The 576,716-nt window shown below is 46.5% G+C and overlaps 4 protein-coding genes and 1 long non-coding RNA gene across 11 annotated transcripts; 3 read left to right on the top strand and 2 right to left on the bottom strand.

Annotated features, from left to right (window-relative positions):
- Window positions 1-33,094: 33,094 nt before the first annotated feature.
- CLDN14 (claudin 14) lies at window positions 33,095-34,189 on the bottom strand. The gene has a single exon (XM_007090491.3). It carries the CDS (start codon window positions 34,163-34,165, stop codon window positions 33,455-33,457), a length of 711 nt encoding a protein of 236 aa, XP_007090553.2. The 5' UTR covers window positions 34,166-34,189; the 3' UTR covers window positions 33,095-33,454.
- Window positions 34,190-229,399: 195,210 nt separating this feature from the next.
- On the top strand, window positions 229,400-278,818 carry SIM2 (SIM bHLH transcription factor 2). 3 transcript variants are annotated; one of them, XM_042956904.1, is made up of 11 exons: window positions 229,400-229,574; window positions 238,724-238,806; window positions 241,915-242,004; window positions 249,168-249,276; window positions 252,598-252,683; window positions 255,789-255,988; window positions 261,608-261,714; window positions 275,203-275,350; window positions 276,804-276,972; window positions 277,536-277,944; window positions 278,062-278,818. In XM_042956904.1, the coding sequence occupies exons 1-11, from the start codon at window positions 229,400-229,402 to the stop codon at window positions 278,394-278,396; spliced, it is 1,911 nt and encodes a 636-aa protein (XP_042812838.1). In that variant the 3' UTR covers window positions 278,397-278,818. The 3 variants fall into 3 exon arrangements, with proteins under 3 accessions (XP_042812838.1, XP_007099314.3, XP_042812839.1); XM_007099252.3 differs by having other exon boundaries at window positions 277,536-278,119; XM_042956905.1 differs by lacking the exons at window positions 229,400-229,574; window positions 238,724-238,806; window positions 241,915-242,004 and having other exon boundaries at window positions 248,991-249,276.
- A 5,906-nt stretch (window positions 278,819-284,724) lies between these two features.
- HLCS (holocarboxylase synthetase) lies at window positions 284,725-522,407 on the bottom strand. 5 transcript variants are annotated; one of them, XM_042956672.1, is made up of 11 exons: window positions 522,177-522,407; window positions 498,074-498,173; window positions 484,870-485,032; window positions 481,752-482,698; window positions 476,567-476,749; window positions 442,176-442,447; window positions 298,654-298,721; window positions 296,810-296,970; window positions 290,936-291,050; window positions 288,557-288,770; window positions 284,725-287,092 (listed from the first exon to the last, which is right to left on the bottom strand). In XM_042956672.1, the coding sequence occupies exons 3-11, from the start codon at window positions 484,919-484,921 to the stop codon at window positions 286,921-286,923; spliced, it is 2,184 nt and encodes a 727-aa protein (XP_042812606.1). In that variant the 5' UTR covers window positions 484,922-485,032; window positions 498,074-498,173; window positions 522,177-522,407; the 3' UTR covers window positions 284,725-286,920. The 5 variants fall into 5 exon arrangements, with proteins under 5 accessions (XP_042812606.1, XP_042812604.1, XP_042812605.1 ...); XM_042956670.1 differs by lacking the exon at window positions 522,177-522,407 and adding an exon at window positions 502,061-502,297 and having other exon boundaries at window positions 498,036-498,173; XM_042956671.1 differs by lacking the exon at window positions 522,177-522,407 and adding an exon at window positions 502,061-502,297 and having other exon boundaries at window positions 481,752-482,695; window positions 498,036-498,173.
- On the top strand, window positions 287,040-288,325 carry LOC122230631. Its single transcript, XR_006207636.1, has 2 exons — window positions 287,040-287,150; window positions 288,039-288,325. It is a non-coding gene; the product is annotated as an uncharacterized LOC122230631 (long non-coding RNA).
- Window positions 522,408-538,359: 15,952 nt separating the features above from the next.
- RIPPLY3 (ripply transcriptional repressor 3) lies at window positions 538,360-552,651 on the top strand (the record flags this gene model as incomplete). The annotated part of the gene is made up of 5 exons (XM_042956903.1): window positions 538,360-538,535; window positions 539,607-539,673; window positions 545,308-545,375; window positions 548,964-549,226; window positions 552,638-552,651. Coding segments are annotated over exons 1-5 (516 nt in total), but the record flags the coding sequence as incomplete, so codon positions are not given.
- Window positions 552,652-576,716: the final 24,065 nt, after the last annotated feature.

Genomic DNA, 576,716 nt, shown 5'->3' with positions numbered 1-576,716 from the left:
GAGACCTGACGCCATAAAAATCCTACAAGGGAGCACAGGCAGTAATTTCTTTGACATTGGCCTTAACAACATTCTTCTAGGTATGTCTCCTGAGGCAAGGGAAACAAAGACAAAAACAAACAAACTGTGAGACTTCATCAAAATAAAAAGCATTTGTGCAGTGAAGGAAACCATTAACAAAATGAAAAAGCAACCTCCTGAATGGGAGAAGATATGTGCAAATGATAGATCTGGTAAGAGGTTAGCATTCAAAATGTATAATTTATACAACTCAACACCAAAGATATTAATAATCCAATTTTAAAAATGGGCAGAGAACCTGAATAGACATTTAAAAAAATTTTTTAATGTTTATTTTTGAGAGAGAGAAAGACAGAGTGTTAGTGGGGGAGGGGCAGAGAGAGAGGGAGATACAGAATCTGAAGAGGGCTCCAGGCTCTGAGTTGTCAACACGGAGCCCGGCGCGGGGCTTGAACTCACGAACCGTGAGATCACGACCTGAGCGGAAGTCGGAAACTTAACAGACTGAGCCACCCAGGCGCCTCTGAATAGACGTGTTTCTAAAGAAGACACACGGATGCCAACGGACACACGAAAAGATGTGCAACATCACTCATCATCAGTTTAATAACAACTGTAGGGTGACCGATGGTAGCTTCACTTACTGTGATGGGCGCTGTGTAATGTACAGACTTGTTGAATCACTGTATTATACCAGTTTCAGGTGTATGTGTCAACTCTACTTCAATTAAAGGGGAGAAAAGAAGCATCTCAGTTTCTCCTCGAGCTGACCCTTGCCCCTGACGCAGGACTCCCGCCATCACACCGGCATGGTCTCCAGCGTCGGCTGGGAGCCCGCCTCTTCCATCTCTCTTCTGGGGTGGATGTTGCCACCAAGCTCACCACCGAGGAGCATTTCCACCAAGCTTCCCCTCCCCCTGCTCCATCTGTCCAGCACCCCCACCACGACCACCAGTCTGTGAGTTCATGGAAAGTAGGGACTTTTTTTTTTTTAATTGAGGTAACATACACAGAACATAAAGTTTACCACTGTAATCATCTTTAATTGTACAATTCAGTGGCATTAATTACATTCATCACACTGTGCACTCGTTGCCACCATCCATCTCTAGATTGGTATCGCCCCAAACAGAAACACAGTACCCATTAAGCGTTAACTTCCAATCGCCCCTCCCTCTGCTCCTGGTAGCTTCTAACCCAGGCACCGCGCCATCGATATTTTTAAATAATAATAAAAAAAGGACACAAAATCAATGTACAGAAATCAGTTTCATTCTTATACACTAATAATGAAGCAACAGAAAGACAAATAAAGAAACTGATCCCATTTACAATTGCACCAAGAAGCATAAAATACCTAGGAATAAACCTAACCAAAGATATAAAAGATCTGTATGCTGAAAACTATAGAAAGCTTGTGAAGGAAATTGAAGAAGATACAGAGAAATGGAAAAACATTCCATGCTCATGGATTGGAAGAATAAATATTGTTAAAATGTTAATACTACCCAAAGCTATCTACACATTCAATGTAATCCCAATCAAAATTGCACCAGCATTCTTCTCGAAGCTAAAACAAGTAATCCTAAAATTTGTATGGGACCACAAAAGACCCCAAATAGCCAAAGTCAAGTTGAAGAAGAAAACCAAAGCGGGAGGCATCACACTCCCAGACTTTAGCCTCGACTACAAAGCTGTAATCATCAAGACAGCATGGTATTGGCACAAAAACAGACACATAGACCAATGGAATAGAATAGGAACCCCAGAACTGGACCCACAAAAGTACGGCCAACTCATCTTTGACAAAGCAGGAAAAAATATCCAATGGAAAAAAGACAGTCTCTTTAATAAATGGTGCTGGGAGAACTGGACAGCAACATGCAGAAGGATGAAACTAGACCGCTTTCTCACACCATTCACAAAAATAAACTCAAAATGGATAAAGGACCTGAATGTTAGACAGGAAACCATCAAAACCCTAGAGGAGAAAGCAGGAAAAAACCTCTCTGACCTCAGCCGCAGCAATTTCTTACTTAACACATCCCCAAAGGCAAGGGAATTAAAAGCAAAAATGAACTATTGGGACCTCGTGAAGATAAAAAGCTTCTGCACTGCCAAGGAAACAATCAACAAAACTAAAAGGCAACTGACGGAATGGGAAAAGATATTTGCAAATGACATAGCGGACAAAGGGCTAGTATCCAAAATCTATAAAGAGCTCACCAAACTCCACACCCGAAAAACAAATAACCCAGTGAAGAAATGGGCAGAAAACATGAATAGACACTTCTCTAAAGAAGACATCCAGATGGCCAACAGACACATGAAAAGATGCTCAACGTCGCTCCTCATCAGGGAAATACAAATCAAAACCACACTCAGATATCACCTCACACCAGTCAGAGTGGCTAAAATGAACAAATCAGGAGACTATAGATGCTGGCAAGGATGTGGAGAAACAGGAGCCCTCTTGCACTGTTGGTGGGAATGAAAACTGGTGCAGCCACTCTGGAAAACAGTGTGGAGTTTCCTCAAAAAATTAAAAATAGATCTACCCTATGACCCAGCGATAGCACTGCTAGGAATGTACCCAAGGGATACAGGAGTGCTGATGCATAGGGGCACTTGTACCCCAATGTTGATAGCAACACTTTCAACAATAGCCAAATGATGGAAAGAGCCTAAATGTCCATCAACTGATGAATGGATAAAGAAATTGTGGTTTATATACACAATGGAATACTACGTGGCAATGAGAAAGAATGAAATACGGCCTTTTGTAGTAACGTGGATGGAACTGGAGAGTGTTATGCTAAGTGAAATAAGTCATACAGAGAAAGACAGATACCATATGTTTTCACTCTTATGTGGATCCTGAGAAACTTACCAGAAGACCATGGGGGAGGGGGAGGAAAAAAAAAGTTAGAGAGGGAGGGAGCCAAACCATAAGAGATTCTTAAAAACTGAGAACAAACTGAGGGTTGATGGGGGGTGGGAGGGCGGGTGATGGGTATTGAGGAGGGCACCTGTTGGGATGAGCACTGGGTGCTGTACGGAAACCAATTTGACAATAAATTTCATATTAAAAAAATAATAAAAAAAGCTAGATACTAAACACATAGCTGTTGAATGAATGAATTACCCATTAAGGGAAGACAGGCACTGTTGTGTGACTATACAAATGGCAGCCGGGAAGGCGTAAATCTTGGCTGAAGATCCACATTCTGTGAAGAGTGAGCTTCACAAGCTGGAAAACATCAAACCCACAAGGAACGCTTGCCTTTCACACTGCTCACAAGCCAGAGTTTGTTGGAATCGTTGGGAACATTGGTCATTTCTCTCTAAAAGTAATTGTGAAAATGGCTTCTTTGATGGTAGCCTCTCACTCGTCCACTCACCCCTTCACCTCCCACCCCCGTCCACCAACCCAGCATCCCAACCAACATCCACCCATCTGGCATCATCTACCTACGCTATAGCCACCGTCCCCCCACCTCTTCATCTACCTCTCATCTTCCACTCCCCCATCACTTACTGCCGACCTACCTGAGCACCCTTCACCCACCCACGCACCCCTCCATCCCACTTATGAGCCCATCTCTGGTGCTTGGGCACAGCCTCGTGGCCCACAGTGGCTCCCATTATTGGGAGCCCATCCTAGGGTACAGCCCAGACAGGGAGGTTTCTGAGGCTTCCTTCCAGACCTCACTGATTTGGGGATGCAGGAAGGCCCAGACCCAGCCACAGGTTTGGTTTATTCCAAAGATCAGCCTGTGGATCTGTCTGGACCCCCATGATTCTGTGCTTGAAAGCTTTTCGCCCACGGAGAGAGATGCAGGGTGTCTTAAAGGGCCCTGGAGCTGCTTCCCATTTTGCCTCTTTTCTCCATGCCCCCCAGGGATGGAATGTTGAGAGCTGGCTGGGACTTAAGGGTTGCTCTCGGAGCCTCATTTACAGAGGAGGAAACTGAGGCCCTAGCATCTCAATGTTCATCTGAGCCAGGGGCTACTGTTCCCAAGCGTCCAGCCCGAGACTCAGCACCCTGCCAGGTGATGAGACAGGACTCTGCTGCCCGTGGGCCTTCCCCTTCCCTTCCACCTCACACAGGGGGAGGGTCCCGTGCACACACGCCCTGTGGTTGGGAGCAATCAGTTCTTGTCTCTGTGTCTTAAACACAGGGATGGCAACATCTGTTGAACAAGTCACATTGATGCCATGTGCGCTTTTCAGTTGCACTGGCCTCTGGTACCCCCGGACAGCCCCCTTGTAGAAGTGGCCACATCAAATGGAAGCCAAAACACTGGTTCAGGAGAGAGAGATTTCCAAGAATTAGCCAGGCGGTGTAAGGACCTGACAGGTCCCAGTAAGAGAGAGTGAAACATAGCCATGGGCTCTCCCTGCCCGCAGCTCTCAGCGTATCACTAACACCTTCTAGGCTGTCCTTTCGAGACTGTGTCTGCATCAAAGCATCCTGCAGAATGTTATTCCTCTTGCCAGACAAACTTGAGCTGTTTCCCAAACTCGAAATCACACCTCGGAAGAGATTGCTTTGTCAATTCCCTGGCAAGTACATTTCCCGCTCTGCCACCAACAGATCCCCCATATCCTGCTATGGATTTGGCCTTCCTCAGACTCATTTGGTCCTTTTAGAAAAAAACGTACCTTGGAGATAAAAAGCAGGGAAAAGAGAGGAAATAACAGTGGAAATGCAAAAAACCAAAAGGCGGTGACCAGAATGTTAAAAGTCAATAAAATGCCGTTTGAAAGGTTCTTTTTTATACTCTGTTGTAACAAGTCCAAGGGATTAACGGAGACCCCTGCCTCCCTCCGGCAGTGCTAATGTTCCGTGGAGAGAGTGTTTTTACAAGTGGGCTCCATTTGCAATGACATTCTGAAACTTGAAACACTGCAGCTGATTTCACCAGTCGCCTACACGTACGTATTTATGAACCTCAGAACCTGCTTTCTGCTGCATACGTCCATCATTGGCTCCCATTTTCCAGCCAGGGGATCAGAGGTGGGGTCAACTGTTGGACGGTGGGGATAGCTCTTAGAGCGATGAGTTTTCTTTTTCCCTTTTAACAATCACTCTGCAACAGACTAGCATTCAGGAAGATTAAGGAGCAGGAGAGGGTCCCACGGTTTGCAGAGCTTTGGGGACATCTTTAAAGATGTCTTTACAGCAAATTTTCCAATGTAGGAAGAGCCAGAAGCCACACCTGGAATGCAGTAATACGAGGACAGCTAATATTGTTCTTCTGGACAAATGATAACTGATCAAGTAAATTTCAAAGTGTGGGTTTAAGGGGAGCCTGGGTGGCTCAGTCGGTTAAGTGTCCAACTCTTGATTTCAGCTCAGGTCATGATCTCACAGATCGTGATATCGAGCCTCATGTCGGGCTTTGAGCTGTTAGTGTGGAGCCTGCTTGGGATATTCTCTCTCTCTCTCTCTCTCTCTCTCTCTCTGTCTGCCCCTCCCCAGCTCATGCTCTCTCTAAATAAATAAACATTAAAAAAACCTCAAAATGTGGATTTAAAAAAGACAACTCATTGTATATATCAAAGTGAATAGCAGATAGCTGGAAGATTTTATTTTATTTTTTTAATATTTATATTTTAGGCGGGGGGAGAGTGCAAGTAGGGGAGGGGCAGAGATAGGGGAACAGAGGATCTGAAGCAGGCTCTGCTCTGACAGGCTGACAACGTGAGTCCGATGTGGGGCCTGAACTCACCAACCACAAAATCATGATCTGAGCCGAAGTTGGACACTCAACTGACTGAGCCACCAGGTGCCGGATAGTTGGAAGATTTAAACATAAAAATCAGCTACTTTATGTATGCTGCCTCATGGTGACAAGGTGATGGAAAATCCAACTTGAACTGGTTTATGTGACAGGGGAATATATTCGTTCAAGTAACTGAAAAAGACAAGGGGGTGCTAACAGTCACCAAGATCCATCCATCCATCCTTCCTTCCTTCCTTCCTCTCTTCCTTCCTTCTATCACTGGACTTTGTTCTCAGTCCGACTAGTGACATCAGGTCCATGAAGCCCATCCTGCTCCTCTCTGGCTGCAGTATAAGCCCCGTTGCCTCTTGTGGGCATTGATTGGGTCACGTGCCTATCCCTGGGCAGGCACGAGTCCAGGTAGGCATGGGCTCAACTTCACCCAAAGGGCTTGGCTGAGGTGGGGGGACCTGGTTGTGTAAAGGTAGAGTGGGCCGTGTCACCAGAAGAGGAGGATAAAGGTGAGTGGATTCTGGGTGGCAAGAACAAGAGGTGTCTCCTTCCTATATGTTAAGAAACCTTCAGGGATCCCCCCAGGGGGCTCATGGGCAGAGCGTCTGACTTCAGCTCACGGCAGGATCTCACAGTTTGTGAGCTCGAGCCCCACATTGGGCTCACTTCAGGCAGAGCAGAGCCCACTTTGGATGCTCCGTCTCCCTCTCTCTCTCTGCCCCTCCCCTGCTCATGCTCTCTTTCTCAAAAATAAACATTTCGAAGTTAAAAAACAAAAAAGGTAGCTTTAATGCCTTGTATGCCACGCGCCCCCTTGTTTCTCTTCAGAAATGCCATGGTTATTCTCGTGTGTTAATTCTTACAGGCAAGTTTCAAAATAAGTCTTTTCAGATTCTAAGGAAAATAAAGCTTTTATCAGAGTGAATTAAATTTACAGATGATCTCAGGAAAAAGGACATCCTTACCATATGGAGTCATCCTACCCCAAAACAGGAGGTAATTCTCTAGTTACTCAAATTTTCATTAATTTTTCTCAGGAGAGTTAAAAAAAAAAACTTCTCTCTGAGTCTTATATATTTCTTAAGTTTATTCCTTGAGGTCTTTGTTTTGTTTTTTAATTAACAGTCTTTATTTCCCCCCCAGCAATTTTAGGTTAGCAGAAGAATTGTGATGTAAGTACAGAGTTCTGGTATACCCGCTCAATCTCTCCCCTCTGCCTGGATTCCCCCATTATTGACATCCGGCATTTGTGAGGTGCATTTGTTACAACTGATGAACAAGATTGATACATTGTTCTTAACTAAGGTCTTAAAAACATTAAAAAATTTTTAAAAAATAATGCCATGTAACCACCACTATAGTACCCTATAGAGAAGTTTCACTGCCCTAAAAGACCCCTGAGCTCTATCAATTTATCTCTCCTTCCCTCCCCACCAGCCCCTGGTAACCACTGATGGTTTTCCTGTTTCTATCTATGGTTTTGCCTTTTCTAGAATGCCATATACTTGGAATCACACAGCTTCTTCTGGCTTCTTTGGCTTAACAATAGGCATTTGTGATTTCTCTATGCCCTTCTGTGGCTTAAGAGCCCATTGCTTTTTATCACTGAATGAAGCCCATATGCATGTGAGCAGTTTATTTATCTGTTCTTTGGGATTTTTAAATGCATTTTTATGATGGTTTATAAGTGAAAATTTTCAGTAATGACTTCTAAGTTGCCTTGCCAGTTATGCACACTGTCTGTTAGCATCAAAGTTGTTTCTAGAGCTTTGTGGTGATGGGGCTGGGACTCTGGAAACTTTTTGGATACATTTATAGAATATGATGGCCATTGTAGTGATAATTAACTACTTATTACATTACGTAAATATGTTTTCTTTTTAGTAGGTAGAATAAGTTCTCGTCCCTCAGCAACGTAAAGATTTTTTTTAAGATTTTTCTTATTTTTTAAAGTATTGTTTGCACTCAATGTGGGGCTTGAACTCACAACCCTGAGATCAAGAGCTGCATCCTTTTCCCACTGATCTAGCCCCACCTTAGCAACTTAGATGGTGGTAATACAATACTGTTGTCTATACTGACTGTACTGTGCATTGTATCTCTAGGGCTTATCTACTACTTATAACTTCGTACCTTTAAACAACATCTGTCTGTCCCTCCCTACCCCCAGCCCTCATAACCACCATTTTATATGTTTAATTAAAAAAATTTCCACATATAAGGGATATCACACAGGACTTCTCTGTCTCTGACTTAGCTCACTTAGCATGATGTGTTCAAGGTCCATCCATGTTGTTACAAATGGTAGGATGTCCTCCTTTCTCATGGCTGAATAATATTCATACACACACACACACACACACACACACACACACACACACACACACACCACATTTTTAAAATCCATTCATTCATTGAGAAACACTTAGGTTGTTTCCATATCTTGGTTATTGGAAACAATGCTGCAGTGAACATGCTGGTATGTGGGTCTTGGAATTATTGTTTTCATTTTCTTTGAATACCCAGAAGTAGAATTTCTGGGTCATATGATAGTTCGAGTTTTAATTTTCTGAGGAATTTCTATACTGTTTTCCACAGTGTTTGCACCAATTTACATTTCTACTACTAGAGCACAACTGTTCTATTTTCTTCACATCCTTACCTGCATTTGTTATTTCTTGTCTTTTTGATGATGGTCTCATCAATAGGCGGGTGGTTATATCTCACTGTGGTTTTGATTTTCATTTCCTTGGTTAATGATGCAGACCCTCTTTTCATGTACCTGTTGACCATTTGGTGCCTTTTTTTTTTTGAAAAAAAAATGTCTATTTAGTTCTTTTGTCCACTTTTAAAGTGAATTGTTTGTTTTGTTATTGAGTTGTAGGAGTTCTTTATAGGTTTTGGATATCAATCCCTTACCTAATACATGGTTTGTGAAAAGTCTCCCATTCTGTAGGTTGGTTGCCTTTTCATTTTGTTGTTTCTTTTGCTGTGCAGAAGTTTTTAAGTTTGATGTATCCCATTTATTGATTTTTGCTTTTGTTTAGGCTTGATGTCAGGTCCAAAAAATCATTGCCAAGACCAACGTCAAGGAACTTCTTCCCTTCACTTTCTTTTAGGAGTTTCATAGTATCAGGTCCTATGTTTAAGTCTTTGATCCATTTCAGATTGTTTGTGGGCGGTACAAGATATGGGTTCAGTTTTATTGCTCTGCACGTGTTCGTGCAGTTTTCCCAACACCATTTGTTGAAGAGAATATCCTCTCCCCACTGGGTGCTCTTGACTCCCTTGTCAAATATTGATTAATGGAGTAAGCAGGGTTTAATGGGCTCTCTGTGTTCTATTCTGTTGGTCTATGTGTCTATTTTTTTGTGTGCCAGTACCACACTATTTTCTTTGCTATAGCTTTGTAGTATAGTTCTATGGTCTATGTGTCTATTTTTTTGTGTGCCAGTACTACACTATTTTCTTTGCTATAGCTTTGTAGTATAGTTCATAATCAGGAAGTGTGAAACCTCTAGCTTTGTTCTTTTTCCTGGGGATGATTTTGGCTATGTGGAGTCTTTTATGGTTCTGTGCAAATTTTAGGATTTTTTTTTTGTGTGTGTGAAGATTTCCATTGGTATTTTGAAGGAGACTGTGTTGAATCTATAGAGGGCTTTGGGTAGTATGGACAGTTTAACAATATTAATTCTTGTGATCCATGATCACAAGAGGTCTTTCCATGTGTTTGCGTCTATTTCTTTTGGCAAAGTCTTGTAGTTTTCTTTGTATAGATCTTTCACTTCCTTGGTTAAATTTATTTGTGAGTGTTTTGATTTCAACATTATTGTGATTTAGATAGTTTTCTTGTTCAGATTATTCACCCTCGGTGTGTAGAAATGCAACTGATTTCTGTATGTTGATTTTGTATCCTGCAACTTTACTGAAATCATTGATTGTTTCCAACAACTTTTTGCTTGAGTCTTTGAGATTTTCTATATACAGAATCACAGCATCTGCAAATATAGTGAGTTTTACTTCTTCCTTTTTGATTTGGATGCCTTTTATTTCTTTGCCTTGCCAAATCATTGTAGCTAAGACTTCTAGTGTTATATTGATTAACATTGGTGCAAAACCAATAGTGAGCAAAGAGACTGAATCAGTAATCAAAACCCTCCCAACACAGAAAATCCCAGGACTAGATGATCTAACTGGTGAATTCTACCAAACATTCAAAAGAGAGTTAATGCAAATCTTTCTCAAACTCTTCCAAAAAATTAAGGAAGAAATACTTCCAAATTCATTTTACAAGGCCAACATTATCAAAGCCAGATAAGGACACTACAAGAAAACCCTAGACCAATATTCCTGACAAATATAGATATAAAAATGCTCAACAAAATATTAACAAACTGAATGCAAGAACACATAAAAAGGATTATACACCATCGACCCAGTAGGATTCTTCTCTAGGCCATAAGGATAGTTCAACAGATGCAAATCAGTAAATACATCACATTAATAAAATGCAAGATAAAAATCCCACAGTCGTCTGAATGGATGCAGAAAAAGCATTTGATAAAATACAACATCTTTTCATTATGAAAGCCCTGAGCAGATCGGCTATAGCAGGAGCGTAACTTAATAAAGGCCACATATGACAAACTCACACTAACATACTCAATGGATAGAAATGGACAGCTTTTCCTCAAGATCAGAAGACAAGGATGTTCACTCTTAACATTTCTTCTTTAAATGCTGACTGTGTGTTAGTTTCTGCCAGCAGCAGCACGGAGGGAGACTGAGGCTGGAGGAGGGCAGACTTCCACCTTCCCTGGCTTGCTTTCCTGGGGGCATTGCCTTGCAGGACCCTCACCCTTCCAGAGTGGTTGGTGCTGGGCTGCGCCTCCCAAAACAGCCCCCTCGGGCTCCTCGGAGATGCTAGAGGACCGACTCCCGCCCCAGACGTCTGCGCCCCAGCTCTGCAGACCTGTCCTCTGAGCTTTCAGACTCACAGGGGACAGTGGCCTCCTGCAATTACTTTCTCCGTGTTAACCCAGTGTCCCTGTATTGATTTCCTGTGGCTGCCGCAACAAATCATCACACACATGATGGCTTAAAACAACAGAGATGCTATCTTACAGTTCTGGAGGTCAGAAGTCCAATGCCGGTCTCCCTGGGCTAAATTCAAGGTGTTGGTAGAGTGAGTTCCTTCTGGCGGCTCCGGGGGAGAATCCATTTCCTTGCCTTTTCCAAGGCCGCCTGCGTTCCTCAGCTCATGGCCCCTCGTTGCTCTGCAAAGCCAGCAGTAATGCCGAGCCAAGACCTTTTCTCACCGCGCTCTCTCCACTCCTCCCTTCTGCCTCCTCCTCCACTTTATAAAGACGCTTGTGATTATACTGGGCCCACCTGCGTACTCCAGGATCCTCTCCCCATCTTAAAGTAGCTGATGAGCCGCCCTAAATCCACCTGTTCCCTTAACGTTCCTTCCTCCCGGCCAGGAAACCTGATGGGTGCACGGGTTCTGGGTATCAGGAGGTAGACATTGTGGGGACTTTCCTTTTCCTGCCATAGTCCCCCTTACACTTTTCTTGTTGTCCAATGCCCGTCTAGCCGATTCCTTATATTAACTACTGTCCTATAACTAGTACATCCTACCTGATCTTAATATCTTAATACTTCACGGTTATCGCTTGTCACAGGAAAGCTTTTTATTTACCTACCTATCCATCTACCTAGCATCTATCTCCGTCTACCTACCTAGCTATCTATTATCTATCTAGTCTTTAACCAGCCATCTTTGTTTTTTAACGGAAGTGTGGTTGACACGCAATGTTACATTGATTTCACTCGCACGCCACGGCGATTCAACATCTCCAGACATTATGCTGCGCTCACCCCGAGTGTGCCTACCATCTGTCCCCACACAACACTATTCCAATACCATTGATTCTCCCCTGTGCTCTGTCTTTTGTCCCCGTGACGAATTCATTCCATAACTGGAAGACCGTACCTGCTGCTGCCCTTCCCCGTTTTGCCCATCCCCCCCACCCCACACCCCTGGCTTCTGGCAACCATCAGCTTGTTCTCTGTATTTGTGGGTCTGTTTCTGCTTTTTTTGGTTTTTTTAACCAGCCATCTTACTGAACTAGACTCCTCAGACATTCAACCGTATAACTGGATATAAACATAACTTTCCATTTATTTCTTATGGGTTATTTTGTTCAAAAAACGTTCAATAACGGGGGGGGGGGATGCTCTTTAGACCTAAAATGTGCATATCTGCTCACACACGTACAGAAAATAAATTCTCACTATAAAGGAATAGTAACCTAATCCTATTTTACCCAGGTATTTTTTCAAATTTTTAAAACATTTTTCTTTTTTAACCTTAAATTTATTGGCTTTTGAATATTTGATACATTCCTATTGTTCACAATTCAAAGGTACAAAAGGCTATATAGCAAGAAGTTATAATAAATCATCTTCCCACCCTTGTCTCCTTCCACAGAGGCAGCTAAAGTTATCCGTTTCTTGTGTGTCTTTGCAGAGATATTTCATGCAAATATAAACTTAAGGAACTTTTTTCTGACTCTGTTTTTCTCTGCTTCCAAAAAGAAAAGGCCATGACAGCTTATCAAACGTTAAGGGCTCTTTTTGTGATGTTCATTTTGTTTTTTTTTTCTTCTTCGACCTACTGAGACCTCTGAGATTTATCTATCTATTTATCTATTTATTTAGAGAGTGCACGCGTGGCATGGGGAGGGGTAGAGGCAGAGAGAGAATCTCCAGCAGGGTCCATGCTCAGCACAGAGCCTGATGCGGGGCTTGATCCCACCAATGGTAAGATCATGACCTGAGCTGAGATCAAGAGGCAGTTGCTTAAGTGACTGAGCCACCCAGGTGCCCGGAGACCTCTGACATCTGTTTTGAATGAACTTACGTTATTCATGGTGTATGTTTATCTTGATGTGATCGATTCGCCGGTATTTTATCACGCATTTATATCAGTATTTTTAACTGAGATGCTGAGATTGGTCTGTTGTTTGGTGTGTGTAGGATATTTTTAACTGGCTTTGTTAGCGGTGTTTGTATGAGTCGGGGTCCAGCCAGCGGCTAGAAGTCACGCTAGGTGCGTTGGAGGGATTTTAGTGTAGGTCATTGCTTGGTTTCCACTGGCCCCGCTGAAGAGGTGCAGTGAGGCTACCACAGGGTATGTGGGGATAACCCGGACGTCAGAACCAGCTGCTGCTGAAATCTGAACGGCAAAGGGGTCCCAGTCCTGGTACCCACCCGGCCACAGAAGGGTAGTGTAGACCAGAGACTGTAGGTAAATAATGAGCACCTGAAAGAATCAGGAGGCTTGCCTTCTTTCTCCGTGACCTGGACTAGCTTAAATAATCTTGAAAGCATGTGTTCTTTCAAAGTTTGAAAAAATTGCCATCAACCATCTGAGCATGAGCCCTTTGTGGGGGAATAGCTCATGGACAGCTTTTTTTTTTTTTTTACAGTTTTTACCCAAATTGTTGAGTTAGCCTTTCCATCTTTCCTCAGTCCAGTTTTATTGAGATATACTCCCCCAGAATACCATTAACTGGCATAGAGTTGGCTAAAATATTGTTTTATAATTATTTTCCTATTTAATCTGAATTTTATCTCTTTGTGTTCTCCCGTTGCTGTCTTTTAATTTTTTTTAATCTTTACTTAATTTTGAGAGAGAGACAGAGACAGAGCACAAGTGGGGGAGGAGCAGAGCGAGAGGGAGACACAGACTTCGAAGCAGGCTCCAGGCTCTGAGCTGTCAGCACAGAGCCCGATGCGGGGCTCAAACTCACGAACCACCAGATCATGACCTGAGCCTAACTCAGAGGCTCAACCGACTGAGTCACCCAGGCACCCCTCCCATCTCTGTCTTATAAAAAAAAAAAAAAAAAAAAAAGGATCAGGGGCGCCTAGGTGGCTCAGTCCGTTGAGCATCTGATTTCGGCACAGGTCGTGATCTCATGGTCTGTGGGTTCAAGCCCTGTGTCGGGCTCTGTGCAGACGGCTCAGAGCCTGGAACCTGCTTCAGATTCTGCGTTTCCCTCTCTCCCTTACCCTCCCCCACTCACTCTCTGTCTCTCTCAAAAATAAAATAAACATTAAAAAAATTTTTAAAAAGAAGTGAGCAAGCTACCTTGCGGTCTTTCTACTCTGTTTTTCAAAAAAACCCCTAAATCTTAAATTCATGATCAGTTCTTTTGTTTTTTTTCCCCCTTATGTTTTCTTTAAGTTTTATATTAATCTTTCTAATTTTCTTCCTTCTAGAATGCTTGATTAATTTTTGTGTGACATGTTTAAGGATATGATTATTACTTTTCCTTCAGCTTTGACCTTCTCCCATGGGGGTTGATATATAATATCCTCATTATTGTAATTTCCTAGATAGGCTGCAGGTCTAGTTCGATTTCCTCTTTGAAACAAGGAAAAACAGACTTTTTTTTTTTAACATTTCTGATAGGCTGGGTATTAATATATTTTTTATTTAACTTTATTATTTTTAGTTTTATTAGCTTGAGAATGTGGTTTCTGCTCCACTTCTTGGAATTTGTTGAGGTTTCTTTGTAATCTAATATACAGTAAAATTGTGTAAGTGTTCTATTTTTTTTTTTTTTTTGAAAAGGCAGTGTATTGTATTTTTTCTTTCTTTTTAGGACACAGAAGTAGGTACGTTTGTACAAGATCAGCCTTGTTCATCCTATTCTTTGGATCATCTATATCTGTTTGTTTGTTTGTTTTACTTGATGATAGGGACCAAAGGAAGTGAATTAAAATATCTTACTCTCGGGGCGCCTGGGTGGCTCAGTCGGTTGAGCATCTGACTTTGGCTCAGGCCATGATCTCACAGTTTGTGAGTTCGAGCCCTGTGTCGGGCTCTGTGCTGACAGCTCAGAGACTGGAGCCTGCTTCGGAATCTGTGTCTCCCTCTCTCTCTGCCCCTCCCCCACTCATGCTCTATCTCTGTCTCTCAAAAATAAATATTAAAAAAAAGATTAAAAAAATATCTTACTCTTAAGGTGTTTCTGCCATTTTTTTCCCCAGTTCATGAGAGATAGCTTTCCATTGTGGATTATAAAATCCATCATGATGAAGTGACCCTTATGTGCCACTTAATGAGTTTTCCTTGAATTCAAATTTCTGGTATTAATATTAGACACCTTCCCCTGCTTCCTTTTACTTGCCATCATCTTACCCATTACTTATTCATCAGTCTTCCTATCCTTTCACTTGTAATTTTATTTTCAGCTTTTCTGAGTCACTCTGTTTTAATATCAGTATATAGTTAGATTTTATTTTTTAAATTCAGTATGAGATTTTTTTAAATCTTTTACTAAGTCCATCTGATTATATTACAATTGATTTACATTTATCTGAAAGCATTTTGTGATGTGTGTGTGTGTGTGTGTGTGTGTAAGTTTATTTATTTATTTTGAGAGAGAATGAGCAAGGGAGGAGCAGAGAGAGAGGGAGAGAGACAGAATCCCAAGCAGGCTCTGCACTGTCAGCCCAGAGCCTGATGTGGGGCTTAAACTCACAAACCCATGAGATTGTGACCTGAGCTGAAATCAAGAGTCAGACACTCCACCAACTGAGCCACCAGGCACCCTGGATGTGTATATTTTTAATACTTTCTTGCTGTTTCTTCTGTTTCTCTCCTTTTGCTGTGCTGACTTTTTTTTTTCTCCTTTGAATTTAGAAAGTATATAGTCTGGGAATTTACCTTTATAATTTTATATAGTATGCGTAAGCCTATTTTTTTTCACACTATCAACTTCAGTAACACAACCGTCCCTTTTTATTTGGTCATAAAAAAAAAAAAGATGAGAAAATTAGCACAGTAGTCCCTCCTTATTTGTGAGGAATAGTTTCCAACATCCCCAGTGGGTACCTGAAACCATAGATAACACTGAACCATATATATATATTGGGTTTTTTCCCCTATACATACATTTATAAATTAGGCACAGTAAGAGATTAGCAACAATAACTAATTGGGGCACCTGAGTGGCTTAGTTGGTTAAGTGTCCGACTCTTGATTTCAGCTCAGGTCATGATCTCATGGTTCATGAGTTCGGGCCCTGCACTGGGCTCTGCACTGACAGTGTGGAGCCTGCTTGGGATTCTCTCTCTCTCTGCTCCTCCCCTGCTAGCGTGCAGTCTCTCTCTTTCAAAATAGATAAACTTAAAAAATAACTACTAATAAAATAGAATAATTGTAACAATATATTGTAAGGAAAGTTATGTGAATGTGGTCTCACTTTCAAAATCTCCTATTGCACTGTCCTTACCCTTCTTGTGATGAAGGGGGATGATAAATGCCTCCATAATGAGATGAAGTGAGGTGAGTGATGTAGGCGTTGTGACATCGACTTAGGCTGCTGTTAATCTGATGATATGTCAGAAGGGGGATCATCTGCCTCCAGACCCTGGTTGACCATGGGTAACTGAAACCACCATGGGGACTGAAATCCTAGGTAAGGGGAAACTACTGTATTCTTGGATTCTCTGCCCAAATTTTATTTGCTTCTTCTGGAATTTTTGTCCTACTTTATATAATTATCAATTAAAAATAACTAAATAGTCCCTACTTTCCCAGGAATTATAATAATTATATTCTTGTTATTAGAATTTCTGTATATTTCATAGAGTCAATGCTCAATGCTTTTCTAATCCTATGACTTCCCCACTTCTGAATTATTTCTTTTTATCTCTCAGATTACATCTTTAAGTATTTTTTCAACTTTATTGAGATATAATTGAAGTACAGTAAATTACACATATACAAAGTACACAATTTTATCAGTTTATGCACACACACACATTTGTGAAACTGTTGCTACAATCAAGGTAACAAAAATTTATAAAAAACACATATAGGACACACATTTACACACACAAGATAACACACGTTTCTATATAAGGAAAAGCAGTGCTCAGTGTGGAGGACAGATAACCAAATATCCAATATATACTTAATTTTGTAGACCTAAAAAGAATAGAATTGAATAGAAAAACAATTAGGAGATATAATAAAAACGAGAGTTTTCTGAAATAAAGAAAGACATAAATTTGTACATCAAAAGAGTTTTTTATTTTTTGGGACAAAAATAATAAAGAACTATAACCTCTTTATGAAATTATTGAAAGATGAGGTTGAAGGGACTATGGCAGAAATAAAATTGTCTACTAAAAAAAATTAGTCTAACTTCAGATTTCTCCTTAGCTATTTTATTTTATTTACAGTTTATTTTATTTATTTTGAGAGAGAGAATGCGTGAGCAGGGGAGGAGCAGAGAGAGAGGGAGAGAGAGAATCCTAGCAGGCCCTGCACTGTGAGCACAGAGCCCTATGCAGGGCTCAATCTCATGAACCGTGAGATCATGACCTGAGCTGAAATCAAGAGTTGGACACTCAACTGACTGTCACCCAGGCACCCCTCTCCTTAGCAATTTTAAATGAAAGGCTAAAATGGTACAATGTCCATTGAAGGTTTTGTTTGAGGAATACTATTTGACCCAATTTTCCATACCCAGCCAAATTATCATTCGTATGACAAGGCAGCAGAAAGATGTTATCAAATGGTCAGGAATTCATGAGCTATATCATTCATATAGACTTCTCTAAAATATACTGGATTGAAGCTAATATCATATCAATGGTGAAAGACTGAGTTGTTTTCCCCAAGATTGGGAATAAGGCATATGCATTTTGAACGCTTCTATTCAATATAGTTTTGAAGGTTACAGACATTGCAATAAGGTAAGTTAAAGAAATAAAAGGCATGAAGACAAGAAGTGACACAGTGTACTTATCCCTGTTTGAATATTCTAGAGTTTTATATGGAGCCATACTGCAGTTATCTGGGTATACAGATGCAGCAGGAGATGTTAAGGGGCGTGACTAAACTTTTGGAGATGATGGAAATGTTTGTTGTCTTGATTGCTCAAAAGTAATGTGGGTGGGACTTTCCTGTGTTCCTGAACACTATTTCAATCCTTCCCTTAGTGTTTATTCTGAAAGATGGGAGGTTAATAACCTATGTTCTCTGTTGAGATCTTCAGTTGCTTAAGACTTTGGGAGGAAGACCAAGGTTGTAGGCAGCTGCATTCTGGAAGCTCTTGCCCTGTGGTTTCTCTCTGAATTTGTTGAGTCCGTGGGAAACTGGGTTGATGTCTTATCTTGTTCTGTGCATTTGGGGTTACCTTGGCTTTCAGTTTGTTCCTCTGGTGCGAGAAGTTGAGTAGAAGTTGAGTGGGTGTGATGACGCCTTGCAGCCTGGTTTGTAAGACTTTTGTTGTGGGGACTGTAGTACAATTATTTTTATCCAAGAGCTGCTGCTTGTCGGCAGCTTCCAGAGTTTCCCATTAGGAAAGGAGGGAGTTGACTCTCTAGGGAGTTGACATTTGAACAGAAGCACGAATGAAGGGAAGGAATAAGCCATTTGAAGATTTAGGGGGACAGCATTCTAGGAAAAAGGAACAGCACATAAAGCTCAGAGCTGGGAGAAATCTTGGTGCTTCTTAGTTGAGAGCCTTTTCTTTAAGTCTTATGTGCCTACTGATCTGCATTGGGAGCTGTTCTAGTGAGGGCTTTTCTGTCCTTCCCCAGCCCACACATGCCATTAACTCTTTCAAGCCAGGGGATGTTTTCAGGAGGGGGAGATTCTTTGAGAATTTCCTTCCTTTTCTCTGAAAGCACTCACTGTGCTCACAAGCCAAGTACTCCTGTGTATACTCTTGGTGTGCCATTTCTCATGCACATCTGGACAATGGCCTTTGGTGTTTTTTTTTTTTGTTTGTTTTTGTTTTTTTTTAGCTTATTTACTTTTGAGAGAGAGAGAGAGAGAGAAAGCACAAGTGGGGGGAGGGGCAGAGTGAGAGGGAGAGAGAGAATCCCAAGCAGGCTCCAACCAGCACAGAGCCCAACACAGGGCTTGAACTCATGAACCATGAGATTGTGACCTGAGCTGAAATCAAGAATCAGATTCTTAACTGACTGAACCACCCAGGCGCCCCTTGACAATGGTCTTCGAAGTTGAGAAGGGGTTGGGGCCTTTCATAATTTTGGCCTAAATGGAGTTGTCTTTCTTACGGAACCCAGATATCAATTGTCCTGTGTCCTTTTGCTCCTGAATCCACATGTAACGTGTGCCAGCCCAGGCAAGGAACTTCTTCAATTTCCCTCCAAACATTTGGGCAAACAGTTGTCCAAAAGCATGAGTGATTTTGCAGATTTTACTGAAGGTTTAGTAGGGAGACAGAGGGGGTAGTTATATCTTGTACTTCATCGCAAACAAGAGATCATCATTAAATGTTTTGTTCTTTAGGTCGTGTGGGACCCAAGGAATTTAACAAAAATCCCCTACCCCTGGACAAGCAGAGCAAGACTAACTCCATATCTGTGCTACACCCACCATCTCATGTATAACCCCCATAAGACCTACTTATTGCTTAAGACACTCCCCCACCCTAGTCAAGCTACTGAGCACACCTCACTGGAAACCGGCTCATATAGGAATATGGAACCCCTAACCGCCAAAGAACGTAAACCCCGCCTTTTGCACGCCAAACTTGCGCGCCAATTCTGACCAGAGTGATAGGCTAGTTCAAACAGTTACTATAGGGTACATTGTAATTCAATTGGCCACCTGCATGTGGACTGACATGACTATGCAACTTTCTGTGTGTGTTACAATCTCATTGGCCACTGGCCCCTATAAAATTGCTACACCTCTTAACCTAGGGGTCCAAGTCCCTGCTCCGCTGTGTCCGGGTATACTTGGGCCCAAGCTCGAGCTTGCAAATAAACCCTCGTGCATTTGCATCGGTATCGGCTCCTTGGTGGTCTCTCGGATTCGAAATCGGGGGCATTACAGTCGCTCTTGAGCGAGTGCCAACATGTGGTGGTTTGTCTGTGGGTGGTCAGAGCAGAGAAGCAGGGCTGCTGCTGTCCCTTGCACCTTGCCGGGCTGCAGCCTCAGGCTGTGAGATCCCCAGCCACAGAGAGCCTCTACTATAACATTTAAACAAAAACTGAGGTGAAATTTACATAACATAAAATTAGTCATTAAAAAAAAATCACAGTAACATAAAATTAACCATTTCAGAGGGTACAATTCAGTGCCATTTGATCATACTGTTGTATAACTACTGCATCTATGTGGCTCCCAAACATTTAATCACCCCCAAAGAAACCCCGTACCCCTCAAACAATTACTCTCTGTTCTTCTCTCTCACCCTAGTCCCTGAGAACCACCAATCTGACTGTGCTGCTCCAACAGGGAACACACAGAGCACGATCCATACAAAGGAATACTCCTCAGCCATAAAAAGGGAACGAGGTTCTGATACATACCATGACGGGGACGAATCCTGAAGATGTTACATAATTGCATATATATATATATATATATATGCATATATATATGCAATCATACAATATGTAACCTTTTGTGTCCGCTTTCTTCACCTAGCTTGTCTTCTTTTTTGCTGTTCATCCACGTTAAAGCATCTGTTCAGAACCTTATTCCTTTTTATGGCTGAGGAGTATTCCATTGTATGGGTACACCTTATTTTGTTTATCCATTCATCTGCTGACGGACATCTGGATTGTTTCCACCTTTTGGCTATTGTGAATAGTGCTGCTGTAGAAACATTCGTGTACAAGCAGTTGGGTATCTGTTTTCAATTCTTCTGGGTGTGCACCTAGGGGTAGAGTTTCTGGGCCACCGTTACATTTTAATTAGAAGGATTCTCCACTCCTCAAGATGTGTTGGTGAAGCCACTTTCTGGGACTTTCTACAGGACTCCCACCCATCCTCGCACACTTTCTCAATTCTTCAGTCTCACCTACCGGAAATACTCCCACAGTCCTGGTCATGGACTCCAAGGTACACGCTGTTAGGGTTTCTTAATCCTGGGCCCTCACACACGGCTCTCGATTTGCAGTTTGGTGTTTCGGGAGTGGAAGAAGCAGGCGCTGAAACGGAGCAAGGGCATCATCGAGAAGGGCTGCTCTGCCGCCGGGACCTGGCCAACGTGGGAGGGCAAGAGCGATCGAGGGGAGCTGTGCTCTCTGGCTGCCACTGGAGCCTCAGCTTGCACAGAGTGAGTTACTTCTGGGGGACCAGTGACCCAGAACAGCACCCCGAGGGAGGGAGGGTCAGTGGTAACACCTGTGGCCCTGGGGCTCGAGTGGAGGGGTCTGACCAGAGTGGCCACTCACAGAGTGCCACCTTGCCTGAGCAGCGGGATGGAGTTGGGATGCACAGGACAGGCTGAGGACCCAGCTGCCGCTCCGGGGGCTCCCAGAGCTTCCTCCGTGGGCTGCGCCCCCGTGTGCCATCCTCCTCTACCCCAGGCTTTACGTTCCAGCACACCACGTTGACTCTGGAGTGAATTTGACCCAAACTCCAAAGGCAGCCTCTGGGCTGAGTGAGGCCTCTCCGAAGAATGTTCTTTAGTTGTATAGGCTGCCAGATGGTATAGGACCCCAGTCAATCTTGGTGTTCCAGTTTGCCCCGTTTTGTGCCCCTTTCCCTCCACCCTCAGGAACTTGAACTTGCTGAAGGTATCAGTCATTCACACTGTAGTGTGAGTCAACGCTGCTTTGCTAGGGATCCAAGGAGGAACTCACGCTTCTTGCCTTCCCTCCTTCCAGGGAACTCTAATTAAATCATCATAGACCTATTTTTGACCCAGGGCTATGGGAGTTCTTTCACATACAACAGTGAATGCCATGGACAAAATCTCTGCACTGAAGGATCTGGAGTCTAATGGAGGGGTCAGGGAAAAAATGTATATACAAAATTATAAAACAATTACCCATTCTGAGAAGGGTGGAGGGAGTTAAAGGTATGCTGAGATAGGGCCTAACAGGGATGTTGGGATGTGGATGAGAAGGAACCAATTATTCTTTCTATATGATCTGGGTCCTCCCCCCTCCCCCGGAAGTTTTTTAAACATCTATTTTTTTTTTTTTTAATGTTCTGAAATTTCATGAGGTTGTATCTTATTTATCTGTGTAAACTTTATTAGTTCTAGGGGCACCTAGGTAGTTCGGTCAGCTAAGCATCTGACTTCGGCTCAGGTCCTGATCTCTCAGTCCATGCATGGGTTCGAGCCCCGCGTCGGGCTCTGGGCGGACGGCTCGGAGCCTGGAGCCTGTTTCGGATTCTGTGTCTCCCTCTCTCTCTGCCCCTCCCCCCCTCACGCTCTGTCTCTCTCTCAAAAATAAACATTTAAAAAATTAAAAAAAAACTTTATTAATTCTATTTAATACTTGTTAAGCCCTTTCAATTTGGAAATTCATGCCTTCTTCCTTTCAGTTCTGGGAATTTTTTTCATTTTTGTTAGGTAATTGCTATTCGTACATCTCTTTTATTATTTTCAGGAACTCCCCTCTGTCAGATGTTTGACCTCCTACAGGGATCCCCTATGTCTTTCATCTTCTGGTCTGTGGTTCCCTATTATTTGTATTTTTTAAAGCAATCTCTACACCTAATGTGGGGCTCGAACCCATGACCCCAAGATCAAGAGGCACATGCTCTACCAACTGAGTCAGCCAGGTGCCCTTATGATTTGTATTTTAATCTTTCTCATGCTCTGGAGTATTTTCTCGACTTTATGTTTCAATTTGTCTATTTAATTTTTTTTAAATGTATTTATTTTATATAAAACTTTTAAATATTCTATTAAAAAATGTTGACGTAAGAGCCTTTCCCATTTTCCAATTCTTTTCATAGCATTCTCTTCTTACGGAAGAAGTGAGACCTTGAATTTCTGTAAAAATAGAGATTAGAGATTTTATTTATTTATTTACTTATTTATTTTAGAGAGAGAGCAGGGGACAGGGGCAGAGAGAGAGGGAATTCCAAGCAGATTCCACACTCAGCATGGAGCCCAGCGTGGCACTCCAGCACACAACCCTGGGATCACGACCTGAGCCAAAATCAAGAGTCAAATGTTCAACTGATTGGGCCACCCAGGCGCCCCTAGAAGGGAGATTTTGAAACATTCTCTTCTCTTCCCTGAAGCGGCTACTTCCTCTGATGTCAGTTTTTGTCTCTTTCGTGCTACAGGCACAGGCTTTCCTCAAATGTCTGATGCTGTCTTGAAGCCTGGGGCAATGCAGAAGCTGGGGGGGGAGTGTGGCTTACGCAAGCAGGACTTGTCAAAAGGCAGGCTTGCCTTTAGCCAAATGGAGCAGGAAGCTGGACTTCTGGAGAACTTCTGAAATGCCAGTAGAGGGCTCACGGTGACGGGCAGACACCTGTGCTACTTGCCCTATGACTTTGTCCCCGGAAACTGTTCAGTTGCTCTAGCCGGATCCTCTGTGTGTGTGAGGTGGGGGTGGGGAGAAGCAGTAAAGGGAGTAACCCCCCCCCCCAGTTGCAGACCCTCCACTGCACTCCCTGTTGTGCCTTCCACCACTCTGGTTTGATAATTATATCTTCAGGGGTGCGTGGGTGGCTCAGTCCTTTAAGTGTCTGACTTCGGCTCAGGTCACCATCTCGCGGTTCGTGGGTTCAGGCCCCATGTCGGGTTCTGTGCTGTCAGCTCAGAGCCTGGAGCCTGTTTCAGATTCTGTGTCTCCCTCTCTCTCTCTCTCTCGCTGTCCCTCCCCTGCTCACACTGTGTGTCTCTCTCTCTCATAAATAAATAAACATTAAAAAAATTAAAAATAAAAAAAATTATATTTTCACATCAGCTTTTTGTTTTCAAGAATAAAAAAAACAAACCAACCCTAACAGTCCTTCTTCCATTCTCTTTTTTGTGCTTTTTACTCTTTTATTATTTACTATTATTTTAATGGGGTCCAAGCAGGGAGAGGCATTTAAACACATAAACTTAGTCTGCTGTCTTGAATTGGAAGTTCCCAATTTAAAAAGATTACTGTGGCTGTCTTGTGAGAAGGGAGCATAAGAGTGAATCTGGTTCTAGAACCGTCCAGAATTGTTATGACCCCTTCATTAAAAAATGAACTTGTATATCCCTCTTAATATTCTTTGCTCTGGAATCTATTCTATCTGGTAATATTAGAGCCAGTCCATCTTTTTTTCTTTAAATTAGTGTTAACGTTGTATATTTTTCTATCCTTCTGCTTTTAACTTATTTTTGTCCTTATTTTTAATTTTTTTTAATGTTTATTTATTTTTGGGACAGAGAGAGACAGAGCATGAACGGGGGAGGATGAGAGAGAGAGGGAGACACACAATCTGAAACAGGCTCCAGGCTCTGAGCCGGCAGCACAGAGCCCGACACGGGGCTCGAACTCACAGACCATGAGATCATGACCTGATCCGAAGTCGGCCGCTTAACCAACTGAGCCACCCAGGTGCCCCTGTCCTTATTTTTAAAGTGGATTTCTATGCAGGCATCATACGGCTGAGTCTTGCTTTTTTTTTTTTTTAATATTTATTTATTTTGGGGAGAGCACAAGTGTGGGAGAGGCAGAGAGAGAGGGGAACAGCGGACGCAAAGCGGGCTCTGCACCGACAGGCTGACAGCAGAGATCCCAATGTGGGGCTCGATCTCACGGACTGTGAGATCATAACCCGAGTTGAAGTCAGATGCTTACCCAACTGGGCCACCCCGGGTCTTGTTTTTTTATCCAGTTTGACCATCTCCATTTCTGAAATGGAAGCTACTAGTCCCTGTACATTTAATGTGATTATTGATATGGTTAGGCTGACATCAAAAGGACATAATTCTAATTTATGCACCTAATAACAGAGCTTCAAAATACATGAGGTAAAAGCTCATAGAAGTGTAAGGAGAAGCGGACTGCTCCACAATTTATAGCTGGAGACTCCAACACCTCCCTCTCAATAAGTGGGAGGCCAGGTAGAAAAATCAGGAAGGATATCGAAGAGCTGAATAGCACAGGACAGAGAGAAATAGTCGAGGAGGCAATCTGGAGAAGTCTGGAGGGGCTGGGACCCCAATTTGAAGAAGGCTCTTGAGAGGGAGAGAAGCAGAGAGGAAGCAGAACAGGGGAATCGACAAGTAAGTCAGAGGATTTGGATAGAAGGTGCAGGAAGCTTAAAGCCTTTGCTTTAAATAGGGATGGAAAGGCTTTGCATTCATTACAAGAATTTCATGCACGGAAGATGAGACGTACAGATGTTTCCGAGCACCAGAATGGCACTTCAGAGCCTCTCCCCAAAGACCCTGGTTTAACCGTGACCCTGACACATTTGGGCTCTCTACTGTCGACTCTCCTGGTGAAACAAGGTTCAGCCTCCACTTGGAAAAAGGGATGGGCTCTGGGGCCACTGAACAAAATGCATCACCCTACATTTTCTCCTCCTTTTCAGCTTTGGCCAAGTTGAGTTTCCAATAGCAGAGTGGCCCATGATGCCGGGAGACCCTGTTTTCCACACTCTGAGGTCCTGGGAAGTTCTGTGCAAATGGATTTAAAAAAAAAAAATTTTTTTTTTAAGTTTATTTATTTTTGAGAGAGAGACAGAGTGCAAGTTGGGGGGGGGGGACAGAGAGAGAGAGAGAGAGAGAGAGAGAGAGAGAATCTGAAGCAGGCTCCAGGCTCTGAGTTGTTAGCACAGAGCCCAATGCGGGGCTCAAACTCACCAACTGCAAGATCATGACCTGAGCCAAAGTTGGAGGTTTAACTGACTGAGCCACCCAGGCGCCCCTGTGCAAATGGATTTTAAAATAAACTAACTCATATGTAAAATATGTGAGAAGAGTTGTATATCTAAAGGGATTCAGTGGTGGCTTTTTGTGAATCACAAAGCTGTGCGTTCAACTACAAGTCTCTTCTTGAGGAGCTGCCATGTTCAAGGCCATGGGAATCAAACGGTGACCAGATCAGGAAGGCTCACAGTCTTGTGGGGAAAGGAGGTGAGCACCGGGCAAGTTGTAAAAAACAAAACACAACAAGATGCACATACCCCAATGATTAGTATCTACCTGGATAAATGATCATAGAATGAATACAGCTGTGTAAGTACCACTCGGGTCTAGAGAGGGAACATTACCAGCACCCAGAAGCCCCCCAAGTGCCCCCTGCCAATGAACAAAGTAACGATACTGATTTGCCTTCTCCCTCCCAAAAACAAAAGTTGCCGTTGCTTCACTTCCTTGCCAACACTTGATATTGTCGATCTTTTACATTTTAGCCACTGTAGCGGGCACGTGGCAGTATCTCATTGTGGTTTGAATCAGAACCGGATTTTAGGGGCGCCTGGGTGGCTCAGTCGGTTGAGCGTCTGACTTCGGCTTGGGTCATGATCTCGTGGTTCGTGGGTTCGAGCCCCGCGTCGGGCTCTGTGCTGACAGCTCAGACAGAGCCTGGAGCCTGCTTCGGATTCTGTGTCTCCCTCCTCTCTGCCCCTTCCTTCCCCGCTCATGCTCTGTCTCTCTCTGTCTCTCAAAAATGAATAAACATTTAAAAAAAATGTATAAAAAAAATCAGAACCGGATTTGATGTTAGAATAACAAAGTCGTGTGATATTCTCATGTCTGGGCATCGCAGAGCAATTCACAGTCATTGCAAAGGGGGATGGTGAATTTCGTAATGAAGTATCTGTGAAGCCGTGAATGGAAAAAGAGGCTCCTTCTCCCGCTGAGAGGGTTGTCTGGGGAGAGGATGGGGGTCAGGTTCTGTCTAGGCTCAAGGACTCCCAAGCGTAGCACTGGGTCCCCTTATTCACATAAGCTCCTCCCCAAGGCAGACACCAGCTTCCCTAGACACCTGCTGAAGCCACTAGACCCAAACTCTCCTATGTTGTCCTGGCTGTTAAATCCTGCCTTCTTGCTATTTACTACGCTGGGTGGGAAATCTATGCAAATGCTTTATTTTGGAAAAATGCTTGGGATGACCGAAAAAACCCTAGACCTCCCCAGAGCTGGAGGCGGCTGATGCTGCTGGCAGGAGCTGGTGGGCTGCCCTGTGGGATGGAAAGCTTGGGCCGGTCCATCGGTCGCCCAGCAGGGATGGCGGGTGGCAAGCTTTTAAGTCGAGAGCCCCTCAGGAGAAAGGAATTAAAGTGTAGAGTGTGCGCCGTGCTGAGCTTTTCTGAGGCGAAGCTGCCAGAGCAAGAGGTGTGAGGAAGATGCAGGTGAATCGCCCCCAGGGGCTGGGCCCGCCCAGATTTATGGGGTGACCTCCACTGGCCTTTCCCAGGCAGGAAATGGGCTGTTGGCTAATGCCTTTCCCCTGCCACACGCACCTGCAAAGGCCAGTTGGTAGTATTTTAAAATAACTTACTAGAATGAAATTTCTGTGTTTTCATTTGGATAGTTGCCCAGTCATTGGCTTTGTGCTTTTTGATTCAAGAAAGAAATGGCTTCAAATATCCAGGACCTCAGATTTCAATCTCTCCTCCTCTGTCTCCATCTCTGTCTCTGTCTGGCTCCGTCTCTCTCTCGGTCTCTCAGTCTCTCTCTTTCTCTCTCTCTCTCTCTCTCTCTCTCACACACACACACACACACACACACACCCACCTGTGTTTCATCCTGGGGGAGAAAGTCATGTAGATACCACAGGACACTGCAGAGGATGTAATCCTCTAAATCTTAGTTCAACCAGGTTTCTTCAAGTGTCTCTCCCCCTCCCCACCCACCGCCCCGGGCAACCTCTGCTTGCTCCTCCCTCTCCAGTGCACAGTGACTGCTAAGCTACTGGGCGTTGTTAATTCTAATGTCATTTGTCTGAAACTGACGTTTCTGGCAGAAGAATCGTGTAACGGGTTTGCCTTTGCTCTTGGCCTGACTTCGTTTTGCAAGGCTGCTCCCGGGGACTCATTTTCTGTTCCCTCCCTCCTGTCTGTGGATCATGCAAATGGCAGTGCCTGGAAACCTACTATGGGTACTTATGCCTGGTGCTTCCCTGGCCACCATGAGGAGCTCCTGCTGGGTCTATAACAGGTGGGAATACTGCCTGCGGGCCATTGCAATTCCTTCCCCTGGGGCCTTGAGACGACTCTTCTTGAGAAGTTCAATGTGGAGCCAGGTTCCTGCTGTCTTCAGGAACTGTGCTCCAGGTCTGGGCTGCTGTTCTGGGGTCTCCCAACCCCTACAGATACACATAAGGCCACTGGGGTGCCTGGGGAAGCTCTTAGGCTTTATTTCATTTTAATTTTAAAAAATTTTTCTTAAACTTATTTATTTTAGTAATCTCTGCACCCAGCGTGGGGCTCGAACCCACAACCCTGAGATCAAGAGTTGCATTCTCTTCTGAGCCAGCCAGGCGCCCCTCTTAGGGTTTATTTTAGTAAACTATTACGTACGTGCAGAAGGAAATTTGAATTTCTGCTTGCACAAACTCTTCTCATGTGAAGGGGCTTTAAGTGTATCTTTAAGTCATCCGAGCAATTCGCTTTATTTTTTTTTTATTTTTTTTTAATTTCAGCCCTCGGGACTTTATCACTCCTGGAAATCACAAATATTTTCACATCAAATAACAGTCGTTGCAAATGTCTTAAAATACTATTTATGCTCGTTACTGCTTTGGCCTTCCAGTATTTATTGCCGGATATTGTCATTTAGTGCATTTGAAAAGAAGCACAAATATTGCTATACCACACTTTGTAAATATGTTGACAACCATGTCAATTATCATTAGTTTCCTTTTGAAATCTTACATAGTTATCTTTCTTCTTTCTGTTCAGAAGCATTTGGGGCACCTGGGTGGCTCAGTTGGTTAAGCGTCAGCCTCTTGGTTTCGGCTCAGGGCGTGATCTCACGGGTTCATGAGTTCGAGCCCCATGTTGGGTTCTGTGCTGGCAGCCGGGAGCCTGCTTGGGATTTTCTCTCTCTCTCCCTCCCTCTTTCTCTGCCCCTCCCCTACTTGCTCTCTCTCTCAGAATAAAGAAATAAGTAAACTAAAAGAAAAGTACTAATGTGAGGTAGAGTTCTTGGGAACCTATACAGAACCCGGTGAGAGGACCCCCAATGTATTACCTCGGGAGGGATCCATGGGTCTGCCTTAGTGCTTTCGCAGGAAGAGTGGGAACTGCGTATTTTCCTTGCGGGCTCTCGCAACCTCTGCACTGGAAAGAAGACTGTTCTAGTGCGTTCGCTCTCCACTCAGGCAGCTTGCTGCTTCCACCTGGCAGCCCCCTCAGCTTTCCCTTTACTTGTCTTAAGCCCAGCTGCCTCCTCTGCCAATGGAGCCAGCCACCGCACCTACATCCCGCGTGAGCGTGAAAGTAGAGGAGTTAATTTAACACAGCTGATCACGCCCTTCTCCTCGGCTTCTAGAACGTTCTCTTCAGTTCTCCTCACTCGCTGGGCATTCCCCCTCTGGCTGCTGGCTCCATCCGCCTCATCCTTCTAGCCTCGAAACGTGAGTCTCTCTTGGCCTCTTTGATTCCTCATGTGTGTTCACTTGCAACGTGATCCTTTCTAGCCACTGGCTTGCACGACATTCCTGGGCCGATGGCTCCCAGAGTGACCTCTTCCTGAACTCCGGCTTCGTATATCCAAGACCCACTCCACGTCTCCACTTGAGGCAGCTCAGACCAAACACCTGGAGAACGATTTAGTCTCCCTTCCGGGACCAGAACCTTTTCCTTCCGGAATCCCCTTCATTTTAGAAAATAGCAGCCCCATTTTTCCAGGTGATCCAGGCTCAAATCTTGGCATTATCCTTTATGCCTTTTTTTTTTTTTTTTTTTTCACACTCACAACCAAGCCTGCCAGTAAACCCCACTGGCTCTGCCTTCTGGTGCATCCCGATTTCTTCCCCTTCCAACCTGCCACCTGGTCCAGACCCACATCTCCTGCCTGGATTGTCGCCATTCATGCCGTTCCCTTTGCTGGGCAGGGAGAAAGCAAGGAGGGACCAAAGCAGGGAGAAGCAGGGTGGCACTGTGGCCAACCATGGGACTTTGGGGTCGGACACTGAGGGGTGAAAATCCTGGCCCTGTCTTCAGTTTATCGCTATAAGGTTATGGACGGTTACCACACAGGTTGTGAATGAGCCATAGTTGTTAAATTGTTTCCATTTAGGGCGACAGTGGCTGACACGAAAGCAGGCTTCTCTGGGAACTCATGAAAGCAGTCAAGGTGTGTCATCCAAGAGGGGACACTCAGGTGCTCTGAGTACAGGAGGGGCGTGGCTCCATCTTAGGAAGTGGCTTCCCAGAGCCAGGGATGGGGACAAAGCGTTCACAGGGTGGAGGTTTCCAGTGTCTGTTCACAGAGGGCCCGGGAGGGTCTGGGACACGACGTGGATGACTGGGGATGCACGGGCTGTGGCCTGGGAGGAGCATCGGGAGGCCCTGGGCTGTAAAGGCATCGACGCTGGCCGTCAGTGGGTAACAAGGTGTCCCCAAGGACTAAAGGCTCCTGCAAATCCAGGGCCTCCCTTAGTGCTGGGGCCCTGGGACCTAAATGCAGGGTAGGGAACCAGAAAACATGGCTGGCTTTAGACCTCTCTGGATCAGAGCCAAGTTTGATTTGATTTAGAGAAGCAAAGAAATGTAGCATTTCTTATCCCATAAGGGTCTTGCTGTAATTTAAATCCATAACAACTGTCCGACTCAAGTTTCCTTTTTATTCTGAAATTTGGGGTTGTGTGTTATACCTCCAAAAGGAGACCAGACTGTTGTCACAGCAGACTTAGTTAAGACCAGCCAGTCCCAAAGATTTGGGCAAAACCAAAAACATGCATCTATGTGACGGCCCTGGTGGTAATGTGGCAAAGAGGGGCTGGAGCAGGGCCTGGCACTTGTGTTGGGAGTGAAGGAGGAGACTGGGAACTCATCCCTATACCCCGTTACTTGAGGGAGGGAGTCAAGGTCTTGTTCAGATCTACTTCCTGTTTGGGCTGGCCAGGCTATAGGACAGAGCCATCCATGTGTCACCGTCTTGTGTGTCACTTCCTGCTTCCTATGGGGCTTCAAATTTGGACCTCGGGGTCTGACATCACATTTCATCAACCCAGCCAGAGCCAGAAGCTCTGTGGGATGATGATTGTGGAAAGAGCCGTATGTGGTCCTGAAATAATCGCTGAATTATTTGCAAATAGTCTGGACACAGAAGTAATGAGACTATGGGTCACGTTGCTACTTGAGTGAACGTATTTGTCCCCTGCTCACCTGTCTTTTAATCCTGGGTCTTTTACTCACTGGTGCTGTGACCCTGGGCAAATACTGGTCAAGTAACTTATCTCTTTATATTTTCATTTCCTCCTTTGTTTCTTTTTTTTTTTTAAAGAATATTTTTAAAGTTTATTTATTTTGAGAGTGAGAGAGAGAGAGAGAGAGAGAGTGGAGGAAGGGCAGAGAGACAGGTAGAGAGAGAGAGAGTCCCTAGCAGGCTCTGTACTGTTAGCACAGAGCCCAATGCCAGGCTTGAACCCGTGAACTGCGAGATCCTGACCTGAGTGGAAGTCCAATGCTTAACGGATTTAACTTCCTCCTTTGTAAAATGAGGTTAAGAATAGCATTTATCTCATTGGACCAGATTAGTAAACAAAAAGAATGAACTGGGCATATAGTAAGTGCTCAATAAATTCTAATCACTATTATTATTGGTCTTTCACCTGAGTAGGAGATACGGACATATTTAATTTAGTTGTGACAGAATTCGAGAAAGAGTTTGAAAAAAGAAACCTACTTTTTTTCTTTAATGTGTACTATTACCTAGAATAACTTCACCAGGCACATTCTAGACCATGACCATCAAGGTAGGACTAACAGAACATCATGCTATTTTTAGATTTTCTTTGCCTTCTTTATTGGTTCAGATTGATTTATTTGTGTAATTTAAACCGTAGGTTAAAATTGCTCGTTTCAACCTGCACGAAATGATGACGTTTTGGGTGAAAATCCCTGGTCTGAAAGGGATGCCAGATCCCAGCCCGCGTAGCTTTTCTGCGGTCGGATAACAGCTAAAATGGACTGCACCCGTCCTTCCGAACAGACATGGCATTTGTTGCCTGGGGTCTGAAGGTCAGCAATAAACAGTATGGAGCTGCTCCATTAGTCCCTAATTTTTCATGCTGTTACGAGTCAGCAGTGGTGCAGTTCAGTAGCTCTAACTGGTAAGGCCCAAAGGGACCAGATGGGCTCTCAGTGCTTGTACATTACTGGTGAGAGCTTCCCATCTGGGGGAGACACCAATGGCAGGAGAAGCCCACGGCGGCTGGGACTCCCCGTCACCATCTCAATGGCCTGGTCTGAGGGCCTGGAGGACCTTGTCAGGAGGAAGCATGAAGTTCGTAGAGTATAAACCCACCTCTGGCCTTACTGGATCCGGGGGCCCCAGGCTGCGGCCTGCCTGGCCTCTTGACCCTTGTCCTGGAGCCTCCCCTTCTAGCCCCCCTGGTCCTGGGGCAAGGGTTTCACCAGGCCACAGCAGCAAGCCTCGCCAGTTGGCTCCGGGTCTGTGCTGACCTGTTGTGGCTCTCTTCCCTGCAGGCAGTAATGCTAGGACCCTGGAGCCCTGGTGGCCCTTCTACAAAACCCCTTGAGAATGGAGGAATTCGTGAAAGTGCCACCCTGTGGGTAGGTCTCAGTCTCCACTCTTCCCCCAACAGGGTATTTTCTTTACACGTTCAGAACTTGAGGTTCGGGACAGAGACAAGAGCAGGGCACCATCAGGGCACATCATGGGCAAGGCTGTGGAATGAAAGACACGGAACAGGACCAAGCTCCCCGGACCAGCTAATGGGACAGCTGTAAGAGTCTGAGTGTGAGTGAGTGAGTGTGTGTGTGTGTGTGTGTGTGTGACCACGTACAGCTCTGTGACCACGTGATTTAGATCACAACCAGAAAACATCATCAATGTTCTGACAGCAGTCAGAGCTCATGTGGCCCTGTCAGCAGTTCTTTCCGGCTAAAGAAGTCAACAGACTCTGGTACCTGCTCTGAAGGCAGCTGGCATCATGCTTCTGTCCCCAGAAAAGCCAGCGGTGATCTGCGGGGCAGTCGGGCTTGAGCTGTGCTCCTAACTGGGCTTCTTGCCAATGCCTAGGGAGCCAAGCGGCCAGGCGCCTTTTGCTCTTTTTTCTTCTGACTTTTGCTTCCTTACTAGTGGAGGCTACCAGGAGAAAACGAACCATTATCTTTACTTTGTAATTTAAAGCAATTATCTTTTCCCCCAGGGACCCCGTACTTCCTGCCCTGCCTCTGGGCTTAAGCTGGAGTGACTGTTCTTGGTGTATATCCCTCAAGCATCATTTCCATGAATATCAGCCCGGCCCTCCTCTGATTCTCCCATCGTATGTGGGTTGTGGCCACCCTCTGAGGGTCCCCATTGCTTGGCAATATGGAGTCCTGACAGTAGGTTGTGGTTACAAGACCTTAGCAGACAGAACAGACTGGAAACAGAAACAAATACTGTCCATTTCATTAACAACCACATCCAAGAGGTTTATTCCTGTATCGCAAACAAACCCCACTGACCAAACTCCCAAGTCGCTTTTCATTCAGCTGTTAATTAAATCACCCACATAAATACATATAATAAATACAAAAACAGAAAGGATTTTTTTTTTTTAAGTCTTTGGTATACAGAGCTTTTCTCCCCTCTCCTATTTTCCCTTCCTTCCCTGTGTTCTCAGCCCACTCCCTCATACTCATATTAATTCCTCTGGACAAAAAAGTAGCCCGGAAGTAAACTCTGTGCCGGGACCCTGCATCGGAGCCAGTCTGGGTCCTGGTGCCGCTGTGGACTCGGGGAGGGACAGGCCCCGGGGACTCACACATAGTCGTTCAGTCTGTACCCGCTGAGCGAGGCCGAGGTGGCCGAGGGGGCCCGGTTGTCTTTGAAGGCGGCGGGGGGCCGGTAGGCGGGCGCGGTGGCCGTCGCGGCCCTGGGCTGGGCCTGGTAGGGCCTGGAGGGCCCCTCGTCCTGGCAGGACAGGCAGAGCAGCGTGCCGCCGATGAGCGACAGGGACGAGGAGATGAAGCCGAGGTACAGGGCCTGCCCGATCTCGAACTTCATGCCGCTGGGCAGCAGCGGGTTGTAGAAGTTCTGCACCACGTCGTTGGTGGTCCAGGACACCGCCACCAGGCAGAGCAGGCCGGCCAGGATGAAAAGCGCGCCGCCCAGCACGGCAAACGTGGTCTTGGCGGGCGTGCCCTTGGCGCAGCGCGTGCACTTCATGCCCACCACGGCGCAGGCGCAGGCCACGCCCGAGAGCAGGCAGGAGATGACCATGAGCGCGCGCGCCGCCTGCAGGTCGCGGGGCAGCGCCAGCAGCGAGCGGTAGATCTGGCACTGGTAGATGCCCGTGCTGTGCCACACGCACTCCATCCACAGCCCCTTCAGGTAGGACACGGCCGTCAGGATGTTGGTGCCCACGTGCGCCGTGCGGCGCCAGTGCGGCAGGATGGTGGTGATCAGCGTGCCCACCAGGCCCAGGAAGCTGAGCAGGAAGCCCAGCAGCTGCACGGCGGTGCTGGCCATGGCCCCGGTGGCCGGCTGCCGGGCTCGCTCAGGCGCCCGCCGGAGTCCTAATGAGGCGGGAGGCGGGGCAGGGAGAGAAGGGAAATGGGTTAAAGATTATCTTGCTGCGTTTATTTCTGCCCCCGAAACTGAGTTCTCCGTGGGCAGTTGCTATGACAATTAACGTATTTTTAAAAACAGTTTCCGACACTTCATTGGGTGCAAGGATAAGCTGCCTGTCCAAGACATTTTCCCTGCAAGGCCAGAAGGGGAAGGGATGACAGCAGAAATCTGGCCCGCCTGCCCTTCCCCAGCGCCCCCCTCCCCGCCCCGCAAGGGCAATCCAGAGCCCCAGTTTCTGATCTATCAGCACTTAGCAAGCCGGCGTGGAAAGTTCTACCTTCTGCCTACCCTTAAACACTTCGGCTGCGTTTGAATCTCATTTCGTGCTGCTTGGTCCGTAATCACTTCCGTTGTTAAACCCACACGTGGACTGACAAGAGCTAAGGTGTGCGCTACCTGTGCCTGAGAAATTAGCCCCAGACTGCCTGTCAGGATGAAACGTCTCCCGAAAGGGGGTGACTTCCCTGGGCTCTCAGAGAGGGAAAGGTTTAATACCCACAGGCAGGTCTGACGCTTTCTTCCAGAACCCCAGAGCTGGATGTGAACTTCGAGATTGCGCACTGATGTCAGGGGCCAGGGAGTGACCAAGGTCACAGCTCCTTAGGTGCCGGGGCCAGGACCACAAACCAGGGCACCTCCCCTCACACCTGTCTGCGGAGCGGTGTGCTTGTCGCTACCTGACTTGCAGAGAGACGGGAACGCGGAGCCATTTCAGAGGTTTCAGAAATTCTAACCATGGCCAAACCCAGAACGCTTCTTGGGGGCAAGGACCCGGTACATATGTAGTGCCAGACGAATAGGGGACACTTGGGAAGAGTTGGAAGGGAGGAAGGAGAGAGGCAGGGAGGCAGGGGAAAGGATGCGACGAGGAGAGGAAGGGAGGAGGGAAGGCGGGCAGGTGAGCAGAAAACCCTGGTGAACACCACTGGGTCCTCTCTCCTGCCCGGGCCAGGGTACCAATCCACCCTGTCACCCCCACCCGCTGAGTGACTCGGGGTGTCTGTCTGGGCTCAGCTTCTTTCTCTAACATGAGGGAGCTGGACTCCATGGCCCCAGAGTGTTTCCTGGTTCTGGTAGCTTCTCTGCTGATGACAAGTCACTTCAGCATCCCAAACCAAGGAAGAACTCAGTGGGCAAAACCTACTTCCTTCCTCTCAGTTAAGCGCAGGAAGGCTGCAGGGAGTGAAATGTGGGCTGGGGGGCATCTCCCAGGCGGCACAGACGCTCACTGCGACTGTCTTTAACCCTGGGTCCCCTTGTGGAGAAACCCCCTACTAAATTACAGCGCAGGATTTGGTTAGTGACACAAGTGACATTGCCACGGGGGGCCCGTACCGTCATCTTGCGGGATTTAGAACTACTGGGCTTCGATGTCTCAGCATTGCAGCGGGTATTTCTTAGTTCCATGCTGCTTAACAGACAAACAAAACTAGGGGACAACGAAACAGTGTGGTGCCCAGCAGGACACGCAGTGGTCAATGTTAGGGTTTTCACAGGCGTTTTAAATGATGCTTTCTTCAGGACGCAGTGGTCTCCACACGCACTTCACCCTGACAGGCCACCTGCGCCTTGTCATGATGCTGGCTTTCTTTAGACTCTGCTCCAAGGCTTCTTCCCTCCACTTAGCGAGCACCCACTCTGTGCAGGGGCTGGGCTCGGGGTGGGGGGCGCCCGACAATCTCTGCTGTCCAGAGCAGGGCGGGGCCGGCTGTCTTGCAGCCACTGCGGGGGAGGAGATGGCACCCACGTAGGGGGTCACTCTGATGGATGAGGCAGGGCTGCTGCAGTGAGCCCCCCGCCCCATGTGCTGAGTGCCCCAACAGAGCTACCACCAAAAGTGCCCATTTCTGGGCCTGAGGGATGCCGGGCACTTCGCAGGGCACTGACATAACGACGTAAAATTTGTCCCCGTAGTAACCCGGTCACGCAGCGACTGTTCATCCTGTTTTACACATGGGGGAACCGGGTGCAGGGGGTGAAGTTCTCTGCCTGGCCTGGCTGGTCTTTTCCCTGGTTTAATTCCTCCTTGAAATGCTACGCTTCGCAAGTCAATAGGACAGACGTTGGCATGAAGACTGAGGAGTGGTGTCATCAGTGTATTTTGGAGAGTCAACACTTGTCCCACTTGTGCCCGGAGAACATTAGTCTTGATCCTTTTGCAGTGGTTCAGGTGGCCAGGGTGACCCAACGGTTCTGGTTTGCTGGAGACTGAGAGGTTGCCCAGGGCAGGGGACTCGCAATGTGAGACTGGGACAGTCCCAGGCCAGCCTGGACAGTCGGTTCCTACACGTAGCCCGGAGGCTCCCAACTTCTCCAAGTGGCCTTTGAGATCCTTCCAGTCCTGCATGGAGGTTGTCCCCAGGCTGATGGCCGCTCAGGCTGTCCCTGGTCCTGGCCATTCTGAGGCTTCTCAAAGCTCTTGCTTGTCAAGGTCAATCATTAAGTACACTGATCCTCAAGAATGTGGCATAAAAGCTAAGCCTGCTTGACCCCGTTAGTCTAGGGAAGTGGACCAGAAGTTTATTGGAGGTCTAAATATTTATGGAGAGCTGTGACTGCTAATTTTAGAAACCATTAGGTTGCTATTTTTAAACTTGTACTAGAAGGATTTGCTAATTTAAGAAGTGAGTGTTAATGAGCCCCGGACTCCCAGACACCAGCTCCCCACCCCTTCCCTGGAGTTACCAGCAGCTGCTACTGACATTAGGTCATAATTCAGCTTCCCAGCGACCACTTTTCTCCGTGGGGCCATTCAATGGAAAAACAATTTCAAATGAACGCATCTCCTCGGAAACCACCTAAAACCATCCCTGATGCTCCGGAAGGATCTTGCCCAAGCATGCCTCCCAAGAGGGGCAGTGCATACAGGACTCGCCGGCCGTGTAGAGTTGCAGCTGGCTTCACCTGCGGGCCACTTTTTCCTGCAGACGTGTGCGTGCTTGTGGAAGCGTGCGCTAGAGAGATGTGAGTCCAAGACAAACATGGTTCTAAGAATCAAGTTCCAAAAAAGACCTTGACCGCCTGGGTGGGTGAGGCTGAGCGTAACGAGATAATGCATTCCAGGAATAAATGTTGTGTCTTGCATCTGGGTTTGCAAAGCCTCCAAAGCACACTCCTGGGTGGGCAATCTGTGGCTTAGGTGTGTGCTTGAGCAGGATGTGGGATGGTGTTTCCCAGCGAGTGTTTCTTGCCACGCTGTGTTTGCAGGATGTCTCCTGTGAGGATGTGAAGGTCAGGTGGGTCTGTCGAAAGCCGGTAACCACAGACTTTCTCACCGCCCTTACTATGCAGGTGTGCACTGTGAACTTCTAGAAAATGCTGCGCGGCATTTCCTAAACTTGCTTGACTAGAGACATCCTCTCCTGACTTTTCCAGGGAATGGCCTGAAGTCAAATCACTTTGGCAAGCAGGCTGAGAGGTTATAAGTCCCTTGAAAGTTTCATGGGGCAGTGATGAGCTAGAATTGCTAAAAGAAAAACCAAAAACCAAAAAACCAATTTGGGTTTCGGGAAGGTGAATGAGCACAGACAGGAAGGCCAGCAGGATGTAGGGTTTGCCCTCAGCAGGGTCTCAGAAAGCCCTGGGGCTATAAAGTAACATGAAAATCCTCGAAGGCCAGCTGTGAAACACACCAGGGCACGCTCGGCCCCTCAAACTGGATCTGGTTTTATGAGCACCAGATCTGAAAGGTGAGGGGTTTTTTCCATATAAACTTTTATGGTGCTCCTTCCTCTGTTGTCTGTGAGCTACATTCCTTTTTTTGTTTTTTTTTAAAGGAAATAAATAATTAAAAAAAAAAAGGAGCAGGAACATGGTGTAGTCTCTCCATTACATTCAACCTCCCAGCCCGCCTGGAGTCTAGCTGTGTCAGCTTTGGAGCTTTGTCTCCTAATTAGGCGTCAGCAGTGGGGGCCAGTGGGGACAGCCTGGCTGGGACAAGGGACAGACACAATGTTTGCCTAGCCCCTGCTCCTGCTTTTTTACCGTCCAGTGTCCCTGGGCACATCCATTCTTCATTTTTTCTGGTCTCCCGAAGACCTTTCTCCTGCTGGATAAGGTGTGAGCTCAGGCCTCCCTGCCCCCCAGGCTGCCTGGAGGGGTGCAGATGTGAGGCCAGTAGGACCTTTGAGTCACACGATGTCCCCATCCCGCAGAAGTCTCACCTTTGGCTACTTTAGCTCTCCTGTGGACACACGGGGCTCGTTGGCCCTTCCCCACCCACACTACTGAAGGGCATGTCAGACCCGGCGTGGGAGCGGTGCGGCCCGTGGGGAAGGAGGTTCATGAGCCAGGCGTGTGGGAATTTCTTTACCCAGAACCCCCTGGGCTCATGTCTTGGTGAAGAGTTGGAAGATTCGGCCACTCAGCCTCTTTTTAGGTTTGGTCTGCCCTGCAGTGGGAGATATCAAGCCATCTGGGAACGGGCCATCACACACACCTCATCACACACATTACACTGTCCCCAAGGGCTCCTGACATGGGGTTGGATCCACTGTGGAGACAGCATACAACCTTGTTTCCTAGCGCTTATCAAGAAAGAGGAAGAGCTGCCTTTAAATGAAAATGGTCCTTGGACCTTGAAAGAATGCACAGTTGTCTCAACCTTGATGTTCAGCAGTTTAAGAAAATGGCTCAAAAAACTGTCTGTTCTTGTTGCCCCAGCTAGCTTGGCTGTGCATTATTGCTTAGATATTTCACAAATGCTACAACTTGGGAACTTAGAATAAACTCAAGGAAGATTTGGATTCACCTTAATGATATAAATGAGCAAAACTAACACGAGAAAAGAAAGACCTTTTATGCTATATCCGAATAATTGGATTGGACTCCAGCGGCAATACTCTAGTATTTCCTAAGCACATGCTGGCTGCCGTGTTCCTTATTAACGTACAAAGCAAATGGATCTCTTTCCTAGAAGCTGGAGGTGCGATTTTAGTACACCTTCTTACACAAATGTATAAGAATTACGAGAAAGTGATCAAGTAATACCTTTGAAAAACCATTTCATATTCATTCAGAATGGGCCACACTGTGGGGTTTTTTGGCTCTAAAAATGAAGTTTCCTTCATTACAGCTCCAAACATTCTATAACTTTCCTTGGGTTCTTTTTCAGACTGGCAGGCATCTGGATTTTAAGTTTATGAGGACTTCTCTGCCCTCTACCCATGTTGTAGAACTGCAGTCTTTCTGTGACAGGCAGAGACAGAGTAATTGTATGACTAACTTCTTACTACCATGGTGTTTAGGGCTTGCTCATGCCATCCAGGGATATCAATGTGAAACATCTTTCCCACATCATAGAGAAATGACAATTTATAGATTAAATTTTTCCCCTCTCTTTTGGAGGACTAAAGAAAAACCTATTTTTCATAATAAGAACTGGTTTGGGGAGAAGCCCGTGTTAATACAAATGAAAACCATGGGTATGTGGTCAGATGCTTGTAGAGACCATTTTCAACTCAGAGAGACTGAGCAATCTATTGATTTAGTGAAAACTCCAAGTTTAAGTAACCACAGTCATAAAAATTCCAAACCATTTCTCAGGAGGCATTATCTCTCTAATTCCAACTCACCAACTTTCATTAGAAGCCATTAAAAATACAGCAGATAGATATTTCTAAATGAAATGATCAGATTTCATTTAATAAAATACATTGGTGCCTTTGCATAGCTGTTTTTCCTGACAAGATAGTTGTCTAGATTTGCTATGTTGTTGTTTTTCCCTTTTCAAGGTATAGGTGAAAAAAACCTGTTAGACAAGAAAAATATTAAAAAGTAAAAAGACACAGGTTATAAGAATATTGTCTAGAGAGTCAAAGATTAGATGATTCATAGTTAAAACGTTCCATGGGAAAGCTTTATATAATAAAGGATGTTATGGGTTGAATTATATCCCCCCCCCTCCAAGAAGATAATGTTGAAATCCTAATGTCTAGTGCCTCAGAATGTGCCTTTATCTGGAGATAAGGTCGTTGCAGATATAACTGCAGATAAGCTCATTATAATATAGTTAAGATGAGGTCATACTGGACTAGGGTAAGCCTCTAAACCAATAAGACTGGTGTTCTTATAACAAGATGGCCTTGCGAGCACACAGAAAAACAGGGAGGACGCCATGTGAGGAAGGAGACAGAGATTGCAATGATATGTCTATAAGCCAAGAAATGCCAAGGTTTGCCAGCAACCACCAGAAGCGGGGAGTGGAACAGAGTTTCCCTCACAGTCCTCAGAAGGAACAAGCCCTGCTGACACCCTAGTTTTGGACTTCTGGTCTCTAGAACTGTAAGAAGATAAGTATCTGTTGTTTTAAGCCACCCAGTTTGTGATACTTTGTTACAGCAGCCCTAGGAAGCCAAGACAGGGGACTAGCTGAATGGCAATATGCGGAGTTGTAGAAAAAAAGCACTCATGTCTGAATAGAAGTGGGTCCTTTCTAGAACGGGTATTGAGCACAGTCTGGTGGCTTCACATCTGTCGTGGAAAACAACAAGGCAGTAGTTAGCTTTGTGCCCCAAAGCATAGAGGACAGAATCTATGGAGAAGGAAGAATTTGGAAGACTCGTTGTAGTTGTGGAAACTCAAGAGCAAGTGCCAACTACAGTAAGTAACCCAAACAGCAATCAGATGACTCAACCTCTCCAGATTGGAAAAGTGTATGAATCCACGGATCCCAGCCTGCCAGACTTTCCCTTGGAAATTCAGTAGAGCTCAGTGGGACCTCCCTTTGGGGCTTAACGTCAAAACAGAAATGAAAACAAGCAACAGGACATTGTCCTAGCTGGACTGGTAACCTCCATGAACAAGTAACTCTTCCATGAAATTTTTAAGCTTGTGAAAATGATTTATCTGGGCAATGAACTGGAAACATTGCAGGGATAAAAAATGTAGTGTTAAATGAAAACATGAGACTGAGATTTACTAATGTTAAATAAAATACGGTTAAATACAATGTCTAATGCTCATTCTCTATAAATTTAGCTTTCTGAACCCAACTTCACAGATGCTGTTAGTTATTAATGATCAGAATAAAAATAACCACAGCTAAATGTAGCGAGTGGCTTGTGATGTGCCAAACATGTGCTAAGCGCTTCCGTTGGCATTAACTTATGTAATCCTTCAAGAAATCTATCACGTGTATGTTATTGTCCTCATTTACAGGTGGGGAAACTGAAGCTTAGGTTAAGTAACTTGCCCAAGGTCACACCTGGGCTATTTCAGGGAGACCTGTGATCATCCAGGTAGGAGATGCCAGCAGTGACAAAAGTGAGTGCTAGAAGTGTTTCACTGATGGATTAGCTATGGGGTGTGAGAGACAGGTGTCAAACATAGCCCCAAGGTTTCTGCTTGGGCAGCTGAAGAATGGAGTTGCCACTTATTGAGAAGGTGAAGGCAGTGGGAGGTGGAAGAATCTGGGTTTGGAGGGTGATGGGCACAAAAGAGGAGTTTTGTTTTGGACATGTTGAGTTTGGGATAGCTGTCACTGCAAAGGTGGGGACACCCATGGTTGGATATAGAGGTGCAGAGTTCAGCGAGGAGACTGGACTGGAGAAGGCCATTTGGGACACAACAGCATAGACTTATGATTGAAAGCCATGAGACTGGATGAGAGCCGTAGACAGAAAAGGGGAGGGCCTTGCCAGTGACTCCAGGAACCCTCCAACAGCAGAGATTGGGTGATCAGGAGGACCCAGTAGCATGGCGCACGGGAGGGAAGAGGCAACCCAGAGTGGTGAGTGAAGACAGACGTCCACATTGGAGAGAGTGAGCCACCGTGCCAAGTCCTCAGACAAATCAACTAATATGAGTACTGAGAAGTGATCACTGGATTTAGCAGCATGGAGGAAACTACAGACCCCGGTAGGCACAGTTTTGGTGGAGTGATTGTAATGGGTTCAAGAGAGAATCAGAATGGGGCACATGAGCCCAGAACATTGTTTTAAGGACTTGGACATCAAGTGCCCTCCCAGAGCCCCCCATAACCTTGTTCTCACCATTACAGTCCTCCTCTGGGACCCCAGCCCCTCCTGAGCACTCACTCCACCTCATGTATTAATCCTGGCCAAGAAGTTACTCCACAGGACACTTACATTTTCCCAGATGGCCCCTGAAAACAAATCTCCTGTCCCTGGCCCTAACAAATAACACTCGCATTGGTAAGAATATGACTGGGTCAGCCCTCGGAGGGAGACCAGTGATACCTTCAGGCATGTGTTTTTAAAACACTTAAGAAGTTTAGAATTAATTGGGTCAAGTATGAAATTTCAGATCGCAGAATTCTTCATAAAGGCAAAGGCCTCGCAGATGAGATAGCGTGTGGTGTTTCTAGCTTAGTCTTCAGACATAATACAAAGGGCCATTTTGTGCTTTTTCTCTGAAGAGTACAGGGCACTACGGGTTACCTTTGCCTGTTCTCAGGACTGGCTACGTCATTTGCAGAAGGCAGTGCAAAATGAAAATGTGGGGCCCCTTGTGCAAAACTCATGAAGAATTCCAAGATGGCAACCACAGTGCATCAAACCAGCAGGGGCCTCTCCTGGGGGTGGGGTCCTGGGGGACCTGTTACAGATGGAGCCAGGAACTGGAGGTTGGGATTTTTCCTTATTTAGACCCACGAGTACATCTAGGTGAGATATTGAAAGGAACAGCAGACACTTTTGCAGTGTTCTGAAGAATAAAAAGATACGGTTTCATATATTTATTTTTTCTTCGTTGAAGTGTAGCCCGCTGTAAGTACTTGCCAAGGAGGAGCCTTTCGAAAACCAAGCTATTGCTGGTCTCCTGTGCCCAAGAGTGGCCTCCGATGGAAACAGACCTGTCGCTCTAAGTCTGTTTTCACTTCCCTCTTGTTCCAGGGAAGCTGTTGGTGTGCGTGGTGTGGGTGTGCACGTCCCAGAGTTGAAGAGGGAACATCTGCCTCTGGGTGGCTTGCTTCTTCTTGGAGACTCTGCTCCAAGCCCCCAAGCTCTGGCAGGGCCCCCAGCCCCTAGTGAGAAGTGGCCGAGGGTTCTGAGTCCCAGCTCCTCCCTGTTCCTTCCAGAGTGCTCCTTCCAGGGTCCTCCACATAGGAGGATCTCGGAGACCAAGCCCTGGGTGCCCTCCCCAAGAACGGCCCCCAGTGGAAAATTCCCGGTGCGTTATTGCCGTTGGCAACCCGGGGCCAAGAACTGTGGCCCTGGCAGCCATCCGTCCCGCAAGCAGAGTGAGGAATATGAAGATTAGCTGAAGGGAGGAATGTTTGAGCTTAAAAGCGCCAAGAATCACCCCTGAACTGGCAAGATTGACTGTCTGCATTTTTATTTTTAATGTTTATTTATTTTTGAGACAGAGAGAGACAGAGCATGAACGGGGGAGGGTCAGAGAGAGAGGGAGACACAGAATCTGAAACAGGCTCCAGGCTCTGAGCCGTCAGCACAGAGCCCGACGCGGGGCTCGAACTCACGGACCGTGAGATCATGACCTGAGCCGAAGTCGACGCTTAACTGACTGAGCCACCCAGGCGCCCCAACTGTCTGCATTTTTAAAAAGACATCGGAAGAAGCCTTGAAAACAGGCTTTTGGACTTCTTGTTCTTGTGTAATGGAAGACAGTCTCTGATAGAAGAGAATGAGCCTTTGAAGAACAAAAACTGACATTCAGTTGTACTGATTTTTATCTAAAAACAAAAACAAACACCTAAGTGGAAAACAAGTATTTATAGTAACATCTTCATGGTACCAGAGGACGAATCCGTGTTTCTTCCTTTTCTTTACAGATTTCTCTGTAGAGGCTTAAAAAGCATTGATCCCATTATATATGCAGGTAAGTAAAACACAGTCAGCTTAAAAGATTTTTGCAAAGCAGATGGTGCCAGATAAGAATGGAGGCTGGCTTCAGGTCTGAGTAATTTTGAGCAATCAGCTCAGCCTTACGTGACTCACCTGGCTATCTACATCATAACAGCTGCTTCCCAGAGCCGTCTAGAAGATGCTAAGATAATATATGTAATAACCTGTAAGCCCTGTAAGGACGCCCAACATATGCAAGGCCTGTGCTGCTAAAGATTTATCATCATGATGGATGAATCCATTCCCGAGTCCATCGAAGCTGCGACCCCAGCACCCGGGCTGAGCCCAGACCTGGCGCTGAGTCGCTGGAGAATGGAACCACGGGGCTCTTCTCTGGTTTCCCAAGACTTCACAACTAAACCGAGCGATTAAGAGATTTCGGACCTTGAAAACTGCAGGAATTAAATCTCTTGATGGGAATGTGCAACCAAAAAAGCCAGTGTCCTGAGTGACTCCACGGTTTGGGGACCCTGTCAGGGCACTAATCCCGGATCCCTTTCTACTTTGCCTGTGGCCCTCCCAGCAGGCCTCGGGAAGACCGCCCATCCCGGGAAGACCGTGGCAGCTGTTGGGGGTGTGGGGTTCAAGGTAGTTGAAGAATTAAGTCAGGGATCAGATTGCATGGAATTTCCCCTGTTTTACCCTTATTAAGAGAGATCTATAACTTCCCTGCCCCTTCTCCCATGCCAGTGTGTGTGTGAGCTGGTGGGAGGGGTGAGGGCCGTGGGGAGGATAAGGCTCCCACGTCTGGAAACTGAGTGCCCCGCCTGGCCCTCTTCGCAGGAGAAGCAAGCCTGTCACAGTGCAAAGGGTCAGTGACAGCGAGCTCAAGCTGACACCGCTTTGAAACACTCAACAGATTTAGCCCTAGACCCGGCAGGCAATGAAAGAGTTCTTTCTAAACACTCAGGGACGGGATCTTGTCCTTTCTGGCTCACTAGGAACCCAGCTGCCCTCACAGTCGGCTGCTGGGCTCCCCAGGGGTCCCCGGCCCACTGCAGCTGCCCTTTTGAAGGGGGGACGTTGACTGTGTCACCTGGAGAACCCTTGCCTGCCCATAGCTCTGGTAGGCGGGGGCCTCACAGCCCCGAGACACATGACTGTCAACCCCAAACCCTCCCGGCTCAGAGCCTCACCCCAAACTCACATGTCTTTGCGTCCCATCCACTTCTTGGGGTCCCTTGCCAGTGGGGCTGCTCTGGACCCTGGCTGGGGCGCAGCCTGTGTGACATAGGACTCTGCAGGGACGTTGCCACCCTCCTGTCCTCCCTCTCCCTCCAGCTGGAAGCTTCAAAGCCAGAGTATTTGAGAGAAAAGTGCTACCTTGCTCTTTGAGAAGGGCTTGCGTGGGCACGTGTGTCATTGGTTGAATGGTTCACTGCCCCATGCACGATGTGAGGCAGCTGGGCCAAGGCGGACATTCAGGACCAACCAGAAATGTCATTTCTGTACTTTGGAAAAATGCCCGATACACATAGTCATCTCCCTAAAACACCCTCCGGTCACTCTCTGGGGCTAGTGGGATAAAACCTTGACTGCCAAGCCCGGCACGGAGGGCCGCCCACTGTCAGCCCGGCCTGCCTGCCCACACTCCCTGCACTGGGCCCACTGATGGCACACCCCTCCCCTGTATCCCTACTCACGGCTCCCCGGGGAACGGCCTGATTCCTGCCGAGGATCACCTCCTGTTACCCTGTCCGCCCATCCTGCTCTGGGCCGGTCACCTGGCAGTTGTCCCCACACTGCTTGGGACTTTGATCATATTGAGCAACTCAAGGGTTTCTCAACTTGCAGGCTGCTATGCTCTGGTTGCAAATCACTGAATTTTGACCAAGGTGCAACTGTGTTTGTTTGTCTGTTTTTTTCCGGGTACAGCAGCAGATACGGGCCATTAGGAGAGTCTGTTGGTAGAGTATGGAGCTGGGTGGGCCGTGGGGCACTGCATGGAAGGAGGGACGATGTGCCACGAGTTGGAGATAAGGGACAAGGTGAAATGTGAAGCCAGTGCCAAAAGAAGAAGGTGGCTTTCTTGGGATGTACAGGGAGTTTGCCTGGAGAGCCCAGTAGGGCTGGGCATAGTTCTAAAAGTTAGGACAGCACCCAAGGGTGGCCGAGGGAACCGCACTGTGCTGGGAATGCCTCCAGCCTCTCCAGGTGTGCTGCTGGTCATTCTCAGGTACAGAATTGCCGAGAACCACCATTTAACTTGATTCCTGTGTCTGTCCCTTTCTCATTGATTCCATCGTGATGGTCCAAGGGCAGGGACTCGGGCTTCTGTATTCCTTTAGCAGCACCCCTCAATCTGTGGGGCTTTGGGTGGTGCTTAAGGACAGTGAAGGGGGCACCTGGACGGCTCAGTCCAACTCTTGGTTTTGGCTCAGGTCATGATCTCACAGTTGTGAGTTCGAGCCCTATGTTGGACTGTGTGCTGGCAGTGCGGAACCTGCTTGGGATTCTCTCTCCCTCTCTCTCTGCACCTCCGCCCCACCACCGCTCATGTTCGCTCTCTCTCTCTCTCTCTCTCTCTCTCAAAATAAATAAATTTAAAAATGTTAAAAAAAAAAAAAAAAAGATGAAGGAACTCAGCAGTGGGCAAATGACCCTGAGCGTGGACCAGAAACCTAATCCCTATGTCCCTGGCAATGGGACGGTGATGGCAGAGAGGGTGTCCCTTGGAAGTGCTGGGAGCTTGGAGTGGGTTAGAAATATCTGTTAGATATTACTGATTGAGGATTGACCCACAACCCAAATCCACAAAGCTTTTTACTCTCTTCTCTAAAAGTAACCGTTGTAAACAAAATCTTTAGTTGAGAGGCATTCATAGGTTCAGAGCCTCTTGTGTTTAGTAAATATCATCTATAGTAAAATGCACCTGCATGATCTATAATTTTATGCAGGGAACTTGGGGGAGTGATTTTTGTACTTTTGTCTTTGGGGGAGATTTGGCAACTGCCTTTGATTTCTTGGCACTGATTATGTATTTTTGGGAAATTCTGCAAAGAGAGAGAAAATGCAAACCCCAAATTGTTTCAAAAGATTATAGTATTTTTATAAATACTACATGTAACCATCAACAGAATGGACATAATGTTATGTTTTATAGACTTTCATTAAACCTTTATTAATCTTTATTTTCTCTGGAACAGTTCATTCCTGTTCTGGGCTGAAGTGTGAAAGCTCCCAGACCCATGGCCCTGGCCTGTGGCTCCTGATGGACGAATGAACCTTTCCTGGGCCAGAGGGCAAAGTTACAGGTTCACTGTGTGACTCAATCTGTGTATAAATGTATCGATTCATTTTTTTCATTCATTAAATATTTATTGAACTCCAGCACATGTCAGCAACAGGGTGCTTGGTGAGCAAGACAGACACTACTCCTGCCCCCTCAGAGTGTGGGGGGTCACAGGCACGCAGAGCCAGCTGCACCAGGGACAGTTGGCAGGCAGGGAGGTTAGGCTTGGGGGCTCCAGCCCTCCTTTCCCACCCACGACCCTCATCCTCGTTTCTTCGACGTGCCATCAAAGTCCACTTTTGGATCCCTTTTTTAAAGCTCTCAGGTGCAAATGACTCATTATGGCTTAACATTTTATCACACCCGGGAGGTATTTTTAAATATAAGGTATAAAGATTTAATAGTGAAATTTCAAACACCAATCAGGATGCAAAGGAGAACTGGGGAAAAGAAGTCTTGAGCATTTTCCTAACATCCCTAAAATCATTCCATTGAGTTAGGGTGACCTCTGTCCTTGTGGATATGATAGAAGCCAGTAGATACTTCACATTAGATGAATGGATGCATGGATGGATGGATGGATGGATAGATGGATGGATAGATGGATGGATGGATGGGCAGCTGGATGGATGGATGGATGGATGGATGGATGGATGGATGGATGGATGGAAGGATGGATGGATAGGTAGATGGATGGATGGATAGGTGGATGGAGGAATGGATGGATGGATAGATGGATGGATGGGCAGATGGATGGATGATGAATGGATAGATGGATGGATGGATGGATGGATGGATAGATGGATGGACAGATGGATGGATAAGTGGATGGATGATGGATGGATGGATGGATGGATGGATGGATAGGTGGATGGATGGATGGATAGGTGGATGGAGGAATGGATGGATGGATAGATGGATGGATGGGCAGATGGATGGATGATGAATGGATGGATGGATGGATGGATGGATAGATGGATGGACAGATGGATGGATGATGGATGGATGGATAGATGGATGGAGAGATGGATGGATGGATAGAGGGATGGAGAGATGGATGGATGGATAGATGGATGGAGGGATGGATGGAGGGATGGATGGAGGGATGGATGGATGATGGATGGATAAGTGGATGGATGATGGATGGATGGATAGATGGATGGACAGATGGATGGATAAGTGGATGGATGATGGATGGATGGATAGATGGATGGATGGATGGATGGATGGATAGATGGATGGACAGATGGATGGATAAGTGGATGGATGATGAATGGATAGATGGATGGATGGATGGATGGATAGATGGATGGACAGATGGATGGATAAGTGGATGGATGATGGATGGATGGATGGATGGATGGGTGGATGGATGGAAGGATGGATGGATAGGTAGATGGATGGATGGATAGGTGGATGGAGGAATGGATGGATGGATAGATGGATGGATGGGCAGATGGATGGATGATGAATGGATAGATGGATGGATGGATGGATGGATGGATGGATAGATGGATGGACAGATGGATGGATAAGTGGATGGATGATGGATGGATGGATGGATGGATGGATGGATGGATAGGTGGATGGAGGAATGGATGGATGGATAGATGGATGGATGGGCAGATGGATGGATGACGAATGGATAGATGGATGGATGGATGGATGGATAGATGGATGGACAGATGGATGGATAAGTGGATGGATGATGGATGGATGGATAGATGGATGGAGAGATGGATGGATGGATAGATGGATGGAGGGATGGATGGAGGGATGGATGGATGATGGATGGATGTATAGATGGGTGGATGGGCAGATGAATATATCACCCTTATTCTGCTCTCAATTGGTCTTTGAAGCTTGATTCATTTTTTGATTCCTCATAGAGCTGGGCTAAGGTCTGACACACATTAGGAAGTTGGTAAAAAGTTTGTTGAATGAACAGTTTAATGAAAGGGAAGCTATATATGCAGTAGGCCTGTGGTTTGGGGTTCGGGCTCCTTTTGGGTCTGCAGTTAGCAGACTCTCAGCTCTCTTCCTGGGGGTAAAGGCCATTGCAAAACTTGACCTTGCTAAATTTATTGACAGCATATCTAGTCAAAGCCACCAGACTCCAGTGGAAACCATTGTTCTAGGTTTCACGTTAACTTGACAGAGGCCTGACTTTGGTGGATTCCTCTTATCAGTAATAATGATAATAAAATGATGCCAAACACTTAACATAGCACCCACTGTGTGCTACATGTGATTTTAAGCACATTACATATATTTACTAACTTAACCCTCAAAATAGCCCTTTGCTTTATTAGGCACTACTATTAATACCATTTAATGGTTGGGGAAATGGAGGCTTCAAGGAGATAAATGACCTGTCCAATGTCATCCAGCTTTAAGTAGCAGAGGCAAGACTTGAACCCAGGCAGACTGGCCTTAGTATCTGGGCTCATATCCCCATATATATAAATCACACCTCCAAAATGTGCTGGCAGCTGCTGGGCTCCTGTTGCACAAGGAGAGTTTTTGTCACTCTTTCACAGAGAGGGCTCTTGTGGGTGCCAGGTTGCTATGGTCCTGGTTTGGGGTCCTTTTGGGGTCCTGGCATTGACCATGGTGTTATCTATGGAGGGACAGGCTTGGTGGAGGAAGCTCCTTCCCTGCCTGTTTTTTTTTTTTTTTTTTTTTGAGAGAGAGAGAGAGAGAGAGAGAGAGAGAGAGAGAGCGTGAGTGGGGGAGGGGCAGAGAGAGAGATGGAGACACAGAATCTGAAGCAGGCTCCAGGGTCTGAGCTGTCGGCACAGAGCCCAACGCGGGGCTCGAACTCACACCCCGTGAGATCGTGACCTGAACTGAAGTCAGAGGCTCAACCAAGTGAGCTACCCAGGCACCCTCCCCCCCCCCACCACCCCTGTTTATGCTTTTATCCTGGAAGACTAGGTAGATCTTAGTTCAAGCTGGGCTTCTCTGATGTTGTCTGAACATAAATATTTTGGCTAACGCTGGCCACTTGGTGTGAAATGAGGAGTTTCTGAAATTTAAACAACACATCTGTGAGACGTGACCTCACTTTTTTTTTTTATCTGGTGCCCATAATTTAGCTGTCAGCAATCTCAGCAACACGCATACCAGCATGATCCTGTATGTGCTAAGTGCTCTTTCATACTCTGGACACAGGAAGATTTAACCTTTCGGACGAAATAGATACTAGTAACTTCACAATCGGAGTGCCCAGAGATTACCTGATATGTGACAACCAAAGAATTATGTCTTGAATATTAAGAGATCACCAGACTTGAAATTGGAAACTCAAACAGATATCTGTACATCCATGTTTATAGCGGCATTATTCGCAGTAGCCCAAAGGTGGAAACAATCCAGATGTCCAATGATGGATGCATGGATAAGCAAAATGAGGTCTACCCATGCAGCAGAGTATTATTTATAAGCCTTAGGAAGAAAGGAAATTTGGACACACGCTACCACATGAACCTTGAAGACGTTATGCTGAGTGAAATAAGACAGTCATGAGAGTCAAATATTATGTGATTCTACTTATCTAAGGTCCCTAAAGGAGTCCAATTCATAGAGACCAAAAGTAGAACAGTGGTTCCCGGGGGCAGGGGAGGGGGGATAGGGAGTCAGAGTCTAATGGGGACAGATTTCCTTTTGGGAGGAGGAACAAGTTCTGGAGATGGATGGTGGTGATGGTTGTACAATGTGAATGTGTTTAATGCCATAAACTATACAATGAAAAGTGATTAAAATGGTAAGTTTTATGTTGCGTGTATTTTACCACAATGAAAGACACACACACAAACACACACACATACACACACACATGCACACTCACAAATTGTGTGTCTTATATCAGCCCTTCTGAGTGGGACCGCCCCATCCATTGTGCTCGCAGTCGTTCTTTAGTTTACGTGCAAGGAGTTTCATTGGAATAAATATTCTCAGACATTAACCCAAACAACACTTTCCTCTTGTCTCTGTTCTAAGATAGTGCTGAGAGCCAAATGCCCAAAGCCTGACCCTGGTCCACCTGGGAGGACCAAGGACTATCAGAGGCTTTAAGGCCGTCGAACAGTGGCCTCCCTGCAGTGAGCCCTCCTGGCCTCAAGGGTGCGCTGTGGGAAGTTCCTACTCAGCCAGGTGCCGGCGGCTGGGCCACCGCAGAAGCAGCAGCCACGCAGCCCCATTGTGGGACCTGCGAAGCATCAGGTGGGGCCTGCGAAGACCGCCAGGTCATCCACTTGCCATTCTAGACTCGCCCACCCTGGATTCCTCCTAATTGCTACCCCCTCATGGTGCAGAAAGTCGGCTGATGCTGGTGTCACACCTCCGGGTTTCCTGCGCCTTCTAATTTACCAAGGGCTTGCACACAGACTATCATCTCATCATACAGACGACTCTGTGAGTCATCCGGTATCAAGTCTAGGCATCTTGTCCAGTCCTTACAGCTGATCATAGAAAAATCTGGGCCTCTGACCCAAGCTCAAGTTCCTTCCTCCCTAGGCTGCCCGCCCAGGGTCACCAGCCCTCCCTCAAGCCGTCAGAAAAGGCAGCGGTGACGAGCAAGTGGGTTCGGGGTGGAGGTCTGCAGGCGGGCACTGAACGCTCCATCAAGATTTGGTGAGTGAACAAGGGTGGGTCTCCAGCACGATTTTCAGAAAAGCTTTGCTCTCCAGTTCCATTCCTGGCTTACGTCCATCGCAGCTGAGCGACCAGCATGGCTTTGCTGGGTCCTAGCTTAAAACGCTTTTAGAATATCTCATTTGCCACAGATCAGACAGCATGTGGATGAGAAAGTCAGGCTCTCAGGACACACTCAGACACCATCAGGCCCTTTACCAAAGGGAGAGGAATACTCTGAATATTCAGTTTGAGAAGTACGGAGCGACGTGTGCTTGTGCCCTGATGGACTTGCCTCACAATCTCCTTTCTAGAGTTTGTGCCCTAAAACAAGACACTTTAATCTCCACCTTTAGCTCAAGAATCTCCCTTCTTTGACCAGGGGCCTCTTCCATAAAGAGGTTAACCAGAAAATAAGAAAGAACGCACAAAGCTTGCAAAACCAGAGCAGCGAGGAATGTAATATGTTTCAGAAAGTCAACGAAAATAAGGAGCCCGATGTCAAACTTAACACCATCATTTTAATTTCCAAGTGCTTTTGGGTTTTTTCATGTTGGTTTCATGGAAATTTATGTTTGCGGAGAGCACTGTATTTGCTACAGGATCTTGCTGTGTTCATTTAGCCCGGTAATAAAAACCATCTGCCCGAAATCCTTTTTGGAACAAGAAAGGGTATAAACAAATAAGCAAAGGGGCATAAATGACCAGGGGAAGGGCTGTTCCAGAAGCAGGGAGCGTGGGTGAGCCTGGAGCAAATGCCACAGGCCAGTGTTTGCAGGCGCTGTTACCTTCGGAAGGTATGTGTAAGGCTATTATGAAAACCCACACAGCTTGCACATAAATACGGTACATTTTGGCAGAATGGGGCAGGATGAACAGGCGCCTTTCTCTTCCCGAGCACCTAATCTGCTTGGGGTTTTGCCACCAGAGTGAGGACAATATTAGGAAGCATTGACCCATGAGACCCTGTAGTGTTGAATACTGCTCCCCTGACCCCAAAACTTATGTCCACCTGGAACCTTATTTGTGACTTTATTTGGAAGCAAGGTCTTTGTAGATGTAATTAAGTTAAGATGAGGTCATAGGGCACCTGGGTGGCTCCGTGAAGCGTCCCAGTCTTGATTTTGGCTCAGGTCATGATCTCATCGTTGTGGGATCGAGCCCCATGTCGGCCTCCGTGCTGAGTATAGAGCCTGCTTGGGATTCTCTCCCTCCCTCTCTCTGCCTCTCCCCTGCAAATGCACACACTCTCTCTCTCTATCTCAAAAAAAAATAAATAAATAAATAAAAAGAGGTCATACTGGATTAGGGTGGGCCCTAAATCTATTGGTTGGTGTCCCTATAAGAGAAGAGAAACACAGGAGAGAAGAGGGCCATGTCAAGACGAGGCAGAGATTGGGGTGATTCCATCATGAACCAAGGAACACCACTGGGTGCCAAGAGACCCCAGAAGCTGAAAGAGCTAAGAAAGGATCCTTCCCTGTGGCTCTTGGCACCTTCAGGGAGCATGGCCCTGATGACACCTTGATTTTGGACTTCTGGCCTCCAGAACTGTGAGAGAATCAAGCTCTGTTGTTTCGGGCCTCCGGGTTTGTGGTGATTTATTATGGCAGTCGCAGAAAATGCGTACAACCCCCACTTCAGGCTGGGAGCTGTTTAGACTGGGAGAGGTGGGGCATATTAGAACCGGGGAGAACTTGGTCAAAGTCTTGGCCCTTAAGTAAGGAGCTGAGAAGCAGGAAGACCTGATCTTGAAAGAATACCTGTTGAGCCGGTTTTTTTTGGTAGCTGGTCTGTTTTTCTGCTACCTGAGAGGAGATCACTGGATGGCCACTTAGATGCTCCTGGGTCCAAGGATGAAAGAAGCAAGCCCTAGAGAGAGAAGTTGATGAGAGGCTCTGCCCTACCCTCCTGGTCTCAGGGCCAGCTCCACAGAGAGGTGGCACACCGTAGGAGTCCCAGCTGAATTGGGATTCTGTGGGTAGCGAGGGCTGCTCTGGAAGGCAGGGCATGGAGAAGAAATAGCAAGAAGGACTAGGTTTCTGGCTTGTGATATTCGATATAGGGGTTTATGTTCTCAGAAAGACAGTGTTCGTGAAAGCCAGGCATTGATTGGCAAGAGATAACTTTCAAAATTCCTTTAGCTCCTATTACCATATAAATATCTGGGCCTAGAGATTTGATGCCTGAACTTCTTATAATCTAGAAAACTCAGGACATTGCATATAAGTTTCTGCCCCGAGGAACAGGGGAAACTCCGTTCTTTCCAGCCCTCGTGGATAAGGAAGGGGAAGCCTGTGGTCACATATGCTTGCCCCCATCTCCCCCACATTGAACGTTCTGGGAACCCCAAAGAAAATGGGCTTTTCTTCTGCTACCTGTTTGAATCCTTGGAGGAGACAACCCCATCCTAACACTGGGGTGTGTGGGTGCTGGGAGTGCAATGTGGTCACAGGAAGGTGGGATGGATGAGCTTGAGTTCAGGATTCCTGGCTCCCTTTGTCTCCTCTGAGGCCTACAGAGGACCCAGGGATCCTCACATGTCCCCAAAGCAGGTATCGCATGTAGCCAAAAGTCTGGCTGGGAGTCAATGGCTGCAAAGAGCCCACCTTGGCCAGGGATAGGGTGGGCATCCCACCAGTCCCTGGGGGATCTCCAAAGTGGCTTGGTCACATGTGAGAGCCCCCAAGCCTAGTCCTTCAGTTTCTTGTCTTTAGCAAGGACATCAGCTGGATCCCTAGAAGGCAGACCCAGCCCATGCTTCCCTGAGTGGGTAACTATCAGCACGCTCACCAGGACCAATGTGGCTTCCAGGTAGAAGAGGCCAGTGCAGGGACTGGATGGGAGATCTGTCCCTTCCCCATGGGGCCCATGAACTCCCCTGTGTACTAGCTGCCATCTTGGTATGAGCATAGGAAGGAGAGACCCAGCACTCATGAGAGGTAAACTCATGAGAGGTAAACCGGTGAGGGTTTCCCTCATGAAGCCTGCTCCCCTCAAAGTAATTGTTTCAACAGAAAGGGCGGAGGTAATCCTGATGACAAATAAAAGTCCCCTCTGCTACCCAGGGGACAAGGGCTCAGGAGGAAGAGAACTAAAGAAGCTTCATGGCACCCCCACACTTGAATGGTGGAAGTGACTCTGAGCCCTCACCATCTTGGCATGGAAGAATGACTGTCATGTGCTGAACTGTGACCTCCCCCCCCCCCATTCTTGCGTTGAGGGCCTAACACCCAGTCCCTCAGAACGTGACTGTATTTGGAGGCAGTGCCTTTATAAAAGTAGGAAAAGCAAAATGAAGTCCTAATGGTGGGCCCTGATCCAATCTGATTGGTGTCCTTATCCGAAAAGGAGAGGAGACACGGAGAGGAGACCATGTGAAGACAGAGGCAGAGACCAGAGTGGAGCAGTCGCACCCCAAGGGACACCAAGGTTTGCTGCAATGACCAGGAGCTGGGAGAGGCAGGGAAGCATTCTTGCCTAGAGCCTTCAGAGAGAGCACGGCCCTGCTGACACCTTGATTTTGGACTTTTAGCCTCCAGAACTGTGAGAGAATAAATGTCAGTTGTTTTAAACCACCCAATCGGTGGCACTTTGTTACGGCAGCCCTGGGGAACTAAAACACCGTGGCGTCAAGGTCGAGATTTCTGAAGGGCCAAGTTCAATCCAAGTGGATTTAAAAGCCTTTCTCCTGAGGGCGGATTCCTGCAGATTTAGAACCTGGCAGGGAACTCAGGGTCCAGGAGGCGGCAGGGCATCTCCGGGAAGCATCCCTCGCACCTGCTTCCTGGTTTAAGTCACCTGGTCTGGAGCCCTTAGACCAAATGCCCGTCACCCACGCAGGACTCACTCCTGAGGAGCCAGCTGCGGGGGAGGAGGGAACAGAGCCTGCAGGGCACAAAGGCTTTCTTGCTTCCCGGAAGGAAGCAGTTCTGAGTCTGTTTTCTTTTCTCTTCCATCGGACTGATCTTTCCTATCTCCAGTAACTTCTACCTTTCAGCAAACTCCAGCAGGCCCGGCGAGAGCAGTGAAAGTACCTAATTTCAAAGCCTTCACATAAATCATCTTCGAGGCCTGCCCCGAGCCCGGGGAAGCCGGAACGAGGCGGAGAAATCACTCCTTATTTCATCGCTGTGTGACGGAGACTTTGTTCCCCCGCACAGGTCACACCTGTCCCCTTAACTGCTGTCACTGGGGTCCCAACCACCTCAAGACACCTGCATGAGCCCCTGTGCAGGGGCTGAGTTATGAGCTGCGCCTCAGATCTGCTACCAGTGACTTCGATGTTATTCCAGGGGCGCGAGGGCTGGGGCGGCCTCGCGAGGGTTGTGGTTTAATTTCCTCTGCCGCTTTCAGGGCAGCCCTGAAGGAAGCCTCTGGAAGTGCTGGTGCTCCCCAGTGGTCAGTCTTTGGTCTCAACACTGGTGGTGACATTGTTGACAAGGAGGGGGTGCCTTTGTGCGCGGGGACAGGTACGAGTGGAGAGAGAAGAAAAAGGGAAATGATAATAATGATGCCTTTTCCCTGGCTCTGGAGGATGAAAAATTGCCCTTTCCTCCTACACAGAATTTTGTTTTGCGTCTCTTGTCTGGGTTTAGTTATGAAAGACCAGTGGGACAACGGAGGGGAGAAGCTGTTTGTGTGGTGGCAGGTTGGTGGAGGAAAATGAGATGCCCAGGGTCAGATTAGATACGTGCATTTAAGTGCAACAAACAGGCTGGGATGCCCTGCGACGCCCTGCAACTGGAGAAGGTTAAGGCTGACAGTGCCGGGGACAGACACGCACATGAGACCGCCCACAGCAAGGTGGGAACACCCCTCGCTGAACCTTGAGCTCCAAGGAAGAGGACCCAACGATCCTCGGTTCCGGATTGGGACCGGGCTTGCTGGGCCCATCTGTGCAAACGGGGGGCTCACAGACCTGAAACTCAACCGGGGCTCTGCTGGCCAAGCCCCCCTCCCTGGCAAGGGGTGACGTCATCTTCTCCTAAGTGGCTCCCTCAGGCAGGGACACCTTTTGTAATTTAGCCACCCAGACAGGGGCCTCCTTCTGTTATCCAGTCATCTGGGTGAGGCAGCTTTTTAAAAAATTTATTATTATTATTACTATTATTATTATTATTTTACCAATTGGTCATGTTGGTGGACACGAGCCACCCTGATATGACAGAAGAGCAATGTTTGTGTGGTTGCTTTTAGGAAATTTCACTGAGGGAAGGGGACACACAGCGATGATACCAACGAAGGCACGCCGCAAGTGACCTAACGCACCGGTCGGGGGAGCCACGGAAGCCCGCAACTCATGGGAAACCAGCCTTGAGAGTTTTTGTGTGAATGGGGCCATTCTGCCCTCAGCCTTCTCCAATTTTGAATTTATAGGGGAAGTCCGGGGCTATAATTTAGTGAGGAAAATGGGGGCATTGTGTTTTCTCTTTGAAACAACCCAATACTTAAGTGGAAAAACAAGACCCGCTCTTAACAATCGTTGGGCACACATTTAATAACCAGAAAAATGCTTTAATTTCCGGAGAAGGCTCAGAAATCTCTCCTAAGCATGTGCCTACTGTGATACCTGTTTAGGAAATACGTGGAAGAGGAAATAGGAAGATGTGCAGGGGTGGGGGCAGAGGGGGGAGCCCACGGCGGCTGCAGGCTTCCTCCTCGGAGGATTTTGCCTCCTGTTTTCCGTGGATACCTCTGGGGGGCCGGACAGATGCCTGCCCGGCGTCCTGGGGCCGCAGCCCTATCTCTGGGGCCTCTGCCATTGCCTCACCATCCTTCTCTCCCCGGGGACCTGTCCTCACCTTCTCCTCTTCCTCAAGCCCCCTGCAATAACTTCCTGGGCCTGCCCGAACAGATGGCCACAAACCGGGTGGCTTCCAACAGCAGAAGCTAAGTCCCCCACACTTCAGGAGGCCAGAAGTCCAAGATCAAGGTGTCAGCAGGTTGAGTCTTCATGGGAGCTCAGAGGGAGAGTCTGCCCAGGCCTCTCTTCCCAGATCCTGCTGGTTGCCCACAATCACTGGCGCCCCCTGGCTTGCCGACACGTCACCCCAATCTCTGCTTCTGTCATCATCCCTCTGCGTCTGTGTCTTTTGTCCTCTTCTCAGAAGGACACCAGGCATATTGGATTAAGAGGCCACCTTCCTGGGGTATGATCTCTTCCTAACTCTACTAATTACATCTGCCATAGCCCTACTTCCAAATACGGTCACATTCTGAGGTCCTAAGAAGGACACGGATTTGGGGAGGGGACACACTGTTCAACCCAGCACATCCTCATTCTCCGCCTACACTGAAGTCCACAGAATTCGGTCCTTGGAATCCCAGGGAATTCATCCATGGAAGCTCCCAGTCTCGCGGGTCATCTCTGACAGCTCCTGTCCCAGAAGAAGCCCTTCTCTTAACATTATGCTGCTACTGAGAAACCCATTCCCCCTCTCCCTCTGTCATTAGGATCAAACTCCTCTACCTGCATTTCAACATCCTTCCCCACTGCCCCACGTGCCTCACCCTACTGTCCCTGTGTGCTCCCACTCACCGCATCTCCAGCCCTGCCCTCCTCTGCCCTCCGGCCACCACGCTCTGGTCCGATGGCCCCTGTCCTCCCTCCTGACAGCTAGCCCTCCCCATCCTCACAGTGAGCTTTGGTGTGGCGACACAGCCGACACACAGTGGGTCTTAGTTCGTGCTTGGTCCGTTGAGCGGGATTCTCTGACTCTCTCCCAAGCACGTTAGGCTGCACCCACAGCGTCTGTGTCCAGTACCCAGAGGGACGATGTGGAGGTCACTCCTTCCCTGAATCACTCGCCGCCTCTCCCATTCACTGGTGTCTCTCTCTCACTCACAAGCCATCGCCCCGGCTAGATTTTAGGCTTTCGAAAGGCTGAGGCCATGATATATCTGCTTCTGCCCCCACGGCACGATCCAGGGACAGAACACTTAGTAAGTTGTTCCCTTCAAACGTGTATGAATGCAGCCATTTTGCTTTACGGGCCTGGGTTCCTAGAAAGAATTACTCACTAGGGACTGAGTCAGCTGAGGATGTTGACACAGCACGACTGGGGGTAAAATCGAGCTGTTTTATGTGCATTTTGAGTTTCTCAAGGTAGACCTGAGGTCTGCCTGTGTTAGCATCTGCACGGTTGCTTGTTAAAAGGCAGGTTCCAGGGCCCTGACCCGGACCTCCTGAAGCAGAATTTCAGGAGGCGGGTCTGGGAATTTGTGTTTTTACGTCCGCTCCAGCCCAATCCAGGTGATTCTTGTGCATGGTAAAGTTGAGAATCACGGATCCAGACCCGTAGGTGACAAATATGGATTCAAAATACACTGGTGGGGTCAAGGACAAACGAGCGGCTTATTAGAGCTCACAGAGCCAGCCGGGGCAAGGCCAAAAACGATTTACTGCTTTCTGGGTGACCAGCGGCTTCAAGGACTGCCATGGTCTCCTGGTGCAGAGTGATAGCCTCACAGGATCAGGTGGCTGGTGGGGAGAGACTGGGGGGTCTCCTGAGTGACCCCACGGGCAGTGCTGGGCTGCCCCAGCTGCAGACAGAGCCTACGTGTCTTCCCATGCTGGTCTCCCCCGAGGCGGAGAATTAGAGCATGCTGTTCATTTATAATGTTTGCTTTGCTTTTGGAAACACCTCAGGGCAACTCAGGATACGTTTCCACAGCGGTGTTTGACTTGGCTTAGTTGCAAAGTTCCCCCTTTTTAGTCTGTTTATTGCAAGTTAGCACACGGCCCCGTATCCAGGAGTCCAACACCGGGTCTGACGGAAGTCGAGGGCAGGCAAATGAAAGGAAATGGTGGGAGGGCTGAATCGCGTCCCCCACCCACCTTCCTGGCTGAGAGCTCAGCTGAGGTCCGACCTGTTACTGCAGCCTAAGATGCCTCGGGACGGAGTGACACGTCCAGCCACTGCCTGCCCTACAACAGGGTCTGAAGGATCATTTTCCAAGATGGAGATATATTCCATCTCTCTAGCTCCCATTTTGCTTACACATTTTCTTTTCAAAAATTCAACTACCTTTTGTTTTGTTTTGTTTTAAAACAACTACCTTTCAATAGTAAATTGCTGGTCCTCTTGACGTGTACTTTTAAGTTTCAAATAGATGCCATATTACATTTTCATAATAACCTAATGGCCATCACTGTGCCATCTCATTTACATCGTTTCATTTAATCCGCATAAAACTCTATGTAGTCGGCATCATTAGATCCCATTTAATAGTGAGAAAACAGGGGCGCCTGGGTGGCTCAGTCGGTTAAGCGTCCGACTTCGGCTCAGGTCGTGATCTCGCGGTTTGTGAGTTTGAGCCCCGCGTCCGGCTCTGTGCTGACAGCTCAGAGCCGGGAGCCTGCTTCCGATTCTGTGTCTCTCTCTCCCTCTGCCCCTCCCCCGCTCATACTCTGTCTCTCTCTGTCTTTCAATAATAAATAAACGTTAAAAAAAATTTAATAGTGAGAAGACAAATTCAGAGACGTTAAGTGAGTGGCCCAACATGACCCAGCTCGTAAATGGGGACCGGGGCTTGCAACTCAGCGCCATATTTTCTCAGCACCATGAGCCCTCTCTGTCTGCTGATGACCTACCCCAGGCTGAACCTTGTCTCTTGCCTGGAAGAAGGCAAAAAACCAAGTCTGGCTGAGGGCTGAAAGACTTGCGTTATCCTCCTAGTTTGTGTTAGCAAAATGAAAAGTGAGGAAATGCACTCATTCACACCGACATGTCTGCAGAGAGCTTCTGTTCACATATTTCTTTCCATAAACCTGAGAAGCATGACTGAGAGTCACTAGTGTGAGTGGCAGAAACAGCTTAAGATCCAATCAGAACATAATCAGCACCTTTGGGATATGGCCACTGTCATCTGACCCACGAAGCGTCATGCTCAAAGGTGTGGGGGTCGGGTGGAATTTGGGACGTTCGGAATCTGAGACATTCGTCTCTGGGCTGAGACCGGCGAGCTGAACTGGGGACCTACGCACTTGAGGTAATGGGCCAAGCACCCCACATTTCCCACTCGAAGACCCCTTTCATGCGGCTTCCCTCCCATATTTCCTGCACCAAGGGCGTGGGCGCAGCCCTCCTGCCCTGTACCCGAGGGTGGCCATTGCGGTCCATCGCAACTGCAGGCTCTCTCAGTCTCTCTGAGCAGCAGCCTGGGCCTGAATTAGAGGACCCGTGGTTCTCTCAATACAAGGGACACATGGAGGCTCCCAGCCAGTCCCTGGTCCTGGGTAAGGGTGGCTTTTCATGGAATGAGGAAGATTGAAATGAGAATAGTTTAGGACTTGGTTACTCGGCCATGAAGGAACACTGGATAGAAAAGAGTTCTCTGAATTTAAAAAGCCCAGTGATTGATGAAGTCCAAAGACCCCCAAAAGGGGCTCAACTTTTGTTTTTATTTTTTTTTTAGTCTGAGAGAGAGAGGGAGAGAGTCTCAAGAGGACTCCACACTCAGCACAGAGCTAGATCCGGGGCTCAATCCCATGACCCTGGGATCATGACCTGAGCCAAAATCAAGAGTCGGGTGCTCGACCCGGGCAGCACTTGGCACCCCTCAGCTATTATTTAAACTTGAATTGCATGCCTGGACCTTGTACAGCACGGTTTAGAGAGTCTGGACCAGATAAGCTGGAAGGGCTTAATGGTACTGCTCTGCCTTAAATATGCAGAAAAACACCATCGTTTGATTCTCATAATGAGCTAAAAGCAGTAAGAATAAACCACCATGAGCCACAGTACTTACTATTGGATCAGCTGCCCATTTTGTGTTCCGTGTTTACACATGTGAATTCTAGAAGCCACAATAGTTGAAGCCGGTGCTGTTATCCCCAGTTTGCATAGTGGGGAACAATAGATTGGGCGAATTCGGTAACTTGCACAAAATTACAAAGTTAGCAAGTGGTAAGGGCCAGAAATGAACGGGGTCCTTTCTTCTCTACACTGTCTCCCATGAACTATTCTTCTCCCCACTGTAGTCTGATGCGGTATCACATTCTACTGCTCCACTAGCCAGGTCAAGAGCAGTTACGCCATCGTTGTAATATGCTGGGGGGTCAGCCCCGGAATTAGCAGGGTTCCACTCCCAGCCAAGAAAAGAATATTCCAAGGAAATGATACCTTAGATTTTTTTTTTTTTTTTTGCCTTAGTGGATAGACATTACGTGAGAGGGTTACGGTATGTTAAAGATATATTACTGTGACGTCTTGTAAATTTTATAGCCACTGTTTTACACTTCATTGACATTCCTGATCTTATTGTGGTGTTCACTTCAAATAATGTTGCACAGATGAATATGTAAGAATCAAATGCAAGTTGTACATTATTTGATGATGCACTAAATGATGATATCTTTAGGAATGAATTTTTTCTTGAGTATCGTGGTTTTAATGTTATTCATGATTGCTTTAATAAGTAGAGTTTCTTTGCCTTCATAATTATAATAGTTATAAGAAACATGAGTTGTTTAGTTTTTGTTTATAAAAGAAAATACTGAACATTTCTGGACTATTAAAAAATCTATACAATCTCAGAAACATCTGACTTGAATGAATGAAGGAAAAGGTTCTCAGTCTGGGCAACACATTTAAAGGCTTGGGAAGCTTTTAAAATTCTTAATTCTAGAGCAATTAGGTCAGATCTCTGAGAAGCGTGCTCTGCCTAGTTATAATTTAGAAAATTCTGCAGGTGATTCCAACATGTAGCCAGTGCTGAGAACTACTGGGTCTAGACAATAATGGATTTTTAAATTTATGAAGTTAGAATATCAATGCATTAGTGTAACATAAAGGATAAAGACCTACATTATGCATTAAAATAATAGTTTTGAATATAATACATGCAATAAGTCTGTAAGTTACAGATACAATTCAATATTCAATAAATATTACTGAAAGAATGAACATCCTACAAAGTTTCATATCGAAAATCCTATTTTGACGAAACAAAGATAATTGTAAGAAGTTATCAGTGAGACAGAAACATTTTTAATTAAACCATAATATGCCATATATTATGAGCTACACTCCCAGTTTCAAAAAAGTTCAAAACAGGGAAAAATCTGTTTTATAATTGATGAAATACAGTGCAGTGCATATTATTAGTGTCCACTAGATGCCGCTGTAATCTGCTACTTCAGGTTTCAAAGGCAATCTGAAAACCAATGTTCTCCAAGTACCTAAAATTGTAATAATCCACCTCTTTTGAAGACAAAAGACTTAGAAGTCTCATATTCTGAGGAGCTGCTGCTCATTACGTCCCTTGTATTAAGACCTAACCAAAGTATATCCCTAGGTGTAAAATTATGTAAAATGTGAATTGAAAAGTTTGAAAGGCTTGAAAGAAAAAGTGCTATTGCTTCCCTTGGATCCACACCCCTAGATTTCTCATTTCTCTTGTTTGTAGTGGGTTATAGAGAAGAGACAGTAATAGGAAGGCTGGTGTTTGACTTAAATCAAGGAAAAAGTAAAACCTAAAGGACAGAAAACAATGTCCTCTCATGAAGGCGGCAGATCATGGCACCTTGTGCATATGAGTTATTGCTGTGCCACCACCAGAAAGGTCGGGGGAAAGGGGGGAGCCAGGGTCAACGGGACTGGGCCTCAAGCTTAAACCCAAGCCCAGTGTAAACCCTGGGAATTAAACCAAGGCCTCCACGGATGAAAACCTGGATGAATCCCCCTACTGGGTGAGAATCACTCTCCCAGCAAAATAATAGAGGCTTTGGGTCAAAAGGAAGCTTGCAAAAGCTTCTGGAAAAGTGCATAGAGTACTGCTGCTCAAACTGCTCCAGATCTCCAATGAGATGGGAACAGAAATTGAGATTCAGCATTTCAAAATACTTTTATAGCAAAATAACAAAGTCATCTTTATGTCTGTGAAATGTAATAGAAAGAAACTGAACTCATATTTTGTATGTATTTTTGATGTCATTTTTCTAGTAATTCAGTATATCTAGTATTCTACCAAAGTACTGATCCGTAACACATTGGAAAGTATTAAAAAACAGTCTTTCACCCCAAATAGCTTGGGAAGGACTGCAGAAAGCCCACCTGAGCTGTAGCGGGAGGGGGACCCCAGGACAACAACCCTATTAAACTCCTGACTAATTTTCTAGTGGACAACATAGGTCAAAAAGGGCTGAAGAACGGACACTTTGATTGTGAGACACAGAATGACTAGAGGGGTAAAAAGAAATCCAAAGAACAGCGCACCTCGGGGAGCCGCAGCCTCTGAGCCCACGGTCGGCAGCTCACCCTAGAACCCCACGAGCTCTTCGACGCTCAGAGACTCCTCACCATCACCCTTAAGCTGCCCCCCTTGCCAAATGCACACACACAACAAACTGACCTTGGGATAAGAGGAACTCGGGGGGCCACAGTGAAAAGAAAACACACAACCACTCAGAATTGCTCAAATCTTACGTGTTTAGTTTTGTGAGAGAAGTGCATTAACTCCTTCCTGGCTTGGCCCGGTCCAAACCAGCTGGCTTTGATGGAAACGTGGCTTAGAGCACCATGGCTTTCCACGTATGGAGAGCCGAGTTGACAATTTTGCTTCTCTGAAAAAATGCCCTGTTGATGCTATCATGCTATCAAAACGTCAATTGTGAATACTCTTTAACCCAGCGGTTTGCCTGCTAGAAATTCGCCCTACAGGTACTCTCTTACAGCAAGCAAAGGCACACATGATGCAACATCCAACACTCGTTGATTCTTTTTGCTGGCGAAAAAACTGGATGAAACCAAAATGGCCCTCGACGAGAGTCTAGTTAACCAATGGCACCCCGCACAGTGGAAGAGAGCGCCCCATTAAAAGGCTCAGCGCTCCTCTGTGTAGCCCTGTGGAAAGAGTTCCAAGGCGCAATTTTAAGTACGAGAAGCCAGTTGAGCACAATGGGTACAGTGCGATCGTATTCATGTGAAACAAGAAGCATATGAATTTTGATCATGCAGAGAGCGCTTCTGGAAGCTGTATAAGCACCTGTTCACAATGGTTACCTCTGGGGAGTGAAGCAAAGGCTCTAGACAAAGGAGAAGGAGTTTTGTATCCGCCATCACACGTTTCTGTCTTTTCTTTTAAGTAACAGTATGTATTAATTTAACACGGAACAAGGTGCCCGTCGCAGAGACGCAAGAGCTGCCGGAAATGGCAGCAGGTATCGGTCAGCCAAAGGTGTAACGTGAAACGAGGGGTCGCATAAAGTCAGTCATGCTGTAAAGGTCAAGAGGCATCGACAAAAGCAAGAAACGCAACTCCTAGATTGCTCTCACCCATGGCTGGTGAATAGTTCTAGTAACAGGCAGTATCAGCCTGGGGGGACCCCATCAAATCCAGGGGAACGTGTGGCAGGGGATCTGAGGCTTCCAGGATCTGAGGCCATCACCAGGTAAAAGAGTCCAGAGACAACGGCCTGAGTGTTGAATTACTGTGTGGACACAGAATGGGCAGAAAGGGGGTTGGGGCTGGTTATTTAAGTAAAGAAGGTTGGGGCACCTGAGTGGCTCAGTCGGTTGAGCGTCCGACTTCGGCTCAGGTCATGACCTGGGCAGTTTGTGAGTCGGATCCCCGCGTCGGGCTCTGCTCTGACGGCTCGGAGCCTGGAGCCTGCTTCGGATTCTGTGTCTCCCTCTCTCTCTGACCTTCCCCTGCTCACACTCTGTCTCTCTCAAAAATAAATAAACATTAAAAAAAAAAAAAAACACTTTTTTTTTTTTTTTAAGAGAAAGAAGGGTTGCCTGGTCCTGCTTCACAAATCGAGGGAGCATCTTGGCTACCAGCAGTGCTGTTAACTTTCACAAACGAGGAGCATACACATTTCCTGTTTCATTCTATCCTGCATAGTCACGGTGCCGATTCGCCGTGATATGACCGGTCTCAGAAATAATTTTCTTAAAAGTTGTGTGTAATTACTATATTTATACATGGATCTAATCTCAGCCAGTGAGAGCTGGGGAGGGAGACACCTTGTCCACTTGGAGCCTTCAGCCCAACGCACTGCACCATAAACCCTCTAAACTGAAGAGTCTTTCAGTGGATTCGGTGTTTCTGCAGAACACACTGCTTACTCTCCTTGGGATTTTCTTTCTGCCACTTATTTCATATTCTAGGGAACGGTTCTGACTCATTGTTGCAGGTAAAAAACGTGTTTAAGTGATCACTCTGGACTTGCCTCAGACAAAGGAAGAATATTAAGCTGGGTGTTGAAAACCCAGTGTCCAGGCGGCAATGGTTGCCTTCTCCGAAATGGTACAGGAACCTGGGGGCGAGGTTCGGCGAGCCCCTGGGGACCGGGTGGGGGTCTTTGCAATCCGAAGCAGCCTCACAAGCAGTACTGCACACCTGGGAGAGCCTACCGGGGCCGGGGGTGACGGAGCGTCCAGGTGGAAGCCAAACTCAAGCTGATAAAGACGTGAAGAGCAAACCTTCCTAACTTCTACTCCCCTTCTGTGTCACGGTCTATCCGACACCGTGTTGGGGGGCCTGGTCAGGGGTGGCGGGCAGGGGCAGGCCGGCAGGGGGCCACCACCCGCAGGAACACCGGTGTGCTTGGAAAGAGACCAAATGCCCTGTTCTATCAGCCAGGTTGGGCAGGAGCAGGGGAACGCCTGCACCATCATAGAAAAACCAAAACACGGCAAGACAGAGAGACAATAGTCTTTTCCACTACCGCCCTCGGGGGGAACAGCGGGGGACAGGGAAGGATTCTTGAATGCGGCCCGGAGTGAGGGGTTCCCAGAGCCAGAACAGTGTCTTCTGACACAGGCCGGTGCCCTTAATTGCCGGGCTTCTGTTTTGCTGCAAGCGGGCTGCAAATTGGGAGCCAGAAATAAAGTCTCTGGAGCGGAGGGGAGAGGCTGAAGCTGCCCCCAAGGGCCTTTCTTCCTGCTGGGCCCTTCCTTGATTTATTCAGAGCACTCAGCCTTTCCTCTGAGTAAATACTGAACAAATATTTTAAAACCACCGTTTAAACAGTGTGGAATTATTAGCTCGTCTCCACCCGGCCCCGGGCACGGCCACTGTGCTAACCGCATCCCCCAAGGCCTGCGGGTGGGGGAACGGCCCTGGGCCCCGTACACTTCCGGTGGCGGCACGGCCATCTTGAGAGGAGGCCACGCTCGGGCTATGCTCGGACCGGAAGCTGCTGGGGCCGGAAGCTGCTCAGGCCAGAAGATGCGTGGCCAGTGCCCCGGGCCTCATTTTGGGCTAAGCCAGAGAAGGGCAGATGGGCATGGAGGTGTCCACAGGAAAGTAGGAGTGGGGATGCCATGGAACTTTTCAGACCCAGAGAAGAAGGAGAGCTGTGGTAAGGTGACTGAGGTGTCGTCTGAAAGTCTCCATGAAGAAATAAGGAGAAAGGCAGAGGCCATGCTGAAAGGAGGCTGCCCCCACCACGCTGAAAATTTCTCTAACAACGTCGGGAGTCCCGAGGTTCTTCTCTTGAGGAATACAGTAGTCACTGCCTTAGAGGTTTTGGTTTAGAGCGACACCCTAGAAACCAAGTCTGCTTACCGATCTCCTGCACATCCTGCCAAAGGGGCACAGTCAGAGCCCTGCCTGAGACGCGCTTTCACCCTTGGGGTTCACGGGAGCCGTCCAGCCTTGGCTAGAGAGGGTGGTATGAATAGCCAGAACCCCGTAATATCCAGGGCTCAATCGTCTTCTTGGCCTCCTCAACCTCAAATGCTGTGCGCACGGCTCCCTCTCAGGCCCCCAGCATAGAGCTGCTCAGGACATTCTTCCACCAGCCAGACTAGAAATACCGGAAAAGCAAAGAGAGCTGCCCTCAGAGGCAGCCTCGGTATTTTCTTTCCTTTTGGCCGGTTCAATTTTAACTAGAAACTGGAATAATAATTATAATGATACATGTTTACAGGTTTTAACTAATTGATCCCTTGGAGTCCTCTTCTAGGGGGAGAGCATTCTACCCACCTCATACATCAGGAAAACAAGAAGCCATATGGTTGGGCTGGGCTGGGTGGTCGCTGGTGTCAGTAGGAGAGTGGAGACGTTGGCTTCAACAGTTCTTGACTTCTTGGCCTGTGTCCAGATCGCTGGGCCTTGCAGCCCCTAGAAAGGGTAACACATGAGAAATTGACATGGACCAGACCATAAACTATCAGGAGCAGTTGGCTTTCGTTGGGAGGGTAGGTTCCATGGCCCTGCCTGTGCCTGTTTCTCTTGGAGAGACAGGCTTGGTGAGGAGGAAAGCCCATTTCTTCAGGAGTGTTTTGCCCATCTTTAATTACCAGTTAAAGCAAAAACATTCTGTAGAGAAAACTCCACTTGAAAGAAAACTCCCAAGTTACTGTGAAGGTTTCACCTTTCCCTTTTGAATTCCAAGATCTGCAGCCATATAATCCAATGTTGGCCTAAAAAAATATTTGTTTACAGAAATACCCACATGAGGTATTGGGGACACCAATACCAGGGCATGGAGGTGGAGCCTGTATGGTAACCCCCAGCCAAATCCCGCAAATCAGCTCTGACCTCCTTATTATGAACCCTCTTACCCTGTTTTAGCAAGTGGTGTCTAGATTTTCTCTTGATTCGACCTTCTCTATCTGCCAGCAAGAGTTTTCTCAACGAATTAGGGTGAGATGGTGGGTGTAGGTGAGGGGAGAAGGGTCATAAAGGTCTTCAATGGTCATGACTATTTCAAGGTCAGGGAGGTGGTAGAAACAGAGGGAGGCAGGTTGGGAATCCTCCAACCCCAACAGGTGAAGACACACACACAGAGACATGCAAGTCAGCAAAGAAATGCAGGCTGGGTTCCCAAAGAGAAATGCTTGTATTTTTTATACAAGTGGAGGGTCAAGTACAATCCTTTTGGAGTATAACAAGGCAGGTTACCAGTCCTGTTGGGAAGCACAGCCTTGCAGCTCAATAGATTTTCCCTCTAAACCCACAATAGGCATTTACTTAGTCTTGATCCCATATCACCTGGTGGTGGTGTCCAATATTTCATATGGGTGTCCTATTTCCCTAATTCACGTGTAGGCTTTTGAGTAGGCGGGACCAGAGTTTTCATAATCAATATTAATTAAAATGATTGATCAAACAGTTTCCCCTCGTGTGTTATCAGCTGAGGGACATAAACTAATTTCAGTTTCATTCCTATTGCTTGATTTCTTTTCATCGTCCCAAGTTTCCTGTTAAGGCCCGAGCTTTAAGAGTCTTCCCCAATGCAATGAGCACATCTGGGAGACATGTGTTTCATTTCTTTGCTTTTTCACAATGGTAATTTTTTCGGCTACTACAGGAAGCTCGTGGATTCAGAAGTACAAGGAGCCCCACCAAGGCTTAAGATGATATCCGCTGATGCTATCAGCAGGTCTGGATGCCAACATCTGCTTAAAGAGTGATTGCCCTGAGAGGTTCATTTGGTTGGTCTGTTTGCAGGTGATAACCTCATATTGAAGTAATTTCTCCCCACCAAAGGGTCTAGAATAGGTTCAGTTGTAATCTATTTTATGTAGTTGTGACTGCCTTAAGAAACCTGGAAAGGGTTATTATGAGTGTGTGTGTCTAGGCAAATGGATAACTTTTCCAGCTCAACAGTCTGTGAACACCATTAGCAGCCCTTGAAATGGCTCTCCAGGAAGTGTGGGCTGTTAATAACTCTGCCCCGATGCTCCTATGTGAGCTGAACAACGAGATAATGTATAACTTTGCAAGTAGCCCAAAGTGCTCTGAATTGACAGCCTGCTCAGGGAGAGGGAGATGTTGTGCCATCCTGTACCCAGACAACGCTACCAAAGCACCAGTGGAAGATGACCAACTTTCTCTTGCTCGTAGATTGATTTGTCACTCTTGTCGATGGGCCAAAGAATGACAAACTGATAGACCATGGTGCCGGGTACCTTTACTGGCTCAGAAAAGGGCTCCTTGTCAGTCCATCAGAGGTGCTAAGACAACTCAGGTGGCAAGGGAGAGAGGATCCTTTCATCAATAGCTATTAATTGACTTTCGCTTTGCAGGAACATTTTATATTAAGTGTTTGGCTGTAGAAAGAAAAATACGCCCTCAGGATATTCATACTCTAGCTAGGGAGATAAGGCCCAGGATTGAAAAGCTACCTAAGATACAAGGCAGTGGAATATCTACCCTTAGGGATAATATTCAGTCATTACAGTGAATCAAGTGGATCCAGAAGTACTGAGAGCCAAGTGGAAAAAGGCCATTGGCAGAACAGGATACCATCTACGTAAAAAGGAAAGCAAAGCACCTATGTGTGTAATGAACATACGCATATATGCAGATGCATAAAGGGGATAGGAAAAGGAGACACCAATGTAGAGACAGAAGTTCCTTCTGGGTGGGGAGGGAAGTGAGGTTGGGGGAGGGCGGTGAAAGACACCTTTCATATTTCTACTCCACACACTTCTGTATGGGGTAAATTATTTAGAACAAGAAAATGCGTATACGTTTCTTATGTAAAAAAAAGGAAAAGAGTGGAAAAATGTAACAAAGCAAGTACATGAGAAACACCAATGGGTGACCCCAAAGGTTAGTGCGGTGGTCTCGTAAGCTCTTCAGCTGCCCCTTCCACCTTCTCCTGGTGTTCAGAACCCGGCTTTGCTCGGGAATGGGTGCGCATGTCGCTGGACACACCCGAAGAAAACCAAATAGTGATGGCTCCCATCCCTCTGCAATGATGTCTTGTGCTTGACCATATGAGATAATCAGGGCCAGTGAGATTTAAAGGAATGCCCAGGGGGCTGCTGGTTAAGCTTTGCTCTTAAAGAGAGGAGCAAAGGGGACAAAGTGCTCCTTCCTTCTACTGGATATCGCAGTGTCTGGATTGAGTATTGGCACACAGTACGTGCAGTACGACATGCAGCAGCCATCTTGCGCCTTAGGAAGCTACCCCAGGGACCAAGCCAAACACTGAGGATGCTGGTAGAAAGACGGAGAAACTGGAGTCCTTGAAGACGCTATGGAGCCACTGAATCAAGCTACCCAGAGCTGCCCTGCCTCAGGACTTCTGCTCCAGTGAGAGAACACATTTTTCTTTTGGTTGCAGTGGGACTATCCATTACTTGCAACCCACTCAGCCTGATGGACTTATCAGTCAGCTGGAGACCTGTCTGGGGCCTCAAGCCCCCTGGGCACCTCTGAGGGGACCTTTGGGCCCTCAGCACCACACCTCCCGGGCAGTAGAACATACTCCAGAACAGAGAAGGCGTCGTGAACCCTTTGGGCTGGGAGGAGCCTGGGAACTCATCCTGAGACCGGGGGACCCATTCCCCTGGCATGTCAGCGGGTGAGGGGAATGTCAGACAAATAGCCCCAAAGTCTGCCCCTGGGGGTTTTGATACAAGTTCCTAACAGAGGCAGGAGCTGCCCTCGGAAGGCCAAAAGAGCCATCACAGCCAAAGGCTACTTGGAGGAAACGTTTCCTTTCCTTGGAGCAGAGAGCCCCTCGGCGCTTCTGGAGGAGTGAGAAAGGAGGACCTGAGCAGATTCCCAAGAGTGGGAATTGAGTGTGGGGTCGGAGGGGTGGCTGCCCAGAGCAGGACCACAGCCTTGCGGAGCCCGGGCCAGGCAGCAGTGGACTTGAGCAGGCTGGAGGTGGCTCGCAGCCGCACGCACCGGGGAAGAGGCGAGAAAGGCTGGGAGTCGGCCTCCTGCAGGTGTTCCCAGGACCCCCCACAAATTTCCCCAGAAGTGATGATGGTTTTGATTGGTCTGTAGAGGAGTCTACCTGAATTAAACTCCAGCCCCTAAACTGGTATTGATTTAAAATGTCTTACACTGAGATAATTCCTTTTAGTGTGTTGGGGCTCCTGAAGGGAGGGCAGGGAAATGAAGTCTTACTTACTGTGGTTGCTTGAGGGGGAGAGAAGGAGAGAGGGAGGAGAGGGCTGATTTCTGGTCCTAAACCTGGTCCTAAGGAGGGGGTGACTGGTTTCTACTTGGGCTCTGAACACTCAACCCTGCATGGAGGTATCTGTTTCTTTTCCTGGTCTCACCTCCAGCTTGAAATCAATCACCTTGCTCACTTCTTGGAGCGAAGTCAAGGAAGGCTTACTGTTAAATCACAAACTCTGAGAGGGGGTACAAAACCCAGCCCCCGCTTTCAAACTACTCTGTGGCACTCTAAAGTGACGTGACTGTGCTCCAGAGGCCCCAAACGCTCAGCTCCGACTTCATTAAAAAGATTTCCCCACCTCACACCCAGTAGGATGGCTACTATATATATATATATAATTATACATATAATATATGTAAGAGGAAAATAAAAAAAAATGTGTTGGTGAGGTTGTAAAGAAAGTGGAACCCTTGGTCATTGCTGGGGGTGGGGGCGGGACATAAATGGGTGCAGCCACTATGGACAACAGTATGGAGACTCCTCAAAAAATTAAACATAGAATTACTATCATATGATCCTATAATTTCACTCCTAGATATATATCCCCCAAATTGAAAGCAGGGACTCAAAACAGATACTCGGATTCCCATGTTCACAGCAGCATTAGCCACAATAGCCGGACGGTGGAAACAACTCGGATGTCCACCGATGGCTGAATGGAGAAACAAAATGTGGATATGCATACGACAGAGTGTTATTCAGTCTTTGAAGGGACTGAAGTTCTGATATGTGCTACGACTCGAAAACATTTTGAGTGAACGAAGCCAGACACAAAAGGACCAGTCGTGTGATTTCAGGGTTAGGAGGTACCTAGAGGAGTCAAATTCATAGAGACAGAAAGTGGATTAGTGGCTTCCAGGGGCTGGGGAGGGAGGGACAGGGAGTTAGTGTTTAATGGGTACAGAGTTTGTGTTTGGTATAATGGAAAAGTCCAGAAACGGATAGTGCTGACGGTTGTACGACACTGTGAATGTACTCAACGTTGCTGAATTGTACCTTCAAAACTGGTTAAAATGGTAAATTTGATTTTACATAAATCTTCCCACAATTTCACTTTGTTTATCTTTTAAGTGTTTATTTATTTAGTTTTCAGGGAGGGAGGGAGAGAGAGAGAGCAAGCGAGCATGAGCAGGGGAGGGGCAGAGAGAGAGGGAGAGACAGAATCCCAAGCAGGCTCTGCACTGTCAGAGTCTTGAACTCTGCGGGGCTTGAACTCACGAACTGTGAGATCACGTCCTGAGCTGAAATCAAGAGTCGGACGCTTAACCGACTGAGCCACCCACACGCCCCAATTTTACAATTTTAAAAATTAAAATAATATTTAGAATTATTAAAATTAAATAAGAAATAAATTAATAATGGAAAACTGTAATAAAAACATCATAAGCATTCAGATAGTCAAAAAATACCCTGTTTATACACTGGAGACCACCTGTGTGTTAAATTGGGCTTCCTTCTTGCTTTCTCTTTGTGGCCGCTCAGGAATCAAGTTTCAGCATTTCTCTGAGGGAGTTCGCATATATCACAAATATGCCAGGGGTTAAGAAGCTTGTATCTCCCGCCCTAATCTTTTAAAAATTCAAACCTGCTCTTATCCACTCAGATAAAATTGTGGGAGCCTAGCTGTAACCTGCTGTCATCACAGCCCCCGACCCAGTTGTGTAAAAACACGTCTGATGTGCCCAATCATTTTATATTTGTTACTTATTTAAGTTTCCGATGCATCACGCATCACTTTGATGTTTCTGAATAAGAACACAAACTACCATTAGATACTGTCAGTGCTCTGCTTTGGAACAGAAACTTCCCTCTCTCTCCTCTTTCAAGCATCCAGCAGTTTAATCAAAGAGCATCTGGACACAGCCATCTGGAACTTGCTCTTGATTTTCGTATTCATCAGAACATACAAACGTCATCCGTTTGAACTCATAAAATAAAATTTTGCAAATAAAATACCATGTTCGTTTCAAACATGGGGGTTGCTATAAGATTTGAATTCCAAAAAGTTTCTGCTGAGGGAGAAAGTTTGAAAAGCACTGTGTTTGCTCAAATCCCACTTGGTTCAATTTGGTAAACATTTATTGAAGTCTCTGTTCAATTATTAGCTGAACTCACAGTAAGTTCATGGGGGAAGCCAAGGAAGAGAGTTAAATTCACATTGCCTGTAAGATACAAATGCTCTTTACATTTTAAATGGGTGGGGGAAAATCAAAAGAAGAATAATTCATGACACACGAAAACTTATGTGGAACTCAAACTTTAGTGTCCAGAAGTAAAGTTTTACTGGAATATGGTCACACTTACTCACTTTTGTATTCTCGTCACTGGTTTTGTCCTACACTGCAGAGTTGACTAGTTCTGATAGAGACCACCTAGTCCCGAAGCCTAAAATGTTTACGATCTAATCCTTTACAGAAGGAGTTTGCCAGCCCCTGGATTAGACAATGGCTATACCAAGTGTAGTCTGAATGTCAAGACCTGAGAAGCCCGCCAATAATCTTGACGTCCCCAGCACTGGGGAATGTTACTGAAGAGTCACTCAATCTGGGTCAGCGGCTCTCCAGCTTGGGCAGAACCAGTCCCCAGTGGGACATCCAGAAGCGTGTGGGCATAATTTCTGTTGTTACCATAATGGGAATACCATGGGTGTTACGTGGACAGGGACTCGGGATCTGAAACATCCAACGATGCATGGGACAGACCTACCCAAAGCTGTCCTGCCCCAAACATCAAAGGCACATCCATTGATAAATAGCGATCCAGATAATCACTGTGATGGTTAATCTTACGTGTCGACTTGACTGGACCACGGTGATTGGACATTTGGTCAAACGTTATTCTTTTAACCTTGAGTAAAGGAGATTACCTCCATAATGTGGGTGGGCCTCCCCCAATTAGTTGAAGGCCTTAATAAAACAAAAAAAGGACTGGCCTCCCTGAGCAAGAAGGCTCTTTACCCAATGATAGCCGTTGGACTCAAACTGCAACTCTTCAGAAAGTGGGATGTAGAAATCTGTTCCATCCGTCCCCTCAACTCATTCTGGTCAGCCTTTCCTGCTCCCGGGGAAGGAAACCCGCTGATGTTGACGCCATTGGCCAGAGCGGCTTCTACACTGCTCCCAACCGCTCAGTTCCGTGCTTCCCCACGAGAGAGTTCACAGAGTACAGAGTCCTGAGAGGACGTGTGAATCAATGCGAGAGCCACAGGCATCAGAGACAATGTCTCAGAGACCTGGAGCTGTTGTCACAACTCAGCCCAAACTAGGTGGCTTAAAATTATAGAAGTGCAGGGTCGCTTGGGTGGCTCACTAGGTTAAGCATTTGGCTCGAGTCATGATGTCACGGTTGGGGGGAGTTGAACCCCGCGTCGGGGTCTGTGCTGACAGTGCAGGGCCTGCCTCGGAGTCTCGCTCTCCCTCTCTCTCTCTGCCCATACCCAGCTTGCTCTCTCTCTCTCTTTCTCTCTCTCTCTCCAAATAAATAAATAAACTTAAAAAAATTTTGTTTTGAGAATAAAACCAATAGAAGTATATTCTTTCACAGTACTGGAGGCTGGAAGTCTGAAATCGAGGTGTTGGTGGGGCCACGCCCCCTCTAAAGGCTCTAGGGAAGGGCCTGTCCTTGCCTCTTTGGCGTCTGGTGCTCACCCATAATCCTCGGTGCTCCCTGGCTTATAGACACGACATTCCAGTCTCCGCACCCGCCGGTCTTCGCGTGGCCGTCTTCCCTCTGTGTGCTGTGTGTCCAAATTTCCCTCTCCTCATATGGATGCCAGCCAGTGGATTAGGGCCCACCCTCCTCAGTATAACTTGGTCTCAACTCGATCGTGTCTGCAAAGACCCTACTTCCAAAGGAAGCCACACTCCCAGCTATCAGGGGTTAAGGTCTGATCATCTCTTTTGGGGGGACACAATTCCACCCGCCACAGACACGGACTCCATACAGACTCTAAACAATCCGCCAGAAGCCACAAAGACGCCACTTAGAACAACTCCTCCCGAGGCCGGCACAGCCCCACCCTCCAGCCATTCGTGTGCACACAGGTGCCACCCCAGAGGCCCAAGGCAGAGAGCAGAAAAGAAGTCATCCACTTTTACTAGACGTCTGGCAGAAGACCCAACATGTCTCCTAAAACGCTGCCCTCCTGGGGGGCCTGGGGGGCTCAGTGGGTGGAGCGTGTGTCTCTCTCTGTCCCTCCCCACCGCTCACCTCTGTCTCTCTCGCCTTCAAAAACAAAGAAACGTTAAAAAGCAAAACAAAAAAACCAAAACGCTGCCCTCCTTTTACCTCTCCCCACGGAGCAGGCTCACGGCTCTGCTGAGCGGCTCTTGTGGGATGCGGTAGAGGCTGGGCACTGGAACGGCTGCTCCCTCCAGTTCCTGAGTCCCACGGAGCAGGCGGCCAGAGTGGCAGTGGCTTGGGGGACAGCCAGACTTGCTCGAAAAGCTGTCATCTCAGAAAGGAAGGGGAAAATCCACTTTTTTTTTTAATAGGCACTGAGTACCAAAGTTTAAAAACTTGCCTATGACCTCCAACGGGCTCCTGGCGTCAGCTGGGCTACCTTGGGCTTGCTGGGGAGAAGCCTGGAATCACATGGCCCCGGCTGGTTTGCAGCAGCTCGCAGGGACATGGAGGGAAGAAAGGAGAACAAAGGGAGGCGGTGGGTGGAAACATTTTCTAAAGGTGGTTTCCTCCCCTCCCGGCTTCCCGATACACAGGAGGCGAGAGTTAAGGGGTTTGCCGAATATCTATTTAGCACAGAAATACAACCTCAGACATAGCATCTTGTAACTAGAGCCACGCAGACCTCTACTTCTGAATGTTCCCATGGCAAAGACACAAATTTTCACAACATTCCAAGAAAATCCTGAAATTGAGTCCTGTAGATGGCTTGGAATTTTTTGGGCCAAGGAAATAATATTCCACGCATCAGAGGTGCATCTGTGTGGGCAGATGTCTTGGGATCAGCGGAGGGAGGGAGGCCCAAAGCTGGTGGTCACTGCTGGGGTGGGGGCCGGAATGCAGGCAGGAGGGCGAAGCGTCCCCTGTGGCAGAGAAACTGCTGGGGGGAGGGGCAAGACCAGAGACGGGGAGCAGCAGGGTAAGGACTCAGGAATGCATTTCTCTTCCCCATCCCCACCCCCTACTTCTCAATGGAAATGGAAGCATTGCCATGATTTCCCAACTGAAAATCACGCTGGAGAATGTTTAGTGTTTTATGCATGAAGGCCCGTGGCCATTATCATGCCCTCGGGCGTCAGAATTTTCTATCGACAGCAAAATGTCAGCTAAAAATATCCCTATCAAATCATTATAGGGAGTTTATTCATGTCGTAACTTTAAAAATAAAGGCCTGGGCCGCCAAGCAGAATCTCTGTGCTCCTCATTGTGGATTAAACTGATCCCAAATGGAGAAAATGGCAGGCTCTCTGGCACCTAGGTTTATTATAAAATCTGTCTTCTTTTCATGTCCAATATAATCAAGGCAGCCACACCCCACGCTCAGCCAGCCTGGCCTTCCTTTCCCCAATTCCAGACCCCACTTTATGTGAGAATATATATAATTACCCTGGTGGACTCGGAGCCTGTCTTGAAATAAAGCGTCAGAACCCCAGGGGACCGACTCAAACCCAAATCGTGCACCCTGACTTGGCACCCGTGTCCTTCCTTGTCAGCTCTGGTTAACTTGGGGAGGCACTGAGGGCTCCCCGGGATGGGCGGGGGGGTTTGCAAACATTCCTGCCCCAGGCCCCGCAAAGGCCTGAGGAACAGAGACCAGAACTTCCTCCGGCCCCCACCGCAGCCCCTTTGGAGACAGAAGGGTAGCCCTGCCCATTCCGGCTGCCCTCATTTTCACAAACGCCATGCAGCAGCCTCTGGAGGCCGCGGTGATATATGGTGCCTTCCAGAGAACAGGATACAGATGCGTGGGGGAGGGTAACCCGAGCACAGTCCAAGAAGATGCTTCTGTCCCCGGAGTTCAACACATAAATTACAAACCACGATTTCAAATTTGAAGGAAACTATTGACATTCCTCTCTTTCCCGAACTTTGGCCTTTTGTGCTCCAGGTTGAGTTTGAGAGGAGTGTAGCTTTCGCCCAAGATGACTTCTTCCCATCCTGTTTCAGTCATCTGCTGGGTCCTCCACAAACAGTAAGGACGTCTGTCTCTGTGACCAGGTCACAAGCAGCGAGGACCCTGCCTCTGCTGCTCGGACACTGGCCAGCCACGGATCCGTACTGCTCATGCATGGTCTTTCCTGGGAGCAGAAGGAATTCGGGAAGGGAAGGGGGAGTTGGGACGGTGCGCACACAGGCAGGCAGACATCCAAAGCCAGAGACCGACCGGGGCATTTGGTATGGGCTGTCCCCCTCCGCGCCCCACCTCGGTCTGCCCAGCATCACTCGGTGTCCTGAATGGACACTTTCCTCACCTTGTGCCTCTACCCTCCCAGCCACAGGGAGCAGGGAATGATCCTGAGGGCACCCAGGAATCCCACGGACAGACAGCTACAGGCTCCATCACCCTTTGCATGTGTTGGTCCTTCCGACTGTACAGAGCAGACAGACGGCTTCAAATAATAGCTTGGCTGCCTGTACGTCATGCCATGGCTGTCCCAGGTTTTAGAAAGCACTGATCGTCCTCTTGAGATTTCATTTGGATATGAACACATGGTGTGTGTGTGTGTGTGTGTGTGTGTGAAAACTGGGACATCCTTAAGCTAAATTGTTTAGATGATCTGTGTTCACCTAAACTGTTGCAAACAACGAATTGCACTTAGGACTTAAACCCCATCATAAGATGATTTAGGAAGTATCCCACTTTCGGTGGAAAGTGGATTAGGCACCGTCCTATACGACAGACGCTAGAGCAGTAACAGGACAGAATGGGGAGACACGTGACCTGGGTACCAGGGCCGACTGCCCTCTAGGAGCACAAGGAGCCCTCTTCTAGATGAGTCTGCTGCAGCAGGGCAGGCTGCTGGCCACGTTCATCTGCCCCGAATTTCAACCTGCACAGGGAAACGGGGAGTCAGGTACTCTGAGAAATTAGGCTCTCCTCCCTGCAAACGAGACACCACATGACCCTGGCGGAGGCCCAGAAACCAGGGAAATGGGCAGTGTGGGTGCCATGCGATAGCCAGGCTTATATATCCAGACCCTGCTGGACCTGGGCCCACTAGGGCAAATGCAATCAGCCACTTGTTGTGCAAACGTTACGTGCAGACACATAGCCACCGGTCACTGTCCAGTGTACCAGCAGGTTCCTTTTAGGATGGGAAATAGAACCCATGTGGAGATGTCCTGCCCCACCCCACGCCCTCTGCCCCAGGCCGTGACATACAGTGGCACCTGCACCAGGGTGAGGGTCCAGAGATGCACCCCTCTCCTCAGGTCATACTGGGCGCATGCTGGGACATGATGCACAGGTGCAAGGTGCTTTCTACTTGGCCCTCCCTCCACTGCTGGGCCTTCTTGACTCACGCCCATGGAGTCCCGGGCCCTTTGGGAGCCTTCTCCTCTCTTGTCGCCCATGCAGCTGTTCCGTGGACCTTTACACAGCTGAGCAGACCCTCTAGTCACACGCAGGTGCTCTGTGGGACGTGCTCGTGGAGAAGAAAGGTAGGGTTGGCCAGACCACTCAAAACTCAATTACACACTGACTCCCTAGTCAAGGCTCAATCCTGTGACCTCACGAGAAATAGGAGACAGAGATCCCACCCTCAAGAACACGTAGTCATGCATGGAGCCAAAACCTCAGTGCACAGAATGAGATGTCGGTCTGCTGGAATACGCTGGAGGGGAGCCATGGCGCCGCGTCTTGAGAGATGAAGACGGCAAAGCCAACAGCAGGGAGAGAGAGAAGGTTCTGGAGCTAGGGAGCAGCACCGTGTTCGGGGAGGTGGGGTGAGAGGAAGGAGGGTGAGAAGCTCACGGGCAAGACAGGGACTACAGGTGGCACCAGAGGAGCCAGCATGGGGATGGAGGGATCGGGGAGGTTGGGCTGAGGGGGCTCTGGAAACTGGGCAGAGACTTCGAATGGGGACTCCCTGACCAGGGAAGCGAAGGCTGGGCAGGGCGGCCACACGTGGCATGCCCGGAGTAAGATGCCCTCGGGGCTGCATCAGGTGCTGCCCGGTGAAGCGCCACCGACCACGTCTGACCCATGAGCTACAGCTGTCCTGCCTGTGGAAGGTCAGGCTTTCAGAATGGTGCACTGGGGCCCCTTGCCCGGCCCATTACACTTCCACTGTGGGCTCCCAAAGCATGGCCCCTGGGCCAGAGGGAAGCATACCGTGAGGGGAATTTCGGCCCATCTAGTCTCCCCTCTCTGACCTCGTCTCCATCTCAGGGCCGTCCCTTCCACCCAGGCACCCAAAAGCCTCGTATTCTTTCTTTGCTCCCAGAATCATAGATTTCAGAGTTGGAAGGAACTTATAGGAGGATCACCGAGTCCAGGGGTCAGCAAACTTTTAGTGTAATGGGCCAGACAATGGACATGTTAGGCTTTGCTGACCATACAGTCTCTGTCACAACTGCTCAACTCTGCTGTCGTGGTGTGAAAGCAGCCATGACAAAAAGGAAGCAAATGGCGTGGCTGTGTTCCAATAAAACTTTATTTATAAAAACAGGCAGAGGGCCAGACCCGGCCCACGGATCACAGTTTGTCACCGCCCCCAACCTAGTGTTTGAGGTTCTTATTTTATAGATGGTAAAGCTGAACCCCGAGAAATGAACTGACTCCACCAAAGACTCAGAGAACTGAAAATCCGATCGGGCCTGTTGGGATGTTTGTGTTTTCACTGAGGAAGAGAAAACAAAAAACAGTGTCATTGTCAACCAGAGGAACTGTGCGTCCCAAATGAGACGAGAGCAACGCTTTAAAGGGGAAAACGGGAGGGTGCAGGGCACAACTGGGCCAACACCACGAAGCCTCACTGTCCTTCCTTTTGGACGTGGTAAGTTCATATTCTTGGACCACCCTGTCAGCATGTCAGGTTTAAAATATTACACGTGGAATGATGAAAAATTGCCAACATCTCAGCACCGTCTCTTGATTAATGGGTAGTTCCTCAGAGATTGATCAGTTTGTTTGATTTTGTTACTCAGAGTGACTGATGGCTGCTTTAAAAAATACTTAGCTTTAGAGTTACCCTACATGAGATAATTTTCATACGCCTCGTGTAGCCCCGTCTAGAATAATTGGACTTTATTGCCTTCCTTCCATGCATGAACCGAGGTTCCCTGGAGAAGCAGAACAGATTCAGACTTTGTTGCCTTAATATTTCCACGTAGATCAGCTGCTGTATTCATAGAGCGGCTTTGGCCAGATGGCCAGCCAGCCTTGTAGTGACATTTCCCATTTCCCGTCCATTACTCACCAATGGAAAATAATGGGATGTGAATTCCCCATTTGGGGTAATATGTGGTTACAGCCTTGTTGTACCTGCACTGAAGATAAATGACTTATCATGCAATCATTTCTGAACTCTCTGGGGAAAAAACAGGAGAAACAACACGGTGTTTGGCAGGAAGAGGAAGCGTCACTGTTGCGGCATTCACGGGGACAGCTAAATTTAATTTCCGATTGTTTTCTTCTATTGCTTGTTTTCTGTTGCTTAGAGGGAAAGAAAAGTTTGTTTTTGCTGCTTCAGATATTTAAGGTCAGGTTTGAGAAGGGGTTCTCAGACACCCCGATGTTGGTCTGTCACCAGGACGTCCTTTTTCCCAACACCGGTGTGACACAGAGCTGAGGTGACCAAAATTGCTGGAAAAAAGTCCAGCCGGATCGTGCAGACTTACTCAAACGCACTGAATTCTTGTTCAAAGTTGTTTTCGAATTTTTACTTCTTGAAATATTAGTTATCATCCCTCAGTGTTTGACCCAATACAGTCAATACTGTACCAAGCTCACCCTTGGTTTTCAACTTCCCTGTTTGATGTCACCCTTAGAGGTAAATATTTTTGGCTAACACTCCCTGTAATTATTGTTAAAGACGAGTAAGTAGGAATGATAACATTATTAATAGAGTATGCAGAGTGAGAACAAACACGTCTTCAATCCTTAGCGTGGGCCAGGCAGTGTGGTAAGAGCATCCTCGCGTAAGTCATTCAATTGCCTCTGTTGTCCTTTGGGGCAAGTGCCGTTATCACCATACTTTTCCAGTAAAGACAAGTGATACGAGAGGAAGACTAATCTGCCCAAGTCCTACAGTCTGAGCGAGACTTGAACCCACATATCGGATTTCCAGCTTTTAACCCCTGCACACTGGTGACGCCAAGTGCTAGGGAACGCTTCTTTCTGGAACATTCCGAGTTTTCCCTTCTCAGAAAGAAGGTGACTCAGCTACTTCCCAGCTTCTGCTCTTCCTGCTGGGCTACAGGTCTCTTCCTGTCTGATTCTCACAGGAGGGCAGAGCTAAGGAGCTGGGTGGGGGCCCTCGTGGGACCCTCGAGCCGTCCCATCCTTGCAGGGGGCATCGCTCCCTGCCCTGAAGATGGGTGATTCACCCGGGGCCCCAGGTCGACTGATGGCAAATCAACTTTCCTCAATGAAATAATCTGCATGTTAGAGGCAGCAGAAGGTGTGGGAGACTGCAGATGTTCTGGAAATGGCTTCCTCCTTCCTCCTCTCCCCCCTCTCCAGCACAGGCAGAGCCTGTTACAGAGGGAGCTACAACCTTGCCGTGGCCTTCCTCCACCAAGTCCAAGGAGAACGTAAGCCAGGCTGCGGCTGACAGCATTCGGCCACAGAACTTAAACAAAGAAGGTCACCTGCCCGGGAGTTTACCCCGTTAGTAACTCAAGCCTTTTATAAACTCATTTGTATTCATCCAGACGGCTGTTTTGGCTAGAAAGAAATGCTTTCTCCTCACTAGAATTACCAATAATTTGAGCAGAAAGCTACAGGCAAGACATATTAATCATGTTTGAAAGGATGTATCTTTTCATACAAGGGGTTTGCTTCAACCAAAAAATAAAAAACCCACTTTCCCCGAGCTGTACTTATATTTAATGGCGGTTTCCAACACAGAGAGAAGGCACGGCTCGCTTTGTGTCTTTATCTCATCGCCACCTCCTCCCCTGCAGGTGAGGCATCAGATTCGTATCCCGTTTACATCATCCTTGGTCACTTGTGTGGGGTTCAGAGGAATGAACCACGGTGGAAATTTTTCCCTATTTTCCTTTATCCCTCGTTTATATTTGTTAGTCTAAAGTCATAGCATTGCCTGATACAGGAAATAAATGTAGTGAGGGAAAGGCTGTATGCAGAGCAAACTCCTAATGCATAGTTACTCACTCTGCTAACGTGAAGTTGCACGCCTGCTAAATCTGTCTCCCAAGGATCCAGCCCTATAGATACGTGAGCGGCCGACTCCCAGAGAGGTGGGCTTTAACAGGACTATTAAAAAGGTTAGCATTTCCGTGATTGGTTTATGCTTCCCCCTCCATTTCGGTTAAAGATTAAGTCTTTGCAGCAGGCTGTAGCTCCAAGGCAGGTTTGGGAGGGATGTGGAATACTTTCTTAATTAAAAAAAAAAAAAAGAAAAGAAAAACCCTCATAGATAGAGTTAGTTGATTTTTAACAGCATCAGAAGCACTGTGGGAAGCTGGTTTGCAGGTTCCGTTTCATTCACAGACTGTGCTCTGCAAACAAAAAAGCAGCCTTGAGTCTCCCTAATGAAAAAGCGAGCTGGGGGAGCTCTGAAGCAATCTTGCCCCCCTCCCGCCCTGCGCGGTGGCCCCTGCTGTTTAGGCTGCTCTGCAGAACTGCTGCCTTCTGTTTGCCCTCAACTTTGTGCAACTGTCTTCTGACAAGCTCACTTGCCCCACCTCAAGCAGGCCAACCACCCTTTTACTGAGCACCTATTATGTGCCAGACATTGAGCAGAGTTGCTGGGCGGATCAATAACATAAACACTATCCCCATCTTCACAGAGATAGTCTGGTAGAAAAATATGTATTAGGTTAGGGCTGAGTTAACGATACCTATAATTTAGGGAAGCGCATGCGATAATAGAGACACAAGTAACAACAGGAAACGCGTGCAGATCACAGGGACGGTGCCAACAAGGCTGGATTCCGACAGAGGCAGAGGGGCAGAGAGCCCTCCGGCAGGGAGGATGGCCACCGGGGCTAGGAAGGGGCAGCTAGGAAAGGGGCAATATTTCGAACAGTGGGAGGAGGCTGTGTTACCGATGCACCTGGTGGAGGCAAGGAGGAGGCCCGGAGCAGGGAGGCCAGAAGCAAATCTTCCAACAGCCCCGATAAAGAAATAAGAGCTACATCCCTAGAAACAAACAGAAAGAGCTCCGAGACAGACTGGTGACCAAGAAAACAAGACGTGAAACAAATTACATTTAAAAAAAAAAAAACACTAAAAACAATATATGTATGTGTGTGTCTATAAATGCATTTTTTTTTTTTTTGCTCTTAAATGTTTTAAGATTTATTGATTTTTGAGAGACAGGGAGAGAGAGCACCAACAGGGGAGGGGCAGAGAGAAAGGGAGACAGAATCCGAAGCAGGCTCCAGGCTCTGAGCTGCCAGCACAGAGCTGGACATGGGGCTCGAACCCACGAGCCGTGAGGTCATGACCTGAGCCAAAGTCAGACGCTTAACCGACTGAGCCACCCAGGTGCCCCAGTAAATGCATTTTTAAAGGTCTCTATTAAACATATACCCCAAACCAATAATAGTCTCTAGGAGGGGCAGGAGGGCATTAAATGGGGGTGAGGGGCAGGGTGCCCTTCAATTTTTTTTTCTGTAAATCTTGACTTTTTTTAATTAAGGAGAATATATTCTGTATTACCTATGTAATTAGAATATATATATATTTTTAAATGTAACCGATAATCTATTTACTTTTCATTAGAACACATGGCACTTGAGAATATTACATTATGTCTGACTAGGTTTGGTATTTCAAAGTCAAATGGATTCTGGAGAAACGGAATTCCTGGTCCATAAAAAGCAAGGTTCACCGGGTCCAACTCCCTTATTTTACAAATGAGGAAATGTGGGTTTCTCATGGTCTTTTCGTTTATAGGTATAGGAGGAAGTACGTAAAATAATTCATGGAGAAGTCATTGTTGCCTTTAGGCTTTCCAGGCAGCTATGAAAACTACATTAAAATATTTGTTTTCAAAAAAATTCATTTGTCCAACCGCAAAAGCCATTTTTACTGCACAGGGGAGCTCTGGTACATGCTCGAACGTAACATACTAGCAACTGGGTCAGGAGTCAAGTTCTGCCCAAGTGCCACCATGTGACCTTGACATAACCTCAGTGTCCCCGTCCTAACACTGGGGATTTTCTGAGCCCCCAGGAAATACTATTACTTCACAACAAAGGGCGGGGGGGGAGGGTACTTAAACCTGTGAGGATAGAACACTAGCCTTAAAATAGGTGCTTCCAGCATTCCTAAAGCCAGGCTCTAACCGAAGTCTTGCAAGATCTCTAATACATAAGCTAGTTTGGTGGAGGTGAAAAAAGGAAAGTAAGGGCTTCTCTGGAGAATATGGTGAGAAAGAGAAATCAGTATTTTGACTAAAGAAAATATTTAAGTTATGATTGGAAATATATTTGCAGAGAAACAAAAAAGGACTTTTTCCCCCTTAAATATTCACAGCTGGCTCTCAGGGACCGTATAAAGTTACTATGCTACCAAATGACTCAACTTGCAACATCTGTAATGGTGATTGACACAATGTATTAAGGGCTATCTAACTCTTGGAGTCACGACACCCCTGTTTGATTAGGGTTTATTTTATTAGCGCCAAGAGACTCACACGTTTAACATCTGTGGTGCTGCTCCTGAAATTCCGAGCCATAAAACAAGGAAATTCAGCATGGTCTGAAATTCCAGAACATAGCAAACAACTCTACAGAAAACACATTCGGGTGCGGGGGGGCTGGTCGGTAATCGAGCAGGGCTTAGCTCAGGCGGGACCGCACATCTGGCCGCACCTTCCCTTAGCAAATGTGGGAAGGAGGAACTGGGGGTGCCAGAGTCCAGCTGGACAGAGAGGGTTGGGGACAGTCAGCCTGGGGAAGGGCCTCTCCTGTTGCCACGCTGTTGAGAGGGAGTTTCTGTGCAGTCCACCTCTTGAGATAGTACACTACCCGCTTAACCCCGTGTTTCAAGATGCTCATGGTTTATAATTGTGGATTCAGCTTTGTGCTCCGCATAGGAGAGAGTGAAGCAACCTGAGCCCCCCAAGCCCCCCGTCTCCTGGCTATCACAGAACCTTTAAAAGTGATGGCTAGCTGTATGTTGTACCAGTGTGGGAAAATACTGATGGGCAGACAAAGCCAGAGACAGAGAATAGACAGGATCCTGGGCAGCAAAATAACACCATGGTAACAAACTGGCAAGACCTGACTTACACCTGCAGCCCAGGGCTAGAGCCGAACGCAGAAAAATAACGATAGTTCAGTTTACTGGGGTGAAGGGATGCTTTTAGAGAAAAAAAGTCTATTAGTGGAAATGAAAAAAAATTGTATTATATTAATGGAAGTTACACTAATGGAAATTAATCCTTTTAAAGACATAATCCCTACTTTTTAGGAATACTAGAGTCCCGGGGGAGGTGTGGGGGCTCGGTGTGAAAAAACACAAGGTCAACCTTGAAGAGTTATGAGAGAAGTCCCGCGGGACCCGGGGCAAGATCACAAACTTCAAAGCTCTTTGACAAGTACAGGATGATAAAAACATATGGCTGGCGGGCAGCTTATAGTGCCACATCTTCCAGCGTGGCTGATACCCACGGGTCCTTCAGCTCACTCTTTCTTAGGAATACACAGTGTGCTTTGGGTGCAAATGCATTGCAGAGAGGCCGGGGCGGCTGAAACACCATAGCACCGTCCCACCAAGATGCCACACAGGCTCCTTCGCAGCCCAGCGCGGTCCCGGCCACGTCCGCCCGACACCCTAGGCCGGAAGCAGCCCCTAACGTGTCTGCCCCGGCCTGGGTGTTCCATTGTCACAACGGCATCCAGCTCTGGGTTCATTCATGCTACAGCCCGTGTCTTCACCCCTCTCCCAACACTTGGCATTTTAATACCGTCACCCAACATTAGATGAGCTGGCGGCCTCTTTCCCAGCCACAGCAAGAGGAAACGCAGTCGCCTTCCCCCTGATGACGGCAGAATCGAACCCTTGCAAGCCAGGAAGCGTCGCGGCAAGCCCTGAACTTACTGTAGAATTACAGCCACAGGAGTGTGATTTATGTAGGATGAAAAGGAGCAGCGAAATAATAGGCTTTGTCCACAAACAGGGCAGCAGTTCATTAAATTGTAGCACATCCCTCCAATGGAAAATCACTTATCTCTTTTAAAAAAGTGGTTTCCTCAAGACTCTGCAGTAACGGAAAAAAGCACATGACACAAAATTAAGTGAGAAAAGGTACCGTACAAGACGTATACCAACTACGATTATAAATATGGAAAAAATATTTTAGAGACTGGAAAAGAATACAAATGTGGACAGGTGCATATAGTATGCGTCTGAACATAGATACCTATATAATCCCAAGTTCTAGTGCAGAAGGGAATAAACAGGTCCACTGACAGAACAGGAGGGTCGATGTGCAAGTGACTTAGTTGATTTTCAGGAGTGGTGGGATCATGGGGGATTCTTTTGTTTATTGCCCCAAATTTCTATGACATCTTACATAACATGTAATTGAAAGTTATTATCTGAAAGAACACGTATTCTGGGGGGGTTTTTTGGCAGACTCTTTCCAAAGTTTGAATGGACATACTGAACTGTGTGATTGCAAGGAGTACACTTTACAGCTAAGTCACCCTGGTAACCTGCCTGGAGGTGGAGGCAGGATGGCACTGAGAGAGCCAGACAGGTCCTCCCTCCTCATGGAGAACGGGAGTCCGTTCAAGATTCAAGAATCTTCTCTCAGTGTTTTCCAGGGGAGGGGGAAAGCAGCATGGCTGTGCTGTTCTGAGCCTGGGTTCGGCACTTGCACAGACAGAAAAGAAAACCATCAGAAAATCTTGGTAGGGCTTGCAAGTTCAGGTGCGGCTACATTTGCACAGAGGTAGTGGGACAGGAGCAGGGGTGGGGGGCTGTCTGTGCTGGGAGTCCAGGGCTCAGGTTCTCTCAGCTTCATCTCTGGGGCCAGCCTTGCACTCGTTCTGTCTCTATCCCCAGGGTCCAGTGGGGACTTGCCCACTCCTGGGGACCTGGCCAGGGAAGTTGGCGTCCACAGGGGGGGATTGAGGACAAGAGCCAAGGCCAGGTGGTCTATTGTCTATCTGTCCTCAGGGCACGCCAGTTCTCTCCTTGTATCAAGAAATCAACTTACCTAGACTGAACTCATTAAAAAAAAAAAAAAAAACAACTTCACTGCATTACATTTTAATGTTGTGTCCTTGGCATTGACCTTGTGTATTACAGAAGCAGCTCAAGGAAGGAGGTTCCTGAATCACTGATGAAGCTGTTAAAGATGCTACTCATTATTTTCTTTGATATCATTTGTCTAAGGATCCCCTGGACGAATTATTTTTTACAATCTACTATGGGTAAAGCTCATATTTCCTGAAGATGACTTTTTGGCTTCTTTTTTTTTTTTTTTTTTTTTTTCATTTTTGCTTTGGCAGCCAGAAAACTCAACATCAAATCTCATGGTTAGGTTACACTAACCACATTAATGTGGTGTTTTTTTTTAATTTTTTTTTTTTAAACGTTTTTTATTTATTTTTGGGACAGAGAGAGACAGAGCATGAACGGGGGAGGGGCAGAGAGAGAGGGAGACACAGAATCGGAAACAGGCTCCAGGCTCCGAGCCATCAGCCCAGAGCCTGACGCGGGGCTCGAACTCACGGACCGCGAGATCGTGACCTGGCTGAAGTCGGACGCTTAACCGACTGCGCCACCCAGGCGCCCCTAATGTGGTGTTTTTAAGTTTATTTATTTAAGAGAGAGAGAGAGAGAGCACGTGCATGTGCGAGCAGGGGAGGGGCAGAGAGAGAGGGAGAGAGAATCCCAAGCAGGCTCTGTGCTATCAGCACAGAGCTGGACATGGGGCTCAATCCCATGAACTGTGAGATCATGACCTGAGCCGAAATCAAGAGTCCTGGATGCTCAACCTACTGAGCTACCCAGGCGCCCCTAATGTGTGTTTACGGTATGTTTGCCTCTTCCAACCCATCTGCCATCTTCCTGCATGGTAAAAAAAACATTTTCTCTTTTATTCAACAGACTTTCTATTCTATTGTAAACTACCTTAAATACTTTTTAAGCATAGACACTTTGTAAATAAACCCACACAGTACCATATCTTGAGGAAATTGATCATTGGCAGAGGCACGGGTTTGTACATTAAGCAAAGTTGCTAATGCTGCTTAACCAGAAACAAATCCACAGCCAGGACAAATACAGAACACGGGGCTTTCTATCAGACAACTGGGTTGGACAGTTCCCAAGTCAAAACCGTAACGAAAAGTCTTGGAGATTGTTCTGGACTGAAGGAGATAAATAGTCACAACAACCTTCACGGTGACCTTTAATTGGATCTTGGTTCAAGGGGAAAAACAAACAAACAAACAAAAACCCTCCAGCTATAGAAGAGACTTTGAAGCAATTGGGATAATTTGAACATCAGCTGGATGGTAAGATGATGTTAAAGTAAAGTTAATGTTAATAGATACAATAATGGTATTGTGGATATACAGGAGAACGTCCTTGGGATAATGAAATATTTCCTGTGAAGTGTCATGATTGTTTTCAGTTTACTTTTATTTTATTTTTTAAATGTTTATTTTTGAGAGAGCATTCGAGCAGGGGAGGGGCAGACAGAGAGGGGGACAACAGAATCTGAATCGAGCTCTGTGCTGACAGCAGAGAGCCCGAAGCAGGACTCCACCCCACAAACGGTGAGATCATGACCTGAGCGGAAGTCGAAGTTGGACACCTAACCGAATGAACCACCCAGGCACCCCCTACAGTTTACTTTTAAATGGATACGCAAAACAAATGTGTGCATATACACATATATAATACATACATGCAAAGAGAGAGCCAATATGGCAACATGCGTAATTGCTAGATCACGGGGCTAGTCTCCACTTGTTCATCGTAGCATTCTTTGCTATTGGCTGTGTGTTTGAAAATCTTCACAGTAGGCTGGGCAGAGTTATACAAAATCCCAACACTTACAGTATAGATCCAAAGATATATTAGACCTGATGGCAAATCATTTTTGGAACCCCCCCCCCTGCCAAGGGGTACCCCAAGCTTAAACGGTTGGGATACACGTTAGGGTTCAAGAAACAGAAAAACTTGGCAAGAAAGGGAAAGTGCTACAAATTTACTGTCACGTGTGAAGGATGTGTTTGGAGCAGCATGGCAGGAAGGGATAGGATTTCGGAGGGTGGTGGTGCCCAATGGCCACCATAGTTAGGAAAGAGACCACATTCCCTCCATGCTTTGCGCGCCAACTCATATGGAGCACCTAAATTTAGCTGCCTCTAAATGGTCCCACAAGACGCATGCACCGGAATCAGGGTGCTGTAGCTCCAAATGACGCCACCACTATCAACACCTGCTTATTTCCATAGTTTTCAAGGGCACGTTCAACGTATATACGCCACGTAGCCACCACCAAGACGTTCATGGACCGCCCCCCCGACTATGCAGATCACCCACACCCGAATATAGACACAAATGAAAGCAGCCGCAAGCCCTCATCACTGACCACCAGCACCACCTCGAAGGCTGCCCAAGTCCCAGGCTCCTCCCCCCTGGCTCCACCCACCACACGGCGCATGCTCCTCACCTGTGCCTGACCAGTGCCGCTGTGACCCACGCTTCTAGCCGTGAATTCGGAGCCACGCATCCTACACTGCCCCCCTCCAAACTGTTGGCTAGAGAGGCTCTGTGGCTGCTCACATCAATTTAAGGGATGCCGAGAACGAGCTTCGAATCATTTCTTCCCTCATTCGAGAACAGTTAATGAGCACCTGTTACGTTCCAGGCACTGTGCCAGATGAGAACTCACATTTGTGAATAAATCAGACAAGGGTCTCGCATTCATGATGTCTAAGGTCTACTGGGAGACACAAACAACGAAACAAGCAAGCAAACAAATATATGTGTGTGTATACATGTAAATATACCTAATTACAAATTGATTTGCTCTTGAAAGGAAACAAACGGGGTATGGTTGATCGGTGGCAGACACCGGGCAGCGGGACCCTCCGAAATCCTGTCCCTTTTGCATCACGTACAGGTGGGAGGGGGCAGTGGTTGAGGTAGAGAGTCTCTGAGGAAGCACTGGGGATCAAGTGCCAGAGGAGGGAAGAAGGGAGGCAGCTCCGGGAGAGGCGGGGGAGGAGAGCACAGGTGCAGAGGCCGCAGGAGGTGGGCCAGGGTGGGTAGGAGGAGAAGGACTCAAGACGGTGTCTGTGATGACCCGGGGCCAGACCCTGTGGGTGGCAATCAGCAGATCTGGGTTATTCTAAGTGGGTAGGAGGCCACTGAATAATGTTAAGCAGTGCATAGACATAGGCGTGCCGTAGGTTTTAAAACCCCGCCCTGCAGCAAGTAGACTGCACGTGGGCAAGATCAGAAGCTACTGCTGTAGTTTGAGTGACTCCTACATTCCTTAACTAGGGCAGTGATTGGGGAGTAAGGGGGAAGTGGATAGAATTGGCAGGCAGGCTTTGCTAATGGGTTGCATGTGAGGGTTGAGAAGGGTGACTTCTAGATTTCTGGTGTAAGCAAATGGCCGTGCCTCCTCCCTTACTTGTTGAGGGTTCACCATGTATCAAATTCTGCACAGTTAGCTTGGCCACATTTTTTTCAAAGATGATTTGAAAGGTCTTGCGATAGAAGTCACAGATACAAGAAAACTATTGAAAAGGTGTGCGTGCATGTGTGTGTGTGTGTGTGTGTGTGTGTGTGTGTGAGAGAGAGAGAGCACAAGAGCCAAGTAACAGAAGGATGGAAATAATCATATCCTAGTCCTCATTCTGCAAGAACTTATTACAATTGCAAGCAAACAACAACAACAAACTTGACTCTGAGCTTCCCAGCAGCCAAAGCAAAAAGGGGAAGATGAGTTTTATAGAGTTCATTGTCTAATAACAGGAAGCATGCTGGCTTATGTGGAGAAACAAAACTATCCTCATTCTCTACTTTAAAAGAATTTTTATTGCTACATAGCTTCTCTAAGGGCCAGTGATCAATATGACAAAAAGTTTTGTCAATGAGAATTTAATATAAAGTACAAAGAAAGGCCTTCTATATAAAACCTGAAAAGCCCAAATGCCCAGGAGAATGGGCCATCAGGGACATTGGTCAAGGTCACAGGCCTTTTTCTTTCTTTGGTTTTGTTTGTTTTAATTTTTTTATTAAAAAAATTTTTTTAATTAGAGAGAGAGAGAGAGCACAAGTGAGGGAAGGGCACAGAGACAGAGGGAGACACAGAATTTGAAGCAGGCTCTATGCTCTGAGCTGTCAGCTCAGTTGTTTAACCTACCGAGCCACCTAGGTGCCCCTCTTTGGTTTTATTTAAAAAACATTTTTTTAATCTTTATTTATTTTTGAGAGACAGAGTGTGAGCGAGGGAGGGGTAGACACGTCATCACAGACACGTCTTGAGTCGTTCTCCTCCTACCCACCCTGGCCCACCTCCTGCGGCCTCTGCACCTGTGCTCTCCTCCCCCGCCTCTCCCGGAGCTGCCTCCCTTCTTCCCTCCTCTGGCACTTGATCCCCAGTGCTTCCTCAGAGACTCTCTACCTCAACCACTGCCCCCTCCCACCTGTACGTGATGCAAAAGGGACAGGATTTCGGAGGGTCCCGCTGCCCGGTGTCTGCCACCAATCAACCATACCCCGTTTGTTTCCTTTCAAGAGCAAATCAATTTGTAATTAGGTATATTTACATGTATATGTATAAACACACACATAGAGAGAGAGAGAAAGACACAGAATCTGAAGAGGCTCCAAGCTCTGAGCTGTCAGCACAGAGCCTGATGCAGGGCTCGAACTCACAAGCCATGAGATCATGGCCTGAGCCGAAGTCCGATGCTTAACGGACCCAGCCACCCAGGTGCCCCTGGTTTTATTTTTAATAGTGCCATTGTGCTGGCTCTCTTGGTATCCACTGACTTCCACGTTTTGTCTTATGTACATCTCTTTTGTGATTCTTTCCGTGTGTGTGTGTGTGTGTGTGTGTGTGTGTGTGTACCATTTGAGAGTGAGTTGCAGGCATTCTAACACATTTTCATAAACTTCACGCATGCCCACCCTCCCTGGCCCTGCCTGGAAAATTCGGACTTCACCTGCCTCCGGAAAAACAAACCTCGCACAACAGTTTCCAGACCTCTCTGATGTCACAATGACAATAAAGACCCACGAACTCCTTTGTGTCTGTCCTCTGATCAGCGGACCCTCCTGTGACAGACCGCCAGGCAGAGCCCTCTTACATCACAACCCGCCTACCGGGGACCCCGGGCGCTGGAAGCCCCTCAGGGTGGGCCTGAACCGGACTCCACTCCAAGTGTCGCTAAGAAGAACGCCCCGCGGGCTGAAGTGGAGGCACCCGGGAAGTGCCCGGATGGCCACTCCCAGGGGCACCCCCGAACTCACCCCTCCCGGGCGTCTTCACAGCGGCTCATGGCCGCTCATGGGTCTGTGGCTGGAGCACCGCGGCGCCCCTTTCCGTCCTGGGGGGCGGGTAGCCGTGGGGGGCCCCCCGGCGCTGGGAGCACAGCGGCCCGCAGGTGGCCGGTGGCCGTGCGCGCGGCGCGGGATGAATAATTGACGCCGCAGCTGGGTGGAATTACCGCGGCAGGTGCCCGCCCTCGCGCAGCCCACGCCGCCCCGTGGCTGCCCCTGCCGCTACCCTGGGGAGTCCTCCCCTCCTGGGAGCCGACCTCTGTGCCAGCACGCGCGAAATGCATGGCCTTCCGGCTGGGAGTACATTTGCATTCTCCATTTCAGGTTCAAATGTGTGTGCATAAAACACGATTAATTAGCACAGCCTGGCGAGGTTCCTCTCCCGCCCGGCAGGAGAAATGTGAAAACCCCGGCAGGCTGCAACACACCCCAGATCCCCCGGGGAGGGCGGAGGGACCCATCTGCTGGGGCTGGGGGGGGTGCCATCTGGGGTGGAAGGAACCCCAACTTCCACGAAGGAGCCAGGAGAGCAACCAGCTGCTCCCGCATATCTCTGCCCTTTGCCGTTCATTTTTTTCCAACAGACATTTATTGAGCATTTATTATGTGCCAGCTCTGTGTAAGAGGGGAGGCGGGAGGCCACGGCAGCGCGTGAACGAGTCCCTGCTTTCATGGAGCCTCCATTTGGGTGGGTGGGGAGCAGACAACACAGAAATAACATAGTTGGGGGGGGGGGATGATAAGAGCAATTGCCCATAAAAGAATATTGGAGATTTCTAGATGCTCAGGAGATGCAGCCCTGTCCTAGCAATTCTTAGATCCTTACTGTAATTTAGTGTTATTTGATGACAGTATTTACTAGGCACTTAGCTTGCATTTGGTACCAGAGTAAGTGCTTTAACACTTTCGCTTTATGCAATTATGACGATGATCTGAGGAAACTGAGTGGATCCCAAGGCCCCGGAGCTAGTGAATCATCCAGCCGGGACTTGAACCCCCATTCTGAAATGCTAAGCTATGATTTATACACATACATAGTTTCATATATTATATAGACTTTATAAATTATCTATGTATGGTTTCTCTCTCCTTCCCAAATGTGAGGTGAGACCGAGATAACCTAATATGCATTAAAGCTCTGAAAAGGAAAGGGCCACCTCATTACATCTCCTGCTTTCTTGCCTAGATTTCTAGTTGATTCCTAAAGCGGCAAAAGAATGCGTGATTATAGGGGCCATTTGCTAGGTGAGTCACACAAATATCCGCCAGCTGCCTGGAGCTGGGGGCCTGTGTCACTGATTCCACCTGTGATGCTAGGCTGCACCTGCTCTGGCTGGGTTTCAGTTTGGGGCCCGAGTGGGTGACACTCGAGAAGACAAGAGTCACACCAGCTCCCGGCTCCTGCCAACCAGGTTTCCATTACAAGGGTGCTGCCTGCCAGCCCGGAGGGTGATGGGTTCCCTCCAGGAGCCACTGTTACACACATCATGTCCCGGACAGTCCCCACCCAACACCCCACTCTGCGGCCATCCACCTCAATTTTTGAGGATGGCAATGCCAAGGACAGTGACCTTTCTCTGGCAGAGGGTGCCAGGGAATCAAGGCCCTGAATGTAGAACCAGGGGTATCCTGACCCCATCCGTAGGCAGGTCTGGCTGGAGTCTGTGCACCCTCAAAATCTCACTCAGCCACTGAGCCTAGAACAAAGTTCTCCCAGGCCCCAGAAAGCCATTCCCACCCCCACCACCTGACTGTTTCCGTGGAGGATTGGAGTTGGGATTTGAAAGGGCAGCAGATTCGAGGCTGGGGAGAATTTGGACTTTGCTGTGCATTAGCCACAGGCAGCTAGCGATTGTCTCCCTCTGAAGTACATTCTCAGACCCCCAAAGAGCCACAACGAAATAGTTTCTCTGCGTTTTATCCAAATATGCCGTGGACTTTGGAATGAACTCTTACTCCTCCTTCCTGCTGACCTGACTGCAAATCAGCTTTTGATGGGGTTGGACAGTTTGGAGAGATGGGCAGCGATCATGCTGAAATATGATGACAGGGGCAAGACTGTAAGGGCATCTTTGAGGCAAGACATGTGCACAGAGCAGCCATGTGGAAACAATTAGGACAATAAATTTACTAATTGCTGAGAGTAACTTAATAGCAAAACCACAATGCTCTCTGCTATTAGTCCCAGCTACTGCAACGGGTCCCATTTTGCTTGCTGGAGGCATTGCAAATATCAGGCCAGCCTGTAGGGTTGGGGATAGCCGGCAGAAAAATTTGCATGACTTCTGGTAATTGAAAAGTAAATGACTCTCTAGCCTCAAACCCATTCAAGGGGCCCAGGGGTTTGAGGCATTTCTTAAACCTTGGAGAGCGAGGCAGGAGTCAGGGTCCCTCTCTCCTGCTATGTCTCTCTTTACTCTCCATCACCTTCTGTACTTTGTCTGTGATTGGGGTTACTCAGGTTTTGGAGGCTTAAGAATTGATTTTTAACAAGTAGAGATTCAAATGCAGTATTTTATTTTCTTTTTAAATTAAGTAATTGACTTTTGAGAGAGAGAGAGAGAGCATTTGAGCAGGGGTGAAGGGAAGAGGGAGGGGAGAGAGAGAGAGAGAGAGAGAGAGAGAGAATCTTAAGTGGGTTCTGTGCTCAGTATGGCTCGATCCCACGATTCGATGTGGGGCTCAATCCCATGACCTGAGCCATGACCTGAGAGTTGGACGCTCAACTGACTGAGCCACCCAGGCACCCCTCAAATGCAGTATTTTAAAGAGCGTTGGAGTTTTAAGGCTGAATGGGTAGAAATGAGGTAATAAGTACATGCAGGGAGTCATTCTTACGTTGGGTAAAGAGACTTCAATCTTTATTTTTTAAATATTTATTTATTTTTTGAGAGAGAGAGAGAGAGACAGAGTACAAGCTGGGGAGGGGCAGAAAGAGAGGGAGACACAGAACCCGAAGCAGGCTCCAGGCTCTGTGCTGTCAGCACAGAGCCCGACTTGGGGCTCAAACCCATGAACCGTGAGATCATGACCTGAAGTCTGATGCTTAACTGACTGAACCATCCAGGCACCCCAAGAGCCTTCAATCTTTAGGTCCCCAAGTCTTTGGGGCTGCTTGTCACACATGATTCTTCATCAGAAATTAGGTATTGCACCCCAGTATCAGGTATAAATGCAGTATGTTTGGAGCCCAGAAGAATCCTTATCCTTCCAGAAGATCAGAGACAACCATCAAATGTACCACCTTCAAGAGCTCACAGGTGGGCACAGCACTGCAGGTCTGCTAAGTAGATGGGCATCTTGTGTCCACGTTTCTCTTAAAGCTGCCCAAGTCTTCAAGGATTTGGATCATTCAGTCTCCTTTTTTTTTTTTCATCTCTGAAATATTCAGAAAAAATAGGCCAAAGTATTTAAAACTACGTTCCTATCTGCCTCTACTATGTGTTTGACTAGATATCAATGGGAAGGTATATTTCAGAAGCTGAGGGTTCCGTTGGTACTTTATTGTGATGTTTTTATCCTTGCAGTGAACAGTTGAACGATTTCCTTCCCGGTTACAATGATCATGGCCTGAAACTTCGAAATTTTAAAGGCGGGGTTTCTTGCTGCCGGAGCATCCTCCAGAGAGGTCAGCCAGCCCTGCTGGGAGCCCGAGTGGGGGAGGGGTACCGCGAGCTCTTCTGGGGATGGGAAGTTTTTCCAGGAAGCCTTGAGCCCTCCCTCCAGCTGCTAGAGCCAGTGGGGCCAGCCTAAATGGGTTCCCCTGAGCAGCTGCCTTCCAGGAAATAGAGGTTATAACCTTGGACTGTCTAAAATTTGGAGAGAAATAATATTTCTGAGGCTGTCCGTCCTGTGGCCGCTCCGAAGTTTATTCTTGGATGAATCCAGATGTTCCGAGACCTGTATATGGGAGGGCATCGTTTTCATTCTTTGCAGAATTACTTTCACTAAAATCGCGTGCTATTCTTGCCTTATTGACTGGCGTCTAAAGAATACTCATCAAGAGCACAAATTCTCAGGCCCCGGGCTAGACTCTGATTCAGCATTTCCAGAGGAGCTCAAGGAACGTGTATCTGCCGATTTTGTGTCAGGACAGTTGCCCCAGACTATTTCTTTCATTCCTTGGAAGAACTTTGCTTGGTCTGAGCCACTGGCTTATTTTTTATCCCTCGCCACTGGCGCTTCTAACTGAGCACGCTCTACCTTTGGGTCGACTGTACGAATCTCAGATTCCAATCCCCTCCCAGCAACAGAGGCGAGATCGTAGGCACACGTTGTACTTTATGTTCAGCTTCTAATTACTGCCGTTGCTTTCCTTCCCCTCTGCCGTACTTGCCTCAACTTACTCATCAATCATTTTTGTGATGAGTAATTTTAAACATCATGTAAACATTTATCTTCGTTATTAGGAAAAAAACCCTTCAAACACACGGGGTGTAACAAGTGTGCCGTAAGGCACCCTCCCGTATCCATCACCAAGCTTCAATAATTTTCAACTTAGAGTTGATCTTTAATGTTTGTGTTTACTCTTATTGGCGTGCTGAGTCTTTGCAAGTCCCCCAGACCCTTTTTCTTCAGAGACGGAGAGTGCGTTGTCCCTAACCGCAACAAGTCCGTAGTTCTCATCTGGAGGGGGTGTTGCCTGTTCCAGCCTGAGGACATTTGGCAATATCTGGGGACATTTTTGGTTGTCATAACTGGGTGGAGGGTGGTGCTGCGTTGACATCTAGTGTGTAGAACCGGGGGTGCCGCCCAATGTCTTACGAAACACAGGGCAGCCCCCACAGCAAAGCGTGGTGGGCCCCAAAGGGCAAAAGTACCAAGGGGGAGAAATCTCACACTAAATGAAAAGGAGTATTTTCCGAGCTAAAAAGTTGCTAGGGAGCTGAGTTTGAATAAAGCAAAAACTGGCATTTTCAAGTTGAAAAGTGTTCTAAAAACCATAGGTTTGGTGGCTTATGGTACATTTGGGTACCACATGCCAGAACACCGTAAGACACTGCTCACTAGTGGGTGTCTGGGGAGGGGAGCTGGGGGACTGGGGCCGGGGTGGGATACTTCCTTTTCACCACGTTTCCCGTCGTGTCTTTTATATTTTATAACGTATACGTGTCTTACCTACTTGAGAGAGTACATTTGAATATCGTGGAATACCTGACTGTTTTCAAAGGGTCGGAAAACCCAAAATTCTTATTGAGAAAAGAAAAGCTTTTAAAATGGTTGTGTAAGGAGACCAGAAAGAACCTTCCAAAGGGCTTTCCAGAGCACCGTGAGCCTGTCAGACACCGACTGGGGCTCACGGAGCGCGGGGGCCATTAAGGGAATCAGAAACACGTGGAGGGGCGGCCGTCTAGTCCCGGCATGATGGATCAATTGTGGGAGAGTGAAGTTAAATGAGATGGTCCCCATGCCAAGCCTCTGACGCTAATGAGCCCTCAGCTCGGGTAGCGGGTCTCCCAGGGCCAGGCAGCGAGGCGTGGGGGTGACGTGCAGCCTAACCCGTCACAGTGCGGGGTGGGGGGAGCAGCCCCCAGCCCTGACATTGAGTCCTTGCCCCGACGGCTAGTAGCCATGAACCCCAGGGAAGTCGCGTGCCCTCCGCCTGATCTTCCAGAGGAGATAGCTACGATGGGCTGTAAATGGTGACAGAAGAGCGGTGAGCCCCTGGCTTCTTTCCAAGTTCTTTTCCGATTCTTCAACAGGTCCAGGGAAGAGGCTGCTGTGCTGGGGGCTCGAAGGCCCCCCCGACCTCTGTGTTCTCCTCATCCTCTATGCTCCCCCTGGCCTCTCAACTCCAGCTCCCAGGACCTTCTGTTAGTCCCTCATAGTTGTCAGGTTGCCCTCCACCACAGGGCCTTTGAACATGCGGTTCCTTCTACCAGGCCCGCTCTTCCTTCCTCTCTGTCCTAGTTAATGTTTGCTGATCTTCGCCAGAGAGCACTCACCGACTCCCCTAGGAGGTCAATTCCCTTCCTTACAGGCTGTCCGGTCCTGGGACCTCTCTCTCCTAGCACTTGAAGGGATGCATCTTCATACTGTGTGTGCAATTATGGGATAAATGTCTGTCTTTCTGCAGGTCTGTAAGCTCCGTGGGAGCAGGGTCTGAGACCGGTGTGTGGGCCTGATTCCAGAGCAGCATCTGGCGCATACTTGGAATTCGACAAGTTATCTGTTGACCAAGTGACAAAATGAGTTAACAGAAATGGCCCTGCGCCAGAATTGTGTGCCGCTAAAAACGTGTAAAGTCACTCCTGGAAGAACAGACGAGGTGGGCAGAGCGGAGGGGCCTCCAAGATGTGGAAGAAGTGGGCCTGGGCAGCTCGGGACCTTCTGTGACTTTGCCAGGGGTGGGGTCGGTGTGTGGCCGGGCCTGGCCTCTGCCAGAGGGCACGCCTGGATAGGTACCCTGACCACACCTTAGCTTCTTCCGTTTGTCCCCTCTCCCAGCTGGTCCCGATGGGCAAGACAGACCTCACCGATGCTCCGGTTATGAATTAATTACCTCCTGAGGTTGGTCAGCAGGTGGTGGGGGCTCAGGAGTGGGGGAGCTAGGAGATCCTCCCGGATGATAGGGGCAAACAAAAAACCACCTTCCAGGTTGACACCTGAGAGGGGCGAGGGATTCTCCTCTCTACGAAAGCAAGGCCCACCCTGACTACAGTGACCCCAGACTGCATTGGATGCCCCCTCCTGGGCTCCCATAATGCCCTGGGCACGTTCCAGTCGCTAAGCAATGGCAATTGTGCCCTTGTTATGTCTGGTACCGAACCAGGCTGTGGGCCCCCAAGAGCAAGACTTTTTTCTTCCTTTTAATCCCTAAGCCGTGCACAATGCCTCAATTATCAAGGTGCTTGATAAATGTCTCTGGAATGGGATTCCCACTTGATCATGTGTCACCAGGCCTAGATGATTAATTCTTGGAGTCTTTCTTTTAACTTGTCCATCTTGCCACAGTTTCTAGCAAGAGCAGAAATGGAGACCAGAAGAAAGGGTGTTTGCTTCAAGCCAGATTTTTATATTCGTTCAGGTGTTCATTACACACACACACACACACACACACACACACACACACACTATCTCTCAGCTACCAAGAATTCTTGTTGAAGCCAAAAGTGGTAGAGGTGTAAGAAAATGCTGCAAAATGAGAAAGATATATTTGGTGTTGAAAAGTGAATTGATGAGTAGAGGTAATGTGTGGGCTCCTGGGTAAGACGAGCCGCCCTGGAGACGCAGAGGCCCCGGCTGGAGCCGGAGAGCCCGCTGGCAGGTGTGCGGGCCTCCCCAGGAGACCCCCACAGAGACCCTGGAGGACATTTTTCTTTCATTCTCTTTCTACAGAGACCGACTCCTCCAGAATGTTTCCCAGAGGAAGGGCAGGTGGCGTGGGCGTGGCGTCTGGTGGTCGAACCAAGCGCAAGGCTGAGCAGGGCGTGGGGGCGGGGGAGGGGGGGTGGCCGTTCTCCAAGACTCCAGCCAACCTCATGACTGCTCATAAACACACAGTGGGTGGGACCGTAAGCTCTCGCTGTCGCCGGAGGGAGTCACCTGCCCCAGGTAAGTATGCTGAAGCCACGGTTGGACTCCACTCAGTGAGCTCTCTCTCCCCTTTTGGGTCTTTCGTCAAGTGTCACCCCAGGGAGTTCGCTGGCCGGCTTCCCACCTACCACCCTTCCCTGGCCTCATGGCGCGCACATACTCCCTTCCTCCCCCTGCTTCACTTTGCCCTGAGCATGGCTCTCTGACGCCCATGCGCGTTTCTCATTCACTAGCATCCCTCTCTCCCCCGGACCATAAGCTACAATAAGACCCCCGCCTGCACGGCTCACTGCTCTGTCCCCGGCATCCAGAACGCCGCCTGGCCCGTAGATGGTGAGCGGCTGAAAGAATGAACGAGCTTCGTCATTGAAGGCTGGCTTTTGGGACTCTGATTCATTTAAAGACACTGCCTTTCTAAATTCCCCCAAGCACCAGATGGTCCCAACCTCTATGTAAATTTCAGTGACTTAAAAGTAATTTTCTTTTGAAGATGTATTGAGTGTTTTACAGGTGACCTTGAGAGAGAGGAGACATGCTGCCTTTGCATCGGGAGGCTTGGCCACTGTCACCCCAACAGCAGCTTAGCGCCTCTTACTGGGACCCGAAAGGTAGAAGAAACTCTCTCTTCACTGGGTGGAAAGTAGATAGAGACGTTTATAAACCTGGTTTTGCGGTTAGACTACGTCAAAGCACCTCGAGGCAGAGCTTTAATCATTGCCAGTTGAGGGCACCCTCAACTCACCCTAAGGTGAGTTTGCTAAGAGTCATCCCGTCCAGAGAGAGCAAAGAAGGGGTAGCCTCACCTCCCCCTTGCTGGGACTTCTCAAGTGGTCCCTGGAAAGCTGGGTCCCTGGCATTAGGTGCCTAGTGCTTGTCCCATCGCTGCCCTTTATACACAGCTGTCCCCATATCCAATCTCTTCTCCAACATCGGCCCTGGATCATCTGCTCCCACCTGGTTCTTGCCACCTCCCTTCTATAGGACTTGGTCCTTATCTGGCCTTCTCCAGTTCTGGGTGACCTGTTCAGAGGTCCCGGCCCCGCTCTCTCTGCTTGTTTCCTTATGCCAACAGCAGCCACCGTGCTGGTGGGAGATGCAACATGCCACCAGCCACGTTCCCTGCAGAGACTGGGTGGGCTGACAGGTGTCCCCTGTGATGAGACAACAGCAGTTTGGAGTTGCTGCCCTGACATTTTATAGCAGGACGGCCCTGCTCACACTCTTGAGTCTGGACGTGTCGGTAAGGGCCTGAGCTTAGGATTTCTGCCCCAAGTTCCCACTTTGCTTTCTCCGGGGCACCTTTTTTTTTTTTTTTTTTTTTAAATATAATTTATTGTCAAATTGGCTTCCATACAACACCCCGTGCTCATCCCAACAGGTGCTCTCCTCAATGCCCATCCCCCACTTTCCCCTCTCCCCCACCCCCCATCAACCCTCAGTTTGTTCTCTGTATTTAAGAGTCTCTTAAGGTTTGCCTCCCTCCCTCTCTGTAACTTTTTCCCCCTTCCCCTCCCCCATGGTCTTCTGTTAAGTTTCTCAAGATTCACATATGAGTGAAAACATATATCTGTCCTTCTCTGACTGATTTATTTCACTTTGCATATTACCCTCCGGTTCCATCCACGTTGCTGCAAATGGCATGATTTCATTCTTTCTCATCATCCTGGGGCAGCTTTTGAAACAGCTTATCTGGGGCGCCAGGGTGGCTCAGTCGGTTAAGCAACCGACTCTTGATTTTGGCTCAGGTTGTGATCTCATGGTTCGTGAGTTCAAGTCCCGAGTTGGTCTCTGAGCTGAGAGCACAGAGCCTGCTTGGGACTCTCTCTCTCTGCCCCTCCCCTGCTTGTGCTCTCTCTCTGTGCTGTCTCTCTCTCTCAAAATAAATAAACATTAAAAAAATAAAATAAAATAACCACTTAGAGTTTCACCCATGAATATTTGTGACCTCTGCCCCAATCACCTGACAAGTAATAAGCGTTTGCTACCCTGCTGTCTACTATCCTCCCCACCTGGGACCTGGGACAGAGGACCCCCCCCCCCCTTCCCCTGGCTCACTGCGAACCTTCTCCCCGCCCCCGTTTCTGGGATGTGTCAGTAATAAATCTTGTGACTTTACTTCCTTTGTGTGGGTGTATGGACATTGCCCTTCAATCAGAAAAGGACCCCATGGTTTTCACTTCCCCACAGTGGGAGCTTAGATGCTGAGGGGGCTTCCTGCTGACCCTGGGCCATAATCTGCACATTCTTAATTTAATTCGCCAGCTCCAGCCCCCCCCCCCCCAACACATACCAAACTCATGTCCTCCGGAACCTCAGGATGTGACCTTGTTTAGAAACAGGGTCTTTGCAGACATAAATAGTTAGGATGAGGTCATAGTGGAGCAGGGTGGGCCCCGAATCTAATATGACCAGTGTCCTTGGACGGAGGCTCTTTGGAGATGCAGGCACACACCGAGGCAGAGGGAGAAGGGTCTTTGAAGGGAAGTGATGCATTCGTGAGCCAAAGCTGAGGGTTGCCGGGGACCACCAGAAGCTGCACAAGAGGCACGGAATGGACTCTTCTCGGAGCCTCCAGAAGGAACCAGCCCTGGTTTAGCATCCAGAACCGTGAGAAAACAGCTCTCTGTTGTTTAAGACCGCGTGTCTGCGGCACGTTTTTTGGTGGCCCCCGGAAACTGACCCAGAGACACGACAGGCTGGCACCTGGCTGACCTCCCCTGGGCCTTTCCACGGGGAGGAAGACGTGGCCCGGGGGAGATGTCCGGGCAGACACCTTTGGGGACAGGCTTTGTCCCTGGAACCTCATCCTCTCACCATAGCTGGCCCACCCCTACTTAGCAGGCTGCTCTCCAGCCTCCCAGTTTCCTGGGCGGTCTGCCCTCGTCGGCCCACAAACCAGCTTCGGTCAGGATCCCGGGGACAGAGACACCGTGAACGCTGTCGGGTCGTGGCCAGCACGTTATTTGGAGAGGACACGGGTCCCAGCAGTCAGGGAGGCTGCTTTCCTGATCTGGGTCCGAGACAACCTGGGAGGGAGGGGGAGCCCCTGAACAAGCCGCGTCCTAGTGACCCCTCCTGGAGACCCCCCGATGCGCCTTGTCTCACACCGGGGGACAAGCATCACATGGGAAGAAAAAATGATGCCAAGCGAAATTCTCACTGTTGAGATCTCGGAAACAGACAGCCACTCAGCTCAACCGTTTCTGCCCCATCGGCAGAGCGTGAGCCCCGCCAGTCCTGCTACCCGGGCCACGGACGAGCCATCCCTCTCGGCGGCCGGTTTCGTCATTTTAAAAGGATTGCTGAGGTGGGGGCGGGTGGGAGGCCGTCGGGAGGGTGCTTGTCTCACGCGGGATTTCTCCCGTTTGCTAACAGTAAAAAACGGGAGAAGCGATAAAGTTACTCCATCCATCAGTCATCCACTCCGAACCCGTCGCAATGACGGACTGTGTTCTTCAGAGCTGGCACCGAGTCACGAGGCCTTTCCGTGAGCAGCCCGCCGGCATGAGCCAAACGCAGGAAAACCAGAAGGTACGTCTGAAACGCACGCAGAAGAAAAATCCTCCCAAGTCATAAAAAAGATCTGGAGACTGGTAGTTGCTTTCCTCAGCAGCAAAGCATCCACTGTTGCTCTTTAAAAAACAATAAAGAATGGTTCCGGCAACCTCAGAGGTGCGTGTGCTTTTCCTGCCTGTGTTAACGGACTAGCGGGCTTTCTGCGTCCCTGCCCTCGCCCCGTGGGGAAGACGGAGCCGGTGGTCGTGTTGAGTGGGTGAACCCGTGGGCACCAGGCTGCATTCGTGGCCAAGCCGAGCTGACCTGCTGCGAGCCTCATTATCCTAAAAGGGTTTGCTGTTGACAGTTGTTGCAGATCATTGCCCAGAATGCTCTGACTTCAGCCGTCTCGGGGTGGCCATGGATGAATTAGATTAAGGCTCACCAGAGCCAAAGAACCAACCCGGCTTTTGGCCACGCCGGTTTTTACTGACTTACGGAGTAAACGAAATGTGAGCCCCTATCACACAACAAGACAGAAACACAAAGACCCACGGGCTGGAAAGGACGCCTGTATTTGCTGAAATGGATATATTGGAATGCCTGCCTGGAACAGCGCAGTCTCGGCTCTGAGACCTTGACCTCGCCAGTGGAAGGAAGCCTTGCACGTGCACCTTTCCAGCTCTGAGCTTTGGGATTTCTGACGGATTCTGGCTGCTGCTCACGGGCTGTTTCCCGGGCATGTTACCTGCCTGGGCTTTGGGGGTGCAGAGACCCCCTCTTTGCCCCGGTCTCTACCTAGAACAACTCAGCCGTCCTGCCCCCCACCCCCGGGGGGGGGCTGCTGAGGTAAAACATGCCCAGCCCTGGGCACTCGACACGCAGGAGCTATTCCAGCATGGGCCAGACGTGCCCAGACTCTTCCAAAGGCTGCTAAGCTGTGACAGAGACTCTGTGCCTCCAGGCTGCTGTGGCCTCAGAGGACCCCGTCCATCCAAAGGACTCCCTTCGAGCCGACCCAAGGAACTGGTAGAGCCTGTGGTGGTGTTACTTCTTCCTTCACTGGACTCCTGGCTCAGGGGTGAGAGGAAGGTGAAGGTGAGGGTGGCAAGGTGGGTGCATCTCAACACAGCTGAGGCCTGGCAGCGCAGGCGAGGCAGGGTCCCCTCCTATGGGACAGACACCTGGGGGGGTCTCTGGCCCAGGCTCTGCTCCTGGGCTCATGCAGGATGCACCTTCCAGTGCTTTTCTGCTTGGTGTTCCTTCCTGGGGCAATGCTTGGGGAGCCCTGACAGCCAACCCCACCTCCCCGGAGCCTTTTCTCTCCATCTCCTGCCACCCCGCCCCCCCGCTCCCGGGAGCCCTGAGCCCACTATTGGCTTGCTCTGGTGACTCCTGGGGCAGGTCCAGGCTTCACCGTGATGAGCCAGCGGCGGGGCCATCGAGTGGAATACCCTTCCCCTTCATGGTCCGCTAACCTCCCCCCACCACGGAGAGGACACTGGGTTCACTGGTCAGCCGCCAGCAGGACCCAGGGACGGTCAACAGAAGCTAATAGAGGAAGCTATTCTCACTCCTGCCACAGTGGAGGCAACTGTGTCTGAGACGGGCAGGGTGTTGTGGCTGGACCACACCTTGCCCGTAAGCCCCTCCTGGTCCAGAAGCCATCACTGCCTCTCTCTGCACCTCCCGCGGGAATTATAGTGCCACTCCTGCTCCCTCCTTCCTGTAAGGACACCAAGTGCCTCCTGCTGCAACCTGGGCCCCGTGCCCCAGCAACACAGGCCCTGTCCCCAAAGAAGGACCAAAGGACCAGGGCGGTAATATAAAAGGCTACACAGAACAGGTACGGAGGCCTGCCTTGTTCTGAATGTTTCTCTTACTCACTCCTCACAACGCTTCTAGAAGATACATGCTATTAGTGTTGCCATTTCACAAATGGAGGGAGTGAGGCACAGAGAGGTTAAGAAACTGGTGCAAAGTCACACAGCTGAGATGGTGAACTGAGATCTGAGACTGAGAACCGGTACTCTGGTGTTTTAACCCCTGCATTACCGTGTTTCCAGAAGCACAGGCCTGCGGATGCCCACCTCTCCAACTATGTTGTAAGCCCCTTGAGGGCTTGGGGGGGGGAGGCACATTTTTTCCCCACGGGATGTATTACCACCGAGGAGGCACTTAATAAACACCGATTATGTTCTGGCTTTACCTCCGCAGCATCAAGGGGCCTGAGGCTACCTGGGAAGGATCTGTAAAATCTGACGTGTCTCCCCAAGACCCCTCCAATTCCGAAGCCTCCCCCAAATCACAGCCACAAATGCCTTTCTCCAGGCCCCTAGATGTTGACAGAATGGTTTCCTCATTTGCTGGCCATCCCAGCACACTGTGGGCCTCCTGAGAGCGAGGGTCGGCGTCTCTGACATCCCGAGGGTCCCCCACTGGTGGATACTTGTCAAATGAACGAAGAAATACCTCTGCCACTGCCTAACTCTGAGGGCCCTAACCATGCCGATTTCTAGAATACCCGTAAGAACGCTGCCTGACGGGAGAGTGCTGCTTTTCCAGTATTTGGAATGTATTAGGAGGGGTTTCAAATAAATTGCCAAGATACATCAGGCTAAAACCGCCTTGGCTTTGCCAGAAATCACTGGAGAATACAAGCCAGAGGAGGGGGCCGTGGGCTGATGACCCTCGCGAGCCCTCAGTGCAGGAATCCGTCCCGTGGAAAGTAGGATTTGGCTCCCTGCACCCTGCCTGGGGGTGAATGATTAGGCTTCAAAACAGAACTTATCAACGATTTAGTCTCATTAAGTTGTAAGAAAACAGGCAACGTGTTCCAAGGTCATAAGTTTTCTGCAACGTTCAAACGTTTGCAATGGTTTATAAAACCAAAGGAGCGCCGGGCCCACTGGGGCTCGCTGGGGTGATGGATATATGTGCAGTTTGCGAAGAACTTTTCCAGGCCGTCTGAAAAGCCAGCTCATTACAACTCCATGGGCTACGGGCAGTTTCTGTTTCCTAAGTGAAGGCTGATCCGTAGTGTGTGCGTGACGGTCTCCAAAGACTTGCCGGTCCCACCTGGCGTTTTTCGCTTCAACAGAAACGTCCAAGACTGCAGGTTGAACGCACAGGCAGCCTTCCTCCGCTTCTCTGTAGGTCAGCGTGCGTGCATATGTGCGTGCGTACGTGCGTGCGTGCGGGTGCACACACCTCCAGGGAGCTCCAAAAACATCAGCCCCCAATCTCTGCCTTACAACAGGCCACTTTTCATGAGTCCCAGCTGTCTGGTTGGTGTGAATGATTTCATTGCCTCGCTTCCTGATGCTGAGTGTGGCCGCCATGTTTATGGGCTGGCAGATGACAGTGGCAGGGACGACTCCCCCTCAGGGGACCCTTGGTCTTCCAGTTTACATTCCCAGAGCACAAGGACTTGTTTGCTTCTCTGGAGTCCTCAACTGATCCAGCGTGTCCTCCCGTGTTTTCTGGTCAAGCTGGCCTCCATCACGGGTGGGGAAAGTCTCCCGTTTGTATAGGACTTGACCAGGGTTGGAGATGATCAAGGGCGGAAGTCTACAGAAGGTGGCCACAGACACTGCAGGCCACTCGATCAAGTCCCATTGTTTGGGTCTTGCGGCCAATGGGCCACGAATGTGGTAGAAAGACTGCAGTTATTGAGTCCAGCAGATGCGATTTGGAAGGCTAGCTCTAACCCTCCACGAGTGTGACTTTGGGAAATTCCCTATCTGGACTCTGAGCGGTCTTATCCTCCGTGTGAGGGTGGCATTAAATGGGATGACCCATGTCAAAGCACTTACAACAGAACAGCATCACACGACTGAGATGTATCAGTTGTGAATTCTCTTTACACAGAGCTGTCTTCCTGAAGAAAGTGTCAGTGAAGGGGACCATTATCCCCATTGGCTTACATCAATTTTGGCCAAACATCTCTTGAGTGTCTGATTGCTGAAGAGGGTCCTACTGTATGTGTGTGTGTGTGTGAGGTTTTCCCTCACTCTGGGGAAGTTAATTATCCCCAACACATCACTCTCATGCATTTGGGGAGGTAGCTATTTAAGGGGCTCAGACATAAATACATCTATCTGAAAGTGAGGCATTCTCAAAATTCAAGAATATTCCTCCGTAATGACCGGTCTAGTAGCTGTGGATTTTTCTGTATAGGATCTGTAAACAGATATTTGTCTTTGGAATGACTGCTGTGGACAAGCCAAGACCATGATCACGGCACCCTGGAATGTAAGCGCCCTGAACTCAGAACTCGGTCTCTCTGTTTTGTGAAGTCATACTTCACTGGGACACAAGTCTCTTTCTTTCTCCTCACTGCGCTCTCACGTTCTCTGCCAGCTGGACCAACTCTGCACCTTGGAGTCAAACCTTGCAGCCCGCCTGTGTTGAAGCCCCACACTGGTTACCCCTGAGGACATCACCCGTGGGGCTGACACAGCCTGGGGAGAGGTATTCTCCAGGAGGTCAAGGACAGCCAGGGCCCTCCACTGAGCCACACCACAGATATGCTCCCCCAAGGGACCAGATGTCTTGGGGCCAAAGGAAAGGCCTGGGCGATGCAGTGGGGGTAAAAATGGGAAAACGTGCATTCTTGTTATGGTTCAGACACACAGGAAACATTGCAAACTTGCTTTATTTTTTTTTTCCCCAAAACGAATCTGATCTCCCTTTACAAGTCTCTATTCACTGGGCTGAAGGGGGGAAAATGCATTTATTCTGGTTGAAAACCTAGTTCCATCCCTAACCCAGGGCTTCTCAAGCTGCATGTGGTAAAGAACTCTCTTGGTTGTTGTTTTTAATTTCCACCTAGTTGCAGATACTTCCATACAATCCAATAGAAATGACTTACTAAAAATAAACTTTAATTAAGGACACACAAAGCACAAGGCATTTTTTTATGATTGTTTCAATAAACATGAAATCATTCCTACCGCAACAAGAACTTCTGAATGTCTACCCTCAAGATGTTTATACTTATGTCATCCTATGGTGGCAACAGTTTGGGGAGCCGCCCCAGTGCTCAGACCCACTCAAGTGGCACTGATTTAAACAGTCTCCAAAGGCTTAACTTGACCCGTCTGATTCCATTCTCACTCTGTTGCCCCTTCTGAGGTGATATCTGGGCGTTTAGAGGTAGGAGGATGGCTTATGTGCCCTGGAGGTGTTGGGGGAAGCTACCTGGTACAGGTCTATGGGAGGGGCTGGCTGTTTCTCCCTGGCATGGAGTTGGCCAGCTGAAGTTCAAGGCTCATGAACCATCTTGACTAGTAAGGACCAGGTGGCCCCGTCCCACGGTTTGAGATAGGGATTCTGCCATGGCCTCCACCTACCTCTGGACATTTCTCTGATACAGGTAGCATGGTGCCCACCATCCCGAGCCACTTGGCGAACCCTTCACCATCCAGCTGAGTCATCAAGTGGCCTCGGTCTAGTGCTACCAGACTCTCTCTGCCAGTCAAATCTCCTCCATCTTCTTGGTTTCTCTGGAGCCTTCTATGTTGGTGAGGAACTACCCAGCAGAGCGATGTCCTCTAAACAGAGAGCTCACAGACCCCCTCCACCTTCTGTATTTTCTTCAACTTAGTGAACGCATGTCTCTCTCTCTGGGTCTCTGCCAGGAGAGATGATTTGGGACCCACACATCTCACTACTAACTCCTCCTGCTGCCAGCCGCCTGCATCCCACAATCCTTCAGGGCTAAAAGGAGCTGGCATCATTCCCTCCTTCCTTCTGAACATAAAACTCTATGGCTTAGTCTTCCATACCTGGCTCTTGGTAGGACAGTGGGATAGAAAAGAGTCGAGGACATCCCTTATCTCAAAAACACTTGACTTCCAAGTTTATCATTTGGCCACAAAATCCTATTTTGAAAGGCAGAAGCTAAATGTCATTTTTTCATTTTCTTTGCATTCTTTCTCTGATATTCTTAAATCTCTCCATGCATGAAAGTGCCATTATTATTATCTCAGTCATTATTATCATCTGTGAGAGGTGACATACTGCCTAGCTAATGTATTTCGCTGGGTAATTTCTCTGATTAATCCACTCACATCAATTTTTCATGCAGGAAACAGAAACTCTGAAGGAATAGGGCTAGGATGGATAATGTTTGAGGGGGGTGGGAAATCTGGGACAAGGGGGCTTCCCATGGGACCTGCAGTGCCGCACTCTTAACAGACATGGGTCACCAGGAAGACCCAAGGACAGGAATTAGGCTGCATCAAAGAGGTGGAACGCGAGGGGAAATAAGAAAAGCACAAGGATAACCTTTACCCCCTTCATGATTCTGCTCTGGTTCATCCTTCAGCTAAATACTAAACTTTTCCCCCACGTTCTGGCTCTAAAAACATAACAATACCTCTTCTGGAGTATTCCTGAGGAAAAGGATCCATTTACTGTAAAGCCCCACCAATCTCCCACAGTGGATAGCTTCCAGCCCATGTGTCATCTTGTATTTATGATTTACTCGTCAGCTTTGCTTTAAAAAATAATTTTTAGTAACTCTAAAGAAATACTTTCTCTCCTATCTTTAAAATACTCAAACGGCCCCCTACCCACTCCTTGCTCTTTTTTCATGAGCAAATTACATCTGGCCTCTTTCCCACCTGGGAAGTAGACGGTGATCACGAGGGATGGAGAGGTGGCTTGTGCTTGGCTTGTCTATCTGTCAAGCAGGGCAGTTTTGTGGTGAGCCCACTGGCCTGGGAATTCTAATAACCCTGACTTCATGGGTAATTTGGGGTAAGTTATTCATTCTGTTCTTCATTTAGCTCCTCTGCAAGATGAGACAAATAATAACACAGTGTGATCTTGAAGCCATAACAAGATGATGGGAATGAAAGCGGTCACCTTCACCTAACCATGAGCTTGGGTGCCGCACAAATGGCGGAATGAAAAGTTATCATTCTTTGGGGGAGTCACACTTCGTGGCGAGATCCATGTTTTACTCGCTCGTTTTTTTGTTTTTGTTTTTGTTTTTAAACAAAAGAAGTGAAGAAATAAAGATTGCTGCCTAGGATCCATGGGGTACCTTCTCCACTACTTGTTCGAACAAGAAAGATGCCATGCTGTTTTGAAAAGTTGATCACACGGGACTTTGAAGGGTTGCATCTGGGCCCAGTTGCAGGAACAATGGGAAAAAAATATTGTGGCCAGAGTATCTCCATGCATTATTTGGGTTTTAAATCCTAAATCACTACCTACGATGCATGGTCTGGTTTAGGCTACCCAACTAGATATGTTGGCCTGGCTCCTCGCTGTAGAGCACTCTCTTAATAACCCAACATAAAAAAGCAGGGCCTTTTTCAAAGTTGCAAGTCAATGTGCTGTAAACATGGGTCTGAGGTTGGAATATTGAATTCCATGAATATCAACAATCTGTCTTACCCCATTAATCAGAGGTTTGCAATCTCTACAGTCTTATGAGCCATGGGGCCGTCACTGATAATTCTCTGTCAAAGAGAAATGTAATCATCTAGACATGTACTTGAAGAGGAATTTTTCCCCTTGTTGATTTTATGTAGGAAATAATTATTAGAAAATGTTGGCTGACTTGGTGGCTTAGAGGTTTGTGGGAGGGTAGGCCTTATGTTGGGGATGGCAGAGACATGGGTGAGACAGAGGGCCCTTTGACAGGGCTCTGCAAACACAAAGACGTTCAATAATTTGTTAGGCTGGGTCTCCCTCTGCGTGGTCTCCTCTGGGACCCATTCCCAACAGTGAAACTGATAATCCCCAAATCCACTCCCCCAGATGTTATTACACCATATCTGAATTGTTATCGAGAGAGAGAGAGAGAGAGAGAGAGAGAGAGAGAGAGATGTTGGTTCAATTCCGATCCCCCAAACTCTAAGGAACTATACTCCTTCCTTGGTAGGAAAGTATGTTTGATGATGCTTAGGGCCATGTTTTTTGAGTCTGGCCGCCACAGCTCCCCAGCTGGCTTCACCCCATCCCGTGGAGTCCTTGCAAATGCCAAAGATGATGCCGGTTGGGAAAGGACACCAAGGGCCAGGGCCGTGTTTCAGTCCCCTGAGGCCAGCACAATTACCCTTCTGCTGTGTTCATACATAAGTCTTCCATTATGCAACCATGTTGTGCATCAGGAAGGACCCCTGGTTCTCTAAGTTGGGTGTGCTCGCTGTGTACTGGGCTTTAACATGTGTGCGAGAGTAGCAGGCACCAGGGAACTTCCAGCTATATCTAAGCCAAGCAGAGCTAGAAACTAGGGACATAATTTTTTAAAATTTGGATAGAGTAACCTTTGGGGGGAGGAAAACACTAGCACCTCTGATCTGAGACCCTAAGCCTGCAGGGGTGACAGATAAACCCATTCCCGGTATCTAGAACAGATGTGGTTTCACCCCTACACTTCCTTGGCTGTCACTGAGGAAAGAGGCTGGGGTTGGTTTGGGTTTAGTCACTTCAGTTAGGTGCCTCCAGAAAAGGATAGATGTGGTTCTAAGGTCACTTCCAGGGTGTTTCACTGAAGACCTTAGGTGATATGTGTCGCTGTGATAGGCAAAGTTATTTCTCACCAAAGTTGCCCATGTCCTGACCCCCACAACCTGTGAATGTGTTATGGGCCATGGCAAGGGCCAGTTAAGGTCGCAGATGGAATTAAGACTGCTGACCAGCTGGCCTTGTAATAAGAAGATTGTCATGGGTTATCTGGGTGGGCCCAATGTCATTACAAGGGCCCTTAAATGTGGGAGACAGAGGCAGTGTCATGTCTGAGGGGTATGATGTGAAAAAAGGCTGGACTGCCATGGCTGACTTTGATGATGGAAACTTCTTGAACACCAGAGCCACTGGTTCTTCAGAACCAATCCTGCAATCTTCTTAGAATCCTATGGTTTCCATCCCCACCCCACCCCACCCCCCATCACCTTTTCTTCTGCTTCTTTTAATACGTAACCTTGTCTTGCTGGAAAGATCCATAAAGTTTCAGAATTCCTTTCCTGGTGGTGTACTATTCAGCTGGTTCTGGGGGAGGCATCTGCCCATTTCTGTGGTGTAAATGCTTCTACTAGGGCTGACGTCAAGCTACCAATGTCATTGAATGCAGAGATGGGAAGAGATGTCCATGGTCTGGACTGGGCAGCCTCCAGCACCCCTTGAAACCTGTCTGAAACCCCCCACCCTTCAAGAGGGAAGTGCAGAGCCCCAGACCTTCAGAAAGCACAGCACATTTGCAACAATTTGGCCTTTACCATAAGCAGGGATGTGGAGTCTTTCAAAGCAATTACGTTTTGTTTTACAGATTGTCCTGTAACTAAATTCCCTCATTCCCCTCCTGCAGCTGCTCAGAACCAATGGAAAATCCCAAAGAGCCAAAAGGCAGAGTCACAAGCAGCCGTGAGCTGATTAAAGACACTGGTTGCCGGTGGTCAGGACCAGTTTTGATTCCAGAACGTGCTTTCCATAATTCTTTTTTCCTTTTTATTCTTCAGTTTCCTTTGATTCCATAAGGTTACTTGAAAACCATCAAAACCTAAAGTCATCAGTATTCAGAAAAGCATTGAGATCTGTGATCACATCAATGTGTCTCATTTTCTATTTTATATCCATCATACCTAAGTGACGTAGTAAGTCATATTTCCATCATTGATGGTACTAGACCTATCAGTAAATTGATATGAAATGATTAAATCATTTTGTTGGAGGAAGTTTAACACACACATATAGGAGATATCCTATGTACTTAATAATATCACTGTTGAAGGGGCACCTGAGTGGCTCAGTCGGTTAAACATCCGACTTCGGCTCAGGTCATGATCTCACAGCTCGTGGGTTCAAGCCCCGCGTCAGGCTCTGTGCTGACAGCTCGGAACCTGGAGCCTGCTTCGAATTCTGTGCCTCCCTCTCTCTCTCTTTCCCTCCCCTGCTCACCCTCTGTCTCTCTCTCTCTCTCTAAAAAATAAATAATAAACATTTAAAAAATTAAAAAAACAAAATAATATCACTATTGAATTGCAATCGGTATATGAGAAAGATATCTCACGGATTTGCTAGAGAGAGGAAGTAAGATAATATTTGTAAAGCACCAGGTGCACAGTAGGTGCTTTAGAAGTGCTTGCTAAACAAATGTAAACAAAAAAATATGACTTTTTTTTAATTGAGAACTTAAGAGGACTGTGACTTAGGAGAACTTAGTCAAATATCACCCAGCCCTTTAAAGGCAAATCATAGCGTAACCAAATAATTTTTGCCCTGTGTTTTTTTATCAAGGCTTTTTTTTTTTCATTTTTGTGCTGGACACTAGCAGTGACTCTGTTGTCCATGGGGGCTCCTGGGACCACATGGTCACCCTATCCCGCCCGCGTAAGCTTTCCCCGTTACGGTGTATGAGATGCTGTATACGGTTGCCCTCTCTGCATGATTTAGTCGGCCTGGGCTCCAACGCTTCCAAATGCCACGTGCGAGAGCATCTTCTTGTTCACACAATGACGCAGCACAAGCCCACATGAGGTGGCCCACCTACCCTGGGCTCCTTGTTCCCCTCCAAATTAATTCCAAAGGCCAGGTGAGGGTCTGGCCTCAGCAGGGCCTGCTCCTTGGGTTCAGGATTATAAATCAGGGGACTCACGGTGATGGGCAGAGAGGCCGGAAGACATCTGTCTGCCAGCGGGGAAGGGAGAGGTACTTGCAGCCATGGAGCTGATTACAAACTCTTAAGCTTCCGGGGGCGTGTAGGTTGGGATAAAAGGAGAAGGAGAATATTAAAGACGCTGGAGCTACATTTCCCAGAGAACTTCTTCATCCCATTGTGAATTGATCTGCAGCCCTGGGTTTCATCAGCCACATGATACCCCAGAGTCAGCCGGGAAAGACGGCCCGACATGGAGTACTCACCAGCAATTAGGAGCCTGGTCCGGGAGGCCTCCTGGCCCCAGGTTGGGGGCGGGGGGGGGGGGGTGCCCATTCACACAGACGCGCTCAGAAAAAGCTCTTGCCTAGAAATTGAATCCAGTTTCTTTTTCCTGTGTTTGTTTTGCAATCCACCCTTGGAAGGGAGAGTTGATGTAGGAAAGCAATAATTCTCCAAGGCACACCGCTTCAATTAAGAGATAGAGAAGCCCAGAGGGGCCCCGGAGCCTCAAAAGGAGCCAACCACAGATTAATGGATGTTAAAGAATGTTGCGTTCGAAGCCGGAATTGCTGATTTATGTCTATTCACATATTCTGGAGCATTTCGCTCACAGCATTCCTTAATCATAGCACGATTACACGACTACTTTCATTCGGGGGTGCGGGGGAGGGGTCTGTTTACTTGGTTCAGCTGCAGTAAGCTTTTTACTACAATGCATTTTTGTAAACCGAGATCAGCTTCCCCGCCTCTAGTCCCCTCTGGGTCTCCTTCCCTGGTCCCACATAGCTCCTCCTTGGCTATTCTTAATATGCAAACCATTTTCGTCTCTGAGCCTGAAATTGTCCAGGCTCCACGCGTCTCAGTCCCACGTGTATTTTACCCAGGGTGGTTTGAGGAAGTCAGCTGAGCCGTTTCCCTTCTGGAAGGGACAAGGAAGTCCATGCATTCCCTAGGATGAGCCGAAGCCGTGCGTTTTTGTTTTTGTTTTTGTTTTTGTTTTTGTTTTCCATTCATTTGTTCCACTCAGAGGACATTTCCTTAGCACCTACTATGTGGCAGCTCAATGCTGGCCAGGGAGATCCGGATAGAAATACGATTTCCCCCCTTTCACGGGAGCTCACAGTTCAGCTGGGGAGACAGCTGAGAAAATCAGAGACCTTGAGGAAAGGCAAGTAGGAAATGCCTCCCGGAAGCATTTCCAGGACTGCCGAACCTGGAGCTGGACACCGAAGGCCAAGTGCAGAGGCAGGGGCGAGGTGAGCAGGCCTGGATGTGTGAGGGGACTGGGCTTCCCAAGGAACTGCAGGAAGTCCAGTCTGGGTGGGGCGTGGGGGTGGAGTGCAGCTGGCGAGCCAGACGGAGGGTCCTGAATGCCATGGGTACGACACGGGATGTGCTGCTCTGACCTCCTGCAAGAAAGGCCTCACTGTGATCCAGGTGTGCTGTTTCGAAGGGACACATGCACCCCCATGTTTATAGCAGCACTATCGACAACAGCCAAAGTCTGGAAAGAGCCCAAATGTCCATCGATGGATGAACGGATAAAGAAGATGTGGGATAGATATACAACGGAGTATTACTCAGTAGTCAAAAAGAATAAAATCTTGCCATTTGCAACTACGTGGATGGAACTGGAGGGTATTATGCTAAGCAAAACTAGTCAGAGAAAGACAAATACCATATGACTTCACTCATATGAGGACTTTAAGAGACAAAACAGATGAACATAAGGGAAGGGAAACAAAAATAATATAAAAACAGGGAGGGGGACAAAACAGAAGAGACTCATAAATATGGAGAACAAACTGAGGGTTATAGGAGGGGTGGTGGGAGGGGGGATGGGCTAAATGGGGAAGGGGCTTAAGGAATCTACTCCTGACATCATTGTTGCACTATATGCTAACTAATTTGGATGTAAATTTAAAAAAACAAAAAATAAACTTAAAAAAAATTTGAAAAAAAAAAAAGGCCTCACTGTGGTGCAGCCACTGTGGAAAACTGTATGGATTTTCCTTCAGAAATTAAAAATAGATATACTATATGATCCAGCAATTCTGCTGCTGGGTATTTATCTGAAGAAAATGAAAACACTATTTCAAAGAGACACCTGCACCCCTATGTTCATCACAGCATTATTTATTATAGTTGAGATATGGAAGCAACCTAAGAGTCTATCGATAGATGAATGGATAGCGAAAATGTGGGGCGCTGGGGTGGCTCAGTCAGTTGAGCGTCCAACTTTGGCTCAGGTCATGATCTCACGGTTTGTGAGTTCGAGCCCCGCATCGGGCTCTGTGCTGACAGCTCAGAGCCTGGAGCCTGCTTCAGATTCTGTGCCTCCTTCTCTCTCTGCCCCTCCGCTGCTCATGCTCTGTCTGTCTGTCTCTCTCTCTCTTTCTCTCTCTCTCTCTCTCAAAAATAAATAAACATTTAAAACACTAAAAAAAAAGATGTGGTGTATATGTCCAATGGAGTATTACTCAGTCATGAAAAATAATGAAATCTTGTCATTTGCAACAACATGGATAGACCTTGAAGGTATTATGCTAAGTGAAATCAGTCAGACAGAGAAAGAAAAATACTATATATTATTTCACTTACATTTGGAATCTAAAAAACAACAGCAACTAAAGAAAAAAATGAAACAGAAATAGATTCATAGAAAACAAACTTGGCTGCCACATGGGAGAGGGTGTGGAGCGACGGGTGAAATAGGTGAAGGGGATCAAGAGGCACAAACTTCCAGTTATAAAATAAATAAATCATGGGGATGTAATGTGCAGCATAGGGGAAAATAGCCAATAATATTGTAGCAACTTCAATACTGATGGTATTGAAGTTACCATCAGTAACTGATGGTTGGCTGATGACAACGCAAAACTTGAAATCCTCGTACAGAAAACAGTGAGGGAAACCCATCTTTCTCGACCCCCTCCCTCTTCTCAGAAACACACCCTTCCGATTATTCCTTTAAAAATTCACCCTGGGGCTGGGTCACTGTGAGGCTACTGGACAAACCATTTTATGCAATTGACTGCCACTTGAATCCAATAACCAATCAACTTAATCAACCGCTTTGACCTTTTCTTTTGTTTATTTCTGAATTAAGTGATCCTACTGAATTCACTGGTGCTCTGGTGTCTTTTACGCCCGGACTTATACCAGTATGCTAAAGCCATTTACGCCAGTAAACTACAAATAATACGGCATTTACAATAGAAGAACAGTGAATTATTGTATCTCAAAGGGTCCAGGTAATAAGCCAACTTTAAAAATTGGTAACTGGAGGGAAGGTATTAGGCTCTACAGTCAGGGTTACCAAACAGCTTTGATTTTGAGAGAAAACCCTTCATTATGAAAGGATGCTAGCTAGGAATGATGCAGTCAATGATCAAATTAGGAAACCACCACTTTGTAACCTTAAATGAAATAAGTGATTGTCAAGGATCATCAGTGGATACTGGAAGGTGATGGGGAATCTCATAACCCACGAATGACTTGCTCATCAAAAGAGTAAAAAAAGATGGCTTTGTAATGGATGGAGAGATCCATGGGCGCCCTCGTAAGCAAGCCATCAAGCTTCAAGCCGCTGAGAGTGGGATAACCCGGCACCGCCATGACGCGATAAGAAAGGCACAACATCAGTGGTGAAGGGTTCTGGGCAAAAAATGTGTAGCCTGGAATTCCCCAATCCTTGAGAAGTAAACGCCAGCGAGCAGGAAATAACCAGATAGTGCGTTGCCAGCCAAGACAACGGAGGCAGTGCAGGCTATGGGGGAATACATCCATATTTTTCAGAGATGCTTAGTAGCTACATCCCTGTAGTAATGTCTGTAATTTATTTTAGATTCCAACAAAAACCCGCATTGCTGCACCTAGGACAAAATGTTAATAATTGTTACATCTGGACGGTGAGTACACAGGTTGCTCACGATACCATTTGTTCTCGTTTTCTGTGTGCTGGAAAAGTTTCACAACATAAAGTGAAGAGGGGAGGTGCTGGAAGACAAAACATTTTAAAGAAAGGCTCCTAGAGAAAACACCTACTTTTTTACCGAGCGTTTTAATGGCGCTGCGTAGAAAGCCACATATTCTCAGGGGGTTTGTGAAAATAAGATTCCTGGCCCAGTTTAGAAACAATTCAAGTTGGAAAAAATAAGCCATTCAGAGAATAGCAATGCACAGCATATTCCCTGTAACACCCTTACTGAAGTATATTAACACAAGTAACTCTCAAGTGTGGTTAAACTCTGTAAGGGAGTACAATGAAAGTACTTTTAAACCTCCTCTTACACGCTTTATAACACAGAGCTTATTCAATGTATCGCAAAGGTTTGCCAACCGTTGTTTCTCCCTTATGTTCTTTGCGCGCGACATGGTCAGTTGTGTCCAGTGGTACACAAGATCCCGAGAAAAATGTGTCCTTCAATGTCTGGAAGCAAGCAGTACCCACTTTCCTTTTTTAAGTTTATTTATTTTGAGAGAGAGCACATGTGCCTGAGCAGGGGAGGGGCAGAGAGAGGGAGAGAGAGAGAGAGGGAATCCCGAGCAGGCTCCACACTATCAATGCAGAGCCCGATGCCAGATTTGAACTCACTGACCTGTGAGATCATGACCTGAGCCAAAAATCAAGAGTTGGACGCTTAACCAACTGAGCCATCCAGGTGCCCCAAGCAGTATCCACTCTTACTCCCTAGCTAAGGCTGTGGAACCAAGGTTCAGAGGAAGCCTCAGGCTTGGGGGGCTTCCAGGGGTGGAAGAAGGAGATGCCTGCAAAGGAGTGAACTTCCAACCCAACCACCAACGGAAGAGATGGAGATTCTTGGAATGGCAGGCCGTTTGGAGAAGACACCGTTACCCGCCCTGATTGATGTACAAGGACGCTGCCAAATTCCATTCTCCAGACTGGAAATTCCAGGATAGCGCTGGTACCTGTGAGTGACACTTTCTTGGACCGTCACCAGGAGTTATAGAGTGCTCTCCCCACCCCTACGAGTCTAAGGTATGAAGGGTAAAGGTCAACACCAAGAAAATTTAAATTATCACGAAAGCATCGCTGTGGAGTTAACCGGGAAGGATCTACAGAAGACGGTGTCTGGCGGGGTCGTCTCAGGTCCATTTCTTAAGGGCTCCCTCCTCCTTCAATGAAACCAGATCCAGCCACAGGGCTGCCAAGTTCGGCCTGCGCTGAAGCACAACGGGCTTTGTTTTACAAGCGTCTCTTTATGATTCTGTAATCGGCAGCGTACAGGGGAACCTTTTGCAATTCTGGTGCCGATGCTTTCCGGGCTTGTTATCCCAGGCTTTTATTGCCCTTGGTTGGGTTTGTTTGGTTTGGTTTGGGGGGCGCCACGTAATTCCAGCCCTGGCGTCATCCGCATCTGCACAGGGCGCTTGTGTGGGGTGCGCGCAAGTGAAGCGGACGCCCTCCGGAAACAGCAGGGGGCACCCCGAGCGTGCACCTCGCAGCATTCGAATTCGCTGGATGTGGCCCCGTGGGACATGCGCCGTGGGTGACCTGCCCTCTGCAGAGGTTGGCCTTGGCGCTGTTTCTCCAGCCGCGGAGCTCTGCACCCCTCCCCAGGGATTGCAGAGGAGACCTTGGTCTTCCTAGAACCTCATTCAATCAGCAGATACACAAGAAATTTATTGCCACACCTCAACCATTACATAGTAATAAATGGAAGCTGGTATCACTCCTTATCAGCCCAAGAATTTTCAAGCCTGGTTAAATTCCTTTTTCTATACGAATGGTGTTTGCTTTTTTTTTTTTTTTTTTTTTTAAGTTTACTTATTTATTTTTGAGGTGGGGGGGGGGGGAGGCAGAGAAAGAGGGAGAGAGAAAATCCCAGGCAGGCTCCGCACACTCAGCCCAGAGCCTGATGCGGGGCTCCAACTCACAAACGGAGAGATCATGACCTGAACCAAAATCGAGAGTCCCACGCTTAACCCACTGAGCCACCCAGGTGCCCCTGGCATTTGCTTTTTCAGCACATGTTTTGGAAGACACTGGTCAACACGGAGGGCTCCAAAGTCAAGAACTTTGACTCAGATCTTGACTTTGCTACTCGTTAACTGTGTGACCTAGCAAGCAACTGAATATAAGCGTCAGTTGCCTGGTCTGTAAAATGGGTCTAACAATGATCCTAACTTCTTCTTTGAGAGGATTGAATGAGGTGATGTGTTAGCTCAGTTCCTGGCACGTAGTTGGGGCACCCTGAGCGATGGCTGTCGTCATTTCCAGTCCTGCTGCTCCCACTCCATGCCACACTGAGCAAGAGATTTGCCAAATGACACTTGGAGGGTATGTCAAACTGTGTCTACCGTGCATATGCAGGGAATACACGCTCTAGGAACTGGAGGAAAGTTACAGTACTAGATATCAACACTATAGGGACTGCAATTCGAAAATTCTCTGAACGAAGGTGTACATTATAAAGAGTTACAGAGTCTTGGGGTTCATTTAAGTCTGGGGGTTATTTAGAAGCTTAAGCACATGGTTTTGAAATCTTGCAATTGACATGAAGGATTTTCTCTATGCAAATCATCCCCATCTAATCTAATAGCACCACCGATAAAACCTTTGGAAGCAGAAGCCCGTTACTAGATGGTGAAAGTTTCTTAATGGTTAAGTTCCTTAATTTATTTACTGTCTAGTCAGCTATTAATTTTTTCATATCAAGAAAACCCTATGGATGAATAAAAAAAATCACTGGAATTACATGAATGTATCGAGGTCATAAGACACAAAGTTAATATAAAAAAATCAGTCTTATTACTATGTACCTATAATATAAACTTGAAATCTGAAACTTAAAAAATCAGTGCCATTTACAATGGCATCCAAAACTTCAAATACTTAGGAATAAATCTACTGAAAGATGTGTAAGACCTTACATAAAGACTACAAAACATTTCTAGGGGCGCCTGGGTGGCTCAGTCGGCTGAGCGTCTGACTTCAGCTCAGGTCATGATCTCACAGTTTGTGAGTTCGAGCCCTGCATCGGGCTCTGGGCTGACCGCTCAGAGCCTGGAGCCTGCTTCGGATTCTGTGTCTCCCTCCGTCTCTGCCCCTCTCCTGCTTATGCTCTCTTTCTCTCTTTCTCAAAAATAAAAAAACAAAATTTTAAAAAACCTACAAAAAATTTCTGAGATAAGGGAAAGAGACCTAAATAAATGGATATATCATATTTATTGACTGGAAGACTCAAAACTGTGAAGATACCCCTTTTCCCTAAACTTATGTATTGGTTCAACACAATCTCTATAAAAATTTGAGCAGGCTTTTCTTGAAGAAAAAAATGAGGTGATTCCAAAAGGATCTAGAATATCTAAAATTATTTTGAAAAAAAATAATAATTTGGAGGACTTACACTATGTGATTTTTAGGTATATCATAAAGCTACAATATTTAAGACAGCAGGGTGTTGGCATAAAGATATGCATATAGATCAATTGAATAAAATAGGCAGTCAATCAATGGACCGACATACAGACAGACCATTGATTTTCCACAAAGATGCCAAAGTCATGGAGAAAGAAAAGCCTTTGTAATAAATGTTGCTAGAACTGGATATGGCATATTTATACAATGGAATACTATTCACCACTAAAAAAAAGTTTAAAAAACAAAAGAATAGACTGTTGATATACCCAACCACATGGGCGATTTTCAAATACAATATGTTAAGCAAAAGAAGCCAAACTCAAAAGAATACATACAGTCTGATTCCATTCATAGGAAGTTCAAATAAAGACAAAATTAATCTATATATATATAAACCTATATATAAGTCAGAAGGTGATGAAGGGGAAGAGAGATCGACCGGGGAGAGAATTTCTGGTGTGATAAAAAAATGTTCTGTATCTTGTTTTGAGTGGTAACTACCAAAGTATATACGAACCAAACACCTAATATTTGTACACTTCATTTATGCTAATTATGCCTAAATAACATCTTTAAAAATAGGAAATGAAAAATTCTTAGGAGATGAAATGTTTAACAAGTGAACTGCCGTCATGTCTCTACTTTTCCCTACATGCTTTTGCAAAGAATAGATGTATTGTGATGGCATTGATCATATTGTGTGACTTCTTAAATTGTAGCCCTATTTGAAATTTTTGGAATTCTTTTCGTGTGAAACTATTTGGAGTAATGAAAACACAATAGAAACTTTATAGTGTTTGTGGTGAAATAGTTTCTAACATAAAGAAACTATCTTTTCCACATAACCCAAACGACAAGACTTTGATTGGATTGTTTTACCAACCAGCTACATTTCTAGAGGACTCAGGGATAAAACCCTATAACTTTACTGACCCAGTTCCCGATGCTATGCTCTCTTCCCCTTGACCCCTCCCTCACTCCCACATCTTTAGTTACTGCTGAGATCGTTTTCGGAAATAAAATCATATTTAGCAAGAAAAGTCAAACTGAAAATCAGACAGTCCTGTCTGTCCCTAAGAATGAAAATACTAGAACACATCACCATGTTATCTTCTTGCAGAATTCTCTATACCATATTCTTTTTTATAGAATTGAAGTTTCTACTTTTGCAAATGAACTCAGATTACCAATGTTGGTCAATGTTGCTTGGTTTTTGTCTCATTTGCCGTTAGGCAATGTTCAGGGTCCATTCTTGGCTTCCCCTTGGATTTATCAACTTGAATTGATCCTGACGTTTAGTGAGGTCAAACTGTAATAATCAGCCAGGAATAACTGACCGCACGAATGGAGCCCATGCTGCATGCCAGGTACTTACACTACTATTTATCTCCACAACTGCCCTATACGATAGGACTGTCGTTATCCCCATTTTACAGATGAGAAAACTGAGGCTCAGAAAGGTTATGTCCTTTACATCTAGTAAGTGGCAGAGCTAGGGTCTGAATCCAGGTGGTTTGCCCTCAGAGTTCATGTTTTTGGTTACCATGTCTTGCAACTTCACTAATCCTTTAGCAAATTTGGCCACCAACTCTTACCACCAACAGGTGGTCTGCCCTGCGTGGTATTTGATAATGGAGACAGTCTCGGGAGCGGGTATGTTGCCCACAGGAGGCACAAACGACATGTGTCAGCATAGAGAGACACTCCCAAACGCAATTCTCATGATTTCATAGGTGTTTATGGTCGCGAGCCTTAGGATATCGCAGCCTATACTTGTGATGCATACTTGGTTTCACTTACTCCCTAGAGGAAGGAGCCATCTTGCTTTGGGAGCATACAAAACATCACCCGCCCTTCTGGCGAGATGAGCTCTTAGACCCTGACAACAAGCTTCTCCGGAATTCCTCAGTGGAGAACACAATGACATTTCTTCAGTGGCTCTCCGGGAGACCCCCACACAGTCCATAAATGCAGTGGAGTTTATCTTTCCTTTGGAAACTAATCTTGCCTTCATCTACATGAAGATAAAGTCCACGGATCCTAAAATTGCTATCGCATTCCCACGTACTTAACGATTGAAAAGCAATCGAACCATCTCTTCCTACCAAAGTAAGGTGAGAATAGGAGTATGTTTTGCTGACATCTTCTAGAGTCTAGATAAATAGATCTGGCTAGATTGCAGGCAATCAGAGTCACTTAATTAAAAAGCTGGTGAATTAATCATGGACCACCCAACCTGCTCTTTAAGAAGCAGAGAAGTCTCTCATCGTTTCCTTCCTTCCATCTTTCTTTCCTTGGTTGACCTCCTTGCCCATCCTCTTCGCAGCTGACTTGCCCGCTCTAATTACTGTAACCTTCCACGGTCCACATAGACTCCAAATTCAAGATAAAACTGAGCAGAGAAGTAATTTACAAACCAGAAGTTCAACTCACCGTGTTGGTGTGCCGCCCACCCCGTCCGGTGCCGCGTCTGAATGCTCTTCTGGGCTCCCCTTGAACATCTTACTGAGCCTTTTGTTCAGGTGCCCCCCTGGCTCCTGACTTTTGCCCGGCTGGGTCGTGTGTGCTCTTTCCGTATCTACCCCCAGCTTGACCTTTCCACCAATCTGAGCCCTCCCCACCCCCGGTCCTCCCGTTGAACCTTATTTGCTCATCCCCCCACCGCCCGAGGCTGTTGGACTCTCAGCTGGTGTCCAGCCTGCTGCTGCACGAGATGTCTCTGAGACCCCCCGACTGTCCAGGCGTGTGGCAATACCTAGTTTCAGCTATCAACCCTGCCCTTTCGAGTACCTGCCATCCCAACTGTGTCCACTCTAAAAAGGGGCCAGTGTCTCTCTCAGGCCCGGCTTAAAGAGTCACTATTCTCTTAACAAAAGGCCAATCAAATACTAAGATGGTTTCACTGACGTGTCTCTCGGCTCAAATGACCTGTTTTCTTAGGCCTCATTGTTGCTGGTCACGCTGGTGCCTCTTGGTGTTCAAATTCAGAAGAAAGCCCAGACTGAGAGTGGCATTAGGAAACAGGAAGATACCTGAAGGAAAAGCAAGAGTGTGAAGAGGGCAGGCAGCGAGGCCCTGAGGCGAGGGGAGAACACAGGGACGAGCCGGCCGGTGGGTGAAGCCCACCCAGGAAGTGAGGGGAAATCCACGCAGGAAGTGACTTCTTAAGGAGAGGTGAAGTCTGAGGAAAGACAACAAGATCGTCACCAAAATAAAAATAAAACCTGAAGATCAGGATTAAAACTGTTTTGTTGTCTGGGTAACGGGGAGGGAGAAGAAACCTTTCCAAGCACATTCTCTTCCATTTTCCCACATGAACCTCAGCCTAATGACCAAAACCAGGCAGGCAATATGGTCTTGGTTGTTCAGCTGAAGTCCGGGGTCTGGAAAGGTTGAGCATTAGCCCCTTGGGAGGCCCCGTGTTATTCTAGAGCTTGACCTAAAACTTGGTGTGCTCATCCTTGTTCATTGTTCATCCCTATCTTGCAAAGTCTGTCCTCCGAGTCAAGTTCAGTCAACAGTGTAACGAGTACCGGTACCTCTAGTGTGTAAGACTTGTCCTGGGCCCCAGGGTGATTCAGCATAGTGGGCCAGGAAGCAAATCCATGTGGGAGATGAGCCGGCTTGGGCTGGAGTCCCAGCTCTGCTACTCACCAACTGTGTGCCCTTGCGTGAATGCCATATGCCCTCTGAGTTTCTGTTTTGGTCTTTAAAAGGAAGCTGGAAATACTTGCAGGTTTAAGTAAAAGAATAGATGTAAAGAGGCTAGCACAGTGCCTTGCACTCAGTGATTATAAATGGTGCCATATCCTTCCCGCTTCCTGCATTTATGGCTCTGACGTGTGTTTTCCAATACCACTAAGCAATTCCCTCTCAACGGACACAGACCCGGTGTCCTACAATTTAACTACATTCTGACAGTATCCACTTGGAGATAACGTCAGATACCACAGGTAAAGGGCTCAATCCCACAAGACTGGTCCCACCCCCTGCAGACACCAGTCACAAATCCACGTCGTTACCTGTGCTTCTGACTGGCTATCAGAGCTTCCCACAACTTCCTTCCTGAGTTTGATTGATTTACCAGAGCAGCTCACCAAACACGGGAAAACATTTGCTTATGTTTACATAACGGACATGCACATCTCTATGATGGCCGTGGGTAGGTAGAGCTGTCGGCTAGTTTCATAACAAAGTAACACAGACTGGGTGGTGTAAACAACAGGAATTTATTTTCTCACAATTCTGAAGGCCAAAATTTCAAGATCAAAGAGTCCCCAAGGTCAGTTCCTTCGGTGGCCTCCTGACTTTCTGGCATGGTTCCTTATGCATGGCCTAACCCTACATTTTTCAGACTGTGTTCAGAGGTACACCCATCCCAAAGATGGCCTGCAGGAAGGGATCCCATGGGCAGAGTTTACGAAACACTGTATACTCTATCCTGCCCATTAAAGGTTCTGATAAGTCCTTCAGTAAAACAGGCCCTGCATAATTCTGCTTAACCTCGCCTTTCCTAAACCATTTCAACACAGAACTTTTTTATTCGGTGCTACAGCACATTTGCAAAGCACTCCTCTTACAAAGATTAATTTTATGTGTCAACTTGGCCGGGCCACAGTGCCCAGATATTTGGTGCAATGTTATCCTGGATATTTCTGTGAGGATACTTTTGGGTGAGATTTACATTTAAATTGGTGGACTTTGAAAGTAAAGCAGATTACTGACTCATGATGTGGGTGGGCCTCACCCAATCAAAGGCCTGGATAGAAAAAAACACTGACCTCTCCCCAGCACGATGGCCTTCAGACTTCATCAGCAACACCAGCTCCTCCTGGGTCTCCAACCTGCTGGAGACTTTAACTTACCAGCCTCCATAATCGTGTAAGGCAAGTTCTTAAAATTATCTATCTATCTACCTACCTATCTGTCTCTCTCTCTATCTATCTATGCACTAGTCAGGATTCTCCAGAAGAATCGAACCAATAGGGTATATATGGATATATAGAAGGAGATTTATTATAGGAATTGGCTCATGAAATTATGGAGAATGAGAAATCCCAAGATCTGTCATTGGCAAGCTGGAGGTCCAGGAAAGCCAATGGTGTAGTTCCAGTCCCAGCTGGAAAACCTGAGAAGCAGGGTGACTGACGGTATAAATATGATTACGTGTCCAAAGGTCTGAGAACCAGGAGGGCCAATGTCCAAGGGCAGGAGAAAATGCATGTCCCAGCTTCAGCAGAAAGCAAGGTTGCCCTTCCTCTGCTTTTCTGTTCTATCAACAGATGGGATGGCGCCTACCCACACTGGTGAGGGCCATCTTTACTCAGTCTTTACTCTGGCTACCAACTCAAATGCTGATCTCTGCCCAGAAACACCCAGAATAATGTTTTACCGGCTATCTGAGCATCCCTTAGCCCAGTCAAGTTGACATGAAATTAACTGTCACAATATATAAGTACACATGCTATTGTTTCTGTTTCTCTGCAGAGCCCTGACTAATGTGCCCTTTGCCAGCAGGACACAGGACACAACTGGGGAACATCAGTGCGACGTCTGTGGTCTCAGTTGGACGAATGATCCCATACTTAACGCAGGCGGGCTGTCATGGAACAGAAAGGCTCACAGACCAAGGTAAGATGCTCCAATCCCACGATTTATTAAATTGATTCAAAACACACAGCAAGAAGCAAGGGGAGAGATCTGGGCTTGGCTGACTCGCTTAGGATCGGTGCCTGTGGGACGGCATGCCCACACGCCTGACTCCTGGGCTACGCAGTGTTCACACATCCTGTCTGCCCGTTGTGTCCACCTTCCCCGTGGATGGGGGGAGGGGGACTTCTGGGGCCAACCTAATAAAAAACGTCCCCCAAAAAAGACGCTATGCCAAGATCGTTCTTCTTGCGTATATTTGTTGCTTCGAGTAAATGCCCTTGACTAGAGTTGCAGGCAAAGCAAGCGGTTTTTATTTCACGAAGGTCAGAGCCTGCTTTGTCTTCAATCCGTTCCAGAAGCGGTAAACACGAAAATGCACATCGTCTTTGAGCAGAGTGAAGACGCTTGAGAAGGTGGCGTGTTTTGATCAGAACAATGGGTTGTACGGGGTCAAGGAAGGGCAGGGGTGGCAGAACACGCATCCTGGCATCTGGGTTCCGCCAACGACTCGCGACGGACTGGCGGAGTGGATGCAAAGGTGTGAGAGGAAAGAGAAGGAGGCGGTGCAATAAATTTAAAGGGAGAGACAGAGGCATATGTAAGTCATAAAAGTTGGAAAGGAGAAATGAAAGATAAGAAGTGAGAAATGGGAAAGCTGAGAGGTGTTATCTGAATGAATAAATCGAATGAAGGCGAATATTTCACAACAGGATTAGGTAGAAAAATGCAACTTTCCCCCTTTAACCAAAAGAGGCAAGAACTCGCCAAGAAAATCTGTTCTGCTTGAGAATGGCCATTTTTTAGCAATGAGAGTCAGACACTTTGTGGACGGGAACCTGATAAATGTGCCCGTATCTCAGTGGTCAGGAGGGAGGAGGGAAAACAGATACCAAGTAGGCACTGACTCCCCAGAGGAGACAGGAGAAAGTGGAGAAGAGAGTCAGGCCAGCATGGGGGGCTGAGAAGGCGAATGTCCGAGGTCAGATTCGGTCTGCTGATCTCTGCCCCATCTCCACACAAGGACTGGCTCCCACGGGCAGCTCATCAGCCCACCAGTGTGCCTCACTGTTGATCCAACGGGCACTGCTTCGCCCCAGACCAAGAATTTGACCCAGGTTCCACCTACGACAAACCAGCTGTAGGGAAAGGGTCTTAAATCTCCAGGAACGGAGGCTTCTCTTCACAGAACATTCCATCACCTTGAAAATTAAACTTGGTAATGGCTTAGCAAGACCTGCGGCTCAGGTTTCCCGCCCCCAGCCCTCCTTAATGTCAAGAGTGACAGCAGAGCGCCGGGCCGACGACTTGAATGAGTGGTCAGGTCTTCAGCAGCATCTAGAAAGATACAAGGGCATCCTGTAACTATGTCCAGAGATCCCCAAACCTGCTCAGTCCTCATGGGAACACCCCGCACGGTTCCTTCCTAACCCTCCTGTGCTGTGTGGGAGCTAAAAGAGTCTCAGCTAGGTTTCCCTTCCTGTCAAACCTGTGAAGAAAGTTGGGGGCGGGGGGATGCTGGGCTGGAAGGAGGTCGGGGGTAAGCCCTACCTACCACATGTGAAACTCAGGGAAAGCCGTCTCACAGGTCCTGAATGAACTGTGGGGGCCTGCCTGGTGACTCTTCACAGCAGCCCAGGTACAATCTAGCTGTTTCTGCAGACAAATCGCTCCAGTCAGGGATGTGGTAGCAAGCTTCTCAGAGACATGGGGCCCCAACTAGACATTAAGCCACAGGGCCACCCAACCTCTGCCACCCCCCTGTACAAGTCCAATAACACCTGGGTTTTGCCATTCCTTCACCTTCTCCCACCAAAGAAACTCTACCTCCCCCTGCCTAGAAGGGCCAATATGGTGGCCACAGGCTGGACCTTGCCATTTGGAAGGTTTGAGGTGAGAATCCTTGCTTGTCTCTTCTACCGTCTGCTGTGTACGGGCAACCCTTGGCATTGCTGGTGATGACAGCATTCTGGTCTCTGCCTTCATACTCAACGTGGCATTCTCTCTGTGTCTGTGTCCAGATTGTCCTTCTCCGATAAGCACAGGAGTCATACTGGATTTAGGACCCACTCTAATCCCCGATGATCTTATCTTAATTGATTGCAATCTGCAAAGACCCTATTTCTAAATCAGGCCACAATCTGAGGTTATAAGTGGACATGAATTATGCGGAGATACTGGTCAACCCAGTACGGTAACTTATGGATAAAGAATGCCAGGACTTTTGGCTTCGTAGGTATAGCCAACTTTAACTATAGCATCCCATTTTCCTCCCAAAAGCACTCTGAAATGACCATGGGTCTCCTTTTCCCATTCTATAAACCTGGTCTAATACAGGCAGGGCTTTCAAATAACGGAGTTTTCCAGAGCCACTATAGGCAAGGACATGTGCTGGTGATAACTGTTGGCCAGGCCAGCCCCCTCAGGATGAGGGGGTGTATTAACACAACTCTGGCTCCCTCTGCCCATCACCCACTCCTCCTTCCCAATTGGAATGTTGGAAAGAAGTCAGACATGATTAGTGAGAGGCCTTGCTCCTTGGTTTACTCTTAGAAGTGAGCTGTACCTCCGGGGGTGGGGGTGGGGGGCCTCCGTTGGGGGGGTCATGCCCAGATCCATCACACCCCTGCCAAATTTGGTCTTCAGACTTAGGGAACTTATTCGCCCATAGATAGAAGCCATATCTGCCCACCTAGACTTTATCCGTTGTAAAGGTGATCTTTGGGATGTCATTTCTCAGTTGGTTCAGAATGCACATGCTGTGTATCAGGCACCCTAGACAGAGACGTGCAGGGCTCACTCTCAGCATCAACTAAGCTCACAGCACTTCACGCACCATCCATTCACGTCAGCCTCATTCCCCACATGCCAAAAAATATATACATGAGGCTGAAAAGGAGAGTGCCCAACCCAAGGCAAGCTTGAACTTTCCATAAAAGGCCAAGGAGGGAACTGATTTCTCTTCCGGTATTATTTCCCCCACAATAGCTGGTATGCATTCCAAATAAGGCAACAAAGGCGCCTGGCCAAGTTGCCGAAAGGAGTTTTAAGTGAAAATCTTCCAAACACCAAAATCTCAAAGGACAGGAAGTAGCCGGCCACCCCCTTGGCCACAGTTCATCGTAACAGAACCTGTTTCTATAGAACAGGCTTCCACGATTATCTATTTGCAGAAATGTACAAACACAGCCAGCCTACTCTGTGCCCGTGGAAAGACCTGGATCAATACAAGTAACAGAAGAATGAAGAAAAGAGAAAAGGAAAGATTTTATCAAGCTTATTTACTTTAAAGGTACCTCAAAGACCTGCACAAACACACCTGCTTCTTCAGTGCAGGGGGGTGGAGGGGGGGAGCAGAGCAAACATGTAGAGAAAGAGACACTGTGGCCACAAAGCCAGTCCCCGCAGGAGGCGCTAGTGTCTCAGGCAGTGAGGCTTTAAATCCAGATCAACCTTCAGATCAAAGGATTCAGAAATGAAGGGACGCCTGGGTGGCTCAGTCCGTTAAGCGTTCAGCTCTTGGTTTCGACCCAGGTCACGATCTCACCGTTCGTGAGACGGAGCCCCACGCCGGGCTCTGCGCTGACAGCCTGGAGCCTGCTTGGGATTGGGGAGCCTGAGGCTCCGTTGGTTAAGCATCATCCTTCTTCGGCTCAGGTCATAATCTCACGGTTCGTGAGTTCAAGCCCTGCGTCGGGCTCTCTGCTGTCAGCACGGAGCCTGCTTCAGATCCTCTGTCCCTCTCTCTCTCTCTCCCCTTCCCCTGCTCGTGTTCTCTCTCTCTCTCTCTCTCTCTCTCTCAAAAATAAATAAATATTTTCAAAAACGAACCTAGGGTCACTGTATGAGTGCAGTTCAGAATTAACCCTACCTCACGCTGGGGACAGTGGTATGTTGGAGAGTGTTTGCTGGGCGTGTTTCACAACTGGACCGCCAGGGGGGAAACAACCCTGAGTTGTGGCATCTGCCCATCTCCGTGGTGTAAATACTCCCGCAGTAGCTGATCTCAAGCTACTTGACCCATATGACTCACTGAAGCGGGCTGGGAAAGATGTGGAGTAGCATGTTGCTGTTTTCTACTGTTTCCACTCCCCCACGGCTGAGCATAGGTAATAGTCAATTGACCCCTGAGCAACCTGGGGTTCCTGGGCACCGACCCCTGTGCAGTCAAAAAGCCGCAATAACTTTTGACTCCCCCCAAAACCTAACTACTAATAGCCTCTGTTGACCAAAGCCTCACCCATAATGTAAAGAGATGATTAGCATGTATTTTGTGTGTTATATGTATTATATACTGTGTTCTTACAATAATACCTAACTTTTTCTTAATTTTTATTTATTTTTTTTGTTTTGGGGTGGGTTTTTTTTGGTATTTCTAGGCTGCGTGATTTGTAACTTTTTTTAGTCAAAAAAAATTTTTTTAATTTATTAAAAAAATGTTTTTTAAATGTTTATCCATCCTTGAGACAGAGAGAGACAGAGCATGAGCAGAGAAGGGGTAAAGAGAGAGGGAGACACACAATCCGAAGCAGGCTTCAGGCTCCGAGCTGTCAGCACAGAGTCTGACGTGGGGCTCGAACTCCATAATCGTGAGATCATGACCTGAGCCAAAGTCGGACGCTCAACCAACTGAGCCACCCAGGCGCCCCTCTAACTTTTTTTTTTTTTAATAACTTACATCCAAATTAGTTAGCATATAGTGCAACAATGATTTCAGGAGTAGATTCCTTAGTGCCCCTTCCCCATTTAGCCCATCTCCCCTCCCACAACACCTCCTATAACCCTCAGTTTATTCTCCATATTTATGAGTCTCTTCTGTTTTGTCCCCCTCCCTGTTTTTATATTATTTTTGGTTCCCATCCCCTATGTTCATCTGTTTTGTCTCTTAAAGTCCTCATATGAGTGAAGTCATACTTTTGTCTTTCTCTGACTAATTTCACTTAGCATAATACCCTCCAATTCCATCCACGTAGTTGCAAATGGCAAGATTTCATTCTTTTTGATTGTCGAGTAATACTCCACTATATATATATATATATCTGATATATATATATCAGATATATATATATATACCGTATCTTCTTTATCCATTCATCAGTCAATGGACATTTGGGCTCTTTCCATACTTTGGCTATTGTCAATAGTGCTGCTATAAACATTGGGGTGCATGTGCCCCTTCAAAACAGCACACCTGTATCCCTTGGATAAATACCTATTGGTGCAATTGCTGGGTCGTAGGGATGTTCTATTTTTAGTTTTTTGAGGAGCCTCCATACTGTTTTCCAGAGTGGCTGCACCAGCTTGCATTCCCAGCGCCCCTATAACTTTTTAAAAAATTGTCACAAATCTCCACAAAATTCCAAAATATTTACTGAAAAAAAAATCCGTGTATAAGTAGACCCACACAGTTCAAACCCGTGTTCTCGAGGGCCAGCTGTAAAATGTCCTGAAATAATTAGGAAGTGCTGGGTTTGAGGATTTGTTCCTTTGTTTGAAATAGAATTCATTTAATTGTCAGTTGATGTATTTTAATTTTTAATAATGACTGTTCAACAATGAGCTCACTAAATTTCCGAAAATTTAAAAATTGGCTCGAGTTAGAATAAGCCACTCCAGCATATCACTGCCTGGGAAGCGTTTTAAAAATGCCAAAGACCTGTCTCTCTCCTGCCACCACACGATTGCCAGAGGCCCCCAGAGTGGGGACCCCACATGCATATTTTAAAAAGCTCACCAGGGTGGTTCTAATGGATATCCTCGGGTGAGGCACTGATGTGGCTCACCTTCCATTTTACAGAAAGGGAAACTGAGGTTCAGAAGCTTATATGTCCTGCCTGTTGGTTACAGTTTGGCCAAGCTGGGGAATGACTATTAATTCCTTCTGTTTCTTCCCCCGCTCTTCTCACCCTGGTAATGGGTGACTTTGCATCTAGTTTTGAAATATCAAGGCCCTGGGCTCCTGGATGGCTCAGTCAGTTACGCGTCCAACTTTCGAGTTCAGCTCAGGTCATGATCTTAGGGTTCATGAATTCAAGTCCCGCGTCGGGCTCTGTGCTGGCAGTGTGGGACCCTGCTTGGGATTCTCTCTCTCTCCTCTCTCTCTCTGCCCCTCCCCTACTCATGCACTCTCTAAACAAACAAAGAAATAAACATTAAAAAAAAAAAAGAAATATCAAGGCTTGTATTAGGATTCATATAGCAAGACTTCATTCCTTGTTAACTATTTTAACAATAACTGAAGTAAAGTTTACCGTTAGGCCATCTATGCAACCGCCAGGGTCTAACAAGGAAAAAAGAGGTAAGCAAGGTTAAAAGGAGACTTCAATATTCTCAAGAATCTTTTAAAACCAGCTTTGTATCTCTTTTTTTTTTTACAAACCATCTATATATTAGTGACGAATGGCTCTTATCTCCTCACAAACAGAGCTCTGACTGACCGGCATTGTTTAGAAGTTTCAATTATTAAATACTTAGTTTAAGTTATTCCTTTTACTTTAAAAAAGAAGTTACTCTGGTTAGCAAGATGATGTGTGATTTTTACTTGCTGGGATTTACTCCTATATTTTTTCCCAAATTTTCTTCAGCAGGCATGACATTGTAATGCTGGCGTATACCAGCATTTAAAATGTTTTTAGGGGAGCCTGGGTGTCTCAGTGTCCAACTTTGGCTCAGGTCATGATCTCACAGTTCGTGGGTTTGAGCCCCGCATCGGGCTCTGTGCTGACAGCTCAGAGCCTGGAGCCTGCTTCGGATTCTGTCTCCCTTTCTCTCTGCCCCTTTCCTGCTTGCGCTTTCTCTCTCTCTCTCAAAGATAAAAAAGCATTAAACAAAATTTTTAAATAAATAAAATAAAATCTTTTTAGGGGCGCCTGGGTGGCTCAGTTTGTCAAAAGTCTGACTTCAGCTCAGGTCATGATCTCATGGTTCCTGAGTTCGAGCCCCGCATTGGGCTCTTGGCTGTCAGCATGGAGCCTGCTTAGGATTCTCTCTCTTTCCCTCTCTCTCTGCCTCTCCCCCACTCGCACTTTGTCTCTCTCTCAAAATAAATAAATACACTTAAAATAATGTTTTTATAATTGAGGAGAAGTTGATATGATTTTTTAAAACCAACAAAATCAATTCTATTTCTACACCCGGGACTTTCCACAAACCCAGTCTGGCTTCTTCCTGAATATTCTAAAGAGAGCCATGGAACCTTCTGCTGCAGTTCCCTCTCCTTCAAACTTTCGTTTTTTGGATTTTTTTTCCCTTATTCTTCCCCCTGGAAGTTGAGGGTAATGTCCTTTGGATTCCGCACCCACTCTGAGGATGTGGGGCCCCCATGGGACAGGATGTCTTCTCCTGAGTGTCCTGCTCAACTGCTCATGGCCAAGACCTCAGCCTCCAGCCCTCGCGTGAGGAAGGAGTTACCCCGCAGCAGGTCTTGAACAAGTTCTCTGCTGCTGTTAGTTGCGAGAACGTTCCAGGACTAATTGTGAACTCACCCCCCAAAGATATGCCATCTGAGTTTCAGTGGAAGCTGGTACAGTTAAGCCGTGTACAAATACGAACACGCCTAAGCTAAGAATGAGGCCTGCTGATTCCAGCAGCTTCTCTGTCCTCTGCCTGGGTGCCCGAGCATCAGCAGGAGCTTCTCCTCTCTGTCCTGAAGACGGGCCACTGGGGACCCCACAGAGTGCCCTCATTCACCCCACGGTTAGGAGAGCATCCTGTCTCCGCAGAGTCAACGGGAAACCCAGGAGACCCTAAGTCCGGAAGGGGATAAACTTTTCACCAGCACCTGGCTTCCTGAACAGTCTTCACGCTTGGGCTCGTCCCACAGCATCTTGAGAGCGTGTCCCGGCCTCGTCCCATCCCTGTAGAGGACGGGGTCGGTAAGGAGGTGATGACAGGGCCGGGAAGCTGCACTGCGGGTCCTGGGCTGGGCTGGAGGCACCTGCCAAGGGGAGGCTTGCACTGCTCCCCTCAGCCCAAGCGCACCCTCGGGGAGGGGGTGGGGGTGGGGGGCGGGCAGGGGGCGGGGCTTCAGTCTCTGATGCAAGAAGACTTGAAAGCAAATTTCCCCCATTCCAGGCAGCTTCTGGCTGCCGCAGCCCTGCAGATCTTCACCCCTGTTCCTAAGCCCATTCTCCCTAATCCCATTCTCCCTAATCCCAGTTCTAACCCAGGCTCCTGACACCCGATGCTCCCATGAGGCCACATCCAGTGGCGGGTTTACACCTGCCCAACCCTGGGGGGGTAGAGGCTCCCGCCTAAGGCCCTGGGGAAAGCTGCGTCAGCGTCCCCTCCCCTGCCCCTATCGAATGTGTGTTTGGAGGAGTCCCGGGTCCTTCTGGCACCTCAGTGGCCTCGCTGGCCAGCAGGGGTCACCACGTGCCCCCTGGCTTAGTGTGGGCATTCAAGGAGCCCCTATGCACGAAGGACTCCGCAAATGGCCCGGGTCTCGCCAATGCCGGACACAGTCCCCAAGTCTCCGTTCCTGCGGACCTCTTCCCCGAGTCCCTTTGGTCCTTATGCTGGCACTGCCATCATGTCCCCATGGTCTCTGTATTAGCAGGACGCCTGCCAGATAAAATACAGGGCATCCGGTTAAATTTGCATTTCAAATAGACAACCACTAATTGTTGGTGTCAGTACGTCCCAGGCAATGTTCTCATTTGCTAAGTCTGGCAACCCTCGTCTAGTGAGAGTCCATGTTTCTTGGGCTGGGCCCCAAGCTTGCTTCCTTTGCGTCCCCAGCCTGGCACAGGGCCCGGCACAGGAGTGAGGAGCCGGTAGACGGTGGTTCTCCACAGGGGCGGTGCTGCCCCCTAAGGGCTGTTTTGGAGATCGGAGAGGGCGTTTTTTGGAGCCATCGGGGCAGAAGGAGGAGGGGCCTCCTGGCAGCAAAGGGACAGCGGCAGGGACCAGGCAGGCACAGAACAGCAGCCCTCATCAGAAAATTGCACTTTGTCCCACGCACCTTTCCTGGACGTGAAAACCTGCTCGTGAGGGTCTGAGCCTAGAAACTAACTCCATATGCGCGCAAGGGGAATTTTGCACTGTGTTTTCCAGGAATGCAACCACGGGGTAAATCGAGGAAAGACTGCATTTTGTTTGGCTCGGAACCGCGAGCTCTTCGCTGTGTCGGGAATCATTACATCAGCGTTTTAAGAAGGTCACAGCTCGGGCAGTCCGGTTCTCCCGGCTGCCCTCGGCGGAAGGACAGGCTTTCTTTCCCTCCCCCCACTTCCCTGCTCTTTGCTTCTACTCTCCGGTCTCCACCCCGCCCCGCCCCCCCCACTTCCCTCCTCTCGCTCTGTTCCTGTTTGCCTCCCTCTTCCTCCCCCTTCCCCGGACAGAGACCCTTTGGTGCACCCCGATGGTGTGAAGGACTCGGTTAGTGTTATGACACCAGAATGCTCTTAACATCACCCCCATCACGGGAGGCTCATCAGCTCATAGGTGTGGCTAGCCCAGAGCCCTTAGCTCTTTGCCTAAGGGGCCTCCTCCTGACCCGGGCAGGGGGTAAAACCCTCAGCTGAATGTGGGCAGGGCCGCTCCCCTCAGAGCGGCGCTGAGGTTCCAGATTGGACAAAGAGGAGCCTCTTTGGGGATGGTCTGCGACTGACCTGGTCCGAGGCATTGGCATCAGGAGCCCCAGGTGGCCGAGGTTAGAGGCCACACATCGGTAGGGTTTCTGCCGGAGACATAGCAGCTCTGAGGGTTCTCTGGCGCCAGGTGTCCTCGAGGCAGCCCTGGTGCCCTTCTTATGCTAACATCCACCTCCGTCCCCCAGATACCCAGGTAAAACTGACAACCACAAGCCAGGGCCGGAGCTTCCTCCAAACAGTCCAGCCGGGGAGTCTGCAGAAGGGACATCACCTGCCATATTTCCCCTTCTCTTTGCTCCTCGGATAATCTCACAGCCCAGAAAATGCCTCGTCTCTTTCCTTTACAGGAATGCCCCTTTTTATTGCCTGCAACAGGGATCAGCAAACATTTTCTGTAAAGAGCCAGGTGGTAAATATTTCGGGCTTTGCAGGCTATTCAGGGGTCTCTACCACAGCTGCTTCATATATATAAGTGGATGGGTGTGGTTCTGTTCCAATAAAACTTTATTGGTAAAAACATGCCGCGTGGCCAGATTTGGCCCTCAAGTCATTGTTTGCCAACCCCCGGCCTATGAGTTACAGAATCTAAAAGGTCAGAAGCTTTCCTGTTGGAATCCCTGAGCAAAGCAAGGTGGACTCCCTTTCCACTTTTCTAGAAGGGTCTCTTGGGCTCTTCCTAACGTGTGCACCCCAAGGGGGGCAGACAGCGTTTCAACTGCCCCGCAGATCACCGTGGCCTCCGAGTCTTGGCTGCCGACAAGACTGGCTGTTCCTCACTCCCTACCAGTTCTTTAGAGCACCCTGCTGCTCGTTAAAAACCCAGAACCTCCCGAAGGAATGCACCGCCCCCCCCCCAATGTGCCCTTTGTAAACTCTCAGTACTGGTCCTGTTTTGAGAATGTTTTATTGCCACCTCTCACTGAGAGAATGCCAAGCCTATAAAAATGAAGAGACGGGAGATTCTGCTCATCTGCTTCATAGGAAAGAACAATCGATTTCTCAGCTCATGAGCTCTTGTGCCCTCCTCCATTCTGGTGCTTCTGCAGTGGCCCAGTAGGACCAGTGACAGAAGTGTCTATCATGGGGAAGGAAACAAGGCAGCTGTGGATCTTGTTATGCAAAGGGTCCGTGGGGCTTTATTAATGGATTTTCTGACGGTTAGACAAAACAGCAGTGTTTCCAAGCCAAAGAAACAGAGTCTCTTCCGAGATGATAGATTACGTTTTCAAGAGCAAGCATTTAGATCTCCCTCCAATTTTTTCAATGAACAAAGGTATGAAGTTAATGCTTTTCCCTCAGAGCAGAGAGTCGTCAGAATAGCATTTTAAAACTCCTTCACGTGGCTGAGAGAGAGACTTTTCTGAGTTGAAGAGTGTATTCAACATTCACCAAACACAGTGGGTTTCCTGAATAGGTGACCTACAGCCTTGAAGGCGAATGTGGGAAGTCTGTAAATGATGCTTTCTGACGGGACTCTGAAAAGATACACAATAGGAGAAGGATCCGGGAAGGGGAGGAGGGAGGCAAGAGTGTTCACTCCGGACCTTCCTGTATTCTTTTCATTTTTGACCCACGTGAATGTACTATCAAGACAAATAATTTTTATTTTTTATTTTTTTTAACGTTTATTTATTTTTGAGACAGAGGGAGACAGAGCATGAACGGGGGAGGGTCAGAGAGAGGGAGACACAGAATCTGAAACAGGCTCCAGGCTCTGAGCTGTCAGCACAGAGCCTGACGCGGGGCTTGAACTCACGGACCGCGAGATCATGACCTGAGCTGAAGTCGGCCACTTAACCGACTGAGCCACCCAGGCGCCCCAAGACAAATCATTTTTTAAAACTTCAGTGTTTATTTATTTTTGAGAGAGAGAGAGACAGATTGCAAGTGGGGAGGGGCAGAGAGAGAGGGAGACACAGAATCCAAAGCAGGCTCCAGGCTCTGAGCTGTCAGCACGGAGCCTGACGCGGGGCTTGAACCCACGAACCGTGAGATCATGACCTGAGCAAGCCAGATGCTTAACTGACTGAGCCACACAGGCACCCCTCCAACCCAGTTAGTTCCTTGGCCACATACTTGATTTTCCTCCCCTGTCCTGGCCAAGGGGAGACTCCCTCCTATAAATACCCAGCAGCGTTGCTGGGCCTCAGGGGGAGAGCAGCGCCCCCTGGCAGATGAGGTGGGTCACTGTTCTTGTCAAGGGTAACATGGCATTTTCCAGAACATTCAAGTTTATGGATTCATTTTCTTTGATGAGTTCAATAGCACATCCAGAGGAGCATCCAAGAGTTTCAACAGAGACATGTGGCGTCACATGGACCTTAGAGCCATCTGGCCTTAGGTGAGGAACTTGGAGTCTCCAAGCCTCACCGTCCTCGTCCATAAAATGAGGAAAGATCACCAGCGCCGTGGAATTGTGACCCTTCTTAACGTATTAAAGGCCGTTGGTAAAGTGACTCGTTCTCGGTAACAGAGCCAACACCAACAGCCATCCTGGGAGGGAAGACCCCCACGGACGAGGCAGACCAATGTCACCCACCAACGTCTCCTGACTCCTGGGCCCTCCTGCTCGTGTGGCCAACGAGCGGCTCACTCTCTCTACTTCTTCTTACTCCCCAGGCCGTCACAGCCTGGGGCGCAAATCTCCTTCTCCCTCTGGCCCCCCATGACCGCACTTCACCTCTAGGGTGCCAGTAGCACCTTGGACTGTTTCTCCTGGGGAACCGCCCCTGTCTATACGTGCAAGCTTGGCTGCTGGGCAGAGTGCCCTCCTGGACCAAGAGCTGGCCACAGGATGGCTCAGAGCTGGCCCCTCACAGTCTCTCTCCAGGAAATCTGAAGTTTGGGTGGTGGGGCTCCGAGATGGAAAATGGTCCCCTTCCCCTACCCTTTCCCTTTCCACCGGCTCCACTCTGTTCCAGGCACTCACAAAAGCTTTTCACCCCCAGATGCAACTCCAGACCCTTTCTCCGAGAAAGCCCCCTTCTTTGTGAGGAAGGCTCCCGCCCTCTGTCCTCATGAAGCCCGCAGGCTGCCTTCTTGGGGTGCTGATTCTGACTCCCCAGGTGGGAGGATGCCCCCACCGCACTGTGAAACACTCGCCACCTTGCATTTCTTCTTGTGAGCATGCACATCTGTCCCCAACCTCACTCCCTGCTCCGGGAGGGCTGGGACTCTGTTTCACTTATGTTCGTACCCCAGCCTCTAGGACATTGGCGTGTGGGCCCCGAAAACCATGTTTTGAATGAGGTGGCCCATTCACTCACAGGAGGGCATTGCAGAGCAAATATCATCAAGACCCCACAGCCTGGCCAGCATGGCTTCCAGACCCAGGCAGGAAATCTCTATGTGGTTGTGACAAAGACAGCCGGTCCCAGGGAACAGAGACTGAGCTGTGCAAGGTTGGTGGTTCCAGCTGGTATACACTGGAGAGTGAATAGGGTGAGTGCTGGGGCCCAGAAACCCCCCTGGAAAGAAGCATCTCCTGTGGGGAAGCTGGGCACCCCTCACTCCTACCGACACACGGAGCCAGATGATAAATGAAGCAGGGATCCTGGGCACCCATCCCCTAGACATGCCCTCCAACCCATCCTTCACACGGGTCTTACAGGGCCGGGGGGGGGGGCGGGTATAAGGAAACCCAGGGAGCTGTCGGGGGCACCAAGGGCCAGAGAAGCAAGCTAGCACCTCGAAGAGCCCAGGGGCCCAGGGGAGGCAGCTTCCGAACTTGCCCCCAGGACTTGACTCTTGGGCAAGGGAGCTGACTTCTCGGCTGCCTCCCAGACCTCAGAGGCCCCACCCTCACCTCCCCAGAGCCAGGAGGGGCCCGGGGGCTGTGTGGGCTCCCAGGCCTGCCCACACCTCCATGCCCAGGGGCCTGCAGAGCCCAGGCCGATCTCCAGATGATTCCGGCAGAAACTCAGCCACAGCCAAGTGGTGCTTAGGAAACAGAAGGGCTTTTGACCTAATTATTCCCAATTGGTTGTCTCCATCGATCACATTCTCTTGATAATTGCCCAGCTCCTCACTTCCAGGTGGGGGTGCACTTCTCGCGTGGGATAAATGGGGTGTGACGCTGAGAAACGTGCAGGCCCTTGCTTTCCACACACTGGGCCTTTGTGGAGGAGTGTTTTGTTTACTGCCATTAAAATGAAAGGAACACAACCAGGGAGCGTGTGGGGGCCGTGGAGGGGCAGGGGTGGCTCCTTAGGGAGAGAAGGGGCTGGTGTAAGCTGATCTGGGGCCTGGTCCCCAGCGGGACCGCCGCCATCTGGCCCAGACCCCACTCACTCGGTCACTCACTCGGTGTTTGCAAACCCTGATCTTGTGCAAATCCCTGGTCTAGGTTTCCTCCCTGACTGCACATCAGGACCCCAGCCTCCTTGGCTTGGCACTCAAGGCTCCCCAACGCTGCTCCTGCCCTCCTTGTCTACCTCATCTCCTTCCGGCCCCCCAGACAGACCAACAACTTGCTCTGTCCAGGCTCAGCCACTCTATCCGGGAAGGATATCGTGATTCGCTATGTTGGCCCCTTTGTGGAGGCCCGTGTGTCTCACCTGCCCCAGCCTTCCCCCACCCTCAGTCTGTTCATGCTCTTGCCAGCTCTGTGCAGCCTGTGGGGCTCACCTCCGCTGTCACCTCTTCTGGGGATCCTTGCCCAGCCCCCTCCAGCTTCGCCAAACCCTCCCCTGCAAACTCCCAGCGCTGGCCCTCTGTCCCTCATGGGTCTGTAGTTCATGGGGCCCCTCCTCTGTGTATCCTGGCTCCCCAGCTGGCCTGTGAACTCCCGGGGGCAACCCGGTGTGGTCTAGGCCCCAACACTAGAGTGACATCAGTGACACACAGAAGTCAACACACACGCCTGTTGGTCGATAGAATAACGGGGCCACAGGAAAGTTCCGATGGCGTTTAGCCACTGGAATCCCCTCCCTTTAAAGAGCAGAGGCAGGTTTTGCCATGTTCTCCCTCCCAGGTCTTCCTCCCTAACTGCAGGGACCCCCCCACCCCCACTTGTGACTCCGATATCGTGGAGACTAACAGAGGCTTCAGGCTTCAGCCAACAGGAGCCTCCCCGGTGTCCACTTCCCTTGTGTCAACAATCACACAGACGGGAGCTGAAGGTCAGGTACACACTCTATGGGCCAGGACTTACGGTGATGTCTTCATTGAACACAAAGAAGGACTTCCAAAGTGACCTCTCCTTTTTCCCACTTTCCCCCAGAAGTCACCGGAAATGGAGCTGATTGGGCATCCCGGCCTTGACCGTCGCTGCTGGGACTGTCGAGGTCTCCCAAATGTCCGTTCCCCACCCCTAGGATGAGTTGCTGAGCCTCGCGGAACCTTGTAACTTCTGTGTCATAACACCTGTGTTCCCCTAAATCTGTAGTTCTCAACCAGGGGTGATTTAGCAAAGCCCCTGCCTCCACCAGGGGATGTTTGGCAATCTGGAAACACTTTTGATTGTCACGACTGGGGAGAGGGGTGTTGCCGGCACCGAGTGGGTAGAAGCCAGGGTTGCTGATAACATCCTACAGTGCACAGGCTTGACCGCCCCCCCCCCGCCACCACCCCTGCAACAGAGAACCAGCCAGCCCCGAGCATCCATAGCACCGAGGGTGACCACACCACTAGGCTGCTGTGCTCCATTTAGGAAACGTATCACAAAGTTCATCCTCTAGATGATCCGTCTCTTTTGATTCCAACCGTGAGTTGACATCTGCCCTTTAACCTTCCGAGGGAAAGAAGCCACCAGCACCATCCCAGAGAAACTGAGGAATGAAGGACTAGAGGAGGCTTCTAACCGGGAGACGAGGCAAAGGGCATGTGGCACCCCCAGTAGATGAACGCGAGGGGGAATGCCGGAGGTCCCCGTGTTTCTGGGAGCCCCCCCTCGGGCCCTGAAATTCAGAGCACTCCATCAAGCAGCTCTCCTGAGGGCTCCGGAGGAAAGGGTGATGAGAGACACATAAAGAGAGCACTTTTGTTTCTAAACGGACGGGGAAGGGCAGAGGATTTTTCTCAACGCCTGAAAAATGTGCCCATCAACGGGACAAAATAATGCAGGTGACTCAGTTTTTATGTGCGCTGAATACTCGGTTTTCCCAATGAAATGTGAAGGCTTATTTGTTTAGTGGAAATTCTCAAAGAATGGTTCTGCCTGTTGCAGCAGGTAGGACGTGTAGTTTCATTGTGCCAGAGTTTTTCAACACAGGATTTCTCTGTTTGACAATATTTGAACAGATGGGGTGTGTGGCAGGCGCCTGTGACAGCAAGATGCCTGAGCGGCTTCCAGCCTGAGACCCGGATCCAAATGTCTCCCGTTGTCGGCCGATGTGTTTGTAGAAATTGGAGCACCCCAAGCTCTCGCCTCCTGTATTACTTATACCCAACTGGTCTCGTTTTTGCCAGCGTTTTCCCCAGCGTTTTCCCCCTACGGCTTATTGATTGTATCAGTGAGGATTGCTTTCAGCTGCAAGTAATGGGCAAACCCATCGAAGACGGGCTTACGATGTCAAGATGATCAATGAGGGCACGTGGTAAGAAATGAGAAGTTGAAAGTTCCTGTTGTTCTGGTGTGGCTCAGTGAGGTCACAGAGGACTCTTTCTCTGCTTAGGTATTTCTGACAAGTTAGATTTTCATCCTTAAACTCGTCATCTCACGGTCATAAGATGATCCAGCTGCAGATATGACAGCATCTCTGAAAGGAAAGAAACGGTGATCAATGCCTGCAGTGACCAACCAGCCCCCTTTGTCCAGGACTGAAGGGTGGGAGGCCTCCCTTGGATGCCTCAGGCAGATCCAGACAAGTTGGTCACCCTCTGGCCCCCTGTTATTAGGGAAGGATATCTCCTCCAGGGGCAATTCCCACTTACATCTTTTGGACCAGACCTAGGACACATGCTCAACACTGGGCCAGTGCCTAGAAAGAGGCCAGGGATCTGCTGTCATGATTCCCGCCTTGGGGCTGGAGAGGAAGGCCTCCCTGGGCTTGCCCAACACTTGAACAGAGTTGGGGGTTTTGTTCCCCAGGATGGAACATCTGCCAGAGTGTTCATGAAAAAATGCGATTTTCTAATTAACCAACAGAGCAGAGTCTTAAAGACCATTCATTCATTCATTCATTCATTCATTCAAATATTCATTTATTGAACAAATATGTGTCGAACCCTACTGGCCTGGGTGCTGGGAACAGCCTCTTCTCTCCCGAAGCCTCCAACCAAGTGAAGAGGCGTCTGCACTGGACTCGAAAGGTCAGGTGTGATGAGCAGGCACAAGAGTAGGAATTCTGGGGCCCGTGTAACAGGGAGCTAAGCAGCCAGGGAGGAGGAGGCCAGGGAGGAGGAGGCCAGGAAGTGGAGACCTCCAGGGTGGACGGAATTTGCTAGGAGATGGGGAGAAGAGAGAGGCAGAAGAGGAAGAATAAAGGGAAGGAGGACCCCACTTCGCAGGGATGGGCCATCTCCCTGCTCTGTGTGGGGGGCTGGGAGGTGGAGGTGGGTGGTTTATGCTGGGGGTGCCTGGAGGGCATCGGAGGGAGGCGCGAAGGGCACCAGAGAGGGGCCGGGTTAGGTAACTATGTCCTAGGGCCCTGGTGTGGTCTCCTCCACCCGCAGCCCGAAGGGTTTCATTGCTTCCTCCCACGCAGTAGCCTCCACAGCAAGCCTCCCTCCTCCTCGGGCCTGAGCTCTGGCCCAGCCCGCACTCCCCGCCTCAGGGGAGAGACTTCTCCGAGCAGATGGCTCCCGCCCTCTCTTCCTCTGGAGAACCTGCATCCGGACACCTTCACCGAGAGCTGCTAGGACTTTCACGCACATACATCCCCTGAGGCTGGGGCACTACTCAGGGACACTGATGCCTCGGGTCCAGAGGCTGCAATTTTGTAGCAAGGCCTTGGTCTGATTCTGGAAGCTCAGTGCTGCTCACATCCTGCCCAACCCTGACCATTACAGCCATCGCCATGTCCTCTGCTCTCCTCTCTCTCCTGTCTTACCTCCTGTGTCCTCAATTGCTTTAAAACTTGAGATGGGACTCTCCTTGAACCCCAACCGCCATAAGAAATCCCCTTATATTAAAGTTCTCATTCGTCGAACTACTGAGTCCTTCCTATGGCCGTTGAGTCATTGGGACTATGGGCCACCCGCACAGGGCCTCTGTGGTTGGGAGCAATTCAGGGAACGTTGAAACAGTCCATCTAATTACCGAGGCCTTTCTACATTCTGGGTGTTCTTCCAGGAGCCGGGGATAAAGCGAAAGATCAAAATATCTGTTCTCATGGAGCTTACATTCTGCTGAAGGAGACAGTCTCAAAAGAGAGAGAACGGTATGTGCTAAGGGAAAAATATAAGGCTGGGAAGTTGAAATTATGTGTGTGGCAGCCAGGAAAGGCTCAGCAAATAACGTAGACTTTACTGTCAACTCGTGTAGTAGCGGGGGGATTTGTCACACGGGTCACGGCGCAAACACACTTTGTGGGCCTGTGAAACCCCCATGTCTCTCCCTGTCAGGCCTCTTCCCCAGGGCAGTAGAGCTGGGCCATCTGCCTGCCCCGGAGGGATGGTCCCACAGGGAGGTCAGCCCTGCAACGTTTCCCTGGAACCCCAAGGAAGACAGTGGTCTCCATTAAAAAAAAATTTTTTTTTTTAACATTTATTCATTTTTTGAGAGACAGGGTGCAAGCAGGGGAGGGGCAGAGAGAGAGGGAGACACAGAATCCGAAGCAGGCTCCAGGCTCCGAGCTGTCGGCACAGAGCCCAACACGGGGCTCGGACTCATGAACCGTGAGATCATGACCTGAGCCAAAGTCAGACGCTTAACCGACTGAGCCACCCAGGCACCCCCCGAAGTTATACTTGTAAGAAGGGCTTTCATACACTCTCTTATATGAACTTCAAAACAATCTTCTAAAAGTACACATCCTCCCACTATGGCTTACTAGATGTCTGACCTTGGCGTATGCATTAACTTCTCAGTCCTCAGTGTTTTCATCAGTGAGATGGAGGTTATCATACTTATTTCATAAGGTGGTTGTGAAAGTTAAATAACTTAATACAAATAAAGTTTGCATGGAAACCTCGCAAACAGAGATGAATACAAAGAGCTTTCCTGGCACATAGGACGTACTCAGCAATTGTGAGCTTTTGCTGCTTGTAGTAACTTTATTTGTTTGTTTATCGCTTCAGTAATCATTCCAAACCTTTGCAACATTCGGTGCCCACCCCACTAACCATTCTCAGCATCTAATTTTACCTCTTTTTTCATTTTTTAAAAATGTTTTATTTATTTATCTTTAGGAGAGAGAGAGAGAGTGGGGGGGGGGGGTGTTCGGGAGGGACAGAGAGAGCGAGGGAGGGAGACAGAGAATCCGAAGCAGGCTCTGTGCTGTCAGCGCAAAGCCCGACTTGAGGCTTGAACCCATGGCCTGTGTGACATCATGACCTGAGCTAAAATCAGGCACTCACCCGCCTAAGCCGCCCAGGTGCCCCATCTTCTTTTTCAAATGAGAAAAACAGACGTACTTAATGCTCCACGCCGACCCAGCACTGCCCTGCGGCCCAGGGCCAGAGGCTGGTTCCGACCCCCAGTTCTTATCTTGGCTTCGGCACATGGAAGCTGTGTGTGGAGCCGAGAGAAAATGACAAGTCCCTTCTCTGCGCCAGCAGGGTCAGTGAGGATGCCTGCCTCCTACAACTGCGAGAGTTAGGAATAAAGCCTTCGGACCATTTTGTTGCCCGAAGTCAATGCTCTAAAAATGTAAACTACTGTTATTTTTATTGTGCACCAGCCAGTGATTCCGAGCCTGTTTTTTTTTTAATCCCCATCCCCTCTTTTCCTCACCACCCGCCCCCCTCCCCTGCTAACCATCAGTCTGTTCTCTAGAGTGAAGACTCTGTTTCTTGGTTTGTCTCTCTCTTTTTGTTTCCTTTGCTCGTTTGTCTTGTTTCTTAAATTTTGCATGAGAGTGAGATCGCATGGTATTTGTCTTTCTCTGACTGGCTTATTTCACTTGGCATTATACTCACTAGCTCCCCCCATGTCATTGTAAATGGCAGGATTTCATTCTTTTTTTATGGCTGAACAATATTCCATTGTGTGTATATATATATCTCACATTTTTTTATATATATCACATCATATATATATACATATATCACATCATATACACACACACATCTTCTTTATATATATATATATATCACATCTCTCTCTATATATACCACATCATATATATATATATATATATATATATATATCACACCTTCCATATATATACACATACACACACACATATATGTACCACATCGTGTGTGTGTGTGTGTGTGTGTATATATGTATACCACATCATACACACACACACACACACACACACACACACACACATATATAATGGAATATTGTCCAGCCATGAAAAAATGAAAAAGAATGAAATCTTGCCATTCGAAATCTTACCACATCTTCCGGTGTGTGTGTGTGTGTGTGTGTGTGTGTGTGTGTATCTCTCACATCTTCTTCATCCATCTATCTGTCAATGGACTCTTGGGCTGCTTCCAGAACTTGGAATAATGCTGCAATAAACATAGGGTGCATGTATATTTGTGGCCATTTTAAAACAGGGCTGTACTTGTTTCCACTCCTCCCTTTGTTGGGGTGGGGTAAGGGGGAAAGGAGCTTCCTCTGCTTGAATCTGGGTGAGCTCTCTGACTGCCTCGACCACCAGGATCCGGAGTGAGTGTGACTTCTGAGGCTGAGTCATAAAAGGTCATGACCTTCTTCCTCGCTCACAGGGAGCACTTGCTCTTGGAGCCCTGAGTTATCTGCAAGGTCGGCCACCCAGAGACACACCATGTTGGGGTGCTCCAGTCTATAGTCTAGCTATCCCTGCCAGGGTGCCAGACATCATAGCCCCTCCAGACTAGCCCACTGGCTAGGTGAGTGCCACCCAGGACCTCCATCCAAGAACACCATGTACAACAGAAGTTGCCCAGCCAAGCTCTATCTGAACTTGTGACTCACCAAACTGGGCACTGTAATAAAATGATGATTGTTTTAGGCTGCGTAGCGTTGAGGTACTTTGTTACGCAGCGATGGATAACCGGTACACTAAAGTACAATTACTTCCATTGCAGTATTATCGCTACTATCACCAGTATCAGAATTAAAAGACTGACAGGCGGGCACTAGTGTGCCTTCCCAGCCGAGCAGGAACCAAAAGGGTAGTTAGAAGGTTCGAGCACGTGATCTCTGAGCATAACTAATTTTCTGGGTTGGGCGTCCTTCCGACCGTCCGGCCTGACCTCTCTGTTGGGTTTTGCGCAAACCATCTCTGGCTGGTAAACTGCCCTTTGGGAAACCGCGGGAATAGTCCTGTCAACCGTTTCTTCAGGGCTCAGCCTCCGGGGAGATGACTCATCTTAGACGATCTGGCCCAAAGAAAGGCATCCCGCTCTGGGTCTAGTAAACGCCACCATGCTGACAGTCACCATTAAAAACGTTGCAAACCGAGTCAAGTCTTTTACAAAACAAGGACAGCACAGGAGATTTGCAAGGACCTCCCTCTGAAAACCAGAAAGAATAGACTCTCACCTGGGAGGAGGACTTGCTTTCTTCACCTCCGGCTCTTATCCCTGTCTTAGTGGGATGTCCCCGAAACGGACACAGGCTGGGCCATCGTGCCAGAAACACTGTGTTACCTTTCATGTGGCTGTTGTTGTTGCTGTCCAACTACGATATGTGACTCCTTTTCAGTACTGTTATTTTTTGTTTGAATGCTTTAAAAATCTTTTAAATCTGTGGATCTGCTGACGTACAGTGCCTTCGCTGCGATGGGTCAAAACCAAGAGAACTGTGTGGATAAACTTTCTCGTACAAGTAGAAAATTACTTAATTTCGCACGAGAAATGGATGGATGCTGCAAGCAGAAATGGACTGTCTGTGGACGTTCCTCACGCGGTAGCAGAAAAAAAAAATGGTGCCTCGAGTGCTTTAGTGTTTGATGTCATTAGCAGTTTCAAAAAAACTCTACAGTGTAGAAAGGTTTGAAAAAAGAAAAACAACACTGCAAACTGCAAGCCAGACCAAATACCAAGCTAACAAGCACTCTCCCCAACACCCCCCCCCCCACACACACACACTTTTTGAATTAAGATTATATAAAATCTACACTCTTGGTTTCCCCTGAATATAGGAGCGGAGCCTTGGCAGATCTGATCTCTGTAAGACATCAGCCAAGGAGGAAAGACGCTGACGACCTTCCATTCCTTCTATCCGTCAAAGTGAAGGAAACAAACACAGCGCTTTTAATCAATATTTATGTAACACTCACCCAAAGCTGGACTTGCTGAAGTAAAATATAACCTTTCTCTCTTTAAACACCTTTTACTTGTTATTCAAATAGGAAGTTATTCTTCCAGAATTAGCTATGTCTGTCAACCCAGCATTCCTGAATGCCACATATAAAGCTCTTACCATATCCCACCTTCTCAATAACTTTCTCTTTAGCTTAGCTTTTATTTATTTTTGACAACTCCCTGGGGTTGCCTGACAGGAGAAATCTTTAGGACTGGGGTAATATGGTTTTTACATTCAGGACTACATTATTTTTTTTTATTAGTGTTTTCAACTCGGAATAAGACAGTGGGACAAACCCACGCCAAATGCAGTCCATTTTTTATTAATGGTTCCACAGACCAACATTTATTTTAAGCCTTAATGTTCCAACTTTCTTGTCTCCTTCATTGGTTTAAGAGGTGCCGGTGTGTTCTCAAATGTGTTTTTGTTGGATCGGCATAGGGTATAGCACTTTGGCAGGAAAGCATGGGTTAAGCAGATGAAAATTCACTGGATTCTATCAGCGCAAAATTCCAGGCGCTACTCCCATTGTTTCCTTACGGGTGCCATAAATTGATCAGGATGAAACGGTCCCTTTGCACCATTGATCTTGGTTTATAATCCCTTATCCATGGATGGGTCTTCCCAATTTAGGCCATGGCTGAAAACACACATATTATTATTTCCTTCTACATTCTGCCCTGTGTCTAACCCAGTTCTCCAGCTCTTTCCTCTATGGATGGCCCTCCCTGTCGTATTCTAACCCTATCATTGGAGTGACGCGAATGAAATTAGGTAGTTTTGTGACTTCCCAACGGAATTCTACCCCTACAGCCCGGCAGGTCAGAGATTTTCCTTACTTGCCTGAGACAACATTGCACAGAGGGCCACAGAATGGGTTTGACCAATCTGACCTCATAAGCCCTGAGGGCTGCCCCACTTGCAACATTCTATTTGGGGGCCCGTCTAGTTTAAGCAGAAGCCAGGGAGTTAGAAACTGAGCTCTGGAAAGACAGAGCAAACAGATTGGTGGAAGTCTTAACCCTGCTTTTTCCTTTTCTTTTTTCAAATGTCTGTTTGTTTACTTACTTACTTATTTAGAGCGTGAGGGAGGGAGGGGCAGCGAGGGAGGGAGACAGGATCTGAAGCAGGCTCTGCTTCATCAGCACAGAGCCTGATGCAGGACTTGAACTCATGAACCGTGAGATCACGACCTGAGCCGAAAGCAAGAGTCGAACCCTTAACCAACTGAGCTCCCCAGGAGCCTCCCTGTTTTTTCCTTTTTGAAAAATTTGCCAACAACTCTTTGCCTGCCTCATGGACACAACTATTGTTAGGTTCTCTCTTTTTGTTTTTAAATTTTTTTTTAATGTTTATTTTTGAGAAAGAGAGAGGGAGAGAGAGAGAGACAGAGTGCAAGCAGGGGAGGGTCAGAGAGAGACAGAGACACAGAATCCGAAGCAAGCTCCAGGCTCTGAGCTGTCAGCACACAGCCCGACTTGGGGCTCGAACTCATGAACCATGAGACCATGACCTGAGCCGAAATCGGACACTTAGCCAATGGAGCCACTCAGGCGCCTCTCTTGAACATCTATGTGGTCCAGGCTCTAACTAGCAGGCTCACTGTGACATTTTCCAGATCTAACTTTAAAATGTATATTATTTATTGTACCCTGCCTTGATCCAGAAAGGGCTTAAGGCAGCTGACTGAAATATATGATCATGAAAATCTGATTCAACTTCTTATTTGGTTAAAGACATTCTGCTGTAAATGGGGGAAAAAAAGTTTTGAAATCCTCTTTTTCATTACAAGGTGATTACCGTATTTTACAACAAACAGACGTTTCTCGTAAGTGAATACAGTTGAGTATCTGTCCAAAAATTTCCTTTGACCTTGTAACTTACAGCTAATATATAGTGTTTTCGTTCCTTCCTAACCAGGAACTTTGATGTCATCGTATAAATTATGCAGAAGAAATGTCTTGTGTGGGCAAAGCTGGACAGTCACAAGATTTGAATCCACTCTGATGGAACGCCCCTGCCTGTGGCATGGAGGGCCTTCTGCTCTGGTCACCCCCAGGACACCTTCCATTTATTATTTCATTTTATTTCCCTCATCATGGAGGCACAGCGCTTTCTAGTTTTTTTTCCCTTCCGTTGGCCACTTGAAATCCCACATTTCTGTGATTTATTAAAATATTCAAATGTCACTCTTTTATTTCTGGTTTATAAATGAGCTTTTGGCTGTCTCTGTAGAGCAGAACTGATTTTTCATATTCCCTGGCCAGGTCAGGCTTTGGTGGGATCCAGTGGCAGTTTGTGGCCATGAGGCCACACACAGTTTGTCCCCTTGACTGATCATTGCCATTTCCTGAAGTGCCTGCCATGTCCCTTCCCATGTCCCCTCCCAAACAGCCCTCATCAATGGGCAGATTCTGGAGGAAGGAGAGGAGAAATGCATCCATCTGTGTGGAGACTCCAGTGTAGACACTTGCTTCCACTGTCTTCCTTGTGTGCGGGTACAAGTTGGGGGAGTTGACCCACCAAGTCATCTGGGTTACATGCTCCCAGTCAGCTGTGACGTGTTGGACAGGATATACTGCTCACCGCTGTGTGTGTGTACAAACTCTGAGGTTGGGGGCTTTTGCTTTTATTTTTATTTATTTTTGTTTGTCTGGAAAGAGACTTCATAGTAAATTATGCAACAAAGTAGAGAAAGAGAATAAAATCACGGGGGGGGGGTGGCAAGTACCTTCTTTTAAAGTCACTCTCGGTGACTCAGTTGGTTACACATCCAACTCTAGATTTTGGTTCAGATTATGATCTTGTGGTTTGTGAGTTGGATCCCACATCTGTCAGTGCAGAGCCTGGAGCCTGCTTGGGATTCTGTCTCCCTCTTTCTCTTCCTCTCTCTCTCTCTCTCAAAATAAATTTAAAAACTTTGAAAAGCAAAAGTCACTCCCCATGTTTTGAGCTTTGTGGGGCAGGGCACTGTGCTAAGTGACTTTCACACACAGGATCTCCCTGTGGAGGGGACACCATCACTCCCATTTTCCAGATGAGGAAGCCAAGACTCAGAGAAGACAGGATGCTCCAAGGATGAGCCTGGGATTTGTTTTAATCATGTGTGGTAAAGGCACACAAACACAGAAGTAGTTGTCGTGAGGGGAGGAGGCACAGAAGGCCAGGCAGGGCCACACGGGGAAGCACAGGGTCTGTCGGGAGGCAGAGGGCAGGAAAGGGGAAAGCATGGCTGACAGACTTTACTGGGGTTTTCGTGGGAAGGGAAGGCAAGGCCGAATAAACGGTTTAGGATTAGCGAGTTTCAATAATTATGGCAGGCTCTGAGCTATAGAACTGTCCCTTGGAGTCTGGTACCTGGCCGCGTGGTGACATAGGGCAGGGGGAGGATTGGCGTAGCATCTGAGACTCCAACTTAGGATGTGGTTGAGGTGTGGGCTCTCGATTGGTTGGTTTGTGATCAAAGGCACGCTTGCAGGGGAGTCGTCTGCTGCCTCTAGGAACTAGCTACCCCCGGAAGGGGCTGTCTCTCCAGGTTCAAGGCCCCAAATGCCAGACCATCGGAATACAGAAAATAAGAAAGCGTAGTCACTACACAGGTTTGTGCAGGTCATCGGGGCAAAGCCAGGGTTCAGACCAGGCCTCCCAGCCCCAGTCCAACATAGGGTTCAACCCTGTGAAATGTTTCTTTCCCCCATTACCCACAGTTGGCTCACGGGAGCACAGGAACTGATTAAGGTGCACATCCTACTCTTGGGAGCTTATTTTTGTTAGCAAAAGACGGACAGAAGGCTCACATACAAGGTTAGGATGACCTTCCCCCTGGAAGTCACCAAAGCTTGGCCGGATGGTATTGTCAATGTCTCAGGGACATTTACATTTGCAAGGAAGCTTGTGATTCATCTTTCCTTTAGAAAACATTTTATTAAAGTATAATTGACATATACCATTGTATTAGTTCCAGATGTGCAACATGATGATTTTCACTATTTGCATATAATGCTAAATGATCACAGCAAGTCTAGCCAACACCCATCACCATACATAATTAACAAAATTCTTTCTTGCGATGAGAACTTTTGAGATTTACTCTTAGCAACTTTCAAATATGCCATACAGGATTATTAGCTCTGGTCACTATGCTGTAAATTACATCCTATGGCTTGTTTATTTTATAACTGCAAATTTGTGTCTTTTGACATTCATTTTTCCCACTCTCCACCCCCACCTCTGGCAACTACCAGTTTGTTCTCTGTATCTATGAGCTTGGCAGGGTGTTTTGTTTTGTTTTGTTCTTTAGATTCCACATATAAGCAAGACCATAAGATATCTGTCCTTCTCTGCCTGACTTATTTCACTTAGCATAGTACACTCTAGCTCCATCCACGTTGTTGGAAATGGCAACATTTCATTTCTTTTTGATGGCTGAGTAATATTCCATTGTATGCATATACCACACCTTCTTTATCCATTCATCCATCCATGGACACTTAGGTTGCTTCTGTATCTTGGCTATTGTAAATAAGGCTGCAATTAATATGGGGGTGCCGTATCGTTTTGAGTCAGTGTTTTTATTTTCTTTGGATGAATACCCAGAGGTCGAATTGCTGAATCATATGGTAGGTCTGTTTTGGATTTTTTGAGGAACCTCAATGCTGTTTTCCACTATGGCTGCATGATTCATCTTTTCCATAAGTTAACGATTCACTTCTGCTTTCCTTCCTCAGACCCACCTTGCATCTTCGGGCTGGGGAGAATCAAGTGTACTAAGAACAACACATCTATTTAGGCAATGCTTATGTGCACACCTGTGAGATTTCTGAGGCTGTCAGAGCTCGAGGCCCCAAGAGGCAGGGAGAACCATCGGCCTCTGCGTCCTCTGTGCCATCCTCCATGTGCAGACCCAGTGTCCCCCACGACCGGCACTGGGTGTGTGGAAGTTTGTACAGAAAGAAAGAAGTAGGGGAGAGGTGTGTTGGGAGAAACAAATGAGTGTCATAGATCTAGATTAGCCCAGCTCAGTAGGAACTGAATATACACCACAGATGTCATTTTAAAAAGCCACATTAGAAAGATAAAAAGAAACAGGTGAAATTGATTTTGGTAACCTATTCTATATAGCATCCAACACACATTTCATTTCAACACATAATCATCATAAAAATTATTTATGAGACATTTTCGTAACCCTTTTTCCTACGAAGTCCTTGAAATCTGTATGGATTTTACAGCTACAGCATATCTCAGCTTGCACTTAGCCACATTGTAAGTGCTCAGATTTCACATTTCATGTAGCTGGTGCCTACCATCCTGGATGGCACAGACATAGATCAGTAAAACCCAGGCCATTTGTTCTCTTGGCTTCCATGGCAGGAAAGGGAAGGATCATAGTCCATCTGGACATAAAGTACTTACGGAAGACAGTGGGCTGATAGCATTGGAACAGAAATGAGACAGAAGGGCAACATATACTAAAGGGGAACAAAGAGCAGGCAGGAGAGGCACAGAAAAGGAAAAAAGATGTGGAAACACTCCATTCCTTGCGTTTGTCTGCTGTGTAAGCAGGGCGCCAAGCTTTTTGGTTTGTTTTTTTTTTAAGGAAGCTCCAGGCCCACCATGGGGCTTGAACTTACAACCCTGAGATCAAGAGTCACATGCTCTCTCCACTGAGCCAGCCAGGCACCCCCACAGTGCCAAGCTCTTAAGACACATCATCTCATGGGGTTCTTGGAACCCAATCTTTGTCATCCAAGGACACTGAGGCCCATGGCACAGGTCCAGCTCACAGCTAGGAGCTCATGATTATAGGATTCAAACCCACTCTTACGTGACTGCAGTACAGCCCCTAACGTTTCAGTAACATGCCACGGACATCGATTACGTTTGGGTCAAGGTGGGAAGTTTTCTGCTGGAAAAATTTATGCATAAGTTAACATGAATCCGAAAGCAACTTTGCTCTGCATGGTTTTCACCCCAATATCAACTAGAGAAATCAGGCAGGATGACCTCCTCATCATAACACGAGGCTAGCAAGGCATCACTCACAGGCAACTGCAGGCATCTCTTTGGATAAAAGGCCCCCCTTTTTTTTCAGAATGGAAATATCTCTATTGTTTTGTTTTAAGGACATGTGCGTTCATTATACAATGTCCAAAAACATAAAAAGAAGAGCCTCAGTAATTCTTCTCCCCACTCTGTAAGAATCACTAGAGATGATGGTGCATAATTAGAATAAAAAGAATCCAGGTACATTGTGTACCTGCCTTTGTCACGATGCGTCACCTCGCAGATCTATGTTTCCATGGCAACACCCTTCCCAAGCAGTTTATCCTTTTTTTTTTTAAGTTTGTAGAGTGTTCCATCAATGAATGGACCCCAACTGAACGATCCCCCTTTGACGGGCATGCAGGTTGTTTTCAGGGTCGTGATATATAAACAACCCTGCAATGAGCATTTCCCAAATATCCACACATCTCCATGTCTCTCAAAGTATTTCATCAGGACATATTTATATGGCAGGTTTTAAAACGCCAGCGTCACCATGCATGTTATGCTGGGCCACACATACTGAGGGTAAAACATCCACATCCCGGTAACGACACACTCTGCATTCTTGGCTTTTGTCTGTGACCACCCCCAAGCCTCGTCGTGGTGCCCCCCTAGACGCTACACCTGGGGAGCATGACATGGACTTTCAGGTGACGCTGAAGCTTCTTCCACCTTCTTCTCACCTTCCCTATGCCCATCTTATGAGATGTCAACAGCCCAGTGTCCCATGCTGAGGACCGAACTCCCATCTCTGGTACTGCAAGTCTCCGAGCTGATGGAGGAATGGGGAGTGGCAAAGTCATCCCCGGGTCTGTCACACAGTCACATACAGCCCAAGCTCAGCACTTCTCTGGATCCTGCGGTCCCTGTTCTTATAGCAGAACATAGGCAAGGCTGGAAGATTCCAGAACCCTCACTCTAGGGCACTATTTATTATTCTAGGCTGGACTGAAAAGTCTTCTGGCTCTTATCTTTGGATGGGTTCTCTCCTAGGGGGCTTCTCAGGCATCCAGACCACTAGACTCATGGCTCAGATGCTCATAGGAAATGCCCAAACCCATCAAAATCCTAAAGTGAGTAGGCTTAAGTTCTTGCTGTGTCTCCACCCTAGGCTGTTGATCTTCAGTATCTAGGGAGGCGACAGGGCCACTTGAAGATTTTGTGGGAGGACTATTATGGGTGTCCCCCCCCCCACCCCATGCAGGAGGCTGGTCAGGTTGGAGAGACTGGAGGAGACAACTTGGGGTGAGGTTCACGTGCATTTAAGGATGTTGGAGTATCAGAGCTGGAAGGGACTGGAGTGGGTGTATTAGTCAGTGCTGCTGCAGTAACAAGCAGTTCTGAATTCTCAGGGGCTACAACAGCAAAAACATCTTCCTCACTATGTAATGGGGTCCACTGTGCTACGGTGGCCCTGCTCCAACCATCTTTTCATTCCAGGATACCGGCTCAAGAAGCAGCACTGTCCTGGCTCGGAAGGTAGGGAAAAGGGCAGGAAAGCTGCCGGGAGCTTCCCCACAGCTTCCTAGACAGAGCTTTTCCTCACGCGTGGCTTAAGTCCATGCACGCATGTTCCGTTGGCCAGAGCATACTCCATGGAGAAGCCCAAAGCAATGGAGCAGAGGCGTCTAATACCTTCACAGGGGAGAGGAGACAGAATAACCGTGAACGCCAACTCTGGCTACCACACGCAGCGCATCCCTAATCTATGATACACCCGGAGAAACTGAGGCCCAGTGAGGGAAAGCTTGACCAAGGCCCACCCACCAGAACCGGGACTAACACCCGACCTCCTGGCAACCGACCCAGTGCTCTTAATCCTACCCCAGAGCTTCCCAAAATGTGTCCCAAGAGATATTGTCGAGGATCTGTGTTATAAGATACCTCAGAGCCTCTGACGATGCCACTGAGATTTATGGCTTTGCACATCGGGAAAGTGGTCTACGGCCTTTCCCAACCTCTTTGACCACAAAACCCACAGATCCAGCTGAGGAGCAGCCTGTGGTGCTGGCCCTCCTGGGAACACACTTTGGGAAATGCAGCGGCACCACACCAGCGAACCACATAGACCCTGACTCACCAGCGGGAACGTGGAACTTGAAGTTTTATGTTGCTATAAGGAATGTTTTAAAATAACGCCACCTTCATATAAATTCTTCCCAGCTTAGAAATAGACACAGCTCTCATTTTTAGCAAGTTCACGTTATTTTGGGAGGCCATCATCACTTTTGATTATTTTTTCCATTTCCATTTCTTTTTCAGTTGCAGCTGAAAATGCTATAAATGCAATGAAACATATTCATAAAGTCTTTGGTGGATGAATCATGGGGATCTGGAAAGTGTGCTTGCCTCTCTGCTGTGAGCCTTCTCTTCTTTTTTTCTTTGACAAAGACAACAAATGTTACATATCATGTCTCAACCATAAAAGTGTGTTTTAACACAACAAAAACCTGTGCTCTGGTGTGATCACGGCAACACAGCACGTCATCCTCAAGACGTCTCAAAGGGTCACACGTGGCCTCTGCTTGGGACCATGGAACTATCGGAAAAAGGCTACGAAGATTAGATCATTTCAGATCATTAGGGTATTTTTTTCCACGACCATTCTTTCGATCTGTAACATATGTGAAATTAAAATACACTTTATGCAGTTTTTTCCCCCCAAACCCTTCAAAAAGTAAAATTTGATTCAAATGGCTCAAAAATGAAACTGTGAACATACTCCAGTCACCCTTTACCAGAATTTTCTGACACGCTGGAATAGATCATAAGCAGGCAAGGAGGGATAGTGCCTTCTCCAGGGCTCTCAGGCAGGCAGCCCCACAGATCACGAGCTCCTGGGTTGGAACAGCTCACCTAGAGCCTGGGTCCTCTCGGGAATGTCCCTCCAGGTCACTGCACAGACCCTGGGGAAAGACTCCTTCCTTGGGTTACCTCGAATGGTACAAAACTGTCCTTTATACTTTCCTACAATTCCCATCTTTGGGAAAGGGAAAAATTAGCCTAATCCCTCTGTTCCGTGACCATCCCTTCAAATATTTCAAGACCGTCCCCCTTCTCCCAATCTTTCTCTCAAACACTCACCATTCCCGGGCTGCTCCTGGCTCAGTGTTTCTGAGCTCCTTCAGCTGCTGGAGACGGATATCGGCCTAAAGGAGCCCCATGCGTCCATGATGCCAAGACCAGCAGCTGCAGCCCCGGGGGGTGGGGACAAGTGGAGGGCAGGTGGTGTCAGGGTCACATGTGGCTGGCTGGAGGGTCTTGTCTCCTTCACTGCATCATGTGGCATCACAACTGTGTCCCCACATTATCATGATGTGACCTTTTTTAAAAAATCTTTTTAACATTTATTTATTTTTGAGAGAGAGAGAGAGAGAGAGAGAGAGCACACGTGAGTGGGGGAGGGGCAGAGAGAGAGACACAGAGGATCCCAAGCAGGCCCAGGGCTGTGAGTGTAGAGCCCGATGCAAGGCTCGATCTCCCAAACTGTGAGATCATGACCTGAGTCGAAATCAAGAGTCGGATGCTTATCCGAATGAGCCACCCAGGTGCTCCCATGATGTGGCCTCTCTACCCAGGGCCACACACTGAGAATTTGGGCCTATTTGTTGCTGCAGTTACCCTGATTAATAGGCCACTGGAGTGTATGAGCGTGTGTGTGTGTGTGTGTGTGTTATATGTTATATGTTATGTATTATGTATTATATATACATATCATTTAAGTCATATTCATAGATTTGCATAACCCTATTACCACTCTAGGATGAAGTGGTTTGTCATTTTTATTAGTTGTCTATACGAAATCCAAGACTTCAGGTTGTTTTCCGGATAGCCTTGAAAAGGTACTTAAAATTTAAAACGTTTAGATATGGCGGCAAAAGAAAAGCTTAGCCAGACTCCTGTTTCACCAGATCACAGACCCCTGCAGATAACACAGGGGGGTCTTTTCTCCGCGGTGTCGCCTTCATGTCCCATCCAATGCTGCTTCTGTGACAGGTTGAGCGAAAGAATGCAAGGAGGTTGGAGAAGAGAGTCGATCAGTCCTCCCTGGGCTCCGCCTGGGTCTGTCCTGGGGAACCTGGAGGGTTTTCATTCCGTGAGCCCGGAGGCCTGCCTTTCCCACATCCACACCTGAGCGAGCTGGAGGCCTCTGCTCACCGCTGGGGTCCATCCTGGTCTCGTAGGGAAACAGTGAGCCATTGTTTGGGGGAAGGAGGAAAGAACATTTTAATGAGTGCGCACACACCCTCAGCCTCCTGTGCCCACGGTTTCATCCTCGAAGACACATCCAGAGAGCGACATGCAGTCGTGCTGGGGGCCCCGCGGAGCCCACACACCTCGGGCCACAGTTCCCCTCCCCCTTGCCAGCGCCCCCACAGCTGGAGGCACCGCCCGCAGATCCCCCCCCCCCCCTCGTGCACCATCCTCCTAAAACCGGCTCCGCTGGGCAGGACAGCACGGTGTGTGGAAGGCAGTGAGCATAAGCCACTTGCTTTTCCTTACTGCTGGAGGGGAAGCAGCCGCCGTCAGCCAGCCCCTTAACTGACTTGCTGGAAATCACAAAATGCTGAAATACCGTACGGATCATCGTTACGGGTGCGGCTTTGTCAGGAGAACCCTGAACCGCCCCCCACCCACTCGAAGGTGATGCCCAGGGTGCCACGAACACTCCTCCCACCCAGCACATCCACTCCGTTTTGGTAACAGCAAAGGGGGCGAAAAGCAAACAGTGTGTGCGTGCGGCGTGTATTTTTCTAACAGGGCAGTAAGAAAATACTTGCTACCTGAGATATTTCTGCAAGTCAGTGAAGCAAGCAGTTCCACATGTGGGTTGCATTATCCTCAGAGTTGAGCCTGGCTTTCTAACACACACTAAACAGGCGTCTGCAGGGGGGTGGGTTTTTAATAAAAGCTGCAACTTTCGCTAATGCTTAGAGGCAGTAAAGATACAACATCCCAAGTGCGTCAGGATAGGCTAATTGCCGTGCGCCAACATCCCGAAAGGAGGGTTGTCCCAAAAGATGATCACCCTGCCATCATCCGCCTGGACCAGCCTGGGGTGAAGCTTCAGAGGTAGCAACACCCACGTATGTGGGGAGGTTCCGAAGCTTCTTTCCTGAGGAATGCTTCCTGCAACTCAGGACGCCCCCACCATCTCCCGGGCCATGCCACGGTCTTGGGTCCCAAATGGATTTATGTCCCGTCCCTCCATAGCGCTCATGTATGAGGAAAGCGCCTATCTGGACCCCATTAGTTTGGCCCAGGAAGAGATGTTTCAATGTGTTCGTGTTTATGGTTATGCCCTTAGATTTAATTGAGGTCATTACAAGAAGCAGCTGGATGAAGATTGCTTCTGCGTTTGGGCTGAAATGCTTGTCAAGGGCAGGGTTCATTTTGTCACGCGGTGAGCCCAGGGGAAGGCCCAAGAAAGATTTTTTTTAAGGATATAATGCCGTGTGCACGGGTGGGAGGGAACCCTTTCAAGATGGCTGGCTCCCCTCTTCCTAATAATGAATGTTATGCAAGCCAGTGGCTGCTAGGAAGTTTAGAGCCAAACTCACGGAGGAGTCACAGTAATGACTTGGGCTCTGCTCGCTGTATCTGTTTCCTCCTCCTTTGCACAGTCTTGGTTTTTCTGTCACATTAACGTTGCCATATATATGGTTTGCTTCCAAGCCTTCTGGGAAAGAGAGGGAATATAAATAACCTACTGCTAGATATTGCTACCTCCATAAACAAGGTTTTTTTGGAGCACAACAGTTTATCACTATCTCTTTGCAGGGCTCACAGTGTTTTCTTGCTTTGAGTTCTTGAAACTTTGAAATATACCGGTATTTTTTCTTTATTGAACTCCTTTGCGTGGTATAGAAAATATAGACAGTAATTTATTTTCTCTCTTTTTTTATTGCAGCGTAATTGACCTATAATGTTATGTTAGTTTCAGGTGAACCACATGGCGATCTGACAATTCTATGCATTCAGCTATGCTCACCGTAATAGGTGTATTTCCCATCCGACACTACACAGAATTATTACAATACTATTGACTGTATTCCCCATGCTGTACTTTTCATCCCTGTGACTTATTTATTTTAGAACTGAAAGTTTATACCTTTTAATCCCCTTCACCTATTTTACCTATACCCCCAACCCCTCACCTCTGACAACCACCAACTTATTCTTTGTGTTTATGATGCTGTTTCTGGTTTTGTTTGTTTGCTCATTTGTTTTGTTTTTTAGATTCCAATGTAAGTGAAATCATATGGTATTTGTCTTTCTCTGACTTCTTTCCCTTACTGAAATATCCTATAGGTCCATCCACGTTGTCACAAATGGAAGATCTCATTCTTTTTTATGACTAATATGCCACGATTAATATACCACACCTTCTTTATCTATTTATCTATTGATGGAAACTTAGGTGACTTCTGTATCTTGGCTATTAAGTAAATAATGCTGCAATAAATATAAACATGCATATATATTTGTGAATGTTTTTGTTTTCTTTGGTAAATACCCACTAGTGGAATTATTGGGTTGTATATTTCTTTTTTTAACTTTTTCAGGAATCTCCATACTATTTTCCACAGTGGCTACACCAATTTACATTCATACCAACAGTGCTCAAGAGATCCCTTTTCTCAACATCCTTGCCAACACTTATTACTTCTTATCTTTTTTATATTAACTATTCTGATAGGCATATGGTGATATCTCATTGTGATTTCAACTTGCATTTCCCTGATGATTAGTGATGCTGAGCATCTTTTCATATGTCCGTTGTTTTCATAATTTCTCTTTCTGCTACTTTGCCATTAGTGTGTAGAAATGCAACAAATTTCTGTACATTAATTTTGTTTCCTGCACCTTTACTGAATTCTCTTATTACTTCCAGTAGTTTTTTGAAGGAGTCTTTAGGGTTTTCTGTATATAGTATCATATCATCTGCAAATAGTGAGTTTTACTTCTTCCTTACCAATTTGAATGCCTTTTTATTTCTTTTTATTGCCTGATTGCTGTGGCTGGGACTTCCAGTATTATATTGAATAAAATTGGTGAGAGTGCATATCTTTGTCTTGTTCCTGATCTTAGAGGAAAGGTGTCAGCCTTTTCCCACTAAGTATGATGGGGGTTGTCATGTATGGCTCCTATTATGTTGAGGTATGTTCCCCCTAAATCCATTTTGTTGAGTTTTTATCATGAATGGATAATTTTGTCAAATGCTTTTTCTGCATCTTTTGAGATGATCACATGGTTTTTATCCTTTGTTTTGTTAATGTGGTGTATCATGTTGATTGACCCGTGATGTTGAACTATCCTGTATCCCCAGAATAAATCCCACTTGACTGTGGTGAATGATCTTTTTAATGTATTGTTGAATGTGGTTTGCTAATATTTTGTTAAGGAGTTTTGAATCTATGTTTATCAGGAATATTGGCCTGTAGGATTTTTTTGTTTTGTTTAGTTTTTTTGTAGTGTATTTGTCTGGTTTCGGTTTCAGGGTAATGCTGGCCTCGTAAGGTGAATTTGGAAGCTGTCCTTCCTCTTCTATTTTTTGGAATAGTTTGAAGATAACAGGTATTAACTCTTCTTGAAATGTTTGGTAGAATTCACCTGTGAATCCATCTGGTCCTGGACTTCTGTTTATTGGGAATTTTTAAATTACTGATTCATTTCCTTACTAGTCATCAGTCTGTTCAGATTTCTATTTCTTTTTGACTCAGTTTTGGAAGACTGTTTCTAGAAATTTATCCATTTCTTTTAGGTTGTCCAGTTTGTTGATGTCCATAAACAAGCTTTGTTCTGGGTGCCTGCGAGAGTCACTTGTATCTTCAAGTCTGGAAATACCCCCATGGCACCAAGTGGTGGTGCCCACTAATAAAAGTCTCTAAGAAATTTGCAAACCCTATAAATATGGGGAAGAGAAATCCCCGTCAGATCTGATTTTATGACTGGAGGCCAAACGCCAACAGGTGCTTGTGAGAATAGCAATTTTCTACCCGATCCTGGGAAATGATAGGACAGATGCAGTACTTCCTATGAGAAGTATTTAATATAAGAGCACACCTTCACCCCACCCTTTCCTAGGATATTCATTTTTTAAAGTTGTTTTCATGTTTATTTATTTTTGAGAGAGAAAGAGAGACAGAGCATGAGCAGAGAAGGGGCAGAGAGAGAGAAGGAGACACAGAATCCGAAGCAGCCTCCAGGCTCTGAGCTGTCAGCACAGGGCCCGACGCGGGGCTCGAACCCACAAACCGTGAGATCATGACCTGAGCCGAAGTCGGACGCTCAACCGACTGAGCCACCCAGGCGCCCCGAGAATATTCATTTTTTAAAATGTCCTTTTTAGAAACTCTACGTTGTCGCTGATAAAAAGAAAAACTGTTCCTAGAAGTAGCACCCTACAGCACTAGCCTCTCATAAAGGTGACTAAAATATTGTAGGGGTGCCTGAGTGGCTCAGTCAGTTGAATGTCCACGTCCGACTCTCCATCTCAGCTCAGGTCTTGATCTCAGGGTCACAAGTTCAGACTCCGCGTTGGGCTCCACACTGGGCATGGAGCCTACGCAAAAAACATTTTTTTAATTAAAAAAATATTGTAGTTTCTGCTATTTTCCATGACCCCACCTAATAACTAACCTATTATCAATCACAAACAGGAGCTGGGGAGGAGCTTAAAACTATTCCACTCTGACTGCAGGTTTTTCCAGTGAAAGACATGAAAAGATGAGAGGACCCATTCCACATGATGGATGATCCTTGGTGTTCTGCTAGCCAAGGATTCTCATCCGGGCTCTACCCTTAGTAGCTCTGTAATCATGGAAACGTCACTTTGCTTCCTGGCCTCCGTTTTTCTACCTTTGAAATCAGGGACGTGTCTTGATCTTAATGTATCCTCTTATTCTGAGCCTACCGCATCTGGGTGGAACCAGTCATTCCTAGAATTGCCAGCTCACAACCTTCCTAAGGGGAGTGTTAAAAAAATGTCCAGCAGGGGGCGCCTGATTCACCGCAAACAGTGGCCTGGGGTCAGCACAACCTGTGGGCAGGGAGGGTGACGGACTCCAATTTTTCCCTCCAGTCCTAGAAGGATTCCAGACTTCCAAGAAGATTGGGTCTTCCTGGGGGTTAGGCTGGAGTCGCTCCATCTTTTCTAATAGCCTGTTTTGCAATTTATCCCCACCTCTGAGCAGCTGGTCTGGACAACTCTACTTCTGACATTTCTAGCATTTGGTAGTTTGGGGCCATCTGCCTATGGGGGAACATCTTTTCAGTTCATTCATTTGTGCTTCCAGCAGTAGCTGAGAAACCGGGAGCTAGTTGAAATTGAAAAAAAAAAGTCTCCATCTCTTGTCCTCAATCCCTGGACAATGGGAACTGAGCTAGCGGCCAGCACGACCACTGTGATTTAGCGGGGGCTGGTCAAGGAGGGTCCCTGATGGTGGGAAGAGGGGGAGGGGACATAAAGGTGGAGGGTATGCTGTGCTGTTCTCCCCGGATGTTCTGAATGCATCTCCTCTAAAGGAAGCTTCAGTCAACGATGGATGAAATAAGCTGTTTCAACCGCTGCCATTGTTGGAGTCTCATGCCAAACGAGAGTTCTCTGGGTACAATTACACCCAGACACCAGATTCTTCTGTGCCTCCACTAAGGCTTCTTGAATTCTTCGGGGTGCTATATCTAAGGCTTTTGAAGAAACTCCCAAGCTCTGTAGAACCTGTTTGTTACGGGTCATGTGTCCCTCAGAAACATATGTTGAAATTTTAACCATTGGCACCTGTGAATGTGACCTTGTTTGGAAACAGGATTGTTGCAGATGTAACTAGTTAAGAAGAGGTCACTGGGGTGGGCCCTTAATCCGACATGATTAGTGTCCTTATAGAAGAGGGGATTAGGACACAGACACGGACACACAGAGAGAAGGCTGTATGATGACAGGCAGAGATCGGGGTGATGCTCTACGAGCCTAGGAACGCCAGGCAGGGCCAGCAACACCGGATGCCAAGAGAGGCAAGGAAGCCTTTCTCCCCTGCAGCTGTCAGCTGCTGACACCTTGATTTTGGACTTCCAGCCTCCAGGTCTGTGAGAGAGTCCATTTCTGTTGCATTAAGCCCCCAGTTTGTGGTACTTTGCGCAGCACTGGGGGGAACTGGGACAACGGTCTACGTGTTCTGCTCCAAGGTTGATCACTGTCCCTTTCTAAAATACTCCGCAAACTTGGCTGCTGCTGCTTTGTCCCAGTTTTCCTTCCTTCACTGACCAAATATTTAAGAAGCACCTACTATGTGCCAAGCACAGTGCTCAGCCCAGGGCGACGGTTGCAGTGACAGAAATGGCCCCTGCCCCGGGGAGCTTAAAATCTTCCAATTTGTCTCTGCTCCTTCCTTCCTCTTCTTACCGACTAAATAGGGGGATTCCAGGTTCTGCCACGGCCCCTTCTGTCCCCCTGCTCTCTGAAGCCTTGTCATAGGAACAGACCCCAAATCTACAACCCTCCCCGTTCTTGGGTTTCTGAGCTTCCAGACCTGCTGCTCCACGATCCCTCCTGAGGCCTCCTGCCACCAAATGCCTTCCTCTGTCCCAGCATCCTTATCCCATCATACAAGGGCTATTCTCCTGGTAGAGTGACCCCCGCACGGTCACCTTGACTGCTCCCTCTGACTTGGCCACGCCCAGACTCAGCCTCCTCCCCTCCTGGCTTTGCCCCTGGACCCTGAGGGTTCCTGGCTGTTCCCCGGCCTGTCCTGCATCATTCTATCTGTATGTGCCACCCTGGTGCCAGTCAGTCATCATCTCACTGCCACATGCACACCTCACATTGAAAACCCCTGAGGGCACTGGACCACTCCAGGATAAGTCCGCCTCCGTAGCAAGGCAGCCATGACCCTCATAAATGGCAGCCCGCTCCCGCCAACCCGGGCCACCAGCCATACTGAAACACACCCCAGCCCTGTCCTCCTCACTGCCTCCCTTCCCAACGCCCTCAAACTTCCTTAAGCCAACCCTTCCAGCCATTGGCCCAGCGTCCGTCTTGCCTCCCTGGGAAACATGTTCTCGCCTTCTCTGGGATGCTTACGGGCTCCCGAAGCAGGCTTTCACCTGCTTCCTGTGCAGCAGGCTGCCTCCTGCCTCCCTATTCCTGGAACCTGGACATTGTAGGAGTCACCCTGGGGCAACATGGCACGCATCACCCCGTCCTAACCGCCATTACGGGAGTGAACCCAATGACCAACCTCAAGACGGGCCAGAGTTAGACTGAGAACATGGAAACCAGGTAGGAGATTTCAGCTCTTGGGGCAGATTTCATCCTCCTTCAAGTTAAACATAAACCTCTAAGAAATAGAGGGAACTAAGGTGACAGGCTCAGGGCGATGACGAGCGGTTTGTCCCCTGAACATGCACGCTCCTCCCCTCGTGATCTCCGCAGTCAAAGACCACCAAGGCCCCTGCTATGGGTTGAAGTGTGTCCCTCCCCCAACCTTCAGGACCTCAGAATGTGACCTTATTTGGGAACAGAGTCATTGTAGATGCGGTTAGTTCAGACGAAGTCATACTGGAGCAGGGAGGGCCCCTCGTGCAAACCGATTGGTGTCCTCATAAAAATGTGAAACCTGGACACAGACACGTGTGGAAGGAAGACCAGGTGAGGACACGGGGAGAAGATGGCATCTGCAAGCCCAGGACAGAGGTCTTGGAAGAAACCAACCGTGCAGACACCTTGATCACAGACCTCCAGCCTCTGGGACCACAAGACATTACACTTCTGTTGTTGACGCCTCCCAGTTGATGGTGCTGTGTTACGGCAGCCCCAGCAAAGAAGCACAGTGGCGGGAGGGCCCTCTCCACCAGCTCCTGCTCCTGGGAGTCAGGGGAGAGGCTGGGAGGTGGGAGGGGAAGGGAGAGCGAGCACAGGTTGGATCGAGGGATTAAGAGGACCATTTGGAAGGAGCAAAGGATTCCTGAAAGGAGACAGGAGGTCAGGCTGGGAAGGAGGTGTGGGGGCACCCACCAGTGCACTCCATCATCTCCCATCCTCTGCCCTGCAGGACTGCATTCGCCCCACTACCGTCAGTGAGAGACAAGCTTACTTCCTACAGGGCGTTGCGCAGCTCCTTCGGTGGCTAATTACTCCGCTTTTCATGGGAGGGTTTGGGGAAGCAGGTTTGGAAAGCCCTGTCCCTCTCCTCCTTCTCTCCACCCCTTTTACTTCTTGGGTATTTCTCCATTCAGCCAATGCTTTGGGAGGGCCTCCCACCCACAGACACAGTGCTGGCAGCCGGCAGCTGGCCCACGTGTCCCACCCTGACGTGGAAAGGACATCAAAGTGCCTTCTGAACCTCAGCGTGGCATCTGCACGTCGGGCTGGTCAATGAGGGAGCATCCTCGGGACCCTACGGTCAACCCTGGAGTAGCAGTTGGCTTTGAGAACACAGACCTTCTTCGGTGCACAGCATTCTATACAAATATACTAATTTTGTGCTGCTCTTCAAAGGCAAAGCAGAGGGGCGCCTGGCTGGCTCAGTTGGGTAAGTGTCCAGCTTCAGGTCAGGTCATGATCTTGCAGTTCTTGGGTTCAAGCTCTGCGTCAGGCTCTATGCTGACAGCTCAGAGCCTGGAGCTGGCTTCAGATTCTGTGTCTCCCTCTCTCTGCCCCTCCCTCCTTCCCTCTCTCTCTGTCTCTCAAAAATAAATAAACATTTAAAAAAAAATCAGAGGCAAAGAGGAGACCCCTCCTCTTAGGAAATTCCAACCTACTGAGCCAAGGAGCCTGAATCATTTTCCCCACAGGGTGGGCTAGTGGTCCTTCCCAGGAGAGCTCTGGGGCCATGGCAGCCATCGGGTTCTCGCTGTGGGTCTTGAGACAGACACAGAATGGGCTGGGCCAGGGCAGGCCAGGAGGGCTGAGCCCTGCATCCCAGGCAGGGCAGGTGATGAGGGGCACACAGGCTCCAAGGCTGGAGGGAGGGCCAGCCCGCAAACAGAACACATTGTGCACAGGGCCAGGGGGGACAGGAGTCCAGGCCGGCGTCCAGAGGCCTGGCCCACAGCCGTGCAGCGCTGAGGGGTCCTGGCATGGGACCTGAGAGGAGAAGAGACCCCAGATCCGACGGGGCTGGCAGCTGGGCTGGGAGAAGGCCACAACAGGCTGCAGCCAACAGGCCACAGTTCCCGAAGAAAACATCAGACCTTGAGAGAGTGGAGGTGATGCTAGGCAAGGCCAAGTCTCCCTTCTCCGAGGGCGGCTTAGAAGCTCACCCGCATAAGGAGTGGCTGCCCTGACTGAGAGCACGACCTCAAGCCAGCATCCTGGCCTGGTGGCAAGGAACAGTTGTGTCTCTGGGAAAAGAGAGAGACAGAGAGAAAGGCCCAAGTTCTCACAAATGGACTGGCAGGAGCGAGAAGCCAAGCTCCTGAACGTAGGGCAAGCCTGAGGTCAGCACCCAACTGGGGAGGAGGAGTGGGGAGTGAAGAGGAAGGGGAGGGGCACAGAGTGGGTCTAACAAGCTGTGGAGGATGGAGGCCAGTCCATGAGCTATGCTCTTGGGATCCAAATTGTTCCAACAGGTTTTCAAATTGTCCCCAAAGCTATTGAAATGCCCCAGATACTCCAGTGTCTTTTTTTTTTTTTTTGTAATTTTTTAATGTTTATTTATTTCTGAGAGAGACAGAGGCAGAGTGTGAGTGGGGGAGGGGCAGAGAGAGAGGGAGACACAGAATCCGAAGCAGGCTCCAGGCTCCGAGCTGTCAGCACAGAGCCCGACGCGGGGCCTGAACCCACAAACCACGAGATCATGACCAGAGCCAAAGTCGGATGCTTAACTGACTGAGCCCCCCAGGCGTCCCCTGACATTCCAGTGTCTTAACACCATCACTCAGTTGACCTTTTCCACCAGACAGCAATCTTTTGAGAGCCCCAAGCTTCTGAAAACACACTCTTACTGCCTACGGACTCAGGCTGGACCCAGTCGGCAGTCAGCCCCCAGCTGACACCGGGCGGCCCCTCAGGAGGATAAGGCAGCCCAGATAAGGAAGGAGGAGTCTTATCTGGTCTCCATCGCAGTTCTTGGGAAAGATGGAAAGCACTGGTGGTTGAGCAGCTGACATTCAAACCGGACCCGCATTGCTGTTTGAGTTGCAAAAACCCATTAACAAGAAGGCTAATGTTTAGCTTTCTGCTGCCATCGATAAGAGCGGGGAGCCTTTCACCCTTTACTGACCTGGAGTAAAAATAGCTTCTTTGTCTCCATCTTTAGACAGACAAATATGGGGGAGCCTAGGCGGCTCAGTCGGTTAAGTGTCCACTTCGGCTCAGGTCATGATCTTGCGGTTCGTGAGTTCGAGCCCTGCATCGGGCTCTGTGCTGACAGCCCAGAGCCTGGAGCCTGCTTGGGGTTCTGTGTCTCCCTCTCTCTCTGCCCCTCCCCTGCTCATGCTCTCTCTCTGTCTCAAAAAATAAAAACACTTTAAAAAAAATCTTTAGACAGATTTGGGGTTGTAACCTGTAGTGAGTCTGAGCAAACTACCAATAGTTCATCTTTCCCAGTAAGTCTAAAACGGCAACGACAAAGGCAGCCGGTCCTCACACTGAAAGGGAGAAGGTCAGGCATTGGCAAGAATCGTCTGTGTTTTCGCAGTGTGTCCCGTCCCCTCCACCTGCTCTCTGCCCACTCTTCATCGAGGCCATGTGCCCGCGGGGGTGACTCCTGCATGATGAATTCCAGAGCCTCATAGCCCCATGGCCTCAGCGCCCATATACCCAAGTGGATGAGTGACTAGTTCTTATGAAGTCTGAGCACCAGAAACTTCTGAGAAGAATGGACCCTTCTGTTTCTGGAACTGATGGAATCGGGCAGCCCGGCTGACAGCAGTCACACCTTCCCTGGGACACGGGGGCTGGCCTCCGTGATGACAAACACGCCAGGGATCTCACACACCAGACGCTCCCCTCCTCCATCGGATCCCTCAAGCCAGGGAGCCGGGTTCGCTTCGGTCACCCGGGCAAATGCAGGCTGAGTGCTGCTGGAGGCTGAGACACAAGCCACGAGAGTGTTCCGGTGGGAATTAGCTGAACGACAGCCGTGTTGCGACTCTGGGTTGTTTTAATTTTTCTTTTTCCCCAAGAAGGGCAGAAGCTAAGGGGAAAGGAAGAAGATCCAGGGACCCGGCATCGTGGTCCCAGAAGATAACGTCCGCCTCGGGAGAAATGCATCATAATCTCAGGCTGTTCTTTGGGGTGGGGGGCGGGCCTGGAACCAAAGCCTGTGTAGACAAACGCTCTGGAGTAGTGAGAACACGCTTTCCTGCCCCACCCACTCTGCCCGGAGGCCCGCACCTCGCCAGGCTTCCCCGCTGCAGCCAGGAGCAGTGAGACCAGGCCTTCCACGCTCCCCTTCCTCGGGGCACCCCGTGCAGATAGGAGGCTCCCCTGTACTGCCGTGTGCCTCAGCTGAAACACAATGCAGATTCGTGAGGTTGTAAACATCAGGTTTTGTCCCAGAGGTGGCAGGGAACGGCTGACTTCCTGACTCTCTTCGTGGGCCCCAAGCCCCGGCAGAAAGTTCCAGGTGGGAGCGGGCCAGGCTGCTGGGCACGCATGGCCGCAGGTCTCAGCCCGGGCGCGTGGACGGCCTTGAGCACCGTGCGACCCGGCCGCGCAGAAAAGGCATCTGTGGAACTCAGACCGTGAGGGGAAGTGGGCGTGGGAAGGAAGGTTGGGGAAGCAGGTCCTTCCCGGTGGTAACTTAATGAGGCCGTTCCGGGGAGGGATGACGATAGTAACCATGAGGCTCCCAGTGACAAGGGTGCAGGCCCAGGTACAAATATCCCACCCTGAGAACGTGGCCCCCACGGGCCCTCGGCACATCTACTCCCACCCCAGGCTTCCTCACCCCCACGCCTTACACCCAGCCTGCCCCCCCCCCCCGGCCCAGCCTGGCTTGGCGAGAACAGAGGAACCCACATTGGACGTATCAATACCCACCGCTACCTCCTGGGCAGGAGGCCTGGGGCAAGTCACTGAATCTCTCTCAGCTTCACCTTCTCCTCTGGCACCATGAGGAACACCAGAGCCACATTCGTTATCATAAAAATCAAGTGCATGGGGCGCCTGGGTGGCTCAGTTGGTTAAGTGCCTGACCTCGGCGCAGGTCATGAACTCGTGGTTCATGAGTTCGAGCCCCGCGTCGGGCTCTGTGCTGACGGCTCGGGGCTGGAGCCTGCTTCGGATTCTGCGTCTCCCTCTCTGCTCCTTCCCTGCTTGCACTCTGTCTCTCTCCGTCTCTCAAAAATAAATAAACATTAAAAAAACAAAAACCCAGACCCGAACAAGGCTGGCATGTCCTGCATGTCACGGGTTAGGACCGTCTATTTTTCCCAGTCTTAGCATGGTTTTGCAAGTTGTGGGCTTCTGTTTCCTTTCTGTCTCCTCTCACAGCCCGGCTGCCAGGAGGCTCACGTTTCACTTTATCACACAGCATTTTCACAATGTCACATGAAAATTACAGCGCCTTTTCTGGAGGTATCAACTCGAGAGCAAAATCTCACAACTTTATGGCTCTGAAAGACGAGTGATTTAGCTTATCTATAACCCTCAACACCTCCACCTTCTCCCAACTTTTGTGAGTTTTATCTCACTGGTAGTTCTTCTGATTAGATTTGTAACTCTAAACCGGCAGTTTTCAACCCCGGGGCCCGGAGATTGTTTCTGGCTGTTACAACTTGGAGGTGCTGTTGACATCTAGTGAGTAGAGGCTAGCAACACCACCAAACACCCCCTGGTGCCCAGGACAGCCCCCACAACAGAGAATGATCCAGCCTGCATCCCAACAGGGCCAAGGTTGAGAAACCCTGTTTTCAGCAATACATTAAAATCTCCTGATCCATCAGCTTAGACAATACTGGACTTTGCATCATTAGGATAAAGGAACGTAGTCTCTCCACTGCCTTCGATCACTTCCCTCTCTTTCGGCCAAGTCAAGCTTTGATCATCTGCGTTCTATTTAGACCAGTGGCTGAGAGTTTGGTCTAAATATTGGTTCTCAAATCCCAAACTCACTGCAGAGCGTTTACAACGCCATGATTATGTAAATATCGATCTCTGAGCCGTGTGATGCGTCCCAACCACGGAGAAGGAAATGTGACCCTCTGCCACCCACCTGGGGAGACGGAGCCAGGTGTCAGGGTCCGCCACGTTCTCTCTTCTTGCCCCTCATCAATAGCTCCAATCATGCCCCCACTCCAGTTTGCTCCACATTTGAATCCTGACATCCTTGTGCAGTTCTTGATTTTGATGGACTTCTGTCTTTTTAAATGTTGAAAGGATAGCCCTTCACCCCATCATAAGATCATCCAGCTTTCCCACTCACACACTTGTTAAGAGAATCGAGTTTCACCGTAAAGTCATACTTCCAGAGTCTGTTCTTCTTGTTCTAGGTTGGGATGCTTGCTTCCCCGATCCAGGATGAGTAACTCTCATCCCGACATGTCTTTCCCATTTTCTCCTGGGTTAGGGTCACTTGTACCTGCAGACTTGTCTTCCCTTCCTTGGATTCGTTCCAGCTCTGAGAGTGCATCACGGTGGGTAAGTGCCAGACTGGAGCCAACTCCCAGGGCCTCCACATAGAAGCTGCCTATGCCTGCTTCTTTGTGTGTAGATGATAAACACGGTAACCAAACTCGGGGTGGTTGTAAGGGTGAAATTATGCATGTAAAGTATTTAAAACAGTGCCTGGCATTTAGGTAGCCCTCAGTAAGTGCTAGCAATTACCGTCATTATTTTACTGGAGCGTATCCTTAAGTAACTTCTCCAGACAGATTACATGGAAGGTAAAACTTCCTGAGTCTTTTTATGGATGAAGTGTCTTTATTTTGTCTTCTCATTTGATCGACAGGTTAAAATGTTTGAAACCACTTTCCTTCAGAACTTTGAAGGCGTTGTCCCACTGTTTTCTGACACCAAGTGCTGCTGCTGAGAAACCCCGTGCAAATCGGATTCAAAACATATGTACAAATATGTTCTTTGTACATATCTACTCTTTGCGAGTTTTTAGGGTCTTCTCTTTACGTTAGTGTTTGGAAATTTCACAAGGATGTGTCTACATGTGAGATGACCCATTCAACGTACCCAACGTTCGAGCGCTTTCTAGCTGAGCCCATGTTTCTCTTCAGCTCAGATTTTTTTTTTTTAATCTCTGGTAATTTCATCCTACTGTTTCTTTATGAATATTTTCTCCTTTAACTTTTCTTTTCCTGTATTTCTGGAATGGCCCTCTGATAAAACACTGGACTTACTGAGTAGATCTCCCTGTCACTTACATTTTCTTCCTTATTTTCCACCTTTGTATTCCGGAAGACAGCCTTTACTCTTTCTCCCAAGCCTTTTATTAGAGGTTTCACTTCAATAATAATATTTTTAATATTTAAAAACCTCTTCCCTATCCTCTAATTGCTCCTTTTTCAGAGTAACCACTCTCATTTTATAGCTATAATATCTTCTAAAAGTTTTCCAAGGTTTTTATTAGAAGTTTGGGTAAGAATTTTCTTTTGAGTTCGTATCTGGTGCCCCGTTTGTGTGTCCTTTGGCTTCAATTATTCTGGTAACCATCGCGGCCCTCCATTCAGGGCCATGTTTCCTCTTGATGTGTGGTGTTCCTTGGCCGCCATTCAGATTTATTCACCGAACTACAGGACTGATTCATACAGGTGGCTCTTTCCTGTTATTGTGAAGGTCTGACCCGCTGCCTGGGTGAAGCATTTGTTCTTTATCACATCATATCTATCACCTCTGTCTCCCCCCTCACCCCCGCGTAGACCACTCAGTCCTCCCCTCGACCGGATTCTTTCCCATCCAACAACTCCAAGAAGCGCACACCTACAGTGTGAACCCACCTAGACTATTTCTGTAAGGGCTTCTGCAGCACTGGAGCAGATCTCTAAGGATGCCGGGGTTAGCACATTTTTCAGGTGCCTAGTAGATACTCGTCTGTCCAAAGTACGAGCATTTTGTCGACAGGGTGTTAGAAGCCCTGAAATTAATGCCCCCAAGCAATCCATGCAGTCTGCTGGCGTCCGTACATATAATCTATCCAGATGTGCTACAACCGATCTGACCAGACTTCAGAGTCCGTTTGATATGGTGGCTCTTGGTGAACCATTACAGTGCTCTCAGATTGCTATGGGGTCGCCCACCGCCATCAAAGTGGACCTGGGTGTTGAGATTTAAGGCACCAGCGTGGAATTTAACAACTCTCCACAGTCTGAGACTCATGCTTACCGCAAAAGTGCTATTTTTGTTTCATTTTGCCTTTTGTATATAAGAGGATCTCAACAAACTGAGGGCTGGAGGTAGGATTGTTTCTGGGAATAGCTACATCCGGTAGCCGACATAGTCCAGCGATTAACATGAAAGACGGTTGGATGTGTTTCCCACTCTGATGGAGCTACAGTGGGGACTGAGTACAGGTTGTTTATTATCAACTGACCAATTTACCATCAGCTTCTGCATAAAAGCTGAACTGTGAGAAACAAGAGAAGGGAGGCTGCCCAAGGGCAGTTTTCCAGTGAAAGAGTTAAAAAAAAAAATTTGTTTCCACGGCAGCTGGTAAGACAAGAGTATTTTGAACTCTGTGCCCCTGAGGTATTCAAAGCTGATCTCCACAGCCTTCCGGGTTGACCAGTTATCCAGCTGAACTAGTAAACACCAGGGATCGAAATGAGAGTAAGAGCTCTATCTTTGCCCTCCTTAGTTCTTCGTTTTGATTAAAAATACAAATACCTGGAGGCGCCTGGGCGGCTCAGTTGGTTAAGCGTCCAGCTTCGGCTCAGGTCATGATCTCACAGCTTGTGGGTTCAGGCCCCGCGTCGGGCTCTGTGCTGATGGCTCAGAGCCTGGGCCCTGCTTGGGATTCTGTGTCTCCCTCTCTCTCTGCCCCTCCCTTGCTCACTCTCTGTGTCTCTGTCTCTCTCTCAAAAATAAACATTAAAAAATTTTTTTAATACAAATACCTGTATTCTATCCCCAAAGTCTCTCTTTTGAAAAATACTTATTTTTGGCAAAGCACAACAGGGAAGGGCGGCGGGGGGGGGGGGGGGGGGCGCGGCGCGGACAGAGGATCTGAAGCAGGCTCTGTGCTGACAGGCTGACAGCAGCGAGCCTGATGTGAGGTTCGAACTCACGAACCGTGAGATCATGACCTGAGCCGAAGTCAGACACTCAGCCGACTGAGCCACCCAGGTCTCCCTCCCAGTTTTTAAAAATAGGTTCAATTTAATTATTCTCAGGTACATACATCTGGCTCTCACTTTTCCTAGAAACTGGAAGCTGAAGAATCCTGTTGCTCTTAATGAGCGCCTGTATTCATTTCCTAGAGCTGCCGTAACCAAGTACAACAAACTGGGGGGCTTAAAAACGGATTCTCTCACATTTCTGGAAACCGGAAGTCCAAACTTCAGGTGTCGGTGGGATTGGCTCCTTTTGGAGACTCAGAGTCTGCTCCGTGCCTCTCTCCTAATTTCTGGCAGATGCTGGCAACCGTTGGGGTGCCTCGGCTTCAGCTGGATAATTCCAGTCTACCTCTGTCGTGACATGACCGTCTTCCCTCCATGTGTCTGTGCCTCGCATGATGGTCTCTGTGTCCAGTCTCCTCTTCTTCTAGCTTAATCTTAATTACAGCTGAAAAGACGCTATTTCCAAATAAGGTCACACTCATGGGTACCAAGGGTTAGGACTTGAACATAGCTTTTTGGGGGACACAACCCACAACAACTGCCTACCAAGGCCCACAAACATTGGTGTGGTTATACTGCTGGAAGCGGGGATCTAGAGTGATTTGACAAAAAAAATCCTAGATCCCAAGTTCTCAACCCATGGTGACGCATACCGTTTCTAATGATGACATCAAAATGTTCCTAAAGGCTGGGGCGCCTGGGTGGCTCAGTCGGTCGAACATGTGACTCTTGATTTCGGCTCAAGTCATGATCTCCTGGTTCTTGGGTTTGAGCCCCATGTCGGGCTCTGTGTTGACAGTGTGGAGTCTGCTTGGGATTCTCTCTCTCCCTCTCTCTCTCTCTCTCTCTGCCCCTCCTTCTCTCTCTCTCAAAATAAATAAATAAACTTTAAAAAAATTCATAAATGCTACTTATGTTGTTGTAATATGTCAAATGCCTCTAACCTTGAGACCCAGAAAGCCCCAGAAATCTGAACTCTCAGTCCTGGTCCCCAAAGCAGGCCATCTTCTCAGTCACTAGGGTGAGTGTAGACCTGTCTTGGTGGTCTCCTTGCCACAAGAACAGCACGTGCAGCCTTCCTCTGCTTACCTGCAAAGCCACTCATGGCATATGGTGCTGTTCGGAGCATCTAACAAAAGGCAGGATGTGGCTTTGTGACATAGCTTGAAATGATCAAGAAAAAATATATTTACCAAAAATGAGCTGAAATAGGATGTCAGATGCTGAGTGTCACTATACAGGAGGTCAGTGTTTAACGGACGGCAGCCCATCGGCGTTACAGGACTATCTTGAACAATATTTCCAAGTATACGGGCGACGCAGGAAAAAGTAACACAGAGATTGGTTTATAGGGAAACAGAAATGAGGGAGAAAGAAAAACAACTCCGGAGGGGAGAAAAAAAAGAGGGAAAAGGCTAAAAGAAAACATAAATGTGCAGTGTACCTCTTAAGTCCCACAAATCTATGGGGATTTGTAACTCAGGAAAACCCTAAAGTGAAACACAAATCAAAAAGTGACCAAGAGCCATAATCCACATTCCTAAATAGTTGTCTTTTCCGGCAATGAAAAAAGAATAAGACTGTAAATATATAATATCTCTCTCCATCACTGCAGCTTCTTTCATTTCTTTCTTAAAATATTACAAAGCAAACAAATCCTGCATTCTAATCCATTATAAAGCAGTTCCATATCTAATCAACTTGAAGCCAAAGCCATATGGGCTGTGCAAACACAAAAAAAAAAAAAAAAAAAAGTAACTCTAAGATAAGCGAAACAGGAAATTGGAGGTCGGTGATGATGAAACTGATATCCGAATGGTAATCTGAGCAGTAAAGTCACTAAACCCTTCCTGCTCCATAAACAGTGTCTCGGGATGTGTTTCCTTTTCCCTCCCCCGTGATTTGGCAACAGGTTGCGCCAGTTAGTGCAAATTATCATCTTCCTCCCTCTTACCCCCCATCAGCGCATGTGCCCGCAGGACCCGAGGGCACCAGGCGTTTACATCTGCTCCCGCGAGCTCTGTGTGGTCCGCCCTTCAGCCCACGCTGCCAGGCAGGGACAGACGGACACACTTTGGTTTCCCAGCGCCTGCTGCAAGAGCCGGTCCCGACCAGGGCTCCCGACCTCGACACTCTTCACCCTTGGGCGCCGATGGTTTTGTCCCGGGCCCCGTAGGACGTTTGGCCTCGTCCCTGGCCTCCGCCCTCTAGATGCCAGCAGTGTCTCCTAGAGTCGCGATGACCAAAAACGTCTGCAGACGTTGCCAGATGGCCCCGGGAGGGGGAGGCAAATCAGCCACGGCTGAGAACCACTTGTTTAGAAGGAACTTTGCCGGAAAGAGCTCAAACCATTCCTTTTACTGTTTGTTTGTTTGTTTTTTAAGTAGGCTTCACGCCCCGCATGGAGCCCAATGCGAGGCCTGAACTCACGACCCTGGTGATCAAGACCTGAGCTGAGATCAGGAGTTGGAGACTTAACCAACTGACACCCAGGTGCTTCTCAAATCATTTTCTTTCTTTCTTTGATTCTTTCTTTCTTTCTTTCTTTCTCTCTTTCTTTCTCTCTTAGAGAGCAAGAGCATGAGAGAGGGAGGAGGGGCAGAGGGAAAGAGAGAGTCTCAAGCAGGCTCCACAGTCAGCGTGGAGCCCAACGTGGGGCTCAATCCCACAACCTTGGGATCGTGACCTGAGCCCAGATCAAGAGTCAAATGCTCAGCCGACTGAGCCACCCAGGTGCCCCTCAAATCATTCATTTTTTATGGTGTTATTTCATTAGCCTTCACAGGGGGAATCCATTATGCCACTTTGGACTTGAATGCCACCTCCTCCATAAAGCCTCCCCTGACCACCCTATTTATTCACACTCACCTACTATTCCCGCTTCTTATTTATCATGTTTATTAATATTCTTATTCCACTACTAAAATATACGCAATTCTGGGCTCAGAGTGGGTGCTCAAAAAAACAACGGTTCGATACACGAGTGGATGATCACCAAGTTCTACATGGCGTAAGCAAGGAAGAGACACACTCTCCACGTGGCCAGGGTGCTGGGTGAGGGGGCTCCAGGCTTCTCTGACTCAGCGAGGCCACAGTCACAGGCTCCGGGGTCTTCCCTTCCTGCTCTGCTTCTCACCCAGCCACATCGGTGCCCAGTGAGAAAGGAGGTGTGGTCTTCTCCCCATTTCTTTTCAAAAAACGAGGAAGCTTTCCCATAGTCCCTGGGAAATGCCCCTCCCCACCCCACCCTCTGATATCTGAATCCCACGCTCAGCCCTAACTCAATCCTTTGCAAGGAAGATGGACCGACCTTAACTGGCACAAGCCAATCCGGTTTACTCTTCAGCTGCCCATGGGATGTTCTCCCCCAAGACTGGAAACCCTGACAAAAGCACAGATGTGGCTTCAAGGAAAAAAAAGGAGGGGTCACCAAGTGAGATTGGGCTACTTCCAGAAATGAAGGGACAGGGAGGGTTAGGGCTGTGCAAGTCACAGCACCCACAGTGTTGTTCTGAGCAACGCTGTCCCTCCTGATGCCCTTTCATTTTCGTTTACACGTCCTGTGTCCTCCTGCACAGGCTTCCTCCACCCTGACTCTCAAGTAGCAATGGCTCGTAGTGTTACCTTTCCGTGACGTCTTCAGGACTTTCCTGGGAGTCTCGATGTCTTAAGTCTTTCGTGTCCAAAGGAAGCAATCTCTAATGACCAAACATCGGATTAGTAGATACAACAGGTCAGGACAAAAGAAACCTCTAGGTGTCCCTTGGAGGCCCAGCCTCCTCTATCACTTCACTGAGTCAATACAGAATCCCCGCTGTCTATGGCCAAGTTCTCTGAGGCCTCGCCTGGGTCCCATCACTGCCTTGTTCCCACAGTACATCTAATGCCTGTTCCATGGAGGTACTCCGTGTCTTTGCTGAGTGAATGGACCCACTCCCTCTTCTGGAATCGAGGCTTCTCTAGTGTAGGGCCTCCTAGGACATGAGATGCTATTTTTTTCTGCTGTTGCCAGGATGTGCCGTACCTTGCTAGAACCCTCTGATCCTGTGGCTGGGAGGGGACAGGATCTGAAACCTGGGGATAATGCAGATTCCTACCACCAAAGCCCTTTCCACTCCTTATATATGGGCAGAGTGTCCACAAGGAGGCTGACAACCTGGGTCCTTTTCCTGGGGGCTATCCATCCCCCTCCCTCGGCACCCCAGATCACCTGGAGAAGACACTCCTGCCAGGAGAAGTGGACAGTGACAGAGCCTTGGCTGGGGACCCGTGAGGGTCTGGTCAACAACCCAGAGCAAGCAGGCCTGCATTGTTCCAGCTGAAAAACCATCTCCAGTCTTCTGGCATATGCTAAGGCCATGTGGTGTAGTGGAAAGGGTTTCCAGATGGGACCCAAGCCCACAGAGTTACAGCTTCCGTTAGGAATACCTGTGTGTATTAGCCAGGGTTGTCTAGAGAAACTGAACAAATAGGGTGTGTGTGTGTGTGTGTGTGTGTGTAGAGAGAGAGAGAGAGAGAGAGAGAGAGATTTATTATAAGAAATTGGCTCATGCAATTATAGAGGCTGAGAAGTTCCATGATCTACATTTGGCAAACTGGAGATCCAGGAGAGCCGATGATATAGTTGGCAGGCTCAAGATCCAAGAACCTGTGTTTCAGTTCAAGTCCAAAGGCAGGGAAAGACCCAGCTCAAGGCAGTCATGCAGGAGGAGTTGCCTCCTATTCCTGAGAGAGTCAACCTTTTTGTTCTCCTCAGGCCTTCAACTGATGGGGTGAGACCCACCCACACTAAGAAGGGCAATCTGCTCAACTCAATCTACCTATTAAAATGTTAATCTCAGGGGTATCTGGCTGGCTCAGTCAGTTAAGTGTCTGACTCGGTTTCAGCTCAGGTCATGATCCCATGGTTTGTGAGTTTGAGCCCTGCATCAGGCTCTGCACTCTCTCTCAAAATAAATAAACTTAAAAATAAATAAATAAATACATAAATACATAAATAAAGTGTTAATCTCATCCTAAAACACCCTCACAGAAATACCCAGAATAATGTTTGACCAAATATTTGGGCACCACATAGCCCAGTCAAGTTGACACATAAAACTGATGACCACACACTGGGTGACCTCAGGCCAGGGGGTCTCGGTTTGCTCATCTACAAAGTGGGCATAATAACACCCACTCCCAGTGTTACTAGAGATGAAATGAGATGATAGGCACATGGTGTGGGACATCCGATGCGTGTGCAATGCACGTTCTTTCCCTGCCCTGCTTTCTCTCAGAACATCGACAGCATCTCCCCTGATGGGGCTCTTTGCTGTACAGACTCCTTGAACCTGGGCCGGACCCTGCTCTGCAGATGGCCTGAGGACTTGATCTCACCAGCCTCTTCCTGTTCTGGCCTGAGGCCCGGGTTCATGGCAACAGACCCAACCTGCCAGCCCAACCCTTCGGCTGCCTGCCTCATGAGCTCAGCCCGCACAACCGTTGGCCCACACTCTGGGCCCCGGTGCAGCGGAGATCCTTCTGCCACCCTGGGACACCCGTAGTCGCCCGCCTTGTCTGCGCCAGGTACTCTCTGTCCTTTTACAAACATCTCGGTGGAAGAAAGCTGGTCTGCAATCTTGTACATTCATAGGTCCTGCATGCACGTTCTTCCTCAGACCCACGTGGCTCAGTGTCATCCTGTGTGTCTTCTCTATCAGTTGGGACGCAGTTCAGTTCTTGTGGATTTAGACTACGGCAGCTTAGTTCTCTCTTACAAAGAACTCCAGGGGGTCAGAGCGGCTCCGGTCCACGCGGTCACACAGAAACCCAGTTCCTACCCTTGGGTCGTTCCCCCATCCCCAGCGGCTCCCTCATTGTCTACACGCCTGCAGCTGAGTTTGCACCAGTCTGGGCTCCGGCCGGTGGGAAGGGGAAAGAGTACGGACAACGTGAGATGCCAGTTCCAGACCCTGAAGAAGCACTGATGTCCCTACTCACACTCCGGTAGCAGAAGTGCAGTGTCATGGCCACACGTCCCTGCCGGAAAGACAGGAGGTACAGGCAGAAGGTGCTGTCCACTTTTCGTGCCTCCCGCTTCACCTCCCGCTCACTTCCCAAGTGCTGACCCAGACCGCGGGGAAAGAGGGACGGTGCTGTGTGGCTGTGCGCTGTGTCCCTGAGAGGCAGCTGGGCCACCAGGGACCCGGGAGGAAGCACAGGCCTGCTTGGGACACGGCGGCTGTGTGACCAGCACCCTGATCTAGGGATTCTCTGGCCGAGAAGTACTCACGATGAACACGAAGCTACAAATAAGTGAATACTTGCTTAATAAATAAGAAATTGAAAATAATGACGCTGAACCATTATTTCGCCATGGCACATGTCAATCAGCTCCCAACTCCTTAAATCTCTCCTTCTCTCTCCCTCTTTCTCTTTATAGACCTGTTGTCCTATCGGTTCTGTACATATACTAGATCTATCCCATCTCTGTATGTATATCCTGCTGGTTCTGCTTCTCTGGAGAACCCTAGTGCAGGTGTCATTTCTATTTCAAAACTTTCCTCCAAATTAAAGAAACAACTGTCAAGGAGTTATAATGATAAAGTATCGCTACTCGTTGACAAATCTTTTCTTATCCTGTACGTTTTAAAATTTTTATCTGTTTTCTTCTTATGATCCTGAGTCGGCCACCAATGACCTAATAATAATTCTCCTCTTAAACAGCACACCTGCAATTGTTCTAAAACTTCCATCTAGATTCAGATGCCTGATAGATTCCACGGACACACACATGTTCCATTTCAGTGAGGTCATAAGTAACATCGTACCCACCTACAATTGTTTGGTCTAATTCCGTATGACCTCATACTTGTATCTGGGTGTCCCCAACATAAACGTTTTTTTAAAGTCTAGCCAATACTACTGAGTAAACATAGTCAATTCACTTTGGAAACTTCCTCTTGGGCTGTGTGTTAACTCTGTCCTGTCTGACACGCACCTTGGCTAAGACCGTGCCCACCCCTTTGATGTCACGTTCCCAGGAAGCAGGAAATCGTCTCAGCATGCTCACTGCTGGCCATCCAGCCTTTGACCTTAGAGCTTCAGAAAGTTCCAGAAGCTGGGCCTAGGCTCTGATCAGGGGCAAAATGGGTAAGAGAGTGGATGAGGGCTCCTTCTTCCTATGAATTCGAGAATCAGCTCTTTTCCAGCTCCTGTGAAGCCGTCCACTGGGAAGACATTCCCAACAGGAACATCTTTTTTTGTTTAATGTTCATTTATCCATTCTGAGAGAGAGAGAGAGACAGAGAGAGAGAGAGAGAGAGAGAGAGAGGGAATCCCAAGCAGGCTCTGTGCTACCAGCACTGAGCCCAACTCGGGGCTCGAACTCACCAACTGTGACATCATGACCTCAGCTGGAACCAAGAGTTGGACGCTTAACCGACTGAGCCACCCAGGCGCCCCCCCCCCAACAGGGACACCATTTGTCACTCTGGGAGTAGCTGCATTCCCTTCCCCATTTTGGCTTTGACATTGCGAAGAATGGGCCTTGTTACAGGGCCACCCTGGCTTTCCCTTATGGGGGAGGACCCCTAAAGAGTTCCAGAGGGAGCATGTTGTCTCCTTGCACCCCGACTGGGCTGCTGGCCCTGGCCAGACCGAACTCCATCAGTGCATCCCTCTACTTCCCTAGCTGGCAGGCCCTCCAGCTGGCCGGGTTGAGAATGTCCACCTCTCACCATCCCCACATGCCTGCAGATGTGAAAGGCTTACAGAGCTGCCAGAACCAGGAAATACTGATATAGCCCAAGGGGAAGCGCATTTATTCCACCTGTCAGCATTCACGAAGCACCTACTATGTGCCGGGACCCGGGCTAGATGCCGAGCAAACGTGGGCCCTGCCCTCTGGGCAGAAGGCAGGCACAAACCATCTTTATTTATTTATTTTTAATAGTCTCAGACTCCTGGTCACAGAGCAAAGATCCAATAAAGATTTTAAATTGTGTGTGCGTGTGAGAGAGAACAAGAGAAAACGGGAGAGCGGACGAGGGAGTCAGCTCCTGACATGCCCAGTAGGAACCATTAAAAGCAAACCCCCATCGTTAGTTTCTCCAACGACCGTCTCAAACACTTCATTAGGGAGGAAAAAACAACTCGTTTTCCTCTTGAGAGTCGGTACAGTATTGATTTTCAATGTTTCAAACCCATAAACAAACACCCCCATTTATAAAACCCCATTTCACTCAAGAATCATATGTCTTCATCTCAAACGCACATTTATGCTTCTTGGTCGGAGAAAGAAAAACACTAAACAGGCCTTAGTGACCATTTCATCCAACCTGAGAGGATAGAGGGGGGCTCAGCTTTCAGACTTTATCAATGACAAGCGGGTCCACGCTCGGGTGTTATCTGATAGCATTTACAGAGCACAGGAAACGCCGTCAGCTGGGGACAAGGGGAGCGACGGTCACGGGAAGGAGAAGGGGCGTAAAGAAATTGTGCGCAGCGCACTGAAAAGTGGAGGAAAGTCCTTCATTGTCAGAATGAAATAAAATAATAACGGTCTTACAAGTAGTCCGAGGTGAGAGACCCTCCTTCCCAATGAGAGACTCTGTTTATTGCCAGAATTCCACACCAGCAAGAGATTTCCCCAGATGGTTTATTTTAGGAGCGCACCCCAAGAACGCTAACTGAATTACCTTTCCAGTGACCTACCAGGACCCCAGCCCCAAATGTATTTCTCTACTTAGTGTCTGCCTAACTCTGTGGGCTCGAAACTCCATTCTTAGTAACGATGACCCACAAGCCCAAGGGGGCCTGCCTCACAGGCCTCACCAGCCGCAGAATCTCACTCTGCTTCTAACGCTCCTCACGGGCGGCTGCAGGCGCTTCTCGGCGCTGGTACTCTGTCCCACTGCGTTCCAGAGTGGAGGTGGAAGGCAGTGTCACGGTGTCGCTTAATCACTTCCCCATCAGGGAGCCACCATCCGCCGTGTGCGCAAAACCAGGTGGGAGACGTCGTGGCAACCAGACTTCCTGGTCACAGAAGACCGAGGTAACAGGCTCAAAGCCGCTTCAAAGTCAAAGCCACTTCTGTTATTTTTTTAATTTTAGAGAGAAAGCACGCAAGTGTGGTGGGGAGGGAGGGGCCAAGAGAGAAAGGGAGAGAATCTCAAGCAGGCTCCACGCTCACCGCGGAGCCTGACGTGGGGCTTGAACCCACGACCCTGGGGTCATGACCTGAGCTGAAATCAAGAGTCGGACGCTCCACAGACTGATCCACCCGGGTGCCCCTCAAAGTCATGTTTTTAAAAAGGAAACCACGCACACTCCATATGCATATGCTGGAGTATCGTTCAGCCACGAAAAGGAATGAAATTCTGGAACCTGCTGCAATGCGGATGAACCTTGAAGATATGATGCCGAGTGAAAGAAACCAGTCGCACAAGACTACGTGTTGGGGACTGTGCTTATGTGAGATGTCCAAAAGAGGAAAATCCACACAGACAGAAAGCAGACTGGCGGTTGCCAGGGGCTGAGGGGAGGGAGGAATGAAGACTAACGGGTTTCCTTACAGGCCGATGGAAGTGTTTTGGAACCAGGCAGAAGCCTCGAAACACCGTGAGTGCCGTGAATGCCACGGAAATTTTCACTCTCAAGTGGTTAATTTCGTGTTACATGAATCTCACCTCAGCGAACACCCACACTCGTGACTTGCAACCCAAAAGGAAGCCATGATTTCAAACTTTCAATTTCCCGTGGATATCTTTTGTAAGTTGTGCTTATGTCTCAAGAAAATCCCTTTCCAAATGCACAGGATGCATTCCTGGATTCTGATAATAATTTTTTTAAATTTTTTTAAATGTTTATTTTTGAGAGAGAGAGAGAGAGAGAGAGAGCATGAGCAAGGGAGGGGCAGAGAGAGAGGGAGACACAGAATCCACAGCAGGCTCCAGGCTCTGAGCTGTCAGCACAGAGCCCGATGCGGGGCTCGAATTCACAGACTGTGAGATCATGACCTGAGCCGAAGTCGGATGCTCAACTGACTGAGCCACCCAGGCGTCCCTAATTTTTTTTTTTAAGGTAAGCGGCATCTGGAGTTTGGGGGCCCAGCTGCTAATTCTTCGTCTTCAGTGGAGTCATACACTGAGAAGACTTGTAAGAGTAATTTGCATGGGGGGGGGGCGGATAAAGCACACTTCCTGAATATTTGGGTCTCTCCCCTCCAGGAGAAACATCAACAACTCAGAAATGGGGTGTTTAGGGAAGAACATATTTTGGGGGGGGTGTTCCTGCCCAGCTTGTGTCCCTGATGTCCCCTTAGGAAAATGTGACCAGGGGCACCTGGGCGGCTCAGTCGATTGGACGTCCAGTTCGGCTCAGGTCATGATCTCGCAGTTCACAAGTTCAAGACCTGCGTCGGGCCTGTGCTGACAACTCCAAGCCTGGAGCCTGCTTCACATTCTGTATCTCCCTCTCTCTCTGCTCCCCTCGCCCCCCGCCACCCCACTCGTGCTCGCTTTCTCTCTCTCTCTCTGTCAAAAATAAAAACATTAAAAAAGAAAAATGTGGCCATGACAACAGCCTCTTTGGGAAGCCGTGCTCTGGCTTCCACATCTGCGTTAGGGGTTGAATGACACACAGTTTCTTGTTTCAGTGCTCGAGGAGTGATGTGGGATGTCAGACGTCACAAGGCATTAAGTAAAGCTTCACAGAGATGGAAATCGGTACCATATTTATTTGGAAGTGCCAGTGGCTGCTTAATTGCAATTTGTAGAAACAAGCTATTGGCTGAGAGTTATTTTTCTCAGTCAGGTTTTTGGTTTCTGCCATTTCCAGGGTGAGCCTCGAGTACCAAGTCCCGTCCTCTGTGGTGATGTGATTTCCCAGTCAGGCTCGGGGATGAGGGGATTTGGTGAGGAGCTAAATCACAGGTTCAGGGGGGACCCTGCTTTGCCCCAGAGGCTCCTGCCCCAACTCACCCCAAAGAAGCTCATCACTCAACCCCCAGCCCTGTGTCAGAGGAAGAACCACCACGGACTGTCCACCCTTGACTATTCCGAAGCAGACTTACCAGTTTGGGAAACACTCCGGCTTCTTGCTTCCTTTCCCTCCCCTCTACTCCCTTTTGGCTTAATAGCACCTCTGCAAAAGGGCTCAGGCAAGTCAAAGAAAGGAGAAGGAAACCAAGAGGAACCCTTTTTGCTGCATTTCCCTCTATGAACAGGAGAAAATTTGAAGGCAGAAGGAGGTTACATAGTCTGCGGGGCCTAGTGCTCAATGTATTTACTCTCTGTACCTCAGCTTCTTCATCTGCAGAATGGGGATAAACCCATCTCATAAGACTGATGTGAGGATTAATTGAGTTACTCTGGTACTTTCAGAAGAGTGACTGGTACCTCCTGTCTGCTCCATAAACATCAGCTCTCACTGTCATTACTACAGCTGGGCTCTTTGCATGTGGTTTGGGTGGGCAGGCATTGCAGAAGTGTGAGGAAGAGCCACAGAAAGCTCCAGGCCTCTGCTATTCCATCTCAGCAAACCTCAAGGACAGAGAAAGCTTCAGTCATCCAGCATCTATACATAAAACCTTAGGAAAGGACTCTCGGGCCCTGGCCTTGGTTTCATGCCCATGTCTGGGTTCTGGTCACTCACTGTAGCCAGGGGATGGGCATGAAAAAAGCAGGATCATGTGTCCATAACTGTGCCTAAGAGTGGGGGTTGTGACTGGCAGTCTTGTGAGAACCACAACAAGGAGATGGCTGTTACCAGGAGGCAGGGAAAAGAATACCGAGTAAACCAAAGCCACAGGTGTCCCTTACACTAATGAACTTTTTGAGGAGTTCATAAATAAATAAATTTCTCTTCCATAAATAGCTACAGGGTGGGCTGTGATGGGCCATTATTTTAGATGGGCCATTATTTTAGACCCATTCTACAGGTTCCAGGGGCTTCTGTACCCTGCATGGCTTGCAATCTCTCCAGTCCCTGGTACAATGGCTGACATACAATGAGTCCTCCTCCTTACTGACTCTGCTGTCAATACATGATTATGATGTCCTGTCCTAGAGTTGTTATGAGCTTATCTTCATCTGGGATTGTTTCTTGTGAAGAGATTCTTTGTTGCCTGGTTGTGGGACCAATTTTATGTTATTCTCAGATTAGGAATTACTCATCACACAAATGAGGTAAATTGATACTTATAAGTGACAAATTTTTCCCCACTCAGAGCTTGGATAGAAAAAAAAAAATTTTTTTTTTTTTGGTCTCTGAGTCTCCCATTCACAGAAAGTGTTGCCTTTGGAGAGTCTTCACTTTATGAAGGTGGTCTAAGTTCCAGGTGTGCTGTCCTTAAGTGGGTGTTAAAACCGAGTGCTAAGACCTAATTCAAGTGACGCTCCACCCTGGTAGCTCCGACTTTAGTGACAGATCACTCCCTCTCCCTCTGACTTCCAGTTCCATCTGTGTCTCTAGTCCTGGGATCTTCTCTCTCTCTTTTTTTAAAGCTATGACTTTTTAATTGCTTCGGCTGACCATGTTTTATGGGAATTTGCATCTAGAGCTATCCCATACCTGCTTGGTCCACTATGTTGCCAAAGCCAGAAGTCTATTGTAGACACTGAAATTGTCAAATTTCAGGATAATGGAGAAATGGACCAATGACTTGTCATCAGGGAAAATAAGAGCAATGTTTAGGTGACCTGTCAGCCCTATTGTTCTCTATTTGAAAGACAGTATAGAGACTATTATAGATGTCACTCATCTTTCCCTTTCCCATCTGTCTTTCCTTTCTCATCAGCTAAGAGAGAAGAGCAGCCTAATGTCACTGTTGTTACCAACAATACAGATTGCCATCTAGATAGTTTATGAATCAACTGAATAAACCATGCCCCCTAGACATGGTTTATTCACCATGCACTACACTGAAGGAAGTGCTTTATATACAGTACTTTATTTGATTTTGATTGTAATTCTGTAGGGTAGCAACAGTATTATGGGTCACACTTTAGGAATGTTGAACCTGTGTGATCCAGAGAAGTAAATCCACAGCGAGTAAATAGGTATGCTGGATTGAAACTCAGGGCATTCAGACTTCAAAGTCTGCCTATTTTCATTAAAGAAAAATAAAAGCAAAATGGCAGAGTGAATGGAAAATGCAGGATCTATTCTGACTTAAATTTCTTTGGGGTTCACAGTCTCCATGTTGTGAGAACACAGCACACTGGTTAATTTGCTTCAGTCCTTCCCCATTCCACCCCTGTATCCTCTTTCTAGCCCAGAACTGCATTAACATCTTTGGCTGGTTTCCTTGGCTTGCCCTCAACTCTACTTCACTCCCACTTACCAACTTCTTTTCTCTGCCATAGATTCAAGCTGCTGAAACCCACAATCTTCTGTGCTCTGGTTCATGAGTCAATGGCTCATCACTAGAATCTTCACAGGGTAATGAATATCAGTCATGTGCTACCTCTCCCCAGACTCCCACCCCTTCCCCCAAGCACAAGTCTAGCCCAAGAGCAAACCATGGGTGCTATGTCTGCACCAAAAGGTAATCTAGGGCTTATGGCATGTCCTCACTCCTTCACACAAACACAGAATTAACTGCACCTTCCAGAGACAACACTACCAGGAATAGGCCAATGTCAGAACTGGATTCCAACAGCCACCTTCCCTGTGGAAAGGGTGAGCTTTATGGGGTGAGCTTTATATCACAGCAATCTAGAGCCCAATGAGACCCAGGGAGACCTCAAGAGTACCTGTCCAGGAAATTTTAGGGACTTGGATAAAGGAGGGAAGAGAGGAGACCCAAAAGGGTCTTGATGCCAAAGCATTTCAACACACTAGACTAGAAGCATATGGGTACATGTTGGCACCAACTTCTCTTGGTCTCAGTCATCCCTGCCCCTCATTCTCAGAGCTGCCTAGTCCTCTTTTCCAATAACTTCCCCTTGTTCTGGATTTTATTTCCCCTCCAAAGCTTTATGCCTCCTCTCATTCATGTCCCAGATCTAAATCTAAAAGAAAGATGTGTAGACACTCCCCCCCACCACTTATCTGCAACAGCACCTCTCCCCAGGCCCCCAACACACACACCTGATAGCTGACAAAGGTAGACCTCTTTGTTTGTCATTTAGTGGAGACCAATGGCATTTTAAAAGGTTATTTCTCTTAGAGTAAACTGTACAGCCCAGGGACAGTTACCCTGTGAGTTTCTTTATTCATGAATCCTCACTCTTCTTCCCAGGATTGATGGGTGACAGTTCCTCATTCTGGGCCTTTCTTATATATATTTACAGTAGTTTCCAAAGTACATCCTTAATCAAAGGGGCCATGACTCGTTGACACATCTTTGGAATATTACTGAGTAACTCATTAAAATGTTAATAGCTTCTGTCCAGATATATTGATCGTGATGTCAACTATTCTTGGAACAATAAATAAAGTTGATTCTTTAAATTTTATCATTTAACCATGCTGAGTGATATGTGAGCCAAGGGGTGTCTGAAGGCAAATAAGTCACCTTGGAGGCCTCCAGGTGAACTGGGATCAAAAAAGAAGGTTCTATCAAGCTCTGTGATGAAAAATGTTATGGCAGACAAAGTTAAACTCAAATCCACGGTGGGGGGAAATTCCCCAAATCCATGAACTATGGCTGTTTTTCCCAGGATGTTTCTAAGTAAGCCGAGGAATAAGGGTGACTTTGAATCAACAGCCTGGGAAATATCTCCTGGCTTCCCCGAGTGTTCTTAGCATGGATAATTCCAGATTGAGAGGAGCCAGCCATGCCAGGAGCCATTTGCAGTTTCCCAAGACTAACATCCAGGGTGGACATCTTCTGGTGCTTTGGCCACCTGTCCCTTGCTCTCTGGCTTCTGCCACACTCACCCTTCTACATCTCTGAGCCTTGAACATGCCAAATACATACGTCACTGGCCTCTGCCCTTGCTGTTCCTTCTGCTTAGAAACTCTTCCAGCCTCAGATGCTCACATGGCTGTGGGAGGCTGGCTCCTTCATGCCAGTCGCTCTCATTCCTAAAGATGCTTCCTGGACTTTCTGTCCTAAAACACCACCCTCCGCTCCCAGCCAAAACCCTCCCCAATGGGACCCGCTTGACTTTTGATGACACGTCCCTGTCTGAAGTCATCGTTGTTCCTTGTCGACTTGTTTTTTGTGCCTCCTCCCAGGAGGGTGAGTAGGAACCGTGTCCATATTACCCATCACTGTGGCCTCAGGATCAGGTCTGTGTCAGGCACATCGTAGGCACTCAATAAATATTGGTTGAATAAATGAATGAGCATCCCCTAAAACAAGGAAGGGATCCTGGGATGCCCAGAAGAAATTAAGCCGAGAGAGTCTCTACTAAGAAAAGCAAAGGAAAGCCTGGGAAGGGACAGATGTAGGAAAATCCCCAGGAAATGTTTCCTACTCAGAGGGTGGGGAGGCGGAAAGGATTTAGTTGGGATGCACATCTAAAACTCCAATTACTACTTGGAGCTCAATTCGAGGGGAAAATCCTTTACCTGGCTCCATGACTCAAGCCCTAAGCACCGTGGTTTAAGGGCAAGCTCAAGCCCTAAGTCAATGTTTCTAGAACAAACACCCACAACCAGAAGTGACTGGGGCCACTGACACATCACACGACTCTCTCAGGCCGGGGTGAGCCCTGTCAGGAACATTATTATCATTCCTGACGATCCGTCATCCCAGCCCTGGCTGCTCTGATACCCCATCAATGGGCCCATTCAGATGGAGCCCCGTTTCGCATATTATTCTTAATAAACATTCATAGTACAAGCCATAATGGCCCTTTCAAGGTTGCTGCTTTGAATGCGTGTTAACAACAGAGTGCCTTTGTGTACCTAAATGTAAAAATACACTGGCCACCCTGTTGATATGTAGCATATATATTTATAAATATTTATCACCAAGTCACGGCTGACATTTGCAAAATGCTGCATTTGAACTAGGCCTCGTTTTTTTTCTGTCTCCCAAGCTGAGAGGCCAGACGAGGTTAATTAATCCAATTTTGCCTAATAATGTGCGGCGTAATGATCTCCATGCCCTGGTTTTATTTGTCAAGGGGGAGGGGGCTCCAAGGGAAGGCCTCTGTGACTCGGAAAGGAGGAGTTTCCTGACTCCAGACTTGATCTCAAGCCAGCCTGGGGTGATGGAGACGTGCCCACAGCACCTTCTGGGGAAGTAAGAAAGAGAAGAAGCAAGTCACAGATGAAATCCAGGGTTCTGGACCAGGGGATAGAGTGATGTAACCAGCTTCTCTCCCGATTCCACCTCCTGTCTCCTGCCCAAGCTGCTAGGAGACTCCAGTGATTCGGAAATGGCATTCCAAATGCACCCCGGTGGCCTTGGCTGGTATGCCTTGCCCCTCATGCCGTGGTGGGTACGAGAATGGTTGCCCCCGTGGCAAGGGCAGAACAAGTTCTGGATCTGATAAGAATCGGCCAACAGAAATCTGGAGTTCAGGGGCGCCTGGGTGGCTCAGTCGGTTAAGCGTCCGACTTCAGCTCAGGTCATGATCTCACAATTCATGAGTTCGAGCCCCGCGTCAGGCTCTGTGCTGACGGCTCAGAGCCTGGAGCCTACTTCGGATTCTGTGTCTCCCTCTCTCTCTCTCTGCCTCTTCCCTGCTCGTGCTCTGTTCTCTCTCTCTCAAAAATAAATAAAGCATTAAAAAAAAAAAAAAGAAATATCTGGACTTTACAAATCTGATTAAGGCCATGATCATGATGCAAACCCTTTGGCTTCTCGCATCGGGTTGGTTTTACAAACCACAGTGCACTGAGGACTCCCTTGCAAACCTGTACCCCAACCAGGGCATCCTGTTTTGTGCACTTTGACCCATATTTACACTTGTCTTCTAACTCTTGAAGCCAGGAGGCATCTAGGTCAGAAGAATATTTCGAAAAGAGGTCTTTCAACCACATCCAAATTCCCCGTATGCCTGCTTGTCGCCACCCAGCTCCCGTCCGAGACTCAGCTCTGCCTCGGTGTTGTGGACACCCCTCTCTTCCCTGCAACGGCTCTCGGTGTCTCAGGAGCCCTGTCAGCCAGCCTCTGTTCCCATCTCCACATAGCTCCCCAGGTCACAGAACAGACCTCACAGACGGCTGCTCCAAGCTCATCCTGCCTCGTCACCTCCAGGCTTGTCCCTCCCAGCTCTGTGGGGCCAGCAAGGTTTCTATCCCATACGACCCTGCACCCCACATCCACCCTCAGCCTTCTGTTACCTCCATGGAGTGGAAATTAGGCTGCCAAATCCCAACATGCCAGTTCCATTTAACCCTGATTCAAACAAAATAAAGAGGGAAGGGGACCTACTTAAAAAAAAAAAAAAAAAAAAAGTCAGGCGCGGGCCAGAGCCACTTTAGCTTTTAAACCATCCGTGTGCCACAGAGCTCGTCAGCACCTGCAGTCCACTGCTGAAGATGCTTGAGTCACAGACCCCTTACTCAGCACACCCTCGAAAATTGATTACCAGGTGGGCATTCACTGCACCCATGTTCGCTTCCTCATATCGTACCGCCCACAAAACAGCGATGCACTTGGAAACAAACCTGGAAAGCAGCCTTGACCGCCTGAAAGCTGCACGATCTTGGGCCAGTTACCTAACCTGTATGAAGTAGGGGTCATGAACCTGCTCCAGGGAGCCGTGGTGGGTGCTGAATAAGAGAACTGGAGAAAGCGCCTTGCACGACCGCAGTAATTCTCAGCAAATCTCCGCTGCAGCAGCGACCAAGGAAGTGAAAACTAGAAATGCTTTTATTTCTGTTACTCAAATAATATCTTGATGGTTCCAGTAGCTAAATCTTCAAACTCATATAGCTAAATAAGCATTTGTAAACTTGTGGATGCTGACATTTTTTTTTTTTAAACAAATGTTTCCCCTCACCTGGATCCCATCACTTTGTTTGTGCTATTGGGTGTGTATTTTATTGCGGGCTAGAGTCTCCCTGATTACATGTGTAATTAATGCCTGTGGTATGATTTGTCCTCGTAGACCCTAAGCCAAGGAGACATTAATAATTATTTATTAATCAACACATCAATGGGCTCACCTGATGCACCCTTCACATTCTCTCAGCGTCCCCTTCCTCCTGGGCTTTCGTCAGAGGCAGACGAACTCCATCGGGCCCAGGACGTTCCACTGCGTGATGCCCGGCAGCTTCATGCCCGGCGTTTCTGGCTCTCCTGACCCTTGTGGACTCTCTGAAGTAGGATGAAATCCACACTGTAGCGCGTAGGGTCTGACTTCTGCCTGGCTGGGAAGGAGCTGAGAGAGACAACTGATTGTACAGGCGAGTTAACTCCCCAAAGGGTGGATGTGGACAGAGGGAAGCGGGAAACTGGAGGAAGCCAGGGAGAGAAAAGTCTTGTCCCTTTCTCCAACAGACTACTGTTGGACACAGTGACATCCGTGCAGCCGGTGAGTACATCTGCCAAGCAACTGTTCTGACTTCATGGCTTGCTGCAGCCTTGCTTCTCAGTTCCCCTTTCCCTTACTCTAACTGTGTTGAGATTGCATGTCCCAAATAAGGCATTTGTACTTAATCCTTGCCTCAGGCTCTCTCTTCTAGGGAACCAAGACAGGTTTTTTTAAAAGATGCACAAGTTGAAGAAAAAGGGGAAAGTCTCCTGAATTGACATGGAAGGGACAGAGGCTCTGAGATTATAAATAAGTCCACTCAGTGGATTTCATTAAACTGCCTGGTGAACACGAGGCAATGGAGTGAATGTTTGTGTCCTCCCATAATCTGTATGTTGAAGCCCTATTCCTCAAAGTGGTGGTACTTGCAGGTGAGGTCATTGGGAGGTAATTAGGTCATGAGGGCGGAGCTCTCATAAACAGGATTAGGGTCCTTACGGGAAGACTCACAAAACAGCTTTCCCTGCCTCCCTCCTTCTCCGCATACTCCTCTCTCCGGGATGTGAAGACACAGCAAGATGGCAGCCATGTGCAAACCAATAAGCAGGCTCTCACTGGGAACGGAACTAGCCAGCACCTTGAACCTCGACTTCCGGCTCCGGAACTGTGAGAAATAAATGTCTATTGTTTAAGCTCCCCAGTTTCTGGCATTTTGTTACAACGGCCCAACCTAAGGTCCGTGGCCAGGCCAGCTGATCTGATCCCTGCCCCGCCTTGGAGCCCAAGTCATCAGAAAAGCAAGGGTACCAGGCTGTGAGCCCCATGTGCCAGCTCACCCCACTGGGTTCTGGTGCAGCCCCAGGAGGAAAAGTCTAGAAAGCCCTGCTTCCAGCTCCTCTGGGTCTGGGACTGAGTCTTTAGCTGCTCAAATTCTGTCAAGAAAACCCAGTCAAGAATAGAGCATCAGAACATTTTCTCTTCTTTGCCTTTTGTTATTTTTTAATAATTAATACAGATGTGGATAGGGCACTGGGCGGCTCAGTCAGTTAAGCGCCCAACTCTCGGTTTCGGCTCAGGTCATGGTCTCACAGTTTGTGGGTTTGAGCCCCGCATCGGGCTCAGCAGCTGACAGTGTGGAGCCTTTTGGGATTTTCTCTCTCCCTCTCTCTCTGCCCCTCTCCCACTCATGCTGTCTCTGTCTCTCTCAAAATAAATAAATTAACTTTAAAAAGGAAAAGCAGATATGGTCACATAGTAAAGAGTTCGCTCTCTTGTAATGATGAAACTATGGTCGGCTAATGTTAGACGAGCGAGTGAGACAGGAAGAAGGGCTGCCTCTGGACACACTGGCTCCCACTCGCTCTCTCCCTGGGGTAGTCTCATCCTCAACATAGACCTCATCTTATTTTTGTCCATGGCAGAGTTTGTGAGGGCACACGCCCAGCTGTGTTCCTCCTTGATCAGGCCCCACTCACCACCACCCCACAAAAAAGAGAGAAGAAGGTGGCTTCTGTTAAAAGATCCTAAGTGAGGGTTTTCCTACGTAAATTATCAATTCATTCCAGAAGCAAATAGGTCTTTACTTCAAGAATAAAAACAGTAACGTGCACCTCAGATGTGTAGCATTCCGCTGTTCTCAAAATTCTTTTCTGGGCATTGAGCAGTGTGATTATAACAACTGCAAAATCCAGTGAGCTCTGTAGCAAACTCCTATTAGGTTGACTCACCTGAAAATTGCCAGCGCTGTAAGTCACAAATGGTTGGTTGTCTGTAGTTTCACGCTGTTGAATGTATTTGGCAGCCAATGTCCAAATTTGGAGGAGAAAGCAACGCGAGTCAGCAAGAGGCCTTGCGAAGTGAAGGTTAGAAGACGAGATGCAGAAAGACGGGGAAGGCAGAGAAATGGCCATTGAGTTAAGTTGTACCAACAATGACCACTTTTCCGAGTAATGGGAATTCGGTGTGGTTTTGAGGTTTGGAATTCGATCTGTATTCTTTCAGCCAGGGAATCTTTTTCCTACAATTAACACATTTTAAAGTATGCATTTAAGTGTCTGCTGACTGATGAATGGACTCACAGGTCAACACAGGGAAGAGGGCTACCAGCACCCCAAAATGAAAGAACAGTAATGAAGAGCAAAAACATGGCGTGCTTGTCTAAGCAATAGTGGAGCTTAAGCAACTGTGGCTTCTAATGCAGAATAATTTGCCAGGTGACCTTGAATGAGACTGTTAACCCTCTTTTTGCTGCTATGAGAAAGGGGGGATAATACTTATTCCATGCGGGGCAGCTCTAAAGGAGGGTAAACATGATTGATCACTGCAAGTTCGGAAAAGGAAGACAGTATAATAAATACTAATTATAATAACTATTCCTGGCTTCTAAGAAAAATGCCTTTTAAGGAAAGGAAGGAAGGTTTAAAAAGAAAAAGAAAGGAAAGGGAAAGGGAAAGAGAAAGGGAAGGAAAGGGAAGGGAAGGGAAGGAAAGGAAAGGAAAAAGAAAGGAAGGGAAGGGAAGGGAAGGAAAGGAAAAGGAAAGGAAGGGAAGGGAAGGGAAGGGAAGGAAAGAAAATTCCTTCCAAAGAGGGCCTCATGAGGCCGTCATGGGGTGTCATGGCCTCCTGCACATCTGAATGAACGCAAAAAGAAAAAGGCACACAGAAAACCCTGTTTTAAAAAATTCTTCTTATATAAATTAATTTCATGTTTCAATTGTCAAATTATCACAGTTTTATATTACTACACTTGGGGCCAAAACTCGCAGGTAAGTATACGCCTCTTCATTTTATGTATGTAAATGCTAACTGTAAGCATTTAAAACGTAAACGTCAGAAACTAGCCCCATATAGTAACTCTTACATATATATAAGGACAGATATTTTGTCGGCATCCCAGAACCCCTAGCAGATGGTTGTATCCTTGAATGAATTCCTTCAGCTCTCCGTGGCTTCATGACTGCAATCCTGCCTGCTACAACACTCCATAGTGCACTCTTGAAGCAAATGAGAACACGTCGCCTGAATTTTCAAGATGCATTTCCCAACCCATTAGCCGGTTCTCTACTCCTCCCTACTTCTCCCCGACACGCACGCACACGGTTTACAGAGTTTGCAGCCCAAACAGAACGTGCTCCACAGGGAAGGGCTGATTGGTTTAGTTTGCGGGCAGCCCCCCGAGGGGTGGTAATTGACACGTTAACGTATGACATGTTGCATTCCTTCATATCGCGGCAGTAATTGAATGCACATGAAACCCCCCTTGCACTGGTGACCTCGGAGTGTGCCACACACCTGGAAGTAGTGAGGTTCAATTAATGTGTCACCGCCACGAATAGCGGCTACCAGTGAGAACCACCAGCAGCCGTGGAACAAAGCAGAGAGCAGAGCGGAGTAAACCCCAGGACCCGCTGCTCCCCAGCAGACTGCCCTGCACCAGCTCTTAAAATCTGGGCTTTCCAGGAAAACGATTTGCTTTTAATTATGCCAATTAATTTTTACCTAATGGCTTTGCACATCTCTCAGAGTTATTTTTGTGCTAAAATACCAAAACAGTCAACTGAGAGGAAATGACAATTGGCCTAAGTAAATTTTTATGATAACGCTGTTAATGATAATTAAAAAGAAAACAGATGCGAAATTGAATATGATCTGAAAGGCGGGACTCCAACTGAGGAAATGCAGAATTAGTATGATGAATTCCACCTTTTCAGTCTGCCCGGGAGAGCATGCAGTGCTTGCGATGGTCCAGGGATGCTGCAGGGCTTGGTGCAAACTGGTCCCTGCTTTCCCAGAGCTCAGGGCTCCGGGCGAGTTGGTACAGTTGTTGGGACCTGCGCCAGGAGACAGAGGTAAGGGCTCAGGAGCCCTTGAGGGACCTACCTCCGGATCTGCAGATGGGGAGGAAGCGGCTCCAAAGCTCCAGGAGGGGCCAGAGTCGCCAGGGGAGGGGAGGGGAGGTGGAGAGAACTGTGTTGGAAAAGGCAGGGAGATAAAGTCGGAGAACTTTAGGGGTGGGGGTGAGAAAGAAGGGAGCCAAGCAGGGGGTGCGGGTGGTGGGGTCTGGAAGCTTCTGGAGGAAGAGCATCACGGGAAGGACCCAGCAGAGAACCATCGCCCAGTCTTCTGGAGGACGGGAGCTCGGACTTGTTCCAGTCTAGACACACTTTTTCCAGACCCGATATCTCTCTTTTCCTTAAACACACACACACACACACACACACACACACACAGACGGGGAAGGCTGGAAACATTTGCGTATTAGAATTCAAAAAAGGGTAAGGCTACACAGTTTGGGCATATTCTTGGAGGAAATAAAGGAAAATTACACTGCATTTCGTATTTGGTAAATTCCATTTAATCAACAAAACCTTGCGGAGATGCCTGAATGAATGGAAATAAGTCAAAGTTGAAAGGCAATACAGTTCCACAAAATTTGACTTGTTCTCCCGGACCACGTCCAGACCTCTTTCTAACCTGGCCACGCCCAGACCTAGTTCTTCTCTGGCCACGCCCAGTCGTTTTTCTCCCTGGCCACGCCCAGACCTCGGTCTAACCTGGCCACGCCCAGTCCTTTCGTTCTTCCTTGGCCACACCCATAACCAAGTCGTTTTGCCCCATGTCATTGACCGTGGAGCGCAGGGGACTGCTTTGGTTCTCCTGGCTTCAGGCTCCCCTATAAAAGAAGGGGGTCGTGGCTTAGGTAAGCATGCACTTTAGCATTTTGGCCGGTCTCCAGGGAGAACAGAAACCCTACAGGACCCCCACTGCTCCCTCCCTGACCACTCCTGGCCCTGAAGCCCCCTGAGGAGGAAGGCCTCCACATGGGAAGCAGTTTAGGCTACCCTAGACATGGAGATGTTGTAGGCGGGGTTCTGGGCAAGCCTAGCAGCTGCAACATATACATGTTCACCCCTGTGGTCTCCTCAAAACCCACTAAAGCGACAGAAAAACCAACAACAGAAGGTTTGGACAAGAGAAGAGAGGAGAAATGAATAGTATTTTGAAAGGCGAAAATAATAGACAAATGGTATCTGACGTAATAGGAGGGAGAAAGTTGAACCCTACCTGCTGGAGGGAGGTAAAGGGGGGAGAATCATAAGAAACAATATTGTCCCTACCATAGAGCTGCGGGAAGTCTTAGGAACTGGGGGGCAACAGGTGTATCTGAAGGCCAGAGTACAGTGTCACTGAAAACAGGACTGGTTGAAAGATTGTCCAGGAGTTGTGACACACTCAGGCCCCTTCCTCCAGGGCCCATTTGTCATTCTGTGCCCTGAATGGTGAGCCACTCACCCTCTTTCTGAATGTCTGCTCCCTGCCCGCCCTTCAGAATACTGGCAGTTTCGTCCGACCAGTCAAACCAGACAGACTCAGGGCGCCGGGCCCAGCTGAGGGCAGGACACGGCAAGCATGCTCTCTGAACAAGGAGATAAACTCGACCATCAAATGGCATTGCAAAGTCTGGTGCAGTCTTGGAGGGAGAGGCGTTCCTAAATTTGCAGTTTGGAATTCAGTTTGGCCCCTTTCAAAACCAGTGAGCTGGCTGCACTTCTCACTGTCAATCTCCATGTGTCAACATGAAGGAGAGCCTTTTCTGGGCTGGTTTGGATCCCAGCAGAGAGGCAGGTGACACTGAGGCAGGTGGGATTCCGTGCATGGGCAGTGTGCCTTCAGGGCTTCCTTGTGCTATTATTCGAAGAATTCGCTACCCTCGCCGTGGGAGGATTATACGTCCTCACCTCGCACTGGACTTGGCCAATGAAATCCGAGTGGAAGTGATGTGTGATGCTTCTGAGCCGAAGCGTTAGGAGTTACTGCTTTGTAAAGCCATTTGCTCCATTTTTGCCACAGAACCAGTGAGTCCTGGAGGGAAGCGGGGGCCTGGATCTTCAGCTGGGGTCCCAGGACAAGGACAGCACGAGGCAGAATGAACATAGCGTGCGCAAGAAGTAAACCTTTACTGTTGTAAGCATCTTCCGTTTGGGGACTGTTTGTTACCCGAGCATACCGCAGCAGACGGTGACTGCTATCCCACCCATGTTCTGGTCTGGCTTCCAATCCACCCCACAGCCTATGCCCTCAGGACCCCCTCACCTCAGGGACCCGGTGGCTCACATCCTCAAAACCCCCCTGCCAGGCACCCAGAAATACTTGTTCTGCAGCCAGAACCATTGGGCGGGAGAGGGAACCTCTAGGGCCCCATTCGGGGCTGAGAGCATGGCCCACCTTCTCTCTTGCCCTCCCCTCCATCGTGGGGGCTTCAGTGTTTTATCTTAATGAAGAGGCCATTCCCTCTCTGGCTTTGTGGACCAAGCAGGAGACCCCAGGAGGGGCCCCACATACACATGGGTTACATATGCATGACCTCGATCCATCCTTCAGCCAACAAAACTCAGTCTAAAAACCACTCAGGTTCTCTTCCCTCCAAGTCTTTTCTTCCGCTTGAAACGTCAGAAGAAAACAGTGTCCCTGACGCCTCTGTCGTCTGTTAAAGAATCTTTTCCCCTTCCCAGTTCCCTATCCATGTGCTAAGGGAATTTCTCTTGCGACGTCTAGCCGAGTGCAGAAATAGGACCGCTCTCTTGAACTCAAAGGACAGCAAAGTTGGATATGCAGTTCAATAAGATACAAGAGGTTCTGTGTGCAAAGGCAAAGGGACAAAGGGAAACAGGAAAGGCCCAGCAGCTGGGGCGAGGAGCAGAGGAGCTACAGGGAGGATGAAAGGAGCTGGAGCTGGTGACAGACCCCTAAGCAGAATCACGTGCCTGATTTGTAGCCTGGGGGCCCCAGGCAGGGTGTGTATGCTGGGGCCGAAGGAGCCTTTGGGTGTCCCCCATTTGCGGAGGTCCATAAAGCAAGAGGAAGTTGACCTTGGCCACCCACCCGGGTGGGTGCCTGACTCAGTGTACAAGGCCCCCCAGTCTGCCCAGCCCTGCGGCCTCCTGGCCTCAGTCCCAGCTGGAATGACCCCCAGGGACGCTCGTGCGGTCATCATCACAAACCTCTCAGCCTCCCCCAGGGGCGAGGCCTGAGCACAGCCTCCAGCATGCCACCCCCACAGCAAAGCCGCAGCCGCTCTGGCACCTGCGGCTGGTCTCGCCCAGCCCACAAAGGTTCTGGCCATTGGCGGGAACTACAGTCTAGAAGGATGGAGTAATCGTTGCCCGGGAGAGACAGAGGAAGGAGCCAGCAGATAAAATACTTGTCCTCCCTGGCCCCTCCTCTCCCACCCCCTCCCCCTCCCCAGCCAGTCCCAAGCAGCGGTGGCTCAACAGGGTCTCCCGTGGCCATGCAGCCGGGCTCTCCTGACAAGCTGTGGCCAGCTGGGTAATGCACTGTCTCCCTTTCTCCCTCACTCTGGCTTCCCTGGGAGCGCACTCCCCCACCCCCCAAAACCCTATTAGCACACAGCTTTGCTGCATGCTCTATCACCTAGAGCAGGGGGATGGGCACAAGGGCACCCTCACAGAGCAGTGAGATCTACCAGAATATAAGCTCTAACCTCATCGATTTCCTGGAATGGGGGTCAGAGGCATCGGTCTCCGTCTCCTAGGGAGGGTGTAACAAATGACCACAAACCTCGTGGCGTAAAACAACGCAAGGCCTCTCTCACAGTTCTGGAGGCCTGACGTGTGAGGTCAGGGTGTCAGCAGGGCTGCGTTCCCCTCCCAGACTCTGAGGAGGATCCTTCCCTTCCTCTGCCAGCCTCTGCTAGTCCCAGCTATCCTTGGCCGCCCTCGGCTTGTGGATGCATTGCTCCCATCTCTGCCGGGCCCCCCTCCTCTCCACATCTAATCTCTCTTTGCCTCCCCAGGAGCTCCTGCGGCAGCCCCGAGGGCCCACGCGGATAATCCAGGATCATCTCCTGTCTCAAGAGCCTGCATCACACCTGCAAAACTCCTCTTTCCAAACGAGGTCATATTCATGGCTTCTAGGGATTAGGATGTGGACCATTTCTTAGGGGACCACTTCTCAACCAGCCATGCGGTCCTCACTCTCCTGGCTGGAACGCACAGCGAGAGAGAAACAGAAAAGAGAAAAGATCCTGGGAAACGCTAACTTCACCACCAGACAGTCGTGCCGAGGGAGAAGCACGGGCAGGAGAAAGGGCTAATGTTTCCATCGCTGGTGCCGAGTGTGTGCGGCACGGGAGAGACCCAACCTTCCGTCTCCACGTCAGTGTGTGTTATTTCTTCCTTGAGAGAAACACAAACGAATAATCCAGGGTCGCTGAGTGAAGCGGCTCACTAATGGAAGAGCCTGGCTGGCTGCGAGCCGCTCACTCGTGATGACCCAGATCCACCCGCCCGGCCTCCCGCCGCCCATTTCAGCCTCTTCGGGCCGAAGGGCCCCCACCCCAGCCACGGCCAGAGTGGAAGTGTCAGTGCCCCCATTTAAAACCCATTTGTGAAAGGCTCATAAATCACACCCTCGGAAAACTCACTCCTCATCATAACTCAGCAGAGAACGCGACTCTGTTCGGAGATTTAAATAAATGTGAGGGTGTAGTGGATTGTTTTTTCAGCGGGGCGTCACATGTAAGAGGATTCCGCATCAGGCTCTTTCAGCTGTTCGCGTTGTTAAAGCCAGGAATAATCGCAGGCTGTCTCTCCGAATGCAGCAGGCTCGGTCATCAGACCAAGCAAGTGGCCACTGAACACTTAGTGTGATTTCAGGGGAGCCAGAAAGGCTCAGAAGCGCAATACGCCTTCCCTCTGACCCTGCAAAACAACTAGATCAATGTCCCAAATTCTGCAATTAGAGCTTCCTTCCTTTGGCTGTGCTCCTGATCAAAACACTAATATTGCTGGAATGGGTCACTCTTTGAGCATGGTTTTATTTATACATTTACCCTAGTATTTTCTCAGAGCAAGTGTTATGATGGGCATACAGGATAGTCCACCGGACAGGACAGGGAGACAGTGCTGAGGCTGGAAATGAGTAGTCAAGGGCCAGGCTGGGTGCCTGGAGAGGGTCCCTTGTGGCTTTAACTTTAAAGGTGAACTAAAGTGTAACCTTGTGAGGGATGCCTGGGCAGCTCAGCCGGTTGAGCATCTGACTTTAGCTCAGGTTATGATCTCACGGTTCATGAGTTCAGACCCCACATTGGGCTCTGTGCTGATATTTAAAAATAAAATAAAATGCAACCTTGTGTCCAGGGATATGTTCCTGCACCGAGATCACCACCTGGTAGGCACCAAAGTTCCTCCATTTATGAGCAGTGGGATCTAAGAGGCTGCACATAAGCCCATCTGTTCAGGTCCAAAGTGGTACGAAACAAGTTACCAGAGTGTGTCTGTCCACATAAGTTAAGTTGCACAAAAGAACTGTCTCCAGACCATGAGAAATTAGGTACTTTAGGGCTGAATTCCTCCCCAGCAAGATCTCAGATGTGACATATTTCTGAAGGTTGAAGAGGTTTGCAGGGATATGATAAAACAGACACAGACAGATGAGGGAAAACTGAGTCGGGGGGTGGGGGCAGGGAGGGAAGGAGGATAGATAGGTGTCACCAGGTTTCTGTGAGCAGAGGCTAAGCAGGAATCACCAAGGGCTAGGGCAGCGATGCCCTGGGTTGGTTGAAAGGCAGAGAGATCAGACTGGGGTATCTGGAAATCTGAGAGGCAGGAACTGAACCTAAAGTGACAGGGAGCGATGAGGCTGCACCGCGGTAGAGTCCCATAGGGGGACCGACATCTGGGATTCTTTTTGTAGAAAAAGATCTCGAAGTCCTGTGGAATGATCTGGCATGGGAGAAAGGGGGCTTCCCCATCTATTGACAAAAGGACATGTGGACTCTCTTTGGAGGAAAGGTTCCCCAAGTTTGTTTGCAGGAATCCCACACATTAAGGTTAAACACCACCTCACAAACAAAAATCAACAAATATTTGGGAAGGCAAGTCACTGTGAATGAAAGCTAATAGAAACAAGAAACCACTTTAGAATCCCAAGGACTATAGATGTGGTGGCAACACTGTGCAGAGTTATGCATAAAAAACATCTAAAAGAAGAAAAGACACAATGTGTGAATAAGCAGGACCATGAATTGGTAGAATCAAGGGAGGGAAGAACAAACAGAACTTCTAAAAATTAACAAGATAGCTGCTGCAGAAAAAACACAACGGTTAATTAAACCGTCGATTACACTCTTAAAGAAAGAATGAATAAGCTAGAAGATATATCTGAGGAAGTTATCCGGAACACAGCAGAGAGAAGAGAAGAAAATATGACAAAGTGCAACAGATATAGAGGGCAGAATGAGACGGTCGAGCACAGGGGTTGGCACACTCTGGCCCAGGTGCCGCCAGCTGGCCACCTGTTCTCACAGTAAAGTTTTACTGGAGCACCACCACCCTCATTGTTTGTATTGCCCATGGCGTCTTTCACACTACCATGGAGTTAAATAGTTGTGACAGACACCGTATGGCCTCCAAAGCCTAGAATATTTACTCTCTGGCCTCTTACCAAAAAAAAAAAAAAAAAAAAAATTGCCCCGGTCTAAAATGTGTGTGTGTGTGTGTGTGTGTGTGTGTGTGTGTGTGTGAGAGTGAGTGACTGGGAACCCAGAAGAAAATAGAGAAAATTAAAAAGAGGGGTAGGGGCACCTGGGTGGCTCAGTTAGTTAAGCATCCAACTCTTGGTTTTGGCACGGGCTATGAGCTCACAGTTCGTGAGTTTCGTGAAGACTGCTTGGGATTCTCTGTCTCTCCCTCTTTCTGTTCCTTCCCCACTCTCTCTCTCTCTCTCAAAATAAACAAATAAACATTTGAAAAAAATACTAATCGAATACAAGATATCAAATGAATGAATATTGCAATGAAAAAATCATAAAAACAAACCCATGCGGTTAACTATGTGCCCCAGGGCCAGAAACTTGGCCACTAGGTGGAACTGTAGAAACAAAACAGCATCTCATTTATGGGCAATCATGGGCATCTCACACCACAGAGAAAAAAGCGCATCGTATCTGAGACAACCTAAAACAGGGTCAGCAAAATAAAGGGAATCTTGTGACTTTCCTCTATGTTTCTAACTCCCAAGCAAAAAAAACTTGATCCCAGACTTCTGTGGTGCTGCCATTTGGACATCTGTCAGAACCTTTGTGGATGTGACAATCATGAGACAAATTGGGTGTTTTTCTACCATACACAGACTAACCACAATTGCAGTAGCCTTGGTAGTTTTGTGGAATTTGTTTCCTTTAAATTCCTGTTGTATTTTGTATGATGATCTCGTCCTTCTAACCCCTGGACAATCTTGTAGATCTTTTTCAAGTAAGCTTCATTCCTAAATGCCTTTGTCTCAAAATCTTCCATTTACAGAAGCCCTGAACTCAGGGAGAGCACGTAGACTGGAAGGTGGGGAAATAGGAGAATTAAATGAGCACCTATATGCTGAACAGTAATGTTCCCCCACTCACCTCCCAGAACACTGGATATAAGGCAATTTTCCCTAGGCAGGAAATTGGAGGATTTGTCCCTGAAGAAACTAAATAGCCCCAGTGAAAAGACATAGATATTGATAATTGGGGCCCCCAATGAGAAAACCAGATAACCTCTCAGTCACCCTACAGTGAAGCCCCACTACCACATGGCCCACCTGAATCCATAGGGCTTCTAGTCAGACTCCTTCTCTGACATGCAGACAGATCAGGACCTTTCCCTTTTGCTTGCTTTTGTTCTCTGTGTTTTCCTCTGTTCTGCTTCTTTGTTTTGTTTTACCATATAAGACACCATCCTCTAATATCATGTTAGAGACTTTTTTTTCTAGCATTCTAACAAGATGGCAGAGAACAGGGGGGAAAAAAGATAAATGTAGGCAGCAGACGAAAACATCAAAAATTTATATAGCAAAATTCTCCAAGAGAATACAATGCATCTACAAAACAAGAACACAGTGACAGAAAATAGGGCACCGCCAGAGAACAAAAATGAGGTCCTAGAAAGTAATGATGTATTAGCTGAAATGAAAAATTCAATAGCTGGATGAGGGAGTTGAAAAAATATCCCAGAAAGTAGAACAAAATGTCAAAGAGACAAACAAGAGAAGAAAGTTATAAAAGAAAACCAAAAAATCAATGCAGAAGTCAACACCCAAAAACAGGAGTTCTATACAAGACAGACAAATACAGGGGCGTCTGGGTGGCTCAGTCGGTTGAGCGTCCGACTTCGGCTCAGGTCATGATCTCACAGTTCGTGAGTTTGAGCCCCGCGTCAGGCTCTGTGCTGACAGCTCAGAGCCTGGAGCCTGCTTCAGAGTCTGTGTCTCCCTCTCTCTCTCTCTGTCCCTCCCTCGCTCGCACTCTGTCTCTCTCTCCCTCACACACAAAAATAAACAAACATTAAAAAAAGTTAAAAAAAAAAAAGAAGACAGACAATGCAGAGAGTGAGAAATCAACAGAGAAAGAATACCCATAACAACTGTCATCACCAAAGAGCATAATTTTCCATATTGAATAGCTCAAAACATATCCAGCAGGGGGAAGGAACGCCTCCACCAAAGATTTTTAAAATTTTTTTCTTTTTTATTTTCAGAGGAGGAAAAATGGTATAATTTTTAGGAATTAGAATGACATCAACTTCTCAACAGCAACATTAGAAGATGGAAGATAGTAAGGCAATACACTTATAATTCTAAAGAAAAACTTCCAATCTAGAATTCTATAACTAGTCAAACTAACAATTCAAGGGAAGATTTCAAGGGAATTCAAGGGAAGATTTCATTCTTTTTGATGGCCAAGTAGTGTTCCATTGTGTATATATATATACCACATCTTGTTTATCCATTCACCAGTTGATGGACATTTGGGCTCTTTCCATTCTTTGACTATTGTTGATAGCACTGCTATAAACATTGGGGTGCATGTGCCCCTTCAAATCAGCATTTTTGTATTCTTTGGATAAATACCTAATAGTGCCATTGCTGGGTCATAGGGTAGTTCTATTTTTAATTTTTTGAGGAACCTCCATACTGTTTTCCAGAGTGGCTGCACCAGTTTGCATTCCTACCAACAGCACAAAAGTGTTCCCCTTTCTCTGCATCCTTGCTAATATCTCTTGTTCCCTGAGTTGTTAATTTTAGCCATTCTGACAGGTGTGAGGTGGTATCCCATTGTGGTTCTGATTTTTGTTTCCCTGATGATGAGTGATGTTGAGCATCTTTTCTTGTGTCTGTTAGCCATCTGAATGTCTTCTTAGGAAAAGTGTCTGTTCATGTCTTTTGCCCATTTCATCATTGGATTATTTATTTTTTGGGTATTGAGTTTGATAAGTTCTTTATAGATTTTGGATACTAACCCTTTATCTGATATGTCATTTGCAAATATCTTCTCCCATTCTGTCAGTTGCCTTTTAGTTTTGTTAATTATTTCCTTCTATGTGCAGAAACTTTAACAAGTTTGAAACTTTAACAGGTTTGAAACTTTAACAAGATGAAGTCCCAATGGTTCATTTTTGCTTTGGTTTCCCTTGTCTCCGGAGATATGTCTAGTAAGAAGTTGCTGTGACTGAGGTCAAAGAGGTTGCTCCTGTTTTCTCCCGTAGGATTTTGATGGTTTCCTGTCTTTGCAACAACATGGATGGAACTAGAGTGTATTATGCTAAGCGAAATATGTCAGGCAGAGAAAGACAAATACCATATGATTTCACTCATATGTGGAATTTAAGGAACACAACAGATGAACACGGGGAAGGAAAGGAAAAATAAGATAAAAACAGAGAAGGTGGCAAATCATAAGACTTTGAAATATAGAGAACAAACTGAGGGCTGGTGGAGGGGAGGTGGGTGGGGGGGGATGGGCTACATGGGGGATGAGCATTAAGAAGGGCACTTGTTGGGATGAGCACTGGGTGTTATATGTAAGTGATGAAACACTGGGCTCTACTCCCGAAACCAATACTGCATTGTATGTTAACAAACAAATTTAAATAAAGTTTTTTTTTTAAAAAGAAGGAGGATAGAATGAAGACACAGATATGAAAATTTTCAAAAATGCATCCTTCCAGGCATCCTTTCTCATGAAGCTAATTGAGGTTGTGCATCACCAAATGAAAAACAAGCCAAATAAGCCAAAGGGATGAGAGGAAAGAGGGGAACAAGGTGGGGAGGGAGGGAGGGGGGGAGAGAGAGAGAGAGACGGAGAGGGAGAGAGAACTAACACATGGGAGACACAGGATGTCAGAGCCCAATAGGGCTTCATGAGAAATAAGTTTCTAATTTTTTTCAATTTAATTTTAGAGAGAGAGCAGGAGCAGAGGAGAGGGGCAGAGCGAGAAAGAGAGATAATTTTAAGCAGTCTCCACACTCAGCTCAGAGCTTGACATGGGGCTGGATCCCATGATCCTGGGGATTAGGACCTGAGCCGAAATCAAGAGTTGGGACATTCAACCGATTGAGCCACAGAGGCACCCCAAGAGAAACAAGGTTCTATAGAGTCTCAAAGCAGCTCCTTCACAAAGTACTTATTACAAGGGGAATAGGATTTATTTATAGTGGAGAAGCCTTAACCAAATGATTATAATCAAACCATTATAAACAAATGATTATGTCACGTTCGTCAGATGATCAGATTTCAAATCAATGGGCAGTGAAAGACACACATCCCGGATCTAGTCATGAAAAACAACAGACAGAAAGGCTGAGGAACTGTTTCAGTTTAAAGGACACTAATGCAAGGTGACAGCTAAATGCAACATGTGATCCTGGATTGGGACCTGGATCCTGGGGGTGGAAAGGTTATAAAGCACATTATTGGGGAAATTGATGAAATATGAATATAAACTCTGGATTAAATCATAGTACTAGTGTTACAACAGTAAATTTCATAATTTTAATAATTGTATGGAGGTTACAGGAGGGACTATTCTTGATCTTAGAAAATTCACACTTAAGTATTTGGGGGTACAAGGGCATAATGTCTATGGCTTATTTTCAAATGATGGGGGGGGGGGCAAAGTGATAACCAAGTAAGACAAAATGTAAACAATTGGTAAATCTAGGTAAAGGGGTATGAGAGCTTCGCATACTCTTCTTGTAACACTTCTGTGAGTTTGCAACTATGTACAAATTAAAAGGTACAAAAAGTCTCATTCACTTCATTCAGAGTTCACTCTCATCAAAGTTTGCATTTTATGGTTAAAAATGTAGCTTTACCGGGGCACCTGGGCGGCTCACTCCGGTTGAGCGTCTGGCTTTGGCTCAGGTCATGATCTCACCACCCGTGAATATGAGCCCTGTGTTGGGCTCTGTGCTGAGAGCTCGGAGTCTGGAGCTGCTCTGGATTCTGTGTCTCCCTCCCTCTCTGCCCCTCTCCTGCTCACGCTCTGTCTCTCTCTCTCTCTCAAAAATAAATAATAAACATTAAAAAGATTTTTTTTTCATGTAGCTTTACTAACAGAATAAACAGACTAAACTGTGTTAACTATAAAAAAAATTAAATAAAATGTGTTAACTACGGTAGAAATACAATTAAAAACTTAATAAATAAATGAAATGCAAAGAAACTGAGAGGTTATATAGCATCTACCCCGATGTAGGCTGCAAGCAACCAACTTCCCTATGCCTCACTTTTCCCATCTGTAAAATGGACTAATAACAGTATTTACTAGCTTATGCTATAGTTTTTGAGGATTATGTAAGTCGAATGTGTAGCAGTCATACTACCTTATGGAAAAGCTCACTCTGAGAAACATACCTTATAGACATAACTTCTCCCTTGCTTTGGTATCTCGGCACACAAAGTGATACTGTGTGGCTCATTCATGGAGGTTTTCCTTTTCTATGCCTGCTACTAAGAATCCTATGCAGGAAGGTGACAAGAGCCCCATATAGCTCTGATGTGTTCCACTGGTTCCTAAGTCCTTTTCCCCCAATTATTTCTTTGCATTTCAGAAGCGTCCCCAAGCATCCATGCATACAGAGAACAAAGGCAAGCTTATGGGCATGTCTCTGTCTACACCCAGGACAAAGGAGCAGGTGGGGTGTGAGGGAGACTAAGAGGCACAGCCCTCAGGAACGGGGCTTCTGAAAGCGATGCACCTGAGACATTCACCTGGCGGTCCGCAGGCATGAGCCTACAATAAAAGAAATGCCATATTTGACTTCTATTTCCATTTATGAAGACGTATCAGAGCACACTTGGTGCTAAGAACTACAAAAGCCGGATGACAGACAAAAGCCGCTGTCTGAGTGCACCAGAGAGCAACCAAGATGCCAACTGCACAGACCCTGGAGTAGACAGAAATGGCGGAAGAAACACTAGCCCCAACTCTGTCCCTCGGAACCTCTTCCCGTCTGAAGCACAGGCCACACGTGATGAGTGAAAAGCAGCGGCTGAAAGTCTACATCGGTCTCATTAAGCTGCGAAGAAAAAATTAATTTGGTTTAGGACGGCCAAGATAGCCAGCACCTGGGGGGCAAAAGCCCCAGGGAAAAAAAGAAATTAGACGAACTGGACAGATATGAACTTGACATTCTGCATGGCTTTTGCTTGATGTATTTGCTGCCCGGACCTCATAAACAAATCAGAAGGTGGCTTGTAGAGAGGTTAACAATCTAAGCAGAACTTTCAATAGCTTTGTGGGTTAGTGTACCCCCCAAAATCATGTCTTCCTAGAACCTCAGCAAGTGACCTTACTTGGACATGTAACTAGTGAAGTATCTTGGGATGAAAGTCTCCTGATTTGGGGCGCCTGGGTGGTTCAGTCGGTTAAGTGTCTGACTCTTGATATCGGCTCAGGTCATGATCTTACGGTTCCTGGGATCGAGCCCCGTGTTGGGCTCCATGCTGACAGTGAGGAGGCTGCTTGGGATTCTCTCTCTCTCCCTCTCTCTCTCTCTCTGCCCCTCCCCTGTTCTCGTCCCCCCTCCCGCCCCTCCCCTGTTCTCTCTCTCTCTCTCTCAAAATAGGTAAACATTTAAAAAACAATTTTTTGTAGGGGCGCCTGGGTGGCTTGGTTGATTAAGCCTCTGACTTCGGCTCAGGTCATGATCTCACGGTCCGTGAGTTCGAGCCCCGTGATGGGCTCTGTGCTGACAGCTCAGAGCCTGGAGCCTGTTTCGGATTCTGTGTCTCCCTCTCTCTCTGCCCCTCCCCTGTTCATGCTCTGTCTCTCTCTGTCTCAAAAATAAGTAAACGTTAAAAAAAATTTTTTTTTAAACCAATTTTTTAAAAAATAAAGATAATCATAAAAAAAGAAAGTATCCTGATTTGGAGTGAGGCCTAAGTCCAATGACTGATGAACTTATAAGAAGAGACAAGGACACAGACACATGCAGGGGAAGGCTGTGTCACAGCAGAGGCAAGAAAGGATTCTTCCCCAGAGACTTTACAGGGAGCATGGCCTGATGGCCCTCGATTTCTGGCCTCCAGAACTGTGAGAGGAGACATTTCTGTTGCTTAAGCCACCACATTTGTGGCCATTTGTTATGGCGGCCCCAGGAACATGACACAAGTTACACAGGGCTGGAGATGCAAATATTAGAATCCAAGGCCTGCCAGAGAGGAGGCGTCCTAGTAAATACCCCACACTTTCCACTGAGACCCCAGGAAGACTGTGCTAGGAGAGAAAGGGAAGTCAGGTTTGGTCTGATTGGAAGGTATACTAGCTGAGAAGTCCCCCAGACTGACTAAAGACATCAAAGCGGGCTAAACACAAAGAAAATTATTTGTGGGCAAATCAGTAAAACTGATCAAACGCACACACACACACACACACACACACACACACACACAAAACATCACACACAAAGGAGCAACAATGAGGATGAAAACTAAATTTTCAACAGGGAAGATACTGAAATAGAAACCTATTTAACCTGGGGGTGGGGGGGACAGCATCTACAAAAAACCCTGCAGCAAACATCATATTTAATGGTGAAATATTGCAAGCTTTCCCCTTGAGACCAGGAATAAGGAAAGGATGTCTGTTCTAAGCACTTCTCTTCAAAATTGTGTTTGGAGGTCCTCTGGTCAGAGCAATAAGGCAACAAATAAATAAAATAAAAGATATGATGACTATAAAGCATGAAATAAAAAAATTAACTATTTGCAGGCAACATGGCACCTTCTTGGGGCAAATCTGAAGCAGTGCCCTGTGGCCGGTCCGTGATTCAGGTAACAAGTATGTCCTGGTGCCGAGGTCCTGGTACCAAGTGTGTTCTCTGGGGGTTGCCCCTTGGCTGTGGGTTGAGGCAGCAGACCCTTGGGAGGAGAGATGGCTGGCTTGATGTAGCCACCTCATGCCTGGGCAGAGTCTATGCATCTGGCTGGAGGGGGACTGGGCAGCTGACGGGCTGAATGCAGGCTCACTGGGTCACGTGGTAGGGCCTTTGGGCACCTCTGAGGGTCTGTACTCCCCCTGAAAGCATGCTTATTCCAGGGGCAGGAAAGTGACATTAAATAGAAAACAAATACACACGCGTGCACACGCGCACACACACACACACACACACACACACACACATGCTGACAGGTTGAGAGAGAGACCACAGGAAAAAAAGAAAAAGTTTGATGGCTTAGTACCTTCGATGTCAATGTAAATTTTTTCCTGCTTTTTGAATAAAAGTCTTCACATTTTTATTTTGCACTGGGTCCTGCAAATCTTGATGGCCTGCTTCCGTTTATACCTCAAGGCACAGCTCAGACCAGCTGATGTCTCAGATATAACAGAAAGGGAAGGGGGCGGAGTCCACTCAAGAGGAAACACACACCTGGGACTGTCCTCTGGAGGAGGTCAGAAAATCACAGAGCTGGGGCGCCCGAGTGGCTCAGTCAATTGAGCCTCTGACTTGATTTCAGCTCAGGTCGTGATCTCACGGTTCGTGAGTTCAAGCCATGCATCGGGCTCTGTGCCGACAGTGCAGAGCCTGCTTGGGATTCTCTCTCTCCTCTCTCTCGGTCTCTATCCCGCTCGCACCCTCTTTCTCTCAAAATAAATAGATGCACTTTTTAAAAAAGAAAAAAAGAAGAAAATGATGGATCTGGACAAGTCTACTTTGCAGCCCCCGGCTTTTGTCTGCAACGCACTCCTGAAATTATGCACAGGGGCCAAATGTAAGCAGCCTGAACAATACAGGTTCTCCTTTGGATATTTTTGTAAATTTGTAAATAGTTTGGTAAGTATTTCTAAAAGATAAGAACTCTTTTGAAAATACATAAAGTACAACATCATTATCATACCTATAAAATTGACAGCTATGTTTTGACAGCATCAGATATCCTAATTTTATCCTCCCATCTTTTAAATGTTTTTTTTTAATGTTTTTATTTATTTTTAAGACAGAGAGAGGCAGGGCATGAGCAGGGGAGGGGCAGAGAGAGAGGGAGACACAGAATCCGAAGCAGGCTTCAGGCTCTGAGCTGTCAGCACAGAGCCAGACACAGGGCTCGAACTCACGAACGCGAGGTCTTGACCTGAGCCAAAGTCAGACGCCCAACCGACTAAGCCACCCAGGTGCCCCCTATCCTCCCATCTTTTATATTTGTCAGAACATTCCTAGGGAGATAAAATTTCCCTCTTTAACTAATGTGTTTACCCTTAGAGGCAATTCTACTGTTGTATACATTGTAACGTATATGTACGATGTTGTACAATTCTAATGTTGTATTCAGCATGTATGTTCTTTATTATTGTTCTTTTCCTTCACAACTGAATCCACAGTTGGGCAGTTCAATTTCTTGGGGTGCCTGATTGAGTCTAAGGACCCACAGTATCACCACACCTAATGATTCCTTTTGGATTCTACCAATCGCATTCATGAGGGCTACAATTTCCTTTCTTCATTTGCCACTAACTTTTCTTTTTTCTTTTTCTTTTCTTTTTTTAGTAACCTCTACACCCAATGTGGGACTCAAACTCATGATCCCAAGATCAAGAGTTGAATGCCCTTCTGACTGAGCCAGCCAGGTTCCCTCCGCTAACTTTTCTTCATTGGGGAAGGATGCAATAAAATATCCAAAGAATTGAGCAAACCTCACAGAACGAGCAAAGAATACAAGCTGCTGAAGGTGCTCTGCAGGCTAGCAGGGGTCACCACCAGGTAGCAGTTCAAAGTCGTCCTTCATCGCCTGAGGTATCTGAGACCAGGTGTGATGGGTGATGCCCAACATATGAGCAGAAGAGAAAATGTCAAACGCATGGGAATCAAGGGCACCTGTGACCTGGTCACGTAAAGAGCACAGACTCTCTGAGAAGGTGCACAGATCCTCTTATGCCTCCTCAATGTGTGCTCTGCTTTGCTGGAGCACACAGTGACACCAGTGACAAACCAGTGACACCGGGGGACAGCACGGAACTTCCTCATTTTCTACCAGGATACCAGGACGAAAAGTGGATAGACATGGAAAGCTCTGTGGATATGCACTTCCTTAATCTGAGTAATTGATATTCAACCTATGTATCTTTCAACTCAGAATATCCAGGGACATGCAAGTATTTTGTTTATCTTATGGTTATTACTAACAGCCTTTTAGCATCTGACATTGTGAGTCGAACTCATGTTTAATGAATGAACTCTGGGAAAATTTGACTGATAGGAGAAATTACGAATTCTTCTAAGGTAGAGCTTGTAATTCTCAGACTTAGACTCACAACAGCAAAAATTCTCTCAAGTAAATGTGTAAGTAGCAAGTTTCTACAAACTGAATTAACTCACCAAGGACTCTACAGGAAAAGGCACCTCTCTGAGTAATCTTGGCTCGTGCTCCTCCTGACCCATTAAATTGCACAAGGACATCAGTCATTGAAAGCTAAAATTAACACTTCACAGGTCTTGCCAGAGAGTTCTGATATCTCCAGTGGGAACTTTCCGTGCTCTTGTGACAGCCCAGCATCCACTGGTGTTGCCATAGGAAAAAAAAATAAGAATTGGGTTTCTTGCCTTGGTTTTTATAGCAATTTCCACATGGACAGCCTGCTTGGCCTTTGATGATAACCCCACTCTGGTCACATTGATTTAACAAATATTTACTGGCCATCCGCTATGGGCCTGGTACAATGTGGGTGTTGGGGGCAAAGAGGTACATGGGATAGACAGAGCATGTGCCCCAGGGCAGTGAGATCTGGCCCCCAGACCAGTCTCAGTACTTACTGGCCATATGGTTTGGAACCAAATCTCAAAAATCATGTCGATTCCAGGCATTGGAAGGGTTCCTAGTGAAAGCAGCCCTTTACACTAAGTTAGTAAGAGCTGGATTAAATCCCAGCTCTGTCCCTTACCAACTGTGTGGCATGAACCCGTGGTCACTTAGAAATGGTCAGAAAAGAAGCAGCAACAGCTGAAATGGGAGAGCGGAAGGGAAATATAAGGGAAAGCACATGTTATAATTTCTTCTTTTCTTTAATCAGGGTGTCACTTTCACGTAGTTAAATATAACAGGACACATGAGCCTAAAGTCCGCTGCTTGATGCAAATTTCACACGAATCTCATGTTACCACCACCTAGATCAAGATATAGAACATTTCCAGCACCCCAGTAGATACAACTTTTTTATGTTTATTTATTTTTGAGACAGAGAGAGAGTGTGTGTGTGTGAGCAGGGAGGGGCAGAGAGAGACAAGAGGGACAGAGGATTCAAAGTGGGTTCTTCGCGGAGAGCTAAGAGCCCGATGTAGGGCTGGAACTCATGAACCTATGAGATTGTGACCTGAGCCGAAGTCGGACGCTCAACCAACTGAGCCACCCAGGCACCCCCAGTAAATACAGTTTTTACAGTGAAAATACCAAAAGTCAAATCTTGGGACTTGTGTGAGTTTAGCACATCTGCCCTGTTCGCTTCAGAGCCGCTTTCTGAGAGGTGGAAATGAGTTTGTAGTCTCTCTTCCCATCCTTCTGCTGACCCAAAGTACCACGTATAGACTGGACTGCGGGACATAGGTGCTGATAGAGGCTGTAAATCTGGCTCGGAATAGAGTTTTAATGTGTACTAAGCTAATTGGTCAATCCAAAAGGATGCAATCTACGATCTTGCCCTCTTCTGAATACGAAATTGAAATGTCCTAGTTACCCAGGCCAGATTTTCTTTGTTATAAAATTTACTAAATATTCATCATAAAATTGCTACATGGTCAAAATAAAGGTTGGAGGGAAATACCAGCATTATTCACAGAAGCCGGAAAGTATAAACAACTCAGATGCCCATCAACAGACCCATGGACTATCCATACAGTGGATGGGCTCTCCATACTGTGGAATATTTGGCTATAAAAAGGCATGAAGTACTGATATACACTACAACGTGTATGCTACAAGTCTGATAACATTATGTTAAGTGAAATGAGCCAGATACATAAGACCACATGCTGTACGACCCTATTCATATGAAAGTCCAGAGTAGGGAAATCCATAGAGAGAAAGTAAGTTAGCAGTTGCTTAGGGCTGGTGGTGGGGCGGGAAGATTGGGAATTAATAGCTAATGGGTTTTTTTGTGGGGGGAGGCGATGAAAATGTCCTAAAATTGTGTGTGTTGATGGCTGCACCCATCTGTAGATATACCGGAAGCCACTGAATTGCACATTTTTTTTGTTTTTGTTTGTTGTTTTTGGAGAGACAGAGCGTGAACAGGGGGAGGGGCAGATGGAGAGAGAGGGAGAGAGAGAATCCCAAGCAGGCTCCACACCCAGCACAGAGCCCAGCTCGGGGCTCAGTCAGACAACCTGGAGACCACCACCCGAGCTGAAATTCCGAGTGGGACACTCAACCGACTGAGCCACCCAGGTGTCCCTGAATTGCACATTTTAAATGAGTGAATTTAAATGAGATGTGAATAGATCTCAGTAAAGCTGCTGTTTAAAAAAGGAAGGCAACAAAAAGTACACCGAAAGATCATTCATTGTCTTCCTACCCAAATATACTCACCATCAACACTTGAAGGGATATCTGGTCTCTCTCTCTGTAGTTCTGTTGTTTTGCTGGTGATCATACAACATTTCATAGTATTGGCACACTTTCCAACACATGCTGGTCAGGATTTAGTTGTCGATAACAAATTGATTTAGTGGCCGATAACAAATTGTCTTTTTTGGGGGACAGGGGGCAGAAAGAGATTTAATGGAGGAACTCGGGTGCTTCCAAACTACGGGAAGTACTTCAGGAAAGACTGCAGGACGGGCTGGCTGAATCCAGCATTAGCTTCCAGCCTAGGATGAAAACACCATCACTGGAAGTGTTGGCCTCAGCACAACGCTCTTGGGTCCCATGCTAACACTCACACACACACACACACACACACACACCAAAAACATATTCACTGGGGCACCTCGCCCAGGTAATGCGCTAGGCCCTTTACACTCACTATACATGTCATTCATTTTTTAGTCAAAACTCATAATCTCCTTATGAGGTAGCTATTATCCCCATTGTACAGATAACAAAACTGAGGGGGAGTAAAGAGGAGTCAAATCCACACGTGACACCACGCCTGCAGCCTTAACCATTACACAAATACTCATGAGAAAAGGCCTTTTTCATTTTGGAAATGCTTTCCATAGCACAAATAACCAGAAATGGAATCAATGGCTCAAAACCCAGGGACATTTCTAAGGCACACATTAGCAGGTCAGATTCTCAATCAAAGCATTATCAGGACTGAGAATGGCCTCGAAGGCAGGAACTCACTTTTATCATGCAAATGTCTGGCTAGGTGCCTGGCACTCTGGGCCACCGGATGGATGTTTCCTGAATGAGTAACAGCTTGTGTGCAAGCAGGAGTGCGTGAGGGCTCCCCAATTCAAAGAACTGCATTCCTTTTGTTGGGTAAAGTACAAGCTGCTTCTAAGTCAGTCCAGCTCTAGACTGCAATGAATAATGAGTGCCTGGGAACACACTGCCCTTGATCTCTGTGTTCCAGCCACCCTCACACTGAGTCACCACATGGGCCCATGACTTAGTTGACTGTGAAGAGTCTAAAATGACCTAAGACGGTGCCTGGATGGCTCAGTCGGTAGAGCATGCAACTCTTGATCTCGGGGTTGTTAGTTCAAGACCCAGGTTGGGTGTAGAGCTTAAAAAAAAAAAAAAAAAAAAAAATATATATATATATATATATATACACACACACACACACACACACACACACATATGTATATATATGCATATGTAAGTAAGATATATATGTATATATATGTATGTATATATGTATATATATAATGATCTGAGTAAGTCACACTACAGTCAATCTGGGCAACCACAATGGCTCTAGAAATTGTATCTATTCTTTCAGGTATGTAAATGGGACCATTTCTTAGGAAGGGCAACTGCTTCTTTGGTTTGCATTATTTAATGCAATTTAAGTTAACCAATTTAAGTTAACTGTCCTATTAAATGCTGATTCTCCATAGGAACATTAGCAATGGACATATACCGGCCCGGTCCACCAATGCTCCAAGTAAGTTAGACTGTAAACCCAATACTTTTGGAAGCTGCATTAAACTGGTGCAGGCCAGGGGCGCCTGGGCAGCTCAGTCAGTTGACTATCCGACTTCAGCTCAGGTCGTGATCTCACGCTTCGAGCCCCATGTCAGGCTCTGCGCTGACAGCTCTGAGCCTGAAGCCTGCTTCTTATTCTGTGTCTCCCTCTCTCTGCCCCTCCCCTGCTCACGCTCTGTCTCTCTCAAAAATAAATCAAAAGGTTTAAAAAAAATTTGTTTAAACCCAGTGCAGGCCACTCAACAGCCTTCACAGGCCCTGCTCTACTTTGCTATCAGGAAGTGGCTGTACCCACATAACTACCACCTTAAGAGGTTTGTAATTCTAAAACCTTGGGACCTCCGTCTACTGCTTTTCCCGGCACAGCTAAGTTTCATAACAAGATGGTCTGTTTTGGGAAATTCACCACTGAGGGGCCGAAAAACCTGTTGAACACCAACTGATCTATAACCAGGTGGGTCTAAGTTCTAATAGGTTCATTCTGTCTTTCAGACTCTATCACATGGGCTTTCCAGTCTTTATTTCCCCTAAGATTATTTAAGATTATTTTAAGATTGGGGCACCTGGGTGGCTTGGTCGGTTAAGCGTCTGACTTCAGCCCAGGTCATGATCTCACGGTCCGTGAGTTCGAGCCCCGCGATGGGCTCTGTGCTGACAGCTCGGAGCCTGGAGCCTGCTTCCGGTTCTGTGTCTCCCTCTCTCTCTGACCCTCCCCCATTCATGCTCTGTCTCTCTCTGTCTCAAAAATAAATAAACGTTAAAAAAAAATTAAAAAAAAAAAAGATTATTTTAAGATTGAAGATAATCTTAAGATTTAAGATTTTCCTTTTCGTGCTATCTTACCCACCTCTAGGATTGTACTGTGCAGGGGGTCTTTGAAGAAATGGAATTCTAACTTTCATAATCAATACACAAAATACCTGGAGAAAACACTGATGTTCTTTGGCTCCCATCCCAGATGCTTCTGTCACATCTACGAATCTCTATCAGGTCATCCGGGCACAGAATAAAGCTGGGAGGTCACATTACCCAGCCAGCCCTTAATGATTTTATTTATTCCACATGGCCTGAAAACATGTTTGAACATTACTTGCCATAATTTTTCTGGTGATTTCCATGCATCATTTGTTTTAATTATGAATAATGTCTTTAGAGACACTCTAAGAAATCTCACCCCCCAGTTCCCCTTCATGAACATCCCATAAAGTATCTAAAGTGAAGCAGCTTCGATGACCAACACGGAAAATCAACTTGAAAGCATGAATTCCTAAAAGATCCATCAGTCACCTTTGCTGGGAACGAATCTCAAGAGTCATGCAGGCAAAAGGTTGCTGAGAGATTCAAGAACAAACAGAACTGGAAAAAGACATTCGCTGTCAAATAAGACTCACAGGATTTTTGTACAAATATGAGTTTTCTAACTACCCTTGGAGCTTTTTCCTCTCCTTCTTTCTAGCTGGGAATTTTCTCTGGGTGTCTAAAGCATGGTCTTTCCACTCTCAGCTGAAGGGTTGCAGCTTTTTCAGGATTCGCAATGGCTATGGCACAAAGGACCCTTGCCCCCTGGCTCAGTCCAGGCCATTCAGAAATTAAAATATTTGTGCAAGATAGTGAGTGCGAATTTCCATTTCGGGAACTTACGCTCAGAAAGTCCAACTGCTGGACCTCAAAGGATCAAGTAAAGTCCAAGCACCCTTAAAGAACAGACAGGGAGGGGTCGGCCCTGGGGCTTCAGCGGTGTTGGCAGGGGCGGCTCCCCTGGCTTCCTTCAACTCCTTCGTTTGTCAGAGTTGACAGCTTCTCCAAAACCGTGGTGTAGACATCAGGCTAAACAGAAATACAAACTCATTAGCTTTCAGTGGAGCACCCTTGATGTTGCTGAAACAGGGAGGTGTTTTCTGGTCAGTTATCTTAAGTAGGCTTCAATAAACACGAAGATTATTTGTGCATGGTTAATAACGGCGTGGATCTTTTCCCTCCCTGGCCTCCCAACTACCCAGGAAGTAAAACCCAGTCGCATATGAGCTTTGCAGTGTCCACTCCCTTGTTTAAAGTGCTTAAAGGGGGTCTGGGGCCGTCACTTGTGCCCCTGCAGTGCTGACACTTCCCAAACAAGTGGAAAACGGTGCCTGTGGCCTCGCTAAGCGAGTCATCGACTACCATGATCCAACCCTGCCGTTGCCATTCGCCTCTGGGTCCTTCCTTACCCCGTACTTGCTTGCACTTATTCAAAAGTTAGATTTCTCAATAAACTCTTCCAAGTATCCACCGCTCTCGTCCCCACCCCCACGCCCGGGGCAGGGGCAGGTGATTGGTAGCGCTTCTCCAAAATTAACAGGAAGATTGAGTGGACACCCGCCTGGCTGAGTTGGTAGAGCACGGAACTTTTGATCTTGGTGTCCTGAGTTCAAGCCCCACCTTGGGCAAAGAGCTTACATTAAAAAAAAAAAAAAAATAGATAAAATTAAAGCAAAGTTGAAACTAGGTCTCTCACACCACTGTGATTAACCGGTTTAATTGGCCTTGACCTGGGGAGCAGAGTAGCACCTGCACAATTCCACTGAGTCACACAGGCACCCTGACCACCCCTCTCATAATGAAGGAAACCAGGAGAAGTGACCCCTGAATGTGCAAATCTGCACAGCCAGCACGGAAGGTGCCCAAGGGCTCACCCGCCTGGTTCAAAATCTTGTGTGTGTGTGCGTGTGTGCGTGTGTGTGTGTGTGTGTGTGTGAGAGAGAGAGAGAGAGAGAGAGAGGCACAGAGTATTCCATAGTAAGATTAAATCACGTCTTTGTCCACATCCGGCTGGCGAACAGAGCATTAGCGCAATAACCAGGATTAGCTTGTTTCTGCCCTCTAAAAAACGAAGCCGGTGCTGGAGTTGGCGGTTAAAAATATTCATCAGCCACACAATTTGAATCTACCTTGTAGCTAGTTTATCAGCTAACCGATGCTTTTGCCAGGGAAAATATTCTTGGATTGAGAAAAATTGCTAATTTTTAGTCATTAGTTTTATATGAAAACGTGTTTTAACGCGTGCCTTCTCCTCCAGAAGATTCTTCTCTAGCATCTAAAAGGAATTCTGTCTTGGGGCAGTTAAACGAGGGCAAGCGACAGTGGAGGTCACCAGTCCCGGACCACGGGGGGCCTCCCACCAGCAAGGCTGTGCCGCGGGCAAGAGAATTTGACTCCGGAACCGGACTAAATGCGCGGGAGCTGGGAGCGGTCTGCGGGGCTTCGGAGAGGCCCAGATGAAAGCAGCAGCCTTTAATTCCCACCAGACATCCCTCACCCAACGGCACCGGGTCTGTCCTCTCCCGCAGGCCTCCCGTGCGCCCCATCTCCCTCTGGTCCTCACTTCTCGCGTGGAAAGAATCTGGGAGGAGGGAGGGACAGAGCGGAGGCCGAGCAACCCGAGTGGGTAGGGTGGAGGTGTGCACCCGCTGCCGGTGCCAGGGAGGGGATGATGTCTTGACTGCCTCAAGCAGGCACGGGAGCCTCACGCACACCTCCCAGCACACACAACCGCACGCGCCCCAGCGCGCCGCGCGCCCCCGGCCCCCGGGCGAACCGAGGCCCACCCGCTTGTACACTGCGCCCCCGCACGCTCTTGCACCTCCCGCTCCGCGTACAGTGCGCCCCCTCCGTGCGCACCGCACCCCCCCCCCCAATCCCTGAGTGTACTGACTCCCACCACCACCCCGTGCGCTCTGATCTGCCAGCGCTCGCTGAGCCTTCAACTCTTCGCGCTGATCGAGCCCCTCTGGCGGCCGTGCGCCTTGCGCCCCCTTCCGCCAACCTGCGCACGCCGCGTTTCTAACCACGCGGGGCCGCCCGGAGACTTTGCGCGCGAAAGAAGCGGGACGCCGCCGCAAACTGTCTACAACTAACCCTTCCTGAGTCCGCACCCACCGCGGTGAGTAGTGGTCCCAAGTCCCTTCCGCAGAATTAAGAAGACCTGTAGCGTCGGAGAAGCCTGACTCTTGGCCCTCTCCGGCCGCCGGTGTCTCCGGGTGTGGCCCGCAGCTCCCAAAGCCGGGCTTCGGTGCAGGGTAGGGACAGTTGGAGAGGAGGGGTCCTGCCACCGCCTCCCTGCCTGGCCAGATGCGGTGACGTCTCCACGCCGGCTTGGGCCCGCGGCCGCTCAGATCTGAAGTCCGGCTTTGGCGCGTCCCGAACCCCGACGCCGGACTGCTCTTTGCCGTGGGCGTCGCCTCTTTCTCCTCCGTGGAGGGAAGAGTGTTTTCCTGGACACACACCTCTTGGGAAACCCGCCTACCACGCCGGCCGCTGCAAGAAAAGAAAAAAAATCTTCGCAGAGCAGTAAAACACTCACACCCCGGGCCGGGGCGGCCTCGCGTGCCCAGGGCAGGCTGGAGGGGGCTAGTCCAGCCCGCCCGCCGGCCCGCGGGCCTTTCTCTAACTCTCTCTGCCGAACCACGAATAAACTAGCATACCTCTCTTTACAGATTTGTTTCGATTAGGGGGAAGGCTCCCCAATATTTGCTTTGCTTTGCAAACAACCCCGTTATATTAATTAAATGAAACGAGTTTATGTCCTCAAAGTACTTAATAACTCTGGTCTGTAGTCAGCCTTATATCAAAGACCTGCTAGGAAAAAAAAAAATTAAGCCCATCAGGTTTGTGCTCTTTGATGTGCAGAAATATTTATCTCTGGTGGATAAGATTTCTTTCGTTGTTTTTTTTTTTTTACGGGAAAATTTTGGTTGATGTTTTTGAAAGGCGGTTTCAGCGCAGTTGTTCATGAACGAACTGATTTTCAGATTTGAAGGCGGTATATAATTGGTATAACCATTGAGGAATTTGGGCGCACGCCGGACTAGCAAGACTCCTCCAGCTCAAAGGTTTCCAGGCACGACCCCCAACTAGCTGGAGGCGAAAAGCGATGGCTTTGCAGGGGAGACGACGTGCAATCTCTTCCCAGAACCGTGATCTTGTGATCTTTTTCTGTGAAAAGAGAACAGCGGAGGCTTCAGGCTGCGGGGTCCTGGAGGAGGTCGCTCAGCTCCTCCCTCCCTCTCTCCCCCCCAACCCACCAAGGATCCCTTCCTGTCCCTGAGCTGGGATCCAGAGCTCTGGGCCCTGCTTGAGCCCCTCCCTGCAGAACACTGGAAGTCTGAGTGCATTGGGAGGGGCACGCCCAAGTCCTCCCCACCTCTTTTCAGAGAATGGAGAGAAAGTGGGGCCCGGCTGGGGAGACAGGGAAGGGAAGTGCAAAGGAGGGGCTACCCCCTCACCCACAGGTAAAAGTAGAAGAAAAGAGCGGCCTTCTTCTATCCAAATCTGATGCAGCTTTCCTGGCTCCCTGTGGCCCATGCTCAGGGACTTTGCTAATCACTACAATTAATTACCAGTGGCACTGTTTTTGGTTCCCCTAAATAAATAGACAGTAGCTACTCCCTTCCTAAGTCAAGAAGCACTGCCTCCACCTGAGGCCTCCAGACTCCAGTCTCAGAACCCAAAGTCGTCCTAGATAACTGAGTCTGAAGAAAAGGACTGTGGTCTTTTCAAAATCCCAGAGAACAGAGTACTTACAGCAGGCCCAGATAGGAGCCCAGAAGATGCAAATTAGCCCCCACAGCCTCACGTTGGAGTGCCTCCTTCTCTTGCCCCCGGCCCCAAAATTATGCCTGAGGCACCACACGGAGGGCCAAATACTCAGCCAGGAAGGGGGTCCCTGGACCCGATACACAAGGGCGGATCTGCCCAAGTTACTGCCCACCCAGCTGAAAGCAAACACTTTCTCCAATGGAGTAACTTCCAGTGAAAGAAATTTATTAAAAAAAAAAAAAACAAAACCCAAAGAGATAAACTTCTCTTCCTCTCCTTGGAAATACGTGAGCAGGACCAGTTACTGTCTAGACCTCTGGAGGACTGGAATCACTAGGAAATTGCCCTGGCTACCTCTAATTTCTTTTAAACAACGAGCAGTGGTATTGTAACTGTCGGCTGATCCTTTCTGAGAGTAGCAATGACTCCAGGAAAAGTTGATGCTGTCTCCATGGGGCTTACCCAAGGAAAGGAGCGAAAAATCGAAGTACTCTTTCGGATAGCTCAGACCAAAAACGCCTCCCAGCCATGATAGTCCTAGACGCGATGCTAGATGCTCGTGGGACCTTCTGCAGTAACTGTATCTTGCTTGGAAATCGAATAGATTGGAATGGCGGTAGTCCTGGATTTTCTATTGTCTCGTTTTGCTTCAGTGGTTGAAGGCCTCCTCAGACACCACTTCAGAGGGTCGCTACCCTCTCCCCCAAATCTAGTGCTAGGGACGGGAGGACCCTTCCTCCCGCCCCCACATCCTTAGTGACAAAGTCTCTGATCCTCTTCTGCCACTGCGGCAGCCTCTCCGGGAGCCCCATCCCCGGTAGAACATCTGTGAGTTTCCCCCTTGATCTCACTCGAAAGTCGGTTTCCGCGGGGGATGGGCCTCAGGTAGGCGCGGGGCGCGGCCTGGGGAAAAACAGTTGCGGAGCATCTGAAGCGGAAAATCCAAGCAGATGTGGGGCGGCCTGGGCCCGCCCCTTTCCTCTTGGGGCCTCAATTTCTTCCAGATCGGTTTCCTAATGGAAACTTTCTAAGAGGTGGGGGGGTACGTAAAGGCGTGCTGGTGCACCTCCGTGAGCCAAAGCCTGAGAACCAGGACTGGGAGTGGGGGCGCCTGGCGAACTGGCGGTGATCCCGAAGCCTGCTGACCTCAATGTGTGTGTGGGGGGGGGGGGGGGGGGGCGGCTTCCCACCTGTCCTCTTCCTGCCCCCAGCTTCTCTTCATTCTACGTTCTGCAGGCTCCTTCCAGGCCAGCAGGGGAACTGCTGTTTGTGAATGATGCCTGGCCTTGAGGGTCTTTCGTGCAGCTATTACTTCTCCCCTGCAGGCCGGACTCCATACTCTGGGCGAGGCAGCTGGATTCAGCCCCAAAGCATAGACCAGGAGGTACTCCCGGCACCAGGAGCCCTGGAGCAAGGGGCATGCCGCAGGTGTCCCAACCAGTGGGTCAGTCTAACTAGCACGTCTTAAGTGTTTTTCCCACTTTACACAGAGCCTGCGGGTGCCCTAAGTGTAACAGGGGTCCCAGGCTTTGTCCAGTAAAAAGAACTCTGGAACAGATCCCACAGGGCACACACGGGGTGGTGGGGAACGTTCTTCCTTCACTATTCCACGCTGACACCACTATTCTTCCCACCTGGGAAACTTCGGTGATGGGGATACGCGAGGGACGCGCGCGCGCGCGTGTGTATCTTGACTGGATGTGTGTTGGGGGCAATTACGATGCCCGCCTGGGAGTCTGCTGAGTTAGGCTTTAGGGACTGAAGTGTCCTACACCCGCACTTCAAACGCCCCGTAATGCTACCGCTCAAACCCCGAGATTCGAACCTGTTCTGCGGATCCGAGAACAGCGGCTGCCGCTGTGAAGATAACTAGATCTCAAGGACACTTTCCCGCAAAATCCGGGAAATCTGGTTTAAGGCAAGTTTCTGTTCTTGTTACTTGTTGGGTTCTCCCGCTTCCACTTAGCGGTGTTTCGGCCGTCTGAGTAATCCCTTTCAAGTCCCGGAGTAATTCTCCCGGGTCCGTAACTGAGGATCGGAAATCGTGGGGGTGAGGAAAGCGTTAAATCCTCCCGGAGCCAGGGAGGTGCCGGAGCGCACTCACAGGCGGCCTGCGCTGGCTGCGGCGGGGTTCGACCGGCAGTCCCTACCTCGCGGAGCCCCTTCTCCGGGAAGCCACAAGACGACAACTGCGCGGTCAGGCGCGAGATCCAGGGCAGGGAAGCGGGCCGGCGCCCTGCGCTCGGGTACTGCGTATCCTCACCGCTCGCGGCCGCCCGGACTCCTCCGCACGCACCGCTGGAAACCGGAATTTGCTCCTAGATCCAAAACCCCAAGGGAAAGTGCTGAGCTCCGCGTTGCGGGGGTGGGGGGCACCAACTCCGAAATTCGCGCTTCTCAGTGGCTTCCGAGCGCCGGCCCCGCTGGCAAGGCCACCTGTGGCTCCGGCAGGGCGCGGGGCAGGTGCGGGCACAGCTGGAGTCTGCACACGCTGTCTTGCCCACCAAGGGAGCTAAGACGCCTTCAACGTTGTCGCACCTCTGCCCTTCAAAGGGACTCCTAGAGATGGTCAAGGGCGCCCGCTGCAGAGTTGGTGGTGGTTTGCCCGCCGCCCCCCCTCCCCCCAGGCGCGGGGGGAAAGAGGCGGGTCCCGGGTCAGTGGGTGCGTGGAGCAGCTGGCTCCTCCAAGGGCCTGGAGGGAGAGAGGTGGCACCAGAAACGGAGATCCCAGCTGCGGAGCCCCGAGGCCCTGGCGTGTCTCCTCCCCGACCCGACCTCAAAATCAGGGCCCCCAGAGCCGTGCAGTCTGCGGCACGCGGCCGAGGGACCCGCAAGAGCCCGTGCCCTGCGTCCACTGCAGCTGCCCTCTGACCCCACGTGCGGGGGAAGCTGGCGCCTCCCAGCGCGCGCGTCCGCACGGTAGCCTGGGCGTTCAAACTGCTAGAACGGTGCGAGTCTGTGCGCCCGTCGCGACCCGGATTGGAGGAGGGCCCTTCGGGGTCGCAGGAGCGGAGCTGCGGGGGTGGCGTGGGGGTGGGCAAGAGGACTCTTGCGGTCCAGTGCGGCCCTGAGGGAAAGCACCAGGACGCCCTACGGCCGCCTCTCCGACTGCTTCTCCCTACTCCAGCTGCCCCCCGGCCCACCACCCTGGCCCCCGCCAACGCTCGCTCGAGGTCTGTCGCTCGCAGACCACCCGCCCCCCCCCCCGGCCTGAAGCACCCGCCCCAGCCGCGATTCCCCGAAATTCCGGCTGCGCCGAGCCGGGCTGCGGGAATGGGTACTGTCGGGCCCTGTTCCCGCCGCCACCCTGGGCGAGGCCTGGCCGCTAGGCGCAGCTCCCGGTCCCCTCCTTTCGTCTGGCCCGCGCGTCCCCGCGGCCTCCATCCCCTCCGGGGAAAGCACCGATCTTCTTTCGCTCTCGTGTTTCGGGGAGAGAAAGGGCAGAAAGGTCACTTCCGAGCCTCTCTCTCCCGCCCTTTCCTGAGTTGGGGGGGGGGTCTTCCCTTCGGGGCTCCCCCCCCCCTTTTGGCCCTCGGCCCTGCAAAGTGCGGAGGTGAGGGCGCGGGACCAGCGCGGGCTCGGAGGATTGGGTCCACCCCGGAACGGCACTGGCCAGCGGGTCCATCCGCCTCCCCTCGGCCACGCGCGCCCAGGACCGGTCGGGGAGCAACGGGGGTGGTCTAGGCATCACTCCCCCACTTCCCTCCCTCCCTCGCCCCTCCCCGCCGCCCGTCCGAGCGCCCAGGTCCCGGGACCCGCTCGCAGGAGCCGGTCCCCACCGCGCGCCGTGTGCACTCACCGCAACTTCCTCGAGGCCGGGAGCGCGCGGGCCTCTCCTGGGAGAGTCCCTGGAGGCAGCGACGCGGAGGCGCGCCTGTGACTCCGGGGCCGCGGCGGGGTCGGGAGGCGAGATTCGCCGCCCCCGCCCCCGCCGCGGTCCCTCCCCCCTCCCGCCCCCCTCCCAGGGCCGCGGCTGCCGAGTGCTCCGCCCGAAGGCGGGTCCGCCATAAACAAACGCGGCTCGGTCGCACGTGGACCGCGGAGCTGCTGCGGCTCGCGACACATCGCGGGCTCCGGGCGCCGCGTCTCCAGGCAAAGGGAACGGCCAGGGAGGGCAGGAGAGCGCGCCCGGGCAGGGCCCCAGCCGCCTCCGCCCCAGCTCCCCTTCGCTCCCCTCCTGCTCCATGGCTCCGCGGCCGCCGCCGCCCATGCCGCCCTCCAGTCCGGAGGGGCCTCGCGGCAGCGGGTACGAACACTCGGTCAAGGACTGAGCGGCACCGCCGCCTCCTCGCTGGCCGCTCTCCACCCCCCAAGGAAAGCCGAGGCGCGGGAGACTAGGAGAGAGAAAGGAAGAGCGAGCAGAAGCGAGCGGGAAGTCGGGCTCTGGGCTCCGCGGGACAGTCCAGCCCGGGGGAGGCTGCGCCCGGGGCGGCGGAGCGCGGAGCGGCGCCGCTGGGTCGCGCGGAGCTCCGGGGCCCAGCGGCTGTGGAGAGGCTACTCGGTGCCCCAGGCCGGCCGCGCGCACCTGCCCCGGGCGGTGCCCTAGACTCACCTGGACCTCGGAGGCCCCTTCCCCGTCCCCGCCGCTGCAGCCGGAGCGAGGCTCCGCGGGCCTGGAGCACGGCTGGGTCTAATATGCCCGGAGCCGAGGCGCGATGAAGGAGAAGTCCAAGAATGCGGCCAAGACCAGGAGGGAGAAGGAAAATGGCGAGTTTTATGAGCTGGCCAAGCTGCTCCCGCTGCCGTCGGCCATCACCTCGCAGCTGGACAAGGCGTCTATCATCCGACTCACCACCAGCTACCTGAAGATGCGGGCCGTCTTCCCCGAAGGTGAGGCCGCAGGTGGGCGGCCGAGAGGGCTGGGGGAGCCCGGCAGCCTCGGCCCAAGCGGGGATCCGGAGCTGGCTTGGAGGGCCAGTGCCAGCGCGTTTGGGGGAGGCCGCGCGGGGAGCCTGGGCTCCTGCTGCAGAGAGGAGACAGGTCTTGTCGCCGGGTGAACCGGACAATCTTCTGGTCGAGGCGTGGGCCAGGTGAACCAGGAATTGTTCTGTGAGCATGCTAGCCTCTTCTGGTTTTCCTGCCTCCCTTCTTGTCTTTTCTTTCATTTCTTTAATTCCCTTTTATTTTGTCCTTCTTTCATTACTTGCTCTCTTTCTGCGGAGGGGAAGTGTGTGCACCCCGACCAGGGATAAGACGGACTTGCTGATCCTGGCTTGAGAGAGAGCAGAGTGCACCCAGAGGCCTAGGCCCGGAAGGCCCGGCTGTAAGCAGGGCACTTGTTTGAGGCCCGGGCCTTAGATTTGGGACTCTGGAGCTGCATCTACTTTGCTCACCTCCCCTGGGGGGGGGGGGTGGTGGGAGGGCTGGGCAGAGCAGGGCAGGAGATACCGAAAGTAGGTGAGCCGAACCCCCCCCACCCCCACAGGAGAGAGGGGCAAATAGTATGAAGATGGCAGGCAGGCCTGAGCTTAGTCTTTTCCTGATTGGAATTATAAACCCGGAGGGGCAGGTGCCATGGTGGACACGGGTCACCAGGACCCTTGGGTCCAGCAGACTCCTGGTGTGACGGCCAGCATTCCCTGCTAGCACATGGCCTGCGGGTGACCATGGCTGCCAGGCTGGGCACTTCTGAGAAGCAGGGCCATGGAGGCCTGGTCACCACAGCATTCCTTCTGGTGTCCCGGTGCTTCTGAACCGATCACCTTTCAGTGGCTCTGTCCCCAGCCAGGGTTGCTGCAGCCTGGCGTGAGAGATCCTGACACTTGGCCGGGACACTCTGCACGGGGACCTGTTGGGCAGGACTGAGAAGCCAGTAGGGCTGTGGAGCCCCAGAAGCCGGTGGGGGAGTAGAGACCACTTCAGCGGCAGGACACCAGAGAGGAGCCGCAGTGCAGCGACAGGTGTCCTGTGGGCACAGGGTGCTTCCGTTAAGGCAGTGCAGGGCCAAGCGATCGACCAGGAGTCAGTAAGCTTGACCTCTGTGTTGGTGGCCCCAAAGCCTGTGACATGTAATTGGCTCTGGGTCTGGAGCCACACTTCACACTAGCTCCCCAGTGGAGCTCAGGGGGCCTGTCGGCCATCGTGACCTGCAGCCCTGCACCCTGCACACAGCGGGCGGGAGATCCAGGGGCCACGGAAGCAGTAGCCCGGCTTAGCCCTTGCCTCCCAGCTGGGGCTCCAAGCCTCCAGGGCTGTCCTCCCTGGTGCGGGAGCCAGTGACCTGTGCCTCCGCACCGGTCGACACACCTTTCCTTTTCTAACCCCGGTATACCGAGGGGCCCCTACTCCAGCCCCTACTGGGAGCTGTCTAGCGGGTGGTCGCTATCAGTCTGCCCAAGGGTGACCTCTCCACCGGAGAAACAGATTCCTCTATGGCTGAGATTTCACTGAAAATTAAAAGAGAAATACGTTTTATGAGGGCCAGGTCTCCTTCCCACCCGGGGAAGGAGTGGTGGTGAGCCGTTGTTTTTCTTCGTTTCTTTCTTTTCAAAATTTATGTATTTTTTTCCGAGTGAGCCCTGTCTTAATCTGCACAATACCAGCAGGTGTGGAGACAGGACAGGACCCTGGCTCCTATCACTTCCCCAATGGAGGGAAACACATGAGAAGCCAGGATCGGAATATTAAGTAGTTTGTTACCAGCGATTTTGAGTAAGCCAGAAATTAATTAGAAAGGCAGGCCTGGAGAAAGAGGACTAATTGTAAGCCATTTATTGTTTGGAGCATTTCCAGGAAAGCTTGCTAAAAATTGGGAAGTGGTGGGTGTACTACTTCTGCAGATATTTAAATAGATCTGGGTGTTCTAACTCTGGGAAGTGAGTCTCCAGCCATTTGGGCCCAGAATTACTTGGCCCCGAGCCCTTTGCAGGGGTGGGCTAGCTGGGGGTCCAGGACTCAGATCACCAGGCCCTCGTGCTTTGTTGGGTAGCGCGCTTGGAACTCCCAGAGCGGTCGGAGGGAGTTGTTTGGTCCTACAGTTTTGCAAATGGCCCCGAATCTACGGTCTAGATTGATAGGCGAAGGAAGGAGGGGTGATGTGCCCCGGGCCCCCCTGCAGGGCCGAAGCAGGGAGCCGGGGCCTGCCTGGAGGGTGGACATGGAGGCCCTGGGCCTGGAGCTCTGGGAGGTGGCCCGGCTCCCCTCAAGTCCGTCTGGGTCACAGAGTTGTGAAGCTGGGTGCCTGGGCCGAGAAAGACGGGTTTAGAGAGACCTCAATTATGCAAAATGACTTGCTCACCACTCTGGTAGCTCCGAAGGGCGGCCTGGGGAAGCCGCGCCGTAATTGATTTAGCCTCTGTTCTCAAGCCTGGGTCTGCGCTGGGGGCGGGGGTGGGGAGGGGGGAATGGAATCGGGCCTGGAGGAGCCGCAGGGATCCGGGCGTCGGCATCAGGGAGGTTTAGGGCCAAGGCAGTCTTGCGCGGCTGCGGCAACTCCCGGATCTGCCCCGACTCTCGTCTGCGGACGGAAAGTTGCCGAGTGAAACCACTGTTCATACCCCGGAGCAAGCGGAATCCCCGGTGAAGAAGGATCTAGAGGCCAAGCTAGAAAATGAACAGGAAAATCCAAAGGAGCCACTGGCATCGCCGATTAACCCTTCGTCCCTGAGAAAATTGCAGCCAGAGAGGGGCGGGCCTTTCCCAGGGTCCCACAGCAAGGGCGAGCGCCGGCGGGGCGGTGGCTGCTGTGCCCGAGGCCAGCGCCTGTTCTCTCCCTGGGCCCGAGGCCATTGGCCTTGGCTCCTTTCATCCGGAGACCACCTGGGGCAGGGGAGAGATAAAGGAGCTCGGAAGAGTTCCACTTAGGGGCAGAAACAGGCCACGCGAGCCAAGGTGGACACTCCCCAGGGAGGTCAGACTGCAAGCTTAGGAGTGCCTGCAATTTTCACAACCCTTCCAAGGCTCCGCTCTGTTAAGCGGCCCCACTAGACCTCGGTCTCCTTGTCTGCAAAATGGGCCTTTAGCAACTCCATAGCTGTGCAAGCTTCCTGGGATCAAGTGTGAGGAACCAGGCAGTGCAGGTGGAAAACTGGTTCTTAGTCCAGTCACTGCTTCCTGGGAGCTCACGGTGTTGCCTGGGCCAGATGTGGCTTAGATGGCAGAATGCCCCACTGTGTGGACCTCTGGGCCTCACTGCAGTTGGAAGACCCGTTATTTTCTGGGCCCCCAACGTCTTCTTCCCGTTAACAGCTAAGAAGTGGCAGGTAGACAGGGAAGAGGGCAGGAGAGCAAGGCTGGCTTTGGAAGTGGGACTCAGAATTGAAAACTTAATGTGTTCACCGGTGGCTAGGAAGGCCTGGTACACGCAGGGCTCAGGGTCTGCCGGCCCTCTTTGCACTGTGGCCTTCCCTTCAGGAGACGGGGCGCTTTGGAAGCACAGAGGCACAGGGTGGGAGAACTCTGCTGTTCCCTGGCCATAGCTGCATGGTAGCCATGCCAGGCAGGACGAAGGACAAGTTCCTCCTTCAGGTGATGTATGCTGGGCCTCAGGAAGCCCGAGTCAAAACCGCAGAAGCTCCGAGGCCAATCCGGTGGCTGGTTAAGCTCCTTCTTAGGAGCCAGGATTCCGATTTCGCTCTCAGCAGTGGGGTAGAGGGTGGTGTCCCTTGTGGGCCCTTGTGCACAGACAGCTGACCCGAGGGACTGGCCTGTGGTCCCAGCTTAGGAATGGAGCTGGAAAGTGAGGCTGACTATAGCAAGGAGAACAGAGCCCCTCCTCCTCCTTTCCCAGACCTGAAGACTCTAGACAAGTGCTGGTGAAAGCAGGGGAAGGGAGTGCGACATTGTCATTCTCACACAAAAATAATGGGAGTTTGAGGCCGGAATCATTACCGTGGTGGAATGCGTCTGGGTTGAGACTCAGGCAGACGCCTGGAAATTGTTGTCGGGAATGGAAACGCTTTGATTTTAGAGGGTTTGCTGAAGAGAAGCTCACCCTAAACTTCAACAGATCCGAGCCCATTTTCTACCAAAGCCTGGAATAATGTAGATTTAAAAAAAAAAAAAAAAAAAGCTGACTTTTTTTTTTTTTTTTTTTTAGAATAAGGTGGAACTTTACAACCCTCTCCGCATGGGGTCCGGGAGGGCGAGCTCCCCGTCGCCGAGCAGGAGGCTGCGGGCAGTGGGGAGGAACTCCGGGCTGCGGGGCCTTGGAGGCTCGAGGCAGGACCTGGAGCGCGCGCCAGCCGCCCATTCGGGCCCCCCGGGGGCCACAACCCGGGCCGCGGCCGCGCGCTCCGGGGCGCGGACGGGAAGGCGGACTGGACGGCGCGGGGCCACGCGCGCTCCGCAGTGCGGGCGGCGGCCGGGCCTGCGCCCCAGCCTCCGAGGTCTCGGCGCGAAGCTCTGGGCGCCCCGGGCCTTCCGTCGGGCGTCTGAGCACGTACTTGGCCGGCGGCCAGGCGGGGCCGGGCTGGAAGCCCCCTCCCTTCCCCGTCCGGCCGGGCCCAGCGAGGCCTTCTCGGGGCGCCCCCACCCACCCCCCGCCTTCACACCCTGTGCCTGGACTCGGTGTGCGACGGTTGGTTTGGAAAAGGGCCCCAAAGCCGGGCTTCCCGGGGACCCCGGGGAGAACGAAGCATTCCGAGGCCAGAGGCTGAAGCACGCGGAGGAACCCCAGAACCGTGACAGTTTCCTGGGTCCTGGAGTCGAGCGAGGCGGCAGTGCCAGCTCTGGGCTCCCCTGGAGCGTCGAGGCGGGAGCCCGGGCTCGTACTCCCCCCATTACGCCCTCGCCCAGACGCGCGACGCCCGGTAGCCAAGGACGGAGCCCCTGAGCCTGCGGGCCCGGCTGGTGGTAATACCCCGAATGCCGGTTGTAAACGCCCCCGCAGGGTGACGGGCGTCCCTGGTTCGCTCCCGGCGTTGGGAGGTGGGGGGTGGCTCTCGGTGGAGGAGCTGAGCAGCACCTCAGCACCCCCCCCCCCACACACACACCCTTCTGGACTCTGGAGTAGTCTGCAGTCAGCCAGCATAACCTTGTGTCCTCGCATGGTCCACGGATTCGCAAGAGGCCGTGCTCCCCAATAACACGCCTCTTTCTCTGCCAAGGCGCTGGTAACTGGGAGACTAAGGAGGAGGAGAGAGCTGGAGGCAGGGAAGGAATGGGAAGGCAGGAGAAGGCTGGACCAAGGCGTTGGTACCACTGAGGCCTTCCACTGGACCCAGGGCTTTGTCGGCATCCTCTGGTTTAGCTCACTTAATTCCACAACCACAACCCCACCCCACCCCCTACTTTGGAGTTAAAAAATAGAGGTTAGAGGTCAGGGCTCTTGCTGGAGATCTGACCATCCAGACCCACCCAGCTGCCATCTTAAACGCAGGAGCGGGAGCAGAAGGAGGTGAGACCCCAGTGTGTCCCCTGAGGACTCCAGAAAAATCTGTCCTGGATTTTTCTCAATCTCAGATCCAACTCTCCATGGATGGGTGGTGGCAGGGTCAGGCATTCCCTTATTAACCCCGCCTGGTTTTCACAAGATCCCTGTGAGGAATGTTTGTGTCACCTTCTAGATACCCAAGGCTGCCTTCAAGAACTGGCCATCCTGGGAGTTCTTACCAAACTCTGGATCCTTTATCTGAGGTTGCACAGCTCAACAGCTGTTTGTTGACTGACTAACTGAGCACTCAGAGAGGAGGGACCATATTTAGATAGCTTCAGTGGCAAGAGAGCCTGGTAAGTTTTAAACCGAACAGCAACGAGCGAGCCAGCCAGACCACCAAGTGTGAATACCAAGTGTAGGTATTCACGAACCCTCGGAGGCAAGGGGTGGCAGAAAGGGGTTTCCTGGCTCCTTTTTCCTCTGACCCAGTGGCTGACCTCCTCTTCCAGGACCTGGCCATCTGGGTTCCTAGTAGCAGGGAGTCCCCTGCAGACACATGTAGGTCAATTGGGACAGTAAACCCTGGCAGAGGAACCACAGGCCAGGCTTGGGATCCACCCCCTCCATCCGGCAGCTTCCCCCACAGTCCGTGGAGGTGGGGAGGGCTCCCAGGATCAGGTGAGATAGACCACCAACTGCTGATAACCTTGTAGGAGTTTAGCTCAGTCTTACCCTTCTCCCCTCATTTCTCCAACAGATAAAGCCCTTTGTTAGGTCCAGATGAGGGCCACGAGCCCAGCGCCTACTTTTTCGGGTTATATGGCTTTACAGCACCAAGATGTTCATTGCTGTTGTTGTTACAAACCTTACCTTATTTAGTCTCTACATTCAGCCCACCTTAGATAGATTTTTATGGGTGGAGTGGAAAGGCCTCACCCACAGAGGTTCCTTCCCTCCTGAGAGAGAGAGAGAGAGAGGGCACGCACATGCAAGTGGGGCAGAGGGAGAGGGAGAGAGAGAATCCCAAGCAGGCTGCACGCACAGCGCAGAGCCCAACAAGGGGCTCCATCTTGGTGAGAGCATGACCCGAGCTGAAATCCGGAGTCCTAGATCAACCTAGGCCACAGAGGTGCCTTACCCACAGAGGCTTCTAATGCAAGAGCTGGCTGTGATGGCATGGGGGCACGGAAGCTTGAGGGGAACCTGTCCATTAGTCCTGCCACCTCAGGCTAGGTCCAGAAGGGGCATTCAGACCAAATTCTAGCAGCAAGGCGGAGGTGTCAGGAAATTACAGGAAAAATTCTAATGATATAAGAGAACAAGCTCTATTGAAGTATCTGAGTATTTGAATTATATGAAAAGCTGTCCTGTGTACCCAGTGCACTTTTGCATATCAGGCCAGAGCCGCCCATGCAGCTTTCGGGAGAGCTGGGCAGGGAAGTCTGGTCTGGGTCTGCACCTTTCCTGAAGGTGCAGATTTCCCCAGGTGACCTGGCTGCAGACACCGCAAGCAGCCTCGTCTGGGAGGTCGAGTTCACTTTTCCCACTGAGCCAGGCAAGGCCGGTGTGGTGCAAACCAGGGAAAGGAACCAGGAGTTGGGTAAAGGAGAGTTACCTGGGCACAGTTGTCCATTTTCAGAAATCACGATTCCTGGGTCTTTATTAAATTCTTCTTTCATTTAGGCCCCAGGGCTCTTAAATTTTGGTTCCTTAAATGGAATAAACGTTGACCCCACCAAGCCATCTGTATAGATGGGGGTGTGGGGGGGGGCAGGGAAGGACCTGCTAGTGAAAGTCAGTGGCTCCCTAGTACTGTGGTCACCGTGGTACTCCTTGGGAGGGAGAGTGGGTGCACAGTGATTTCCTGGGGTTCAGAAGACACCTCTGTTCACGTGGTGGAGACTGAGGTGCTGGGATCCCGTTTGGGGGATCAGGATATGATGAAACTAGCCACTCTCTTACAAGGAGACCAGGATAAACCCCAAATCCCTAGAGCCCGGAGGAGAAATTAAAGGTCATTCCTTTTTTAGTAGCGGGACAGTTTGTTGGGAAGGGCCTCCAAAGCTTTTGCGGGGGGTGGGGGGCTCTGATTCCCTAGGTGTCTTGGGCCCCGCGGCTCCCTCGGGCTTGGGGCGGAGGCCTCCAGAAACTGAGATGCCCCCACACCCAAGGGAACAGTGGGAGAGACCAGAGTGCCTACCTGGCAACTTTCCAGGCAATCCACTCGCCGTGGGTTTGGAGGAGTTGTGTGGTCCCAGGAATGGTCCCTGAATTCACTGTGACTAGGCAGGGTTCCCCAACCCGCGCGTCCTGCTCTGGCTTCGAGTCCCGCACTCCCGGTGCACAGTGGGGCGGGCAGGGATTGGGCCCGCCTTCCGGCCTGCTGTTCTGCGCGGAGGGGAGGCGGACCCCCCCCAACCCTAACCCCCCCACCGCGGGACCCACAGTTCGCCCCTCAGGGGTCGCTGCCGGGGAGAAGGGGCGGGTGGACCGCGGGAATGGGCCTGGAGCCGCCATCTCCGCTGGGGGGAACGGGGCGCAGGCTGAGACAGCACTCCCGGCCTCGCCACCTCGCGCCGCGGCGGGGAGCTAACTGGACCTAACTGGACGGATGCAGGCCAGGCTCCCAACCCCAGGACTCCAGGGAGCAACACTTAGCTCCACAACGTCACCCGGCTTTCCTCCTCACTCCCGAATATGCAGACGAAAGTCTGGGATTTCTGGGGTCGCAGCAGCTGAGCCCGGAGACACAGGAGAGGAGGCTTCCCTGGGCAGGGCCCCTGTCCCCTGGTGTGGTTTCTGAAACCCTGGTGACCTTCAAGGAGGTGGTGGGGAGAAGCAGGAGGCCTTGGGGGAGCAGTGGGGCACCCTAATTATGTGGTAACAGGTACCTTCCAGAAATCCTCGAGTACTTACAGGGCTCCCACCGCCTTCTGCCCATACCCCCCCGCAGACCTCTGGCGTATTTGGAGCTGGCCCTAGGGAAACCCACCTCCCCCAAACCCTTCCCAAGCTGAAGCACTTGGATTGGAAGAGGGTCGGTGCTCCCAAGGTGCCTGCAGGGGCTGGGGAGTCCGAGGGATTATGTGAGGTCAATATATGTATCATATGCGTATTCTACGTACTATGCTGGAAGAGCTGCGTCCTGGACGGCGAGGTCTTTTTCGTCTGGGCCTCTCTGCCTTTGGGAAAATGCCTGTTTGCTGGCAACTCAGCAAAGGGAGGGAGGGAGGGAGGGAGGAGGGTCCTTGGGGGAATATTTACAGGTCAAATCGATATCCCCGTTTGGCTTCAAGGATGGCCAATTTCAAAGCAGATTAGATTACTTTGTGGCATTTCAAATAAAACGGCAATTTCAGAGCCGTGAGCACGTTGGCGACCCACGGGAGCTGTGGGCCTGGCGAGCTCAGCGGGCACTGGGGGTGCTTGGACCCAAGGCCTCGGCGGGAATATCTCCTCTGGCCTTCTTTCTCTTTAATCCAGAGCAAAGGGACGACGGCAGGGGCACAGACAGCGACCTGCGGGGCCGGGGAGGCCGCCGGGGGGGACGCTCGGGACTCCAGTCGGCGCCCGGCACGGATGCAGAAGTTCCCCGTGCTCTGCCTGGCGTGGGGGCCGGTCGATCGGCGCTGCTGTTGACCCGTTTGCTTTATTCCGGATCCAGGTTTAGGAGATGCATGGGGACAGCCGAGCCGCACCGGGCCCCTAGACAGCGTCGCCAAGGAGCTGGGATCACACTTACTTCAGGTAAAGCCTCCTTGCGGAGAGGAGTGCCGCCTTGGCCTAAGGCTCTGACCCGTGCCGGGTGGGGCTCCCTTCTTACCCCCGCTCCCAGTCTCAAGGTGACCCTCCCCAAGGAGCCCCAGGTGGGTCAATAGGACACCATCAGAATGCAGAGGTCGCCAGAGGCAAGGGACAGCTCCTGAACCTCCAGCCAGTTGACGACCCCATTCGCCCCATGGATCCCCCTTGCCCCTTGCTTTCCCCTGGGAGGCCGGGACTGGGGGAGGACTCAGCTCAACCGGAGTAACCTAGGGCCGGCCCCACTGTGATCTGATCTCCCAGCCTCAGTACTCACTAGACCTTGAGACCTAGGCCTAAGGACGCCCGTGGTCGCAGGCAGGGTTCTTTCCAACCTTACTTCCCTTAGCGAACTTTTGTGGAGCGCTTGCTCTGTGCCAGACGTGTGCCAGGTGCCTGAGCCAAAGAAGGAATGAATCGGGGCTCTGAGCCAGAGTGGCAGTTTTAAAGCCTTTGACAGTCGTGTATGTTTGGAGGGGGTAAAAAAAAAAAAAAAAAAAAAGACAGCATCTATAATAGAATATTAACTATTAACAGTTGGCATTTATTGGCAGTTTACTATGGACCAGATTCTGTTTTAAGTCTTACTGTGTGATCCTGGGTCACCACCACCTAGAGTAGGTTCTATTTTTGGCTCCATGTTTATAAAGGAGGAAATTGAGGCACAGAGAGGTTAAGCAACATGCCTGAGATCACACAGCAAGTGCTGGGGCCTGGTTCATCCCAAGTCGTCCAGCTCTTGAGCGCTGCAGGTCACAACCTGGTGCAGCCTCAGGTGTCACAGAGGGAGCCCTTATTTGGTTTGTGGTCAGCCGCTTAGGGCCCCACGCCTCTGAGTCATTCTTAGCGCCCCCAGCTCGGAATCATTCAGTCCACGGTTGCTAAAATGCTCCTGACCTCGGATTTCACTCGCGGTGTCCACAGCTCTGGCCGGGTAAGCGTGCACACGACTGGCCATTTCCAAATCAGCAGCTGGCACTGAGTGGGGACAGCAACGCCTAGTGTCTCAGAATCTTTCAAATGCCCTTTACAGAGCCTCATCAACGACCCGATTCATTCCCCCCCCACCCGTCATTTGTCTCTGCCATCGAAAAATGCTCACCAAGAGCTGTTTTGCATTTCCACCTTCTATTTCGTGTTTTCTTTAAAAGAAAAAAAAAGTTGGCGACAGTAGGCAGTGACTTGGGTCATCGAGTCAGCCAAGAGCACCGCATTTCGAAAAAAGCGGATCTTTTAAAAACCCCTTTCCCTGAATGTCCTGGTGGGATTTCCGCCCCCCCCCCCCCCCGCCCTTGCATGCTCTGAGGAAGAGAGGATCCCGAGAATATTTGAAACCTGAAGCTTTTATAGCATAAAGCAAACGTTGTGGCAGCCTGGGCTGGGAAATGGCGCTCTTGGAGTCTTTCCCGCGCCCTGTGCCTACCCCTTCGCCCGCTTCCAGCACCGTGCGTGGTATTTTGCTTGTTTGATACTCCTACATGGTATAAGTGAACACTAACACCAGGAACAACTCCCGTGGAAACCTGGCGGGCAAAGTCAGCTCGCCTCGGTTCCTCCGATGTGCGTTTCTTTAATGCCGGAATGCTGTATGCATGGGCATGTTTGCAGTTAATATACATTCAAGAGAAGTCGGTAATCTGAAGCTGCGAAGGTATATCCAACGTTTTCCATTAAGGATATTATTTTTTTAGCTACTGCTGGCAACTTTCAGAATTTAATTACGATGGTTTTTCTTTCTCTTTTACTCACATGGCTGACTGTCAGATACCGTTTCAATAAATGTATCTCTTCAATGATTTTGGAGCTAAGCACGAGGGCGCAGATGTGCCAAAACGTTTATAACTTTAGAAATTGCGGTGTGTTTTATATTTTTGAAACGGAATTTAGTTGGGAGAATATGTTGTAGCTGAGTTCAGAACGAGAAAGTAAGGCTTATAATCAAGATGTTGATTTCAACCTGAGCATAGGTTAGGGCGATGATAGTTGAGTTGGCAAAGAATTTTTACAGTAAAACTGTACTTGAGACAACAGAATGTAAGGATATCTTTTAAGTTTCACTTCTACTACGTTCTTTTTAGGCCCCCCTCCAAAGAGGGGGCAGATTTAGCAAAACCGAAGGTAATCTGGTTTCAATTACATGCTGTAAAAATAGAATTTGTGGCCAGAAATTAATTTGGAATATTTTTTATGGGGGCAGCATTGTGGGTTGTATGGATCTTTCACCAACTTTATTGCTTTTCTTTGGTTCTGGATCTAAAATATGAACGGGTAAATAAAATGCAGTTTCCTTTTTCAAAAATAATTTAGTCTTTTTATCCTTGCCACATATAAATATAATCATTACCTTTTTATTTGTCTTAATTAGCTCTTAAAATTTTACTTTATTTTTTTGAGGGCTAGCCAACCTAGGCAATATCATTTAGGTAGTTTTAATTTTTCAGAAATTGATACTTTTTCTCCTTGAATTTTGCAAAGGTTATTTGATCTCTTGCAAATTCTAAGTAGTTAATTCTGTAGACATAGTCTGTTAAAATCACCGGGTATTTTATTTTCAGGGGAGTGGTAGTGTTCGGAATTTATTATTCAAATGGTACTTAGGGGTAACTAGAAAATTGTGGCAAATAAAGCATATGTCCTCGCGGTATAAAGGACTGCCAATTATGACATAAAATGGTCTATATAGTGGTAGGTTTCCCCCTAAGTACCATAGAAGTCCGGATTTGTGCTAAGTGCTAAAATAACCCTAAACAATAAAGCTACTGCATTTAAACTGAGCATGTTAGGAGTTCTCAAATGTTTTGCATGATTTTTGTGATGTGGCTGTAAGATTGTTTTTAAAGTGCTTTAAAAGCATTTGAGAGCCTGGTCCCGGGAATTGCACCGTGAGCGTTGTAACCCACAGTCCTTCTTATGGCCCTGCACTCCATTTTGCATTGAACAAATATGTATTGATGATAATATTTTATATGTTCCTCCATTCCAGTGATGGCACAATTATTTGATTGAACTCTGATGTAGAACTGTCACCTCTTACTCTGGCACTTTCTTTTACAGACTTTGGACGGATTTGTTTTCGTGGTAGCATCTGATGGCAAAATCATGTATATATCGGAAACAGCTTCTGTACATTTAGGCTTGTCACAGGTAGGTATTCCCTAATTTCATGTGCAACCAAAATACAGAACTAAGTGTTGGCGGACCTTGACAGTCTTGTCCAACTTGAAAATGATTCTGTTCAAGCGTCTGCTTTTGTGTATGAAATAATCCGAAATTGCAAAATCATCTTCTTAGGCCATCCCGCAGGGCTCTTCGTGTTACATTTTGAAGGTTTTACTTTCTTTTTCCTTTGGGATTAATGACCAGTAGATCTTTGCAACAGTCAGCTTTGTTCTGAGATTCTGTCTGATAGCCTGGACTCTGCTTCTGCAGTAACACTCTGCCACTAACAAGAGCTTTACAAAGGGAGATTTTTCAGTCCACGCTTGCTGGTCGGCACGTGGTATTGTGAGTTGCCATGAAAGCAAGAGGGAAACTGATGTCGAACATGGATTTTATGCAGACTGTGCTTTGGGGAGAGAGAAGGGGGGGGGGTGTAGATTTATGAGTGTTCACATGGAATTCAGGGTAATTTTTCCTGAGTTTTTCCAGTTCAGTGGTCGTTTCAGTAAAGCATTTTATATGCTTGTGATAGAAACTCATAAAACTCAGTTTACTACTGTTTTGCTCAGCAAGGTCCTGTTTTCTTTAGAACATTTAAATATTACCGATTTTTCTGCAACTGTCTTCTAAAAGGGGGTGCATCCCATAAAGGAAAGAGGTGCACACAGCTTTATCTATTTGCGTCAAGCCAAGGGTTTGGGGGAGAATTCGGCTGCTGTCTGGGCTCCTCCCAGTGGGGGGAGGGGAGGAGTCTAACTGATGGTTGCCGTTCACATTTCTGATTTAATAAGCGTGGATAGTGGTTCCAAAAGTCACACTTTTTATACCTATAGAGACTAAATGTTTCTTTACATTGTGAACTATCAGAGTGCTTGTGTCCATCACAACTGAAGACACACTAGAATTAATTAGATACAGGAAATGGGCTCCCAGGAGGCAGATGAATAATCTGTATTGCACCAGCCCCCTCTGTAGTTACGCCAAAATAAAACATGCCAATTAACGTGGCTGGAGTTTTTTCATTGAAAAACAAAATTACCAATTTGGAAACCTGCATCTGGTGTATTCCTTTTCTTTTTTCTGCCGATGCATTTTTAAAATTTGCTATGTGTTTACAATCTTCTCTTCCACGCCCAAGGAGGGGGTGGTGTCTGTGCCTACATTTCTTATGCAAAGTCCTTTAAAGAGAATCTCATATTAAGATTATTTAGTGTTTCCTTTTCTCTTCCTCTTCTCTTCCTTTACGAAACCAGGTCTCCCAGATAAGATTTGCTAAGGCTTGGCTCTTACACTTATGTGACTGATGGTAGTAGTATACTTGTGGAAGAGGAAATACTGTTGGGAACATGATTTTTACTATTTATATATTTTCCAAGGTATTATACTCTGAGTTTCTATCTTGCCCTATTTAGAATTATTTAAGGCCCTTTAGTTATAACCATCCTGGTTTCTAGTCCTAATTTGATATGTGGCTGAATGATTTGGAGTAGATTACTTGACTTTTTCCTCATAATTTATCAAATCTTTGGTTAGTCTTATCATAATGTCACAAAAAAGACAAAACAGTTCACATTCTTTAAAAAGGACTGCACATTGGGGCACCCGGGTGACTCAGTCGGTTAAGCGTCCGACTTCAGCTCAGGTCATGATCTCACAGTCTGTGAGTTCAAGCCCCACATCGGACTCTGTGCTGACGGCTTAGAGCCTGGACCCTGTTTCGGATGCTGTGTCTCCCTCTCTCTCTGTCCCTCCCCTGCTCGTGCTCTGTCTCTCTCTGTCTCAAAAATGAACAAAAACGTTAAAAAAATTAAAAAAAAAAAAGGACTGCACAAAGATAAAACAGGTAAAGTCACTAGTATCAAATACTAAAGTCAGATCTGAGTTCCCTAGCAGTCAAAGCAAAAAGGGAAACGTATAGTTATATGGTTTCATTGTCTTGATAGAGCAGGTACTTAACCTCCCTGAACCATAACTTAAATAAGAAAATAATGCCTGCTCTACCTCTGTTTCAGGGCTGTGGTAAGAAATATATCAAAGTGCCCATTTTATGTGACTTATAAACCGTAGGGAGCTACACAAAAGCCGGGTGTCCCCACGGTTTCATTGGAACTGTACCTCAAGTAGCACAAAAGTTGCTTCAAATAGTGTCCTTTGGTGGGCACATACTAGGACTGCTTAGTCATGTGACAAGGCCTGGCACATGAGAAGGCCCTGTGCGCACACCAGGATGGTCTGGTTCACGCAGGCTGCTCAGTCTAGTATGATATTCTCTCTCTCTGTCATTTTTCTCTCTTTATGTGGGAAATGAAATTAATTGTCCATGAACACAATGATTAAGAATGACCAAAATATTGGATAGGTGACCAGTGTGCCTCCTGTTCACGATGAATGCTACAAAAGGAAATCCAAACAGAATAATTTAGGCAGAATTAAAATTATATTTCCCTTTGGTCACAATGCAGAGAGAAACCTTGGTGCCATAATTTTGGAAGGGCAGGGAGTTATACATGATCACTTTTCAAGAATGTTGTAGAGATGCCTTTTGTTTATTATGCTGCTGGCCGGGAGAAGTGTCAGTTTAAAAAAAAGATAAACGGTGTAGAGCGACTGAATTTTTTTTTTTTTCCTTGATCTCTTGGTGGGACTGCCTCAGCATCAGCCTCCAGCTACAAAAACACTTTAATGCAGACGTGAGCCCTCGTTCGTGTCTGGGGAGTGTTCCATGCTGAACTGTTTAAATAAGCAACAACAAACCGTTCCCACAAATCTGCCTCCTGCTCACGATTAACTCTGCAGAAGGAACTCTAGGCAGAATCACAATGTGTATTTTTTTCTGTCTTCTTTACTTAAATAGTAAAATGAAGTATTGAATAGGATGTCAAACGCCCAACTTCTCCTTTAAAAAAATTTTTTTGCACCTTTTAGATTATTTTTATTAGTAGCAAAAAGTCAGGCAAGGATGTCAACATGAAAACTTTATTAAAATAGGCTTAAGGATCTTTTTTTTAATCATCGGAGGTGAAAATGTTAAAATTCTATCCAGTAAGCAGAGTAACCCTTCAGACAGATTTTCTGATGAATAACGATAGTGGTAATAGCTTATATTTACATAGCGTCCTTCTGTGTTCCAAGAACTTTCAGTTACTCTCGATGACATTATCTCATTAAGTAACCACATCTTTCACATTAATTCAGGGTTAAACTCTGTGTTAGCAGCTCCTAGGGAACATAAGCTCCTAGGTTTGTCATAATTGTGTGATAATTCACGGCAAAGTGGTGGTGGTGTTTTTTTCTCACATCTGCACTACCTAAATAACTATCTCAATTATCTATTTTGGAGGGTATAAAAATGATTCTTTATGTGTGATAAGCCCATCCTAATTCAAAGCGTTTTATTGAGCTTTCTTTAAACGAGTGTTAGAGTAAGAAATCTGGCAGGGTTTACTATTTTTGTTTTTAAATTAGGAGACACAGTGACCCTTGCTGTCAGACTTTCTTACCAGAAAGTGACAGAGACAACCACAAAGTACAAGTAAGTCTTCTCAGCTCACCGTCCAAGTGTTGGGAAACAGAGTCAGGCTTGAGGCTTGAAAATTCCATTCGGTCTATGCACACGCAAAGGATACGTAATAATTCATATAGTCACGTTTATATCTATTTGGAGGGGTAGAGTTGGGGAAGCATTCTTTATCCACACAGGTTTATTAGATGATTAGCTCCATGGTTTTTTGGTTGGTGTGATTAACTTATTTATATTTGAAAAAGGAAAAAAGCCCTGTAAAACCTGCTGTGTGTTTCCTCAGACACTTTTAAGTATCCCTGTGGTTTAGATTTCCTCACCAAAGTTGCATGTATTATATAACATCTAGGTAACTAATGTAAATTTTCAAGCAACTATAGGTATGTGTGAAATGGCCATTTATGAGACATATAAAGGAAAATGTAATATTTGAGATTGTGGCCGGAACCACAACCGTAAAAATAGCCACGGCATTGTTTGGGGCCATAGACCTAATCCTTTCACTTTTGAAATAAAGAGAAAGGACAGCGTTTTATGTTTGTTGACATAACTTGAACCCTGAAACCCAAACCATCTTATTTTAAAATGCTTAATTTACCATAGTCAGCAAAACGCCCAAAGCAGAGTAATGCACATTTCCAGAGCACTGGGTGACTTTCCCCTTCTGACCCAGAATATATCCATTTAGTGCTGTATTTATCATATGTAGTTTTCTTGGCAGGAAGGAAAGGTATTCAGCAAAACATAAAAACGCTCTTAGTAGGAAAGCAATTCATTTTGTAGTTAGCAGGGTTTTACAAATACTAAAATATCACATTGAGGGTCTGTTTTAATAAGGTTGATGTATGAGACCTGGGGAGTTTTATAGCGACAACTATAATCTTTTTTTTTTTTTTTTGTGAGGTAGCCACATTTCTTTCAACCATTCAAAAGCACGAGTAGATACGTAAATACAGGAAACACCATGTCAACCATAATTTTGAGTCAAGGTCAGCACTGTTTTATCATTCCAAAATTTGTTCTCTAAAAACATTTCCGTTATTTGAAGACCATTTTACTTCCTGGACAGCCTTAGAGTTTATAATTGACCCAAGTATTCAGCAAATCAAGCCTCTTCATTCACGGACCTTCTCTGTTCTTTTTCCAAACGCATATGGCGAGAATGGGATCTTTGAAAACAGATGAAGCTACTTTAGGATTAAAACGCAAATCGAATCCCTATAAGCAGAGATGCAAATCTTTCTGCAAGTTTATAAATACGTTTCAAAAGACATGAGTTACTGGGACGTCCGGCTGGCTCAGTCACAAGAGCACGTGACTCTTGATCTTGGGGTTGTGAGTTCGAGCCCCACGCTGGGTGTAGAGATTACTTAAAATAAATAGTTAAATTTTTAAAATAAAATAAAAATAAAAAGACGTGTTGTTTTTTTCCTAAGTAAGAGCAAACTAGAATACTTCTTTTTTCCCTCAAAAACATGCCTAAGGGAAAAATGATGGACCAACACAAAAATAATTCTCATTATTTTTTTCATTTTAAAAACAAGCTGTTGAAATTGTAAATCAATTTAAAAAAAAAATAGCTGCCTTACTTATTAGCCTCTGTCCCTCTCCACCCGAGAGAGCTTCACAAGGAGCCCCCACTGCTGTCCTCAGGGAAGAAGAGATTGTCCCGTCCCACGTGGCTGACTTAACATCTGCTGGTTTATCGAAATTTTTTTAAGGATGAACAGAAACGACTTGAAAGAAGAATGTTTTGCTTTTATTCCTTATAGTTTGGAGTGAAATTACATAATAACTTTTGTCACAGGCAAATCCCCTTTCGGTCATTAGCAAAGTGCGGGTTTGGGAGGCGAGTGTCCAGGAGGGAGGCAGGGAGGCTCTCTGTAATGGGACTCCCTCCGTGGCTCTGTTGGCACAATATTGGAAAGAAACATTCCAGGAATAATGCAGAAAACAGAACTGCGAAAGCCGTTTTAGAGACAAGATTCCTTGGCGGGCCAGAAACATAATTTGTTCTGCATAAAATGGCAACTCATACGTCTTAAGACATTGGAAGAGCTGGCTCAGAGGACGGGGTAAATTACTTCACCTCTCCATGGCCGCGTGGTCCCAAGTAAAGAGCTCGTGGCCTTGATGCTAATTTGAAACAGTGGCTCCCAGGAGAACTTGTCCATTAAATTGCCTGGCTGCCTCCGTCCTGCTGCGTGAGGTGGCACGGTCAGAGCTGCCCCTTTACAGAAGATCGTGTCGTCTCTGCTCTGCTCGAGACCAGTGAGCCTCCCAACAAAACATGTGGTTCACAACACGCTTAAAAATAACAAGGGGGTGGTTAGGGACAGAGCACTCACAAGCCTGCCTTTGCTCTTTTAGCTTGCCTTCCTCTCCCCGTGGGGCAGAGCTAAGAGAGTTCATCAGACCTGCCCAAGGTTCTCTGCCTCCAGAGGGCATTTTCTCGCTGGCTTTCAGTTTCTTCCACCCTGGGCCTGGGGGCTCTTCCTGGCCATGGTGGAACAGCCATCAGTGCCCTGGGCCCCTGATTAATCCCGGATGCACTGACACAGCCCTCATCTATACTGGTGTACCTCTAATATAGGATCCACCCGGCACTGCTCAGAAGGCCGTTGTGATGGTCAGAGTTTCTGGAACATTCTGTACCACTGCCCATCTTAGGATGGGGTAAGGGGGTCCAGGCCTTGAGACTCTAATATCCCCTATCATGGCACTTATGCTTGGGGGGAACAGTGGGAAAGTTCTCGTTTGGGCATCGAATCACCAGGGACCTCTGTGGATAGGTCATAATGATGCTATTTCCTAGAGACCCCCATCCCTGCAAGGCAGGGTCCTGGCCAACATCCACATGGCCTCTAGGCCTGCCGTCTTGTCCTCTGCAGGGTGTGCCTGGAAGTAGGTGGTGCCCAAGTGCTGGGGTCGCACCCCTCCCCACCCCCGGGGAAATAACCAGCCTGTCACATGGCTGTCTGGAGCGGGACCAAACCTTCCCGCAGGTCCCGCAGCCTCCCCGCCACACCCGTGGGCGGGAGCCATCGGGCAACACAGTCATCCCAGACTCGGAAGGCCAGGGACACGTTTCCAGCCACGTGAAAGAGGCCCGGCGGTGCCTGAGGGGCACAGCTCAGAGCTGATGGAGAAATGAACTGGAACCCCTGTGGCTCCCACTTGCTCAGCCTCTGAGAGGGCAGACTTGGCTCTCGCAGGGACGATAGTCTGGACTTAGCAGCTGGTGTCCCAGCTGGCCAGTCCCCTCAGGCAGCATGGGAGTGCGGGGGGAAGGGCAAGGCCCTAGCTCCAGTCTGTTTTAAGCTGTCTCCTGTATAAAGGACACTGCCTGGGCCATGGGGGTCACCCACCTCCACGACACCTTTTCATCCTTCACTTCCCAGTTCCTCCTGCTCAGAACTGTCTTGGCTTTGACCCCATTCGCCATGTGGGAGGCGGTTCAGAGCGCTGCTTGATGAAAGCCACACGTTTCTGCATGGGGACAAGGTGTGGGTTGCAAGGAGAGGTCGGTCCCCTGTCCCTGGTGGTGCCTACCTAGGGTGCACCTTCCCCTTCCTGCACCCAGGCAACCCCGAGGGGATTTCTGACCCTTCCCTTCCCTCTGTGGCAGGTGGAGCTCACAGGCAACAGTATTTACGAGTACATCCATCCTTCCGACCACGACGAGATGACAGCTGTCCTCGCGGCCCACCAGCCCCTCCACCATCACCTGCTACAAGGTATTTCCTCCGGATGAAAAGAAACCAGAATGAAAACCAGACAAAGCGCTCTCTCTCTCTCTCTCTCTCTCTCTCTCTCTCTCTCTCTCTCTCTCTCGATGTGACCTGAGGGTTTTGCTCCCTGTGTTGCCAAGGGGTGGGGGGAGCATGACTGGGGCCGCCCAGCAGGGCCTCTCCAGAAAACACACAGCACGGGGCATTTGCTTTTATGCCTCTGTCCTTTGAAGCCACGCTATGGATCTCATTTCTCATGCCAGAGACCACGTGAGGTGCTGTAGGAGGTAAAGAAACATGGTCAGAGGCTTCTCCCCTAAAGTGCTCTTGGTTTAGAGTTCCAGGGACACAACCTAGACCTGGGCTTCTTCACCAGAGGGCCCCCAGATGGAACTCAGGGGGTCTGTGAAACTGCATGGGAAGAATGACATCTTTATTCTGTCTGGCTGAATTCCGCTTTTCCTTTGCGTATAGACTGTAGACTGTCCCCTTCCTCTCACTAGTACCCACGGCTTTGCCCACAACGAGAATCACATGTGTTTGTTTCACTTTCCAGTGTTCTTGCAGGTACTTAAACATATCACTGGGGCTCATTGCTACTTCAGAATTTCAAGAGTTATGAGCCTGCTACTGGGTCTTGTTATCTCACGTGTTAATAAACCAGCACATTTATAACCATATCACCACTTGTTTTAATATTTTGGTAACTGTTTTCAACACAGCTGGTTCCATTTGTGATCTCATATATTTTATCTTCGACACTTAAAAACGTTATTCTGGGTAGAGATGCCATGGCACGAATCAGTCAAGAAGCCCTTGTCCAGGCGGAGGCAGGTGCACCTCCCCAGCCTGTCTCCGTGTGGGGGGCAGGTTCCTCCACCCGGCAGTCCCATCATTTAACACCTATTGACTGGGTTCTATGGTCATAAGCACCGTGTTAGGACATGATGTGGCTTGACTATTCAGTGAAGGGTGAGGAGCACATCATTACACAAATGACTTCCTAAGTTGTAATTGCAGTGCATGCTGGGAAGACAGAGAGGAACTTATTCGGGGGGCCCTGGGCTTGTAACTCTGTCTGACAGTCCAATGAGACCAACCAGCATGTTGATCGATAGGTCTCTTGTCTGCTCTGGACTATAGTATCCCAACTTGGCCAGACGTCCCCAGTAGAGCAAAATGCGAAAGGAGAAACGGTGAAGCAGGGTGAGAATGGGGTCGCCAGCCAGAGAAAAGCTCGAGTTCCACTCTTACTGCTTCCTCCTGGGGAGGCTGTTCTAGGCTAGAAAGAGAGACTCTGGAAGAGCCCACTCAGTTTTATTTTATTTAAAACATTTTTATAAATGTGTTATTTATTTTTGAGAGAGAGAGAGAGAGAGACAAAGCACGAGCAGGGGAGGGGCAGAGAGAGACACACACACACAAACACAGAATACAAAGCACTCTTCAGGCTCTGAGCTGTCAGCACAGAGCCCAATGCGGGGCTCGAACTCACAAACTGTGAGATCATGACCTGAGCTGAAGTCGGAAGCTTAGCTGATGCCCCAGAGCCCACTCAGTTGTAAAACCACCTGCAGATTCAACTCTGTGCACCACCCCCCCCCGCCCCCCACCGGCATGTTCTAGCCCCAGAACTAGTCGCTGTAAGCCTCACTTTTCCTTATGAGGGAGAGAGATTGCTGTCCTGGTTTCTGAGCTGGCAGCTTGCTTTTAGCCATGGTCTGTGACTCTTAACTCCTTGCAAATGGTCTGGCTGCATAAATGCACACAAATAAGGCCCTGAAGAAGTAATTTCTAACAAAATGAGGGCTGGGGGGGAATGTACCTGAATCTCATTCTTTCACTGTGGGGCTGTTTAAAGCTGGAAGAGGTGGTGGGAGTCTTCGAGAACTCCCTAAGAATATTGGGTTGTTATGGTTCTAGAAAGTTCCACAGCGTGTTAATTACATGGGCCTGGGCGCTTTCTCACTAGCTCTGGTTTCACATCATCCTTCTGTGTCATAGCCTTAAAAGGGTGTTTGTAAAATGACAGCACATGAGTCTTGGGAATATCATGAGACCCTTTCAATCCCAGTCTCTGTGGGGTTCGTGTCTCAGGTACAGCAACAACACAAGAGAAGCACAGAGGTCTAAGAGAGATGGGGTTGCCCCCAGATTCATTTCCACCCAAGTGTGCAAAGCCTGAGGTTCACAGGCGCTCAGACCTCTCCCTGGCTTCTTATCCAGAGTTGTTTTTGTGCGTCTGAACTTGCCCCATCATGTCATGGTCATTGTATTGTTGGCTTTCTCCAAAGCTCCATGGTTAATTACCGGGTGAAGTTTTTTTAGACCTCAGTGCTTGGCTGGATATGGTGCAGACAGGCAGCCACGTTACAGGGAAGCCTTATGTCTCACAGACCATAGCCTGCTTGCAGAGGAATTGTGGGTAAATATGGCCACCCCTCCAAACAGGGGGAAGGGAGGAGCCTCATAGGCGATGGCTGGGAGCCTTGCCTCTACTCCTAAGGGTAACCTTTCTTTAAAAATTAATCTATTAACTGCCACCAAATAACTCTATTTAGCGTGGAGTGACCTCACCCTTACCCGGGGCATGGACACATCATTCCAGAGAACTGGCATCTGCTCACTAAAGCAGATTTAGTTTCCTTTGGGGACTCACTTGCATTTGCACTAGTGAGGTCAGAGACTGGTGGGTGAGGCCTTTGGCCCTGCCAGAGAAAGACCGAATGGGGAGGGTAAGAGCCCTGAGAAAGGAGGGGGCTAGGTATGAGGGCAAAGGCTTTGATCTGGCTGAGGGGGTTCCGCATTCCAAGGCAGTCCCGGGCAATGTCAGGGCCCTGTGGCTGTCTCCCTCTGCTGGGGAAAGAGCTGTACCTGTGAGCCCTTACTCAGTGTCCTTTACCCTGAGGGAAGCCAGATGCTTCTGGGCCTTCCTGGCCAACCCAGGCATCCACCCCAGGACTAGCCAAGGCGATTCTTTTGGTGCCAGGCCTCTCTGTGCCTGCCAGGAGGGGACCATGGGCATGCCGAGGGGGGCTGGGCCCACTGCGCTTACAGTCCTCACCTTGGCCCCAGGTGGCTGTTTCCTGAGCTCTTGCTGTGGCCGCGTTTCCAGCTGCCTGCTTCTGGAGCAGGACTGGGGCCAGTCTCCCCACCCCACCCAGGTCCCCGCCCCAGGCAGAAGCTCCCTGGGTCAGGGTCGGGGCACTCTGGGATGGGGCTTCCGGCTGCCCCATCTGGTCCTGAGCGTCGACTGATATTATTGGGACAAAATCGGGGGAAGCATCGTGGAACAGTTGGCCCATCTAACCTCACTCCTGCTTTCAGAGTACGAGATAGAAAGGTCCTTCTTTCTGCGAATGAAGTGTGTTTTGGCGAAAAGAAACGCGGGCCTGACGTGCAGCGGATACAAGGTGCGAGGAGCCTCATGTCGGGGGAGGGAAGGAGGAGGGGGCAGAGGAGGGTCTGAAGGAGGGGGCAGAGGAGGGTCTGAAGGAGGGGGTAGAGGAGGGTCTGAAGGAAGGGGCAGAGGAGGGTCTGAAGGAGGGGGCAGAGGAGGGTCTGAAGGAGGGGCAGAGGGTCTGAAGGAGGGGGCAGAGGGTCTGAAGGAGGGGGCAGAGGGTCTGAAGGAGGGGGCAGAGGAGGGTCTGAAGGAGGGGGCAGAGGGTCTTAAAGAGGGGGCAGAGGAGGGTCTTAAGGAGGGAGCAGAGGAGGGTCTTAAGGAGGGAGCAGAGGAGGGTCTGAAGGAGGGGGCAGAGGAGGGTCTGAAGGAGGGGGCAGAGGAGGGTCTGAAGGAGGGGGCAGAGGAGGGTCTGAAGGAGGGGGCAGAGGAGGGTCTGAAGGAGGGGGCAGAGGAGGGTCTGAAGGAGGGGGCAGAGGAGGGTCTTAAGGAGGGAGCAGAGGAGGGTCTGAAGGTGGGGGCAGAGGAGGGTCTGAAGGAGGGGGCAGAGGAGGGTCTGAAGGAGGGGGCAGAGGGTCTGAAGGAGGGGGCAGAGGAGGGTCTGAAGGAGGGAGCAGAGGGTCTGAAGGAGGGGGCAGAGGAGGGTCTGAAGGAGGGGGCAGAGGAGGGTCTGAAGGAGGGGGCAGAGGGTCTTAAAGAGGGGGCAGAGGAGGGTCTGAAGGAGGGGGCAGAGGAGGGTCTGAAGGAGGGGGCAGAGGAGGGTCTGAAGGAGGGGGCAGAGGGTCTTAAAGAGGGGGCAGAGGAGGGTCTTAAGGAGGGTCTGAAGGTGGGGGCAGAGGAGGGTCTGAAGGAGGGGGCAGAGGAGGGTCTGAAGGAGGGGGCAGAGGGTCTGAAGGAGGGGGCAGAGGAGGGTCTGAAAGAGGGAGCAGAGGGTCTGAAGGAGGGGGCAGAGGGTCTGAAGGAGGGGGCAGAGGAGGGTTTGAAGGAGGGGGCAGAGGAGGGTCTGAAGGAGGGGGCAGAGGAGGGTCTGAAGGAGGAGGCAGAGGGTCTGAAGTAGGGGGCAGAGGGTCTGAAGGAGGGGGCAGAGGGTCTTCACTGGTTTGTATTTTGCTTGCTACTCAAGAACATCTGCAGACAGAAGGCACAGGGACCCAGACATGGGACAACTTTCTCGTGACGCTGCTCATGCAGCAGGTAGGGGAGCTGGTGTCGTACAAGGAAGCTCCAGGAGGACTGGGTTTCGTCATCTGAGACCACGAATAAGCGTGGCGAAGGATAGAATGTCACCCTGGCACGTGCACTTGGTGTTTCACACGGGTCGGGGCCCCCAGAGGCCACTGAGGATCCACACCCTGGGGGCGGCAGTGAGCGTTCAGAGCCCGGACATGTCGCTCCTCCCCTCGGAATGTTTCGCCAAGTCCGGCGGTGACGGCTGTGATGTGCTCGACTAATGATAGACCTGTCCTGAGGAGCAGCGAGGCTTCAGCAGCAGCATCTCATCTACTTAACTAAAAAAAAAAGTTTTTTGATAGAGAGAGAGTGCAAGTGTGGGAGGGGCAGAGAGAGAGGGAGACACGGAACCCGAATCAGGCTCCAGGCTCCGAGCTGTCAGCACAGAGCCCGATGAGAGGCTCGAACCCACAAACTGTGAGCTCATGACCTGAGCCAAAGTCAGGTGCTTAATCAACAGAGCCCCCAAGGTGCCCCACGTCTACTTAATTTAATTAACCGTCATAGCGGACTGTTGGCCCCATTTTATGATCCTCAGGGACGCAAGCAAGGAAGGGAGAAGACGGGCAGAGGCCCGCAGGCTGGGGGTCAGAGCCCCTTCAGGCTGCATTTCTCCGGCAGATGTGGCCGCCTGCTCTGGCAAGTTCTGGAATCCAGGAGCAGGTCCCCCGAAGAGCCCACGGGCAGCCCCAGAATCAGCACCCCCAGACGGAAGGGCCGGTAGGGGGAAGCGTGCACTGAGCGTCCCCTTCCAAGCTTCTGATTCCTCCCTGGCGTCTGAAGTTACTGTCTCTCCCTCCTCAGAGGAGAGAGGTGCTAAGCCCATGGCTCCGGAGATGGAGGGGATGGGGGCCTTCGTGCAGGAGCATTTGCATGTTAGTAAAGGGTGGGGGAGAGAAAGGGGACAGCTTTGTGCCTCTGAAGCTTATTCTCTTTCTGGAACACCCCTCCTTCTGCTTCCCCTTCAGCATCTCCTCAGCCCTCTCCTTTGAACTCCACACTGAGCTCTTCTTCCCTTTGACTTTACCCCACTCTCCTTTATAGTTTGGGGGATACATTTTCTGTTTGCTGACCCAAACTCGAGGCCTATTTCGACCAGGGTTGTGGGGAGCCCCCCACCCCGCGCTGTCCTGTACCCAACAGACTTGGGTCTTGAATTGTTTCTGCCACTTATTAACCGTCTAATCGTAAGCAAAACACATCGCCTGTCTTGTCCTCAATATTCTCCTCAGTTAAATGGGACAATAGACCAGAAGGATTTCAAGATCTGTTGCAGCCCTAAAGACTGAATGCGTTCAGCAGTCCTGGAGGAAGAGAGCTGAAGATTTTAGCTGTTCATCACTGCTGTCATGATCCTTTCGAGATTTTACTGATCCTAACTTATATAAATGCTTCCAATATGGAGGCTGAAGGTTGCACAAATGTTCCTGTTTGACATTTGGAACACTATACCCTCTCTCCTGCATGGTTTGTTTTTTGTGTTTTTTTTGGTTTTTTTGGCTATAACAACCAGAGGTTTCTATATAGCCTCTCTGGCTTTTTGCTTATCGTAAGGGAATAAAATCTTGACCTATAAATAAAGTAAATAAAAACACATTAAGAGGAAGGCTTTTTTGATCCTACTGAATGAATTCTTTAAATTTTTTTTTTTAACGTTTATTTATTTTTGAGACAGAGAGAGAGACAGAGCATGAACGGGGGAGGGGCAGAGAGAGAGAGACACACAGAATCGGAAGCAGGCTCCAGGCTCTGAGCTATCAGCACAGAGCCAGACGCGGGGCTCCAACTCACTGCTCACTCACTCACTGCTGAGAGCCAGCAGGCTCAGAGCCGGGAGGAGTGGGTACCGGTCTAACCCCTGGGCTGACCCTGCCCTCTGCTTTGCCAGGTCATCCACTGCAGCGGCTACCTGAAGATCAGGCAGTATATGCTGGACGTGTCCCTGTACGACTCGTGCTACCAGATCGTGGGGCTGGTGGCCGTGGGCCAGTCGCTGCCACCCAGTGCCATCACAGAGATCAAGCTGCACAGTAACATGTTCATGTTCAGGGCCAGCCTTGACCTGAAGCTGATCTTCCTGGATTCCAGGTGAGTATGGCACCTGCTGCTGCTGCAGAATTCCAGAAGATACTGACGGTGGAAACTGGCCCGAACGCTGTGTTGTTAAGCCAAAATGTACGGAGGAAATAAGCCGTACTAAGAATGGGAGTTAGGGGACGCCTGGGTGGCTTAGTTGGTTAAGCGTCCGACTCTTGACTTGGGCTCAGGTCATGATCTCATAGTTCCGTGAGTCGGAGCCCTGCGCTCTGGGCCGTAAGCCCAGAGCCAGTTTGGGATTCTCTCTCTCCCTCTCTCTGCCCCTCCCCTCCAAAATAAATAAATAAATAAATTAAAAAAAAAAAAAAAAAAAGAATGTGAGTTAGAAGGGTATTTAGTGGAACCAAGTCAGGAATTGAAAGAATTGATGTCAGCTTTAGTACTTAAAGAGTAGCCAGCTTCTCCAGGTGCTGGGTACTTGTTGTATATTATTTATTTATATTTTCATCATCTCACTGGAGTTGGAGCTGGAGATATGTGCTGTGGACACAAGTTAGCCTTTGTTGAAGGCCTGCGATGTCAGGATTCTGCCTTGTATGTCCGTCAAGTAGGTGGGACCTTAAGGCAAAGAAAAGATTTTGCAATGAGCTGGTGGGAAGCCATCGGAGCTCTGATGGCCACAGAGCTGAGGCTGAGAGCAGACAGGTGGCCTTTGCCGGGAAAAGCTGTGACTACAAGCTCAGTGGGTGCCCTGTCTGGGCTAGAAGGACACCTCTGGCTGGCAGTGAGGGCAAAGGTACAGTGGCCCCTGAACTGTCTCTCCCAACCGCCCTTCCCCTCCTCCCTGAGAATGTCCACCCATCTGAGGATCTCTTGTCAGAGAGAGAAGGGAGAGCAAATGAGGCAAAAGCACTAATCTGTTGTTTCGCTTGGCCTGCCGAAGCTGGCCACACAGGGGAGGTGTGTGCTGAAGAAGCCATGGCCTGTCCCCCCGGAGGGCTTGCCGGCTTCACGTGGCCCCAGGCCCTTGGGGCTTCCTCCACCTACCATTTTCTTTTTTTATTTCTTTTTTATTTTTTTTAATGTTTATTTATTTTTGAGAGAGAGAGAGAGAGAGAGAGAGAGAGAGAGAGAGACAGAGCACGAGCAAGGGAGGAACAGAGAGAGAGGGAGACAGAATCTGAAGCAGGCTCCAGGCTCTGACCTGTCAGCACAGAGCCCAGTGCGGGGCTTGAACTCACGAGACGTGAGTCCACGACCTGTGTGGAAGTCAGGCGCTTAACCGACTGAGCCACCCAGGCGCACCTTCCGCCTACCATTTTCTTATCCGTAAAAAAGTCAGCCTCGCCCTGCCCACTCGGCTACCCACAGGCTGTTAGGAAAGATGAAATTTGATAATAGATGTGAAGCATTCGTAAAAGTAAAGCCTGGAAGCACTTGGGTGGCTCAGTCGGTTAAGCCTCTGACTTCGTCTCAAGTCACGATCTCACAGTTTGTGAGTTTGAGCCCCGTGTCAGGCTTTGTGCTGATGGGTCGGAGACTGGAGCCTGCTTTAGACTCTGTGTCTGCCTCTCTCTCTGCTCCTCCCCTGCTTGCACTGACTCTCTCTCTCTCAAAAGTAAATAAACACTAAAAAAAAACCAAACAAAAGTAAAAAGCTGATGCACCCAGTCCTTTAGAGTCCTCAGCTGTACAGGAAGGGACAAATGTTCAGAGACCCCACTTTTGCCTTTCGGTGTGTGTGGCCAAGCTGTCTGGGAGAAAGGAGGTATATATGTGTGGGTGTACATGTATATACGTGTATACACACATATGTGTAAATATAAATATAAAATTTTGCTAATATTTATTGATTTTTCCCACCTTTTTATTCTGGTAAAATATACATGACATAAAATTGACCATTTTAACCAGTTATGGGAGAAAACCAAACATACCTGGTTAGGGGCGGGAGACAGAGACACAAAGTAGCCTAGTTTATCATTAGTGAACCTCAAACCCTTCAAAGGTAGAGAATGATAAGGGTTGGCCTGACAGGCTTGCCATCGTGCTCCCAGAAACTCCAAGCAAAGAGTACCCAAAACTCTTTGCGGGAAGGAGGCCAGCACCTTGGGGCTGGCCGGACTGACAAATGCTGTCTTACTGCATCGAAGACAGAGGCACCTGCCAGCAGAGGGGCCCTGGGCGGGTGGACTGTCTGGGCCCATGGTGGCAGCATGAGAAGGAGTTCTTTCTGGATTCAGGGGCCACTTCTAAAAGTGAACGGAAAGGAATTTTGGCCGTCTGAGCTCATTACTTTAGAAACTTGGGAGGATATGACCAGGTTCCCCCTTGTTACCTCTGTCTCCTAGTTTTTCCTTGACAATTCTAGGAAAAGCCTCTGAGGCCTGGTGAATTCTCTAGAAGAGGAAAGAGAGAGGTCTCCCCAGAGGAGACATTTCAGATCTTCTCAAATTGTTTGAAGCATACAGCTTTGAAACACAAAGGACAAATGGGGGGCTTTGCAGAAGAGGGTGTTCGAAGGTAGCTCAGAGGCCAGACTGCTCCTGAAGGAAACAGGAAACGGTTTCTACAGAAGTCCCTTGCTGTTCTCCCAGCTACGTACCAGGAAGCTTCTAACAGATCTCCTGAACTCCTGTCGTGTAGATGTTTCAAGGGCTCAGAGACGAGCTAGAATTCCTCGAACTCACTCTGGTCTCCAGTCTGTTGCAGTTCGGTCTCCGAGGGGCCGCTGGGGGTCAGGGACAGAGGGGCTGGCCCAGGACCGAGAGGGCAGCAGAATGGCCCAGCAGGGTGGGAGATGTCAGCTCCTCCATCCAAAGCCCAGAAGCCACGGCGACGGGTTGGCCTGAAGCCCAGCAGCCCTGAAGTCACAGGGCCCTGGGTGGGGGGCCTGCAGGGGTGGGGGTGGCCACTTGGCCCCCCACCCAGTGTAATCCCAGACACAACTGAACTCAGCATAACCTGAAATTTGGTTCAGAGGGGTTTTGTGGTATTTCACTTTGAAACTGTAGCTGGTGCTTTTGCTAAGGATGGGTGAACCCAGCCATGTTTGGGGTTTGGCAAATCCCTCTGACAGGTCTTCAGACACTGGAGGTTTGGAAAAAACCAGGAGGGCATGCTGCCAGACCCTTCTCTCTCCCTTTAATTTTTAAAGCCAGTGTGCGCTTTGATGAGAAACTTAATACATGTGTTTCTGATTCATTTACACGTTCGGGGCTGTTGTTCTGTAACTTTACTTCCAAAGGGTCTGGGAAGCCTCTTTCGTCCCCACACCGTAGAGACCCCTGGTTTTCCTGGGGGGGTGGGGTGGGGTGGGGAAGCCAGGTCTCAGTTTTCCTGCCACACTGTTAGACTCCGATGGGGCCTGAAGTTCTAGATGGCCCTTAGATAAGTCCCCGAGCCCGGAAAGGCCTGCACTGGTTCCCTTTCCACTGACCTTCAGCCCCATCTCCTTCCCGCCCTGGAGGAACACCATGGAAATGTGTATACCAAATAGTGAGCGGTTCCAGGGAAATATGAGGCTCTCCGAGATTTACGACCCGGAGCCCGCGCAGAACTCGACAGAAAGGGGAGCGCGTTACGGAACGAAAGTGAGGTCGAGTTTCCCCGTGGAGTTCGCAACTGACATTTCAGAGACAAGCCAGCAGGACCCCCGGTCCAGGCCGTCCTCAGGCCCCACCTCTGCCCCCTCGGGACTGACTTCTCACCAGGACCTCCCTTCCTCTGGAGAAGCTTCCTGTCCTTCTCTTTCATCTGTTCTTAAATATCTGTCACCAAGGCTCTTCGGCCACCTCTTCCAAGGGGCATAGTCACCGGGTCGGTTGCCCGGGGCCCCGGGAAGTGACACCACTGCCACGTGCAATTTCCACCTGCGGATGGAGTGATCCAGACGCCACGGATGATGTGGTCTTGGACGCTGGGAGCCACTTCTCCTCAAAGAGCTGATGTGGGAAGTCAGTATTCCTGGGGCCTGATGAGAACAGAGAGGCGGTAATGGCATGAGGGCACCGGGCACGTGTTGCCCTTCTGCCAGCGAACGTTATGATTTACCCCACAGCCACAGCATTTTCGGGTGTTGTACTAGTTTTTGGACGCTGCACGAGCCTCCGTTGATCGGACGCGTTAATGTCTCCAGTTCTTCTGCAGATGCTCCCGCCCGACCAAAACCTCATGAGACCGTTGTGCCAGGTAGCAGGGGCCAGTGGGAGATAAAAAGGCTCACACACACAATAGCCAGGACGTGGGAGCAGCCCAAGCGTCCCTCAGCGGATGGACAGACAAACAAAACGTGGTATCTACATAAAATAGAACATAATCGAGCCATAGAAACGAACGGCGTTCTGTCCCACAGCACAACGTGGGTGACCCTTGAAAACAGGATGCCAAGTGAGAGAAGCCAGACACAAAGAGACATCTACCGGGTGGTTCCACTCATCCGAGATATCTAGAATCGACAGATTCCTAGAGACAGAGGGAGAGGGAGGTTACCTGTTGCGGGGGCGGGGGGGGGGTGGCGCGTTCTGAAGAACATGGTGGTTGTAGTCATTGCCACTACGTGTAGACATAAAAATGGTCAAAGTGGCAAAGGTTGTGTAATGCATGTTTTTCCACAATAATAATTTTTTAAAAAATTTAAATGTTTATTTTTGAGAGAGACAGAGAGACAAAGTGTGAGTGGGGGAGGGACAGAGAGAGAGGGAGACACAGAATCGGAAGCAGGCTCCAGGCTCCCCACTGTCAGCCCAGAGCCCGACGTGGGGCTCGAACTCACAAACCATGGGATCATGACCTGAGCCGAAGTCAGGGCTCAAAACTGACTGAGCCACCCAGGTGCCCTGATTTTTGAGAGAGAGAGAGAGAGACAGAGAGACAGAGAGACAGAGAGACAGAGTGTGAGTGGGGGAGGGTCAGAGAGAGAGGGAGACACAGAATCGGAAGCAGGCTCCAGGCTCCCCACTGTCAGCCCAGAGCCCGACGTGGGGCTCGAACTCACAAACCATGGGATCATGACCTGAGCCGAAGTCGGGGCTCAAAACTGACTGAGCCACCCAGGTGCCCTGATTTTTGAGAGAGAGAGAGAGAGACAGAGAGACAGAGAGACAGAGAGACAGAGTGTGAGTGGGGGAGGGTCAGAGAGAGAGGGAGACACAGAATCGGAAGCAGGCTCCAGGCTCCCAGCTGTCAGCACAGAGCCCAACGTGGGGCTCGAACTCACGAACCCTGAGATCGTGACCTGAGCCGAAGTCGGACGCTCCACCGACTGAGCCACCCAGGTGCCCCCACGATAATAATTTTTAAAAAGGTCCCCACTGGACTGTCACCCAGAAGCCACTGGAAAGTAGTTCTTTCTCCCATCAGAGTTCACTCTTAAGCGCCCCCAGACAAGCTTCACCCTGAAAAAGGAAAACATTTGAAGCCACCCCAAACGTTCTTCTCGCCAGCAGTTTCAGAAGAACGTTCCTGCCCATGAATAGTGCTACATCCTGCACTGGGCTGGCGTTCAAAGCCTTTCTCCTTGTAAAAAAAGATCATTCTCGGTTTCCAAAACCAACATCACCCCCCACCCTGAGCCTTTTAGCACTTGATTAGTCGGCAAAACCAATATTAGTTTAAATGGAAGGCAACCTACAGAACAGGGTAACACACGGAGCCACTGTCCTCCCCCAGGGTGACCGAGCTGACCGGGTATGAGCCGCAGGACCTGATCGAGAAGACCCTCTACCATCACGTGCACGGCTGTGACGTGTTCCACCTCCGCTACGCGCACCACCTCCGTGAGTACCTCGCTCACGGCGCGGGGCCAGGGGCCGGGGCCGGCCAGGGAGGGGGTGGCCAGAAGCGGGGCGGGAAGGCCACCCTTGTTTGGTACAATGGTCCTCCGCTGCGCACACGTGAATTCTAAACCTCAGACTGACCCCATCCACCCCTCCGTTTAGCGCAGCTACTGGTCAGTTCTCAAGCATCCAGGCTTACCTTCCAGTGAAACTCTGGCAGGTGTGGGATGGTGCACAAGTTGCTGACTCGAGACGGTAGATTGGGAACCTAGATTTCTCTAGGACATCCCGACACGTTTACACAAAGCGCAACAGCAGAAGCACCAACGCGTGCGGAGCCCTTGCCCCTGTGGGGCACTGGCTTAGGTGATTAAAGATGTTACTAACCCGGTGAAGGAGACTCTCCTGTTCGTGATCCTCCTATTCCTACTGAGGATGCTGAGGTTCAGAGAGGTTAAGCCACTTGCCTGAGGTCACACAGCGAGAGACTGGAGAGTCTGGAGCCAAAGCAGCCAGGACCCGGCCCCTGACCACTGTCCGCCACCCGGCTGGGAGGCTCAGGGGAGACCACAGGTTCCCAGGATGGGAGAAGTCAGCATGGAAAGAATGAACAGTCACTATTCGATTGGCCAGTGCAGAAGGTTTGGTGAACATCTGGACGGGGAGGGGGGTGGGGCTCTAGTCACTGACACGTTCAAAGAAGTGACGCTTTCCTTCTAGAATCCGAATCAAGGCAGCAAATAACTGGCACGGGGCGGGATACCTCCTGTCCAGCCCTCCATGCCTGGACCCAGGGGTGCTTGCTAATGGGGTGCAGATGGCCGGAGCAGCCAGCTCTGCAGGGCCCTCTCGGTGGAGAGCGCAGGCGATTGCTCCGAAAACCCCAGCCCCGGGGGTCCCCCGCCCCTTTCCGTGGAGGCAGGAGCATGGCAGGAGCCCCGATATCCAGCCAGGGAGCTGGAGGCAAGCCCCCAAATTACCTGCAGGAAGGGGTCCTCTTCCAAGTGGGGCTCCATTGGGAGGGATTAGGCCTCTAAGCACAGAGAATGAAAACTTATGGAATTGAGAGTCTTCGTTTTAAATCCCATTTCCTCTCTCTCGAACTACCTGGCTAACAGGGGAGCAGGGATTTCCGCCCTGCCACCACCTGGGAGAAATAAATACAGCTTGTGTTTGGGAAGTGTAACGAAGGCCACAGCGATGACCAGCACAGGGCTCCTGTGTCCCCGACACAGAACGGAAGCTTTTCACGTATCCATTTTTTTTTTTTAACTTTATTTTGTATTTATTTTGAGAGATAGAGAGCAAGCAGGAGAGGGGCAGAAAGGGAGGGGGGGGGGGAGAGAGAGAATCCCAAGCAGGCTCCATACCGTCAGCGCAGAGCCCTATGTGTGGCTTGAACCCACGAACCGAGAGATCGTGACCTGAGCCAAAGTCAAGAGTCGGACACTTAATGGACTGAGCCACCCAGGTGCCCCTCACATATCCAGTTCGGGGCACGGGGCTGGCCCTGTGTCCATTTCCCAGATGAGCGGTGAGCCTCACGGGTGGAGACCTGTGGGCGGGCAGCAGCTGAGTCAGACAGGACCAGAGCCCGGGTTTGGTCGGCTCTCAGGCCTTGAGCGGTTCCCGCCACGTGATGGCTCTGAGCCTTGGAGGCACGGCCCGTCTTCGCTTCACCAGGAGCCCTGATCTTCCCCGAGCTCACCCGGCCTGCCGAGGGAGTTTATCTGAGAGGTCCACTGCAACTTGCATGATAAATTTGCCTCAGCTCACTGGAATTTAGCATTTCCAGACATTTCAATTATCCAAGAGAACCCTGAAAGGGAAGGCATACACAGGCTTCCCGGAGACACACAGAAAAGGCAGAAGCATTTAGAAACCAGAGGAAGCACGTGGTTTTGTTTTTGTTTTTTCAAATGGGCTCAAATTAGTAAACCAAAGAAAATAAAAAATAGCAATATTGACAACGATTGCTATGGTGCGGTGACCTTAACTGTGGTGGAGAAACCACCCCAGGGGCAGGAGGCAGAGAGCATATCCCAGCCAGGCTGGAGGTGATGGGGGGGGGGGGGTGGCCTTGGGATCCACCATGAGCCTCGCATCTGTCCCTGACTCACTTCTGTCAACTTTTCCAGATGTAAACTAGAGGAGAGCTGACAGGGAGAGGTAGTGGAGGCCCTTGCCCACAGATGGGGGTGGGAATTAGTCTTCTAGAGCTCACACCTTGGCTCCAGGATTAGAACCTCACTTGGGTGTCCCTCTCAGGGAAGCCATGACATTAACCTGGACATGACTTTCCCCTCCAAAGCTGGGTCTTTCAGATGAAGAAAGGGGCGATATTCAACAAAACAGAGCATGATTTTTGGAAGCAGAGTCTTTATTGGTGCGGAGCTGGGGAAGTTTTGAAATCTCTCTGTTGTGTGGTCCCTGGGGTTTCATCTCCTTTCCAGGCACAGAACTGGGGCCAGAGGGGCCAAATCCAGAAGCCGACCTCGAGCCTGGGGTTCAAGTACAGTAGTTTGTTCGGACAGTGACTGAAACACGGGTTGGGGAGAGAGAGAAATAAGCCATGGAAGGGAAGGAGCCACAAGACGGGCTTGTCTGACTGGGACTCAGTCAAGGGGAGTGAGCTGAGGTATTTAGACTCCTGCTCCTGCCTGTCGTGAACTGAAGGCTGCTCTTAGGGGTGTTAATCTCCCCGTCCCCCCTCATCTGTTAGAGTGAGCTCTGCCAAAGAAAGGCCTCAGGAGGGAGATGGGGCCGTCAGAAGTTCCTGGGTGCACTCCATGGTGAGGGGAGGGACGTGAGGAGACATCAACCAGAGCGAAGGTCCGCCTCTTTACCGTGTCTCCTCAGCCTCCTCCCCTCATTGGTCTCCAGGCTTTGTGAAGAGTTCTCCATCCAGCCATCCCTCCATAAGGTGCTCCTCACCCCCCAGCCCAGCCTACTTGGTCATCTTGTCCTTGCTTTGCACACCTTAGTCACCTTTCTCTTGTGGGGTGGGGGGCTTTTTTTTTAAGATTTTATTTTTAAGTCCTCTCCACACCCAGTGTAGGACTTGAACTCACCACCCTGAGATCAAGAGTTGCACTCTCCACCAATTGAGCCAGCAGGCGCCCCTCTGGGGGGACCCTGTTGCCCTCACTGCTCAGGGTCCCTGTTGCTCCATTGGAGTGTCCTCTATCCCCAAACTCCTGCCCCATGGGCAGCTGGGGTGGGGGGGGAGCTAAGCACCACCCCCCTTTCCAGTTCTGTTTTCACTACCGCCATGATGTCAGCTGCTGCCACATCTCTTCCAGGAGGGTGTGTCCAGCTCCTCCCAGCCCAACCCAAGGGCCCTAGGTTCTTATTTCTGGACAATGCTTTCACCTCATGCTGTTCACATTCTTATGGGGTCTATATTGATCTGCTCAGGCCACTGTAACAAAATAACACAGGCTGAGGGGCCTGAACAACAGAAACTTGTTTCCTAACAGCTCTGGAGGCTGAAATCTGAAGTCAGGTTATCAGCAGGACCGGTTTCTCCTGAGGCTTCTGCCTCTGTAGGTGGGCATCTCCTTCCTGTGTCCTCACATGCGTGAGGCCCTCTGTGTGTGTCTGCCTTCTCATCTCTTTCTATGACAGGGACACCAGCCATATTGGATTAGGGTCCCCCTCTTACTCCATTTTCCTTTAATTACCTCTTTAAAGACCCCATCTCCAAATGCAGGGACATTCTGAGGTCCTGAGGGTCGGGGCTTCAACATACGAATCTGGGTGGAACACAGGTCAGCCCATGACAGGGACTTTCTTTAATAGCTCTGTGTCCTTACCCAGGTAGTGGGCCCAGCTGGGCAGGCTGGCTTGGGGAGGGCAGGTGGGAGGTTTGTGAAGGCAGGATGCTCATTTGGAAATGTGGCTTTTCGGTCCTGTCTCCTGGTGCTTCAGTAACGCAGGGCTCAGCAACCTAGCCCAAGCCTCCCGCCCTCCCGCCCTCCCGCCTGGGATCCCAACCTGGATCCCAGATCCGCACGGTGGCCCCTGCCAAGCTGGGGGCTCAAGTCCTTCAATTCAGTCACCGCTGGAGCTGGCCTAGTGGCTGTCCCAGGAGCACAGGCATGCAGGGTGGCCTCTCCCACTTCCTCCCCATCCCCCACAGCTGCACATGGCTGGAGGGGCCAGGGGCCACGGTGACCCTCAGGATTCCAAGACCACGGGTCGGGGGGCGGGCGGCTGGCCCCCTCTTACAGGGAGACATACAGACGCATCTTCCTTCGCAGTTGATGAGGTCACTGAGCGCAAGAAACATCTACAATACCCAGGGAGGTCACTGTCCGATTCTCCAAGGCCAGATTTTCTCCACACTGGCGTCCAAACCCCAGGACTCTCTGGAGATGGGGCGAAGGGCTCTGCCAGCAGCAGAGTTGGACATCAGGCAGTGGTGGCTCTGGATGACCACAGTCAGCCAAATGGTTTTCACACATTGTTCAAAATGTTATCTTAACCCAGTGCAGGGATCCACAGGGTCCAAAGAAAGCATAGCCCCTGAAGAAAGAGAATTCAACACCTTCCAGAAAGTCAGCTTCCTGAGGAGAAGCAGGGCTGCGCAGGGCAGTCTTTGGGGAGCATGGGCTTCCAAGGGGTCAGCAAGACAGGGGCTGGCATGGCCCAGACACCTCGTGTCACTGTGGGCCTGGGCCTTCCCAGATGAGCCATGCGAGTCAGACCGTGCCAGGGCTTTCCCCAGAGCTTCTGTAGAGAAAATGAACACGGATCCTCTAGGGAGCGTATTTGAGCCCCCCTACAACCCTGTGCCCTGCCCATTGTCCTGTGGTGGCCGAGGGAAGGCCCCCACAGCTCAGCTAAGTGTGGGCCCTGGTGCAGGCATGACAGTCACGTGGCCTCAGGGAAACGGGGGCCCTGAGCTAGGGTCTGCCCTTGCTGTGTCCCTCCTGTCTTTGTCAGGTATTTGGGTGACTTTTTCTTGCATGGAGGGGAGCCAATAGAGGTCTGTATTCTCTTGACCTGCAGGTCCTGGGGGTGGGGAGGGGGTGATGCACAGTTGGGAAGGGATTGGTATCGCTGAACTTGAAGATCTGTTGAGGGACACCAGGCAGATTTCTGGAAGACACAGCAGTTTGGAAGAACCATGATGTCCAAGATGGTGGAGAATTGCACCCAGCTCCCCGCCTGGGGCCCCTGGACAGAGTGGGTCAAGTCCAGATCACAGATAGTGCAGGCCAAGTCCAACTGTCCTAACGCTTTCAATCTCACGCAAAGGCTTCTAAGCCTGAATATGTGGTCTACAGAGTTCAAGCAATAACCGTCATAACAAAATTCCAGGACACCTGGCAGCACAGGGGGCACCTGGGTGGCTCAGTTGGTTACGCATCCGGTTTTTGATCTCAGCTCAGGTCGCGATCTCGAGGTTCGTGGGTTTGAGCCCCGCATCTGGCTCCACACTGACGGTGCAGAGCCTCCTTGGGATTCTCTCTCTCTCTCTCTCTCTCTCTCTCTCTCTCTCTCTTTCTCTGCAACTCCCCCGTTCGTTCCCTCTGCCTCTGTCTCTCAAAATAAATAAACTTAAAACAAATGAAGTGGCACACGAGAGTCACAAACTCAAATGCTTATGGGGCCAGGCATGTAGCATGAATGTGTGAATGGGCATCTGTAGGGCAGTAGGGAATGGCTAACACGTGACCATCCAGAGGCATTCCCAGTAAAATAGCACTGAGCCACCAACAGAACCCACCCGTGAGCTTACGCGGTCCATGGGACACTGGTGTGCAACCAGACTGTAGCATCGCTGTGGAACAGGGCACAAAGGTCTCGAAACGGAAGACAAACTTGCAAGTCTCCATTCCACTGTGACGATTACATGTCAGGCGGGCGCCAGCCTCTGCTGCTGGCCTTGCCTCTGGACCGGAAACGGGTGATCGCGTTTAATTCATGCTCAGATCCCTTTAGATGCTCTCTTGCAAGCAGGGTCTGGAGGCAGAGGAGGCGTTGGCTTGCAGGTGGAGGTGTGGGGAAGCCTACACCTTGAGGGGGAGCCAGGAGCAGGGGAGCGGTAAATCATGGGAGAAAGCACCGCGTGATCTCCACGTTGTCCTGACCCGGAAGCAGTTGTGGACATAGAGGTGTGGGCTGGACCTTCTCGGTGTTGCCAGACGGGTCAAGCTCTGCCCATCATCCGTGGTCAAGGTCCCTTTGGACACATCCCACAAGGTGGCCCTTGTGGGCGTTCTTCCTTAAAGTGCTTCTCTCTTCCCGGTGCGTTCCGTGTCGTTCTGCCAGCCAGACGTGCAGACTCCCTAGAGGAGCGCACGGCTTTCCATCAGTGTCACCGACTGCAGGTCTGAGCTGGCAGAGGGGACATAGCAGGAGGAGGGGATCAACCTCACCAGTGTTTCTGTGGAGGGCGGTTTTGTCTCCTGGCGCTGCTCTAACGAAATACTACAAACTGGGGGGCTTAAAACAGCGGAAATGTACTCTCCCAGGGTTCTGGAGACCGGAAGTCCGAAGTGAAGGGGTCAGCAGGGCCGAGCTCCCTCAGAGAGCTCTGCGGGAGGATCCTTCCTGCCTCTGCCAGCTTCTGCTGGAGTCCTTGGCTTGCAGTCCCAGCTCACCAGTCTGTGCCTCCACTTTCCCTCCTGTGCGTGTGTGTCTCCTCTTTGGTCTCTTATGGGGGGATCGTTGGAGGCAGGGCCCACCCTGTTCCAGGACGATCTCGTCTATCTTGAGATCCTTGACTTAATTACACCTGCAGAGATCCCTTTTCCCAAATACGGTCACATTCACCGGTTTCAGGGGCCAGGACGTGGAACACATCGTTTGGGGGAACCCCATTCAATCACCATAGGGATTTTTGGCATCTGACATCATCAGCTCTTACAATTCAAAACGGAAATAGAAATTATGCTCCAGGCCAAGGTTCCCTTGCCTCCCAGAGGAACCAGGCAGGCCACCTACTTTTCTGCGTAGCAGATTCACGGAACTAGAATTTCCACCCCAAAGCGGCCTGGGCAAACCGTGACCGCTGGCTTCCCTCTCAGCATGGGGCACCCTGATCTCAGAACCATCTGAGGCCCCGATGCTGGAGATGCTGTGGCCCCACAGGAGCCTAGGAGCAGGGCCTCTGTTCCCGGAGCTTACAGCTTACGGGCCATCTCCAGCCTGCCTGGTCCCCCACCGCCAAGCAGAGCCTTACTTTATAGCCCCCCCCCCCCCCCCACCGCTCTCCTCCTCCCCCCACCCTCCACGGGATCATTTCAGGCAGCTAATTAAGAGCAACAGATTGGAGGGGGAGCTAGACCGAAGCAAGGCATGTTGTGACTAAGCGTCTAGGATTTCAGCTTGGATTGATAATGTGGACTATCACCACGGGTCATAGAGAAGCAAAAAACAATTCCATGCCCGTGTTTGTTTGGTCTCTGTGTCTAAGCCGCCTCAGAGCAGAGTCAGGGAGCGTCAGAAATAAAATCTCTACAACTGCTGCCCTTGGCATCCGAATATAAAATATTTGGGGTAAACTGGCTTTATTGTATGCAGCTTAGATGATTACGGGTAGGTTTTAGGAATGTTGTAAGAAATAAGGAAAGTATGAAATCCAAGAGAGGGCAAAGGAAAACTACACCATCTTGCTGCCAGGGGCGTGACGGGTACCGCTAGGGACAGATTTCAGAGTGGAGGGGCTGAGCAAGTCCTTCTGTTGAAGGAATGACCTCTGGGGAAGTCCACGTATGGGGCCCCAGGTGGGTCCCATAGCATGTCTTTCGGGGCCAAAAGCAAATTGGCCGAGTCTCCGCTAACCTCCCTTGTACCTCTCCTTGCACATTGAGCCACAGAGAACCTTCTGGAGACTCGTGCCCCTTCCTCCCAGAGGGATCATTCTGAGACAAGGGAGTCAGAACACCGGGCTGGGGGCCCCGGCTATGCCCTCAAGATCTGCTGGCCCCACTTCCTGGTGGTGCCTACTTCCCACAGCTGTAGGGGGTGTGAAATGAGGGGTTCAGACATGAGCGGGCACCCGAAACCATGGATTTTGCTGTTAAAAAAGCAAACCCCAAGAGGAGAAACATTGTAAGGATAGCTCTTTCCTATTATCTCTGTCTGTGCTCTCCAGCACGGACTCTGGCCCCTGCCCCATGTGTCCACGGAGGTGCACATGCTAAACCCGGGAAGAAGAGAGCCTGTGTCTGCACTGTTCCCGGGAGCCCCGCCCCGCGTCCCAGGGGTGGAGGGGGGGATGGCGGTCACCCACCGAAGGGGTGGGGGGCCTGATCCGTGTTGTATTTCCACTTCCCTGACCCCACACAAACTACCTGCCTGTGGAAAAAATAATTTTTTCATTAAAAAAAAAATTTTTTTTAGATGTTTTTATTTATTTTTGAGAGAGAGACAAACAGAGCATGAGTAGGGGAGGGGCAGAGAGAGAGGGAGACACAGAATCCGAAGCAGGCTCCAGGCTCTGTGCAGAGCCTGATGCGGGACTCGAACCCACAAACCACAAGATCATGACCTGAGAAGTTGGACGGTCAACTGTCTGAGCCACCCAGGTGCCCCAATAATTTTTTCACTTTTATTATAAAGCTGATACCTCCTTATTGTTGGAAATGTAGAAAGTCAAGAAAAGTGGAATAGAAGAAAATGAAAATTAACCTGTAATTTGACCAGATAATGAGAGTTAATATGTATTGAGTCTTTGCTGTGTGACTGCCACCACTAGTCTAAAGCTTCCCATAGGTGATCTAATCCTCACTGTGACCATGCGAGGTAGGGAGTGTGATTACGCTCTTGTTCCAAACAGGGAAACCGAGTCACCGGGGCTTTGTAACGTGTCCGAGATCGCAGTTAGTTGGGGTGTATATGTGAGTGTGCATGTACTTTTTCTTACCTGTACTCTATGCTCTTCTGAATCTTGTCTCTTTTTTAATGAGTTATAACTGACATACAACACTATATTAGTTTCAGATGTACAGCGTAGTGATTTGATATTTGTACACGTTCCTGCATGATCAGCACAATAAGTCTAGTTACAATATATAGTTATACATTTTTTTTCTTGTCTTGAGAGCTTTGAAGAGCTCATTCCTTTAGCAACTTTCAATATACAACACGGTGTTATTAACTGAAGTCTCCGATGCTGGAAGTTTGTACCTCTTGACCATCTCCTTCACCCGTTTCTCCCACCTGCCGTCCGTCACCTTTGGCAACCACCGATCAGTTCTCTGTATCTATGATTTTTTTTTATTAGATTGCACATGTGAGGTGCCAGGGCATTTGTCTTCGTCTGACTTACTTTACTTAGCATAATACCCTTGAGGTCCACCCGTGTTGTAGCAGATGGCAAGATTTCCTTCTTTTTTATGGCCAAACAATATTCCTTTGTGAGTGCGTGTACATATGTATACCACGATTTCTTTATCCATTCATCCATGGGTGGACACTTAGAGTGGTTCCATTTCTTGGCTATTGTAAATAATGCTGCAGTGAACATGGGGCGCAGGGGTCTTTCCGAGTTAGTGTTTTTGTTTCCTTCAGAGAAATACCCAGAAGTGGTATTTCTGGAGCATATGGTAGTTCTGTTTTAAATTTTTTGAGGAACCTCCTCACTGTTTCCATGGTGGCTGCACCAATGTACCTTCCTAGTCATAGTACACATGGGTTCCCTTTTCCCCACATCCTTGCCAACACTTGTTATTTCTTGTCTTCTTGATAATAGTTATTCTGACAGGTGTGAGGTGAAACCTCATGTGATTTTGATCTGCATTTCCCTGATGATAAGTGATGCTGTGAACTTTCTCATGTACTTGTTGGCCGTCTGTATGTCTTCTTTGGGAAAATGTCGATTCAGACCTTCTGCCCATTTTTTAGTTGGACTATTTTATTTATTTGTTTGTTTGTTTGTTTATTGCTACTGAGTTGTATGTGTTCTTCGTATATGTTGGATGTTAACCCCTTATCAGGTACGTAATTTGCAAATACTGTCTCCCATTCGGTAGGTTGTCTTTTCATGTTGTTGGTGGTTTCCTTTGCTGTGCAGAAGCTTTTTAGTTTGATGTAATGCCACTTGTTATTTTTGCTTTCGATCTTTTAAGGATTATTTTGTGGTTCCATACAGATTTTTAGGATCGTTTGGTCTATCTCTGTGAAGGATGATACTGGAATGTTGATAGGTATTGCATTAAATCTGTAGATGCCTCTGGGTAGTATGGACACTTTATATTAATTCTTTCCCTCCATGAACATGGAGTGTCTATCTTTGCATTAATATGTGTCTCCTTCAGTTTCTTTCATTGACGTCTCATAGTTTTTAGTGTCTTGGTCTTTCACCTCCTTGGTTAAATTTATTCTTAGCTATTTCATTATTTTTGATGCAATTGTAAATGGGATTGTTTTCCTAATTTCTCTTTCTGATAGTTCATTATGAATGTGTAGAAACTCAACAGATTCTTGTGTACTTATCTTGTATTCTTGACCCTTACAGAATTCTCTTATCCTAAGAGTCTTTTGATGGAGTCTTTAGGGTTTTCTATCTATAATATGCCACCTGAAAATAATGACAGTTTCACCTCTTCCTTTCCAATGTGGTTGTCTTTTATTTCTTTTTCTTGCTTAAGTGTTCTGGCTAGGACTTCTGATTCTGTGTCACATAAAAGTGGCAAACGTGGGCATCCTTGACTTGTTCCTGACCTTAGAGGAAAAGCTTTCAGCTTTCTCCTGTTGAGTATGTTGGCTGTGGACTTGTCATGGATGGCCTTTATTATGTTGAAGTACCTCCCTTCTATATGCACTTTGTTGAGACTTTTTATCATAGGTGGCTATTGAATGTTGTCAAATGATTTTTCTTTATCCATTTTTATTGTTCACTTTGTTCATGTGGTGTATCCTATTGATTGATTTGCAGATGTCGAACCATCGTTGCATCCCAGGAATAGATCCCATTTGATCACGCTGTATGATCCCTTTAATGTATTGTTAAATTCGATCTGTTAATATTTTGTTAAGGGTGTTTACATGTACGCTCATCAGAGATATTAACCTGTAATTTTCCTTTTCTTGCAGTGTCCTTGTCTGGTTTGGGTATCCAGGTCATGCTGACCTCATACATGTGTTTGGAAGTGTTCTTTCCTCCTCTAATTTTCCAAAGAGTTTGAAAAGGATTGGTATTAATTCTTATTTAAATGTGTGGTGGAATTCACCGGTGAAGGAAGCCATCTGGTCCCGGACTTCTGTTTATTGTGAGGTTTTTGATGACTCCTTACCAGTTATTAGTCTGTTCAGATTTTCTATTTCTCCATCACTCAGTCTTCGTAGGTTGTATATTTCTGGCAAAGTATGTGTTTTCTTGTAAGTTGCTCAATTTGTTGGCATATAATTGTTTTTCTTAAAGTGTGTGCTACAATTATTTCCAAAATTTTTATTTAAATTCTAGTTAGTTAACATACTATGATTGTTCATAGTGGTCTGTTATTATCTCTGTATTTCTGTGATATTGAATCCTTTTTTTTATTTAACATTATATCATACACGTTCTCCATAATATTTCAAATTCTTATTAATCATTATTTCAATAGCGGCATAGTATTCCAAAGTTTATTTCATCTTCCCTAATTCATGGACAATTAAGCGTCCCCTTCCTCTTCCCCCTGAATTATAAGCAGGACCGCTTGTAATAGGATCAATGATTGGAAGTGAAGTCACTGTGTCAGTGGATGTGAACTGTCAGACCGCTTTCCGGGACGACACGAGTCCATGCTTCTATCAGCACGTGACAATGTTTCTCCCCATAGATCAGCTGACATCATTGTTGTCATTTTATTTCCCTTGAGATACAATTCATATAATACAAAACTGACCATCTTAACAGTTTTCAGAGGTTTTTAGTATATTTATAATGTCATGCAACTATTACCTCTACTGAGTCCCAGAACATTTTATTCATCCCCAGAAGAACCCTGGTACCCATCAGCGGTCACTCCCGGCTCCCCTCATCCCCCAGCTCCTGTCAACCACTAATCTGCTTTCGGTTTTTACGGATGTGCCTATTCTGCACATTTCACATAAATGGAACCAGGCAATATTTGTTTCTTTTTTACTGTCTGCTGATTTAATGGATGGTATTTAGCTCTGAGTTAAGCAAATACATTGAACATTTGATCATCATTTATATTTAATCTTTGGTGAATTGTTTGTTCCAGTCCTTTCTTCATATTACTTCTAGGTCTTAATGTTTTTATTGATGTGTATGAACTCTTTACATATTAAGGCTCACAACTCCTCGACTATCATTTTTGCAGTAATTTTTCTTCTGCACCAGAATATTTTGCTGCAGGTGTTAAAGTGGATGATAAAGAGGCACCCTTAATGTGGAAAGAAGTCACAGAAGGCCATGGAGAGCCTCGGGAGGGTTTGGGCAGACGGCGCGGGGGCTCTGCCTAGTGGCATAAGATGGGGGCTGAATTTCTGTGTCTGTGAGCCTCCAGGGGGTTCCTTCAGTGCCAGCTAGTGCAGTCACAGAATTTGGCCCCCTCCCCAAACCCCTGCTCAGGTGGCTGTTAGTAGGGCCCTGGGGCCAGCCCTGATTTGAGAAACAGGAATGCCCTGTAGCCATGACCTGGGCATCAAGGGATGCCTTTTAGGTTTGTGCTGGCCTTCCCCTCCTTGGAGAAGGATAACTGGGCCTTTCTCTTCTCTCCTGCCCACCCAGTGCTTCTGGCACTTTCCTTTCTCTCCAGCCTGTGCCTTCCAGGCCCTGAGGCAAATTAGTACAGAGGCTTTGGAAGTGAGTATGGCTCAGAAGTCTGGAGTTTGCACCCACGGGTAGAAGATGGGCCCAGAGGCCCAGTTTTCAGAAACTAAATAGCCAAGCAGAGGTCCTTCCTACATGAGCAACGTAGGAAATTAACAGGCCTGATGAAAAGTGGGGCTGATGGGAAGAAAATATACATGGCAACAGAGTAGCAAACAGTCTCAAGGTGAACACACACATGTTCTGGAGAGTAGTAAATACTAACAACAATTTGAAGCTTGGTTGAATGTACTTATTATTTTGTTTAAACAACTGCATCACTCCCTGCCCCCGCCGCCACCTATTGAGGGTGTGGGGATTAAGGGTTTGAGGGATTATCACATCATCGTGGCATTTTGGAAACTGAAAAGCCAAACCAATTTTATCACTCTGCCAGATGCAAATGTTTTATGGGGACTAATTGTTTCTCCCAGTGAAATCAGTGACTATTAAATTTGAGTTCTCAACAGGGGAGGGGAGAGAACGCGCCTTGGACCTCTTGAAATTATAGGCAAAAAATCTTGCGTGTGTGCGTGTGCGCACACAAGCATGCACCTTCCTGTAGAGAAAGCCCATCTCTTTGTCGAGTTCCTAAAGGTGTCCTTGGCCCCAGAAAGGTCCAGAACTGGGGCTGAGGTCATCGGTGGGGGCAGAGCCCCCCAAGCAGAGCCTGCTAATTGTCCCTCGGGATTCGTGTCACCTTGTGCTTGCAGTGCTGGTGAAGGGCCAGGTCACCACCAAGTACTATCGGCTGCTGTCCAAGCTGGGCGGCTGGGTGTGGGTGCAGAGTTACGCCACCGTCGTGCACAACAGCCGCTCGTCCCGGCCGCACTGCATCGTGAGTGTCAATTATGTCCTCACGTAAGTCCGACGTATTTGTTTCCTTGCTCTCTCCTCTCCCCTGCCCCTCATCAGCCCGCTCTCACAAGCCGCAAGCCCTGTCTCTCTCTCTCTCTCTCTCTCTCTCTCTCTCAAACTGTTCATTTGTCTCCTGTTTTGTTTTTATTTGAACAATTGGTGGTTCGGGAAGGTCCAAACTATTTCTGAACTCGGCACCGAGGGCCAGGTGCTGGGCTGCGGGGGGAATACCACGAAGGGAGCCCTGCCCCAGGCACAGCTGAAGATCAGATCCGAGAGACCAGCTGAGGGGTGTGGGGGTGGGGGAAAGGTGGGAGATGCCCCCCATCTTGCCCAGGAGGGACAGGAGACGCGTCCAGACCGGGAATATGAACTTACGCTCCTGGTGCCCACAAACATCAGGGCCGTCTTGCGTGCTCCCACCATCTGGGACGGGGATCTCTCACATTTCCCCCGTATTTCTATATAGCCTATTGCAAATGATGATGAATGTTTGGTCTCTTTAAAATCTCAGAAGGCCAAGTTCAGTTGCAAATTCTTTTAGGACCATTAGACACACAACAGGACATAAGTCTCCCTGGGATCATATATTACTGTGGACCCACTGTGGCTACTGTTATGTTAAGTCACCTGCACCCAGCTCTGTCCCTGAACTTGACACCTTTGCTGTACCCCAGCCCCACCTTGAACAAGGTCCTCCTGTGTGTTCAAGGATTTGAACTCACTCCTGGATTTAGGCTCTCACTCCTTTCATAGAATGACTGCCTGGTCCCTGGTTTCTTGGGTTTTGTTTTATTATTATTTTTTTAGGAGTGTGATTTTGGCAAAACTGCAGGGAAGAGAGCATTTTAGCCCCCTAATGACTCTTCCTGAGCAGACAAGCGTGGGCTGGTACTTTAGGCGACCTCCCCTCCCACGAACACAACTGTGCCAAGCCGGCTCTTTACGGCCGAAATGGGCGCCTGATGTGGATGGAGATAGGCAGGGCTGACAGCCAGGCTCCTGGACCCTTGAAAGTCCCCCACTGGCGCCTCCCTGGGTGCTAAATGGAGAAACAGCCGAGCCACAGACACTCAAGGCGATGAGTACTGCTCCTGCCCTTGCTTTGGCCCCGACACGCTTCCTGGTGGCCCATGGTGTCCCTGGGGGACCTTTGGGACCTACGGGTCTGGAGACAGCTACCTCCAAATCATCCGGCTGGATAATGCTGACCTCTCTCGGCACTGCCCAGGGCTGCAGGGGGCCTTTGACGATGCAGGTGGGCGGCCCTTTGCTCAAGTCCCGGGCCCTGCAACCTCAGCGAACAGATTCGCTGGAGCTTGGGGAACGAACTTGCTGGGGGGGGGGGGGTGGGGGGGGGGGGGGGGGGGGAGGGGTTGTCGGGGGAGGGGCAGGGAAGCCGCTCTGCCCCCCTGGCGGCCCGCTGGACATGACTTGTCCTGCTCTTGCTTCTCAGGGATATTGAATACAAGGAACTGCAGCTGTCCCTGGACCAGGTGTCCACATCCAAGTCCCAGGACTCCTGGAGGACCGCCTTGTCTACCTCACAAGAAACTAGGAAATTAGCGAAACCCAAAAATACAAAGATGAAGACGAAGCTGAGAACAAACCCGTACCCGCCACAGGTAACACACACCCCCTGCTGGGGGCTCAGGACACCCAGCCTGTTAAGGAACAATGAGCCTCAGTGCGTAGCGGTCTCGGGTCTGGGGCCTGGAAGTTTCCCCGCCCTGGGGGGATGTCCTGCGCACACAGGAGAGACATGGCCTGAGGCACACGGAGCTAACATCTGGGAAGGCTCAGCAGGGCTGGAAAAAGAAGGCTAAATTGGGAAGGCACATCAGCTTGCTGGAATCCGCCTTCGTGCGCAGCGGTGTTTCCATGGCATTTTTTAAAATGAAAACCTTTTTTTGTTTTAATACTTTGTAACCTCTCAGAAAGTGGCTACATGTATCTGGTATGTTTTCCACTTGGTCTGAGACCGCCTCCCACCCCGGGGGGCGGGGGGGCGGGGGGAGGTGTCTCTGTGGCACTGCTTGCTGCACACCTGTCCCCAGTGGGACCTCACTGTGGTGGCCGGGGGTGGGCCCAGCCCAGGGATGCGGTCAGGCTGACTCCGGGGCGGGATCCGGCGAGGCCGGAGGGGACTTCCTCACCGGCCCTGTCGTCCGTCTCCTTTGCCGTGCAGCAATACAGCTCGTTCCAAATGGACAAACTGGAAGGCGGCCAGCTGGGAAACTGGAGAGCCAGCCCCCCAGCGAACGCCCCGGCGCCCCCAGAACAGCAGCTCCATTCAGAAAGCAGCGACCTTTTGTACGCCCCGTCCTACAGCCTGCCTTTCTCCTACCATTATGGACACTTCCCTCTGGACTCTCACGTCTTCAGCAGCAAAAAGTCAATGTTGCCGGCCAAGTTCGGGCAGCCCCGAGGATCCCCGTGCGAGGTGGCACGCTTTTTCCTGAGCGCACTGCCAGCCGGTGGCGAATGCCAGTGGCATTATGCCAACCCCCTAGTGCCTAGCGGCCAGTCTCCAGCCAAAAACCTTTCTGAGCCGCCGGTGAACGCTGCTCGGCACAGCCTCGTGCCAAACTACGAAGGTGGGTCATGTTTGCACGAGGGGAGGGGGCAGGACTGCGAACGGTGGCGGTGGGTGGCAAGCGGAAAAAGGATCCTCACGCTTTGGGCAAACTTCTCCTTTTTCTGCTTGTAAGTAGGGATTCCACGCTCTCCTGCTGGCAACGGGAGTCGCTTCGTGACAGGCTGGAAAGCTGGGCGACCGCGCCCGTGTGCCACAAGTGGCACTGGTGACGGCATAAAGGGTGGAGGAAACCGGCGTTCAGCCACCCCCCCCCAAAAAGCTCCGGCCTCATTCGCTTCCCCAAGAGGGAGACAGAGTGGTTTTCAGGACCAGCTCCCATGTGCGGAGAATGCTCCAACGGCATTTATTTTAAAAGATTACTTTCCAGCCCGCCCCCAAATGAATCTGGGATCCTGTTGGCTTTCTTCCCACGCCAGTTTTCAAAGCGGGAAAAACGGTGGAAATTCATGAGCTCAGAGACAGAAATGTCACTCACCAACCCGGGGCAAATGATGTAAACACTCCGAGGACTCAGTTTCTTCATCTGTAAAATGGGATCGGAGGCCAGGTGATATGCCTACCCCAGGGCTGGGCACACGCTAGGTGCCTGCCCGCACTGCTGGTTCAACAACAGGAATGGCCCCTCCAGCAGCCTTCCTGGTGGCAGACGAGCAAACGTCCTCTGTGGATGTGCCACCGGCTTCCCCAGGCCCAGTCTCCTGTTTGCTCACTGAGCCAACCCCAGGCAGAGGGTAGGTGGGGATTGAGGGGTGGCTGCGAGAGGTATGTTCCCGTGGCACGCAGACCTAACTACTGCTCAGGGTTTAGACCAAGATAGTACAAATTCCTGCGGTGGCCACTAAATGCGGGTACGTGTTATATGCCCCCAGCAACGGATCACCTGCTTAAAGAGGAGCGCTCTCGCAGGGCCCCCTCCTTTCCCCTCTTTCTCTCTTTGGAGGCAGGTAGGGCTCTGTTCCTCCTCAGCAGCTTTGGGAATCTCTTGTTCAGACCCGGTCTTTACAAGGCTGAGACCCGTCTTGTCCCTAATGTGAAACGAGGGATAGACCGTGGGAGAAAGCCAACTGCCTTGGAGATGACTAGGACACGTTTTTCAAAAGTGGGGAGCTTAGAAAAGAACACACCAGCCACTAGGGCAGCATGGTCCCGCCTTCGGCCTGGGCCGGTCCTCGGTCCTCGGAGCCGCCAGTGTCTCAGATTTGGAGAGACAGCCATCAGTGTATTGGGTCCCTCAAATAACCAAGGAAGGGATTTCCCCTGACAGCCAACGAAAGAAAAGAGAAAGCTAGGCATCTTGACAACAGCTGAAGATATTATCCACTTGAGATTGACCTGAAAGAATTATTTTTCTTGGTCTGTGGAAGTTGGCCAATGATATAACTAACCCACAGTATTACATTTTTTAAAAAGTTGCTATTTTGAAAGCGAAAGAGGTTAATAACCACCTCGTTTATCACACACTTGGTAAAAAAAAAGGACCAAAGGTGCTAATTTGGGGCAATTTGCGATCCACTTCCTAGTCTTTTTTGATATTAAAGGAAGACAAAGGTTGTCTTAAGGTAAAAAAAAAAAAAAAAATAGGGAGCTAATTGATTGCAGGCATCTAATTAGTGAGGGGTGAGGGTGGTTATTACTTTAGTCATGAGCCCACTAAAGGGAGCAGGGTGATTACCACCCCACTCTCCCCACCGAGGGCTAAGGGGAAAATAAAAAAGCAAGCAAGCCTCTAAACCAACGCTGTCCAAGATGGTAGCCAGCAGCCACGTGTGGCTCTTGGGCACTGAAATGCGGCTACTAGGAGAATGGGAGGTGCTGCTGGGTAGGAAGCTGCTGCACTTGGAAGGCAGGAACAAAGAATCAGATACCGCGATCGTTTAAAACGATTGACCCCACACTGAAATAACCTTTCGGACATGTGGCATTAAATTGAGCGCACCGTTCACATGAATTCCACCTGTTCCTCTTCGCTCTTGAACGCGACCACCCGAACGCCGCAGAGCGCAGCCTGCGACCGGACAGCGCGGGCGGGCCTGGGCGCGGAGGGGCAGGGGCCGGGCGGCTGCGGGGGGCGGAGCGCGCTGCGGGTGGCCCAGAGGGTGGTGGCGGCGCCCGGGGCCCGCCGGGTTGGTGCCGCTTTGGGCGTGTCCCCTTCCTCCCCCCCCCCCCGCGCGGGCGTCTAACGTGTCGCCTGTCCCCGCAGCGCCCGCCGCCGCGCGCAGGTTCGGCGAGGACACCGCGCCGCCACCGCCGCCGCCGCCGCCGAGCTTCCCGAGCTGCGGCCACTACCGCGAGGAGCCCGCGCTGGGCCCGGCCAAGGCCGCCCGCCAGGCCGCCAGGGACGGGGCGCGGCTGGCGCTGGCCCGCGCGGCGCCCGAGTGCTGCGCGCCGCCCGCCCCGGAGCCCCCGGGCGCGCCTGCGCAGCTGCCCTTCGTGCTGCTCAACTACCACCGCGTGCTGGCCCGGCGCGGGCCGCTGGGGGGCGCTGCGCCCGGCGCGCCCGCCCTCGCCTGCGGCCCCGGCGGCCCCGAGGCGGCGGCCGGCGCGCTGCGGCCCCGGCTCCCGGGCCCCGCCGCCGCCGCCTCGCCGCCCGGCGCGCCGCTGCCGCACTACCTGGGCGCCTCGGTCATCATCACCAACGGCAGGTGACCTCGCGCAGGGCTGCCCGCAGGGAGAAGCCATAGGCCGGGCCCCGGGCTCCTGTTGTCCAGAGTGCAGCCGAGTTACGAGGGGCGGGCTGTATATGCACGGTTTAAATTAATTTATACAGAGACGACTATTTTAATAGAACTCCGCGGCCGGCTTCTAGATTTTTACGCAGATCCCGCAAACGCCGGTGCCGAGGACTGCGGCGCGCCCGCGGCGGGGGAGAAAGGCCCGCCAGACCTTTGTTCTCCAAAAGCCCGGTCCCGAAGGGGGCAGAGCTGAGCGTCCCCCGCGTCGCCCGCGCGACCCCCACCTGCCCCGTCTCCGGGGGCGGACTTGGTTTCCTCGCCTCGCCACCAGGCCCGCGCGCCTCGCCTCGTCCCCGATGCGCAGCAGCAATCCCACCGGGGATTGAAGGAGCTTCCGCTCCGGGGGAGCCTCCGCCGTAAAGACGAAAGCCCAACCCGATCCAGTCAGATACGCCAGGCGGTGGCCCACCCGGAGGAGGAGGCTCCAGAATTCAGAGCGCTCTTAGACTCTTAAGGCAGGATGTGATGATTTAAGCCCCAGGAATCGACAACTCTCATGTCTTTAAAAGTCATTCATGAGCCTCATGAAAAGTTTTAATTTAAGCCTTTTTTTTTTCGGTACAACAATCAGCAAGCCAAGACCAAGGGAGTGAATGAGCATGGGTGTGCTTTTACTTCCTCCTAACCTCTGTGAACTCTTGATACCGAGAATAGCACCTTCAGAGTATATTGAATAGGCATTAAATGCAAAAAATTATATATAGCCAGATATTTTCTGAGAATGACATGTGGATGATTTAGGTGCCCAAGGCGACTGGCTACCCCTGTCAGGTTTGATTACAAGGCGAAATCCCACTGGTCCACCCAGACCTGTATTTCCCTAGGCTCGTGTTTGCTACAAGTAGTGCTAATAAAGTTAGTTAAATTGCATGTGCAATATGGAAAATTGTCAATGGACTGCGCCTTGTGGAAGAAAAGTCGCTAAAGGGATCTAATAAAAACGGTGCATACATTTTCTTTAGCATTTCCTGCCTTTTCTGCATAGCAAGAAAACTCCATGAACATGTCCTGTATGTAGGAGGTAAACAAATCCTTTTATAAAGCACCAGCAGTGTTTTTAAAAATAAACTTACATTCATTTTTGTCTTTTATGTTTTTGCTTCAAGACTCCACCGTTTAAAAATCCTACCATGGCTCTGAAGTGGTTCGATGCATTGAACCACCGTCTTCTAATTTGCTTCACCCGGTAAACACTCCATCGTTTCGCTGTGTCAGAAACGGTTTTCTTCTAGGAAACTCTGCGCCTGAGCGGAAAGATGTTTCACAAAAGTCTTTAAGGCATCGTTCTAGAATCAAAGGGCACCTGTAATCAACTGTTCTCAAAATGTGAAATGATCGTCTGCCGACCTGGTGTCACACTGAGGGTCTGCCTCCTTTCTGAGCAGGGTGTCAGTTGCCTCGTGGTGGGGGAGGGGGGGGTGAAAGTTGCAAATTTTGGAACACGTGTGGTGTGGCAAAGGGACGGAGTCAAAAGAAGCGAACGCATACACCCCTGTCCTGCGCTTAGCTATACCTCATCAGCAGGTCTTTGTGCATACAGAAAATAAGCCACGGGGTAATTAGTTTTTTATGCTCACAACCGTCCTAATTAAACCATGATTCCTGGAAGGAGCGGTTTTGAGGAGCGGGAGAGATCACCCGACGTTTCTCAATAAAGTACCGCAAAATGCATTTGTGTCTAACTTGTTGTGAACCATCGGGGGCCGTGTTGATGAGTAAATACAGATCATGAAGGCTTTCGAGCAGCTTAAGATCAAAGGTTGCGGTGAAAAAGAGAAGACCGTTATAGATTCACAAATGATAACGTAAACAGGCTTAACAACGAGTGTGTGTGTGCTTGAAAAATAAAATGGGTACTAGGGAAAACGTCCTTGTCTACACAAACATCACGGTTTTCATAGCCTAGAACGTGAAGGAAGATTCCTACGCAAGCCGGCTTTCAGGCGGCCAGCAGCTCAGTTTAAAGTGAACGGGAGTTACCATGGCAACCTAATATTGTTAGCCCATCTTTAAGAGTCTGCACATTTAAGCTGGGGGTATCGTTTCTTGACTTCGATGAGGCTCCGGCAGGGGAAGAGGAAGCATTTTAATAAATACGACTCTCTTTCACAAAAAAAGAAAACAAAAATTGTAGTGGGTTCCTAACACGTTGGCGAAAAATGCCAGATCAAACGGATTTGAGAAAGAAACCCAGTTTAAGACTGGCTGGGCCCTCCAAGGGGCCTCCCAGGGAAAGGAATTCCTTTATGTTCATGGAAGCCCTTTCTAGAAAAGCCATTCCATTCATACCTTTGTAGAGAAGGGAACGGGGCTGCTTCAGGAGATCTGCAAGAGCGGTATTTTCCACTCCCTGGCCCCCCACCCCTTTGTCCTTTTTAAACAGTCCTAGGGCCAACCAAGCCTTTCCCCTTGGACCCTAAGGGTGGGAGAGGTTTACACGGTCAATGAATCCCGGACAAAGTCTACCCGAAGTTGTAATTTATTGTAACTGTAAGACAGTTAAGGTAGACTGTGGGGGCTGCTGCGATAAAATGACATAAAAAGAAGGTTTTCAAACAAATGCCAGAAAATTACAGTCGTTTAAAATCGTAGTGCATCGCAACTCTTGGGCTATCGAAGATGCATTTATTCAAGCTGTTCCTAAACTTAAGTATGACATATAAAGTTGAAATCTTGGGGAAAAGCCTCAAAACAAAAGTCAAGCAGTTCTTACAAAAGAACAGTTCTCCAAGAACAAAATTTGTTCTTCTATTAAATTTGTTGTCACATTAAATTTGTTTTTCAGTTTAAAAATTTATATTAAATTTCTTTCTCACCTGAGCTAAAAGGTTTTTGTTTTGTTTTGTTTTTGTTTTACTTTGGGTTTCATTCTTTGGAGTAATAATATTTCTCTTTTGTATGACACATTTGTCAAAAATAAATCAAAAACAACAAAAAGCACCCAGCTTCTTAATAACTTAGAAATACATACATACTCCTTACCATGTAAAACTATTTATTTTGTAAAAATGTTTAAATATGAATAAAAATGCTGGTAACCAAGAGTAGTTGCCTGTTTTTAAAAATGAAACTTGTGGTAAAAATAACAATGAGCCCAAACTGTACAGAAAACCTGAAAGTTTATTTTGGTAAGACTCGATTTTTATAGGCATCGGTTTAAAGTAATTACTTTTCAGAGATGATTCTTTGAAAAGGTAAAAATGGGAAGGGGTACGCTTTTAAACATTTTTGATGTGCATAGTAATTATGCAGGAATAAGGATTCTCCATTTTCTGCCCGTTAGGAGCAAACAGAGCTTCCAGAATGCAAGCTGAAAATGTCTCCCTGCTACATCCTGAAACTGCTGGGTGAGACTGGCTTTTCTCCCGCTTCCCAGGTCAAGGGCAGGGGGAACCCCAGAGGCCAGCCCCGTGGGTGTACGTGGGGGACTCGGGGACTGGAGGCTGCATACTACCCTCACCTGGGCCTGTGCACCCACCCATCACACACCCCTCATCGGCCCACTCCTTCCCACATCGGGCAAAGTCTGCGGTAGCAACCCCCACGGAGTGTTTGAGACCAGACACGAATCCTTGGACTTTTTGCCCACACCCCCTGAATGCTGCCAGGAGGCCCAGCATCAAGGGGTGCTGCTTCGGCGGGGGCCACGAGTCCTAGGGAAAACTTCCTTGTGCACATTCGGGGGTGCTTTTCCACGGCTTCCTCCGAAATCTGCCACCAGCCGGGAAGAGAGGGGGTCTGGTCTTTTACAAAACCAGGTAAGATGCTCAATGCGCAGCCTCTACACGCGGGGGCCAATCAATGCGCAGCCTCTACACGCGGGGGCCAATCAATGTGCAGCCTCCACACGCGGGGGCCAATCAAATGCCCGGAAAGCCCACGCCAATCCTGAGTTCAGTTACCATGTTTTCAAGATTATGAAGAAAATGCAAAGTTTCCGTTAAGACTTTAAAGCTCCTTGAGATCAGAGACCGTCAGGTGCACAAAACGACCTCAAATCCATGAGTGTCGCGTAGCAAGTAAATAATTTCCCTAACGCTAATAGCTACGAGTAAAATGCTTTTATTCAGCTCTTCTATATGAAGCAGAATTTCAAAAGTCTTTGGTTCATGTGAGGCAAAATCGGGTTTACGGAAAACCTAGCATCTGCTTCAAGTCTACTTCGTGTCCCTCAAGGCGACTGGGTGACTACACGAGAAAGAACAGTCTTAAAAGCACAGAGGTAAAGTGGTCTATGCCCGGGACATCTCCATCTGCGCTGACATGGCGACACTTCATTAGTTTTAATTTACAGAAAGGAAATGAAATGATAACATTTTTTTCCCCCAAAGCAGAACTATCTAGAATAGGACTTCAGCTAAAAACAAAACGTAGCATGTTTTTCATTAAAGAACCCCCCAAAGAAATTCAAACAGTAACAATGGCAGCTCTGAGAGGACTTGCCTTATATTACAAAGTTTGAGAAATGAAACTCGCAGCATCAGCGGGGAAATCTTTCCTCTTGATGATATTTTGCAGATGCCCTCTCAAGGGTGAGTTCATCTGGTGATTTTGGGGTGGTGTGGGTTTTTATTTAAACTTGTCACTAATTCCAAAAGAAGACTTAGACACTTAGGAGAGAAGCATTTTTTTTTTTTTTTGACAGAAATAATTCTAATTGAAGCCTTATTTGCAAAAATTACTTCTGAAGTTCTTTTAAAAGTTACAGTTCCAAAAACACATATTGGGTTGTTGTACTTAACTAAACATGCTATTTATCCCCCCTTCCTATGGTGCTGGCTGTGCCTGGCTAAAGGTGGACACATTTTATACTGAAAACCCAAGTTTTTGGAATTAGCCTAAGTAAAGCTGGGTAAAGATAGTGCTAGTGTATAATAAAGGGATTCTGTCCAATGCTGAGAGCTCCATCAAGTTTTCTTTCCACTAATTTCAGATGGGACTGGCAGGAAGAGAGAAAAGTGGACAAAAACTGGCCTTTTAAGGCTGAAAAGTAATGCGTGTGATTCACAAGTTCAACGGAGATAGGAGTTACATGGAAAGAGCATGGAGTACATCTGGAAATCACAAATGTATATCAAAAGGTTTCCTTTCTTTTGTTCTTCCATGGAGACTTTTAGGGCATCAGATCTTGAACATCTTCTTTTAAAGCTTCTCACACACACGCGCGCGCGCACACACACACACACACGCACACACACCCTCCCTCCCTCTTAGACGATGGGTGCTCAGTATCAGTCGTATTTCCTTTCTTAGCAATTTAGGAAAAGAGGGGTAAAAATTACGGCTTACAAATAAAATGCCATGTCCTTCTGTTCTCTGTGCACCAAACCATCTTTCAGGAATGCGCCACATTTCAAAAGCCCCAAAGCCTCCCTTGTGTGTGGTATGAATGCGTCTTCGTCTCCAGCTGTTAGGGCCCAGTCATCCACCGCACATTCACACGAGGCCTAATCAACACTTTAAGGCTCTTGAACTTGATCCCATCACTTCAGGATACGCAGTAAATTCAAATTTATGAAAAGAGGGCTCATACATTAATGTCCAAGCAAGTAACTGATTTCCTCTCCAAGGTCACTGCAGCCTGCCAGTGACACCCATCTCTGCAGCCACTTAGGCACTGTGACTGGACCACAAACCAGTGGGTCCAGAGTAACCCTCAGAAATCTACCTTCTCTTTCCTTATGGACAAAAAAAAAAAAATAATAATAAAACAACGAACTGCCAGTGTTCCTCTAGCAAAACACCTCCCTGGATGCTCATAAACAGTGTTACCAACCCTCTACCTCATTGCTGGTCTGGGCCTGGAAGCTTTTTTTGATTTATTTTTTAATAGTCTGGGAGTGAAGGTCTCTGCTACTGGGGAAACATCTGAATTATTCCATTGCTGTTTCCAAATAAAAACTTTTGCGTTTTTTGTGTTTTTCTTCTGGGCCAATAAACACACATCCAAGCCCAAGAGGGGAGAAAGATTTCACACCTGTGGTAGTGCTTTATCTGAACTAAATCTTCTGCTACCCCCCAGAACATCTTCTGACACCAAGTCAAATGGCAACAGACAGAACAAAATTAAGGAATTAAGGAGGTTAACTGGAGGGAGAAAAAAAATCCACCTACAACTCTAAATCCGTTTTCCAGCTCCTCGGGCTAGGAAAGGCAGCAGAAATTGAACCGGAATGTTCGATGCAGTGGCTCCGCCCACCCTCCCACTGCCCAGCGGCCAGGACAGTGACCCCAGGCTCGGGCTACTGCTGTTTGGGGATGATGAGGTTTCTTAGCATGTCGAAGGAGTTGCCGTCTGGATGCACTGTCACGATCTCGCCATCCTCCTGCTGAACCTGAAGGAACCCAGAGTCATCTAGGCCGACTATCCACACCTCCGGGCCCTCGAGGCCTCCCAGGCGGACCCGCTGGCCACTGTACATGAAGAAGAGCAGACAGTCACTGGGAAATGTCACACAGTGTCTACAGACAGGTGGTTAAGTACTTACCCATTGGGTAAAGGGTTCGGGAGGGCGGGGGGGGGCGGGGTAGGATGCTCGGACTCTCACTGGTCCCTCATGAACTGTTTTCATAAACTACTAGCATAATCAGGTTGATGGCAATTCCAACAGAGAGTTCGGACTTTCTCCTCATTCTGCTCATCCGGAGGATGATGTGTACCTACTTCCTCACCCCCCCAGCACTTCTAAGAACCGCTGTGCAGCTCTAGGTTTTCTTGGCTGAGATTGGGGCAAAAGAAACTGAGCTGGGAAGCTAATTTTATAAAACAAAGCTGGGTGGCATCGCCTGCGAGTTAAACTCGCTCTAATGCTACTTTTAATATTTTCCAAATGTACCTGCGGTGAGTTACATCCTTGTAAATAGTTTTTAAAATAGAGGATCCCTCCCCTCCCCCCGCCACTCATCTTTATTTGGAAGAAGTCTAAACCTGCAGAAAAGTTGAAAAAATAGTACAATGAACCTCAGATTCCCTCTTCGCTTATATTCACACCAACTGATAACATTTTCCATATTTGCTTTCTCTCTTCGTGCACACACATGCTTTTTTGCTGACGTTTAAAAATAAGTTGCAGGCATCATGACACTTCACACTTAAATACTTCAGGATGTACCTCCTAAGAACAATCTCCCACAAAACCAAAATACCATTATCACCCTCAAGAAATCTAATTTTGGTATAATAACATCTAATATATAGTTCATGTTTAAATTTCCCCATTGTCTCATTAATATTTTTTGTGGCTATTTCCTCCCATCCAGGATCTAATTATGAATCACATCTTGCATTTATTGTCATGCCTCTTTAGTCCTCTTTAATGTCAAACAAATCTCCCACCTTCTTTTTATTTTTTTGTGTTAGAGGACATTAACATTTTTGAAGCACAGAGGCCTGCTGATAGGTACCAGTGCCTCTCAAGCTTTGGGTGCGTGTGGATCCCCTGGAGCATTTGTTGAAACATGAATTGTGCTCGAGTGTTCGGCCAGCCTCAGAGTTTCGGATTTAGGAGGCCCAGGGTGGAACTTGAGAATAACCTGCATTTCTAACAAGTTCCCAGGTGAGGATGCTATTGCCCCTGGGGGATCTTGCTTTGAAAACTGTTGATATCTAGAATGTTCTACGATTTAAATAAACATGCGGGAAAACTCTCCGGTGTTGCTGTGTCCTTCTCGCTGCATCCCATCCGCAGCAGACCCGGGATGCCAGTTCGTCCTGGCATTGCTGATGGTAACTTGCTCAAAATAGTGTCCGCCAGTTTTTTCTCCATCAGAAAGGGAAAAAATAGTTATCTAGACCTGTGCTCAGTTTCTTGTTTTAAGATAGTGAACTACTAATTGAACGAAGACATTTTAAAAGAGTGAAGATGGGCCAGCACTGACCTGTGTACCCAATACTTATAATAAAGGGGAAGAATGCCATTGGGCCCTTTGTCCTGAAACGTGTCGATCAGTTTCTCCAGCACCGTCACAGTTCTGGCGATGAGATCATCGGTCCTGAAGGGCTTCAGCTCTGCCCTGTGTTGCTTATTGTATTCTGTGACGAGATCATTGATGCATATGGTGGGGTTACTGTTACTCACGTTAAATCCACAGCCTGCAACAAAAGTAAACGGTTGAAAAACGCGAGCAGCTCATCGTACTGGGAGGATCACACATTCCTCTCAACCACCTGGAAGAAGTTACAGCCTGGATCCCCTGCCCCCTGCTTCCTCGTCCTCATTTCAAATTTATTATCTCTGGCCACTTAAAGAATGACTTATCTCTTTGGGACCGGTTTCCTTCTTTCATCCTTCCTTTATTATCCTTGTTCAAGCTTGGACCACCCCAACCTTACTGCAGACCGGTTGGGGTAAGAAAGGCAGATTCGATTCGATTAAACGGAAGCTATGAACGGGACCGAGCTCCTTAGACTGGCCTCTGAAACGATCCTTCACGGGGTCGAGCCAAGAAGCGTAGGTCTGCCCTGAGCCCAATATACAGTAAAATTTCTTGTTTCTTTTCCGACTTGAGTAACAGAACACATGTCTGAAAATAAAGAATTTTATTCAGGTCTTAAGGAGTAAACTCTGGATTCAGAGATTTCAAACCTCGGTCATGGCATAAACCTAGAACACATCTTTTAATACTTTACCCTTGGAAGTCTCTGGTGCTAGGGTTACGTTGTTGGCAAGGGGCCAACTCATGTTCAGTGGCTCTTTTACAGGCTCCTAAACCACAGCTTCGGGAGAGCGAGTTACCAGCAGTGGGGTTTGAACAGGCTTGTCTCTGCTGTTACTTAATATCACCATCCTCTCCGGGAGAGTTGGAAGTCTTCAGCGAAGTCAAACCTCAGTTTTCAACAGGGCCCTGAATCAACCTCAAAGAGGTCTTCAATAAGAAATGAAATATGGCAAGAATGAAGCAGTGAGACTATCTTGTTTTCAGTGCCTCTGAGAAAAAATTCCCCAAATACTCGCCTCAGATAGAATGGTGACATTTACAATAGCAGTATTCTTTGGTAAATGTTCGGAGCCATTTTCAGCATGAAGGGAAAGACTGATTGGCCTCAGATTTTTTTTTTTTTTAATATACTGGCTATTAAAATACAAAGCAATATAAATTACATCTGGAAACAAAAAACACATAACTACAGCAACAGGGACAGAATCAGCAGTTTTTCATTTGTTCATTCATTCAACAACACACACAGCATGGAGGGTGAGGCATTAGAGTATGTGTATACAGTCCTGAAAATCTCCGTTATATTCAGAAAATTCCAAGTCCTGGGGAAAATAGCAACACTGACTAGTGCCAACTTCGGCTACACCTTTCTAAGAACCAGAGAGTACCCTTGTTGGTGACTCTGAATCTTTCCTCCCCCCCATCACCTCCCATGGCCTTAAGAATTTAACAAAAGCTATGAATTCTCCCCAGAGGAACATGTTCCCTTTCCTCCCCCGCCCCCAATGGCAGACTTCCTTAGCTCCCTGAGGCCATCCCTGGGCCCCATTGATACCTATGGGCCCTACTTCAGAACATCTACATCTAGCCTCATTAACACATTTAAAAATGGGAAGCAGAGCTTGGACGATATGAAACAGTTTGGTAGCAGTGCTGGAAACCTAAGCTTTGCATCTTTTGGCTGGCATTTCTGACACGTCGTCATGTGTTTTCTGTCCAGTACTAATTTTTGAATGTTGAGTTCTCCTGGACATTAGGGAGAAGCTGATGCTCGGAGGAGCAGGAGCCTAAGAATTTCTGAAACCGTTTCTGAACCCACCTCCTCGCCTGATGCGGGTGCGCTGTGGGGAAGCAGGATTCTTCACCCCACCTTGACCAGCCTGGAGCTTCTTCTGAAGGTCCACAAGAATGCAACTTTTTCATGGCCTAGGAAGGTCCCATTAAGAATGCCAGACCACCAGGAGACCCATCCTTGAGATTAACTTTCTTTTCTTATTACAAAATGGCATGTCAAATGTTTATTTTCACCGTTTCTAATTCAACAAGAAGCGGGCACGTGGAGAGGTGTAATAAAAAACCTGTTTGATGTGATACCAATTTGGTGGTTTCCATGGCCATAGACAGGAACGCTAAACCCCTTGAAGGGCTTTCAACCAATCTGGCTTGTTTTGCATACATATTGTGTTCTGTAACTTAGGACTCAGAGAAAAAGTAATCCCATATGATAATCCACTCCCCCCAATGTAGCCATGTATAAACCATTTTTATTTTTGCTTTTATTAATCTAAAAATGTGGAGGAAAGGGCTTTAAAAGCTTACCAATAAGTATATAAAATGTTTCTCCCAAAAGCGTTGAGTTAACCAGAACTCCACCAAGCTTCATGAAGTCACTATAATAAATATCGTTGGGCCACTTCACTCGTAAGTTGATATCCTAAAGGAAAATCTGTGCGTTAATCAAGCAAGCACAGGACACAAAGGGATCAGGACAGGTCATCTAGCCCAAAGGAAGATAGGCAGGATGTTCTCGAATCTAATGGAACATGGGATCTCAACCTCTCTTCTGGTTCTGACAGCTAATCTTTGGGACAATCCAGTGTGAAAGGACCACCTTGGGGCTGGGAGAGACCTAAAGAACATATCTGGCATAAATTCTGGCATTTTCCCCACACCCCAGCACTGTTCATTATCTCAGTACAGGCATATGTCTTCATCGTGCTTCACAGACACTGTGTGTTTTACACACCGAAGGCTGGCGGCAGCCCTGCGAGGAGCAAGCTGATCGATCAGTGCCAGCATTTTCCAACAGCCCTTGCCCGCTTCGCGTCTCTGTGTCACAATTTGGGAATTCTCACAACATTTCAAACTTTTTCATTATTTGGTTATCATGGTGATCTGTGATCAGTGAGCACAACTCACTGAAAGCTCAGATGATGGTTAGCATTTTTTAGCAATAAAATATATATTTTTTAAGTTTTTCATTTATTTTGAGAGACAGAGAGAGGGAGAGAGAGAGAGTGCATGAGCAGGGGAGGGGCAGAGGGAGAATCCCAAGCAGACACTGGGCTGTCAGTGCAGGGCCTGATGCGGGGCTCAAACTCACAAACCGTGAGCTCATGACCTGAGCCAAAACCAAGAGCTGGACTCTTAAGTGACTGAGACCCAGGCACTCTCTCGATAAAATATTTTTTAGTTAAGGCGTGTCCATTGCTTTTCTAGACCACAGTATAGTGCAAACGTAACTTACACGCACCGGGAAACCAAAATCCACCAGCAGTGAGCACCTACTGTGTGCTGGGTTGGGGGCAGGGAGAGAATAATACTTCTGGGTTCTCTTCCCTTAAGGAGCTCATGCCCGAGAGAGAAAAGATGCCCTAAATTAACCAATATCATAAAAGGTGGGTAGAAATGTTTCAAGGAGAATGCTACAGAGATGCAGGGTAGGAACACGGTTCACTGAATTATTACGGAAGGATCTCAAAACACTGCCAACAGTCAGCAGTTAACAGAAACGATTTGTTCTGCGGCCCACCGCGTCTCTATCCTGAAGCAACCCTGGGCGACCCTGCCTGAGCCCCGATCGCAGTGGGACGGTGCCGGTCACTGCCTTGAGCTAGGCCACCCAGACCCCCCCCTCCTGCCGGGACTCCTAAGTGGGCGCACAGAGACCGGGTGAGACCCGGTGGGTGCTGGAGCTGCCAGGTCTCCTGGGCCGGGGGTGGCAGCCAAGTTGTGCCACGTGTGGGGAGAAGAAGGAAATCGGGATATATGAGGCTGAAAGAAAGACCCTCAGCAAATAAAACGGAAAGACTGCAGGGTAGCTGATGGCCTCTGATCCCACAGTGCTTTCGCTTCCTTCCCTGAGGGCCAGTACCACCCAGAGCCCCTTCTCAGCCCTAGTCCCTATGTTACTTACACCAGACCCCCAGGGGGTACTAGTTCTGTCCCTGTTTTATGAGGAAGAAACTGAAGCTGAGAGAGACTGCCTGGGTGGCTTGCAGTTACACTCAGATGCAGCAGAGCTGGGCTTCTTTTTCTCCCTCCTCTCCTCTCCCCTCCCTTTCCCTTCCCTCCCATTCCTTTTTTTCCTTCCTTCCTTCCTTCCTTCCTTCCTTCCTTCCTTCCTTCCTTCCTTCCTTCCTTCCTTTCCTTCCTTCCTTCCTTCTCTCCCTCCCTCCCTCCCTCCCTCCTTCCTTCCTTTTAAATGTTAATCTACTTTTTTAAGAGACGGCATGAGCGCCAGCTGAGGTAGGGGCAGAGAGAGAGGGAGGGACACACAGAATCCCAAGCAGGCTCCAGGCTCTGAGCTGTCAGCACAGAGCCCGATGCGGGGCTTGAACTCACGAACCGTGAGATCATGACCTCAGCCGAAGTCAGATACTCAACTGACCAAGGCACTCAGGTGCCCCCAAACCCAGGGCTTTCTGACACCAAGCCCCCAGGGAGCTTAATACTGTGCTACAGAGCCTGCTGCCTCCAAGAAATCTCCTTCTCTCCCTTCAACAAGGCCTTCTTTGCATCTCAGCCAGTGGAATACATTTCTGTTCTGCCCTGCAGGGCACTCTAGGCAGAGAGGAGAAATGCAAAAGCACAAAGGAACAAAAGCATAAAGAAGACGTGGGGATGAGCACCGGGACCTGTAACTGACAGGGAGGGAGCTTCATAATCCTTCGTGTCTAGAACAGGGATCTCCATGGCGGCCGGAGCAAGGGTGCCATTCTGCTACCCTGCCCCAGGGGACACTGGGCAATGCTGGAGACAACAGATGGAGACATCTGGTTGTCACAGCTTGAGAGAATCCCACTGGCACCTAGAGGGAGCAGCCAGAGATGCTGTCCCACCTCCTGCAGAGGAAGGCCTCCCACCTGAGATGTGGGGCCCAAATGTCAACAGTGCCGACGGCGAGAAACGCTGGTGTGGAAAATCTGTAGCTTGGAGACTTTGGCCTTGGTCACTCTCGCATGTCCTCTCTCGCCTTCCCAGGCCCCCATGTACCCAACACGGTCCCTGCCCAGGCTCGGCTCCTGCGGTAGGTGGGCAGCGGCTTGCTTCCGCGCTGGCCCCGTTCCCGGGTTCCTGATTTACTTCACACGTTCAGGTCTAGTTGGTCAATGGCGGCTTACAGAATCGTGGCTTCTCCTGCGGGGAAACTACGGCATCTATTTCATCGAAGAGAAAGGCCGCGTGCTTATTTTTATACTATCTCAACCACGTATTCAAACAGCTGCCGCGGGCCTCCCGGGTACAAAGTGCTATGTTAGGCTCTTTGGGATCAAAATAAAACTACTCCTTCATCCACAGAGCTGGTTCCTTTACAGGAGATGGAACCAGAAGCACAAATAACACTGCTCCAGAGCGAGCCACGGGAGAAACCATAAAAGTGGCTCAGACCTTCCAAACACCAAAAGGTTAGAGGAGGGAGTTTGTAGCTAGAAGTTTCCGGGAATGGCATCGGAGCAGGGCCTCCCAGGGCAAACAGAACTTCCAGGTACGGGGAGGGGACAGGAAGGGAGGGGAGGGGAGGGGAGGGGAGGGGAGGGGAGGGGAGGGGAGGGGAGGGGAGGGTGGAGGACTACAGGTACCCGGCATGGTGGGGACCTCGCAAACAGAAGAAACAGTGGGAAGGATGGTAGGCAGTGGATTGCAAGCTCTGGAAGGAGTAATGGGCATTTCCGTGACACTCCCTCTGGTCCAGGGAGACAGGCACCATCTGTGTGCTGATGGTGACATCTGACCAAAGATGTAAGAAAGGCCAACTGTATGGAGCACCTGGGTGGCTCAGTCAGTTAAGCGTCCGCCTTCAGCTCAGGTCATGATCTCACGGTTCGTGGGTTCGAGCCCCACATTGGGCTCTGTGCTGACAGCTCAGAGCCTGGAGCCTGCTTCCGATTCTGTGTCTCCCTCTCTCTTCCCCTCCCCTGCTTACGCTGTCTCCCCCCCGCCAAAAATAAACATTAAAATTTTTATATAAAAAAGGCAAACTCTATGTAACTGGGGCCTATTTCAACCATCCTGGATTTGTACTGTGTAAGCTAAATGGACTCTGTTAAAAATAAATACTGAGAGGCACCTGAGTTGATCTCAGTCAGTTAAGCATCCTAATTGGGCTCCGGTCATGATCTCAGTTTGTAGGTTCAAGCCCCGTGTCGGGCTCTGCACTGACAGCATGGAGCCTACTTGGGATTCTCTCCCTCCCCCTTCTCTCTGCCCCTTCCTCACTTGCACTCTCTCTCTCTCAAAATAAATAAACTGTAAAAAAAAAAAAACACCTTTTTTTAAATAAATCCTGAGAAAGTAAATCCCAAAAGTTCTTATCACAATGGGAAAAAAATGTTTTCTAGGAACTATAGGAGGTGATGGGTGTCAAGTTCCTGGGGTAACCACTTCACAAGTAGGTCAGGTCATTGTACTGTGCGCCTCAAACTTACATGGTCAATTGTATCTCAGTAAAAACTGAAAATGAAATAAAGGAAGAATACATCTAATCCCAAACCAAAGTCACATCACACAGGTGAGACTGGGCTGCGTGACTACAGAAACAGGACAGAAGAAGGAGCATGAGGGACAACACCCATCAGGTGTGCTGTTGAGGGCGGGCTGCCCACCTCACATCCCGCTGCCCCCAGCCCTTCCCGTAAGGCAGGCACTCAAAGAATGCTCGCTAAGTTAACAGGTGAGGCTACAAGGTCAAAATCAAAGCCAAGAAAAAGCTAACCAGGCTAATTTAAAATTTAAATTTTCATTTATTTTCCTAAGACCAACAAACTTGTTGCTAGGGTTAAAAATACCGCCCCCCCCCCCCCGACCTCCCAACAGAACTTTATCTTCTCAACTGCCTTCTACGAGGGGAGACGTCTGGCTCAGGGGGCTGCAGGCTGAACCTGTGAAGGTTGCGGGGAATCCTGCTGGCACCTAGTGGGAGCAGCCAGAGATGCTGTCCCACCTCCTGCAGAGGAAGGCCTCCCACCTGAGATGTGGGGCCCAAATGTCAACAGTGCCGACGGCGAGAAACGCTGGTGTGGAAAATCTGTAGCTTAAGCCCAAGCCCTTCAGATACAGACAGCAAGTGTGCTGAATACCTGGTAATAAATGTCATATTTCAGTGTGCATGCCTGGGACTTCAGTGTGCATGCCTGGGAAACACATACCCCAGCCCTACACACAGTGACCATGACGGCATGACCACATTAGAGGGGGTTAAGGGGCGCTGGAGATGATGGCTTCCCTGTTGAACATGAGGACAGGCCCCACTGAAAGTCATGATCTTAGCCTCTGACTTCAGGAGTTAATACAATAATTGTTTTCAGCCTGACATAAGACTGTAGGTGGGAGGGAGCCTGGGGATGAACACCCTTGAAAAAAAATTTTTTTTTAAGTTTATTTTAGAGAGACAGACAGACACGAGCAGGGAAATGGCAGAGAGAGAGGGAGACACAGAATCCGAAGCAGGCTCCGGGCTCCGAGCTGGCAGCACAGAGCCTGACGCGGGGCTCGAATTCAAGAACCGTGAGATCATGACCTGAGCCGAAGTGGGATGTTTAACGGACTGAGCCACCCAGGTGCCCCGGGAACTCCCTTTTTACACTCATGTGAAATTCTTCCAGGAAAACTGAGGAAGAGGATATACAGTGACTGTGTGCACTGGTCTCTTGTCTCCTTAATAAGTGACACGAAAGTATCCAATGGTAATGACGAAGCAGGCACCCCTGCCATAGAGCTGGGAGCAACACCCCAAAATGAACCTGCACGTTAAACCTGGGCGGCCACAGACAAAGGATTGCTCTGCCCAACAGTGACTGTGCAAAATGAAGGTGGGAAATGAGAAGGTTGTTTAGGTCTATAAGATAAGGCTTTTCACCAGAAAACACAAGTGGCCCATCCCGTCCAATGGGCTTCAATTAAAGGAAAAGATAAATAAAAAGAGGTTTGCCCTAAGATGCTTGATAAATTGGACAACAGCACAGAAAGGAAGCTCTGGGAAAGAAACACATCTGGCGAGCCTCACGCCGCTGTAAAAGCTGCTGGTGCTTTCCAAACTCTCAAAGCTCCAAGAATACTCTGCTGCCCAGCTTTGCAAAGAGCAGGCTGCAACTCTATATGCAGCTATCGTCCGGACACATCCTCCATATACCGACTTTATCAGCTGGGATGTATGCGCAGGGCGGGGATGTTAGACACAGGAGCTGCACGTACCTGGTACTCAGGAATGGACCTTACCGCCTCCACAACGGCCAGGGACATCAGATGCTGGACAAATGGGATCCTCTGTCCCAGCTGGGACCTCAGCGGGATGGAGACGAGCAGGGTGGACACGGCGCATCCCATGGGGCTCAGCCAAGCATTCGATCCCCGCCCTGGAACACAGGCCCCATCAGGAAAGTGGCCACGTCGCCATGCGAACAGAGTCAGATGCACACAGAGCCAGAAAATGGGCCGAGCAGCCACGTGTGCAATCAACCCAGACTGATTACGATGCTTGGAGATTCTAGGGTTAACTCAAGAACAGAGAAGCTTTTTAAAATCTGATGCTGTGTTGCTGAACAAGTTTCTGATAAGTAGCAGAATGTTCAGCCTCAGTGAGCATATCATTTAGGCTTCGATGATTCAAAGTCTTACAGGGTCTGAACATGACTGTCAGCTTAATTTTCTCCATACGGTCATGCAGGCAAAAACAGAAACAGTGGGGAAAATGAGCCAGGTCTGTCCTGTCCAGGAGAAGTCCTGGGAGCCACATTTTAGAAGTGACCTATATTGTGGTGATAGTCTCACAACCTGTGAACATATTTAAAAAAACCCAAAACTGTACACTTTAAATGAGGGAACTGTATGGGATGTGAATTATATCTCACTGTTATAAGGGGGGGAAAAGGAAGTTGAATTTAAAAAGTAAGCCCAAGCATTAACTCTCTGAACTATTTTTTCCTAAAACAGAAGCCAAGAAAATAAACTGATCAAAATGAGAGGTATAATCAAAGTCCTTCTATGTCCTTTATTTAAACCACCATATTGAGCCCCCCGGCTTTGGATAAAATGGATTTTCTCTTTGAGTTATGTTCAAAAGACATATTCAAAGGAAAGAGGTGGGAAACAGTGGATTTCTTATTTCATTGCTCCTTCTGAGAAAGGCGTAAGGAGCCTCTCTTGAGAGTTACAAGCACGTTTGGGTTGGCCTGGTGCTGTCTGGAGCAGGGGCGAGGGCCAAGTGCCTCCTGCATGACCACCAACCATGGAATCTGCTTGCGATTGGACCCCAAGTGGATTCTGGGAGGATGCGGGCTCTGGTTTCCGAGGGTCGGCAGGTGGCGGAAGCTCTGAGCAGCCCTTGGCTTCTCTGTGATCACTCTGTGAACGGGCACTGACCACTGATCAAGCGCCCGCTGCATGGAATTTCCAGGGCAGCCGGGGTGGGGGCTGGCAGACGGAAGGCCTCCTCTGTGTGACGCTCAATAGGGACACAGAAGGCACCTCCCAGAGAACCTTCAGGCAAGTAAATGTCTCTATAACACAGTCATGATTCACACACTGCAATGCCTAGAATGTGTCAGAAAGAGGAATTTACAAGATGTAGATGACTGAATGTTAAAACCATCCCCAGGGGCGCCTGGGTGGCTCAGTCGGTCAAGCGTCTGACTTCGGCTCAGGTCATGATCTGGCAGTCTGTGAGCTCCAGCCCTCTGTCGGGCTCTGTGCTGACAGCTCAGAGCCTGGAGCCTGCTTGGGAGTCTGTGTCTCCTTCTCTCTCTGCCCCACCCCTGCTCACACTCTCTCAAAAATAAACAAACAAACAAAAATTCCCAGTAGAACATCCAGTGATTAATAACCATCTCAGTTTGAGAGAATGCTTTTAATTGTACTAAAAGGCTCAGTCTTCTGATCAATTTCCCGCCCTCTTCCTCCATGTTAGGGGGTGTGAACACAAGCACTTCTAATGTGCGTCTCCTCTGCGATCAGGACACATGATCCATTGGCAATCTGGACACAGGAGTCACAGGTTTTAGAAAACAAAACAGCAGAAACGATAACAAAAGATGACTGACCTTTGCCCTGTGTTTGGCGGACTGCGATGGCTATTAACCCCATTTCCTGCGGGATCTCAAACATCAACCTGCAAACGGTGGGAAAGACTGGTCAGCCAGAACGGGGACATGATAGGGCAGCCCACAGCTCACACACGAGAAGGGACCCTGTTTGCACTCATTTGCGAGCATGTGGGGGAAAGAAAGGGCCATTTTCCAGGTTTCGAGGGATAATGACCCCCTTCCCAGCCTCTGCAGTGGGAACAAGGAAGAAGAGCCCAAGAAAACACCATTTAATCAAACAAGATTGGGGTGGGGAAAGGCTGTGTACCTGCCTGAGCTCTTAGTTTATTTTAAGACATTGCTCGATTCTATTTCTTCGGAATATCCTACCAAGTTCTTTCTTCCCCACTCTGATGTGGTGTCCCTTCTTTGGGTGACAACTAGCAGTTCCTGACATTTGTTTCTACTTACGGTGCGTTTCTGTCCGAACACTAGAACATAATCATAACAGAAGTTTCTGATTATTCAGAAAACCAATATGGTGGCAATAAAGCCGTTTAAAAGATACACTATCCCCTGAGAACTAATTATGTTTTAACTATAGTAAATAAATCTACACCTTCTGAGAACTCCGGAGAACCTTGGATCATTTTAGGCTTGAGTTCTGCTTTTAAAATGGTTTCATTTAAAAGAATACAAACTTCCCTTTGGGGATAGGTAGAAAAGTGCCTTATATCTCCACCAAATGAGTCAATATTAACCTTTTTTTTCCCCCAGAAAAGGAAAGGAGGAAAAAAAAAATCCCTCACACTGAGAATTTCCTCCCAGCCACTTTCTACATATTTTAACTCTGCGTGAGGAAGACTTTCCTCTGCATTACCCGGAGTTGCTGACCAGGTACCGAGTGGGCAAGGTTCATGGCAAAAATCAGGTTTGCCCACTGCGGGTGCAGCTGCTGGCTCTGTGAAGTACTTTCGGGAGAGGGAAGAGGTGAGAGGAGGGATGATGGAGAGACGGTATTTGTATGAAGTTTCCAATAACAGTTTCCAAGGTTCCATAGCACCCTGCTCCCCAGGTGCTGAGGAGAAAGGGCCCTGAAGAAAGACCACGATCGGGGCTCAGGGAAGGGGGTGGGCCTCCACAGATGGTAAGAGAAGAAACACACTTAAAAGTGTAGAGAAACGGCACAGTGTCTCTCTGTGCACCATGGCCGGCAGACTTTGGCATTGATGCGCGCGGACCCCAGTAGCAAGGGGCCCGGAAAACCCCTTTTCCTTGCTAAGAAGAGCCTGGCCACACCGGGTGGGGGCCGGCTGGTCTGACAGGCACAGGGCACTCCCAGAGAGCAGGCCGCCTGCGTCGACGTGCCAAGCCCACCTTCCATCTTACGTGAAACACAGCTCCAGAAGTATTTCTCTTGGACACCATGAATAACCCATTGAGACCAACTGTTCCTATGCAATGTTGGGCTCCAAGAATAAAGCGTCCTTTTCTTGGGTCGGACCAGCGGAAAACAGAGAAGGGATCTCTGTCCATGCAGGGAGGTAACACTGTCTTCTCAGGACTTCACGCTTTCCAGAAAGTTCCAGCAACCCCTCACCTGGGCTCCAAAGGCCACGGGTTCTGGTGGCGGTGGGGGGGCAGCTAACAACCTTTTCTAGGGGAGTAGGCGCGGGGGGGGGGATGATTTAGCACGTTGTGAGCAGACTGCAAAAGCTCTCTCAATGGCAGGCAATCTAGGATGTTCTTTAAATAAACACGTAGACAGAACACGGTCCTGTCGATAGCCAGTGCTGGTGATGGTGGAATTAGGCGAGGGGATGGGGGAGGTTTAGAAACCAAACACAGACTTCTAGAACAAAGAGAAATGATTAAGGGAACATATGCACTCAACTGCTGGAGGTTTGGCAGCAGTTAACAGGGCATATTGATGAGAAGACGGAGTTTGTGCAGCTGAAGGCCAGGAGGAAATTCTGCAAGAGGGAGACAACGAGGGAAGGAGGTAATACGCGGTCTGAGACAACCAGGGGCCGCCAGATTTATTTGTGCTATCTGAGATAACTCTGGGGGCCAAACCACACGGCTTACGGTCAACAAAGAAGCATTTATGAACTTCGCGAATTTTGCATTTCAGAAAATGAAGCCGCTAGAGTTTACTTTAGCAGAAAGGAGGTACCATAAATGCATTTCCATCCTGAGTTGATGATGTTCTCACAAAAGGAAACAGAAAAAGAAAGAAAGAAAGGAAAAAAAAAGGATGAGGTTACATAATGATTATGCCCCTGCTGCTGTATATTTTCCGTCCTTGTTTGCGAAGGCTGTGGAATAAAAGGTTTCTGTGAGTGGTAGCTGAATGCACTCACTTCGGTACTGGCAGGGCATGCCGGAAAAGCGCTCTGTTTTTCTACTCTTCTCTGGAGCCTCCAACATCCAGACCTCAAAAGGTCACTTTGCAAATGTGACCACTTCGGTTCCTAAGGACATCACAGCACCTCGTGGGTGCTCGGCCAACGGGAACGTCCCGAATTTCACCGTTGGAATAAAGCTTCAATAATTAAGACTGATCTAGAGGACAGGCCGGTATGAACCTGTGTGAAAATCTTTAAGGAATAAAAATTAAATTAAATTCAGACCCATTCAATCCATTTTGGGGATTCAAACCTAAGGAAACAGTCAGTCCACATTTACCAAGAGCTATACAACTGTGGGAATAGCCCATGTGTTCAATAGGGAAATGAGTACACTGTGGTACATGAAGTCAATGGAATAACTCCCATTAAATAGGGTGGTTATGAAGAGTATGTGGTAACACGAAAGAAATGCTTGCAACACGCTGCTAAATAAAAAAGCAGTATACAGGGGCGCCTGGGTGGCTCAGTCAGTTAAGCCTCTGACTCTTGATTTCGGCTCAGGTCATGATCCCATGGTTTGTGAGGCTGAGCCCCATGTCTGACTTTGTGCTCACAACACAGGGCTTTCTTGTGATTCTCTTCTCCCTCTCTCTCTGCCGCTCCCCAGCTTGAGCACACGCTTACACACTTGCTCTCTCTCTCTCTCAAAATAAATAAAAACATTAAAAAGCAGTATACAAAAATCTACATATACTTTTATTCCAACTATGTAAAATTCACAGAAAACGGAGTGAGATTTATTCAGGCTTTATTACTTATTAGGCGTTATAGGATGATTTTTTATTTTAAAACTTTCCTTTAAGATGACTGGTCACCTTTAAAAATTATGCTGAAATTTGGCGCACTTGGGTGGCTCAATTGGTTAAGCATCTGACTTAGACTCAGGTCATGATCTCACTGCTTGTGGGTTCGAGCCCCACGTCAGGCTCTGCGCTGACAGCTCAGAGCCTGGAGCCTGCTTTGGATTCTGTGTTTCCCTCTCTCTCTGCCCCTCCCCCGCTCATGCTCTGTCTCTCTCTCTCTCAAGAATAAATAAACACTAAAAAAATTATGCTGAAAAATTCTGGCAAAAAAAGCATGGCTTTTATGTTTAGATATAATATTTGTAATTAATTCTTCATCAATATTTCCAAGAAAAGAACTAAAAGATCTGCTTTAAAATTAAATAAGAAGAGTTATCAACAGCACCCGTTTTATTATGAGCAAAAGCTTATTTGATAGTATTAAGAAGTAGAAATTCTTGAAACCAGTCTGTCCATAAGCAATCAGCCTTAAAAACTTTATGCTTTCTGACCTGGTGACTGTCCTTCTAGGTATAAATCCTAAGGCGTATTCAGACAGAGAAACAAAATAATTCAGGGGCACAACTATTCATCACAGCTTTACGTGAAAATCAGAAACAATATGAACAGTCTATCAATAAAGGAATGAAAAAAATCATAGCATCCTCACATGAAAACCTATCATGTAGCCATCTGTGATACACGCAAATGTCCACTGGACTCCTTCAGCTGATTAAATTATGACGCAAAACCCTATATACAGCATTATTCTAAAAGATGTTTTAAAATACCCTTTTTAAAACTGTTAAGAAATATACCACAATATTAGCTCTGGTTATTCTGAGGAGTGTATTCATTTAAAAAAAAAATACAGAAAAGTGCAGAGCAGAAAATAAGTCCCTCTTCTCATTAAAAGTGCATATTCTCTTAGACCTTCCCCCCCTTTTAAACAAATACACATAGATATATTTTACAAAATAGGTTTCCTGATGATTGGAGAAATTCCTGACTGTGGAACTATTAAAAGGACGTTGCGGATGTATAGTTATGGACATCTTATTGATACCTTATTTGATTGATATCTTACTGATATTTTAATCTTACAGACAATAAAAAGGGAATGCGTGAAAACAGCACGTGCGATCCCCTTTTATGTAAGCTGTCCATTCCTGTGTGCATTTAGAGAAAAATACAGGACACACATCAACAGGGGTTGTTACCTCCAGGAGGTGGAGGTGGAACCAATACGTGGTGATGTTGACTCCTCCATGCTGTCTCACGTGGTCTCTGGGTGGTCAGATTTCACGTGGTTTTGAATTCCTTCTTTATACTTCTCTGAATTTTCCAGTGTTTCTGCACTGGGAGTGCACTCATTGTACAATCAGGAAAAAATGCTATTTAAAAGAAGATTTATTGAAACTCAACTTTGCTTCCTTAGGTGAAGCATGCATCCGCCAGCTCACTAGCTGGGGAGCACTCTCTTCCTTTCCAGAGACGGCAGACTGCCAGCCGACTGAGCGGTAGCAGGCTCCCTGTAAGGATCCCCCATAACTCGAACGCTGCACGTATGGCTGTGCCGGTCCCTTGCCGTCCTTCCCTGGGGAGCATGTGCCCTGTGCAACGGGCAGGCTGAGTCTGCCTCCTGTCCCTGCACAGATTGCCGCTGGGCTCGGGGGGTGGCATGCGTGTGGCCACCGGCATCTTCGGAGCGTGGGGGGCCTTCACCCACTCTTGCTCCTGGTGCACACGCTGTGTCTTTTCTTTGACGTCTTCCCCCTGGTATTCTCAGTTCTCACCCCTCCCTTTACTTGCCTTTCGGAAACACGCATTCTCAGATAGTCCCCCTCCCGTTTTCTATACGTAAAAAATAACCCAATTAAGGAGGTAGGGATGAGGCAGGGGGAGGAGGACCCAGGAAGCCAGACATTCATTCAGTCACCGTTTCTGACTTTTAAAAGCTGTACTGGAAGAGATACTCCCACTACGCACAACCCTGCGGACGTCTGCATAGTTCAAAGGAAACGGTGCTAAACTTCACTTCAGAAACTAAAAAAAAAATTTTTTTTAATGTATTACACTGCAAACACCAACCATTAGTTCAGGAAGACTTTTTTTTAAGTTAAAAAGCTAAAATATCAAGATATTTTCATTTTGAAAAAGTCTGACTCTAGGAGTCAATTTTCTTAATTTTTTTTAAAGTTGTCTTCAATGTAAGAACACGCATTTTTAAAAAAATTTTTAAATGTTTTTATTTATTTTTGAGAGAGAGGGACAGACAGAGCACGAGCTGGGGAGGGGCAGAGAGAGAGAGGGAGACACAGAATCTGAAGCAGTCTCCAGGCTCTGAGCTGTCAGCACAGAGCCCGACACAGGGCTCAAATTCACAAACTGCAAGATCATGACCTGAGCTGAAGTCAGACGCTTAACCTACTAAGCCACCCAGGTGCCCGCTTTTTTTTTTTTTTTTTTTAAGAAAAACTGCTTAACTATTTTTTTTTAACAACAACACATGGAGTAAGGGGTCGGTCCAGAGGGCTCTGTGATGCCTGGAGACACACTGGTGACTTCTGAACAAGTGGCTAGGCATGTGGGTGCAAAGCTGAGATTGACAGTCCCGAAGATGCACAGTGCCATCCAGGAACTGGGGCATGGGGTGGCTACTGCTCCTGGCAGGACAGGAAAGGAAAGGTTCCTGAGGAACTCTGAAAACACCACAGTGCAGCAGAGTCAGACCAAGGGAATCAGATCAAGATTCAAATTCAAATCCCAGTGTTGACAGAACTAACCATCAAGTAAGGGGCTTCGTCTCTCTGAATCTCTCCAGTCACCTAGGAAATCTGGTTCCGGTAGGAAGAAGACAGAACACATGTGGTGGTTTGACACTGGGTGGGTATTTAAATAGAGCACTTCCTCTTTGTTGCATGGATCCTACAGCTTCCTACTGTCCCATGACCCCCTCTTGGGGATAAAGAGGGTGGTCAGGGAGAGGGAGGACCAGTGGAGTGAGTGTGTGTGTGTGTATGTGTGTGTGCGCGCGTGTGTGTTTAAAGTTTATTTATTTATTTTGACAGAGAGAGGAAGGGGGGGGGGGGGTGAGGGGAGAGAATCCCAAGCAGATTCTCAGTGCACAACCGACTGAGCCACCCAGACTCCTCAAATGTGTGTGTGTTTTAGCACTCCTCAAAAATTCTAGATAATGCCTCTCCTCTGTACCTCTCACCCCCTCTCCCGCTTCTATCTACAAAGCACTAATATCTAAACATAGGGCTACAAAGCATTTAGATTAACACCAGTAACTGGGGTTGCAAAATATTCCCTTTTAGATCTTGGGTCTCTGAACCCACTTAGCAAAGCTATAAACAGTTGGGTGAGCTAACAATTTGGTTGACTTTTTAAAGGCAGCACTTTCTTCAGGTTATTATTACTCGTGAATAATTTCAGCCACTCATGCACACAGGCACACAACAGTTTTATTAACATATTTTCATTACCTTCTGGCTTTGACATTTAAAGCTATAACAACCTGTTCTCAGTCAACCCCTAGAATAAGTAAATGTAAAGTTTACTTACATTATATACCCTTTTCTCTCTTTCAGTGTATAACTGGATGAGTATTTCAATTATAGGTGAAATGGGAATTTGGACTGTTCAAGAACACCACATCGCAACCCCCCTCCAGCGCTCCCCAGAAGCAGAAGCCCCACCTGTACCTCTGTTGAAGGATGCTGTGGGTCAGACCCTCTCCTGGAAATGCTGTTTAATTTCTGTATCTCCTAACATAACCACCACTCATAGGTTTCCGGCTACTCTTCCCCATCTCCAACATCATAATAGCATCTATGCTACTGCTAAATCACTTCATTGTTCACAGGGAAGGGGTCCTGTGGATTCAGCTTTCATAACGAGGCACCTGTTTAGTTAGACCAAGATTTATTGCTGTTGGCCTGTATTATTCAATCAAGATGAACACAAACCACGGTTTCTCACCCGTGACACTGTAACATAAATAATGGATGTCTGGGCATCACCTCCTTCCACTTTAGACCAGTGCAGTTACAGAATTTGCAGATGGACAACCAGGCTTGTGTAGATGGAGATCGTCATGGCACCCACTGCGACCTCTATGACCATGCCTCAACGGTGGTCCTGATCCTAGCTCCTCACCTTCTGGACGTGAGCCTTTGCTGTACAACCACACACGGGCACTCAGACCACATCCTAAGCCCCTCCGCTACAGGTCACCAGATTATAGGATCTCAACCCATGGCTCAAGCCAATCAGAGTCCATCATCTGTGGCTGAAGGTGGGGGGCTCCTCAGGGAGCGTGTCCACGGCCATTACCATGAGTCATCTACCCCAACAGAGGGCCTTCTGCTGCGAGACGTGGCTGCTGTTTCAGAAGACAGGCGCTGACGCATCTTGACCACATGGTGAGCAGACATCTGGGAACCGTTTCCCTGCAGGCACTGGGTAGACTTTCAACTTGTCCACAACTGATGCCGAATTTTTATGCTATGAGTGGCACTTCACACGCAGTATCTCATCTAAGCTTCACAAGTCAGACAAAGATACGGTGTTGGAAAAGTGAAACCATTTCTGTAGGGCCACAGAGCCAGCAGGTCAGGAACTCAAATCAAGTTCTGGCTGGTTCTAAGGCTCATGCTATTTTGCTTTTGTTTTGAACCTTTCTCTTTGAAATAGTATCAGACTAGCAGAAAAGCTGCAGGACAGTAGGAGGAACTCCTACATGACTTTCACCCAGCACCCAGATTTCCTAAATGTTAGCTTTTTAAGCACAGAGCCTGTTCCATCTGTCTTTCCATCCATAATTCTTTCCCTGAATTACATGCAAGTTGCAGTCATAACATCTCTTTATTTCTCTATATGTCAGTGTATCTTTCCTAAATATCAAGGATTTTATGTAATCAGAATACAATGATCAAACTTGGGAATTTAATATTCTGATACAATACTATTATCTAATCTGGGGGTCAGATAGTAAATACTTTAGTCTTTGGGAGCCACTGGGTTTCTGTTGCAACTGTTCAACTCTGCTATCCAGGCACAAAAAGCAGGTGTAGACAACCTGTAAATAAGTTAAGTGTGGCTTACTTATTTCAACACAACTTTATAGACACAGAAATTTAACTTTCATATACTGCTCATGCATCACAATATAGTATTTAAAAAAAATCGTAGACTTTATTTTTTGAGCAGCTGTGGGTTTACAGAAAACTAAGCAGAATGTACAGAATTCCCTTAGGCACCTTCATTCCCTGCACTTGCTTCCTTATTACTACCACCTTGTCTTAGTGTAGTATTGTCGTTAAAACAGATGAACCAACACTGATACATTATTATTAACTAAAGGCCACAGTTTTAAATATTTTTTGAGAGAGACAGAGAAAGAGAGTGAGATAGCACATGCATGAGCAGGGGATGGGTAGAGAGAGAGAGAGAGAGAGAGAGAGAGAGAGAGAGAGAGAGAGAGAGAATCTTAAGCAGGCTCCACACTCAGTGGAGATCATGACCTGAGCCAAAATCAAGAGTCAAACGCTGACTGCCTGAGCCACCTAGGTGTCCCTAGAGGCCACAGTTTAATATTAAGTTCACTCTCTGTACTGTGCAGTTTTATAGGTTTGGACAAATGTATAATGCCCTCTATCCACCATTACAGTACCATATAGAATAGTTTCACTGCCCTGAGAATCCTTTGCACCCCACCTATTCATCCCTCCTTTCCTCCTCCCAACCCTGGCAATCACTGATCTATTTATTACCTCTACCATTTTGCCTTTTCCAGAATGTCATATAGATTTTATTCATTTTTTTTTCCCCAATCATTTAAAACTGTGAAAAACCATTCTGAGCTCTCAAGTGGTACAAAAACTGGCAGCAAGCCAGATTTGGCCTGAAGACCGTAGTCTGCCAACTCCTGATCTCATCTACAGAATTTATTCAAATTTTACCCACTGTGCTAACAATGACCTTGGCAGTAAAGCATGGTCTTCTTGCTGGTTTAGGGTACATCCAGATCATTTGTTGCGTTTCGTTACCATGTCTCCTTGGCTACCTTCAACTGGGTTCAGTTCTTTGGTCTCACTTTGTCTTTCACGATCTAGACGTTTTTGAAGAGTGGAAGAAAGACATTACAGTTATTTTGTAAAATGTCTCTTGATTCAGATGATCTGAAATCTCACAATGAGATTCAGGCCAGCACTTGGGGGCAGGAACAGAGTTCTTAGTGAGGCTGTGTCCTTCTTGGTGCACCACATCAGGAGGCACATGGAGTCGCCTTGTCCCAGTGTTGGTGAGTTAACTCCGATCCACTTGGTTAAGTGGTGTGTGCCAGGTTTTCCATGTAAAGTTACTGTTTTTCCACTGTTAGCTAATAAGTACTTGTGGGGAGATAAATATCATGTTTCTTATCAGATTTAACCTACTGGTTTTCAGCATCTGTGGATGAATCTTGCTTGAATAGATTATTTATTTGATGGTTGCCAAATAATGATTTTCTGATTCCATATGTACTTGATGGGATGCTATTATAAGGAAGAGGTTTTTTTTTTGTCTCCCCACTTATTTATTTATATCAGAATGGATTTGTAGATTCATATTTTATTTAACAGACTAAATATTTTCCTATCACTATTTACTTTGATGCTCAAATTACCCCAGATTTGGCAAGTGGCAGCTCCTTCAGGCTGGCTCCTGTGTCCTACTGACACGTCTCTGTCATCTTTCAGCATTTCCTTACTTTCTGGCATAAGATGAGGTTCCAGGCTCACTTTCTCAGTCTTAGCCCTGGAATCAGCCTTTTCTCCATGGAGCTCTGGTTCCTTCTAGCAAAAAATGACATTTATAAAACAGATCTGGGTATGAGGAAATAGCTAGAAAGTGTGTTTCCTTCCTTCCTTCCTCCCCTCCTCCCATCTCATCCATCCATCCATCTATCCGACCATCCACCAACCCATCCACCCATCCATCCGTTCAAACATCCATCCATCCATCCATCCATCCATCCATCCATCTTAAAAACCATTGAAGTCCACTGAAAACTCGAATTCCAATTCAACACCACAAGGTCCATTCTGTTTTCCCCCTTTCTATATTTGTAACTTCCATCTCCAATAAGGAGAAATCTGGCTCCCATTATCTCAAATACATTTACTTATTTGCTCAGTACTGTAACACACAGAAAGTGGTTTCAGAATTGCTGACCCATGCTACTGTGAAAAACAAACTTACTAACTAGCCTTCACTATTTATCTATAGTTCTTTTTTGTCTTTAGCCTGAGGGTATATAGTCAAATATTGTGTTTAAACATTCCCTGGGCTTGTTCTTTGTTGCTTTCACTATAGTGTGGTTGTTATTCATCTGAAATGAGGTTAGGTTTAATTGTACTTATGTATCCTATTATGGGCCCCCTCCTCCAATCTTTGTTTCTTTCTTATTTTTTTAACTCGGTTCCAAGAATCAGAATTATATAGAGATATATACTGAGAAGTGTCCCACTCCCCAACTCACCTCATCTACCTGGATCTCTCCTAACTCCTTTCTGTAAATAACAATTCAACTAACGTCACTAGTTTCTGGTTTATTCTTCCCATGTTTCCTTCTGCACAAATAAACTGATGCATGCATATTTTCTGCCCCCCCCCCTTTATTCCCTTTTAGAAAGTTACCATTTTGTACATACTTCTTTGCCCTTTTTTTTCTTCCACTTACTATAACCAGGAAATACGCTTTCTAAGTTCACTGAGCTTTTCTTCATTCTTTTCTAAACTGAGGGGTACACCACTGTGTGGATGTAGCATCGCTTATTCAACCACTCTCTTACAAACAGGCATTTAGGTTGTCTCCAAAAGACAGTATAACAAATACCCTTGTTCTCACGTATTTTTGTGTTGTTTAAGTGTATCTTCACGATAAGTTCCTAGGAGTGGGATGCTAGATCATAAGGAAAATGCACATGTAGCTTTGTTAGATGCTGCCAGACTCCCCTGCATTACTAATGAACCACACAGATTGCATACCTGTTCCCACACAGCCTCACCAGTATAGTATGATGTCCCATGCTTTCATTTTTGCCAGGTGAGATGGCTTTCAGTGTAGTTGTAATTTGCATGTCTCTTACACGTGAGGTTTCCATATGTTTAAGAGCCATATATATAGAGTGTATGTGAACTACCTGTTCATATCTTTCACCTATTTTTTTAAAGTTTTATTTATTTTTGAGGGGTGGGGAGAGAGAGGGAGAGAGACAGAGAGAGAGAGAGAGAGAGACTGACTATCCCAAGTAGTCTCTGTGCTGACAGCAGGGCTCAACATGGGGCTCCATCCCAGGAACCTTGATATCATGACCTGAGCCAAAATCAAGAGTTGGATGCTTAACCAACTGAACCACCCAGGCACCCTGTCTTTTGCCTATTTTTAAGAGTTCATTATATATCAGGGAATAATAGTGCTTTATCTGTGGCATCTTACCAATATTCTCTACCACTTTATCTTTTAATTTTGTTAATGGTGTTTTTTTACCATGGAAAACTGTTTGATTTTTTATATCTATGTAGTAGTCAGCTATATCAACCTTTTACTGCCTCTTGCTTTTGTGTCTTCTGAGCCTTTCCCTACACCCAAATTCTATAGGAACTCATCCACTTGTGTCTGATATTTGTAAGATTTCACTTTAAGTTGAGATCCCTGATCCATTTGGAGTTTATTTTTATGTATGGTGACAGGGATGGGTCTGATTTTATCTTTTTCCCCAAATATCTATCAAATTGTCTCAGGATCATTTGTTAAAAAAAAAAAATCTATCTTTGGGGGCACCTAGGTGGCTCAGTCAGTTAAGCATTCAACTCTTGATTTTGGTTCAGGTCATGATCTCACACTTCATGAGATCAAGCCCCATGCTGGGTTCTACACTGACAACATGGAGCCTGCTTGGGATTCTCTCTCTCTCCCTCTCTCTCTCTCAAACAAAAAAAAAAAAGTCCTTCTTGGGGCGCCTGGGTGGCTCAGTCGGTTGAGCATCTGACTTCAGCTCAGGTCACAGTCTTGCGGTTTGTGGGTTCCAGCCCTGCATGGGGCTCTGTGCTGACAGCTCAGAGCCTGGAGCCTGCTCTGGATTCTGTCTCCCTCTCTCTCTGCCCCTCCTCTGCTCATGCTCTCTCTCTCAAAAATAAATAAACACTTAAAAAAAGTCTTTCTTTGGCCTAGGAATTTGAGAGGTCACCTTTATCATAGACCATTTTTCTATACCTAGTTGGGTCTATTTCTGGACTTTCTATTCCATTCTGCTGGTCTCTCCATTTATTCATGTGCCAGCATCACACTGTTTTAATCACAGAGGCTTTATACCATGTTTTAAAATCTAGCAAGGCTAGTAGCACTTTATGGTTTTTCTTTATCATTGTTTTCCTATTACTGCATACATTTCTAAATGAACGTTAGCATCTACTTGTCTAGCTTAATGGGTAAAAACATGGTATTTTTAGTACAAGTGCATTAAATTTATAAATTAACTTGGGGAGAACTGATACTTCACGATGTCAAATTGTCCTATCAATAGGCAATGTCTTACATTTTTTCCAGGTTACTTTTGTGTATTTCAGGCATGTTTTAAAGTTATCTCATGTAAATTTTACACATTTTTAAGCTCACTAATTATTTTATCTTGTTTGTTGCTATTGTAATGGCATACCTATCCTTTGCCAATTATTGTTTGCATATACAAAGACTAGCGATTTCTGCATGCTAATTTTGTATCTTGTTCTGTCATTGAAATCTTTTATTGTGGGAGTTAAAGAATTATTGATTCTCTAAGCCTTCCCAGGCATACTATAATGACATCTGCAAACAGACATAGCTTTTCTTTCTTTTCAATTATGCCTCTAATTGGCATCTGTTGGCTACTTGGATTGGCTAATACCTTTAGTACTACGTTAAGTACAAGTAGAGATAGTATTCTTGCCTTGTTTCTGTCCTTAGTGGAACCCTCAGTTTTTATGGTTCCCCCACTAAAGAAGACACAATCTTTAGTACTCAAACACACACACAATCATATTAAGAAAATACCCATTAATTCCCATTTGGGAATGTATTTATCAAGACAGGATGCTGAGTTTTATGAAACGCTTTTTCAGCATCTATGGAGATAACAATATGCTTTTTCTCCTTCACTCTACTGACACACTAATGAACAAATATATCTATAAATGTATCAATTTATTTTTTTTCCAGTATTGAACCAACCTTGCATTCCTGGAAAAGATACTTAATCATGGGGCATTACTTTCTTAACGTAGTGTTGGATTCTGTCTTGTTAATATTTATTATGTCTGTATCGATGCTCAGAAGTGATACTGGTCTGTAATTTTTTGTGTTGTCTTTAACAGATTTAAGTAGCAACATTTACTCCATTAAAGAGATTCTGAATTTTTTTTTTGAATTTCTCTACTGGAGTCCTGCCTATCAACAAGACTAAATAGTTTTGGCTAATGATCCTATAGAACAATTCCTAGGGAAGCCTTTTCTATTTGTTCTCGAAATGGCTTTAGTACTCCTAGTCTGCATCAAATCTCTTTGCACCTGTAGCTCTATGTGGGTCATTTGCAACACGTGGGGATCAAGGCAATGAGTCCCATTAACATGGGCTAGGTTAAGGAATTTAAGCCTACAAACCTTGAACGGAGGCTTTCACCTCACCCTGGTCAGGCTAGACAGACACTGGACTTTCTCAGGAAGTTATGGACCAGGTCTGGTAGAGATCAGCCAGAATGACCAAGTCCCCTGACATTCCACAGAGCATTCCTCATGTGTAACAAGCCAGAGGTCAAAAAGGAAACCATTTTCAGACTGTCAATCATCTCCATTAGAAACTTTAGAAAAAACTGAGATCCTATTTAGATGTTTTGTGCTATACTTTTCACTCAATTTTAACAGATGACTCCGTCTTTGCTAGAAACCACCAAGCTCAACAAATGTGGGATCTGCCCAGGGGCGCCTGGGTGGCTTGGTCGGTTAGGCGTCCGACTTCGGCTCAGGTCATGATCTCACGGTCTGTGAGTTCGAGCCCCGCGTCGGGCTCTGTGCTGACAGCTCGGAGCCTGGGGCCTGTTTCGGATTCTGTGTCTCCCTCTCTCTCTGCCCCTCCCCTGTTCATGCTCTGTCTCTCTCTGTCTCAAAAATAAATAAATGTTAAAAAAAAAAAAATTAAAAAAAAAAAAAAAAAGTGGGATCTGCCCAGAGAATCAAGGTCATAGAATCAAAGTCGCCTCTACAGCTTGGTCTTCTAACAAAGTTGCACATGGAACCACCTGCAGAGTTAAAACAAAACAAAACAAAACAAAACAAAACAAAACAAAACAAATAGATGCTAAGGCTTCATCTTAGATGCATCAAATCCCAATCTCCAGGGCCAAAGCTTGGGTATGCTCTAGGTAATTAGGACGCAGCTGGTCCAAAGCCTGGTGTCCTGAAACCAGTGCACCAAAAGGTATTTCTCAATGACTTTAAAAAACAAAAAACAAAAACAAAAACAAAAACAAAAACCCAACTGTGTTTCTTGAAAAATCCCCAGAGCTACAACATAAAAGACTCCCCTCTCTCCTCTGGCCATCACAACTAGTGAAATAAAGGATTGCATTCTTTTTCTACCCTCTGAGATAACACAGAAACATGCCCACAAATGAAGAGGTTTTGTCTTCTAGAGCTAAGGTGGTGATTCACAGTTGAGGACAAGGGGCCAGGGTAAAGGCATAAGGGATTGGCAGTCAGACAGAAAGTGTGCGCCAGAGAGCGCCACTGTATACAAGGCTGTGAACTGAAAATGTGTGAGTTCCTTGTTAGTGTTCTGTTCCCCTAGACTGGCATCATTCACGGTCACCAGATGTCAGGCCTGACTAGTTTTCAGCTCCACCAAGCATGTTAAGGGCTCGGTCAGTCAGTCTCTCTCTCTCCCTCCCTCACTCCCTCTCTCTCTCTCACCCATGCACTCTGGAGCCTACCTCATTCTGACAGTAAGTACACCAGCCAACACAGTACCATTTTCCCACTGACCTCAAGAATTTCTCCAAGGCCTCGTAAGCAAATTGATTAACAAGTCACATATCTTCAACCACAGGTAAAGAATGGGATCTTCAGGTCCTCAGAAAGTACAACAAGATTACCGCATTATCCAATGGTCCCATTTCCCGAGCACCCAACCGTGCTCTTGGGCCCTTAGCATGGGCAATTTTTCTCACTTAAACACTCCCGTGACGGTCATCACCATGTGGTCTCATTTCACTCACGAGGAAGTGGAGGCTGCCCAGGTTAATGGCCTGGTGAGGTCCCAGAACAGTTAACCAGGTTTGCTTGGCTCAGAGGCCCACTCCCTGAGTCACTACCAAAAAATCTCTTCTATCAAAACAAAATCTGAAGGCGGAAATGCCACCGGTCTCTTAACACGTGCTTTCTAGTTGTATAACTTTGATGGCCCTGGGGGCTGTAAGTTTTTCTGGAAAGTTATGAAAATGTACATCCAGAGTGTAGTATCAGAATGGGGTTCTTGGCATTGTTAAGAACTGAAATAGAGCTACCACGCTTGTGCCACAGGTCATTAGCTTGGCCTTGCCTGTCTGAGTAGGTGTTTTCCCTACTCTGTATGCATTCTTGTTTCAAAAATGCCAGTCTCTCTTCACCAATTTACATAAAAACTCAAACAGTTTCTCCACCTACAGAGCCAAGGGGCTGTTGAAACAGCTGGGCAGACAAAGCAACATGAAGGTAATGAATTTCTTCCTCTAGAAAGTGAGGCTTCACCCTGCCACTCAGGCCCTCGCCAGGCCCCTTTTTCCACCCCAGTACCATCGCTGCTTCAAGGATAATTATGAGCAAGAATTTCCTGCCCCTGCCAGCTGGCCTCAAAAACATTGCTTCTGTCACCACCTTGCTGCCCTGAGTATCACCCTTCCTCTTTCCCTCTGGAGGCTCAGGCCTCTCTCCAGAGCCCTCCTTGCTCCCCACCCTGCCAGAGATCAAGCAACATGCCCCAGCTCGTTCCACGAGGAAGCTTAGCACCAGCTTAACTCTTCATTCACTGGGACAAGGGGCCTCTTTCTTTAATGCACGGCTTTGCTCCATGATATGCTGGGTTTACGGCCCCCATGAACTAAACCTGGTTCACAATTCAATTCTAGAACAGATTTTTGTTCAAATGGTTATTTTCCAACCACCCCCTCTCCCCAATTCCATTTTCTACCCAACTCTGTTGGCCCCTTGAGGCCGGCTTCTGGTGAGGCTCCGTGCTGGCAGGCCATGTAATATCCTGTTCTCTTGCTGAATTCCTTTATTGTTGCAGCGAATTTTACCGTCGATTCTCTAAGATTTCCCAGGCATGCTATCGCATCGGCTGCAAACAGAGACAGCTTCACTTCCTTTTCAATTTGTACACCTCTATTTGACTTCACTTGTCTACCCAAAGTGGCTAATAAATCCCTAGGATGATGTTAAGTAGAAGTGGAGACAGTGGGCTTCCTGGTCTTCATGGAAATACTCTTCAGGTGTCCTCACGAAATGGGACGTCGGCTTTAGGATTCAGAGGGTCTCACTCACTTTCTCCCAACACCGGGCCTCGGCCTCTCCTCTCACAGATCTTCCCACGGGCTCTGGAAAATACCGTTTCAGGCCCCGAGTGGCACGGGATTCCCTGTGTGGCTGGTCTCTGGAGACACCCTCAACCCGGGGAGGGTCCTGTCCCCTTGTCCTCCCCTCTGTCAGTCTCCCCACATCTCACCTGGGTAACATCTGTCTCCCTGATGACTACAGGTAGTGACCATGTGCCCAGCACAGCAGGAGGTACAGTCTCCTTGACCTTATTTCAGTAAGACACTCGTGCATGGAGAGGAGAATGAACAGAAAGGAAAAGTCAGCTTTTCCTGGGGTTTCCTGGAAATCTTCTCTCCGGATAACTACCTCATCCTGCCTTCAACTGCCCCTTTAAAAAGAAAGTGCTTCCCGTTTGTTAATTTTAGAGAGTTTTTAACCACCCTTTTATTTTGCTTGACATTTTATAATCAATCTTCTGTATATGTTTATATATGCTTTTCTATTTAAACTTTTTTTTTTTTAAATCTAAAAAACATAGTGCCATACCGCCAAAGGTGTCAGGAAACATGTTCAAAATAAGGACGGGCTCCAAAGACCGCCCTGCCAACAAAATGCCAGTAAAATCTGAAACCCGGGTTCAGACACACTGGGAATGTTCCAAAATTTAAAACTTAAAGAACTTCTTTATTCCAGTAAATCAGCTTCCCTGTGAATACCATCAAAATCCTATGCTTTAATGAGTGAGGGAATATCAGAGGAAGGGGTGGAGAAGGAAAGGATTTGGACAAGTACGAAATTTAATTTAAAAACTATTATGAGAAGTTTAATTTCCCCCTCCCCCAACCAAATACATAAATCTTTTCCATGCATTTTGTTTCATTTTTCTTAAACAACAACAACAACAACAACAACTTTAAAGGCATCCTGAACCATCAGAAACAATGACAGGGTAAGTCAATGGAGTGGAATTTTTAATAACAAATATTTATTTACTGGGTTCCTAATACTTAAAATGCCACTTTAGATATATGGAGGAATGCAAAAGAATCTTAAGTGAAGTTGCATTTCTCGCTGAATGTATAATCAAACTGGGGAGAAAAGACTTCACGGGAAGGATAATCAGTGACATGAGGCGATGTGGACCACCTACGAGGGAAGGACAACACGAGGGGCCAGAGTTCAAGGGGAGACGGCTGGCTTCGTGGTGGGGGCAGGTCAAAGCGCGGCAAACCCAGATTGCACTTAAAGATGTGAACACGTGTAGGAAATAAGCTCGCCTTTGTAGGTAATAATTTCATATGCACAGCTCTGGCTTCGGCCATGGCCCAAAGCTGGAACTTATCAAGGCCACGGAGTACTGAACAAATTGCAAGAATATAGACTTAGATTTTTCAGCTGGCTGTGTGTGTATATATGTGTGTGTGTGTGTGTGTGTGTGTGTGTGTGTGTGTGTGTGTTTGCGCGCACGCGCGTGTGTGTGTGTGTGTACATGCTGGTTTGCCTAGGACACTGTCACCTCCACTCCAAGTCCTGGTATAACTCAGTCTGGGATGCTCTTCCAAAAGTGCCCCCTGGGGAGCGGTGGGATAAGGCGCCACTTTAATCTTACGCAGAAACTGGCAATTAAGCGCCAGTCTCTTGGGGAGTTCTGGGCGGTTGGGACTCCAGCCACCACCGAACAGCACTTGATCTGTCCCCGTCGAGGGGCAGCTGGTGCAGGATCCTCTGTCACACCCAGCATCACAGCAAACCTGGTGCAGGTCCTTTGCTGGGGGCACTCATGGGGGTCACCTGTCTATGCTGAGCCCTAGGCTCCTCACAGATAAGCCCAGACCCTTCCCTATAACCCTCTGATAATAAATGTGTCACACTGCACAGGTACCCTGAGCAGACCCCGGGCACACTGTGGGCATTCAGCTAACGTCGGATCCCTCCCGCTGTCAAGCTGACATGATGGAAGGGAGAGAAGGCTCCTTGGCAGCATCTCTTCTAGGAGAAGGGGCAGCTCCTATGTTCTGGGCCATTTTACAATAGGCCACATGTCACCCTTGTCTGAGGTGCTCAGGATATTCTGGAGAAAGAGGAATCATCTTGTCTTCCCTCAGTTAGATTAAAAGAAAAGGCCCCATGACGGGGCATCTGGGTGGCTCAGTTGGTTGAGCACCAGACTTCGACTCAGGTCATGATCTCACAGTTTGTGGGTTCGAGCCCCCATCGGGCTCTGTGCTGACAGCTTGGAGCCTGGAGCCTGTTTCAGATTCTGTGTCTCCCTCTCTGTCCCTCCCCTGCTCACGCTCTGTCTCTCTCTCTCTCTCTCAAAAATAAAAACATTAAAAATTTTTAAAAAGAAATAAAGGAAAGGCCTGTGAAAACACCTGATGAAGCTGTCTGCCAGGTGGTAAACACACAGTTCACCTGTGCTGGTGAGCAAGCCGGGCACTGCCCTTGGTCTCTGTCCTTGGCCCATCCACGGTTCGGGGGTTTGGGGGGTGGGGGGCCGACAGGACTCCTTGGGCAAATGCCACTGCCTTGTGCTTCTTTTTTGCTTTCATCCCTTGCTTGGCTCAGTTCTGATCACAGGAAGATTCTGTTTTTATTTTGCTAGATTCACCCATCCCTCAAGCCCCCAGTAAACTCCTGGGTGACCACTCCCCAGAAAAGTCAAAACTGTGGCACTTCCTGGAGACCGTGATACTTTGTCTTCCTGCCGCTGTACCGTGCACACCCGTCTGCACCCACGCTCAAGGCTTCGAGAAGCATCCAGCAGCACATCCCCCAAGGAACACGCAGAAGGGGTAGAACTGAGGGCATGTTGAGCTCACGATGCGTTGGGCCCGCCTGTCACGCACTCGACACAGCACAGCCCCCGTGTCCACAGAGGGGGCCGAGTGACTTCTCCTGCAGAACCCAAGGACGGACACACCTCTAGACCTACTGCTAAACCGGGTCCCAGCAAATGACCCTCATAAAGCCAAGAACAGTAAACGGAGCTTAACGTTCTAATGAAATCGACATTGCTGGGTGTGCTTTCACAAAATGAAACTGCCTGGAACTTCTCATAACGCTTTTTACGATAAGCATTAAAATGCAAAGGGGAAAGATGGGAGTTCCTGCTACAGACTCTGGTCTGTAATGGGGGCGGGGGCGGAGGCCTGAGGGGCGGGTTCTGGAAGAGAGGTGTGTGCACTGCATTACAGTGGGAGATTATTATATAAAATGAGTGTGTTATTAAAAGGATCCTGAAGTCATAAAAAGTCAAAGGAATTTTTAGCGAGGATGAATAACTTCTTTGGTCAAAATGAATAACCTGTATTATAATGCTCTGCTGCACAGGGGAGTCCCGAAAGCAGTCACCCCATTTCCTATAGACGGGGGTGCAGCCCTGTGACAGAGATCTTCAATCGCCAGTAGTTGGATTTCGTTGTTTCTGTACAGCACTTTAATTCTGGAAAGATCAGGAACAAAATCTTTAAGAAAGTTGGTCTGAGAGAACCCTACCGGTTAGCAAATGAATACCTCGGTTATCCTGTTAGGAAAAGTCAACAAAAAGACCCATCCCCACAGCCACGCAAGCCACCTGACAACATTTGTTCTTACTTCTCAAACACTATGCACCACCTCATCCATTTAATACCACAGACAGAATGAAATCACTGGGTCAGATAGATGACTGTAGTCTGATACGGTGAAGGAAAAAAAAATGTTTTTCATGCAGTTCTACTTCTTTCAAATGCATTCAATTAATTAAAAATATGCTGCAGTATGACTTTGGGCTTGAACTCCTCAAGTAGTTTAAACAATTTCCCTACAGTTTTGTCTGTGCCCATAAACCAAGGAAATTCCAATTTAATCTCCGACCGGATAATCATAAATTCTAAATTAGTGGAGGCTCAATAACATTTTCCTTTACCGTGGTCAGGAGGATGTAGGATATTTAATTTATGAAAGTAATCATGCCACAGATAGTTTGGAAAACAGAAATAGAAGATACAATCATCCAAACACAACATAACCACTTCTCCACATTTCCTGGTCCTTTTTCAGATGTCTGTTTTAAGATTTTAATCTAACAACTTATTTTAACCTACTTTTTAATTGATCTGAGCATTGCTCTATATTGTTAGTCTTTCTGTTGATGGGTAATATCCCATCGAGTGACTATATACAACGTGTTTCATAAGTACGAGTTTCCCGAAGGATATTCCCATATATTTTCCCATGTATTTCTTGTGTAGATTACGACAAAGCAGGGTTACTGGATCAAAGAGTAGGAACTTCTCATGATCCCTAATGCCCACTACCAAAATGCTTTTCAAAAGATTGTTCCCATTTACACTCCCATCAAGGTATAAACTTGGTTTAAGAGTACCTATTTCGTTATATCCTTGCCTATCTTGGACAGTATCACTAAAAAAAAATCCATGTTTTTGTTCGTTTGTTTTTTGGCTAATTTAGTGGGTGACAAGCATGTTCAGTGAATTATGAAGGGTTGTGAAGTAGGGTTCCATGATGTTATTTCAGCTCCTATATTCCAGAGTAAAGGCATAAAAATAATCACAAAGACATATTCTGTATTTGGCTCCCATTCTAAGAGTCTTATGTTTCTGCTCATCTGCAGAGAAGGGTCCAGAAGGCAGCAGGAATGCTCCAATCTGGTCTGTCAAGACTCAGACAGCAAGGGGGGCTGTCTGCACTGGAAGGCAGGCTGTGCTATGCTAGAAAACTGTTCTGGCAGGGCATCGTTTCATTCAGCCTGCAGAGCACTTTAGTTTCCGGAAGCAGGAGATGGCAGAATTCTGGTGTTCTCTCCATTTAGAAAAACTATGAAGTCGGCAGAATTTTCTTCTGTTGTTTTGTTCACACCATCATTGCCTGCCTGTGCTGATTTGGTACTGATGTGGCTTCTAGTGCTTTATTTATTTATTTATTTATTTATTTATTTATTTATTTATTTATTTAAAAAAATTTTTTAAGCTTTATTTATTTTTTTTTAATGTTTATTTTTGAGACAGAGAGAGACAGAGCATGAATGGGGGAGGGGCAGAGAGAGAGGGAGACACAGAATCGGAAGCAGGCTCCAGGCTCTGAGCCATCAGCCCAGAGCCTGACGCGGGGCTCGAACTCACGAACTGTGAGATCGTGACCTGAGCCGAAGTCGGACGCTCAACCGACTGAGCCACCCAGGCGCCCCTAAGCTTTATTTATTTTTGAAAGATTGAGAGAGAGAGACAGAGCGTGAGCAGGGGAGGGGCGGGGCGTGGAGAGACACAGAATCCGAAGCAGATTCCAGGCTCCAAGCTGTCAGCACAGAGCCTGACTCGGGGCTTGAACTCACGAACCACAAGATGGTGACCTGAGCCAAAGTCGCACGCTCAACCGACTGAGCCACCTAGGCGTCTCACTTCTGATGCTTTTTAAAGCAAAGATTTCAGGTGCTGGACAATGTGCTTTGTAAACAGAATAAAATGAAACAACTAAGGTGTGCCTTTGTTTTGAGGTTTGAGCTTGCTTATACTTACAGTGGGTTATTAAATATGCCTTATCAAAGATCTTCTGGAATATAAATCATAATAGAAAAGATTCTGCACAGGGGGAAAAAACAGCAGTGCGTGTATCTAAAACAAAACGGACACACATCTTGCTGGGCCCTGGGTAACCCTAAAAAACACTCTCCATCATAAAAAATATTTCCAACATATAGTAAGCAAAAAGAATGGAGTAAGGAGCCTCCATTGGCACAATCATTGTCAACAACCAAAAAGCCCTTTAATACACGCAGACTGGAAGGAGGCGCCCCACCCTCCCGGGGTCCCTGCCCTGCATCCAGCCTTCCCAGAAGCCAGTGACTCTGCGAGGCAGCTTTTAGCATTTTCGAGAAGCAGCACCGTCAGCTGCCAAATTCCTGCTGGGTCGGCCAAGAGGTATGAACCAAAAATGAAAAAACACGAAGGATTTGTTTTTTAAAAGCAATACATCAAACATAAAAAGAGCTCTTTTGTATGAATTTTTGGTGTGGGAGCCAGAGGAGAGAAAATCATTCTCCCTCCCGGGAGGAAGAGGCTTGACCTCACCTGTAACTTTTCTCTTCCAGTGTGGGTTTTTCTCACCCCATTAAACGTAACCTACTCGAGGTGGGTTTGTACCACGTGAGAGAAATAGAGAGTGATAGGAAAAATGCCCAAGGGCAGCTGCCACCAGCCGAGAGCGCCCTGGAAGGCAGGCCCTCACCAACCACATAAGCAGGGGGCCAGGGCCACATAAGTAGGGGGTCACATAAGCGGGGGAGGGCCACAGGGCCACGTGGAATGCGGTCATTTCAAAGAGGCCCGTCTGCTAGACGCACAAGGACACAAGGATCATGTTTCTGTGGCTTCAGAAACCTTGTGCGCAACGTCCCCCCACCCCCAAAACGCCACCAAACACTCTTTGCAAAGGGAAAGGAAAGAGGAAGGGAGGGAAAAAAAGGGGGGGGTTAGAGAAACCAGGTTAGAATGGGTGTCCTCCCACCACCTAAAAAGCAAGGGCTGGTTGGGATGGCGCGAGCAAGTTTCACACTGTGAGCCCCCCAGGAAAAGCAGTGGAATGCAACCAGTGCTCTGGAACGGCACGGGCCAGCCACAGAAACAGGAGCACGAACACAGGAAAACCCAGCCGGGGAAGCACTGCCCGTCAAGGCACTCGGGACTCTGCTGCACAGGACAGGAAAAGACAATCTCAGTACCGCGTCCCTAAATCCCCATCCCATTAACCAGGTGCCAATAGTGAAGCCTACAACAGGACCCCAGTTAAATCACCTGGCGGCTGCTCAACAGGCTCCCAGCGCTAATCCCTGGGGACAGGCAGCCTTTTCTTCGGTCACACGGCAGGAGAACGAGCTCGCTTTGGCATTTGTGTGACCAGGGACAGCTGCCATCTGCCTACAAACCATCCACTGTAGACGGGTCGGAGCAGAAGCATCAGGCAGAACCGTGTGAAGCGTGGCTGAGCCTCCGCTGTTTCAGGTCTGCAAAAATGGCACTTTCCGGTGACTCACACTGAGGAGGAGGAGAATCGCCATCAGCTGATTTGGTGACGTCAGCCCCTGAGTGAACTGCTGCTTGTGATTCCGTTTAACCCTTGGGACAGTGCTCCCAGGTGGGGATCTTCAACCCCATTTGTGGAGCAGGCAACTTAAGTGACTGACCCAGGACCACACAGCTAGTAAGTGACAAGTCCGGTAGCCACCACAGATAACTGTTCCCAAACAATGAAGCCAGCAGCCAACGTCGCATCTCAGAAGCACAGAGCTATTAGGACGGGTGGCGCGCTTGGACCTGAGGCCGGAGGAAGGTGCAGGGAGGCTCTGGGGAAGGAAGGTTGTGCCATCCATTCCCTACGGGAATGACGGAGACCCAAGCGCCATCTCCACCTGAACTATGACGGCCAGCCTACTGGTTTGGTTTCACTTCCCTTTTATTTACTTGTGAAATCACATGGTACCACGTCCATTGTGGGAACCGCCTCTGAGACGATCCAGAACATGGGTCTGCTTAACCACACCAGACAGACGGACGGACGTGGAGGGAAACTGGCCATTCCTCTCCATTCCCTCTTACTGAGCTTTGCACTTGCTTCCCAATCTCACGGACATGTTCACGGTTGGACTTGAGGCCCCTAATGTACTTTATCACTGATGAAATGACCTCAGGTAGTTTCTACAAAGAGAAGAAACCCTCGCTTTCTTGAGACAAAAAGTTAAGGCCCTTGAGATCTTAAGTAGCTTTTCTAATGTCCCGTTCATTTCTGGATGCTTTCTTAGTACAAGCACATTACTCTAGGCCCCTGCTTCTCCCAAGAGCTTGAAGGACATGCAGAGACTTGTGCCCACAGGACGACTCATGAAAACAAAGGGTAACAGGGTATGTTCTTACCAATGTGTCAGCTTTATTCTATGAAGCAAAAATGCTAGTAAGCTGATAGGTTAAAATATCACTTTTGAGTTAAAAAAAATATGCACCAGGATTATGGAGTAGAAATATATACAGAGCAGGTAAATACGTAAGGCGGCAATATGGTGAAAACAAAACAGAGTAAAGGGGTGAAGAGGGACGAGGGATGGGTGTCAACTGCGTGAGGAATGGTCAGGCAGGGCCCATCTGGTAAGACATCTGTTCAGGGAGAACAAGGAAGCAAGAGAATATGCCGTGAAGGTATGTATCTGAGAAAGGAATGTTCCAGGCAGTGGAAACAGCACGGCCAAAGGCCCTAAAGTGGATATGGGGAAGAGCAAGGTATGTTGTGAATGTGTGTAGGGGTGTAGGGGGCAGGGACGACTATAGGAATGTGGGTTGGGGGGGCAGGTTTAGGGCTTTGAAGGTCTGGTTCTAGATTTTATACTAAATGAAATAAGCAATGCTGAGCCATTCTAAGCAGAAGGACGGTATAGTGTGACTTCTTTAAAAAGATGCACCTGGCTGCTGTACAAAAAACAGCCTAGGTGAGGAGGGGTCAGTATTCTAGGTATTTCGAAAGTGGGGCCAATGGGATTTGATGATAGGTTGAGTTCCTGAAAGAAAAAAGAAAGAGAGAGGAAAGGAGGAGAGAAGGACGGAAGGAGGGAGGGAGGGAGGGAGGAAGGAAGGAAGGAAGGAAGGAAGGAAGGAAGGAAGGAAGGAGGGAAGGAAGGAGGGAAGAGGGAAGGAAGAGGGAAGGAGGAAGGAGGGAAGGAAGGGAAGAGGAAGGAAGGAGGAAGGAGGGAAGGAAGGAGGAAGGAGGGAAGGAAGGAAGGAAGGAAGGAAGGAAGGAAGGAAGGAAGGAAAGAAGGAAGGAAGAGGGAAGGAAGAGGGAAGGAGGAAGGAGGGAAGGAAGGGAAGAGGAAGGAAGGAGGAAGGAGGGAAGGAAGGAGGAAGGAGGGAAGGAAGGAAGGAAGGAAGGAAGGAAGGAAGGAAGGAAGGAAGGAAGAGGGAAGGAGGAGGGAAGGAAAGAGGAAAGGAAGGGAGGAGGGAGGAGGGAAGGAAGGAAAGGAAAGGGAGAAGGAAGAAAGAAGGAAAGAAGGAAGGAGGGAAGGAAGAGGGAAGGACGGAAGGAAAGAGAAAGGAAGAAGGATGGAAGGAAGGAAGGAAGGAAGGAAGGAAGGAAGGAAGGAAGGAAGAGGGAAGGAGGAGGAAAGGAAGGGAGGAGAGAGGAGGAAGGAGGGAAGAAAGGAAAGGAAAGGGGGAAGGATGAAGGAAGGAAGAAGGAAGGAGGGAAGGAAAGAAGGAGGGAGGGAAAGAAGGAAAGAAGAAAGGAAGGGGAAGAAAGGAAGGGAGGAAGGGGTCAAGAATGAGTCCAAGATTTCTGGCCCACGCAACTGGTAAAAAGGGGACATGCCATTTGCTGAAAGGAGGAAGCTGGCTGCTGAACAGGTGGAAGGTGGATCAGGCACTGGATTTGGACGCAGCAAGTATGAGAGGCCTATGGATGGTCCAGTGGATCTAAATGGTAGTGTGGGGTTGGAATGGAGAGATCTGGACAAGGCTATTCATTGGGAACCATCACCGTGGAGATGGTACTCAGAGCCATGGGACCAGGTAAGTTAGGGAATGAGTCTGACTACAGAGGGAAGATGTCTGATCGACTTTTGTTTTTGATTTCTTTCTCAGAAACACAAAGCATGGTGACCACACCAGGTCAGCACACCTGAACTGCCAACCCGGAGAAAAGGTGGAAATGCACCTGCTCCTCTGTGAAGAGCCATGGATGGCACGCATTAACAAGTGTTCTTGCGCATGCGTGCAGAGCAGGAGCGACACGGAACACAGGGGGCCCCTACTGAGATGCTCCCACCTTCAAACACTTTTTAACTATGTTCAGGAGTAAATGATGAAAACGTGCATCTTCCAAAAATAATGATGACCTCTGACACAAACTACATTCAGAGTTTCTGTGCCATACACGTTGCCTAGCACATAGTAGGCACTTTATAAATACGTGATGAATGAAGAATTATGTACATTTCTAACTGAAACTAGAAAAGTTGGGACTATGAATCCTTTACAGCTCAATAAACATGCAACATGACTCTTCCGTGAGAGACAAATGGCTGAAGGTCTCAGGGGATCCAAACCCCCTCTTTCATAATGAAACATGCTGCCTTAGGTAAATGAGCTCTGTTTCCCTTCCAGAAAAAAATGAGGGAAGAACTCTTGCCATTCATTTCGCCCCCAGTGCCTGGGATAATGCCCTGTGCAGAGCAAATGCCCAGTAAATCGTAATGAATGTCCAATGAATGAGTGAATAAATATTCATTAAAAATTAACTGGACAGTTAATTTAAGTCACTCACTGGAAAAAAGAAAAACAGTGAAACTAGAAAAGTATCTTTTTAATTTAAAAGGTTAATTAAGGATAAAGTTAAAAAAAATATTTTGGTGGCTTAAGTAAACCAAACACAACTGGGGTTCTAAACAGCTGCAATTTGTAACTTTGAAAACATTCCATTATGTTCCACAAATTAGAAAAAGAGGAAAAGCTGCCTGACTCATTTTATGGTGCCAGTACAATTAATCTCAATTCTAAGTTAGGTAAGTAAGAAAACAAAATAATGGGCCCTCTTCACTTATAAACAGAAATGTCAAAATCCCGAATGAAATGCTAGCTATATTAATTTAATTGTGCATCTTATGTACAATACATTATAATCAAGTAGTGTTTATCCTAGAAATGCAAGGATGGTTTAACAACAGAAAAACGTATCAGTGGAACCCATCAGGAGGGCAAAATGTGTAAAATCACATGATTGTGTCGGCAAATGCAGAAAAGATATATGATACACGTCAGTGAATCTAGGTCAGTTCTCCAAAGACCTATTAGTCAGATGACTGATTTCCCAAATTTACCAAGTTTTTTGATTCCCAAAAGCATGTTTCTGTTTACTATTTAAAATAGTGCAGAGGCACCTGGGTGGCTCAGTCAGTTGAGGGTCCGGCTTCAGCTCAAGTCATGATCTTACGGTCCATGGGTTTGAGCCCCTCATTGGGCTCCCTGCTGTCAGAGGAGCCTGCTTTGGATTCTCTGCACCCCCTCTGCCCTTCCTCCACTCATGCCTGCTCTCTCTCTCACAAAACAAATAAACTTTAGAAAATAATAAAATAGCACAACGATTTGTATTAGATGTATCAGCAGGCCTATGAGAACGGCAGGGGACCAGGACTCAGATAATCTGGGACACTGGAAAACAAAAAGGTCACCACTCTCCAAAACCGGCAAATAATCCCAAGCACCACTGTATCCCTTCAGTCTTCCCACAGAACCCACCACACTGACTTGGGCCACTCACAAAGAGGGGAAAAAAACTACTTCAAGGTCATTGCCTCTTTGGCTCTTTTTCCAGAGGACACATGTGCATCCATGCTAATGAGCAGTAACTTCCAGAAGGAAGAATTCAGGAATGGGGAAAGGAAATAATGCAGCATCTACAGAAAAGATCATCGAACCTAAATTAGCAAGTTTACTCTGTAAAAGTGACTTCCGATCACAGTCTCTCTTAACACTATCCCTCCATAACTCATGGTGATGCCATCTAAAGCCAGTAATTTGCGCTCTGTGTAAAATCTTCCAATCCGGCTTTAAGACGAACAAATCTTTAGCAACAGAACACACTGGTAATGTCAGACAACAGTGTATGTCCACAGTTGTTTCAACAGCATTTAAGTTCAACATTTCATAAATATTGTTACAATTCTTTTCTCCTAGTTTTGCCTTATATTTTTGTTTTTATAAATGGGGAACGGGTGTGGTGAGGAAGACTAATAATCGGTAGGCTATCGACTGAGAAGTTCCTCTTTTAACGCCTTTGCAAAAATGTTGAGAATTTCCCACTTGAACATATTAAATGTACTGGCGCTCATTGCCGGTGTGTATTTCCTCAGTTCGGTTTCTCAAAGCCAAACACGGTCAGAGCCCGCTCAGCACATGAGTGAATGGAAAGGCTAAGGAGAAGCTGCTAACACAGAATGCAAGAGCCTATATCTTGACCCGGCACACCATACCCGAGGTCTCATCCCATCCCGCTCTCCGCATTCCTGACGTTATGCATTCAACATTATTGACCTAACAATTTTTGACCGGGCACTTACCATGTAACAGTGTTGCAGAGAGCAAGAAATGCAGCAGTAGACAAAACAGGCTTACACTCTGGCAGGAGGAGGCAAATACTAAGCAAATATGCAAGTAAATACATTCTACATTAGGTAAAGGGGTAAGTTACCCAAGGGCGAGTGGAGCCTGTTTGAGATTTTTTAAAGACAATTAAGGAAGGCCTCTCTCCTGAGCTAACATGCGAGCAGGGTCCCCAAGGAAGTGAGAACAGGAGGAATATCTGGGAGAGGAAGGGTCCAGGCAGGGGAAGAACAAACACAAAGAAGCCGACGTAGGGAGTGGGTGCGCGTCATGACTGAGGCCCCAATACGCACGTGTGTGTGCGAAAGTGCGCGAACACGTAGGTCTGTGAGGCGGGAGTGGGGGTGGGGCTCAATCACGTAGGGCTTCCAGGCAGGTAGGATCCATGGATTTCCACTTAGCATAACATTTCTGAGATGCACCCATGTTACTCCAAGTGCTAAGGTTTTGTTCCTTTGTATCCAGCAATTCGTTTATCCATTTATTGAAGAACAGCTGGGTTGTTTCCAGTCTGCCGTGAACATCTACATAGCAGGTCTTTGTGTAGACATACGTTTTCATTCATCTTTGGGTAAATCCCTAGGAGTGGCACTGCTGGATCATACAGCGAGTGTATCTTTAATTTCGTAAGATATCACCAGAATGTTTTCAGAACTGGCTGTATCATTTTGCATTCCGGCCGGCAATAGGAGAACTGCCCTTTCTCTGCATCCCTGTCAACATTGTCAGCCGCTATGTTAGCCCTGTGAATGGATGCCTAATGGTATCTCATAATCTGGCATTTCCCTGAAGACTAGCGATATTGAGCCATCTTCTCACGTACTTTCTGGCATTCCTGTTTTCTTTGGTGAAGTTTCCATTCCATTCTTCTGCCTTTTTTTAAAATTGGGTTGTCTTCTCAATACTGAGTTGGAAGGCTTTTTATATATTCTAGCCACAACTTCTTTGTCAGATACAAGTTTTGCAAATATTTTCTCCCAACTTGTGGCTTGCCTTTTTGTTTTCTTAATTGTGTCATAAAAACAAGGATTTTTAAACGTTAATCACTGTTTTCTTTTACAATTCATGTTCTGTCTTGTTTAACAATTTTTTCCCTAGTCCAATGTCACAAAGATTTTCACTAACGTTTTCTTCTATAAGTTTAATAGTTTAGCTCTCTTATTTAGACCTATGGTCCATTTAGAGTTAATTTTTCCATGTGGTGCCAAGGTAAAGGTTGAAATTCACTTTTTTCCCCATATAGACAACCAGTTGTTGGAGAGCCATGTACTGAAATGACTATCTTTTCCCCATTGAATGATCTTGGCATCTTTACCAAAAATCAATTGGCCACGTAAATGTCTATTTCTGGGATCTCTACTCTCTTCCATTTTCCTCTATGCTAATTGACAATTACATATGTCTTGATAACTGGGGTAAGTTCATTTTAAGCTGTCTCTTGGATATGTAAAAATTAGCTAAGTGTAATTATAATTTATTTATCTATCCAGTTAGTGAATAAACGTGAGAATCTGAAGATCAGGGGAGAGACTGGACTGGAAGCCACCAGTTCAGAAAGGATATTTAAAGCAGGGGACACTCCCCAAGGCAACGATGCCCACACACAAGACCATTTATCACACTTTGATCTACTCCTGCTAATAAGAAAGCACACAACCTCCGTGATCCATGAGCAGTTAGGCTGCCATCCCCAGCACAGCCAGCGGGGTCCAATGCAGTGCTATCGAATTTGGATCCACTAGATTTCCACAGAGCAGAAAACTGGACCAAATTGAATCCCAGATTCAGCCTGGATGTCCCGGAAGTCACTCCAGGATTCAAAGTCTCACTTCTCCAATTTGAGAAACCAGGAATTCAGTAACAAGCCAAAATTACCAGGGTTAGGAGTGAACAATTAACAGTAACATGTAAACATTTAGAAACAGCCTCATGAGGAAAATCCAGCCATCTTTCTTTCTACTGAAGGGTGTCTGAGTTTCACAGAATTCATTTCCACATTTTAATTTTTTAATTTTTTTTTAACATTTTATTTATTTTTGAGAGACAGAGCACAAGTGGGGGAGGGACAGGAGGAGAGAGGGAGTCACAGAATCCAAAGCAGGCTCCAGGCTCTGAGCTGTCAGCATAGAGCCCCACATGAGGCTCGAACTCACAAACCGAGAGATCATGAGCTGAGCTGAAGTCAGACACTTAGCCAACTGAGCCACCAGGCACCCCTTATAATTATTTTTTTAATGTTTATTTATTTTGAGAGAGAGAGAGAGAGAGAGAGAGAGAGCGAGCAGGGGAGGGGCAGACAGAGAGGGAGAGAGAATCCCAAACAGGCTCCACGCTGTCAGCACAGAGCCCAATGCGGGGCTTGAACTCATGAACTGTCAGATCATGACCTGAGCTGAGATCAAGAATCAGATGCTTGACCAACTGAGCCACCCAGGCGCCCTTGCACATTTACTAACGGTGCTTAGTATCAGCTGCAGAGCACACATGCAAACAATTTCTGGACAGTTCATCTTGAGCCTGCAAGACCCTGCAGACTCTGCATCATCCGGGGATCATGGGGAGCACCTCAAGTGCAAACTAGACTCCATGCTGATGCACAGAGGTCAGCACCGCAGGGCGCTCCCTACTGAGAACAGACAAAATGGACGTGGACATACTTGGAATACGCTGCTGGCACACTGTTTCGCATGCAGCAGGTACTTCACACATACTTGGTGAACAGACAGACACACACAATCTGTACAGCAAGCTCAGAAACAGAGAATCTGTCATCAGGCTTCCCAGGAATGTGGACATCACCAGTACAAGTGAACGGATGTCATCGTAGTGATAACAACGACAAGAGCAGCCAATCCCTCTATCCCTGTGGGTCCCCGTACCAGCATTTCACACCAAATGACTCCGTAATCTTAGCAGGTAGTACTACCATTAGCTCCATCTTACTGGTGAGGAAACAGGCAGGAAGGTACCATGATTCTTGACAGATAAGAAAACTAAAACCACGGGTGCCTGCAGGGTTCAGTCGGTTAAGCATCCGACTTTGGCTCAGGTCACGATCTCGTGGTTTGTGGGTTCAAGCCCTGTGTCAGACTCTGTGCTGACAGCTCAGAGAACCTGGAACCTGCTTCAGATTCTGTGTCTCCCTCTCTATATCCCTTGCTGCTCATTTTCTCTCTCTCTCTCTCTCTCTCTCTCTCTCTCAAAAATAAACATTAAAATGAAGGAAGGCAAGGTAAGAGAGAAGGGAAGGGAGAAGGGAAGAGGGAAGAAGGGAAGAAAAGAAGGATGGAAAGGAAAGGAAAGGAAAGGAAAGGAAAGGAAAGGAAAGGAAAGGAGAAAGGAGAAAGGAGGAGAAAGGAGAAAGTAGGAGAAAGGAGAAAGGAGAAAGGAGAAAGGAGAAAGAAAGGAGAAAGGAGAAAGGAGAAAGGAGAAAGGAGAAAGGAGAAAGGAGAAAGGAGAAAGGAGAAAGGAGAAAGGAGAAAGGAGAAAGGAGAAAGGAGAAAGGAGAAAGGAGAAGGGAAAGGAAAGGAAACTAAAACCAGGGCTGGTCTGGGAGGTCCGGCTGTGGGGTTTCCCCAGCCTATGTTTCAGCCACCAGGCTTGTCTTCCCAGCATTTCCTTTACCTCAAGCATAAAGGCTGTATCTGAACATCCCTTTTCCATCATTTGTTGTCTTAACACACCCTAACTCACACAACTTGAGGACACAAGCCCAGCTGTTCAAGAACCCTCTAGTAAGCTTAGTGTTGGCTGCAATTCTTTCCCCTGGGGTGTGAATTCTGTCCACTTAGTTTTGGGGGTAGGAGAGTGGTGTTGAAGGGAAGAGGTAATATTACAAACCCGAGGTCAACTCATTAGAACGCATCTGTGGCTGCTGGGACTGTCCCATCAATGGCAGCATTTGACTCTGTGGGAATGACACTGAGGATCTAGTGCTTGGATGCTTTCAAGCAGACGGATGAAACATGCAGGAAACCGTATTTGGCTGCACATATTTACATAAGAAAATTAAAGAACAGACTGGTGAATCACTGGTAAGCCACAAATGCCCCCTGAATAATTGTCCTTGTTACTAACGCCAGCCAAAACAAACCCAGTTCACAATCGAGACCCGTGTAAATTTTCAACCTGCAATGGTCGCTAGAAATTGATTTCAGTAGTTGCAGGCCCTATGACATTTTAGAAATAAGGTTCTCTTACAGAATTAGCAACTCGGCTTAATTCATGGGTGCCACATTCTGTTGTAACAATGGGGAAGGGAGCATGGCAATCTAGAAAAGGAATACTAAGCTTGAGTCTCATAATTCAGTGTTAATGGGCATAAAACAATTTTGAAAGACAAAGCAAATGTCTCACTTCGGGTACATGCCTGTCACGTCTGCGAGGTTCTCAGTGTAGTGCGTAGGGCACACGCTAAGTGCTTGATCAATGACAGTTAATCTTCTCTTGTGATTATTAATGTTTATAGCAGGAACTCACCTCTCAGCGAGTCAATATTAACTTCTCTTTTTGGTCAAGATACGTACAAAACTTTACTAAATCTTAAAATATGGATCTGGCTCATTGTCAGCAATTAGGTTTTATTTATAAAAACTGCAAACAGGTTGATTTTCATTTGTACTTTTAGCAACAATATTATATGTAACATGATAAAAATATCCTTAAATGACAGTACGTTGTATTTATGATGTATATAAAAATACAAGCACTGGGCTGCCTGGGTGACTCACTTAAGCATACAGCTCTTTATTTCAGCTCAGGTCATGATCCCAGAGTCACAGGATTGAGCCCCATGTTGGGTTCCACGCTAAGCTAAGATACTCTCTCTTTCCCTCTGCCACTCTCCCCTACTTGTGCTCTAAAAAAACAAAACAAAGAACCCCAAGCACTTTATATGCTAACACAGTGGCAAATAATATTCTTTTCCAAAACTGTGATTATTTAGGGTAGGCTAACATTGGGTGAAACAGCCCCAACGGTAGGGGCCCAAGGGCAGTGGTCCAAGTCCAAGGCTAGTTAGACAGCTCTCCTCCAAGTGGTGACCCAGGGACAGGCCTCTTCCCACTGGTAACACTGCCATTTTTCTGGATCTACTGAGCCACGCCTGGAAGATGCATACATACTTCATGTTCCTCCTGTCCACTGGCCATCCATGTAGCACCAGCCCAGCTGAGAGGGGAGCTATGTGCCCAGGAGGAAAATGAAGCAAGTCGGGAATCATGTTAATAGTTTCTCTGCCACACACATCCTCTACATATACAATCAACGTTTGCCTTGTATCTTACAAATGTTTACATGGCACTTTTCAATCGTGTCTTATTTACTTATCATTAGTAAAAGCTCTAAAGCTGCTCTCGTTAGCACCATTTTACAGAAGAAGAAACTAAGTCTCGGAGAAGTCACTTCGCATCCAAGCAGATGAGTGACGTGGCTAAGACCTCTGTCCCTGCCCTCTGGGTCCAGATCTCAAGCCCCTGCCGCTGTTCTCTGCACTGTACTGAACATCGAGAACACTGGAGTTTCTGTCATAGAACAGACTTACCACAGAACTAGAGTTGCCTTTTCACCCTCAGTGTAATTTAGTGCAGTGAGATTCCATTAAAAAAGTGTCATCCTGGATGGAGTAAACAAACAGAACAGTGCAAGGTGTTCCTTTTACTAGGAAGCAGCTGTGTGTCAATCATTTCAGGGAGTGTTTCAAAAATGAAATAGGTGACAATTCCAAAATATGACCTCTGACTCTTATTCTGGAAGTCAGAGACAAAGGTACAAATGTAGACAAGTATGATTCAACTGAAAATCAATTATGTGAAAAGGAACTCTGTGCAATGGGACTCCAATTCCCAGCCCTACACCCTGAACTGTAAGTGAATCTCAGGTGTTACGCTCATGGTCATGGTCACAACGAGATGACTAGAGCCTGAAGAGAGGACAGAACACGCAGCTGGGGACCTGAGGCTCAAGGCGATCCAGGCCGATCAGAGGAGTAGCTGTTTGGCACACCATCCTCCATTGACAAGATGGGCAGAGGTTCAGGACGCAATCTTGGAGAATGAAGTCTGTACTTGTTGGCCAGGAGCAGGACAGATGTACTTTCCCCCAGCTTCCTTCCCCATGTTTTCTGTCCAGCATCAATATTTCCATGTTCGGGATGAAACAGATCTACCTAACGTTTAAAGTAGTGATTTTCTCCTTTAAAAACAAAGAGAAATGTGCAGTATCGAATCTGGATTCCAGAAGCCCTGGCATAGGACAACTCTATGTCCCAAACTTTATTGCCAAGGTTCCAGTTTATGCCCACGAGGCCTGGAGCGAAGTTCCGGATATGGCGGCAGCTTTTGGCTCTGACGGGTTTTGGCTGCAAGAGCTAACCTGGTGACTGATTTACTCCTCAATTTCAACTCTTTTTTTTCCTCCATCAAAATAATTCTACACGAATCATTTCCATGCTTCCAAGGCAAAAGGAGGAAAAACAAAAAGCCATAGGTTAAAAAAAAAAAACAAAACAAAACTCCAAGGTTAAAAAAAAAAACAAAAAACAAAGCCTGCAAAAAGGAGTGGATTTTCTAGCCAATGTCCATTTCAGGAAACCATCAGGTAAAATCCGGCAATGTAATGGGCAATTTGGTCTCGACTTCCCCATCAGGAAAAACGCCTACGTGCACATGTATACACACATCCATTCCCAGGTGAGCCCCACACCAGACCACGAGCTTCTAGTGAGACTGAATTCCTGTAGGAGGGCAGTTTCCTTTTTGCTATACCAACATAATGCTTCATTACACCAAGACATAGCACTCTCCGATCTGCCAGGTAAGTAAAGAAAGAAGCTTAAAATTTACAGTAACCTTTAAAGCGCTAAGCCTTTCCATCTAACGTGAATGTGTTCTACCAACACCTTCTCGGTCTTTGTTTGATTCTTCCCGTGGCTGAGGCGCAACTTGCCTTCCAGGAGGCCCCTTGGTTCCAAGCCAGTCCCCCAGGCTCAATGCCATGCTCCCAGCAGGTGCCACACAATCAAACCCCCAATCATACCCTGAGGTGCTAACAAGGGCATGGGGGCCGTGCCTCCACTTTTATTTTGTGGGCTATTTGATGACCAGAAGAATTTCAAGCCACCAGTGGTAAGTAAATCCAGTTCCTCATCTGGGACAGGTGCTTGACCAGAGATAACCAAGGGACCTGCTCAATGACTCCACAGCGGACTGTCCTCAAAATCACCACACCCACCTATAGCTTCCCTAGGCAAGTGGGTCTCATGACTCAGCAAGACATCACACTGAGGTAAGAAACTCTCACCCACCCTCCTCCTACCATACTGGTCCCTCTGTCCACCATGGTCCTCAAAATGTGTGAGAGCTGCTTGGCCAGAACTTGAGGAAGCGTTTATATTTGTTTTTTATTGATTAAATGCGGCAACATTAGATAGCATCTCTAATAAAATACAAGATACCTAGCAAGAACACCAGGTTCTGGTGTTCTTTACATGATCATTAAAATAAACACTTCTGGAAGCGCCCGCGTGGCTCAGTTGGCTAAGCATCTGACCTCAGCTCAGGTTGTGATCTTGTGGTTCATGGGTTCAAGCCCCGTGTTGGGCTCTGTGCTGACAGCTCGGAGCCTGGAGCCTCCTTTGGATTCTGTGACTTCCTCTCTCTCTGTCCCTCCCCGATTCACACTCTGTCTCTCAAAAATGAAAAAAAAGTTAAAAAAAATTTTAACCTCTCTCGGCCCTGCTGATGAGCCAACTAGGAGCAATGCAACCACGGTATTCAGTAATTTCACCTCAGATTTGTATGATGTTTGACAGTTTCCAAACTGTTTCTATATTTTACCTTCCTAACAGTTCTGCCAAGTAGGCAGGGCAGAGACAATCACCTCCATTTAGCCACGGCATGAACCGTGATGCGGAAAGAGGGAACGAGGCTTTACAGCGGTGAGTTATGCACTGACTTTCTACCACAACAAGCTGTCTCAACACACACTAAGCCATGCCGGAAACAGGACAACATGACATTGTGTTTAACAGCAAAGAAACAAAGCCAGTGTGATACCCAGCTTGGGAAATACGCAGTTGGCAAAGACAGAAAGATGCTTCCAAATTTCAAAAGGTTAAAAAAAAAAAAAAAATCCCTCATGGTTAACCCTCACTACTCTGTTGAAAATAAAAGCCATGTTCAGATAGCCACTGAATGTGTGTCGGGCTCAGATCTGTGCAGTCTTCCTCATCCCGGGCCACACAGACACCCAAGGCTGACGGTGGCTCCGTGTTTATGGGAGGGCAGCAGGAAGGACATGACCATCTCGGCTCCGTGGCGGGTTAAGCGGCCTGATTGAACGCTGCTGCTAATTGAGGGCCCCTCTCGTCTGGCAGGACCACCGGGGTACCTTCTCCACTTGTTCATGACCACAGCACCTCGCTCAGAAATTAACTCTTGATGAGTGCAGACAGGGGCCCAGCTGGTCCTCCTGAGTCCTCCCAAATAGATAAATGAAGTGTAATAAGAATGCTGCTGACTGCCCAGGCAAGGAGGGCTCTCCGTGACCTCTTGGTAAAATCCAGAGTATACTTTTACAGTGACTTAATTCTCTGCACTGGGGATACTTAATGCAGCCAGGAATGGTGTGAATAGGCTGATGGCCACAGGGACAGCATTGAGAAGTCCATCACCAAATGTCCACTTTATTAAGTATGAGCAAAAAGAATAAAGAGGCAATGCAAGAGAAACTAATTTTCAATTGGCAAGTATTTTCATTGAGTGAGATGAGCTGTATTTCCCCCGTAACTCTTCATGGGTCCAGGGACACTGGTGGCTTTTATTACAGTTTACAAATTGTATAATCCTTGCGCTCAGGTTTAAAATATTAAACACTCATTTCCTATCACTTTAGAGGAAATCCTTCCCTAAAGCTCTGCTTAAGAAGAGGGAAATGGTGGTTATTATTGTCCAGGCCTTCCAGTTATAGAAACTAGAGAGAAAGATGTGTTCTGGTTCACACAGCAAAGCTGCAGCAGAGATGGAACTAGAATCCAGGGGTCTAGCCACTCAGTTTAGGGCCCTGTAGGTTAGAGAATTCCCCCACCCTTTTATCTCAGTAAGTCAATATTTGGCGGGTGGTGATGGGAGGGTCTGGAGCTAGGACAGGGGACGATGCGTGGTCACTGGCAGCCCTAGTGCACTGGCCCATGGTGACCTACGCTGAGTGTGGCCCCTGTGTGTGACATCCTCCTTGAGATGTGATAAAGGGCCAAAGAGCAGGCTGTGAACGACTGCTCTGGGCTCTAGATCACACTGAGGCCCCATTTCCCCATGACTTCTGAAAGGAGCAAGGGAGATCTCCAAAGTGACAGATGAAAGGACAGCAATAGTCAATGTGTTCCTTTGTTAACACAGCAAAAAAGTGGTGACTGGGCCAGAAGTAAGATGGGAAGATGAAGGAATGGGCAGGAGAGGCATCTGATGCTTTGATGTGAAATTAAAAAAATAAAAGGATGCCATGGAGAACTGCCACAATTCCTGAAGGACCAAAGTGGAGGGGATGGAATGAGGCAGGGAAAGTCCATGAAGACACCTAATTGCTTTAGAAAGTGTATTAGCTGTGTAACTGCTGTGTAACAAATTTACCCAAAACTTGGCAGCTGAAGACACATTTTATTGTCTCCTAGTTTCAGAGGGTCAGGAGACAGGGTTGCTCAGCTGGGTGCTTCTGGCTCTATACCTCCCACGGGTTATCAGGAAGGTGTCCACTAGGGTGGACAGAAGTCACAGTGCTTCTTGTAACCTAATCTCAGAAGTAACAACCCATTACTTCTGCCATATTCTATGTTAGAAGTGAGCCATTAGGGGAGCACGTGGGTGGCTCAGTCAGTTAAGCCTCCAACTTTGGCTCAGGTCATGATCTCACAGCTCGTGAGTTCGAGCCCTACGCTGGGCTCTATGCTCACCTCTCAGAGCCTGGAACCTGCTTTGGATTCTGTGTCTCCCTCACTCTCTGCCCCTCCCCCACACATTCTCTCTCTCTCTCTCTCTCTCTCTCTCTCACTCTCCTTCCTTCAAAAATAAATATAGCAAAAACAAACATAGCAATCCCTATCAAAAGAACACCAGCATTCTTCACAGAGCTAGAACAAACAATCCTAAAATTTGTATGGAACCAGAAAAGACCCCAAATAGCCAAAGCAATTGGTTTTTTGAAAAAGAAAACCAAAGCTAGAGGCATCACAATCCCAGACTTCAAGCTGTATTACAAAGCTGTAATCATCAAGATAGTATGGTACTGGCACAAAAACAGACACTCAGATCAATGGAACAGAATAGAGAACCCAGAAATGGAACCACAAATGTATGGCCAACTAATCTTTGACAGAGCAGGAAAGAATATTCAATGGAATAAAGACAGTCTCTTCAGCAGGTGGTGCTGGGAAAACTGGACAGCAACATGCAGAAGAATGAACCTGGACCACTTTCTTACACCATACACAAAAATAAATTCACAATGGGTGAAAGACCTAAATGTAAGATAGGAAGCCATCAAAATCCTCGAGAAAGCAGGCAAAAACCTCTTTGACCTTGGCTACAGCAATTTCTTACTCAACACATCTCCAGAGGCAAGGGAAACAAAAGCAAAAATACATTATTCGGACCTCATCAAAATAAAAAGCACAGTGAAGGAAACTATCAGCAAAACTAAAAGGCAACCAGTGGAATAGGAGAAGATATTTTCAAATAATTTATCAGATAAAGGGTTAGTATCCAAAATCTATAAAGAACTTATCAAACTCAACACCCAAAAAAACAAATTAGCCAGTGAAGAAACGGGCAAAAGACATGAATAGACGCTTCTCCAAAGAAGACATCCAGATGGCTGACAGACACATGAAAAGATGCTCAACATCATTCATCATCAGGGAAATACAAATCAAAACCACAGTGAGATACCACCTCATGCCTGTCAGAATGGCTAACGTTAACAACTCAGGCACAACAGATGTTGGCGAGGATGCAGAGAAAGAGGATCTCTTTTGCACTGCTGGTGGGAATGCAAACTGGCGCGGCCACTCTGGAGAACAATATGGAGGTTCCTCAAAAAACTAAAAATAGAACTACCCTATGACCCAGCAATTGCACTACTAGGTATTTATCCAAGGGATATAGGTATGCTGTTTCAAAGGGGAACATGCACCCCAGTATTTATAGCAGTGCTACTGACAATAGCCCAAGTATGGGAAGAGCCCAAATGTCCATCAATGGATGAATGGATAAAGAAGATGTGGTATATATATACAATGGAGTATTACTCGGTAATCAAAAAGAATGAAATCTTGCCATTTGCAACTACGTGGATGGAACTTAAGGGTATTATGCTAAGCAAAATTAGTCAGAGAAAGACAAATATCGTATGACTTCACTCATATGAGGAATTTAAGATACAAAACAGATGAACATAAGGGAAGGGAAGCAAAAATAAGATAAAAACAGGGAGGGAGACAAAACATAAGAAACTCTTAAATATAGAGAACAAACTGAGGGTTACTGGAGGGGTTGTGGGAGGGGGTATGGGCTAAAGGGGTAAGGGGCATTAAGGAATCTACTGAAATCATTGTTGCACTATATGCTAACTTGGGTGTAAATTTAAAAACAAATTAATTAATTATAAACTTTTTAAAAATTTTTTTTTAACGTTTATTTATTTTTGAGACAGGGAGAGACAGAGCATGAACTGGGGAGGGTCAGAGAGAGGGAGACACAGAATCTGAAACAGGCTCCAGGCTCTGAGCTGTCAGCACAGAGCCCAGCGCAGGGCTCGAACCCACGGACCGCGAGATCATGACTGGAGCCGAAGTCGGACGCTTAACTGACTGAGCCACCCAGGCGCCCCTAAACAAACATTTTTTAAAAAGTGAGTCATTAGGTCCAGCCCACACTCAAGGGGAGGGGCTTGAGGGGCTCATAGAGGAGCATACATGCCCAAAGGCAGACATCACTGGAACCATCTCAAAGGCGGCTTACCAGAGGGATTCCTCATTCCTTGGATTAAACCTTGAGATTGATTCTTCTACAGTGAGCCTCTTCAAGACTATACCTAGGGTACACATCATTTTCACATTCCATATCCTTCCTCACATAAGTGAGAACATCTTCACCCAAGGTGAAGGTTTTAAATATTCATAAAACATAACACACATGACAGACTGATGTCATTTTTAGGCACGGGTATCCAGAGCTGGCACCCCGAGGACCGACTGTTCATGGCTCCTCCTTTCACATGATCTGCCCACAAACTGGTGTAGCTGCTTCCCAGGGCTCAGCTCCGCCCTTCCAGAAGGAAATATGTGCAAGAGATACACCCTCACAGTAATAACACTAACATTTGTCAAGATCATGTGATGGCCAAGTACCAAGTCAAGACTCTGCATCCATCAACACATTTAATCCTTACCATGAGCCCTCTCCATAGAGAAGGAAGCAGGATGTACCAGGTACACATAATGCCCCACTGCCTGGGATCCACCAATTAGTGTGAACAGTGCAGATTAGCTCCTGGGCATTCTCTGTTGTGTTAAGGTAAGCAGCTAGAGACTAAGAGACCTCTGGACTGAATAGTTTCATTTTATGTCCATTGCACAACTGTATGCTTAGAAAATCTAATGGAATCAGGGAAAAGCTGTTAGAATAACAATAAACTTAGTAGAGAATCAAAACAGAGAATGTAGAAAAACCAAGCATTATTATATAACAATATACTAGTATTAGCTAAAAAATAAATTTTGTGGGGCATCTGGGTAGCTTATTCAGTTAAGTGTCTGACTCTTGATTTCAGCTCAGGTCATGATCTCATGGTTCATGACTTCAGGCCCCACGGTGGGCTCCACACTGACAGTGAGGAGCTTGCTTGGGATTCTCTCCTTCTCTCTCTGCCCCTCACCTGCTCGTGTGTGCACTTGCATGCTCTCTCCCTCTCAATCTCTCTCAAAATAAATAAACTTAAAAAAAATTTAAAAATAAATTTTGTGATAACCTAGGCTCACTGTAAAAAATATGGAAAATGTAGCAAAGACGAGGCCATTATGTCACCTAGGGTTCTACCACCAAAAGACACTTTGGTATATTTCCTTACAACTTTTTCTATATTCTGTGAGTATGTGAATATATTTTTTAATTGTCATCCTACAGTGGCTTAGTATCCTTTTTTCACTTAGCAAAGCATTGGGAGCATTTTACTCATATTAATAAACGTTCTTCAGGGTGCCTGGCTGGCTCAGTCAGTAGAGCATGCAACTGTTGATATCAGGGTTGTGAGCTCAAGCCCCACACTGGGTGCAGAGCCTACTTAAAAAAAAAAAAAGAAGAAAAAAGAAAAAAAGAAAAAGAAAGGAAGGAAGGAAGGAAGGAAGGAAGGAAGGAAGGAAGGAAGAAAGAAAGAAAGAAAGAAAGAAAGAAAGAAAGAAAGAAAGAAAGAAAGAAAGAAAGAGAAAGAAAGAAAGAAAAGAATGGGGGCAAAATAAATTTCTTAAAAAAAAACCAGGGCAAAATAAATATCTTAAAAAAATGTTCTTCAAAAAATTCGATTTATGGCTACTATATTATCAGAACCTAATTTTAAAAACTATTTCCTTTTACTCGTTTAATGGGTCACAACATAAATAAAAATTTTGTTCCTGTTTCTCATTTCCTGCCTTAAACAAAAATTATTTGAATATCCATTTCAATTCTTCTTTGGCTTTTTAGCTATATTTCTTTGCATTTTTAAGTGGCTGCATCAGGGATTACAATATAGATCATAACTTTTCATAGCCCACTTAGAGTCAATATCATACCACTTCCTGTACTGACAGAGGTCCGTACCTACCCTTATGGTTGTTATAGGTACCATATCTGCAAATGTTATAAGCCCCTCAAGACAGTTATGATTTTTGCTTTTAGTAGTTACGTGATCACGAAAGAAATTGAGAGAGAAAAGCACAAAGAAAAAAGCAGTATTTTGTATCCTCCCAAATATTTACCGTTTCCAGTGTTCCTCATTTTCCCCAAGGGTCCACATTCCCTTGTGGGGTCATCTCCTTCCAGCGTCAGGAAGTTTCTCTAGCACTTCTTGAAGTGCAGATCTGCTCAGGATGAATTCTCATCAGTTTCTTTATCTGAAAATGTCCCGATTCCCCCTTCATTCTTTTTTTTTTTTTTTAACGTATGGTAGCAAAATACACGTAACACAAAATTTACTATTCCACCCACTGTTGAAGGTAAAATTCAGCGGCATGAGAAACATTCAACACTGTTGTACAACCATCACTGCCATCCACCTCTGAACTTTTTGATCTTCCCGATCCCTTCATTTTTTTTTTTAATGCTCATGTATTTTTGAGACAGAGCAAGACAGAGCACAAGTAGGGGAGGGGCAGAGAGAGGGAGACACAGAATCCGAAGCAGGCTCCAGGCTCTGAGCTGTCAGCACAGAGCCCGACGTGGGTCTCGAACCCACGAACCGTGAGATCATGACCCGAGCCGAAGTCGGATGCTCAACCAACCGAGCCACCCAGGCGCCCCTGATCCCTTCATTCTTGAAGGATGTTTTACTGGACAAAGAATTCTGAGACGAAAATTGTTTTCCTTCAGCACTTTAAGGATGTGGCTCCATCTCTTCTGGTCTCTGTGGGTGCTGAAGTCATCCATTAATTGGATTATGGTTCCCTTGTGTTGCTTCTCTCTTGTTGCTTTCGAGGTTTGCTCTTTATTTGGTTTTATTTGAAAGAGTCGGCATGGGCCTCTTTGTATTTCCTCTTCTCCACACCCCTCGATCACCTTATATCTATAAATTTCCACTTTTCATAACATTTGGAAAAGTTTAAGCCATTATTTATTCTAACATTTTTTGCTGCCCCATCCTTGCTCTCTCTCTCTCTGTCATTTCCATTCAACTGTGAAGTCCGCCCTGTAGATATTTTATTTCAGGTACTGTAGTTTCACAGTTCTAGAATTTCCATTTGGTTCTTTTTAAAAATTTTTTTTTTATCATTTCCATTTCTCTGCTGAGATATCGTGTCTTTTCCTTCATGGTGAGCATATACTGTTTTACTTCATTTGAGCACAATATAATGGTCACAGCAAAATCCTCTTCTGCTCCTCCCCATACTTGCTTCATCTTGTTGGACTCTGTTGGTTTTCCTTTCTCCTGAGAGAATGTTCCATTCTCTTGGTTCTTCAATTATGGAGTATTTTAGCTTCATATTCTACATGTGACAAATGTTAAACTGCATAGATTCTGGATTTTTTTTTCTTTGCTGAACGTTGTTTCTTTTGTTTTGGTCGGCAACGACTTTAGCTGAACTGGAACTGCAAACTCTGTTCCTGTGGACAGCAGCTTTGGTCCCCGTTCCAATCCTGTCATTATCCCAGGTGCTTTCAGTCTATTCTGCGCATGTGTGTTTCCACAGTTGAAGATGTGCGTAGACAGAATTCCGAGATGCCCTCTCCGACCCTTTCCCGTCTGGTAGCCCCCTCACTGCACTGAAAGCACTTGGCCTGGGCTGACTTTGGATGGCTCCAGTCCCTCCCTTTCCAAGGAGGGAGCCCCACCAGAGCCTGCCTGCTTCTGTTCACTCTTCAGCATCTTAGGGTAACTGCCATTTGTATTATGTTCAGTTTGCACAATTATTTGGGGTGGGGGGAGGGAAAAGAGTCCTGTTAAGCTCTTGGTCCAACATTTTTAGAAGGAGAAGTTAAAGATCCCAATTTGTAAGTATTATTCACTATGGAAAAGAACCAAATTGGCCTAATCTGGATCAATTCAGCAAAGAATAAGGACTTGTGATGGATTATAAAGTAATAATTCATAAGTCCGTAGCAACAGCTGAGAGAGAGAGCCAAGACAGAGAATAAAAGAGAAGTAAATCATTCATTTGCTGCTTCTGGAGCGACTGACTAGGACATCAACTTCCTACTCTGAAAATGATTCTTTACAGAAATAATATCAGTTAACAAATGAAGAAGGAAAAACAGATAAGAAAATTCCCCATTTTGCAAACCTACAGAAATAGTTCAAGCGAGGATCGCTAAGGTTACAGGACAGATTATTGTCTGGTGTGCCAAAGTGATACTTCATAGACTACTCACAGAAAGAGACCTTAACTGCAGAGAGAACAGGTAGTAAAACCCCTCACCAAGTGACCAAACTTAGTATTAATGCAAACGGAACAATGTGATGTGACACAATACGAAGTATACAGTATCACCTAGGAAGCTTTCTTGCCCAAAATATTTAACTTGAATCAGATCAAATTTTTAGACCTAACTTCCAGTTTACAAGAACTCAGGGGCTAGAGGAACAGAAACGTCACCATAAGGAAATGGCCAAATCCAGATTGTGGGGTATTCTTTAAGATAACTGCCCTGGTCTCCCCAAAAACTTGATGTCATTTTCTTAAGGAGAAACATAACAAACAAGTGCAATGCACAGTGATGACTGGATTCTGGTTAGAAATACACAGTAACAGAGAGGGAGGCAAACCACAGGAGACTTTTTTTTTTTCAATTTCTTTTTTTTTTTTTGCATTTTTTTTTCAATATATGAAATTTATTGTCAAATTGGTTTCCATACAACACCCAGTGCTCATCCCAAAAGGTGCCCTCCTCAATACCCATCACCCACCCTCCCCTCCCTCCCACCCCCCATCAACCCCCAGCTTGTTCTCAGTTTTTAACAGTCTCTTATGCTTTGGCTCTCTCCCACTCTAACCTCTTTTTTTTTTTTTTTCCTTCCCCTCCCCCATGGGTTTCTGTTAAGTTTCTCAGGACCCACATAAGAGTGAAAACATGGTATCTGTCTATCTCTGTATGGCTTATTTCACTTAGCATCACACTCTCCAGTTCCATCCACGTTGCTACAAAGGGCCATATTTCGTTCTTTCTCATTGCCATGTAGTACTCCCTTGTGTATATAAACCACAATTTCTTTATCCATTCATCAGTTGATGGACATTTAGGCTCTTTCCACAATTTGGCTATTGTTGAGAGTGCTGCTATAAACATTGGGGTACAAGTGCCCCTATGCATCAGCACTCCTGTATCCCTTGGATAAATTCCTAGCAGTGCTATTGCTGGGTCATAGGGTAGGTCTATTTTTAATTTTCTGAGGAACCTCCACACTGTTTTCCAGAGCAGCTGCACCAGTTTGCATTCCCACCAACAGTGCCAGAGGGTTCCCGTTTTTCCACATCCTCTCCAGCATCTATAGTCTCCTGATTTGTTCATTTTGGCCACTCTGACTGGCGTGAGGTGATATCTGAGTGTGGTTTTGATTTGTATTTCCCTGATGAGGAGCGACGTTGAGCATCTTTTCATGTGCCTGTTGGCCATCCGGATGTCTTCTTTAGAGAAGTGTCTATTCATGTTTTCTGCTCATTTCTTCACTGGGTTATTTGTTTTTCAGGTGTGGAGTTTGGTGAGCTCTTTATAGATTTTGGATACTAGCCCTTTGTCCGATATGTCATTTGCAAATATCTTTTCCCATTCCGTTGGCTGCCTTTTAGTTTTGTTGGTTGTTTCCTTTGCTGTGCAGAAGCTTTTTATCTTCATAAGGTCCCAGTAATTCATTTTTGCTTTTAATTCCCTTGCCTTTGGGGATGTGTCGAGTAAGAGATTGCTACGGCTGAGGTCAGAGAGGTCTTTTCCTGCTTTCTCCTCTAGGGTTTTGATGGTTTCCTGTCTCACATTCAGGTCCTTTATCCATTTTGAGTTTATTTTTGTGAATGGTGTCAGAAAGTGGTCTAGTTTCAACCTTCTGCATGTTGCTGTCCAGTTCTCCCAGCACCATTTGTTAAAGAGACTGTCTTTTTTCCATTGGATGTTCTTTCCTGCTTTGTCAAAGATTAGTTGGCCATACGTTTGTGGGTCTAGTTCTGGGGTTTCTATTCTATTCCATTGGTCTATGTATCTGTTTTTGTGCCAAAACCACAGGAGACTCTTAAAGACAGACAACAAACTGAGGGTTACTGGAGGGAAGAAGGGGGGGTGGTAAATAGGTGATGGGCATTAAGGAAGCCACTTGTTGGGGTGCCTGGGTGGTTCAGTCGGTTAAGCGTCTGACTTCGGCTAGGTCGATTCATGGGTTCAAGTCCCACGTCAGGCTCTGTGCTGACAGCTTGGAGCCTGGAGCCTCCTTCGGATTCTGTGTCTCCTTTTTTCTCTGCTCCTCCCCTGCTTGTGCTCTCTCTCTCTCAAAAATAAATAAACCTTGAAATAATAAATTATACATCCCTAACAAAGTCAATATAACTTGGAAAATGACAACTTATACAGTATCTAAAAATGTTAAAAAATCTACTGGCTAAAATAATAAATGTATGTATGAGGTATAAACCCCATCTTTATGCCTACCTAAGAGTAGCTCTGGCCTTTTTCAATTCCTCACCCTGGCCTTGTCATCTTCCAGTTACAGACCTGAAACCAGCTCAGAGTATTAACATCTCACTGCCTGCCCCTAAATTACATTTGGCTCAAATATCAAAATAACACCCAGCTAGAAATTGACATTCATGTGCTCCTGAGGTTACTTACTACCCAGGACCTTTTTTTTTTTTTTTTAACATTTATTTATTGTTGAGAGACACAGAGAGACAGAGTGCAAGCAGGAGAGGGGCAGAGAGACAGGGAGACACAGAATCTGAATCAGGTTCCAGGCTCTGGGCTGTCAGCACAGAGCCCGATGTGGGGCTCGAACTCACAAATTATGAGATCATGACCTGAGCTGAAGTCAGACACTTAACTGACTGAGCCACCCAGGCACCCCAATTACTACCCAGGAACTTTGGTTGATTCTACAAATCAACAAGGAGAATAATATCCTAAAGAATTATTACAATCATCAGAACAAGTCAAAGGCTAAAGATTTTACTCCTAAAGATTTCAAGTACTTTATTTTTGTGACTTCCCTTAATTCTATCTCTCTGTCAGACCTCCATCAACTCTGTCACTTAAAGTGTTTAAAGGTTTTGTTGAAGATTAAGAATGGCCATAGATGCCTTGACATTTGCCCCGTTGAAAGGTGGGGGTCTATGTCCCCTTTCCTTGCACGTGGGTGGGCTCTGTAAATGTTCTGATCAATAGAATACAGTGGAATAATCTCCCACCCAGGCCTTAAGAGACTGATAGCTCTCAACATTCTCTGGGAGTCCTGAGCCACCATGTAAAAAGTCTGAAAGCCTTGTGATGGTCACACTGGAGGGGCCAACAGTTCCAACACAGGACCACAGCCTTCAAGCCTTCCCACCGAGAAGAGAGTCCAGTTGTGTAGCAAGTAAAGGCATCTTAGTTCCTCCACCAGTAAGTATCCCCATGTGACCTTAGCCCACACTGCACAGAGGTGAATCATCCAGCTCAGCCTTGACCAAATTTCTTACCCAGAAAATCCTAAGATATAATAAAATAAAATTGTTGCCATTAAGGCTTAGTATAAGCCATTAAGGTTTGGGGGGATTTGAATTGCAGCAGTAAATAACCAAAACAGATTTTAGCCTTGAAACTAATAACTTTGGTTAAATGGATGCAAAAAACAAAAATGTAATCACAGAGGGACTATGAACAGAGTATTTTTTTTCACAGCTGACCTACCTCCTGATAGCTATGGGCAAAGATTAGCTCCTGTTTCAGTTTGTCTAAAGCAATACATTTCATAGAGTATGCAATGTAACTTCATTACATTTTAATAAATTATCCCGTAAATACCATTCATAGTATTTTCTAGTTTTTATAGTTTTAACTGCCAAGCATCTAGTCCCTGATTTATTGGATTCTACCCAGAGGGCATACTTTCATCTGTTTAGTGATATAACTGCCATGCCCTTAGACATTTTATTATTCTAGTATATCACAGTTCAAGCTAGTAATGACCTGCTTATCTTTCAGGACTATGCACAGTATGCATCTCTTTGTTAGAAACTGATCTTCAAAAACTATAACCCAGTGCAGGACAGTTGAGGCCAGAGAAGCAGAAACCTCTGCCTTCAGTAGGCTGGATCTGTGCCTCAAGGAGGGCTCAACCACCACACTGTTAATGAGCCAGAACAGCCTTCCCACTGCCACTATAATGAGCATAGCAGGAGAAGTAGAATCTCAGCTTCACAATCTAGAAATTGGGAGATAACATGGTTTGCCTTTTAGGAAACTAAGTATGAAAATAAGTTTCATTTGGTAGTGATCCGTAGAGAAATGTGGTTCAAAAATCAAATAATTTACAAAGATGTCTTCCCACTTATGACACCAATGTATCAACAGGTGAATAATAATCTCTAAACTTTCAAAAATACCTGCTTTTCATGCCCCCACATGCTGCTGAATGTGATGCCTGAAGAAGGCCAGTAGCACGAGATGGTGTGAGATAGCAGAAAGCACCAGGATGAGAGTTGGGAGCCACAGCAGCCAGTGTGGACAGGCCGCTGACCAGGTGAATGGAGAGACAAGCCAGCCTCTCTGTCTTGATTTCTTTTTAGAGATTTTCTTTTATTTTTTTAAGTAATCTCTACACACAATATGGGGCTCAAACTCACAACCCTGAGGTCAGGATTCACGTGCTCCACCAACTGAGCCAGGCACCCCTCATTTCTTAACCTGGAATAACAGAAGGCCGGGGAATACCTTGCTAAGTCTCTTCCTCCTCTGAAATTCTGTGATTCTTTATTGTTCTAGGAATGGTTGGGGTACCTGGAACACTGGACAGCTCCTTCTACCCTACCATGATCACTCTGCTTAAGTAGGAAACTGCAGGAGACACATACTAGCCTCATGAACACAAGGGAAGGTGTTCTACAAAGTACAAGGACAACAGCCAGGTCAAGGTGAAAACTAGACGTTTTATGGAATCGACTCTGCATCTAAAATCTACTTAGTAAATGTGTCCTCCTTACTAACCATTGTAGAGTCTGATCAAACTGGGAGATAATGGATTCCCAAAGGAAAATATCTACCTTCTATGGTATTATTTATAATTTTTATAACACACAGAGTATGTTAATAATAAGCAACATTTTAAAGTTCCATATATCCTTTATACCACTCATGTTGTATTTTATCCACTGACCTCTGATCAACTGTTAGTTGCAGGATATGATTGCCTAATCTACCAAATTATGTCTCAGAATTTTAATTCTCTCTCTCTCTCTCTCTCTCTCCCCCCCCCCCTTGCCCCTCTCCCCATCATGGGCTCTCTCTCTCTAAAATTAAAGAAGATAATAATAATTTAAAAGTAACTGTTAGGGGTGCCTGGGTGGCTCAGTCGGTTGAGCGTCGGACTTCGGCTCAGGTCACGATCTCGCGGTCCGTTAGTTCGAGCCCCGTGTCGGGCTCTGGGCTGACGGCTCAGAGCCTGGAGCCTGCTTCCGATTCTGTGTCTCCCTCTCTCTCTGCCCCTCCCCCGTTCATGCTCTGTCTCTCTCTGTCTCAAAAATAATAAAATAAACATTAAAAAAAAATTTTAAAAAAATAAAAGTAACTGTTACATGAGGCTTCATAAGCCCCCAAATGCAGCTCTCCTTCTCTTGACTGCAACTGTTTGTTTAAATTGCTAAGAAAATTATTTCCTCAAGAAATAAATGCTATTCATCAAATTTAGTGAGTTTAAAATAAGAAATTATATATGAAAGAGCAAGCCAAAGACCATATACCAAAAAAGATGGAGAAAGAAAAGTTATTAAATCTTTCATCTCTGATTTTCTCCTCTCAAAAACAATCAGATACACAGGGAATCTTGAATTCCTGTTTTCTGGCAATACAAATACAATTCTGGCAATACAAATATGCTACATGTATTTGCAAATATGTAAACTACATGGATAATTCTGCTGCAACCAGGGATATCTCTTTACCGGATTATAAACTGAATCTGCGCGCCCCCATGCAAGCTACTTTGTGATACTAAGCAACGCAAACACACTGCCAAACAAGCAATGTTTTAATATTCAAGCTCCCATTTCTTCTACCACATAATTTCCTGTAATAATCTCATTCGTGTCTGAGGTCCAAAGGCATTCTTACTTATGCCTATCGGGTCAGTGTGCCAATAGCAAGGAGACTCGTTCTTGAAAGGTTGAGCTTTTCGAGTGAGTCCTGAAAGAATTCTACTAACACTGCATATTTCCTGAAGAGGGATAATGTAAAAAAGCAAAATTTTAAGAAAATGGTTCTAATGCCATTTTCAGTTAAAAGCACCAGGAGATTTACAATGATCAAGTAATATGTCAATTTCTTTCAAATGTTGCCAACATTTGATGCCAACACAATTACAAGTTGGAAAAATGTGTAATGAATAAGGCAGCTCATAATTTCCCTTAGAATGTGTATGTACAACTTATTAAGTGGCATAAAAAGCAAAGAGTCATGGCAAATGTCGAAACCCTAAATCTGAATTTCATTGCTTTGGGGCATTTGAGTCAAACTCCATCATCTGGAAATACCTAACAATAAGAAATATTAGGTCACGAGCTGTTTTAGGAACATGAACACCTGCAGTACCTATACCTAATGAGGTGAATAAATGAGAGCTTCATGTTCCCCATCAAACAAGGAAACCTCATAGTTAAATCGGACATAATAGGGCCCAAACTCGAACCCTGTATAAATGAAAATACTCACGTGGAGGGCATTTTCTCTTCCAAATTTTGTGGTTCAACTCTGCCAGCTCCCTTACCTAAAGCCACCTGGTGGAAAAAAATGTGTCCCCAATTCTAGATCGGTGTGGGTTTTGCCGGAGGATGGCTTGATTTATTCAATAGTCTTTGGAGGCTCAGAAAGAATATATAGAAGTTTCTCTCCCCGTGTCCTGTCCTCACCCCCTGCCCAAATACAGCTACAACCACCGTCAGAGGCAACATGCCACCGACATCTCGTTCCGAACCCCAAATCCCATCCCTTTCAAAGTACGAGCCAGGCCAAAGGCAGGAGTGAATGGAGGACTCTCCAGGCTTTCCCTCTGATGCCGCCTGGGTACCTTATTATATACTATCACTTTCTCCCAAAAGGGAGATCATTCTGTTCTCTTCCAACGAGGGTCGCCAGATTTTGCAAATAAAAATACAGAATACCCGGTTCAGTGTGAATGTTAGATAAATAACAGATACTTGAGTAGTTTAAGTATGTCAAAAAGACTGTGTTTTCTCTGGCAAACCCACACAGAAGATTCATAATCCTGAGAAAGAGAAATTAACACCTTTACCTCTTTCTGACAGCTCGAGAATCAGAGAAAGGCAGCTATGAGGAGGGCGACGTGGCCGTGAAGGAAAAGAAAGTATACAGAGAAAATAAGGGCTTTCGGAGAATTCCATGTGGTGCTCCTCAAACTTCAACATGCACACAAATCACCCAGAGATCTTGGACTCTGACTCAGTAGGCCCAGGGGCTCCAGTTTCCATCTTTGCCCAGGTGATGCTGGCTGGTGCTGCCGGTACAAAGCCCATGCCCTTGGACGCCCTGCTAGATAAGTGGGGGCCATGCAAACAGTGTGGCTGAGTGGCTGGGAAGGAAGAAGGAGGCTAGCGATTAAAGGAGCTTTTCTGGCAGCTAAGGTTAAATACAAAGATCTGTTCTCTTCCAAATTTCCTTCTAATTCCCCACTGTGAGACATAGCCACTATCATCATCACCGTCATCATCATCATACAAACTAAGAAACAGGTTCTAAGCAAAAAATAAAATAAAATAAAAAGGCAAACACACCAAAAGCAAAAGCATCAAAGAATTCTAGACATGCATCCTTTTCATATTATTGCTGAGAAACAAAGCTACACATTTAAGAATCCAGCACAAAAGCCTTGTCACATTTAAACGACCCAGTAAAAAGAGGGTATAGGTTGTGCAGAATGCCTCAAATCAGTGCTCTTAAAGGCCCACTTGAGACCTGGGGCTCTGGCCACGGTTTGGCCCTTGGGGAAAGCTGTCCGGGTCTCTCCCTGCACATACTTGCTGCAGATACCGCCTCCCGTTTCTCCTTTGCCTGCTGGAAGACAGGAGAGGCCTGGCTCTCCAAAGAACATCTCTTGTCGCCGATGGTTTGGGTCTATATTCCAGATGACGCTGTGCCCATGTGAACTCTCAGCAGGCAAGGACTGCATGGCCCTGTGCCCTGGCCACCCAGAGCTGTGGCCACATATAAATGCAGAATCAGTACACATAGACAAGTGGCCAGAAAAGGGGCAGACATTCTTTAAATTCTCTTTAGGTCTTAACTGGGAAAAACACCCCAACACATAAATTTCTCACGGTGTAGCTAGACGAAGGTGAGCATTCTTACCACCCTGGCACTTTTTGCAGATTTGGGCATTGTTCAAAAGGGTCTATATTTATTTGGTTTCCTGGGGGCGAGGGAGCAAGGCTGCTGCTGTTTTGGAGGCAGTTAATAGAGAATATGGAAAATCGGGTGCTCCAGGACTGTTAGAATATGTAGGGAGGCAAGAGTGCATACATGTCACTTTCCAAGAGTTATTTGGAGAAAAATTTCCCTTCTGGTTCAGTGGCTTTATTATATGGGCCAGGGGTGGACATCTATATCCAGGGGCATAGATGTATGAGATTCTTAGGGCATCCTTGATGCCTCTGACTCAGAACAGAATAAAAAAAGCCATTGGGAATCTGGGTAAACCACGGACTAGTCACCTTAGATCACCTCCTCCTATTCGGCTTCTCTAGTCAAAAGCCAAGTCTCTAGCAAGGTCCAAGGACACAGAGATTATATGTAAGTCGATGCGGCCACTGAAGGGTGTTGATAGAGATAGTAGTAACCTATCTCAAATATTTATTTTGGGAAGTGGAGATACACAGCTCTGGTTGGTGCCTGCAGACTCTTGGTCCAACAAATCCTAAATGCACACACATGCATTTGTTTTATTATGAACATACATCCTATCTTTCTACTCGTTAGAATTCATTGTTCAAGGTGCAACTGATGACCCACCTAACTAATTTCAGAAATGGAAATTACTTTTTTCCAGATGACGGACACCTCTCTCACTAGCACACAGGAGATCATGTCCCAAGAAGAAAAGAAGGCAGGAGACACACACTTGTTTTATCATTGTCATACCCACATGTAAGAGTAGCAAGAAACAGTTCCCAAAGTTTCTTTCTCAAAAGACTGTCTTAACTGTGGCTCTGTTTTACGACAATGCGAAAGCCATGTGCATCCAGTGAGAACGATACTTTGAATTTTGAACTTGTATCTTTTCCTGGGCTAGTGATAGGGCATAGGATCCTCCCTTGTGATGGCAGCAGGCAGTGGCAGGGACCCATAGCTCCCAGCCACAAAGTCACAAGGGTAACTGACCCATACACTAACCACCATTCTGAACCCATACAATGATTCTGTTTTTTACTTTTGGTATTTTCAATAAATTACATGTCACGGTCAACCCTTCATTATAAAATGGGCTTTGAGTTAAGAAATTTTGCCCAAATGTGGGTTAATATAAGTGTTCTGAGCACCTTTTGGGGGGGCTAGGCTAAGCTATCATGTTTAGCAGGTTAGGTGTCTCACAGGCATTTTTGACTTAGCATATTTTCAACCTACGATGGGTTTATCAGAACATAACTCCATTGTAAATCAAGGAAGAGCAGGGTTTATCAGAATGTGGCCCCATCATAAGTTGAGGAAGGGCTGTACTGATATAAGGGACAGCCTAGCACATTGGCTCAAGGCACTAGGACCTTAGCTGACCCCAGATAAGGGTCAGAACATCACTGCATTCTTTTTGTCATTATTGTTTACTTATTTTTGAGAGACAAAGAGAGAGAGACAGAGCACAAGCAGGGGAGAGGCAGAGAGTGAGGGAGACACAGAATCCGAAGCAGGTTCCAGGCTCTGAGCCGTCAGCGCAGAGCCTGATGCGGGGCTCAAACCCACGCACCGTGAGATCACGAACCGAGCTGAAGTCGGACGCCTGACCAACTGAGCCACCCAGGCACCCCAGAACATTATTGCATTCTCATGAACGACAACGATGTTGCCAAAGGCAGAAAGGCCACGGCCGCGAATAATCCAAGCACTCCCTCCTCTTTCATGCTTTTATACCCACAGATGTAAAGAACTAGGTGGTAATATTTCGTTTTCCATGACTAGTAACCTTTTCTTTTTTTAAAGCCTGACAGTGATACTAATTACCTAGGCAAAGGATCAGATAAGTCAGCTGTTGCTACTGCTCAGATCCCAGTAAGACTTCCATTAGCAAAAATTAAAGCTGGCTTTCCTCCTTCCTGGCAATCATTCAGAGCAACCTTGTTTGGCTCTGATACACCATGGCTGTTGTAGGAACTTTCCAGAGCAAAGAGTAAGCATTTGATAAAGATTAAGATTAGATTAAAACAAATGACTAAGCATTAGATAACAGGATGCATTACATGCCATATTATTTTCAAAATGAAAAAAACTACTACTGTGGAATCCTTCAATGTAAAGGTAGATTATAAACCTTGATACTTTCCCTTTTACTCAAATGTGGAATTATTCTGGTCTTACCATTTGTGCCTTTGCTCAGTCTGGACTTAATTGGTTTCTCTGCCCTTCCCTCTAAAATTGAGTCTTTTCACCAAATGACCCTGAATTCGCCTTAATTTGATTTTCTGGGTTTACCGGGTTTTCATCTTCTAAGAACCGTTACTTATCTTGGGCCTTAGTTGTGCTCAGTCCTCCAACATTTGTTTGCCCATGGCTCAAGATTTAAAATTTTTTAAAAAGAAGAAGAATTTAAATCTCTTAATTCTCAAACACTCACCTACTCTGCACCCACGGGGTGCTCTCGCTCACCCGGCTTCTCCACCTCCTTCCCCACCCACTGCACTGGGGCTTCTTATCTTTGACATCATGCAGGTCCGTGAATAAAGGAGACTGCAGTTTTGTTACCAATGAAACGAACTTTACATTAGAGACATCCAAATTGGGTGGATTTGCTATAAGCTTCTTTCAAAAAGTACTACTCCATTATTGGGAATGTTTATGCCTAAAAAGAAGATTCTGTGTTCTATTGTGTCAGAAGCTTTCAAAGTGCAATTGTTCAATTTGCAAACTGCAATTGGTTAACCAAGCTAAACTTAATTAGTCCAACGATCCTACAGCCCACATCAAACCCCACTGTTTGATGTATTCTGCGAGGTGTCCAAGCCGCCCACAGCTGTCTAAGTGCCACAATGAAAAGGCAGCTAGGCTTAGGTCTGGGAACTGAAATGAGCTGTTCTAAGTGGGGCTTTTCTTCCATTTTCTGAAGCTGCACTGCTCTGACCTTCTCCAAATCAATCCTTTGCGGATTAACATGTAAAGCAGTGTCGAATTAATTTCAGAAAGGGAATATGAGATCAGCCTAGGATCATACAAAACATCTAACTCCTAAACACACTAATGCTTCTGGCCATTCAATGAGAAGCTGTCAATAAAGGGAGAAAAGTCGGGGAGGGGGGATGGCCAGAAGGATTTGAAGGCTAGAGCAATCTATCAGACTAGTTAGCGCATTGCCTATTTCTGTGGCATGGCTAATGCATTCCTCTAGAAGTTAATCCTATTTCTAAAGACCATCCCGCCAGGGGCACATAGGCCGTGATGAATGAGAACTAAAATGCATTAAAATTCTCAACAACTTCACCAAAAGGCACACTATTAGATTCCGAGTGTCTACAATAAGACGGTTCATTAAAAGTGCAGGTCTTAAAGAAATCGCTTTTGTCCCTACATACTGGAGAGAGAGGATCCAGCGTGTCACTTGTGACACCTGCAGCCAAAATATTTTTACATTAGGTTGTCCAAGTAATCACATGAGAAACGCTACATGAAACGGCAAGGGAAGAAGGCCCTTTTCTGTGAGCTGGCTTAAATGCCATTATTCTGCGCCTACGCTCAGGGAAGGCTGTTTCCACAGGGTTAGCCACACAACAGTGTCATTAAACCCACTTTCAAAAAATCAGACATGAAAGAGTTGCTTATTCAATTTCCCTTGAAGAAGCTGCAGTGTTTGAACACTTCTCTTTTCCTCCCATTGTACTCTGCTTGTACTCAATTAAGAGATAATTTAGCCATTTGTCACGACGTAGTTGGGGCTGAGCATTTATACAGGCACTTAGTACAGCTATACTCACAGGCAGAAACCTATGACCATCGCTAGAAGACAGTTAATGGTGGTGGGCCTAATGGTGCCTGGAAATTACATTTTGATGAGTTAGGTTTTGGTCACTGTCCACAGGCACGGGGACAGGTTGGGCTAGCCTCAAGAATGGCCACAGCCAATTAGAAAGCAGTGCCGATCCTAAACCCAGACACGCCGAGAATGAAACACTCAAGGCACCATGGAACGGACAGGACAGGAAGCAGCGGGGGGAGGGGAGATCCACAAGACAAAACTGAAGAGCGGGGAGCACCCCTAGAGACCTGAGGAGCCCCATGCAGAGTATCTGCTGAATGAATGAATGAATGAATGAATGGACAGAGTTGGACTTGGCTGCTGGGCTCAGGACAGTTATAGCAACTCAACTGGCTCAGGTTTTGCAAAAGTTCATCCTAGACATGAAACACGTGGTTCGGCACAGGGGCTCCCTGGGGAGGGGGGTCAGGGAGAGGAAGCACAGGAGAAGGGAGAACAGCAGAGATGGAGGTGTGACTGTGTCCTTTGTTTCTGTGCCTCACAACTGACATACGTGCACGTTTATTCTCGTTTGAATCAAACATTACACTGAAAGCACCGAAAATAATTGTCATTCCCTCTGACCTTTCATTTTCACATCAGCATCCATCACCTCTTCAGAACTGATTCAAAACCATTATAATCTGTTTATCAGTCTAGACTACGTTGCACCGGAACATAATAATAATCCCGGTAACAATACTAACAGAGCCATTGATGGAGTGCTTCTGATACAGCATCTATTTTATATATGTTCTCTCTAATCTTCACGGTACTTCAGGAAGCTCTTGGTATTACACATGAAACATCTGAAGCTCAGAGAAGGCAAGGTGGATGTTTAAGGTCACACAGCTAGCAAGAGCCAGAGACCAGGAGTGAACTGGGATCCAAACTCCAAACTCCAAGCTCTTTCCACTTCTCTATAAAGCCCTGCTTTTGTCTTTTGGATTGCCCTGAGAGAGGTGGCCCCAAAAAAGAGCTGAGGAGCCACAAGTAGCCCTGCAGATGGCTTCCCAGTTAGGGGGAGGGGGGAGCTACACCAGAAAAAATAGCCTGAGGACTGCGTGACTGGGAGGTGACCTCGTGGCCTGGACTGGGGCCAGCCCTGGTGCCTGGGATGTGAGGGTGCTCCAGCAAGGGTGTAAAAAGATAAACCAAGTAGCACTCAGGGAGGCATGGTCCCCGCATAAGAACGGGTGAAACAAACCACGGAGCACAGCACTTTACAGCATAAAAGGCTATGAGCTGGGACGCAGTCCACCTGGGCGTTGGTAGGTTTATTTCGCCCCCTCTTACATCGCCCAGGGAAGGTGGGCATCATGAGCGGCGGGCCGGACACATTTTTCCTTCTGCAGATTCGCCTTCCTTTCCATCTGCCTTTTGCACATAGAGTGAGTGCGGAGGAGGAAGAACAGAGAATCTAACAACCGTACTTCACCGGTTTTGCTGAACCACTGCCACAAAGACTTGTAAAAGTGAGAAACGGCCAGACACTCCTGCAGGCATGCACGCATTCATTCACTCGGTTAACTGGCTAAAATGACCATTGTCACATTGACCAAAGAATAAAGATGGGGAGATTCGGCCTTGGCCAACTCTGCAGAACCTTCCTTCCCAAATGCTGTGTTTTGCATTTTGCTCTCGCGTGACCTCAATGTTACGGTATTAAAACAAGGTTTCCGCACTTCTCTAATCCGGATGCCCATGCCGTCACCTCCGGGACACCTTGCTGAGGACTTCTATGATATTCAAGCATTCGTGCTTGTTTCTGTTTTTTGTTTTTAAACTTCAAGAATGTGGTCTCAATAGATGGAAGGCTTGCTGCTGGGTTTTCACTACAAAGAAAGTCAGAGATTATCCTAAAACTGACACAAGGTTTAAGACACAACGTCCAGGCTGTAAGAAAGCAGAACCATTAGCCGGTGGCCCTGACGAGCACAGACAGCTGAAGCTGGTTGTCCTCACCTTCCCACGCCCACCAATGAGCTACTGTCACACTGTGCCAGTAATTTACTGCTGATGTATCTTATGTACCCTATGTGGTGATACAGCGTCGATCCTCATCTAAGAGGTGAAGCAGACTTAACAAAGCATATCCATCAGACCTGATGGGATTTTTTTTAAGGTTTTTTTTTTTTTTTTTACATATTTTTAACGTTTATTTATTTTTGAGAAAGATAGAGTGAGAGAGTGAGCATGAGCTGGGAAGGACAGGGAGAGAGGGAGACACAGAATCCGAAGCATGATCTAGGCTCTGAGCTGTCAGCACAGAGCCCCACGCGGGGCTCAAACTCATGGACTGCGTGATCATGACCTGAGCCTAAGTCAGACGCTTAACTGACTGAGCCACCCAGGTACCCCTAAAAAGTTTTAATTTAAATAATCTCTACACCCAATATGAGGCTCGAACTCATGACCCCGAGTTCAAGAGTCACATGCTCTTCTGACTGAGCCAGCCAGGTGCCCTGATTTTTTTTTTTTTTTTAATAAACTTTTGATGTTGGAATAATTTTATATTTACATTGGTGTTTTAAGATTTTTTTTAATGTTTATTTATTTTTGAGGGAGAGACAGAGTGTGAGCTGGGGAGGGGCAGAGGGAGAGGGAGACACAGAATCCAAAGCAGGCTCCAGGCTCTGAGCTGTTAGCACAGAGCCTGACGCAGGGCTCAAACCCATGGACTGAGAGATCATGACCTGAGCCAAAGTCATACGCTTAATCGACTGAGCCACTCAGGTGCCCCTATATTTACATTGTTTTTAAATTTTTTTTTTCAACGTTTTTTATTTATTTTTGGGACAGAGAGAGACAGAGCATGAATGGGGGAGGGGCAGAGAGAGAGGGAGACACAGAATCGGAAACAGGCTCCAGGCTCCGAGCCATCAGCCCAGAGCCTGACGCGGGGCTCGAACTCACGGACCACGAGATCATGACCTGGCTGAAGTCGGACGCCCAACCGACTGCGCCACCCAGGCGCCCCAACATTGTTTTTAATGAAATGGCAACTTCAGTGGTTTTCTTTGTGATGGGCTTAGTGTGTGTGACAGCCACCAGCACATATACACATGCTTGCCCAATCAATCAACAACTTGTTCAGGAATACAGAGATGTAGCTATGGATGTAGGATCTACATAATCCTTACCATGAATTTTACCACACATGGTATTTTAAAAATATGGTTACATAGAGGCGCCTGAGTGGCTCAGTCGGTTAAGCGTCTGACTTCGGCTCAGGTCATGATCTCACAGTTCGTGGGCTAGACAGCCCCGCAGTCGGGCTCTGTGCTGACATCTAGGAGCCTGGAGCCTGCTTCGATTCTGTGTCTCTCTCCCTCTCTGCCTCTCCTCTGCTCATGCTCTCTCTCAAAAGTAAACAAATGAATAAAAATGTAAAAAAATACATATGGTTATATAGGCAAATTATCCATGCCTGGCAAAGGTCCAGAAAATGGAAGAACAAAACAAAACAAAGGACAAGATCTAAGTATTTATGTTTAGTCATAGCAGGATCATGATTTAAAAAGCAAGTATTTTTTAAACTATCAATAAATCTAACATTTAACTCACAGCAAGGCTAAAAGAAATGAAAACACACAAGTAAAAGTTAATGTATCACTCGTGCATTTACCTGTTCTTTAGGTCAAGGGCATAACTACTCAGGTTTCCTTGACCTGTAAGCCTGGATCTCTCTGTTTTCTTTTGCTTTGTTTTTTTGCTTTCTTTCCTTTTAAAGCACTGCCAATAGTGCTTTATATAAATATAATAGTAACTAATAGCTTTTTGATCTAAGTCCCCGTTGACTGTAGCATACATCCCAATTTCAGAAGTGTTAAAATGTATATGTTAGAACTGGTGAAACAGTAATCAAATTAAGCTCAAGCCAACCAAAATGACATCTCCTATTTATTTGGATAATAATGCACAATGCCAGGCAGAGAGTGGAAGCTAGGTAAATATTGACTGAATCAATGGATGGTCTGGGAGGTAATACTCATCTGTTAATACACAATTACTTACTTGCATTTTGCTGACACACCATCTTGTCTCCCCTCTGAACTTGCCTATGCCTGGGACACACCTCTCCCATCTGTTTCATTATAAAGAACAATTAGGTCAATGTTATGGATACCTCTCCACTCTGTGTGATAATTTCCATGAAAACTACAAATACTAATTTATGAACTTTCTTCAAGGATTCAAGAAGCTCATCAAATCCTTTCATGTCCTCTGGGCTTGCAAATATGTGCATGTGTGAACTTGGTCTATGACAAGCCTGGTAAATGGACTATTAGTGTACAGGTGAGTATGGGATGTGCTCCTCTTCTGCCTCTGTCTTTCTGCATTTCTTCATGGAGCAGGGAGACAGTGTGCGTGCAAGTACACACCCACGTGCTGCAGGGCAAAGCATGTGCTACGTAATTCACTTCATAGGTCTCCTACCACCAGATGCACAGAGTCAGGGTCACCTGTGTAAATTAAATCCAACTGGGTTTCTGTGTTTGCATTATCTAGATAAATATTTTTCTCTACATTTGAACTATGTAGACCAGGCCTATTTCACTATTTCCCCTCCTGTCCACAGAGGACAGAACTCAATTTGTTGTCCTCAGAAGTCCTCTGTGTACCTAACACCGCGACATCGACAGAAACGGAAGAGAAGGCTGATGCCGTATCTGCCGAGCACCAATAAGGAAGATGGAGGGCAATGAAAATAATTATAATAAGTACTAAGATACTGTCAATTCTCAACAGAAAAAAAATGGGAGAAAAAAATCAGGGTATTAGAAACTTATTAACAGGCCACTACACCGGCAGGGTGCCTGGTAGCACACATGGAGAGAGAAATCTTATAGTGTAAGTTATGTGTGAAAGTCCATTAACAAGCCATCAAGAGGCATCTCAGGAAACAACCCATGGGCAGCTGGCCTCTTCCCCTGGCTTCCCTGCCACACTACTGGACACCGTCTGGAACGGTCAAGGCCAAATCTGATGCCACCTCTGCTATCTTGTGCAGAATTTCTGCTTCTGGAAGAAATATCCACGCTACACAGAGACTCGGTCCTCTGGCGACTTACCGAGAGCCAGAACCAAAGACACAACGTGGGTGAGAGATACAAACACAGGGAACGGAATACAGACACGTGTACGTTCCTCCCAACCATGAAAGGAACACAAGCAGTAACAGTAAAGGGCAGCATTTTCCTTGTGTTCCTGGGACCAGACTTAAATCACGGAGGAGATGGCCGCTGAATGGTTACGCTCACATGTTGGTGGTGCTTTAAGTTAACGAACCCTTTGGGGAAGCGAGTTGGCAGTGACAATGCACAGCCCATCACCAACACATGTGTGGTCTTTAATTCAGCACCCTGGCTCCCTGAGTTTATCTTTTTGAACGAAAGAAAAGACTTTGGCACAAAAATGTTCAACCCAGCTTCAGAACCACAGAAATTTGAAATTGCCCAAACATCCAACAGCGCAGACATCACTCAGGACATGAGACTATGAACAACTGGGCAGGCCACTCGGCTGACCGTCTTAGCCTCCGCTCTCCTCAGAAAGGAGCCCTGCAGCAAGGGCTTCAGTGCAGGTGTTATGTTCTGGAAAGTGAAGATGAGTGGGGCCTGGGGAGACCTTTGCTGTGACTTTTAGCTACGATGATGGGGTACTGACGCTGAACCGTGTTTCTAGTATAAAACTTGGTGAAAAATAAACACCACAAAATTCTGTTCACACAAAACTGTAATACCATAAACTGATGTTTGCTTATGAACTTAACCTAGAAGAGCTTTTGGAAAAACGAAAGCAACTGATCTACTACCTTAGTGTGATCTTTTTTCTTTTACGTTATTTCACTTTAGTTTATGTAATAAATATGAAACCTTAAAATTCATCCAACCAGATCTCTAAGAACTTGTCTAGCTCACTGATTCTGAAATTGTATGGATGCTGGTAAGTCTCCCCAAAATGAGTGCTGCTGATCATCTCCCAACAATTTTAATCTAGTAGCGGACATCACTGCTTATCATTATTACTGCCAGCATTTACAGAATAATTAGCATGTGCCCAGGCTGGGCTGAGTGAGCCCTTTGTATGCATTATTACATTTAATCCTCATTTCAAATGAAGTAAATACTATTATTGAGCCTTTGTTTTACAGAGAAGATAAGTATGGTTTAGAAAGAATCAATAACTTAGAGCTAGTAAACACAGGTGCTTCCATCTGAATGCTGGTTAGGTGGTTCTGTTAAAGTTCTCAACCATTACATTATGTAACTCACGTAAGTGTGGCAGTCTATGTGGTTAATACTGAGCTCAGACTGGCCCAGGTAGAGAAGAGCTTATCGAAACATGGTGTATATACCACGGTGGTATATAGGGCAATCTGAAACATTAGAACTTCTGAAGTCCAGCTGTCAGAGGCCACCAGGAACCCATCTGAAGTCAGAGTGGAGACTGTTCAGCTTGCTACAGAAGGGAGTTCACAGTGGGACCATGGAACATCCCAGTAAGAGGGAGTTGGGAGCCACCTACTAGAGTTTGGGCTTGTGCTGGTTCTATGGGGTGATTATAGGTGGAATTGTGTCCCCCTCCTAAAAAAGACATTAGAGTCCTAGCCCCCCAGTAGCTCATAAACGTGACCCTACTTTGGGAAGTGGGGTCTTCACAGAGATAAGTTAAAATGAGGTCACTAGGGTAGACCCAAATCCAATTGGACTGATATCCTTATAAAAAGGGGAGATCTGGACATAGTGACAGACACACACACACAGGGAAGATGATGTGAAGAACAAAAAGAAGGGTCATTTGCCTGGAGTGACAGAGCCACAAGACAACAGATGCCCAGGACTGCCAGCCACCACCAGAGGCTAGATGACACAAGAAAGGATCCTCCCCTACAGCCTTCAGAGGGCACACAGCCCTGCCCATACCTTGATTTTGAACTTCTAGCCTCGAAAACTATGAGAATAAATTTCCCTTGTTTTAAGACAAAAAAATTAGCCATTATAAAACTCTGAAAATTATACTGCCTAGATTTCAGATTACTTTAGTTCCCTATTAAAAAATAATTATAGCCTGCGTGTCAACCGGTTGTTGAGACTGGTTTCGTTCTGATGTGTGTGTGCAAACATGTGCATCTATATTGTTGTAAGTGATTTTTAAAAGGTGAACTTCATTCATTTTGCAAATCAATTAGACTTCTTGATCCAGTTAAAATTCAGGAGGTGGTTTTGGTTCTTGTCAGTGTTGCTTGGGATCTTGTGGATCCCCACGTCCCTCCCAGTCCCAGGATTCCACAGCTCTGTGAACAGAACTAGCATAACTGGGAGCACAGATTGATGACCGTGACCATCATCCACAGATTGCATCATAACATCAGTGACACCACAGGACAACTATGGGGATTTGGCTACCATGGAACAAGGGGCAAGCTGGGAATTAGAACCATTTCAAGGATAATAGATGCCTACAGACGAGATACAGCTCTAAACAATGAAGACAGAACTAGAAATCTGGCATTCTGCTGAGCCACACCTCGGAGGGCAGAGGGAGCAAAGAGCAGGGACAATAAAGTGAGGGACATCCTCTCCACACAACTGAAGACTGGAATTACTGGGAAGGGAGATGGGAGTTTTTTCACCCACTATAAGGGGTTAGAATAAAAAGTGATACAAAAATATTAAGAAAATAGAATCCTACCTACTTCCATTCTGTACACTATGATTTTAATGTAAGAGTGACAGTGATGAGAAATATATCAAAAATTGTGGTTTTACACACCCTGTGAAACGATTCCTGACAAGCCTAGATGAATTTAAGTTCTTTTTTTTTTTTAATTTTTTTTTAACGTTTATTTATTTTTGAGACAGAGAGAGACAGAGCATGAACAGGGAAGGAGCAGAGAGAGAGGGAGACACAGAATCTGAAACAGGCTCCAGGCTCTGAGCTGTCAGCACAGAGCCCGACGCGGGGCTCGAACTCACGGACCATGAGATCATGACCTGAGCCGAAGTCAGACGCTTAACCGACCAAGCCACCCAGGCGCCCCGAATTTAAGTTCTTTTAAACTAATATTTAAATTTTTAAAAAATTTTATTTTAGAGGGAGAGAGAGCGAGCACGTGCATGAACAGGAGAAGGCCAGAAGGGGAGAGAGGGAGAGAGAGGAAGAATCTTCAAGCAGTCTCCACACTCAGCACAGAGCCCAATGTGGAGCTTGATCCCACAACCCTGGGATCATGACCCAAGCCAAAATCAAGAGTCAGATGTTCAACCAACTGAGCCACCCAGGTGCCCCAAGCCAATACTTAAAATACATAATCACCTTTTACTACTCTTTTAATCTTTCTCCCTCCCTCTCCCATCCCATTCTTTATTTTTCTCATGTGCTTGAGAGTTCCAGAAATTGAGGTTTCCCATAAGAGGAGCTGGCCACCTGATAGGAAGAGCTTCTCCAATGATCACACGGTGTTTCTTTTTTACTTCTTGATCTTTAAGATTTGGTGTTGTTTTGTCAATTCCCCTAATTTCCATCCCACTATGTTGCTGGTGAGTTGTTTTTTTTCCAAATACATTAAAGGCATATGCCAGACGTCAATTTTAACTTTCTAGGTGACAAATCAATCCTATGCATTTGTGTTTATAATTTAGCATGAAAATATCCACTAAAATGTAAGTCAGAATACATACATACTGGAGCATAACCCTCCACGTGAGACAAAGCACACACTGGGGCTCATGTGGAAGGCGTCCCCAGGAAAGGGGTCTCAGGAGCCGCAAAGCTGCTTGGGGAGGTGATAAGGAAAGACAATCCCAGGCATGTGATGCTGCTGTTTTGACGAGGACACAAAGGCAAGAGGGAACAGGCACATGAAAGAGGCATCAGGCACTTGGGTCTGAGATGAAAGGAAGAGCCGGGTTAAGTGCGCAAAGGAAGGAGCAGAGGAAGCGACAGATGTCCGGTGCCTCTGTAAGGAGTCTTTAAACACAAAGAGGAGCTTGGGTTTGGTCCAGAGTTGATGAGGATCTCTGTGGCACTTTACAGAGGAAGTACCTCAGGAGAAGGGTTGAGGATGGAAGTGAGGCGAACACGAGAAGCCTTTTCTGAAAATGAACTTCAAGGCCAGAGAGGAGAAGCTAGAAGAGGAAGAAGGACTTGATCACCCAATGACACGTAGGGAAACGGGTGGATGAAGTACAGCCAACCCAGAATACGTGCCATTGATCCAAATCCCACTTATTCCCTAAAGACCAAGCCAAAGCCCTCCTTCTCTAAGAAGCCTTTGCTAACCCCTAGGATAGGTAAGGAGACCCGGTACCCCAAATCCTTCCATCTTCCTTCAAGCTGCCTTCCTGTCCCACAGAGGCTGAAAAAAACATTTAAAAATGGCATTCCCAGACTCCCTACGGGTAAGGCTTTGGAGGCAACTGACAGATCTGCAGTTAGATGTGTTCACACAAGATCTGGAAGGGGGAAAAGAGGCAGAGACACGTCCTCCTCCTGCCACTTTGGCTGTTGTGCATCTCATCCGCAGCCCGGTGAGAGCAGCCAGATCAAGTATCCCAGGGCTATAAGCTTCCTGGGTGTTGCAAGCAGGTGCACTGGCAGTGGGGACCTATCCCCTGGTCTCAGCCATGTGCTGTGCTCGTGAGATCAGCAGTTCTGGTGGTTCCCCTGACTTCTCCCCTTCCTCAGAGTGGGCCACTTCAGGGGCTGTTTTCTAGGTCATTCCTGGAGCCAGCTCAGAGTCAGTGCCTCAAGCCTTCTCATTGACTCCCCCAAGTACCCAATCACCTGCATCCAGTCCCTTCCTGCTCAGGAGACCTGGAACCAAGCCTGACTAACACGTCCACAATGTGTCCTCCTTCATCTCCAACTGGGCAAAGAGTAAAGTTCTATCACATGACATTTTCTAAAATGGTTACATCAAGTTTTACATCATGCCACGTACTGTTAGTAACCCTTTCAGAACAGCATTAATGAAATACTTATTATCATTAATTCCTTTTTACAAACAAGAAAGCTTGTCCAAGTTTACACGGTTAGTAATGGAACTGAGATTTCATCGTTACACTGCCTCCCAAAGCTTTCACAGTGAATATAGAACAAATAGTCACATGAGAGAAAGGCAAGTAATGAAGGTGACAGAAGGCCCAGTATTGGCTTAATAAGTATGAACACAGACGGAGCACGTTTATAGGCAAAAGGAATAAAGAAGAACAGGAAATGGATAGTCAAATGTGTGGGTAAAAAGAGTGCTAACACTCCCATGTTTATAGTAGCACTATCAACAATAGCCAAAGTATGGAAAGAGCCCAAATGTCTATCAATGGATGAATGAATAAAGAAGATGTGGTGTATACACACACACACACACACACACACACACACGCACACACACAATGGAGTATTACTAGGCAATCAAAAAGAATGAAATCTTGCCATTTGCAACTACATGGATGGAACTAGAGGGTATTATGCTAAGCAAAATTAGTTAGAGAAAGACAAACATCATATGACTTCACTCGTATGAGGACTTTAAGATACAAAACATGAACATAAAGGAAACAAAAAGAATATAAAAACATGGAGGGGACAAAACATGAGAGACTCTTAAATATGGAGAACAAACAGAGGGTTACTGGAGGGGTTGTGGGAGGGGGGATGGGCTAAATGGGGAAGGGGCATTAAGGAATCTACTCCTGAAATCATTCTTGCAGTATATGCTAACAAACTTGGATGTAAATTAAAATAATAAATAAAAAATTTTAAAAATAAAAGAAAAAATAAAAATATAAACATAAAAAAAAAAAAGAGTGCTAAGAGTACAGCTAGTAACTGAGAAGGGAAGATGCATCAAGGACAACGTAAGAGACAGGAGGATGCAGACATTCAGTGGCAGGCTGGGAGGCAGGTGCCAAGTAGAATCCACAAGGAGCTTACACTCAAACTCTTGTTTTGAGGGTAAAAAAAAGGACAAGAGGCCAAAAGCTAAGAAAAGTACTAAAGGTCACCCAGAATTCTTCAGTGAGCACATTCAACTGGCAAGTGAAAAATACTGCTGAGCTGGAAAATATCAGCAACTAATTCCCCCAGTAGAAAGAAACTCAATCGATGAGCATATTTCTACAGTGTTCCCATGTTCTGAGCACCGAAGAAAGATACTACATTTTGTTGTCAGTGCAGGCTGAGGTCTGATTCAGGAGGTTCAGAAGGAACTGAATAAGTTCCAGGGGCACCTGGGTGGCTCAGTTGGTTAAGCGCCCGACTCTTGATTTTGGCTCAGGTCATGATCTCACGGTTCATGAGTTTAAGCCCCGCATCAGGCTCTGCGTGACAGTGCGGAACTTGCTTAGGATTCTTTCTCTCCCCCTCTCTCTGCCCCTCCCCTGCTTGTTCTCTCTCTCTCTCACCCTCTCTCAAAATAAATAAATAAACTTAAAAACGAAAAACAAAAAACACCGGACACCAAGATAGAGCACATCGACAAGGGGGTGAAGTATTTCTAATAGGACTAAATTGCTTGAACGAATATTCATACTTGTGTCCCCCCAGAGTTCAGTAGTTGGTACACAGTGGTATTCAGATGTGTGTGGAACGAATGGGTGGTTACATCCTGCTAGAGCAACCAAGTCCAACACCCTGGAATGTTAAGGGATGTGCCGAATGAAACTGCTCAAGGGAGACTTTTCTTTCCTTCAGTCTTCCTTTTTTACAAAGGAGTAATGGCCTATTCAGCTATTCTTTGTGTTTTTCCCCTGACTATAACAGATAACATAATACCATATTTTCACTAACAGCAATAACAATTCACATTAGAAGGGGTTCTTCCATCCACCAGAGTTAATTTTTTAAGTGGATAAGCAATTAAAGATGCCAAGTAGATTACAATTGATCCCTTGTGTAAAAAGTTGTGATCAATAAAAAACAATCTGTAAATTCGATTGCATAAATCCTTTTTACTTAAGTCCACCATAAGCATAATTTTCAGGATCGCTCCTTTGATCTCCCTTACTGGAAAAGAAAATGTAATAAAAATATTGCTGCAGAACTGAGTATTCAGAAAATTACAAGATACCCATTTTTACATTTTGAACCATTCACAGAAAACAAATGTGTGATTATCAGACCATGATGCTAATCTTGGAAAACGTATGATTAAAAAGCCCCTTGAGGTCTAGCTGAGCTCCTAAACTAATATAATAAATGCTCTAAAAAACGCAGTGTGCTCTATTTAACTGGTGCCAACAGACCCTTCCTGGTTTTCATGGTTTGGCAAAGTTACAGGTTGCCCTTTGGCTTTGTGTGATGAGGACTTAACTCACCTGGCATCCTCTCTTCTCCCCTTAACTGCTCTGCATCTGTTGACAGTTCTTGGACTAAACTCCTATAAAACTTCAGATAACATACCAAACCCCACTTACTGTTGACCTGCCACACACCATGTCTTGCTGCGCGGTTGTGAGAAAGGCCCATCAGCGCTCAACTTCCCACCGTACTCCTCCGACTCTGCTGCCCATGACATTACCAAATCTCCCGACAGGTACTCTCCGTTCCATGGCAACCGCTGGGTCTTTTGTTATCTGTCTAGAGGTCGATTCTACAAGTTGACATACACCAGCTTTTTATGACACATTATCTACATTATTAACTATATAGATATTATTTGTTACAGACCCAAACAGTATGCTAGGTTTACATTTCCCTAAATGGGCTCACTGTGCCACCTAATGGAGAATGTTTCCCGTTTCAAAGTAAAAAAGATACCTTTTTTGTATTCCAACAGATACTGCTATATAGTGGATTGAGAATGGTGGGGCCCCCCAAAAAAACATATCCTGTGTCCTAATACCTGGAATCTGTGAATGTTACCTTATTTTTAAAAAATTTTGGGGTGCCTGGGTGGCTCAGTCAATTAAAACTTCGACTCTTGGTTCCGGCTCAGATCATGACCTCACGGTTTCATGGACTGACTCCTGCATCAGGCTCTACACTGGCAGCGCAGAGCCTGCTTGGGATTCTCTCTCTTTCCCTCTTTATGCCCTTCCCCCACTTGTGCTGTCTCTGCCTCTCTCAAAATAAATAAACTTAAAAAAAAAAACACACAAATAAAAAGTTTCTTTGCCAATGAGATCATGCTGGATTACCCACGTGGGCCCCAAACCCAATGACGGAAGAGGAAAAGACACAGACACACAGAGGAAGATGAAGACAAACACTGGAATGATGGGGCCAAAAGCCAAGGAAACCGGCAACCACCAGAAGCTGAAAGAGGCAAAGACTGGGTCTCCCCATAGAGCCTCCAGAGAGAACAGAGCCCTTGACAAGACCTTGATTTCAGAACTTTGGCCTCTGGAACTGTGAGAGAATAAATGTCTGTTGTTTTAAACCACCCAGTTTGTGGGAATTAGTTACAGCAGCTGTAGGAAACTAGTATATATATCCAGGTTTTACTAAACTACCAATTACAGTACATACATACTCACGCCATCAATTTCCTTTTTGTTCCAGAGACTTCCCTCCTGGAGTGCTCTGTGCTATTCCATTCTGAATGGGCTGATTGAGGCCTCCTGTATGACTGTCTTCCCAGGACTTACTTCAGTGCTTTCATGGTGGGATCCCTGTACTCACTGTTTCCTGAACCTCATGCTTTCATCTTTCTTACTTTCCTTTTTTGTTTTGCCACAACACATCCTCAAGTAACTGCCTAAGAAAGGATATAAATTAAGCGAACTTTCTGAGCCTTTGCACATCCCCAAATCTCTTTACCCGTGTTCAAATTCAAATGAGTATTTGGATGGGAACAAAACTCTAAACCCAAGACCTAGAGTGTACCATGCTAAGTGAAATAAGTCAAGACTGAAAAAGACAAATATTATATGATTTCACTCATTGTGGAATTTAATACACACACACAACAAATGAATAAACAAACAAAAAGCAGAATCATACCTATAAATACAGAGAACAAACTGATGGCTGCCAGAGGGGAGGAGGGAAGGGGTTAGGTAAAATGGGTGAACAGGAATGGGAGATACAGGCTTCCAGTTATGGGATGAATAAGTCATGGGAATAAAAGGCACAGCATAAGAATATAATTAATGGTATTGTAATAGCATTGTATGGGGACAGACGGTAACTACATTTGTGGTGGCCAGTATAATGTATAAACTTGTCCAATCACTACGTTGTCAGCTGAAACTAATAGAAAAAATTCTAGACTCAAAATTATTTTCCTTTGGAATATTAACACTACTAATTCTCATCCCTTTGTGGATATTTGTACTTATCCTTCTCTGGAAGTTTTTAGAATACTCCCTTTATCCTGGGTTCCCTGAAATTTCACAGATATGTCCAGGTATGCCTTTTTAAAATCCACTCTGCTTGGGGCACCTGGGTGGCTCAGCTGGTGTCTGACTATTGGTTTCAGTTCAGGTCATGATCTCATGGCTCTATGGGTTCAAGCCCCGCTTTGGGCTCTATGCTGGCAGTGCAGAGTCGGCTTGGGATTCTCTCTCCACACTCCCCCCTCTGCCCCTCCCCAACTTGAGCTGTCTCTGTCTCTTAAAATAAATTTTAAAAAGTTTTTTTTTTTAAATAATAAAAACTACTCTGCTTGGCTTTTTGTACGGCCTTTCAACATGAAGACTCGTGCCTTCCTGCATTATTTATCTAAAAAGTAGTTGGTTCGTTCCCAGGTTTTGGCACCAAAAAAAAAAGCAAAAAAATAAAAATGAAATAAAAAGTACTCCCCACTTCTGACCTTTTTCTCTAGTCTCTCTCTCTTTTATTTGGTTGCCAATGCTATCCAACAGAACTTTCTGAAATAGAAATTCTCTGTAAGTCTCCACTGTCCGATAATATAGCTGCTAATGACATATAGGTTATTGAGCAACTGAAATGAGGCTAAGGAACTAAGGAACTGAATTTTAAATTTGGTAATTATTAATTTAAATTTAAATGGCCACAAGCAGTTAGTTTTAGTTTTTACCTAGAACATTTTCTGGACTATATCTTTACTCTGTCTGGCAACTGCCATACATTTCCAATATAGTAACTCTTTAATAGAATCTTATTCTTGTTTTAAGGATGAAATATTCTTAACTGCACATTCATACCCTAATGAGAGTTTTTTTTTTAATTCTATGCATTTTATTCAATTAGCTCTTTCATCAGTAGTCAGTTTTCCTGTTTATCTTCGTCTTTTTCATTTTAAGTTTTAACAACATGCTTGGTAATACTTCGCTTTCCATTAATCTTCAAACCTGTAGTAATAAAAAAGACTGATGGATGTTAGAAGTCAATTTTCCAAAGATATTTTCATATTTCTGCATAGTCCAGGCATTCATATCTAAGAGCACTGGCCAACATGATTGAATAGAAAACATTCCTTGTAAGCTATAGATAGTATAATGCTCCAGAGGGATTTAAATAAATCTCCCTTGGAGCCATCTGTTTCCATTCCAGGGTAGTAAAAACTTATGGACCTTCCACTCTCTTCCTCCTTCTCCTCTTCCCTCTTCTTCTGAGAGAAGACTTGCTTATCTTCTAGAGTAAAGTCTCTGTCTCTCTCTCTTTCCCCATAGGGAAGGAGGGGTGGACATGTCAACCACCCTATAGAGGTTCCAAGTCTCATAATTCTGGGGTTCATTTCCTGGGGTACAACCCAGCTGCACATGCAGGGTACTACAGACCTAACTGTATCCCCCACACCCACCCAAATTCATGTGTGGAAGTCCTGACCCCTAATATCTCAGAATGTGACTTTGTTTGACTATGGGGTCTTTATAGAGTTGACTCAGTTGAAAGAGGTCATTAAGGCGGGCCTTAATCAAATATGACTGGTGTCCACCCCCAATCCGTAATAAAAAATTTAGGAACAGACATGTACAGACAGAAAACACTGTGAAGACACAGGAAGAAGATGGCCACCAACAAGCCAAGGAGACAGGCCTCCCCTTGTGGTCCTTGGAAGGAACCAATCCAACTGACACCTTGATCTCAGTTCTTCCAGAACTGTAAGCAAATAAACTTCTGCTATTACGCCACTTAATCTGTGGTTCTTTGTTACAGCAAACCTAGAAAACATACACAAGGTAACATCACCCTTTTACTGTGTCGTCCTATGGAGACTGGACACCAAGAAGCTCTGTATGACAAGGTCTGCCCTCGGATTCAGAAGTCTCATGTTTCTTGTCAAAATAGATCTATCTATGGGATGCCTGGGTGGTTCAGTCAGTTAGGCACGGTTTTAGCTGAGGTCGTGATCTCGCAGTCTGTAGGTTCAAGCCCCACGTTGGGCTGTGTGCTGACAGCTCAGAGCTTGGAGCCTGTTTTGGATTCTGTGTCTCCCTCTCTCTGCCCCTCCCCTGTGTGCTCTCGCTCTCTCTCTCTCTCTCTCTCTCTCTCAAATAAGTAAATAAACAAACATTTACAAATTTTAAAAAATAGTTCTATCTATGCGTGCACATGCACACACACGCTCAACAGCAGAGAGCTCTGTGTGATGTACAGGACTAGTCAACAGACAAGCTTCACTTTACCAAAAATGGACACTGGGGACCCCTAAGCTCCAGGATCAGGAGGGCTTACTCTGTGGTACCAATGTCACACTAACTGCCCATCAGAGAGTCATTCCACTTTTTTAAAAGTAAGAATGAGATGAGTATTTTGCTTGGGGTAAAACTACCTGCCGTTCTGCGCTGGGGGCGGAGAAGAGAGGGTACTGACATACAACGGGACCCTGTTGGCAGCCCTCTGCAGTAGACGCTCCCCAAGTTCAGAGCTCACAGGGGCTCTGCCAGGCAGGTCACCCCCTCCTCAGCTGCAGGTCTCCACGTGCACCCCAGGCTTCATCAGCACCAGTTTTCCATCTGCTTTCCCTCCTCCGGAAATCGGTTTAAATCCCATCTGCTGATAATCGCCTCTTACTTTCTTTGATGATGTAGATGTTTTACTAGTCATTTCAGTGGGGATCCAGTAGGAGAGAAAATAAGCGTGTGTGCAGATTGCTGTCTTGAACTGGAAGTGCCAATAGTTTTACTTAAATATCGTTTCCCGATATTAAATCAAATCATGGGCCCCACGGTCTTAACTACAATTAACCTTCTCAAACAGCCAAATGGACATGTGACATGTCATACAAAACAATTTTTTCAAGCGATACTGAAAATTTTCAAAACAAAAAACGGGAGGGACAGAAATCTTTGATATGGAAATAAGGTTCTTCCGCCAAAAGAGTTATTTTGTCTGGAAACTGAAAATTATTATATATATATTAGCATGTAGGTATGGAGTTTTTTTGGAGTTAGGGTGTTTTTTATAGGTAGAAGGAAATAATTTTAAATAAAAAAAAAAAAAAAAACAAAAAAACACAGTTTCTTATATCCTTGGTTCCAGAACTGGGTTCTGAGTCAGTGCCTCTCAGGAAGTTCACTAGTAATGCTCCGCAATGACTTGCCTTCATCCACGAGCATCAAGATAATTCAGTAGCTATAAGACAAGCAGCCTGAGATACAGAACACAGTTAAGCTCTACAGCTCGGATTTTCAGCCTTTCTACCACCATGGTGGAAGGCGGGGGGGGGGGGGGGGACTCTCAATTCCCCCAAGGAATGTGTTCTTGCACATGAATTGACATTCAGGCTCAGTTAGACACCAAAGGCTTGGTCCTTTGAAGCCAAGCAAGAAAGTCCCAGACGCCATTTATGTGTCAACACCTCTCACATATGCCCTGCCTACTGCTTGGTAAGTGGCCTTCTGGCTTTTATGTGATCAGAACCTAATGAAAGGACAAAAAGGTCAAAGAAATGCCTCAAGAGGAAGAAGGGGATGGAAGGAAAGGAACACAAGGATTTATCCTACTGTCTACTTGATTGGGAACCCCAACGGGCAGAATTTCATACTAGAAAATCTCCATGAAGGAGCTAATGGAGATCACAGAAGTAGGAAGCTTTTCTCCTTTAACACGTGACCCAGTTAACACCTGAAGAGAGTTGGTTCGAAACGAAACAATAAAGTTAGTGGCGCCAGAGCTCCTGACCTCACTTGCAGCCTAGACAAGGCTTCCTGTGGCCATAGGTAGGGAGACTGGCATACGCCAGGCACGGCTGAGCACTTTACAGCCACTGCTCATTTAATAGTCACATCATCTCTGCTCTACAGATAAGGAAGATGAGGCACAGAGAGGTTAAGTAACTTAACTAGAAAGCTAGTAAGTTAGTTAAGTCACACAGCCAGTAAGCGGCAGATCCTCAGACCGAATATTGACAGTCATTCCCTAACTCCTTGCTCATCATTTGCTTTAACCATTACCTTTAAATAGCTTTCTCCCATGAGGGCCCCGGGGTGGCTCAGTCAGTTAAATGTCCAACCCTTGATTTCGGCTCAGGTCACGATCCCACGGTTCACAAGTCTGAGCCTTGCATTGGGCTCTGCACGGACAGCATGGAGCCTGCTTGGGATTCTTTCTTTCTCTCTCTCTTTCTGCCCCTCCCCTACTTGTGCACACACTCTCTCTCTCTCAAAATAAATAAATAAACATGAAAAAATTTTAATTATTAAATTTTTTTTTCTCACGTGAACAATGAATATTGTGCTAACTTGACTCGGCAAAATGCATCCTCAAAGGCAGGCAGGAGGAAAAAAAAAACAAACCAAAATATGTTCCCTCAAGAAGCAGCCCTCACTGCAGCGTGAACGTTGTAAGAACTGTGAACAATTGCTAGATCCCCAGCCTCCTTGTTTAGCACTTGACCTTTGGTTTCACTGTTTGGATGATTAAGGGAAGTAGAGGAGTTTGCTTTTTATTTTCCAGTTTCTAGAAAGGCCAAAGAAGTGAACTTTCTCTCCTTGGAGGCCATCATAAGACACAGAGATAGCGCAGAACCCCCAGAAGTAGGAACAGTTTAAACAAATTTTTTTCAAACAAACATAATAAAAACATCTGATTTGTATCTGATTCCACATGATTTCAATATTATGAAATATGATATTCATATTCATGAATATGATAATATGCTATACATAGTAAGGATAGGATATGGAAACACATCACCTAAAAGGAGAAGGAGGGGCAGGGGGAGGAGGGGGGAGGGGAAGAGAGAAGGGGAGGGGAGAAGGGGGGAGAAGGGGAGGAGGAGGGGGAGAAGGAGGGGGAGGAGGAGGGGGAGAAGGAGGGGGAGAAGGAGGGGGAGGAGGAGGGGGAGGAGGAGGGGGAGGAGGAGGGGGAGGAGGAGGGGGAGGAGGAGGGGGAGGAGGAGGGGGAGGAGGAGGGGGGACAAGGGGGAGGGGGGAGGGGGGAGGGGAAGAGAGAGAAGGGTAGGAGGAAGGGAAGGAGGAGGGGGAGGAACACGGGGGAGGGGGAGAGGGGGAGAAGGGGAGGGGGTGAAGGGGGAGGAGGGCGGAGGAAGGAGAGGAAAGAACAGCATCCAAGCCAGAGAAGGATGAATCTATCAGATAAAAAAAAAGGAAAAAGTTTCAAAGTAAGAAAGTGGTACAGGACCCAATAGACTCCCACACCAGAATTATCACTAAAATAACTGCCCTTTGAAAGTGTTTCCAGCCATCAAAATTAGCTCAGAAACCATGGCCCTAAGGCTTGAGAGGGAAGGTCCTCCTTGACGTACTTGATTCGCTCGTGTTCAGCAGTTATCACCGGGCACATGGCGGCTCTTCATGAACACTCGATGGTCCAGGAGCCACCTAGCGCCTTCACACTGAGGTTACCTGATTCTGAAAGTGGAAGTGCATTTTCCTCTGTAGTTGTGAGCAGATGTGTGAAACTGAAAAAAGAGAGAGTAACTCAGCATGGGGGGGTCCCCAGATAAGAGCGTGGCTGAGACAGGCTGAGGGCCAGAGGACATCCGGCGAACGACACACAGGAACACGCGAGGCCGACTGCAGGAGCAGCCAAGTCCAACCGAGACCTATCGCGAGAAAGACGGACCATCGGTAACTTATCGCGAGAAAAAGCGGCGGTGACGTATCGCGAGAAAGACTGAGCACCAGTGACCTACGGTGAAACCACCACGTGCGGGACCCAGCGGAGGCAAGACTGTGCGAGCAGGTCTACGTGCTGTAGGTGGCCTGGCACCTCGCGGCTGTACAAGGAGACTCCTCCAGTACGTACTTCTAAGGCAGGGTTGAGAAACAAGAACAAGTTGTTAAGAAACGAGCAGTCATCAGTCGGGAGTTGCACGGGATCGGGAACAGGCAGAGCGCTGCCTTGCCCGCTGGAAGACTTCTCAAGGAGAGGGCTGTCCTCTTCGATGCCCCGATTCAGGTTTCAGCCTCGTGTCTCCATTCCCAGCGTCCTGAACGTACGGAGCCCCGCTTGGCACCCAAGCGCTGGGGAGAAGCTGTTTTCCAGCAGAGCAGGGCAACTGCTTCCAAGATTGAAAACCAAGGGATTCCAAGGAGCCTGACTCAGATTATCAGTAAAGCAAATTACGGTTTTGTCTTGTGTAAATGTTGTGACAAAGACTTTAATTTCACATTATGTCAGGAGTTTTACGGAGCCAAGAAACTTTCCAGTACTGAACACTCCTGTATGAATCCCACAGAAATCAGGCGGCAAAAGCAGCAATCATTAACTATCACCTTTGGGGTCAAAATTCTGATTAAAACCAACTGACAACTAAAGTGTATTTTATTAGCAGTAAGATTAAATGCAGAGCATATGTCAAAGCTGTAATATGAAGTCACAATTTCTCTAGATTACAGTTGGAAGCAGTAATTTTATAACTGCCCCTCCCTAGCCTGTAAATCCAAATATAGTTCAGACAGCTACTCTGGACTGCAGGGCGCTATCCCTGCTCAGTGCAAGAGCCAGGGAAGGTGCTCCTCTCTGCGGGGCCTCACTCCCCTCAGCGAGGCCATGCCAGGGCTCCTTGCTTGTTTATGGACCTGGGCGGGTCTCCCACTCCTGGGCTGAGATCAGGTGTCACAGGAGTACAGGGCTCCTGCTCACCCTGGATCAGCTGTCCCCAGGCAGGCATGCTGCTTCAGTGGTCTCCTTAGCCACTATAGATGTCCTGTTCTGCAAGCAGTAATGAGTACCAGGACATTTTTAGACACAAAAATATCTGTTCAGGCATGTCAGAGCGGTGCCCTCTTTCTGCGGCATTGTGTGGGCCTCTTTGTGCTTCGGTCACAGCTACAAAGAGCTGATTCTCATTTTTTTAAATCCAACCAGGAGTCACCTGGCTTATATTCATCCTCTAGCTAACCCTACCCACATCCAACTCCTCTTCTTACTCAATACTGTCACACGCAGATATGCCCATGGCCTCTTCCCAATCCCTATGCCCAATGCCGCAGTCTGAATCTCAGCCTTATTATGGTTGCTTTGATTGGTGAGATAGCCCCCCAAAATTTCCCAAGTGGATCCACCACTGTTCCCAGCCACTATCACAAGGCTGTTCTGGAACAGCCCTGCTCCATAATCAGAAGGGCTGACAGCTCTCCGCCGTCAACCCTTCTATCCAAGCGAGTTAATCTGCTTTTTCTACCGTAAAGCCGGAACCAAAACCATGCTCACCCCGAGGCTATGACAGGACCACTGTGAAAAAATCTTAAATGTTAAAAAAAAAAGGGGGGGACAGTAAGTGTCAAGGAATGTTCTTCTAAGTTTCTCATGTAAGCACTGTACCAAAGATGTCTGCTGAACAACGATCAACATATGCAAACTGGCCCTTGACGTTCTTAGTATTGGGATCTGATCTTACTGTTCAGAAAGGTATTTTATAAAGGTTTTGTGAAGACCTTAAGTAATGAAAACTGTCACTATGCTCTATGGGTTTTTATAATCTGAAGATCCTTTTACATAGAAACCTCTACTAATCAGGCAGCTCAAAATCTCCTTAAATACACACTCTGACAAGTTTTTAACATTTAAAAAGGCAACATCTTGGCTACGTCCCTGCCAAAGGGAAGTCCAAATAGAATGAAAGTGGCCGAATCCCAGAGAAAACATTTTATTAATCAAGAGGGAATTAACATTTAATTTATCTAGTGGGTGCTATTACCACAGCTGCTTAATATCAAGCTCACAAAACTATCAGCAGGAATGGAATGATAATTTAAAAAAAAAAACTATCTTCCCAGTAAGGCTAGTCCATAGAAGAACAAACATTACTAAGATCCACAGTGGTCAAACACGAAGAAATGAGTGGTAATTTTTACACATTGCAAGTGTTGGTTTTTCATAAAAGTATAATTTTAGAGAAATGTGCGAGTCAGCTGCAATCACGAACTTCGTATCAAGCTCAATAATGAAAGCCACTTTTGTCTTGGTGGGCTCAGTCCGGCCCAGCCCCTGCTAAAACCCTGATATGCTGTAGAGCTAATAACCAAGTTCTTACACTGGGGGTTGGGCTGGGAGGGTGGGGAACGGAACAAAATGTAAGTTGAAAACAAAATGAATATGTTTCCTGAAACAAAGCCAAAATCTGAATAATCCTTAGGTAATGACCATTTATGCAGTTGATAGTTTCCCAAGTTTTTCTTTCCCCACTTCTTAAGTAACATGAGAATCTGGGCCAATTCTTCAAGCCAGAGGATACTTAGGAACTATTTTTAGGTCATTTCATCCTACTTTTCGTGGACTAGTGTAAGCTAGGTGGCAGCTGGATCTCAAAACAGCTAAAGAGGGCCTGCCTGAGCTCTCCCCGCACCAGGGTGCAAGGCTCCATTCTCCCAGTGGCACTTCATCGCCCTTCCTGCCACCAGTTTCTTAGTAATGTCTTTCCATCTTCCGTGGGGTGAATGGTGGTACCCCCTTCCCTCCCTAATATATGCTTATGTCCTGATACCCAGACCCTGTAAGCATTTCCTCATTTGGAAAAAAGGTCTTCGCAGACGTAATTAAAGATCTTGAGGTGAGGGTATCCTGAATCCTGAGATGGGCTCTAAATCCAATGACACACGTCCTTACAAGAGACAGAAGAGGAAAAGACAGACACACACAGAGGAGAAGCCCACATGAAGACCAAGGCAGAGACTGGGATGATGAATCTACAAGCCATAGAATTCCAGGAGCTCCCAGAAGAAGCTAGAAGATGCAAATAACAGATACTCCCTGAGAGCTTTCAGAGGGAGTGTGGCCCTGCCAACATCTTGATTTCAGACTTCTGCCCTCCAGAACTATGAGAGAAGAATTTTCTGTTGTTTTAAGCCACCCAGTTATGGTAATTTGTTTCAGCAGCCCCAAGAAACTAATACATTCCAGATACACAGATAAACTATTCTCATTTCTGAGCAGCCAAGAAACATCACTTCACCAGTAACTGGAACCAACTTCTCATGTTTGCAGCAACCTAAGCATTTGGTCTCTAAAATTAAATGGGAATGAAATGAACACTGCTTCACAGAGTCAACCGCTGTGCAAATACCCATGATTGAAAAGACACAGGAGGTCAATGGACAGCATTAGCAGGTCACTTCATAAAAAACAATGACACATTTTCCAGTGTTGCTTTTTAGGAAATACGGGACTAAAAGGCAGAGAAGCTTGTTTCAGTCACACGTGGATGGCTATCTTGCAGAAAGGAGTCTGAAATTGTTGACCATCATCCTTTGATTCGCATGTTAGGAGGTAGGCGGGAAAGTGCCCAGCACTAAAATCCCTCTCACACACGTTGCAATTACTCATTATTTTGTGAGAATCTGCTTTTCTTTCTACAGCAGTCCCCGCCATATCCACAGTTTCGCTGTCCCTGGTTTCAGTTAGCCACGGTCCACCAGAGTCTGGAAGCAGGTGATCCCCCTTCTGACATATCATCAGGTCAGCAGGAACCTAACAGTAAGTCACAATGCCTGCGTCACTCACCTCACTTCATCTTGTAACATTATCATCCCCCATCAGCACAAGAAGTGGAATATTGTGCAATAAGAGATTTTGACAAGAGAGACCACATTCACCTAACTTTCGTTACACAGTATTGTTACAAGTGTTCTATTGTATTGTTGTTGTCAATCCCTTCCTGTGTCTAATTTATAAATTAAACTGTATGTATGTAGGTATAGGAAAAACACAGTAGCTACAGTTGAGCCTTAACAACATGGGCTTGAACTGCATGGGTCCACTTACGTGTGGATTTTTTACAGAGCAGCACTATAAATGTATTTTCTCTTCCTTCTAGTTTTTTATTCTTCCTTATAATTTTCTTAATAACACTTTCTTTTCTCTAGCTTACTTATTATAAGGATACTTATATATAACACACAAAATATGTGTTATTGACTATGCTATCGGTAAGGTGTCAGTCAACGCCAGGTTATGAGTAGTTAAGTTTTGGAGGAGTCAAAAGTCATGCATGCATTTTTTTTTTGATGTTGTAGGGATCGGTGCCCCAATCTCTGCACTGCTTAAGGGTCAAGTATGTAAGGTTTGGTACTATCCATACACTGGAGGTCTTCAAATATCTCCCGTGGATAAGGCAGGGGACACTGCTGTTTATACAGTGCACTTCAATTAGGGGGTGCTTCTTGGAAGGAGGTAGAAGAGACAGGTACATGCCGAGGGAGGAAAGGACACTGGGAGAACACATGGCAAAGGAGGAGATGTACACAAGAGAGAAGAACTTCAAAGCCAACACTCAAGATATGGGCAAAGGAAATTAACAGGCTCATCACAGAAAAAAACCCAAGTGGCCAAAAACATAGGAAGATGGCTCAACTCACTATTAACATCTTACATGCATGTTTTTGAAAATTTCACAGTGTTTTAAGATACAGGAAGACTCCTCAAACCTAAATATGGATCTGAAATAATGTTATTTGGGTGTTTTCCAACCCAACTGCATTAACACAAGTAAAGCTCAAGATAGCACAATACTGCCTATTACCTTAATGATAAATGCTAAAACTAACATTTAGTTCCCGGGTGCCAAAACTACTGAATAACAAAAGTGGGTTATTTAGCTTATAAATGGTAGCCTTGTAATTTGTTAGCACAAGTGCTTTCCAACGGAGGAAAAAGAACCCTCAAAATATAAACAAACTCTAAGATTTAGTAAGACCCATTACTCACAATAAAGGTTAAGGAAGGATCTGAAATAGCTCATAAACAGAAAAAGTATCTGTGGCTTCTTGATTTAAGAAACATACAACACATTAGAGATTTACTTATCCTGGTTGAAATTTCACTGCTAATTTTTACATAATCACAGAACTGAGACAGGCACGTTGCCTAACACTTAAATTTGGTTTAAGGCAAAAATTAGTAGTCCCAAATATAAAAATCCCTATCTCTAGGAAAAGGGCGTTGTTTTTAATTCCATCTACCTTTACTATTGAAGCAGTTTTGCTTCCACAGCTATGGATAGAACTCTAAAACCACTCTCCATAGGAAAATATTCAAGTATCTAAAAAGAAAATTATTATTGATTAAAACTGATAAATTAATAATTTCGTTTGAAGTATTTTTAAATTGCTTATAGTGAAATTATGATGTGCAAAGATGCAAAGATTTCTCCCATATTTTAAAATACCATTCACCATGGTAAAGATAGATGGAGATTATTAAATAATGTTCCTAAAGGATGAGAAAGAAATATATATCATAAATAATATTGCTTTTAGGTTAAGTTTGTAATCTTTAAAAAAAAATCCATTAAGATTTTCATTTTTCTTAGAAGGATGGGAAAGTGATATGAAGCTAAGCATATTTTAGGGAGGGTGAAATTTACAGTATATGAATCATATCTCAATTAAAAAATGAGAAAAGCTGGAACCAGAAAAGACCCCGAATAGCCAAAGCAATGTTGAAAAGGAAAACCAAAGCAGCAGGCATCACAATCACAGACTTCAAGCTGTATTACAAAGCTGTAATCATCAAGACAGTATGGTACTGGCACAAAAACAGACACTCAGATCAATGGAACAGAATAGAGAACCCAGAAATGGAACCACAAATGTATGGCCAACTAATCTTTGACAGAGCAGGAAAGAATATTCAATGGAATAAAGACAGTCTCTTCAGCAAGTGGTGCTGGGAAAACTGGACAGCAACATGCAGAAGAATGAACCTGGACCACTTTCTTACACCACACACAAACTCAGAATAGATCAAAGACCTCAATGTAAGACAGGAAGCCATCAGAATCCTCGAGGAGAAAGCAGGCAAAAACCTCTTTGATCTTTCCTGCAGCAACTTCTTACTCAACACATCTCCGGAGGCAAGGGAAACAAAAGCAAAAATGAACTACTGGGACCTCATCAAAATAAAAAGCTTCTGCACAGCAAAGGAAACAATCATCAAAACTAAATGGCAACCGACAGAATGGGAGAAGATATTTGCAAATGACATATCAGATAAAGGGTTAGTATCCAAAATCTATAAAGAACTTATCAAACCCAACACCCAAAAAACAAATAATCCAGTGAAGAAATGGGCAAAAGACATGAATAGACACTTCTCCAAGGAAGACATCCAGATGGCCAACCGACACATGAAAAAATGCTCAACATCACTCATCATCAGAGAAATACAAATCAAAACCACAATGAGATACCACCTTACACCTGTCAGAATGTCTAACATGAACAACTCAGGCAAAAACAGATGTTGGCAAGGATGTGGAGAAAAAGGATCTCTTTTGCATTGTTGGTGGCAATGCAAGCTGGTGCAGCCACTCTGGGAAACAGTATGGAGGTTCCTTAAAAAACTAAAAATAGAACTACCCTATGACCTAGCAATTGCACTACTAGGCATTTATCCAAGGGATACAGGGGTGCTGTTTCGAAAGGACACAACACCCCCATGTTTTAGCAGCACTATCAGCAATAGCCAAAGTATAGAAGGAGCCCAAATGTCCATCAATGGATAAATGGATAAAGAAGATGTGGTGGTATACACACACACACACACACACACACACACACACACACACACACACACACAATGGAGTATTACTTGGCAATCAAAAAGAATGAAATCTTGCCATTTGCAACTATGTGGATGGAACTGGAGAGTATTATGCTAAGTGAAATTAGTCAGAGAAAGACAAATATATGACTTCACTCATATGAGGACTTTAAGGGACAAAACAGGTGAACATAGGGAAGGGAAACAAAAATAATATAAAGACAGGGAGGGGGACAAAACCTAAGAGACCCATAAATATGAGGAACAAACAGGGTTGCTGGAGGGGTTGTGGGAGGGGGGATGGGCTAAATGGGTAAGGGGCATTAAGGAATCTACTCCTGAAATCATTGTTTCACTATATGCTAACTAATTTGGATGTAAATTTTAAAAAATAAAAAATAAAATTTTAAAAAAAGTTGTTTAAATGTAAAAAAAAATGAGAAAAGCTTAGGCACATAAATACATACATAAAATGTTCAGAGGATACTTCTTTTCCATCTAAGTGCTATAAATTAAAGGTGTTTCTTAATTTGCCAAAAATATTTAAACTCAGCTGGCTTATACTTAAGTAATTGTTCCATCTGCAAACAAAATCAACAACAAAACAAGCCACTGTCTGAATATTAGGAACAACTTACAGTGTGTATGAAGATCTACAGTTCACAAAACATGACAATAAATAGCCCTGGGCCATCGGCACATTGTTCACAATCACCACTGTAACAGTAAAACGCTATGTACGTTTGAGGCCTGAATAAAGAATAACAATAATGGCCTCCCCGTGTTATCCAGAAGTCCCATAACGCAGCCTCCTTGGAAGGCAAGAGGATGTCGTCAGCCCTTGAGTATAGGAAAGGCAAGGGCTGCCCAATATGGTAGCTAAGAGCACCTGTGTCAAGGGCGTAGGCTGGGATTTGGGTCTGTCCTCAGTCACATATGAGCTTGGACAAACTAGATCATCTTTGTTGCAAGTCTTCTGATCTTGGAAATGGGCATAATACAATTGACAACTCTTGTGATCGAATGCATGTGGAAGTACGAGGCATGAAGCCTGGCTCACAGCAATTACAAATGCTAGCTGTGTCCGTGGTTGACGTGAGCAGAGGGCTCTGCTCCACAGCCACAAGTTAGGCCAGTCATCCTAGAAATCCTTTTGCTGATAACACAGGGTCATCAAGTAAGAATGCTAGTGCTGACCTTGACAGTCTAATGACCCTGTGCTCTCATACACGGCTGGATAGAAAACTGTTTTGCAGGCTGAGTAGAAAACACTCAAGCTGATGAGTGCCTACCTTACAGCCCCACAGTTCTGCTCCTGGGTATATATTCTCTGCAGACATGGTTACATATGTTCACCAAAGGAACCAGATTGTTCGTAACAGCACTACTGGTAATAGCCCCAAACCATAAACCACCTGAAAGAAAGCCCACCAATAGTAGAACGTGTAAACAACTGTGGAATATTCACCCACACCCAGTGGAGTATAGAACAGCAGTGACAATGAACCAAGTAAGCACATGTACTGACAGGAAAGAGTCCGTGCTATATGCTTCCATTCCTATCACGTGCAAAACTAAGACAGTGGTAGTGTAGTGCCTCTCAGAGGGGACAACGACCAGAAGGGACCATGACAGGTGCCTCTGGGATGCTAGGCCTTTCTATTTCTTTATCTAGTTACACAACGAGTTCAGTATGCAAAAACTCAAATGCTGCACCCTTAGGATATGTGTATTTTTCTGTATGCATATTATACTTTCAAAAAAATTTTTTTAACATCTGCCTCCACTGCTGATAAAAAGTCTGTGCTCACTCAGTGCCATGTACCAAGGGCAGCCCATACCACCCTACTCCCAGCCCTGAATGCCACTGCCCTACCTCAGGGTAACCACCTGTGGAGAGGGCACAGGTGCCAGATGCAATGCATTCTCCTGCCCATGATCTCTTTCTTTTTTTATTTTTCATTTTAGAGAGAGAGCATGCAAGAGAGGGAGGGGGCAGAGGGAGAAAGGGAGAAAATATTAATCGGACTCCATGCTCTGCATGGAGCTCAACGCAGGGCTCGTTCCCATGACCCTAGGATCGTGACCTGAGCTGAATTCAGGAGTCAGACGCTTGACCGATTGAGCCACCAAGGTGCCCCTGAAAATACAATTGTAAAGAAATGAATCCTTAAAAGATTCATTTATTCGTAAGCAACTGAAACGAATGCTAGCAATTTATAGAAATTTCTATTAGGCATACATCATACCATACCATATCAACCTTAGCAAAATTTATAAAACATACGCACAGTTCGTTTAAAATGCAAAGCATGTGAAAAAATGAAGTCCTCTGAAGTTCTGTGCAGTTAGTTCTAAAACATCAAAATGACTATTTCTTCAGACCATTATGCTGAGAAATAAGTTCTTTTTAAAGTAAACACATCCTCAAGAATACGTCTGTCAATAATGCTCCCTCCCACAGGTGGAACAAAGGGAATTCTTTAGGGCAGTGGAACTCCTCTGTGTGAAACTGTGTGAACTCCTCTGTGTGAAACTGTAGTGATGGATCCATGTCATTATCTGTCCAAACCCCCAGAATGTACAACACAAAGAGGGAACTGTAATGTAAATGATACTTACAATTAATAACAATGTATCAATGTAGGTCCATCAATTGTAACAAATGTACCACAGTAATGCAAGATGTTAATAACAGGAAATTAGAGGCAGAGAGAGAGAAGGGAGGGAATACAGGGGAACACCCTATTAATCTTTCTATAAACCTAAAACTGCTCTCAGAAATGAAGCCTATTAATTAAAAATAAAATAAAAGCTCCACCCCAGCTTTTAAGATTTCCACGTTTTTACCTTGCTGGTTTTTCAGGAAATCCCTCATTTAGAGCACAAAAGGAAAAAAACAAAAAAAGGCTTCACACATCTTCAAGCATTTACACTTGTACGCACAAACATCTTTCACCCATTGTTAATGACTTCACAAACACCATTTAAAAAATTCATTATATAGAATGACTATCTTGGGGTGTGTGTGTGTGCGCGTGCGCGCGCGTGCGCGCGCGTGTGTGTGCTGGGCTGGCATACTGTTCTCCTGTGCAAGAAAATATAATGCAAAACGTATTCAAATAAAAGCAAGAGTAAGGGTCGACTTTAATACCCGAGGGAGAAATCCGATCGATTGGGTCCATAAGAAAAGATGTATGCATTAGGTGCTCCCTAATTACGACTGCTTTGGTGGGCAGCAGCCTTGGTGAAACAGATGTTGCAGACCTATTAAAGAAGGGGTTTCAAACATCTGCTTACAATTTTAAGGCAATTGTAAATACAGCAGAGAAGGTCAATTGGGCCAATTAAGGCCAACGTGCAAATCCACCACTGCAAGTTTCTTTTCAAGCTTAGGTGAACTTGATTTTTTATGCTTCTATTTTCTTCAACCACAAAATTTTTTTTAAAGCACAGGAAATGGGTTTAATAACAACTTCTGTCTGTTTTGATTGTAGACAAATAGCAACAAATGGCAACAAAAATAGCAACAAACTTTCTGTTCCAGACATTAACTGCACACCTTTTTCTCCACCATGATGCCTGAATGATAATTCCACTTGGCTTCCCCTTTCCTTCCACCCTCACAGCTGCTGCTCAGTGCCTGGGGTGGGGGTTGGGGGGAGGGGGGGTCTGCTGTTACAAGTTCCCAGGGAGGTGAGGAATAAGCAAAATGAACAAGGGCAGGCGTCACTTCCAGAAAAGTCAGTACTGTGACATGCAACTTAGCACTCTTAGATGTGCTGACCTTGCAATGGGGAGCATTTGCTATTTCTACCGTAGGCATCCTCTCCAGCCTTAGAGGGAAAATCATCAAGTTTATGACCAGCGAAACGGTGGCAAATGTTATTCTCCGTAATCTAAGTATGCAAAAACTAAAACTGCCCTACAGTATGACAAGTTCACACACATCAGAGGTACTACTGGGAGTACGCTTCTAGGAAATTCTAGGCCAGTGCTCCAAAGACTCAAGACTCTTGTGTTCAACAGCTGCCCCCGGGGGTGGGGCAGGTCAGCAAAGGGGAGGGGTGTCTACCTCAAACTCTACTACGTAATTTTTCTTAAAGCTGAAAGGTTAACAGTTTGATTTTTAGGATCACTAAGTAGGTATAAATGTCCAAGTACCCCAGGCATCAAAATAGCTTGCTTTGACAGGGATAAAAAAGAAGCCTGACCCACCTTCTTTCGCATGAGCTCAGAGTGATCGCCACTGGGCATAGTTGTCCCCTCCCCCCCCCCCATTTTTTTTTGGTGACCCAGACCACTGAATTATTCTCTTTACAGAGAAAGAAAAAAAGCAAGGTTAGACAAACCTAAATGCTGCACATTCAAGCTAAGTGACCTCAAAGTTTGTTTCCTCACCTACAAAATGGGAGTACTGCCACCTTCTAGAACATTACAGGTTGATACACAGTAGGCACTCAATAAGTGTTCGTTTCTCAAGGTTGTACACAGGAAGCATTCAATATATGTTGGGTTTCTGTCCTCCTTCTGAGACCTTCAGGGCCTATACCAAGCACTTGTACGTGGCCTGAACCCGCGTTCCCAACGAGGGAGACGGTTCTCTTGAGTTTCTATGTGCTTCTTTGGGGGAAAGTCTATTCCATTTTTCCTGTTGTCCATGTTATGATTATTATACGCTTTGTTTTTGATGTAGCGAAAAAGAGACTGGATTATGCAAACATGAAGTAAGTGCTAAAAAAAAGAATCCTTCAGTTAGTAGGATGGGAAGAAACAGCATTAAGAACAACAACAACGAATGCTGAAGGAAAGTCAGTATAACAAGGAGAAACCGAAGTTGAGAAAGAACTTTCTCTTCTTAAGTTCCCTTTTTACTTTTCAACCTTGAGGCTCGGCAGGCTCAGGTCTGAGCAAGAATAAAGAGCCGTGCTTGTCTAAACAACAGCTAAATCTGAAAGCAAACAGCTCAACTCCATGCGTTTCTTCAGCAACATTCCTGTCAATAAACCCCGTCTTTGCTCAGTTGGTCCGACAATGCCAGACTTAGAGCTGTCCGCTCATCCTCTGTCCAGCATGCCAGGGGATTTTCACAAGGCCATTCCAAGAACAGCTCTTGCAACTTCTGTAGCCTTTTCAAAAACACAAAAATCTACTTCATGTGGCTCACTGTTTCGGCCCTCCAGCTTAAACTAATTTTAAAATCACTCCCCCTCCCCTTTTAAAATAGTGATGGTTAGAACACCACCACTGCCACAATATAAAATGATTGTATTTTTCTCTTTTCCAACAAATGACCACAGTCTTGTAAGTGAAAAGCTTCGGGCTGGAACCTTAGGGGTGGGCAAAACTACCTGGGGTTCAGAATATACCAATGGCACCAGAGGCTGCCATTCTTTTTAACATTGAAATGAAAGCCTGGAGGGCAAAATTGCCTTTAAAAAAAAAATCAAGTGTGCAGTACAGGACCCGGTATTAAAAAGTGACGGATTGGATAAAAAAGAGCTGGTAGTCACAGCACACTGAAATCACGATCATCTGAGTTCCAGTAAAGATGCACGTCTATGAATCATTTAGAAGGAATTTCATAGTGCCAACAGCATCAGCACAGAAAGTTCTAGTCAGCATTAGGAGCAGACATAAATACTAGCATCTTATTTACTATCCAAATAATTGGTCTCAGTTCGTCAGAACTGCAAATAGACTAAGTAACTGATATCCAACTTACCTCCATATAAATTCTCAAAAGTCATTTTTATTTAAAATATTGCATATGGTAAAATTGCAAAAACCAAAGTAATATTTGAGTCAAAACTCCAAAGAGCCAGGATATCACTGAGCTAGAAGGACAAGACCAGCACCTTCCTAATATTTTACGTTGCAAGAACACTGGCTCTCTATTTCCGTCAACAGGATTTACTGTGTCCCCTTCCTGTTTTATAGCAGCAATACATAGTCACAGAAGAAATTTTAGAAACTTCAGAAGAATCACAGAGAAGGTGGGGATGTCTCCCATAATTCCATCACTCCCCCCCAAAATTGCCTTTAGTACACTCCAGTCAACTATTCTCTTCTTTAGATACATGCACAAACCTTTTTATTTCTTTCCTTTTTTAAGTAAGTTGGGTCCTACTATGGCTATTGGTTTTTTATCTGATTTTATGCTTTTTACCTGTTATACAACGGTTACAGCGATATGAAATTTAACCTCCTGTTCCTAAGCATGAGGCTGTCTCTGTGTTTGTGTTTACTAAAGACAGGAGCAATGAAATGTGTCCACGTCTCTCATAGATGTGAACACATTCTTGGGTTAAATTCAACAAACCGAATTGTCATGTCAAGATACATGCACATTTTAAGACGTGTTACACAGGGCACACCGGAAAGGCTGTGTTAACTCTGCACCAACACGGTGTGAAACACCCATATTCCTACACCTTTGCCCAAATACCTTTTACTGTTCACACTTTAACATGCAAAAGGTTTTCCATTTTTATTGACAATGATATTCAGATGCTTTTCCGAACGTTCACCAGTCACCCGATTGCATCCATTGGGAACTGACTGCTTACTACTTCTACCCCTTTTTCAATTGAGCAACTTTTTTTGTGTTCTGAAAACATTAACCCTCTGATTACTTTCTGTGTTCCAAATATGTTTTCTCCATCGGTCACCCATTGCATAGTGTTACTTGACATACAGAAATTTACTACTATAGAGAAACCTACCAACCGTTCCTTTTATCATTTTTCCTTGGATTTTTTAAGCTTCAAAAGAGCTCTCCTATCCCAAGAGCAAATAAACAATCTGTTTTACATATTGAACTAATATCGGGAGGGCACTGATTTTGATTGCAATGACTCAGAGGGCAAAGCAGAGTTAAGGAAAGAAAGAAGAAATCCCAGAGGAGCGAGAAAGAGGTGAGAAGGCTTCTAAAAATAACATTTGGCAGACATCGACTAAATGCAAGTCTAATTTGCTTCTTAGTTAATGAAGGAGAAAATGGAGATGGTGAAGGAATAAAAGGCCCATTCTAGAATGGTAATAATAAAATCCCCTCTGAAGACAATAACAACATTCTTGTTATACACGGAAATCTAACCCTAAAATAATACAGAATATATTGATATAACAGCACTGTGAATAAATTCCATTTAAGCTATGTTATTTTAACAATGACCCAGAAAATGTTGAACTAAAGTAGTTTGTTACATGCCCAGTTTGGGGAGGATAAAACCCACTTAGAAAACCACAGGTTCTCAGTAATGTACCTGGAAAAGGCCTCTTTGTCTGCAATCAGTTAATCAATAATTGTGTGCCGGTGCGCTCCCTCGTTATTGTTTATAAAGAGACTATACACAAATCTATGTGCAGATACATATAAATTTCACCATTTCAGAAGGTAAAAGATCTACGAAACTTCATCATTTTATCCAGCTGTTAAACATAATCATAATCTCATCAGAGTCCAACAGAAAACAATGACTTTGGCAGCTTTCGGCCAAGTCCCTGCACCTCCTTCCTGTGGGCAGAGGAGGTCCTGGGAGAGTCAGGGAGGGAGGAGGCCACAGAGACCAGAGACCCTCTGGTCCAGACTCTCTTTGGCTAGAGAGCCCACACAGCCTAGACCCCAGTGGGGAGACATGGGCAGGAGTGCCTAGCATCCTCCGGCCCCACCAGAGATGCTGTCGTTGTGGCTCTCTCAGCCTCAGCCTCCGAACTTCACCTTGCTTTTGTGAGCTACCCAAGGTCCAGCCTCCAACCCATTCCTTTTCTGGTCATGAGACACAAGTCAATTTCTGTTGTCTGCAATCACCAACCCCAGCTTGTACAAACTCTGAAAGTCGTTTCTGACACAAATTAAAACCTACTTTGATGCAAAACATCCTCAGCCCTGAAGTATGCATACTCTATTAAAAAGCCACCTTGGGTAGGGGTGCCTGGGTGGCTCAGTTGGTTAAGTATCTGATTCTTGATTTTGGCTCAGGTCATGATCTCTTGGTTCATGAGTTTGAGCCCCGCATCGGGCTCTGCCGCTGACAGTGCGGAGCCTGCTTGGGATTCTCTCTCTCCCTCTTTCTCTGCCCTTAACCCACTCGCTCTGTCTCTCTCTCAAAAATAAATAAATAAACTTAAAAAAAAAAAAAAAAAAGGCTACCTTAGGGACACCTGGCTGGCTCAATGGGAAGAGCAGGCAACTCTTGATCAATCTCAGGGTCCTGAGTTCGAGCCTCACGTTGGGTACGGGGACTACTTAAACAAACTTTAAAAAATAAAATAAACAGCTACCTTGCTTCAGCTCTTTTTTTCCCCCTGTACATCTTACAGGGTTTTATACTCGATTTTGTTCCTTTTGCTGTCTTTTCTTCATGCTCCACCCCCTCCCTAAAACGGGTCTGGTAGGAGAAGGGAGCAGAGAGAGCAGAGACAGAGGGAAAAGGGAAGTCAGTCACTTTCCATTCCTTTTCATCAAATATCTCTATGGCTGCAGCAGCTTCTTGTGGCTATCACTGTTAGAGACTTTACCTCTTCCTTTTCTATAAATATACTAGAATGTGCCTGATGTGGATTTGCACCTTGATACATATGCATTCCCTCTGCATGCAATGAAGGGCTTGGAATGGAGAGTGGGCAGAGGGCACATGTGGCGGTAACCTCAGGGCAGCTCACCAACCGGGCCTCAGCACCCCTGCGTAGGGTCTGCTCTGTAGAACAGGTGTGTGCCCAGGCCTGCTGGACTTCCTCCCTGGCTGGGGAGTTGGGGAAAGCAGGAGAGACGGCACTCCCACCCTGCACCTTGGAGCTCCCGTCCCTCCCCAGGCTCGCAGGGACGTCCTGGCTCTTGGAGGCCCGCCCTGAGTCAGCACAGAGACTGAGGAAGGCGCCACCACGTGCTACACAGGAGACTGGACGCTGCACACACCTCGTCAGTGCGCTGAGCCCCATGGAAGGGCAAAGGGAAGGGGGAGGCACCATGGGGGTGGGGGGAAAGGGACTGCACTGTGGCCACCCCTGGAGATTCTGGGACTGGGAGACAGCAGGGTGGCATCGGCCAACAAGTACTAAAGTCCTGGTTGAAGTCTTGCATTTTCTGTGTTCCTTCACCCCCCCGCCCCCCGACTCCAATGAGGAGCTGCCTATCCTGGGGCAGATTCCCCAAGTGGGCCAGGATGCAGGGGGAGGGAGGGAAGGTGACTACCTGGGACACCCCACCCTGAATATTCGGGCGCTGGCAGCTCCAAAGCCCCCGGAGGCAGGCTGGGGGGAAGGGGCAGTCCTGTGGCCACGGAGTGACAGGGTGGGCCAGGAACCACTCAGTCCTAAACCGGCTGTATTTTCTCCCAGCAGAAGCTTTTTTGTACATCCTCACCCCTACCCTCCTCCAAACACAAGACTATGGAGTAAAGAAAAATGTTCAACAATTAAGAGCTTTCTCCTTTTCAGAAACACATATTTGAAAATTGTAAATTACAAAAAGTAGAACCAAATTTATCACGTGACTGGCTATTTATTCCTAAGCAAATTTTAAAGCATTTTTAATTTTTTTTTTTTTTTTAGTTTACTTGTTTATTTTGAGAGAGAGAGAGAGAGAGAGAGAGAGAGGGAGAGAGAGAGAGAACGAACCCCAGACAGGCTCCACACTGTCAGTGCAGAGCCCGATGTGGGGCTCACACTCATGAGCCACGAGTTCCTGACCTGAGCCAAAATCAAGAGTGGGACGCTTAGCCGACTGAGCCACCCAGGCGCCCCTGAAGTGATTTCTAAGCTAACACTCTAGCTCCAGTGCTACCCCACGAACCTCACTGTTGTTCCTACCATGAAGATGCTTCTGAGGAGCTCTTCTTTTTCCTTAGCATTCTGTTAGGACGATCTGGAAGAAATCCCTGCCCGGTCTCACCTCTGAGAATTCTATTTTCATCTGAGCGTCTCTTTATTTTAATCTGTGACATGTCCAACAGACCCGACTTTGCCCTTTACATTACCTGTTAGCAAATTTAAAGAAAAAAAAAGGTGTAACTCTGATAAGATAGGTAGGATTATCCTACAGGTTCCCTCCGGGTTCCCAAGACAACAGGCCACATGGGACTGGGGGCTCATCCCTCCTCTGGGCTTCCCGTGAGACCAGAGGCCTCCTCTCCTGGCAGAAAGGGCCACCCCTGCCTCTTGTGGACCCCAAGCCTCCATGTGCAAGGTGGCTCCAGTGCATGGCTGTCACCTAGGAGCCTACTGCTTGCTGCCACCTGCCGTCCCAGTGACAAGGGGGCTCTTACTTGTCCCGTATGAAGTGAGAGCAGGAGGGGAACAGAGTCCTTCCCCAGAATGTACACCCACTTCATGCCAGCACGGTGCCGGCACACCACTCCCCCAGGGACCAGAAGGATCTCGGATCTGATCCTTGGCTGACGAATCTCCCTCTACAACCTGTGTCTTCTTTCTTTTTTTTATTCTTATTTTTTCTAAATGTTTATTTATTTTGAAAGCGAGAGAGCGTGAGTGGGGGGGAGGGGGGGCGGAGAGAGAGGAAAGAGAGAATCCCAAGCAAGCTCTGAGCTGCCAGTGGGGCTCACACTCATGAATTGTGAGATCATGACCTGAGCCGAAATCAAGAGTTAGACGCTTACGATTAACCAACCGAGCCACCCAGCTGCCCCTCTTTTTTTTTTTTAATGTTTGTTTTTGAGAGAGAAAGAGAGAGAGAGAGAAGTGGGGGAGGGGCAGGGAGGGAGGGGAACAACGGAGGATCCAAAGTAGGCTCCAAGCTGACAGCACAGAGCCCGATGACGCAAGGCTCGAACTCACGAACTGTGAGATCATGATCTGAGCCGAAGTCAGATGCTTAACCAACTGAGCCACCCAGGTGCCCCCACAACCTGTTTCTGAAGCCATACCCTGTGGCCTTGAGACCCCATCCACATCCCAGTGCACAGGGACCAGTCTGCCTGACAAGAACCTTGGGTACAGAGAGCCACGTCTTTATTTTGTGCTCCTTTTATGCATTCCTACTCTTGCTGTAGGTGTTTCCCCAACCACCGTATGTCTCTACCATTGCTTCTCCTTTCTGCCTCCCAATTTTAATTAGACTCTGATAGATTTTAGCATCCTTATAAATTGCCTTAAATAATTTCCAGGAAAGAGCGGGGTAGGAAAAGGAAGGGAAAGATGGGAAGAGGAAGAAAAAACACAAGTTCTCTAACTTCCAAATGCAACACAACTTTTTACATGTTCTTGTCTTTCTAGGACTCGGTGCATACAATAGCAAGATCCCTCACGATTAATGAGGGATGGAAGTGTCCTCAAATACAGTCACCTTCAAACTGAAGCCAAATATCTTTCCAAGAGGGCACGTAGGCAGATCAGCCTTAAGGGAAGATACCCCCAGAGCCTCAACGTGCTATATGTATTCTCCCCTAACACAAGTCTATTTCAGAACGAGCTTGGAGTCCAGGCACACGTAAGCTCTGCCTTTCAACCTTCTTTTAAACTACTCCCTCCCCCACCACATGATAAGGAAAGGACCACCTCTCTCTCACCCTCCCTGGATCTAACCAAGGCACAGCCTGGGATGTGGAGGGGTAACAAAGGGGTAATGCGAAATACTGATGACTGTAAAAAAGATCCTTTAATCAAACACCACAAAGCAGAGACCCATTATGATGAAAGTCTTATTTGGCTGAGTAGTTTGTCAACGAGGATTTGCTCTGCCAATTAGGCTAGGTACTTTCCCAAAACTGGAAGAAATAAGTCTGTAGCTCCAAGGTGTTTATGAAAGTTTATTTAAGGGGAGCCTGGGTGGCTCAAGCAGTTAAGTGTCTGCCTCTTGATTTTGGTTGGGGTCATGATCCCAGGGTTGTGAGATGGAGTCCCATATGGGGCTCTGCACTGAGCGTGGAGCCTGCTTGGGATTCTCCCTCTCTCCCTCCCTCTGCCCCTCTCCCTAGCCCACACTGTCTCTCTCTTTAAAAAAAAAAAAAAAAAAAAAAAAAAAAAAGCAAGTACATTTAAAACATGAGATAAAAATAAAAGCATTTTCTTTAAAAATATATACTATGTTCATGAGGATGTAGTAAAAGTATTTCTACTTTCTCATCTATTTTTAAGTGGATTAAGCTAGGTGTCTCTAAATGATGCAATAATCAGTACAATAATACCAATTTGGTAAGTCATAATAGAGTCTCTCAGGTACCTTTGATAAATCAGGTGGTTTCCAGTTTTTTGCACTCGACAAAACTGATGGAGGACCTGAGTTTTCAACTAACAGATGAGTAAAAACTATTGAGGAGAAGGCAATGTAATTTTTAGCATATAACTTTAAGACATTTCAAAATGCTGAGTGACTATGCTATACAAAAAGAAAAAAAATAAAACCCATTCCCATCTACTTTTTTAAACAAAATTTTTAATGTTTATTTATTTGTGAGAGAGTCAGAGCATGAGCGGGGGAGGGGCAGAGAGAGAGGGAGACACAGAATCCGAAGCAGGATCCAGGCTCCGAGCTGTCAGCACACAGCCCGACACGGGACTCGAACTCACAAACTGTGAGATCATGACCTAAGCCGAAGCCGAACCCTCAACCCACTGAGCCACCCAGGCACCCCCACCCCCCATCTACTTTTTTATTTGAAGAAAGTTGCTCCTTGGTTACACACATTAAAAAGAAGAAAATTAATGCTGTCTCATTCTATCAAAAAGTCAAGTCCATTCACAAAAAACTGATTGAAACAAATGACCATTTCATTCAGAACTCTATTTCCAATAAAAATTTACCATGTTTGATATGTATTTGTCAAAATTTATAATGTATTTGTCTTTCATATATTGTAGACCATTAATCATCATAAGGAGAATTCAATCCAGAAGAATTTTTCTTCATCTTTAAAGCCTTATGATCACAGAAAATTCCACATTTTTGTGGCAGAGAAATATATTAGGGTGATCGATAAAAGACTTTCAAGCATATACATGTGTTACGTTAGTATAAAATTCTAAGGGGCAACTGGAATGGCAATATGAGTTCTAGGAGATAAAATAACATAAAAGTCTGACTAGTAAAGAGCTTCACAGAGTTTTAGGCCAGAAATAGGTACAGCATTTAGATTCACAGACAAATCTTATCAAGAGATTCTACTCTCTTGAACATCAACATTTCATCCTACGTTGAAAATTATATCCTTTGCAATGATTTAAACTTTGGATGACGAACGCCTGGGTGACTCAGTTGGTTAAACCTCCAACTCTTGATTTCGGTTCAGGTCACAATCTCACGGCTCATGAGTTCAAGCTCCACGTCGGGCTCTGTGCTGACAGTGCGGAGCCTGCTTGGGATTCTCTCTCCCTTTCTCTCTCCCCCACTCTGCCTCATTCGTTCTCTCTCTCAAAATAAATAAATCAACATTTTTTAAAAATTAAAAAAAAAAAACTTTGGATGAAAATTGTTAGATGTCTAAGTTAACCATGAGTAAGGGGATTTATAGATTTTCAAAATTATTTTAGGGGTGCCCAAGTGAGAATTTAACAACCGAGGTATCACAGCATCCCATTCATTCCCCCACCACACAGACATATGCTCTCTGGCTCCCTCCCACCCGAGGCAGACAGGCCCCAGGCACAGCGAGGGACGTTTAGAAGATGTCCCCATCAAAAGATAATTTATAACATGCCACAGTCGCAGTAAACATCAAAAGGAGGTGCAGACCGTATGGCTCCTCAGAGCTCTACGGGAGTGACTTTTTGGTATTGCTCTGACAACGCAACATTTTAGAAGTGGAACTTCAGCAGGCTCCTGGGGCCGTGGGGGGCAGGGAAAATCAGACGAAGAGTATTTATCCCTTTGATCATGTCTGAAGAAGTTACCAGCTTTCCTCCTGTTTCTAAGAGGATGGCCAATAATTTCAACAGTTCAGGGAGGAAAAAGCTGAATATGAGATACTAGCTGATGAAGCCCTCCTCAGAAAGTCGACCCCACAGAAGAGGTCCTCTATGGGTGCAGGACTGCCCCCTAGGGGACGTTTCAGAATGCAATTTTTTTGGATTGTCACAGTGACTAGAATTTAGTGTTCAGAGGGCCAGGCACTCCTACTGCCCTGAGGACAGTGCACAATCAGATTCTCCCACCTGCTGAAACAAATTGTTAATGTCCTACTGGTCACGCACACAGATGAAAAACTTTTTCATAGTGATCTGCCACGAGAACCTGATTTTATGTTTACTTACAAACAAAAAGCACTTTCTGTATAGTTTTATCATACTCTTACTTTCCCAAGGATGTTACCAGCATATAAATCAAGGGGAGATGGGGTAAAGTCCAAACAAAGTACCGAGATGTTTCCCATTATGTAAAATCACATCATCTGAGGCAACACCATTCGTGGTGTCTTAATTGCCAAGTGCAACACACCCTTATGAGTCTGTTGGGCACCATCACATGCATGATTTCACATACAGGTGCATCTAACTACCTCATTGTGTCTTCTCTAACACTCATATATGAACACATATTAAAATGCATGGTATTTTACTTTACTTTTCTGTTTTATTCTATTTAGATTATATATATATATATATATATATATATATATATATATATATATGATTTTTTTTAAAGTAATTTCTGCACATAATGTGGAGCTTGACCTCACAATCCTGAGATCAAGAGTCACGTGCTCTACCGACTGAACCAGCCAGGCGCCCCCAGAGTATTGTATTAATTTCCTAAGTTACATATGTAGATTGGCAATATAGTCTAAGAATTTAACTTTAAGAGGTTAAACAATAGCAATACAAAATATTTATTATAGAAAGAGGAATGGGCAAGAATGACCCTCTCACTTAGGCTGAGTGAAAGAAGTCAGACACAAACAGCCAAGTGTTATATGATTCCATTTATATGAAACATCTAGATTAGGCAAATCTTTAGAGGTTGCCCAGGGCTGGGAAGGGGTGGGGGGAGGACTGCTAATGGGGATGGGGTTTCTCTTTGGGGTGATGAAAATGTTCTAAAATTGACCATGGTGATGGCTACACACGTGTGAATATCCTAAAAACCACTGAATTGTATACTTTAAATGGCTGAATTGTATAATTCACATCCTATTATCTCAAAAAAGCTGGTTAAAAAAAACTCTGGTATGGGTCTAATTTGGTTGGAAACCACTAATCTATTTAGAGCTACTCACACAGCAAAGAGCTGCTGGAGAAAAGGCAGACCAGAACAGCGCGCTGGGATTCCTGCAGTGTTAAAACCATGCCTGAAGGTACAGAGCACTGCTGGTATTTCAACGGTGGACGGCTTTAGTTTTAAAGGACATACAAACGGCAATAATCATAGGTGAGACTTTCTAAAACAGAATCCGTCTCAGATTAGAAGGAAATACCACGGCTTCTCTGGTTCAGAAAGACATAACTAACACATACCATACTGAAAGTGGTCCTTTGAAACCCTCCAGAGCCAATTAACACTCTGAAAAAGCATTAAAACATAACCTGCTGTAGGAAGTATATCGTCAGGCAACGTAATACAGCCCCCACAGCAACAAAAGGAAAAATAGAAGGAAAAAAAAATATGTGAATGCCCAAATAGCACCCACCACCAATAATCACCTAGTTAAGAGAAAACCACATCTAGAGATCACGTTCCCTCACCTCTAGTTACGAGGTGGGTATGAGCCAGAGCATGAAATGGCTAATGTATTTTGAAATCAGAAAACTAGCTCAAAGGAACTAAGATTTACTAGCACGTGAAACCACACACACACACACACACACACACACACACACACACACACACACACACACCACGTACTTCTCCCTGGTAGTGTCATACTGTGATTACCTTAAACGTATTTATTCACTGATACAGGCAGTTCTCACTCTGCGTGGTACATGGGAACTGAACCCCACGCATATGGGAACCGTGTCCTCACAAACCGCAAGGTCACTGCTCCAACATACACAGGTTTCAGGTAACACGGTGCCGTGCAAAGTCAGGAACGAAACAGGTCAACCGAAATAGGTTGGCTGATGTTTTTAAGCCTTTGCTACCGCGGAAACTCACGTAACAACTTGTCTCGGGACGGCCTGTCTCTTGTTCAGCGCGGCCATTTCCCACTCAGGCACCCAACATATGCCAGTTCTACGTTAGTTGCTTCAGCGACAAGAAAATGAACAACGTTTAGAGGCTTTGTCCTTCCCTTTCTGTCTGTCTGACCCTATCCCAGAGCTGGAGACAGTAAGGCAGAAGGCAGGAGAGGGGTAGGAGAAATACAGAGACCCTCTGTCTCCTTGCTACACCCCCTCATCACTAGTCCTGTTCCCAAGAGGCCCATAAAGATTCATGTTTGTGTTGTATCTGTGCGTTCATGAGGGAGGCTGGCCCAGCTATGAGACCAGCCAGTCGGGGCAAGGCCTCATAGAAACAGTGAGCTATAGTGCCAAGGCCCTGGCCTTGACCCCCTTTGCTCACCCACCCCAAACCTCTAGGGCCCTCCCCGGGGCTCCCCAGGTTCTCAGAGCTGGCTCCACGTTCGCATCTCGGGGACCATGTTCCGCTTGCTTCTACGAGCTCCCCTTGTCAAAGCAGAGTGGCCCTGATTCCTCCACAAAAGCCTAGTTCTTGGCTTGCCATGATGTAGCTTGGGGCCCTGTTTCTTTTTTAAAATCTTATTATATTTTAAACATTTTCACTAAATATTTCAAGTCATTAAAAGTTTCTATTAAAAATCCCATTTGTTGGGGCGCCTGGGTGGCTCCACCAGTTGAGCGTCCAACTCTTGATTTCAGCTCAGGTCATGATCCCAGGGTTGTGGGATCGAGCCCTGTGTTGGGCTCCATGCTGAGCGTGGAGCCTGCTTGGGATTCTCTCTTCCTCTGCCCCTTGTCCCCACTCGCACGCTCTCCCTCTCTCTAATTAAAAAAAATTTATTTTGGGGGCGCCTGGGCGGCTCAGTCAGTTAAGCATCCGACTTCGGCTCAGGTCGTGATCTCACGGTCCGTGAGTTCGAGCTCCGCATCAGGCTCTGTGATGACAGCTCAGAGCCTGGAGCCTGCTTCGGATTCTGTGCTTCCCTCTCTCTCCGACCCTCCCCTGTTCATGCTCTGTCTCCCTCTGTCTCAAAAATAAACATTAAAAAAATTTTTTTCCTTTACATTTATTTTTTAAAATCTCATTTGTTGCCCCTCAACTTAAGAAGCCTTATTTCATCATGAGCATGACTAAATATCCTGTTTATTGTCTTCTCTTTTCTCGGGTTTTTTAATAGTCAATTCTATTAACTCCAGTTAATCCATCTGGAGTCTATTTTGATGTATCTCCCCAAATCAGAGAATTCCAAAAGTAGCTACTGGCTAAACATTACTTGAAATATAAAGTTGGGACTCTCTCCCTAACCACCAGGCCTTGTTTCTAAGAGGAACCACTATTGGTAAGATTGAGGTTAGAAACATCAATCTCTTATTGAAAAAACAAAACAAAAGAAAACAACACAGGACTGAGGGGAAACCATCAAAACGGCCTCAAATGTGTTTTCTCAATGCATCCGCTCATTCAACAAACATTTGCTGAGGCCCTCCCTTGCCCGGACTCGAGGAATACAGCAGTAAACTCCCTGACCTTGAGTGGTTTAAGTTTTGGAGGGAGAGAGAGAAGATAAACAAGGGCAGGAGGTTAGGAAGAAAGGAAGGGTAGACAGGGGTCCCTGGGGTGGGTTGGCACCTGCTGTCATCAGGGTGGCTTGGGGACATCCGAGCAGAGAGCCGCAGGGAGTCAGAGCAGGCCATGTCCATGTGCAGGCAGAGCTTCCATTGGAGGACAGCACATGAACCACACACCAGCCATCTAATGCCCACTTCCCAAGTGAACCCCCTCACTAACCCTCCTCTCTGACCCTCTCCAGGCTCAGGATGTCCGCAGCAGGCTTTGTGATCTTCCCACACCCTTAAATCACCCCTTGTTGGCCTTGAACTTCACTGTCTCTTGCATTCTTCCTCCCATGAAACTCTGGCTTTTCACAGTTTCGGGGCCTGGCCTTGAACCCACAACTGCCCCCTCAGATTCCCTACAGACACGCACATGGTCCACAAATGCAGGGTAACAAGGGGACAGCTGCCATCTTGCTCTTTTGCTTAAGCGGATTGAAACTTCACATCAGCAGGACTGAGGATTTTCTTTTTTCGTGTTTATTTATTTTTGAGAGAAAGAGAGAGAGAGAGAGAGAGAGTGCAAGCAGAGGAGGGGCAGAGAGAGGGGGAACAGAGGATCCGAAGTGGGCTCCGAGTTGACAGCAGAAAGCCTGATGCGGGGCTCCAACCCACAAACCACAACATCACGATCGAGCCCAAATTGCACACTCAACTGAATGAGCCACCCAGGTGTCCCAGGACTGAGGATTTTTTTTTACCTTTTGATCTCGAATGTTCGTCTCGAAACTGCAGTTGGCAGGGCATGACTGCACAGTGCAATGACTTCCCTGTGTAACTGCCTAACACCCTTTGCATTTCATTAACTGTCTTTAATACAGGTTGCCTTGTGTTTGAAGAGCAACCAACTACAAACCCAACATTATCCCTCAACCTTTTGAATACAGTTTATACTGAAATTGTAAGGATTCTGTTTTGTTTTGTTTTGAAATTGTAAAGATTCTGAACAAGGAATGTGTAGTGTCCAAGTTGGGCTTCTTGAAACCACCTTTCCCAGATGTGTTCCTGGGGAAGTCTCCATCAGGACCGTTGCTTAAATGCTGGTGTTCTAGCACAGTGATAGGGAGATGGGGAAGGTGGTCTAGCAATCTTCAGTCATGCCATGGAGGCTAATGGCTGCCTTGGGGACAACACTGACCCTCATCTTATCCTAGAATTGTTCCTTACAGGTCACATACTTATTGAACCAATATTTATCCAGAGCCCAGTACATGGCAGGATACAGGTCAGAATTAGCAGGACAAGAATGCACAGGTATCCTTGCATGCGGGCACACAGGTACCCTGTAGGTAGTACACGTTGGGGGAGGGGCTAATTTCATTGACACCTGCTCTGTCCCTAGTATCAAATTTACTGTTTGATTTCATCTTATTCTGTCCGAGTAGGCATTATTATTTCTGATTTTTCAGATGAGGAAACTGAACAGAGAGAAGTCATGTAACTTCCCCAAGGTCACCCAGGTAGTAAGCGGTGGAGCTGGACTCAAACCAGGTTCATCAGACTCTAAAGCCACACCCCTCTGGGGAGCCACGCCCCTCCCAGACGCAACGCTCCTTCCCCAAACAGGCCACATAAGACAAGGTTTGAATTAATGAAGTGGGGAGGCCTAGTCAGACCAAGATACAGGGAAAACTGCTGACGTTTCTTTGTTATTAAGATCCCCAAGCCCAACTTTTCTTTGGAGACGTTCAAATTTTAATTTAAGCTAGCACTCCCAACAGTATGCTAAACAACAGTGGTGAGAGTGGACATCCCTGTCATGTTCCTGACCTTAGGGACCTCAGTTTTTCCCCACTGTGGATGATATTAGCTGTGGGCTTTCCATATATGGCTTTTATGATGTTAAGGTATGTTCTTTCTATCCCGACTTTCTTGAGGGATTTTATTAAGAAAAGATACTGTATTTTGTCAAATGTTTTTTCGGCATCTATTGACAGGATCGTATGGCTCTTATCCTTTCTTCTATTAATGTGATGTATCAGATTGATTTGCGCATATTGAACCAGTCCTGCAGCCCAGGAATGAATCCCACTTGATTGTGGTGAATAATTCTTTCAATATACTGTAGAATTCGATTTGCTAGCTATTTTTAATTGAGGAAAATACGCCATAATGCTCATTCAATTATTATGTAAGTCCAAAAAAAGCCAAATTGCAACTTTAACTTTATTTTAAAAGAAGTGGCTGAAGAAACAGGCAATAAAGCAAAAGGAAAATGATTTCTCTTAGAAATTCACCTGATACAGGGATTGTTGCATTTTTTAAACCATGTCTACTTTAGACACGGCACATGTGGAATGATAGATGCTGTGTATGAATGGAAACAAGTTTAGAGTAATAAATGTTTCCCAGTGTTAAAATAAACACCTCAGCGGTTCAGATTCTGGCCAGGCAATTTCTCCACAGTGGGAAGTACTTATCTACTTTAACACTTTGCTACTTAGAAATTATCACTCAATCAATTACCATCCACATGGGTTTATTTTTACAGAGAGCTTCAATAAAATGAGTGTGAAAATAAGTTAAACACATTCTATTCATTTTCTCAATTTTTCACCTCTCCCAATGGTGGATATGTTGACAGAAAAATTACTTCATTTTATTTCAGCAGACATTTATGGAATGCTGACCAGGTTCTGTGCTAAGGGCTTGGAGACAGGATATGACAAAGAGGAATGAAATGTGGTCCCCCGTCGCTCAGGAGTGCGTATAACCTACCTTGTAACGTGGCTGTGCCTCCACAGCCCAAATGGAGGCAAAGGCAAGGAAATTCTGGACCCAACAACCTCAACAGAGCCCCCTGTACCTCCACAAACCCAAACCCTCTGTGCTCTGCCCAGATAATCTCTCAGTGAGTGGTTATTATATACCTGGCACACTGCTTACAGCTACTTTCAGATACGGAAACACTTTTTCATCAAGAGGTGTTTACTGGATTGTATTTTATTTTTTTATTTATTCCTGAGAAAGAGAGAGAGAGAGAGAGAAAGCGTGTGCATGAGTGGGGGAAGGGCAGAGAGAGGGCAAGAGAGAGAAAATCCCAAGCAGCCTCTGCACTGTCATCACAGAGCCCCACGCAGAGCTCGATCTCATGAACCGTGAGATCAAGACCTGAGTCGAAATCCAGAGTCAGATACTTAACCGACTGAACCACTCAGGTGCCCCTAGATTTCATTTTTAAGGAGTACCTACCTGTTAGTCACTTCTGACATATGCATCTGAATTTGTACACCACTTCTTTTAAATAACAGCTTCACTGAGATATAATTCAAATACTATCAATTCAACCCTTTTAAACTGCAAGATTCGGTGGTATTAATATATTCAGAGTTTTGCAATCAGCACTGCTATGTAATTCCAGAATATTTACATCACCCCAAAAAGAAATTCCCTACTGATTAGCAACTGCTCCCTAATCCCTCACCTCATCCCCTGGCAACTCCCCATTTACTTTGTGTCTCTATGGACTTGTCTCTTCTGGACATTTCATATAAATAAAACCATACAAAACATGATTTTTTGTGTCTGGCTTCTTCCACTTAGCATAACATTTTCATGGTTCATCCATGTTGTATCATGCATCAGAACTTCGTTCTTTGTTATGGCTCAATAATATTCCACTGTACAGATAGACCACGTCTTGTTCATTGATTCATCCATTGATACGGATCTGGGTTGTCTGGCTATTGTGAGTAGTGATGTGTGTGCCCAATTTTTGTGTGTGCACAAGTTTTTATGTTTCATTTTCTTGGGTGGATACATAGCAGCAGACTGGCTGGATCAGTGGTAAGTCCATGCTTAATCTTTTGAGACTGACAGACTGTCTCCCAGACAGCTGCCCCGTGATACATTCCCACCAGCAACGTACGAGGGTTCCAAATTCTGCACCTCTCACGGTCTGCCTTTTTTTGGTTTAGGTGTCCTAGTGTAACTGAAGTGACATCCCCCTGTGGGAGCACTCATCTCTAAGGCACTCAATATCATGTTCTTCTGGAGTGGAGAAAGGAATGTCTGTCTTGCTGGAGGAGGGTGAGAGGTCTCTCCCTCCAAGCTCCAAAAGCTTGTGCCCAGCCTCCCAACTCTGGTCAATTACTATCCCACCAAAGCAACCATTGTCTCTGGTTGTTTAAAGGAATAAAGATATGTATGTGTTCAGTTAGGTTTTTTAAACAATTTGAAATATTGTTGTGATCTTCCCATCAGGTGAAGACTAAATTTCTCCCCCGCCCCCTGGTGCCTTCTACGTAACATGTAAGCTGAGCGCAGGCAGCGTGCCAGGCACTGTTCTGAAGCACTCTTATGACTACCGTAAGGTAGACATTCTTTCTCTAATTTACAATCCAGAAAGTGAAACAGAGAAGTTAGACATTGCTCACCCTGCCCCAGTCACCCGGGAAGTGAAGTCGGGTGTCGGGTCCTGGACAGCCCATCTCCACAGCCCCAAGGAATGACAATGAGCCACTGACTCTCACTGCTAATTCCACGGGCAGATGTAACTGTGCAATTCAAGAGCCAGAAACAGGCGCATAAGGGAGTGAAAATGCGGGATGCACAGAGTGGGGTAATTCTCCAACCCTTTCCTGATATCCAAAAAGCTCATCTTGTTTGGGCCTTCCTTCAAAAAACCACAGGATGGGGGTACCTGGGTGGTTCAGTCAGTTAAGCGTCTGATTTCAGCTTCAGGTCATGATCTCAAGGATCGTGAGTTCGAGCCCCGCGTCAGGCTCTGTGCTGACAGCTTGGAGCCTGGAGCCTGTTTCAGATTCTGTGTCTCCCTCTCTCTCTGCTCCTCCCCTGCTCGTACTCTGTCTCTCTCTGTCACTCAAAAATCAATAAACATTAAAAAAATGAAAAAAAAAAACCTACAGGATAGAGGTTGGAAAGGGATAAGAATAGAGGTGAAATAAAATCAGCCACATGGTGAGTGATAAATACACTGGTGTTCACTAGGATGTTCTGTCTGCTTCTGTATATATTTGAGATGGTCTATGCTAAAAAGTAAATTATAGTCTCAAAATATCTCCCTTGAAATACTTATGAATCACAAAGGGAAAAAGAGTAAGCCTACAGCACAGAACATTGGCAGCCATCACCCCAGCCTGGTGGTCCAGGTTAGCATCATGTAACAGACATCACGCACCCAGATGATGCACCAAAAAGAGGCTATCACCTGTGATACTCATCCCCAGAACGCACAAGCTCCATCTAACCATGAGAAAACATCAGACAGACCCAAACTGAGCGACACTCTACAAAATACCTGACCAGCAGTCTTCAAAAGCGTCAACGTCATGAACGACAAGGGACCACAGAGGAATTGTCACAAATCGGAAGAGACCAAAGACACATGACAAATAAATGCAAGGTGACATCCAGGATTGGATCTTAAACAGAAGAAAGACATCAGTGGAAAGGCTAGTGAAAACAAGTCAGTTCTGCAACACCGGTTAACAGTTGTGCAGAACGGAGCTAACGCTGCCTCTTATGCTCTCCTCAGAAAGATCTTATGCTACCCGGTGGTCCTGGACTGGCTCTGGGAACTTGGATTTGGGGAATATGCTTACCATTTCCTAACTGAAATGGTTAGGGTGGCTTACGGTGCCTACACTGTCTGTTCCAACCATATGGTTTATGCTCAACATTTTCTTTCCTTCTGGGAGTCTAAAATTTTCAGAAGAGCCAGGCTAAGGGTATCTACATGACCCACCCCCAATAACAACCCTGGGCACTGAGTCTCTAGTGAACTTCCCTGGTAGACAACATTTTGTATCTGTTGTCACCGCTCACTGCTGGGGGAACTCAGTGTGTCCTGTGTGAGCCTATGGGAGAAGACACTCGGAAGTCTGCACACAGGCTGTGCCCACACCTTTCCTTTTTGCTGATTCTGCTTGGTATGCTTCTGCGGGAATAAGCCATACCCATGAGTAGGCCTGCGTGTCCTGTGGGTTCTCCTAGTAAATCAGAGGGACTGGTCCTGGGAACCCCCCCCCCAACATAGTAACTGTACCAAGGTGAATTTCCTGGCTTTAAAAAAAAAATGTTTTATTTATTTTTGAGAAAGAGTGTGAGCAGGGGAGGAGCAGAGAGGGAGGGAGACACAGAATCCAAAGCAGGCTCCAGGCTCTGAGCTGTCAGCACAGAGCTCGACGCTGGGGCTCAAACCCACGAACCGTGAGATCATGACCTGAGCCGGAGTCAGCAGCCCAACCAACTGAGCCACCCAAGCGCCACTCTTGCTTTTGATGAAGATACTGTGGTTTTATCAGATCTTAACATAAGGGGATGTTAGATAGGTGAAAACTTTACAGGAATTCTGGTTTTGCATAATCCATAATTATCTCAAAAAACAAGTGGTTAAAAAAATTAATTATACTTTCTCTTACTCCACCAGTAATTCATGGCTATGGGACAAAATTTGGAAAATATAGGAGAGCGTAAAGAATAAAACAAAAATCCCTAAGAATCCTCCCTTTCCAAGAAAAACCGTCAATTATGAAAACAACAACGAGCCTTCCGCTAATGGATTTCTCCTCCACCCATCGCCATCCCCAGAAGGCCACGGAGAAATAGTTTGGGGTGACACTACAGCGATGGCTATGCGCAAACAGGTTTTAGTAAAACTTAGTCAAATTTGATGGGTCTCACCAGCTTCAGACAACACACTTCAGCTGTGGATAATAACCTGAGCCCCTCCTTTTACCAATAAAAATTTTGCCTGAAATTCATGATGGAAAAATGAAATGTAAACCAGCAGAGCATACATACAAAGATGCTACAGCAAACTGGGGTAGGTAGTAACATAAAACAACATTTTTTTTAAGTTGATTCTTGTGCCAGAAAACAAGGAATAGCTCAAGACTTGGCACAGCTCTGTCAGAGGACAGAGGAATTATCTTGACGGGGAGGCCACTGGGCCAATCTGGGACACTTTGTGCACCGAAGTAATGACATCGAAGGCATTATAAGCCCTTGAACAAAGTAAAAATCTGCACATTTGTACAGACACGAATACATGAGCGAAGAATAAGAAAAGCTATTTCTTACACAGAATATCAACAAACACCCAAGGAATGAAAGAGAAACTCGCCATTTTGCCACCTGATTCCTCCAAGAATCATAGTAAAAGTGTGGAGTGAAAGTTCAGAACAGCCTCAAAGCATCTCCCTCACGGGTTACGTATTTATTTATTACAAAAGGAAAATGGGGATCTGTGTTCACAGCCTCAGCAAGGGATGAAAATGAGCCTCACCGGTGCAAGGCAGCTGGTGTTCGGAGCCCCCTGATGGGCTGCTTTGAGGACACACATCGCATAGGTTGTGTGGCCGTCCCAACATGCCTGAATCAAATCCCATATTCTTCGCAACGTCCACACCAGGAAGACAAAGGCAGGCTGGGGTAATGCTCCAAATTACAGGAGATTCCAGAGACACAGCAAAAAATGGAATGAGTGATCCTGAAAAGGGCGGCGGGGGGGGGGGGGGAAGGACCACAGAGGACGTGACTGGGACAAGGGGCACCATGTGAAGGCACACTGTTAGGTAACAGCATTGTACCAACATTAAACGCCCAGAGTTCTACGACTATGCTGTTGTTACATAAGAGAAGGTGCTGTTCTTAGCATTTAGGGGCAGGAGGACAAGATGGCTCAGGATACACACACACACACAACAGGTGTGTACTTATTTATTCACTGAGTGAAAAAGAGAAAGCAAATGTGGCCAAATGCTAGCAACTGGTGAATCTTTATGCTTATCTTTGTTTCAAAATGTAAAGGTTAAAGGACTCCTACAAGCATCGCAAAATGCAAATGCAAAGCAAGGAGGTCCTCAAGAAGGTCACAGGAGACCCTGCAGCCACACCACATCCCTGCGCAGGAGCACAGCGGCAGCACAGGGGGAAGGAGCAGCTTGCCAGGCAGGGCTGGGGCACTGGGTACAGCACGGAGCCACACGATGGAGAATTGCAAGCATCAAGTACAACTGCATGTTAACTAACTGGAATTTAAATTTTTTTTTAGTGTTTACTTTTTTAAAAAATTGTATTTATTCTTGAGAAAAAGAGAGTGTCAGCAGGGGAAGGGCAGAGAGAGAGGGAGACACAGAATGTGAAGCAGGCCCCAGGCTCTGAGGTGTCAGCACAGAGCCTGACGCACGCGGGACTTGAACCCGCAAACTGCGAGATCATGACCTGAGCTGAAGTTGGACGCTCAACTGACTGAGCCACCCAGGCACCCCTTAACTAACTAGAATTTAAATAAAAACTTTTTAAAAATTGTCGGGGGCACCTGAGTGGCTCAGTCAGTTGAGCGTCTGACTCTTGATTTTGGCTCAGGACGATGGTCCCAAGGTTGTGAGATCAAGCCCCACGTTGGGCTCTGCACTGAGCGTGGAGTGTGCTTGGGCTTCTCTCTCTCCCTCTGCCCCTCACCTGCTCATGCTTGTTCTCTCTCTGTCTCTGTCTCTCTCTCTCAAAAAAAAAAAAAGTGTCAAAGACAAAAGGGATGAGAAGGCATGGGGCTGCCGCCTTGAGAGGCCAGCACCAGCTGCTAGCAAAAGCCACACTGGCCATCCGGGAGGAGACGTGGACACTGGCAGAAGGAGAGAGTGGCACGGCCATCATTCCTCCGGACCAGCAGGGAGGCCCCGGTCTGGAGACGCCTGTGACTGAGACCTGCATCACCAGACGGACTGTGCACCCTCAGGCAGGAGGGTAGGGGCGAGGGAGGCATAGTTACTTGTAAGCGATGAAGCTGCCTACCTTCTCTGGCCTCATTTTCCCCACGTGTACAGTAAAAGGGAGGGGGAGGTGCCGGAAAGCCCCTCAGTACATCAAAGCGCTCACTCAAGATGTCTTCATTTGCTGACTCCCGCAAAACTGGGAAGCAGGCCAGAAAAGGAGGATGCCCTGGGACCCGTGCAAGAGGGGACCCCACAGAAGAGACACAAAGTACAGTGCTAGGGTGGTGGCAAAGGGGACGTCTCCAAATAACAACGGTGCAGCAGCCTACAGGAAGACTGCTGGAAGGCAAAACTAATACCAACAAATGCAGTTAAGCATTTAGGAAATAACTTTGGTAAGTTTCATTAAGAGCGTGTGTGTGTGTGTGTGTGTGTGTGTGTGTGTGTGTGTGTGTGTGTACAGTTCAGTGGTTTTTAGCATATCCTCAAAGTTACACAACCACCATCACTACATAATTCCAGAATTTATTTTGAAGTTTATTTATTTTGAGCGGGGAGCAGACAGAGGAGAGAGAATCCCAAGAGGCTCCACGCCGTCAGCAAAGAGCCCAACACGGGGCTCGATCTCACGAACCACAAGATCACAACCTGAGTCAAAATCAAGAGTCAGACACTCAACCGGCTGAGCCACCCTGGCGCCCCTAATCCCATAATATTTTTATAAACTGCCCTCAAAATAATCCCATACCCATTTGCATTCAATCCCTGTATCCCATCCCCCAACTGCCAACCTCTGGCAACTACTAATCTTACTTTCTGTTTCTACGGACTGGTCTATTCTGGACATTTCATATAAACGGGATCATACAATGTACAGTCTTTGGTGACTGGCTTCCTTCACTCAGGTAATGTTTCAAGTCCATCCAGGCTGTAGCATGGATCAGTGCTTCATTTCGTTTTAGGGCCGAATGATATTCCATTGTATGGACAGACCACATTTCATTAATGCATTCATCTACTCATGGGCACTGGGTTGGTTCCACCAATTGGTTATTATGAATAATACTGCTATAAATATCCACAGTGCAAGTTTTCGTGCAGACCTATGTTTCATGTCCCTTGGGTAGATATCTAGGGGTCCAAATGCTGGGTCCCATGGTAACTAATTATTTGAGGAACTGCCAGTCTGTGTTCCAAAGCCACTGTACCATGTTCCGTTCCCATCAGCAGTGTAGGAGGGTTCCAATTTCTCCACATCCTCACCCACACTTGTTACGGTGTGTCTTTTTTACCGTAGCCATCTACAATGGTGGGTGTGAGGCTGTGTCTCCTTGTGGTTTTGGTTGGCAGGTCCCTGATGGCTAATGATGTTGAGCCTCTTTTCGTGTGTTTATGAACAGATCTGTCTTCCCTCACCAGACTTTCTAAGATTTTATGTATTCTTTCAAACTGCACATTCTGCCAAACGTTCGGCACCCGTGTCCCTCGCTCTCCCGGTTCCCTGTGCTTCCGCGCCTCACCGCCACAGCCTGGGAGCCTCACAGAACCTGCAATCTCAGCTTTCAGTCCTGGAAGGGGATGAAAGAAGCTCTAATCAAACACTTATACATTTGACAGACAAGAGAAGGAAGCAGAGGCAGGGCCGGGTGGCTTGCCAAAGCAAAAGCAACTCAGTGATGGATGAAGTGAAGCCCCCAGGTCTCTGGACTATTCTTTCCGCCAAGCCAAGCCACGCCCCTAAGTCAACACTTGCCATTTCTTAACTGCCACAAATTCCCGAAACCCCAGGAGCCAAAAACGTTCATGCAACCATAATATGAGTGCTCGTTATTCCCCCGGGCCTGATGTGGCACCAGCAGAACACTAAGCCCGTCCCTGGGTGTGCACAGTCAGTGCGGAGATGTGGCACACGGGTGCCGGCGTGATGTGGACACGCAGAAGGGTCTAAGGACAGAGCTACTCACTCTACCCAGAGACGCAGACCAGGCGTCCAGAGTAGAGAGCTGACAGGCCCTGCCCAGTGGGCTCGGATCAGACAGGAAATAGTGGGGAAGACATTCAGGCAGTGGGAACGGCACATTCAAAGATCCAGGTTCAGGACAGAGCAGGTGTTTTAGTGAAGCTGAAAGAAGTAGCAGGGTCACCGGCAGGGTCGAAGGCAGACCCAGGGCTGAAAAGAAAGGTTGGAGCCAAGTGGTGGAGTCTTCCCGGTCAGGCTACGGTCATGCTACGGTCATGCTATGGGCTGGGCTTTTGTGGATCAGGAAATGCAGACCTTGCGAGTTTTTGAGGAAGGAAGGGAAGTGATCAGATCTGCACTTAAAGAGATCACTCCAGGGGCACCTGGGTGACTCCATCGGCTTCAGCTCAGGTCATGTTCTTGAGGTTCATGGGTTCGAGCCCCGCATCAGGGTCTGTGCTGACAGCTCGGAGCCTGGAGCCTGTTTCAGATTCTGTGTCTATCTCTCTCTGTCCCTCCCCCGCTCGTGCTCTGTTATCTCTCTGCCTCAACAATAAATAAACATTTAAAAATTAAAATAAAAAAAAAAAGAGATCACTCCAGTGACTGCATCCCAGAACATCATACAGATTTTTCTTCAGCAGAGTTATGAAAATTAAAAATTGCTATAAAACAACACATAAACTTGTTCAAGATTCTCTTTGTATTACTTCTTCTTGGAGAAGTTTTGCCGCTCAAGACCAAACAGCTCATTTCAACCCCCTACCAGGGGCTTAAGAAATGCTACTATGACTTGATGAACCCTGCTGTATGTCCCAAAACAGTGCCCTTCTAAACATCAGCTCGCGTATCACCTTAAAAAGTTACAAAAAACTGTGTCTTGCATATTTTTAAGTTGACATATAAAGGTTTTCAATCTAAGCTTGACAGTTGCCAAGAATGGAATTTGACTTAGGGTAGACATTGATATTTTAAATAAAACCATTACATCACTCTTTTAAATGTATTCAGAGAAATCAAAGTACCACAAAAACGTGTTGCCCAGCACCATCTATTTAAAAAGTACACGAACAGAGGTGTCTAGGTGGCTCAGTTGGTTAAGCATCCAACTCTTGATCTTGGCTCAGGTCATGATCTTGGCTCAGGTCATGATCTCACAGCCATGACATTGATCCCGTGTCAGGTTCAGCACAGAGCATGGAACCTGCTTGGGATTCTCTCCCTCCCTCTCTCTTTCTCCCTCTCTTTCTCTCTCTCTCTCTGCCCCTCCCCTGTTCATGCTTTCTCTCAAAATAAATAAACTTAAAAAAAAATACATGGGAAAAAAAGTGGGGGGGGGGGACACCTAGGTGGCTCAGACAGTTAAGGGTCCGACTTCGGCTCAGGTCATGATCTCACGGTTTGTGGGTTTGAGCCCCGCATCGGGCCCTGTGCTGACAGCTCAGAGCCTGGAGCCTGCTTCGGATTCTGTGCCTCTCTCTCTCTCTCTCTTTCAAAAATAAAAAATAAACATAAAAAAAAATTTTTAAATAAAAATTAAAAAAAAAAAAGACCCCCACTCCCAGGCACACATTTGCAGACTGCAGGGTCTACCACTCTGGTTCACCCTGGAAAGGAGGCTTTTGTCCAAGAAAGGCCAGGGAAGCCAGAATGAAGCAAAGTCAGAAAAGGGTGAAAAGCTAAAAAGACCAGGAAGGGCTTTAAAAAAAAACTGAGCACTCTGCCACCTGCCCCAAGGAAGTGCGTGAAATGAAGGCGTCCGCCCTCCTCGACTATCTCCTGGCCAGCCCCTGTCTCTCCCTGACTGCGCTCACAGAATCTCTTCCTTCTTTGCACAAGGTGCTTGCTGTTGTGGTTTTGAAAGCAAAGGGCCATCGTTGCACCCCAGTTTTTCCAAATGCATAGTAAATGTGACAGAGCGTTCTGACCATTCCCTCTCCACCATGCTGATACGGTCCCAGAACTCAAAATTATTCCCTATCATGTGCACTTTATATGACATCAGTTACCACACAAGTTTTTAATACACAGTCAGCAGATGGCCCCAGGAACTTCCCTTATATCTCACATCTGGTATTGTACTCCATATAAGGTGCTGAGTCCGATTTTTTAATAAAAACATGGCCTGAGCTTGTAAAAGTTCAAGTAAAATATACCTCTAAAACTGCTGTATTTAATTTCCAGTCATGAAAGTCTAAAATTATTGTAAAATAATACTCAACCTTTTTCATAGATCCGTTCAATGGAGCTTAAAACTACTTTCCTTTCAGAAAGGAAAAGAGCTTCATAACTAACAGCTTCTTGAATTCACATGTGTTATCTTACTTTTGTGAGCCTGAATTGCATAAATTTTATAACCTTTCAATCTGTACAAAATTAGTTTGGTTAGTAGCGCAGAGTAATAAGGCACTGAAGTTTCTGGATAGCAGCAGGGGGAAGGGACGGGGAAAAAGAGAAGGCAGGAATGTTGAAAACAGAATCAGATCGATAACGTGAGACTTGGAAAAATTAATCTTCCTTTCAAAATGAAACTAAAAAGCACAAAGGAAGATACACGCCAGGAAATAAAGACATCAGCAAACGCGCAGATGATCATAAACATGATTTTCTGATTAAATAACCATTTCGACTCTGTCCCCGTGCTTCACGCGAGGGTGGTGTGCAAGCCCGTCTACCAGAAACGGTACAGATTTGTGCAAGCTCAAACTCAGGTCCACGTAGCCACCTGGATCTCAGTGGCTGTGCCAGCACCATGTATCCCGCTCTGGTCTATGAAAGACGCAGTTCCTCTAATCTACATGACTGTTCTCATGATTTGAGCAAATCCACAGCGGAAACACGGGGATCACATTCCTTCGATCATAAATTCCTCAAAAGCAATCTTGCTCTAAAGGCAGCTGGTTCTAAATCAAAAGGTAACTTTCATTTCCTTTAAATAATTTGGTTTCATCTTTAACTATCATCTTCAACCACAAATTTTTAAATTATTACTAAATTGGGTAACTAAGTAGAAATAAATTAGTATTAGATGCTGGCTATAAAACAAAGCCAAAAAGTTGAGTAGTTAAAAAAAAAAAAAAAAAGTGTTCTGCTCTCATGAATCTACTCAGTCATAAATATTTCTCCAAAGAACTTCCATATTAGTGTTTCATTTTTTCTTTTTGGGCGGGTGGCGGTCAACCTCCCTTATTGTCAGAATTCAAATGCAAGAATCGGCTGACAGGCCATTGTAGGAAAACAGGTTCTTTCGAATCCCAAGAGCCAAAGCGGGCATATCCACCCGGCTTGGTAGGCAGTTTAAGAAAAGCTACCCAGACTAAAGATACATCCCTGATGACCCCGTTCCCACAGGAGAGAAACATCGCACATGTCCACAACCATCCGTGTAATGCCCTGGGTGCTGCAATTCTAAGAGCAAGTGGTGGAAATCAGCGAACTATGCATCAGCAGGAGATGACTGAACAAACAGTGGTCTGTTCTTGCTGTGGAAGATCGTGGAACAGTGAAAAGCAACGGGCTGGGTTGATACACTGTAACAGGTGAGTCTCCAAGATGCCTGGTGCATGACAGGATATCGCAGGAGCAAAGACAGAGCACAGGGCACCCAAATCTATCCTCCCTTCCCTTCCTCGCGGCTGCCCTGTGCATCTCCCGCATATCTTTTCAGCCAAGCTGCCAGGGACCAGGCTCCTGCCAGCGACAGTCAGTCAGCGTGGGCCACACTGTGCCACACTTAACACTCCTTGTTTTAAGAGGAAGTCTCTGGCCCTCTATTTTCACCCTTTTGCCCTTCCCGCTGGCTAGCACAGCAATGACCAGGCTGACCTAGAAAGCCAAGTGTTAAAGACACAGAGCAGAGCCACTGTCAGCCTGGGTCCCCCGATGACTGACTGCGAGGAACACGGCAGCCCAATGACCTAGGCTACTTACCCTGGACTCTCTCACGAGGCAGAACTTAATGCCTTTCTTTTAAAGCCACATTACTGTTGGGTCTCCTGTGACTTAGCAACTTAGCTTTTTATCTCGATACAGAAACATACAGCCAAACACCTGTTACATAATACTATAGAGAAAAATCACTGAAAAAGACAGATCAACCTCCCAAGGTGGGAATGGGGCAAATAGGAGCAACAGGATTGGGGCAAATAGGAGCAACAGGATTGGACCTTTAACATCAGTTGCAATTTTTACTCTTCTAGAAGCAAAATAAATTTGTGTGTCACATCTATAACTTAAAAAGTGAAAACAATCTATATAATTTTGTGATTTTCGGTACCAATGCCATCTTTCCCTTAAACGCTCCCCGGGGTTTTGTATTTTGGTCCCGATGGAACTCTAGCAAATACATCTTTCTGCCAAGCAGAAGGAAAATGACAACCAAAATAAAAACTGTACTGGAGAAAAGTACCAAGAGAACAGTGTTTGCCTGCCACACACACCCTTGGAAAGAAGCGGAACTGCCCGGCACAAGCACAGAACTCTTGTCTCGATGGAGTGTGGTCTCCAGACCCTGGGAGCTGCCCATCCCCCCCAGGCCAGGGGCGCCCTGGGCTTGGCCAGGAGCTGGGGTAGAGGCTCAGAGAGGTTTTATAGCAGCCCCTCCTCCCAGCAAGCTGCACTTTTCTTCCCATGAAAAATGGACAGACTGGAGAGACTGTCTGAGCTCTCACTCCTTGGATTCACGCCTCAGCTGGAACGTTTAAAGGCAAAATTACAACTTTTTTTTTTTTTTTTAATGACCTGTGTCAAATTTTTTTTAGGGGAAAGAGGTTTAATTTTAGACAAGTTGCTTCCAGCTATTTCATGATGTGCCAGAAAAGAGATTTTCATTTTCAAATCGCATTTCTTTTCTGTAGATTACCCATGTAAACTGCATTTTGCGTTTTCAAAATGGCCTTTGCCTTAAAAGGCATGAGAAGGAGCAGGCACGCTTCAGACGTTTCATGGTGCCCAGAGCACACTACCTCCAAACATTCTCGTCTTTACCGGCTTCACTTAGACCTGTTAAATTATTGACCCCGTACCAAAGTCTGTTTCTGATACTGGAGCCTTATTTTGTTAAGCCTTCCCTTTAAATTTGCTGACATCCATAATCTCCTGTTTATATCAGCTGAGTTGAAACCACAGCCTGCGAACTTCAGTGCTACCTCAAGGTAGTGCCTCAAATCCGATGCCCTAAAAAAAAAAAAAAAAAAAAGGCTGGGGCGGGGGCGCCTGGGTGGCTCAGCTGGTTCAGCGTCTGACTCCTGATTTCGGCTCAGATCGTAACGTCACGGTTTGCGAGTTCCAGCCCCACCATGGGCCCCATGCTGACAGTGCAGAGCCTGCTCTGGATTCTCTCTCTCTCTCCCTCTGCCCCTCCCCTGCTTGCTCTCGCTCTCTCTCAAAAATAAATAAAAAACCGCCCCCCCCCCAAAAAAAGAATGGAGGCCTTTCCACCTAGAATTATTTGATGAACAGTAAGGGAGCTTAATTTCTAGAGGAATAGAACAGGGATAGGAGCAGTGGACACCCACCCTTAAAATAAAAGCTTTGTGCCCTGGTTAGCTATCGCAACCCCAAACTGCAAAGAATCTCAAGAGTCAAAGTTGGTTGCCGCTATTTTAAAATTAATTCCCCACCAAAGCATGGGTGCTTTTCATTTAAGGGACTTTAGAAACTGATTCTGAAGGACTGTCACTGACGAGATCTGGCTGCTTTCATGTTGTTAGGACCACCAGCAGCCCGCAAAAAAGCTCCATCCGACCTCTGTGTCTCCTCAGATGTACTTAAGGCTTGACTAACAGACGTACTCGACTCTTGGTTTCGGCTCAGGTCATGATCTCACGGTTTCGTGAGTTCGAGCCCCGCATCGGGCTCTGTGCTGGCAGCACGGAGCCTGCTTGGGATTCTCTCCCTCTCTCTCTCTCTCTCTCTCTCCCACTTGTGCTGTCTCTGTCTCTCTGGAAATAAATTCTTTAAAAAAACCACTAAATTATCAATAAAAAGAAAGAAGCTGCATTTCTAACTGCGTCACTATTCCATTAGTTATTGGCAAACTTGCTAAATTTGGAAATAATGAGGATTTTCATCTCATTCTCCTCCCAGGGGTCACTGTTGAGGGATCATAGTTTAAAGTGCCCCTTAAAGTCTTAAGGATGGGGGAAGGGGGGACATTGCTTCATGACAAAACATCACATTAGAAAACATATCTTAAAGACTAGTTATCAGAAGAATTCCCAATAATATTATGAGCTAGATATCCGACTAAAACCCAAATGCTAAGAGAAGGCGGCCAACTCCTCACCGGTCCACCCTCGGCAGAAGGGCCTGGAAAACAGCATCTTAGGAAGAAGAGAATTCAGCACCTACCCACCCCCTACACTCCCCGCCCCTCCTCCGGCTAGAGCCTTGGAGAGGCTCTTCTGAGCGACTGTGGAGTAAAATTACATCAGAATATACATTAATGAGAATATTTTAAATAACGAGAACGCTGCTAATTATATCTTCTCTTTTTCACACGAAGTTGAACACTTTACGGCAACTCTGAGACTCACCGCGTGCCCAGCAGGGAGCCTCTATCCAGCACGCCCTTGTAAAGGCCATGACAGCAGGCTGGACAATATGAGGTGTGAGAAATGAAAACTTTATGTGCAGACAAATTTAGATTTTTAAAATATTTTCACTAGGGGCATAAATAAAGCGAAATTAGGCCACTGGGATTTCAGAAAACGAGAATACAGACTGTGATTTTATTTTTTTAAATTTTAGTACTCAGAATACCTAATACCTAAGGAGTAAATAATCCAGCAAGCCACCAGAGGTAACACTTCAGCGTTAACTTCATGCTTTTCATGTACTTTAAGTTACTGTGTTCAAGGAAGGGGGAGCAAGTTGTGGACATTTAAGTAAAAGAAAGAAGACGAGGGAGAAAAACGTTTGAACGTAGGAAACAGCACACTTTTCCTTTTATGAAGTGGCTTTCGTATGGAAGTGACGGGACCAAGTGTTTACACAACTCCAATTTTTGTAAATTTATTTTAAGTATACCATCATGACTATTTAAAATTCTTCCACAGTGATTCACTTACTACAAAAATTAAGGACACGTTATAGCAAGGGTGAATTTTGGAGTGAACACTCATGTACCCCCCAGCTAGACTCTACCATTGATATGCTATTACACCAGCCTTAGAACATATCGGTAAACGAGTCGAGCCATCCACTTCCATTTTTTGCGTTTCAACATAAATTCCAGGGGCGCCTGGGTGGCTCAGTCTGTTGAGCATCCACCTCTTGGTTCCAGCTCAGGTCACGATCTCATGCTTTTGTGGGTTTGAGCCCCACACTGGGCTCTGTGCTGACAGTGCAGAGCCTGCTTGGGATTCTCTCTCTCTCCCTCTCTCTGCCTCTCCCCCACTCATGCTGTCTCTGTCTCTCTCAAAAACGAATTAAAAAAAACAACATAAATTTCAGAATCTCCCTCTTTTTTTTAACTTGAAAAAAAATTTTTTTTAATGTTTTTATTGATCTCTGAGAGAGGAGAGAGAACATGAGCAGAGAAGGGGCAGAGAGACAGGGAGACACAGGATCCAAAGCGAGCTCGGACACAGGATCCCAATGCAGGAACCGTGAGATCATGCCCTAAGCCGAAGTTGGACACTTAACTGAGTCCCCGGGGTGCCCCTCAGACATCCCCCTCTTAATACTTAAGCCTGCATGTAACTAGTGTTCAATATTTTAGTTTGTATGTAAAATTTACCTGCAGTGTTATCATAAGATCTTCTGGGTTCTGATAAATGCATACATCGTCTTACTAAAAGCTCTATCAAAACAAGAAACTTTACCATCACTCAAAAGGTTCCTCCTGTCCATCCAGGTTGATCTCCACACCCAGCCCCTAGAGACCACACCTCTTCTGATCCCCCACCACAGACTAGATTTGCCTGCTCCAAAACTTCATAAAATGGGAGAGTAAAACACTAGGCACTATTTTGTGGAAGGCTTCTTTTGCTGTGCGTAAAGTTTTTCAGATTCATACAAGCTGACACGTGCATCGGGGGTCATCCTTTTTTATCGCGGAGTGATGTTCAAGTGTATGAATATGCTACAGTGTCTCCATTCATCTGTTGATAGACATTTGGGTTGTTTCCAGGTTTTGGCTATTAAAAATTAAGTGCTATGAACTACTGACATACAAGATACTGTATAGACACATTTTCACTTATCCTGGGTGAACAACTAGGAAAGCGTAGTGCTGTTGGGTCAGAAGGGAAGTATATGTTTATTTTTATGAGAAAACTGCCCCATCATTTTTTCAAGGTGGCTCTATCAGTTTCTATTCCCGCCAACAACGTGATGTCTAGGAATTGTGGTTGTTCCACATCCTCACCAATATTTGGTGTGATCGGTCTTTTTTATTTTGAGCTTATCTGGTGGGTGTGGTGGGTGTGTAATGGTACCCCGTTCTGGTTTTGATTTACATTTTCCTGAAGTCAGAAAATGTTAAGGATCTTTTTGTGTGCTTACTTGGCCGCCGACACTCCTATTTTGTCAAGTGTTCAAATGTTTTAACTGAGCTGTTTGTCATTTGATTATTGACTTGTAGACATTCTTTATGTCTCACAGATACTAGTTTTCGTCAATTAGGTTTTTGCAAATATCTCCCAGCGTGTGGCTTGTCTATTCATTTTATCACTATCGTTTGAAGAGCATTATGTCTTCATTTTTAGGAAGACTAATTTGTCAATTTTTTTTCCTTCTGTAGTTGTTGCTTTCTGTAACCATTTTATGAAATCTCTGACTACCACCAAGTCATGAAGATATTCTATTTACCTTTAGAAGCATTATATTTTTAGCTCCTGGATGAAGGTCTATGATCTATCTCAAATCAATCTTAGTGTATGATGTAAGATAGGGGTTAAGATTCATTTATTTTCGGGGCGCCTGGGTGGCTCAGTAGGTTAAGCATCCAACTTTGGCTCAGGGCATGATCTCACAATTCACAAGTTGAAGCCCTACATCAGGCTCTGTGCTGACAGCTCAGAGCCTGGAGCCTGCTTTGGATTCTGTGTCTCCTCTTCTGTCTGCCCCTCCCCTGTTTGTACTCTCTCTGTCCAAAAATCAATAAAACATTAAAAGAATGTTTTTAAAAAGATTCATTTATTTTCCTATATGGAGTATGTATCAGGTTATGCCAGTACCATTTCTTGGAAAGACACTCCTTTCTCTGTCAGATTGTTTTGACATCTGTGTCAAAAATCAAATGGCCAGTCAAGGGCAGGTCTATTTCTGAAATCTTCCGTCTGTTCTATTGATCTATTTCTTGTTAATGTCAATACCATGTGCTTTGATTATCACAATTTTACAGTAAGTCTTAAAGTCAGAGAATATGACTTCTCCAATTTTGTTCTTGTTTGAAATTATTTTCCCTATTGTAGGGTTCTTGCAATCCTATGTAAATTATATGTAAATTTTAAAATCAGCTTATACATTTCTACTAAAACTCCTCCTGTGATTTTGATTAAGCTTATGCTGAATCCATAAATCAATTTAAAGAAAACTGGCATCATAACAATATTGAGTCTTTTCTTCCATAATCATGGTATCTCTATTTATTTAATTATTCCTTAACTTCAAAAGTTTCTTAGGGCACCTGGGTGGCTCAGTGGGTTAAGCATCCGACTTCGGCTCAGGTCATGGTCTCACGGTTTATGAGTTCAAGCCCCACATGAGGCTCTGTGCTGACAGCTCAGAGCCTGGAGCCTGCTTCAGATTCAGTGTCTTCCTCTCTCTCTGCCCCTTCCCTGCTCATGCTCTGTCTCTCTTTCTCTCTCAAAAATAAACATTAAAAAGAATAACTTTTTTTTTTAATTTCTTTAATGCTTACTTATTTTTGAGAGAGAGAGACAGAGTGTGAGCAGAGAAGGGACAGAGACAGAGGGAGACACAGAATCCGAATCAGGCTCCAGGCTCTGAGCTGTCAGCACAGAGCTCGACATGGGGCTCGAACCCATGAACTGTGATATCATGACCTGAGCCAAAGTTGGATGTTGAACGGACTGAGCTGCCCAGGCGCCTCTCTAACTTCTTTCTTTTCTTCTCTCTTCTCTTTTTTTTTAAATTCTTTGGTAGGCTCCACACCCAGCATGGAGCACAATACAGGGCTTGAACTCACAACCCTTAGATTAAGAACCTGAGCTGAGATCAAGAGTCAGAAGCTTAGCCAACTGAGCCACCAAGGTGCCCCAAATTTCTAATTTCTATTTTGATTTCTCTCTCGAGCCATGGATTATTTAGATGTGTGTGGCTTAATTTTAAAATATTTGTGATTTTCCGAGATACATTTTTGTTACTGACTTCTAATTTAATTCCATCGTGGACAGCGAAGGTCCTCACTCTATGTGATTTCCATCACGTTACTTCTAAGGAGACATATTTTATGGCCCAGCACATAATCTACCATGATGAACAGATCATGTGCACTTGAAGAGAATGTGGATTCAGCTGGGTATCATGTTCTAGAAACACCAATTAGGTGATAGTGGTTGATAGTGTCAGATCCTCTATGTTTTTCACGGTTTCTGGTTACTTACTCCACCCCCTGTGAAGAGAGTAGCATTAAAACCTCCAGCCTTCGTTGTGGACTTCTCTATTTTTCTCTTTAATCCTGTCCTTTTTTTTTGAAGCTCTGTTATCAGGTAAATACACATCTATGGTTGTTATGTCTTCTCAATGAATCGACCCTTTTATCACTAAGAAACATCCCTCTTTATCTTTCCTCATTCTGTGTCCGGAAGTCTGTTTTATTGGATGTTAATAAAGTCACTCTGGCCTTCCTAAGCTTGCTATTTATGTGATATGCCTTTTTCCATCCTTTTGCTTGTAACCTGTGTCTCTGTAATTATGTCTTAGAGAGAACACATACTCAGGTCTTGCTTTCTTTTTTTGTATCCGTTCTGACGCTCTCTGACTTTTAACCACAGTGCTTAGTCCATTATCATTTCAGATGATTATCGATAAAGCTGAATTAGGTCTACCATTTTGTTCGTTTTCGGTTTTTCCTTCAATTTTTTGGTTCCAGGATTCCTTTTCTTGCTGCCTTCTGTTGGATTCTTCGGATATTTTAATTTATCTGTTGGCTTTTTAGCTATACCTCTTTGCCTTATGTTTTTAGTGGTTACTCCAGGGACTACAATATAAATGCTTAATTTGCACATCTACTGAGTTTATACCATTTCACATCAGATGCAGAAGTACTGCCATCATGTAATTCCACTTATCCTCCTTCTCTTTTTTAATGTTTATGTATTTATTTATTTTGGGAGGGACAGAGTGAGAGAGAGAAAGAGAGAATAAGCAGGGGAGGGGCAGAGAGAGAGGGAGAGAGAGAATCCCAAGCAGGCTCCATACTGTCAGCATAGATCCCTCCATGGGGCTCAATCCCATGAACCATGAGATCATGACCTGAGCTGAAATCAAGAGTCTAACACTCAACCGACTGAGCCACCCAGGTGCCTCTCCACTTACCCCCCCTTCTGTTGTCCTTTATTCTACAGTTGTCATATGTATGACATCAGCATACAGGAGATTATGCAAGATGATGTTGTAATTTTTGCTTTAAACGGTCATATATGTTTTAAAGAAATTAAGTGGGGGAAAGTGTTTTAAATTTACTCGTTACATGCCATTTTATTCCTTCTCGAAGGAGCTAAGTTTTCCTCTGGTGTATTTCCCTCTACCCTCTGGGACTCCCATTGGCAATCTATCCAGAAGATCTGCACTATAACAAATTGTCTTTGTGTTCTTTTATCTGCAAATGTATTTTGCCTTCATCGTTGAAGCCTATTTTTGCCGGGTGTAGAATTCTGACTTGATGGGTTTTTTTTTTTTCTTTGAGCCCTTTAAAAATACTGTTTCCTTTCCTCGGGCCTCCATGATTTCTGATGAGAAACTGTGCACATTCAATTCATCATTCCTTGGCATGCAAACTGATGTTTCCTCAGGCTGCTTTCAGTATTTCCCCTTTATCTTTGTCTTTGGCAGTTTTACTCTAACGTGCGCAGGTGTATTTTCATCAGATTTATCCTGCTCAGGGTTTGCTGAACATATTGAACCAGCCAATTGATGTGTTTTACCAACTAGGGCGATCATTTGGCCACTGTTTCCTCAAATATGTTTTTCTGCCTCATTATGTCTCTCTTCCCAAAGGACTCCAATTATAATAATACATTGGACATTTTTAGATTCTCCCCCAGGTTCCTTAAATTTTTTTCAGTTTTTTTCTCTCTTCTTCAAATTGGGTAATTATTATTATTCTATTTTCAAGTCTACAGAACTTGAGAACATGAGGAAGATATAATTAAGTTCAGATGGCTGATCTTTGAAGGGTTACTGTGAACTAGACAAGCTAAAAGAAACATGCCATTCTAATTTTCAGAGGAAATTACACTAACTAGAGATGTCCTATCCCTATTGGAATTCAAGGAAATAAGGAAATTACTACTACTGAGTACCCAGTACTACTTGAGTACAAGTACAGTACAGGGACTGAACTGGGACTTTTATATAAACACTTCTATTTAACCCAGATCACAGCCCATTAATACAGACATTACTGTCCATGTTTTACAGATAATGGTACAGAAGAAAAAACAAGTTCCATAAGATGTCCCACTAGTAAGTTCCAGAGCTGAGACTTTTACTTATGATTCCCATCATATCCATTTCAACAAAAAAAAATTCTTAAAAAATTTAAGAAAATCACCAAGAATTAGATATGTCAGCTAACCTGATTTCCTTTTATAACAAATTAGTATGTACATACGTATGTATGTGTATACACACATAGATGTTGGAAGCAGGGGGGATACAGTGTATTAGGATTTCAGCAAAGCACCTGTAGTAATATAGTATTAGGAGCTAAGAATTAAAGCTCTCAAGACAAATCTTTTAAATGCTGGTTCTACCATTTAACTCTTCATGTGGCTCTGGCCCAAGCCATTTTAACCCTCTAAGCAATAGCTCCCTCATTTCTTAACATGGGAAATCTGGGGGCCTGGGTGGCTCAGACGGTTAAGCATCCGACTTCAGCTCAGATCATGATCTCATGGTTCGTGAGTTCAAGCCCTGCGTCAGGCTCTGTGCTGACAGCTCAGAGCCTGGAGCCTGCTTTGGATTCTGTGTCTCTCTCTTTTTCTCTGCCCCTCCCCTGCTCACACTCTGTGTCTAAGAGTAAACATTAAAAAAAAAATTTTTTTTTAACTTAAAATGGTATCTATCTCATGGGATTCTGGTCAAGACTGAATAGGAAAAATGCACACAGTACCTTCCACAAAGTAAATGCCAAGTCAATGTTAGCTATTATTAAGGCATGACATGTCCATGGACAAAAGATGAAATAATGTGAGATAATTGTATGACAGTGACGAAATAGTAAGAAATATTATCAACAACAAGTATTATTAGCCTCATCCTGTTCAATTCTATCAATGTCTGCTTTTGTTTCATAATTTTCCAATTACCTTCTGGAAAAGAAATATTGTAATGGGGTCACTAAAGAATTATACAGAACTGTTGGCTCAAAAAGAAATATGCTTATTATGTAGAATCGGAAAACGCTGGAAATGACAGAAAAGCATTTGCTGGAGATTGCTTAAATAAATCATGGTCAAGCTGTATGCACTGTAAAAAAAAAGAATGTGTTTTCAACAGACTGACTGCATGGGAAGTGATTATTTCATAAACAACATAATCACAGTTTTACATACATTGTGTAGGAGGAAAACAGACTAGAAGAAAATATACCAAAAGATTAATACCATCATTTACAGGTGGTGGGGTTACAGATGATTTTTATTTCCTTACCATATATTACCACATTGCCTAGTGTTCTACAATGTCCAAGAATTCTCTTTATAACTCAAAAACATTTCCAGAAAAAATAATTAGTTTTATGTACCCTGACTGGCTTTATGCAAAGCTGTTGATCTTTGGACCTAAAATTTTCATCTCCACCATAGGGATGTGACTAAATGTTCATTACAGGAGATGCTTAGAAAAAAAGGTGATATGGGGATTAAAAAGGCCAATAACTATCTTCACATATCTTAAACTATCTGAGCTAATTAACAGATCTTTTAACGATCATTTGGGAGAAAGTTAAATTTTCTCTACTTGGATCCATAAGACAGATTTCTTTTTTGGAATGGGCGGGGTTTCAAAAGACCCATCCCAGGAGACAGCACTGGCCTAAGACGCTGGAATGAGCTGCCTAAAGGTATAACAGCTCAATAAATATTTGTTAATTGAACAAATGCCAGAAAGCTTCTCACCATCAAGGACTCAGACACACCAGAAGCAATGCAAAGGGCATTCAGGCAGCAGGGGGTGACTGGCCGTTTGGGTACCCTCCCTCCCCAGATCTGAGAGATCATGACCATTTTCGCATATACCACTGGTTTGATCTCGAGTTTACGAGATGTCAAATCATCCTATCCCAACTATAACAACATTGCGCTGAACAGATTTGGTCTGTTTTACGATAGTTTTCCAGGTGCCACAGCAAAAAAGTAAAAGTGCCCGCAGTCTTACCCTGGGGTTCTATCTCCCCTGGCCTGCAGGACAAACCCAAGAGGGCCTCCGTTGACCTCCAACGGTAGGGAGTCACTACACTTTGCAACAGAAAGAAGGGAAGGAGAAAGAAGGGAAGGGAACAGAATAGAACAACACCTAAACTCAAAGCTACAGGAAGCATTTACCTGAGCTTCAGAACAAAAACAAAAACAACTTTTTGTAAGATGAGCTTCTCATCAGGGACTTACAATCCTGACAGGCACCGTGCAAGTTTCTTAAGTTATCTTCATGGATAAGCACAGAATGTTAAAAATCAAATTACATTTCATTTGGTTGAAGTTTAGAAAAGAGCAGGTGCCCTAGAGTACTGTCAGTGGTAAGAAGGATACTGAAAGTTTAAAAATAAAAACTCCAGGAAACCAGGATGAGAGCCAGTTGTATAAATCCCGCACCCCAAACTTTGCACCACTGTTCAAGCACACGCAACCTATACCCAGATTCCAGGGCAAATTCTACTCTACGTTAATGAGTCAAGCAAGCTTTAACGAAACTTCAAATCTAAAACGTTGACCAAGGGGCATCTGGGTGGCTCAGTCAGTTGAGGGTCCGACTTCGGCTAAGGTCATGATCTCATGGTTCATGGGTTCGAGCCCCGTGTCAGGTTCTGTGCTGACAATTCAGAGCCTGGAGCCCTCTTCAGATTCTGTGTCCTTCTCTCTCTCTCTGCCCCTCCCCAGCTCATGCTCTGTGTCTCTCTGTCTCTCAAAAATGAATAAACGATAAGATGAGATGAGATGAGATGAGATGAGATGAGATGAGATGAGATGAGATGAGATGAGATGTTGACTAAGACCTCATACAAGACAACCATGCACCCACCCCAACTCCCCCACCCATATTTCCACCACAGCTCTCCCCAATCCACATCCCCTACATCCCCTCCCAGAACACTCCCTAAAGGGTTCGGGAACTGAGGGGCACTCCCTACCAAAGCTGAGATCTTTACACCATGGTGTCATCCCCTCTCGGCGTCTGGGTGTTTGAAACCCAAGCTACACCAGCAGAAATTTTTCCTCTCAGACATCACTGCTCTGTAACTAGAGACATCTGAGTAACCACTGGATAATCACTCCTGAAGACAAGAGCTATTCAGCTTAACAGGGGCAGGGGACCCACACAGGTTTCCCTGGGTTCCAGAAGGGAACCACAGTTACTCAGTCCTCATTGTTAGTCTGGGGACGTCGGGGAAACTCCAAATGGTGCTGAGTTTTATGAATAATATGCATACAGCTTTGACGTGTCATATAATAACAACCACAGAAACACAGTGTAATCCATTTGGGTTACACAGCACACCCACAGGAGGAGAAAGAACTTATCTCATAACAGATAACCTTAAATCCCCATTACCTTAGATCCTCTTGGAACAAGGCAGAGTATAAAAAGAAATAATCCAGTCAACCACTCAGCCTGCTATTAAGATACAACCATCCCAGTCAGCTGTGCTGAGTGTCCAGATGGCAGGACCTTGGGCACTTTCTTGGCCAGTGGTCTTGACACCCATGCCCTGAGGAGCCTGGGCTCTGAGAAGGCTTCCTAGCCTCATCTGTACAGTGGGGTAGTTTATGTAAAAAGGGGCTTTACTGCTTAAAAAATGTATATATAATTAAGCCACCAATCTAGTACAGCCTTCTCAAGTTACAGATAAGGAAACACATCCAGGGAATTTGGGTGGTTCACCCAACATCACACAGCTGGTGTGTGAGAACGACACAGATAAAATTACAGCCTAAACAACAGATGTTGGTGAGGATGCGGAGAAAGAGGATCTCTTTTGCACTGTTGGTGGGAATGCAAACTGGTGCAGCCACTCTGGAAAACAGTATGGAGCTTCCTCAAAAAGTTAAAAATAGAACTACCCTACAACCCAGCAATTGTACCACTAGGTATTTTCCCAAGGGATACAGGTGTGCTGTTTCGAAGGGGCACATGCACCCCCGTGTTTATAGCAGCCCTATCGACAATAGCCAACGTCTGGAAGGAGCCCAAATGTCCATCGATGGATGAATGGATAAAGAAGATGTGGTAAACACACACACACACACACACACACACACACACACACACACACACACACAATGGAGTATTACTCAGCAATCAAAAAGAATGAAATCTTGCCATTTGCAACTACGTGGATGGAACTAGGGGGTATTATGCTAAGCAAAATTAGTCAGTCAGAGAAAGACAAATATCATATGAGTTCACTCAATGTGGAATTTAAGATACAAAATAGATTGAACATAAGGGAAGGGAAGTAATATAATATAAAAACTGGAAGGGGGACAAAACGTAAGAGACTTAAATACAGAGAACAAACTGAGGGTTGCTGGAGGGGTTGTGGGTGGAGGGATGGGCCAAATGGGTAAGGAGCATTAAGCAGGACACTTGTTGGGATGAGCACTGGGCTTTATACGTAAGGGATGAATCATTGGATTCTACTCCCGAAATCATTATTGTACTATATGCTAACTAACTTGGATGTAAATTTAAAAAAAGACAGCCTAAGTTTCCAAGGTCACTGACACTGCCATCCCACCATGTAGTTGCATTTTTGGGTGAATTCTGTTCACATATTACACAGTTTTAAACTGTGAAAATGACATTAGCATCCAGGTGACCTCTGAAACCAAAGGCCAGAAAAAAGAGGTAAGGTACAGACCTCCTCATAATCCCTTCCTCTTCTCTTGTCTCCTCCACCCCTTCCCACATCCCGAGAAAACACTTCTCTGCCAGGCAATGACTTCATCATTTTCCTTCTCGCTAATTTGAATACTCTGGTGGGAGAGCCAAACAAAAAATGAAAATGATGAATGACCCCTTGTGCAATGCAGAAAAAATGTGGCGTCTGGGTCTCAGAGTGACGGAATACCCCTCATGCAGAAATAGAACATGCTTCTCTCCAAAACAAAAAGCAGAAACAAAGGCATAGCAGAGCTCCGAGTGTGTGCAGATAAACGGTGGGTGTGTAAAGGATTTTCAAGGGGCGGATGAAAGCAAATCAACCCTCCCCTCCAAAGCAGGTAAGTGTTTTACGTGCAAGAAAAACCAAAGTTTTTCTAAGTGAGTCACACAGCAACGTCAAGGGAGAAATGGAAATGCAAATGATAGAGAGGGATGCAGAACAAGGCAAAGGAAAAATATCTGCTTGGTCACCTAACACATTTTTTTAAATTTTTTTAATTTTTTATTTTTGAGAGAGAGAGAGAAAGAGAGAGAGAGAGAGAGAGAGAGAGAGAGCGAGCAGGGGAAGGGCAGAGAGAAAGACCGAGGATCTAAAACGGGCTCTGCACTGACAGGCTGACAGCAGTGAGCCCAACGCGGGGCTCGAACTCACAAACCACAAGATCATGACCTGAGCTGAAGTCGGACGTTTAACCAACTGAGCCAACCAGGAGCCCCTCACCTAACACATTTTAACCAATGTTTTAATCCGCAGCTCAGCCTCTACCTCCGCACGTGTATACAGGCAAGTGGCCATACTTGGGCCGTCATGAACACCAAATTCTAAGAAGATTTAAAATTTTTCCACTCAGAAACTAATGTTAACTCACAAACTGAGAGTTACCTTTTTTTGCATTGAGAGTTTTTTACTTTTTTAATTGAAGCCTATTATTGTATAAATTTAACATGTAGATGTGAATTTGATACAATTAGATATTGTAATATGATGGCTATTGCAGCAATAGTCGGCCCCTCTATCCCATTACTTATCATTTCTTTTTAGCAGTTGGAATAATTAGGTTCTAAGTCTCTAAGCAAGTTTGGCGGTTATGTGATACTGTTGTCGATATTCACCGTGCCAGGCATTAGAGCATGAGGACTTATTTGAGGGCTTGGGGACTACTTGTCGCAAATTTGTACCTTTTTTTTAAATGTTTATTTATTTTTGAGAGAGAGAGAGAGAGAGAGAGTGTACAAGCAGGGGAGGAGCAGAGAGAAAGGGAGACACAGAATCCAAAGCAGGCTCCAGACTCTGAACTGTCAGCACAGAGCCCAACCCAGGGCACAAACCCACGAACTGTGATGTGAGATCACGACCTGAGCCAAAGCCAGACGCTCAACCAACTGAGCCACCCAGATGCCCTGCAAGTTTGTCCCTTAAACAACATCTGTGCAAGTCTCCCACCCCTCATTCCCTGGTAACCACCATTTAACTCTGTTTTTAACGAGCCTGGCTTTTTTAGATTCCACATATACGTTATATCACACAGTACTGATCTTTTTCTCCCTTCTCTCCCTTAGCACGATGTCCTTATTCATGTTGTCACCTAACCAAGTTTTTAAAATGCTGTTTTCTGGGGCGCCTGGGTGACTCAGTCAGTTGAGCATCCGACTTTGGCTCAGGTCATGATCTCATGGTTTGTGAATGAGGACCCTGCGTCAGGCTCTCTGCTGACAGCTCAGAGCCTGGAGCCTGCTTCAGATTCTGTGTCCCCTCTCTCTCTGCCCCTCCCCCAATCACATTTGGGGTCTCTCTCTCTCTCTCTCAAAAATAAATAAACATTAAAAAAAATTAAAATGGTGTTTTCTTATCGTACACTTTTTACTGCATCAGAACCTTGGAACATATTCTCAGGGTTCATTTCTGCAGTTTCCAAGCAGGTGGCCATCAGACGTCTCCATCTGGAGAAAGCACCCATGTTAGAAGGCAGACAAAGAGGAGACGGAACCAGCACGCACCACCCACTCACGTCAGAGACTGAGCACAGGGCTCCGCATTTCACTGACTCCCTTTGGCCCTTTCAACATGGGCAGCATTCCCATGAGTGGATATCACTACACTTTGCTCATTTTCAGATGGGAAGTCATGGAATTCGCCAACGACGCTCCGAGACCTGAGATGCTGTCGGTACCCATGATGCCCTGGCCAGTGTAAGCCAGATTGCTCATCCGCCCACTCTGGGCCGCCCAGGGCATGTACACGGCCCTGTCGCTAAGAAATAACTCCTCTGCCCTCAATAACTGAGAGAAAAAACAGTCCCAACCACCACGGGACGCGGCTCGCTTCTCAACTGTAGTTAACCCTCGGCTTTCCCTCTAAGATGTATCTGAACCGGGGAAAAAACAAGCCTAGGGAGTTCCCTATCACCATCTTAGTGAAGGCCTTTCCCAACCGCAAACTTGGCTTTATTACCCTTGGTGGTATTTTATTACTCATTCGAACGGAACAGAGGCATCTGACAAAATGAATATCAAGTGCTGCATACAGTTGAGCAACTCTGCGGGGTAAGAAGTATCTGAGATGTTTCAAGCAATTGAAGACAGCGAAGCATCATCACACACAAGCACTTCTAACTGGTACAAGAGGTTCAGGGGCTCAAGGAAGAGATGCGCATATCATGGCTATGCACAAGGCATATCCGTGGGACCAACGAAAATGTTCCAAGGGGAGACGTTCCAGCTTTTTCCAAATGATCGCTGTTGCCTAAGAAAATGATAAATTATTAACATTTTAAAATAGAGAAAGCTTGATAAAAAAAAAAAAAAAGAAAGGGAACTCGTTCTGCATATTTTAAGGGCAACACAAACATGGACAACCGACTATGTTTTCTCATCTTTCAAGAAAAGCTGGACTAAAATAACACATTTTTGGCAAAATAGTAACTCGTGATGAGCCATCATGCTTCTTGTCTGATGAGAAAAAACTGCCAAAACCTTCAACAAAAACTCCACCCCAAGAAAACACATATTACAATCTGGGGTGAAGACAATGTTGATTTGTTTCATGGACACGCACACACTGCCATTGAAGAAGGCTTGATGAAGGTCAAAAAGAGAAAAAAAAAAAAAAAGGATTACACCGAAGTTTAAATGATAGTGACAGTGCAGTCAATATAAGCTCTGTGCTGATGGGGGACCTGGGTGGCTCACTTCAGCTCAGGTCATGATCTCATGGCTCGTGAGTTCGAGTCCCGCATCAGGTTCTGTGCTGACAGCTCAGAGCCTGGAGCCTGCTTCAGATTCTGCCTCCCTTTCTCTCTGCCCCTCCCCTGCTCACTCGCGCTCTCTCTCTCTCTCAAAAATAAATAAACATTAAAAATTTTTCAAAACTATAAGCTCTGTACAGACAGCTTTGCAGACATATCTCAGTACATCCTCCTCAGATAGTGGGGTGGATGCAGGCTCCTGGAAGGAAGGTCTTGCATGACTGCTGCCTCTCCCCACTGGATCCCAGAGCCTACCCCGAAGGCCTGCACATGGCTGGTGCTGAAGACAAATTAGTTGAGCGACTGAATTTAAAAAGAAGAAGAAGAAGAAAGCAGAGACTATTACCAGCTACATCATATGGATAAGGAAGTGGAGGCTTGAATGGTCTCTGATTTACCCAAGGTCACTCAAATAGTAAAAGGCAGAACTGGAATCCCAACCCAGGACAGTAATATCCCATCCCGAGATCTAAGCCCTTAGGTCAAACCAAGAGTCTATCCTCAGTAACTAGAAATGAGTGGGGGGAAAATGGTGGGGGGGGGGGGGTGCCTGGGTAGCTCAGTCAGTTAAGCATCTGACTTAGGCTCAGGTCACGATCTCACAGTTTGTTCGAGCCCCACGTCAGGCTCTGTGCTGACAGCTCAGAGCCTGAAGCCTGCTTCAAATTCTGTGTCTCCCTCTCTCTCTGCCCCTCTCATGCTCTGTCTCTCTCTCTTAAAAATAAATCAATTTAAATAAATAAATACCCAAGAAAGGAAGGAAGGAAGGAAGGAAGGAAGGAAGGAAGGAAGGAAGGAAGGGAGAAACGAGTGAGCCACGGGAACTAGTTGTTTTTGCAAATACTGCGCACAAGGGGTACACCTTGTTTTGTTGTTTTTTGTTTTGTTTTGTTTTTGCTAAAAGCCTGGTATACTCTCAAAAGAGTGAGACCACTACCACTGAGAACATGCAAAGGACTGTGCTGTGTGTTTGGAAGAAGGTTCCAGAGGAAGAACCTCCCCCGTGTGCCGGGCACAGCAGAACCGCCGTCACGGCTGGGCAGCCTGTCCTTTGTTGGCTGTTCACAAGGCATCGGCCTGACGGCTACACTCACCCTCACTCTCCCGCACAGTAAGACCTGGGACGCTTCAGGTCGTCGGACAGTTAAATGTGGCTGAACGAGGAGAGAGAGTCAAAGAAGGTCCAATTCCAATGAAAACGCCATCTACACAGAACGCACCGTAACCACCATAAAATGTCAAACCTCACAATAAGTTTACCCTGCCTGAAAAAATCAGTTACAGAACGTGAAAGTAGACATTCTCAAACACTAAAAACTGATGGGGAGGCATCTCTGGAAAATAATAGGCCACTTCATAGTTCACTTCCAGGAGCTTGGCACATGAAAGGTTAACTTATTCAGGTGTTGAACTGGGGGCGGGGGGGGGGGGGAAGCATTTGATGGAGAACTTGCCAGAACAGCCCTTCAGTCATGACCTCCAGAGTCAAAGGCTGGAGTTCTGTTCTAAACCTTAGTTTAGAAGTAAACATCAAAATAAAGGTTTCTTTAAAATTCCTCAATAATTTCCACTTTAAAAGCACCAAACCGGCCCATAAAAGAGCTCAGAGTAATTATTCCAAAGCAATCAACTTTTTAAAAACCCTTTACTTCACGATTACACCAACATCCCATTAATTTGGGACACTTACCACGTATTTATTCTTTGCTCGTTACCTACGTGCACATTAAGAGTACACCAATAACACAATACAGGCATTAATATGTAAAACATCAACAAAAGCCATCTGGAAAACTAATGAATAATCAAGGGATTTCAAATTAAACTACAGAATTTTCCCTTAGAATCTTTAGGACAACACTGTCAAGTTCAATCTATTCACTTCGCCTCCAGAATCAATTTTTCAAACCTTATGACAGGTCTAATCGCTTCCACCTGTGTCTCTAGCTTGACTCTTGACGGGCATGCTACCAGCCAGGGTGGAAATGTAGACAAAGACCCCTATTAGGATCCGGCTGTTTCTCTACTGTGAGGTCACTCAGCCATTAAATTAGTTCCAGCCCAATTTCTGTCTCTCAGGCCTCGACTTCAGGGGAGGAGGGTGTGCAGGAGAGCAAGTTAGGGGAGCAGAACCAGAAAAGCAGAAAAGGGGGAAGAGACGTTTGGGACTGAGGAGACACACACGCACAGAGGCAAAAAGCTGGGATTGGCCCCAAACTCTGAAACAAAAATACCTTCTCAAATGATGGTGGCCATTCTCCGCAATGCGATTTCCCCCAAATGTCTGCAAAAACTATGTTATAGGATGATTTTTCCTTTTCATTCCCTTTGCCCGTAGAAAGGCAATGGTCTCCCATACAACGTTTTCTCAAACGACGGGAGCCCAACTCGCAAAACCACTTCAGCCCTCTAAAGGCGCTGGAGGTTACGGAAAGACAGAAAGGCTGGCTGGTGGAAAGGGCAGACTCGGGAAGATGGCCCGATCGAGTCTGCTCACATGGAGGGAGCGTCCAGCGGCCCAGACCTCACAGCTGAGGAAAGCAAGAACCAGGGCAGGAACACTGCCAAGGGTACAGAGCTACCTGGTGACAAAATCTTCAGTGCCAGCATCTTCCCCTACCAGACCCGGAGATCTGTGGTAGCAGGAATGATGCCCGACACATAGTACCTGCTCAAAAACAATTCAGTGACCAGTCTACTGCCTTCCCTACATCACATCATCTACCGCGCCCACTTCTCTCTGCCCAAACTCCCAGCTCTCAGAACAAGAAGGGCACACGCGGCTTGTGTGAACTGAACAGCACGGGCATCTGATTCTTCCGATGCACTGGAAGGGCTGGGTAGTTCCTTCCCCATCACTCTCCCTCCAGGGCCTAACAGAGTGCCTGGCATATAGAAGGCACTCCATAAATGCTTATCCCATCAATGATGAAGGCCAAACTTATGCCTCTGAGAAATCAAGGGCCTAAAACAATACTAAGAAAATAAACTTATTTAATAAGGAAATCCGTATTATCCTTTGCAAATAAAAGAGCCCACCCTTGACCAGTTTATTGAGGATATAGAAGTATGCAGAGGAAATCAGTATGAACAAGTCTGTCCTCATCTACCACTCCATAAACTGTGGCTTCACACGTGAGTTATTTCAATATCTCAAATGACCTGGTAAAAGTCATCAAAAAGATGACACAAGTCAAAGTCTAATAAGTGGCAGTTCCAAAATGACCACAACTCAGCTACCCCCAAGCTCTGTGCTCCATGGTCTAGGCCTAACGCCTTCCCCACAGCAGAGGGCCAATCATCACTTAACAGATTAGACAGAGTGTGGCACCCCGACCACGCCACTTGGAAGTGTTTCTCCCAGCAGTGGCGATGGATTCAGTGGCCTGCCATACCCCCTTGCGTAGACCCCACCACCACCAAGAGCTCACATTTGCAAATGGCTTCTGTGGTGCGTAGCTGTAGGATGTGACTATGGGACACAATAAAGTTCACTGGGCCAGACAGAGTACCGAATCCACGCCCTGGGGACTCTATCCAACAAGCTGAGCTAACTGGTCACAGGGAAACCTACCAGGAAATAGGGCAGAAAGAAAAAGAAAGGTGTCTAAAGGCAATCAACACCAGCATCACATCTAAAAGGTTACCCTGACAATAGAGTAGAAAATACATGTCATGGTCAGAAACACATGCCCAAGAAAATGACTGGAGCAGGGGATACAGGGTGAAATTATCTATTCTAACCAGACTGGATGGGTAGCTCAGCCAAGTCAGACTTTTGGGGGAACATCGCTCACTCATTCTTTTATTTTATAATAATAAAAAGTGGCTTTCACTTTTTATTTTTGGAGAGGGAAGCCCACAAGCCCTTCAATTGTCTTGATTTAATTATTAGCAAGCAGCCCCCTTATCTCCCCTGATTACTCCCTTTCTCCAGAGCTCCCCCGCCCTCTACTGAATTACTAATATACCTTTATTTATTTTTTCTTATTTTTTTAATGTTTATTTATTTGAGAGAGAGAGAGAGAGAGAGAGAGCGCGCACTAGTGGGGAAGGACAGAGAGAGAGGGAGACACAGAATCCAAAGCAGGGTCCAGGCTCCGAGCTGTCAGCACAGAGCCCGATGCGGGGCTCTAACCGAAGAACCGTAAAGATCATGACCTGAGCCCAAGTCAGATGCTCAACCGACTGAGCCACCCAACTGTCCATTAACACACCTTTAAAATTCAAAGGTTAAGGGCTCCTGGGTGGCTCAGTCGGTTAAGAGACCAGCTCTTGGTTTAGGCTCGGGTCATGACCTTGTGGTTTGTGGGTTCAAGCCTCGTGTCGGACTCTGTACTAACAGTATGCAGCCTCCTTGGGATCTTTCTCTCTCCCTCTGCCCTTCTCCTGCTCGCTTGTTCTCTCTCTCTCTTAAAATAAATAGACATTTAGAAACCAATTTGACAGTAAATTTCATATATTAAAAAATAAAAAATAAAAAAAATAAAAATAAAAAAAATAAATAGACATTTAAAAAGATAAAAGAAGATAAAATTAAATTAAATTAATAAAATGAAATAAATTAAATAAAATAAATTAAATAAATAAAATGAATAAAATAAAATAAAATAAAATAAAATAAAATAAAATAAAATAAAATAAAATAAAATAAAATAAATTTCACAGGTTACAGGAAGGAGGTGAAGGTGGCAGGGGTTCATGGCCTTTGGACCAGCCTGATTTCATACCCTGAGGTCAAATGAAAGCTTTCAGTGTCTGTCTCAGGGCCACAGTCATTTCACTGGGTTTGCAGTCAAAGAAGAAAGCACAATGCCCTCCAAAATAGTTGTCAGAAGAGAAATTTCCAAATCGTCCTAGATTTACACTAGTAACATAAGAAAAACACCTCTAATGGCATTGAGTAAGCAATGAAACAGAACTGGTGTTACTATTCAAATAAATTATTTTCACCGATGATTTCAAACCTTATAGACACTGGGGCTATCCTCATGTGGATACAACTTAAAGGCCCCCAGCTATTTTTCTTAGTAGTCTGACAAATAAAAAGTCCATGCCTGGGACAAAGACTTCTAATTGTTCTCTGATATCTAGTCTCCATTCCTCCCTAGCACAAGGACCCTGATTTGCAGTGGATTCATGGATACTGAGTATAAAGACCATATTAATTTCCTCACCTTCTTTGCAGGTAGATATGGTCATGTGCCTAGATCCTAGCCCTAGAGTATAAACAAAAATGTCATGAGCGATTTCTGGAAAGAGTCCATAAAGAGTGAGGCACACCCTCCATACACATCCTCCTGCTTACTGGCTAGAACAAGAACATAAATGCCTGGGCTGCTCTTAGACCCCTTGCTGAGGGTGACAGTGCAACTCACTTGCGTCCCTGACACTGTGGGCCACACACTGACCACCCCTGGGCTGCCTGTCTCAGCCTACCTCACCTATAGGACAGAGAAATAAACTTCAATCCTGCTTGAAACACTTTAATTTGGAAATACCTGTCTAATCCTAAGTGACCTAGAAATTGGTACCTGAATAGGGTGTGCCCCAGGGTTTGGATTTACACTTGTCCCAAAAAACAAGGCCTAAAACTGCAGTCTAACGTGGAGGACCGAGGCAGGGAGCAGCTGGAGAGAAATGGGTCTCAGGGGCTCATAACTGGAGACCACTATCGTCACGCAGTAGCAAAGCACTCAAAAGAGGGGCGTCTGACTTCAGCTCAGGTCATGATCTCACGATTCATGGGTTCGAGCCCCACCTCAGGCTCTGTGTTGACAGTGCGGAGCTTGCTTGGGATTCTCTCTCTGTCCCTCTCTCTCTCTGCCCCTCCCCTGCTTGCGCTCTCGTGCTCTCGCGCTCTCCCTCTCTCTCTCTCTCAAAATAAATAAACTTAAAAAGAAAAAGCATTCAATAGAGGCCTGGCTTTCTATAGCTTGGGAAGAAGACCATGCACCTGTTAGAAGCTGTACCATTGCAATAAAGAACTCTATGGGGCGCCTGGGTGGCGCAGTCGGTTAAGCGTCCGACTTCAGCCAGGTCACGATCTCACGGTCCGTGAGTTCGAGCCCCGCGTCAGGCTCTGGGCTGATGCTCGGAGCCTGGAGCCTGTTTCCGATTCTGTGTCTCCCTCTCTCTCTGCCCCTCCCCCGTTCATGCTCTGTCTCTCTCTGTCCCAAAAATAAATAAAAAACGTTGAAAAAAAAAATTTTTTTAAAAAAAGAACTCTGAAAATGTACAATGTCAGTGTTTGTCAGTCCTTCCTGACACCCTCGGCAAAGTTCACCGAAAGAGAAATGATCTCCACTAGAGCTAACTGACCTCAAAGGATGCAGAAGAAAAGAGACCTGATAAGAGGGGCTCTCGGTTGGCAACCAGCAATCTACGATGGAGCCTATGGGGCTGTCTCGCCAGCCCCAGTAGGTGCTAAGACAGGTGCTTCGGCAAAGACAGCCTGGAGCCTCGTGCCAAAGATGTCAGGGAGGGCCTGGCCTTTTTTCATCCAAGCCACCGTTTCATTCAGCCGCGGGAGCCACCATCTAACTGGGAGAGAAGGGGATGAGCAGAGTATCGAGGCCTTTGAAAGACCAGAGTTTTTAGACTGAAACACTCTGTCCTGATAAGATCATTGACGGTTAGTCACACGGAACCATCAGAGGCCTACTAAAGTCTTTAGAAACTTCTATCTCCATGGAAACCATAAGGCTGACCTAGAAAAGGCTGTGATTGTTCACCCTCAAAACAATACCCAGAGCCCAAACCCTCATAGACAGTGGATGCCATACGCCCAGCCCCTCTGATGCACATCTCAGACGTGGTGCAGTTAAGACCTCCCCAAGAGGCAAGGCCATGACCCCACGGACACCAGGCGAGAGAGACCTTCCTGGAGAACAGAACCAGGGCTGCCAGACACAGCCGGGAAACCTGCCTACCACCAGCTCAGGGAGTCTTTCCTCTCTCCGCCTAGGGTACTCCGTGGTCGCCACTTCACCCACAGCAGCACAGTGCACAGGCATGCTGGGGACACAGAACATGCCTGCGTTTGTGGTTTGGGGGTTTTTGTAGTTTAGTTTTTATTTATTTATTTTTTTGAGGGAGAGAGACAGAGAGACAGACAGGGTGTGAGTGGGGTAGGGGGCAGAGAGAGAGAGGGAGAGAGAGAATCCCAAGCAGGCTCCATGCTCAATGCGGGGCTCGAACTCACAAAACTGTGAGATTATGACCTGAGCTGAAATCAAGAGTCGAAAGCCTAATCAACTGAGCCAGGTGCCCTTGAGAACACGTCTGTTTTAACCAGCAGACCGCCAGACCTCAGGGAGCCACGTCCAGCCCTGAGTAAGAAGACTCCATCCCCAGAGATCCTGAATCTGCTCGAGAGGAAATAAACAAGTAGACTGGCAGGGCTATCTTCCTGGAGGAGGGGGTGAGAGTTTTGGAAACGGGGAAAAAGGTGCAACACAGATATTTGGGACTGTGGCAGAAATTGCTGGCTGTTCCCCACTGCGTCCTTTCCCCCTCCCTTCTCGGGAAGAGAACTCCCAATTTTTAGCTGCTATAAGTCGCCGTGGGTGAGGAGGGGCACAGAAAAAGGACTTTAGAAACCTTATAATAAAGAGTATCTAATTTACATTTTACTTCTATTCCAGACTATAAGGAAAGAGCCACAGAGGTAACAGATGTAAAGAGAGAGGCACACACAGAGTTCAAACCCAGGCCACAGTTTTGAAAAGTCTTCTTGCCCTGGACTTATTGATGTGGTCAGTCCACAGGAACAATTCAGTAAATTGTGATACGTAGCTTCCTACATGCTGGTGTGATACTAGAGTTTGACTCTGATGGCCCTAGGCACTAAAAGATGACGTATGAAATTGATGGATATGTGTAACATACGCAGCACCAGTGGCTGGAAGATAAAAGCTTCTAATACATGTTAGTTGCTATTATTATCATTATTACCACGACCATAGACTGTGCTTCCATGAGGACGGCCCACGTGGGATCAAATAGAGTATTAGCTACAGAAATGGTCTCGGTCTTACTCTCAGAGAGTGATAAGCCATATATTTCACGTATCTATCTCATGGTCCCTTTGTGCACAACTGAGTTTCTGACACCAAGGTGACCACTTCAAAGTCCTTCTCCTAAAAAAGGCTACGGTCCATCCACCCCACCCCCAGGAACTTCTCACCGGGCTTGCTGACTCACGAGGCTGCAGTGAGTAACTTTATCTGTTAGTGTTAGGACGGGACCCACACGAGCAGTGGAAGAAGACATCTGTAAGTTACACGGAGCAGCCACTATTTATTTATTCAATATCCGCTCTGTGCCAGGCGGAGGGATTAATCATTAATCATCAAAGCCATTTCATTCTCTGTGCTCTACAGAGACCAGACAAGAAAAGAAACAAAGAAGCTTCCCAAATGCCCTCGGAAAGGTCAAAATATTCTTTTTCCTTGGTAAAGATAAAAACTATCCTCCAGAAGGTTCTGACTCCACTACTGTTGAGCTCACCTACACATTTTTACAGACCCGAGTTGCTTAAGACAGAATTAAAAAAAAAACAAAAACAAAAAACAAAAGTTCAATATCAAAAAGGAACTTACCAAGATCCAAGGGCACTAAAGCAGGTGTATTTACATGGCATTTTTCTTCTATCCTAAAACACATGCTCACCAGGGTATAAAGAAACCCAACCATCTGATTACACAGGAGACACAGTCCAGCCCTCGAAAGGGCTCAGAGCCCTCTTAGTAATGCACTGCCCGCTATATAAGCTCAGAGGCCGTCATTCCACTAATTCAAGATCATCCCAACATAAAATATTCTTTGCTGATTGTCCAACAAAAACAGACAAGACGTGCCAATATTTTTCTATTTAAATTTAATCTCTCCAAACCTTATCTTAAGTACTATGTCTGCTTTTTTATTTGGAAAATATAATAATAATAGGTCACCTTTTCAATATTTTCAATATAGTGTTCTCTTGAGTAACAAAGGATTATCACAGAGTTCACACAGGCAAGTAATGATCGTTCCATATACCAACACAGGCTTTTTCCTGCTCATCTGAGAACAGGGAACTGGGAAGGAGGGGAGGCGGGAGAGGGTGGGAACGCTGAAAAATGAAAGTACCTGACAACACAAGAAAAAACAGCAAACAAGAACTGTTCATGACCATGGCTCATATTCCCCTTCCCACTACACCTGCCTCGCTCTACCAATTCCACTACACTGGTGCTTTCTCTACATACTATCCCCACATAAAACTGCCAGTTCCATGAGAAGGGAGTAGGTGTGAGCAGGACAGTCAAGAAAATACTAAGGTATTGTATCATTTCAACATACCGTATCAACATATTACCGAATTCCAGAAATTATTAAGAAAGCCCCAAATATTTCCCTGCATTGAATTATGCATCTAATTGTGCAGTCCTATGAAAGAAAATGCCTAGAAACTGTAAATCCAATGGTTCTTTTGGAGTCTTAACATTCCTGAAATTTTAGTCCCATGTTGAGGGAAGATGTCTTTCTTTTTTTTTTTTTTTTTTTTTAAATTTTTTTTTTTTTTTTTAACATTTATTTATTTTTGAGACAGAGAGAGACAGAGCATGAACGGGGGAGGGGCAGAGAGAGAGGGAGACACAGAATCGGAAGCAGGCTCCAGGCTCTGAGCCATCAGCCCAGAGCCCGACGTGGGGCTCAAACTCACAGACCGCGAGATCGTGACCTGAGCCGAAGTCGGACGCTCAACCGACTGAGCCACCCAGGCGCCCCGGGAAGATGTCTTTCTTATTCACTCCTTCTATAAGCCTACGTTTTAAACTATCTCAATAGAAGAGTACTGATTAATACTAATTTAAGAGTTAAAAAAAAAAATCCTTTCATCTGTTTGCCATTTTTTAACCTTTAACCAACGTCCATGAAACACGAGCAAAGGGGAGAAAAAAACAGAGAGGCAAACCAAGAAACAGACACTTAACTGCAGAGGACATGTGGGTGGTCGGGTGGGGGGTGGGGGAAATAGGTGATGGGGATTAAGGATGCACTTGTCGTGATGAGCACAGGATGAGGTACGAAAGTATTGAATCACTACATTGTACACCCAAAACCGTATGTTAACTAACTGGAATTTAAATAAACTTTTTTTTTTTTTTTAAAAGTCCACGAGACAGAACAAATAAGAAGGAAAACTCAGGAATAATAAATCTTGAACATCCGAATGGGACGGCAGAGTGCCGACAAAATGTGCTGGATGGGAACATATCAAAACAGGTTTCCAAAAGTACGAAATCTCCACTGCGTTTCCAGATAACGCAGCATACGTGTCGTGCAGATTTGCTATCCTAGTGCTCCCGCAGAACATTTTCAACTAAATGTTTAACACTGGCTATAGCAATACAAAAAATCAAATGATGGCCTGAGTAATAATGCCACCTGTTAAAGACATTTTTTCATAAAGTTCTTTCGCCAAGGATCATCTGAAAGGCCTGATACTAAAGGAAGTGGGTCACGATGTACAAAATCCCCCTGCTTTAAAATACAAATCTGTGATCAAGGAAATCGTTATTTAATTTTTCTCCCTGCGCTTTACCTCGGACAGGACAAGGGTATTCCCACCTTGCTAATGGGTTGATGAGAACTCTCCTTCGTCATCTTTACCCCTTCTCCCCCAGCACTGGTTAGACAGAACAATCGATATAATGAGACTCCTCTGAGCCGGCGCACGATGTCTGGCCAGAACTCACCCGTCCAGAAGGTTCATCGTGGTGGGCGTCACTTCGGCAAACAGAATTACTTTTCCAAGTCGCTTTGTCTGCAGATTTTGTCGGTAGATCTCTAAGTTAAAATTCTCTGATAAGAAGGACTCCACGTCAGTCACCACGGGTAGAGCAGATGGGGTGATTTCTATGTTGGACGTGTAGGATGAAAGAAACTTAAGGGAGAGCTTGCTGGACTTGATTACTCCTTCAGGATCCACATGCTTCCCCAGCCACTGCATAAGAGGATCCCAGATTTCCTGTGTTACAAAGAAAGAGATGAAAAGGTCATAATTTGGCCTTACAGTCGGTGAGGGTAGCTTTTCCTTAAAATGCCATTTTGGTAATAGAAGTACTTCCTAAATCACAACCAGTAAGAGCTAAAGTAACATATTCCAAACACCTGTGCTACCACACAATCGACAATAAGTCCACGAGGTATGTTTACGCTATAAAAATACAGCGGATTCTTGAACAATGTGGGTTATGAACCGCATGGGTCCACTCACATGCGGGCTGTTTTCGATAAACACAATACAGTGCTAGGGCACTTGGCTGGCTCTGTCGGAAGAGCACACGACTCAATCTCAGGGTTGTGAATTAGAGCCCCACGTTGGGTGTAAACAAATGTAAACAAATAAAACTTAAAAAAAATAATGCAGTACGGTGCTATAAATGTATTTTCCCTTTCTTACGATTTCCTTAATAATTTTTCCTTTTCTCTAGCTTGCCCTATTGTAAAGACACTGTATATAATACATATAGCACACAAAACACATGCTAATTGGTTGTTTATGTGATCAGTAAGGCTTCAACAGTAGGCTACAGTAGTTAAGTTTTGGGGGAGCCAAAAGGTATATGCTGTGGATTTTTGACCGCACTGGGGGGCAGGTGGCTCCCCTCATCCCCATGTTGTTTAAGGGTAACCTGTAAACTGTTTAGAAGCCAGGACCCAAAGAAATAAATTCAGCTCATTATTAAATTTTCTATCCTACATAGTATCCTAAATCCTTAGATGTCTTCTCCAGCTCTAGAATTCATTAGTAATCCTCTAGTCTATACATTCTGCAGAAAATTTACAGCTTTCTACTTTTGCCCCTCAAGGAAATTCATTATCCTAGCTGGGGAAATACCATAAAAAGCCAGGTGAAAGCAGTCACAGAAGACCAGGCACGGAGACAACAGCATATGCTCTCTGCCTCTGGAGAACCTTCAACTCCTCTCCTGGACAAGGTGACCACCACCAGCCCCTGACAGGTCACCAGCAGGGGAGACCTGACTTTCACATGGGAAAATAATGGGAAACCCAACACGTGCTTTCTCTTTGCCAAATGTGGGTCTTGGGGGGGGGTTGGGGGGGGGCGGTGAAGTAGAGCCTACCAGAAACCCCACCTAACCCAGAACAAAGCTCTCCATTCTACCCCTGAAACAAGCAGGGGTCCTAGAGCCTCCCAGGAGGCTGCAACTTCCTCTTGGGCCCTGGAGGACCCACAGGACTCCCTCCATGGTAGGGTACCAGGGAACTATGGGTCGAGGGAGTCATCACCCCAAGAGGTCAACACCAAATGTATTAAAATCAAATTGTCACAGTAAACACAGATCCAGGCTCTTATGCTACCTTCATGCAAATGCTAGGCCTTTCAAAAGAGGAAAAGTACCCCTCTGTTAACACGAGGGTATGTCCCAAAGCTGCACGTGGCCACAGAGAAGTAGCTTCAAAGATAAAATATTATTCAACTCAATTCAAACAGACCACTAAAACTCACTTGAGTTTACAGAAAATACATAGGATAGAGGAACGAGTTCAACAACTTTGGAAGGAAGGAATCAGAAGAATCCAGAAGGTGAGACATTTCACAAAACAGTGATCCACAAGTCAGTGTCACAGGGGACAAAAAGGCAAGAGAGGGGGTGAGAGAAGAGGGGGAGACCCCGTCTGGAGGAAGAGAGACGTAGAAGATACGACCAAATACAGCAGCTGCCTGCAAGCGGGTCCACAGGTGGGGACCAACGTGGGACCGGGCATGAGCTATCTGAGCATAACCTTGGATCTGACAGCCCAAAGAAGGGCTAGAGGAGTAAGGATGGGGACAGGGGTTGAGACCAAACCTTGTGTGAACCCTTGACCCCAACCTGCTCACCCTGAAGAAGCCCTGAGCAGGAACCCTGGCTGTATCAGACCACACAAAGTCTGGGCAGCCCAGAACATCTCCCAGATGATGGCTTCATCAGAGAACTGTATCTACCTCACTACTGACAAACTTGTCTTGGACCTACAGAATGGAAATTTTCCCTGGGGCAGTGACAGCCTCATCAAGGGTAAGAAATGAGCCCGGTGACCAAGAACTCCAACCCCAGAGAAGTGGATCTGTGTCTCCCCCAGCTTGTGAAGAAGCCAGCTTGGGGTCCAGCACACCGCCATCCCACCCCCAGGGTCACGCGAGGGTCCCTTCTGTGTCTGTCCTCCCAAGCCTTTTTGGATGAACAAAGCCTGACCAATATTCAGGGGAATGATTTTTCTCCTTCTTGTTTTGGCCAGAGGTGTTGGGACTGTGTGACTTCTGAGTGATTTCCTACAGTGTTGGTTCCTCCCTTCAGGATGGGGGGCGATAATCACCATCCCAGGAATTCTCAGTGGGTTTTTATTATTTAAAAAAAAAAGAGGGGCGCCTGAGTGGCTCAGTCTGTTAGGTGTCGGGACTCTTGATTTCAGCTCAGGTCATGATCTCCCGGTTCGTGGGATCAAGCCCCGCACTGGGCTCTGCACTGGGTGTGGAGACTGGAATTCTCTGTCTCTCCCTCTGCCCCCCTCCCGCCCATGCGTGTGCTCACACATACGCTCTCTCTCTCAAAAAAAGATAACAAGAAGAAGAAGATATGATCAAATACAATGAGTGGCTCTTCACCAGAGTCTGGTTTGAACAATCCAGCTGGAAGAGACATTTTGAGACAATGAGGAAATTTGAATATGGACAGAATGTATCAAAGAACAAAGATTCACTGTCAGGTTCAGTAGGCATGTTAATGGTATGGTACGTCCTTAATGTTAGAAAAGTGCCTGTGTCACAATGTCTGTAATTTACCCCCAAATTAGATGAAGCAAAAAAAGGCAAAATACTAATAACTGTTAAATTTAGATCATGCATATGTGGGGTACTTGTTACACTATCCTCTCTATTCTCCAGGTTTTAAAACTATCATAATTAAAAGTAAAAAAGAAAGCAAACATACACACACACACACACACACACACACACACACACACACTCACAATGGTAAAATAAACATTAACTATTATAAAAATAGCACATTCCACTCAAATGTGTTGTCAATCCATTTATCCAACAAATATTATGATCTTATGGGGCGCCTACCACATGGCAGACGTTCTCCGAGGTTCTAAGATTCGGCAGTGACCCAAGGGGCCAAAGTTCCCATCCTCATAAGGTTTATTTATATTCTAGAACAGGAACCAGTTAATTTTTCAAATCCATCAGCACAAGACATAGAATATTAGATTGTCCTAAGTGCCAAGGAGAGAAGACAGAGAAGTAGTGTCAGAGGTAAGACATCGTAGGGAGGGCAGACAAACACCGGACGGACTTGAGGAAGGGAGGGAGGAAGGAATTACATTACTAATTTTATACAATGTATATATTATATTATTAATTATATACAACCCATACATTATGTTACTAATTGTATGCAACATATACATACTATTAATTGTATATTATTAACATATACAATCACTCTTCTCTATTTTTCTTCTCTATTTTTCTTTATTTTTATTTTTTTTTTATTTTTCTATTTTTCTTTATTTTTCTTTATTTTTTAGTTTATTTATTTTTTTTTAAACTTTTTTTTACGTTTATTTATTTTTGAGACAGAGAGAGACAGAGCATGAACGGGGGAGGGTCAGAGAGAGGGAGACACAGAATCTTAAACAGGCTCCAGGCTCTGAGCTGTCAGCACAGAGCCCGACGTGGGGCTCAAACTCACGGACCGCGAGATCATGACCTGAGCCGAAGTCGGCCGCTTAACCAACTGAGCCACCCAGGCGCCCCAAGTTTATTTATTTTTGAGAAAGACAGAGCATGAGTGGGGAAAGGTCAGAGAGAGAGGGAGATCTGAAGCAGGCTCCAGGCTTTGAGCTATCAGCACAGAGCCCGACGCAGGGCTTGAACCCACGAACTGAGAGATCATGACCTGAGCTGAGACGTTTAACCAACTGAGCCACCCAGGCACCCCGCTGTCCTTTATTTATATAGAGGATTCCAAGGAGAAGCAAAGGCCCCAAGGGAGCATGAGGGGGTAGGGAAGTGCCAGGGACACAGAACAAGCCAGGAAGAGGGCAAGGAGCTCAGAGGGCAAAGGGTAGCAGCACCCACACCATGCAGAGGCTTCAGGGCCGCTATGGGGCCCGAGGCCAACGAGGAGCCCTGGGGGCTTTGAAGAAGGGTGCGTGGTAACCCACTCAGCAGAGTCACAGCAGGAGCACTCGCTCAGCAACCTGAGGGACACAAACACATGGAAGCAGACACCAGTCAGGAAGCCTCTGAAGTTCCTGGGAGGGTGACGACAACCCCTAGCTAGACAGGTGTGACAGTGGGCATGTGAGAAGGGACTCTGGGATAGCAGCTGTAAGATTGGCAGAGAGATCACATTTAGGATGTCAGCAGAAATGGGGAGTCAAAAATGAGCCCAAGCAACCAATTTAGCCAGATTTATTTGCAAAACAAGGAAATAAAGGCTTGTTTCTGCAAGATTTCTGGCCTGACCACCTGGAAGAACAGAGCTACCACTGGAAATAGCAAGGGCAGGAAAGGACAGGTTTGGAGGGGAAGAGCCCGCTCCGGGCACGGCACGTTTGAGACAGGCACTGGGAAATGCACTGGGACACGTGAGTCAGGGAGTTAGGGGAGAGGTCCACACGGAGGACATCAATTTGGGAAACTCCAGACTATGGATGATAATTTGAAGGCAGGAGACAGGCTGAAAGCAATGAGGAAGTTACTGTGGATGAAAAGAGTGGTTGCACTGGTCCCCTGGGGCTGCCGTTACAAAGTGTCACAAACCGGGGGGGCTTAGACAGCAGAAATTTATTCTCTCGGATTCTGGAGGCTGGAAGTCCAAAATCAAGTGTCGGCAGGGCCACACTCCCTCCGAAAGCTCTAGGGGAGAATCTGTTCTAGGCTGCTCTCCCAGCTTCTGGTGTTGCTGGCAATCCTTGGCTCCCCTCCATGTGTCCATCTCTCTTGTCCTCTTCTTATAAGGACACTAGCCATATTGAATTAGGGCCAGCCCTGGTGACCTCATCTTAACTGGATTACGTCTGCAAAGACCTTATTTCCAAATACAGTCACATTCACAGGTTCTGGAGATTAGGACGTCAATGTACCTTTTGGGGGGGACAAAATACAACCCACAACAGGTGTCAGTGCTTAGATATCAGGGAGACGAGAAGGCAAAGGAAAATCAAGTGTCCGTGTGTGTGTGTAGGTAGAGGGGGGTGCCCTGTGAGTTCTGGGGCCCAGTTTCACAGGTGGCAAGAAGGCATGAAGATGACGGTGGGGCAGTAAGAAGAGGGCTGAGCCATAACCACTGGACTCCGCAAGACAGAGCCCACTGGATGCAGGCAACACCGGATGTTAATAAGGGAAGGAGAGAAGCGCATCCGGGTGGCTCAGTCAGTTGAGCATCCGACTTCAGCTCAGGTCATGATCTCACGGCTCGTGGGTCTGAGCCCCGCATCGGGCTCTTGGCTGTCAGCACAGAGCCCACTTCGGACCCTCTGATCCCCCCTCTCTCCACCTCTGCCACACATGCTCTCTCTCTCTCTCTCTCAAAAATAAATAAACATTAAAAAATAATAATAATAAGGGAAGGAAAGAGACTGCAGACTCCAAGAACAAAACTCTGGCAAGGAGTTTCCTCAAGAGGAAAAGCAGACTGGGGCAGTGGCTGCAGGGAGGAAGGGGGTCCAAACAGGAATGGTTTGGTTAAATGTGAGAAGTAACAGCACGTTTTTTTAATGATGACGAGAATGGTCCTATCCAGAAAGGTAACAGGTGAACAGGTGAGGACTGGATCCTAATGCTCAAGCAGAGAGGTCGGCCTCGGGAGCGGAGCCCTCCCCCACCGGGATGGACACGGCTCACATCCCCAATGGAGACACCCAGCCTGCTCCCCCACTGGGTCGCAGCCCTCCCTCACCCCTGCCTGCCACACAGCCATCCAGATCAGCCCTGGGAACTCACCTACACTGCCAGCACTCTGCTCCCAGTCTGCAGGGAGGCAGGTAGGAGTCCTGGACCGAAAGCTGTTGACATCATCTTTGGATTCCTTCTATTTTTCTCATGAATAAAAGGCAAGATCATCAGCTAAGAGGGAAAAGGAAGAAGGAGGCTTGAGAAGGCAGAGGGAGAAAAGGAAGGAAGCAGGGAAAATAGAATGAGCAGCTGGAAGTGTTCAGGGTCCGCTCCAGGTTAGTGTTTCTCAATTTAGAGTGAACCGTTGGCACAATTCTGTGCTTTTATCCAGCCACACTCAGCTACAGAGCTATGTGGAGTAGGTACCGAGGAGGCTGAGGGGGCATATAAAGTTACTGACCTCCTGCAAATGAGGCCCTTATGGAGACATAAAGATGGAAAACAGGATAATCCTGGCCTATGAGCTCACAAGCCAGGGGGAAGGACAGCAAGAGGAGTACGGAACAGCGGAGGACAGTTCCGGAGGGAAAAGCAATGTGCCCAGGAGCAATGCAAAACAGGAAGTGATTCTGTTCGAACAAGCACCAGAAAAGCTGTGGGAAGAGGGCAAGCTGACGTGCGTTACCAGAAGCGATAGCCCTGACCTTCCACCTCTGCACAAAGAACCAAGATAAATTTTAAACACAGTATTATTCCCTGTTCGCTATTATTTCTTTGATACAAATTCTACTGGAGAAAGAAGACAGAATGAATGAATAAAAAACAAACTAAGGTAACCCCCAGGTATGGACTAAACATTTGCGTCCCCCCAGAATTCATGTTGAAGTTGAAATCGCCAAGGTGATGACATCAGGTGGTGGCGGCCTTTGGGAGGTGATTAGGTCATGAGGCGGGGAGTCCTCCTGAATGGGTTATGGGAGTGGCTCTTATGGTTCAGTCAGTTAAGCATCTGATTTCCCCTCAGATCATGATCTCATGGTTTGTGAGTTAAACCCCTGCATCAGGCTCTGCACTAACAGTGCATAGCCTGCCTGGGATTCTCTCTCTCAACCTCTCTCTGCCCTTCCCCTATTTGCACGCCTGTACATATACTCTCTCTGTCTCTCAAAACTAAATTAATAAACTTAAAAAACTACATAGGTATATACATATGTATACGTATACGTATACATATACATATACGTATACATATACATATACATATACATATACATATACATATACATACATATACATAAAGCAACCCCAGAGATCGCTCACCCACTCCAACCAACCACGGACACAGCAAAAAGACAGCTCTCTGCACCCTAACAGTGCGTTCTCACCAGAACGAACCATGCTGTCACCTTCATCTCAGACGTGGAGACTCCAGAAGTGTCAGAAATAAATGTCTGTTGTTTAGAAGCCACCTGGTCTACGCACTTCTGTTTTAGCAGCCTGAACTGAGATAGCTCCAAACCTCATTAGTTATAACCAACACCTTAAACTTTGGTCAACGCCCTTAAGGTATTGCCTTCCTCACATTCCCCAGGTCAGCAGGATGTCACAAGTGCACCACAAAGGCTAAAGATACATATGGGTGAATAGGTTAAATCACAAAAATCAAGGGAAAATAATCTGGAAAACAAGTATTTCTTAACTAACTGCGGTTTTCATTAGTTCAAGCAGAGGGTTAAGTGGTGATCCAGCAGCTGGAGGCAACGTAAATCTCCATGCAAAGTCGACGAAACCAAAAAGAAACGGTTGGCACCAGGTAACACTTAGAACAGAACAAAGCAGGGAATCTCCTCTGGAGTGAATTATTCAACTGGCCACCCACACATCATTCATGTAAGAAATACATATGGAGCACCCACTATTTCTCAAAAATAATACCACAGAATAAAGAGAGGAGGAAAGGGGTGCCTGGGTGGCTCGGCTGACTTAGCGTCCAACTTCAGCTCAGGTCAAGATCTCATGACTCACGAGATCAAGCCCCACATGGGGCTCGCTGCTGTCAGCGAAGAGCCCCCTTCGGATCTTCTGTCCCCTTCTCTCTCTGCCCCTCCCCCATTCATGCTCATGCACACACGAGGTCTCCCCCTCTCTCCTCTCTCTCTCAAAAATAAATAAAACATTAAAAAAAAACAAACAAACATCCACCTTACACCTGTCAGAATGGCTAACATTAACAACTCAGGCAACAACTCCGGCGAGGATGTGGAGAAAGAGGATCTCTTTTGCATTGTGCAGCCACTCTGGAAAACAGTATGGACGTTCCTCAAAAAACTAAAAAAAGAACTACCCTACAACCCAGCAACTGCACTACTAGGTATTTATCCAAGGGACACAGGTCTGCTGTTGCAAAGGGACACATGCACCCCAATGTTTATATGTTTATAGCAGCACTATCAACAATAGCCAAAGTATGGAAAGAGCCCAAAGGTCCATCGATGGATGAACGGATAAAGAAGATGTGGTATATATACACAATGGAGTATTACTCGGCAATCAAAAAGAATGAAATCTTGCCATTTGCAACTACATGGATAGAACTGGAGGGTATTATGCTAAGCGAAATTAGTCAGAGAAAGACAAAAGTCCTATGACTTCACTCATATGAGGACTTTAAGAGACAAAACAGATGAACATAAGGGAAGGGAAACAAAAATAATATGAAAACAGGGAGGGGAACAAAACAGAAGAGACTCATAAATATGGAGACCAAACTGAGGGTTACGGGAGGGTTGTGGGAGGGGGGATGGACTAAATGGGGAAGGGGCACTAAGGAATCTACTCCTGAAATCATTGTTGCACCATATGCTAACTAATTTGGATGTAAATTAAAAAAAAAAAAAGTTATCAAAAAAAAAAAAAAAGACGTATGGAGCACCATTTCTTTTTAATTTTTGTAATGTTTATTTTTATTTTTGAGAGAGAGACAGAGACAGAGTGCAAATGGGGCAGGGGCAGAGAGGGAGACACAGAATCCAAGGCAGGCTCCAGGCTCTGAGCTGTCAACACAGAGCCCAGTGCAGGGCTTGAACTCACAAACCGCGAGATCATGACCAGGGCTGAAGTTGGACACTTAACCAACTGAGCCACCCAGGCGCCCCAAGCACCCACTATTCCTCAAAAATAGTACCACAGAATAAAGAGAGGAGGAAATACAGGTATGCATACACACAACTAAAACCTAGTATGACACGTGCTTAAAAAATTCATTCAAACTATTAAAATATACATAACCTTTGGCAAAGTAGGTCAACCTGGCTCATTAAATTTAACCACTTATTCTTATTTGCCTACAAGTTGGGAGGCAGATTCTCAAGGAATTACATTATCACTGTTATGTCTACTAATTACTAAAGTGATATTCCAAATTATTTGTTTCTGAAACCAATACTTGAGATGCACAAACGGGCAAAATAAAATTGACGCAAGCAAGGAACATGGATTTTTGTTCTTATGCCTCTTTCATGTAATCTTTCAGGACTTACTCAGAGCCAAATATATTACTCAGAATAAAGATAATCTAAAAGATACAAAATGAGACCTGTAACATCTGAAGAAAGATAACCGTGTACTACCTACAATTCTCCTAAATATTTATATTCACGATAGTCAAATGCAACTTTACGGCATCAAGTATAACTGAGTACACACAGTCCATCATCCCTGGACAGGAGAATAAAATTCTGGTTACAAGACATATCAAAATTACTACCTGTTGGATGCAAATCTGCCTGATACATCCTCTCAGATGCACTCAAGTTACCATGATTTAAGAGCTGTGGAAGTAGCTGCTAACACACGTAGGAAAAAAGAATTAATCCATGATTCTTGGCTTAAGTCTACTAATGACCACTAAGGCAGTGTGGAAATGCCACCCCCAAACCTACCTTTTCGAATTCAATGACCAGAGTGTAGCTAAATGTCACTTCTTTAGGGAAGTCTTTTCCGACCCACAGATCCTCCCGATCTAGGCTAGAATTCTTATTCATAAACAGTGACTTTACAGCACTTATCAAGTTGTAATTCCATAATTTGTATAACCATTTATTCAACGTCCCACTGTCTTGCTAGAATGTAAGCTCCATAAAGACAGCATACGTACATTTCAGTCTTGCCCCCAACTGTATCCATGGCAGCCAGTACGAGATCTGGCAAATAGTCCATGCTTAATAAGCATTCACCATATAAATGCACATTAAAGTCCTTATCAAAACTCCACAAGTTACAGATATAGAAATAGATATAGATATATAGATGTAGATACGTATAGATGTAGACACGTATAAATGTGTGTTTGTATCCCAAGAGGTAAAATCCAAAAAAAGCACTGATAAGAGATGGTCTTGATACGGATACACAAGCCTCAAAAAGAAATCTGAAATCTTTGAAAGTCAAGTCAGTCCTATTGAAAGCAAAACAAATGCTATCAAATTTCACCACAATGAAATTCATAAAAACCTTCTAATTAATATTATTCTTTTAACATTTGAACCACAAGAATTTAGTACTTACCTTTCCCAAGATTTCAACCCAAATGAATGCAATTCAGGTGAAACCAAAAACTGAATGTTTTATAGTTACATATATGCTTGGCCCTTTGAATTAGCCACAGCAGTGGGGAAACACTAGCCATTCTCAAGGAAGGTGAATATAGCTTTCTTTCTTTTTGGGACATGTTGCATACAACATGAAATCCCCAAGGAACCTATAAAAAAAAAAAAGGACTAAACCAGTAAGCGCGTTTAGCAAGGTTGCAAAATACAAGGTCAATACACAAAACTTGGGTGTATTTCTATAAATTAGCAATTAGTACTGAGAATATGAATTTTTTTTCAAATACCATTTTCTTTTTTTTTTATTTTTTTTTAATGTTTATTTATTTTTTTGAGACAGAGAGAGACAGAGCATGAATGGGGGAGGGGCAGAAAGAGAGGGAGACACAGAATCGGAAGCAGGCTCCAGGCTCTGAGCCATCAGTCCAGAGCCTGACGCGGGGCTCGAACTCGCGAACCGTGAGATCGTGACCTGAGCTGAAGTCGGACACTCAACCAACTGAGCCACCCCGGCGCCCCTTCAAATACCATTTTCAATGGTGTCAATAGATCTGAAACATTTAGGGATAATTTAAAATATGTGTCAGAACTACAAAACACTGCTGAATTAAATTTTTAAAGCCCTAAATAATTGAAGAGATATACCATGTTCACAGATCAGAAGACACAATACTGTTAAGATGTCAATTCTTCTCCAAATTGATCGATGCAATACAATCCCATCAAAATCCCATCCTTTTTTTTTTTTTTGTAGAAATTAACAAGCTGATTTTAAAACTTGCACAGAAATGGAAAAGACCTAGAATGGCCAAAACAATTTTGGGAAGAAAAGACTTGGAAGTCTTACATTATGTGATTTCAAGACTTATTCTAAAACTGCAGGATTCAAATCAGTATGGTGTTAGCCTACAGATACAGATAATTGAAACAGAATAGAGGCCAGAAATAAGGCCACACATACATATTCAATAGATTTTTGACAAAAGCACCAAGGTAATTCACCTGAAAAAGGATCATCTTTCAATACATGGTACTGAAAAAATTGAACATCCATATGCAAAACAAACAAAATAACCTTGACCCTTATACCTTCCAGGTACCCAAAACTTGAAATGAACTACAGACCCAAATATGAAACTTCCAAAATAAAACGAATGAGAAAAACTCTGACCTTGGGAAAAGTAAAGCCCTTCTCAGATAAATCAAAAGCATGAACCATAAAAGAAGAAAATAATAAATTGGACTTCATTCAAATTAAGAACTGCTGCTCATTAAGAGATAATGTTAAAAAAATGAAAAGGTAAACAACAGACTGAGAGAAACTCTTCTCAGTACATATACCTGACAAAAGATTTGAATCTATAAATAAGCATTCTTAAATCAGAATTATAAGAGAAAAAAATTCAACATACAACATCAACAAAAAGATTTGAGCACTGCCCAAAAGAAAATACCCATTGGTCAATAAGTACATGAAAAACTGCTTCCTATCGTTTGTCACCAGGGAAATGCAAATTAAAACCACAATGAACTACCACTACACACCCACTAGAATGGTTAAATTTTAAATTCTGACAATATCTAGTTTTGGCAAAGAAGTGAAATAACTGGGAACTCTCAGAGATTGCTTATGCAAATATAAAATGGTACCGTGATTCTGGAAAACAATTTGGCAGTTTATTTTCAAATTAAACATACACTTACCATATGACTCGGCAATTCTACTCCTAAGTGTTTACCCAAGAGAAATAAAAACACATGTCCGCAAAAACACTTGTACGTGAATGGTCAATAGCCAAAAATTACAGACAACCCAAATGTCTACTAACAGGTGAATGAATAAGTAAGTTAAGGCTTATCCATACAATGGAACACTACTTGGCAATTAAAAGGATTGAACTAGTCATATATGCAATAACATGGATGAATCTCAAAACCATAATGCTGGGGGTTTTTTTCAACTTTTTATTTAAATTCTAGCTGGTTAATACATATAATTTAGTGATTCATCACTTACATATAACACCCAGTGCCCATTACAAGTGCTCTCCTTAATGCCCATCACCCATCTAGCCCATCCTCCACTCATCTCCCTCCAGCAACCCTGTTTGTTCTCTATCATTAAGAGCCTCTTGCGGTTTGTTTCCCAATCTTTTTTTCCTTCCTTCCCACATGTTCATCTGCATTGTTTCTTAAATTCCACCTATGAGTGAAATCATGGGGTATTTGTCTTTCTGTGACTGACTTATTTCACTTAGTATAATACACTCTAGCTCCACCCATGTCGTTGCAAATGGCAAGATTTCATTATTTTTGATGGCTGGGTAATACTCCGTGTGTGTGTGTGTGTGTGTGTGTGTGTGTGTGTGTGTGTGTGTGTGTACATACACCACACCTTCTTTATCCATTCATTAGTTGATGGGGACATTTGGGCTCTTTGTATAGTTTGGCTATTGTTGATAATGCTGCTATAAACAATGGGGTGAATGTGCCCCTTTGACTCTGCGTTCTTGTACCCTTTGGGTAAATACCTAGTAGTGCAATTGCTGGATCATCAGGTAGTTCTATTTTTAACTGTTTGAGGAACCTCCATACTGTTTTCCTGGGTGGCTGAACCAATTTGCATTCCCACCAAAAATGTAAGATGGTTCCCCTTTCTCCATATCCTCACCAACATCTGCTGTTTCTTGTGTTGTTAATTTTAACCATTCTGACAGGTGTGAGGTGATAGCTCATTGTAGTTTTGATTTATATTTCCCTGATGATGAGTGACATTGAGCATTTTTTCATGCATCTGTTAGCCATCTGTATGTCTTCTTTGGAAAAAATGTCTGTTCATGTCCTTTGCCCATTTCTTAACTAGATTATTTGTTTTTTGGGTGTTGAGTTTGATTAAGTTCTTCAGAGATTTTGGATACTAACCCTTTATCAGATATGTCATTTGCAAATATCTTCTTCCATTTCATAGGCTGCCTTTTAGTTTTGTTGATTGTTTCCTTCTCCATGCAGAAGCTTCTTATCTTGATGAAGTCCCGATAGATAGTTCATTTTTGCTTTTGTTTCCCTTGCCTCCAGAGATGTGTCTAGTAAGAAGTTGCTACAGCCAAGCTCAAAGAGGTTACTGTGTTCTCCTCTAGGATTTTGATGGTTTCCTGTCTCACAGGTCTTTCAACCATTTTGAGTTTATTTTTGTGTATGGTGTAAGAAAGTGGTCCAGTTTCATACTTCTGCATGTTGCTGTCCAGTTTTCCCAATACCAGTTGTTGAAGAGACTGTCTTTTTTCCATTGGATATTCTTTCCTGCTTTGTTAAAGATTAGTTGACCACATAGTTGTGGGTCCATTTCTGGGTTTCCTATTCTGTTCCATTGATCTGTGTGTCTGTTTTTGTGCCAGTACCATACTGCCTTGATGATTACAGCTTTGTAATATAGCTTGAAGTCCAGAATCGTGACGCCTCCAGCTTTGCTTTGCTTTTTCAGGATTGCTTTGGCTATTCGGGGTCTTTTGTGGTTCCATACAAATGTTAGGATTGTACGTTCTAGCTCTGCAAAAAATGCTGGTGGTATTTTGGTAGGGATTGCATTAAATGTGTAGGTTGCTTTGAGTAGTATAGATATTTTAATAATGTTTGTTCTTCCAATCCATGAGCATAGAATGCTTTTCCATTTCTTTGTGTCCTCTTCAATTTCTTTTATAAGTGTTCTATAGTTTTCAGAGTACAGATCTTTCACTTCTTTGGCTAGGCTTATTCCTAGGTATCTTATTGTTTTTGGTGCAATTGCGAATAGGATCAATTCCTAGATTTCTCTTTCTGCTGCTTCATTGTTGTTGTATAGAAATGCAACAAATTTCTATATATTGATATTATATCCTGCAACTTTGCTGAATTCATGTATTAGTTCTAGCAATTTTTTTGGTGGAGTCTTTTGAATTTTCCACATAGAGTACCATGTCATCTGTAAACAGTGGAAGTCTGACTTCTTCCTTCCCGATTTCAATGCCTTTTATTTATTTGAGAGAGAGAGAGAGAGAGAGCGCAAGTGGGAGCCACAGAGAGAGGAGACACAGCATCCGAAGCAGGCTCCAGGCTCTGAGCTGTTAGCACAGAGCCTGACACGGGGCTCGAACTCACGATCCGTGAGTTCGTGACCTGAGCCAAAGTCGGACGCTCAACCGACTGAGCCACCCAGGCGCCCCTCGATGCCTTTTCTCTTTGTTGTCTGATTGCTGAGCCTAGGACTTCCAGTACTATGTTAAATAACAATGATGAGAGTGGACATCCCTGTCTTGGTTCTGTCATAGAGGAAAAGGTCTCGGTTTTTCCCCATTGAGGATGATATGAGCTGTGAATCTTTCGTATATGGCCTTTATGATGTTGAGGTATGTCCCATCTATACCTACTTTGTTGAGGGTTTTTATCAAGAATGGATGCTATATTCTGCCAAATCATAATTCTGATTTTTAAAAAAGAAAAGACAGAGAAGAGTATGTACTGTAGGATTCTATTCAGGTAGAACTTCAAAAAAGACCAATCTAACCTACAGTGATAGAAAGCAGATCCGTGACTGCTGACACTGGGTACGGGAGTGCGGAGTAGATGAGGGCTGACTGAGGAAGAGAACAAGGGAATCTTGGAGGATACTGGAACACTCTATAGCATGATTGTAATGATGGTGACTCAGGCATATATATGTATCAAACCTTACACTGAAATGAGTGCATCTTCTTAAATCTAACTCACACCTAAAGTTGATTTCTTTCTGAAAGACGCAAATAGTAACCAGCCCTCGCAACACTAAAGAATAACTACAGTCCATGAGACTCAATATTATTCACTAATGTCCAAAAAATACCAGTATCCCAACTTCTGGAGAGATGAATGCTTACTTTTATATTCAGTGTAAATACACAGGAGTGGCTGCTGTATGGTTAGTTAACATACTGTAACGTCCACTACAGGAAGTGCAACGAAGATCAGAGGCATACTGGATTCTGCGTCACGTCACAGTACAGCCACTTCACCCCATCGCTCGTCTTTATCTGCTACATTTACCCACCTAACAAGACCCACCGGGTGAAAACTCAGAGATGGATGTATTAAAATATCGATTGTCATCTGTTTGTGTTTTGGTGCTCCTTTTCCCAAGGAACGCCAAATAACTGATCTTAACCTATAAAGGTTTCCTATCTCAGAGAACATGTGCCTCATTGTAAATAATCGAATTAGTTGTGCTTCAGTCATAACACTGTCCGTTGCTAGGCAACCGGAAGCGGGCAGATCAGAAAATGAGTCTACAAAGACAAGGACTATACGCTCTTTTTTATGGGTGTCCCATTCCCAGTTAAATGCTCTCAAGGAAACAGGAGCTGATATTCTTCTAACTCTCATGGAATTTATATGAAGCAACCCAATGCTTATTAGCAGTATTTTCCAAACAAAATATTCAGAGCCACTTTCACGTGGACTTCACGCAGGTGATGAAAGCACACAGCACAGCAGATCTTTATAATCAAAAGATGTCACTCCTGGAAGAGCAGGACCAGTTTTGGTCCTGACCTCAGGTAAGGTAGGGATTGCTCATTTGGCAACTGCCAGGTAGACTTCTATTTTGAGCACCAGTACAGAGTAGGGCAGGGTCTGAAATACGTGTTCTCCTCCTCACCTGGGGGGTCCCCCATGCAGGTGCCTCTGGCCCAGCCCTCCTGACCCTGCTGCAGTCTGATCATCCCTCACCTAACTTGTCTAGATTCCACTCTGGACAGCACTGCATCCCAGTTTGAGTTCCCAAGACCCCTGCCTTACTGGTTCTCCAGAGAGGCTCAGCCACCAGTCCCAAGCACTGTTACCCCACAATGAATGGACCGGACCTGAGGGGCTGATAGTTTGATGGCACACTGCTGAAACCTACCCATCCCCACATACATCCGGGTCACCCACTGCCAAAAGTCAGCCTACCCACAGGCCAAAATGACCCCACAGGGGATGTATCTTATTTGGCCCACTCATTTCCAACTAGTTGCTAACACCCACAAACCAGGACATTTCACATCAAATGTCCTGTTGGCTTTGGAGTAAATGGAAACTCTTTCCCACACGGTAGTAATTGGCTGGGGCCAAGCAGCACCGCCCTCATCACCTGGGGACACACTCTGCAGCTGGACTCTGGTGTGCTATCTCTTCTGCCCCATAGGCATTTGGGTTTGAAAACACTCATCTTGGTCCTGTATCAAGTCTGGCACCAATGCAGCAAGATCTCCCATGGGGCCCTCGATGACGCTGCTTTCCAGTTAAGTCCAACTTTTTTTTTTTAATGTTTATTTATTTATTTTGGTGGGGAGGGGAGGGAGGGAGAGCACACATGGGAGGGGCAGAGAGAGAGAGGGAAAGAGAGAATCCCAAGCAGGGTCTTCACGGTCAGCGCAGAGCCGGATGTGGGGCTTGGACTCATGAACTGTGAGATCATGACCTGAGCCAAAACCAAGAGTTGGCTGCTTAACCGACTGAGCCACCCAGGTGGCCCCAGGACACTTTCACAAAGACACAAAAATTTGACCATTTAAGTGAGTTATCACTCATCCTCTCTGCTTTCAGCCAGGGAGAGACGGTGTATCTGGAAGGGCCACCTACGGAACCGTGGGCAGTTAAGAGACGCTAAGAGCTCGGTGATGGGGCACACCTGGGCCAGCGACGGGCCTGCAGGAGGAGGAGGACAGAGCTGCCCATTGGGGCCGTAGGCCGAGAGGGCAGAGGAAATCCATCCACCGTGCTCCCCTCCTGCCCATGCAACCCTGTAGCCGAGAACAAGCAGAGCCCAGGAAGGGCCGGGAACAAGGGGACAGGGCACACCGGACAGTGGCCGACACACAACTGCCGAGGGAGAACCCAAAGCTGCTCGGAGCCCGCGGGGTGGCTCTCTCTGACCCGACCGTCTCTCAAAGACCGGCCCTGAAGTTCGACTTGGGCCCGGCAGTAAGCTGACCTTCCACACGTGCTGATCCTTCACCAGTCGAGACCACACCAGGGACCTCAACCCAGCAACTCCAGAGGCCTTAGGATGGCATCACATATCCAAATCCCGGCGACGGGCGGCCCTCGTGAGCTGAACTCGCCACGGGCACTCCAGGTCCCCGTGCCTGGGACACAGCAGGCCCCCAACCGACGTCTGTGAAGCTGTACTCCTTTTATTGCGTGAAAGTATCACTCAGGCTCGGGCTCCAAAAGGCCACAGATTTACTGCGTTTTTTTGTTACCTGCCAACTAGGAGAGACCACAAAAGGCACGGGCGGAGCAGTAAAACAGGGGTAATGAATGAGGCATTTCTAACAAGGCTGCTTTTATAGGCATCACACCTCGGCGGGGCCAAATGGGCTCGTTTTCGAGGTGAAATCTAGTCCGCGAGGCGCAGAGGAGAAGGGAGCCGTGGACGGCACTAAAAGAAAGGGAGGCTTTGCGGCCGGAGCTCCACCGGCACTTCCACACGAGAGGCGCTAACTTCCACCGACAGGACTCGCGGGTCCGCGCTCCACATCCGGAGAAGTCTCCAGGGCCTTCATTAAGCCTGCCTGTACGAAACGCCCTTTGTCCCGGGCCAACACAAGCAGGCCTGACGGAGCAGGTGGGCCCGCGTGAGTGGGGGCGCCCACGGGCGGCCTGTCCCGCTCACCCCAGACAGCGTGTCCCGCTGACGTGCGCGGATGTGGAAGATGCCAGGCGCAGGCTGATTTCCAGGGCCCCCCTCGAGCCACCGGCCCAGCAGCCCTGGGCCTGGCCTCCAGCCCTCTAGTCGTTGTACGTGGAAGCAGCAGAACCCAGCACAGAATCGGGTCCACAGCTCTGCTCCCCACCAGCGGGCAGGCCCCTGCCTGTTCTGGGCCTCAGTTTCTTCATTTAAAAACATTTGTTTAACGTTTATTTTTAACAGAGAGAGAGAGAACACATGCAAGCTGGGGTGGGGGGGGCACGGAGGGGGCACAGAGAGAGAGGGAGAGAGAGACAATCCCAAGCAGGCTCTGCAACATCAGCACAGAGCCCAATGCAAGGCTCGAACTCACAAACCCCGAGATCATGACCTGAGCCCAAGTCTGATGCTTAACTGACTGAGCCGGCCAGGAGGAGCCCCAGTTTCATTTTTAAACCAAGAAAATTGGGGGTGCCTGGGTGGCTCAGCCGGCTGAGCGTCCAACTTCAACTCAAGTCATGATCTCAAGGTTCAAGAGTTCAAGCCCCACGTCGGCTCTGCTGACAGCTTGGAGCTTGGAGCCTGCTTCATATTCTGTGTCTCCCTCTCTCTCTGCCCCTCCCCTGCTCATGCTGTCTCTCTCTTTCTCTCTCAAAAATAAACATTAAAAAAAAAAAAAAAAAAAAAAAATTAGAACATCCCTTTCAGTTTTGACATTCAAAATTCAGCTTTAAGATTCAACCTTTAGGGGCACCTGGGTGCCTCAGTTGGTTGAGCATCAGACTTGGGCTCAGGTCATGATCTCACAGTGTGTGGGAGCCCCACATCGGGCTGTGTGCTGACAGCTCAGAGCCTGGAACCTGCTTCAGATTCTGTGTCTCTGTCTCTCTCTGCCCCTCTCCCATTCATTCTCCCTCTCTTTTTCTCACTCTCTCAAAAATAAACATTAAATTTTTTTTTTTTTTATTCAACGTTTAGTCCCAAATGTTTAATGCTCAGTTAAAACTGTACCGTCATCAGGGCATCTGGGTGGCTCAGTCGGTTGAGCGACCGACTTCGGCTTAGGTCGTGATCTCGCAGTTTGTGAGTTTAGGCCCCGCGTCGGGCTTTGTGCTGACAGCTCAGAGCCTAGAGCCTGGAGCCTGCTTCGGATTCTGTGTCTCCCTCTCTCTCTGCCCCTCTCCTGCTCATGCTCTGTCTCTGTCTCAAAAATAAATAAAACGTTAAAAAAAAAATTTTTTTTAACTGTACCATCATCTCTAGGATTCCAATACTGAAAAACACATGTTACGAGCCGGCTGGGGGTGCATTCAGAGAAGACCAAGTGCCTCCTACTCCAGTCCACTTATTTTAGCAAAGGTTCATCTGTTTGGCTGCCACCAGAACACTCTGGAAAGCTCAGAAAACCCGGGGGCACACCACACCCGCGGGGGGTGGGGAGGGGCACAGGACACTGTCCTCGGTACAGTCACAGGAGAAGCCTGTGCTTCAGACGGTAACTCCTCGTTCGCGGCAACGAGCGGCTGACCAACCAGCGAGAACACGCTAAAATTTCTAAACAGGAAAGCATGTTAATAACAGATAAAACTCTTCCGCCTTTCTCCTAAACTCCACCTGGTTGGTGTTCCTTGGGCACGTCAACAGCCAATTCTTTTAAACTGTTTAACATGGTTGTTTATGAAATTCCCATTCTACCTGAATAAACGGTGACAGAACTAGATTGGACGGGCAGCCAGTCCGAGCTGGGTGGGCTGTTTGCTGCTAGCCTGTCCCCTGAGGCCCCTCGGGTGTCCCAGACACAGGAGCAGGGGAAACGTTTCACAATACGTTAGTGGTAAAAGCCAAAACGCTTCTTAAGTGTTCAAACAAAACGCTCTTACTAAATGCCTACTATAGGCCGAATACTGGGAAGATTAACAACATATGGTCCTTGCTTTCAAATGATCTTGTATTACAGTTTAATGGGGCAGACAGATATTCACATAAATAATACAACAGCGTTTGTACACTACTTACAGTTTACCAAAAAAAGAAAAAAAAAGTTCTTATGGAAGCAAGCAATAAGATCTAAAGTTCCCAAGTCGCAATACTTGAGTTAGAAAGTTGAAAGAAAAATTGTAAATCCTATACTCATGACGTGGTCATCAGTGGAATTTTCCTAGATCAGGGGTAGAAACCCTTTGTTAGCCATAAAAGATCAACTAGTTGTCTTCCTAACACGTGGCTCCAAGATGTTTTATGTTTTATAATTCAGGATTTTAAGACACATTATAATGTAAGACTTTCATACATGCTGGCCGATGTGAGGAGGGGATGTGCCCGTAGGGCGATGACCAGCCACCCAGAACCACTACAGACCAGGAGGCTATGGTTTTACTTCAAATAAAGAAAACCAGCCCAGGGCCAAATGCAGACTAGCACCACTCTCTTGCCAACTCCTAGAAGCAACAATGTCAAAGCCTCACGCTTTCATAAATAACTTACAAGTTATTTACGTTTTTACTTAAAGGCAGTAACGTAGGAATCTTCCCAAAAAACCCAAACACTCTTTATCAAGAAAATGTAGCAAAAACGTTAACAAGGGTGAATCAAGGTGAAGGCTACATGTGGTTTATGTACTATTCTTTCACCTTTCTTAGATTTCTTTTTTTTTTTTTTTTTTTTTTTTTAAATAGAAAGTTTAGGACAAATGAAGGGATTTGTTCCAGAGGCTCTAAGGCCCCTCCAGCTCCAATATTCACTATGTATTTCTGTTCTGCTATTAATCCTAGAATCATCACGGGCACAGCCTTTATAACAAAAAAGTTAAAAATCAAAAGAAATCAGGGACGCCTGGATGGTACAGTCAGTTCAGTGTCCCCAATTCTGGATTTTGGCTCAGGTCACAATCCCAAGGTTGTGGGATCGAGCCCTGAGTCGAGCTTTGCGCTGAGCGCAGTCTGCTTGAGAATCAATCTCTCTCTCTCTCTGTCCTTCTCCCCCATTGGTGTACTCTCTCTCTCTTGCTCTTTCTCTCTCTCAAATAAAAAATAAAAAAATAAAAAAAAACAACAACCACCAAGAACATCTTCTAGCGTTTCACGTTTTAGTTGAATCAGCATGACCCCCGCATTGGGGCAGGGAGGCTATGGCCACTTGGGGCAAGAACACCTTCCTGAAAATCCAGATTGCCATCGCCATGGGCCGTTCCTCCAGAGGCCTGGATCTTGAACGGTCCAAACGCAGGACGTACTCCCCCTGAACACAAACCCCAGTACGTTCGTGAAGCTTTTCAGTATATGTGGAATCAGTGTATTAATAACAGCTTATTGGCACTGAATGAAAAACACACAAGTCTTAATCTTAGGTCTTGAATTGGGTCCAGGCCGTACGTAATACCTGGCTGGAAGGGATACAGCTGTAAGCATGCTTGGTGACTGGAGGCTACGTAGTGAGACCTGAGTTTTGAAACCAGGATTGGTAGCTTAACAAAATTTACTGGTTGTAGAAAAAGTAAACTCGCCTCTAGGGAGGTGAGCTCAGTCTCGCCATTCTGACAGCAGGCCCTGGTGGCCAGTTTAGCGAAAAGTGTTGGCTCTGAGGCTTGAAAGTTCCAACCTTGTCTTAATGAAGGTCGCTGCGAGCAGACAGTCCACTCCAGGTAACAGCTGCGGGGTGATTAGGGAAAGCAGCAAAAATGCAAACCAAGGTGCACCTCTGAGTCACATAAACTGACAAGTCATTAGGTTACCTGTCGCTTGCATTAAAAAAAAAAAAAAAAATGTAGTACTGTCTTTTGAAAAAAAGACAGAATTTAGAAAAAAAGGAGAATTTATTTTAAAGGGGTAAGATCATAACACAAGGCAGGTAATATTTACCTTTGTTTTGAAGGTTACCTCGTTTCTTAATTGTATGGAAAACAGTTAAATATTCAAGGAGCAGAGATTCCTACCCAAAATCAAGCGTGTTCTGTCCACTTCTCTACGCAGATTCACCCGCTACCACTAATTTCCACATACCAAATGCTGGGAATTCTTACTGTAATATAAGGAACTGGTCCATAGGGCAAATAAATTCTAGAAAATGCTATCATTCCTTCAGAGAATGAAATAAAATAGTCAAAATTTTATGTAAGGGAGGCCTGATTTCCAGTGTCGCGGATTCACCGTTTTACTGGATACAACTAGAATGTTCAGAGGTTGACAGTTGGCTTCAAAGGCGGAGAGCTGTAAGAAGGGAAAGCCACAAGCTCAGAGCCGACTCCTTCGTAAGGTGCACTCTGTCCTCAGCCAGGAGAGAACAATCTGGAAACAATCTGGTGGGCAGCTGCTCTCATCAACAAACTGTTTATTGTAAGAAAGTGGCTGGGTCAAAGGCTAAACATCAACCCGAACCGAAAGCATACGGAGCAAAAATCAATACCGTCCCCGCTGAAGAAGCCAGGACTCCTCATGCAGAAAAGAGAGGGAGAGAGACTCGTACCTCACTCTGAACGGACGAGCGTCAGACAAAATTCCCGTGTTTCAACGCATGGCTGTCTTGCATGCTATTACAAATGAGTATTTGCTGCTATTTTCAGAACACCCTAGTAGCAAGAGCTAAAATACAGCATTTCGAGAGACACGGAAATCTACTTTCCAAATTACTTGCCCAGAAGTTATACTGGCTTATATCTAGTTGTTTTCTTCTTACATTTGTTTTATAAAGGAACCAACACGCTTATATACTATGCACAGATAATATAGCCAGTCTTTATATTTATCTAATTAGAAAATGGAACACTGGCTATGAGACTATACAAAAGAACTGATTTATTTCAGGTGTGTCAGTGGTATTCTGGTTATGATTTTAAACAGAGCTCTTATCTTTTAAAAACACATACTAAAATGAGAGAGCTGACAGAATATCTGGGATTTGCCTCGAAATAATATGGAGGAGTGGGTAGGATTAGACAAAATAAGACTGGCCAGAATAAAAACCTATGAAGCAGACTAATTGAGAGTTCATTACATTTTCCATTTACTTTTGTACACTTCAAATTTTCTACAAAACGTTTCCTTTTTTTTTAATTTTTTTAACATTTATTTATTTTTCAGAGACAGAGAGAGACAGAGAAGGAGCAAGGGAGGGGCAGAGAGAGAGGGAGACACAGAATCCCAAGCAGGCTCCAGGCTCCGAGCTGCCAGCAGAGAGCCCAACACGGGGCTGGAACCCACGAACCATGAGATCATGACCTGAGCTGAAGTCAGACGCTTAACCAACTGAGCCACCCAGGTGCCCGCAAAACATTTCCTTTTATGTGTGTATACAATTCAACAGTTACTACAAAAAAGAAAAAGAACAGTTTCAAAAAAAAAATTTTTCTTAAATATGAGGAAAGTATTAACCTACCAACACAAATTCACTGACTCCCTGTTAAGGATATATATGTACTATAGAATTACTAGGCGTCCAACAGGACTGTTTGGGGCAACGTCTGAAACAGAGCTGTTGAATTCCAAGTCAAACCCTGGAGAAGCAGAGAGAGATGTTCTGTGCGTTCCCAGTGCGTTCATGAGCCAACCAGGCCAGGGTCTGGCAGAAACAGCACCACAAGATGGTATTTAACTGCATTATGGAGCATGAGAACATATGTGAGCTGGTACAGAAACCCAAATGACATAAATAGCCATGTTTTTACAACAGCCAATTTAGCACACATATTCTGAAAACATAACTTGACTGCAAATTTGAGGCTCCTATATATCGCATTGATAAATTAACAGGGAAATCCATTGGAGAAAGAACCGAAAGAAAATAAAGCAGAGAGCAAAACATTCTTTCACTTTGCTTCAATTATGCCAGGACAAGGATGAAAATAGTAGTAACCTTTTCTTTTCTTTTCTCTTTTCTTTCTTTTTTTTTTTTTTTTTTTTTGTGCATCTGATTGCTTTGCTGGGACCAGCATAAATACCAGAGTCCTAGAAAGAATGTGAAAGATCATCTCATCTATCCTCCCACGAAGAACAGAGAGGGTTTGGTAATGACAATTTGGTGACCGTGGGTGTCCTTTAAAAAGCCACCTTGCGTGACAAACTCACTTGGCCAACCTGACAGAGCACACGCAATCCCATCATCACGGAAGGAAAGTACACACCAAAAGGGGAATCCTCAAAATCACAGACCTTTGACCTTTCAAACATTTTAGACAAAAAAGCCAGAGGAAAAACTTAAATATTCATGCAGATCAAGGTTGCCTGTGGAAAGCAACGATCTGGAGTAATAATCTAGACAATTCTAAGGCAGGATGGGTCTGGACATTCCCCTCAAAAAAAAACGGACCATCATTTTTTAATTTACGAAACCACAGTTGAGTGTTTTCTTTTAAAAGACATATTTCCTTATTTACTGAGATTAAAAACAGGAAGGGGGGATTAGTGGTGCCATCACCTAATTAGTCATTAATAAACTGCCGTATGGATTCATTTCTGCTCAAAGACAAGAAACCAACTTGTCAAATACTTGGAAAACTTTGCAAGTTTTCTTAGAACAATACCCTTTACTTTAATTTTACATTTCAAACTTTTACTTTGCCCGCAGGAAGCAAGTAGGTTTAAACTACACGCTTTCACAGCTCAGGACTCAGGAAAGATTTGTGGTTTCTGACACCAGCAAACAGCCCGGGGAGGCACCCACTCAGAATCGAGTGATCCCGCTGACCAGGGAGGGCTGGTGTCAGTCCACCTTTGCAAGACATTCTATTTAGAATTTGAGTTTAAATCTTGGAGGTGCAAGAGCCAAGTGCCCACACAATTGTCCTCTTCACCTAGAACCCCGATCTCCCCACACCCGGACACAGGAACAGGAGACACACAGGAGAACTTGACACTCATGTCACAAGATTAAACTGTAAATCTCCATGTGCCGATGGGAAAGTATGTTTCCTTTTTAGCAGAAATCTGTAGATATTTTCACCAAAATCTCCCATCCTCGGGGAAAAAGACCTCCCCACAAAGGAAGGTTCTATTTCAGCGATTGTATAGCATTTTCTACAAGTTTTAGTTAAAGCAAACAGAGGAAAATACACATATATTTAATTAATAATTCATTCGTTATTTATGCTAATTCATATATTAAAATTTTAAAGGTTCAAATACTACTAAAAACTATCAGTTAAATATTCTAAATGTTTTTTAATGTTTATTTTTTAGAGAAAGAGAGACAGAGTACGAGCAATGGAAGGGCAGAGAGAGGGAGACACAGAATCCGAAGCAGGCTCCAGGCTCCAAGTTGTCAGGGCTTGAACTCACGAACCACGAGATCATGACCTGAGCAGAAGTCGGACGCTTGACCGCCTGAGCCACCCAGGTGCCCCTAAAACAAATATTCTAAAGACCCTTAATTGTTCTCATACAAATCCATGTCTCCCAAGTCATCAAATGGGGTTTGACCCCTAGAATTTTTTCCGAAGGGCAATATTTCTAACAATCAATTAAGAACTAAAAGAACAGCCCAGACTCCAGTATTTCTTCCACTGATTCTATTATTAACCCGAAGCCTGCAGACGTTTCAAGAAAAAAAATACAACACAAGCAGAAGAATAAGACAGAGTTTTTCTAGAAACATCCAGTATCTGGAAGGCTGTGTGTGGCCAAACTTGGTCCAACAGCGCCTGGGAAAAAGCATCCACTCACAGGCAGCTACGAGGAGCCGGAACCAGAAGAAACTAAAAAAGGGATGACAGCATTCCCGTACCTCGGAGAGAAAGGGCGACAGACAGACAGACTAACCTTAGCCGGGTTTGCCCACTCTGGAGCGGTAGCCAGAGAGGTCTTGGCCTGTACTCCCGGCTGAGGTCCAACACAGGATCACCACCACCTCGGGTTGTCTCTACCTTCCCACTCGGGCAGGGGATACCAGATTACACACCCTTCAGGGCCACAAATTGCCTGTCAGTTTTGAAAGCCCGAAACGGGATCAAACATTTTTGCAAGACGGCACAATTCTCCGAGCAACGTTCCCGAATTTTTAGCATGAATGGAAACAAAATGTGCTCCCTGTCTGGAATTCACACACCGGAAAACTAAGCGGAACATTTCTCGATGGTGCTCAGGTCTCAGCACCCAGCACTGCGGGACTGACCCGGAGTGGGGGGATCTCGGCTCTGCACCTGAGCTCGACCCTTGGGCCATGCCCTCCAGCCTGGTGCCAGCATGGGCTCATTCCCTGGGATGTACTTTTTACGCCCGGGAGACCAAAATCTGCTCCTAAGAGTGCTGCAAGACTTCTAGAGACAGCTTCAATCGACTTCCCCGGGAGGCAACGCCATAATCCGTCCCCGCTCACACATGGCAGCTATTAGGGAGCTGCTGTAGGAGACAGAAAGCATTTGGACTGGGAGGACTTTTTCTTCCAAAAGGGCCTGTTTCCCATCCACGGATCTGTGACTGCATAAGCGGTGGATATAAATAGTCTGAGGAAATAAAAGCGCCCTTCCTAGATAGAGTGCTACCCCCCAGAAGGAAACTGCGGAGACAGAAGCTCGCTCTCGCCTACCCCTGCCCCACGCCAGCCAGCAAGAACCAAGCTAGAACCAAACGAAAACAACATCCAGCACAAACAGAAAACAACCAAAGTCGTGACTGCCTGTGTTTCCTACAAGCAAATTATCAGTCCCTGCCTTCCCTGTGGCCCAGAAGTATCTACTCCTGCAGGAGTCGCTTGGAAACACTCTTGTGGAAAGAAGATTCAAGTAACAATATGGTACCTACAGTAGCCGAAAAGCGTCCCGCCCCCACCCCGCCAAAAGATAGACCAAAATAAAAGGCAGCTAAGGAAAACACCCCAGCTATTATCTCTTTAGCATTTCAACATCGAAACACATCATGTCACCTTTGACACAGGCATTATGTTTGATGACAGGAAGTCAGTTAAAATGAACAAAACATTTCCAGTTTAGGTGAAGGGCGAAGGAAGAAAGAAAAGGAGAGAAAGGTATACGAAGGACCCTGAAACATTCGTAGCTATAAAAGCTTTTAAATGTTTGCTTTAATCTGCCAGCTGCTCTTGAGCTGGCGCTGTATTGTAAAAGAGTCACCACAACACCACGTCAGCCACATGTCAAAAGCTATTCAGGGCGCACCTGGAATTCTGAGTTTCTCTCTAATTTGGACCCCTAAAAATTATTTTCTAAGCTGTGTTTTAAAGTAACACGGGGAGTTTCCATCTCACCGCACTTATTGGAGATTCAGAGCAAAGATGAAAGGCAGAAGGAGCGAGGATGCACTGCCTATGCTAAAACACGGAAAGCAAAGGTTTTTGGTTTTGTTTTGTTTTAATTGGAGAATTCTAATTAACTCTGAAAAATCCAAGAGATGCTTCATTGCTCCACAACCTGGCTTGCTCTTCCGAAGGGGGAAGGACCCCCACCCTGCCCTTCCAACCTGTCAGGGCCGCTGTGAGACCCAGGTGAGGCCTGGGGAGGCACCTAGTTACTTATGCCGCATGCCACAAAATGGGAATGTCTCTGTCGGCCGGAAACTTCCACAGCAACGTCTCACGCCCAGTAGGCACTCAGATGTTTGCTAAGTGCAGAGGTTGGTGAGAGGAGGAGGGAGGAACCATGTAGCATGATTTCGTCTCAGTTTCTCCCTAAAGCAACCAACATCAGAAGAGGAACAACTCCCCAGGGTGGAAGGGACTGTGTTAGAAGATATTAATACGTTGACAGATACGGAAAGTACTCCCACCTGCCTTTTGGGTGGGGGAGGAGGCATTCCACAGCAAATGATTTGGGGTTGAATCAAAATGAAATGTGACACTAGTTTTTGTTTTAAAGCATGCAGGACCCATCCCACAACACCCACACACTACCCAAATCACACACGTAGACACAACAGGACGATTTCTGCCCAGCTGCTTTCACAACAACTCTGGTTGTCACTTCTTGTTACGGTGACATTGCGACCCCAAGGCAAAGGAACCACAGACCCCTCCACGTGCCAGGACCCCCAACATCCTGCAGGACACCTCGGTGCCATCAGCCATGAGGAACGCCCAAGTTCCATGAGGAACGCCCAAGAGAATGCCAGCTTTGCAGTTTCAGAAAGCCCCAGGCCTCAAACAGAGATGTCCCAGGGCAGGGGAGCGTGCCGGGCGAGCTGTGCACAGTCCACCCTCCTCCCCTTCCCCTGGCCGGCTGGGGGATCCAAAGGGATCCACTGGCAGCCCACTCTGCACAGAGGTCCCATCCCGGCTCTGAAGTCCCATCCCGGCTCGTCCCCATCAACCAGCTGCTGCTCAGAGCCTCGGGCTCTGCCCCACGCCCTCCCCTGGTGGAGAGAAAAATGGAAACAGAGCCCAGAGAAACAGAAACAAAAAGGCGAGTTTTTCCATGGGACTTCAGGTCGTGCAAGGGAAAGAGCTGTGGTTTTCTATCCAATCGGGGTCGCTCACAAACGCATATGGATTCCCCCACGGAAAGGTGTATTCCTGCTAACTTCCCACCAGCACCAGTGGCGGGAGGTCCGTGCGGCAGCCACCCAGTAATCTAGGGTCAACCGCGTAGCTTCTGACTCTCTCACTCAACACACGCCTCCAGGAAGGAGGTTATCTGTTTGAAAGGACTCACTGTGTAGATGTCAGCACATGTGTGGTCCTCTTTGAGGAACAGTTCGAGGGGTTCCGTCAAGAAACATCCACGCGGGGACAAGGGCGCTCGAATTATGCACTTCTACAGGCCCCCCAGTAGTACCTTCCACCCACAGGCATGAACGGATTGCTGATGCCCATGGTGCCCACACAGGAACATGGGAGCCACAGCTAAACCAGCAGTGTAGCAGGAACTAGCCTTTCACCGGAGTTAAGTCATTACTAACAAAGCTAGCGCTTCTCAGGTAATTAATACAGGGGCGCCTGGGTGGCTCAGGGGTTGAGTGTCCGACTTCAGCTCAGGTCACGACCTCATGGTTCATGAGTTTGGGCCCCACATCGGGCTCTCTGCTGTCAGTGCTCAGCCCACTTCAGATCCTCTTTCCCCCTTGCTCTCTCCCCCTCCCCCGCTTGCATTCTCTCTCCCTCTCTCAAAAACACAAACATTTTTTAAAAAAATAATATTGATGTCAAATATTAAATAAGTTACCCGTATCTACACAACAGTCCTTACTTTTTTTTTTTTTAAGTTCTTATTTAAATTCCAGTTAGTTAAGGGGCGCCTAGGTGGCTCAGTCGGTCGAGTGTCAGACTTCGACTCAGGTCATGATCTCAGTTGGTGAGTTCGAGCCCCGCGTCAGGCTCTGTGCTGACAGCTCGGAGCCTGGAGCCTGCTTCGGATTCTGTGCCTCCCTCTCTCTCTGCCCCTGCCCTGTTCGTGCTCTGTCTCTCTCTCAAAAATAAATAAACATTAAAAAAAAAATTTTTTTTTAATTCCAGTTAGTTAACATTCAGTGTAATGCTAGTTTCAGGTATACAATTTAGTGATTCAACACTTCACATACAACAACACCCGGTGCTCATCACTTAAGCCCCATCATCTATTTAACCCATCCCCTCATCTACCTGGACTTAGGTATGGCAGCCTTAGGACAATGCACAAAAAGCATCTTCTATAGTTTGAAAGAGGAGCTATTTAAGCACAGGAATAGACAATATGTACTGGCACCAGTGATTACTTATGGTAGTGCATAATCATGTTTCCATTTTGGTATCGAACCTGTCCCTGGTTAATGGCTTTTCTCACGTTTTGAGCATTAACACTCAAGTGGTGACCATTTATGGGCTGTCTTCGAAGTCTAGTAACAGTAATTTGTATGTATTTTTAGTAACCAGGTTTGTTCATAATAAAAATAATACAGGTACATTACAGAAAATGTAAAAAACACAAAAGTTTAGTATAATCAGCCCTAATTAAGCCCACCATCTAGAAATACACCCTATACATACTGTATTTCCTTTCAGTCTTTTTTCTGTAGACATGTGTGTGTGTGGTGTACATGTGTTCATGTGTTTTGTCTGCTTTGACAGAGCATAATCTTGCCGAGGGCTGAATTTCAATCCTGCCCCTGGGAGTTTCAATTAAATGGGAAGCCCTGCTCACCCAGAGAATGCACCTCAGCGGAGCCCTGCTTCCTCAAGGTGTCATGCATCGTGACGCTTCTGAGGCCATACATGACTGGATTTTAGAGGGGAAATCACATGCTGCTGTGGTGTGTGGGTGTCGGTGAAGGTTCAGAACACATCCCTAGCAAACACCAAGAGTCGAATATACTCTGGGTGAGTGGTTTTTTTTTTTTTCCCCTACCTGGATCACCATGCTATTCTTTTCCATTTGTATCATAGTAATGTGGAAGCTCATAGGTGCCTCATAAATCTTCTGTACCATTTGCTATGAAGAGCGAGGGCCTAGGCACCAAACTGTGTAAACACAGCTGGTACGCAGTAAAACTATTCAGATAACTAGTGTGTTTATTTTCTTCTTTCATATTCCATCCTGTAATAGGACCTAGCATCCAGCAAATGTTTAATGGAAGATGGATATTATTAACTGTGGCACTGAAATAATTCCCACACATCCAGAAGAAAGTGCCACCAATATAATGGAAAACTACTACAGTATGTGAAGCTGATGCAGAGAGAAAAAAAAAAAATCTCTGAACAGATTCCAGGGAGTCTTCCACCAGGCAGCCTAGCTCAGCAGCGACACCGTGCGGTGACAGGTGGTTGATTCTCAACAGCACAGAGTATTTTACAGGGAGCAGGAAGCAGAGGCCAGCACAGGCATCGAATCTGCAAGGCAGGTGATGAATCTAAGGATGGGCCGTGTATTACAGATGCCAGGATACCAACATCCTCTCACGCACCTTCATTACGTGGGGATCAATGAGATCTAGTAAGAAGGCTGCGGGAAAGAAAATCAAACAGAAAGTACGACCCAGCTCTGTTCCCAATCTGTCATTCCCAACTATCTGTAAAAGCTAAAAGTGCTGAGCCATCACCGGCACAATGACCAGATGTTCCTAAATGTCTCCACCTAGACATTAAGAGGATGGCCAGAGGAAATGAGCACCTGCCTCCAGAAACACCATCAAAGTCAGTGAATATCCTTCTGCTTTCATATTCATTTGCATGATAATCCCTTAAAGATTTTGTATCCCAGGAAAACATACTCTAACATCCTGAATTCTTGTATTTCTTTTAGCAGCAGATTCAAAGTCTTCTAGAAGGAGTAATAAAACTAAGAAATGTGGATATACACAACACTCATATGCCCACTCCCTCAGCTCCTTGGGCTCCCAAAGTAAAAAGGAACTCAGAGAAAGGCAGTCGGGAGAAAATGTAATGCACAGGATTAGCAGACCAACTGGATGACCCAAAATGAGAAGAGAACATTTCTGAAAATTGCTCTTCCCCAAAGTTACTATGTAATAAGGAACTTGGTCGGTTTGGTGCCTGTATAGGGTATTTGTGAATCTGTATGTAGAACAAGTACATGTTTTCATTTTGTTCAAACATTTCATTCATTCCCAAGATTTGTGTATGAGGTTACTAATCAGTAGGGGGAAAATGTCTCCCCCACACCCGCAGGCGGTTTAAAGAACCAAAAGGACAAAAATATAAAGCATCTACTGGGTATGTTAATATAAGCAGACACGCAACACAAAGCCTCTGCTTAGGTATTTCGGGTCATACCCATCCTAAAGACACAGGAAATGCCTAGAACCCAAACCTTGGGAACACGTTTTCCTCTTCACTGAGGAGTCCAGAGGGGCGAGAGTCAAAGAGTCCAGAGGGGCGAGTCCCAAGGCCAGTGCAGTCAGAATTCCTGAGAAAGGTCAAAGACCACTGCCACGGGCAGGCCTGGTCTCTCTGGCTCCATGACCTCAGAATAAGCAGGTACTTCCTCACATTTCCAGTCTCAGCCCTCCACGATCAGGAAAGGGGGGACAGAGAAGATTTAGGAGAGTGACAGTCACATCTCCCCTGGGACCAGTAACCCTTATCCACGAGGCTCTGCCCCATCCCCCCAAAGCAGGAGGGATCACACGTGGGTCATCTAAAGGAGCTGAAGCTCTGAGGACCCACTTTATTTTGATAAAAGTCACAAGACAGAGCTGATGCTTTTCCTTCTATTAACTGAGCACTCAGAGACAAATGACGTGGAGTTTTGAATTCCCAAGTTGAAGGCACAAAACCAAAGTCATATCATTAATTCCTAAGAGCACCCATTAAAAAGAGTGCAAACTGGGGCGCCTGGGTGGCTCGGTCGGTTAAGCATCCGACTTCGGCTCAGGTCATGATCTCGTGGTTCACGAGTTCGAGCCCCGCGTCGGGCTCTGTGCTGACAGCTTGGAGCCTGGAGCCTGCTTCCGATTCTGTGTCTCCCTCTCTCTCTGACCCTCCCCCCATTCATGCTCTGTCTCTCTCTGTCTCAAAAATAAATAAACGTTAAAAAAAAAATTTTTTTTTCAAATAAAAAAAATAAAATAAAAAGAGTGCAAACTGGCTGAAAGCCATAATGAAAATGCAATAAAAGAATGTCTCTTAAATGAAAAAAAAATCATCCATTGCAATATTATTCATTTTTAAAATTAAAAATTATTACCTATAGTCTATTTTTAGACTGGGCATCAGGCACTTTTGGGCACATTATACGCATGTAATTTATCAAAACTCTCAACAATCTAATAATAATACTATTAATCACTGGACTTTTTTTTAAGTTTATTTATTTATTTTTGAGAGAGAGAGAGTGAGCACAAGTGGAGGAAGGGCAGAGAGAGAGAGAGGGAGACACGGAATCTGAAGCAGGCTCCAGGCTCTGAGCTGTCAGCACAGAGCCTGACACGGGGCTCAAAGCCATGAACCACGAGATCATGACCTGAGCCGAAGTCAGCCAGTCAATTGACTGTGCCACCCAGGCGCCCCAATCCTATAAGGTATCTTAATACTAGATCCCTCAGAGTTTATACCAGTCTTCTACAAGTGAGCAAATCCCACCCAGATAGCCTGCAGCTCTGTTCTCCTCTGAAAGCTAAGTTTGCCAAGGGACAGAGTACAACCTAAAAGGGAGTTCCTTCTCTTTTTTATTTTTTTAATGTTTATTTGTTTTTGAGAGAGAGAGAGAGAGAGAGGAAGAGAGAGAGAGAGCATGTGCATGCGCGCGTGCACACACACACAGCAGCGGGGGGTGAGTGGGACAGAGAGATGGGGGACAAGGGAAAGCAGGTAAGTTTGGTGTTTAGAGTCACCTGGACTATCAGATATTTGCTAAAACTGCACGGTTACATCACTAAACTTACAAATTTCCCCATTTAGGGGAGCTGAGAAAAAGACCCGCAAAATCATTTGCCACAATTAACAAGAAATTGACAGCTTGACAAAACAAAGCAAAGGGGTTAGCAGGAGACACCCCTAGGGAACCTGGCAACCTGCCCAAACCAGGTAACAACCACAGGCATCAAGTGCAGACACAAGACCAGGAAAATTCCTGAATACATTCCCAGCTCCATGGGCATTTTCCTTTTAGACACAACTAGATCTAAACTGAAATCCAGAGCCCTTCCGCCACAAGATGGCAGGCATCAGCACAAATGAAACAAAACTTGGGGTTTTCCCATCCAAATATTCACTGAGAAAGGCCCAAATCAAAAGAGGTTTTTAATCCCAAATGAATAAAGTGTGGCTTCCAAATACACTCTTGACACATGAAAGAGTGACCCTTTTTTTTTTAACCATAAAATGGATAGGATGTGACCTTTAAGATTTAATACCTTCTAAACTCCCTTCTCTCCCTCCCTCCCTTACAAACACCAAAAATATCAGCTATACTTGGATATCTTTAAGGCAGCTCCCAAATCTGAAGTCAAAATAAAAACAGAAATCAAAACCATAAACCCACCGCAACGGAACCCCTGAGGAAAAGGGTCACCATCTGGAAGAAAGGCATCCAAGGCGCCCCCTTCTGGGCTGAACGCACACACTCACCTCGGCAGCAGGCAGTAAGTACAGAGGCGTTAAGGCAGGAGCTCGTTTTAGGTCACAGTTCAGGCCGAGCGTCGTCAGGATCTCCCTAAGGACTTCGTATCTTCTCGTATTGCTTGATTTGAGCAGATTGAAATCTTCCTGGGCTTGCACCACTGAAGAGCTGGGAGGTAGTTCTAAGTGCGCCTGAGGGAAAAAGATACCACTTGGTAAATCGGGGCACTTACCGACCTCAATAGAAACAATATCCTCGCCGGCTCTTCTGAAAACTTAAAACCGGAATCCTAATTATCAACAGCATGTAAATGTTGAACATTTGGAGAGTAATGACAAGCAATAAAAAGATGCAAAGGAGCCAACTGACACGGTGGCTGTCAGGCAGAAAAGGGATGCTGGAAACGAGCCTGGATAGTGATCAGACTCTGTCCAGGTCCAGACATTTATCACTAACCAGGCAGTGGACCCTGGGCAAATCGCTTAACTTGATCATTCGACCGAAATGCTTAGAAATACAATAGTTCTGGGGCGCCTGGGTGGTTCAGTCGGTGGAGCTTCCAACTTCGGCTCAGGTGGTGATTTTGTGGTTCGTGGGTTCAAGCCCCGGATCTGGCTCTGTGCTGACAGTGTAGAGCCTGCTTTGGATTCTGTCTCCCTTTCTTTCTGCCCCTCCCCCTGGCGTTTGCATACGAGCTCACTCTCTCTCTCTCTCAAAAAATAAACAAACATTAAAAAGAAAAAAAGAAAGAAATCCCATCAGGCTGAGAACCCAAGTAAAGTCCCTACTGAACTCAGGGAGGCGTGATGGTCATGTTGAAACTCTCACTCTACCTGTTAGTCACAACCATTGGGGAACAATACCAGGGAGGAATACAGCCTTATTCACCATTGTAAGAGTGTCTGCAGGCCTTCACATAGGAGTGGGGTTTGAGGGACCCCGGAAAGGCCCAACCCACCACCCTCTGATTAAATTTAAGATTCAGGACTTCATCTGTCTAGTTCAGGCTTTGTTGTCCACTTAAAATCAAACCAGTCCCACCTATCAACATGGTCTGAAGGAACATGCTAGATCTTCTAGCTCCCTTCAGCTAGAACCTTCTTAGCAGTGGCATGTGCCTTGGTATAAAGGAACAGACTCGAACTTCTGGCCCTCTTGAGATCGGATTTTAAGTGGCCCTTAGAGCCTTGGAGGGTGCCACAACATTGAGCAACCTAAGCATGTTTGCTTCATTTTGCTTTTGACAGGGGTCCGCTGTGGGTTTCTGTTGTACGCAGAGCTCCTGACCTGATATTATAGGAGCATTATGAAAATAAAAAGCAAAGTGCCAGCCTTCAGATGATATAAAATCCCTCAATTCCCACCCAAGCCTTCACCAAGTCAAAAATACTGTCCAAAATGGTCCAACTGTTCAAAGTCAATGTCAATCTGAAAAGGTTTGTAGAGACTGTCCTGCCACTACAGCGGGTGAGCTGGCCACTAAAGCAGGGGTGAGTCTGTCCTCCAAAGAGCCCTGGAGAGAAGAGGAGGGAGAAAAGTAAAATCCGTCAAAGTATCCAAAGCCTGCCGAGTCTCCTTCTCCCCTGGGTTCTCTCCTTACATGTGGCCTCTCCTCTCCAGTGGACAAAGCCAGTGCTGGGGCAATGAGCAGAGCTGTGGGTCACGTTCAACTCATGTGAGCACGCGGCTCTCCTGGAGCTTACCCCTTGCAGGTGCAGAAATAAAATGAGCAAAGTGGGCCCAGGAGAAAGGCGTGAGAGTGACGAATGGCACACGCACACCCCAACCTGAGTGATACACACAAGATCCAAGCACACACGTGAGGTGTGCTGAACTCGCTGAGGAAGACAACGAGGGCTCGCCCCACAGGCAGGCCTCCAGGGTTCCAGGAGGTGACACAGACATTGTGCAAGGAGTGCTTTTGTGGACTTCAAGAGTCAGCGCTTCTATGACAGATTTGGGGCTCAGGAAAGCATGTGCTTCTGGATTTGCACTCCTGGTTCTCTACGGCATCTGACAAATGTTACATCCTCTGGCTGGAATACTGTTACCATACTGATGGGTCCATTTTTACTACCTGGCTTCTTCTAAAATTAAGGCTTTCTGACCAGACCAAAAGCCAGAACTAAAGCATCTCCAGTCACAAATTGAGGACCGGGGCGGGGTTGGGGGTGGGGGCTGCTACAGGAATCTGTTGGGAAATACTGCTAACACCCTACAATGCACGAATGACTGACTCCACAACGAGGTAGGATCAGCCCCAATGTCAACAGTGCCATGGTTGAGAAACCCCACTGTAAACGCCATGCCACTGCTGCCATGTGCTAAGCCACAGAAGGAAATAAAATATTTTTAAATCCATTTGAGAGACATTTACTTGAGCAACTCCATGCCAAGGTCCTGGTCCATTTGATAATCAAATGTCAGCATGAACCCACAGCCTTAAATTTCCCCTGCAAACCTGATCATTATAGCAAGCACACGAAAATTTCCTTTTTCTTTATTACGAGCCCTCTTACTGGGTGACATCATTACTCCATTTATTATTACGATGAAGGGTAAAGGCATCCCCACGCAGCTCCTAGGCCATGAGACCACCACCTACAGTGTGGCTGTGGTTTGCCCTTGAAGTGCTTTGCGCCCTCTTACTAGGTTACATCATTACTCCGTTTATTAGAGATGAAGACTGTGAAATTGACCAAGGAAAGAGGAAACTGGCCAGTCTGTGGTAACATTTATTGGCTGATCTCGGTGGCGAGGTACCGTAGTGACACAGGCCCAAGGAGAAAGCGGTGAGCCTGTCACACAGAGACTGGAAGTCATTTAAAATCAAAAATGACATTCTAATCCTCTGAATCTGATTTTTGAAGCTGCATCGTATTGCCTTTTTTTCTAGAGCGATGCGTGCAGTTTCAAATTTTATGACAGTAACGGGGTCAATTTAAATGGTGCAGCCAACAGAGTTGCCATGTAACTCCCAGAAATGCATCGCAACGGTGCCGAATCAATTTTCTAGTACAAGTCTGTGCACAGGGGTGGTAAAAGTCACTATTCAAAACTGAAATACGGCTCTAGGAAGTCAGGTTTTTAAGTGGATTTTCTGAGAATGCACAGTTGCTATAGTTACCATCTTTGCAGAGAAAAAGATAAGAGGAACATCTATTAGGCCTCCAAACTAATTCATGTGCTTTGCAGCCCCTGTGAAACCTGCTTGGCTTGCACACATTCACCTACCCTGATGTCCAGATTTCTTCACTGCAGGCATCTTTGCCCGAGCATTAGCTTAAGAACAAATGAGTGGGCTTTGGAATAGTAAAGAGACAAATTTACACCTCCATGAAGAATATTTGGTCAGAAAACCTCAAAAGACTTAGCTCCTAGGACGACATATGAAATGAAAATAAACAACGAAAAAAGGAAATGATTATCTAATTCAATAAAAACATCCCTGTAATAAAACAAAATCTGTTATACTCATCCTGGGAACTATTCTGGGAAAAATACCTACAATCACTCAGTTTTCTCATTTAAGGTAACAAATCCTTAAAGGGGCACCTGAGTGGCTCAGTCGGGTAAGCATCCCACTTTAGCTCAGGTCATGATCTCACAGTTTGTGAGTTTGAGCCCCCCACATCAGGCTCTGTGCTGACAGCTCAGAGCCTGGAGCCTGCATCGGATTATGTGTCTCCCTCTCTCTCTGCTCCTTCCCCACTCATACTCTGTCTCTGTCTCTCTCTCTCAAAAATAAGTAAACATTCAAAAAAAGAAAAAAAAAATCCTTAAGAACAAGTGTTCATCTAACTCTGTCAAAAACTTCTGCCCTGAAGCATTAAAAAGTTTGCAGTAAATGATCAGGGATTTTGAAATAGTCTCTCCTGTTTCCATCTGCTTAAACAAACAAAAAACTAAAAGGAAAAAGAAGGTGGGAAAAAAAAAAAACAGCAGATGAGCCAAAGGGAAGGTTTGGGAAGGGAAACAGCAAGTCCTTCCTTCCCGCTGTCTCCTTACCTACATACAGCTGACCCTTCACCAACGTGGGGGCTCGGGTGCCAATCTTACCACACAGCTGAAAATGCTCATATAACTTTTTACTCTCCAAAAACTTAACCTATAGCCTAGTGTTGACCAGAAGCCTTACCAATAAAATAGTCAAGTAACATGTATTTTGTATATTACATATATTATATACTCTATTCTTACAATAAAGTAAGCTAGAGAAAAGGAAACTATTAAGAAAGTCATAAGGAACATGGGGCATCTGGGTGGCTCAGTCAGTTGAGCGTCTGACTCTTGATTTTGGCTTAGCTCATGATCTCAGGTCAGAGTCATGGGATTGAGCCCCACATCGGGCTCTGCACTGGGCTCAGAGTCTGCTCAAGATTCTCTCTCTCTGCCCCTTCCCCACTCGCATACACTCACGTGAGCTCTCTCTCTCCCTCTCTCTCACAAAAAAAAAAAAAAGAGAGAGACAGAAAGAGAGAGAAAATCATAAGAAACAGAAAATACATTTATAGTACTGTATTTAACCAAAAATATCCACACAAGTGGACCCACACAGTTTAAAGCTGTATTATTTGAGGGTAGGTTGTATTAATTTGCCACAAAACTAAATCGCTTCAATATTCTCTTTGCAACTTTTCTCGGCACTTAGATTTTAAGAGTGACAGAATCATAAAAGAATTGAGGATTTGAAGTGTTTTCAACACTCACTACCCCAGAAGTTGGTGAGCATTCATTCATGTAGTCCCTGGCATCACCTACAATGTTGTAATGTGATGGTTACTAACACTTAAAATCACCAGCCCAAGGCACTCAACTCCCTACATTAACTAAAGGTTCGATTATATTGTGCTTTGAGACAAAAGAGTAAACTAACATAATTTGGAAAGAGTAATACCAGTACAGATCAAAACAGGAACGAATTTTCTGACTAATCCTCCGTTAACCAGGAGTCTAATTGGCCATGACACCTGCTGCTATGTCCCTCCATCACGAGTATTTTGGTGAAATGGGATATTCAAATGACAGGAAAGCCCTCATCTAAACCTACTCCCCATCAGCAAAAACTCCCAGGCGAGGATCAAAAAGCACCCCACGAACACAGACTCCTGAGCCTTTCAGTGTGCGACCTTCGAGAGCATGCTCTCAGTCCGAGATCCCCAAAGGTCATCACATGGATGCCGGCCTCCATACCTGGCAAAGAACAGCTTCTCCTCCACGTGGTCCAAAAGGCACTTGCACTATCAGCCTGTCCTTGTCCTCATTCTCCAGGTGACCCTGGAGCTTGCCCAGGCTGAGCTGTCCCCCAGGGCCCTCCTCATAAACATAGCCACTGCTCAGGACACTGAGCTTCACGTGGGTCTGGTCAGCCTTGGAGAAAACCAAGTTCTGGACTGTCTCCCGCAGCACACTCTTGCTTGTCACCTGAAAGCCAGCAAGCGTGAAGGGCGAACACAGGCCCAACACTTTCCCCCCCTGAGAAAGGTAGGCCACGAATTTCTGGGAAAGGTCTTCAGGAATCGCCTCCCTGGTGGCAATGACCAACAACAGACAGTTGTCCGACCACGGGTCTCTGAGAGCACTTTCCCTTGACAGGCGGTACAGTGTATAGCTCTCAGTGTCCACACAGTCAGCCAGAACGGACCGGACCTCCTGGAACCTGCCCAGGGATTCCTGGGAGGCAGAACCCATGTAGAAGAGGATATTGGGTGCCCTCCCCGTGATGTTGACTTTCCTCCCTTCTCTCTCCAGGCAGATGTCATCAGCAACATCCTCCAAAGTGCCATTGTGATCATACGGGAGATCTGGAATTTTCTCCGCAGATGCAAACTTGACAGATTCAATGGTGCTATTCTCAAGCTCCAAACACTCATGGCAACTAGACAGATGGAGGTGACGGTGCTCGATGGAGCCCACTCCTACGTCACCCTCCCCAGCAGGCTCGCGGCCAGAGGGACCATCTTTCCCTTCTGTGGGTTGTGCACCAAGGACCTTGAGGTCATCTCCACCAACGTCCTCCATAACGTCTGGCTCAGGCTTACTCTCAACGGAAGGTTCAGGATTCTGCTGTAGGATCTGGGCTTGCTTGTTTGAGGCCTGATCCTTAAGTGCCTTCAGAGTGGAGTCCTGCAACTGCACTGCTAAAATACAAACAGAACAGACAGCCCATCAACGCTTCTGGTTTGTCACAGAGCTCAGTTCAAGACCGCACGGTACTCTCCGCACTCTGTGACTCTCGCTTCAGGGCAGCCCCCTGCCAGTCCCACCTATGTCCTCACCACAACTCTGTGGCATCCTCTGGATCCAAGTCACTGCTCCTGCTGCTGGGGGGGGGGGGCCGCGCCTGATGACCCCCTCCCAGTGAAACCCCGCGTTTCCACAACACCTGTCCCATGTGAATCAGAGAGGTCATCAGGCCTACTTCCTTACAGATTCAATTTCTTGGGCATCCATCTCCTGTAAGAGAATGAAACTGAGAAACAAAAATAGGTCTATATCTAGTGGGTCCAAGCACACCCCAGGCAGCAGGTGCTCTTGGGACACTTCATAGGATCCATGAGGGAGAAGAGTCTTTGCAGGATCTTATCTCAGGACTGAAATAGAAGTTTACAATCTCTGATTCAAAAAACATTTATTGGGGAGCCTGGGTGGCTCAGTCAGTTGAGCGTCCGACTTTGGCTCAGGTCATGATCTCAAGGTTCGTGGGTTCGAGCCCCACGTCGGGCTCTGTCCTGACAGCTCAGAGCCTGCAGCCTGCTTCTGATTCTGTGTCTCCCTCTCTCTCTGCCCCTCCCCTGCTCACGCTCTGTCCTTGTGTCAAAAATAAACAAACATTAAAAAAAATTAAAAAAAAAAAAAAACATTTATTGATGGGGCTCCTGGGTGGCTCAATCGGTTAAGAGTCCAACTTCGGCTCAGGTCATGATCTCTGCAGTTCGTAAGTTCAAGCCCGCGTCGGGCTTGCTGCTGTCAGCTAAGAGCCCACTTCGGATCCTCTGTCCTCCCCTCTCCCTGCACTTCATGCTGTCTCTCTCAAAACTAAACATAAAAAAACAAAACAAAACAAAACAAAACAAAACAAAACAAAACAAAACAAAAAAACGGTGCTTGGGTGACTCAGTCAGTTAAACATCTAACTTCAGCTCAGGCCATGATCTCACAGCTCGTGGGTTCAAGTCCCGCATGGGGCTCTGTATCGACAGCTCGGAGCCTGAAACACGCTTTGGATTCTGTGTCTCCCTCTGTCTCTGCCCCTCCCCCTCCTTCTCTCTCTCTCTCAGAAATTAATAAACATTAATAGACATATTAAAAAGAATTTTTAAGCATTTATTGAGCACTTGTTACACATCTGACATGGTGTCAGGCACATGCACATGCCAAATGGGAAAATTAAGTAATTTACACAGATTTCCAGAGCTAGTAATGCACATTTGCTCAGGATACAAATGAAGGCTTTCACAGACATAGAAACCCAATTTTTAAGCCTAATTAAGGAAAAACATTTTGCATGTTTCCTAAAAAAAGACATTGTAATATTGTAATATATATTGTAATATATATATTTTTTAAGTCAAAAACTCCTAGATTTATATCTTTATAGTAACACTGGCTATGGTTTCCATTCAGTCGAACTACAGTCTAGAAACTAGTTGTATTTTTTAGATTGTGTGAAACAAATATTATATGGCTTCTACATTTGCACAGCATCTCATGGACAGTACAATTATGGGAAATCCTGGTTTAAAAATTTAGAATGGGGGTGGCAGGTGGCTCAGTCAGTTGAGCGTGACTCTCAATTTCGGCTTGGGTCATGATCTTGAGGTTCATGGGATCAAGCCCTGCGTCGGGCTCTGCACGGACAGTATGGAGCCTGCTTGGGATTCTCTCTCTCTCCCACTCTCTCTGCCCCTCCCCGGTGTGCTAGCTTGCATGCTCGCTCACGTGCTTTCTCTCTCAAAATAAATAAACATTTAAAAAACAATTAAGTAAAATAAATTTTAAAAAATTAAAGACACCTCCAAAAAACCTGACATGTGTATGAACCTCATACTATTATAATTATATCCAACCCATTTAATGCATTAAAGATAAGCATCGACCTTAAGCCACACCAAACAAGAGTGCTCAACAGTCCTTAAGCTAATAACCAATGGCTATGATGGAAACATTTTTTTTTTAAGTTTTTGTTTATTTAAGTAATCTCTATGCCCAACCTGAGGCTTGAACTCACGACCCAGAGACCAAGAGTATCACACTCTTAAAACTGAGCTAGCCAGGCACCCCTGATGGTAACATTTCTAAAGTCACTTACAAACGATCTTTTGGGGTACCAGTCCATCAGCCATCTGGAGTCTATCTTCCATGAACGCCACCCCCAGCTTGCTGAAGTTGTCCACACTTGCTTCAGCGATTAATTGGTAAGGATCCCCAGGTCTGCAAGCTAATGGCAAACAACAGTCGGACCACTTCACGATCTGAGAATACACGGGTGAAGGAGGAGGAAGACAAAGAGAGGGTGAGATTGTTCTTCTCTAAAATAACCTGATACTTTACTTTTCCCTTCCACTCCCACCACTAAATTACAGTCAAACATAATGAGTTACTGGATATCGCATTTCATGAACATCAAAGTGGCTCGGGCTCGAACATTCTTGTTTCCACCGGACAACAAGGCTTCCAAAGTACTAAATACAATCCTCTCTTTTAAAAACAATTGAGGGGGTGCCTAGGTGGCTCAGTCGGTTGAGCGGCCGACTTCGGCTCAGGTCATGATCTCGCGGTCCGTGAGTTCAAGCCCCGCGTCGGGCTCTGTGCTGACAGCTCAGAGCCTGGAGCCTGCTTCATATTCTGTGTCTCCCTCTCTCTGACCCTCCCCCGTTCATGCTCTGTCTCTCTCTGTCTCAAAAATAAATAAACGTAAAAAAAAATTAATTAATTAATTAATTAAAAAAAGCGATTGAGGTCCCAACCACTTTTCAAGGAGCTGAAAGGGGAAAGGGCCATTCTCCAGACATGGAAACACATCAATTTGCCTTCAATAACAGGAAATAGGAGAAAGCAACAGGTCCACAATATCCAGTGATTTATAATGTAACCTGTAGACCAGCTTTGCTCTAAGTGTGGTCTAAGACCAACTGCACCGGAACTCCCCAGGGGCCTGTGAACACCTCCTGTCTGGGCTCCGGGCTCCGTCTGGCGTGCCGGACTCTGCAGCTGCAGCCCAGGAATCAGAAGTTCTAAAGGGGCTTCCCAGCGATTCCTAAAACTGGAAAACTCCAGAGAGCTCCCGCCTGTGCCGGTTCAAAACTCCGTCCTTGATGTGCTCCAGTTTTTGTAAAAGAAGAATGTGAAACTAGGACAAGACGGGGAGCCCCAAGGGACAGGAGCCTGGCTCTGGAGTCAAGGACCTGGGTCTGGGTCAGACTGGGCTCATCTTGGCTGTGTGTCCTCAGGCAAATCTCAGAACCCCGTGAGTCCCAGCTTCCTCATTCCAGTCATCTTTTAGGTTTGTTGTGTTAATGAGATTAAAGAACATATGTAATGCCCCCAGCAGAAAGCCTGGGACAGAAAAAGTGTTCAATTAGTGAAAGCCACTATTATTAGCTATTAATGAAGCTGGTTTTAAAAGCAACAGAGTGGTCTTTTGTTAAGATGCCATGAATCATTTCTCTGCTTCCCAAAATAAATTGTCTCAGCGATACACTGCCCCAAATTTCCTAAACGGAGATAAATGATTTTGAATTCCATTTTTTTATATTGATAGGTTAGGTTTTTAGAAGTGACTCTTGCTGAAAACAGTGAAAACACGCTGGATAACATCAATAGAACATCATTTTAACAGCACTGAAGAAACAAACTAGACAATGAAGTATTGTCAGGCCCAAGGCTGGGGCAAATCCCAACCCTAGAAGTAAGGGGAATTGCCACAAGTCAAACCGTGATGGTACCTGCTCATCCAGGAAACGTGGGGTTCAAAAGTCAAGGTCCAACTGGCATCATAGGTCTGGCATATAGATCAATGGAACAGAACTGAGAGCACAGAAATAAACACACATATCTACAGACAACTGATTTTGGACAAGGTTGCCCAGAAAGGCAACGGAGAAACCACCAACTTTTCAAAGACAGTGCCAGTACAACTGGGTATCTATATGCAAAAGAATGAAAATGGACCCCTACCTAACGCTATTTACACCAGGTACAAAAATCAACTCAAACTGGATCAAGTCCTCAATGTAAGAGCTACAACTACAAAATTCTTAGAAGAAAACAGGCGTAAATCGTCATGACCTTGGATCAGGCAATGCTTTCTCAGATAGGACACCAAAAGTACAAGCAACAAAAGAAAAACCAGATAAACTGGAGTTCATCAAAATCTTTATGCTTCAGAGAACAGCTTCAAGGAAATAGAAAGACAATCCACAAAACGGAAGAAGATGTTTGCAAATCACATACGTGATAAAAGACTTGCATCTTCAACGTACAAAAACACATAAAGAACTAGAAAACAAAGGGTCTGAACAGACATGTCTCCAGAGAAAAGATACAAGTGGCAATAAGCACTTGAAAAGATGCACAACATCCCTAATTAGTCATTAAGGGAAACACAAATCAAAACCGCAGTGCGACGCTTCACCTCTACTGTGATGGATATAATCAAAAAGATGGTTACTAACAAGTATTACGGAGGATGTTGAGCAATCAGATGTTGAGCAATATTTCTATTGCTGATAGAACTATAAAATGGCACATCCTCTTTGGAAAAGGCTTGGGGCACCTGGGTGGCTCAGTCAGTTAAGCATCCAACTTCGGCTCAGGTCATGATCTCACAGCTCAGGAGTTCGAGTCCCACACAGGGCTCTGTGCTGACAGTTCAGAGCCTGGAGCCTACTTTAGATTCTGTGTCTCCCTCTCTCTCTCTGCCCCCTCCCTCCCTCTTTTGCTCACACTCTGTCTCTCTGTCTCTCACTCCCCCTCTCAAAAATAAATAAACATTAGGGGCGCCTGGGTGGCTCATTCGGTTAAGCTTCTGACTTCAGCTCAGGTCATGATCTTGCGGTTCGCTGAGTTCAAGCCCCGCATCAGGCTCCGTGCTGACAGCTCAGATCCCGGAGCCTGCTTCAGTTTCTGTGTCTCCCTCTCTCTCTCTCTGCCTCTCCCCCACTCACACTCTGTCTCTCTCTCTCTCTCAAGAATAATCATTAAAAAATTTTTTTAATAAAAAAATAAACATTAAAAAAAAGGCCTGACAATTCTTCAAAAAGTTAAACATAGAATTACCAAACGACCAAGCAATTCCACTCCTAAGTATGTAACTAAAGGAACTGAAAATGTATGTCCACACACAAAAGTTGTATACAGGTGTTCACAGCAGCATTAATCACAATTAACCAAAGAGTGGAAACAACCCAAAGGTCCATCAGCAGAGGGAGGGATAAGCAAAGTGCATATATCCATAGAGTGGAGTATTATTCAGCCATGATAAAGAATGAATGTCACATGTAGATGAATGTCACATGTCACAACTACATCACAACACACCTACTTGTCACAACATGGCTGCATCTTAAATACACGATGCTAAGTGAAGGAAGCCGATAACTAAAGGTCACATATTACACGATTCCATGTGTATGAACTATCCAAAACAGACAAATCTAAACAGAAAGTAGATTAGGGGTGGCCAGGCCAGGGATGGGGGAGTGGAGAGCAGCTGCTGATAGATACGTAGTTTCTTTGGGGCACAATGAAAATGGCATTAGGTAGCAGTGATGACTGCACAGCTAATGAATTCTAACTGTATACTCTAAAAGGATGAGGTTTATGGTATGTGAACTGTATCTCCATTTTAAAAAGAAAAAAGAAAAGAATCAAGGCAGTTGAGCTATTTCCACACTGTTCCAGGGCAGTCTAGATAGTGGGAGGACTCCAGAGCCCAACTTCTGGAACTGAGTCCTGACTCCCCTGGCTAATAGCTATATGACCCAAATGACCCAAGCAAGTCACTCAAATTCACCACGCTTGGGTTTCCTGTCTGTAAGGCAGAAGTAGTAAGACTACCTACCTCAGAAGGTTACTGGGAGAGATCAACGGGAGTCATACGCAAAGTACCTGGTCCATAGAGAGGCAGTCATATTATTCTAAACACGGAGTCCTCAAAACAGGTATTCTCAGTGGGGACCGTATACCCGCCAAATGGGAAAAAACTGGTTTGAGGGTGATGGAGGGGAGTGGGGGTGGAGGGTGAAAAAGTTCTAGATATCACAAGAGTTTGTAGCCCTCCAAGGGTGAACTCCGCCCCACAAAATCCTATTCCTTAGTATTTCATTTCTCTCCTTAGATTCCAAATTGAATCTAATGTTTCTAATTCAGGAAGTCATTTTAAAAGATGGGAATCACTGTCTTAGAAGGAAAAATAATAAATGCAAATCCTTCACAGTCAAAAGGTGGAAACCCACTGGGGCGCCTGGGTGACTCAGCTGGTGAAGCGTCCAACTTGGGCTCAGGTCATGATCTCATGGTCCGTGAGTTCGAGCCCCTCATCGGGCTCTGTGCTGACAGCTCAGAGTCTGAAGCCTACTTGAGATTCTGTGTGTGTGTGTGTGTGTGTGTGTGTTTGTGTGTCTCCCTCTCTCTGCCCCTCCCCCCCCCATGCTCTCTCAAGAATGAATGTTAAAAAAAAAAAAAAAGGTGGAAACCCACTAATGGGTCTAGAATATTTGGAAAAAGAATCCTCAGAATTTCCTTCTGGCTCTACATGTGGCCTTCCTTCCACTTGATCACCAACTTCTCTACCTCCCACCAGATGTGCAGCCAGAGTAGGGTTCACCTGACCAGCGTTTCAGTAGGACTCTGCATTTCAAATCTGACCTCTCTGATCCAAGATGAGAGCAGAGCTCAGAAGCTTACAGTTCAGACCCATATTTAGCTGATTTCCAGCTTTGAGAATAGAGGAAGGATGTCAGCTCAGGAGGATAAGAAGATAAACTATCGCCTTGGCAAGAGGAATTTGCAGATGAGGGTGAATGGGAAACGTGAAAAGAAACAGGATAACCAACGTCCTGAATGAGGCTAAAAGCACCAGTGTTCTCAGGGCTATGGCTGGCAATCAAAGAATGAGGAAAAACACTCAGCCAGTGGAGACCCAGCCCAGAGTTTAGTCATTCAAAAGCAGATTTAGCACCTTGCTGGAGCAGGCACTGCTGGGGAACGATGCCTTGAAGAAAGCATTTAGCGTAAAAGGAGCCAATAATTAAATTCTCCCCCCACCCCCGCCCCCAGGAGGGGAGAAGTGGGAGATAAATGAAGCGTGGGGAAGGACAGGAAGCGGCCAGAGAACAATACACACAGGTCCCTGATCAAGTTTCTCAACTCAGCCAGCTGTTTCCTCACCTAAGTGCATTTCCTTTTTGTAGAAACGTGGTCCACGAGCCACAGACCATGCAAACTCCTCAAGCAGCGCTGTGTGCTCCATCAAAGCAAAGCCATACTGTCACTGATGCATCCAGGGCCATTTGTCTGAGAGCAAACAGGGCACTTCCACTTTGCCCCTCAAGGTGGAAACAAAGGGACCGAGAAAGAAAGGGGAAGTCAAACCAAAGGCTTACTCCCAAAGATCAAAGCTAAGGAAGCCCTGGTCAGCCCTACACAAAGGGATTTCCTGGCAGAAATCCCTTCCATAACCAAAGCTCCTGACTTGTCGTCACCCTGATTGACAGCAGGCAGCGGTGGTACACCTGCTCCACTCAGCGCACGTCCATGAGGAAGGCCCAGGGCCAAGAGGCACTCGCTTCAATTCTCAGGGGTGGCTCTCTAACCAAATGTCCTTCCCAAGGCCGCCCGCAGCACGCGGTGGGCTGAAGTTCTACAGCAAAGGTGGGAATAGCCAGTTGATAGTTAACCAAGTGATGACTAATTTTATGCGTCAACTCAGCTAGGCCATGGTACCCAGACATGTGGCCAAATTTCCATCCTGATGTAACTGTGAAGGTGTTTTTTAGATGTGATTAGCATTTTAAGTCAGTGGACTTTGAGTCAAGCAGTTTATCCACCATAATGTGGGCAAGCCTCACCCAATCAGTTGAAGACCTTCTGAGAAAAAGACTGAGGTCCCCCAAGGAAGAAGAATTCTGCCCTCAATGACCTCCTGACTCAACAGCCACACCTACTGTGGTGCACACACACACACTCCCTGCTGGGTCTGCTTCTCTGAAGAACCCAGACTACAAGTTACAATCAGTTCTCCAGTCAGATAATTGATGTTGCTAATGTACCTGGCTCTTACTCCTTTCTTCCAAATCAACTTAATCACACGTTAGGTTTTTATAATTTTTTTAATGTTTATTTTAGTTTTGAGAGAGAGTGTCAGCAGGGGAGGGGCAGAAAGGGAGGGGGCGACACAGAATCCAAAGCAGGCTCCCGGCTCTGAACAATCAGCACAGAGCCTGACGTGGGGCTTGAACCCACGACTGTGAGATCATGACCGGAGCCGAAGTCAGACGCTCAACCGAGGCACCCAGGCGCACCTGGTTTTTAAAATTTCTAGTGACAAACTGGATGAAGGAGTGTGAGGCACGCAGAGATGGGAAGCGTGTGACGCTGGGAGAGCGAAGGAAGGGGGTTACCTCTGGCATGAGGGTAACCCTGCAGACTTCAGGTTTGGAAACACAGAGGGAAAGGATCACGACAAACTTCATTCTCATGCTCTGTTACTTCCAAGGAAGTGCCCTGTGGCACTTTTAGGAGAAGGGTACCGGAAAATCGAGTGACAGTGTAAGGGGCGTCACAACTCCATAGCAAGCAGGAGCTGTAATGAGCTGAGGGATGAAACCAAGTGGTACTTGAAAACCAGGACTGAGCAGACACCCAAGGAAAAGGAGGGTTCAGGTACCTTAATCTTCTGAGAAGGTGAGAGTTAGTCAGAAAATAACAGAAATACCCTTGTTGACACACCCTTTTTCTATTTCTTGGGTTCCGTATGTGTCCCCTAAGCACCTGAGGCCCCCTAAGGTATACTGCATTAGCATCCCCAAGTGCTCACTGCCCACTTTACGTGCCCACCCCACTGATCCTGGGAAGCTGAGAGCAGAAGATTTAAAAGATATCCCAGGTGTTCCAGTTATCCATCGCTGGGCAACAAACAACCCCCAAATTTAGCGGCTTAAGCTAATCGTTCATTTTGCTCAATCTCAATAGGGGCAGGGCTTGGCAGGGGCAGTTCAACTCTGCTCCATGCGGCTAAGGTGCCTCAACTGGGCCCAGACGATCCCCATCCAAGATGGTTCCCCAAGATGGTTGCCCACCAGCAGGAGCTTCCTCACTTGGCAGCATGGGAGCTGAGTTCCAAGAGCCCAGGCGGAAGCTGCAAAGTTTCTTACGATCTGGCCTTGGAAGTCCCAGAACGTCATTCCACCACATAACCCTGGGTATACAAACCATCTACTACACCGAGTTTCTGCCAGCTCGTACTCCTGCCATCTGCACGCGAATGGCACGTCCCCAGACGGACATGCTCCTTCAGTCTGGGTCCCTGCACAAGAAGGATGCATGGAGCAGAGCCCAGAGCAGAGTCACAGCTTAAAGCAGCGAACCTGCTGAGCCTATATTGTAACATAAGCAAGAAACCAATATTTGTTAGAAGCAATTGAGGTGCTAGGGCCATGTGTTATTTCAGCAAAGCTGACCAAACAACGCACAAACTTGCATTGCTTACAGCAGTCCCTCCACCAGCCCTCCCTGCCATATTCCCGATCTCCACGAATGATCCAGCATCCACCAAAAACGACTGTCCATTGGGTGAAGTCCAAGCTCCTAACTAGCACACAGAAACTTCTCGTGATCTGTGCATATGCGTGTTTGTACGACTGAAGGATATTCAGTTCTGCTACACAGAAAACAAGAAAAACCAACAGCATGGATGGAACTTGTACATCAAGTTAGGAACTTGTCAGACACCCTAAAGATAGATGAAACAAATGGAAAATATTTGCAATGAACCCAGATAAAAAGGAAAGAACAGAGAGTATTTATTACCCCTAGGCAGAAAGTCATGGACGGACCAAGTAAATCTTAAATATTAAGGGGCCCCTGGGGGGCTCAGTTAAGAGTTCAACTTCAGCTCAGGTCACGATCTCACAGTTCGTGGGTTCGAGCCCCACGTCAGGCTCTGCGCTGGCAGCTCGGAGCCTGAAGCCTGCTTCGGATTCTGTGTCTCCCTCTCTCTCCGCCCCTCCCCTGCTCACGCTCTGTCTCTCTCAAAAACAAATAAACGTTAAAAAAAAATTTAACACACAAATTACACCACCTCCAGATTGGCGGTATATCATCCCTAAATCAGTCACCCATTAGGGCCCCATGTATAGTCTCTAAAAACAGATAAGAAGCACAGGTGGCACGGCACAGCACTTCCAGGCATACACGTCCTGAGTCTCTCCAAGAGAACAAGTGTGGCTGGCCCCACGCACATACACGTCCTGAGTCTCTCCAAGAGAACAAGTGTGGCTGGCCCCATGCACCCTCCATCTGCTGAGCCCCCAGTTTTAACCTCATCTCTGGCTCCTGTAACTACGCCCTTGGTGAGAAAGGCTGGTGCAGCAAAGAGGCAGGATGTGTGAACACTGCACAGCCCAGGATTCAGGTGTACAGTCCTTCCACACTGCAGGCCCCTGATCCTAAGTGTTAACTGACCCCAGATCTCTCCAGGTGTTCCTTGTGCATATTCCAAAATTATTTAATAAGCTGTGAATTATGCATCTTAACTTGATCTGCAAGCTTCTCGACTCTGTGACTGTTGGGAGAACCTGCCTGGCAATGTTTAAGATTTTATTTTTTAAGTAATCTCCACACCCAGTGTGGGGCTCAAACTCACAACCCTGAGATCGAGAGTCGTGTGCGCCACTGACTGCCAGCCAGGCACCCTTGCCTTGGCAATGTTCCTAGAAGCTACTGCTGCACCCAGGTAATTTCCCATGCAGCAGTCCAGCCCCATCTTTCCCCTCTGTCCTTACCTTGGACCACTCCCCCAACTCATGTCACCAGAGACTCCAATTTTACTGGACCGTGTGCGGTTGCCTCGGGTGCAAACTTCCGTGTGCTTGTGCCCTTGCTGTTCTGCCTGGGAAGCCCTTCCTTCCTCTGCACCAAATTCCTGTTTTTTCCTGTAAAGCTCAGACATGACCCCTGCTGAAAGGTCCTTCCTGTCCTCACCCCTACGTAGACAGGTTGCCCACCACCCCATCCATGCCTTCTCACTGTACTTATCATGTTGAAACTTTAATTGTTCCTTTACTTAGCTGTCTTCCCTCCCACACTGTGAGCTCCTTAAGATGACAGGGACCATCATCTCTGAATGCATCTGTCACCTCCACATGACACGTAACTCCAGCTCTGGCACACAAGCCGGCATATAATAGGCACTTGATAAACCTTGGATGAGTGAATGAATGCCTTGGTAAGAGTACAAGGAACATAACTGAATTTTCTGCAGCAAAGAATTATGTAAGTTTTTTGGGTCATCAATTCTTACTAAATAGGACTGCTGATATCAGTACAGAAGATATTGAAAACTGAGCTGAATCTATCATGCTCCACTGGTATTTGTTACAGCACCTAGCAAAATAATTGGAACATAGTAGATGGTCAATAAACAGGTTAATGAATGACTAAGTAAGTGAAAATATGAATATATGAATGCTGTTTTTTGAAAAACTGAATTCCTCAGATTCACTTATTTGTTGTTAGGGTCTATAGAATGACCACAAATGAAAGCCATTTGAGCTATCCCAAATTCAAAACGATATTTTAAGGGGCGCCCGGGTGGCTCAGTCGGTTAAGCGGCCGACTTCAGCTCAGGTCATGATCTCACGGTCCGTGAGTTTGAGCCCCACGTTGGGCTCTGTGCTGACAGCTCAGAGCCTGGAGCCTGTTTCAGATTCTGTGTCTCCCTCTCTCTGACCCTCCCCCGTTCATGCTCTGTCTCTCCCTGTCTCAAAAATAAATAAACGTTAAAAAAAAAATTTTTTTTTTAATAAAAAAGAAAAAAAAGATATTTTAAGTATCTGTAGGAGTTCTAGAATCCTAGGAATATGGAAGAATGTAACCTTTCATTAAGTTCAAAAGTCTTTTCTTACATTTATATTTTCAACTTAGTATCTTAGGGTCCTGTTAAACTCAAATGACTTTAGAGTTAAGTGCAAAATAGATTGATAACAGCCCCCCATGCGAAATCCCATTAAGCAATCAACCTGCATGAGGACAGTGAGATACAAGATCAACTCCTTTTTTATTTTTTTTAAGTTTATTTGAGAGAGAGAGAGAGAGTGCACGCGCGCGTGCACGTGGGGGAGGTGCAAGGAGAAAGAGGGAAAGAGAAAATCCCAAGCCCCAGCAAGGCACTCAAGTGCTCAAATTCCGGACGGAGAGATCATGACCTGAGCTGAAATCAAGAGTCAGACGTTAACCAACTGAGACACCAGGTTCCCCTCAACTCCTTTTTTTAAAGTAGACTCCATATCCAACGCAGGGCTTGAACTCATGACCCTGAGATCAAGAGCTGCATGCTCTACCGGCTGAGCCAGCCAGGGGCCTGAGATCAATTCCTTCCAAAGGACCAACTTATAAAATGGAATTCGGTGTAATAGGGTGGTCGAAAAATTAGCTCTAAATGTCTCCAGCTTCTGGTTGCAGGACCTACCAACCAAGCCTCTAATCATAAATAAATGAATTAACTGGATAGTAGCTATCTTCCCTGGTGGGCAGGCATCTTTCTACCTCAGAAAATCAAGAAATAAGTAAGGTATTGCCATTAAGCAAGATTTTTTTTTTAATTTTTGGGTTTTTTTAATGTTTATTTTTGAAAGAGAGAGAGCGTGAGCATGGGAGGGGCAGAGAGAGAGGGAGACACAGAATCTGAAGCAGGCTCCAGGCTCTGAGCTGTCACACAGAGCCCGACACGGGGCTCAAACCCACAAACCGTGAGATCATGACCTGAGCTGAAGTCAGATGCCCAATCAACTGAGCCACCCAGGCACCCCGCCATTAAGCAAGATCTTAGTTAAATCTTTGTTAGACTATATATTAAATGAAATGGTAACTGTGAGAAACGCTAATTATCTCCCAGTATCTTCTAGTCTGTCTTTCTTCCCTTCAACCCGTGGCTGTCCAGCTAGGACTGCAGTTCTCAGCCTGCCCTGCAGCTGACGGGACAGGAGCAGAAATGACCCGTGAAACTTCTGAGTCACAGTTTTTAAAGAGGAAGCTGGCTGGCTCCCACCTTCTCTATTCCCCCATCATGAGGGCTAGATGTGCATGAGGTTAACAGAGGTGGCTGGGGCAGTATGAACCAGTCTCTACCAAGAGAGAGAACAAGGCTGGCAGAGGGCAGATAACAGAGCAATAAAACAGAAGGGAACTAGGTCCCTGGATGGTCTTACAGAGCAGAACCACCTCCCGAGAAAGAGAGAAAATTCTAGCTTATTTGCATAGCTGCATTTCTGGGTCTCAGTCGGTTAAGCATCTGACTCTCGTTTTCAGCTCAGGTCAGGATCTCACAGTTTGCGAATTCAAGCCCCATATAACGCTCTGAGCTGACAGTGCAGAGCCTGCCTGGGATTTTATCTGCTTCTCTCTCCACCCCTCCCCTGCTTGTGTGCTCTCCCTCTCTCTCTCAAAATATATAAACTTAAAAAAAAAAAAAAAAGTACAATTAAGTAACAACGATTTAGGAAGTTAACAGCACAGCAGTCACATTTTGTGCTGGCCTTGGTTTTAAGTTGAAATCTTACAAAATATACATATAAATATCAGCATATATAAGAAAACATCAAGCTTACTATAAGCTTGATAATTTATAAAATTGGGGACCCTGGGTAGCTCAATTGGTTGAGCATCCAACTCTTGATTTTGGCTCAAGTCATAGTCCCAGGGTTGTGGGATCGAGCCCTACCTTAGGCTCTGTGGTGAGCAAGGAATCTACTTGGGATTCTCTCTCCCTCTCTCCCTCTGCCCCTGTCCCCCACTTGCGCGCGCGCTCTCTCTCTCTCTCTCTCTCTCTCTCTCTCAACCTAAAATAAAAATAAATAAAAATTAAAAATAGTAATTTATAAGAATTATGTGGGTGTTCAGAAAGATGGTGTTTGTTCACCTAGATGACTTACATATCTAAAAAGAAACTGGTCTGGGGAGGGAGGGGCAGGGCAGGTAGACAGGTGGATAGACTCCAGGGGACCACATAGGTACGTGTTCCATTTCCATATTGAGTGGTAAATTTGTGGGTATTAATCATACAAATTTCAAAGTCATGAGTGAACGAGGGCCATGTGTGAACCAACAATGAGAGTACATTTTGATTAGGATTAATCCAAGTCTGGGTAGCTAGCGTCCAAAAATAAAACAAAATATTCTAAGACATTTGAGCTTGTAAACAGGATAAATATTATTCAGAAATGCCAGAAATCCCTGGGGCGCCTGGGTGGCTCAGTGGGTTGAGCGTCCGACTTCGGCTCAGGTCATGATCTCTTGGTCCGTGAGTTTGAGCCCCACGTCGGGCTGTGTGCTGACAGCTCAGAGCCTGGAGCCTGTTTCGGATTCTGTCTCACTCTCTCTCTGACCCTCCCCCATTCATGCTCTGTCTCTCTCTGTCTCAAAAATAAACAAACATTAAAGAAATTAAAAAAAAAAAAAAAGCAATCCCAAACTTTTGCTAAACTTCTAAGAGTGGTAAAATAGGGCTTAAAAGGGGCGCCTGGGTGGCTCAGTCGGTTAAGCGTCTGACTTCAGCTCAGGTCACGATCTCGCGGTTCTGAGTTCGAGCCCCGCGTCAGGCTCTGAGCCATCAGCCTGATGGCTGGCTCAGAGCCATCAGCCTGATGGCTCAGAGCCTGGAGCCTGCTTCCGATTCTGTGTCTCCCTCTCTCTCTGTCCCTCCCCCATTCATGCTCTGTCTCTCTCTGTCTCAAAAATAAATAAACATTAAAAAAAAAAAAAAAATAGGGCTTAAAAGCCCAAAGTAGAACTCTTAGGTTACCACAAATGGGTTCTTCATAGGTTTAAAAAAAAAAGCCAAGTATTAGCAATTTCATGATTCAAACTAATTGATCATGTGATTTGTAACTGTAATACACTGAAATCATTGTTTTAGGAACACCTGGGTGGCTCAGTCAGTTAAGTGTCCGACTTCGGCTCAGGTCATAATCTCACCATTCGTGAGTTTGAGCCCTGCGTGGGGCTCTGAGCTGACAGCTCAGAGCCTGGATCCTGCTTCGGATTCTGTGTCTCCCTCTCTCTCTGCCCCTCCCCTGCTTGCTTGCTCGCTCTTCCCCTCTTTCTCTCTCTCTCTCTCAAAAATAAATAAAACATTAAAAAATTGTTTTCAAAAAAAATACATAATTTTTTTAAAGAAAATGAAAAAGAAAAAACAAATTTACTTTTGGTTAAGACATAGTTTTCTTATGGGACACAAGTGAAAAACATGCTACTCACGCTTTCTGAAGAGGCAGATGGTCTCTGTAAAGTCTCACCTTGCACCCAGATGCTCTCAGTCACAAATGCTATGTGTTCTGCTTCGAGTATAAAAGGAGAAACAAGAAACAGGGCCCATTTGTTCAAGTCATCAATGGACTGCATAGAGGGAAAGAAACACAAAAAAAGGGGAGGGGATTCAGTATCACTTCAAATCACAACAGCCACTTACATCCACATCCAGGACATCCCTTCCTCTGGAACCCCAGGTGAGATCAATACAAGTTTATCAGATGCTCTCCTGCAGACCACATAAACCCTGTGTTTCTTGTTGAACTGTGGCTATTAAACACCTGCAACATCCCTTCTATGATTCATGACAACTTTATCATCTCTAGATATTTGTTATCAACAATTCACTCTGAAGCTGGGCTCACCCCCACCATTCCTCACTGCTTACAGTACAGAGAGCTCTCCAGGTTACAATTCAGAAGCCCATTTAAAAATGAGGAGGCTCGGGGCGTCTGGGTGGCTCAGTCGGTTAAGCGTCCGACTTCAGCTCAGGTCATGATCTCATGGCTCGTGGGTTCGAGCCCCGCGTTGGGCTCTGTGCTGACTGCTCGGAGCCTGGAGCCTGCTTCGGATTCTGTGTCTCCCTCTCTCTCTGCCCCTCCCCTGCTCACGCTGTCTCTGTCTCTCAAAAATAAATAAATGTAAAAGATAAATAAATAAAGGTGAGGAGGCTCAGAAGTACGTGGCCGTGAAACGAAGCCCATTACCAACAGAAACCTGAAGACCTGTTCTTCCCTGTTCTTCCACTTCCTCCAGCCATTATAGCATCAACATTGGTTATCAGATTGGGTATGTCCATTTACCTGTGCTCTCCTTCCTGAAATCCCTCCAAAAGGCCAGTAAATTAATTTTAAAAGGCTTTGACCCACTAAAATCAAGGCATATCCAGAGGAGAAAAGCTGAACTCTAAGGCTGCAGGAGGTGAGCCCTGTCATCGCCACCAGAAAATGGTCAAGCTCAGGAGCACCTGGGTGGCTCAGTCAATTGAGCGTCTGACTTCGGCTCAGGTCATGATTTCGTGGTTCATGAGTTCGAGCCTGGCATCGGGCTCTGTGCTGACAACCTGGAGCCTGCTTCGGATTCTGTGTCTCCCTCTCTTTCTGCCCCTCCCCCACTTGTGTTCTGTCTCTCTCTCCCTCTCTCTCTCTCAAAAATAAACATTAAAAAAAAACTTTAATAAAAAACAAAAAAATAGCAAAATGGTCAAGCTCCACACAAATCCAGTTCAAATCCGCCCTTGTTGGGAGATCAAAAGGCATTTTTACCTGGCCTAATAACTTGGCACATAGTACAGTATTAATAAATATCTACTGAGCTAATTAACAAATGAAAAGTTGAAGGAGAAAAAACTCCTCTCCATGGGTAAACTATATTATTAATATAGCAGTTAACAACAAAAAACAGGGGTGCCTGGGTGGCTCAGTCGGTTGAGCATCCAACTTCGGCTCGGGTCACAATCTCGAGGTTTGTGGGTTCCAACCCGTGTCCAGCTTTGTACGACAGCGCAGAGCCTGCTTTGGACTCTGTCTCCCTCTCTCTCTCTCTCTCTCTCTCTCTGCCCTTCCCCTGCTTGCTCTCTCTCACTCTCTCAAAAATGAATAAACATTTAAAAACATTTTTTTAAGAAAACAACAACAAAAAACAGATTGTCCATCTTACTCAAACACAGAATATGTACATATTCAACAAAAACCTTAAATTTCCAGTTTGGGGGCGCCTGGGTGGTCAGTTGGACAGCCGGCTTTTGATTTTGGCTCAAGTCATGATCTCACAGGTTCGTAGGTTCGAGCCCTGTGATGGGCTCTGCAGAGCCTGCTTGGGATTCTCTGCAATCTCTCTGCCCCTCCCCCTCTCTAAAATAAATAAATAAACATTAAAAAAAATTCCAGTTTCTATAAACTCTTTGGTTATACTTATCAATTTCTGTGGGACCTTCAATTATATAAACATACACATTCTATTTATCGGATTCTAAGCATGCAAAATGTGGAGACGACAAAGTCATAAGATTGATTTCTATAAAGTTACTTCAATCTAGGTAGACTGACAATAAGGTATTTCGCGAACCAGGTCATTAGCCTCACAATATTTTAGATCTTGAATTCACAGCAGCCAATCACAAATAGCCAAGCTTTCCAATCGCAGGCCACAACCACTAACCACTCCATCATTCATTGAAGTACTGAGTGATTATCACAGGGCAAGCTGCTAAGCGAAAGAGACCCAATTCCTAGGGAGAAAAAGATAAAAAACTGGAAATATGAACGATAATTTAAAGTTTATCTGGGCACAGAGCAAGCCAGTCCCATCTAGTCTGAAGAATGAGGGAACATTTCCTTGAGACAATATTTCAGCAAAGCTCTAGGATGAGGCAAAGTTAACTTCAAATAGCAAAAGCACATCAGGTTACAGAATCCCCGAAGGCCAAGGCTAGTGTGGCCGGGGTGCCCCCACACCAGGCTGGAGCAATCAGAAAGAGCTGAGAAGCACTAGTTATAGGTGCGGTAGTTAAAAAGAAGACCAATAAAGTCATAGAGATGTTCAAAAGTAAAACTGTCGGGGAGCCTGGGTGGCTCAGTCGGTTAAGCATCTGACTTCGGCTCAGGTCATGATCTCGCGGTCTGTGGGTTCAAGCCCCGCATCAGGCTCTGTGCTGACTGCTCAGAGCCTGGAGCCTGTTTCAGATTCTGTGTCTCCCTCTCTCTCTGACCCTCCCCCGTTCATGCTCTGTCCCTCTCTGTCTCAAAAATAAATAAACGTTAAAAAAAAAAAAAAAGTAAAACTGTCTTCCAAGAAAATTAAAAATACTTACACCTCGATATTTTTAAATGTCCAAAATCCTTAATCTAAAGGGTTCTATTTTAAGTAAATGAGTCCAGATTGGAAACTGCAATAGAAAAATGCACCCCTCAATTTTTCTTTATTTTGTTAATTCTCTCAATCCAGGTTCCTTGGACAATTAAGCCCTAATTAGACCCTCAGGCAGAATGAATGTCTAAACGTCTTGCATCTAGGTGATAGTAGCTGCATACTCTTTCACAACTGAGAAAAGTTACTCATTCTCTGTTTATACTAACAAATAAGGGTAATTTTGATTTGTTAGTAGCACAGTATAATTCCGTACCTAAGCATACAACAAAGTATTCAACCTGAGATAAGATTTTAATTCCCACGCAGGTGCTACGGTTTCGCACACATGGGAAACCTTACTTTAACGCCAAGTGAGCCAACTTTCCGGAACGAAGAGGAAAGGGAAACCGATTAAAAGCAAACACTTTTAAATGTCAACGAAAACAGTGTTAGTGAAGTCAGTGGAAATCTGCGCAGCACCGCACTTTTCCAGAAAGGGAACGGAGGTTTCGCATAGATTAAACGACCGCCACGTGAAAGGGCCTGCTGAACTTGCAGCCATCGGGCTAAGTACTAAGCCAAAAAACAAAGGCCGTGTGCAAACCGAAATAAAATAGATGCAAAGACAATCAGCGGGGTGCCCTGGTCGGCAAAACTCGCGACTGACTGAGCCGTTTTTGTCACCTACGAGATATCTGACATAAGACTGAGGATCTGCTGTCTTTCTGTGAATTCAGGTTCATAAACTTGAACCTGTAGAACCCACAGTAGAGGAGAGGATGTCAGAAAAGACGTTCCGAATGGACAGCGCCCTGGGCGTTCGGGTGCTAATCTTCCCCATACACTCGACCCGGCAAGCCGCCTGTCGCAGTTCCGGACCTCTGGTCCCCCCAGTCCGGGCTCCCGAGGGCACAGCCAGTAGAAGCGCCCCCGAGCTCAGCCCTCCCGGGACCCCAAGCCCGGGGCCTCCCCCCCCCTCCCCCCCCCACGCACGCAGCCCCGGTGCAACGCGGGGCCCGCGAGCGCTTCCGGCTGGCTGAGCCCCGAGGCCGCGCCTCCCGCCGGCCCCGCCCCCCGCGCGCCTCCGGCCCCACCCGCGCCCCGCCGGCCCCGCGCCCGCCCACCTCGCTCTCGCCGACGCAGAAGACGCGGCCGCCGCGGCTCAAGCACACGCGAGCGCCCCTGGGCTGTACGGCCGCGCCGCAAAAGGTGAAGGAGCAGCGCGAGGCGCGCAGCCGCTGCACCGTGGCGCGCACGAGCGCGGCCGGCCGGCGCCCCCAGCGCGCCCACAGGTACAGGTAGCACAGCGTGATGAGCATGACCGACCGGCCGGCCGGCGGCGGGGCGCGGGCCCGGGACGCTCGCACCACCGGCCCGCCCCTCCCTCAGGGCCCCGCCCCCGCCGCCCGCCCTCCCGCTGGCCGGAAGAGGCCGCCCCGTGGGGGTGAGGCCGCGCGGGCTGGGGAAGGCCTCCGGGGGTGGGGGGGTGGGAGGAGGGAGGATGCGCTGGGGGGGCGGGGATGAGGATGGAGGGAGGACGCGCTGAGAGGAGGGGTTTAGGACGGAGGGAGGCCGAGCGGAGCAGGGGGTGTACGGTGAGGATGGAGGGAGCAGGCAGGCCGCGCGCGGCTGAGGATGGAGGGGGGCCGCACTGGGGCGGTGAGGAGGGGCTGGGTGAGGTTGGAAGCCGCGTGCGGAGGGCGGGCGGCAGTGAGGGAGGCAGGAGGCACGATGGAGGGAGAAAGGCATTAGAGAGAGGGGGTTGACAGGTTGGAGACCGGGGGTTTAGGCCCGCTGGCTGCCAGCTTTAAGCCAAAGTCGAACGTCCCTTCTTTGGAGAGCTGGGAGGCAGACTGAAGAAGGGCTGCAGGTACTTTTACATTAATTAATCCGCACCCTACTGGGATTCAACTAACATACAGCCTCTGCCCAGTCCGGTTGGGAATATAAAGTGAGACTGGTTTTTATTAGATTATTCTAGGCCTTTTTGCAAAAAGGATTTTACAATAAATTACATAAATGCATACAATGCAGTTATATATTTTATATATACAAATGTAGATATACATATATACAGATACATGTATGTATACGTATATGTATATATACACACATGATACACGCATAATATACATATGTATTCTGGTCTCTAAATATTTTAAAATAAGGACTTGAACACAGACCTAAAAAGGCTGTGGGGTGTTCTCGTACATGTGGGTCACCAATTTGTGAGCATCGTAACACCAGGAGAAAAAAGGGAAACTTACCAGTTATGTTTCACGATGTTCTTGTCCCCTAAGAGAAGCATAATTATTCTTGACAGTGACAGAGCTTTCTCCCCTGGAACCGCATTTGTTTAAATGGCAGTGTGCAAAACACGGTGTCCCCAGCACCTCTGAAGCATAGCAAGGATTTTCTCTGTGCTGCTTCCTACTCTGGCCTTCGTTGTAAGTGGACGGCATAATACAGTAGCAACCAGGTACACCACTCCCAAATCTCACTTAATCCAAGGATAGATTTTTAAACTGCACTGACCATTTACTCGTCTGCTTTAAAATAGCAGTATAGATAACGCACTTTTAGAGCTTCAAACTTACAGTCAGAGAACATAGGAACTTCTCATTGCATACAGCAACACTAGATTTTAAGAGAGAGAGAGAATCCAAAAAGAAATAACTGGGCTCAAAAACTAGATAAGCATCACAGTGGACCAGAACTGGAAGACAAGTAAGCGATGAGCAAGGGTGAAGCCATATCTTCCACTTCCTTGCAGGACAGTGGCAGTTGGGAAGGGAGTTCAAGGCCTGAAATTGTGTCATTGGAGAAAGACATGAATGAATGCCCTCTGAGGAAGGCCTTAGCCCCTCCAGGATAACACGGGGCTAACAAGTTAGGTGTAAGAAAATGAAAAGGCTTAACAAAGTGATAACCCTAATGTTTCACTGGACAAACCCTGCAGATAGCCTTCTTGGAGTTTGCTGAATTAAGGCTCTAAGGACCAGTCTCTCCACTCCTGGTATGGAGAGGTCATGGCTTCTATCTGTAAGTCCTAAGCATCTCTAGTTTTTCCACATTCCTTAAGAGCTTTATAACCCCCCCCGCCCCTTCCCGGATACCGTAACTCCATCGAGCCAGAATAGGAACTCTCCAGGTTTGCCCTTAGATGCTTCAAGATGTTGTGGTCTCAGAAGACATCATGGGGAAATGTGAGCGTCAATTCTGTATTCAGCTCTGGGTTATAAAGAATGGGGACCACGAACACGGTCTGAGTGAACATTAACTGGGAAGTGGGTGAGGTTCCTTCTTGACCATTGGACTGAGGAGCACTGTCACCATTCACGCCCAGGAAGGCAGACAGGGGAGTAAACAGGCACAGGGCGAGCTCAAGGATGGAGCCTGGCTTCATCATCCCCAGATAGTAAAGGAAAAAGGGAAGGATGCAAAAATAAGACATCAGGAGGTCTTACTGTGTGTGTACCTGATTCACAACTTACAGTCCCTCGCCACTCTAAAGCGTGGTCCCTGGACCAGCAACAGTAGCATCACCTGGGAGCTCACTAGAAATACAGAACCCCAGGGTCCACCCCGGACCTACTGAATCAGCATCCGCACTTTCACCAAATCCCCAGGTGATTCACAAACACGTTAAAAATTGGAGCACTGGGGCGCCTGGGTGGCTCAGTCGGTTGGGTGGCTGACTTCAGCTCAGGTCATGATCTTGCGGTCCGTGAGTGCTAGCCCCGTGTCGGGCTCTGTGCTGACAGCTCAGAGCCTGGAGCCTGCTTCATATTCTGTGTCTCCCTCTCTCTGACCCTCCCCTGTTCATGCTCTGTCTCTCCCTGTCTCAAAAATAAATAAACGTTAAAAAAAAAAAAAATTGGAGCACTGTTGAAGTCCACTTCTATCACTCCCTGGGTCTGAGTCGCTCTGGACCGTTAACTACACTCTTCCAAATGGTTGTGGAGAACAGAGTAGGAATAGAACCACAGACTAGAAATTTAAAAGCAAGACACTGTCATTTAGGAGAACATCACTGCAGGAAGGAATTGAAGTGCTCACCAGCCAGCAACTGAACACCAGCTCAGTAACTCCTCACCATGACTGGCTTTCTACGGGAAAAGCCGACCCAGTCTCTAGTCTGCACTTAGGAGGCATGCCCTGGAAATGATGGTTTAGGGACAAGGCAGAGTGTTAACCAAAAGAGTGTCACTCCCCCAGAGGACCTGTCCTCCCCCATTAAATAGATTAACTGTTCCTCCCCAGGGGAAGCCTGTCCTACTGACATTAGCTCTGTCTACCTTGGGAAAGCATTCTGAACTCAGTCAGATGGCCAGAGCTGAGAAGGATAGTTTGTGAAGGGAGCTTAGTCTAATGGGAAGCGTTTAGCAGATGCTGAATTTTAAATAGCTGTAACTGTAAACAGTTCACGTTTAGCAATTGAAGTACATAGTCTCTGCTTTATACATAAGAGAATCTGTTCCCTCCACGTCGGTGTTGGGAGTGCTAAAACAAATGATATTCACAGAGCCCAGGGTCTCAAGAATGACCATCCGTTTGAAAAAAATGTCCTCCAGAAAAATTATTTAAATACAAATTTGGTTGAAATCATGAGGTTTTGTTAGTAAAAGCTATAACATTCTTTAACTATTTGAATGTCTGTGGTATGTTTATTAAGCCAGAAAGTGTCAGGGTGACTATTGGCACATGCAGTTAACTGTTAAGTAAATTAAACAGTTTGAAGCCAATAATCCTTTTTATTATTGGTTTAAAACAAAAAAGAAAACTACAATTTGGACTGATAGAAACAAGCTACCAGGAAACGTTTAAATTAGAACTGGGCGGTGATCAGGGCCTCAAAGGGGAAAAAAAGTTGTCATTTTAAATCTTGCTGATTAACAAATGCCAGGCCCCAAAAAGGTACAGATCAAACCAACCAACACCCACCCTTGGTCAAAGACCCCACCTTTGGTCAAGGATCGATTCTGGAATCCCAATTTTTAAAAACATTTATTCCAAATAGGAAACCTTTGTATTAAATGCCTTGTACAGTTCCATAAACTATTCCTTAAAATTATATAAGAAAGCTGAGAACTTATTATTTTAATTGCATTTTATTTTTATAAACTTTGGTTATTTTTCTAATATTGTTGCTTTTGGAAGTTTTATATTTATTAAAAGGACTCTAAGTTCTACACAGTTATTTGTTTTAAAAATACAAATAGGGGCACCTGGCTGGCTTAGTCTAAAGAGCATGTGATTCTTGATCTTGGGGTCGTGAGTTCAAGCCCCAGGTCAGCTGTAGAGATTACTTAAAAAAAAAAATAATATGGGGCGCCTGGGTGGCTCGGTCGGTTAAGTGTCCAACTTCGGCTCAGGTCATGATCTCACGGTCCGTGAGTTCGAGCCCCGCGTCGGGCTCTGTGCTGACAGCTCAGAGCCTGGAGCCTGTTTCAGATTCTGTGTCTCCCTCTCTCTCTGCCCCTCCCCTGTTCATGCTCTGTCTCTCTCTGTCTCAAAAATAAATAAATGTTAAAATAAATAAATAAATTTAAAAAAATAATAATAATAATAATAATAATAAAGGCAAAATATGAATTTTGACCCAAGAATTAAAGGATGCTTTCACATAAAACCTTAAGAGCTTATATTCAATATGTCATTTCTTCATTATATGGAATGCCAAAATAATAGCTATGTCCCTGCAGTAAAAATAAACATGTTGACTGGGAGTAGGTCAAGATAATGCTAACTAGAGAAATCATTTGAATTTATTCATTCTAAATCTTGGCATAACAGTATGTAACACATTAAATTGGTAAGAGAGTGTTAACATATATTTTAAAAGATGTAAGTTTTAAGATAGGATTCAGCATAGTTAAAATTTATTTATCAACTATGTAAAATGTATTGATTCTAATATCAGTTCGATAATAGGCAGAACCAATTTGGCTAAAGATCGCACACACATGTATCTTATAACTGTGGTTTAAGTGACAGTATAGGGACATGGAATTGAGGAAATGAAACTTCTAGAGAACGTTGTAGACTGAGCTGATTTCCAGGTAGAATGGCCAGGCGGACCCTCCTCCAGTAAGTCAATATCTGGAGGATGCTGGGGACCAGTTGCCAAATGGTACCACCTTGTACGAACTTGAAACTGTCAGCTATTAGAAGACCAGCACCCGTAAGTTAAAAGCAGAATGAAAACAGTGGCAGAAAATTCTCCATCAGATAAATATACAATGAGCCACACCAAACAAGAGTTTATGAATTACTAAACATCCTTCCTGGGATACTAAGAACCAGGCGAACTGTAGGAAAATCTTGAGATCTGTTCAGTATATGATTCAATATGAGCTTTAATGCTCACATTAGTATACTGTTTTAGAACATGCACATTGTTAAATAAAGCAAAAGACAACTTGATTAATCAACATAAAGAGGAAAGGAGATAAAATTAGAGGATCAAAAGAATTTTGACTTAGAACACCTCAAACTATCGAAAATAGAAACTCATGTCTTTAAGAGAAAAAGAAATACCTCTTCCAGCTTTGCTCACGAAGATGGCCTCAAAGCAACTTTACCCTGAAATGCACCCTAGTGCTCAGCTCCCAGTGTGTGTGCTATTTTCTCCATTAAAAGGAACCAAAGATCCTCGCAGAAACTCCTGGTGCAGGTGTTAAGGCAGTGCCTACTCCAAGACACCTGTGCCAGAAAGTAGGTAAGCTTCAAAGAAAAATAGAATTGTGTCAAAAGGATACAGGAGCCCCCCCCCCCCAGCCAAATCAGGACAATTTGAGTATCAAATTGAAATGCATTAAATTTATGAAGAGCCATGAGTTCATGATGATCCACAATAAAAGTATTGTGAGTCTTGTTATTTGATTAAAGTTGTACTGACTCATTTATCCTATCGAAGGAAAGTTAGTAAATGCTAAGTTCTTCCTTTAGAAGGCTATTTCTGAGCCAAGGGAGAATCATCAGTACAAAGACCCCATAAGCTGTGAAGCCAGAACTGAGAGGGCCAGAATTCAGTTGGCTCTCATTTTAAGGCTCCTGAAGAGTTGGGTAGTCCTAAAAATATAGCAGAGTACAAGATGTCCTTAGGTCCAAAGATCTTAAAATTTCGATGAATCTTGAGAATTGATCACCCAGTGTGGGAGCTACAGGCTTCTCTGGTTCAGAAATAAGTAATGCTTTGACTTGAATCCAGAGAAGGGCTAAGTGATTGCACTCTTAGAGATTACAGAATCATTGATAGGATCACGATAGGTAGGATTCAGTGTCTCATTAAAGACTCTGGAAAAAAAAAACAGCAAAACTCTCTGATGATAAATGATCTCAGTTAACCAGGGCAGTAACTGTTTTCTTAAAAAACATCCATCTTCTAGGGCACCTGGCTGGCTTATTCAGAGGAACATGCAACTCTTGATCTCAGGGTTGTGAATTTGAGCCCCACGTTGGGTATAGAGATTACTTAAAATCTAATAAATCCACCCCCAATTCAATAAAATTTTGAGTTAAATATAGACAGGCTTAGAAGAAACAAAACCATAGATGTATATTTCTGGATTAGTAAGGAATCTATGTGTATTTAGTATGTATATGCCTGAAATGTGTTAGAGAATGAGGCTTTTTTAGGCCCAGCTTTTAACTTGAAATCTTACTAAGATTTTTAAAGAATATTGAAACATCTAAGACAACATCAGGTTTGCCGTACTGATAAGCTTAATTTATATAAACTGTTTAATCAAGCAATTGAAGTACATAATAAGGAAATTTAATTTAGGAAGGACTTGAGGTCTGGACAGGGATGCTGAGTACCCACTGCAGGAGGAACGTCCCCACCTGTCACCATGTCTGTGTCTCTTCTGTCTCTTCTCATGAAGGAGAGCAGTCACAATCTCTAGAAAAGCATATCTATAAATATACAGATGTAATTGTATGTGTAGTGTGTCTATAAGCAGGAGGAAGAAATGTACTACCATACTACATGTCAGCAGTTGGAGAAAGGAAAATGCTCCACAAAATGATACGTGTGGCACCTCCACACTATCTCTAGTCTCCAGAGAGTTCCAGATCTCCATCCCACCCCTCCTTCAGGCCCAGTTCCCTACCTCCTCTCTTCAGAACGAACAGAATAATCTCCTCTCCAGAACTAACCTGATAACCTCCTAAGGATTCCCTCTGGGCCTTCCGCTTCCCACTGCTCTGTAATCCAGCCCATCTCTGCATTGTGACTTTCTAAAGTCAGCTCTGACCACATCACTCCCCTACTCAAACCCTTCAGGGTCTGCCCTTACCCACCAGGAAGTTCGGGGGGGCCTCACGTGGCATTCAAGAACTTTGCACTGTACCCAGCTAGCCTGGTCTCGAGTGCCATCCACCCGTTCCTTTATTCACTCCATATCAGTACACCATGCACTAGGCTAATCACTACATATAGTCTTCCATTTAACCCTGTCAACTCCACAGGGTGGCTGTTGCCCCCATCTTGCAGAGGAGCAGTTGAGTGACTCACTCAAGGTGCCACGACTGCATGGGGGAGCTGGAGGCTGAATTTCTGTCTTCCTGACCCCAAAGTCCTTCACCAGATAAACTAGACACGTGGGAGCAAAGAATGCTCTACGCACAACAATAATACCTAGAAATCAGACTGGAGAGGGAACAGGGACAGAAGGTTCAGGCTGCTGAGCTGCCAGCCCTGAGGGCAGCCTTTTGTATCCAGATCAGACAGGCTGGGATGGTCTAGAACTTGGGCACACCCAAAAAGCTGTAAGTGAGATTGCACCAAGATCCTCCAGGCAAAGAGCTGGCTCCGAAAACAAAGCCTGCTCCAAAAGCCAAAAGAGGCTTGGGATACAGTTTCTGTACAACAGCTGAGTGTCACTGATTGAATAACATCTTAATCTCAAGTATAGGAAAATTCAGTGTTTAAGACCGTCTAAATGCTATGTGGTATCCTGGATTGGATCCTGGAATTAAATGAACTTCAGTAGAAAAACTAGTGAAATCTGAAGTCTGGTAGTTCCATTAATGTACTAGTTTTGATAAATCCATGGTTGTGTAAGATGTTAACACTGGAAGAAGCTGAGCAAAGAACTCTGTACTATTTTCACAACTTCTGTAAGTCTAAAATTATCTCAAAAAGTTAAAAAAGTGGGGGATGACCTTCTACTGAATTTCATTGGCACTTTTCCCCCTGTCCCTAACTAGCCATGTGGTCTTCACATCATTTTCTCTCTGGACCCCGAGTTCTCAACTATTTAAAAAGAATGGAGTGACACACACCAGATCATCTTCAAGCTCTAAAATTCTGGGATCTGGGGCGCCTGGGTGGCTCCGTCGGTTAAGCATCCAACTTCGGCTCAGGTCACGATCTCTCGGTCCATGAGTTCGAGCCCCGCGTCGGGCTCTGTGCTGACCGCTCAGAGCCTGGAGCCTGTTTCAGATTCTGTGTCTCCCTCTCTTTCTGACCCTCCCCCGTTCATGCTCTGTCTCTGTCTCAAAAATAAATACACGTTAAAAAAAATTTTTTTTTAATAAAATTCTGGGATCCTACTACATTTACAACGTGATTGACATTACAAGGACATGATTTGCAGTGACATCTTAGTCATATTCATAATCCTGGTATTTAGCACTGTGCTAGGATGTACTGGGTGCTCAATAAAAGTTGTTGAAACTAAACTGACTCCTATCTCAATTTGTAAGAGGAGGTGTAACTATTACCTCTTTTGCCTATTTGGCCACTAGAGAGCGAAGTGCTCACAAAATTCTCTCCCCCCGAAAGCAAAGTTATCTTCATCCAACAGACAGGAGTGGTCCTTTTCATCCCAAGGACATAAAAATCCATTCCTGGTTGGGGGAAGGGAGTCACCATCTGTGAATAGTTTCCTGCCCATCAGACAGGACCTCCAGTTGGGGCGATTAGTACCATAAACTTCCAGAAGATTAGACAAACACACACACATGGTACTCAGCAGCTTCAAAAGTCTAAACCCCCTCAATAGATCAGAGACTGAACTGCAAACAGGGGAGCCCCACTCACCTCGAGTACATTGTTGCTGTCTTCCTATTTCCTGAACAAAAGGTCTCACTTTTAAAAGGCTGGTTGGTAAAAGGTCAAATGAATGACTGTGGCAGTTGACTAAAACCTTTACAACCAAAATGAAAAGAGCATCAGCACTGTATCCCCTGAGCCTGTGTGAGATGCAGTTTGTATAGTGAAGCAGTTTGTATAGTGAAGTTTGTATAGTGAAGGCCCTCATCTGGACTCGGGCATCCTGGGTTCAAATTTGCCCCAGACCCCCAATTCCCCACCTGGGCACGGACACGTACAGTGATCATATGACCGTGAGCCGGTGCCTCTGTACCCACAGCTCTACTGTGAGAATAACTACCCACGTGGTGCTGGCTGACGACTAAGAAGGAGGTGGGCACGCAGGGCTGAGTAGTGCCTGATGTGATCCAGGGACAGCCCACCTGGACAAGTCAACAGGAGGGGAATAGATGGGCAAGGTGCTTTCATTTCATCCTTTTCGGGGTGGATGTTATTACGTCCATCTAACACAGGAAATTCGGGCTGTGGTCTACCCAAAGCAGGGTTCTTTCAAGAGGATCAGCTTGCCTTCTGAGGCATGGAAAAGTGTGTTTGCCCCCAAATGTTCCTGAGATGATCAGCCACTATGCCTCACGCCTCTACCATTTGAACCCCTCCTGTAGGTTAAGTCATTTAATGTCCCAACAGAATGAGATTTAAATAGAAGTCGGTGTCAACTACTGCTTGTATTCGTATCTATCACATTAATTTAGAAAATTCAGAGTAGACATCCATCTCTGCTCACGCCCACCCAGTGTCTAGGAAAGAGGACAGAACCATTGGGATACAATTTGTTGGGTAAAACCCAGGACACAGCCTGTCTGAGCCCTGAGAAAACGGCAAGAAAGACCAAAGGGACATCAAGGGACAACTGGGAGAGTGACAGGACTGAGGGTCAAAAGTTTCAAGAGCCCTTCGGCAGAGCACCCTGAGAATGTCACCCAGCAAAGCACAGATGAAGATAATTTACCAAAGAGCAAACTCAGCCGCAAATTACAGACGCTTCAGTAACACCAGCACAGATGAGTTCTCCCCTTGTGGCTGCAAGCACCACATCATAACTGAATTTTCTCCCTCATCCAACCTGGACGTTTTTTTCCTAGGAACTAAGACATGTGCTGAGGGAAAGCCAATCACTGCTTAAACAGGAAAAAAAAAAAAAAAAAAAGTCCTTTTATAAACTTTTGCTACTGGAAATTTCATGGGTCAGAAAGCAAAGTTTGGTGGAAAGAATCGGTGGGAAAATAGGAGCGTTTTACATGCAGCCCCCCACTTTCCCAGGCCATCATGGCTTTGGTTTCTTATTTTCACTGAATTTGTGTTTCCATAGAGGCACAAGCATCATGACTCCAGGAAGGGACCCAGAAAAGCAGCCATGGCCCTTTCTGGTGTCCTTTGCTTTGCAGGTTGACCTGTGATTATTTATTTGTTTGCCTGATTGTTTGCAAAAGTTTATTTATTTATTTTGAGATGGAGAGAGAAAGCATGAGCAGGGGAAGGGCAGAGAGAGGAGAGAGCAAGAATCTCAAGCAGGTTCCACACTGCCAGCATGGAGCCCAACAAGGGGCTAGAACTCACAAACCAAACCGTGAGATCATGACCTGAGCCGAAGTCCAACATTTAACCAACTAAGCCACCGAGGCACCCCAACCTGTGATTTTTTTAATGTATTTATGCCACACTTGTGGTGAGCATAACATAACATACAGAGTTGTCGAATTGCTATGTTGTACACCTAAATCATTGTCAACTACAGTTCAGATAAAAAATTATAATATAGCAGCGCTATCAACAATAGCCAAATTATGGAAAGAGCCCAAATGTCCATCAACTGATGGATAAAGAAGTTGTGGTGTATACACACACACACACACCATGGAATACTACTCAGCGACGAAAAAGAATGAAATCTTGACATCTGTAACAATGTGGATGGAACTGGAGGGTATTATACCAAGCAAAATAAGTGAGTCAGAGAAAGATATATTCATTCATAGGTGGAATTTGAGAAACTTAACAGATGATCATAGAAGAGGGAAGGAAAAATAAGATAAAAACAGAGGGAGGCAAACCATAAGAGACTCGTAAATACAGAGAACAAACTAGGGGTTGAGAGAGGTGGGAGGAGGGAGTGGGGAAAATGGGGGATGGGCACTGAAGAGGGCACTTGTTAGGATGAGCACTGGGAATTGATGTAAGTGATGAATCACTGGGTTCTCCTCCTAAAGCCAAGACTACACTGTATGTTAGCTACCTTTTTTTTATGGTAGCTAACTTTCGAATAAAAATTTTTAAAAAGAAACTATAATATAGCTAGACAAAAAAATAAAATGAGTTTATGCAAATCCCACTTCTTAGCCTCAAAAGCATTGCAAGCAGTTTACAATAAAATAATATAAATCTGGTGGAATAAAGGAGAAATTCAGACTGTGGAAAAGGAAGAAGTAACTCGGTAACCACAGAGTTATATGTACAGTGTTTAAAAATGCTCGTAAAGCCCTAAATAGAGACAAGGGCCCGTTCCTAGGGAAGCCAAGAGCAGATGACGCAGCTGAATTGGAGCTGCTGTATACAGCCCGCTTTGAACTAGATTTCAACCCTGAAAAGATGATTGCATCCAGCCCCCAGTCAGGCATCTTGAATAAGAAAAGAAAAAGCAAAACCAGAAGAGCAGGAGGCGATCAAACGCTTCCTTTCTATAAATAACTCCCCCTAGGGGAATAAACAGGCTCAGAGGCAGGAAACCCGAGCTGGAGAACCCACCGAGGAGCGCCCGCACCTAGTGCCTGGTGAAGCGGACCTGCACTTGACCTGGCGAGACGGAGCCCCGCAATCCGCGCAAGCACGTACCTGTTACCAGGACCCGGGGCCTGCGCGGCAGGGCCGCACCTGCACCTGCCGGGTGAAATGCACCCGAATGGGGCGCGGGGGCGTCGCCGCCAAGAGCAAAGCAGGTGGCAGCAGGGGCGTCGGAAACAGACAGTGGGAAAGGCCAGGTAGGGATACCCCTCGGTGGGGCCCCACTGCCGCCGCACAACCCCAAACTCTGACCGCTCAGGCACCGCTGGCCACACTAACGGGGACTTCTGGCTCCACCAAGAGCACCTTCTCGCGTCGCTCGTCCACTTGGCCGCCCAGAACACTGCCTGGCCTGCCCCAACTTTCTCCTGCCTGTCCTTAGGTCTTGCCTTAAATGTCAAAGTGTCACCTCCTCAGGGAGGTCTCGCTGGACCGACCCCTAGGCTAGGCGAGCCTCCCCTCCCCACCTTCCACACACTCCAGCAACAACTCACCCACCTTGTAATCGCTTGAACCGTGCGTCTGCCTTCTCTTTGAGGCTGGAAACTCTCCAGAGGCAAGGGCGGGATCTGTCTTTATTCCTGGTACATAGTGAAATGAAGGTGGCTAAAGGTTTTGCTAAATAAGAGGGAAAAGTAGCCAAATTGAGCCCCTCTTGATGGGATGTTTGGTGAAGGAGATGCAGAGTATGGGTTTAAAATTGCTTATTCAGTGCATTGCTTTGCCGGTGTCCCTTCTTCCTTCATCACAAGAGTGACTGAGATCTGGGTTTACTCTTCCTTTCCTAGGGGCCCCTGGTAGATTTCCATTGCTACCCCAAGCTTGGATTCTGCCAGCAAGAACTTGAGCCTTCCCCCATCTGTGTTTTGGGGAATAGGGAATTCATTATCCTGTGATAGGACCTTCAATGACACATGATGTCTATCAGGAATACTGCCCGCCCTCTCCCTCCCCCGCCCCCCAAGAAAAGAAAGGAGATAAATGCAAAGACTAAGCATCTGGGAAAAGGAATCCAGTCTGACCTCCAGGTAAGTGGATGGGGATGGCTTCAGGTCAGAGAAAACCTCAACTTGAGATCTATCATCACTGCCGAGGATTCTCATAAAAAAAGGAGAATTCAGGGGTGACCAGAGTGCATGTCTTCAAGAATAATTGCCGACAGATACAAAATATTCCACATCTGAGAGTTCCATGATTTTGTTAAACAGTCTTCTGTTGGGCTGCTTTGTTGTTTTTTGTTTGTTTTTCCCCAAGTGATTGCTCACACAATGCTGAAGAGCAGGGTCCTATACAAAACTTTTTAGCCACTTTTCTGGTAATTGTTCAGCATATATTCCTACGTTCCTACAAGTGAAATTAATTACTAGGTCAAAGGATATGAACCTAAGACTACTGCAACCTAAGGCCAAACTTCTTGAGTGTTGTATCATTTTATCTCCTAATGGAGGATTAGGGGCTTATTTTAGCACAGCCTTTTTAAAGAGTCTTTGCTAAAAAAAATAAAATTAAAAATAAAGTTAAAAATCTTTACTCCATTAATGAAAAATGGTATCTCTTTGTTCTTTTAATTTTTTAAGTGTTTTTGAGAGAGAGAGAGAGAGAGAGAGGGAGAGAGAGAGAGAACCAGCAGGGGAGGGGCAGAGAGAGAGGGAGACAAAGAATCCAAAGCAGGCTCCAGGGTCTGAGTTGTCAGCACAGAGCCCGGTGCAGGGCTGGAACCCATGAGCCACGAGATCATGACCTGAGCTGAAGTCCGCTGCTCAACCGACTGAGCCACCCAGGCGCCCCATGATATCTCTCTTTAAAAGAGTAGTTCTTGGGGCGCCTGGGTGGCTCAGTTGGTTAAGCATCCGACTTCAGTTCGGGTCATAATCTCACAGTTCACGAGTTCAAACCCTGTGTTGGGCCCTGTGCTGACAGCTCAGAGCCTGGAGCCTGTTTTGGATTCTACGTCTCCCTCTCTCTGCCCCTCCCCTACTCTCTGCCCCTCCCCTACTCGTGCTCTGTCTCTCAAAGATAAATAAACATTAAAAGAGTAGTTCTTCTTTCCTTTTGAATTACCAGAAACACTTTGTTTTTCTATGTTTTACTGGCCATTTGCATTTCTTCACCTGTGAAGGAGATTTACAATGCACATTTAAACGGGAAAAGAACTAGAACATTGCCAATACCTCTGTACTTCTTATCTATCTCATCCCACAGACTCCTCATCCTCCATTTATTATTCCATTATTATTCCATTTATCATTCCCTTGCTTTAAAAAATATATCTTAAATACAAATGAGCGTATCCCTACAAAGTACATTGTTTTGGGTTAAATTCAGTAAGTGCACTTTTTGGGGCACCAGGTGGCTTGGTCGATTAAGTGTCTGACTCTTGATTTTGGCTCTGGTCATGATCTCACAGTCATGAGTTCGAGTCCTGCATCGGGCTCTGTGCTGACAGAGACGAGCCTGCTTGGGATTCTCTCTCTCCCCCCCATCTCTGCCCCTCCCCTGCTCAAGCTCTCTCTCAAAAACAAATAAACATTTTTTTTTTAAGTACGTGCACTTTATCTTCAGTAAGTGCACTTCTGAGCCTTGCATTTTTCTATGCAATCTTTCTAAGATTGACACATATAATTTTGCATAGCTGCATTATAGTCCTTCTCACGGCTATCTAATATTCTAGTGCACGACTACAATATCATTTATTTAGCCACTGTTCAAATGATGGACATGGAGTTTTTTCCAGTTTGTTTGCTGTGACAGACAACGCTGCTCTGAACGTCCCCTTGTCTCCAGAGCCTGTGAGCAAACACTTCTCGGGTGTGGACCCAGGAGAGGGATTGCTAGGCTGAGCTAATAACGTTCGGGTTTAAAATTTAATGCTAACTGTTTTCCAAAATAGTTATACCAATTTACCTCCCATTACCAGTGGTTTTTATCTGTTTTCAACTGAATATCTTTTAGGCCAAATACTTGTTCTTCTTTTTTTTTTAATGCTTATTTATTTATTTTGAGAGAGAGAGATAGAGAGTGAGCAGGGGAGGGAGACAGAATCCCAAGCAGGCTCCTTACCAGCAGCGAGGAGCCCGACACAGGGCTCGAACCCACGAACCGTGAGATCATGACCTGAGCTGAAATCCAGAGCCAGACACTTTTTTTAAAAAAAATTTTTTTGGGGCGGCTGGGTGGCTCAGTCGGTTAAGCGTCCGACTTCATTCAGCTCAGGTCACGATCTCGCGCGCTGTGAGTTCGAGCCCCGCGTCGGGCTCTGGGCTGACCGCTCAGAGCCTGGAGCCTGCTTCCGATTCTGTGTCTCCCTCTCTCTCTGCCCCTCCCCTGTTCATGCTCTGTCTGTCTCTGTCTCAAAAATAAATAAAACGTTAAAAAAAAAATTAAAAAAAATAAAATAAAAAAAAATTTTTTTTGAATATTTATTTATTTTTGAGAGAGAGAGAGAGACAGAGCATGAGCGGGGGAGGGGCAGAGAGAGAGGGAGACACAGAATCAGAAGCAGGCTCCAGGCTCCAAGCTGTCAGCACAGAGCCCCACGCGGGGCTCGAACTCACGAGCCTCGAGATCATGACCTGAGCCGAAGCCGGACTTTCAACCAACTGAGCCACCCAGGCACCCCATGCTTGTTCTTTCTGATTTGCAATTTATACTGATTTTCACAACTGCCTTGGAGAATCGTGAGGTTGTCAAACACAAAACTTCACATTGTGGTTTTTACAAGAATCCTCTGGAGGCAGTGAGCCAGCTAATCACAAATCCCTTATTGTGCACCAAATTTAGGCCATGGTGGCTTCGATTAGACCCATGGTTCCCAGGACAATGGCAGGGGTGTTACTAACCTATGAGGTCTGCTGTGGGGTGCCTGGGTGGTTCAGTCAGCGAAGTGTCCTGCTGTGAGCCTGGTGTGGGGAGTTTTCTTAGTGACACAAGAGTCCTTTGCACCGTAGCTCCAGCAGCTGCTTTTAGAATCTCCTGCTATTTGTAGCTCTATGCCGTCACCTCCCCTGTTACATACAACCTTCTATTTAAATCAGCCACTCTTGGCATCTTGAACTACTACTCTTCTTAAAGCTCATAAAAACACTCACACACTCTTCGATTTGGGATTCATAATCGTGGGCATTTATTCTAAAAATGGTAACAACCATTTTTACTGAGCCTGGGTGGCTCAGTCGGTTTGAGCATCCGACTCTTGATTTCGGTTCAGGTCATGATTCCAGGATCATGGGATTGAGCCCCGTGTTGGCGCTCCCTCTTAAGTGTCTCTTAAGTGTCTCTCTCTCCCTCCCTCACCCTTCTCCCCCGCTTTCTCTCTTAAAAAATAAAAAATTAAAAAGTAGTAACAAATAAAAATGGTAACAAAAGAAGAAATTATATTCATAAAGATATTGATAGCAACACTGAGTGATTTTTTAATTGGAAAATTTACTTTTTTATTTTTTTAATTATTTTATTTATTTATTTTCAATTTTTTTATGTTTGTTTATTTTTGAAGGAGAGAGACAGAATGTGAACAGGGTAGGGTCAGAGAGAGAGGGAGACACAGAATCTGAAGGAAGCTCCAGGCTCTGAGTTGTTAGCACCGAGCCCGATGTGGGGCTTAAACTCACAAGCCATGAGATTGTGACCTGAGCCAAAGATGGACGCTTAACTGACTGAGCCACCCAGGTGCCCCAAATTATTATTTTAAAGTAATCTCTACACCTAACATGGGGCTCAAACTCCTATCCCAAGATCAAAAGTCAAATGTTCTACCAACTGGGCCAGCCAGGCACTCCTTAACTGGAAATTTTTATTTATTTATTTATTTTTAAGTTTATTTATTTATTTTGAGAGAGAGAGAAAATCCGAAGTAGGCTCTGTGCCCTGTCAGCACAGAGCCTGATGTGGAGGTCAAACTCACAGACTATGAGATCATGACCTGAGTGGAAACCAAGAATCAGATGCTCGACCGACTGAGCCACCCAGGCACTCCCTTAATGGGAAATTTTTTAACATTCAACAGTAGGGAATATATTATGCAAAGTGGGTGTGTCCACTAAGTGGCACAAGGTGGGACACAGACTTTTCTTCTTCCCTGAACCATTTGAGATTAGTTGCAGAAATCGTGTCTCTTCACCCCTAAGTATTTCAGGATAAATTTCCTAAGAATAAGAAGGTTCTCTTACACAACCACATTGCAATGTTCAAATGTAGAAAACTTAACATTGATCAAAGGCCGATATCTCGTTCGGTACGTGCTCATATTTTGCCAATTGTCCCAATAACATCCTTTATGGCAATATTCTCTCTTCCAAAGTCATACATTTCATGCAATTGTCATGTCTCTTTATTCCCCTTTAATCTGGATGGTTCCTTAATCTTTGTCTTTCGAGATCTTGACAATTTTTAAGAATCCATCTCATATCATTATCCCTCAATTTGAGTTTGTCTAAGGCTTCCTCATGATCCAATTCAGGTTATGCATTTTGGGCACATGATGTCAGGTCACCCTTATTGATGATGCTGACTTTGATCACTCGGTTAAAGTGGTATCTACCAGATTTTTCCACTATAAAGGGGTATCTGAGTGGCTGAGTTGGTTAAGCACCCGACTTCGGCTCAGGTTGTGGGTTCGAGCCCTGTGTCAGGCTCTGTGCTGACAGCTCATAGCCTGGAGCCTGCTTCAGATTCTGTGTCTCCCTCTCTCTCTTCTCTTCCCCTGCTCTCTCTCTCTCTCAAAAATAAATAAACAGTAAAAAAAAAAAAAAACCACACACACACTATAAAGTTTCCTGTGGAGTGAGCCTGCGTAGTATTCCCCAACAAGCTTTCAACCAGCGGATTTAGCATCCATTAACAACTCCTGCCTGAGTCAGTGATTGCTATAATAGTTGTAATGCAGTTACTTTTCTAACTCTGTTGCTCCTTTAGTATTTATTAGCTGGCATTCTACTGTAAAGAAGGGCTATCCCTTTTACCTCTGTGTATGTATTTGTAAGATTATCTTTTTTAGTATCATTCTGGACTTATGCGTCCTTTTTTTTCTTTTTGTTTTTATTTTATTTTTGAGAAAGAGAGAGAGAGCAAGCAAGCAGGAGAGGGCAGAGAGAGAGGGGAGGACGGAGGATCCGAAGCAGGCTCCACACTGACAACACAGAGCCTGATGCCGGGCTCGAACACACAAACACAGGAGCCGTGAGATCACGACCTGAACTGAAGTCAGACACTCAACCGAGTCACGGAGGCTCCCGGATCCTTTTTTTTTTTTTCAATGTCATAATTCACCACTGTCATAATTCATTTTGATGTCAAATTGCTGCAAATTTGGCCATTGGAAGCCCTGTCAATCTGCCCCCACTGTGTCCTTCCTGGCCTGTTTCCATCATTATTTGAGCACCTCTTAGCTCTCAGCTGGCACTCCAAGCTGTTCCTACCTTCTCTTTCACTTTCCTTGCCATTACTCCAGGGAGCGCTGGACAATGGTGTTTAGAAACCAAGATACGGACACAGGAATGCTCCTGGCTCTTGAAGTGGTCCTGTTCCCCAGGCTCTTTCAGCAGGCAGATCTAGGAAATAGATTCTGATCCACAGAGCTCTGGTTCCAATCCACAGAGCTCGTCCTTGCCATCCCTCCCTCCATGTTTGTGACACCCTACTCCCAGTGAGAATCCTGCCTCCCATCAGTATTATGTTCGTCAATTTACTTAATCCCACAAAACACAGAAAATATTTTCAGAATTGCTACACCAGACCACTGCCAACTAAGCGAGGTTCAAAATTTCTTTGTAGTTTTGTTTGCTTGTTTACACACAGAAGGTATACAAAGATTTGTGTTCAAAAGTAATTTGGGTTGGGGTGCCTGGGTGGCGCAGTCGGTTAAGCGTCTGACTTCAGCCAGGTCACGATCTCGCGGTCCGTGAGTTCGAGCCCGCGTCGGGCTCTGGGCTGATGGCTCGGAGCCTGGAGCCTGTTTCCGATTCTGTGTCTCCCTCTCTCTCTGCCCCTCCCCCGTTCATGCTCTGTCTCTCTCTGTCCCAAAAATAAATAAAAAAACGTTGGGGAAAAAAAAAAAAAAAAGTAATTTGGGTTTACTTTCTCCCCTGCAGTTAATTTACTATACCATTTAGTTCATTTGTTTACTTCTGTTTGTATTCAATTTTAGTTTTCTCTTCCCTCATCTTTGTTGATGTAATTTTACTTTTTGATTAAAACACCGTTTCTAAAAGTCAAAACTACTCCCCAAAAGTATGCTTGAATACATGTCATTCCCTCTTAGAGTTTCACCCCATTCCCACCCAGCCACTGTAAGTAACCAATTAGTTTCTAGTTGATTTCTTAAGTTTGTTTTTTTTTTTTACTAAAAAGCAGTACTTGAATATTTTACTCTTTACCCTTATTTTACATAAAAATAGCATAATGTACGTACTTTTTTGTATGTAGTTTTTTTCACTTATCAGTATATCCTAGAAATCATTCCGTATCAGTTCATAGAGATCTTCCTCACTCGTTTTAACAACTGCATAGTACTTCCTGGTGTGGATGTCCCAGTTTGGCCAATCCATTGCCTATGTATGTACTGGCACTAAAATGGTTTCCAAAATGTTGTCATTGCAAATAATGCTGCAATAGGTAACTTTGTACACGTACATACTTTCATATTGGTGTAGGTGTTTCTCGAGGCTGAGTTTCTAGCTGTGGAACTGCCGGGTCAAACGGCAAACACCTATCAAGTTTTGTCAGATGTTGCCAAGTTCCCCTCCACAGGAGCCGTAGGCTCTTGCTATCCCACCAGCAGTGAGTGCCACACAGCCTGTCCCTCGCTTTTGACTTTTGCAAATTGGATTGTTAGAAATGATATTGCAGAGTAATATGCATTTCTATTAGAAGAACCAAACTTTTTCACTTAAGAGCCCGTTTTATACTATTTTTTGCAGATTGGCCATTCATGTCTCTTGTCTTTCTTAAAACTGGAATTTTGAGCTCTGGTTCCCTCAGTCTTATTTACTTATCTGTACCTGTGACATACGTTGCAAATATTTTCTCCCCCTCTTTTACTTTCTCTCCGGTAGGCTTCGTTTGCTCATAAAACCATTTTTGTTTTTCTTTTTTGTTTTTTATTTTATTTTTAACATTTATTATTGAGAGACAGAGACAGAACATGAGCATGGGAGGGGCAGAGAGAGGGGGAGACACAGAATCTGAAGCAGGCTCCAGGCTCTGAGCTGTCAGCACAGAGCCCGACGCGGGGCTGGAACTCACAAACCAGGAGATCCTGACCTGAGCGGAAGTCGGACGCTTTACCGACTGAGCCACCCAGCCGCCCCAAAACCATTTTTGTTTTTCGTTGGCAAACGTACCAATATTTTTTTCCCTCGTATCTGGATTTGGGTCACTGGAAAGCCTCCGCCGTCTCCACGCTACAGAAAATTCACCCGATTTCCGGCCGCGCAGGGGCCGGTCCTTCTCTTTCCCGCCACCGCTTGCACCTGGCACACGTGCGTCTATGACCAAGCCGGGCGGAGGGCGGGGCCTCCGGGCGGCGGCGCCGCGCGTGCGCACTGGCGGCCGAGTCGAGCTGGCCGGGGCACCCGCAGGGAGGAGCGCGAGTGCGGCGGCGCTGCGGATCCCAGAGGTTTCCTCGCCCTACCGGAAGCGCCGCCCTCTCTCGCGGGCCGGAGAGGGTCTTCCGACCTGCCCCGCGGCCGGGACCGCGACTTGGCCCGATCCTGCCGCGCCCCCTCGGCGGCCGGAATGGAGGCGAGCCTGCTCCTCTGCCGGGGTCGCCTGGGTTCGCGGGAGGGCGTGAAAACGCCGGGGCTGTCGCGGCGCCCGGCGCTCCTCTAGCGTTAGACGCTGGACCACGCTCTTGGGGAAACAGCCATTGGGTGCTTCTCTTGTACCAGCCTTCTGTCCCCGCCTTGTCCCTTGTAGACATTTTTTTTTTTTTTAATCCTCCATGCAGCCCTCCAGTGTCTCACCCCCTTACAACTGCCTTATAGGCCCAACCTCGGGATGCTCAGCAAAAACAGAGGCTCTCCGCTGGCCTTCTCTGGTCGTTCTCCATAAGGGGGTTCTCTCTCCTGGTACAAAACACGTGGTGTCTTGTCCTTTCCAACACCAACAACCAGGTCTCCGATTCTCTGCCCCCACTTCAGACGCCAGACACGTTTCTGTCCCGCCGACTACAAATTCCTGGGTTCCCGCACCTACCCCTCCAGTTTGAACACTCAGACCTCAGTAAAGGGCTTCACTTCCTGCTACCCGTGTACCGTGAAGGAGGCAACTCAGGAACAGTGCGTTGGAGGAGAAGCTCAGAAGGGGGGTCCAGAGCTCCCGTGCCTTTTGCCGGGGCCCCACTTGGGCAGCACCCAATCCGAACCCTTCCTTTTATGGGTTCTTAGGATTTCATTTAGATAGGTGGAGGGTGAGGTAGGTGAAAACCCTCTTACTCGGCTGGTTCCCAGCTACCAGCCCCCATCCTGAGCCACCTGGGAACCCACAATTATCACCTCATTCACAAAAACTCATCTGTGGTTGTCCTTGCCAGGAACTTCCAAGGGTTTAGGAACTTTGTGCCAGGAACTGGGGACAGAGACTCAATATATTATTTATACCACACTCCCGCAAATCCATAACCTGGTCTAATAATCATGAGAAAAGCATCAAAGAAATCCCAACAGAGGAAATTTCTACAAAATACTTGACCTGACCTTAAAATTGTCGAGGTCACTCAAGACAAGGACCATCTGAGAGGTTTTCACAGCCAAAAGGAGCCTAAATTGATGGTTAAATATAATGTGGTGTGTGCCTGGATGGGATCCTGGTACACAAAAAGAATATGGAAAAACAGAAAATCTGAATAAAGTACAAACTACAGACAATCTATATTGGTTTATTAACTGTAACAAATATACTGTAATAATGTAATATGTTAATAACGGTAAAATGGTTTATAGGAACTCCACTATCTTGTGAATTTTCTGTAAATCTAAAATTATTCTAAAAACAAAGTTTATTTTTTTAAAAAAATTTGGAAAGACCCTTCAGTTTTCTGGACCCACCTTCTTTAAAAGGCAAGGACAGAATATGTAAATTACCACTTTAAAAAAAAATTTTTTTTTTAATGTTTATTTATTTTTGAGAGACCGAGTGCGGGAGGAGCAGAGGGAGAAGGAGACACAGAATCTGAAACAGGCTCCATCCAGGCTCCGAGCTGTCAACACGGAGCCCGACTCCGGGATCAAACCCACAAACCATGAGATCATGACCTGAGCCAAAGTTGGATGCCCAACCAACTGAGCCACCCAGGTGCCCCATAAACCACCACTTTCTTGTACTTATAGTCAGTATGCTGGCAGGTAGGAAGATACTAGAATAGAACCTTCTGTGAGATGCCATAATGATATCTGTATATCAGTTACAAAGGGAGGATGAGGAAGAGCCCCACCTGTCAGAGCTGCAAAGGAAGTGATGCTGACCTAGTCCCTCAGTGCATCAACCTGAACAAGGAAATACAAGGGGTCAGAGTGAGGAGAGGAGTGGGGTGAGATTTATTTGGGGACAGTCCTGGGCTTGCTGAGAGGTTTCTTCCAGCCCCTCCTACCAGGAGTAGCCCAGAGAGTGTCTTAGTCTGTGTCCCTGCATTTGGAGGACCCTGTGGACATGCGTCTGATATCCTCTAGGAAGTCCAGTTGGACTGACCAACTGCTTTGGTGGCAAGGCTCAAAGTATGCAGCTGTCTGCAGTCCTTCTAGAGGTCCTTGAATCACTTGTGGGCCTTGGGGGAGAGTAGGAGGCTGGCATTGAATCACTGAGGGCCCTGCCCAAAAGGGCTGCCTGGGGGCAGAGGGAGGAATGCTGGATTCCTAGGGCTGAAGAAGTTGCAAGTTAATTCCCCAGATCAAGTTGCATTTGCCAGAATCGGGAGATCGGCAGCCAAGAATTCTCCAAGTTGGAAATCTCCAAAGAAATTCCAAAGATACCCACGAGAGGAAAAAGACCTGAACAACAGCCCCAGAGAGCATGGAACCTCCCGTCGTCGGAAGGATCAGACCTGTCCCGTCCCCCCACCTCTCCCACCCTGGTTGGAGGCTGAACCCGTGGGCGTGGGGAGCGAATGGGCAGGGCACCAAGGAAGTCAACAGAGAGCAGCAAGCTCCAACCACACCCCTTCCTGCAGGCAGGCACCTGCCAGCTCCTGACCCACAGCTGGCCTTGGAATGGGGCTTGAAGGACTGATTAATTGCTAGGACTGGAAATAGTTTCTGAACTGAGAATGAGCTTGTGACCGAAAGTAACCCTCACATTATCTCCTACCTACAATGAGCAGAAAAGGGTGGGGCCTACGTTAGGGGTTGAATCATGTCCCCCCACCCCCCACCCCCCCCACTGAAGAAGATATTTTGAAGTCCTAACCTCCAGTGCTTTAGAATGGGACCTTATTTGGAAATGGGGTCATTGTACATGGAATGAGTTAAGACGAGGTCATCCTAACAGGAAGGATGCAGCAGTGACCACCAAGGCAGAGACTGAAGGGACACAGCAACCCACCAAAGTGGGGAAGAGGCGAGAAGGACCCCCTCCCCCCCGCAGGTTGCACAGGGAGCACGGCCCTGCTAAGAATTACTAGTCCAATTCTAGCCTCCAGACCTGTGAGACCATAAAATTGTTGTTCTAAGCCATCCAGTTTGTGGTACTTTGTTACAGAAGCCCTGGGAAACTCCTACAGCCCCTTAGAGTTTTTATCCCGGGCCATGAGACTATTTCCCTGGATGCATTTAAAGAGATGGTGAAAGGTAACGTTGTGTGCAACGTGTTCCGTGAGTCATACGTACAATATACTACTTCCAACAACTGCGCTGTCGAATAAATCTCTCCAAGGAACAAGGGAGTGTGACAGGCTCCTGGCATTGAAGCCTAGGCCCATAGGTGGTTCCAAAGGAAAGAGGACAAGGTATAGTGATGACAAACTCAGGCACCTCTTCCAAGAATATAGCCTGCAGATAGAGTCACATGTGTGCAAAATGCTGTCTGCCTGCATAAGGTTATTGGCTGAGGCATTGTGTGTAGTCACAGAAGGTTGGAAACCACCTAAGTGTCCATCAGGTAGGGACAGTTAAGTGAATGCTGGTACTCCACACACTGGCACACTGCACAACTCTTAAAAAAAAAAAAAAAGAGGAAGAATCTCTCTGTGCATTGATATAGAAATAGAAATATCTAGGGGCTCCTGAATGGTTCCATCTGTTAACCATCTGACTTGGGCTCAGGTCATGATCTCACGGTTCATGAGTTCGAGCCCCAAGTCGGGCTCTCTGATGACGGCTCAGAGCCTGAAGCCTGCTTCAGATTCTGTGTCTCCCTCCCTCTCTCTCTCTCTCTCTCTGCCCATCCCCCACCTATGCGCTCTCTCTCTCTCTCTCTCTCTCTCAAAAATAAATGAAAACATTAAAAAAAATTTTTAAATAGAAATACCTGGAATATAGTAATCTACCTTCTGTGCCAAAGGCAGAGAGGCTGATAAGAAAATATAAGTGTATTTGTTTGTATTTGCATAAAGAACCCTGAAGCCTGCACAAGACACTTGGAAAAGTTGGCCACAGGGGAATGCCGTGGAAAGCCACAGGAAGAGGAAGGGGACTTTTCACTCTGTCACTTTTTATATTGGGTTATTTCTGAGCCATGTCACAATCTACTAATAAAACGTAATGAAAAATGAATAAGGAGTATGTCAAGACCACTGGTTTTCTAGACTGAGGAGTAAATTGGATACACGGTCGACCTTTGATAAACATGGGTTTGAACTGAGCAGGGGTCCACTTAGATGCGGATTTTTGCAGGGTTTTCTCCATAAATACAGTATAGCGCTGAAATGGATTTTCTTTTATGATCTTCTTAATAACATGTTCCTTTCTCTAGGTTACTTTACTGTAAGAATACAGTATATAATACGCATAACACACAAAATAGGTGTTAATTGACTGCTTACGTTATCAGCATGGGTTCTGGTCAACAGTAGGCTATTAGTAGTTAAGTTCTGGGGAAATCAAAAGTTATGTGCTTGGGGCACCTCGGTGGTTCAGTTGGTAAAGCGTCTGACTCTTGATTTCAGCTCAGGTCATGATCTCACAGTTGATGAGATCGAGCCCTGCATAAGGCTCTATGCTAAGTGTGGAGACTGTTTGAGATTCTCTCTCTCCCTCTTTCTCTTTCTGCCCCTTCCCTGCTCATGCATGCATTTGCTCTCTCTTTCTCTCTCAAAATAAATAAATAAATAAATAAACTTAAGAAAAAGTTATATGCTGGGGCACCTGGGTGGCTTAGTCGATTAAGCCTCTGACTTTGGCTCAGGTCATGATCTCACAGTTCATGAGTTCGAGCCCTGCGTCGGGCTCTGTGCTGACAGCTCGGGGCCTGGAGCCTGCTTCAGATTCTGTGTCTCCTTCTCTTTCTGACCCTCCCCCGCTCTCTCTCTCTCTCTCTATCTCTCAAAAATAAATAAACATTTAAATAAAAATTTTTTAAGTTATATGCAGATTTTTGACTGAATGGGAGGTACACTCCTAGCCCCCCAAGCTATTCAAAGGTCAACTTGTATTGAATATCAAATAACTATGGAGATCCAGGATACTCAGCCAAGAGGTTAGGAATTGATCAGAGAATCATCCGATGTTTTGAACCAGTACATAGCATCAGGAAAAATCGCTCAAGACAGCGAACAGTCTAGATCAGAGGGAGGAGAGACTGACGTGGGGAAGGTGTGAAATGATGTCTGGGACCAGTAGTGTCAATGGGACTGGAGATAGGGGGTTTCAAGAAAGATCTAAAAAGATAAATTCCAGCTGAACTTCTTACATATCAAGTGCTGCTTGAAATAAATGGGTGATCGTCGTAGAAGTTACTTCTGCCATATGTGTATATTTTTTCTAATTGTTTCTGGCATACGAAATACTGCTTAAGGCTGCCTATGTTTTAGACCTTTATTTTGAACTAGATTTGGAGTTTATATTGACACCACAGTGTATATTTCAGCTTCCTAAAGTATATGCTGCTAGTTTGTGGGTTTTTTTCTCTACACCCCTATTATTTGAGTACACTTTCATTTTTAGTGTTTTTTGTGTTTTTTAAAAATTTATTTTGAGAGAGAGAACACACGCATGAGCAGGGAGGGGCACAGAGAGCAAACTAGAGAGAAAATCCCAAGCAGGCTCTGCACTGTGAGCACGGATCCCAACGCTGGGCTAAAATTCATGAACCATGAGATCATGACCTGATTCAAAATCAAAATTGGGCTCTCAACCATCCAGGGAGGGAGCATGAACCTACACAAGCTAATTAAGCTGGGCTCCCTTCCAGCTCCGGATCACCTCTGTCCACACTCTTATGCGAGAAACTGACTTCTATCTTGCGTAAGTCACTCTTACGTGGGGCCTCTAAAGCACAGTCAAACTTATATCCATGCTAATACTAAGAGATTCTTTTGGGTTTGGGGAATATAAAGCAAAGAACACAGTTCCACTCTACTTGGGAAGATAAGTGTTTTAAAAAGTAATAGATTTGTTCATTTAAAAATAATTTGTTGGGGCACCTGAATGGCTCAGTCAGTTAAGCATCCAACTTTGGTTCAAGTCATGATCTCACAGTTTGCGAGTTCAAGCCCCGCATTGGGCTCTCAGTTGTCAACACAGAGCCTGCTTCAGATCCTCTGTCCTCTCCTCTCTCTGCCCCTCTCCCACTTGTGTGCCTGTTTTCTCTCTATCTGTCTCTCTCTCTCTCTCTCTCTCTCTCTCTCTGTCTCTCTCTCTCAAAAATAAACATTTAACAAATAGTAAAATAAAATAAAAGTCACTTACTGAGTGTCTATTATGAACCAGGCACCTGTTGTAGGAGTATCCAGCTAAAGCTGAAATTAGGCCACGGGCAGGAAATGAGCAAAGTCATTTATCAGGTATTACAAGGGGAAGCAGAGGCACAATGGTGCAGGACAAATGGCCCCGAAGAGACAAGGAAAGATGCCAAGAGCCCTGCATTCATTTGCGTGGGCCGCCATAACAAAATATCACAGACTGAATGACTTAAGCCATGCAGATTGATTTCCTCACAGGCTAGAGGTTCAGTTTCTTCTGAGGTCCTCTCTCTTTGGCTTGTAGACAACTGTCTTCTCCCTGTGTCTTCACGTGGTCTTCCCTCTGCGTGTGTCTGTGTCCTAATCTCTTCTTCTTATAAGAGCCAATCAGGGTGCCTGGCTGGCTTCTTTGGAAGAACTTGAGACTCTTGATCTTGGGGTTGTGAGTTTGCACCCTGCATTGGCTGTAGAGATTACTCTAAAACATAAAAACATATTAAGAAAAGAAAGAACACCAGTCATGTTAGAGTAGGGTGCACCCATGTGACCTCATTTGGCCTTATACTTCTTTAAAAACCCTATCTCCAAGAAAGGGGAATGCTCTTGCCCTGTTGGTGGGAATGCAAACTGGTGCAGCCACTCTGGTGAACAGTATGGAGGTTCCTCAAAATGTTAAAAATAGAACTACCCTATGACCCAGCAATTGCACTACTAGATATTTACCCAAAGGATACAAAAATACTGGTTCAAAGGGACACATGTACCCCAATGTTTATAGCAGCACTATCGACAATAGCCAAATTATAGAAAGAGCCCAAATGTCCATCGACTGATGAATGGATAAAGAAGATGTGGCATATATATAAACAATGGAATATTACTCAGCCATCAAAAAGAATGAAATCTTGCCATTTGCAACAATGTGGATGGAGCTAGAGTATTTTTTGTGAGCTAGAGTATATTAAACTAAGTGAAATAAGTCAGTCAGAGAAAGACTAATACCATGTGATTTCACTCATATGTAGAATTTAATAAACAAAACAGGTGAACATTGGGGAAGTGAAAGAGAGAGAGAGAGGGAGGCAAACCAGAAGAGACTCTTAACTATAGAACAAACTAAGGGTTGATGGAGGGAGGTGGGTGGGAGATGGGTTGAATGGGTGAGGGGCATTAAGGAGGGCACTTGTGATGAGCACTGGGTGTTGTAAGTGGTGTAAGATTTTAGTGAAAATCTACTCCTGAAACCAATATTATGCCATATGTTAACTAGAATTTTTTTTAATGTTTATTAATTTATTTTGAGAGAGAGTGAGCACAAGCTGGGGAGGTACAGAGGAAGAGGGAGAGAGAGGCAGAGAGAGAGAGAGAGAGAGAGAGAGAGAGAATCCTAAGCAGGTTCCTCGCTGTAAGCACAGAGCCTGACTTGGGGCTCAATCTCAGGAACTGTGAGATCATGACCTGAGCCAAAATCAAGAGTCGGACACTTAGCCAACTGAGCCACCCAGTGCCCCAACCAACTAGAATTTAAATAAAAACTTCAAGAAAAAATTAAAAATATAAATAAATAAAAACCCTATTTCCAAATACAGTTATGTTCTGCGGTAATGGGAGGTTAGGACTTCAACATATTAACTTGGAAGACACATGATTCAGCCCATAATAGGCTCCTTTTCTATGGGGTCCTGGTTGCAAAGCACAGAGCCATGCCTGTCACCCCATGGAGACAGGACAAGAAGAGGTTATCACAGTGGGCTCAGGTGAGCTGTGAAGGCTCTCAGGCGACATGTATTCAGTCCTCCTCCTGGAGCGCCAGGCCAGGTCCGGTTGGTGCATAACTGGGTTCACTGTGGAATCCCAGAGGCTGGAGACAGGTGCATCAGAGGGTCCCTGGAGCCCCTGGATGGAGCCTGAGCCCCGGGGGCGAATGTATGACAGTGTCCATAGGAAAGAGCGAAAGAGCAAGACAGAGTGCCAAGTCAGACCAGAGGGACAGGGCTGAGGTTTAGGGCAAGGGCAGGGGCAGAACAGGCAATGGGGACATCAGAAAGGATGGGGCTGGGGCTGGGAATATTCATCCGGGTGGTGTCCACACCAGCAGAAAGATGAGCTTTTAGGTGTACTCGACTCATGTCATGGACTTGTGTGATGATCTGAGGCTCATGCCCTGTGGGACAGACCCCCATTTCCATGTGCCTGCATAGACATGCTGCACACGTCCTCGGCGGGGCGGGCGGGTTAGGGGGGCAGCAATCTCCCTGACCATGTGCTTGAACTTCTGCCAGCCTGGGAAAATAATGGACTGCTGCCGTTCTAGGTGTGAGCCTCAACCCACCTAACGGACCACGGAGACCGCTCAGAAGGTTGCAAACCCTTCATTCAAAAGGCTACATGCCCGGGGCACCTGGGTGGCTCGGTGGGTTAAGCATCTGACTCGTGATTTCAGCTCAGGTCATGGTCTTGCAGTTTGTGAGTTTGAGCTCGAGTAGTGCAGAGCCTACTTGGGATTCTCTCTCCCTCTCTCTGACCCCTCCCTGCTTGTCCTCTCTCTCTCTCTCTTAAAATAAATAAACTTAAAAAAAAAAAAAGGCTATGCCCGTTTTCTGGGAGGGCTCTCCATTCTTCATCAGAGAGAATGAGCAGTGATGTGGACAAGTTTTGCTGGTCTTTATTTCAAAGGTTAGAAGAAAATATTACTGCATAGGGGGCACCTGGGTGGCTCAGTCGGTTAAGCATCTTACTCTTGGTTTCGGCTCAGGTCATGATCTCTTGGGTTCATGGGTTCGAGCCCCACATCAGGCTTGGTGTTGGGCATGGAGCTTGCTTGGGATTCTCTTGCTCTCCCTCTCTCTCTGCCCCTCCCTTACTCGCTCACTCTCTCAAAATAAATATTTAAAAATATTTAAAAATTACTGTATATGTTCAGGAGCCATAGATGTCTAGGATTGTCCTACTTTTACTTCCTCATGTTTCCCATACCTCTCCTACCTCCATTAAAATATAGATACACAGAACAGTGTCTTCACTTTCAACAACATAAAATCCCAAAGAGGCAGAATTTACATGGAGGGTCTTAATTTCAACTTCTCAGAATAGAAGCAGTTTCTGCGGGACCCAGAGCCTGAATTATTTCATTTGAGAATGAGCTATGGTCTTGACGCCAATGTCCATTCAATCTCCAGCATAATTTATCTTTCCTATCACTAGCCCCCTGGGAAGCCAGTGTGAAGGTAGAGTGACACCAATTCTGACAGATGACAGAGGGAGTTCTGTCTTCTGTGTGGTATGCCTGCTAAGCCTCAGACTCCAGTGAGTGGGCCTGGGTTCATGTCCTAGTTCTGATTTTCTGGGCCATCTTGAAGCAATGATTTTCTTCTTCTTCTTTTTTTTAAATGTTTATTTATTTTTCAGAGAGAGCAAGAGACCAAGGGAAGAGCAGAGAGAGGAGACAGAGGATCCAAAGCAGGCTCTGCACTGAGAGCGTTGAGCTCGATGCGGAGCTCGAACTCATAGACTGCGAGATCATGACCTGAGCCGAAGGCGGATGCTCAACCAACTGAGCCACCCAGGAGCCCCTAAACTAAAAAATGTTTTAAAAGCAAACTCAAGCTTTAAGAATTAAAAACCAGGGTCCCCTGGGTGGCTCAGTCGGTTGAGCGTCCGACTTTAGCTCAGGTCATGATCTCGCAGTTCGTGGGTTCGATCCCTGGATCAGGCTCTGTGGTGACAGCTCAGAGCCTGGAGTGTGCTTCAGATTCTGTATCTCCCTCTCTCTACCCTTCCCCTGCTCATGCTCTCTCTCTCTCTCTCTCTCTCAAAAATAAATAAATGTTTAAAAAAATAATTCAAAACGAAATATATATCATCTAGCAATTCTACTTCTGAATATATACCAAAAGAATTGAACGCAGGAGCTCAGATGAATGCTGTTCATAGCCGTTTTATTCACAATCGCCAAGAGGCCGAAACAACCTGTGTCCGTTGAGGGATGAATGGATAAACAAAATGGATCTACCCATACAATGGAATATTATTCAGCCCTGAAAGGGAAGGAAATTCTGACACCTGCTACAGCATGAATGAACCTTGAGGACATTGAAGCAAAGTGAAACAAGAGGACAACTGCATGATTCCACTTCTATGATGCATCTAGATAATCATTCATAGAAAAGAAAGTAGTACCAGGGGCAGAGGGAGAGGGAAATGGGAATTACTGTTTAATGGGTACAAAGTTTCAATTTGGCAAGATGAAAAAGTTCTGGAGACAATGGTGGTGATGGTGGTACAACAGTGTGAATGTACTTCATAGCACTGAACTATACACTTAAAAAGACTTAAACATCCCATTATGGGATAAATAAGTCACAGGAATAAAAGGAATACAATCAATGCTATTGTAATAGTGATGTGTGGGGACAGAGGGTAGCTACAGTTGTGGTGAGCACAGCATCCCTTAGAGTTGGTGAATTACCATGCTGTATACCTGTAACTCAGGTAACATTGTGTCGACTACAATAAATGGTAGGTTTTACGTTATTTGTATCTTACCATGATTTCCTGGGTGGCGCAGTCGGTTAAGCGTCCGACTTCAGCCAGGTCACGATCTCGCGGTCCGTGAGTTCGAGCCCCACGTCAGGCTCTGGGCTGATGGCTCGGAGCCTGGAGCCTGTTTCCGATTCTGTGTCTCCCTCTCTCTCTGCCCCTCCCCCGTTCATGCTCTGTCTCTCTCTGTCCCAAAAATAAATAAAAAACGTTGAAAAAAAAATTAAAAAAAAAATTAAAAAAAATAATTTTTAAAAACAAAAATATCCCAACGCATCTTCTTCCTGTGGAAAAAATATACTTTTTGCTTTGTCACACACACACACACACACACACACAAAAGATCTCTTAGAAAATAATAGCAACAGCAATAACAACATCTTGTAGCTTCTAAATCAGCTTTGGGAGTTGCGGAGCACTTTGTGGAGAGGAGAACAGGAAACAGGGTCGGTCTAAACACAAGGAGAGGAAACACCCATTTCCCTGCTTGTCTTCGACACTGTTTATGTAAAAATATTCTGCCCTCTGAGATGTTTTGACTTTTGGTATCCTCCTCCTAGGCAAGCCGGAAACCCTGAGGGTTGACATCTTTACTCTTTGTTTCTAAGCAACGGCTGAAAGTCAGCAAACGAAGAAAGAATTTTTAATTAAAGAGAACAGAGCAAGAAATAGAGCCTCAATTTTATCTGTTTCCCACATCACCTCCCAGGCAGGAATTCGTACACTTGAAGTTATGCAATTTCCCCTGGTTTATCAACCAAGGGCCTAATTAAATTTTTATACCCTTAAGATTTTTATACCCTTTGGCAAATTACTTCCTCTATCATAAACATCTTCCTTGGACCCAAAAAAGTTGAAGAAATAATTGAAACATACTTGATAAGACAAAAGCCCTTTGAATTCCCAACTACCTCAACAGGAGTTTATTTGTTACTGTACTTTATTTTTTCATTTTTTTATTATATATATTTTAAAAATTTTTAATGTTTATTTATTTACTTTTGAGAGAGAGAGGAGAGAGCAAGAGAGAGAGAGCACAGCAGGGGAAGGGGCAGAGAGAGAGGGAGACGCAGAATCCGAAGCAGGAGCCTGACGCGGGGCTCAAACCCATGAACCATGAGATCATGACCTGAGCTGAAGTCAGAGGCTTAACCGACTGAGCCACCCAGATGCCCCCTGTTACTGTATTTTAATTCCGCTACCTGCAGAAAAAGAACTTAAAAAAAAAAAAAACCCAAAACCCACTACCACCTTTATTCTGTATTGCCAATGAGTTCGTTTTTCGTTAAATACATTTTCAGCAAAAACATGCATCGCTATTCATTTTCATTATAGTTTGTGGAGTTATATTCCACCTGTTTGAGGGTGGCATATTTGCATAAGTCCTTTAGAGCTCTCCTGTTAGGGAGATTTGCTTTTTCTCCTCATTCAATATTTATTGGTATCGTCATGAACTCACTGATATTTATTGTATACTTTGGGTTATAATCCAATACTGCTTTGTATCTGTGCTCTCATTGTCCCTGCTCTGCCAGGACATGGGGTCTTACATATGCTCGGCAGAAGGAAGAAAAATACAAACCAAAAGACATGAAAGAGTGCTTACTGTGTGAGGGTGCTGTCTTTTTTTTTTTTTTTTAAGTTTATTTATTGATTTATTTATTTAGAGAGAAAGAGAGAGAGACCATGAACAGGGACGGGGCAGAGAGAGAGAGAGAGAGGATCTCAAGCAGGCTCTGCCCTGTCAGCACAGAGCCTGATGCCATGCGACGCGGGGCTCGAATTCATGAACCATGACATCATGACCTGAGCCGAAACCAAGAGTTGGATGCTTAACCTATTGAGTCACCGAGCACCCCCTTCTTGTCCTTTAAGCTGACTTTAGCAGCATTCCGTTTCTGAAGCCCACGTGCCCTCAGGAGCACAAGTCCTGGTTCTCTAACCTGATGGTGACTTTACCCAGTTACCTAACCTCTCTGAATCCCAGTTTCTTAATCTGTAAGATGAGGATGATGCGTATTTGCAGAGTTGGGATGAGGATTAAATTGATAGTTTATGAATTAATTACATGCCCACAAAAGGAGCAAATGATCCCAATTGTATGAGGTGCCTGGAATCGTCAGAGTCACAGCGACACAAAGTAGAACGGTGGTTGCCAGTGAGGATGGGGAGGTCGTGTTTAATGGGACAGAGTTTCACTTGGGGATGATGCAAATGTTCTGGGATGGACAATGCTGATGGATGCACCAGTGTGAATGCACTTAAGGCCAAGGAGCTGGATTTGAAAATGATTAAAACGGCAAATATTGTTATGTGTACTTTATACCCACGCAAAAATATATGCTCATTGTTTAAAATTTAGAAAACATTTTGGGGCGCCTGGGTGGCTCAGTCAGTTAAGCGTCCGACTTCGGCTCAGATCATGATCTCACGGTTCATGAGTTCGCTCGAGCCCCACGTCGGACTCTGTGCTGACAGCTCAGAGCCCGGAGCCTGCTTCCGATTCTGTGTCTCCCTTTCTCTCTGCCCCTCCCCCTCTTGCGTGCTCTCTCTCAAGAATAAACATTTAAAAAAATTTTTTTAAATAAAATGTAGAAAACATTTTTTAAAGTGTTTTAAATCCTTGGTAATCCCAGTAGTCAGTGGCCACTTCTGTTTTGTCATTTGTAGCCTCTGTATGGTTTGGGTTCTACTCATCCAATTTTGTTCTTTCGACATTATACAGATGTATCTCTCCGTGCTGTTCAAAACTCAATAAACTTAAAATATATATATTATTGTCAAATTGGCTTCCATACAACACCCCGTGCTCGTCCCAAAAGGTGCCCTCCTCAATGCCCACCCCCCACTTTCCCCCACCTCCACCCCCCCATCCTCCCTCCGTTTGTTCTCTGTATTTAAGAGTCTTATGGTTTGCCTCCCTCCCTCTCTGTTTGTAACTATTTTTTCCCCTTCCCCTCCCCCGTGGTCTTCTGTTAAGTTCCTCAAGATCCACATATGAGTGAAAACATATCTGTCCTTCTCTGACTGACATCTTTCACTCAGCATAATACCCTCCAGTTCCATCCACGTAGTTGCATGCTTCAATAAACCTTTTTACTACCTTCGTGATATTCCATCATCACTGATTTAGCCATTGCCATATGTTTAGACATATTTTCAACATTATAAATAACACTATCATAAACATCTCTGTTAATTAATATCTTAATTTTTTTCATGTTTATTTACTTATTTTGAGAGAGAGAGACAGCACGTGTGCAAGCTGGGGAAGGGCAGAGAGAGAAGCAGAGAAGAGACTCAAGTCAGAAGCTTTAACCGACTGAACCACCCAGGCGCCCCTAATATTCTTTAATATAGACCCAGAAGGAGAATTACTGAGCAGAGGTGACCATCTTTAAGGCACATGATTTACCTTGTCATGCTTTCTCAGAAAGGTAACCTGACTACATTACCACAGGCTATATGAAAGACACTCATTTTAAGGCACCCATTTTAAGGTTGCCCAACGTTAAATATAGCATTTTATTGTTGTAACGTCTGCCAATGTTCTTTGATTTCCTCTACTCGTGTTACATACTCAGTGTCCTCTTTAGTCTTTTGTATGAAATGTTATATAGTAAGCTTAGTTATTAATTCCCCCCTCTGCCTTTAATTAGGTTTAATTATTGCCAAATAATTGCCAAAAAATCTGTTGCTTTTTTTAAAAAAAAATTTAACGTTTATTTGTTTTTAAAAGAGAGAGAGACAGACAGCGTGAGCAGGAGAGGAGCAGAGAGGGAGACACAGAATCCCGAGCAGTTTCCAGGCTCTGAGCGGTCAGCACGAAGCCGGACATGGGGCTTGAGCTCACCAACCACAGATCATGACCTGAGCCGAAGCGGGGCTGCTCAACCGACCCAGCCACCCTGGAGCCCCCAAAATCTGTTGCTTTTAAGGAAAGAAAATATGAAAATACACACACACACACACACACACACACACACATATATATATATATATATATATATAATTTTTTTAATGTGGAAATATTTTTATCTCTGAAGTTCATTGCTTTCCCCCCCACCCCACCCCCATTAGTTTAAAGCACAGGCAGCAAGCTCCAGTTCTCAAACGCAGAGCCAGTGGGGCACCGAGGAGCAGACGCTATTTAAGCAAGGGGCCCCCAGGCCGGGCCCGCGGCCTTCAGTGCTCTGTCGCCCGGGCAACTGATAAACCAGCATTCCTCCCACCTGACCCCGCGCCGGTGACGGTGACGGCCGCGCTCCCGCGTCCCGCTCCAGCCCTGCAGCCTGGGGACGTGTCCTCAGCGTCCGGCAGCGGCCAGGCTCATCCAGGCGCTTTCTAAGCGCGGCCCCCGGGGTAACCGGAGGCAAGTCCCACGCACCCCCACGCGGGGCCACCTTCCTCTGCAAGGCCCGCGACGGCGAGGAGCGCGCTGTCCTCCCGCTCTCCTATCCGCGGCCTTCCACCCGCCTGGAAGTGTCGCCGCGTCTCCACCCCACCCGGTTCGCGCAGCGCCGTCGGGGCGTCCCGGGCGCTCCAGCACCGCAGGCAGGGCGGGTCCACGCGGGTTCCGTAGCCGCCCCCCCCAAATCGCCCTGCCGCTTAAAAGTGGCGGACGTGAGGTTCTGCGGAAATCTGGGGACCCAGACGTTCCCGCGGCAACCAGAACCCCAGGGGCCGCGGGAAGAAGCCAGGGGCCCCTCCCCTCCCGCAGCGGGCCGGGGGACACCCCCGGGCGAGGGTCCCGCCACCCCTGACCCATAAGGGTGAGTTCCTTGCAGAAATACACCCCCCCCCCCCCGCACGTGTCCTCTTCCCCGCGCTTCCCGAGACACTTCCCGTCGCCCATTCCCCGGGGTGCCTCGCCCCCGCCCTGGCAACCCTCCCTGGGTTTCCTTTGTCCCCGCCACACCCCTGCCCCGAGCTTCCAGAGTCCTCTCCAAGGATATCCCACCACCACTACCTCCCCCCCCCCAACCCCCGCGCCGCGCCTCTTCGGGACCTTTTCTGGTCCCTTCCCCCTCTCCGCCTTCCCTGTCCCCTCCCCGAGCCTCTCCCGCGCCCTCCCCGCCCCCTCCCCGGTTTCCCCTGTCCCCTCCCGCCCCGCCCCCGTTTTTAAACCTGGCGCCGAGCGCCCTGGTAGGTGAGCGCCCTCGCCCGAGCGGTTAGAGGCGCGGCCGAGTCGCTGGCGCCGCCGGAGGGGCGCTGGCTGTGCGGGCACCATGAGACCCGAGGCGGCGGCCGGAGCCCGGGAGGCGCGGGGGCGCGTCTGTCACTGCCCCGCCGACGGTCCCCGGAGGCCACCGCCGCCGCGCGGGCCGGAGAGGTGAGGGTGTCCCCGCGGTGCGACGGTGAGGGGGGCGCAGAGCGGGATGCCCCGTGCGCCGCTGAGTCCCCCCGAATCCGGGCGGAGCTCCGGAGCCCGACGGCGACGCAGGGCAAGTCCCTTAACCTTAGTCAGGGACGCAGAGTCCTCCGGGTTTCGGGGTACAGCGCCGAAGCGCGGAGGCCCAGGAACGGCCCGCGAGGAAATGGGCCAACGCTTCCATCCATAGATCTGAAATCACTGGGCTGGGAACGTTGAAGTCTCGGGGCCTCTCGGCGTGCCTAACAGGAGTCCCCTCACGTTGACTGTCACAGCCTTGGTGACAGTGTTTGGTTGGCCCAGTGCTTGGGGCTCAGCCCTTTCAAGGTAGTACAGTTAAAATCGAATTAGCCAAGGAGGTGTGGAAGGGGCTGCGTGGCTAGGCAGCCTGACAGGAGAAAACCATTTGCCCCTTTTGCATCCTAGATGCCTTGTGGAATGGTCTCGGCGAAGTCAAGATCCTTCAACAGCACGGGTGGTGCGGTAGAAATTAATGAGCCACAAAGTAGCCAGCTACAGTGGGGAATCAACGGAAGAATCCAGTCAGGCTCGGAGAGAAATCCCTAACTAATGTGTCCTCTGATCATTGCATCAGATTTGGGACTTCTCAAAACCCAATGAAGGCAGAGAACTGATAATGTGGCAAGGAGAAAAAAAAAAAGAGAGAGACCCCCCCCCCCCCCCTCCAAATGGTACTGGTTTATCCACAGACTGAGAACTTGAGAGAACTTTCTGGGGTATCCAGTGATCCTTTCTCAGGCAAACATTAGAATTGATAAGAATGATAACTCTTACGATATTATTTTTTTAAGTTTATTTGTTTGTTTTGAGAGGGAAAGAGAGAATCCCAAGCAGGCTCTGCATGGTCATGGCAGAGCCCCACATGGGTCTCAATCTCACAATCATGAGATCGTGACCTGAGCTGAGATCGAGTTGGATGCTTAACTGGCTGAGCCCCCCAGGTGCCCCTTATGACATAATTTTGAAAGAGCAGAAAATGCCGGGGTTCATCTCTGGTCCCTGCCTTTCCAGCCCCACACCATGGAGACCTTGGATCCTGACACCCCAAGAAACTGAGCTGCCCGCAACTGGAAACCCGGTAAGGTTAAGGGGGGCATTGTGGTATCCAACAGTTCAGCCAGAAAGTGGCACCAACTCAAAAATGACCATGAAGGCCTGTCCCTCTCTCGGTGGTCTAATACAGAAGTGCCTGTGGATTTGGGATTGGGAGCCTGGGTGAGGCTGCTGTTAATCAGACCTGAGTCACATGCACAGATTGGGCTCCTGCTTGCTTCTCTCTCTCTGTCTTTTGAATCTTGATTCATTTTTTGAGAGCAAGATGGAGACAGAGCATGAGTGGGGGAGGGGGAGAGAGAGAGGGAGACACAGAATCAGAAGCAGGCTCCAGGCTCCCATCACAGAGCCGGATGTGGGACTTGAACCCGCAAACCATGAGATTGTGACCTAAACTAAAGTCGGACACTTCACCGACTGAGTCACCCCGGCGCCCCTGCTTGCTTCTTTCTTGAAAAGCAAAGCCTAGCTATGGCCTAGTTCTCTCAAGGGCATTCTGAGAGAAAGAAAGGGAGATTTCTTTTATGTTGTTTTTTCCCCTTGCAAACCAGCGGGTAGAGAGAGGAGGGGTTGGCTGTCTCTGGCTGCCTCCCCTCCCCTTAGAGAAAAGCTGAGGGTGCCATTACTGCTGGGCTGGTACCACAGTGCAAATAAGGGCAGAGACCAGTCTGGGGTGCCCAGAAGTTGCTGTTAAAAGCCCACCATCTGGCCCTTTCTGAAGGACTTTTGCCCAGTCTGCAAGCACTCCTGGGGTAATTCATGTTGTCTGAGCAAATACACTCTGGCTGAGGGCTTTGTGGGTAAAGATTAATCTCCACCACTATTCTTTTGTTTCCTGCACTGGTAACTAAATGGCTTTATACTTACTGAAGTAATGGCTTGCTTTCATAGAATTTACCTTTCCTTTTTTAAATCTTCAAATGTAAGTTGATGACTTTTATAATGCTGAAGAGCTAATCAGGCTGGGAAGGACTATGTATTTAATTTACGTAACGTGGCATATGTTATGTGTGCAGTTATTTGTAATATGATAAGAAATTCAGGTGCGGGAAAGCTGACCTTGGACTGTATTTTGATATCCAGACTACTTTATTAAATTAGCCTGGATAATGGAAGTTTTTAATTCAGTTGCTATTATTTAAAGAATGAAAAAAATACAATCTATATCAAATGAATGATTTTGTAGCCGAAATTAGTCTTAAACACATGCAATCTCTAAATAATGGAAAATAATTTCGTCTTTTGCATCCAAGCTTAAGTTCGTTCTTAAATATAAGATTTAAGAGGTGCTTGGGAGAGGGAGAAAATATAGTTTACAATTATGCGATTTTTTTTTTTTTTGTTAAATGAAATGTATATGGAGCGGTTGTTGCAAGAATAAAAATACTGTAGCACATTTATTAACGCAAGGCAGGTGGATTTTTTCCTATGATGACGAGAAGGCTATTTGTGAGAAAATTGTTAAGGTGTAGCAACTTTCTAGTTGATCGTTAGCATGGCACACTGGATAAAGCAGTTGTGTCCATGGATTTGGCGGGGAGGTGCTCCGTGGGGGCTGTAGCGCACGCCGCCCTGCGCGCCTGGACAGCTCTTTGTAGAGCCCACTTGGCGGGGCGAAGTCAGCGGGAGCCAGGGCCAGGTGAGCGCCGCCCGGCACCGGGAGGGACCGCTTCTTGCTCAACAGCGCCCTCTCCCGACGACGCGGGAGAACTCCTTGCCTCCCGGGCCCTGTTGTGTATTTCTGGAGAAATTGTAGGGCTGGATTGGAGGCCCTGTGCCCTGAGCCGTGGACTCACCCTCACCCGTTTGGTATCCCTCCCTCTCCTTGGGGGCTGTCTGCCTCTCCTGCCTGGGGAAAATGAACGACAGCCTAATCCTTCGTTGACCTCCGTTGCATTTCTCTCCTTGCCACTTGCCGACCTTGCAAGGGAGGTGATTCCCTAAAAGGAGATGGGCCCATCCTCCCATCTCACAGGTTTCCCCGCCCTTGCACTTTGTTGGAGTCAGAGGCTGCATGGGGAGGAGAGTGGGAGACCCTCATGAAAGCCTCTGCTTGTATCTCTTCTCTTACTCTTAAGGACACACACATTGACATACTTACCCTGTATGCATTTCTGTTCCCCTTGCATCATCAAAATATGAATGTTTAGACATTTCTGTCATCAGAAAAGGATCTTTAATTAGAGTGTATTTGTGACATAAAGTTTTTGTTTTTATTTATTTAGTTTCTTTTCTTTTCCTTTTTTTTTTTTTTAGAGAGAGAGAGAGAGAGAGCATGAGTCAGGGAGAGGGGTGGGGGGGGGGGAGAGAATCTTAAGCAGGCTCCATGCTCAGTGCAGAGCCTGACATGGGGCTCGATCCCCTGATCCTGGGGTCATGACCTAAGCCGACATCAAGAGTCGGGTGCTCAACGGACTGAGCTACCCAGACCCCCTGGCATAAAGTTTTTAAAGCTGTGTATGTTTGTGGGTAAAGTTTTACAGTTTTTAAAGGTGTATTGAATGTCTCAGAGTCTGGTTAGAATTACTCAGTTTATTCTGTTTAAATTTTTTTTTTCCACGTTTATTTTTGAGAGAGAGAGAAAGAACTTGAGTGGGGGAGGGGCAGAGAGAGAGCTCCGGAGACGCAGAATCTGAAGCAGACGCAGGGCTGGAACCCACAAGCCGAGAGATCATGGCCTGAGCCGAAGTCGGATGCTTAACCGACTGAGCCACCCAGGTGCCCCTAGAATTACTTGCTTTAAAGGAAGCTGTTTCTCTGTACTAACACTGCCTTTTGGTGCCGCCAAAGTGTGTGCACTGTTGCATTAGACACAGCCATCGCCGGATATAAAATCACCTCTGACAGCCCAGGATTGCTTCCTGTGGTGGAGTGAGCAATTAGAGATGTTTTATAAAGACAAATAAAGCTTAACACAGACACGATTCTCTGGAGTCCTCAAAACGTGAACTTCATTTTGGAGAAGGTTTTGCTCAAAGAGCCTCGTTTTCTTTCCCTAACTTAGCTCAGCACAGCATATTGGAGAGAAATATGGTTGGTAAAATATAATGACGTTTGGGGTGCCTCGGTGGCTCAGTCGGTTGAGCGTCCAACTTCAACTTAGGTCATGATCTCACAGTTTGTGCGTTTGAGCCCCATGTGGTGCTCAGTCTGCTTTGGATCTTCTCTCTCCCTCTCTCTCTGCCCCTCCCTCACTCACGTGCACTCTCTCGCTCTCTCAAAAATAAATAAACATTAAAAAATATAAATATACACATATGTGTGTGTATATATATATATACACACTTATATGTATGTATGTACATATAATGTATATGTATGTACATACAATATATATGTATGTACATATATATGTATATATAAAATGACGTTTGCTCACAAAGACCGCACATATCACTGCAGGATGGAAGGATGTGATGATCGTTGGTGACAGTCCTCAGACTCCTTCCTTGTCACACTCCAGAAGATTTGGTCTCCCTCTCGATCTGGCTCCGTGCAGCCCAAGGGCTGGGGTTTCTGATCCATGGCCCCAGCCCATTTCAGCTCACTTTCAAGCTGTCCCCGGATGGTCTGTCCCAAGACACCCCACTTCGTGCTTTCCATATAACTAAAACTTTCAGAGCTCTAACATCAAATGGCAATTTCTGCCTTCTCAGCCCCTTAGATAATCTGGCCACGGTTCAGGCCAAATTCTTTGAGATTCAGGACCTCACAGAATGGACAGAAAGGGGTCAGCCCTGGACCGGAAGAGTGATTGTCCTTTCTCTCACTAGCACCTACTCTGGTCACAGCGTGGACAAGCCTGGCACTCTCTCTCTCTCTCTCTCTGTTTGTGTCTTATCTCCATTGTCCTTAGTTGCTCAGCCTAGCTTTTCTTTCCTCCACTCCTGATATTCAGGTGGTCACAGGGTTTTTTGAATACTACTGAAGTGCCCTTGAAATCCATCTTTCCTTTCCCTTCCTGTCGCTGTCCAAATCTTTATTACCTCTTGCTATGTGCCTCTGGGCCCTTACCTCCCCAACCTAGGCTGTGCACTACTCCCAGGGGCCACTGTTATCCTTAAATACAGGTCTGACTATTGAACTCCTGACTTCAAAATCAGCAGTGGTCTTTACTGCTGCCTCCAGAATGAAACTGAGACTCAAAAATAGGTATTCAAGGGGCGCCTGGGTGGCTCAGTCGATCAAGCGTCTGACTTTGGTTCAGGTCATGATCTCATGGTTCATGAGTTTGAGCCCCGTGTCGGGCTCTGTGCTGACAGCTCAGAGCCCGGAGCCTGCTTCAGATTCTGTTTCCCCGTCTCTGCCCCACCCCTGCTTGTCTCTGTCTCTCTCTGTCAAAAATGAATAAATGTATAAATGTTAACAACAAAAAAAATAGGTATTCGAGGAGTCCTGTAATGAGGATTCAGCTTCCTGTTGGAGCCCATTTACTACCACAGCTTCTCGTTCATTCCACACTGGGCTCCTCACTCTTCCCCATCTGTGCCCGTCAGAACTTGATGCTCTTCTCTGCCAGGAATGGTCTCAGAATCACACATTCAAATGCCACTGAGGTCTCTGCCAGGCCTTCCATGAACCTTTCCCTCCTCCCTGCTTAGAATTGCTGGCATCTTGCTATATGATGCTTTGTAGTGCGGCTATTTGACAGTGTGTGTGTGTCTTTTCCAATTATATTTAAAAAGCCTGAACTGGGGGCGTGTGGGTGGCTCAGGTTTAAAATCAATAGGAAAAGATCATCCAGAGAGAACGTAGGCAAACAGATGATTCAAAGACAAGAAGAGGCACCTGGGTGGCTCGGTTGGTTAAGCATCCGACTCTTGAATTCGGCTCAGGTCATGATCCCAGGGTGGTGGGATTGAGCCCCGCATCAGGCAACACACTGGGCATGGAGCCTGCTTGAGATTCTCTCTCTCTCTCTCTCTCTCTCTCTTAAAGAAAAAAAAACAACAACCCTGAACTGAAGGACTGTGTCAGACGGACTCCTCTTTCCATCTTTGAATCCCTCACAGTCCCCAAGACATCACTGTCAACAGGAAGAGGAAGAGAGACTTATGGTTAAACGTTAAGCGTCCAACTTTGGCTCAGGTCATGATCTCACGGTTCACAAGATTGAGCCCTGTGTCGGGCTCTGTGCTGACGTCTCGGAGCCGGGAGCCTGTGTCTCCCTCTCTCTCTGCCGCTCCCCTGTTCACACTCTGTCTCTCTCTCAAAAATAAATAAAACGTTAAAAATTTTTTTTAAAAAAAGAAGATAGAGAACTCGATCCATGTTCCCCTTAAGAATAAGGAGGATGAGGGGTACCTGGGGGGCTCAGTCGATTAAGCATCTGACTTCAGCCCAGGTCATGATCTCACGGTCCGTGGGTTCAAGCCCCGCATTGGGCTCTGGGCTGACAGCTGGGAGCCCGGAGCCTGCTTCGGATTCTGTGTCTCCCTCTCTCTCTGCCCCTCCCCCAGTCACACTGTCTCTCTCTCTCTCTCTCTCTCAAAAATAAACAGTAAAAAATTTAAAAACCCACAAATACTGTTAAGGTGTTTACATTGTCTCTAAAATTGGTATTGATACTAAGAAGCGCAGACCACTTATATTTTTTTAGAATTTCAGGATGCTACTTTCAGACAGACTATATCTGTGTTTGATGTGTCTGTCTTTGCAGCTTGAACCTGGTGATGACCGGCAAACTCCGGGATCAAAGGGTGCCTTTGGGTTTCAGCATCCTGTAAGGTAACATGACTTCACAGCAAGAAATGTGTTCTTTCTTTTTAATAGAAGCATAAGCATACTTTAGTGTCCTCACCTGTGTACATTCTCAACAAAGTGGAAAATAATTCAGTATAGTCTTCTGTATTTAGTTCTTACCCAAAGGAACTTCAAGGATATTTTGTTGGATTTCTGGAATTCATTCATTCATTCAGTGTTCCAGTTGCAAATTGGATTGACCTCTCTCCTTTATGTCTTTTGTTTATACCTCTCATTACATATTATGTCTTGTGTTAAATTTTTTTAATGTTTATATTTATTTTGGGGAAGGGGAGGGGCAGAGAGAGAGGGAGCCAGAGGATCCCAAGTGGGCTTTGTGCTGACCTCAGAGATCATGATTCGGGCTCGAATCAACCAACCGTGAGATCATGATCTGAGCTGAAGTCAGATGCTTAACCGACTGAGCCACCCAGGTGCTCCTGTCTTGTGTTAAATTTAATTGGATATGAATTGTATATGTGTATCTGCTTATTTACTTAAGTACTTAAGTACATTTCTATTTCTTTCCCAGAATATAAGTTAGCATATTGTCTGGAGCAAAGTAGACCTTGAAAATATGTGTGTGACCGAACAAGGGATTGGTTGGAGGGTTCTCCCACCGTTGGCTTCTCCGGCCTCTCTGTGCTCCCATGGTCCTTCCTGGTGGGGATCAGGACCCTCACTACTGTATCCCTCTTACATTTCATCCATTTTAGGCAGGTGGCTCATGCTCAGGATTTTTTAACTGTGTCTCTGTCTCTTTCTCTCCCCATCTCTCATTTCCTGCAGCAGAATGAATCTAGTCTGTGCTACTCCTCATGAAAGTATTTTTACCCTGGTTATCCTGGAAAACTGAAAGCTCTAGTAAAACCCAGAGATACTAACTGCTAGAGATGCACTTGAAAGACCTTCAGACTGGTCAAAGAGTGATTTCTGGAAAAGGGAAGCTTTCCTAGTGTCCCTTACACCTGTGGTCTTTATTCCCCACGGGACTGGGGAAGCTTTAAAAATACAGACGCTGGGGGGCTCCCCTGGGAGTGTTGACTCATTTGTTCTGAGAAAGGCCTAGGTGTCTGTATTCGTACGGTCTCCCAGGTGATCCCAATGTGCATGGGGGATGAACCTGCCACCCTCTGTCTTGCCCTGTGAGCGTCCACCTGCACGACCTACCCGTGGACCTGCCGGCCGCGGACTCTCTGGGGCTGCTCCCCAATTTTTGTTTCATTGAAAATGCAGTGACTGGTGAGGCATGCGTTACAAACTGAGTGCACAATTTTATCTTTTTATTACAGAAAATTTCAAACACAGACAAAAGTGGAGAGAATGGTACAGGGACCCACATGCCTGTCACCAGCCTCAATAATTATCAGCCGTCTTCAGATCTGCTGGTGTTTATCACCTTCTCCAACCTATTTTTTTAATTGTTGTTAGAATATTTTAAAGCAATTCCAGATATCCTACTAATTCACATTCCCCTGCAATTACTTCAGCATTACAGCTAACTTTTAATATGGCCAAACCCTGGGGGCACCTGGGTGGTTCAGTCAGTTAAGCACTGATTTCGGCTCAGGTCATGATCTGACAGTTCGTGAGTTCAAGCCCCATGTCGGGCTCTATGCTCACAGCTCAGAGCCTGGAGCCTGCTTCAGATTCTGTGTTTCCCTCTCTCTCTGCCCCTCCCCTGCTTACTTGCTCTCTCTCTCTCAAAAATAAACAAACATTAAAAAAATTTGTAAGAGAAAATATGGCCAAACCCTAAACTATGTTTGTAGTTTATATTTTATTTATACATTTTATATAATATAGAATTTATGTTATTTATATTTTATACAATATAGAAATATGTTACATTTTTATATTTTATATTTAAATTTATATTTTTATATAACATTACTTGTATTTATATAATATAGAAATATATATATTTAAAGTATACATATACATATATGTATATATGTATAAAGTATATATATACATATATGTATATATATATACATGTATATATATATATATATTTTTTTTTTTTCTTCTGTTTGTTGCAGAGTTCCTCAACCCCAGCACTATTGAACTTTGAGCTGGATGATTGTTTGTTGTAAGGGGCTGTTGTGGGCATGACACAATGTTCAGTGGAATCACTGGCCTCTGCCCACCACATACTAATAGCTTCTTCTCAGTTGTGGCAACCAGAAAGGTCTCTAGACGTTGCCACATGTCCCCTGGAGGCTGAGAATCCCTGGCTTATCAGAAATCTTGGGACGTTCAGAATTGTCACGCATTATTTATAGCAGGGTGTTTCCGCTCTTTTCTCTTCCATCCAAAAAGAAGGAAATGGAAATCAGCTCTACAGGGGCGCCTGGCTGGCTCAGTCGGTAGAGTGTGTGACTCTTGATCTCGGGGTTGTAGGTTCGAGTCCCATGCTGGGTGTAGAAATTACTTAAAAATATAAAAAAATAAATCAGCTTTGCAACTAAGTAGTGATCGGTTGATAATCCCTCTCAGTTCCTCAGGAGACCTCAGGGGAAAACGCCAATAAATTAGTGAGTAAATGGTAAGAAAAAAGGATTATGGGGAGAGTGAGGGGTATTTTAAATACTTCCCATGTGTAACTGGAATCATAAATTCTATAAAACCTGGATTTAGAGGTTCCAAATTTATATATTTAGGTTATTTCCCTTCCTTCCTTCTTTTCTTTCTTCCTATTCTTTAGACAAGTAACCAGGGTTCCCATCTTCTATACTGGCAAAGTGAGGAACCCACCCCTATCACTTTTCTATAGCAACGTCCAGAAAGATTAGCTGCTTCTCTAGACTGGGGCCTCAGGGTCAAGTTTCCTCCAGGGCCCAAAGGGCTACAATGTTCCCCATGCTCAGGGGTGTTAGGGAGAGTGGGACCTAACCTAAATAGGACATATATTCTCCAGGATAAATCAAGTTCTCCATTCGATCAGAGTGAGACTCTTCATCTTGAAACTTGGTGTTTTAATTCCCCCTTACCTTCACGGAAGCAGACCCTTTTTCCTGTGTTGGTCTAAATTGATTTGCTCACTCACGTTTTAGCTCATTTCTGAACTGGTGTAGGGTTCCTCACCAGCTCTCTCCACCTGCCCACAGTCTTGTGTTCTGGTGACTTAGAAAACACACCTCGGGGTGCCTAGGTGGCTCAGTTGGTTAAGCATCCGACTTCGGCCTCAGCTCATGGTTTCATGGCTCCTAAGTTCAAGCCTCACGTCAGGCTCTCTGCTGACAGCTCAGGGCCTGGAGCCTGCATTGGATTCTGTGTCTCTGCCTCTCTCTGCCCCTCCCCAGCTCACAATCTGTCTGTCTCTCTCTCTCTCAAAAATAAATAAACATGAAAGAAAGAAAGAAAGAAAGAAAGAAAGAAAGAAAGAAAGAAAAGAAAAAAATTAAAAAAGGAAGGAAAAGAAAAGAAAGAAAAGAAAACACTCCGGGCACAGTGAAGGCAAGATCAGAGAGGGAGATTGGGAGTTAGCTGCTTTTAGGGAAGAGGACCCTCTCGATGGAGTTCAGCATTGTTTCGGGGTGATTAATGGTGTATTTTTTTCTTGAATATTAGACTTTATTTACCCATTTCAAAGCGCCAAGAGTATCTGCAGAGTTCTGGGGAAAAAGTGCTGGCCAGCTTCCCAGTGCAAGCCACAATCCACTTCTACAACGATGAATCCGATTCAGACGACGAAGAACAAGAAGAAGAAACCCAGTCTAACGAACTTCAGTGCCAGGAGACAGAAGGTCAGGCGGAGAATGGCCCAGGAGGGAAGGGCAAGGGCCAGCTCACAAACCTGGGACGGAGGTCTGTAGGACACGGTGGCCTCAGTGGTAAGGGTCTACTCCCTCATGGTGACTCTCTGGGGAGCACAGAGTGTTCCTCACCCAAATAAATGGGGTCTCTCTCCTACACCAGACCTGGCTCACATGCACTCCTGGGGACAGCCGTGCCAGGACACCTTGCATTTCCCTTGGTGTTTGGGGGTCGGGGGCTACCTCTGGCCAGGACGCCACTCACAGCCAGAACTTAGCTTTTAACTTTTCCTTCTCCTGGTGATTCTCTTCAGGGCACTCATGCACACTGTTGAGAAAGGATTCCAGGACCAGGAGAAGGTTTGTGTTGACATGGGTTGTTATTAGTTGGGACCAACTTTCAAAGCACCATTTACCATTGTCACTGTGCCATCAAGTGACAGATTATTCCAATATAGGTTACTACCCCACCTGTGCCTCTCACTTAACCTCGGACTCTTTATTTAGCGATTTCTACTTTTGTAAAAATGATGAAGCTGTTGTCCCAGGGTTGATGTATTTGCTTACTGGCATTCCCAAAATATTTATGAAAAATAAATAAAACTGAATAATTTCCATAAGAGTAACAGAAATTTTAAATGTGGATTTTTAGGGGACAATTCTGGATAAAAATTTGTGATTCTTGTCTAAGGGCTGAGTGTATGAATAAATGGAGAGAAGAGCTTTAACTCTTAGTTGGGGACTGGTTTGGGCTTATTACTTGAATAGAATAACACTGTTTTCAATCAAATTATCTAATATAAAATTATTTCCATTTTTTAAATATTTTGATGATTAAATGAGTGTACTCCACAAGTTTATCACTTAACTATCTTACATGTGGTTGTTTTCCTATATATAGTACGTTATATAAATTTATACTTGAAATAAATATTTTGAAAGAAAAATGTTTGATAATCACCTTTTTTGTGTAAAATAATTTTATTTATTTATTTATTTATTTATTTATTTATTTATTTATATTGTATTTTTTTTTAAGTAATCTCTACACCCATGTGGGACTCAGACTCAGAACCCTGAGATCAAGAGTTGCACGCTTCGCCCACTGAGCCATCCGGGCACTCCATGTTTAAGACAATTTTAGATTTTAATTAGTGCCTGCTTTAAAGTTTTTAAAAGTTTGTCAGAGTGTTTTCATATTTAACTCTTTAAATGACATTAATTGTGTTTAAGAATATAAAAGTGTAAAAAGAATGTAGACAGGATTGTAACCTCGATGCTCAAAAAGTCCATTAATATTTAAAAAAATGGAGCTAGGGGCACCTGGGTGGCTCAGTTGGTTAAATGTCCAACTTCAGCTCAGGTCGTGATCTTGTGGTTCATGGGTTTGAGCCCCGCATCGGGCTCTGTGCTGACAGCTTAGAGCCTGGAGCCTGCTTCAGATTCTGTGTCTCCCTCTTCTCTCTGCCCTTCCCCTTGTGCTTGGTCTCTCTATCAAAAAAGAAAAAAAAATTGAAGTAATATATGCAAATATTTTAACAATCCAAACAGTATAGAAAAGTATACATTTGCATAGTAAATGCACCCTCTCCTGTTTTGCTTTCTCTGTGCAAAATACCCAACATCAATTGTTTTTTGTCTACCTCTTTAAAAATTGCTGTTTGTAGGGCATCTGGGTGGCTTAGTCGGTTGAGCATCCGACTCTTGATTTTGGCTCAGGTCATGATCCCAGGGTCATGGGATCAAGCCCCGCATAGGGCTCCATGCTGTGTGTGGAGCCTGCTTGAGATTCTCTCTCTCTCTCCCTCTGCCCCTGTCCCGCACCCATGGTCCCATGCTTTCTCTCTTTCTAAAATAAAATAAAAATAAAAATTACTTTCTTTCTCTCTTAATAACTGGAAATTTGTAGCTCTTAATCCCCTTTATTTCACCCATCCCCCATCCACTTTGCCTCTGGCAATCACCACCATTGAAGAGTATTTAAAAGTCTGTTTTGTCTGGCCATTTGCTTTGTTTTTGAGACTCCACATATAAGTGAAATCATATGGTATTTGTCCATCCATAGTGTTGCAAATGGCAAGATCTCATTCTTTTTTATGGCTGAGTAATATCCCATTATCTATCTCTATCTATCTCTATCTCTCTCTATCTCTATCTCACATCTTTATCCATTTATCTCTTCACAGACACTTGGGCTGCTTCTATGTCTTGGCTGTCGTAAATAATGCTGCAGGAAACACAGAGGTGCATCTGTCTTTTCAAATTCGTGTTTTTGCTCTCTTTGGGTAAATACGGAGCTGTGGAATTACTGGATTCTATTTTTAAGTTTTTGAGGATCCTCCATAACTGTTTTCCACAGTGGCTGTACCAATTTTCATTCCCGCCTGTAGTGCACAAGAGTTCCTTTTTTTTTTTTCACATCCTCCCTGACGCTTGTTATTTCTTGTCTTTTTTTAAAAGATTTTATTTTTAAGTAATCTCTACACCCATCGTGGGACTCGAGCTTACAACCCTGAGATTGAGTCACACGCTCTACTGACTGAGCCAGCCAGTCGCCCCTATTTCTTGTCTTTTTTTAAATTTAATGTCTTATTTTTTTTTATTTTTGAGACACAGAGACAGAACATGAACAGGGGAGGGGCAGAGAGAGAGGGAGACACAGAATCCGAAGCAGGTTCCAGGCTCTGAGCCGTCAGCACAGAGCCAGATGCGGGGCTCGAACCCACAGACTGTGAGATCATGACCTGAGCCGAAGTCGGACGCTCAACCAACTGAACCACCCAGGCGCCCCTTGTCTTTTTGATACTAGTCGTTCTGATAGGCGTGAGGTGGTATCTCCTTGTGGTTTGATTTCATTTCCCTGATGGTGAGTGACACTGAGCATCGTTGCGTGTGCCTGTTGGCCATCTGAATGTCTTCTTTGGAAAAATGTCTATTTAGATCCTCTGCTCATTTGTTAATTGGATTGTTTGATTTTTTTTTTTTTTGGAGTTTTTTTTCTTCTTTTCAGATTTTTTCTTCAAAATTTTTTTTTGTTAATATGATTATTTTACTTGTTTAAAGTGCCTTTTTTCAAACTTTAAAACAATTCTACCTGGGCTTATTTCAGAAAGGATTTCAGATGGCGTCCTACTTTGCCAGGTTGTAACAGAAAAACATTAGAAGTCTTACCCTTACTGTCCCTTCATCGGATGCTTGAGGTGAAGCTTCGGTCATCACATTTGGCTTTGTTTAGTTTTCTCAATAAATCAGTTTTACTGAGAAAAAAAGATCTGGCCCATTTGCCCGTTTCCCATCAAGAAAACAAACTTGGTCTGCCATATATTCACTTATAAACTATACATTATATGGAACCATTTGAAATTGCTGATGTTTGGCTGTTTTGACCTCCATTTCCATTCGTTTACAAAAAAGAAAAAAAAGTCACCTTGATGGCATTTTCTTTTTAAAAAAAAATTTTTTTTTAACGTTTATTTATTTTTGAGACAGAGAGACAGAGCATGAACAGGGGAGAGTCACAGAGAGAGGGAGACACAGAATCGGAAACAGGCTCCAGGCTCTGAGCTGTCAGCACAGAGCCCGACGCGGGGCTCGAACCCACGGACCGCGAGATCGTGACCTGAGCCGAAGTCAGACGCTTAACCGACCGAGCCACCCAGGCGCCCCGATGGCGTTTTCTAAAACCTACATTTCTCCTTCATTTTCTGCAACAGCTTGCCTGATAATGTAGAAAACAGAGATCACATGTGGTACCATCTATACACTTTTTCTCCGGAATCTTTAAAAAATTCGAATCAAGTCAGCCACTCCAACAATGGTTACAATTAGCCAGGTTTCCATTAAATGTGTTATTTTGAATAAGTAATCTGTGGTTCCGGCTGACTTCTGTGAGACATCTTTTAGCGGCTCACAAAAAAATAGCTCCTAATGAATGGGATTATGGAAACAGAATCTTGCAAATACCAGGGGCTGAAGCCCGCTGGAAACATTTGTACTTTCACCCAGCTGTGTGACAAGCCTCCCACGCTGGGTAATTTGCTGTAATGTTTGTTTCTTCACGTCTCCAGTGCATTTTCTATGAGCCTTCCAGCGGATTTGCCGACAAAAGAACGCATTTCAATGTGTGGCCATATTGTTTTCTGTTTGCTATTTTATTTTATTTTTTTTTAATTTAAAAAAAAAAAAATTTTTTTTAACGTTTTTTTTTTTTTAATTTATTTTTGAGACAGGGAGAGACAGAGCATGAACGGGGGAGGGTCAGAGAGAAGGAGACACAGAATCTGAAACAGGCTCCAGGCTCTGAGCTGTCAGCACAGAGCCCGACACGGGGCTCGAACTCACGGACCGCAAGATCATGACCTGAGCCAAAGTCGGCCGCCCAATCGACTGAGCCACCCAGGCGCCCCTCTGTTTGCTATTTTAACCGCTGTTACTGTGGTAGGAGGAAAAAGTATCCTCTCCAGGGCTATATTTCTTTTTGAACTTCTGTATTAAACAAGAAATTGCAAAATAATCTAAACATTTATCATTAAGGTCGGTGAAATTTGGTAGACTGCTAGGTTGAGGTTCACATGATTTTAAACATACCAGTAAAATCTGAGGTACTATTTATGCCTTGCTTGAGGTTCAATGATCCTGTGTTAATAACCCAATTTTTTTTTTCTTGAGAATTTCAATTATTTTTTGCTCGCTTCCTATCAGAGCTTCTTACTTGTTATGTGGCTGAACATAAGCTTGTAAGAAAAGCAGGTTTCAGCTTTGTCATTTTCTTGTGGTTTGCCTGTGCTTCGATTACCTGTATTATTTTCAACCCAATTTCTTGGGCAGAAAATTTTTTTTTGATCTATAATTTACATACTATAAAATTCAATTTTTAAAAAAGTTTATTTATTTATTTTGAAAGAGAGAGATTGAGAGCATGAGCAGGGAAGGGGCAGAGAGAGGGGGAGAGAAAGAATCCCAAGCAGCCTCCACTCTGACAGTGAAGAAAGAGCCCCACACTGGGCTTGAACTCATGAACTGTGAGATCATGACCTGAGCCGAAATCAAGGGTCCAATGCTTAACTGACTGAGCCGTCCAGGCACTCCTAAAATCACATTTTAAGAGAGTAACAATTCAGCAGTTTTTGGTGCATAGTCAAAGAGTTGCATAACCACCCCCTACTATCAAGTTCCAGAATATTTTCATCATTCCAAAAAACCCCACCATATCCATTAGCCCCTAATGGTCACTCCCATTGCCGGCTTCACCCCAGCCTCTCTCAACAACTAATCTACTTTCTGTCCCCCTGGATTTCTTTTTGTAGGCATTTCGTGTAAATGGAGTCACCACATGTGGCCTTTTATGTCTGGCTCATTTCACTTAGCATAATGTTTCCAAGGTTCTTCCATGATGAAGCGTGTATCAAAGCTTCATTGCATTTTATGGCCTGAATAACGTTTTATTGTATGGCTACACCCCATCTTATATACCCATTCATTAGTTGATGGACACTTGGGTTTTCACTTTGGGGCTCTTATGAATAATACTCCTATGAACATTTGTGTACAAGGGTTTGTGTGGACATAATATTTTCATCTCTCTTTGGAATATCCCCAGGAGTGGAATTCTTGGGTCAAAGATAGCTTTTTTTTTTTAATGTTGATTTATTTTTGAGAGAGACAGAGCATGAATGGGGGAGGGGCAGAGAGAGAGGGAGACACAGAATCTGAAACAGGCTCTAGGCTCTGAGCTGTCAGCACAGAGCCTGACACGGGGCTCGAACCCACAAACTGTGAGATCATGACCTGAGCTGAAGTCAGACGCTTAACTGACTGAGCCACCCAGGCGCCCCCAAATGATAGCTCTTTTTACCTGAGAAACTGCCAGAAGTTTCCAAAGCAATTGCACCATTGTCCATTCCCATCAGCAGCACATGAAGGTTCCAATTTGCATCCTTGGTTATGCTTGTGACTGTCTGTTTTTCTGATTACAGCCAGCCTAGTGGGTCTGAATGGATACCTCACTGTGGTTTTGATTTGCAGTTCCCTAATGACTAATGATGGGCACTTTTCATGTGCTTCCTGGCAATTTGTATATCTTCTTTGATGAAATGTCGATTCCAGTCTTTGTGCATTTTCTAACTGGGTTGTCTTTTTCTTGTTGAATTGTGATAATTGGGCAGAATTATTTTTAAAACACTTTGTCTTTCTGGTGTGTGTTAATTTAGTTACAATTGGTTAACACAACCTATAAATCTACGTCATCACACATGTATACACGGCAATATACTGGGCCCAGTAAGTACAGGTGACTCCATCACCTGCTGTTATGCAAACCCTCTTCCTGTCTCACGAGACCTTGTATGATCCATGACCAGGTGCCAAGCAAAGGTACAGTGTCGATCTGTGCATTAAATTAACAAGGGTGAGGGGCGCCTGGGTGGCTCAGTCGGCTGGGTGTCCAACTTGAGCTCAGGTCATGAGCTCACGGTTCATGGATTTAAGCCCACGTCGGGCTCTGTGCGGACAGCTCGGAGCCTGGAGCCTGCTTTGGACTCTGTCTGCCTCTCTCTCTGCCCCTCCCCCACTTACACTCTGTCTCTCAAAAATAATAAACGTTAAAAAAAATTTTTTAATACAATAAATTAATAGAGGTTAAATCAAATTATTTAAAAATTTTTTAGATTTCTAAAACTCCAGAACTCCCAATATTCTTTATGGATTTCTTTGCACCTTCCCCTGTGTACCCACGGTGCAGACGCCCCGACTTGGTTAAGGCACAGTGCCAATGGCTTCACCAACTCAGATTCGATTCCTATACGATCCAGTTACACTAGCTCAGAGAAAATTTCATTCTGAATCAGGAAATAAGCAAATCCTTGTTCTGCAAACTCCTGTTATTGGCCTGGAGAGAGACAGATAAGGCTGCAGGGCCTTGCTGCACCTGACCCATTGCTCCCCAGTGGAATGTTCCACCACCTGGTTTACAGTCCATCTTCAATAACATTATCTTCCCTCAGGGGAAACAACATTAGTCCTCGAAGAAGGCTGCAATGAAATAAAATATGTACCACTGACCAGCCAGTAGGCTCACAGATTTTTACTTTTCGGGACTTTGGAGTAAATTCTGGTGGGCTTTCTACAAAGGAAGTAGAGATTTTATTTTAGGTAGATTTTAAAATTTTTTTAAATGTTTTTATTTATTTTTGAGACAGAGAGAGACAGAGCATGAGCAGGGGAGGGGCAGAGAGAGAGGGAGACACAGAATCCGAAGCAGACTCCAGGCTCTGAGCTGTCAGTACAGAGCCCGATGCGGGGCTCGAACTCAAGAACTGTGAGATCATGACCTGAGCCAAAGTCAGATGCTTAACCGACTGAACCATCCAGGTGCCCACATTTTAGGTAGATTTTAAAGTAAGGCATAAAACTCTCTCTGAAATTATATAAAAGATTATCATTTCTCTTTATATTCCAGAGGTCTATTTGAATAATATATTGAAAAACACATTTGTTTAGGGGAAATTTCATAGCAATTTTATTATAAATACTGACATTAAGAAATAAAGCATCCTTTCTTCCCTCCAGGCTAATTTTTCATTGTAAATTTTTTATTGAAGAATGACACCTGTGAAAACATATGGCATAAGCTTGATATGTATTTGCAAGGTTAATATGATCATGCAAACAGCACTCCAGATCAAATAGAAAACACAAGTAGGGGCACGTGGGTGGCTCAGTCTGTTAAGGGTCTGACCTCAGCTTAGGTCATGATATCACAGTTTGTGAGTTTGAGCCTTGCATCGGGCTCTCTGCTGTCAGCACAGAGCCTGCTTCGGGTCCTCTGTGCCCCTCTCTCTCTGCCCCTGTTCATTCTCTCTTTGTCTCTCTCAAAATAAGTAAATTGAAAAAAAAAAACCTCAAAAAAGTTTTAGGGGTGCCTGGGTTGCTCAGTTAAGTGTCCACCTTCGCTCAGCTCAGGTCTTCATCTCCCGGTTCATGAGTTCGAGCCCCACGTCGGGCTCTGTGCTGACAGCTCAGAGCCTGCAGCCTGCTTTGGATTCTGTGTCTCCCTCTCTCTCTGCCCCTCTCCGACTCATGCTCTGTCTCCCAGTCTCTCTCTGAAAAATAAATAAACATTAAAAAACACATTTTTTTTTTTTTTTAAAAGGAAACACAACTAGCCGCCTAGGATAAGTGCTCCCTTCCAGTCATGACCCCCTCTTACACTATAGACTCCATTTGACAGGTTTTGAACTTGGGATCAGTAGGATCACAGGACATGTGCTCTTTCCTGTCTGGCTTCTTTCCTTGACATTCGTTTGTGAGATTCTTTCCAACTGTGTGGGCAGTTGTAGGGGTCTCATTCTCTGCTGAAGAGACCCCCACTGCGTGGCTGTACATGTGTCCATCCCCTCTCCTTGTGGTGCGTATGTGGTTTGTTTCCAGCTTGGGGCTATGAGAAATAACACTTCTTCAGCTGTTTCCATACCCGTCTACTGGTGGACAGGGGCCCGATTCCGTTGTGTGTACATGTAGGAGCAGGAACAAGAGCACAGTTTTTAGAAGCCTGTCCTGAACATGTCTGGTCTCCTCCAGCCAGAAAATAACATAAGGAGTTGGGTGCAGGTGCACGGACCAGGAAGTTCCAGAGGAAAAGAACGACATTACCAACAAGGCCAATCTTTTCTTTGAGACCTTTTTTTTTTTTAATTAATTAATTTAATTTTTGAGAGGAGAAAGTGCGAGTGTATACGAGTGCAGGAGGGGCAGAGAGAGGATCCCAAGCAGGCTCAACACTGTCGGAGCAGAGCCCAATGTGGGGCTCAAAATGAGGTTTGAACCCATGAACCATGAGATCATGACCTGAGCTGAAGTCAGATGTTACCCAGCTGAGCCACTCAGAGGCCCCTCTTTAGATCTTTATGAATGGCCTAGAGCTCAGGAGTGCTGAGGTGCCCAGTGAGTGACCATGGGCAGTGGGCTCTTCATTTTTCTTGAGTCGAGATTTTGTAAAAGGATTTAGGAGCTTACTTCATTAGCAATGAAACGGGTTGTGAAATGGAAATGTGAAAAGAGATCTGGAACATTCTATCCTGGAGGAGAAAGTCTAAGAACTCTTCTCTGCAAGTTCCAAGAAGTTTCCAGGAATTTGGTAAGGTTTCAACCAAGCTCTTGAACTCATCTGATGCCTTTACATACAGAGGAAATTCAGTTACAAGAGTCAAGTTTGAGAACAGAACCCGCATCCGGCAACATGTCCCCTTTCCAGCAATGAGGCCCAGCTCCGTCCCCACTTCCCCGTGATGGGGCAGCTTTGTACGCCAACCACAGGTCACATGATGCTTTTTCTAGCTGTTTCTGTAGCTCATCCCTGCCATGCTAATTATATAGACTCTACTAAGAGTTTTCCATTATTTTATTTTAGACCCTGAACAACCAACTGAAATCAGAGGGGTTGTTTGTTTGTTTGTTTGGGCAACTTATTTTTATCATCTCTCCCCCCACTCCCCACCCCATGATAGCAAGATAATATACCCAAGCAAAAGGAAAAACTACCTGTTTTTCTCTGTCTGTGACTCATTTTTGTAGAATTGCTGGTGAAACACCAACGTATAAATAGGTTAACTTTTTATGATGATTACGAAAATTATGGGTATTTATAAAAATAACTTCAACTGCCTTGGAGTTTGCTGGGCAAATCTAGAATATGATAGTATTGTAATATTCCATTATATCATTACACAGTAACCTTTACAAGCAGATTTTATTTTATAGTTTGAAATATTTAAAAAAGATGCTTAACACAACTAGCTATGACATAAATGAAAATTAAAACCACAGATACTGTCACGTGCCTACTAGAATGATTACATTAAAAAAATTTCTTTATGCTTATTTATTTATTTTGAGAGAGAGATTGAAAGTGCATGCGCAAGAAGGGGAGGGGCAGAGAGAGAGGAGAGAGAATTCCAAGCTGACTCCGTGCTGTCAGGGAAAAGCCCAGCGCGAGTCTGGAACCCACGAACCATGAGATCATGGCCTGAGCCGAAATCAAGAGTCGGACGCTCAACCAACTGAGCTGCCCAGGCGTCCCTAGAATGATTACAATTTTTAAGATTACAATACAATCCCCACAAGTATTGGTGGGGATGTGCAGTAGTAATTGGAAGCCTCATACATCACTGGTGGGAACGTAAAATGGTTAACGGTTTGGAAAACAGTTTGGCAATTTCATTAAAAAGTTAAACATACGTCACTCACCATCAGAGAAATACAAGTCAAAACCACAATGAGATACCACCTCACGCCTGTCAGAATGGCGAACACTGACAACTCCAGCAACAACAGATGTTGGCGAGGATGCGGAGAAAGAGGATCCCTTTTGCACTGTTGGTGGGAAAGCAAGCTGGTGCGGCCACTCTGGAAAACAATATGGAGGTTCCTCAAAAAATTAAAAATAGAACTATCCTACAACCCAGCAACTGCACTACTGGGCATTTATCCAAGGGATACAGGTGTGCTGTTTTGAAGGAGCCCGTACACCCCAATGTTTATAGCAGTGCTATGGACAATAGCCAAATTACAGAAAAAGACCAAATGTCTACCAATGGATGAGTGGATAAAGAAGATGTGGTCTAGATATATATACAATGGAGTATTACTGTGTCATCAAAAAGAATGAAATCTTGCCATTTGCAACAACATGGATGGGAACTAGAGGGTATTATGCTAAGCGAAATAAGTCAGTCAGAGAAAGACAGATATCATATGATTTCACTCATATATGGAATTTAAGCTACAAAACAGAAGAACATAAGAGAAGCAAAAATAATATAAAAACAGAGAGGGGGACAAGACATAAGAGACTCTTAAATACAGAGAACAAACTGTTGCTGGAGGGGAGGTGGGTGGGGGGGATGGGCTAAATGGGCAAGGGACATTAAGGAGGACACTTGTTGGGATGAGCACTGGGTGTTATACGTAGGGGATGAATCACTGGAATCTACTCCTGAAATCATTATAACACTATATGCTATACTATAATCATTATAACATTATATGCTAACTAACTTGGATGTAAATGAAAAAAAAAACTGATAAAACAGAATAAAATGAAAAATATCCCCCCCCAAAAAAAAGAATTCTTGCTTAAGTTTCATTATATGTGTCACATCATTCGCTTCCTTTCAAGTTGAGTCTTCTCTCTAGTACAAAACTTAGAACATTATAACACTCAGTAAATATTTTTAAATGGAGAGATTTATAAATGTATAAAATGAGCATATGCAATGCTTGGAGGCTCATGCTTTATTTAACTGGTCTATCACTATTACTGCAATAAATAAAAAATCCAGATAGAAAAAAAAAAAGTTAAACATAAATTTACCACACAACCCAACACTACCACTCGCAGGTGTCTACCCAGGAGAAGTGAAAACATTTGTCCACACAAAGACACGGACACCAATGTCCATAGCAGCTTTATTTGCAAGAATCCCAAACTGAAACCAATCCAGATGTAGATCAACTGGTGAATGGATCAATAAAATGTGGTCTATCCATGCAATGGGATATAATTCAGTAATAAAAAGAGTTGAAATGCAATAGTAAAACATGCTGACACATGAATGGACCGTGAAAACATTGTGCCAAGTGAAAGAATCCAGATACCACAGACTACCCTGCGTGGTTCCATTGCATGAAATGTCAAGAGAAGGCTTGCAGCGTGCTCGGAAAGAGAGGCATTGTTCAGGAACCAGGTCGAAGGGTCTTGTGCAGCAAGCTCAGGGGCCCGGCCGATCCACAGAGGGCTTTGGAGAAGAGCCTTGTAGAGCTTTGAACGGGAAAGTGATAGGATCAGGTTTGTGTTCTGAGCATTCTTTCTGTAGAGACGCAAGACTGGGCACAGGAAAGTCAGGTGGGAGGCTGTCACAGTGGCTGGGACCCCGGGAGGAAGACCAGAGAGGAGGACACCTGTTTGAGGATGTACATTTCCGTATGCACATTTCTGAGCACTTGTTGTTGGGGTTGCTGACTCGTAGAAGATACTCCTGCTGACTAGACAACTGCCGTAGCTCCCCCAAATTCATGCTGGCCAACTTACACAGGCGATTGCTTTAGGACACCCCAGCTATTCTCCATTCCTCTGTCTTCCTATAATGAGATTTCGTATAAACTGCTCCATGAAGGAGATTGTACTCTCTGATTATGGGTAAAGAAAATCAAAAGCTTTGTCTTAAGCATGTGATTTCCCCTCTGCCTTCTGTGCTTCTTCCCCTCTGCCCACTGTGCTGAGCTCCTCAGCAGATTGAAAGGCATGCTTGTTTCTTTTTTTTTTTTTTTTAATTTTTATTTAATGTTTATTTATTTTTGAGAGAGACAGAGACAGCATGCGAGTGGGTTAGGGGCAGAGAGAGAGGGAGACGCAGAAGTAGAAGAAGGCTCCAGGCTCTGAGCTGTCAGCACAGAGCCCGACGTGGGGCTCGAACTCACGAACTGTGAGATCATAACCTGAGCAGAAGTCTGACGCTCAACCGACTGAGCCACCCAGGCGCCCTAAGGCATGCTTGTTTCTTATTAATAGGCCCTGACCATAAATCTAAGTAAGCAAGAAAAAACAAAAGAAAAAAAAGAGAAAAGGCAAGTCTTTAACACAATGCATAATATATATTTATATATTATATATGACTATATAACATGCATTATACATTATATATATGTGTATAATGCAGAATGCTTGCTTAGCGCTGGGAGTGAGTGCCCTCCTACAACAGGGATTGACTGACAATGGGTGCAAAGAAATTTTTGGGGTGATGGAAATGTTCTAAAACTGGATTATGGTGATTGTTGCACAATTCTATAAATTTCCTAAAATTATTGAATTGTGCAGTGCCATGATTGGGTAAATACATGGTACATAAGCTACACCCCAATAAAGCTGTTTAAAGAGCTGAGACTCAACTACTAAAACAGTATTTGTATCTTTTCTTTGGCCATTAAGCCACTAAACAAATTATGTAATCTTTTTTTAGCATGAAAAAAAAACCCATATTAAAAAAAAAATTAACTCAAAGGAGAAAGCTCTAAAGAAATCATTTGGTTTCTTCCCTGACACCCTTCGTTTTTGACTCTCTGGGTTTCTCAAGGCCTTGTCTTCTGCACACTTGCAGTGACCTCTGAGCCATCCATCACAAAAAGGTGAAGAGGTCTCAGGTGTATGTTCAGGATGATGACTTCAGTTCCAAAGACACGAAAGGAAGACCATTTGCTGAGATTCAGGCCATCAGGAAGTTAGATCTTTCTGTGAGTATCTTAAGTTACTTTAAACTCCAAGATTACATTTTTGAACAATGTGGTAGGGTTATGACCCAGATTTAAGTTAGGTGTCAGACTTGGGGCTCATTACTAACAATGCCAAACAATAATGGTCACCAGCTGTCATAATTTGGGGGTCTCTCCAAGTACATCCACTACACCTGCAAATGCAAAAGTTTTACATAGTTTTCCACAAACAATATACTGATTCAATAGTTACACCTACCATATAGATGGTTAAAAGATATTTTTTAAAATACATTTATCAGCCTACAACAGATACAGAAAAGTGAACAAATCATAAGTGCTTGATGAATTTTATTTTTTTTTATTAAAGATTTTGTTTTTAAGTAGTGTCTCAACCCAACATGGGCCTTGAACTCACAATCCCTAGATCAAGGGTCCCACGCTCTACCAACTAAGCTAACTGGGTTTCCCGGTACTTGATGAATTTTAAAATAGAACACAGCCTTTAAAATACAAGCCAGGGGGATGCCTTGAGTGGCTCAGTCAGTTGAGCGTCTGACTTTGGCTCAGGTGGTGATCTGAGTTCATGAATTCAAGCCCCATATTGGGCTAACTGCTGTCAGCATGGAGCCCGATTTGGATCCTCTGTCCCTCTCTCTGCCCCTTCCCCGCTTGTGCGTCCACACACACACACTCTCTCTCTCTCTCTTTGTCTCTCTCTCTCTCTCTTTGTCTCTCTCTCTCTCTCTCAAAAATAAATACAACACTAAAAATTTTTTTTAAATACAAGCCAGGTTAAGAAATAGATTATCATCACCCCAGAAGCTCCTTTTATGTGTTCCCCTGGCTAACACCCTCACTCCCTTCCCCAAGGATAGCCACTATTCTGACTTCTAATACCACTGATTTTTCTTGCCCAATTTTGAAATTTACCATACAGTGTGTGCTTATTTGTGTCTGGTTTCTTTTACTCAAGATTGTGTACCTAAGAGTCACTCATTGTTCTAGGGTATTCTATTGTAGGAGTATATCACTATTTACCCATTCTATTGTCGATGGATGTTTGGATTGCTTCCAGGGTTTTGGCTATTATGGATAATTCCGCTATGAATTCTTCTGAATATGCCTTTTGTGCATATGTGTGTGCATTTCTATTGAGTACGTATCTAGGAGCAGTCTCTGGGTCATAGGGTATGTGTATGGTTAGCTTTAGTATAAATCATTTTAGTTTGCTAAAATCAAGAAAGCCACTTGAAGTGATTTAAGAGTAAACACACTCAAATGCAGAAATTTTCTAAATATAAACACACGTTCATTCTTCGTCAGAGTTGGCCTGAACAAACACTGTCATAGGCAGGACAATTGAATATCAGTCACGAAGTTACTGGAGTGTGATGTCTCACAAACATAACTTCTGAAGACACCATCTCCTGTGAGTTTCAGCCCTCAGGAAATGAGGCCGCTGTGAGCTCTCTGGCATTCCTGTCTGCGCCTGGGCGGGAGTCTAAATGAGCAAGGATTGTATCCCTGCCTTGGCTTGGATCTCAGAGAAAGCATTATGTTTGTTCCATTTCCCCCTACAATCTGGAAATAAATTTATTTTGGGGTTAGTAAAAAGTCTAAGGTAGTTATTTGCACAGGATACCAGGCTGAGGCTCTCGGTTCCTGGCTGTCTTCTGGAGCTCCGTGGCTGTTTCCCAGGAGGGCCTGCAGGCCTTGTCTACAACCAGTTCTTCTGGGGTGGCCTTGGGCTCATCAACTACCCTGTGTCATAGCCTATCCCTGACCTGACACCTTGAGATTTGAATTTAAGCCAAGGGAACCCTGATTCAACCCACAGCCTTCCAGCAGGATGTTTTTGTGGCACAGGTTAATTTCAGAAATTCAGAGGATTTGCCCCAACAAACAATGCATCCACATCAGTTTCACTTCCTGGTCTCTGGACTGGTTTTCCACTGGGATTTGGAGAAAACTTTCTCTCAAAACAAGGAAACTTCTAGCTTCCTGCCTGCCTTTGGGAATTTGAAGGGCTCACCAGAATTCCTGGGCCTCGGGGTTTTTACAACCCTTAATAGACCAGGCTGTGGCAGGAGGGGGCGGGGGTCTCAGTTTTCTTCTCTTTTTTTTTTTTATTAAATTTTTTTTTTTTTAACATTTATTTATTTTTGAGACAGAGAGAGACAGAGCATGAACGGGGGAGGGTCAGAGAGAGGGAGACACAGAATCTGAAACAGGCTCCAGTCTCTGAGCTGTCAGCACAGAGCCCGACGTGGGGCTCGAACTCACGGACCTCGAGATCATGACCTGAGCTGAAGTCGGCCGCTTAACCTACTGAGCCACCCAGGCGGCCCAGTTTTATTTTCTATTTGGATTCCTCCTGTTGCTGCCTGTTCTTTCTGAGGTCTCCAAGGTACTTAGTCCCTAGAAGGAGCGGCTTTTGGAATAGTGTCCATTATGTCTTAGTGTTTAGACGGGAAGCGATGACTACATCTTCTTTCTTTTTTACAACACCCTAGTGTCCCAAAGAGACCGGCTTCAGCTTTAAGAGAAGTTACCATACGCTCTTAACTGTCCGCTTTGGTTTGCTTTAAAAATTGCCACAATGTTTGACGTTCTCATTTGCCAGTGGCTGAACAGAAATTATGTTCTCTGAGTCAGATGGGCTCCCTGAATTCAGTCACACTTTTCATGTTTTGATAAACCATGGCCATGTTCTAAAGCTCTGCCCAGAACATGTTTTGTGGAAAACTTGTTATTTGTAAAATGGCAAATATTTAATACAAAGACATATAGGACAGCTATAATGACCTACTTGCTTAGGTTTATGAAATGGAAAGTATTTATTTGGGATCCCATATTTTGGGCTAACTTAACATTTTAAAATAATTATTTATTGCATAAGAATATATATTCTTAGGGGCACCTGGGTGGCTCAGTCGGTTAAGCGTCTGACTCTTGACTTTGGCTCAGGTCATGATCTCACAGTTCATGAGTTTGAGCCACGTCAGGCTCTGCGCTGACAGTGTGGAGCCTGCTTGGGATTCTCTCTCTCTCTCCCTCTTTCCAGGCCCCCTTCCCTGCTTACTCGCTCTCTCTCAAAATAAATAAAAATAAACTTAAAAAGAAGTATACATCCTTATAACATATAAGAATGCAATGAATATAAATTCACTCACCATTAGAAAGCTGGTTTGTCAATACAAGAGGAGAAGTCTTTATCAAGAGAACAGGTGAGGGGTGCTTGGTTGGCTCAGTCAGTACAGCATATGACTCTTGATCTCGAGGTCATGAGTTCAAGCCCCATATCGGGCAGGGAGCTCATCTAAAAAAAAAAAATTTAAAAAAAAAAGAGAGAGAGAGAGAGAGAGAGAGAGAGACCAAGTTAGTCAACCAGCCCTTCCTAGTTTTCCATGTTTAAGACGATATAGATGTGGCTGACTTAAATTGCTTTTTTTTTTTTAAGTTTACTTATTAATCCAGAGAGAGAGAGAGAGAGGAGTGGGGCAGGAGCAGAGAGAGGGAGAGACAGAGAATTCCAAGCAGGCTCCGTGCTGTCAGCACAGAGCCCAATATGGGGCTCGATCCCACAAACTATGAGATCACCACCTGAGCCAAAATCAAGAGTCAGATGCTTAACCAACTGAGCCACCCGGGTGTTCCAGATAGCTTTTTGTTTTAAAACCAGTTTTCTTCCATCCAACCATCCAACAATTAATTTTTTAGCAGCTTTATTGAGATGGAATTCACATATACTGTAATTCATTCATTTAAATTGTACAACTCAGTGGTTTTTTTAGTACATTCACAAATATGTGCAACTCTCACCACAGTAAATTTTAGAACATTTCATCATCTCGAAAAGAAACCCCACAGTCTTTAGTTATCAGCTCCTTCCTCTCCCACCCCAGCCCCGAGCAACCACAAATCTGCTTTTGGTTTCTGTAGATTTACATTTTCCCCCCAAGTTTTAATTTTATTTATTTATTTATTTATTTATTTATTTATTTATATTAAAAATTTTTAAATCATTTATTTATTTTTGAGAGACAGAGACAGGGTGTGAGCGGGGGAGAGGCAGAGAGAGAGAGAGAGAGAGAGAGAGAGGAGACACAGATTCCGAAGGAGGCTCCCGGCTGAGCTGTCAGCACAGAGCCCGACGCGGGGCTCAAACTCATGAACTATGAGAACATGACTTGAACTGATGTCAAACACTTAACAGACCGAGCCACCCAGGTGCCCTGAGAATCCCATGTTTAATGAATTGCTCTTTCTTACTCTTCCATTTGCTTCTCTGCTGGCTCTTTCAAATAAAACTAAAATAAAAATAGGAGATACACGAAGGATTTCCTCAATTAACCAGGAAAATGAGCACAATTATTCTGTGCACAAGGGAAGCCACAAAGCTCACAGGAATAGCGGTTTTATTTGTCGGTTACTTTGATCACCCTGAGTACTTTTCAGTATGGTTTGACCATTTCCAAGTGCATCACTCAGAAAAGCTATCTTCTGGGATGCCTGGGTGGCTCAAGTAGGTTAAGCGTCCGATTTCTGCTCAGGTCTTGATCTCATGGGTTCATGAGTTTGAGCCTCACGTTGGGCTCTGTGTTAACAGCTCAGAGTCTGGAATCTGCTTTGGATTCTGTGTGTGTGTCTCTCTCTCTCTGTCCCTTTCCCGCTCATGCTCTGTCTCTCTCTGTCTCAAAAAAAAAAAAAAGAAAAAAAAACACACACACAAAAAAGAAAAGATATCTTCTTCACCTCATACATCCAACGAAATATTTAAAATGCAACAAGAAGGTAACAGTAGACGCAATAAAAATAACTTCAGAAATTTTAAAATAGCTTCTGAATAGTCCAAGCCCTTGAGATCAGGACTGTGCCTTTTCTTTATGCCATTGTGCCTTGGTTGTTATTTGAAGTGCAATGGCTTCCAACTTCAGGTCCAAATAAAAGAAAATATCGTTTTGCATTAGTCCAAGAGATATCTTGATTTAATTGTACCGATAGTGACATCTAATGTTTTAGTTTTTTGCTTTTTCATTTCAGAAAGGACAGAAATTCCGACTGTCATTTTGATATCGGCATGCGATGAATTCCTACTGATGCTCTCTTTTGTCCTCTAGTAGACATCTTTTGGGGGGGGGGTACGTCCAACTCACAATCATTTCCCTCTTCTTTGGGGACCATCCCTCAGTTCACCAGGGAAGCCAACCTAGGAACGTGGGTGGGTCTATACCACGAGCATTTCGGAGTTGTGAGTGGACACATCTGGCCCCGCAGTAGACAAGGTTGATCTGTAGAGAGATGAGAAATGAAACAGACGTGCTTGGAGGAACAGAGATGAGCGGCCAAGAAACCTGTTGGTTGGTCAATTCCTGGTTCCGCTGCACTCCTGACACCTGGCTGCATTCCTGCCCTGTAGATGTTCCCTCCACACAAAAGTTTAAAATAAGGAGACCTATAGAAGCCGAAACTAATACTGTAGTGTATGTTAACTAGCTGGAACTTAAATAAAAACTTGGAATAGGGCGTCCGGGTGGCTCAGTCAGTTGAGTGTCCAACTCTTGATTTTGGCTCAGGTCATGATCTCACGGTTCCTGCCCTGAGATGTTATGTTTTTTTCAACAAGAGTAATACATACTCATATGACACCGATAGAATACCTACCATGTGCCAGATGCTGTTCTAAGGACTTCTGTTGTGACAGTCTCACGAGACCCTATGATGTCATGACTGTTATGGTGCCCGCTTGACAGATGAGAAAACCGTTCAACCCTTGCTGGAGACACTTGGGGGCAGTGCCCAAGACCCCGGGACTCTGCTGGTGGCACGCAGGAGGGGTGGCCCCGTCAGAGAGTGCTGAGGGAGGAGCAAGGAACCCACAGCCACGGGTTGGCCTGAGGAAGGACCTCAAGGGTAGAACAAGAGAGTGTCTGTCCGGCTCCAGGTGAATGAGCATTGCAGCAAGGAAGTGACCCTGTTCTCTGCCTCTGCTGCCTACCAGCCTGACATCAGTGAGGAAGAAAGGGAAGATCTGGGGTGACAATGGAAGGTGAGATTATAGTTTCTCCCACCTCAGAGAGGCGGAGGACTACTGGCATAGACATGGGGGCCTCAGGTCTGTCTTTCGGAAAGCTGGCCCCTTTCACCAGCACTTCTGGGGGTTCCGAGAGTGGGTGACTCTATTTGCGCGGTGGCCGGGACAGGCATCCTCAACACTCGGGGGTGGACGTTTAGCCCAGGGCTGCCCACGGCCACACAGTTAAGAGCATTGCAGACTTACGCTTCTTACATCACAGACACGGCACTGTGGCTAAGGTTACACCGTTGTGTCCACAAGCCAGGTGCATGGGCCGACGTGACGCCCTGGAAGGGCCTGGCCCGGGGTGCCGACCGCCCGGAGCCCATCCTCTTGCCAGAGAAGCCCCTGTCTTCCTTGTCGTTCTAGGCCTGCCCCCTTGTCCTGTCCCTCCCTCCCCCTGCACTGGGCGATGCAGCCACCGTGCCTCTTCCAAGCTCCACTGCTTTCTGTGGCCTGTGGCACCAGGTTCCACCGCCCACCCTGGGCTGAGTGACGATGGAATGTGTCTTCCTGACTCCCCTCTGCTTTCTGTCCTGGACTCAATACCTTAGGTGGAGCCATGTGAAACGGCTGTTCTCATTTACCTACAGAAATCATACGTTCTCATAGGTCAACTTAAACGTAGGCTTTTTAATTTTTTTATTTATGGGAGAGCACAAGCAGGGGGAGAGGCAGAGAGAGGGGGACAGCGGATCCGAAGCGGGCCCTGCCCTGACGGCAGAGAGCCCGATGTGGGGCCGGAACTCGCCAACCGTGAGATCATCACTTGAGGGGAAGTCAGACGCTCAACTGACTGAGCCACCCAGGCGCCCCAAACAGTAGGCCTTTTTTATTTGAAACATCTTGCTGCTCACCTCCGCAGGAAAATACACAGAAAGAAACAAAGTAGGAAATCTGGGCACACGACAGTCTCCCTGGAGACTGTACAAGATCGTTTTTCCGGCCTGTCTGCCTTTCCCAGGGGCCTTTTAAACAGGGAGTTTTGAGGACGTCTCCCAAGGTTACCTCATGGCCTGACCTGAATGTCGGACCTGGCGGCTCTGCTCAGACGGTGGCCGCGCCCCACCCTCCTATCCTCGTCCTCACATCTCCGCTTCCCTCTTCTCTCCTTCCTGCAGGCTTTTCTTCTGCAGCCGCCTCTTGGTCCCAGGCTGTCTCCCAACCCCCGTGAGAAGGAGGCCTGGCTGCTCAGGCCTGTGTGACCTCGCCGTTACCTCCCCGTCCTGTCCTGGAGGCCCCTGGGGCCAGCCCCCCGCCCCCCCCCTTGCCTGTTTCTCTCTGTACTGTGTGTTTTGCCCACAACATTTCTCCTGGCCAGGCTGCTAAGTCCAGAAAAGTTTAGTTGCCTTATCTCCGCTGTGGGTTTCTATCTGAGCCAGCTCTCTCCTCAATTCATGTTTCCCTACACAGCAGGGGCCACCTTTGCAAGCCCACCAGCGGCTTCCCCCACCCCCACCCTGCAGATTCTGTCTCTGTTTCGGGCCGAGTCCCTGCTGGCCTCCCTCTGGGGCCCAGTGTCGAGGCTGCATGGCCCACTCTGGAGCAGAGGGCCACTGCCTGCCAGCTGACTCCACCCAAACCTGACTCCCCAGACTCACTCTCTGAAACTCCCCTCAGGTAGCCCGTTGCCCCCTCCCAGTGCACGGCAATGGATCTTGAGTGGAATTTCTACTCGGGGTCCTCGGAGGGAATCTGATCAGAGATCAGAGGGTTACCAGTCGGAACACGGGGCACAGGCCGAGCAGAGCTACTCTGGGATAAAACCAGGCTGCTACGTTGGCAAAGCCCGCTCCTGGGGCCTCTCATGAGCCTGGGCAGGGAGAGCACTGCTGAGTCATTCCTGGGCCCCTGCTGGTCCCCCATGATGCCTGCAGACTTCACCACCAGCACCCAGCCACTTGGCCAACAGTGACCAACCCAGCCAATCCACCCATCGGACCCCTCTTTTCTACACACCCTCTTTTATAGTGACCGGTTGTTCATTCAACCACTCACGCCATTCAATAGAAATGTGTTGAACACCTAGCACCTGCCAGGTACCATTTTAGGCCTTAGGGACATGTGGTGAATAAGACAGATGAGGTCCCTTCCCCTATGGAGTTAATAGTCCAATGGGGACAAACCAATGATTATCCAGCTGCATGGGCTAGTAGGGTCTGTGGACCAGAGCTGGGCCACAGATTTGTGTTACCAGCTTGAGATGATTTTAGAAAGTGTTTAGAAACTTCTTTTTTATTTATTTTTATTTTTTTAATGTTTATTTTTGAGAGAGAGAGGGGCGGGGAGGGGCAGAAACAGAGGGAGACACAGAATCCGAAGAAGCAGGCTCCAGGCTCTGAGCTGTCAGCACAGAGCCTGACAAGAGGCTTGAACTCACAAGCTGTGAGATCATGACGTTTAACCAACTGAGCCACTCAGGCACCCCTAGAAACTTCTATAGTGATTTGATAGAGTAATCTTATGTTCATTGAGTCTAGTAAAAAAAAAAAAAAAATCTGGCTTCTATTGTTTGTCTTTTTTTCATTTTATTTTTCTAGTAATTCGTTTCTAATATATTTTACAAAAATATAGATCTGCAATGGGCTGGAAATTTAGAAAAATTCATCCTATACTCCAGAAATTTTGAGAAGCATTGCTCTAAATTACAAATTGCAATTTGTGCCATGAAAAACATGATGGAGAACAACGGGAAAAACTTGGTCTAAGAAGGGTGGTGTGTGATGTGACCTAAAGGGTGAGGAGGAAGAGAACCAGGCAGAGCTGGGGATGGAGCTTTCCAGGCAAAGGAACAGACGATACAAAGGCCCTGAGGGGAGTGAGAACCTGGAGGGCTAAAACAGAAAAGAACCTAGCGGAGGTGAAGGCAGAAGTAAGGGGACACAGGTGGGGCAGGTGGGGTGGGCGGAGCAAGGGAGACAGGTGGGGCAGGTGGGGTGGGCGGAGCAAGGGGGACAGGCGGGGCAGGTGGGGTGGGCGGAGCAAGGGAGACAGGTGGGGCAGGTGGGGTGGGCGGAGCAAGGGGAGACAGGCGGGGCAGGTGGGGTGGGCGGAGCAAGGGGGACAGGCGGGGCAGGTGGGGTGGGCGGAGCAAGGGAGACAGGCGGGGCAGGTGGGGTGGGCGGAGCAAGGGGGACAGGCGGGGCAGGTGGGGTGGGCGGAGCAAGGGGAGACAGGTCAGGCAGGCGGGGTGGGCAGGCAGAGGCCCCCATCCCAGGAGTGCATTGGAAGAGTAAGGAGAAGCTACTGAAGTGCTTTAAGTGTCACGTCAGGGCTTCCTACCTGCCCTTTCCGATAACACATGCACAGCCAAAAAGGGACCGCTTCATCCTGGACTCCATCGGGAGGGTTTATTTGCTGGATCCAGGACATCGTGATGGCAGTATCTCTACTAAAGTCCAGTCCTGAAACAGGGATTTTCATAACAGCTTTCTTGGGGCAGCTGGGTGGCTCAGTCAGTTAAGCGCCCGAGTTGGGCTCAGGTCATTATCTCAAGGTCCGTGAGTTCAAGCCCCGCGTCTGGCTCTGTGCTGACAGCTCAGAGCCTGGAGCCTGTTTCAGATTCTGTGTCTCCCTCTTTCTCTGACCCTCCCCTGTTCATGTTCTGTCTCTCTCTGTCTCAAAAATAGATAAACGTTAACAAAAAAGTTAAAAAAAAAAAAAACCAGCTTTCTTGTAAAGGTCTGCAAACCTTTTTTAAAGGAACTTCTTGTGGGGCACCTGGGTGGCTCAGTCAGTTAAAAGTGTCAGATTCTTGATACTGGCTCAGGTCACGATCTCATGGTTCATGAGTTCGAGCCCCGCGTTGAGCTCTGTGCTGACAGTGCTGAGCCTGCTTGGGATTCTTTCTGTCTTTCTCTCTCTCTGCCCCTCCTCCATCTCTTTCCCTCAAAATAAATAACATTAAAGAAAAAAAAAGACACTTCTTGTACCTTGGGCACTTACTGGTTGAGACAAAATGTTGCCAGGATGGAATTTGATTTAAAGAAGGATTTTCAGGGCACCTGGCTGGCCCAGTCGTTAGAGCATGAGACTCTTGATCTCAAGGTCATAAGCTAGAGCCCCACATTGGGCATAGAGTTTACTTAAAAAACAAAAACAAAATCTTTAAAAGAAATAAAGAAGAATGTTCTCAAAGATGCTACACTTTGCAGGGTGCCTGGTGGCTCTGTCGGTTAAACATCTGACTTTGGCTCAGGTCGTGATCTCCTGGTTTCTGAGTTCAAGCCCCACATTGGGCTGTCTGCTGTCAGCACAGAGCCCACTTTGGATCCTATGTCCCCCTCTTTCTGCCCCTCCCCTGCTCACTCCTCTCTCTTTCAAAAATAAATAAATATTTTTAAAAAAGATACTGTATTTTGCAACTAGGGAAAGAAACTAAAGAATGGAAAAGAGGATTCTAATCCATCATTTTTCCTTTTTTAAAGTTTTCATTTAAATTTCAGTTAGTTAACATACAGTATATTAGTTTCAGTTGCACAATATAGTGAATCAACACTTCCATACAACACCTGGTGCTCATCACAGGTGTGCACTCCTTTTTAAAATTAGAATAGGGATTGGGTAATATGGTTGGTTGATCTGGCCTTCTATCAACCGGTCTGTGCTTCAACAACTGTTCATAACGACAATGATGCTAAGGTTCTAAATATTTCTAAAGTATCTTGTAAGTCCCCCAAAGGAAAATTATATAATTTAAGCATAATTCTAGAATTGTGGTTTCTGTATTCTTTAAAAAGAAATGTGGTGCCTGGGTGGCTCAGTCGGTGGAGCATTAACTCTTGATCTTGGCTCAGGTCATGATTTTGCCATTTGTGTTGGGCTCTGCACTGACAGCATGGAGCCTGCTTGAGATTCTCTCTCTCCCTTTCTCTCTGCCTTTTCCCTGCATGTGCATGCACACAGTCTCTCTCAAAATAAACTTTAAAAAAAAATGTAACTGAGATCTATTGAACAGGATGGTCTATACGTCTTTAACGACTGGCTTGTGTCTAAAATGAGATCATTGTCGTCTCCTTGCATTCTGTTACTTTAACAGACTCTGCTAGGGTCTTTTCACTGCAGGTGAAGGTCTTTGTATATTCCAGAGAGTTATTGCACATTGTTTGCAAAACATAACTTAGGTGGGTTCAAAGTTTGAACCAGCCCCATAACCTTTTTCATTATTGTAAAATAATTACTTTGTATGTGAAGGGGATTTCCTGCATGAGTTTGGTGAAACTTTAAGTTATGCCCTACAGATAAGTCATTTCTACCTCCTAGACCTGCCAGGAAGCTCTTAGCTCTGGTTTACATGTTAAATAAGTCTCGCTAAATTCCTAAGAGATCATTGCCTTCAAATTTCTTTGAACTTATTTAGTTATTCTGAAAATGATCATAGAAGATCTACTATCATTTTCTTGAATAGTTAAAGCTTAAAATGCATATTAAATAAATAAATAGGTTATCAATACATGATGTTGACAAATGAACAGTCACGCTTTGCTGGTGGAAATGTAAAAACGGAGGTTAGCTTCCTGGCAATTTGGCGATAGGTAATAAGAGCTTTAAGAAATTTCATATCGCTTACCCTTCAAATACATTTCCAAGAGATATAATCAGAGATAAGAACAAAGATTTCTATACAGGGATATTTGTTACACTGACATTTATAAAAATGAAAATCAGAACCATCCTTAGAGTCTGTTAATAGAGAATTTGTGAAATTATGGTGCATCCATATGCCACAATATTATGCAATTATTAACTGCTCATAATGTAATGTTATTTGAAAAATGAGGCACACAAAATTATATTCACAGTATTTTTTTGTTTTTTGTTTGTTTGCACACACATGTAGAAGGGCTTATAGAAGACAATTAAGAATATCTTTGAGTGATGGGTTATGGTTGATTTAGTTTTTTTTGTTTTCTATAATTTAAAAATTCTCGGGGTGCCTGGGTGGCTCGGTCAGCTAAGCGTCCGACTTCAGCTCAGGTCATGAACTTGCAGTTTGTGGGTTCGAGCCCCGCGTCAGGCTCCGTGCTAACAGTTTAGGGCCTGGAGCCTCCTTCGGATTCTGTGTTTCCCTCTCTCTCTGTTCCTCCCCTGCTCGCACCCTGTCTCTCTGTCTTTGTCTCAAAAATAAATAAAGAATAAAAATAAATAAATAAATCTCTATGATGCATGTGTATTACTTTTAAAATAAATGATACTGATTAAAAACAATGCAAATATTTAAAGTATCCGTCATTAGATACCATTCCACATTCATTACTTATGTAGATTTAAAATGCTATAATCATGAAATGATCTTAGCCAAAATCTTACGAACTTTAATCAAGGGCATTTCTGATATGGTCTGTTGATCCATAGACTGTGTGGCTGATGGGCTCTTCAGCACCTTTCAATCACATAAGTTATTTGGTTCTTGGCATTTTCATGATTAATCCAACATGAAAAATCTGATTTAGCCCAATGCACTAACTACCACTAATCTTATTGGTGACAAGAAGCTTCTGATAAGGATGGCTTGGAGAGGTGAAAAAGAGGGCAAGTTTGGGGATTTAACTTCACTGAAACCATTTTCTTTGAGGGATGGGATATCTGATCCGATTTCGTTTACTTCAGATCTTTGAACAAATCATTACACAGGGATTTTGGGGGAAAAGGAGTTAAGTCGAGAAGCAGTGCTTGATTTAGCATTTGTTTTGGAATCACTTACCTTTTGGGTTGTGACAGCAACAAACATTTTCTAAATGGCCAAAAGAACGAAAGTAGATTGTCTTCCCATAAGAAGTGGCAGACGAAAGTTGGTTATTTCTCTATATTCATTCAGATGAATGTTTGAGCGAGAAAAAAACCCAAGAAACAACCTGAAACCAAAACAAAACAGGTAAAAGTTACCTCTTAAATTTGTCAGGCATCCGTACATGGTGTGTGGCCTTCTCTAACTTCCAAGATGGCCTAGGAGAGATATTTATTTTGTAAAATAAAGTTCAGAAAGGCAGAGATATCATCCACTTAGACCAAACATTCAGTAACTCCTGCAAATGGATTGTCAATAGGCCTTGACACCCATTCCTTATTCTGGCCAGGAAGGAATAGAGTTATTCTCAAGGTTAAGTAAAGGTCATCTCTCTCTGCCAACTGCCAGTCAGCAGTGATGGAAAAGCACAGGCTGGGGCTAGGTGCCTGGAAATTTCACTTAAGAAACAAATGGCCCCAGTCTGTCTGTTCACTCAGGTCACTTCTGTTAGTTTTCCCATAATTGTGCTAGATCGGTAGGCAAGTGAAATGACAGATTCGTCACTGATAGAATCTCTATCTTGGGTTGACAATTCTTTAATTTGTGGCCCTTTGTGGTCAGAGGCCATTATTTCTGATTGCCTTTTTGTCCCACGGCAGTTCATCTGTCTTTCACGTGCATTAAATTTAATCTTCTCGTTCAGAGATGACAGTGAATTCAGTCTGAAGTAGCTTTCAAACTGATTTCATAAATTTAGTAAATTCAGGGGGAAAAAAATCTTAAAAGGCACCAGAATTTGAAAGTAGAAGACAAATAATGATGGCTTTCTGGACATTTCAGGTCGTTACAAGATCTCCACATTGATCATTCTAAATATTTAGGGCCTTAAATGATTTGACTCCTTAAAATATGAGAAAAGTTTATATCTCCCTCTTTCCACCTTCAAAACCATTTAATTGTAATGCTTCTGATGATTCCAGCTAGGAGCCTCAGAATTTTTCCTTTTTCACTCCATAACCATATACTTTGTTGTCTGTGCTAGAAACCCAGGACCCAAGATGAATCAGCCAAATTCTCAGGAAGTGAAGTAAAAACCAAGTGTGTGCGTGGCCCCTTGTGTGTAGCACAGAGGACGTTCGGAGAGAGATGGACACAGTGTGGACGGGGTGTGGGGTGTGGACAGGGAGCAGCAGGGAGAGATGTGGGCCAGGATCTGTGATTCCAGGGTTTTCGTCCGCTTTACCTGATTCAACCCTCAAGATTATCTCAAGGTAGGTGTATCCCTCTAGCACGTGAGAAAACGGAGCTTTCAGGGTGGGGGGAGGGGAAATCTCTCCAAGGCCTCCCACTCCACCCAGGAGGTGATGTGAGGACTCGAGAGCTTGTGTTCTCATCCAAAACCCAAACTCTTAACTTTGCAGGCTCTCTTCCTGAGGACAGGGGCAAAATCGGAAAGGGTTTCTATGAGTGTGGTGGTCCAGCCAAGTGGGGGTGAGGGG

This window comes from Panthera tigris, chromosome C2 (assembly GCF_018350195.1).
Source record: "Panthera tigris isolate Pti1 chromosome C2, P.tigris_Pti1_mat1.1, whole genome shotgun sequence".
Taxonomy (NCBI): Eukaryota; Metazoa; Chordata; class Mammalia; order Carnivora; family Felidae; genus Panthera; species Panthera tigris.
The sequence above is the reverse complement of the archived record's forward strand: the minus strand, read 5'-3'. Positions and strand labels throughout refer to the sequence as shown.

What these genes read in the sequence shown, in the direction of transcription:
- HLCS (XM_042956670.1), bottom strand. Translation starts at nt 502,255, where the DNA reads ATGCTCATCACGCTGTGCTACCTGTACCTGTGGGCGCGCTGGGGGCGC. An exon ending in CATCTGCCTCTTCAGAAAGC is followed by an intron (nt 485,033 to 498,035) that starts GTGAGTAGCATG and finishes GTGTATTCTCAG; the next exon opens with ATCGTGAAGTGGTCCGACTG. An exon ending in GGTACCCCAAAAGATCGTTT is followed by an intron (nt 482,699 to 484,869) that starts GTAAGTGACTTT and finishes TTTGTATTTTAG; the next exon opens with CAGTGCAGTTGCAGGACTCC.
- CLDN14 (XM_007090491.3), bottom strand. Translation starts at nt 34,165, where the DNA reads ATGGCCAGCACCGCCGTGCAGCTGCTGGGCTTCCTGCTCAGCTTCCTG.
- SIM2 (XM_042956904.1), top strand. Translation starts at nt 229,400, where the DNA reads ATGAAGGAGAAGTCCAAGAATGCGGCCAAGACCAGGAGGGAGAAGGAA. An exon ending in TGGGATCACACTTACTTCAG is followed by an intron (nt 238,807 to 241,914) that starts GTAAAGCCTCCT and finishes TTTCTTTTACAG; the next exon opens with ACTTTGGACGGATTTGTTTT. An exon ending in CCTCGTGCCAAACTACGAAG is followed by an intron (nt 277,945 to 278,061) that starts GTGGGTCATGTT and finishes GCTTGTAAGTAG; the next exon opens with GGATTCCACGCTCTCCTGCT.